The 576716-nt window shown below is 43.2% G+C and overlaps 1 protein-coding gene and 1 long non-coding RNA gene across 8 annotated transcripts; one reads left to right on the top strand and one right to left on the bottom strand.

Annotated features, from left to right (window-relative positions):
- Positions 1–134024: 134024 nt before the first annotated feature.
- LOC130367742 (uncharacterized) lies at positions 134025–563699 on the bottom strand. Of its 2 annotated transcripts, XR_008892153.1 has the most exons (6): positions 563451–563699; positions 520114–520182; positions 368206–368385; positions 266390–266454; positions 170926–170982; positions 134025–135492 (listed from the first exon to the last, which is right to left on the bottom strand). It is a non-coding gene; the product is annotated as an uncharacterized LOC130367742 (long non-coding RNA). The 2 variants fall into 2 exon arrangements; XR_008892152.1 differs by lacking the exons at positions 134025–135492; positions 170926–170982; positions 266390–266454 and having other exon boundaries at positions 367788–368385.
- On the top strand, positions 325387–524392 carry NFIX (nuclear factor I X). 6 transcript variants are annotated; one of them, XM_056570432.1, is made up of 13 exons: positions 325401–325525; positions 325813–325840; positions 349120–349505; positions 438282–438813; positions 481063–481125; positions 484706–484780; positions 485307–485427; positions 487223–487359; positions 487981–488088; positions 492424–492602; positions 496983–497139; positions 507434–507525; positions 521711–524392. In XM_056570432.1, exons 3-13 carry the CDS (start codon positions 349479–349481, stop codon positions 521723–521725), a joined length of 1506 nt encoding a protein of 501 aa, XP_056426407.1. In that variant the 5' UTR covers positions 325401–325525; positions 325813–325840; positions 349120–349478; the 3' UTR covers positions 521726–524392. The 6 variants fall into 6 exon arrangements, with proteins under 6 accessions (XP_056426408.1, XP_056426407.1, XP_056426411.1 ...); XM_056570433.1 differs by lacking the exon at positions 325813–325840 and having other exon boundaries at positions 325387–325525; XM_056570436.1 differs by lacking the exon at positions 496983–497139 and having other exon boundaries at positions 325402–325525.
- Positions 563700–576716: the final 13017 nt, after the last annotated feature.

Genomic DNA, 576716 nt, shown 5'->3' with positions numbered 1-576716 from the left:
AGAACAAAATGGTACACCACTTAGATGTACATATGTGGTATGCACTTATGAGGGGAGGACAATGCACTCCAGTACGCTTAAAACAGTATTTGTCTACAACACCAGCAGTGTTTACTTTTGGCTGGCCTTTCACAGTATCTAGGCCCTTAAGACTTTAACAGGAACAAAATGGTACACCACTTAGATGTACGCACAGTTACATTTAATAGGGGACAATACGCTTTTAATGCTCTGCTCACCCTAACTGGCTGGCTACTATTAGCTTTTCAGTTTTTGTACACACCAGTGCTGCAGCATACAGTTGCTGTGAACTACACCCAAAAAGGAGATTTTTTATGCTTACCGTAAAATCTCTTTCTCGAAGTATCCATTGGGGGACACAGACCATGGGTGTATGCTGCTGTCACTAGGAGGCTTGACTTTATGGCAACAAGAAAAGTTGGCTCCTCCCAGCAGGGTATACCCGCCCACAGGCACCTGAAGTAATCAGTTTTAGTCCCAGAGCAATAGGAGAAGACCAACAGATCAAGAGAAAACCACAAACTGTCTGAGCAATCAGAAGAAAAGTCAACTGAACACACCTTTGGACAGATAACTGAAATAGGAACACCAGAAAAAAAGGGTGGGAGCTGTGTCCCCCAATGGGTCCTTCGAGAAAGAGATTTTACGGTAAGCATAAAAACTCTTCTTTTCTCTATCGGCTCCATTGGGGGGGACAGACCATGGGATGTACCAAAGCCGCCCCTTGGGTGGGTAAGGAATCAGACAGGTGGACGGTGGGACCACCACCGTCTGCAACATCTTACAGCTCAGAGTAGCATCAACTGATGCGAAGGTATGAATCTGGTAGCACCTTGAGAAAGAGTGCAAAGACGACCACACGGACGCCTTACATAACTACAAGGCCGAAGCCACGTAGTGGAGGGCCCAGGTTGCCCGGAAAACGGGTGGAATGAGCCAAAACCCCGAAGGGTGGGATCTTCCCCTTGCAGCAGTAAGCTCCCAAAATGGTTGTCTTGTCCAACGACCACAACAGGTTGTGGAACAAACGATTCCAGGGATGAGAAGGGGCCAGACAAAAGGACGGTAGGACGATGTTCTCATTGAGATGAAAAAGCCAAAACAATATCAGGTACGAAAGACGGACCTGGATGGAAAACAAAACAACTTGTCCTGGTATACAACCAGGAAGGGAGAACGGCAGGAGAGAGCTGCCAGCTCTGACACCCTCCTAACAGAGGGAAGAGCAATAAGGAATGCCCCCTTTCGGGGAAGGAGGCGAAGAGAAATGTCCCTGAGAGGTTCAAAAGGGGGGCCTTGCAGGGCATCTAAGACCAAGTGCAAGTCCCAAGGGAAAAAAGGGGACTGATAAGGAGGGGCAGCTTGTGCCACTCCCTGAACTAGGTTCGGACATGATAATTGAACGCCAGAGAACATTGAAAAAGAATGGAAACGGCCGAACCTTTGAAACCTAAGGGAGCTGAAAGCCAACCACGACCGGAGAAAAAGGCTAAGCTTCACACCAACAGAAATAAGACTGCCAGGTACGGTGGTAAATCTTTGCAGAGGAAGGCTTGTGAGCCCTCAGCATGGTGCGAACCACTTGGGAAGAGAAACCGCGGGTCCTCAGAACCGCTGTCTCAACCGCCACACCGTCAAAAGCAGAGATGGCAAATAGGGGTGGCACAGGAGACCTGATATAGGAGATCTGGACGATAGGGAAGGTGCAGAGGTAAGTAGTTCAGGAGCCTGACCATGATGACGTACCACGCCCGCCGGGGCCAGTCTGGGCCACGAGAATGGCGGGAACTCCCTCTGCGGTGAGTTTCCTCAGGACCCCGAAAAGAGAGGAAGGGGAGGAAACAGATTAGGTAGGGCAAAGCCCGACCAATAAACAGATAAGGTAGGGCAAAGCCCAACCGAGAGAGGAATGCTTGGTTGTGGCGGGACGTGCAGAGGTCCACGCCTGGAACGCCCCAGAGGTTGCTGATCACTGAAAACACCTCCGGATGTAGGGACCACTCGCCTTAGACTGCTGAGGACCAGCTGAGAAAGACCAAATCCCAGAGACGCCCGGAATGAAGAGCGCTGAGATGGCCGGAAACCTGAGTTCTGCCCAGAAGTGAATTTCCCAAGAAGCAAGTAAAGAAAGGAATGCGCTAGGCCCCAACATGTTGAAGGTGAAAATGGCTTCTCGAGGGACCAAGGCCCCGGTCCTTGAAAACACCTCCCCAGCCCTACAGACTGGCAGGGAGGGGCAGGAGGGAGCATCCCTGAAAAAGCAGAGAGCAAACAAAGCCACCATAGAAGGGACCGACAAGACTGTCAAGAGAGTACGATCTTGCGGTCGAGAGACAATGGAGACCTGTCCCACCGGAAGAGAATCACCAGTTGAAGAGGTCGGTGATGAAACTGGGCAAATGGCACGGCCTCCACTAACCGACCCAGGACATCCATGCAAAAGCGAATGGAAACTGGAGCAGGGTGCCGAAGTCATCGGACTATTGATAAGAGAGTCAGACGATTGGTCGGCGGAGTCGAAGCGGGCAGAGGCCGCGTCGAACTGGAGCCCCAGGAGAGCGGTTGGACTTGTCCCGATTGACCATCAAACCAAAGTGAGACAAGGTCTGGAGGTTGAGACTAAGACTCCCCAGGATCTGGGCCCTGGCTGGAGCTCTGATCAGGAGGTTGTCCAAGTAAGGAATCACGGAAACAACTGTTGTCCGTAAAAGGGCTATCACAGGTGCCAGGACATTGGTAAAGGTCCATGGAGAAGTGGTCAGACCGAAATGGAGAGCCACAATAGAAAATGACCGTCCGGAACTGCAAAGTGGAGGTACCGCTGATGACCGGAACAATGAGATGTGGAGGCAGGCATCCTTGATGTCCACCGAGGAACGAAAATTCCCCATGAATCAGGGACGCCAATACCGAACGGAGAGACTCCAATCGGGATGGGAAAGCAGAAGATGCTGGCTGAGATACTTGAGAACCAAGATTGGGCGAACAGAAATGCCTTTCTTGGACCACAAGAGGTTGGAATAAACCTCGAAAACATTCCCCTGAAGGAACCAGGACAATTACTCCCTGGATAAAAAAGGAGCTGGATCCTGAATGTTCGTGGTTCAGGCATCCCAGAAGAGTAAGAGGCGACCAACCACCCGAGAAAGGTCGGCGGTTGGGGGCGACCCTTCAGACCGAGGAAGGTCTACGGGTGTCTGATGGATAGCCGACCTCCAGGAGGGACAGGTTCGGAAGGAGGGAGCCCTCTTCCCGTGAAGGCGCCCGGCTGGACCCTTTGTTGGTACCCTTTGGTGGCACCAAAGGTCCGCAGAGCCAGAAGGAGGACTTACAACGGAAAGCGGTTCTGTGAGCCTTATCCAGAGGTAATAAAGAACTATTTTCCTCCCGTCGCCTTGAGGCGGCGTCCACATTCCAGGCTTTAAGCCACATGGAGGGACGGTGGCTACCAGGTAGCTTGTGGCAAAGGCAGCACAATGGCTGCGCATGGTAGCAGAACACAGAAAATCTCCATCTGCGGAGCATCGGAGAGCTAGATGAAATAAATCCTCCTGAGGGATCTTGAAGACTACCCTGGCGGAGATGGGAGACCATACTGAAAGGGCCCTTGACACCTAGGCTGAAGCAAAAGCAGGAAGATCCTGCTGTCTCAAAGGCAAAGTTTGCCAAAGTCTCCACCTTCATGTCAGCTGGATCCTTGAAGGCAGCCGCATCAGCCAACGGCCAGGTAGGCTCCTTAGAGAGACGGGAGACCGGCAGATCCACAGTTGGAGAGGAGGTCCACCGAGCAATAAGGTCCTTGGCGAAGGGATACCGCACTTGAACCTTCTTCGTTTCCTGAAACTTCTTGTCAGGGTGCCTCCAGGCGGATACCATCAGGGTGTAAAATTCAGCGTGAAAGCTGAAGGTCTTGGGTGCTGTTCGGGCACGAAAAAAGGAGACTTCTGGAGCCACGTCTGAAGTTCCTTGGTCCTTTAGATGGAAGGTATCTCTTATGGACGAAACCAATGAATACACAACATCAGGCATCCGTGCGTTCCTTTGAGTCGGAGGCCGAATCAGAAACCTCATCCACAAGTTCTCCAGGTGAATGGGAACGAGGTGAGGCAGCCCTGGATGAGGTCGGTCACGGTGAGAGGAAACTTCTGGACCATGTCCGAAGTTCCTGGGTTTTTTAGCTGGAAGGTGTCTCTTATGGCCAAAACCAATGAGTACACCACATCAGGCATATCCGTGCGGTCCTCTGAGTCGGAGGCCGAATCAGAAACCTCATCCACAAGTTCTCCGGGTGAATGGGAACGAGGTGAGGCAGCCCTGGAGGTTGGGCACGATGAAAGGAAACTTCTGGAGCCACTTCCGAAGTTCCTGGTCCTCTAGATGGAAGGTGTCTCTTATGGCCGAGACCAATGAGTGCACCAGGTCCGACATATCCGTGCAGTCCTCTGAATCAGAGGCCGAATCGGAAACTTCATCCACAAGATCTCCAGGTGAATGGGAATGTGTGAGGTGGCCCTGGAGGGAGATGGACCTGGTACGCGGGTCTGGAGAGCCAGAGCGGCAACCATGGGAGCATCCTTTAGGGAAGCAACGCTTGCTACAGGGTGGAGTAACGGGGCGATGCCTTTGAGGGGAGCGCCCGTGCCTGCATGAAGACTCGGAGGATGAGTCACATGAAAAACACCTGCGAGAGCGTCAGTATAGGGGGAGAGCGTGACCCTCCGGAGGGCCAGGAGGGCCACTCCAATGCAGTCACCACATAAAGGGAGACCTGAGCCAAGTCGGATATAGACTGGGGGAGGGAGAAAACCCAGGCTGGAGGGGCGGCCGAACCCACCGGGTCTGGAAGACAACCGGGGTAGAATAGCAGGGGGGTCTTGGGGAGCAGTGGAGCAGGCAGAGCAAGTGGGTTCAGAAGAACCGGGCATTTTGGAGTTACAGCATTTACAGACAAAAAGGGAAACTAACGCTCCAGTTGTCTGTTTAGAGGGAGGAACAGTTCTGGGCACGGACATAGTGAAAAAAGAACTCTCTCACCCAAGTCTGTGTCCCGCGGGCAGCTGCTGTGAGGAGAACTCCGCTCTAGTGTAGATAGAGAAGGGAGAAATGCCGGCCAAAATCAAGAGAGGGGCGTTCCAGAAGCAGGGGCATTGCTGATTGGCCCCTGCCACCATAATCGCGCACACAGCACTGATTGGTGGTCAGTTCGCGCCCCTAGAAGCTCCAGCGGCCTGGGTGGGCGGAGCTAAAGCGCGAAATTTCAACAAGAAACACAGTAATGGCGCCCGCTCCTTGCCCAGAGCGCACATGTCCTTCGCATATGTGCTCGCGGGGAACTGAGCGGGCGAGACGCCGCCGGCAGCAGCCTGCTGCCTAAAGTGAAAGTAAGCCGGCGCTCCGTGCGCCCGCATAGAAGAACCCCGCGGCTGTCAGCCACTTAAAGTAAAACACCCACATCTGTTTGAATGAAATGTGAAGTAAGCTGTCCCCCATCAAAAATCAGTAAAAATCAGTAATAAAGAGACCCCCTGTCCAGGCCAGCCCCATTAGACCCTGAGAAAGGTGGGCAAAAACGGAGGGTCTACAGAGGTTGCAAATCTGCACCTAAGGGAGAAAGGCAAAAATACTCACCTCAGTCAGAAGAACTTACCTAATGAAGTCTTCTATGAAGCTTTCAGTCAGCCTTTTGTCTCCTGCATCACGCTGGGCTACCATGAGCGAGCGAGGCGAGCAGGGAGATGGGGGACCCGGACCCATGAGGTACAACCCCAGGTGCTGACCGTTGGCGAGAGGGGGTTAACAGCACATATACGCAATGTCTTTGCCCCTCAATCGCAATGGGGAAATAGTGAGCCGCAGTTCCTGAGTGCCCACCTGAAAACAGGAAAGAAAAAGGAATGAAAAACCAACACATCCCTAATCTAGGAAAATAATAAAACATAAGACCTGGTCTGGAGAACTCCAGACCATGTCCATCTCCTTAAGACACTAAGCTAAAACTGATTACCTCAGGTGCCTGTGGGCGGGTATACCCTGCTGGGAGGAGCCGACTTTTCTTGTTGCCATAGTGTCAAGCTTCCTAGTGACAGAAGCATACACCCATGGTCTGTGTCCCCCAATGGAGCCGAGAAATTGCACTCTTTCATTCTCACTCCCTTCCCTATCAGTGCTTCTAGGCTGGATTTGGGCTTGAGGTGAATTGCTGCTGTAAAAAAGCTTTTCTGTGCAACACACTGCTCTCTGTCCCTCTCTGCAATAGAACGCTGATTTGACTGGGAGGTGAATTGCTGTTGTAAAAATGCTTTTCTGTGTGTGGCGAGCCACTGTGAATGGCGGGACCACAGGGTGTAGCAGTGTAGGTGTATGGGGCAGATGGTATTAAACCCAGGGGCAAGGTATTATTAACTTCTACTGTTTGTGACGCCAGAGTGTTTTTTGGGGGTATTGGGAACCACCCAAACGATGTCTCCGCTATCCCAATGGCTAGGCAGTGAAATGAGGGTCCACGTCCAGGTTGTGGTTTAATGGGTTTGCCTGAGGTCAGACAGTTGTTATAGTCTTCACAGCTAGGCCAGGATCCCAGAGAAGTGGCCAGTAACACAGAAGGACCTCGCAGCTTACTGGGACTAGTAATAGACTTTAGATCAGCCACGCAGGCTAGGATAGACTTGACTTTGGAATGGACTTTAGGCTTGGCTGGACTGTAGGTAGTGACAGCAGACATAGACTTGACTTACTGGAAGTGGCTGTAGATTTGAAGCCTTCCAGGTACTGGACACTAGCACTGAGACATCTGGTCTCTCTGTTCCTCAGCAGCAAAAGAGACAAATTGCAGCACCTCCCTTCCTTATAAAGTGGGGCTGTACTAGAAGCCCATAGGTCAAGCTGTGGGTCATGTGTTAAGCTGGTGCTCTCTGAGTAACATGTGATAACATCATGTGAACATATCATATGACCTCCACAGGTCCTTAACAACTTATATACAAAATACATAACTTTATACTGACTATACCTATAGTACATAACCTTGTACTGGCTAGACATCGTAATACCAACTTCATTATGGGGGAGAAACTGCAGGAGAGCCCCCAGGACACTAAGGGACTCAACTTGACAGGGCCTAAGGTTATTGTACAGGACTGCATCCTGTACTGGGACATCACATGTGCAACAGACACTGCTCTCTGTCCCTCTCTGTCCCTAGAACGCTGATGTGACTGGGAGGTGAATTGCTGCTAAAAATGCTTTTCTGTGCAACACACACTGCTATCTATTCCTCTCTGTAATAGAATGCTGATTATATAGGGCTGTGACATCACAGGGGTGGCTGGCTGCTGATAGGCTGCACGCTGCATGTGATTCAGGGTCATCCTACCTACCCTTGTTCCCACTTTCCCAGGATTCCTTGCCCCATGTCCTCACACATGGATCCGCCATCTTAGATGCCCTGGAGCCTGGGCCGTACTAAATGGAGTTTAATGAAGCGATTTGCGCAATCAAATCGTGCCGATATTCACATTCGTTGGGAATCAAATTTTCCTGAAATTTGTAACGAATTCGGATTCGGCAGATTCGGTTCGCTCATCCCTATATATTACCTTAATCTTTATTTTTTTAACTTAGAAATGAGTTATTTATATATTAAACCTCACACAGTGTTAACCCTTTTCCCCAATGTACACAGCACAGCCTGCGGTGCTGTCTGTCGGACAGAGTCTTACAATGCAGGCAGCCGCAGCCTTCCACCTGCTCAAAGGTAGAAACAGTTAAGTAATTTTTCTCTTTTTAATTAAACTCATTAAAGGAAAACACAACAGTGAGGCCTTTGAAAGTTAGTGCGCCCCTGGCAGGTAGAATAATGGCTTCACCCTTCCACTGCTAATATTATTTTAGTTATAAAAATAAGAGAGGAATCTCTCGCTGTCCCGGATGTTGGGGCGGGATGGGGGTGGGGAGGGGGGTGCTGAAAGGTGTCTATTGTTAAAGCACAAGAAAAAGCCTCTTTTTCTGCACAAAGGCTTTTTATTATGATGTGCAGACAGGCCTGAGGTGGAATTGTGCAGTTCCCTCCTGTTCCTGTTGGAATCCATTGCCAAATGTTCTGACCGTGCACCAGTGTTCTCTTATCCCTAATAACAGCACAGCTTCATCTCCGGGGGCGTTTGGGCTGGAGATGTGCGCCATCCATATTATGTGATTTATTAAACAATCTATAGATTGTTGCCAGATCCTAGGAATCTGTAAAATGTCAATATGGAAAAAATATAAAAGAAAAAAAAACATTTTTTTTTCATTGTCTGTGTGAGGTTAATAAATATGCCATATTTTCATTATTATTAGTAGTAATTGTATAGCTGTAAGTTTATTTTCAGTAAAACTCAGAGTTTACCATTAGGGAGCAGTGTTCCATTGCTTTAGTTTGTGTGGTGGCCCAGTACGGGAGGTGTAGCCTTGTACCCTTGATGCCCTGTCAGGCAGCCTCCCTACAGTGTCCCCTGGGCCCCCTTGCATCTGTCCCTCCATGCAAATATGTTTCGAATGTATTATACCATGTAATGTGTTCAGAAAGCGTTGTCACTTTAAGACTGTTTACCATGTGACTTGTCATGTGATTGTTACCCAGGAGGTACCAGCGACCAGGTGATCCCAGGGATGACCTATGAGCTCCCTTCTAGTCCCCACTATATAAGTCCTGGGTGGAGCTAGCTCTCTTTCTTTCCTTACAAGTCTTTACTGAGGTCAAGTCGAGTCCTAGATGGTGTCCAGAGTCATTGGAGGCCTCAAGTCCAGTCTGCAGCCACAGTCATTTGCAAGTAAGCTACAGTCATAGCTTCGTCAGTCATCAGTCAAGTCAGTCCCTGTCAGCAACTGTCAAGTCAGCGTGGCCTGCATTATATTGTCCAGTCCTACTACAAGTCCCAGCAAGCCCTTAAGGTCTCTGAATCACTGGTCACCTCCGTGGGCTCTGGCTGAACTGTATAGACTTTACCATCTGTGTACCCTTAGTAAAGCTACCGTTATCCGTAACTTGGCATTGGAGTCATCATTACCCCTGTGCTTAGCCCAGGATCTAGCTGTATACCTTTGGGTGGTATCGAGGATAAACCACACCCTGGCATCACAAATACAAGGGGTTAAGTCCATCTGCCCCTAGGGTAACAATATCTGCCCTCATCACACCCCGTTACCACATATGGCTCTCAAATCCTTTGTCCCCCCCAAAAAAAATAAAAATAAAAAAAAAAAACACAGAAAAAAATAAATTCTGGGCCCCAATGATGCTTCTAGGCTGAGGTCTTGTTGGGGTTAAAAAGGATCCATGTGTAGAATCTAGGACAATTTGGTACCCCAAGTAGTAATAGTGAGCTGATGAGTGGTGATGATCCATACCAATGACATGAGGCTCATGTTTCCTGAAAATTTGTAGTACAAGTGCGTGATTTCTGTCATGTACCGGCAGGACTGGTAGTGGATCCTCTGAACCAGAGAGGCAATGACGCCGGTTGTACCAGAGGACTGGTTCTAAGTGGTTACTGGTTTTCACCAGAGCCCGCCGCAAGGCGGGATGGACTTGCTGCGGCGATAACCACCAGGTCATATCCTCCAGTAGCAACTTGACCTCTCTGGTGGCTGATATGTAGTGGTACACAGGGAGCAGGCAAGAGCGTAGTCGGACGTAGCAGAGGTCAGGGCAGGCAGCAAGGGTTCACAGGCGAGTATACGGTAGCAATGGGTACGGCAACTGGCAAGGCAATAATCACTGTAGGGAACGCTTTCTCAGAGGCACAAGGTACAAAGATCAGGCAGGGGCAGGAAGGGGCCGGTGCCTTTTATTGGGAAATCACAATGGGAGGTGTGGAACCAGCGCACCAATTACCGGTGCGCTGGCCCTTTAAATTTACTGAAGCCGGCGCGCGTGCCCTAGAGAGCGAGGCCATGCGCGCCGGGACCCAGGAGCAAGGAGCGCCGCACGGGGAGCAGGTGAGATGAACGGGGACGCGGCGCGTGAGCGGGGACCAGCCGCCACGCTAGCCGCGTCCCTGCCACAGTGAGACCCGCGCTCCCGGTCAGTGTGTTTGACCGGGAGACGCCGGGACCCCAGCACGGAGGACACAGGCAGTGGGCGCTCCAGTCCGGAGGTGGAGACCGGAGCGCTTGCTGTGACAATTTCTTAAAGGGAGTTTCCTGTCCTATTTAAGTACATTTTTTAAGTTTAAGATCTTGACAGGAATGATAGTATGGGAATTACTATAAATACTCTAAGGTACCTATCATATGTAGACATTAGGTATCAGTGTCAAAGCTGGGTGACATATTGGAAATCCAGGAGAAAGTTAAATCTCTGACAAGTTTCAGATCACTAATAACTTTGGGAAAGTCCCATATTCTGGACTGTATTTTTATGGAATGAAAGGCAGTATTGGCAGTGGGGTCTTTCATTCAGCTTCCTTGGCCAGTCCAGGTTTTCACAATAGCCCAGATTAGCACAGGTGCTGAGACAGCTTATTACTGTGTGTTAAAACTAGCTGGAAGTTAGTCTGCCAGTAAGGCTGCAAGGACTCAGACACTTAAATGGGTGTTGTATTCCGGAAGTCTGCAGCCACAAAAGTGGCCAGTAGTAAGCCATTTGTATAGCAGGGACCAGTAAATGTGTTTAGTTAGTGGTGGACAAGCAGATTTGTTTTGTTTTTGCCAAGGTGAATACAGCTGTATCTTGTTTTTGGACAATAACCTGCAGAAGCCCTGCATTTTAACAGTGTCACTGCCTTAGGCTTCATTCACACCTTGATTGCAGCATACGGAGGGGAAAACTGGGCGCTCCCGTACCCCAGTCGGACCCGTCCCCCTTCTCATTCATTTGAATGAGCAGACCGGAGTCAAACAGTGACTCCAGTCGGCTCATTTTAGCCCCGTTTCCGGTTTTGTGACCGGACCTAAAATCGTAGTATACTAAGACGGCTTATTAAAGTGAATAGATTTCAGCGCCGGTCCTGCTGGGGTACGGGAACGATTTGTGAGCATAGCCTAATGCTGCATCTTCCATCAGCAATAACAGTTGACCACTAGAGATTTAACAACTGCGACTCACTATTCAGGAGATCTAGCAAACACAAGGAAGGGGGCTTTCTGCAGACTACAGGTGGTTATCAGCACTTTCTGGAACTTCCTGAAATTAGCAATCATAAAGAAATTAGGGAGAGAAAACAGGCATCAGTGTTCCTCTTCATGCCTTCCATTTTGGTTAGGGATTTCCTGCAGAGCCCTGGCATAGACTGCAAGTTTTTTTTTACTGCAAATATATCCTTTATAGGTACCTCCCAGTGAATGATCTGATGGGAGGTCATTATAGAGGAGGCTGCAACACATACGCTTCCTAGGGAACATGTAGAAGACTTATTTTGATGATCTAGCACAGCAGAAGAGCGTAGAAAAAGTTTGTTTATCTTTTTTAACTGTTAGGTCTTTGGATAGGCCTTGAATATTTGTTCAGAGAGGGTTGGACACCCCGGTGTTGGTCCCATTGACCAGCTGCAGCCTCTTTAGTGTTAAAGGGGTACTCCACTGCTCCAGCGCTCGGAACATTTTGTTCCGAACGCTGGGTGTGGGCTGTGGGGGTCGAACATTTTGTTCCGAACGCTGGGTGTGAGCTGCAGGGGTCAAACATTTTGTTACGAATGCTGGGGCAGTGGAGTACCCCTTTAACTGCTGCTTTTTCTGCAATTGCTCTACTTAAAGTAGAATCCGTACAAGTAACTGCAGCAATGTTCCTTTCACTTGAATGGGACAACACTAAAGTTCATTGCACTGCTGCTTCTAAAAGTAGGGCAATTGTAGGAAAAGTAGCCATAAATCCATAAACACTAAAGAGGCTGGACACTTTAAATAGCTGATCGGCAGGGGTGCCTGATGTCGGATCCCTGTTTATCTTTCTGCAGGATAAACCTTTAAGCTTTTAGTCACTGATGCCCCTATATGTTGCTCTTACATTTAATAGCATTAGTCCTCCTTGTGTGACAGCTCTACATGTCATAAAATAAAGCTTAGTTTCTTTCCTTGAGCGTACTGGCAATGTTTACTCAACTACTGAACAAGCTACGCCCAAGTACATGTTCTTTTCAAAGGATATATCGGATGTTAAAATCTTCCTTCTCCCTTCGCTTTCTTCAGTATGTCTGGATAAAGCTCAAAAAGTTGACTAGCCAATTTCTGTACACTTCAATGAATCTCCATTTTTGATGCTCCTAGACAAACATGAGTGGATCCTTACAGAAAAATTCTACCCACCATTCAGAAGCATTATATCTTTCACCACATTGCCACAAAATGTTTCTTGGCTAAATGGGTATTCTACCCATGGGAAGAGAACTTTCTGTTCCTTTACAATGTTGGTATGTGGGGGGTCAACGGCATTGGCAAAAATGGTGCGCAGTGTATTTACTTTCCTTTTTTTATGGGTCCTGAAAATGAGAACATTTAGTTCAGGCAATTATGTTTTCAGCTAAAATATTTTTAACATAAGTGAAGATTGTTTTGGAGCAATGTCCTACAGTACGTGAATCAATGGACTTCCAGTTTTGGCAACAATCGTAGTTCCAGAGCCTTTGAAGAATTGGATAGACCTGTATAGTATATATTATTAACGGGGAAGACCAAACTGTGCTAAAATTATGATCATTGAGCTCCTTTACTATGTACACTATTGCTCAAAATATTACCATTTGACTTACATTGATAGAGCATAATCTTCTAAGTGAGCCTCTTATTTTACATAACATGTATCTGGTGTCTACATCCCATCTTTCTCCCAAACTGGCCCCTAACATTTAGCTCAATACAATGGGTCTTGTTGGCAAAACCTCCAGTATTTAGCTGGGGATGGCCACACATTCCCCTTGGATTTCTAACCTGGGCATAGAGAAATGGGTTATTCAAACTGAACAAAACTTTTAAAGCATCAGGATGGACGGCAACAGGATATGATTGAACCAAAAGTGCAATCTGTTGTCCGAAACTAGTGCTGCCACAAAAGAAGTCCAATTCCAGTCTATGGGACTTCCAGGATGGGATGCCCCGCAGTCTGTCTGATCACATGAGTTTTGTCAAAGGAATGGCACTTATAGTTTAAGGACCCCAGACATCCTGATAGTAATGCTTTAAAGGGGTACTCCGCCCCTAGTTATCTAATCCCCTATCCAAAGGATAGGGCATAAGATGTCTGATCATGGGGGTTTGGCTGCTGAGACCCCTGCGAACTCCAGGCTGGCACCCCAGCATTCTGAACATTTACGTTCAGAACATCGGCTTCAGGCGACCCTGTTGGTGACATCACGCCAGGCCCCCTTCATTCATGTCAATGGGTGGAGGGGGGAGGGGCGTGACTGCAGAATGGGACTGGGCAGCAGTACCAAGTACAACCGCTAGCGTCAATCTATTCGATCTGATATTGGTGGCATATTCTAAGGCCAGCAATAATAAAGTCCAGTAAGAGTTATGTAGTCTGCATACCTATTAGTCACAAATATTAGCATCTCAGCAGAAATAACATGGCGTCCATTATGGGATAATGAAACACATCAGGATTCATTGGGCTCCTTCAGGAAAAGAAGCCATCACAGTTGTGTGAATATAGCCTAAGGTGTGGTACATGGGCATAACTACCACAGCAACAACACACAAGAGTTGTTAGGTACTGTATCCATTGTGGCAGACTATTGTAAAAAAATAAAATACTGCACTTTTGTACATTACAATTTCAGCACTAAATTCCCGCAATGCATCAGGGACAATCTTGGTAACTTGGGTGCTCTAACAGAAATCATGTATGTGGACCAGGCTTTAGGTGAAATCTAGCAAACATAGTTGTCCACCACCAGGAGGCAGTGAAGGACCTTTTTGAATGAATGGTTAAAATCCAAATTACTAAACAGAGATTTGGCTCCAGCTGTACAGCAAAGTAATAGCCTGGCTGCCATTTTGCCATTTCACACATTTACAAAATGAAGACTGTGCCTTTACAGCACCTGGGATAGACATGTGAAAAAAGAGAATGAGATGTGGAGTAGAAATGGTTGCTACACAATACAACATCCTTCTAATGTATATATATATATATATATATATATATATATATATATATATATCATATCTATTTATGTATCTCCTATCAATCTAGTGTTCTGTCTGTCTATCTTTTTTCTCTCTCTCTCTCCCTCTCATATCTGACTGTCTTTCTGTCCATCAGTCAGCCAATGTATTTTTATCATATTTACTTATCTCTCTTTCTATCCCTGTCTAATATCTATTTGTCTGTCCATTGCTCTATATATCTACCTATCTCATATCTATCTATCTATCTATCTATCTATCTATCAATCGGTCTATTCATCTACTTGTATTTCTGTCCATTGGTCTATCTATATAATATTTATCTAGTATCTAGCTGTCTTGGTCCATTGCTGTATGTCTCTATCGATCTATCCATCAGTCTATATATCTCTCTTATATCTATCATTTTATCTATGTGTCTGTCTATCTATCTATCTATCCCATATCTATCTATCTATCTATCTATCTATCTATCTCATATCTATCTATCTCATATCTACCTATCTATCTATCTATCTATCTATCTCATATCTATCTATCTCATATCTATCTATCTCATATCTATCTATCTATCTATCTATCTCATATTTATCTATCTCATATCTATCTATCTCATATCTATCTATCTATCTCATATCTATCTATCTCATATTTATCTATCTCATATCTATCTATCTATCTCATATCTATCTATCTATCTCATATCTATCTATCTATCTCATATCTATCTCATATCTATCTATCTATCTATCTATCTCATATCTATCTCATATCTATCTATCTCATATATATCTATTTATCTATCTATCCCAAATCTATCTATCTATCTAAACTACGGTTTTAGGTCAGGAAACAGCAAACGGGTCAAAACTGAGCGGACCGGAGTCACTGTTTGACTCCGGTCGGGTCATTAAAGTAAATGGAGTCACAGACTGATCCGGCTGGGGTATGGGAGCGCCCGGTTTGCCCCTCCCCCCGCCGGATCCGGCACCCGTATGTACAAAACGTGGTGTGAATGCAGCCTTAGTTGCTGTACTCCAAAAAGTAGAAAAATATAAAGTGGCTTTATTCCATCATCACAAATACAGGTGCAACGTTCCGTCTGATCCTTTTTCAAGCATGTCAAGTGACCAAAGTTGGCGGTTTAAATACAACATCCAGATAAATTAAGTGTACATACAGTGTAATCATCAATTAATACAAAAAAGAGCAATATTAAACATTAAATCAAGTGTATACATAAAAAAGTGCAAGTCATATGGGACATGAACATTTGTCCTAGTGACAGTGTAAAGTGCTACAGTGCAATAGTGAAAACGCAAGAAATAAGCTGCATAGGAGCTCAAGTAAGGAAATGTAAAACATTAATAACTTATTAATAACTTAAGTGGGGACAGGGGAGACAGCAAGACCAGGTACATCAATAAGCATGGAGAATGTTTCTATCTATCTCATATCTATCTATTTATCTCATTATCTATCTAACCCTCTATCTATCTATCTATCTAATACTGTATCTATCTATCTCCTATGTATCTATCTTTCTATCTCATATCTATGTATCTATCTATCTCATATCTATCTATCTATCTCACATCTATCTATCTCCTATGTATCTATCTATCTATCTATCTCATATCTATCTATCTATCTCACATCTATCTATCTCCTATGTATCTATCTATCCCATATCTATCTATCTCATATCTATGTATCTATCTATCTATCTATCTATCTCATATCTATCTATCTCATATCTATCTATCTCATATCTATCTATCTATCTCATATCTATCTATCTCATATCTATCTATCTATCTCATATCTATCTATCTCATATCTATCTATCTCATATCTATCTATCTATCTATCTATCTATCTATCTCATATCTATCTATCTATCTCATATCTATCTATCTATCTCACATCTATCTATCTCCTATGTATCTATCTATCTATCCCATATCTATCTATCTCATATCTATCTATCTCATATCTATCTATCTATCTATCTATCTCATATCTATCCCCAAATCCAGACAACCTGGAGGCATGTAAAGCCATGTTCACAAGTCGGAAATTTCGTGCCGGATTTCGCTTGGAATGTCTGCATGGAAATTCTGCTACAGCAGAGTCCCCTTGAGTTCAATGGGATTCTGCTTCGCTGTGCACACGGCGGAATTTCCGTGACAGATGTTTCCATTTTCCGTGTCCACAGAAAGAATGAACCTGTCCATTCTTTCTACAGACACCGCACGGACTGCATAGCCGTCTATGAGAGGGTGCATTCCTGTGTGCTCCTAGCGTTGGCATATTTTGCCAGCGCCCACAGACTCTGGATTTTCTGTGCGGACATTTTGTTGTGTGAACGTAGCCTTAGGGTGCAGGCAGGTGTAAGAATCCTGGTCAGATCCATAGTTGAGCCTGATAAGGGATCACTGCAGTACACCAGTGTATCTATGCAAAAAAAAAGTGGATTTTATTCCAACGTGTAGAGTTACAGGCAACATTTCTGCTGCCTCACCCAGACATTATCTATATATCTCCCTATCTGTCTCTATATCTATCTTTCTACCTATCTATCTCATATCTATCTATCTATCTATCTATCTCATATCTATCTATCTATCTATCTATCTATCTCATATCTATCTATCTCAAATTTATCTATCTGTCTATATATCTATCTCATATCTATCTATTATTTACTTTCTGTCCATCTATATCATATTTATCTATTACATATTTATTTATCTATCTATCATATATCTCTTCTATTTATCTATGTATTCATTTATCTATGTATTCATCTATCAGTCCATATGTCTATCTATTGCTTTTCCCATTTGACTGTCTTTCTATCTGTCTGCTATATCTATTTTATATTTTTCTATCTATCTATCTCATATCTATCTATACATCTACGTGTACGTATGTGGACCAAGCGTTTCAGTTTTTGCACTTTAGTTTTTTTTTCCTCCTTACATTTTAAAAATCATAATCCTTTCAATTTTGCACCTAAAAATCCATATGAAGGCTTATTTTTTTTTTGCGTCACCAATTCTACTTTGTAGTGAATTTAAAATTGTCATCTTCTGACCCCTATAACTTTTTTATTTTTCCACGAATGGGGCGGTATGAGATCTGAAGTTTTTATCGGTACCATTTTTGTTTTGATCTAACTTTTTGATTGCTTTTTATTCATTTTTTATGGTATTAAAAGTGACCAGAAATACGTTATTTTAGACTTTGCAATTTTTTTGTACGTACGCCATTGACCGTGCGGTTTAATTAACAATATATTTTTATGGTTCGGACATGCACGTGGAGATACCACATATGTTTGTTTTTATTTTTATTTACACACTTTTTTTTAAATGGGAAAAGGGGGGTGATTCAGATTTTTATTAGGGAAGGGGTTAAATCCCATTTATTAACTTTTTCTTTTTAACTTTTTTATGCAGTGTTATAGCTCCCTCTAGGGGCTGTAACACTGCATATACTGATTTCAGGCACTGGTAAATGCATTGCCATAGGAATGCATTGATCAGTATTTTCTGCTCTTGATTGCTCAAGTCTGGATTTCAGGCTTGGGGCAATCAAATGCAGATCGGACAGCCGGGAACAAGGTAAGACACTTCCCGCTGTCCTCTCAGCTGTTCGGGACGCCGTGATTTCACCGCGGCTGTCCCGAACAGCTCTGCTGAGCTAACCGGAAGTGTATTCTCCCGTTTTAGACGCCACGATCAACTTTGATCACGGCGTCTAAAAGGTTAGTACCGGACATCAGCCCGATCAGCAATGTCCAGTATTAGCCGTGGGTCCTGGTTGCTTATAGCAACCGGGACCCCGCAGATACAAAGCGCGCTCAGCTTCTGAGCGCGCTTCACAAATCGGGAGCCGGCCACGGATGTAAATATATGTCCGTGGTCATTAAGGGACTATATATGTATCTGTTGATTAATCAATTTATCAAATATCTGTCCATTTCTATATATCTATCTCCAATCTATCTATCTAATATCTATCTCATACCTATCCATCTATCTATCTCATATCTATCTCATATCTATTGTTACGCCGAGCGCTCCGGGTTCCCGCTCCTCCCCGGAGCGCTCGCTTCTCCCCCTCCGCTGCAGCGCCCCGGTCACGTCCTCTGACCCGGGGCGCTGCGATCCTGCTGCCAGCCGGGATGCGATTCGCGATGCGGGTAGCGCCCGCTCGCGATGCGCATCCCGGCTCCCCTACCTGACTCGCTCCCCGTCTGTTCTGTCCCGGCGCGCGCGGCCCCGCTCCCTAGGGCGCGCGCGCGCCGGGTCTCTGCGATTTAAAGGGCCACTGCGCCGCTGATTGGCGCAGTGGTTCCAATTAGGGTTATCACCTGTGCACTTCCCTATATTACCTCACTTCCCTTGCACTCCCTTGCCGGATCTTGTTGCCTTAGTGCCAGTGAAAGCGTTCCTTGTGTGTCCCTTGCCAGTGTTTCCAGACCTTCTGCCGTTGCCCCTGACTACGATCCTTGCTGCCTGCCCCGACCTTCTGCTACGTCCGACCTTGCTTCTGCCTACTCCCTTGTACCGCGCCTATCTTCAGCAGCCAGAGAGGTGAGCCGTTGCTAGTGGATACGACCTGGTCACTACCGCCGCAGCAAGACCATCCCGCTTTGCGGCGGGCTCTGGTGAATACCAGTAGTGGCTTAGAACCGGTCCACTAGCACGGTCCACGCCAATCCCTCTCTGGCACAGAGGGTCCACTACCTGCCAGCCGGCATCGTGACAGTAGATCCGGCCATGGATCCCGCTGAAGTTCCTCTGCCAGTTGTCGCTGACCTCACCACGGTGGTCGCCCAGCAGTCACAACAGATTGCGCAACAAGGCCAACAACTGTCTCAACTGACCGTTATGCTACAACAGTTGCTACCACAGCTTCAGCAGTCATCTCCTCCGCCAGCTCCTGCACCTCCTCCGCAGCGAGTGGCCGCTCCTGGGATACGCTTATCCTTGCCGGATAAATTTGATGGGGACTCTAAGTTTTGCCGTGGCTTCCTTTCCCAATGTTCCCTGCATCTGGAGATGATGTCGGACCTGTTTCCCACTGAAAGGTCTAAGGTGGCTTTCGTAGTCAGTCTTCTGTCCGGAAAAGCCCTGTCATGGGCCACACCGCTCTGGGACCGCAATGACCCCGTCACTGCCTCTGTACACTCCTTCTTCTCGGAAATCCGAAGTGTCTTTGAGGAACCTGCCCGAGCCTCTTCTGCTGAGACTGCCCTGTTGAACCTGGTCCAGGGTAATTCTTCCGTTGGCGAGTATGCCGTACAATTCCGTACACTTGCTTCAGAATTGTCCTGGAATAATGAGGCCCTCTGCGCGACCTTCAAAAAAGGCCTATCCAGCAACATTAAAGATGTTCTGGCCGCACGAGAAATTCCTGCTAATCTACATGAACTTATTCACCTAGCCACTCGCATTGACATGCGTTTTTCTGAAAGGCGTCAGGAACTCCGTCAAGATATGGACTCTGTTCGCACGAGGCGTTTCGTCTCCTCGGCTCCTCTCTCCTCTGGTACCCTGCAATCTGTTCCTGTGCCTCCCGCCGTGGAGGCTATGCAGGTCGACCGGTCTCGCCTGACACCTCAAGAGAGGACACGACGCCGTATGGAGAACCTCTGCCTGTACTGTGCTAGTACCGAACACTTCCTGAGGGATTGTCCTATCCGTCCTCCCCGCCTGGAAAGACGTACGCTGACTCCGCACAAAGGTGAGACAGTCCTTGATGTCTACTCTGCTTCTCCACGTCTTACTGTGCCTGTGCGGATGTCTGCCTCTGCCTTCTCCTTCTCTACAGTGGCCTTCTTGGACTCTGGATCTGCAGGAAATTTTATTTTGGCCTCTCTCGTCAACAGGTTCAACATCCCAGTGACCAGTCTCGCCAGACCCCTCTACATCAATTGTGTAAATAATGAAAGATTGGACTGTGCCATACGTTTCCGCACGGAGCCCCTTCTTATGAGCATCGGATCTCATCATGAGAGGATTGAACTTTTGGTCCTCCCCAATTGCACCTCGGAGATTCTCCTTGGACTTCCCTGGCTTCAACTTCACTCCCCAACCCTGGATTGGTCCACTGGGGAGATCAAGAGTTGGGGGTCCTCTTGTTCCAAGAACTGTCTAAAACCGGTTCCCAATAACCCTTGCTGTAACTCTGTGGTTCCTCCAGTAACCGGTCTCCCTAAGGCCTATATGGACTTCGCGGATGTTTTCTGCAAAAAACAAGCTGAGACTCTACCTCCTCACAGGCCTTATGATTGCCCTATCGACCTCCTCCCGGGTACTACTCCACCCCGGGGCAGAATTTATCCTCTCTCTGCCCCAGAGACTCTTGCCATGTCCGAATACGTCCAGGAGAATCTAAAAAAGGGCTTTATCCGTAAATCCTCCTCTCCTGCCGGAGCCGGATTTTTCTTTGTGTCCAAAAAAGATGGCTCCCTACGTCCTTGCATTGACTACCGCGGTCTTAATAAAATCACGGTTAAGAACCGCTACCCCTTACCCCTCATCTCTGAACTCTTTGATCGCCTCCAAGGTGCCCACATCTTCACTAAATTGGACTTAAGAGGCGCCTATAACCTCATCCGCATCAGAGAGGGGGACGAGTGGAAAACGGCATTTAACACCAGAGATGGACACTTTGAGTATCTGGTCATGCCCTTTGGACTGTGCAATGCCCCTGCCGTCTTCCAAGACTTTGTCAATGAAATTTTTCGTGATCTGTTATACTCCTGTGTTGTGGTATATCTGGACGATATCCTAATTTTTTCTGCCAATCTAGAAGAACACCGCCAGCATGTCCGTATGGTTCTTCAGAGACTTCGTGACAACCAACTCTATGCCAAAATTGAGAAATGTCTGTTTGAATGCCAATCTCTTCCTTTTCTAGGATATTTGGTCTCTGGCCAGGGACTACAGATGGATCCAGACAAACTCTCTGCCGTCTTAAATTGGCCACGCCCCTCCGGACTCCGTGCTATCCAACGCTTTTTGGGGTTCGCCAATTATTACAGGCAATTTATTCCACATTTTTCTACCATTGTGGCTCCTATCGTGGCTTTAACCAAGAAAAATGCTGATCCCAAGTCTTGGCCTCCTCAAGCAGAGGACTCCTTTAAACGACTCAAGTCTGCCTTTTCTTCGGCTCCCGTGCTCTCCAGACCTGACCCTTCCAAACCCTTCCTATTGGAGGTTGATGCCTCCTCAGTAGGAGCTGGAGCTGTTCTTCTACAAAAAAATTCTTCCGGGCATGCTGTCACTTGTGGTTTTTTCTCTAGGACCTTCTCTCCAGCGGAGAGGAACTACTCCATCGGGGATCGAGAGCTTCTAGCCATTAAATTAGCACTTGAGGAATGGAGGCATCTGCTGGAGGGATCAAGATTTCCTGTCATTATCTACACCGACCACAAGAACCTCTCCTACCTCCAGTCGGCCCAACGGCTGAATCCTCGCCAGGCCCGGTGGTCTCTGTTCTTTGCCCGATTTAATTTTGAGATTCACTTTCGTCCTGCCGATAAGAACATTAGGGCCGATGCTCTCTCTCGTTCCTCGGATGCCTCAGAAGTTGATCTCCCTCCGCAACACATCATTCCACCTGACTGCCTGATCTCCACTTCTCCTGCCTCCATCAGGCAGACTCCTCCAGGAAAGACCTTTGTTTCTCCACGCCAACGCCTCGGAATCCTCAAATGGGGTCACTCCTCCCATCTCGCAGGTCATGCGGGCATCAAGAAATCTGTGCAACTCATCTCCCGCTTCTATTGGTGGCCGACTCTGGAGACGGATGTTGGGGACTTTGTGCGAGCCTGCACTATCTGTGCCCGGGATAAGACTCCTCGCCAGAAGCCCGCTGGTTTTCTTCATCCTCTGCCTGTCCCCGAACAGCCTTGGTCTCTGATTGGTATGGATTTTATTACTGATTTACCCCCTTCCCGTGGCAACACCGTTATTTGGGTGGTCGTTGATCGATTCTCCAAAATGGCACATTTCATCCCTCTTCCTGGTCTTCCTTCTGCGCCTCAGTTGGCTAAACAATTTTTTGTACACATTTTTCGTCTTCACGGGTTGCCTACGCAGATTGTCTCGGATAGAGGGGTCCAATTCGTGTCTAAATTCTGGAGAGCTCTCTGTAAACAACTCAAGATTAAATTAAATTTTTCCTCTGCATATCATCCCCAGTCCAATGGACAAGTAGAAAGAATTAACCAGATTCTGGGTGATTATTTGCGACATTTTGTTTCCTCCCGCCAGGATGACTGGGCAGATCTCCTTCCATGGGCCGAATTCTCGTATAACTTCAGGGTCTCTGAATCTTCCTCCAAATCCCCATTTTTCGTGGTGTACGGCCGTCACCCTCTTCCCCCCCTCCCTACCCCCTTGCCCTCTGGTCTGCCCGCTGTGGATGAAATTTCTCGTGACCTTTCCATTATATGGAGAGAGACCCAAAATTCTCTCTTACAGACTTCTTCACGCATGAAGAGATTCGCGGATAAGAAAAGAAGAGCTCCCCCCGTTTTTTCCCCTGGAGACAAGGTATGGCTCTCCGCTAAATATGTCCGCTTCCGTGTCCCTAGCTACAAGTTGGGACCACGCTATCTTGGTCCTTTCAAAGTTTTGTGTCAAATTAATCCTGTCTCTTATAAACTTCTTCTTCCTCCTTCTCTTCGTATCCCTAATGCCTTTCACGTCTCTCTTCTCAAACCACTCATCCTCAACCGTTTTTCTCCCAAATCTGTTCCTCCCACTCCTGTTTCCGGCTCCTCGGACGTCTTCTCGGTCAAGGAGATTTTGGCTGCCAAAAAGGTCAGAGGGAAAAATTTTTTTTTAGTAGACTGGGAGGGTTGTGGTCCTGAAGAGAGATCCTGGGAACCTGAGGACAACATCCTTGACAAAAGTCTGCTCCTCAGGTTCTCAGGCTCCAAGAAGAGGGGGAGACCCAAGGGGGGGGGTACTGTTACGCCGAGCGCTCCGGGTTCCCGCTCCTCCCCGGAGCGCTCGCTTCTCCCCCTCCGCTGCAGCGCCCCGGTCACGTCCTCTGACCCGGGGCGCTGCGATCCTGCTGCCAGCCGGGATGCGATTCGCGATGCGGGTAGCGCCCGCTCGCGATGCGCATCCCGGCTCCCCTACCTGACTCGCTCCCCGTCTGTTCTGTCCCGGCGCGCGCGGCCCCGCTCCCTAGGGCGCGCGCGCGCCGGGTCTCTGCGATTTAAAGGGCCACTGCGCCGCTGATTGGCGCAGTGGTTCCAATTAGGGTTATCACCTGTGCACTTCCCTATATTACCTCACTTCCCTTGCACTCCCTTGCCGGATCTTGTTGCCTTAGTGCCAGTGAAAGCGTTCCTTGTGTGTCCCTTGCCAGTGTTTCCAGACCTTCTGCCGTTGCCCCTGACTACGATCCTTGCTGCCTGCCCCGACCTTCTGCTACGTCCGACCTTGCTTCTGCCTACTCCCTTGTACCGCGCCTATCTTCAGCAGCCAGAGAGGTGAGCCGTTGCTAGTGGATACGACCTGGTCACTACCGCCGCAGCAAGACCATCCCGCTTTGCGGCGGGCTCTGGTGAATACCAGTAGTGGCTTAGAACCGGTCCACTAGCACGGTCCACGCCAATCCCTCTCTGGCACAGAGGGTCCACTACCTGCCAGCCGGCATCGTGACATCTATCTATCTCATATCTATCTATCTATCTAATATCTATCTCATATCTATCTATCTCATATCTATCTATCTCATATCTATCATCTATCTGTCCATTGGTCTACCTATCCTACTATTTCATCCATCGAATCTACTATCTCTTATCTATCTCCTATCTATCTATCTATCTATCTATCATCCATCAATCATCTTTCCATCTTCTTCTATCTGTCTCAAATCTATCTTTCCATATATCTATCTTTTTTCCATCTTTCTTCTATCTATATCATATCTATCTAATATCTATCTTACTGTTCCAACATATATGGTTCTATCTGAGTTATATCTGGGTCCAAATTTATAACATATTTCAGATTCTTATCTCTCTGGATCTGTAATTCTATTATATTATGGTTGCATTCATATTACAGTATATTCTGGTTCTGATATTTTTGCTTCAGTGCTTATATTATATTCTGGTTCTGAAATATCTGGGTTAGTATTATTTGTATTACAGTATAATACAGCTGGACTGTATTTATATTATATTCGGGTCTACACGGATCTGTATTATAGTTGTCATATGGTCCATATTTATATAAAATTCTGGTTCTGCCATATCTTTGTCTGTACTTTATGTTATGGTTCTGGTTCATCTAGGTCCGTATTTACATGCAATTCTGATTCAAATATTTTTGGGTCTTTCTTTGGTATTAATGCATCCTGGTCCCTAGAAATTGTCACGCCTCGATCTATGTAAAATACTACATTACTGATGTTTATGGGCCTGTGTAAATATTGTGGGGTTTATTATGACCTTTATGTATAATATATGTGTCTGGATGTATTTTCTCTTCTATAACATCATTCTAGACCATATTACTGTGTGGAAATTCATAATATATTCCAGTGCACGTGGGTGTGAATTATAATATATTTCTATTTCAATGTATTAGGGTGTGTATTTATGATATATTGTGACATATTTGGGTGTGTATTTGTATATATGCTGGTACTAAAGAATCTGGATCTATACAACATACAATGACAATATCTGTACCTTTTCTTTTTCTAACACCCAACAGCACTGATATATCTGTGTCTTCAATATTCATTCGGATTATGATCATGATGTATCTAGATCTATATCCATATTACATTCTGATACTGCTATATACATTAAGCATATTCCGGTTCTAATGTGTCTGGACCTATATTTATATTATATTCCAATTTTGATGTATCTGGGTCTGGATTATTAGTATATTATGGTTCTGATATATTTAAATCTGTATTCATATTATATTCCTGTTCTAATATATAGACATATTGATATTATATATTGATTCTTAAATATCAGTATCAGTGAGATAGTCATAGTCTAGGTCCAAATGTATATTACATTCTGGTAATATATGATTTTGTATTGATATTTTTATATATATATATATATATATATATATATATATACACTTGTGTTTACATTATATTCTGATTCTGATATATCTAGAACTGAATTTACCTTATATTCTGGTTCTGATATTTACCTTATAGTCTGTTTCTGATATATCTGTATCTATATATACATGAAATATTGCAGTTGTACGCCATCCATATTAATATGATATTTTGGTTTTGATTTAACTGGGTCTGTTTTTTTTATTCTTGTTCTGGTATATCTGGACTTGTAATTCTGGTATATTGTGGGTCTGCTATATCTGGGTCCATATTCATGATATATTCTGGTTTGAATATATCTTGATCTGTATTTATATCATATTCTGGTTTCAGAATTGGTCAATCTATATTTATGTTCTATTCTGGTTCTGCCGTATCTGCTTCAGTACTTATATCGTATTGTGGTCCGAAAACAAATCTGAATCTGTATGTACATGTTTTCACATAGCTATATCTACATCACATTACACTACAGTTCAGATTTATCTCAAGGTATATTAATATTATATACATACATGGATCTCTATGATATATTGTAGTTCTCATATATCTGGGTCCACATTTATTTTATATTCCTGCATCTGATATGCCTAGATCTGTATTTATATAGTTATATCACAGTTCTTATATCTATCTCATATCTATCTATTATCTATCTATCTCATATCTATATTATATCTCTCTCTATCTATCTCATATCTATCTCATATCTATATTATATCTATCTCATATCTATCTCATATCTATATTATATCTCTCTCTATCTATCTATCTATCTCATATCTATATTATATCTATCTCATATCTATCTATCAATCATATTTTGGACCTGGTATATCCGTCTCCATATCCAAAATACATTGTGTCAAAGTTCTCATATTCCTGAGTGTATCATTGTATTCTGTATTCCTAAAATATATGATTCAGTAATTACAATATTGTTTTGATATAGCTGAATCCATATTAATAATAAATTCTGCTTTTATATTATATTTTAGCTCCAATATATCTGGGTCTTTGGACCTATACTTAGAATACACATCGGTTGTGATATATCCAGTTCTTTATTCCTAATGCATTACGGTTCTAATGCATTGGGGGATTTGCATTTACTGGAGTGTTTAGGTCTCTTCATAAATTATTGGGTCAATATTTTCTTTTCATGGTTAAAGTTACCGGATATTTTAGTTCAAGCTCTATTCCGCATTCTAAAATCTGGTTTTGTACTTACAATAAATTCTCAGTTGCCGCGTCCGTCCCAAAAATTTTTTGGTGTGATCTCGTCTGTTTCTCTCTCGGATGCACTTTGCCTCCTCAGCTGGCCTCATACAAATCAAAGAGCCAGCCTGACACTGAATAAGTTGGCAGTTTGACATATCTGGGTGTCCAATGTGTCCCAGTTGTGCAGAGTTTGTTCTCGTAAAGCACTACTGGTGAACTCAGCCAATTTTTTAAAAATATAATTCAGACCAGTTCTCTAGTGGAAAGTTTTTCTTTCTCCCTATCCGCTTATTACAGGAGAACTAAATGTAATAAGTATATGCTGTAACCCAATCTGATGGAACTTTTACTGGTGCACAGTGTTATTTAGTGAAGAAGCAGACTCCGCTCTGAACTGCTCTTCACTCCGACACGGCCCTCTCTTTCTCTACTTCCAAGTTGTTCCTTTTTTTTTTTCTATTACAATTCAGTGTGAATGCATTGCCTTGCTGGCGGAACCAGAGCCCTGGAATGTGGTCTCTCTCTATTATTCCCTTATTGAACAATGACATAATATGTTTCGGGCTTATAACATGAACTTTATGCTAGAAATAAAAATTTATAAAAAAAAATAATTTTTTTTTTTTTTTTGTTAAAATCTCTTTAAAAAACGACCTTCTCCCTGGAAAGTGAGTAGTTGTGAGACTGAATGTAAGTTACTGACATTGTATATGAAAAGGGATTCTGTACGTTTGATAAAAATATACGGTAATTATAGGTTTTAAACTTTTTTTTCCTAAAGAATTGCTGGAATTTTTTGGCTTCCCGCCACCTTTGTACTCGTGTAGATTTATAACCAATCATATCGTTGCTTATTTCAGTTATTATGATATTGGAATTTACAGCACCTTATCCTTTTTCTTCACACTTTAATGTGGCCTTTTTATGTGGCTTGAGTGAAATTATCGAAAATATATTTTTCTTTCAAAAATATTTATTGACTATAAACTTTTTTCTAAAACATCTCTGATCTAACTTACCTTCAAAAAGTAGTATATAAGAAAGAAGCCACTTATCTTTATGTATGAGCGAGCTTTTGTGACAATAGTTTTCCTTACTCTCACCCTTATGTTCTAGATTGGTTTATGACCCCCAAATAAATATTACTTTATCTAGCAACTTATACTTTATTCAGTACATTTTTTTAAATTATATTTATTTTTATTAATTTATATTTTAATTTTAATTAATTATATTTATATAATATACTAAGGCTTTTTAAGTTGCCTAAAATAAAGTCCCAGGTATCAAAACATATAATTGTTGGAATTTTATTGGAATTTTCCTTCCAACAAATTCTAGAAATTCTTGCAAAAATGATTGTGTCATTTCTAAGAATAGAGATAAAAGTTTCCATGCTCTTAAACACTCCTCTTGTCTTTTAAGTTTATAACAGATTCAGGAAATAACTATTAGATATTTATGAAAACGTGTGTGAAACAGGACAATTTTATCTAAAATATTGGGTAGAAGGTATGTTTGCAAAGATAGTCTCTTGACAATGCAAAAGAATGACACAAGTGTTGATTTTTAAAGTCCACCAATGTAATGCACCAATTTTTGAAATGTTTACATTTTTATTTCAAGCTATTAGTTTTTTATGAAAAAATGTTTGTTTTTACATTCGTTTGATTTCTTTTGTCTTTGTAACACATTTTTTTTTTAAATGTGTTTCCTGTGCCGTTTAAAGGCCCTGTTCCTCCTGCTATATGATCAATGGTCATTGGTGCCAAATTGGCTGGTTTGAGTCTTTTTAGAGTGAATCTCCTGGACAAAGTTGCTGACCTCATTTCTTTCCTGGACATCATTTTTACAGACTGTTTAGAAATTCCAAATGATGGATCAAAAAGATTTTATGTGAAAAATGTGCATTAACCCCTTTACTCAACAGCCTGTTTTGACCTTAAAGGGGTATTCCAGGATTTTTTTTTATTTGACTATGTTACAGGGGCTGTAAATTTAGTGCAGTTCATAATATAGTACAACAAAAAAAGAGAAACATAGCCGCACATCCACCTATTGTATTTTGATCTACTTGCTTCTCAGCATAATTTCAAAAACTAACAGGTTGTTATTATACATTTTGATCAAAAAGTATAAGCCCACTCGCCACCTCAAGGCCACCTAGTCAGAGTGGGTACCTAACCTGACATTGGTGTAGCGCCAGCCGGCAACCACTGCCTACGCCGGGCGGCGACCACTGCATACATATGGTGTATGTGCGGCAATGTTTCTCTATTTGTGTTGTACATTTGTAGTCTCTCCCTTCTTCCATGGCCTGCACTCCACTCCACCCATTTGGCCCAGGCATTTTTAATTAGCAGGAGACTGCATAAGGGTTTCCTCCTTACATTCTCCCAGCCCTCTGGTAGGGAGCACATGGTAAGTGTTTACCCTGGTGTGGTTCTCTGTGGTGCTTTGTTGGGGTGGTGCGGCCCAAAGCCAGGGGCATGGTCGGGGAGCAGTGGGGCTGCCTTGCCACTGGGCCGTTCCCCCTGTGGGCATTGAGTCTTGGAGGCAGTGGTCGCCGCACGGCGCTACGCCAGTGTTAGGTTAGGGACCCACGCTGACTGGGTGGCATTGACGTGGCGAGTGGGCTTGTATTTTTTTAATCAAAATGTATAATAACAACCTGTTAGTTTTTTAAATTATGCTGAGAAGCAAGTAGATACAAATGGTGGATGTACAAAATACAAATGGTGGATGTGCAGCTATGTTTCTCTATTTGAGTTGTACGTTCATAATATAGTGTCTGTACCTGTGTGTGACGTTTTTTTCACAATTCTTATGGGAATTTCACCCCAATATTTATTTTTAACAGCATACAAAATGACTGGTTTCTCAGATTTTTTTTCCCAGGTTGCACTGTGGCCAAGACCTGACTCACTAGTCAGCTGATGACAGGGAGCCTGCCTGCTACAATGGGTGGAGCGATCGCTTGGTACGAGAGAGATCAATCTGCAACTAATGCAACAGCTCTAGGCACCCTGATTGAAAACCACAGGTCTTTTGAATGGATGCAGCTCATTTATATTTCAATGGATGTGGTGGCTGATGTGTGGGAGGGAGGAAAATGCAATCATGGGATTTGTAGTAAAAAAATAAAAATAAAACAGGAAATACCAGTTCCCAAAAAGCTAGCCACAGTGTTCTGGTAATCTCACAACATAGCCATTTAGCCCCAAGACAAGCGCAGATCCTTCCTAAGCATGTCCATTACTGTCTGCCAGGTACGTATTAAAATCACCTTATGGTGGAGAACCCCTTTAATAAATAAGGCAAATTTTCAAAATCTGACATGCATCCACTTATTTACTAATAACTTTGGAACGCTTAAGTTATGAAAGTGATTCTGAGATTATTTTTTCGTGACATATTGTATTTTACATTAGTGATAAATTTTGATTGATATATTTAGCGGTTTTTGTAAAAAAAAAAAAATCCCAAATTCTGTGAAAAAAATAAAGAACTGCATTTTTCTAGACTTGACATTTTCTGCTTGTACGATAAATAGTCATACGGCACCAAATGAATGATTAATTCACATCTACAATATGTCTACTTTATGTTCCCATCATTTGATAAACATTCTTTTACTTTTTTACAATGTTAGAAGCTTTATAAGTTTAGCAGCAATTTTCCAGATTTTCAAGATGATTTAAAAATCTGATTTTTCAGGGACCAGTTCAGTTCTGAAGTGGAATTGAGGGGCCTGTATGTTAGATACCTCAATAAATCACCCCATTTTATAAACTGAACCTAACCTTAAGTAGTCAGAATTACATTAAAGAAGTTTACTAACCCTTTAGGTATTTCACAGAAATTAAAGCAATGTGGAGGCTGAATATTAAAAGTTAATTTTTTTGGCAGATTTTTCATTTTTATCAATTTTTTTTCTGTAACAAAGTAGGTTTGACAGAGAAATATAACCCAAGATTTATTCCCTGAATTGTGACGTATTTAGAAATATCCCATATGTGGCCTTTGTGTGCTACGTGTCTCTCACACAGGCCTCAGACATGAAGGCGTGCTATGTCGATTTTGGGGACTCGTTTTAGTTAAGGGTATTTTGTTGAAATCATATAAAGTCGCAGAGGCCGTGGGGTGCAAAAATATTTTTGCGAGACAAGTTGACGCTTTCATTGGTACCATTCTGGGGTATATGTGACACTGATCATTTTTTTAATTAAATTTTTTATGAGGTGGTAAACATACATAATTCTATTCTGCGGTTGTTTTTTATAAAAAATGTTTAGGTCATTCGTCATATAAATGACATGTTAACTTTACTCTGCAGGTTAATTCGGTTATGGCGATACCAAATTTCTATACTTTTTTCATATTTTAGTTCATTTATAGCATAAAAACTATTTTTGTAAAAAAAAATCACCTTTGTAAGTTGTGTGAGGACTCTTTTTTTGCGGGACATGTTGACCTTTTTGGGGTGTTTTGGGGTGTATTATATATATATATATATATGCATATATATATATATATATATATATATATATATATATATATATATAATTTTATATTTTTTTGCAAATTTTTTAAATTTTATTTTTCTAATTTTTTCTAATTTTTTTCACTTTTATTTTGTTTAACTTTTTTCACATTTTACTTTTTTTTTTAAACTATTATACACATAATTCAGTGGAATACACATCTGTACTCCATTGAATTATGCATATGTCTGTAATAGACATAGGATAGATCAGTCTCTACCTTAGGTAAAGACTGATCTGTTGCCATGACAACGGCCTCCACTGTCAGTCCCCCGTTTGCCATGTGCTTTCACTTTGCAGAGTGCCGATCGGTGAAAAGAGGGAGTTCCCTCCCTCTGTTACCCTAATAGACGCTGCGGTCTTAGTGACCGCAGCATCTACAGGGTTAACTCAGGATCGGAGCGCAGCCTGATGGGGCCCCCCTCACCACGATCGCTTCACTGTGTGAAGCAATGGAGGAGAGGGGGAAGGAGGAAGTCTGGGGAAGGGGGAAGGAGGAAGTCTGCACTGGTGGACCAATACCAGCGATCACCGCCCGGGGACCGCTGCGATTGGTCCCTGGCCGGCTTCAGGGAGGCCCGGCTATGCAGCACAGCCGAGCTCAATAAACTGTAACAGCGCCCGGCGGCGCTGTGACAATTTATTTCCATCAGGTACATGTACATGTAAACGGGTTAAATGGAATAGCAATATATACTAATACATTACCAGAATCTCATGTGAATTGTAAATTTATTATATTATTAAAGGGGTACTCCGGTGGAAAAACAATTTTTTTTCTTCCTTTTTTAAATCAACTGGTGCCAGAAAGTTAAACATATTTGTAAATTACTTCTATTAAAAAATCTTAATCCTTCCTGTATTTATTAGCTGCTGAATACTACAGAGGAAATTCTTTTCTTTTTGAAATGCTCTCTGATGACATCACGAACACACTGCTCTCTGCTGATGTTATTATGAACCCAATGTCCCAGCACTGCAAGGCAGCAGTGCTAACCACTGAGCCACCATGCTGCCCTTAGCATACATCTGCCATGCACGGTTGCTAAAATGGACAGAGATGTCAGCAGAGAGCACTGTGGTCGTGATGTCATCAGTGTTCCAAAAAGAAAGGAATTTCCTCTGTAGCATTCAGCAGCTAATAAGTACTGGAAGGATTAAGATTTTTTAATAGAAGTAATTTACAAATATGTTTAACTTTCTGGCACCAGTTGATTTAAAAAAGAAAAAAATAATTGTTTTTCCACCGGAGTACCCCTTTAACCCCTACAGGACCCATGACGTAACGGTACGTCCCGACACCCTGGGTATTAAGGACCAGGGACGTACATTTACGTCATGGGCAGTTCTAGTCCCCGCCAGGCGCCGGGCGGGGATCGGAGCGGGATGCCTGCTGCAATCGTTCAGCAGGCATCCCGTGCAAATGCCCAGGGGGGGTCATTAGACCCCCCCATGTCGGCGATCGCGGCAAATCGCAAGTGAATTCACACTTGCGATTTGCGCGATTTCGGGTCATTACGGGTCTATAGTGACCCGGTGACCCGGAATAGAAGGGGGATCGCGGGTGTCTAAGACACCCAGGATCCCCCTGAAGCGATAGGAGCGAGGTGGCAGGGTTGCCACCCCTCCTATCCCTGCTATTGGTGGTCTACACGCGACTACCAATAGCAGATCGGGGGCGGGGGGGTTTACTTTCGTTTTCCCCGTCCTGCCCTCCCACAATAGGCGGGGCAGGAGGGGGAAACGACGGGGACCGGCACCGAAGATCCACTTACCGATCCGGGCGGGCGACGGAGGCTGCGGGTGACGGAGATCGGCGGGCGGCGATGACGTGCGACTGGATTTGACGGAAGCCGGTGAGTTGCCTAGCAACATCTGGAGGGTACAGTTTGAGACCATTATACAGTGGTCTCTAACTGTAGCCCTCCAGATGTTGCAAAACTACAACTCCCAGCATGCCCAGACAGCTGTTTGGGCATGTTGGAATATGTAGTTTTGCAACAGCTGGAGGGCTACAGTTTGTGACCACTATATAGTGGTCCCTAAACTGTAGCCCTCCAGATCTTGCAAAACTACAACTCCTAGCATGCTCAAACAACTGTTTGCTGTCAGGGCATGCTGGGAATTGTAGTTTTGCAACAGCTGGAGGACCACAGTTTGGAGATCACTTTGCAACTCCCAGCATGCATGGTCTGTCAGTACATGCTTGGAGTTGTAGTTTTGAAACAGCTGGAGGTTTGCCCCCCCATGTGAACGTACAGGGTACATTCACACGGGCAGGCTTACAGTAAGTTTCCTGCTTCAAGTTTGGGCTGCGGCAAATTTTTCGCCGCAGCTCAAACTTCTAGCGAGAAACTCACCGTAACATGCCAGTGCGAATGTACCCTAAAAACACTACACTACACTAACACATAATAAAGAGTAAAACACTACATATACACCCCCTTACACTGTCCCCCCAATAAAAATGAAAAACGTATCGTATGGCAGTGTTTCCAAAACGGAGCCTTCAGCTCCCAGCATTTCCGGACAGCCACTGACTGTCCAGGCATGCTGGGAATTTAGCAACAGCTGGAGGCACCCTGTTTGGGAATCATTGGGGTAGAATACCCCTATGCAATCCCTAATTAAGTCCTCAAATGCGCATGGCGCTCTCTCATTTCGGAGCCCTGTCGTATTTCAAGGAAACAGTTTAGGGCCACATATGGGGTATCTCTGTACTCGGGAGAAATTGCACTACAAATTTTGGGGGGCTTTTTCTCCTTTTTAGCCCTTATGAAAAGGAAAAGTTGGGGCTACACCAGCTTGTTAGTGTTAAAAAATAAAAAAATTTACACTAACATGCTGGTGTTGCCCTTTACTTTTTATTTTCACAAGCGTTAAAAGGAAAAAAAGACCCCCAAAATTTGTAAAATTTCTCCTGAGTACAGAAATACCCCATATGTGGGTGTAAAATGCTCTGCGGGCGCACAACAAGGCTCAGGAGTGAGAGCGCACCATGTACATTTGAGGTCTAAATTGGTGATTTGCACAGGGTTGGCTGATTTTACAGCGGATCTGACATAAACGCAAAAAAATAAATACCCACATGTGACCCCATTTTGGAAACTACACCCCTCACGTAATGTAATAAGGGGTACAGTGAGCATTTACGCCCCACAGGTGTCTGACAGATTTTTGGAACAGTGGTCCGTGAAAATGAAAATTTTTATTTTCATTTGCACAGCCCACTGTTCCAAAGATCTGTCAAACGCCAGTGGGGTGTAAATACTCACTGCACCCCTTATTAAATTCTGTTAGGGGTGTAGTTTCCAAAATAGGTTCACATGTGGGGGGTTCCACTGTTTTGGCACCACGGGGGGCTTTGTAAACGCACATGGCCCCTGACTTCCATTCCAAAAAATGTTTTCCCAAAAGCTCAATGGCGCTCCTTCTCATCTGAGCATTGTAGTGCGCCAGCAGAGCACTTGACGTCCACACATGGGGTATTTCCATACTCAGAAGAGATGAGGTTACAAATTTTGGGGGGTCTTTTCTGCTATTAACCCTTGCAAAAATGTGAAATTTGGGGGGAAACACACATTTTAGTGAATTTTTTTTTTTTTTTTTTACATATGCAAAAGTCGTGAAACCCCTGTGGGGTATTAAGGCTCGCTTTATTCCTTGTTACATTCCTCAAGGGGTCTAGTTTCCAAAATAGTATGCCATGTGGGGTTTTATTGCTGTTCTGGCACCATAGGGGCTTCCTAAATGCGACATGCCCCCCGAGCAAAATTTGCTCTCAAAAAGCCAAATATGACTCCTTCTCTTCTGAGCATTGTAGTTCGCCCGTAGTGCACTTCAGGTCAACTTATGGGGTACCTCCATACTCAGAAGAGATGGGGTTACAAATTTTGGGGGTCTTTTCTGCTATTAACCCTTGAAAAAATGTGAAATTTTGGGGGAAACACACATTTTAGTGAAAAAAAACATTTTTTTTTTTACAAATGCAAAAGTCGTGAAACACCTGTGGGGTATTAAGGCTCACTTAATTCCTTGTTACGTTCCTCAAGGGGTCTAGTTTCCAAAATGGTATGGCATGTGTTTTTTTTTTTTTTGCTGTTCTGGCACCATAAGGGCTTCCTAAATGCAACATGCCTCCCAAAAACCATTTCAGAAAAACGTACTCTCCAAAATCCCCTTGTCGCTCCTTCGCTTCTGAGCCCTCTACTGCGCCCGCCGAACACTTTACATAGACATATGAGGTATGTGCTTACTCGAGAGAAATTGGGCTACAAACAGAAGTATACATTTTCTCCTTTTACCCCTTGTAAAAATAAAAAAATTGGGTCTACAAGAACATGCGAGTGTAAAAAATGAAGATTGTGAATTTTCTCCTTCACTTTGCTGCTATTCCTGTGAAACACCTAAAGGGTTAAAACGCTGACTGAATGTAATTTTGAATACTTTGGGGGGTGCAGTTTTTATAATGGGGTCATTTGTGGGGTATTTCTAATATGAAGACCCTTCAAATCCACTTCAAACCTGAACTGGTCCCTGAAAAATAGTGAGTTTGAAAATTTTGTGAAAAATTGGAAAACTGCTGCTGAACTTTGAAGCCCTCTGGTGTCTTCGAAAAGTAAAAACTCGTCAATTTTATGATGAAAACATAAAGTAGACATATTGTATATGTGAATACATTTTTTTTTAATTTGGAATATCCATTTTCCTTACAAGCAGAGAGCTTCAAAGTTAGAAAAATGCTAAATTTTCAAATTTTTCATCAAATTTGGTGATTTTTCACCAAGAAAGGATGCAAGTTACCATAAAATTTTACCACTATGTTAAAGAAGAATATGTCACGAAAAAACAATCTCGGAATCAGAATGATAACTAAAAGCATTCCAGAGTTATTAATGTTTAAAGTGACAGTGGTCAGATGTGCAAAAAACTCTCTGGTCCTAAGGAGTAAATAGCCTGGTCCTTAAGGGGTTAAAGGAGATGTCAGGTACGGACTATTCCTATTCCATCCTGCCCGGGCTGCAAAAAAAGAGAAAACAAACTTTCACTTACCTTCCTATATTCCACCGTAGCTCCGCAACAGCTGATCGGTCGGCTGGGCTGTCTATTTCCTACTTCCCTTAGCCTGGGACGTCACACGGCGCTGATCTGTTCTCTGTTTGTATTGGGAAGACTAGATGGGTCAAATGGTCCTTATCTGATGACACATTCTATGTTTCTATTTATGAGCTTTCAAATAATTTGAATGTGTGGCATGATTGTGGTCGAATGCCTTGTTGATGACCGAAGTCAGAAGGCCCTACTTAGACTCATGCAAGCCATATGAAGTGTGTAGTAGAAATAGCAGAGAAGTAGATTATGTTATTAATATATCACATATCAGGAATATTATGCTAAACATTTATGATTGATACAACTTGTAGGCAGGTGTTGCCTATTGGAATATATAATCCAGAAGTCATCAAATAATTAAAAGAGTGCAGTGTGTTTGGAGTGTGAGGTTGGACCTTCTATGGGGCATATGCCCAACCATTCTGTAGGGCTGTATAGATGAAGTGAATATCAATAGAGTAGCCTTTCAGCAACTGCACAGCAAAGTGTAGTCCACTATGCCCTCCGATACAGTGGGTGGCCGCAAAAAACATTATTTATTTATTTTTTAACACGAGGGCCTCCCTATAACATATACTACTGTATTGTATGTGTTCGATGCATATGAACAGGTCAAGCAAACACTGTCTTTTGAATAGGAAATGACCAATTACTGTCCCATTCCAGACACATAATAAGAAGACCCAGGTAATCAGGAAAAAAAGGTAGATAGGGATCAGTGCAACCCTGCACTACCCCAACAACTGTCCTTACCTACTTGAATGATCTGCTCTATATGACGGCCCCTAACTGAGCGACAGTCCCTACACTCACCCTGTAAGGAGAGATCAGACAGACTGGGTTGAAACCAGACAGGCATGTCAGCAACCAGTGACAGTAATAAGGAGCCAGTCAAGAGAGTCAGAATCAGAAGAACAGAGTCAGAACCAAGGGCAGATACCAGGAGGGCACGTTAGAACCAAATCAGGAGACAAAAATCAGGGGTGAGAAGTCACAGCAAATGGTCAAATTTAGCAGCAAACAGAACAAACACAGTAATGCTAGTGAGGGTATAAACTGCGATTACAAGCCCACTGGCTCCAAAATCAGCAGCAGAGGAGCAGTGTTCACAAAGGCCCCACACAGAGGCCAGACCTGCCATGGGAGCGGGACCGGTAATGAGAGCAGGGCTGAAGGAAAATGTTGAGAGGACTAATAGCAACAAGGTCCCTGATTTACTAAGAGTGGAGTGTAGGTTTCTTTGTGGGTTTTAATTCCCCACAATTTTTTTCCCACGGTATTTACTAAGGTTTCCATACATTTTGCACTTTTCCCTACATTTTGCTTTTTTTTTTTACACATGCTCTGATGTTTTTCTCATCTCAAATCCACTACATTTTCTGTGGAAACCTTAGTAAATATGTTGGGTTTTTGTGAAAATGTCAGGAACACTCCCCGTTTCCAGATGGCTACGTGCCTTTTTGGGGGTTTTCTCAGTAAAATAGAGAGTTAGTCAGGTATTTCTAATTTCTGGAGAAAATTCTGGCGCAGAATCTGGCACACAACCCAACAAAGTTTGTTGGGTTTGCAATAGTAAATGAGGGCCAAGATGTATAGAGACAATGACAGATCATCATGAACAATTCATTGAGAATCCTGAAGACTCAGACAGAACAAATTTTGAAGAAACATTACACATATTCACAGGAATCCAAACTGTGTTGGTGGGGCTTAATCAGAAATAATAATAATACTAGGACAGTGGTGAAAAATCCTCAAAAGAATTGTCAAGGACCAACCAGGGGACAGGGAGAGTGAGCCCTAAACTGATCCTAAAACCAATCCATGCCTACTTGCCCATCCACGCTAAATGGTGGATCGACAACTAGGCGCCGATCCCTTCCTGCGCTAAAGTGCAGTGTTATAAAAACACATAATATACATAGTCGGTCACAGACCAAAATACAAGGAGCATGCTATATAACCATGGCTAAATACCCAGATAAAATGACAAGATAAATACAAGGTAAATGCTCAAGCAGACATAGTCAGAATATAGCACAAACAGACATAGTAGTATTGCACTCAATAACCAGCACCAGAATGCAGGAGAACTCTGGCTAAATAACTCCAGCCAAGTTCTCATTCGTTCAGAGCATTAACTATTCCTTATCCAGGTGGAATAGCAAACTGCTCTGAACAAACTAGTGTGTGAATACACACTTAATCAGAAAAATACAAAAACAAATAAATGTACATTACATGAATCTTCAATGAATGCAATGATTAAAAAAAAATTGCAAAATAAATGCTGCTTCAAAATAACATAGAAGCCAAAGACCTAGCATGTCAGTTGCCCACCTTCCATTGGGTGTTAGTAGGACGTACCTTGATCACTTCGTGACGCCAGGGCACTGTTTATCCGGACCACGGTCCAAAGGTGGAAAGCAGTCTTCCTGGGCCAGACACGATGAGCAAATTAACACACCAAGGTTACGGTTACCTGCCTTTACTGAGCTTGTGAAGTTGGTATAATACAAACAGCTGGCCTTAGTGTGAGAGTGCAGCATACCCCTTGTGAGCCTTGTTACTGTTCTGAGACTCGTGGTGCTTTTCACCAGATGGAATTGTAGAATTTGAGGTTCTGGTAGCTAGTGTCCTTCCAAGGCACTGTAGACAATTCTGCAGGGACTTGTAGTTCTCCCGTGAGTGACACTTGCAGGATGACCAATAATAAACTGAAGTAGGCCTCTGCTTAGGACACACGACTCAGCACACCTGAGCTTGGCTGTTTCTCAGGAGTACACACTGGGTGAACTAACTGCATACTGACTAACTCCTCCCCTGTACCTCACTATATAGAGGGGACTTTTGGGGTCTCATTGGCTCACATGGTCACATGGGGTCTGCTGCTCACAATTTTAAAGGCACAGTAATACATTAAACTTACATACATAGAATAATAACCACATTAATTTAAAGAAAATATTACTCCTATTTTCTAATGTCCACATAATTAATATACAAAAGAACAGCAGTGGGCCCAACACTCTGTGCTGCCAGGCTGCCCGAGTCAGTCCTCAACCACTTGTGCTGGGACACCATAGAGTTGCCCTTTAAGACGTTTTGATGAGCCTAGCTGTTTTTTGCATGCAAAAGGAATGCAGAAAACCTGGAGGAATCTCACACATACATGAGAAGAACATATAATGTCCATGTTGATGTTAGATTTGAAACCAGGTGCCTGTTGGAGAAACAAGGAGCCTAAAGTGGATTTTTATGATGAGAAAGGATGATAGATCCAATGATGATCTCAGGCCCAATGGCACCAAGTTAGACTTGTTAGAAACACACAAGAACACAGTCGCTTAAAGCGCAACTGTCATGAGGTTTGGGGCATATAACTTAACCACAGTCTGTGTATGGTGTGTAGAATATGTATTCAGCCTTACTTGCATCTCTCTTATTACAGCTTTTATTATCCCAAAAAATGCTTTTATTTGCAGCCACTGACAGTCAGTTAGAAACAAAAGATAGTGGACTCAACCTATCTAATAATACCCATAAGGGTGCTACCAGTGCTAATATCCCGAACACAAAAGTACCATAGAAAAGCAAAAGCACATATTTAGGTGCACACCAATTGCATCTCACTAATTCTTTATTGTAATACACAGCATGTAACAAATAGACAGCACAATTAAAACCACTAAAAACAAAGGGACCAGATGACTCACAGCCTCCCTAAGCCACAGAGGGGATCCCCAGAATCCTGGAAGACACCCACCTGCTCCCAATCACACAATATTCCCAGTCCTCTAGAACAATGAACCCCTATACTAAATAGTACATAAAAAACACAGTATTGCACAATATATAGCAGCTGCATGAATATTCAATTGTTCAAATAAAGTGCATGGTTAGAGAGATGGTTAGAGATACTTCACAATGTTATAGATGGAGCGGGTGTCCCCTCCCCCAGAACAGGTCCCCACGCGTTCCGTCACTCCCAATGACTTCCTCAGGGGCGCCACTGAGGAAGTCACTGGGAGTGACGGAACGCATGGGGACCTGTTCTGGGGGAACACCCGCTCCGTCTATAACAGTGTGCTTTTGCTTTTCTATGGTACATTACTGACAGTCAGTTAGGTGTTGCCAGGGGTTTGGTATGCCCAACCGACATTACTTTACAGAGCGAACACTCAGTCTGACACCTTTGTGCGCCCAGGCAATACTAGAGGCAGAGAGTGAGCGCTCTCTGCCTCTAGTGAATGCAGAGCACTAAGCGCGTCTCCCACATGAAGAAGAAGGAAGAGGAGAAAAACAGGCACTGTCTGGGCACATGGAGGCGTCAGACAGTGGGTCGCGCTCTGTAAAGTAATGTTGGTCGGTGCTCACATATGAAAGATAAGGGGCGCATGCGTTGGAACATGTGTGTCAATCACACAGCCGTCCCAGCGCTTGTGTACAGGGAATACAGGGTGGCCGCGGGGCATACCGAACACCTGGCCACATCTATCCGATTGTCAGTGGCTCCCATTTTTTTGGGATAATAAAAGATGTAATAAGAGAGATACAAGTAAGGCTGGATACATATTCTACACACCATACACAGACAGTGGTTAGATTATATGCCCCAAACCTCATGACAGTTGCGCTTTAGGGTGCGTTCCCACACGGCGTATACACAGCGTATTTCACACTGCACAAAATTTACGGCAGCAGCGGGAAATACGCTGCGTATTCCTTGCTCACTATACACACAGGGCTTTTCGGCGGCAGCCCTATGTGTGCAGTGAGTTTTGGAGGCGGAGCCGCGCGTCACAGTCACGCCGGCACACGGCCCCACCTCTAAAACTCACTACACGAATAGGGCTTCCGCCGGAAAGCCCTGTGTGTATAGTGAGCAAGGAATACGCAGCACATTTCCCGCTGCTGCCGTAAATTTTGCGCAGCGTGAAATACGCTGCGTATACACCGTGTGGGAACGCACCCTTAAACAATCTGCTAAACTGGCAAACTTGAGAAACATGTGAAGCGCAAGGAGCAGAAATCTCCTGGATCCCTCACATGGCAGAGCAATTTCTCTGAACAAGAAACCTCCTGCTTCCCATGTTGTCACACTAAGTGGCTGGTAAAACCTGAAGTGCGCAGCCCCCCCCCCCAGCTGTCTATTAAAGTTCTTGCAATCTTCTACTCTAGATCATAACACATAAGCAATATGGGTTAATAAGGTAATTTCAGTCCCCTTAAAAGCCTACTGGTTCAAGGCAATAGGGAAAACAACTAAGCCACCGCTTTACCCCAGTGCAAATAACATACATTTATCCAATAGGGAACATTTTTGGGTGATCACTTCTTGTCATGGTATGTAAATTAAGCAAATACACTAGTGAAATAGGGTTTCTCAAAATTCCTAAGCCAAGTAGCTCTCACTCAAATAAAGTCCCTCTAAGGCTATAATTGGGAATGAAATCTGAGGAATCCAAATTCTTTACGAATTTCAGGAAAAATGTTATTCGCAACGAATGCGAATATCGCCGCAATTCAATCGCGCAAATCGCTTAATTAAACTCCATTTAGTGTGGTCCAGGCTCCAGGTCATCTAAAATGGCAGATCCCCATGTGAGGACATGGGGTAAGGAATCCTAGGAAGGTGGAAACAAGGGTAGGTGGGATGACCCTGAATCACATGCAGCATGCAGCCTATCAGCAGCCAGCCACCCCTGTGATGTCACAGCCCTATATAATCGGCAGCCATCTTGCGGCCAGTCAATTCAGCCTTTTACTGGAGAGAGATAGGGACAGACAGCGCTGTGTGTTGCACAGAAAAGCATTTTCCCAGCGGCAATTCGCCTCCTAGTCACATCAACGATCTGTTGCACAGAGGGACAGAGAGCAGTGTGTGTTGCACAGAAAAGCATTCTTACAGTAGCGATTCACCTCCCAGTCACTACAGCATTCTATTACAGAAAGGGACAGAGAGTAGTGTGTTGCACAGAACAGCAGCGATTCACCTCAAGCCCAAATCCTGCCTAGAAGCAATGATAGGGAAGGGAGTGAGATTGAGAGAGAAAGTGCAATGTTGGGTGTAGTACACAGCAACTGTGTGCTGCAGCACTGGTGTGTACTGCTGGTGTTGTATACAAATACTGTTTTAAGCACACTGGAGCGCATTGTACTGCTCTTATAAGTGCATACCACATACGTACATCTAAGTGGTGTACTATTTTGTTCCTGTTAAAGTCTTAAGGGCCTAGATACTGTAAAAGGCCAGCCAAAAGTACACACCGGCTGATGTTGTACACAAATACTGTTTTAAGCTTATGCCAAGCCGAAGAGTGGAGAGTCCCAAGCCGTCATTTTTTTGCGAAGAAGGCAGTACCAGCCCTGCACAATTTTGTGGAACAGAAGGTCGGCCAGTCCTTGAGCCTGTCGGTGTGTACCAAAGTGCATGGCAGTGCCAACGTGTGGAGCTGTAACTACAGTCAGGGACAATACATGTCCTTTACGGCCCACTGGGTGAATGTGGTTCCTGCACAGCCACAACAGAAACTTGGACAGGTCAGAGTCACAGAAGGGAGGAACTTCTAAAAGTCATTCATGAAGAAATCGAATCATGGCTTACGCCAGGAAAACTGGAGATGGGAACCATGGTGACCTACAACGGGAAGAACATCTTATCTGCGCTGCGACAAGGAAGCCTGAGCCATGCGCCCTGCATGGCACACGTGTTCAATCTGGTAGTCAAGTGGTTCCTGAAGAGTTCCTCCCATCTGCAAGACATCCTAACAATGGGAAGGAAACTTTGCATGCACTTCAGCCACTCGTACACCGTAAAGCACACCCTCCTTGAGCTGCAGTGTCAGAACGGCATCCCCCAACATAGTCTGATTTGTGACGTTTACACACGTTGAAATTCCACTCTTCTTATGTTGGACCGACTAAACGAACCGAGAAAAGCCCTCATAGATTTCTTGATGATCCAAGCAGATAGGGGGACTCCCGAGTGTTACTTCAATGTCAACCAGTGGCAGATCATACGTGACACCTGCCGTTTGCTCAGGCCCTTTGAGGAAGCCACATTATTTGTAAATCACTGGATTATGGGATGAACGTCATTCCACTGCTTCAATGACTACAACACGTGTTGGAAACGATGGCTGGTCAGGGCACTGGAGATGTGGCGCCTACATCTCACGGCCACATGAGCCCTGTGGGGGCTGAACTGGAAGAGGAGGAGGAGCACAGTGGAGCACAGTTTAGGTTTCGCGAGATGGGCAGTTTTTCTAATTATCCGACAGGAGCAGCTGGAGGTTCCAGAGGGTTATAAGGAAGGTGAGACAAAGGACCCAGACACACCGTGGCAGTATGCAGTGGAGATGGAGGCAGGGAGTCCCTCCGAGTCACTTGCACAAATAGCACGATGCATGCTCAGTTGCTTGCGTAGTGACTGCCGAATTGTCACCATTCGGCAGTGGAATGACTTCTGGCTCTCCACCTTATCGGACCCTCGCTAACCGCCACAAAATAGGGGACTTTTTTACACCCACTGAGAGGGAGGAAAAACTGACCTACTACAGAGACATCCTACGTAGTCAGTTGGCCGATGCCTATCTGCGCCATTGTCCATCCTCTCGCAGGTCTGACTCAGGGGGCCCTCTGCGCTCACCTTCCACTGCCATGGCTGCTGGGGAGGGGTGGTAGGAGCAGTACCAGCATCATCAGCAGAAGCCTGAGTCTACAGTCCCTGATGAGTAGCTTTCTTCACCCGCATAGTGAAGCAACTCATCAGCAGCAGATAGACCTGGAGCAGGACCTGAATCAGCAGGTGGTGGCATACCTTGACATGCCCATGCAAACACACCTTGAAGATCCGCTGTACTTTTGGGCAGCCAAACTTGATTTGTGGCTGCAACTAGCAGAGTTTGCCCTGGAAAAGCTGTCCTGCCCGGCCTGTAGTGTGCCATCAGAGCAGGTATTTAGTGCAGCGAGGGCCATAGTAACTCGTCTGTCCATGAAAAATGTGGACTGACCTTTGTGAAGATAAATCAGGCATGTGGATCAGCCAGGATTTCCACCCACCAATGCCTGATGCATCAGAGTAGATTGACCATGGTGCCACACCAACACTTCACAAATTCACAAATATGGATAGTGCTAAACATATTTAAGGCGCTGCTCATCAGTTACAAAAATTCCTCCGCATCAGACCACAAGTAAGTGTTGAGGATATGCATTACATAAAACGTAACTTTTAATAATATGCTTAGGATAAAATATATGGACCCAAATTTTTTTTTTTTATCAAACAAAAGGAAAGGTGTGCAAAAAACACCACGTGCCACCTACACCACCAAGTATTGATGTGATGCAAAGACCTCTAAAAGATGGAAGGGAACAACCCTTGGTTCTTTGTACCCGGTGGGGGTAAAAACTGCCCCTGTAAGGCCTCTCGCATTATTAATTCCCCTCTCGGCAAGTGTTACTCGCCCTAAAAAGGGCGGCCCCACACAGGAACCTCTCCCTATTTACCCCCCTACAAACACTGACATTTCCCAGGGTTTTTAGGTGGAAATATAAAATTGCCTGTGTGGGGCCACCCTTTTAAGGCTGAGTAACAAATGCCAAGAAGGGAATTAATAGGGCGAGAGTAGGGCCTTACAGGGGACGTTTTCACCCCCATCTGCTACAATGGACAATACTTTGTTCCCTTCCACCTTTTCGGGGAAAGTGTTACTCGTCTTAAAAAGTGCGACTCCACACAGGAACCAATCCCTATTTCCACCTAAAAACCCTGGGAAATGGCAGTGTTTGTAGGCGGAAATAGGGAGAGGTTCCTGTGTGGGGCCGCCCTTTCTAGGGCGAGTAACACTTGCCAAGAAGGGAATTATTAATGTCAGAGTAGGGCCTTACAGGGGAAGTTTTTACCCCACCAGTTACAATGGACCATACGTTGTTCCCTTCCATCTTTTAGAGATCTTTGTATCACATCAATACTTGGTAGTGTAGGTGGCACATGGTGTTTTTTGTACACCTTTCCTTTTGTTTGATTTAAAAAAAAAATTTGGTCCATATATTTTATCCTAAGCAAATTATTAAAAGTTAAGTTTTACGTAATGCATATCCTCAATACTTACTTGTGCACACTAACACTTTTACAAAAGAGAGCGTTTTCTTCTGCCTACCTGCCTCAATTACTATTCTGATCCTGCCACCTGCCTGATGCCACATATCTGGTGCCAGTTCTCCATTTTCACCCACCTTCGTCACCGGGCACTGGTATTGCCACCCACCGCACCACTCTGTCACCGGGTCACTTTCAGGACTTCTGCTGCTGCCACCTCCAGGCTGTCTCATTCTGCCACCATATGTTCTCCTCATGCTGATGTCAGCTCTAAGCTGTTTCATACTGCCACCATATGTTCTCCTCATGCTGATGCCAGCTCCAGGCTGTGTCATTCAGACACTATATGGTCTCCTCATGCTCCCGCCAACTCCAGGCTATGTCATTCAGGCACTATATGTTCTCCTCATGCTGCCGCCACCTCCTCGATGTGTTTTTTTTTTTGCCTACCTGCCTCAGCTACTATTCTGATCCTGCCACCCGCTTAATGCCACATATCTGATGCCAAGTTATCCTTTTTTCACCCACCTTCATCACCAGGTACTGGTATTGCCACCCACCGCACCACTCTGTCACCAGGTCACTTTCAGGACTCCTGATGCTGTCATTCAGCCACTATATGGTTTCCTCATGCTCCCGCCAACTCCAGACTGTGTCATTCAGGCACTATATGTTCTCTTGATGCTGCCGCCACCTACTCAATGTGCCATTAAGCCACTATATGGTCTCCTCATGTTGCCGCCAACTCCACGTTGTGTCATTCAGCCGCTATATGGGGGTATATGTACTGTAGGTTGAGAACCTAGTGCATTGTATGTCATAAGAATGGGCTATAAAACCAAGATGATTCTCACTCACTTAAATTCATGCCTTGCCCTAAACAAAAACAACTCTTTGTTTAGGGCAAGGCATGAATTTAAGTATTTTTGAGATTTTTGGAGCAAATAGATAAATCTTCTTCCTGCCTTCTCATGCAATAAAACAATATAAGAGCCCATACTTACCTTCCTTGCCCCCCCCCCCCCTGCTCCTGTTACTACATTTTCCAATCCCCACTGTGCTTCTATTCAGCCAACTTCCACTGACATCCCACACTCCCACTTAGCTCTGTGATAGGCTGAGCGGAAAGTGGAGGAAAAAGCGGGAAACATGAAGAGGAGAGTGTGAGGTAAATATACACTCTTTTATTGTTTTAATGCACTTTGAGGCAGCTGCCCAGAAAACTTTTTTAACATTTAAACATACTCCAGTATTGTTTAAATTCTACATTTAATATCTCTTGTTAATCTCCAGGAAAGTACACATCTAGGTCTAGAAGACCACGGCATAGGTCACCTAAGCTCAATGCATTACAATGCTGCTCAGCCTATCGCTGGCCAAGGCGCGACATCGCTGCAGCCGGGGATTTGCTGACAGGCATTGTCATGCGCTGACTACGGCCTGACCAGGAAGAAGACAGCGGCAGATGAATGGTGTGAGATACCGGGACACTGGGACAAGGAGGCAGATGAGTCCTGTTTATTGTTTAATTTGCAGGCACCCCGGGCATTATAGTAAAAAAGTTTTGTACATGAGTTACCTCCTTTAAGCAGAACCCTGTTGCTCCAGCAACATTTAAGCACATTGTCACAGACTTTTATATTAAAGGGGTATTCTGCCCCTAGACATCTTATCCCCTATCCAAAGGATAGAGAGTGTCTGATCGCAGGGGGGACCCCCTCATGATCTCTGGCTCAGCACCCAGAAATCTGCTGTATGGAGCAAACTCCACTCCATGCCAGATGACAGGCAACCACAGCTGTCACGCCCCCTCAGCTGCCACGCCCCCTCCCATAGACATGAATGGAGGGGGCGTTGTGTCACAAACAAGGATGCCCCAAGCTTCCATGTTCAGAATGCTGTGGTGCCAGTCCGGAGATTGCGGGGGGTCCCACTAGCCGGACCCCCCGCGATCAGACATCTTATCCCCTATCCTTTGGATAGGGTATAAGATCTCTGAGGCAGAGTACTCCTTTAAACCATTATATGTCAGTCCATGTCTAAGGGACAATGCTTCCTGGTTTTATTAACATCTTAATCTTACTTTTTTTTTTTTTATCTTGTAGTAATCTTTTAATATGAGCATAATTGTATTCCACATCAAATTGTAAATCTTGGTTCTGATATTGTCCTGCAGCCTTCTGGTATAGACAACTGAGATGTCCATTATTGTTTTCAGAGGGCAACATCTATATGGAATTTATATGTTCTCAATTTATGTGGTTTTCCTCCTGGTACTTTTGGTACTTTTTTTCCTCACATTTCAAAAATGTCACATTTGTGATGGGTTAATTTTTTAACTAGCCAGGGCTATATAACTAAAGAAATTATTAAAAATGGTTAAAAATACATAGCTTCTTCTGCTATGAGAAAACATCTACACCAAAAAGAGATAATTTATGGGATGTTTATTAACACTTGGTTTTATTAAGCAGAAAAGTGCGTATATGTTGCTTTCACTTGGGCATTACTAATGCTGTCTTCCTGTTAAAGAGATAGAAAGGGATTAGATACAGCTCTAGTATACCTCAGAATGTCATAGAAGACTTTTCAGGGCAATCAGGGCAAATCTGAATTTGCCTTAGAATCAAACAAAGGTTAATTTTAACGAATCAGGAAATTTGCTCAATCTGGACCTCAATAAGAACCCTGGCTGTGATTCACTTGGTAGTAACAACTCAAGATCTTCTGATTTTGAGCACCTGAACTATCGTTGCTGCTGTATCAGTTTATGAGCCATAAGGTGCACTATGGTTACATGGCAGGTCTCTTTGAAGATATTTGTTTTTAATGCACACTTAAAACTGTAAGGCCGAATTCCACTTAGGAATTTCTGTCAGAAATTCTGGGGCAGCAGAATCCCATTGCTGGCAATGAATTACGCTGCACAGTGCACACTACAAAATTTTCAGTGGTGGATGTTCTGCCTGTAAAATTCCGCAGCCAAAAGAATGAACTTGCTCATTCTCCGGGCAAAATCCGCTCAGCAAACATTGCCATCTGTGAAACTCACTGGCAGGGATCTACGTCTAACATTTAGGCCAGGTTCATCCTTACGAAGCTCTGGACTAAAAAGCTTCATCCTCACTCGGGAGCTTTGTGTGAACTTAGCCTAAATGTTAGAAGCAGATCCCTGCCAGTGAGTTTTACAGAATAGCTGCAGCACGCGAGAAGTACTACAGACATCGCAGCCAGAGGTCACATTATTGCCTCTACAGGGCCATATACTCTTTAAGTTTAGTCTCATCTGTAGTTCTGTGCACTAGACTGAATTGTCATGTCCCGGGCTCTGGTTAGGCACTCCGGCCGGGAGCATTCTCTCTTGTCCCCCTCTGTCCCTGGCAGTGCCCGCATGCGAACCCCTGACTGCCTCTCCCCTTCCGCTGCCTCCTCTGGACGTTTCCTTCTTTCCATTGCGGGGCACGCTCTCTTGGAGCCCCGCTCTGTTCTCCTCCTGCATATTTCTGCCGGCATGCGCGTCCCGTTCTCCTGGGGCGGGAGCACGCCGACTCTTCTAAATTTAAAGGGCCAGTGCACCAATAATTGGTGCTTAGCAGAAACAGTCCCTATTTAGTTCCGGCACTTCCTGCGGCTCGCTGCCAGATGTTTGTGTCCTAGTTACCAAGAGAAAGCGTATATTTATGTCTTGTCTTGTATAATGGCGTGTATCAGATCCCTTGCTACGTATACTGACCTATACTGACAAGGCCTCTGAAAAATGAAAGAAATATGCAACATATTTTCCTACAGGCAGACACACAGGGCTTCTGCTCCATAGCCCTGTGTGAGCAGTGAGATTTGAAGGCAGGCCCAGTGCGGCGGTGTGACTGTGACTCGCGGGCCCACCTCTAAACCTCACAGTGCACACAGGACTGCGGCAGAGAAGCCCCATGTGTCTGCCCGTAGCAAAATATGCTGCATATTTTCTGCTGCCCAGTGAATTTCCTGCAGCATGAAACATGCAGCTTATATGCTACAAGAAAGCCCCGGAGCGTACAGCATGGGAGGGGAGGGGGCACATGACAGGGGGTGTAGGTAGCAGCAGGGAAAGGGTTAAAGTTGGTAGCTAGGGTTGGGCAGGGTTAAGCGAGGGTTAGGGGGAGGAGCCTGTTCCAAGCCCGGGCAAGACACCCAGGAAAAGGAAGAGGAGGGACCATTCGGGTGAAGAAATCGTGTCCCTCCCGCCCACCCTGGAACAAGTCGTAGTTCTGGACAGGGTTTAGGGGTGATTTTATTGTTGCAGCGGCGTGAGCTGGAAGGGGATTTGGAGGCATGCTGGAAGGATGGTGGAGGTCCTGGTCATTCTGGTCTCCTTCCAGAATGGGGAAGGTTGGATACATTTGGTTGGAAGGGTATGTTAACCCTGATTGTTGGGCTAAATACTATTTATGCTGTTATTTATTTTATTGTTATTTATATTGTAGGTTATTTATATTAATATGTTTATTATATTTTTGAACTGTTAAATAAAAGTTGGGTCCGCTGTGGCCTTTGCACCATACTTCGAGTCAGTGATTCTTAAGGTAAGGGTTAAGGACCGGGTAAAGGAGTGGGATGGTTAGGGTGCATCGGTAGCGGAACTCTACGCTCCCCTAGTCATGTGACCTTAACCCTAATCGTACAAACAATATATGACATTCTGCATTGGAAGCATAAAGGAAGTTGCAACAGCACAACACAGGAGGCAATATCCTATAGAGAAAAGATCATTAAAGGGGTACTCCGCCCCACGGCATCTTATCCCCTATCCAAAGCATAGGGGATAAGATGTCTGATCGCAGGGGTCCCACTGCTGGGAACCCCCGCAATCTCTCCTGCAGCTCCCCCTGTCATCTGGTGCACAGTGCGAGCTTCGCTCCGTGCCTGATGACTGGCGATGCAGGGGCCGGAGGATCATGACGTGACGGACCCGGCCCCTTAATGCAAGTCTATGGGAGGGGGAGTGATGGCATGATCCTCCGACCCCTTCATCTCCAGTCATCAGGCACGGAGCAAAGCTCGCGCTGTGCACCAAATGACAGGGGGTGCTGCAGGAGAGATTGCAGGGGTACCCAGCGACGGGACTCCCACGATCAGACATCTTGTGTCTAGAGGAGGAGTACCCTTTTAAGTATCATCACAAGGCTCCCATATATTCAAAGGTGCTTTATTTGGAATGAGAGACAAATTATATCAAGAAAAAGAGATTAAAAAGAACAGAGAGTGGAGAGAAGGGACTATCAGCCCCAATTGAACAGACCTGTGTTTCCCAACCAGGGTCTCTCCAGCTGTTGCAAAACTACAACTCCCAGCATGCCTGGAAATCCAGATTGAAGACAAGACAAACAAAGGGGAGAAGATTATAATTCCTAAAAGGTCTCTCCCAACTTCAACTAATTAGACAGATTTATGTAAATTAGAGTACCAAGGTTGCCATACTGGTTTAAACCCGAATTGGGAATCTTTGATCATGCTAGTCAACCAGTCCTTAACCATAATCCAAACATCTTGTTGATCACTAAAGGAATGGGGATAGACTGGGTTTAGACCAATGTAATTCAAAAGAAAGACATGTTCACATATAGAGACAAGATAATATTAATAGTTTTAATTGAGGCACCTAAGCTTAATTGTTAAAGTCATACTAGATGGCTCTGTTGCTTGAACATTTCAATAAATTCAATGTTAGGAGCAACGTTATTTAAATGTATCAACTGAGCCAGGAAAAGTGAATCCGGCACTGCAATCCACAATAGATCCCGTCCGGGACTTATCAGTCCAGAAAACAATACTAGTGGGGCAAATCTGAGGGTGCTCTCCGAATAAAGCAATTGGTAGCAAACAGTTCAAAGAATACTGCGGATGCACTCACCCAGAATTCTTGCCAAATGAAAACTTCCTTAACACAGTGTAGCGGGAAGATGCAGAGGAGCAGCCTCGCAGCGACAGACTGTTTCCTGCTCCCTGAGCGCACTTCCTCGGGCTGCCGATCGGCAGCCCGAGGAAGTGCGTTCAGGGCGCAGGAAACAGTCTGTCACTGCGTGGCTGCTCCTCTGCATCTACCCGCTACACCTGAATAAAGTTTTCATCTGGCAAGAATTCTGGGTGAGTGCATCCGCTGTATTCTTTGAACTGTTTATTTAAATGAATGGAGTCAGTTTCAGGTTCACTCCACAGGAGCCTCTCCATGGCCTGTGTTACTTCCCATAGGACCATACTTACTGTCATTTATCTGGCAACGTTCAAAATTTTCCAGCAATCGAAACAGAAATGTCACCAGAATCTCGTGTCAGACTTTAGTCTATCAGCATAAAAAAAAGGCATTAAAGACTAACATTTCTCCATTTTTATGGCCAATTTTATAATCATTCTTTGCTAGTCTTTCTTTATGTCCACCCAATAATTACCATAAAACTTAAGCTATATTCCTAAATGTCTCATTTGATTTATGGGTCAATTAAATAATGAAAGCTCTGTTATTATATGAATAACCTTTGTGGTTAGGAAAGTTCTTATTATTTTGCCTAATATGGGCCTATAAGTAAGAAAAAGACATCCCACAATAGACAAGTGACTTCTTGACCATAACTCTAGTAGACCCTAACTTGCTGGTGAATCAAACACACTTAAGGGAAAGAGGTACATATGCCAACCCCATCATGTAATGCATCTCCCTGTACACTATCGGGTTACCATATTGGGTAGCTCATCTTACCAACTGTTCTCTTTATGCACCCTAAGTGGACATTATGGTCTGTAGAAATGCATTGGGACTTTTGTTCCAACTTTTAATAGTCTACAAGTGTTTGTAGTGATCATAGGATAAAATGAGGAATTTGTAGGGTCCTGTTGGGAGTCATCTTTTTTAGGACAGATGGTCCACTAGGAGGGTCAGGAGGGAGGAACAATGGTAGTGAGAGAGTCGTTTTTTTTTTTATATTACTATTTCAATAACACAGAAATGCTCATCAACCAAGTACAATTACCGTATTTTTCGCCGTATAAGACGCACTTTTTCTTCCCCAGTTCCCCAACTGGGGGGGGGAAAGTTGGTGCATCTTATATGGCGAATACACACCTATCGAGGCGGTCCCTGCGGCCATCAATGGCCGGGACCCGCGGCTAATACAGCACATCACCGATCGCGGTGATGCCCTGTATTAACCCTTCAGACGTGGCGATCAAAGCTGACCGCCGCGTCTGAAGCGAAAGTGACACTAACCCGGCTGCTCAGTCGAGCTGTTCGGGACCGCCGCGGTGAAATCGCGGCGACCCGAACAGCTTACAGGACCCCGGGAGGGACCTTACCTGCCTCCTCGGTGTCTGCTCTGTGCTGGGATCCCCTGCATGGCCGGCGCTCTCCTTTGACGTCATCACGACGGCGACTGAGAGCGTGGATCCCGGGGAAGAAGACGTCCGGAGCGTCGGGGACACCACGGGGACGCGGCGACAGCAATGGAGCGACATCCAGGGCAGCAGTGGTGAGCGGTGACGGGTCCGGAGTGGCGGGGATGCGTGAGTATTACCTCCTATACCAGTGGTCTTCAACCTGCGGACCTCCAGATGTTGCAAAACTACAACTCCCAGCATGCTGGGAGTTGTAGTTTTGCAACATCTGGAGGTCCGCAGGTTGAAGATCACTGTTGGGTTCAGAATCTTTTTTTTCTAGATTTTGTACCTTTAAAATTGGGTGCGTCTTATTTGCCGGTGCGTCCTATAGGGCGAAAAATATGGTAGTCCTTGGTACAGGAGCCATTCACATCGGAATGCAGTGAGACATTAGGATGCATATTTTTATGATGATAACAACGTCCATTGAATGGAGAAGTAAATATAAGTCCTTTGTGACATGTCTGGTGATAAATCACACTTCTGTGACCCTATGGGACTACAAAGTACACCTGAGAGGATAGGATTATCTACTTTCTCCTTTTCTCATTCAAGTCCATTATATGCCAGTACATTTTTCGATTTATGGATATATCTCTATACATATAGGTCAGTTATACTGTTAAATGATGTAAAGGTGACCCGATTGTGGGTTGTGTTACTACCTGAGGGGCCTTCAGATGATTCTGAGAACATTCTTTCCTGAAAGATCGTTCGTGGATGATAGATTTTTTCTGTACAAAAGATCTCTTGTCTGACTATCTGCCAAACATTACGAGCAAAGGCAAAATAACCATTTTAATGAACATTAATCAAATGGGTATAGTCACCTTTAGGCATTCTTGGTTGGAAGAGTTACCACAACTAGATAGCCTTATGTTTCTAATCCCATTGTGTTTTTACAGCCAAAGAACTGGAATGCATTGACCTTGGCAGACTCTAGTTAAAGGTAGCCATACACACATGATAGCTGTGGGGTGAACATTTGTTTGGCCATCTATCACAATCCTTACATACACATGAACATCCAGCTTGACCGACCAATCATATGTTCTGAATAAAGAACGGAGGGTTAAACCACTGCCAGGTGGCAGCTCATCTCTCCGAGAACAAAGGAATTGGGAACTTAAAATCCAACATGCCCCGGTATTTGAAAGGCTTCCAGGCACATTAGATGGTCGGCTGATGTTGCCAAAATTGGAGAGTTCAACTAATTTCTCCTAATCCTAAAGAATTGTAAAGCAAACATGGATCAAAGCAAACATGGATTGAAGGTTGAAGTTGGACTTTTGTTTCTTGAATCCTAAGGTTTACAAAGAGATAAGAAGTGACAGAGGTTCAAGACAGCCAATCACATTTCCTTGCTCTTCAGGAATTCATTGTTTTATAGTCTAAAATGATTTCAGTTAATCATTTTTGGTCCCGAAGTCACTGTGAACCTCTTCAATATACAGTACTACCACTTTGAAAAGATACCCTCTCATCAGAGTCGTAGTTTGAACTTCCTTTATACATGCAAATATTAGGTTCACCACCCAAGCCTTCCATCTTAATTCCCTGGTATAACCATATTGGTTAGTTGGTGCTTCCATTAAAACCAAGAAATCAGGACATAAGCCCTGCCAGCCCCTCTTGCTACACTTCTGACCCTGATCTAAGGTCTGCACTGAATACTGGGCCTCCTTTTTGAGAGGATCTACGCTCATGGGAGGGGGAGAAGGGATTTATCAAAAACCTGCGTGGTTGCTGAGTTGCCCATAGCAACCAATCAGCTCGCTTCTTTCATTTTTGTAAAATGAAAGAAGCAATCTGATTGGTTGCTATGGGCATCTCTGCAACTTTTCCTCTTGACAGGTTTTGATAAATCTCCCCCATGAAGAATATTTTTCAATGGATTTTTGTGATAATCTTTAATAGATCACTTTGATCTTTTTATAGTGCATGACATACTAGGACTATTAATCCTGAAGAATTACCTTTGGTTTCTAGTCTTAGAAACAGTCACTATGATTTAGTTTATAGACCAATTTTTCTTTACCCCTTATAAATATTACGCAATCATTCCTTCTGTTCAAATGCAGCTCCTCCTTCCTTCTTATATCACAATGAACCAATTCAGGCTGGCATGGAATACCATGGCAACCTTCACCTCACAGTGCCAGTGTATGCCAACAGAGAGGGCATTGTTATTGAGTTCAGTGATGAGTGCAGCCGGAGGTTTGCAGTATACAAAACTGGAGGAGACTAGAGAAATTGACATGGAGGATCCCACTGTTTTCAGTCTGTCTTCCTAAGTATTGATCCTATATACACATTACAAATCTAACGAAAGTGACATTATTGCTGGAAATTTTATTCATGGTACAAAGCATAAGACTACACAGTAAACCTTTTGCATATAGCTGAATATTCCTACAGGGTATATTTAAAAGAATGGCCAAGACAAGACAATGGGGGAGATTTATCAAACGATTTAGACTGTTTTTTCCTGTCTAAATTTGTCGCACAGAAAGTCGCAGAGGATTTTTAGAACATGATGCATGCAAGTCTATTTTAGACGGAAATGCATTGGAAAATGCATTGGTGCTGAATTTATCAAGTGCGACTTTTGTGCGACAAGTCGCATCTGCCCAAAATACACTGAAATGTCAGACCATGTTGGAGCAGGTCTAAATGCAGTTTAAGCTGTAGACCCTGAAGTCTGAGCACAGAATTTATCAAGGGCTGTGAGACCTTTGATAAATTAGGAGCACAATAGACAGGAGACTACCACATACGCTGGTCTATAAGCATACCCAGAATACACTAGATTAGGAAATGTCCCCCATTGTCTCTTATTTACTAAGACTGTTGTGTAGGTTTCTTTGTGGGTTTTAATTCCCTACAATTTTTTCCACAGTATTTACTAAGGTTTCCCTACATTTTCCACTTTCCCTACATTTTGCTTTTTTTTACACATGTTCTGATCTGTCGGGTTTTCCTCAGCTCAAATCCACCACATTTTCTGTGGAAACCTTAGTAAATATGTTGTTTTTTTTGTGAAAATGTCAGGAACACGCCCCTTTTTGGTGACCACACCCCTTTTCCTGGTGGTCACACCCCTTTTTCAGGTTTTCTTAGTAAAATGGAGAGTTGGTCGGGTTTTTTTTTTCAGTTTTGGTGCACAACCCAACAAAACATGTTGGGTTTGCAATAGTAAATGTGAGACAATATTTTAGTTGTAAAACTACATATTTAACCCCTTTAACCTTTTAAGGACGCTAGGCGTATGCATACGCCCTACATCCAGAGTCCTTAAGGACGTGGGGCGTATGCATACGCCCGTGGGAATTCCGGTCCCCGCCGCTAGCCGGTTGGGGAACGGACCAGGATGCCTGCTGAAATCATTCAGCAGGCATCCCAGCACATCGCCGAGGGGGTTCCTGAGACTCCCCCATGTCCGCGATCACAGAAAATCGCATGTCAATTCAGACATGCGATTTTCTGCTATTCCGGGCTGATCAGGTCTCTGGTGACCCAATCACCCGGAAAATAGGGATGATTGGAGCTGTCAGCTGAGGGATAGGAGCGAGGTTGCAGTGCTGCGATCTCCTCCTATCCCCTGCCATTGGTCAGAACTGATTCTGACCAATGGCAGGGCAGGACAGTGGGTTGGCAACATGGCAACCCCCCGTTCTGCCCACCCCTGGATGTCGAGTGGAACATGGGGAGAAGATGGAGGCCGGTACCTGGAGGAGAAGATGCCTGGGAACCGCAGATCGTCGCTGGAGACTGCTGGATCCTGGCTCAGGTAGGGAAACCATGTTGGGGAGGGGGGGGGGGGGGAGTGAAAGTGAAAGTAAAGTGATCTTTACTGTGGCAACCACTAGGAAAGCCAAACTGCAACTCCCAGCATGCCGTTACAGTGGTGCCCAAACGGTAGCCCTCCAGATGTTGCAAAACTACAACTCTCAGCATGCCTAGACTGCCCAGGCATGCTGGGAGTTGTAGTTCTGTAACATCTGTCCCTTCAGATTTAGCAATTTTCATGAAATTTTTGAAAATTGCTGCTCTACTTTGAAGCCCTCTAATTTTTTCAAAAAGCAAAAATATGTCCATTTTATGATGCCAACATAAAGTGGACATATTGTATTTGTGAATAAAAATAAAATTTATTTGGAATATCCATTTTCCTTACAAGTAGAGAGCTTCAAAGTTAGAAATATGCAAAATTTTCTACATTTTCATGAAATTTTGGGAATGCCGAAAATTTACCACCAAAATGAAATAGAATATGTCATGAAAAAATCTCAGAATCAGAATATTCAGTAAAAGCGTTTTCGAGTTATTAATTCGTAAAGCGACGGTGGTCAGAATTGCGAAAAAGGGCTCAGTCCTTAAGGTGAAAAAGGGCTGCGTCCTTAAGGGGTTAAGGACACAGCCAATTTTGGCCTTGGGGACACAGTCAAATTAAATTTTTGCATTTTAGTTGTTTCCTTCTAACCTTTTAAAAGCCATCAATTTTTTATTTTTCCATCTACAGACCCATATGAGGGCTTATTTTTTGTGTAACCAATTGTACTTTGTAATAACACCTTTCATTTTACCATAAAATGTATGTTGAAAAAAAAAATTATTTGTGGGTGGAAAGTAAAAAGACAATCTCAATTTTGCCAATTTTTGGGGTTCAGTTTTTACGCAGTGAACTTTATGGTAAAAGTCCATAACACTAAAATAATACCCCATTTATATAGTTTTTCTATTATTGTACTACTTTAAAACATAACAAAATCAGTATGCTTAACCCCTTAAGGACCAAGGACGTACGGGTACGTCCTTGGTCCTGCTCTTCTGATATAACGCGGGGTTACACAGTAACCCCGCGTCATATCACGGCGGGCCCGGCGTCATAGTGAAGCCGGGACCCGCCTCTAATAGCGCGCATCGCCGATCGCGGCGCCGCGCGCTATTAACCCTTTAGCCACGCGCTCAGAGCTGAGCCACGCGGCTAAAAGTGAAAGTGAAAGTTCCCGGCTAGCTCAGTCGGGCTGTTCGGGATAGCCGCGGCTAATCGCGGCATCCCGAACAGCTGACAGGACAGCGGGAGGGCTCCTTCCTGCCTCCTCGCTGTCCGATCGCCGAATGACTGCTCAGTGCCTGAGATCCAGGCCTGAGCAGTCATGCGGCAGAATCGTTGATCACTGGTTTCTTATGAGAAACCAGTAATCAGCATAGGAGATCAGTGTGTGCAGTGTTATAGGTCCCTATGGGACCTATAACACTGCAAAAAAAAAAAAGTGAATAAAGATCATTTAACTCCTCCCCTATTAAAAGTTTGAATCACCCCCCTTTTCCAATAAAAAAAAACCACAGTGTAAATAAAAATAAACATATATGGTATCACCGCGTGCGGAAATGTCCGAATAATAAAAATATATCATTAGTTAAACCGCTCGGTCAATGGCGTGCGCGCAAAAAAATTCCAAAGTCCAAAATAGTGCTTTTTTGGTCACTTTTTATATCATTTAAAAATGAATAAAAAGCGATCAATAAGTCCTATCACGGAAAAATAAAAAAGTTATAGGGGTCAGAAGATGGCAATTTTAAACGTATTAATTTTCCTGCATGTAGTTCTGATTTTTCCCAGAAGTCCCACAAAATCAAACCTATATAAGTAGGGTATCATTTTAATCGTATGGACCTACAGAATAAATATCAGGTGTCATTTTTACCGAAAAATGTACTACTTAGAAACGGAAGCCCCCAAAAGTTACAAAACAGCGTTTTTTTTTTCAATTTTGTCGCACAATGATTTTTTTTCCCGCTTCACCGTAGATTTTTGGGCACAATGACTGACGTCATTACAAAGTAGAATTGGTGGCGCAAAAAATAAGCCATCATTTGGATTTTTAGGTGCAAAATTGAAAGAGTTATGATTTTTTAAAGGCAATGAGCAAAAAACGAAATGTTACGCTGAGCGCTCCGGGTCCCTGCTCCTCCCCGAAGCGCTCGCGGCGTTTCTCTCCCTGCAGCGCCCCGGTCAGACCCGCTGACCGGGAGCGCTGCACTGACATTGCTGGCGGGGATGCGATTCGCATAGCGGGACGCGCCCGCTCGCGAATCGCATCCCAAGTCACTTACCTGTCCCGGTCCCCGGCTGTCATGCTCTGGCGCGTGCGGCTCCGCTCTCTAGGGCGCGCGCGCGCCAGCTCTCTGAGATTTAAAGGGCCAGTGCACCAATGATGGTGCCTGGCCCAATCTTCCTGATTAGTTTCCACCTGTGCACTCCCTACTTATACCTCACTTCCCCTGCACTCCCTTGCCGGATCTTGTTGCCTTGTGCCTTGAGAAAGCTACTCTGTGTTACCTCTACTGTGTTCTTGACCATCTGCTATCACCATTGACTACGAACCTAGCCGCCTGCCCCGACCTTCTGCTACGTCTGACCTTGCTCTTGTCTACTCCCTTGTACCGCGCTTTTCTCAGCAGTCAGAGAGGTTGAACCGTTGCCAGTGGATACGACCTGGTTGCTACTGCCGCTGCAAGACCATCCCGCTTTGCGGCGGGCTCTGGTGAATACCAGTAGCAACTTAGAACCGGTCCACCGGCACGGTCCACGCCAATCCCTCTCTGGCACAGAGGATCCACCTCCAGCCTGCCGAATCGTGACAGTAGATCCGGCCATGGATCCCGCTGAGGTTCCCCTGCCAGTTGTCTCTGACCTCACTACGCTGGTCGCCCAGCAATCCCGACAGATCGCCCAACAAGATCACCAGCTGTCGTACTTGACCACCATGACACAGCAACTTCAGTCACAGCTACAGCAGCTTCAGTCACAGCTACAGCAATTTCAGTCACAGCTACAGCAGCAACAACCATCTCCTCCGCCGGCTCCTGCACCTCTTCCGCAGCGAGTGGCCGCTCCTAACCTCCGCTTGTCCCTGCCGGACAAATTTGATGGGGACTCTAGACTCTGCCGAGGTTTCCTGTCACAATGTTCCCTACATTTGGAGATGTTGTCGGACCAATTTCCTACTGAACGGTCGAAGGTGGCTTTCATGGTTAGTCTCCTGTCTGGGAAGGCTTTGGCTTGGGCCACACCGCTCTGGGACTGCGATGACCCTGTCACCACCACTATACACTCCTTCTTCTCTGAGGTTCGCAGTGTCTTCGAGGAACCAGCCCGAGGTTCTTCTGCCGAGACTGCCCTGCTGAACCTGGTCCAGGGTAATTCTTCAGTAGGCGAGTACGCCATCCGATTTCGTACTCTCGCTTCCGAATTATCTTGGAACAACGAGGCTCTCTGCGCGACCTTTAAAAAAGGTCTATCCAGTAACATCAAAGATGTGCTGGCCGCACGAGAGATTCCTGCCAATCTGCATGAACTTATCCATTTGGCCACCCGCATTGACATGCGTTTTTCGGAAAGACACCAGGAACTCCGCCAGGAAAAAGACCTTAATCCCTGGGCACCTCTCTCACGGTATCCCTTGCAATCTACCCCTGTGCCTCCCGCCGAGGAGCCTATGCAAGTAGATCGGTCTCGCCTGACTATTGAAGAGAGGTCTCGCCGTAGGGATAAAAATCTATGTCTGTACTGCGCTAGTACCGAACATTTCTTGGTGGATTGCCCGATTCGTCCTCCACGTCTGGAAAATGCACGCACGCAACCTGCTCATGTGGGTCTGGCGTCTCTGGGTACGGAGTCTGCTTCTCCATGTCTCACTGTGCCCGTACAGATTTCTCCTTCTGCCAACTCCTCCTTCTCTGCCGTGGCCGTCTTGGACTCTGGTTCTTCTGGAAATTTTATTCTGGCCTCTTTGCTTGATAGGTACTGCATCCCGGTAACCCGTCTCATTAAGCCGCTCTACATTGCTTCAGTCAACGGAGTCAAGTTGAACTGCACTGTGCGTTATCGCACAGTGCCTCTGCTTATGAACATTGGACCACATCTCGAAAAGATTGAATTTTTGGTTTTGCCCGGCTGCACATCTGAAGTCCTTCTCGGTCTGCCATGGCTCCAGCACCATTCTCCCACCCTTGACTGGACCACCGGGGAGATCGAGAATTGGGGTCCTGCTTGCCGCAAGAAATGCCTCACGTCTGCTCCCAGCCCCGTCTGTCGGGCCTCAGTGTCCCCTCCTGTGCCTGGTCTCCCCAAGGCCTATCAGGACTGTGCCAAGCCTCACCCTCTGCCCCCCCTCCCCATTCCCACTCCTTCTGACCGGTCTGCCCAGGACTTCACTGTCCCCCAGAAGGAGACTCTACAATCGCTCCCAATGTCCTCGTCCCAGGTGGAGCGACATCCCGACAAAAAGAGGGGGAGACCTAAGGGGGGGGGTACTGTTACGCTGAGCGCTCCGGGTCCCTGCTCCTCCCCGAAGCGCTCGCGGCGTTTCTCTCCCTGCAGCGCCCCGGTCAGACCCGCTGACCGGGAGCGCTGCACTGACATTGCTGGCGGGGATGCGATTCGCATAGCGGGACGCGCCCGCTCGCGAATCGCATCCCAAGTCACTTACCTGTCCCGGTCCCCGGCTGTCATGCTCTGGCGTGCGCGGCTCCGCTCTCTAGGGCACGCGCGCGCCAGCTCTCTGAGATTTAAAGGGCCAGTGCACCAATGATGGTGCCTGGCCCAATCTTCCTGATTAGTTTCCACCTGTGCACTCCCTACTTATACCTCACTTCCCCTGCACTCCCTTGCCGGATCTTGTTGCCTTGTGCCTTGAGAAAGCTACTCTGTGTTACCTCTACTGTGTTCTTGACCATCTGCTATCACCATTGACTACGAACCTAGCCGCCTGCCCCGACCTTCTGCTACGTCTGACCTTGCTCTTGTCTACTCCCTTGTACTGCGCTTTTCTCAGCAGTCAGAGAGGTTGAACCGTTGCCAGTGGATACGACCTGGTTGCTACCGCCGCTGCAAGACCATCCCGCTTTGCGGCGGGCTCTAGTTATTACCAGTAGCAACTTAGAACCGGTCCACCGGCACGGTCCACGCCAATCCCTCTCTGGCACAGAGGATCCACCTCCAGCCTGCCGAATCGTGACACGAAAATGCAAAAACGGAAAACCCCCGGTCCTTAAGGGGTTAAAATTGTCCTCTTCTCATCCCTATAACTTACTTATTTTTCCATATATAGGGCTGTAGGAGGGCTAATTCTTTGCGCCATGATCTGTAGTTTTTGTCGGTGCCCTTTTGGTTTTGATGGGTTCTTTTTATAACTTTTATAGTTGTTCTTATATATGATGTGCCCAAAAATATTCATTTTTGGCGTTTGGTATTTTTTTGTAGGTTTACGCCATTTTACATGCAAGATCATAAACATTATGGGGGAGATTTATCAAAACATGTGGAGAGGCAAAGCTGAGCAGTTGCCCATAGCAACCAATCAGATCGCTTCTTTCATTTTTCACAGACCTTGTTAAGAATGAAAGAAGCCATCTGATTGGTTTCTATGGGCAACTTTGCCTCTCCACAGGTTTTGATAAATCTCCCCCTATATTTTTATACTTCAGACTATTACACACATGGCGATACCAGATATGTTTATTTATTTACCTATAAATTTTTTAGTAAAATGGAAAAAGAATGGTAATTTTATTTTTTATTAGGGGAGAGATTTTTATATAATTTCAGAAAAAAAATGTTGTTTTATTCAATACTTTTTAAGTCCCCATAGGGGACATAGGGAACTGATCGGCGCTAAGCAAGGCTGCATCATTGGAATAGCGATCTGGTGGCCAGAGGCCGTAAATTAATTATAGCTCATTAGACCCCTGCGATCAAGTTGAAGGGGTCTGATGGCTCCTTGAACTATTGGCATTTGAGATTTAATGCTTTAGACACCATGATCGGCATTGTGCCTAAAGGGTTAATAGCAGCCCACTGCCCGTCAGTGGTAGCCCAGTACAGGAGTTGCACTCCTGTACCTTCCTGTCCTGTGTGGTGAACTCTATCTCAGTATCTCCTGAGTCCATCCTTATTGTATATATCTCAAATGGTTAATAAGTGCCTTATGTTATATATGAAAATGTCTTTATAATGTTCATATGCCTTGAAATGTAGTTACCAAGTCATGTAACCAGGGAAGGTGTCAGTGACCAGGTGACTTGTGTGGTGACCTATAGGACCCCTCCAAAGTGCTCCCTTATAAAGCAAGGAGGAGCTAGTTAGTTGAGTTTACACCTTGCTGAGGAACAGTCAAGACCTGAGAGTGTCTGGTGTCCTAAGGAGACCCAAGGCCTAGTCACGTATCCACGCTTCCATCACCAAGTGCCCCACAGGTGAACATCAAAGCCTAGGGGTGAAGTCTAGTCAGTCCTAGTCAAGTCAAGTCTATCTAAATTCAGCGTGGTTTCTGCAGCATTCTGTCCAAGTCCACTAAAAGTCCCAGCCAGCCCGCAAGTCTCCTAAGTTACTGGTCATCTCCTTGGGCCTAACTGAGCTTTTCCATCTGTCTGCCTCAGTAGAGCTGCCATTATTCCGTAACTTGGCATCGGAGTCATTATTTGCCCCGCTCCTAGCCCAGGATTCAGCGGCCATACCTCGGGTGGTACAGAGGTTAACCACGCCCTAGCGTCACAAATACAAGGAGTTAATACCATCTGCCCCTAGGGTAATACTTGTTCACAGAAAGAGTGAAGACCCACAACTCAGTTGATGCAAGAACTTGTTGTACTGAACCAGAAAGTCCTTTTATCCTCTTGCTGGCGTGCTTGACTATCTGTTGTGGTAAGCCTCGGGGGGTGTAGGGTAGCTGGGGTGTTTCTGAGCAGGTATCAGGGGTTTATTAACCCTTGTCACTCGTGAAGCTAGGGTGAGGGTTAAATGCTGAGGTGAGTGCAGAATAACGGATTGTCCACAACCAGTGGTTAGCTGAAAATTTGTTGAAAATTTACTGAAGATTTTCTGTAACATGCAGTAACCGGTAACAGTCCAGATAACAGAGTCTATATACAGCTGAGCAGCGATTGACAGTGGTTGGAACCGGGTAAGTTCTCTTTAGTTTAGGAGGATTTTGTAGCATAAATCTGCTGGATTTAGGGGTATGTTTAGGTCCAGTGATCTTGCGGAGTGAGAAGGGAATTGTAAGAACTCACAGCCTTTAGCGTAGGCCGAGGCCGCAAGGCTTAGGCCTAGTAATTGTCTTTGGAAGTTGCGGAGGTCCTACCTCATCTAGAGTCAGCAACCCAAGTGAGTGATTATTGGCTGCAGCTCCCTTATATGGGGAGGGGCTGAGCGGTTTTGGATTGGTCCATAACAGCTGTCACTCACCGTTACATGGCATTGTGGGTGAACACCTGACACAAGAACCCCCGAAGGTCCTTCAACAAACCATAGAGTTCTGAACACCGAGTCACATGACCTAAGGTCCTGCTATGCTAACAGGTAGGCATTTACATATACATATTTACACTGATATTTATATGAATATTAGTTAACTGAGGGTTGACGAGGGGCTAACTAGAAAAGAGGGACCCCGCCGTTCCTAGGAACTCTGACTTTGGGGACCTCTACCAAGGTACGGTATGCAATACGGTACCGAGACACCACACTGTCACTTCTGCACACATGTAGTCAGTACAATCTTTAAATTTCACCCCAGACTCGCATACCCTTTCTGTGGACTTTCCATTTATAAAATTTCTGTTTACACTTGCCTCCTCGTGTCAGACATGGAAGCACAGAAGTCCATATCTAATTTATCAGGGGCCACAGCATGATGTCAACAGGCAGGTAAATCCAGGCCATCAACTAAGAAAAAGCTCCAGTTAGATAACTGCATAATTAGCCCAGATTTATCAACCTGCCTAAAACCAAAACTGTCTGGTTTTGCCTATAACAAGGATAGGAAAGGTTAGCTGTCATTGGTTGCTATATAGAAAACCAGATAGTTTGGGTTTCAGGCAAATTAATAACTGTGGGCTAGGGTTCTTCACAGATGGTAAACAATAATTGCATAAAATAGACATGTCATTAAGTCAAATAGCGCCTGACCACTGGTAAAAATCATGACTTCACAAGGGCCCTGTATAAAATATCATATAATATAATATGAACCATGGGAAAAAATACAACATACCATGCATCACACTGGGAAAGACTCCTCCAACCCATGTATACAGTCATGAGAAAAATAAAGTACACCCTAACTGAATTGTATGCTTTTATTTCTAAGGACATAATAAAAGAAAAATCTTGTCCTTAGAAGGACTTAAAATGAGGTAAATACTATTTCAGATAACCAAAAACACATAAATTACACTATGTCATAAAAAAACAACAACAAAAAGGTAGAAACAGGAACTGGAAACTGACGGGAGGAATCCTGAAGAATCTAAAAAGAAGCCGATGCTGTACAGCACTAACTAGCAAAAGTAATTACCGTATTTTTCGCCGTATAAGACGCACTTTTTCTTCCCCAAAACTGGGGGGAAAAAGTCGGTGCGTCTTATACGGTGAATACACCCCTATCGCGGCGGTCCCTGCGGCCATCAATGGCCGGGACCCGCGGCTAATACAGGACATCACCGATCGTGGTGATGCCCTGTATTAACCCTTCAGATGCGGCGATCAAAGCTGACCGCCGCGTCTGAAGGGAAAGTGACACTAACCCGGCTGTTCAGTCAGGCTGTTCGGGACCGCCGGGGTGATCCCGAACAGCCCGACTGAATAGCCGGGTTAGTGCTTACAGACACCGGGAGGGACCTTACCTGCCTCCTCGATGTCTTCTCCGTTCAGGGATCCCCTGTATGGCCGGCGCTCTCCTTCCTCGTCATCACGTCGTCACGTACGTGCGTCGGCGTGCGTAACGACGTGATGGCGGCGACGGAGAGCGAGGATACCCGGCCGGCAGCAGAGACGTTCCGGAGCGACGGGGACACGGCGACAGCGATGGAGCAACATCCAGGGCAGCGGTGACGGGTCCGGAGCGGCGGGGACACGTGAGTATTACCTCCTATGCAGTGGTCTTCAATCTGCGGACCTCCAGATGTTGCAAAACTACAACTCCCAGCATGCCCGGACAGCCAACGGCTGTCCGGGCATGCTGGGAGTTGTAGTTTTGCAACATCTGGAAGTCCGCAGGTTGAAGACCACTATTGGGTTCAAAATCTTTATTTTTTTAGATTTTGCACCTATAAATTGGGTGCGTCCTTTACGCCGGTGCGTCCTATAGGGCGAAAAATACGGTAACCTTTTTCAGACAAAAGGTAAAAAAAAATATTAAAGAGTTTATTCAGGAATAAGAAAAAAAAAACCTCTCTTCATCTGGTCCTTTGGAGGAAATGTGTAGTCTGCTGTCCGAATAGATGCTGGAAACGGTTAATTACCTCCAATTATTAATGGTTAATACCTTCATTTTTGTTAAATAAATAATGTTATGTGTTTTTGTTCATCTGAGGTCGTATTTAGCTAATTTTAAGACCTTTTAACACTCTACTTTCTCTTTCTATCTTCTGTGTCTGCTTCATTGTCTAAAGAGCAAAAGAAGAGAGAGGGCGCTCCGTAGCGCATTACCACTTGATAATAACGGGTGAACTCAGATATGGATAATGCTCACCCAGGAGGTTACACTCGCCAAGTGTAACCATGGAAAGTAGCGTGTAATGGTGTATGCCGGCAGCCGATCCACCTGAGAAAATCTGCACAAATCCAAGGAGCCTCCAAGGGAGCGGCGGATATCAAAAGGCGCTGGACATACTCTTAGGGAAGAAACACTTTAATCACCCATCATGCAACGTGTTTCACAGATTATCTGCTTCATCAGACATGTAGTCAAAATGTTTAAAAATGTCACACGCTCAATGGTCAACAGTGTTTATCTCCACCTAGGCTCTCAAAGCTCCAAGAAATGCCTCAAATGAGGATCACTCAATACATGATGAGGGGCGGCCGGGGGGATTAATCCAAGGGCCCCAAATAGACTCAAACTTCCTATCAGCTTTCCTGTTCCTATACACACCCTTTTTCAAATGGATAACATGGGGAAGTTCTTAAAGGAGAACTACGGTGAAGAATTTTTTTTTCAAATCAACTGGTGGCAGAAAGTTAAACAGATTTACAAATTACTTCTATTTAAAAATATTAACCCTTCCTGTAGAGAAATTTGTGAAGTTTTTTCCAGTCTGACCACAGTGCTCTCTGCTGACACCTCTGTCCATGTCAGGAACTGTCCAGAGCAGGAGAGGTTTGCTATGGGGATTTGCTTCTACTCTGGACAGTTCCTGACATGGACAGAGGTGTCAGCAGAGAGCAGTGTGGTCAAACTGGAAAGAACTTCACCAATTTCTCTGTAGCATACAGCAGCTGATAAGTACTTGAAGGCTTCAGATTTTTTTTTTAAATAGAAGTAATTTACAAATCTGTTTAACTTGGTGGCACCAGTCAATTTGAAAACATTTGTTTTCCACTTATTTCCACCCGAGTTCCCCTTTAACTAGTGTTGTGCAAATAGTGTGCACCTCTGCTAAAGGATTCTAAAGAACACCAATTTGCATCCCGTCTCTTTATCACTTCCCTCCAGAAAGCTAAGGCTGGGTTCACACCAGGTTTTTCAAATACGGTTACCGTATACGGTTTTCCGCTAAAAAACGCATGGCAAAAACCGTATACAACCGTATGACTCCAAATTAAAATGTATACGGTTTTCCCCCGTATACGGTTCCAAAACGTATGTACGGTTCTATCCGTTTGCATCCGTTTTTGCCAACGGTTTTGCTATTTTGTTGGAATTAGTTAATAAAGTTACTATTGTTCTATTGAAATTCCAAAAGATGTGGGAGTGGGATGTCTGGGATGAATTCTAGAAAGATCTGCGCATGTGTCAACTTAAAAAACGGATTAGAAAAACCGCGTGCAACCGTATTCTGAAATTCTGTGTACGGTTCTCATAGACAACAATGTTAAAAGAACAGCATACGGTTTTCCAACCGGAGGCAAAAACTTGGTCAACATCGTTTTTGCCTATGGTTGAAAAATCGGCAAAACTTTATCCGAGGCAAAACGGATGCAACCGTACACAACATTTGGAATACGGTTTACAATGCATTCTCTATGCATACGGTTTCGGATACGGTCGCATACGTTTTTTTGCGGAAAACCGTATACGGTTACCGTATTTGAAAAACGTGGTGTGAACCCAGCCTAAGAATGCACACTCTCTAGGAGACCCAGAAACAGTAAGATCATATACCTGCCTACTTAACTGGATAATCTTCCTCCAGAACTGTTCAAAATGAGGGCACAACATCCCTCTCATATGTATCAAATGGGTGTCAGGTTGTGTACAGCTAGGATAGTGTTTTCCAACCAGGGTGCCTCCAGCTGTTGCAAAACTACAACGCCCAGCATGCCTGGACAGCCGAAGGCTGTCCAGGCATGCTGGGAGTTGTAGTTTTGCAACAGCTGGAGGCAGCCTGGTTGGGAAGCACTGATCTAGGACAACACAGTCTGGATGAACCACAATGTATTAAGAACAATTGGGACAAACAATTTAATTCTAACACCTCAAGAATCAGGGTCATAGCAATAACTCATTGATCATCTGATATCCAATCAGGGTCAAAGCAATAACTCATTGATCATCTGATATCCAATCAGGGTCAAAGCAATAACCGCATCGATCATCTGATATCCGACTTCCATTTCTCATTAATAAATAGACCTGATGATAAGAAGACAGTAAATAACCATATAAAACTGAAATAACCCCCTTAGTACTCATATGTGTCAACCGATCATCCACAGTAGCCGAAGCACATATACAGTAGCTAGGTCACATGATCTACACTAAACTTTAACTACATGCCATAGACCAAAAAGAAGAGTCAGGAAACCTACATGATTCAGGAATCTTATGATTGAGGGAGATTAAAGGGGTTCTCCACCATAAGGTGATTTTAGTACGTACCTGGCAGACAGTAATGGACATGCTTAGGAAGGATCTGCGCTTGTCTTGGGGGCTAAATGGCTATGTTGTGAGATTACCATAATACTGTGGCTAGCTTCGTGTGAACTGGTATTTCCTGTTTGAGTTTTCTTCTTTTTGCCAAAAAATCCCATAATTCCATTTTCCTCCCTCCCACACATCAGCCACCCCACCCGTTGAAACATAAATGAGCTGCGTCCATTCAAAAGACCTGTGGTTTTCAATCAGGGTGCCTACAGCTGTTGCAGATTGATCCCTCCACCCATTGAAGCAGACAGGCTCCTTGTCATCAGCTGACTAGTGAGTCAGGTCTCGGCCGCATTGCAACCTGGGAAACATCTGAGACAACAGTAATTTTGTATGCTGTTAAAAATAAATATTGGGGTGAAAATCACAGAAGAATTGTGAGAAAACCGTCACACACAGGTACAGACACTATATTATGAACTACACTAACTTTACAGCCCCTGTAGCATAGTCAAATAAAAAAAAAAATCCTGGAATACCCCTTTAAGTGAAATTATCATAAAGCAGGAGAATTTTAAATTTCAGCTAAGCCTTAGGAATCAGAACTAGGATGGGGAGTCAGATCAGGAGGCCTAGTCTGAGCTGTGATTTCTATCAAATAAATAGGGGTCATTCCTCCCATTCGTAGGGAAACCAATTTGCCAGTGGGACCTATGGTAGCAATTGAAGCCCTTTCCTTAAAGGGGTATTCCATGCAAAACCTTTTTTGATATATGTCAACTGGCTCCGGAAAGTTAAACAGATTTGTAAATTACTTCTATTAAAAAAATCTTAATCCTTCCAATAGTTATTAGCTTCTGAAGTTTTCTGTCTAACTGCTCAATGATGATGTCACGTCCCGGGAGCTGTGCATGATGGGAGAATATCCCCATAGGAACTGCACAGATCCCGGGACGTGAGTCATCAGAGAGCAGTTAGACAGAAAACAACAACTCAACTTCAGAAGCTAATAACTATTGGAAGGATTAAGATTTTTTAATAGAAGTAATTTACAAATCTGTTTAACTTTCCGGAGCCAGTTGATATATATATATATATATATATATATATAAAAAAAAGTTTTGGCCTGGAATACCCTTTTAAACTGTTGGACCTGTGCTGCTAGGAAGTGTAACCTTGGGTTGGGGATCAATAGACCCCTCAATTCTTTGTACCTCTGTAGGGTTTCTAAATGGTTCCTAGCAGGTTTACGATTCTAAATGAAAGCCCTAAATAGAGACTGTAGTCTATTAAAATATTACATGAGGATCCGAAAAATATATAGTGGAGATTTGGCCTCCCAATAACAGATAAAGGAAGCTTACTCCATGTGAACACCTTACAAGCACTGCAATCTAATAAGGGAAGAAGGTTTAGACCAAGATAGTCACACGAATTCTAGTCATACAGTCTGCTCTTCTGCTAGTCCCTGCTAACTACTACCTATAGCCACAATAACCAATCCAGACGGGTCACATGTCACAGCCTTACTAATCCTGGTCACACAGTGATACTGCTACGCTCACCTCTGTTTACTACTACCTCTCTACCTGCCATCCAGGGGAGAACTTTCCATTTGCACAAAACATAAGAGCAAATGTACACAGCGTAATATAGAATACACTCAGATTTGCAATGGCCAATAAATAGAAGGCACATATAACTAACAACACAGTCATTCACAACATCAGTATTAACCCTTTGTAAGGAGGGCACCTATCAGTCCCAAGGGGTTCTAGCATTGTCCATTATTTACCCAGGTTCAGCCTCCTTACACAAAGATAATGAACACACAGCAATGGAAATTGATTGAGTATCCATGCACTTTAATGTGTATCTTAATTGCCATGTGCCTCTAGATAGTACATACTGTGAACTTTGTTTTGTATGATATTTTACATTTTGTTACACTGTTAGAAATCCAATTAAAGTTTATAGGTTAGGTCTAAGCACAAATGTATTTGCAACATTCAGGCCTTTGGGCACACCAACGCGTGTGTTTAGAGTGCAGTCAGCATGGACAACAAGGAGTTAAGGAGGAGCAGACAGCACGCCAGAGTACTTGGCATATAGTACCTGATGCTGCCAACCTTGCAGTGCCCAGCGAATCAGAACAAAACATGGCAGAGGGGGGTGATGCCAGCTGTCTTTTCAGGGCTGTGGGAACCTCAAACTGGCAAGGAGAGATATTTCAGGGCAGGGGAGGGATGGGTGGGAAAAGGGTCAGGGGTCAGGCAAGGATTGCCCATGGGCACTGCCAAAGCCAACCTCACAGTGGCAGTGGTATACCAAAAATGTTGTGACTGCTTGTCTCTATCGTTTAGCATACCCAGTTCTCTGTGCCGTCATCTCCACTGCTCTCGCTTAGTGTCTTTTGTCAGCCTCTTACATGCAGTCTGTCTATGCTTTACTACATGACCCTCTCTACCTGCCACTCTAAAGACAGCATCCCTGTTTGCTATCTCTACTGTTGTCTTCATTTGTTCTTAGAAACCCTCGTCCATTAACCCATTCTTAAGCGGTCTCTACTTTCCAGCCTTTCCTTTGCCTACAGTCTTGTTTCTTTCTCACTCTGTCTGTTTTCTTCGGTATTTTGACTCTCAGACTGTCTCTCTCCTCCCCCTTTCATCTTTATCTCATGCAGTCTCTTTTTACTTGATTACTTTATCTAAATTATTTGCTTTTCCTTTTGACTTTTTTGTATACTTTTCTTTACATATTACTCACTTTATTTTCTTGTCCCTCTCAGTGTCTTCCTGCTGTTGCAACCTATCTCACCTCTATCATTCTCTTTCAGCCCTAGCTCTCTCTTCATCCCTCATTATCATGTCTTATTTCCCTTATTCTTTTCTATCATTTCTATAATATTTCCCGCCCCCCCCCCTTTATACCTTCTGCCCGTTCTCCTTTTACCCATTTTTATTGGTTTCTTTTAACCTTTACTATCTTTCTGTATTTTTGCTGTCTATCCACCTTTTATCAGTCTCTTATTTCTCTATTATTTAAGCCTGTTTCATCTTCATCTGTTTCCTTTGATCCTTACTTTCTCTCAGTATGTCTCCCCTTTACTCTCCTATCCCAGTCTTCCTCATTCTCGTTCTATTTACTTTTATTCCATTATTCTTATTGTAATTTCCTCTTTTATACCTGTCTCTATATTATATTATCATATCATATATTACCCTATCTTGCTTTCTAATTCCCAAAGTTTTAAATGTTGAACAAACATGTATGGTGACCCGTGGAGTGATTATGAGCCAATATTACAAACCCATAAGCAGCTTCCCCCCAATATGGAAGAATACCCCCATAATATAGAATGCATAAAAAAAATAGAATAGAAGGTAAAAAAAAAAAAATTTCCCGAATCGTTACATACAAAGGTGGAGATGTAGACTATCAGTCCATAGCAGACTATGTGAACAGTATTATTGTTTTGTATACCACAGATTAATAATACGTCAGTGTACATACAAACTATCACACATTTTTTTATTTCTTTGTAAATTCAGGAACATGAATGGAACTTTAACAGGGCTGCCAAAGATGTGCATGAGCTTTCTATTTACTGTATCAATACATTTATCTGATTTCACATGGCATTCTCTATCCGACAATGTACAGATATGGAAGCATCGCCTCCAAGACAGAATCTCCCCGCTGAATCCACATGCTGCACAGACTACATGCAATGATGTATAGGCCCTGTGCTAGTTTGTGCTCTCAATTCAGTATAACATTTTATGCAGGGGTGCACTGGATTTTGTTTTCAGCAACAAAAATAGTCTGCTCCAACCTAATGCCTAGGCCAAAAAGACTACGACTGAGAAACTTCTCTCCCGGCCAGTCTAGGATTGTCCACACTATGAATATTCCGCTTTGTAGCCTCCTGGATCTTAATAAGAGGCTGCTGCTCAATTCACACATGAGAAGTTCCATAGCTGAACTTCTAACAAGGAACTTGAGTCCACAGAAAGAATGAACATGTATATTCTTTTGTCGGAATCTGCTTGCAAAAGCCCATTAGTACAGGATTTTGATTTTCAGGGGTTAATTTTGGTTTAGAGACTCACACATCCTGCAATTCAAATCATGCGACCTGCTTCTTGCTTAAATCCTGAATAAATTGTCTAACCCTAAATATTTCTCCAAAATCTTTATCATTTTAAGTGTATGTATGGCACCAACCATACACATAAAATGATAAAGCAAATATATGAATAAAATTACCTGCACCTGCTCATTTCTCAGCAGCCTTGCCCTACCTTTATCAGTTTGCCATTATTACTTTACCTCCCTGAGTCTTTGTCCAGTTATTTCTCAGTTTACCTCTTTGATTTTGTTATACAGATCACCTGTTTGCCCAGTATTAACCTTTTTAATGATGCTTGGTCATGGTTGTTTTGGTGTTAACCCCTTAAGGACGGACCCATATTTTATTTTTTATTTGACTGGGTCTCTTTAAATGGTAATAATTTAGAACGCTTTTTCTGAGCGGAGCGATTCTGAGATAGTTTTTTTCATGACATATTGTACTTTATATAAGTGGTGCATTTTTGTTGACACATGCAGCATTTTTTGTAAAAAACTCCAAAAATTGGAAAATTTCGTGTGTTTAAAAAATTTTTTTTTATGGTTAAAACTGTGCGGGAAAAGTGATGTTATATTTATTCTGTGGGTCAGTACAATTATGGCGACAGCCATTTTATATAGCTTTCTATGTTCTTTTTCCTTTTCTGAGCATAATTATTTTCCTGCCGTTCATTTTCCTACAGCCGTAACTTTTTTATTTTTCATTCAACGCTATTGAGTGAGGGCTTTTTTTTTTTTGCGGGATGAGCTGTACTTTTTATTGGTATCATTTTTGCGATACGTGATACTTTTGATCTTTTTTATTCCGCAATTTGTCCCAAAATTGGCGAATTTAGCGTTTTTTTTTGGCGTTCACATTGCGGCATAATTTACATTATAGTTTTATAGTACATGTCATTATGGACGTGGCAATACCTATTATGTATATGATTTGTGTTTTTGATCTTTTTTTGTGATAATACAGGGCTTTTATTGGGAAAGGGGCATTTTTTTTTTACACTTCATACTTTTATTGTATTTTATTTTACTTTTTACAGGTTATACTATGCTGCAATACATTTGTATTGCAGCCCAGTATGACCCGATCAGCTGCACACACTACAGCCTGTGCGATCAAGCCTCTGGCAGGCCAGATAGTGCAGAACTACACGCCCAGCATCCCTGACTGTCTGTGGATGCTGAGAATTATAGTTTGGCAACAGCTGTAGGCACACTGGTTGGTAAACACTGAGCTAGAGTCTGTTTCCTAACTCAGTGATTCCAACCCATGTGCCTCCAGCTGTTGCAAAACTACAACTCCCAGCATGTACGGTCTATCAGTGCATTCTGGGAGTTGTAATTTTGCCACAGCTGAAGGTTTGGGGCACCCTCCCCCCCCCCCCCCCATGTGAGTGTACAGGGTACATTCACACGGGCGAGTTTACAGTGGGTTTCCTTCTACAAGTTTGAGCTGCGGCAAATTTACGCCGCAGCTCAAACTTCCAGCGAAAAACTCACTGTGAATCCCCGCCCGTGTGAATGTACCCTAAAAACACTACACTACACTACACTACCAAATAATAAAAAGTAAAACACTACATATACACCCCCTTACACGCCCCCCCCCCCCCCAATAAAAATGAAAAACGTCTCATATGGCAGTGTTTCCTTAACGGAGCCTCCAGCTGTTGCAAAACAACAACTCCCAGTATTGCCGGACAGCCATAGACTGTCCTGGCAGGCTGGGAGTCTTGCAACAGCTGGAGGCACCCTGTTTGGGAAACACTGCTGTAGGGTTTTGGTGGAGATAAGCCCCATCCTTGTATCCGGATCCGTCCCTATTGCAAACTCCTCATTTAGGCCTCAAATGCGCATGGAGCTCTCTCACTTTAGAGCCCTGTCGTATTTCAAGGCAACAGTTTAGGGCCACATATGGGGTATTTGGCATTACAAATTTTGGGGGCATTTTTCTCCTTTTACCCCTTATGAAAAGGTTGGGGGCTACACCAGCATGTTAGTGTTAAAAAATTAAAATGTTTACACTAACATGCTGGTGTTGCCCCATACTTTTCATTTTCACAAAAGAGAAAAAGACCCCTCAAATTTTTAACGCAATTTCTTCCGAGTACCGAAATACCCCATATGTGGATGTAAAATGCTCTGCGGACGAACTACATGGCTCAGGAGTGAGAGAGCGCCATGTACATTTGAGGCCTAAATTGGTGATTTACACAGGGGTGGCTGATCAATACAGCGGTTCTGACATGAACGTAAAAAAAAAACACCCACATGTGACCCCATTTTGGAAACTACACCCCTCACGGAACGTAACAAGGGGTATAGTGAGCCTTAACACCCCACAGGTCTTTGACAAATTTTCGTTAAAGTTGGACATGAACATTTAAAATTAGTTTTTTTTCCCTTGAAATGTTACCCTAAATTTTTCATTTTAACAAGGGGTAATTTTTGTAACACCATTTTTTTCTGAGTAAGAACATACCCCATATGTGGATGTAAAGTGCTCTGCGGGCGAACTAGAATGCTCCGAAGAGAAGGAAAAGCCATTGGGCTTTTTGAGAGAGAATTAGGCTGGAATTGTAATAAGGGGTACAGTGAGCATTTACGCCCCACAGATGTCTGACAGATTTTTTAAACAGTCGGCCGTAAAAATGAAAAATGTAATTTTTCTTTTGCACAGCCCACTGTTCCAAAGATCTGTCAAATGCCAGTGGGGTGTAAATGCTCACTGCATCCCTTATTAAATTCTGTGAGGGGTGTAGTTTCCAAAATGGGGTCACATGTGGGGAGGGTCCACTGTTCTGGCACCACGGGGGCTTTGTAAACGCACATGGCCCCCGACTTCCATTCCAACTAAATTCTCTCTCCAAAATCCCAATGGCGCTCCTTCTCTTCTGAGCCCTGTAGTGCACCCACAGAGCACTTTACATCCACATATGGGGTATTTCCATACTCAGAAGAAATGGGTTTAAAAAATTTTGGGGGCTTTTTCTCCTGTTACCCCTGGGGTAACACCAGCATTTTATTGAAATTTTATTTTATTTTATTTTTTCGTCCCAATTTTACGAAAGTTCGTCAATTACCTGTGGGGTGCTAAGGCTCACTGCACCCCTTGTTACGTTCCTTAAGGGGTGTAGTTTCCAAAATAGTATGCCATGTGTTTTTTTTTTTTACTGTTCTGGCATCATGGGGGCTTCCTAAATGCGACATGCCCCCCAAAAACCATTTCAGCAAAATTCGCTCTCCAAAAGCCCAATGTTGCTCCTTCCCTTCTGAGCCCTCTAGTGCACCCACAGACCACTTTACATCCACATATGAGGTATTTCCTTACTCGAGAGAAATGGGTTACAAATTTTGTGGGGCATTTTCTCCTATTACTCCTTGTGAAAATGAAAAGTTTGGGGTAACACCAGCATTTTAGTGTTAAAAATAAAATTTTTCATTTTCACGTCCCACTTTAACGAAAGTTCATCAATCACCTGTGGGGTGTTAAGGCTCACTGTACCCCTTGTTACGTTCCTTGAGGGGTGTAGTTTCCAGAATTGTATGCCAAGTGTTTTTTTGTTTTTTTTTACTGTTCTGGCATCATGGCATCATGGGGGCTTCCTAAATGGGATATGCCCCCCAAAAACCATTTCAGCAAAATTCACTCTCCAAAAGCCCAATGTCGCTCCTTCCCTTCTGAGCCCTCTAGTGCACCCACAGAACACTTTACATCCACATATGGGGTATTTCCTTACTCGAGAGAAAATTAATTACAAGTTTTCGGGGCCTTTTTACCTTTTACCCCTTGTAAAAATGAAAAAATGGTGCTACAATAACATTTTAGTGTAAAAAATTTAGATTTTAATTTTTCTCCTCCATTTTGCTGCTATTCCAGTGAAACAACTAAAGGGGTAACAAACTTTTGAATGTCATTTTGAATACTTTAAGGGGTGCAGTTTTCATAATGGGGTCCATTATAGGGGATTTCCAACATAAAGACCCTAAAATTCACTTCTAAACTTAACTGGTCCCTGAAAAATTCTGATTTAGAAATTTTAAGGAAAAATTGGAAAATTGCTGCTATACTGTGAACCCTCTGATGTCTTCAAAAAGTTAAAACATGTCAACTTTATGATGCAATTATAAAGTAGACATATTGCATATGTGAATCAATATGTAATTTATTTGACAAGTCCCTTTTCCTGAAATTTTGGAATTTTTCACAAAGAAGTATATGGTATATGGTGTATGGTAAATTTACCACTAACATAAAGTAGAATATGTAATGAAAAAACAATCTCGGAATCAAATTTATAAGTAAAAGCATCCCAGAGTTAATACAGAAAGTGATAGTGGTCAGATTTGCAAAAAAATGCTCCCGTCCTTAGAGTTATAATGGGCTCCATCCCCAAGGGGTTAAAATTTTCCTCTTCTGACCCATAACACTTTTATTTTTCCATATAGGTGGCTGTATGAGGGTTTATTTTTGCACTGTAACCTTTACTTTCTATCAGAACAATTTTTTGGGACGTTCTCATCGCTATGTTTATGCCATACACCGCGCGGTTTCACTTACCTCATATTTTAATAGCGAACAAATTTATGTTTATTCACATTATTTTATTTGAAAACTGTAAAAAAAAAAGGGGGGGGGGGGGTAAATTGGGGCGGAGTAACCCTTTAAGGATGTCTAGGGGTGGAGTACCCCTTTAAGGACGCAGGGTTTTTCAGTTTTTGCATTTTTGTTTTTTCCTCCTTACATTTTAAAAATCATAACCCTTTAAATTTTCCACCTAAAAATCCATAATATGTCTTATTTTTTGCATCACCAATTCTACTTTGCGGGGACATCAGTCATTTTACCCAAAAATCCACGGCGAAATGGAAAAAAAAATAATTGTGCGACAAAATCGAAGAAAAAACGCCATTTTGTAATTTTGGGGGCTTCCGTTTCTACGCAGTGCATATTTCGGTAAAAATGACACATTATCATTATTCTGTATGATACCCTACTTATATAGGTTTAATTTTGTCGTACTTCTGGAAAAAATCATAACTACATGCAGGAAATGTATACATTTAAAAATGTCCTTTTCTGACACCTATAACTTTTTTATTTTTCCACGTACAGGGCGGTATGAGGGCTCATCTTTTGTGCCGTGATCTGAAGTTTTTATCGGTATCATTTTTGTTTTGATCTGACTTTTTGATCACTTTTAATTAATTTTTTAATGGTATAAAAAGTGACCAAAAATACGCTTTTATGGACTTTGGAATTTTTTTTACGTGTACGCCATTGACCGTTCGGTTTAATTAACAATATATTTTTATAGTTCGGACATTTACGCATGCGGCGATACCACATATGTTTATTTTTATTTTCACTGTTTCATTTTTTTAATGGGAAAAGGGGGTGATTCAAACTTTTATTAGGGAAGGGGTTAAATGATCTTTATTAACACTTTTTTAAATCTTTTTTATGCAATGTTTTAGCTCCCATAGGGGCCTATAACACTGCACACACTGATCTTTTACACAGATCCCTGGCATGTATTAACACGCCTGTGATCAGTGTTATCGGCGCTTGACTGCTCCAGTCATTCGCCAATTGGACACCGAGGAGGCAGGTATGGTCCCTCCCGGTGTCCTGTAAGCTGTTCGGGGTGCCGCGATTTCACCCCGGCGGTCCCGAACAGCCCGACTGAGCAGCCGGGATAGTTTCACTTTCGCTTCAGACGCAGAGGTCAGCTTTGATCGCCGCGTCTGAAGGGTTAATACAGGGCATCACCGCGATCGGTGATGTTCTGTATTAGCCACGGGTCCCGGCCGTTGATGGCCGCCGGGACCGACCCTATATGACGCAGGGTCACCGCGTGACCCCACAGCATATCGTGGGAGCCGGCGGAGGACGTAAATATACGTCCTTCGTCGTTAAGGAGATAATGCAGGTATGAGAGTAATGACCAAACAGGTTACCGGGGAAATAGCAGCAGGTTTATCGAGATTGAAGGATATACTGAAACTGATACACACAAGAGTAAACACAGTAAAACAACACCAGGTATAGGGAAAAAACAAAAAGCAATGGATCAGAAATCATACTGTGACGGAGCACAAAATACAAACAAATCAGAATACACAGTCAAGTACAAGTCAGGATTCTATACAGATCAAGATACACAGGTTCTGAAACACAAGAATTACATAGTAAAACAACACCAGGTATAGGGGCAAAGAGGTCTGAATACAAATCAAGATACTATACAGTTCAGGATACAAACTAAATAGGGTTAAACTGACAGATTACAGGACAAACAGGACTAGGCTAAAAGCTAAACCATTAGGTCAGAACTACAAAGCCATGACTAAAACAAAGTAACAAGTCTAAACTGAAACCAAATAGGACTGAAATCTGAACTGAAATCAGAACAAAACTGAAATCAAGAGCCAGAAGTCTGAGGATGAATCAAATACCCCTCCTCAGCTGCTGATTGGTCGAGGCCTGTAACTCCTCAGTGACCAGAGCGCAGCATGCAAGCTTGGCCAGGTGCGATCATTACAGCTGGTCTGTGTACTGGTCACCCATTTACTTTTAAATACAAAATTAACTTACCACTCACCTAAAAAACTCTCCACAGTGCTGCACCTTCCCAGATCTCCTCCCTCATTTTTGCCTACGGCCCAACCTATAGCTCTTTGCTCTACCATTTATTTAGAGGGGTACTCTGGTTTAGAAAAATGTATCCTCTATCCAAAGAATAGGGGCTAAGTGTCTGATCGTAGGGGCTCCGACCGCTGGAACCCCCAGTGGTATCCTAAACAGTGCTTCGGCTCTCCTCATACATGGAGCTGGGGTCGGCAAGCGTCCTCCATGTATCTCTATTGGCGAGCCAAAGCGCTGTACTCGTGTATCTATAGGGGATACATTTTCCTAAACTGGACTACTCCTTTAAGAATAACTTCCTTCATAATCCGAGCCCCCCTTCCCACTCTCTCCCAGACCATTTTTTTACACAGCCATTATGTCACACAACATAAGGGAGGCCTATAATGATTATTCAGTCTGGTAAGTTATCCATATAGATAAGATTATTGATGACTGAGCCCACTGATTTTAGGAGGATTAGCCAGAAATGTAATATGTATAGGAGCAACGTGATTTTCCCCCAACATCTGCCATTGGGGGAAAGATTAGTTTTGTTGGATTTAAACATTTCTGATTCTTTCTCTACCAGTGAAAAAGGCAGAAATGTGGACCTCCTCAGTCAAACCATCCCCTTTATTATAACCTTTATTATAACCTTACTGTTATGATGCCAAAGTTGTGGTGTGACCACAGGGTGTGAAGGGTGTAGGTGGATGGGGCAGATGGGATAGCCCAGGGGCAAGGTGTTATTAACCCCTAATATTTATGACGCCAGAGTGTTTTTTCCGGTATCCACCCGAACGGTAGCACCACTATCCCAAGGTTAGGCAGGGCAATAATAGTCTAAGATCAGGTAAGGGTTAACGGTAGCTTTACTTAGGTTAGACAGTTGTTAAAGTCTGTACAGCTAGGCCAGAATCTCAGAGAGCCGACCAGTAACATGGAAAAGGCCTTGCAGCTTACTGGGACTTGCAGTAATTGACCGAACTAGTGACTTGACTTTGGTAGAGACAGCAGACATAGATGAGTTGACTAAGGCTGGGTTCACACTACGTTTTCTCCCATACGGGAGCGCATACGGCAGGGGGGAGCTAAAAGCTCGCGCTCCCGTATGTCACCGTATGCGCTCCCGTATGTCATTCATTTCAATGAGCCGACCGGATAGAAACGTTCGGTCCGGTCGGCTCATTTTTGCGCCGTATGTGCTTTTACAACCGGACCTAAAACTGTGGTCAACCACGGTTTTAGGTCCGGTTGTAAAAGCGCATACGGCGCAAAAATGAGCCGACCGGACCGAACGTTTCACTCCGGTCGGCTCATTGAAATGAATGACATACGGAAGCGCATACGGTGACATACGGGAGCGCAAGCTTTTAGCTCCCCCCTGCCGTATGCGCTCCCGTATGGGAGAAAACGTAGTGTGAACCCAGCCTTACTGAAAATGTGGCTGGTGTGCAGGCTTTATAGCCTCCAGGTGTACTGGACACAGGATCTGTGATATCTGTCTTTGCTGTTCCTCAGCAGGAATTATGGTATAAGAGAGAGATTGTAATGGCTCCCCCTCTTATAAAGGGGGACTGAGCAAGAAGCTCATAGGTCAAGATGCAGGTCATGTGTTTAACTGGTGCTCTCTGGGTAACATGTGATACCACAACATGTGATAACTCCAAAGGTCCTTTAGACATTTACTTTGGTCCTCCAAAGGACCTTTATACTTTATATACACATAATACATGACCTTGTACAGTGACCCCCGACATACGATGGCCCCGACATATGATGGTCCTCCGGTGTCTTCTTGGCCCTCTCCGGTGACGCCAATACGCTGTTGCGCACGCTGTCCCGTCATCCTATAGGAACGGCGTACGCAGCGGCGTAATGACGTCGCTACGCAGGCCCAGTAAGGCCTTGCGGAAGACAGCGGAGGACCGGAGAAGACCAGGAGAGCCCAGCGGAGGACCGGAGAAGACCAGGAGAGCCCAGTGGAGGCCCGGGGTCACCATTGGGAGCGGCGGGGACACCATCGCGAGCGGCAGGACGCGGTCCGGAGTAGCGGGCACGGGTGAGTACAGCTTCCTAACTTTACATTGCACGAATCCCTCAACATACGATGGATTCGACAAACGACGGCTTGTTTGGAACGAATTACCATTGTATGTTGAGGGACCACTGTACTGGCTAGACATAGTAACTTCATTATGGGGGAGACAGGGCCTAAGTGTAGTACAGGACTATATTCCGTACTGGTCATTATAAACCCTCCTTCTTAACTTAAGTCGCCCTCAACGAAGGGTTCTGTCAGGATTGAGGGACGGAGCGGCCTTGGGGATGGATGCAGTCCTGGGGCATTGCAATTAACGTCCATTTCCAGGCTGTTTGGTTTTTAAGAAACTGACAACACAAAAGTCTCTATATAATTGTCCATTATGTCCATACATGCTCTACTTTTTGTTGCTCAACTGAGAACAGGATTAATAAGGACTATGACTAGTACTGCTAACTTTACTTAAGGATTATGCATACTATAAGATTTTTACTATGCATTTTTACCCTTTATACGTGACATTGGCGGATTGGGTTGCCTGAGGCCCAATGCCTTGGTTACTGGGGTCCCTTGGCATTTATTATGTCTATGCTAAACAATTCTTATGCTAGACATTTTCTTCTGCTAGACATTTTGAGTAGATAACATTTGACATTCTGTTACCTTATACTTTATCACATGCTTTATTGAGTATTCCTGCTGGCCAGGAAAGTATCCTGCGCACGAACACAAGAACATATAACATTTGGTTGCACCGGCCCATGAGTTGGCATGATACCAAAGATTGCAGGTTGGCTGGGAGAGAACATGGGGACATCCATGGATGGGTGAATTCCTTCTCTGGCCACGTACTCCCTTGCAGGTCTGATTGTTGGTGGTGAAGGTACGGGGAGCACAGGCAGGTCTTCTTTGTGACATAGCTTGATTCTGTTGCAATGGACGACTTCTGGATTGCATACACATCTGAGTCAGGGTAGGGTACGGCCTTCACCATATAAGGCTTCGTTTCCCAGATGGAGTCCAGTTTGTGGGTCCACGGGAACTTCCTCAGCCAGACCTTGCTGTTGCCTCTGTTGAGCCTCATTCATCTTTTTGTGGACAATCTCTTTTGCTTCCTGGATCCTTCTTTGGTGGTCATAGACCCACTCCATAGAAGCTTGTGGAGAGGTGTTAAAAGGAGCTTGAAGTCCAAACTTCCGGTCCTTTGGCAGCTGGCCGTGTCGACCCATTATTAGGTAGAATGGAGTGTATCCAGTAGAACAGTGGTGTTATTATAGATTTCTAATAACTCGGGCAACAACTGGGGCCCCTCTTCGTGTTTGGACACAGACGCTGCTCACATCATGGGGATGAAGACTTGATTAATGCGTTCAAAGAGCCCGTTGCCTTGAGGGTGATGAGCGGTCATCTGGAGTTTCTTGCGACATGGAATTAACACAGCTCCTGGGAGAATTGGGCCTTATAGGCCATTCCTTGGTCCATTAGGACAGACTCCGGACACCCCAGGATTTGTACCCAATGGGAGTAGAACATCTGGGCCATGGTTTTGGCTGTGAGGTCTTTAACTGGGACTACGACAACCCACTTGGAGTAGTGATCCACCATGGTGAGAGCATAAGAGTACCCGGATCGGGCAGGAGACAACTTGACATGGTCTAGCGCGACCAACTGGTTAGGCCTTTCACTATGGATGGAATGGAGAGGTGCTCTGCTTCCTTGCACCCATTCTTGGTGACGTTGCAGACAGCCCACTCACTGCACCATTTCTCAATGTTGCTCCGCATCCCAATCCAGTAGAATCTTTGCCTGAGAGTAGCTTCGGTATTGTGGACTCCAAAGTGTCCCCACTGATCATGAACGAGGGCGAGGAATTCCAGCTTGAAGGAGCTGTAATTGGCATCGTTCTTCTCTGCTCCTCGCAGATTACGACTGGCAAAGGCTATCACCGGCTCTTGCCCCTCTTGAACTTGGGACAAGACAGCTCCCAGACCTTCAAAGCTGGCATTGCTATATAACCGGAACGGCTGACTGTAATCTGTATACGCCAGAATGGATGGTTCGGTCAACAAGTGTTTCAAAGCTTGGAACGCAGTCTCTTGCTCTTTGGTCCATTCCACGGGTAGCTTCCCACTGTAGTTCTCCTTCGCTATGCCCCTTAAGAGAGCTGTAAGGGGTTCTGCAACCTGGGCGAAGTGAGGGATGAAGCGGGGTAGGCCATTTCTTGACAGCCTCCACCTTCTCGGGATTGTGCTGGACTCCCTTGGCACTAACCATATGACCTAGGTAATGTACCTGAGGTTTAAGCAAATGGCACTTGGACGGCTTGATCTTCAATCCATGTTTGATGAGAACTTGAAAGTTGTCCGCCAGATGACCAAGGTGCTCCTGGTAGGACTTGGGGTACACGATGACATCATCAAGGTACAATAGGACACTCTGGAAATTTAAATTGCCAAAGCGTCGCTCCATCAGCCGCTGGGAAGTAGCAGGGTCATTGCACAGCCCGAACGGCATACTCTTGAACTCAAACAACCCCATGGATGTCATGAAGGCTGTCTTATCTCGGTCTTCCACAGCCATAGGCACTTGCCAATACTCACTGGTTAAGTCCAAGGTTGAGAAGTAAGCGGCTGATCCAAGGGTAGTGAGTGACTCTTCGATTCTTGGGTGACATCTTTCAGCTTCCTGTAGTCCACACAGAAACAGATGGTCCCATCCTTCTTTTTGACTAAGACAAGGGGTGCTGCCCAGGGACTCTGACTTTCTTGGATGACATCCGCGTCCTTCATGTCGACTAGCATCTTCTTGACAGCATCTTCTTGGTACATGTCTGGCGCGACCGTGCGGTCTTTCTTTGATAGGGGGGCTGTCGTCTGTCAGAATCCAGTGTTGGATTATAGACGTACGTCCAAATTCTGTAGAATGTTTACTGAAAGCTTCTTGGAACTTCTTGGTGACATTAATGACCCCATTGACTTGATCCCTCGGAGTGGTTTCATCTCCCACTTGAAGTTGTGCCCACCAGGGCTCAGGGGGACTCTCGTGAGGACCCGGGGTCACTTGAGCTGTCCGTTGTCGCGCTACCTCGTGCTCGATAAGATGTCACTTGACTCTAGAAGATACAACTGGGCTACTGGAGTGTATTTCGGTAAGACTGTAGCCACACTGGACAAATTGACTAGTCAGACTGGAACTCTCCTGTTGGTAAAGGTGACCAGACTTCTTGCCGCTCGAACTAGAGGATGATCTTCTAACTGTATAGGCTCTAGTAGGGCTTGGAAGTTCTGGTTTCTCACTCCAGGACGTGCACGGCACCAAAGGACTGTCTCTGTGTTGGGTTGCAAGGTTACCGACCTGATGTCTTAAATCCGCACTTTGCAAACTTCACCTTGCCGGTTGGCAAACTTCTGCTCCGCTTGAAGAACCTTTAAGTGGTGCTGCGCAGCCCGCTGGCCTGAGAGGGACAGGTAGGGGAGAGAGGCATGCAAGGAATCTACAATGTCAGTGAAACAGTGTTTCATGATATTCATCCCCAATATGAATTCTGCAGATGCCTTATCAGACACATCAGTTACAATCAGTCCCTGTCCCCTAAGTACATGTTTCCCAACTGGATGGTGGGCTCCCAATATCCATGTCTGGGTAATGGTTTCCCATTACCTGCCACTACCCTGAAATCCACATCGTCAGGTTCACACAACAAATTAGCGTTCCAGTACATCTTTGGTTACTTGTGACCCTGTATCTATCATCTATCGCCTCCATTTGTACACCTTCATCAATGACTTTTACATAGGGGCAGGAAGCGACATAAAGGGATAGTCCTGACTTAGGGCGTTTTGTAGTTGGGACTGCTGGCTGTTTTCCTGGGGACTGGTATTTGACCCCAGGGGAAATTCCGTTTAAACCCCGACAGTGCATTGTCCAGTGTTGTTACAGTGAGTACAGTAGGCTCTATTACTCCCAGAAGGATTGCTCAGGGCAGAGGGGAGCAGGCCGGGTGGCGAGCTCCCTGATAACCTTAGTTAATTGTGCAAGGTCTTGTTTAATACTTTGTAAGTCTGAATCCGTAGTGACTGACATGGTTGCTTGGACTGCGTTTGGCACATTTGAATGGGGCAGTATAGGCTTGACTGTCGCCTCTGAGGGCTCCTGAGCAGGTGCAAGGGGAGTACAAACATCTTTAGACTCAGTCCCGGACTCAATTACTTGAATAGCCAGTCTTTTAAAAGCGGGGAAGGACAGACTGGGGTTCTGAACTGCTAGCATTCTCAACTGGGTTTTGTCCCACTTATTATGAGCCCCATCAATAAACCTGTCCATTAACACCTTGTTGCTCTGCTCGGGTGTGATACCATCTGTTTTTTTGAACAGTCTCTAGGGCATTATGTAGGGCTATGGCATAAGCTCTTAGAGTCTCACATGGTTTCCACGTACCTCTGATGGAGAATGTGACTCAAATACCTGGTACAGCACTTCAAAGATCTGCTCTACAGTCGCCTTCTCAGAGGCGGGCCAAGTGCGGACTTCTTCAAGTGCTGGTCCCTGTAGTTGTCCTGTGAGCAGCTGCACCTGTTGATTTGGAGGGAGAGAGTAAAAGACAAACAAACTCTGGATCTTATCTTTGAAATCCCTCAGGGTGAAGGGGTCTCCGTTGTAGGTAGGGAGGACAGCTTTCCCCATGAATATCAGTGCAGACACTGGAACATCAGGAGGTTTGACTTTGACTGTAGGCAGGGCTGGCAAGATCCTCCTGGCTGCTGGGGGACGAGCAGTTGGTGCCTGGCGGGCCGGCCAAACCTCCGCAACAGCTGGAGCAGGCCGAGGCACTTCCGTTTGTGCCCTCTGATCAGGCCAAACCTCTGGGGCAACCAGACTAGGCATGAGCACTTTTGTAGCAGACCCATTAAGATTATTTGATTGTGCCACTCCTTTAAGAGGAATTGAGTGCGCCATCTCTCTAAGAGGAATTGAGTGCACTGTCTCTTTAAGAGGAATTGAGTGCGCTGTTTCTTTAAGATGATTCGGGTGCGCTGGCCCTTTAAAATGCTTGGCAATATGCTGCAGCGGCTTAGTCTGACTAGGCTTAGATACCCAGGGTGGCACTCCCCCACATGATGGCAAGTACCCGGAACACTGCTGGGCACTAAGGGGTTAATGTGACTCACCACCGAAACCGGAGACTTACTTGCAATTGTTGGCGTCTGCAGAATCTTTGCTGCAGTGGGTATCCGGTCGGAATTTGTGGAGCCAGATGCAGCCACCGGGATCTCCAACACGGCTTCGCACATGAGACTTCCTGTTTTGGTCCCTTCTGCAACAGGCTTCGGTAAAATGGCTGCCGGCCAGAAGGACGTCATTAGCGCAGATCTGACTTCCAGTCCCCCTGCAACAGGATGCGGATCTTTAGTTCCTCCTCGCACACTGAAGAGGCGTCACCGCTGGGGACTGACAGGGTGGAGCTACGACCGCTCCCGCACGCGGGAAACGCCAGACTCTGTTTAACCCTTTGAGGTACGGACTTTACACACTTTATAACAGCAACTAACAGTCTTTTTTTTCACCTCCCCCACTACTTTATCAGCACCCGATAATAATCTTGGCAATAAAGACAGTCCCGGGCACAAACTTTTTCGCAACTGCATGCAATTTACTTTGAACACAGTTCAGACTCAGACTAGGGGGGAGGACTTGCGGCTTTATGTTTAAGGCACACACCCGTTTCCTGTTAACTGGTGGCTTTGTGGTTAAGGCACACACCCATATCCTGTGCGTGACGCCAAAGTTGTGGTGTAACCACGGGGTGTGTAGGTGGATGGGGCAGATTGTATAGCCCAGGGGCAAGGTGTTATTAACCCCTAATGTTCGTGATGCCAGAGTGGTTTTTCCGGTAACCACCCGAACAGTAGCACCGCTATCCCAAGGTTAGGCAGGGCAATAATAGTCCAAGACCAGGTAAGGGTTAACGGAAGCTTTACTGAGGTTAGACAGTTGTTAAAGTCTGAACAGCTAGGCCAAAATCCCAGAGAGTCGACCAGTAACATGGATAGGGCCTTGCAACTTGCTGCGACTTGTAGTACTTTTGGGTCAGACTTCAGTACAGTCACTCTGACTATAATTGACTTGACTAGTGACTTGACTTTGGTAGAGACAGCAGACATAGATGAGTTGACTTACTGACAATGTGGCTGGTGTGCAGGCTTTATGGCCTCCAGGTGTACTGGACACAGGATCTGTGATGTCTGTCTTTGCTGTTCCTCAGGAGGAGTGATGGTGTAAGAGAGAGGGTGTAATGGCTCCCCCTCTTATAAAGGGGGGCTGAGCAAGATGCCCATAGGTCAAGCTGCAGGTCATGTGTTTAACTGGTGCTCTCTGGGAAACATGTGATGACTCCAAAGGTCCTTTAGACATTTACATTGGTCCTCCAAAGGTCCTTTATACTTTATATACACATAATACATAACCTTGTACTGGCTAGACATAGTAACACTAACTTCATTATGGGGGAGATACTGCTGGAGAGACCCCAGTACACTAAGGGATTCAACCTGACAGGGCCTAAGTGTAGTACAGGACTATAATCTGTACTGGGACATTACAAAGTTTATTCTGTTTTTGTTTATGGCTCAGACATGTGCCAGTGAAACATGGTCTGAGATTGTATCACGTTACAGTCATGCAGTGTCCTAGTTTGTTTGTAGGTTTTTTAGGTTATTGCTGTGGATATAGAATGATTTTTCACATTAACACGTGGAGATGTTATTCTTGCCTCCCAGTAAATGTGCAAGAAATTTAAATCAAATGAAAACCTCAGATCTGGCAGAATGCAAAGCGATAGACCTCGGGGGAAATCTTGTTGTGGTCACCAGAACCACCACCACTAAATTTTCTGACCAGTCTTAAAAACCATACCTCAAAGGGTACGTTCACACTGAGGAATTTGAGCGGAAATCTTTTTTTTTTTCACGTGGAATTTGCGCAGAATTCGTGCAGATTTTCCGCGAGGAATAGAGGAGGAAACAATTTTTTTGTTTTTTATGCTGGCCTACAACCACCAATTAGATTTTCCCTTTTTTTTTTTTTGCACGAATTCCGTGCAATTTCCACGCGAAAACGATGTTGGGCGGAATTTTTCTTTACCGTTGACTTCTATTGGATTCTGCTTGCGGATTACGCTTGAAGAATGAACATGTTCTTTCTTCAAGCGGAAAGGAATTCCACATCGGAAATTCCTCAAGCGGAATTTCCGCAGTGTGAACAGGAAAGCGTAAAACACATTGCAGTCAACGGGAAGAGGAGATGTTGCTTAATTTGGAGCGGAGATTCAAGAGGAATTACTCGAGTAAATTAATCTTGAATTACTCAGTGTGAATGCACCCTTAAGCCTCGTTCACACTACGGAATCTCCGCTCGCTGAATTCCGCGAGCGGAGATTCCCCCTGGCGGCTGCCGCCGAAGGTACTTCGGCGCTAGGGCCGCGGGGCACTGAGCAGTCACCATTGACAGCTATGCAGTGCTCGCGGAATCCGCGCAAAGAATGAACATGTTCTTTCTTTGCGCGGAACAATTTCAGGAAATTCCGCAGTGTGAACGGGTCTCGCGGAGACCCATTCACACTAATGTTATGTTCACACCGCGGAATTCTGCGAGAATTCCGTAGTGTGAACATACCCTTAGAGTTATAAAGTATGGTTCCCACTGTATGTGCTCAGTGCATCAATGCAACAGTTGAACTTCATGGTGGCACAGTCAGATCTGAAATAACAGGCCAATGTTGCATTGACAGTCAGTGTTGGTGACATCTGGCCATGAGTGGCTAGCTTAACCCCTTAAGGATGGCAGGCATATCCACATGCCCCCGTTTTAAAGTCCTTAAGGCCTGAGGGAGTATGGGACATCCCCGATCATCCTGAAGGATAAGAGCGAGGTGGCAGTGATGCCACCTCCTCCTATGCCCTGCCATTGGTCGGTTAGGACTAACCGCCCAATGGCAGTTGGGGGCGGGGGGTTACTGTTGAAATGCCCGCTCCTGGATGTCGGGCAGAGTGGGGGGGGGAGTCCACGGGGCGATCGCGGCGGGATCGGCGCAGGCAGCGACGGGATCAGCGGCAGTGAGGAGGCGGCGGTGGAGGCAGCAGTGAAGATCAGTCAAAGGCTGTCTGGGCATGCTGGGAGTTGTAGTTTTGCAACATCTGGAGGGCCAGAGTTTGGAGACCACTACACAGTGGTGCACAAGCTGTAGCTCTACAGATGTTGCAGAACTACAACTCCCAGCATGCATGGACAGTCTCAGCATGCTGGGAGTTGTAGTTTTTCAACATCTGGAAGAGCACCGTTTGGACACCACTATACAGTCGTGTCCAAACTGTAGCGCTTCAGATGTTGCAAAACTAAAACTCCAAGCATGCCCAGACTGCACAGGCATGCAGGGCATTGTAGTTTGGCAACATGTGGCCCTTCACTACAACCCCAGCATGCCTGGGCAGTCTGGGCATGCTTGGAGTTATAGTTTTGCAACATCTGTAGGGCTACAGTTTGGACTCCACTTAGGGTTGCCACCTTTCCCTCAGAAAAATACCGGTCATGGGTGTGGCTATGTGGGGATGGAGCTACAAAAGGGGAGGGGCCAGATTGCACAGGGGCTGAGGGATCAGGGGTTTAAGAAATGGCATGGGGGATGGGAGGGGTGTTTAAGAAATGGCATGGGGGATGGGAGGGGGGTTTAAGAAATGGCATGGGGGATGGGATGGATACAATATATATGCGGGGGGAGTTTTCCTATATCGCACAAAAAAATTTACATTTAGAGAATACCTACCAAAACCCTATTTATGCCGGCGGCGGCGGTAGTGGTGGTGCGCGACAGCAACGCTGGCTCTCTCTGATGACGAGTGACGTCCCCCTGCGCAACGTCAGATAAACAGGCTAATCAGACAGTATCACACATGACAGATTTAGATGCACAGGCTCAGCAGACAGTATCACACATAACAGGATTAGATACACAGGCTCAGCAGACAGTATCACACATGACAGATTTAGATGCACAGGCTCAGCAGACAGTATCGCACATGACAGATATAGATACACAGGCTCAGCAGACAGTATCACACATGACAGATTTGGATATACAGGCTCAGCTCACAGTATCACACATGACAGGATTAGATACAGAGCGCAGCAGACAGTATCGCACATGACAGGATTAGATACAGAGCGCAGCAGATAGTTTCACACATTAAATCAGTGTTTCCCAACCAGGGTGCCTCCAGCTATTGCAAAACTACAACTCCCAGCATGCCCGGACAGCCAAAGGCTGTCTGGGCATGCTGGGAGTAATAGTTTTGCAACAGCTGGAGGCACCCTGGTTGGGAAACACTGCATTAAATACACAATTTTGCAGAGAGGTCTCACCAGTCTCTTGTCTTCACTTTCTCCTTTCCCCGGGCGGCTCCAGGTTAAGGAATGTCCAGGGGTTGAGGAGGAATGGGGTGGGCAATTATTTATCCCATGGGGCCACATGAGAAACTAAAAATATTGTGGAGGGTCGGGTAGTTTTTCCCCAGATTAGGCAGCATAGTTGTCCCCCAGATTAGGCAGCATAGTTGTCCCCCAGATCAGGCAGCATAATTGTCCCCCAGATTAGGAGCATAGTTGTCCCCCAGATCAGGCAGCATAGTTGTCCCCCAGATTAGGAGCATAGTTGTCCCCCAGATTAGGAGCATAGTTGTACCCCAGTTGTCCCCCAGATTAGGAGCATAGTTGTACCCCAGTTGTCCCCCAGATTAGGAGCATAGTTGTACCCCAGTTGTACCCCAGATTAGGAGCATAGTTGTACCCCAGTTGTACCCCAGATTAGGAGCATAGTTGTACCCCAGTTGTCCCCCAGATTAGGAGCATAGTTGTACCCCAGTTGTCCCCCAGATTAGGAGCATAGTTGTACCCCAGTTGTCCCCCAGATTAGGAGCATAGTTGTACCCCAGTTGTCCCCCAGATTAGGAGCATAGTTGTACCCCAGTTGTCCCCCAGATTAGGAGCATAGTTGTACCCCAGTTGTCCCCCAGATTAGGAGCATAGTTGTACCCCAGTTGTCCCCCAGATTAGGAGCATAGTTGTACCCCAGTTGTCCCCCAGATTAGGAGCATAGTTGTACCCCAGTTGTCCCCCAGATTAGGAGCATAGTTGTACCCCAGTTGTCCCCCAGATTAGGAGCATAGTTGTACCCCAGATTAGGCAGCATAGTTGTACCCCAGATTAGGCAGCATAGTTGTCCCCCAGATTAGGCAGCATAGTTGTCCCCCAGATTAGGCAGCATAGTTGTCCCCCAGATTAGGCAGCATAGTTGTCCCCCAGATTAGGAGCATAGTTGTCCCCCAGATTAGGAGCATAGTTGTTCCCCAGATTAGGAGCATAGTTGTCCCCCAGATTAGGCAGCATAGTTGTCCCCCAGATCAGGCAGCATAGTTGTCCCCCAGATTAGGCAGCATAGTTGTCCCCCAGATTAGGCAGCATAGTTGTCCCCCAGATTAGGCAGTTTACCCCCCCCCCCCCTACACACACACACACACACACACACACATATATACACAGACACATAGAGACACAGACACATATAAACACAGACACATATATACACACAGACACATACACAGACACATATATACACACAGACACATATATACACACAGACACACACACAGACACATATATACACACAGACACATATATACACAGACACATATATACACACAGACACATATATACACACAGACACATATATACACACAGACACATATATACACACAGACACATACACAGACACATATATACAGACACATATATACACACACACACATATATACACACAGACACTCACCCGCCCTGCGCAGCAGATGGAGACAGAATACACGGCCTCTCCCCTCCCTGCTCTGCCTATGGAGGGTTGTAAGACTGCACGGGGCAGAGGGAAGGCGGGGGAGGGGGAGAGAGGAGACAGGAGGTCACGCCCCCTCCCCAGCACTGTACAATCTCTTCCTGTCATCGCACGGAGCTCTCCCTGTCACAGGCTGGTGGTGTCAGACCTGGGCATTGTACGGCCGGTCATGAAAGAAGTGCTCTTCTGGGGATGCTGCTCCGTCCGCCCCTGTCAGTGAATGAAAAATACCGGCCATTGCATAGCCGGTATTTTTCATCCAAACTTACCGGCACAGCCCGGAATGTAGATGAAAATACCGGCTGTGCCGGTAAAATACCGGCAGGGTGGCAACCCTAACTCCACTACACAGTGGTCTCCAAATTGTTCACCTCCAGTTGTTGCATAACTACAACTCCCAACATGCCCTTCGGCTGTCTGGGCATGCTGGCAGCTATAGTTTTGCAACAACTGGAGGCACACTGGTTGGGAAACATTGTCTGTTTCCTAACTCAGTGTTTCCCAACCCGTGTGCCTCCAGCTGTTGCACAACTATAACTCCCAGCATGCACTGACAGACCATGCATGCTGGGAGTTGTAGTTTTGCAACAGCTGGAGGCACACAGGTTGGGAAACACTGAGTTAAGTAACAAAGTCTCAGTGTTTTGCAACCAGTGTGCCTCCAGCTGTTGCAAAACAACAACTCCCAGTGTTGCCACACAGCCATTGACTGCCCAGGCATGCTGGGAGTTTTGCAACAGCTGGAGGCACCCTGTTTGGGAAACACTGCCCTATGGTAATTTAGGTATCGGAGGCAAGTCTAATTCTTGAATCCAGGTCCACCCCTATGCAAATTCCTAATTTAGGCCTCAAATGTGCATGCCGCTCTCTCACTTCAGAGCCCTGTTGTATTTCAAGGCAACAATTTAGGGCCACATATGGGGTATTTCCGTACTCTGGAGAAATTACCTAACAAATTTTGGGGGGCTTTTTCTCCTTTTACCACTTATGAAAAGGTAAAGTTGGGGTCTACACCAGCATGTTATTTTAACACTAACATGCTGGTGTTGCACCATACTTTTAATTATCGCAAGAAGTAAAAGGAAAAAATGACCCCCAAAATTTCTAACAATTTCTTTTGAGTACGGAAATACCCCATATGTGGATGTAAAATGCTCTGCGGACAAACTACAATTCTCAGAAGAGAAGGAGCGCCATTGGGCTTTTGGAGAGAGAATGTGTCTGGAATTGAAGAACATGTGTGTTTACAAAGCCCCTGTGGTGCCAAAACAGTGGACCCCCCACATGTGACCCCATTTTGGAAACTACACCCCTCAAAGAATGTAATAAGGGGTACAGTGAGCATTTACACCCCACAGGTGACTGACAGATTTTTGGAACAATGGTCCGTGAAAATGAAACATTTTATTTTTCATTTGCGCAGCCCACTGATCCAAAGATCTGTCAAATGCCAGTGGGGTGTAAATGCTCACTGCACCCCTTATTAAATTCTGTGAGGGGTGTAGTTTCCAAAATTGTGGGGGGTTTCTGCTGATTTGGCACTATGGGAGGTTTGTAAATGCACATGGCAACCGACCTCAATTTAAGCAAAATTCTCTCTCCAAAAGTCCAATGGTGCTCCTTCATTTCTGAGACCTGTGGTGCGCCAGCAGAGCACTTCCACATATGAGGCGTTTTCTTAACAGGGAGAAACTGGGCTTCAAATTTTGGGGTTTATTTTCTCCTATAACACCATGTGAAATGAAAAATTTGGAGTAACAACATAATTTTAGTATTAAAAATCAAATTTTTCCCTTTTTCGGACCACTGTTCAAAAAACCTGTGAGGTATAAGTACTCACTGTAACCCTTGTTATGTTCCTGGAGGGGTCTAGTTTCGAAAATGGTGTCACATGTGGGGGGTTTCTGCTGTTCTGTATCATGGAAGGTTTGTAAATGCACATGGCCCCTGACTTCAATTTCAGCAAAATTCTCTCTCCAAAAGTACAATGGCGCGGCTTCTGTTCTGAGACCTGTAGTGCGCCAGCAGAGGACTTAATGTCCACATATGGGGCGTTTTCTTAATCGGGAGAAATTGGGCTTCAAATTTTCTGCTATTACCCCTTGTGAAAAAGAAAAATTTTGGGAAACACCATCATTTTAGTGCTAAAAATCAAATTTTCCATTTTCACTTCCAACTTCAACGCAAAGTCGTCAAATATCTGTGAGGTGTTAAGGCTCACTGTACCCCTTGTTACGTTCCTTGAGGGGTGTAGTTTCCAAAATAGTATGCCATGTTGTTTTTTTTTTCTTTTTTTGCTGTTCTGGCACCCTGGGGTCTTTCTAAATGCAACATGGCCCCCAAAAAACATTTCAGCAAAATTCTCTTTCAAAAATCCAAATTTTGCTCCTTCTCTTCTGAGCATTGTAGTGCGCCAGCAGAGCACTTAACGTCCACATATGGGGCGTTTTCTTAATCGGGAGAAATTGGGCTTCAAATTTTGGAGTCCATTTTCTCCTATTACCCCTTGTGAAAAAGAAAAATTTGGGGTAACACCATCATTTTAATGTTAAAAATCTAATTTTCCATTTTCACGTCCAACTTCAATGCAAAGTCGTCAAACACCTGTGAGGTGTTAAGGCTCACTATACCCCTTGTTACTTTCCTTGAGGGGTGTAGTTTCCAAAATAGTATGCCATGTGGGGGTTATTTTGCTGTTCTGGCACCATGGGGGCTTCCTAAATGCAACATGGCCCCCAAAAACCATTTCAGCAAAATTAGTTTTAAAAAATCCCACAGTTGCTCTTTCACTCTTGAGCCATGTTGTGAGCCCACAGAGCACTTTATGTCAACATATGAGGTATTTCCATACTCAAGAGAAATTGGGCTAGAAAGTTTGAGGGCTTTTCCCCTTATACCACTTTTAAAAATGGAAAAAAAATATGGAGCCACAAGAACATATTAGTGTAATAATTTGCTGCTATTCTTGTGAAACACCTAAAGGGTTAACAAACTTTCTGAATGTCATTTTGAATACTTTGAGGGGTGTAGTTTCTATAATGGGGTCATTGGGGTATCTCTCACAGATAGGCACCTCAAATCCTCTTCAAACTTAACTGGGCCCTGAAAAATTCTGATTTTTAAATTTTGAAAATTGCTGCTATACTTTGAAGCCATCTAATGTCTTCAAAAAGTAAAAACATGTCAACTTTCTGATGCCAACATGATATAGACATATTGTATTTGTGAATCAATATATCATTTATTTGGAATGTCCATTTTCTTTACAAGCAGAGAGTTTCAAAGTTAGAAAAATGCTAAATTTTCATTACATTTTGAAATTTTTCACCAAGAAAGGAACAGTAAGTAACAACGAAAAAAAACTATCTCGGAATCAAAATAATCGGTAAAAGCATCCCAGAGTTATTAATGCATATAGTGACAAGTGGTCAGAATTGCAAAAAAGGGCTCAGTCCTTAAGAGCCAAATTTAACAAATTAATTCTTATAATTCTGTTCTTAACCCCTTCAGGACGGAGCCCATTTTGGCCTTAAGGATCGGAGCATTTTTTGCACATCTGACCACTGTCACTTTAAACATTAATAACTCTGGAATGCTTTTAGTTATCGTTCTGATTCCGAGATTGTTTTTTCGTGACATATTCTACTTTAACATAGTGGTAAATTTTTGTCGATACTTGCATCCTTTCTTGGTGAAAAATCCGTAAATTTGATGAAAATTTTGAAAATTTTGCATTTTTCTAACTTTGAAGCTTTCTGCTTGTAAGGAAAATGGATATTACGAATAAAATTTTTTTTGGTTCACATATACAATATGTCTACTTTATGTTTGCATCATAAAATTGATGAGTTTTTACTTTTGGAAGACACCAGAGGGCTTCAAAGTTCAGCAGCATTTCCGATTTTTCACAAAATTTTCAAACTCGATATTTTTCAGGGACCAGTTCAGGTTTAAAGTGGATTTGAAGGGTCTTCATATTAGAAATACCCCAAAATGACCCCATTATAAAAACTACACCCCCCCAAAGTATTCAAAATGACATTCAGTCAGCATTTTAACCCTTTAGGTGTTTCACATGAATAGCAGCAAAGTGAAGGAGAAAATTCACTATCTTCATTTTTTACACTCGCATTTTCTTCTAGACCCAATTTTTTAATTTTTTCAAGTGGTAAAAGGAGAAAATTTATATTTATATTTGTAGCCCAATTTCTCTTAAGTAAGCACATACCTCATATGTCTATGTAAAGTGTTTGGCGGGCGCAGTAGAGGGCTCAGAAGCGAAGGAGCGACAAGGGGATTTTGGAGAGTACGTTTTTCTGAAATGGTTTTTGGGGGGCATGTTGCATTTAGGAAGCCCTTATGGTGCCAGAACAGCTAAAACCCCCCACATGGCATACAATTTTGGAAACTAGACCCCTCAGGGAATGTAACATGGGATAAAGTGAGCCTTTATACCCCACAGGTGTTTCACGACTTTTGCAATTGTAAAAAAAAAAAAAAATTTTTTACCTAAAATGCTTGTTTTCCCAAAAATTTTACATTTTTAAAAAGGGTAATAGCAGAAAATACCCCTAAAAATTTGAAGCCCAATTTTTCCCGATTCAGAAAACACCCCATATCGAGGTTAAAAGTGCTCTGCTGGCGCACTACAGGTCTCAGAAGAGGAGTAGTCACATTTGGCTTTTTGAAAGCAAATTTTGCTCTGGGGGCATGCCGCATTTAGGAAGCCCCTATGGTGCCAGGACAGCAAAAAAAAAACCACATGGCATACCATTTTGGAAACTAGACCCCTCGGGGAATGTAACAAGGGGTTAAGCGAACCTTTATACCCCACAGGTGTTTCACGACTTTTGCATATGTAAAAAAAAAAAAAAAAAAATTTACCTAAAATGCTTGTTTTCCCAAAAATTTTTCATTTTTAAAAAGGGTAAAAGCAGAAAATACCCCCCAAAATTTGTAACACAATTTCTCCCGAGTACAGCGATACCCCATATGTGACCCTTAACTGTTGCCTTGAAATACGACAGGGCTCCAAAGTGAGAGCGCCATGCGCATTTGAGGCCTAAATTAGGGACTTACATAGGGGTGGACATAGGGGAATTCTACGCCAGTGATTCCCAAACAGGGTGCCTCCAGCTGTTGCAAAACTCCCAGCATGCCTGGACAGTCAACGGCTGTCCGACAATACTGGGAGTTGTTGTTTTTCAACAGCTGGAGGCTCCGTTTTGGAAACAGTGACGTACCAGACGCTTTCATTTTTATTGGGGAGGGGGGCTGTGTAGGGTTATGTGTATATGTAGTGTTTTTTACTTTTTATTTTATTTTTTGTTATTGTAGTGTAGTGTTTTTAGGGTACAGTCACACGGGCGGGGGTTCACAGTAGTTTCTCGCTGGCAGTTTGAGCTGCGGCAGAAAGTTTGCGGCAGCTCAAACTTGCAGCCAGATACTTGCTGTAAACCTCCGCCCATGTGAGTGTACCCTGTACGTTCACATTGGGGGGGGGGGGGACATCCAGTTGTTGCATAACTACAACTCCCAGCATGCGCTGACAGACTGTACATGCTGAGAGTTTTAGTTTTGCAACAGCTGTAGGCACACTGGTTATGTATCACTGAGTTTGTGACCTTACTCAGTGTTTCAAAACCAGTGTGCCTCCAGCTGTTGCAAAAGTACAACTCCCAGCATGTACGGTGCATGGTGTAAGGTGACTGCTGGGAGTTGGAGTTTGCAACAGCTGGAGGCACACCGGTCGTGAAACACTGAGTTAGGTAAAAAAAACTGAGTTTCACAACCAGTGAGCCTTCAGCTGTTGCAAAACTACAACTCTCAGCAGTCACCGACAGCCAATGGGCATGCTGGGAGTTGTAGTTATGCAACCAGCAGATGCACCACTACAACTCCCAGCATGCACTTTAGCTGTTTGTGCAAGCTGGGAGTTGTAGTTATACAACAGCTGAAGGTACACTTTTCCATAGAAAAAATGTGCCTCCAGCTGTTGCAAAACCATAAGTCCCAGCATGCCCATAAGGGAATGCTGGGAGTTGTGGTGGTCTGCCTCCTGCTGCCCTAAGCAACAGCAGGAGGCTGTCACTCACCTCCAACGATCCTCGCCGCGCAGGTCAGTCCCTCGTCGTCGCCGGTGCTCCTGGGGCCCCGATCCCAACATTAACGCCGGGGATCGGTGTCCCCAGCACCCGGGGTGCACGTCCCGCACCCGTTTACGTCCTCTGGAAGAGGGGCGGAGCGGGTTGCGGGAGGTACACCCGCAGCAGGCGACCTGATTGGTCGGCCGGTAATCCGGCCGACGAATCAGGGCGATCGTGAGGTGGCACCAGTGCCACCTCACCCCTGCAGGCTCTGGCTGTTCGGGGCTGTCAGAGACGGCCCCGATCAGCCAGTAATTCCGGGTCACTGGAGACCCGATTGACCCGGAATCGCCGCAGATCGCTGGACTGAATTGTCCAGCGATCTGCGGCCATCGCCGACATGGGGGGGCATAATGACCCCCCTGGGCGATATGCCGGGATGCCTGCTGAACGATTTCAGCAGGCATCCGGCTCCGGTCCCCAACCGGCTAGCGGTGGGGACCGGAATTCCCACGGGCGTATGGATACGCCCTCGGTCCTTAAGGACTCGGAATGCAGGGCGTATCCATACGCCCTATGTCCTGAAGAGGTTAAAGAAGCACACCATTTTTTTCTGCACACTCACCACCACTCACCAGCACCATTGGTTTTATTCTATTACAGCTGCATCTATGCCTTTTATTACTATAACACGGCCAATGGATCACCACCCTGACACCCTGGCTTAACCCCTTAACAACACAGGACGTAAATGTACGTCCTGGTGCCCAGGTACTTAACGCACCAAAACGTACATTTAAGTCCTGTACAAAGTGGTGCTCGTTTCATGTACGGCAGGTCCCGGCTGCTGTCAGAAGCCAGGGAACAGCCAGTAATGGCGGACATCATCGATAGCGCTGATGTGCGCCATTATCCCCTCAGATGCCATGATCAATACAGATCACAGCATCTGCGGCAGTGCGGTTGGTAAAATGAATAATCGAATCGCCCGCGGTGCTCCGATCATCCACAATGGTGGACAAATGTCCCCTTACCTGCCTCCATCCATCTCCAGGGGTCTTCTGCTCTGGTCTGAGATTGAGCAGACGAGGTCAGAAGATCGCTGATAACACTGATCAGTGCTATGCCCTATGCATTGCACTGAGCAGTATTGGCACTCAAATGATTGCTATAAATAGTCCCCTATGGGGACTATAAAAGTGTGAAAAAAGATGTAAATCATCCCTTTTTCCCCATTTTACCCCAGAAAGTGTAAAAAAAATTTTATAAACATATTTGGTATCGCCGCGTGCGTAAATGTCAACAATCAAAATATAATGTTATTGATCCCGTGCGGTGAACGGCATAAACGTAAAAATAAAAAAGTCCAAAATTGCTGCTTTTTTGTCACATAATATTCCAAAATACGGAAAAATGAAAAAGTAATAGGTCATCAAAATAGAAGGATTTTAAACGCTCTAATTTGGTTAAAAAGTTTGAGATTTTTTGAAAGCGGTGCAATAATACACACAAAAAAACTAAAGGGAACACTTAAACAACACAATGTAACTCCAATCAATAACACTTCTGTGAAATCACACTGTCCACTCAGGAAGAACACTGATTGACAATCAATTTCACATGCTGTTGTGCAAATGGAACAGACAATAGGTGGTAGTTGTAGACAATTAGCAAGACAGCCTCAATAAGGGAGTGGTGCTGCAGGTGGTGACCACAGACCACTTCTCAGTTCCTATGTTTTCTGGTTGATGTTTTGTTCACTTTTGAATGCTGGCAGTGTTTTCACTCTAGTGGTAGCATAAGATGGAGTCTACAACCCACACAAGTGGCTCAGGTAGTACAGCTCATCCAGGATGGCACATCAATGTAAGCTGTGGCAAGCAGGTTTGCTGTGTCTGTCAGCGTAGTGTCCAGAGCATGTAGGCACTACCAGGAGACAGGCCAGTACATCAGGAGATGTGGAGGAGGCATTAGGAGGGCAACTACGCAGCAGCAGGACCGCTACCTCCACCTTTGTGCAAGGAGGAGTAGAAGGAGCACTGCCAGAGCCCTGCAAAATGAGCTCCAGCAGGCCATAAATGTGCATGTGTCTACTCAAACGGTCAGAAACAGACTCCATGAGGGTGGTATGAGGGCCCAACATCCCCAGGTAAGGGGTTGTGCTTACACCCCAACACCGTGCAGGATGTTTAGAGTTTTCCAGAGAACGCTAAGATTGGCAAATTCGCCACTGGCGCCCTGTGCTCTTCACAGATGAAAGCAGGTTCACACTGAGCATATGTGAAAGACGTGACAGAGCCTATAGACACAGTGGAGAACGTTTGGCGCTGGGTCAGTAATGGTGTGGGGTGGCATTTCTTTGGGGGGCAGCACAGCCCTTCATGTGTTTGCCAGAGGTAGCCTGACTGCCATTAGGTACCGAGATGAGATCCTCAGACCCCTTGTGAGACCATATGCTGGTGCGGTTGGCCCTGGGTTCCTCCTAATCCAAGACAATGCTAGACCTCATGTGGCTGGAGTGTGTCAGCAGTTCTTGCAAGAGGAAGGCATTGATGCTATGGACCGGCCCGCCCGATCCCCAGACCTGAATCCGATTGAGCACATCTGGGACATCATGTCTCACTCCATCCACCAACACCACATTGCACCACAGACTGTCCAGGAGTTGGCGGATGCTTTAGTTCAGGTCTGGGAGGACATCCCTCAGGAGACCATCCCCCACCTCATCAGGAGCATGCCCAGGCGTTGTAGGGAGGTCATACGGGCACGTGGAGGCCACACACAAAAGCACTGTTACGCCGAGCGCTCCGGGTCCCCGTTCCTCCCCGGAGCGCTCGCCTCATCCTCGTTGCTGCAGCGCCCCGGTCAGATCCACTGACCGGGTGCGCTGCGGTACCGCCTCCAGCCGGGATGCGATTCGCGATGCGGGTGGCGCCCGCTCGCGATGCGCACCCCGGCTCCCGTACCTGACTCGCTCTCCGTCGGTCCTGTCCCGGCGCGCGCGGCCCCGCTCCCTAGGGCGCGCGCGCGCCGGGTCTCTGCGATTTAAAGGGCCACTGCGCCGCTGATTGGCGCAGTGGTTCTAATTAGTGTGTTCACCTGTGCACTCCTTATATATACCTCACTTCCCCTGCACTCCCTCGCCGGATCTTGTTGCCCTTGTGCCTAGTGAAAGCGTTCCCTTGTTTGTTCCTAGCCTGTGTTCCAGACCTCCTGCCGTTGCCCCTGACTACGATCCTTGCTGCCTGCCCCGACCTTCTGCTACGTCCGACCTTGCTTCTGTCTACTCCCTTGTACCGCGCCTATCTTCAGCAGTCAGAGAGGTTGAGCCGTTGCTAGTGGATACGACCTGGTCACTACCGCCGCAGCAAGACCATCCCGCTTTGCGGCGGGCTCTGGTGAATACCAGTAGTGACTTAGAACCGATCCACTAGCACGGTCCATGCCAATCCCTCTCTGGCACAGAGGATCCACCTCCTGCCAGCCGGCATCGTGACAAGCACTTCCGCTTTTGCATTTTAATTTTTTCCTCATCACCTTGTAAAAATCATAACGCTTTCAATTTTGCACCTAAAATTCCATATGATGGCTTATTTTTTGCACCACCAATTCTACTTTGCAGTGACATTAGTCATTTTACCAAAAAATCCACGACGAAACTGAAAAAAAATTCTTTAGGTGACAAAATCGAAGAAAAAATGCAATTTCGGAGGCTTCCGTTTTTCGGTAAAAATTACACCTTATCTTTATTCTGTAGGTCCATATGATTAAAATGATACCCTTCTTACATAGGTTTGATTTTGTCGTACTTCTGAAAAAAATAACTAGATGCAGAAAAATGTTTACGTTAAAAATTGTCATTTCCTGACCCCTATAACTTTTATATTTTTCCGCATACGGGCCAGTATGAGGGCTAATTTTTGGCGCAGTCATCTGAAGTTTTTATTGGTACCATTTTTGTATTGATCGGACTTTTTGATCGCTTTTTATTCATTTTTTCATTATATAAAAAGCTACCAAAAATACGCTATTTTGGACTTTGGATTTTTCTGTGCGTACGCCATTGACTGTGCGGTTTAATTAACAATATATTTTTATAATTTGGTCATTTCCACATGTGGCAATACCACATATGTTTATTTTTATTTACACCATTTTTTTTTTAAATGGGAAAAGGAGGGTGATTCAAACTTTTATTAGGGAAGGGGTTAAATGACCTTTATTAACTTTTTTTTTTTGTCTTTTATTTCTGCAGTGTTATAGCTCCCATAGAGGGCTATAACACTGCACACACTGATCTTTTACACTAATCCCTGCAAAGCCATAGCTTTGCATTGATCAGTGTTATAGGTGGTCCGGTCGATTGCTCAAGCCTGGATCTCAGGCTTGGAGCAATCATTTGCCGATCGGACGCGCTGGAGGCAGGTAAGGGGACCTCTGCTTGCGTCCTAGCTGATCGGGACATCGCGATTTTATCGTGATGGTCCCGATCAGCCCGAAAGAGTTGCCGGGAAGCTTTCACTTTCATTTTAGACGCGGTGATTAACTTTGATCGCCACGTCTAAAGGGTTAATAGTGCGCAGCACAATGATCGGTGCTGTATGCTATTAGCCCAGGGTGCCGGCTAACATTAGCCACCGGGTATGCCCTGCGTCCTTAAGAGGTTAAAGGGAACAAATCATCAGATTTTACCCTATATAATGCTTGGCAAAGCATTGTAGGGTAAAATCTTTATCCTCACCATCCCCAGGGGACGCTCCTGCCCCTAGGGATGGTGAGGATATGAACTTATAAACTAGTCACCGCCGTGCCCATAAGTAGTCCCCTGGGCGGGGAGCTCTTCTCACCTAGTCCGTTCTTCGGCCGGCAGCGACGTCCCCTCCGCTTGATTAACGGGCCGCGTCATCGCTCTGCTCCGTCTGTTCAGTGAGCAGAGCAAGGCCAAAATGTGTCCTTAAGGGTTTAATGTGTGTCAGAAGTAGTCCCGGGTCAGCTGACTTCACGTGAACTACAGGATGACATCATTACATGCCAAATCCTCTCCTGACAACTCCCAGACCACTCCCTTTCCAGATCTGTATGCTGCTGATATTTCTAAAGGATCAGGAAATATAATAGTTTTACACCTCCTCTGATGCTGTTTTCACACATTGCTTTTTTGTTGCGTTTCTTTGTTTTTGCTCCGAATTCCCAACATTTTGACAAATTGATATTTTACCTCAACTGTGCAAATTACGGTAAAAACTCAAAATTTTTCACGCTCCACGCAATGGAAGATGTGTGAAAAATGCAGTCAAAATCTAGCTTAAAAACTTCTAATCTTCAACACCCTACTTATGAGTATAGGTCTAATTACTTTCTCCTCATGGCAGTATTTCTCAATATAAAATGCATTTTCAATAAGAAAATGCATCAAAGCGGCACATACTGTGAACTAATCTAATAAGGTCACCTGGGTGATCTCCAACCGTTGCAGCTTAACTACATGACCAGGTGTAGTGGTAAAACTCCACACTATTTCTTTTCAAAGCAAGGAAATGTATGGGAAATGTAGGCTGAATTACAAAATCACTTTAACATGGAATTGTAGCCCAACATGGAGACAATCTCATGCCTGCTACTTCAGCTAAAACAGGTAACTGCAAGGAGTACACAAGAACCTCTACATTATTCTCTAATAATAGGCTGTGGTGCACTTTATAAGCAAAAAATTATAATTCTTGTGCTTCTGTAAACTGGTTCACTTCTTTTTGGTAAGTTAAATGGATATGGCATGATATGCTGCGAACCTGTACTTTTTGGAGAAATGTACAGCTTTTTCTGTGTCTGCAGAAAATAATTAAGTTTTGGTGTTTGTTGAAGGGACAATTTATATGGTCAGGAGTGAACAGTTGCATAAACCATTATGCCCGTTCACTTCCATTATTTGTACGCCCGTTCCCTTCCATTATTGTTAGCAGTACCGTATATACTCGAGTATAAGCCGAGTTTTCAGCACGATTTTTCGTGCTGAAAACACCCCCCTCAGCTTATACTCGAGTGAACTCTCCGCCCTCAGTGGTCTTCAACCTGTAGACCTCCAGAGGTTTCAAAACTACAACTCCCAGCAAGCCCTGGCAGCCATCGGCTGTCCGGGCTTGCTGGATGTTGTAGTTTTGAAACCTCTGGAGGTCCGCATGTTGAAGACCACTGCGGCCTTTGACATCATCCAGCCCCCCTCTCACCCCCTTTAGTTCTGTACTCACCTCCGCTCGGCAGGACGTTAGGGTGCGCTGGTTCGGTGCTGCAGGACTGTCCGGTGGAGAGGTCGTCTGGTGGGATAGTGGTTCCGGGCTGCCATCTTCACCGGGGGCGCCTCTTCTCCGCGCTTCGGGCCCGGCCCTGGAATAGTCACGTTGCCTTGACGACGACGCAGAGGTACATTCATTACCAACGTCCCTCTGCGTCATCGTCAAGGCAACGCCTCTATTCCAGGCCCGAAGCGCGGAGAAGAGGCCCCCCGGTGAAGATGGCAGCCCGGAACCACTATCCCACCAGACGACCTCCCCACCGGACAGTTCTGCAGCACCGGACCAGCGCCGAGCGGAGGTGAGTACAGAACTAAAGGGGGTAAGAGGGGGCTGGATGATGCCGATGGCTGCCCGGGCTTGCTGGGAGTTGCAGTTTTGAAACCTCTGGAGGTCCGCAGGTTGAAGACCACTGAGGGCGGATAGTTCACAAGAGAATGATAACAAGAAGATGATGACAAGGTGATGATGAAGGGGGGTGGGGATGGTGACAAGGGGATGATAAAGGGGGGGGGTGGGATGATGACAGGGGGATGATGAAGGGGGGGATGATGACAAGGGGATGATGAAGGGGGGGTGTGGGATGATGACAGGCGGTGATGATGAAGGGGGAATGATGACAGGCGGTGATGATGAAGGGGGGATGATGACAGGGTGATGATGATGAGGGTGTTAATGACGGGGGTCTGGATGATGACAGGGGGGATGATGTATTTCCCACCCTAGGCTTATACTCGAGTCAATAACTTTTCCTGGGATTTTGGGATGAAATTAGGGGCCTCGGCTTATATTCGGGTCGGCTTATACTCAAGTATTTACGGTACATCCCCTGGTTACGCAGGGAGATGTGCTGCTGACTAAAAATGATTTTCATGCTCCCATATAAGATGATATCAGCTGCTGAACACATTTGCTTGTTCATCAGGTGATTGTTGGGCCTTTCACGCAAGTAAGTAGCCACAAAAGAACAGTCCTATGAACATAACAAAAGCCTGACTGCAGGGTAACACTGCATCTACTGTATGCTCCCAACCATATAACCTTTATACAGATAGCAGGTATCTTCTCACTACTTCACTGTGACATGTATGCCGCTCTGGCACCAAACGCTTCGGTCAATATCTGGCCAAAAGCATAAATGTTCAGTGATTTCCATGCTTTCCCTGCACCAGATGTGCTGATATATATACCCTTTCACAGAAATCTTCATGAATATGTATAAGCAAAGGGAGGTCTGCACATGTTTATGGCAGCTGGATAAGGGAAATGCATGTTATATTCATCTGTCTTAAGGAACCTTGTTTCTGTAGTGTACTCTCAGGGGTCTGAAATACACAGTGGTAACAAGGAGCGTGGGAGGGGGGATGCTAAAAGGTAGACGTCATATCTGACATTCAACTGTGGGTTAAAATGCCATTCCAACAAAGGAAAATTAATATACTGGAGATTAAATAGGTTAAAAGTCTACCTTTTGCCTGGTTTGACTGGCTGTCTTTCCAATCTACTCCAGAATACTGCACTTTGCTGGCCTCTGGGAACCCCGTAGTCTCCTAACTGTTCTCCCTCTTTTCTCCCTGTTGTGTCTTTGCCCTTTGTGTTCTAGTGGTATAGTTTTCTGTGGTCCCTCTGTCCTCTGCCTAAAGTCCCTATCTTGGGTTTTCTCTATTCTTACCCACTGTCTGGTTTACTATGAGTAGTGGTTGGTTCCACCCTCTCACGTTTCTGTCTTTTATAACGAAAGGTGCTTTGTTCCTCTCTGATCATGCAGTACTAGCAATTCTGGTGATTGCACCCCTTTTCTACCCGATTTGATACTATATTCAGCTTACTGTTTCTATTTGCTTGAATGTCAAATATGGTTTTGTTATCATTACTTGCATTGAGCCATTACTCTCTTTGCTGTATATGATTCTTTTCTGTTGTTGTTTATTTCTTTATTCAAAAACAGCTATCTCTTCTGTTCCCCCCATACATGTGAACGCTCAGCTTGGCATGTACTCTGAATGGGGAGATGGAAGAAAGCTATTGCAAGACTCCTATGGTGGTGGCTTGGCACTAATTTAAAGGGGTACTCCGCTGCTCAGCGTTTGGAACAAACTTTTCCGAACGCTGGAGCCAATGCGGGGAGCTTGTGACATCATAGCCCCGCCCATCGTGGTGCCCCGCCCCCTCATTGCAAGTCTATGGGAGGGGGCGTGACAGCTGTCACGCCTCCTCCCATAGAATTGCATTGAGGGGGCGGGGTGGGACATCAACAGGGGCGGGGCCATGACGTCACGAGCTCCTGGCTCCAGCGTTTGGAAAAGTTTGTTCCAAACGCTGTGCAGCGGAGTACCCCTTTAAAGGGTACCTCTCATCAAATAAACTTTTGATATATTTTAGATTAATAAATGTTGAATAACTTTCCAATAGCATGTTAATGAAAAATATGCTTCTTTCTATTGTATTTTTCCCGATCAGTCCTGTCAGCAAGCATTTCTGACTCATGCTGGAGTCCTAAACACTCAGAGCTGCCAGCCTGCTTTGTTCACAGCCAAACAGGCTGTGAACAAAGCAGGCTGGCAGCTCTGAGTGTTCTCCTTTGTGAACAAAGCAGACTGGCAGCTCGTAGTGTTTAGGACTCCAGCATGAGTCTGAAATGCTTGCTGCCAGGACTGGTAGGGAGACCCCTAGTGGTCATTTCTTCAAAGTGGAAAATTAAATAGAAAGAAGCATATTTTTTAATAACATGCAATTGTAAAGTTATTCTGCATACATTAATCTATAATATATCAAAAGTTTTTTTTGATGAGAGGTACCCTTTAAGTTTACTGTCCACAAGTACCTATGTCTTATTATTTAACACATATTTGTAAATTTTTAAGTCTTTATCTTTAGGGCTGTTTTTCAAACATTTGCTTTCAAATTGCTTTTATTGAAATGTTTTAAAGTTATAACAAAGAAAAGTTTAACAAAGTATTATATATAAATATGAATCTGCCCTTATTTATGTAATGTCCACATATATTAACTTATTAAACAAAGAAGTCGTTCTCAAACTGTAGTCCAGTGGCTATGAGGATGATGTCTTGACAGATTGTCGATGGATTCCATTGAGGAATACAGTTCTTTGTGTTGTGGGTTTTTAAACAAGACAAGGTATCAAGGATCTACTCAGTGGACATATCTACTTTGCAGTGACGATAGTCATTTTACCAAAAAACGGAAAAAAAAATAATTGTGTGACAAAATTGAAGAAAAAATTTCATTTTGTAACTTTTGGGGGCTTCCGTTTCTATGCAGTGCATTTTTCGGTAAAAATGACACCTTATCTTTATTCTGTAGGTCCATACGGTTAAAATGATACCCTACTTATATAGGTTTGATTTTGTCGTACTTCGAAATGCTTCAGCAGGCATCCAGGGCAAACGCCGAGGGGGGCCATGTAGGCCCCCCATGTCGGCGATCGCCGCAAATCGCAAGGGAAATCGCCCTTGCGATCTGCGGCGATACCGGGCTGATCGGGTCTCTGGGACCCGACCACCCGGTAATTTTGCATGATCCCGGCTGTCACAGACAGCCAGGACCATGCTAAAGTATAGGAGCGAGGTGGCAAGCCTGCCACCTTCTCCGATCCCCTGCGATTCTTCGGTTAGACCGTGCATGCTGGGAGTTGTAGTTTTGCAACAGCTGGGGGTCCCCCCCCCTGTGAATGTACAGGGTACATTCACATGGGCAGGGGGCTTACAGTGAGTATCAGGCTGCAAGTTTGCGATGCAGCAAATTTTGCGCGGCAGCTCAAACTCGCAGCGGGAAACTCGCTGTAATCCCCCGCCCGTGTGACTGTACCCTAAAAACACTACACTACACTAACACAAAATAAAAAGTAAAAAACACTACATATACACATACCCCTAAACAGCCCCCCTCCCCAATAAAAATGAAAAACGTCTGGTACGCCACTCTTTCCAAAATGGAGCCTCCAGCTGTTGCAAAACAACTCCCAGTATTGCCGGACAGCCGTTGACTGTCCAAGCATGCTGGGAGTTTTGCAACAGCTGGAGGCACCCTCTTTTGGAATCTCTGGCGTAGAATACCCCTATGACCACCCCTATGCAAATCCCTAATTCAGGCCTCAAATGCACATGGCGCTCTCACTTCGGAGCCCTGTCGTATTTCAAGGCAACAGTTTAGGGTCACATATGGGGTATTGCCGTACTCGGGAGAAATTGCCTAACAAATTTTGGGGGGCTTTTTCTCCTTTCACCCCCTTATGAAAAGGGGAAGTTGGGGTCTACACCAGCATGTTAGTGTAAAAAAAAAAATTTTTTACACTAACATACTGATGTTGCCCTACACTTTTCATTTTGACAAGCCGTAAAAGGGAAAAAAGCCCCCCAAAATTTGTAATGCAGTTTCTCCCGACTACGGAGATACCCCATATGTGGGCGTAAAGTGCTCTGGGGGCGCACAACAAGGCCCAGAAGGGAGAGTGCACCATGTACATTTTAGGTGATTTGCACAGGGGTGGCTGATTGCTACAGCGGTTTTGACAAACGCAAAGAAAAAAAATAAACCCACATGTGACCCCATTTTGGAAACTGTGGAGGTTATTTTGCTGTCCTGGCACCATAGGGGCTTCCTAAATGCGACATGCCCCCCGAGCAAAATTTGCTCTCAAAAAGCCAAATATGACTCCTTCTCTTCTGAGCATTGTAGTTCGCCCGTAGTGCACTTCAGGTCAACTTATGGGGTACCTCCATACTCAGAAGAGATGAGGTTACAAATTTTGGGGGGTATTTTCTGCTATTCACCCTTGCAAAAATGTGAAATTTGGGGGGAAACACACATTTTTGTGAAAATTATTATTATTTTTTTTTTACATATGCAAAAGTCGTGAAACACATGTGGGGTATTAAGGCTCACTTAATTCCTTGTTACGTTCCTCAAGGGGTCTAGTTTTCAAAATGGTATGCCATGTGTTTTTTTTTTGCTGTTCTGGCACCATAGGGGCTTCCTAAATGCAACATGCCCCCCAAAACCCATTTCTGATAAACGTACTCTCCAAAATCCCCTTGTCGCTCCTTCGCTTCTGAGCCCTCTACTGCGCCCGCCGAACAATTTACATAGACATATGAGGTATGTGCTTACTCGAGAGTAATTGGGCTACAAACGTAAGTATAAATTTTCTCCTTTTACCCCTTGTAAAATTCAAAAATTGGGTCTACAAGAAAATGCGAGTGTAAAAAATGAAGATTGTGAATTTTCTCCTTCATTTTGCTGCAATTCCTGTGAAACACCTAAAGGATTAAAACGCTGACTGAATGTCATTTTGAATACTTTGGGGGGCTTAGTTTTTATAATGGGGTCTTTTGTGGGGTATTTCTAATATGAAGACCCTTCAAATCCACTTCAAACCTGAACTGGTCCCTGAAAAATTGTGAGTTTGAAAATTTTGTGAAAAATTGGAAAATTGCTGCTGAACTTTGAAGCCCTCTGGTGTCTTCCAAAAGTAAAAACACGTCAATTTTATGATGCATACATAAAGTAGACATATTGTATATGTGAATAAAAAAAAATGATTTGGAATATCCATTTTCCTTACAAGCAGAGAGCTTCAAAGTTAGAAAAATGCTAAATTTTCAAATTTTTCATCAAATTTTGGGATTTTTCACCAAGAAAGGATGCAAGTTACCACAAAATTTTACCACTATGTTAAAGTAGAATATGTCACGAAAAAACTGTCTCGGAATCAGAATGATAACTAAGAGCATTCCAGAGTTATTAATGTTTAAAATGACAGTGGTCAGATGTTCAAAAAATGGCCGGGTCCCAAGGTGTAAAATGGCTGGGTCCTTAAGGGGTTAAAATTCTCATCTTCTGACCCCTATAACTTTTTTATTTTTCCGCGTACGGGCTAATTTTTTGCGCCGTGTTCTGAAGTTTTTATCGGTGCCATTTTTGTATTGATCGGACTTTTTGATTGCTTTTTATTCATTTTTTCATGATATAAAAAGTGACATAAAAAAGGAGCTATTTTGGACTTTGGAATTTTTTTGCGGGTACGCCATTGACCGTGCGGTTTAATTAACGATATATTTTTATAGTTCGGACATTTACACACATGGCAATACCACATGTTTATTTTTATTTACACAGTTTTTTTTTTATGGGAAAAGGGGGTGATTCAAACTTTTATTAGGGAATGGGTTAAATGACCTTTATTAAAGGGATACTCCGCTGCCATGCTTCCGGAGCTCTGCTCCTCAGCGTCCGGAAGTTTATTGTTCCGAACGCTGTGTGCAGGCTTCCGTGTTCAGGGCGGCCCCCCGTGATGTCACACTCGCCCCCTCGTGACGTCACGGCATGACCCCTGCGTCCTTAAGAGGTTAAGGTTAGTCTTGTGCAGTGGTAATTAATTTATCAATTGCGATTTTAAATTTTTTTTTTTTTTTTTTAAGTCTCAAAAACCACAAAAAAGTCTCAAAACTACACCAGCTTAGACTTAGCGTAGCTTCATGGTGTATGTGAAGAGAGATATTTCAGAAAATGTGACCTCCACAAAATTTATCAAATGCCCTGCGTCCAATGAAAAAATTTGGTGCACCTACACATTACCAGCACACAAAAAAAGGTGTAGAAAAATGCTTCACTTACACCTACAATGATGAATGCTCCCCTTTATTTTTAGGGTCCAAGTGCATAACCTTACATTTATCCACATTAAACTTTGTTTGTTGGTAAATTCTACTGACATTGGTGGGTTTAGCAAATTGTAAATGGTCACTGCTGTTTCAACAAATTTTGCATAAGTAAATAGTACAGGCTTTTATAAGAAACTGTGTAATATATCCAGGGCTGCCATCAGAAATTTTGGGGCCCCTTACACAGCTCAAGGCCTGGGCCCTCCCGCTATCCGACCCCTTCCCACCTATGCACCCCCACCCAGGGCCTGCCCACTTTCTTCCCAATCATCAATAAAAAAAAAATTCAAACCACAGGACAAGAAAAACAAGAGCTCTTTAGTTCAATGGGGAAGGAAGGATATTACCGTGCATATTAGGGGTGTGAATCGGCAAGAATTTTTAACGTATCGCGATACACGTATGACAATACAATATATCGCAATATATCCTGATTCTGTTTACGGGACGATATATCGCGATATATCCCGATTTGTCTCAAAAACAATGTCTTTACACTTTTATTAAAACTTTACTTTTATTTTTTAAACACTTTATTAGACTTTTAGGAGGAATCATTAGATTCCTCAGACAGATGAATAGAGTTCTATTGAACTCCATTGATCTGTGATCCATTGATAGAGCCTAGTCAAGCCAGGCTCTATCAATGACAGAGCCACGGGACAGCAGGAAGCAGAGGTAATCCCTCCGGCTACCTCCACAGTGGATCGCCCGCCCGTGATCGCGCTGCGGGGGGGGCGATTCACCCCACTAGCCCACCAGGGAGCATTCACAGATCCCTTTAGACACCGCTGTCAGCTTTGACAGCGCCGATCTAAAGGATTAATAGCCAGCCACGGCCCCGGCTACTGAAAACAGCCGGGGGCTGCAGAGTATGGAGCGGGCACGAGTCCGGAGCCCGCTCCATATAGACTGCTGAGCGCCGCATGCTGGATATTAGCGGCGGTGATGCATCAGCTGGACCGCAGAAATCAGCCGGGGACCGCAGAGTATGGAGCGGGCAGGAGTCGGGAGCCCGCTCCATACACCCAGAGTGCTGACGCGCTTGTCAGGTCCGGCCCTGCTTGCACGAGCCGGAAAAATTCACCTGCCCGGCGCCCGGAACAGTATGTCCCGGGCGTCAGGAGATACAAATTCCACATCCCTAAAAGGAACGATTCAAAAATATTTTGAATCGATTCAGTATTGCCAAATGAAAAATTGCGATAATCGCGCAAATCGTTTTTTTCTTACATCCCTAGTGCATATTACCATCATACTGTTACTGACCACATCCTGTATACTGAGATCAATACTACCAAAAATACCAGTATACAAGGAGGAATATTATCACTATACATATTACCATCATACAGTTACTGATCAAATCCTGTATACTGAGACCAATATTAAAGGAAATCTGTCATCAGAATCACCTGCACTAAACCTGTTACACAGGCTTGTAGTGCGGGTGATCCTGATTAAAACTCTTCTTACCTCATTGAAAACTGTGCAGGCTTGGGACTCAGTGGGAGGTCCGCAGCATCAGCACGGACTCGCTTACGTCATTTTCGCCGGGCGGAGCGGCTGCCCGGCTCATGAATATTCATGGCTGCCTCATCGCAGTCTTCCTCCTGGTGTAGGTCACGTGGGTAGCGCCACGCATACGCCACGCGCCGTACACTCGGAAGCGGCGTTCTCCTGCATAGATAGATATTCTCCGCCCGGCGAAAATGACGTAAGCGAGTCAGTGCTGATGCTGCGGACCTCCCACTGAGTCCCAAGCCTGGGAATACCATATAACTAAAAATGAAGATATCTGGCGAACCGCTGCACAGTTTTCAATGAGGTAAGAAGCGTTTTAATCAGGATCACCCGCACTACAAGCGTGTGTAACAGGTTTAGTGTGGGTGATTCTGATGACAGATTTCCTTTAACAATAATACCAGTATACAAGGAGGAAATATTCCCCCCATACAGTGACCATATAGAGGTAGATATAAGCTCCACACAGGCTCTGCAGACCATATAAGTGATTACATACAGTTACATCAGCTCTGATCCGAGTCGTTCACTTTCCTTTTTCTTCTCCTTCCAGCCCAGACCATCATGACGACTTCTTCCTTTCACAACTTGTCTCCACAGAACCTGTCACACAAACATTTTAGTTTGTACCACAAAAACTACAAAAAGAGTTCTTACTAGCCATTGACTAAAATCTTTAGTAAATCTTTATTGAAATAAACAAAAAAAACGTGCTCAACATATGGGACAAGGTGTGTAACATAGATGAACTCCGGACTGCCACAGAGATATTATAATAAAGTTATTGAATATAATATTGCACTTCTCATATATTGCACTTATGCCCACCAAAAACACTCATGTTCAATCACATTTCTGAGCTACATATAACAGGTATAAATCACCTTAAATTGGAATGCATCCTAAAGCAGTATTCAGACTGGGTGTGCTAGGTGCACAAACTGCACTATCACATTACCAAAAAACTATCCATAAAAGTGCTAATGGCCCAATAAATGCAGGGATGGTACATCAATGAATGCAACTGTGCTTACCCATAATGATAGTTATCTCTGCGCCCCAACGATGTTTCATTGTCCCACTTTTTCCCGGGGCCGCCGTCTACTTCCTCTTTCAATTTGGCCTTTATAAATCTGGCATACCGGATTTATAAAATATCACGTGATGTGTCCTGTATTGGCACAGGCTCCATGCTCCCAACCACCGCTCACTGTCCCACCTCCATCGCCAACGGTGCAACGTGCACGCGCCGACCGAAGTACAGATCGTGCGCGTCACAGAACTCAGCGACGGGTAAGGCAGGGCTGTGTGGAGGAGACCACCACGCCTGCACACTTGAACACATCACGGATTTCAATGGTTTGTGGATGAAGGGTAGTAGGTATTACTTAAATGGAGGTAACTATATAAATTGACCATTTTGATCCCCTTTATCTCTACTGGCAAATCCACCTGAATTGATGCATTCCAATTTTTACATAACATGATACAATAATTTCTCTATAATAAATTAAAATAAAAAATCTATTTTAGCAATTTACATTAACATTACCCTCATAGAATTAAAGTGACAATAGTGCAAAAAATGTTAGGATCAGTCCTCAATGTACTAATGTGCATAATTATATTAAGTGCAGTTGTTTATAAATTATTACTAACTAAGTAGATATATTCCAATATGGAAGTGATAATGAACTGTGTTTATTATAAATTATATTAAATGTGATTAAATACAATATGAATTATATTAACCCATGACCCAAATATACTTAAAAAATACTGCAATAGTATTTAAAACATTGCAATGACAATCATGATTTAGTGCAAATTCTGCAAACACACAAATGAAGAAAAAAAAAAAAAAAGGATAAAGGGGGGGGGGGGGGGGGGGATTCATAACAGAGGGGATTATCACATACAACCATGGCCAATTTTCCTCGATGACAATCTCTGGTCTTCATCACCACCAATTCTTTTTTCCTTTCTTTCCCCTTCTCTTTTTGATATTATTACACCACTTCAATTCTGGTATTTGCCGGATATATGTTTGTGTTCATCAAAAAGATCACAATGTAAGTGCTTTACAAACTATAAATAAAGGAATACAGGAAAAAAGTTTAAATCACTGATGGACATGACATTTACAGAAACGCCGCAAACGATAACTGTTCGTTGAGGCTTCTAGGTGTCATTGTGCCTAATTGCACTATTCAACGGCACTCTTTTTGTGCCAGCACTTTATTTTTTATAATTTCCCCCTCTTGTACCCAGGTTTCTATTCCCCATACTTGTAAGCTTGAGGGATCACAATCATGTTCCATCTTAAAGTGCCTGGGTAAGGGTTTTAAAGGGGTACGCCGGTGAAAACCTTTTTTCTTTTAAATCAACTGGTGGCAGAAAGTTAAAACATATTTGTAAATTACTTCTATTTAAAAATCTTAACCCTTCCTGTACTTATTAGCTGCTGAATACTACAGAGGAAATTCTTTTCTTTTTGGAACACTCAGTGATGACATCACGAGCACAGTTCTCTCTGCTGACGTTATTATAATAATAATGACGCTTTATTTATTGTTGTCCTTAGTGGGATTTGAACACATGTCCCCAGCACTGCAAAGCAGCAGTGCTAACCACTGAGCCACCATGCTGCCCTTAGCTTACATCTGCTATGCATGGTTGCTAAAATGGACAGAGATGACAGCAGAGAGCACTGTGCTCGTGATGTCATCAGTGTTCCAAAAAGAAAGGAATTTCCTCTGTAGCATTCAGCAGCTACTAAGTACTGGAAGGATTAAGATTTTTTAATTTAAGTAATTTAAAAATATGTTTAACTTTCTGCCACCAGTTGATTTAAAAGAAAAAAGGTTTTCACCGGAGTACCCCTTTAATGTCACAAAGTTATGGGCATTTTTCGCCGCCAATATTTCTCGTACATGTTCCCAGGTACGTATTTTTTATTTGTGTAGATTTTAAAACTATATACATTTTTGAGCACCCACAGGTGGCATAATAAATAACATTTTGGGTGCTGCATGAGATATATTGGCGGGTCGAATATTCCATCGCTCCATCTGCTGATGTAAAAGACTTTGTTCTTACAATGTTGGCACATGCCACGCACTCCCCCATGGATAACATCTTACACAGGGATTACTCATACCAAAAGGTTGTGGAATTTTTGCCACATAGTGACTCCTCACAAGTTTGTCCTTAAGGTTGTTGCCCCTCCTTGCCGTGAAAGACACCCTCTCCGGAATTACATTTGAGTTTTTAAAACCCCCCAATGTTTTTCCACTGCTTTTCGCATTATATTCCATTGACAATTGAAAGTAGAGATAAATCTTATTGTATTGTTGGTTTTATTTCTTTGTTGTTTCTTTCTGTTTTGATACTTTAGCAGGTAATTTCTTTGTTCTTTTCTTGCTCTTTGATACCCCTGTTTGATCATTCTCTTACTATATCCTCTATCCTCAAATCTTTCTTTTAGATCTTTACTTTGCTTCTCAAAAAGGGCATCGGAGTAACATATCCTTCGCATTCTAATGAACTGTCCTACTGGTATAACTCTCACTGGGGATCTATTGTGTGCTGAATTTGCACACTGTATTGAGTTTGTGGATGTTTTCTTTCTGAAAACCTCTGTTGCAATTCCCCCATTTTGTTCTTTTACAATTCTAACGTCCAAAAAATCTATCTCATATTGACTGTACTTGTATGTCAGCTTAATGTTCACATTATTGAGATTGAGGGCTTGCATGAACATTTCTAATTCAGACACGGACCCCTGCCAAATGAAAAAAATATCATCTATCATCTAAGCTGCAGCTCGCCGCACTGAAAAACCTCCGGCTCCCAGGCTCCTAGGAACAAATTTGCGTACGACGGGGCACAGGCCGCGCCCATGGCAGTGCCACGCTTCTGTAAATAAAAACCACATGGATCACATTGGACACTACTACAAAAGTATGAGGCTGATGGGCACGAAGTGTCAGTTTGGATTATTTTTGTTTGTGTATAAAACATTTTAGTTTGCTGACTTTTCCTGCACCTATAATGCTCCATACAGTAATAATAGAGTGGCTAGATAAGTGAGTTGGGGAAGAGTAGGTAGGTCCGTCCCCCACCAATTAGGTAGTAAGGTTGCTCCATAGTTTCCCTCATTACACAGGTGCCCAGAGTAGGGAGGTACCACCTGCAGGTAGGTCCCCGTGTAGATAGCTGCCCCTTGTATATATCAATACAAAGAAAGAGATACTGGTCCGGCACTGGTATGTAGTATGGGCGGGTAGTCAGGTGCGGCAACACCTAATATAATAGACACGCTAGGAGGTATAAATCCTGATGAAGGAGGTGCTCACACAAAAGGTACAGTCCAGTATGCAGATACAATAAAAGAAGAAAAGAACGGGAGCAACTCACCCAGGACCCGCAAGGATTCAGCAAAGAAAATTATTTATTGCAAGAAGTGCAGGTGCATACCACGGGAGGCAACGATGGTATAGTTGGGGAGCAATAGACAGCGGAAGTTGCCCGCCGCTGTCTACTGCTCCCCCACTATACCATCGTTGCCTCCCGTGGTATGCACCTGCACTTCTTGCAATAAAGAATTTTCTTTGCTGAATCCTCGCGGGTCCTGGGTGAGTTGCTCCCGTTCTTTTCTTCTTATATTGTATCTGCCCCCTGTATATAGTTATTCTCTGTATGCAGTAGCAGCCCCCTATAAGTAGGGGTTACTCTCTGTAGGAAGTTCCTCCTGTATATAGTTGCAGCCTCCCATGTACAGTAGTAGCTCCTCCTTTAGGTAGTAGTAGCAGTGCCCCTTTAGGTAGGTGTTAGCATCAGTCCCCTTTAGGCAATAGTAGTGGCAGCCCCTTTTAGGTAGTAATAGAAGCAGCCCCCTTAGGTAGCAAGAGCAGTAGCCCCCTTTGGTAGTAATCATTAGCCCCCTTAGGTAGTAATAGCCAGCAGCCCCCCTAGGTAGTAATCAGTAGTCCCCTTAGGTAGTAATAGCCAGCAGCACCCCCTTCGGTAGTAAAATCAGTAGCCCTGTTAGGTAGTAATCATTAGCCCCCTTAGGCAGTAATAGCAGTAGCCCCCTTTGGTAGTAATAGCAAGCAGCCCCCTTAGGTATTAATAGCAGTGGCCCCCTTTGGTAGTAATAGCAAGCAGCCCCCTTAGGTATTAATAGTAGTAGCCCCCTTAGGTAGGAATTAGTAGTCCCAATAGGTAGTAATCAGCAGCCCCCCTAGGTAGTTATCAGCAGCCCCCTTAGGTAGTTATCAGTAGCCCCCTAAGGTAGTAATCAGCAGCCCCTTAAGTAGTAATCAGCAGCCCCCTTAGGTAGTTATCAGTAGCTCCTTAAGTAGTAATCAGCAGCCCCCTTAGGTAGTTATCAGTAGCCCCCTTAAGTAGTAATTAGTAGCCCCAATAGGTAGAAATCAGTAGCCCTAAAAGGTAACAATAAAAAAAAAACATATTTACCTGGCTCCCGTGCGGTCCATGGCATTTTGTCTTCTGTCTTCTTCTCTGGTCTGTGCTCCGGTGCATGATGATGAAATCATTCATTTGCCGAAACGCAGAGGACGACGGATGCCCGGACCTCTTGTCAGTGCCTGCATATTGTGGGCGGCCAACTAGAGTGATTGACAGGGTGAAGAGCCAATGGCTATTTGCTCTGTTAATCACCCGAGCGCTGCATTGAACTATAGGAGCGTTTTTAAAACATGCTTATAGTTTAATGTGTCCTGGACCGGCTATGGAAGCAGCAGTCCTATGCTTCTGTGCTGCGAAGGCTCCACAGAAACCCGGGACTCCCGCAGCACGGCAGTACTACTACTACTACTACCACTACACTGTCCCCCTGCTGTGGGAGTCTGCAGGTGGCTGTGGTGACTCTGCGGGATTGTTTGTATTAACACTCCCATCAAGGAACAGAGTCTGTTAACTGTTGGTAGTACAGAGGCTGAGGGACCGATCGCATCATGTCTCACTTCTGAGATCCGCTCCTTTATTTTTATATGAATTCACTGCAGTGGGTCTCAGGAGTGAAACCTGGTGCGATCGGTCCCTCAGCCCCTGTACTACTCCTCCCAACATGAAACAGGATTTATACTTGATGGGAGTACTAATATCCGTGTTCCCGCAGCCGGGGGATTTGCAGGAGCCATCCCTCAGCACGGTGGTACTACTACTCTCCTCATGGAACAGAGTCTGTCCCATGGTGGGAGTAGTAGTAGTAGTACCACAGCGCCAAGGGACGGCTCCTGAACATCCCCTGGCTGTAACAGCCCCAACCTTTATATAAACGTTTACGGTTTTTTTATAAATACAATTTTAACATATGGGTTTGTCTGTTTTTGTTTCCTGTTTTGGGAAAAAAACTGATACAAAACTGTATGATAAAATCGCAATGTGAATGTAGCCTAAACCAGAGACAGACAGAAAGACTAAGGGGACTTCACAAGCTTACTGTATTAGATTTTACCCCAGTACTGGACTCACTGCTTACACCACCCAGAAATGCCCAATCAGTGGTATAGAATGTATAAACTTTGGCCCATTAAGGTATCTGTCAGGATCCGGATAGGTATGCAGCGAGTACACTGGTGGTGGATCCTCTGTGTCAGTGGGGTGATGACGTGGGCCGTACCAGGGAAACGGAGTCTAAGGGGTTACTGGTTTTCACCAGAGCTAGCCGCAAAGCGGGATGGACTTGCAACGGCAGGTAACCCCCAGGTCGTTCCACCCGATAGCGACTCAACCCCAGCTGACAGCTGAGACAGGCGCGGTACAAGGGACAAGGCAAGAGCAAGGTCGGACGTAGCAGAGGGTCAGGGCAGGCAGCAAGGGTCGTAGTCAGGGGCAACAGCAAAGGGTCTGGAAACACTGGCTTGGGAACACACAAAACTCTTTCACTGGCACTAGGCAACAAGATCCGGCGATGACAGGAAGGGGAAGTGGGTTTATATGAGGAAGGCACAGGTGCAGGTACTGATTGGGCCAGGCGCCAATCAATGGCGCACTGGCCCTTTAAATCTCAGAGAGCCGGCTCGCGCGCCCTAGGGAGCGGGGCCGCGCGCGCCGGGACTGAGCAGACGGAGGACGGGGCAGGTGAGGAGATTGGGATGCGAGCCGCGGGCGGGCGCGTCCCGGTACGCAGATCGCATCCCCGCCGGTGACACTAGTGCAGCGCTCCCGGTCAGCGGGTCTGACCGGGGTGCTGCACGGAGGTGAAAGCCGCGAGTGCTCCGGGGAGGAGCAGGGACCCGGAGCACTCGGCGTAACAGTATCTATACTCTCCAAGAGGCAGGCAACTCACCTGTAACACAGGCTGGAAGCGGCCAATATACAGTATGTCTTCAGAGTGAATTGCTTAGGATCACTTTTTAGCTCAGTAATGTATGCGTTTAAGGAGACCCGCTGAAGAGAATAATGCTAATATTTCACTTTACTTAACCAATCTTATTTTATATAAAGTTTTTTATATAAGGGCTATACATATTATTTACTGTGGTGGCAATTATAAGCACTTTTTAAGTACATGAGACCGTGCTACTATCTAAGGAATTAAGAATAGCTTTAGAGTCCATTAATGTACTGCTTAGCAACAATGTATATAAGGTTATACCTCCAGAAGAAACAGCCAATATGTCGTTGACGTAATTGGTCACCTAAGTAACATAATCACCAACAAAAAAACTATTACGTAAAAATTACATTTTATTTAACATAAATCAAAAATTGACATACATTTACAATACAGCATGGAAAGTTAAAATAAAGGCACTACAGTGATGGGTACAGAAGAGAGGAGGTGGTATAGGTGGCACCAATACATGAAATGCAGGGCAATAGGATGCAAGTATACAGCATATATGTCCCAGAAAGAAAAAGAGATAAACAAATGTATAGGTCTGAGGTGGTAAGGCACTGGGCAGCATACAAAGTTTTATAAACTTTGATCTATGGTGCATTGTTTATTTAACCCCATAAGGACCCATTTTCACCTTAAGGACTCAAAACAATCTTTGTTTTCGCTCTTTCATTTTTTCTTCCTCATAACGCGTTCAATTTTGCACCTACAGACCCATATAAGGGCTTGTTTTTTGCGTCACCAATTGTACTTTGTAATGTCATGAGTTATTGTACAACATAAGCTGAAAAAAAATACATATATATATATATATTTGTGGGGTGAAATGAAAAAACAAACAAACGCCATTTTGCAACTTTTAGGGCTTCCGTTTCTACACAGTGCGCTTTTCGTTAAAAATGCCACATTATCTCTATTCTGTAGGACCATACGGTTACAGGGATACCCAATTTATATAGGTTTTATTTATTTTATTACTTTAAAAAAAATTATAACTACATGCACCAAAATTAGTATTTTTAAAATTGTCATCTTTTCACCCCTATAACTTTTTATTCTTCCGCTTATGGGGCTATATGAGGGCTTAATTTTTGCGCCATGGTCTTTAGTTTATATCGGTACCATTTTTGTTTTGATGGGACTTTTTGAACCCTTTTTTTTACTTTAATATTTTTATCGTATATGAAGTGACCAAAAATTCACAATTTTGAACTTTGGTATTTTTTTACATGTACGCCATCGACCGTGCGGTTTAGCTAACCTTATATTTTAATAGTTGGGCATTTATGCACACGGCGGAACCTCATATGTTTTTTTTATTATTTTATTTAAAAAATAGGAAAAGGGGGGTGCCACGCTTCTGTAAATAAAAAACACATGGATCACATTAGACACTATTACAAAAGTATGAGGCTGATAGGCACGACGTGTCAGTTTGGATTCTTTTTCTTTGTGTATAAAATATTTGCAGACTTTTCCTGCACCTATAACGCTCCATACAGTAATAATAGAGTGGCTAGGTAAGTGGGTTGGGGAAGAGTAGGTAGGTCCGTCCCCCACCCATTATTTAGTTAGGTTGCTCCATAGTTTCCCTCATTACACAGGTGCCCAGAGTAGGGAGGTACCACCTGTAGGTAGGTCCCCGTGTACATAGCTGCCCCCTGTAGATAGTTACTCCCTGTATGCAGTAGCAGCCCCCTATAAGTAGGGTTTACTCTCTGTAGGAAGTTCCTCCTGTATATAGTTGCAGCCTCCCATGTACAGTAGTAGCTCCTCCTTTAGGTAGTAGTAGCAGCCCCCCTTTATGTAGGTGATAGCAGCAGTCCCCTTTACGTAATAGCAGTGGCAGCCCCTTTTAGGTAGTAATAGAAGCAGCCCCCTTAGGTAGTAATAGCAGTAGCCCCCTCAGGTAGTAATCATTAGCCCCCTTAGCTAGTGACAGCCAGCAGCCCCCTTAGGTAGTAATCAGTAGCCCCCTTAGGTAGTAATAGTCAGAAGCACCCCCTTAGGTAGTAACATCAATAGCCCTGTTAGGTAGTAATCATTAGCCCCCTTAGACAGTGATAGCAGTAGCCCCCTTTGGTAGTAATAGCCAGCAGCCCCCTTAGGTATTAATAGCAGTGGTCCCTTTTGGTAGTAATAGCCAGCAGCCCCCTTAGGTATTAATAGTAGTAGCCCCCTTAGGTAGTAATCAGTAGCCCCCATAGGTAGTTATCAATAGGCCCCTTAGGTTGTTATCAGTAGCCCCTTAGGCAGTTATCAGTAGCCCCTTAGGTAGTTATCAGTAGCCCCTTAGGTAGTTATCAGCCCCCTTAGGTAGTTATCAGTAGCCCCCTTAGGTTGTTATCCGTAGCCCCCTTAGGTTGCTATCAGTAGCCCCTTAGGTAGTCATCAGTAGCCCCCTTAGGTTGTTATCAGTAGGAGTGGTGATTCAAACTTTTTGTTGGGGGGCGGGGGCTTATTCACATTTATTCTCTTATTTTTTACCACTTTTTTTTTAGTCCCATTAAGAGGCTATACCATGCAATCTTCTGATTGCATACACTGATCAATGCTATGCCATAGCATAGCATTGATCAGTGTTACATGCGCTCTGCTGCATGGAGCAGTAGATCGCCGTTCGGATGATGAGGAGGCAGGTGAGGACCGTCGACCAGTAGGCTGATTGGGACATTGCGATTCTGTCGCAATAGTCCCAATCAGCTCCGCTGAGCTGCGGGGATAGTTTTAGTTTCAGTTTAGACACCGCAATCAACTTTGATCGTGGCGTCTAAAGGGTTAATGCCGGGCATCGGCCCGATCGGCGGCCCGTAGCAACCGGGTCCCGCTCGTGAGAACTGTTTAAATCTTGTTAGCGGGACTCATGATGAACAGGTACGCCCTGAGCCATGGTAACTATTACAGCTTGCCTATTTTTAGGTTTATTCACACCAAAATTAAGCGGCATAACGTATCCCTGGTTGTTGGTAGATGGCTGCCAGTGTTAATATGCACACGGAGGCATGGGAAGATGCAGTGGCTTTATCCCAGCGTGCCAAAAATTATTCCTTTTCTGAGAGTAGCAACAGGTTCTTCCAAGCTTTCCAAAAAAAAATTTATTTTTGGGAGTAGCAACAGGTTCCTAGTCTAGCAAGTAAAGAAGACAGCGTGGATTTTTTCAAGCATTCCAAAAATTATCTTGTTTGGGGGTAGTAGCAACAGAATTGGTGTTCTAAAATAGTGAAGACTGAAGAAGAAATAGCTCTTGTATGAAAAGCCCCAAAAATTATCCCTTTTCTGGGGATGATGGGTTGCGTATGTGTAGGCCTGGCTGGATGTAGGGTGATGGTGGATTGGTGTGTGGCTGACTGATGTCAATAGCATGATATGGAAGACAGATGTTAATAGTGGATGACTTGAGATGGTGGACTGATGTCAGTAGCGCACAGCATGGGATGGCGGACAGATGTCACTAGCATACAGAATGAGATGGCAGACAGATGCCACTATTACCAGCAGTAGTTAGGGATAAGCGAATCGAATCTGAGGAATCCGAATTCGTTCTGAATTACAGAAAAAATTAACTTTGCAACGAATGCAAATATCACTGCGAATATTAATAATGCTTCATTAAACTCCAGGGCATCTAAGATGGTGACTCCACATGTCAGGACATGGGGCAATAAATGCTGAGAAGGCGGGAACAAGGGATGACCCTGAATCACATGCAGCAAGCAGCCTATCAGCAGACAGCCACCCCTGGGATTTTACAGCCCTATAAAATCGACAGCCATCTTGCGGCCATTCACATCAGCGTTCTATTGCTGAAAGAGAGGGACAGAGAGCAGTGTGTGTTGCACAGAAAAGGATTTTTACAGCAGCGATTCACCTCAAGCCCAAATCCAGTCTAGAAGCACTGATAGGGAAGGGAGAGAAAGTGATGAAGCAATGCAAGTGTTGAGCATTGCTTGATTTTATTTGGAAATAAAAATAAGCATTTGGTAAACCGTCTTCCATCAATGGCAGCATCACCCAAAAAAGAAAACAGTATAGGCAGATAGCCAGAAATCAGCAGTGTCAGACAAAGTGAGCAGGTCTACCCTAATGTGGAGGACTACTTCCCTGTGCTCAGTGTCCTTGATATCAATGAGAGGAATGGTTGCACCTAGTCTTCACATTGTCTCTTTAACACTGTAGTGCATTGTAGGCCTCCCTGCCTCTTCTAAATGTGATCAGCAGTAATGCTATGATTATAAAGTATATAATTGTTGTTATAAACATGTTCTTGAATTTGCATGCAGTTTCCTTATGACAACTTCTGGTTTCAGTGAGTATTTACATCAAGTTCTGCCAACACATTTTTGGCTTATGTCGGCGACCTATATTGCAGCGACCTACATCCCAGTGGACCAAAGTCTGCTAGTAACTAATTTCCGCCTGCTGTGCTTTTTTAAGGGAATCTGACAGCAGGGTAAACCAAACTAACTTTAATATACAGGTTGATAATGCGGCTAACCCGATTTCTAATGCTGCTTACTGAGTGAAAATCAGTGCAGCCGTTCAGAAGTTATTTGTCTGGGAGCTAATATCTTAAAGGGTACCTCTCATCAAATAAACTTTTGATATATTTTAGATTAATGAATGTTGAATAACTTTCCAATAGCATGTTAATGAAAAATATGCTTCTTTCTATTGTATTTTTCCCGATCAGTCCTGTCAGCAAGCATTTCTGACTCATGCTGGAGTCCTAAACACTCAGAGCTGCCAGCCTGCTTTGTTCACAGCCAAACAGGCTGTGAACAAAGCAGGCTGGCAGCTCTGAGTGTTTTCCTTTGTGAACAAAGCAGACTGGCAGCTCGTAGTGTTTAGGACTCCAGCATGAGTCTGAAATGCTTGCTGCCAGGACTGGTAGGGAGACCCCTAGTGGTCATTTCTTCAAAGTGGAAAATTAAATAGAAAGAAGCATATTTTTTAATAACATGCAATTGTGAAGTTATTCTGCATACATTAATCTATAATATATCAAAAGTTTTTTTGATGAGAGGTACCCTTTAATTCCTTGTTCATACATGCAGTATGAGCAACCCTTTCTTATATGGATACACTGTAGAGCCTTGGCTAAATCACTGGTGGGCCAGACAGTATGCCATCAGATCCTCCAATGACAAATGTAGGGGTATTTTAGAAGTTATGCATTGGTCACCCAAAGAGCATATCCTGTCTTTGCTCTGAAACCAAGGTAAAAACAGATGTTATCCATAGTCCCAAACAGTAAAAGCCAAATGTGTTTTCATGAGGTGCAATAATTGCTCCTTTAACATTGCTCCTACTTTCCTGTTGTGTGTGGCACACTAGAAAACGAGGAGTCACGTGGTTGTCTCGGGCTTTGATCCTACATACTGCACCTATGTTATTTGACCCATTTAAGTAAACTGGCTTTAGTCCAAAAAACGTACATTGTTAACAGGTGTGAATGTCTCAGATGCTACTGATTGCAACAGTAATTGCATAACGTACAGATTCAGCAGAGCTGACCTTGTCAATGCATTAAGGCTCAGCTCTTTCAGCACAATTTATGGTTATATTACATTGTGTTTCCTGTAGTTCCTGATGGGACACCAAATCAGACTACAGAGTTTTGTTATCTGCAGGAAAGAAAAAAATGTTTATAACAAATTCAGTGCTGCTAGAACTACTGTTATATTAAGATAACATTATATTCAATGCTAGGTTTCTTAACCAGGGCAGTTTCTGCTTGTGGGGCACTGGAAAATGGTTGCGTCTTTCTAGTTAGACTTGCCATGGGGAAGTCATGACTAAGAATTCTCAGACCGGACAGCTGGCTCTCAGCCAATGCAAAATGCCCCAGAAGCCAGAGCGCTGTGGGGAACAAGACCTTAATCCCTGTCTTACCGCTTTCATTGGGGAAGAATCCAATTTTCCACTACTATGGAGGGAAAACAATATATTTAAACACAAGAGTGTACCCTGGTTTGTAGAATGTGTAATCTCTTTCACCTGTTTCTTACTAAATGTGGAGTTTTCACATCCTTCTACCGATTTCCAGAAAGAGATCACCAGAACAGGGGAGTAGCAATGGTTGCTGCACAGGCAGTGAAGGTTAATAGTTACTAAACACTTCTAGCTTATGACAGGAAGGTTTGATGCAGAAGTCTGGTCTTATAGTTTTCTGGACTTCGGTTGCTGAATCCTATTGAAGTCAATGGGGATTCAATTTGTGCGCAAAATGTGGAATTGGTGTAGAAATTGGTGTGGAATGCATGCAGAATTCGTGTGGAATTTAAACTTATCTTTAAAAAAAAATCACCCTTTTTTTACTGTGCTGCAGAATCATGCAGAAAGCCTCCGGAAAATCTGAATTCATCAATTCCGCAAATGCGGAAAAGATGTGAAATTCCGCAAAAATGAATGCAAACGTGGAATCCATACTGACATGCAGAAATCCTGCCAAGTGAACTCGGCCTTAGGGTGCACTGGCTATACTTGGGTGCAGAATTTTAAGGATAGCCTGACTTTTACCATTAACTCCTATATAGAGGTATGAACTTTACTGTCATGGTCCCCAAAGTAGTCACCAATTAGCAGCTGGACACAAAGTTACATAGTTAGTATGGTTAAAAAAAAGACACATGTCCAAGTACAGCCAAGGAGGTAAAGGGAATAGGTATAGGTGAATGAAGGGGGAAGGGATTCTATATTTCTGCATAAGCATTAATGTTATACACAGCAGCATTGACAGGATATGGCTATAAATACCAGACATAACCGTAGTCAAAGAAAAGGAATAAAGACAACAGACAAGGACATGATCACAGAACAAAAAGATGAAGTCCAGGAAAAGGCTAAGAGCTTGAACCAGGAACATGGGCAACAGACTCAGAGCTGGGATGGGGAACAGAAAGAAACTTGAACTAGGAGATATCAGGAACAGGGTCCACAGACAGCCCTAGAATGCATCTACAGAGTATAAGAAATATCAACCAGGAATAGGCCTCAGAGGAAACTAGAAGGTACCAAATATGACCAGGCATAGGACTTGGATGGAACTGGGAGGTACAAAGAACAGCAATCAATATCAGGCCTTGGATAGAATTAAAAGGTAATAGGACAGCAACCAGAAACAGGCCTCACATAAAATTACCAGGAAAACCAGCCAGGAAAAGGCCTTGGAAGGAACCAGGAGACCAAGGCAAGGCAGAATCCAGAAGCAAGGCCTGGTCATGAAAGGGATGAAAGGTTATCCCCAGGAGAGGAATCAGAATGCAAAAGAACAAGGGATCAGAAGGTCAGGATCAGGAGTAAGACTACAGGTACTAGGCACAGTATCCAAGTGTCTTGACTGGAACAAAGTCAGGGGTCTGGATCCTGAAAGTACCACAAATACTTGGCACAGTATCTAATGGTTAATGCACAAGAAAGGCAAGACAGCTTAAGGTACAATCCACAGGAATAAAGACTGAACACATCTGGACTAGGAACGTCAGTCACTGTTAACTGTGCTCTGACCGGCCATGAGTGCGACACATACCTGGGTTTAAAAAGCAAGCTTTGATCAGCTTAATAAAAGAGCCTATAAGCATCACGTTGCATATGAATAGAGATTAGACCCAGGTAGAGTAGACACTGCTTTACTGTAGCAGCAGGGTGTGGCCATACAACAGTGACAGTATGACACAGGAATAGGGCTAACCTATCCTGGAACACAGGTTCTGAAGGACCTTGCCATCTTAAAAAGGCCACCAGGATCTAATAGCATCTGTAATAACCATGATTATCTGCTAGCAATGTCATTGTGACTGCCTTTTGCTTACAAACGCAGGGCAACTGCGCAGAGTAGCGGCACTCACTTGTCATCACAAGAAAAACCTTTAAATTTAATGCTGTACAAAAAAGTGAAGGACAGGTGCACACCTTGTGAATGCAGTCACGAATTTGGTCACAATTCCATATAAAACTTGCTTTATTAAATCAAATTAAATCAAAATTTAATTCAAAGCTGAAATGCTAAAGGGACTTTCCATGGAAATTAAGCCCAAGAAAACTAATAACTAAAGGAGAAAGGGGTAGCTAAATGTATGGACTTATGAGGTTTAAATGCTGAAGACTTTTGATATTATTGAATGTTAGAAATCTTTAGCTTTTTGCATATTCCTAAAACTAGGATGGGATATGTTTTCTGTTGTAAATATGTCTTGTTATTCCCTTTATTGTATGCATTGTATGTAAACATGACAGCTCCACAGTACATAACTGCTCTACCAATACTTTACAATGAGTGCTGGACTAGCTGTGTTAACCCCTTCATGACCCAGCTATTTTTTTTTCTGGCTCACGTCTTTTTCCTCCTTACCTTCTAAGACCCATAACTTTTTTATTTTTTGACTTACATAGTTGTATTGGCGCTTATTTTCTGCGTGACGAATTGGACTTTCCATGGATTCACTTTTTTTTTTTTTATCATACAATGTATTACAAAGCCAGAAAAAAATTATATGCAGGGTAAAATTGAAAAAAAAATGGAATTGCACAATTTTGTAGGGCAATCATTTTTTCAAAGTTCAAAATACCGTAAATGTGACATTCCATATTTATTCTATGGGTCAATACGATTCCAATGATACCAAACTTGAATAATCTTTGTTTCGTTTTATGGAAAAAAAAAAATTTAAACCTTGAAAAATAAAAAATAAACTTTGTTCATTACCATGTTCTCACCCCTATAATTTTTTTTCCACCTACAGATGTGTGTTAGGGTTTGTTTTTCACACCATGAGCTGTAGTTTTAACGGTACCACTTTTGTGTAATTCTGGCTTTTTGATCACTTTTTATAAAAAAAAAAATTGGGATGTAATGTAACCAAAAAATCTGCAATTTTTTTGCATTTACGCTGTTCACTGAGCAGGATCAGAAACATAATAATTTAATAGTTCGGACAATTACGCACACGGCGATACCAAATATGTATATATATATATTTTTGTACAGTGTTTTATTTAAAAAATAGGAAAAGGGGGGTGATTTGAATTTTAATTAGGGGAGTTTTAAAAAAAAAAAATATTTAAAAAAACATTTTTTTAAACTTTTTTAATACATACTTTTTGGATCCCCTAGGGGCCTATCATAAGCCATCATCAGATGGCTTACATAGATCAATGTAATGCTATTGCATTACATTGATCCATGTGTGGCGGACCATCAGTGTATGGTGGGACCACGGGTGTAGCGGTGTAGGTCGCGGGATCAGATGGTATTAATCCCTAGGGCAAGATGTTATTAACCCCTAGTGTTCGTGACGCCAGAGTGGTTTTTGGTACCAGAACCACATGAACGGTATCGCCGCCATTCCAATGGCTAGTTACGCAAAGGAGAGTCCACAACCAGTTATGGCTTAGTGGAGGCTTTACTGAGTTTAAGACAGATGGTATTATCTTCATAGTTAGGCCAGATTCCCAAAGAGGTGGCCAGGAACTCTGAGGACTTCGCAGCTTGCTGGGACCAATTATACTTGTAAAAGACTTGAGACAATTATCAGGCTTGACTATATGCAGGACTTGATTATTTGTAGTGACAGCAGACATAGACTTTTGACTTACTGGAATGACTGTAGCTTTGTGGCCTTCCAGGTAGCTGGTCACTTGCACTGAGATCTCTGGTGTTCACTGTTCCTCAGCAAAGATCATAAGAGAGTGAATTGTATTGGCCTTCCCTTTTTATAGTGGGGGGGGGGGAGCTGGACTAAAGCCCATTGATCAAGCTGCGGGTCATAGGTTAAGCTGGTGCTCTCTGGGAGAACATGTGACAACAAATCATGTGACTGCATAACATAACATGTGACAGACTTATAGGTCCTTGAGAAAACCTCTCACAGGTCCTCTGCTCTATCTATACATTAGGATCCTGTCTATACATTAAAGCAGTATACACAACATTCTGGAAACAACAGGGGGAGACCCTGCAGGGGAGACCCCAGGTCACTGAGGGTCTCAACCTAACAGGGCCTAAGGGTAGTACAGGACCATGTCCTGTACTGGGACATCACAAACCCCTCGACGTAGGTGCTGTCAGAGTTTAGGGACGAAGAGGCCGTGGGGCCAGTCGCAGTCCTGAGGCATTTTGAGATAAAAAAATGTCAATTTCAGGCTGGTAAAATAATGGATAGCATTAGAGTCTTTGTATAAATTGTCCATACACGCTCTGACTTGTGATTGAACAGGATAAGTGATGATATAACTTTTCTTTGAGGACTTTTGACTATGCATATAACAACTGGACTATGCATTTTACAGTTAACTATACACAACCTGACATTGTGACTATGTATATAACATACTATGCATGACTAGACTATATACTAGACATTGTATACATGACTAGACTTAGAACTTTAAACTTAGACATTTTTGGATTGGGTTGCTTGAGGCTCTATGCCCAATACCTTGGTCCCTTAGCATTTAAAACACATCTCCCCAGAACACTATTATTAGTTTATTCTAGACATATTTAGGCTAGACAACTGTTATAGATAACATTTTGACATTTCTGTTACCTTGTATTGACTATGTGCATTACTTTAGTCTCAGGCGTACTTTCTGGCCAGCAAAGTATCCTGCGCACGAACATAATGATATTTGACATTAGATACATTTGACATTAAGTAGACTGTGAAATGTTGAGTGCTACAGTACTACTGTATGTGACTGAGGTATACACTACTTTTGTGTACTTTTTATGTGTACATGATGTGTACACAACCATGTGTACTTTAGTGTACTACACATACTGTTTCTTATATATATATATATATATATATATATATATATATATTGTACAAGATGCTGGTGAAGGGGTGAAATGTGCTCCTCCCGACTACATCAGGAAAAACCCCTGTAAGGAGACAACCAGACATCAGAAATGACTGTATACAATTAATTTTTGGTGTACAAAAGTCATTTTCTGACATTCATAACACAATAAAGGACCTATCCAAGAAAGATACAGCTCACTCCCGCTGTGCGCACACCTGTGTCACGGACCCGCCGGCACCGCCCCGGCTTCCACAATAGATCCAACACAAACGAATGTCCAGCACCAGGTATGCGGATAAAATCTTTTCGTTTATTAGAATTACGCAGGACAAACAGGTACAAGTGGTCTTTCTGACGCGTTTCGCGCTTAGATGCGCTTAGTCATAGAAATGACTAAGCGCATCTAAGCGCGAAACGCGTCAGAAAGACCACTTGTACCTGTTTGTCCTGCGTAATTCTAATAAACGAAAAGATTTTATCCGCATACCTGGTGCTTAACATTCGTTTGTGTTACAATATAGGACCGCAACATTTCAGTGTCCCTCCGTAACAATTTTTACTGACTCTATATTACACAACAGTTCATGTACCGCTCAGTAGTCCATGTACATAAGGAGTTCATGGTTCTGTCAACTCAGGGTCCCGGTTCTGAGGAGACTGGTATGCAGCTATATAGAATCTCCTACCCCAAGGAGTCTCTCGGCCGAAGCCGGGCACATGACTTACTATGGCTGGTTGCAAACAAAAGAAAATTTCTTGACAAAGTCTTGTCAGGCACAATTCTTGAACTGTTGCAGGATCTGAAACAACAAGGATGTGCTACTGCACAAAAGTCAGTCAGTCTTGGGACCAAGTCTGGTTATTTTTACTGTACACAGTTACTATACAATTTTCTTTCTTTCTCAGTTTCGCCTACCAGATGGGGTCCTAGGCTGTGAGATGTACTTAGAGTTGTGAGACTGGGCCCCTTGCAAGGGGTCAACATGGGTGTCCCAGCACACATGGGACAATGTGGAATTGGTGATGGTGGGGTTGACAGTAACCACCACCTGCACTGCAGCGGCTTGCACCACAGAGGGATTACCAGTTGGTGCCTCTTCAGGCCAAACCTCCACCACTGCAGGAGTAGGGCCAGGCACTTTGTGGGTACCCGTTGGTTAGGCCACACCTTCTTTACAGCTGGAGTAGACCTGGGTACATTAGTTGGTGCCCGATGGTCAGGCCAAACCTCCTCACTCATATGAGTAGGCCTGGGCACATCTGTACTGGAAAGTTGACTTGAGTGACTTTGGTACTTAGGAGCCTGGGGTACTGGCTCAGGGCTGGAAGTGGAGGAGGGAGTAGAAAAGTTGACTTCAGCCGGGATACTCACATCATACTCCTCCGTCGGGATCTCCGCTTCACCTTTTATAGTGGTCTCTGACAAGATGACCGCCGGCCAGAAGGACGTCATCAGCGGGGCCTGGGACCGGAAGTGACTCAGCGGTGCATCCTCTTTCAAGTTCCATTTTGGGCTGGACACCACAACATTGTTTCCCGCCCGGGGGCGGGATGCTGGCTCTGGTGGGAACCTTTGGCACGCTTTTCCAGCACATCTTTAATCATTGCAGGTACAACAGACATTTTGGCATGCAGCATGGCCTCTGTTCTCATCTTGCACATTGTAAATCCAACTTTTGCAGATTTCTTCCCCACCGACAATACTGTAATTTTTCAGTGGGGTTTTTTTTTATAGTGGGGGGCTGGACTAAGGCCCATTGTTCAAGCTGCGGGTCATAGATTAAGTTGGTGCTCTCTGGGAGAACATGTGACAACAAATCATGTGACTGCATAACATAACATGTGACAGACTTCAGGTCCTTGAGACAACCTCTCACAGGTCCTCTGCTCTATCTATACATTAGGATCCTGTCTATACATTAAAGCAGTATACACAACATTCTGGAAACAACAGGGGGAGACCCTGCTGAGGAGCGCCCAGGTCACTGAGGGTCTCAACCTGACAGGGCCTAAGGGTAGTACAGGACCATGTCCTGTACTGGGACATCACACATGAAATCTGTGCTCGATTGCTAAGGGCTGCCAAAGGGAGCTTTAAGCAATCTCAGAGCCAGGGAAGACGCCGAGGACAAGGTAAGGCCTTGGGCTTCCCTAGCAACCCATAGATGTAATCGCAGGGGGGCTATGGGACCACTAGACACCGGGGAATAGTGGCCTTTAATGTTTATATGCCTTGATCTTCATAGATCACAGTATTTAATCAGTTAAATGACGGACATCGGCATGATCTCTGATGTCCGTCATTACCGGTAGATGTGGCGGGCTTCAGCCATGTCCGCCCACCTGATCCATAATGTACATGTATGCCATATGTCGGGAAAGGGCTAAAGCCCTACAGTTCATATGTGTTTATGCGGGTTACACATAAAACAAATATAATTCCATAGTTGGCTTTCCAATTAGCTTTCATGTGTTTTGTGTTAGGAAATTAGATTGTAAGCTCTACTGGGACAGGAAACTATATACCTTAGGCTAGGTCTACATTATCACCATTGACTTGCACCAGTAATATTGTTGTAGCGTAGCTGCTTTTGAAGCTGCACACACATATAATATAAGGTCATTTAGGTTTACTGAAGAAAAACTATGCAGCACAAAAAAAAATACTTAATTCACAAATTGGGTGCTGTAATAATAAGAACAAAACCATGCTTACCTGCCCCAATCCCCTACAGCTGCTGTTTTGATGGCTCCCACTGTCCACTGCCCTCTGCTGGTTCCTGCAACATGTTGTCTCCACCTGAAAACCAGGTGACCATTGCAGACAGTGGCCCACATTTATCATTGTCTTTAGACAATTTTTTGTGTCTAAAAAAGGGGCAAAAAAGGCGCAAGCAGGGTTTTTTGTCGCCTTTTTTTGCCCCTTTTTGTTTACACATTTCTGCTGATTTTGAGTTGCAATTCACTGATTTTGGCAATAGACATGATATGGAAGAGATTTATCATTGCCCCTTTTTGTAAAAAGGAGCAAAAATAGGCGCAAAGCCACTGAAAAGTCTCTAAAACTACACCAGCCCAGACATGGTGTAGCTGTTTGGTGTATGTGTAGACAGAAATTTCAGAAAATGTGGACCTGCACAAAATTTATCAAAGCTCTTTTACCTTTTAATAAATTTGGTGCTCTTACACATTATCAGCACACACAAAAAAAGGTGTAAAAAAATGCTTCACTAGCACTGCAATGATAAATGTGGGCCAGTGACTAGCTAAATAAGGAGTATCTGCAAGGATGACATGTCACAGGAACCAGGAAATAGTGGAGAACAGCAGGCGTCAGAATGGCATCTGCGGGGTATGTGGGCAGTTAAGGATGACTTTCTTTTATATTTACAGTACCCTTAAGTAGCAAAAACATTTTTTTTGTGCTACCGGAATAACTAATCATGATGCTTTATGGCAAGGTGCTGCATTTAAATTCTTATTCGGGGACCTCCATTCAGTCTCCATTAACGTCATTGCTGTTTTTGGGATGAGAAGCAACCATTGGTGTGAGTGTAATTTGATCTGCCTTATCTATGGTTCAGGCCATGCAGTATTCAAATTTTATTTTATATTAAAGGGCTGACTTAGTAAGACAACCCAAATCTTATGTCCCTGTAAGATGGATTGGGCCTGGTCACCTATGATGTGGTTGGTCACTCAACTTAAACAACTTCTAATCATAATAACAGCTGATTGCCAGCTAATTCCACTATAAATAGTAATGATCCAATAATAGAGTAGGGCAAGAAATCCAACTCCTGGAAGCTTCCCAGCAGTTTATCAGCAGAAACAGACAGCTTTATGATAAGCAGAATATAGGCTGCAATAAAAAAGGCCCTTTATTCTTATAGGCCCTGTAAGGATAGAGTCAGAATCTGGTATGCTACAGAGTAGTAATCCCCAACCAGTTGCTCGAGAGCCACAAGTGTCTTGGGGCCCCCTACTATGTGGCTTGAGTTATTCCAATATGCACAGATAATTTGGTGGCTATAATACAAGTGCAGTGCTCCACTGTGTAAATTCCTAGTACTACTCGGTTGTTGGACACATTACTCCACATTACTTTTTTTTTTTTTAAGGATTTTCTTTATAATACATATGTACATTCTGTGCTGTGATGACACCTAATGGATATTTTTGACAAGGCAAAAGCAAGTGATTTCAATCCACTACACATATGTATGGGACAGAAAGCACTAAAAGGTAAGATGTTTAGTCAGAGTGAGGGGTGCATAATGAGAGCCTAAAGACCCTGGGATGCACAGAACTTCAGCCTAGCAAATAATACTGTCCTAGGAATACCAGTCCTATCAAAAGGTGTTCTACAATAATCTTTGTGTATCCACTGCCAAGAGTCAGCAAGGGTAAGTCTGCAAAGTGCCTTACTGCATTCCATGACCAGAAAGGGCTGCAGGTCTTCAAAAGTGACTAAAGAAAAAAAAAAACATAAGAAACATGAAACAACAGACCATATATACGAATCACTATAGCAATATAATGAAAGCATGATGTAAAAGAAAATAACAAAAAAGCAAGCTTTTTTCACTTACATGATTTGTCAATTTTGTACACAGATAAAACAGATTTAAAAATCTCAATCCTTTCAGTGCTCTCTGCTGACACCTCTGTCCATGTCAGGAACTGTCCAGAGCAGGATAGGTTTGCTATGGGGATTTGCTCCTGCTCTGGACAGTTCCTGACATGGACATAGGTGTCAGCAGAGAGAACTCTGGTCAGAAAGAAAATAACTTCCTGTGGAGCATACAGCAGTTGATTAGTACTGGAAGGATTAAGATTTTTAAATAGAAGTAATTTAGAAATCTGTTTATCTTTCTGGCGCCAGTTGATTAAAACATTTTTTTTTTTTTACACTGGAGTATCCCTTTAAGAAATTATCAGACAAGATTTGAGGTTATCTTGGTGTGTGTCATACATAAAAGTACATACATCAGATTAAGGGTTGTTTACACCACAATTTCACAGTACCTTAGGGGTAAATTCCTTATCCATGCATGCAGTCAGTGAAAAACAAATAAACAATTATGTAATTTACTGACAGCAAACAGACATTACAGGGTTACTCCGCTACCCAGCGTCCGGAACATTGAATTCCGAAAGCTGTGTGCGGGCTTCTGTGTTCACGCCTGCCCCCTCGTGATGTCATGCCCCGCCCCCTCAATGCAATTCTATGGCACATCCCCTCCTGTACACTTTCCTTGAGGGGGCAGGCCGTGACGTCACGAGGGGGCGGGCGTGAACACGGAAGCCCAAACACAGCGTTCGGAACTCAATGTTCCTGGATGCTAGGGAGCGGAGTAACCCTTTAAAAAAGGTGATACTGTAAAGTAAAGATTCTAAGAATATATTAAAATATTGCTTATTCCTGAACTCTATTTACATGATACTAGAATGCCCGACTACATTTGCACCACACTGGGACACCAATTTTAATAGCGCCTACTAAAGGACATAAAGGAATAGGGTAACATAAACCATCCATATTCAAAAATAGGCTATTGAAGGAAGTATTTCCAAGCCTGTCTTAGCAATAAGTTTTGAAGCATAATCATAGAAACAACCCCCCCCCCTCCGCCACCGCATACAGATTCATGAAGTCCAGAAAGTTCCTTATTTCCAACAAGTTAAAAAAAATAATATTCTAACAGCTTCAGTATTATAACCCAAGGTGCAGCCAAATGTGTAGGTGGCACCTTTGGATGAGATCATTTTTTCAGAAAACCTCTGGTTTTCCAATTAGGTAAGGAATCCGTCTTGAATAAACGCCATCTTGCTTCAGGAGAACCATGTGGGATTTAGCATTAGCCATTTTATAGTGTACGTTTGGAGGAAACAATAGCTTATCCCAATAGTTTTTTTTTCCTGATCAACACAAAATTCAACCTTTTGAAACTACGTGTTCACATAGTAGCACATACAGAGTTATGTATATTCCATATCTTCAGCACCCTACATGCACAAATATGTACAATCCCCCTTTCCCCATATTGTGCAAGGAGGTTGAACCAATGAGCCCTAGCAATTTGGCGAGCATAAAAAAGTGTGTATGTTTTTCAATTTCTGCACATTACGTAAACAACACTGCCATAAAACCACCCAAGTACTGCTGTAAAGTAGCAATTCCCAAAAATTCTCCTATACAGTGCTCAAATTACAGTGCCATATAATCCCCAAATTATAAAATATTACATTCCCAATAAAATACTGTGCTCAAATACCAGTGTCATATAGTCCCCAATCAATACTGCTATATAGTGTAATAGTCGTAGTAACAACAGTAATAATGGCCAAATATCAGTTCATTACCATCTCCATAAATTACTGCAATACATTGCCAGCGCTCAACAGTGTCATCTCCAAATAATGTTCAAAATATTTTCATATAGTCTTCATATAATATATAGGTAAACAGAAGAGTCACTTGCAGCACTCCATTTGGTGAAAAAAGGTGAATAGCTTTTATTCCATCATGTGAACAGGATGCCACATTTCGGTTGCCCTTGAAACCATTATCAAGCAGGCCATTGTTATGTTGAAGGCCGCATCAACATACGATGCTTATGTGTGTCGGGGCCATTGCGAAAACATCTATCCGGCAGCGCTGACTGCTTTAGCTGCCACCGTATAGCCGTTTAATGTGCCCCATGTTCCCCGCTCAATGATACTTACATGTCCCCGCCACTCCAGCCCGTCATTTCGCCGCTCCTCTGCTGCCCTGTGCCGTCGCTCTCTGTCGCCGTCATAATGTTGCTGCTCACGTCGCCCCGTTATCTAATAGGGCGGCATGAGTGGGGACGGCGAGCGAAGGCGCAGGGCAGCGGCGATTTATTGATATGGCAGCAGAGGAGCAGTGAACAGACGGGCCGGAGCGGCGGGGACACATGAGTATAATCCATGGTACGAATTCCTCAACATACAATGGTTTCAACAAACGATGGTCCGATTGGAACCAATTACCTTCGTATGTTGAGGGACCAATGTGATTGACTTTTTATTTCCCATCAGATGTAGAACAAACTTGCTTTCTAAAGGGTTTAAGTGGTTTCACTGCTGTTAATGAGACCCCCAGAGTCCCCTCTATGATGCAGAGCTTTTCTATTTATTTTTCTATTTCAGGGTGCAGGACAGGGACTGAGTTGCCAGTGCTACTCACATAGTTACTTTTCTCTTAGTTGTCTAGCCAATCACGGCACAGCACATATGCAATAACATACTGTAGGTGCTGGTGAAAGTGCACTGAACAGGCTGACTCTGTGCTGGGGAATAATTTGCACAGTAAATCCTTCCAATATTTCTGAACTGCTGAGCAGCCCCTGATGAGACATGTTATCCTCTATCCTTTGGATAGGGGTTTAACATGTCTAGAGGCGGAGTATCCCTTTAAATATTTATCATAACCTTCTTCCCTGATTCAGCCTCTATTGTATAATCTAAACCTTTAAATATTGTTATAGGTGAAGGGTTAAGGAAAAATGTAGGTGCTGTGGGTTCTGAGGGGCTCATTGGACCCTGTAATTGTGGGGGGTCTAATGAGTTCAAATGACGGCCGGAGGTCTTTTACCATGCCCGATGGTCATTCCTTTGATACAGCCTGCCAGAGCCTCAATGTAATAGTCCTTTATAAGGACTTAAAAAGTGTAAAATAAATAATAAAAAATAGTTTTACCAAAATATATAAAAGCCCCCCTATATAAAAAAAATGTATCACTCCGCTATAAAAACTGATTAAAAATATACAACATAATAGGTTTTGATGCATGCAGAAATTTAAAGGGGTACTCCGGTGGAAAACTTTTTTTTTTTTTTAAATCAACTGATGCCAGAAATTTAAACAGATTTGTAAATTAAAGCAGTAGAAGAAAACCGCACTCACCCGTCAGCAGTGCACCGATACTTTATTACAAAAGAACCGTGGACATGAACACAAGACAGCAGGATACCGGCAGGAACGCCAGGGCACACACACGTGTAGTGATTTGTAAATTACTTCTATTAAAAAATCTTAATCTTTCCAGTACTTATTAGCTGCTGAATACTACAGAGGAAATTCTTTTCTTTTTGGAACACAGAGCTCTCTGCTGACATCACGAGCACAGTGCTCTCTGCTGACATCTCTGTCCATTTTAGGAACTGTCCAGAGTAGGAGAAAATCCCCATAGCAAACATATCCTGCTCTGAATATGCTTCAAACATATGAATTTACAAATCTGTTTAACTTTCTGGCACCAGTTGATTTAAAAAAAAAAAAAAGTTTTCCACAGGAGTACCCCTTTAATATATATTGTTTACGATTCCGCACAGTTAATGGCGTAAACATAAAAAATGCCAAACACCATAATTGCTGATTTTAAGCCCTTAACCCCTTAAGGACCAGGCCAATTTTCACTGTAGGACCCGGTCATTTTTTGCACATCTGACCACTGTCACTTTAAGCATTAATAACTCTGGGATGCTTTTACTTTTCCTTCTGATTCCGAGATTGTTTTTTCCTGACATATTCTACTTTATGTTAGTGGTACAATTTTGTCGATAATTGCATCATTTCTTGTTGAAAAATTCCAAAGTTTGATGAAAAAATGTATCATTTTGCATTTTTTTTTTAACTTTGAAGCTCTCTGCTTATAAGGAAAATGGATATTTCAAATAAATTATATATTGATTCACATATACAATATGTCTACTTTATGTTTGCATCATAAAGTTGACGAGTTTTTACTTTTGGAAGACATCAGAGGACTTCAAAGTTCAGCAGTAATTTTCCAATTTTTCACAAAATTTTCAAAATCGAAATTTTTCAGGGACCAGTTCAGTTTTGAAGGGGATTTGAAGGGCCTTCTTATTAGAAATACTTAAAAACTGCACCCCTCAAAGTATTCAAAATGACATTCAAAAGGTTTGTTAACCCTTTAGGTGTTTCACAGGAACAGCAGCAAATTGAAAGAGAAAATTCAAAATCTTCATTTTTTACACTCGCATGTTCTTGTAGACCCAGTTATTGAATTTTTACAAGGGGCAAAAGGAGAGAAATCTTCCTAAAAAGTGTAACCCAATTTCGCTCAAATAAGGAAATACCTCATATGTGTATGTCAAGTGCTCTGTGGGTGCAATAGAGGGCTCAGAAGGGAAGGAGCGACAATGGGATTTTGGAGAGTGAGTTTTTCTGAAATGGTTTTTGGGGGCATGTCACATTTAAAAAGCCCCTTTGGTGCCAGAACAGCAAAAAAAAAAAAAAAAACACATGGCATACTATTTTGGAAACTACACCCCTCAAGGGACGTAACAAGGGGTCCAGTGAGCCTTAACACCCCACAGGTGTTTGACGACTTTTCGTTAAAGTTAGGTGTGTAAATTATTTTTTTTTTCCACAAAAATGCTAGTTTTCTCCCAAATTGTAAATTTTTACAAGGGGTAATAGGAGAAAATGCTCCCCAAAATTTGTAACCCCATGTGTATAGATGAGTATGGAAATATCCCATGTGTGAACATCAAGTGCTCTGCTGGAACACTACAATGTTCAGAAGAGAAGGAGTCACATTTGACTTTTGGAAAGCAAATTTTGCTGAAATGGTTTTTGGGGGGCAAGTCACATTTACGAAGGCCCTATGGTGCCAGAACAGCAAAAAAAAAACTGCATGGTATACTATTTTGGAAACTACACCCCTCAAGGAACGTAACAAGGGGTACAGTGAGCCTTAAAACCTTACACGTGTGGTGTGTGCTGACTTTTTGTTAAAGTTGGATGTGTAAATGAAAAAAAAAAATTCACTAAAATGCAGTTTTTCCCCCAAATTTTACATTTTTAACCCCTTAAGGACAAAGCCCATTTGGGCCTTAAGGACGCAGACAATTTTATTTTTAATGTTTTCGTTTTTTCCTCCTCGCCTTCAAAAAATTATAACTATTTTATATTTTCATCCACAGACTAGTATGAAGGCTTGTTTTTTGCGCGACCAGTTGTCCATTGTAATGCCATCAGTCACTTTACCATAAAATGTATGGCGCAACCAAAAAAATACTATCTGTGTGGGGAAATTAAAAAGAAAACAGAAATTTAGCAAATTTTTGGAAGGTTTCGTTTTCACGCCATACAATTTATGGTAAAAATGACATGTGTTGTTTATTCTTTGGGTCAATACGATTAAAATTATACCCATGATCACATACTTTTCTATTACTGTTGTGCTTAAAAGAAATCGCAAACTGTTTAACCAAATTAGTACTTTTAAAATCCCCCTATTTTGAAGACCTATAGCTTTTTCATTTTTCCGGATAAGCGGCGGTATGAGGGCTAATTTTTTGCGCTGTGATCTGTACTTTTTATTGATACCATATTTGCTTATATAAAACTTTTAATACTTTTTTAATTAATTTTTTGGGAATAAAATGTTATTAAAAAAAAGCAGCTATTTTGGACTTTTTTTTTTTACGTTCACGCCGCTCACCGTACAGTATCATTACATTTTATTTTAATAGTTGGGATATTTACACATGCGGCAATACCAAATATGTATATAAAAATTTTTTTTACACTTTTTGGGGGTGAAATAGGGAAAATGGGACAATTTACGTTTTCATTGGGGGAGGGTGTTTTTCAAATTTTTTTACTTTCATTTTTTACTTTTATTTTTACACTTAGGGGACTATTTATAGCAATCATTCGATTGCTAATACTGTTCGGTGCTATGTATAGGACACAGCACTGATCAGTGTTATCGGTCATCTTCTGCTCTGGTCTGCTCCATCGCAGATCAGAGCAGAAGACCCCGGGAGACAGCCGGAGCAAGGTGAGGGGACCTCTGGCTGCAATGCTGGATGATCGGATCGCTGCGGCAGCGCTGCGGGCGATCTGATCATCCATTCAAAGTACCGCGATGCTGCAGATGCTGTGATCTGTATTGATCACGGCATCTCAGGGGTTAATGGAGGACATCCGCGCGATCGCGGATGTTCGCCATTATGGGCGGGTCCCTGTCTGCTATCAGCAGTCAGGACCTGCCGTGCATGACGCGAGCATCGCTCCGATGCTCGCGGTTATGCATAGGACGTAAATGTACGTCCTGGTGCGTTAAGTACCATCTCACCAGGACGTACATTTACGTCCTTCGTCGTTAAGGGGTTAAAAGGGGTAATAGGAGAAAATGACCCCCAAAATTTGTATCCCCATTTCTTCTGAGTATGGAAATACCCCATGTGTGGACATCAAGTGCTCTGCTGGCGCACTAAAATGCTCAGAAAGAAGGAGCGCCATTGAGCTTTTGGAAAGAGAATTTGTTTGGAATGGAAGTCAGGGGCCATGTGCATTTACAAAGCCCCCCCATGGTGCCAGAACAGTGGACCCCCCCACATGTGACCCACTTTTTGGAAACTTTACCCCTCACAGAATTTAAGAAGGGGTGCAGGGAGTATTTACATCCCACTGGCGTTTGACAGATCTTCTAAACAGTGGGTTGTGCAAATGAAAAATTATATTTTTCATTTTCACGGACCACTGTTCCAAAAATCTGTCAGACACCTGTGGGGCATAAATGCTCACTGTACCCCTTGTTACATTCCGTGAGGGGTGTAGTTTTCAAAATGGGGTCACATGTGGGGGGTCCATTGTTCTGGCACTATGGGGGCTTTGTAAACACACTTGGCCTTCAATTCTGGCCAAATTTTCTATTCAAAAGCCCAATGGTGCTCCTTCTCTTCTGAGCATTGTAGTTAACCCACAGAGCATTTTTGGGGGGCTTTTTTTCCCTATTTTTCCTTGTGGAAATGATAAATTTAGGGTAACACCAGCATTTTAGTGAAATTTTTAAATTTTTATTTTCCCATCCAACTTTAATGAAAATTCATCAAACACATGTGGGGTTTTAAGGCTCACTATACCCCTTGTTACATTCCGTGAGGGGTGTAGTTTTATTTTTTTGCGTTTATGTCATAATCACTGTAAAATCAGCCACCCCTGTGCAAATCACGAATTTAGACCTCAAATGTACATCAATTCTGAGCCTTGTTGTGCGTTCGCAGAGCATTTTACGCCCACATGTGGGGTATTTTTGTACTCAGGAGAAATTTTGGGGGTCTTTTTTACCTTTTACCGCTTGTGAGAATAAAAAGTATGGGGCAACACCAGCATGTTAGTGTAAAAATTTTAATTTTTTAGCATTAACAGGCTGGTGTAGACCCCAACTTTTCCTTTTCATAAGGGGTAAAATGAGAAAAAGCCCCCAAAATTTGTAGTGCAATTGCTCCCGAGTATGGAGATACCCCATATATGGCCCTAAACTGTTTCCTTGAAATACGACAGGGCTCCAAAGTGAGAGAGCGCCATGCGCATTTGAGGACTAAATTAGGGATTGCATAGGGGTGGACAAAGGGGTATTCTACGCCAGTGATTCCCAAACAGGGTGCCTCCAGCTGTTGCTAAACTCCCAGCATGCCTGGACAGTCAGTGTCTGTCCGGAAATGCTGGGAGTTGTTGTTTTGTAACAGCTGGAGGCTCCGTTTTGGAAGCACCGCCGTACAATATGTTTTTTTCATTTTTATTGTTTTTCATTTTTATTGGGGGGGGGGGGGGGGGGCAGTGTAAGGTGGTGTATATGTAGTGTTTTACCCTTTATTATGTGTTAGTGTTGTGTAGTGTAGTGTTTTAGGGTACATTCACACTGGCGGGGGGTTACAGTGAGTTTCCCGCTAGGAGTTTGCGCTGTGGCGAAAAATTTGCCGCAGTTCAAACTTCAAGCAGGAAACTCACTGTAATACCACCCATGTGAATGTACCCTGTACATTCACATGGGGGTGGGGGGCAAACCTCCAGCTGTTTCAAAACTACAACTCCCAGCATGTACTGACAGACCGTGCATGCTGGAAGTTGTACTTTTGCAACAGCTGGAGGCACACTGGTTGGAAAACTTCAGTTAGGTTCGGCTAACTGATCACCGAAGGAAATGCTGGGAGATGTAGTTATGCAACAGCTGGAGGTAAGCAACTACAACTCCCAGCATGCCGAGACAGCTGTTTGGGCATGCTGGGATTTGCAGTTTTGCAACATCTGGAGGGCTAGTTTAGAGACCACTGCAAAAATCCATATGATGGATTATTTTTTGTGCCACCAATTCTACTTTGTAATGACATCAGTCATTTTATCCAAAAATCGACAAAAAAAAAATCATTGTGCGACAAAATTGAAGAAATTTTTTTGTAAATTTGGGGGCTTCCGTTTCTACGCAGTACATTGTTAGGTATAAGAATTACACCATTTCTTTATTCTGTAGGTCCATATGATTAAAATGATACCCTACTTATATAGGTTTGATTTTGTCATACTTCTGGGAAAAATCATAACTACATACAAGAAAATTTATAAGTTTAAAATTGGCATCTTCTGACCCCTATAACTTTTTTATTTTTCTGCATATTGTGCGGTGATCTGAAGTTTTTAGCCGTACCATTTTTGTATTGATCGGACTTTTTTATAGCTTTTTATTCATTTTTTCATGATATAAAAAGTGACAAAAAATACACTATTTTGGACGCCATTGACCCTGCAGTTTAATTAACAATATATTTTTATAATTCCGACATTTCTGCACGCGCTGATACTACATATGTTAATTTTTATTTGTACTGTTTTTTTTATGGGAAAAGGGGATTCAAACTTTTATTAGGGAAGGGGTTAAATGATCTTTATTAACTTTTTTTTTCCCACTTCTTTTCCAGTGTTATAGCCCTCATAGGGTCATAGGCCCTCATTGATCAATGATTCTGCCGCTTGACTGCTCATGCCTGGATCACAGGCACGGAGCAGTAATTCGGCGATCGGACACCAGGAGGCAGGTAGGGGCTCCAGGATGCTGCGATTTCGCTGTGGCGGTCCCGAACAGCCCACTGAGCTAGCCAGGAGTAGTTTACTTTCATTTTGAAAAAGGCGATCAACTTTGAACGCCGCGTCTAAAGGGTAAATAGCTTGCGGCACCGCGATCAGTGTCACGCACTATTATCGTTGTTAGAGGCTGGGCCCAACACGCCGTGGCCCCGCGTTATAGAAAGGGAGCGGACTCAGGGTGTACAGGTACGCCTTGCATCCTTAAGAGGTTAAGTCATATCATATTCAAAAACTTTTTTTAATAAAACGGTAAAAAAGTCCCATTAGAACAAAAAATAGTACCGATATTAACTAAACATCATGGCACAAAAAATGAGCCCTCACACATCCCCATATACAGAATAGTTAAAAAAAAAGTTATAGGGGTCAAAATAGGACAATTTTAAGCATGCTTTTTATGTCATAAAATACTTTTTTAAGACGTACAATAATAGAAAACTATGCAAACATAGGAATCTTCTCAATCGTATTGTCCCACAGAATAAAGAGAATATGCCAGTTTTACAGAAAAGTGTACTGTGTAAATGAAAGGTGTCATTGGAAAAGGAAAAGGTAAGAAAAATTGCTGTATCCTCAAGGAAATAATGCACTGTGTCCATAAGGGGTTGAACTTAAATGTGCTCTCTGAACTATGTGTTCAATTCCAATGCCCTCCCTCCGGTCTTTAAAATTTGGTGTCTTGAAAATCCAAAATCTCCTTTTAATTCATAGTACAAAAAAGAAGGGATACTCCAAAACCTCCCTTATCATGACAAATCTTTTTCAAAACTTTGCATAATCTCAATAATATTTTCCACATACACGGCTCCAGTCTATCATAAATATCTTAGGTAAATCATATCTATATATAAATTGTAAAATAGTGTTCATGAGTGACCAAAATAACATGCATATTTTGCTGCTGATTTTCTGCAGCAAATTTTGTAACCCATTGACTTAGAGGGTGCATTCACATGGGCGTATTTGTCAGCAGATCCGCAGCTGCGGATCCGCTGACAAAGGCCCCTAAAGGGCTGCCCTCTTTGTGCCTGCTAATAGCGGCAATCCGCCGCTAGCTACCAGCAGACACACTGGGATGTGCGAGTTACCCTGCAGTGTACTCGCACACATCACGGCCACTCTCTGTGTAGCTCAGGGAGCCGGGGGAGCGGCCGCGATGTGCGGGATGTGCGGATACACTGCGACTCGCACTTCACAGTGTGTCTGCTGGTAGCGGCGGATTGCCGCTATTAGCAGGTACAAAGAGGACAGCACTTTAGGGGCCTTTGTCAGCAGATCCGCAGCTGCGGATCCGCTGACAAATACGCGTGTGTGAATGCACCCTAAGGCTAGGTTCACACTACGGAATTTCCGCCTGCAATTCCGCTTTGAAATTGCAGGCAGAAATTCCGCTTGCTAAAATGTATAGTGTAGTGAATGGGTTTCCGTTCACAAATTCACACTTCGGAATTTGTGAAGCGGAATTTGTGAACGGAAAATCCACTTGGAAATTTCCGCCTGAAGAATGGCGTTGTTCATTCTTCAGGCGGAAATACTCGCAGAACACATTGCAGCCTATTGGATACTGCATTGTCTGCCCGGTCCTAGCGCCGACTGATTCAGTGAAACTGCGAATGGCTCATTAAATCAGTTATGGTTCAGTCGGCGCTGGCCGCACTCGGAATCTCTGGGCGGAAATTTTCTGCCCGGAGATTCCGTAGTGTGAACCTACCCTTAAGGGTAGCAAAATCTGCTTCAGAATATCTGCAACAAATTTTGCAGCTAAATTTGCACATGTACACTAAATGTACACTAAATTAATTTTCCATTCCTCCATGTTTTCTTTATGACCAGATTTCCCAACATCATCTTCTAGGTCTCATCTGGAGCCAGGATTGTTTCATGCTGCCAAGAAATCTTTATAGGAAAAACTCCTTCTACGTGTTAACAAATTAATGTGGGTGATAGATTTAGATGTCTACAAGTGGGGATCTACAAGAATCAACCACTGGCTGTCTTAGAGTCAACAGACATAATCTATATGGGGGAGATTTATCAAAACCTGTCCACCGGAAAATTTGCCCAGTTGCCCATAGCAACCAATTACCATATATACTCAAGTATAAGCCGAGTTTTTCAGCATGATTTTTCGTGCTGAAAATGCCCCCCTTGGCTTATACTCGAGTGAACTAAAAAAAATAAAAAAAAAATATCAGTGGAGGGGTGGTCCGGGCCGTCCGTCTTCGGCCATCTATGCTGCAGGGACCGTCCGGTGGGGAGGGTTACTCGTTCCGGGCTCTCCATCTTCACCGCAACCAATTACCATATATACTCGAGTATAAGCCGAGTTTTTCAGCATGATTTTTAATGCTGAAAATGCCCCACTCGGCTTATACTCGAGTGAACTAAAAAAAATAAAAATAAAATATCAGTGGAGGGGTGGTCCGGGCCGTCCATCTTCGGCCATCTATGCTGCAGGGACCGTCCGGTGGGGAGGGTTAGTCGTTCCGGGCTCTCCATCTTCACCGGGAGGCTCTCTTCTCCGCTCCGGGCCGGCCCTGAACTAGTGACGCTGCATTGACGCCACCACGCAGGGACGTTCATGCGCAGGGCCGTCACGGACGTCTGCTGCTCACGGATGTCACGCCGCGTCGTCATCATCGTCACTAGTCTGTGGCCGGCCCAGAGCGGAGAAGAGGGCCCCCGGTGAAGATGGAAAGCCCGGAACGACTAACCCTCCCCACTGGACGGTCCCTGCAGCATAGATGGCCGAAGATAGACGGCCCAGTGAGTAGAAAACAAAACGGGGGTCTGCATGACGTGGTGATAATGACAGGGTGATGATGATGATGATGAGGGTGATAATGACTGGGGTGATAATGACAGGGGGATGATGATAAGAGTGATAATGACGGGGGTGTTAATGACGGGGGTCTGGATGATGACAGGGGGGAATGATGACATGGGAGAATGATGTATTTCCCACCCTAGGCTTATAGTCGAGTCAATAACTTTTCCTAGGTTTTTGGGGTGAAATTAGGGGCCTCGGCTTATATTCGGAACGGCTAATACTCGAGTATATACGTCACTGTAGATTGCCTCTTTCATTTTCAACAAGGCCTCTGAAAAAAGAAAGAAGCGATCTGATTAGTTGCTATGGGCGACTTTTCCTTTGCACAGGTTTTGATAAATCTTCCCCTGTGATCCCAAAACAAATTTTGCCTGCTGGTTAGAATATATCAGTTTTTTAATTATAAAAGCAAGTAGGACCCGAATGACTATTTCCGAATATAATTAATTTGAAGAGGTGATCGAGTTTCCTAGATATGGGGAAAAGGAGGAAGAGTTCACTGGTTCTTAAAGAATTATTTGGAGAGAAGTTCTTGGCACTTGGGTGATATTACCATTACTACTCCTCCACCTAAAAAGCAGCTCAGCCCAGCTTTGTACACAGGAATCTCAATGCAAACCTCACAGTTTAATCTTCTTATCTTCAAGTACAATTGTTCTCGGGACGCTTCAGAAGGTGATGGGTCTCTGTCTAATGTCAGGGATCTCCCCAGCAGTTATTATCCGGAGAGGCAAAGTCTGATGAATGTGAGAGTGAGTGTGCAGGATTTAGCCTGCGGTTTATTAATAGGAATATCAGCCTCTCTACTTCTGTGGAATAAGACTCCATTTTCCTGCGTATGTTGATTTTGGCTTTGGCTGTACGGCAGGACAGCACTGCCAGAATCCACAAATTTCATTCCTGCTCCCCCCAACCCCCCTCGCTGTGTCTTTTAACCCTAGATAACCCAGTGCTGCTCTAAGGGGTTAACCCTCATTTCTTAAGTGAATATTTTTTGTTTCTTTTCAACTTGTTTGTTAAAGGTAACACTATCATATTATTAAGATAACCGATAATAATGATAATAATTATTATAATAATTATACTAGAATTCTTAACCCTCGTGATATTATAACAGTAACCCGGCTCCTGATCCTCTTATTACCCTATAACATCTTATTACAGTAACCCGGCTCCTGATCCTCTTATTACCCTATAACATCTTATTACAGTAACCCGGCTCCTGATCCTCTTATTACCCTATAACATCTTATTACAGTAACACGGCTCCTGATCCTCTTATTACCCTATAACATCTTATTACAGTAACCCGGCTCCTGATCCTATTATTATCCTATAACATCTTATTACAGTAACCCGGCTCCTGATCCTCTTATTACCCTATAACATCTTATTACAGTAACCCGGCTCATGATCCTCTTATTACCCCTATAACATCTTATTACAGTAACCCGGCTCCTGATCCTCTTATTACCCTATAATATCTTATTACAGTAACCCGGCTCCTGATCCTCTTATTACCCCTATAACATCTTATTACAGTAACCCGGCTCCTGATCCTCTTATTACCCTATAACATCTTATTACAGTAACCCGGCTCCTGATCCTCTTATTACCCCTATAACATCTTATTACAGTAATCCGGATCCGGGTCTTCTTTTTACCCCTGCAACATCTTAATACAGTAACCCGGCTCCTGATCCTCTTATTACCCTATAACATCTTATTACAGTAATCCGGCTCCTTATCCTCTTATTACCCTATAACATCTTATTACAGTAACCCGGCTCCTGATCCTCTTATTACCCCAATAACATGTTATTCCAATGACCCGGCTCTGATCCTCTTATTACCCTATAACATCTTATTACAGTAACCCGGCTCCTGATCCTCTTATTACACTATAACATCTTATTACAGAAAACCGGCTCCTGATCCTCTTATTACCCTATAACATCTTATTACAGTAACCCGGCTCCTGATCCTCTTATTACCCTATAACATGTTATTACAGTAACCCGGCTCCTGATCCTCTCATTACCCTATAACATCTTATTACAGTAACCGGGCTCATGATCCTCTTATTACCCCTATAACATCTTATTATAGTAACCCGGCTCCTGATCCTCTTATTACCCTATAACATCTTATTACAGTAACCCGGCTCCTGTTCCTCTTATTACCCTATAACATCTTATTACAGCAACCCGGCTCCTGATCCTCCTATTACCCTATAACATCTTATTATAGTAACCCGGCTCCTGATCCTCTTATTACCCTATAACATCTTATTACAGTAACCCGGCTCTTGATCCTCTTATTACCCAATAACATCTTATTACAGTAACCCGGCTCCTGATACTCTCATTACCCTATAACATCTTATTACAATAACCCGTTTCCTGATCCTCTTATTACCCTATAACATCTTATTACAGTAACCCGGCTCTTGATCCTCTTATTACCCTATAACATCTTATTACAATAACCCGGCTCCTGATCTTCTTATAAACCCTATAACATCTTATTACAGTAACCCGGCTCCGGATCCTCTTATTACCCTATAACATTTTATTACAATAACCCAGCTCCTGATCCTCTTGTTACCCTATAACATCTTATTACAGTAACTGGCTCCTGATCCACTTATTACCCTATAACATCTTATTACAGTGACCTGGCTCCTGATCGTCTTATTACCCTATAACATCTTATTACAGTAACACGGCTCCTGATCCTCTTATTACCCCTATAACATCTTAATACAGTAACCCCACTCATGATCCTCTTATTACTTTATAACATCTTATTACAGTAACCCAGCTCCTGATCCTTTTATTACCCTATAACATCTTATTACAGTAACCCGGCTCCTGATCCTCTTATTACCCTATAACATCTTATTACAGTAACCCGGCTCCTGATCCTCTTATTACCCTATAACATCTTATTAAAGTAACCCGGCTCCTGATCCTCTCATTACCCTATAACATCTTATTACAGTAACCTGGCTCATGATCCTCTTATTACCCCTATAACATCTTTTTACAGTAACCCGGCTCCTGATCCTCTTATTACCCTATAACATCTTATTACAGTAACCCGGCTCCTGTTCCTCTTATTACCCTATAACATCTTATTACAGTAACCCAGCTCCTGATCCTCTTATTACCCTATAACATCTTATTACAGTAACCCGGCTCTTGATCCTCTTATTACCCTATAACATCTTATTACAGTAACCCGGCTCCTGATCCTCTTATTACCCTATACCATCTTATTACATTGACCCGGCTCCTGTTCCTCTTATTACCCTATAACATCTTATTACAGTAACCCGGCTCCTGATCCTCTTATTACCCTATAACATCTTATTACAGTAACCCGGCTCCTGATCCTATTATTATCCTATAACATCTTATTACAGTAACCCGGCTCCTGATCCTCTTATTACCCTATAACATCTTATTACAGTAACCCGGCTCATGATCCTCTTATTACCCCTATAACATCTTATTACAGTAACCCGGCTCCTGATCCTCTTATTACCCTATAATATCTTATTACAGTAACCCGGCTCCTGATCCTCTTATTACCCCTATAACATCTTATTACAGTAACCCGGCTCCTGATCCTCTTATTACCCTATAACATCTTATTACAGTAACCCGGCTCCTGATCCTCTTATTACCCCTATAACATCTTATTACAGTAATCCGGATCCGGGTCTTCTTTTTACCCCTGCAACATCTTAATACAGTAACCCGGCTCCTGATCCTCTTATTACCCTATAACATCTTATTACAGTAATCCGGCTCCTTATCCTCTTATTACCCTATAACATCTTATTACAGTAACCCGGCTCATGATCCTCTTATTACCCCTATAACATCTTATTACAGTAACCCGGCTCCTGATCCTCTTATTACCCTATAATATCTTATTACAGTAACCCGGCTCCTGATCCTCTTATTACCCCTATAACATCTTATTACAGTAACCCGGCTCCTGATCCTCTTATTACCCTATAACATCTTATTACAGTAACCCGGCTCCTGATCCTCTTATTACCCCTATAACATCTTATTACAGTAATCCGGATCCGGGTCTTCTTTTTACCCCTGCAACATCTTAATACAGTAACCCGGCTCCTGATCCTCTTATTACCCTATAACATCTTATTACAGTAATCCGGCTCCTTATCCTCTTATTACCCTATAACATCTTATTACAGTAACCCGGCTCCTGATCCTCTTATTACCCCAATAACATGTTATTCCAATGACCCGGCTCTGATCCTCTTATTACCCTATAACATCTTATTACAGTAACCCGGCTCCTGATCCTCTTATTACACTATAACATCTTATTACAGAAAACCGGCTCCTGATCCTCTTATTACCCTATAACATCTTATTACAGTAACCCGGCTCCTGATCCTCTTATTACCCTATAACATGTTATTACAGTAACCCGGCTCCTGATCCTCTCATTACCCTATAACATCTTATTACAGTAACCGGGCTCATGATCCTCTTATTACCCCTATAACATCTTATTATAGTAACCCGGCTCCTGATCCTCTTATTACCCTATAACATCTTATTACAGTAACCCGGCTCCTGTTCCTCTTATTACCCTATAACATCTTATTACAGCAACCCGGCTCCTGATCCTCCTATTACCCTATAACATCTTATTATAGTAACCCGGCTCCTGATCCTCTTATTACCCTATAACATCTTATTACAGTAACCCGGCTCTTGATCCTCTTATTACCCAATAACATCTTATTACAGTAACCCGGCTCCTGATACTCTCATTACCCTATAACATCTTATTACAATAACCCGTTTCCTGATCCTCTTATTACCCTATAACATCTTATTACAGTAACCCGGCTCTTGATCCTCTTATTACCCTATAACATCTTATTACAATAACCCGGCTCCTGATCTTCTTATAAACCCTATAACATCTTATTACAGTAACCCGGCTCCGGATCCTCTTATTACCCTATAACATTTTATTACAATAACCCAGCTCCTGATCCTCTTGTTACCCTATAACATCTTATTACAGTAACTGGCTCCTGATCCACTTATTACCCTATAACATCTTATTACAGTGACCTGGCTCCTGATCGTCTTATTACCCTATAACATCTTATTACAGTAACACGGCTCCTGATCCTCTTATTACCCCTATAACATCTTAATACAGTAACCCCACTCATGATCCTCTTATTACTTTATAACATCTTATTACAGTAACCCAGCTCCTGATCCTTTTATTACCCTATAACATCTTATTACAGTAACCCGGCTCCTGATCCTCTTATTACCCTATAACATCTTATTACAGTAACCCGGCTCCTGATCCTCTTATTACCCTATAACATCTTATTAAAGTAACCCGGCTCCTGATCCTCTCATTACCCTATAACATCTTATTACAGTAACCTGGCTCATGATCCTCTTATTACCCCTATAACATCTTTTTACAGTAACCCGGCTCCTGATCCTCTTATTACCCTATAACATCTTATTACAGTAACCCGGCTCCTGTTCCTCTTATTACCCTATAACATCTTATTACAGTAACCCAGCTCCTGATCCTCTTATTACCCTATAACATCTTATTACAGTAACCCGGCTCTTGATCCTCTTATTACCCTATAACATCTTATTACAGTAACCCGGCTCCTGATCCTCTTATTACCCTATACCATCTTATTACATTGACCCGGCTCCTGTTCCTCTTATTACCCTATAACATCTTATTACAGTAACCCGGCTCCTGATCCTCTTATTACCCTATAACATCTTATTACAGTGACCCAGCTCCTGATCCTCTTATTACCCATATTACATCTTCTTACAGTAACCGGGCTCCTGATCCTCTTATTACCCTGTAACATCTTATTACAGTAACCCGGCTCCTGATACTCTAATTACCTGTCACGAACCGGCAGGACGGGTAGTGGATCCTCTAGACCAAAGAGGCGATGGCGCGGGTTGTACGGGTTCTAAGCAGTTACTGGTCTTCACCAGAGCCCGCCGCAAAGCGGGATGGATTTGCTGCGGTGGTAACTACCAGGTCGTATCCCCCAGTGACAACTCGACCTCTCTGGCAGCTGATAAGGCGTGGTACACAGGGAGTAGGCAGGAGCGTAGTCGGACGTAGCAGAGGTCAGGGCAGGCAGCAAAGGTTCTAGGGCGAGTAGTGGGTAGCAACGGGTTCGGCAACAGGCTAGGCAAGACAACACAGTAGGGAACGCTTTCTCAAAGGCACAATGGCACAAAGATCCGGCAAGGGCAGGAAGGGGCAGGTAACCTTTATTGGGAAGTGGCCAGAGGTCAGGGACCAGCGCACCAATCAATCAACCAATTTACAGAAGGCGGCGCGCGCGCCCTAGAGAGTGGGGCCACGCGCGTCGGGAGGCAGAGACAGACGGCGCAGGGAGCGGGGAGCCAGGTAAGCCAGACAGGGACGCGGCGCGTGAGCGGGGACCAGCCGCCACGGAAGCCGCGTCCCCGACCAGCGCGTCTGACCGGGAGACGCCGGGATCCCGAACAGGAAGGCCGGGGGAGTGGGCGCTCCGGTCCGGGGCAGGGGACCGGAGCGCACACTGTGACAGTACCCCCCCCCCCTTAGGTCTCCCCCTCTTCTTGGTGCCCAGAAAACTGAGGATAAGACTGCGGTCCAAGATGTTCTCCTCAGGCTCCCAAGACCTTTCCTCAGGACCGCAGCCCTCCCAATCAACCAAAAAAAATCTTCTCCCTCGAGAGATCTTGGTCGCCAAGATCTCCTTGACAGAAAAAATATCTGAGGTACCGGCAACAAGGGTGGGAGAAACAAGCTTGGGGGAGAAAAGGTTAAAGACAGCAGGTTTAAGAAGGGAGACATGGAAAGAGTTATGGATTCGGAGGAAGGGAGGAAGATGAAGCTGGTAAGAGACCTGATTGATCCGACTCTTGATTTTATAGGGTCCCAAGTAACGAGGGCCCAACTTGTAACTTGGGACCCTAAATCGGATATATTTAGAGGAGAGCCAAACCTTGTCACCTGGGCGAAATTCCGGAGGAGCTCTGCGTCTCTTGTCGGCTTGGATCTTCATACGAGCGGAAGCCTTGAGGAGAGCAGCGTGAGTTTCACGCCAGACAGTGGAAAAGTCCAGTACAAGACTGTCAACAGCAGGTACAGAAGAAGGAGTGGGGTACTGCGGCAGAGGTGGAAGAGGATGACGGCCAAAAACTACAAAGAAAGGGGACTTGTTAGAAGGTGAGGATTGTTTGTAGTTGTAGGAGAATTCCGCCCAGGGAAGTAGATCCACCCAATTGTCATGGCGAGAGGAGACAAAGTGGCGCAGATTGTCGCCCAAAATTTGGTTCACCCGTTCTACTTGGCCGCTGGACTGAGGGTGGTAAGAAGAAGAAAAGTCCAATTTGATCCCAAGCTGACCACAAAGAGCCCTCCAGAATTTGGAGACAAATTGTACCCCACAATCCAAGTCAATATGTTTGGGTAGACAATGAAGACGGAAGATGTATTGGAAGAATTGTTTGGCTAACATGGGTGCTGAGGGTAGACCAGGCAGGGGTACAAAGTGAGCCATTTTGGAGAAGCAATCTACCACGACCCAAATAACGGACATGCCATGGGAGGAGGGAAGATCAGTAACAAAGTCCATAGCGATGTGAGACCAGGGAACTTCAGGAACAGGTAGAGGCAAGAGGAGGCCCGCTGGTTTCTGACGAGACGATTTATCCCGGGCGCAAATCATACAGGCCTGGACAAAGTACGAGACATCTTTCTCCAGAGAAGGCCACCAGTACCTTTGGGAGATTAGTTGGAGAGATTTTTGTACCCCGGGATGACCGGCAAAAAGGGAAGCGAGGCCCCACTTGAGAGGTACGTAGGATTTGCCCAGAGGAAGAAGGCGCAGGTCCACAGGAGCGACGGCAATAAGGCGTTCTGGCGGGATGATATGTTGGGGTGTTAGCTCGTTGCCCACCACATCAGAAGAGCGAGACAGAGCATCTGCCCTAATGTTCTTACAAGCAGGACGGAAATGAATTTCAAAATTAAAACGGGCGAAGAACAAAGACCAACGAGCCTGACGGGGATTTAGTCTCTGGGCAGACTGGAGATAAGCCAGGTTCTTGTGGTCTGTGAAGATGTTCACAGGATGTGTGGCGCCCTCGAGTAAATGTCTCCATTCCTCCTGTGCCAACTTAATGGCCAGCAGTTCCCTGTCTCCAATGGAGTAATTTTGCTCCGCGGTAGAGAATGTTTTAGAAAAGAAGCCGCAAGTAACTGTCTTGCACCCGGAAGACTTTTGGGTGAGGACAGCTCCGGCTCCCACCGAGGAGGCATCCACTACGAGAGAGAAGGACTTGGTGGAATCTGGCCTAGAGAGAACGGGGGCTGTGGCAAAGGCGGCTTTCAGTGACTGGAAGGCTTCTTCAGCTTGGGAAGGCCAGGATTTAGGGTTAGCTCCTTTTCTTGTTAGAGCCACGATAGGAGCCACCAGAGTGGAATAATGAGGGATAAATTGCTTGTAATAATTAGCAAAGCCCAGGAATCTTTGTATGGCTCGGAGAACAGAGGGGCGTGGCCAATCCAGAACCGCGGAAAGCATGGCTGGATCCATTTGAAGTCCTTGGGCTGAGATAATGTATCCCAGGAAAGGCAGGGAGGACCGTTCAAAAATACATTTTTGAAGTTTGGCGTATAAGCGATTTCTCCTAAGGCGAGAGAGAACTTGTCGCACATGGACCAGATGTTGGTCCAAATTGGGGGAAAAGATGAGGATGTCATCCAAGTATACGACCACGCAGGCATAAAGTAGGTCCCTGAAGATGTCGTTGACAAATTCCTGGAAAACGGCAGGCGCATTACAAAGGCCGAAGGGCATCACCAGATACTCAAAGTGCCCGTCCCTTGTGTTAAAGGCGGTCTTCCACTCATCTCCCTCATGGATGCGGATCAAATTATAGGCCCCTCGAAGGTCCAATTTGGTGAAGATCTTTGCCCCTCAGAGACGGTCAAATAGCTCAGAGATTAGGGGCAGAGGGTAGCGATTCTTGATGGTAATTTTATTAAGTCCTCTGTAGTCAATGCAGGGACGGAGAGAACCGTCCTTCTTGGTCACGAAGAAGAAACCGGCTCCAGCAGGGGAAGAAGACTTTCTTATGAATCCCCTCTGCAGGTTCTCACGAATATAGTCGGACATGGCAAGAGTCTCAGGAGGTGAGAGAGGATAAATTCTGCCCCGAGGTGGGATCAAACCGGGCATCAGGTCGATCGGACAGTCATAGGGTCTGGGAGGAGGAAGGACCTCAGCTTGTTTCTTGCAAAAGACATCCGCAAAAGAATGGTATGGCTTGGACAGATCAGGAGGCGGAGAAACTTGCGGAAGCAGTTTAACAGGACCAGGCTTGAGACAATGGTCAAAACAGGAGGAACCCCAACGCAGGATCTCACCGGTGGTCCAATTCAGGACAGGACAGTGATGTTGAAGCTACGGCAGACCCAGGAGGAGTTCGGAGGAGCAGAAAGGAAGAACAAAGAACTGTAAAGTCTCTGTATGAAATATTCCAATGTCCATCTGCAGAGGCTGGGTACGAACTGCACAGTGGTAGCCTCTCACCGTTAACTGGGAGCCTCTCACCGTTAACTGTAGAGATGAGGAACGGCTTGGGTAGACGGATTACTGGAATACGGTACTTGTCAACCAAGGAGGCGTGAATGAAGATGCCAGCTGAACCGGCATCCAAGAAGGCAATAGCGGAGAAAGAGGACTTGGAAGAGAAGAACAACTGCACGGGTATGGTGAGACGTGGAGAGGATGAATTCACACCTAGCAATGCCTCTCCCACATTTACTAGGTGCAAGCGTTTCCCGAACGCGGTGGACGGAGAGGACAGTCTCGTAGGAAGTGCTCAGTACTGGCGCAGTACAGACCCAAGTTCTCTTCTCTTAGACGGCTTCGTTCTTGCAGAGTCAGGCGTGACCGATCCACCTGCATGGCTTCCACGGCGGGAGGCCCAGAAAGAGGTTGAGGTGGATGCTGAAAAACAGGAGCCAGACGAGGGTAGCGTCTAGGGTGAGCCTTTCCCTTTTCAAGAAGGAGCTCCTCTTATCTCTCGGAGAAACGCTTGTCGATTCTAGTGGCCAGCAAGTTGAGGTCACTAAGGGTGGAAGTAGCTCACGTGCAGCCAGAACGTCCTTTATTTCACTGTTAAGTCCCTTGGTGAATGTGGCAGAAAGGGCTTCGTTGTTCCAGTTCAGTTCGAAGGCTAAGGTGCAAAACTGAATGGCATAGCCACCCACGGTAGAGCGTCCTTGGTCAAGTTTAGTAAGGCAGTCTCTGCGGAGGTAACCCGGGTGGGTTCCTCGAAAACATTCCGGAACTCTTGGCAGAAGCTCTGGACGGAAGAGGTGGCTGGATCAGCGCGGTCCCACAGCGGTGTAGCCCAGGCCAGGGCCTTCCCGGACAACAAACTGAGAATAAAGGCTACCTTGGCTCGCTCAGAAGGAAACTGGTCGGACAGCAGCTCGAGGTGAAGAGAGCACTGCGACAGGAACCCACGGCACTGCTTCGGATCTCCGTCATATTTATCAGGCAGGGACAAACGGATCCTGGAACCGGTGGCAACTGCAGGCGGAGGTGTAGCGGCAGGTGCAGATGGAGGAGCTGGCTGTTGCAGAGAAGGTAGGAGCTGCTGCATCATAGTAGTCAACTGGGCCAGCTGTTGACCCTGCTGGGCCACAATGGTGGTGAGGTCCGCTAGGCTTGGTAGGGGAACAACAACCTACAGGTGTGGAAGACCACACAATAAAATGGTGAATATACCCCAGTTAAAAATAATTTATGACAAGTATAATCATGTATAAAAGTAATTTTATTGAAATATATAGTTTAAAAAATACATATATGTATATCTGAGATCACAGAATCAATTCATAAACGGTAGTATAAAAATAGAGGATATATAAAATTATAAATATAAAAGTATAAGGTGGATGCTGGGGTGAGAGAACCTGTATGCCAATAAAATAGATAAAGAGATAAAATAGTTGCTCTTTCAGTGAATAATAAATCCCCTACCCTACCTATACAATATTATTCTATTTTTGAGCCCTTGAGGAAAGTTTCTTTCGGTTACACATTGGTAGGGGAACATCAGCGGGATCCATGACCGGATCTTACTGTCACGAACTGGCAGGACGGGTAGTGGATCCTCTAAACCAGAGACACGTTGGCGCGGGTTGTACGGGAGGACCGGTTCTAAGCAGTTACTGGTCTTCACCAGAGCCCGCCGCAAAGCGGGATGGATTTGCTGCAGCGGTAACTACCAGGTCATATCCCCCAGTAACAACTCGATCTCTCTGGCAGCTGATAAGGCGTGGTACACAGGGAGTAGGCAGGAGCGTAGTCGGACGTAGCAGAGGTCAGGGCAGGCAGCAAAGGTTCTAGGGAGAGTAGTGGGTAGCAACGGGTTTGGCAACAGGCTAGGCAATACAACACAGTAGGGAACGCTTTCTCAAAGGCACAAGGGCACAAAGATCCGGCAAGGGCAGGAAGGGGCAGGTAACCTTTATTGGGAAGTGGCCAGAGATCAGGGACCAGCGCACCAATCAAAGGCGCGCTGGCCCTTTAAATTTACAGAAGGTGGCACGCGCGCCCTAGAGAGCGGGGCCGTGCGCGCCGGGAGGCAGAGACAGATGGCGCAGGGAGCGGGGAGCCAGGTAAGCCAGACAGGGACGCGGCGCGTGAGCGGGACCAGCCGCCACGGCAGCCGCGTCCCCGACACAAGGGAACCCTCGCTCCCGGTCAGCGCATCTGACCGGGAGACGCCGGGATCCCGAACAGGGAGGCCGGGGGAGCGGGCGCTCCGGTCCGGGGAGGGGACCGGAGCGCACGCTGTGACATTACCCTACAACATCTTATTACAGTAAGCCGGCTCCTGATCCTCTTATTACCCTATAACATCTTATTACAGTAACCTGGCTCCTGATCCTCTTATTACCCTATAACATCTTATTACAGTAACCTGGCTCCTGATCCTCTTATTACCCTATAACATCTTATTACAGTAACCCGCCTCCTGATCCTCTTATTACAGTAACCCAGCCCCTGATCCTCTTATTACCTATATTACATCTTATTACAGTAACCCAGCTCCTGATCCTCTTATTACCCATATTACATCTTATTACAGTAACCCGACTCCTGATCCTCTTATTACCCTGTAACATCTTATTACAGTAACCCGGCTCCTGATCCTCTTATTACCCTGTAACATCTTATTACAGTAACCTGGCAGGGCCTTCTACAGAAAACAACCGCACCCTGGCGTCACGACAAATCAGGGGTAATAATAACCCCTTACCCCACAGGGTTAATACCACCAGGCCCTGCTACACCGTTGCAACACCCCAGCACCCCATATATAAACAATATAAAGGTGTGCGTGTGTGTGGATGCACCGACCGAAGTCACAACTGTGAGCTCCCTGTTGCGGCTGGGTAGCTCTGTGCGTCCCTTCGTAACAGCGGATTTTGCCACTGGCAGTCACTAGCAGACACACAAAGCTAATCAGAGAGCTTGCTCTTGTGACTGCCGCCAGCACATCTGCAGTGTGAAGGATGCTACAGATATGCTCTGTATGCCCCTACCCTAATAGTGAAAAATGGTGGCAATGCTTGAAAAATGTTCTATGGAGGAATTGAAGCATTGCATGGGGAAATCTAGTATACTGAGACCAATATTACCAATAATAATACTAGTGTACAAGGAGGAATATTATCACCATATTACCAGGGCTGTGGAGTCGGTAAATAAATTTTCCGACTCCACAGTTTTTTGTACTTCCGACTCGACTACCCAACTCCTCTGTATTAATATGCGAATGTATTTATAAACCCTTACAGTTGAATCCAAGAAGCTGTTCCAACAAGTTCTTCTCAGCTCTTCGAGCAGAGAGAGGTAGTTGGGCAGAAGCTGCTGCTTTTTCCTTTTTGTGTGCTGATCTGCTGCTGAATATAGGGCAGTGGGAGGATCCAGGAAGGGGCATTAATTAAAAAACATGATTTCCCTAGTAGAATCCCATAGTCATGTTTAAAGTTTAAGCTAACAATCAGAGTTTATAGGTTTTTATAGCCTTAGCTGAATGACAGCAGTTTTTCAAATGGTTTACAGCTTCAGTCTTGAACTATTGACCCTCCATTCCCTTTACGTATACAAGTGTCTCTAGTCCTGCAAAAAACATATTTACTTAATCCCTTATCAGTGAGAGGCTAGGTTACCCATGGGTTTCCTGTAACAGCAGAACACAACACTATGGAAAGTATAAGTATTGCCGCTCCTAATTATGCGTTTCGTGCCATATAGTGAAGCACATGAAAAGCATGCTTCTTCACGGTCACTTAAAGGGGTTATCCAGGAAAAAACTTTTTTTTACATATCAACTGGCTCCAGAAAGTTAAACAGATTTGTAAATTACTTCTATTAAAAAATCTTAATCCTTTCAGTACTTATGAGCTTCTGAAGTTTAGGTTGTTCTTTTCTGTCTAAGTAATCTCTGATGACACGTGTCTCGGGAACCGCCCAGTTTAGAAGAGGTTTGCTATGGGAATTTACTTCTAAACTGGGCGTTTCCCGAGACACGTGTCATCAGAGATTACTTAGACAGAAAAGAACAACCTTAACTTCAGAAGCTCATAAGTACTGAAAGGATTAAGATTTTTTAATAGAAGTAATTTACAAATCTGTTTAACTTTCTGGAACCAGTTGATATATAAAAAAAAGTTTTTTCCTGGAATGTGGTGAAAAACTTATCCCCTATCCTAAGGTTAGGGGATAAGTTTGAGATCGCGGGGGGTCCGACAGCTGGGGCCCCCTGCGATCTCTCTGTACGGGGCCCCGGCTCTCCGCCCAGATAGCGGGTGTCGACCCCCGCACGAAGCGGTGGCCGACATGCCCCCTCAATACATCTCAATGGCAGAGCCGGAAATTGCCGAAGGCAGCGATTCGGCTCTGCCATAGAGTTGTATTGAGGGGGCGTGTCGGCCGCCGCCTCGTGCGGAGGTCGACACGCCCCCTTCCCGCGGGCTGTCGGGGTTCCGTACAGGAGATAGCAGGGGGCCCCAGCGGTCGGACCCCCCGCGATCTGCAACTTATCCCCTATCCTTAGGATAGGGGATAAGTTGCTCACCACTGAGTCACCACTGGACTACTCCTTTAATGTGTTTGTTTTGCGGTTATGTGAGGCACTGCATGCATTGGTCTTTATTCTTACAGTAGAGAAGTCAATAATTCAAACTTTTTGTGAATTGGAACATTTAAACTTGCTTTTTTTTTATTCCAATCTAAATTTAGTAGGAGTCGGAGTCAGTGTATTGTTTGCCGACTCTGACTCCAGGTACCCAAAATTTCGTCCGACTCCACAGCCCTGCATATTACCCTCATACTGTTACTGACCAAATCCTGTAAACTGAGATCAATATTAACAATAATGCCAGTATACAAGGAGGAATATTATCACCATACATATTACCATCATATTGTTATTGACCATATCATGTATACTAAGACCAATATTACAAAATACCAGTATACAAGGGACACATAATACTACCACAGCAGGACTACTACCACCACAGAATGACTAATTCCCCCACAATGCTACTGAATAGAAACAACTATGAACAACCAAGATTTACACCATACAGTGACCATATACAAGTAGACAACAACACTACACAGGATCTGCAGACCAGATAAATGCTTAGAGTTACATCCAGTGAATCACAAGTGACCTCTATGCTCCTATATAGTAGTTAGGTCCTCTCTGTGCTGCTATATAGTAGTAAGGCCCCCTCTATACCCACATGTGTAAGTTAACCCAGCTCCTGATCCTCTTATTACCCCTGTAACATCTTATTACAGTAACCCGGCTCCTGATCCTCTTATTACCTCTATAACATCTTATTACAGTAACCCGGCTCCTGATCCTCTTATTACCCTATAACATCTTATTACAGTAACCTGGCTCTTGATCCTCTTATTACCTCTATAACATCTTATTACAGTAACCCGGCTCCTGATCCTCTTATTACCCTATAACATCTTATTACAGTAACCCGGCTCCTGATCCTCTTATTACCCTATAACATCTTATTACAGTAACCCGGCTCTTGATCCTCTTATTACCTCTATAACATCTTATTACAGTAACCCGGCTCCTGATCCTCTTATTACCCTATAACATCTTATTACAGTAACCCGGCTCCTGATCCTCTTATTACCCTATAACATCTTATTACAGTAACCCGGCTCCTGATCCTCTTATTACCCTATAACATCTTATTACAGTAACCCAGCTCCTGATCCTCTTATTAACCTATAACATCTTATTACAGTAACCGGGCTCCTGATCCTCTTATAACCTCAATAATATTGTCACGATGCCGGCTGGCAGGTAGTGGACCCTCTGTGCCAGAGAGGGATTGGCGTGGACCGTGCTAGTGGACCGGTTCTAAGCCACTACTGGTTTTCACCAGAGCCCGCCGCAAAGCGGGATGGTCTTGCTGCGGCGGTAGTGACCAGGTCGTATCCACTAGCAACGGCTCACCTCTCTGGCTGCTGAAGATAGGCGCGGTACAAGGGAGTAGGCAGAAGCAAGGTCGGACGTAGCAGAAGGTCGGGGCAGGCAGCAAGGATCGTAGTCAGGGGCAACGGCAGAAGGTCTGGAAACACAGGCAAGGAACACACAAGGAACGCTTTCACTGGCACTAAGGCAACAAGATCCGGCAAGGGAGTGCAAGGGAAGTGAGGTAATATAGGGAAGTGCACAGGTGAAAACCCTAATTGGAACCACTGCGCCAATCAGCGGCGCAGTGGCCCTTTAAATCGCAGAGACCCGGCGCGCGCGCGCCCTAGGGAGCGGGGCCGCGCGCGCCGGGACAGAACAGACGGGGAGCGAGTCAGGTAGGGGAGCCGGGGTGCGCATCGCGAGCGGGCGCTACCCGCATCGCGAATCGCATCCCGGCTGGCAGCAGGATCGCAGCGCCCCGGGTCAGAGGACGTGACCGGAGCGCTGCAGCGGAGGGAGTGAAGCGAGCGCTCCGGGGAGGAGCGGGGACCCGGAGCGCTCGGCGTAACAGTACCCCCCCCCTTGGGTCTCCCCCTCTTCTTGGAGCCTGAGAACCTGAGGAGCAGACTTTTGTCAAGGATGTTGTCCTCAGGTTCCCAGGATCTCTCTTCAGGACCACAACCCTCCCAGTCTACTAAAAAAAATTTTTTCCCTCTGACCTTTTTGGCAGCCAAAATTTCCTTGACCGAGAAGACGTCCGAGGAGCCGGAAACAGGAGTGGGAGGAACAGATTTGGGAGAAAAACGGTTGAGGATGAGTGGTTTGAGAAGAGAGACGTGAAAGGCATTAGGGATACGAAGAGAAGGAGGAAGAAGAAGTTTATAAGAGACAGGATTAATTTGACACAAAATTTTGAAAGGACCAAGATAGCGTGGTCCCAACTTGTAGCTAGGGACACGGAAGCGGACATATTTAGCGGAGAGCCATACCTTGTCTCCAGGGGAAAAAACGGGGGGAGCTCTTCTTTTCTTATCCGCGAACCTCTTCATGCGTGAAGAAGCCTGTAAGAGAGAATTTTGGGTCTCTCTCCATATAATGGAAAGGTCACGAGAAATTTCATCCACAGCGGGCAGACCAGAGGGCAAGGGGGTAGGGAGGGGGGGAAGAGGGTGACGGCCGTACACCACGAAAAATGGGGATTTGGAGGAAGATTCAGAGACCCTGAAGTTATACGAAAATTCGGCCCATGGAAGGAGATCTGCCCAGTCATCCTGGCGGGAGGAAACAAAATGTCGCAAATAATCACCCAGGATCTGGTTAATTCTTTCTACTTGTCCATTGGACTGGGGATGATATGCAGAGGAAAAATTTAATTTAATCTTGAGTTGTTTACAGAGAGCCCTCCAGAATTTAGACACGAATTGGACCCCTCTATCCGAGACAATCTGCGTAGGCAACCCGTGAAGACGAAAAATGTGTACAAAAAATTGTTTAGCCAACTGAGGCGCAGAAGGAAGACCAGGAAGAGGGATGAAATGTGCCATTTTGGAGAATCGATCAACGACCACCCAAATAACGGTGTTGCCACGGGAAGGGGGTAAATCAGTAATAAAATCCATACCAATCAGAGACCAAGGCTGTTCGGGGACAGGCAGAGGATGAAGAAAACCAGCGGGCTTCTGGCGAGGAGTCTTATCCCGGGCACAGATAGTGCAGGCTCGCACAAAGTCCCCAACATCCGTCTCCAGAGTCGGCCACCAATAGAAGCGGGAGATGAGTTGCACAGATTTCTTGATGCCCGCATGACCTGCGAGATGGGAGGAGTGACCCCATTTGAGGATTCCGAGGCGTTGGCGTGGAGAAACAAAGGTCTTTCCTGGAGGAGTCTGCCTGATGGAGGCAGGAGAAGTGGAGATCAGGCAGTCAGGTGGAATGATGTGTTGCGGAGGGAGATCAACTTCTGAGGCATCCGAGGAACGAGAGAGAGCATCGGCCCTAATGTTCTTATCGGCAGGACGAAAGTGAATCTCAAAATTAAATCGGGCAAAGAACAGAGACCACCGGGCCTGGCGAGGATTCAGCCGTTGGGCCGACTGGAGGTAGGAGAGGTTCTTGTGGTCGGTGTAGATAATAACAGGAAATCTTGATCCCTCCAGCAGATGCCTCCATTCCTCAAGTGCTAATTTAATGGCTAGAAGCTCTCGATCCCCGATGGAGTAGTTCCTCTCCGCTGGAGAGAAGGTCCTAGAGAAAAAACCACAAGTGACAGCATGCCCGGAAGGATTTTTTTGTAGAAGAACAGCTCCAGCTCCTACTGAGGAGGCATCAACCTCCAATAGGAAGGGTTTGGAAGGGTCAGGTCTGGAGAGCACGGGAGCCGAAGAAAAGGCAGACTTGAGTCGTTTAAAGGAGTCTTCTGCTTGAGGAGGCCAGGACTTGGGATCAGCATTTTTCTTGGTTAAAGCCACGATAGGAGCCACAATGGTAGAAAAATGTGGAATAAATTGCCTGTAATAATTGGCGAACCCCAAAAAGCGTTGGATAGCACGGAGTCCGGAGGGGCGTGGCCAATTTAAGACGGCAGAGAGTTTGTCTGGATCCATCTGTAGTCCCTGGCCAGAGACCAAATATCCTAGAAAAGGAAGAGATTGGCATTCAAACAGACATTTCTCAATTTTGGCATAGAGTTGGTTGTCACGAAGTCTCTGAAGAACCATACGGACATGCTGGCGGTGTTCTTCTAGATTGGCAGAAAAAATTAGGATATCGTCCAGATATACCACAACACAGGAGTATAACAGATCACGAAAAATTTCATTGACAAAGTCTTGGAAGACGGCAGGGGCATTGCACAGTCCAAAGGGCATGACCAGATACTCAAAGTGTCCATCTCTGGTGTTAAATGCCGTTTTCCACTCGTCCCCCTCTCTGATGCGGATGAGGTTATAGGCGCCTCTTAAGTCCAATTTAGTGAAGATGTGGGCACCTTGGAGGCGATCAAAGAGTTCAGAGATGAGGGGTAAGGGGTAGCGGTTCTTAACCGTGATTTTATTAAGACCGCGGTAGTCAATGCAAGGACGTAGGGAGCCATCTTTTTTGGACACAAAGAAAAATCCGGCTCCGGCAGGAGAGGAGGATTTACGGATAAAGCCCTTTTTTAGATTCTCCTGGACGTATTCGGACATGGCAAGAGTCTCTGGGGCAGAGAGAGGATAGATTCTGCCCCGGGGTGGAGTAGTACCCGGGAGGAGGTCGATAGGGCAATCATAAGGCCTGTGAGGAGGTAGAGTCTCAGCTTGTTTTTTGCAGAAAACATCCGCGAAGTCCATATAGGCCTTAGGGAGACCGGTTACTGGAGGAACCACAGAGTTACGGCAAGGGTTACTGGGAACCGGTTTTAGACAGTTCTTGGAACAAGAGGACCCCCAACTCTTGATCTCCCCAGTGGACCAATCCAGGGTTGGGGAATGAAGTTGAAGCCAGGGAAGTCCAAGGAGAATCTCCGAGGTGCAATTGGGGAGGACCAAAAGTTCAATCCTCTCATGATGAGATCCGATGCTCATAAGAAGGGGCTCCGTGCGGAAACGTATGGTACAGTCCAATCTTTCATTATTTACACAATTGATGTAGAGGGGTCTGGCGAGACTGGTCACTGGGATGTTGAACCTGTTGACGAGAGAGGCCAAAATAAAATTTCCTGCAGATCCAGAGTCCAAGAAGGCCACTGTAGAGAAGGAGAAGGCAGAGGCAGACATCCGCACAGGCACAGTAAGACGTGGAGAAGCAGAGTAGACATCAAGGACTGTCTCACCTTTGTGCGGAGTCAGCGTACGTCTTTCCAGGCGGGGAGGACGGATAGGACAATCCCTCAGGAAGTGTTCGGTACTAGCACAGTACAGGCAGAGGTTCTCCATACGGCGTCGTGTCCTCTCTTGAGGTGTCAGGCGAGACCGGTCGACCTGCATAGCCTCCACGGCGGGAGGCACAGGAACAGATTGCAGGGGACCAGAGGAGAGAGGAGCCGAGGAGACGAAACGCCTCGTGCGAACAGAGTCCATATCTTGGCGGAGTTCCTGACGCCTTTCAGAAAAACGCATGTCAATGCGAGTGGCTAGGTGAATAAGTTCATGTAGATTAGCAGGAATTTCTCGTGCGGCCAGAACATCTTTAATGTTGCTGGATAGGCCTTTTTTGAAGGTCGCGCAGAGGGCCTCATTATTCCAGGACAATTCTGAAGCAAGTGTACGGAATTGTACGGCATACTCGCCAACGGAAGAATTACCCTGGACCAGGTTCAACAGGGCAGTCTCAGCAGAAGAGGCTCGGGCAGGTTCCTCAAAGACACTTCGGATTTCCGAGAAGAAGGAGTGTACAGAGGCAGTGACGGGGTCATTGCGGTCCCAGAGCGGTGTGGCCCATGACAGGGCTTTTCCGGACAGAAGACTGACTACGAAAGCCACCTTAGACCTTTCAGTGGGAAACAGGTCCGACATCATCTCCAGATGCAGGGAACATTGGGAAAGAAAGCCACGGCAAAACTTAGAGTCCCCATCAAATTTATCCGGCAAGGATAAGCGTATCCCAGGAGCGGCCACTCGCTGCGGAGGAGGTGCAGGAGCTGGTGGAGGAGATGACTGCTGAAGCTGTGGTAGCAACTGTTGTAGCATAACGGTCAGTTGAGACAGCTGTTGGCCTTGTTGCGCTATCTGTTGTGACTGCTGGGCGACCACCGTGGTGAGGTCAGCGACAACTGGCAGAGGAACTTCAGCGGGATCCATGGCCGGATCTACTGTCACGATGCCGGCTGGCAGGTAGTGGACCCTCTGTGCCAGAGAGGGATTGGCGTGGACCGTGCTAGTGGACCGGTTCTAAGCCACTACTGGTTTTCACCAGAGCCCGCCGCAAAGCGGGATGGTCTTGCTGCGGCGGTAGTGACCAGGTCGTATCCACTAGCAACGGCTCACCTCTCTGGCTGCTGAAGATAGGCGCGGTACAAGGGAGTAGGCAGAAGCAAGGTCGGACGTAGCAGAAGGTCGGGGCAGGCAGCAAGGATCGTAGTCAGGGGCAACGGCAGAAGGTCTGGAAACACAGGCAAGGAACACACAAGGAACGCTTTCACTGGCACTAAGGCAACAAGATCCGGCAAGGGAGTGCAAGGGAAGTGAGGTAATATAGGGAAGTGCACAGGTGAAAACCCTAATTGGAACCACTGCGCCAATCAGCGGCGCAGTGGCCCTTTAAATCGCAGAGACCCGGCGCGCGCGCGCCCTAGGGAGCGGGGCCGCGCGCGCCGGGACAGAACAGACGGGGAGCGAGTCAGGTAGGGGAGCCGGGGTGCGCATCGCGAGCGGGCGCTACCCGCATCGCGAATCGCATCCCGGCTGGCAGCAGGATCGCAGCGCCCCGGGTCAGAGGACGTGACCGGAGCGCTGCAGCGGAGGGAGTGAAGCGAGCGCTCCGGGGAGGAGCGGGGACCCGGAGCGCTCGGCGTAACAAATATCTTATTAGAGTAACCCAGCTCCTGATCCTCTTATTAACCTATAACATCTTATTACAGTAACCCGGCTCCTGATTCTCTTATTACCCTATAACATCTTATTACAGTAACCCGGCTCCTGATCCTCTTATTACCCTATAACATCTTATTACAGTAACCCAGCTCCTGATCCTCTTATTAACCTATAACATCTTATTACAGTAACTGGGCTCCTGATCCTCTTATTACCTCAATAATATCTTATTACAGTAACCCAGCTCCTGATCCTCTTATTACCCTATAACATCTTATTACAGTAACCCGGCTCCTGATCCTCTTATTACCCTATAACATCTTATTACAGTAACCCGGCTCCTGATCCTCTTATTACCCTATAACATCTTATTACAGTAACCCGGCTCCTGATCCTCTGAATACCCTATAACATCTTATTAGAGTACAAGGCATAAGGTGGCACAGGGTAAAAAGGAGGGATAAAATGATACAGGGGAGGGATAAGGGGTGATTAAATGTTACTGGGGGATTCTACTGTAATATTGCTTTTTTATCATGTTTTATAGGCAATTACACTCTGGGGTGAGTACAGTACAGCATTCTGTCATTTAGAAAGATTTTTGAGCCTTTTTTCCCAATAAGGGACATCTCTCAATAGTGGACACTTTTTTATTCCCTGTGAGTGTTCCATATTGGGAGATTCTACTGTGGTATAGTAACACAGCTCTTCAGAATCATAATAACAATTGTTGAGCTTTTGATTAGACTGAAGTAATTAATGCATCTTTTCAATTAACAATTTCCTTTGTGCTCACTTATAGCAGTATATCAGGGAATATTACATAAAGTAAAGTTTTATTACTGATAAAATTTCCTATTCTCTTTTAAATATTACATTTATTTAAATGTAATTTTTCAGAACAATTGTAAAGATTGGAAAGCAAAAGATTTGGAATGATTTCTTAACAATGTTCATCACATTGCTTTTATCCTCTCAGCCCTTAATAAGAACCAACACTTTTGTGGGTGCCTAACCTGTTTAGGAAGGTATTGTGATGTTTCTAGAATGTTCATGGTTTAGCCTAAAGCAAATGGTTAATTGTAACAAAGGCAGATCTTTTGGGCCAAAGGTACATTTCCTTTTCAGGGCCTCAATATATTTTGAAAATTTAGTGATTCAGCGATTTTGGGTGGCTTCCAGTAGCTAAAAAACATAGATGTGGTTGAAAAATGATCAGCAGCAGATTTAATTATAGGCACTTTGGGCGGATACCTTTGCCTGGGGCCAAGAACTGTCCCATAAAATGTTTCCCCTCTTTTGCCAACATGATTGCCATGGTAACAGAGCCAGTGGTTACCATGGCACCGAATATGTGGTGTCTTAGCACCATGACTGGCATCGGTGATATCTATAAAGTCACATGCTGCCAAGGGCTGTTTTGTGGAGATGCCTCGATTTCCATTGCAAGCCTGTGTTCCTTGTAATATGCAGGTGGCTTGTGTTTTCCATGCCACCTGCCTGGTAGCCAACAGCATACACTCTCATTTCCAGTGAAGTGTGGTCCATAGAAGTAAAGGCAACATTTGGGCAGCCATAGATAGACAGATGTTTCACCAACGCTAATGATCAGTGAAACATGTGCCTATTCTTGTAACCTTTATGTTAAAACGAAGAGGAAAGAATATTTGAATATAAACATCTTATGATCTTGTGGCACATACTGATAACTTCTGGGTGTAATACTAATAATTTCCCACTGGAAGTCCTTGTGATACCCACGGGTCCACTTATAGCCCAATCATTGAATTGACATAAAAAATTGAGTTGCATGGTTAGTTCCAATTGCACTTACTGTTCCTCTGTTTATGAAGTTGCACTCACTTTTATGCATACTATAAATGAGATCGCTATTGTATTTTCTCCTGTATTGTAGTATGACATACTTCTCTGTAATATCAGTGTTATTTTGATACTGTTCGCAATAATGAAAAGATTATTGTAAAAAAAAAACACATGGTTCACTTTAAAAAAAATATAAAATCTCACCTCCCAACAAACATTTCCCATTGTCACTTCTTTCAGCTCTGTCCCGACTTAAAGCTCCTATTGAAATCAATGAGAGTTTCATTAAATGACCCCATGGTGCTGAATATAGTTTAGAGAGGTCATACACTGCTCAAAAAAAATAAAGGGAACACTTCCTAGATCTAAATGAATGAACTAATCATATGAAATACTTTTGTCTTTACATAGTAAGAGATTCCACACATTAACGAATTAATAAATACACTGCTATCTCATTATAACTATGAGCTAATACATTTTGGTCAAAGGGGAAAAAAGAGATGAGTGTAGAGCCTCATGGGAATCCTGGATTAAGCTTTATAAACCCCCATAGACCCTTACTATCTAAACTAAGTTATGATACAATTTAGCTTACTACATACAAAAGAGCGGTTCTTCTAGTGTATAAGACGGCTGACCCTTTGAGACCTTGATTCTGAATTCTACCAAATACCAGATAACTGCCTGATGCAGCAATTTTGATTGATTTTGTAGAAGTTATGGAGACTCACTATTTTATTGTTTTCCTTCCTATTGTTATTATCTTGCTCTCAAATTTCAATTAAGGTCCCTTTGGACCTAATAGATCCTTTGTGAATATGCGTAACACTGTTTGGATGAACGATTATGCTCCACCAGTCAAGGTTATTATGCATGTTCATATGTAAACTCTGACACATCTGATATCATAATATGTTATATGTTTCATTTCTTATGTTTATAAAATTCAATAAAAACATTATGAAACATAGTTGAATGTGCTGACAACAAAATCACACAAAAATGATCAATGGAAATCAAATTTATCAACCCATGGAGGTCTGGATATGGAGTCACACTCAAAATCAAAATGGAAAACCACACTACAGGCTGGTCCAACTTTATGTAATGTCCTTAAAACAAGTCAAAATGAGGCTCAGTAATGTGTGTGGCCTCCACGTGCCCGTATGACCTCCCTACAACACCTGGGCATGCTCCTGATGAGGTGGCGGATGGTGTCCTGAGGGATGTCCTCCCAGACCTGGACTAAAGCATCTGCCAACTCCTGGACAGTCTTTGGTGCAACATGGCATTGGTAGATGGAGCGAGACATGATGTCCCAGATGTGCTCAATCGGATTCAGGTCTGGGGAACGAGAAGGCCAGTCCATAGCATCAATGCCTTCCTCTTGAAGGAACTGCTGACACACTCCAGCCACATGAGGTCTAGCATTGTCTTGCATTAGGAGGAACCCAGGGCTAACCGCACAAGCATATGGTCTCACAAGGGGTCTGAGGATCTCATTTCGGTACCTAATGGCCGTCAGGCTACCTCTGGCAAGCACATGGAGGGCTATGCGGCCCCCAGAGAAATGCCACCCCGCACCATTACTGACCTACCGCCAAACCGGTCATGCTGGAGGATGTTGCAGGCAGCAGAACGTTCTCCATGGCATCTCCAGACTTTGTCACTTCTGTCACATGTGCTAAGTGTGAACCTGCTTTCATCTATGAAGAGCACTGGGTTTCAGAAGTGAATTTACCCATCTTGGTGTTCTCTGTCAAATGCTAAACGTCCTGCACGGTGTTGGGCTGTAAGCACAACCCCCACCTGTGGACGTCGGGCCCTCATACTACTCTCATGGAGTCGATTCCTGACCGTTTGAGTGGACACATGCACATTTGGAGGTCATTTTGGAGGGCTCTGGCAGTGCTCCTCCTTGCACAAAGGCGGGGGTAGCGGTCCTGCTGCTGGTTTGTTACCCTCCTACGGCGTCCTCCACATCTCCTGATGTACTGGCCTGTCTCCTGGTAGCGCCTCCATGCTCTGGACACTACGCTGACAGACACAGCAAACCTTCTTGCCCCAGCTCACATTGATGTGCCATCCTGGATGAACTTCCCTACCTGAGCCACTTGTGTGGATTGTAGACATCTCATCCTACCAATAGAGTGAAAGCACCGCCAGCATTCAAAAGTGACCAAAACATCAGCCAGGAAGCATAGGAACTGAGAAGTGGTCTGTGGTCACCACCTGCAGAACCACTCCTTTATTGGGGGTGTCTTGCTAATTGCCTATAATTTCCACCTATTGTCTGTTCCATTTGCACAACATGTGAAATTGATTGTCAATCAGTGTTGCTTCCTGAGTGGACAGTGTGATTTCACAGAAGTGTCATTGACTTGGAGTTACTGTGTTGTCCCAGTACCGTATCCTATACGTTACCTGTATGGAGGTCCCCATAGTCAGAGTCCCTAGGACATCGGGGTCCCTCTTGTTTAGTTTTCCCCTTGTCACCTCTCACTTAGTCAGTAAGTATAGTGCAGTTCTATTCAATATTTATATAGTTATAAGTATAAAAATGTATATATTTAGTTATTTACCTGTTCGGAGTGTAGCAGGACCTGCGGGTCACGTGATCAGGTAAACTCTATGGTTTTGCTTTAGGACCTTTGGAGGTCCCCGTGATGTGTTCACCCACCATGCATTGTAAAGGTGAGTGACAGCTGACACGGACCAATCCAAAACGGCCCTGCCCATATAATGGAGTGGCGGCCATTACTTGCTCTTTTTTCCTCGTGGGCTGCTGATGAGGACGGATCTGCGCAGCTGTCATCAGCAGTAACCAGGCCCAAGCCTTGCGGCAACGGCCATCCTTACGAAACTGTGAGTTATCTAAATCCCTATAAACTCAGCAAGATCACCGGACCTAAATAGACCCCTAAATCCGGATGGATCTCTGCACCAATCCTAATTCTAATAACTCTTTGGATAAGTCAATGGTCCTAAGCATCTGTCAATCACTGCCGTGCTGTATAGAGACTGTATTACTAAGACTGTTGCTGTTAATTGGCTGTACCGCAAGTACCTCAGTAAAGTTTATGCAAGTTCAAGTTCATCTCTATTGTGGACCTTCATTCATTTAAGCACGCATCTATCGTTCCTGGGAAGCGTGGCGATAGGCCGAAGATTTACCTCAGCGTATTAACCCACACCCTGTCGTCACGAGTGACAGGGGTTAAATTAACCCCTCATATACCGAAGCAACACCCCAACTACACTACACCCCCCAAGGCAGTTACCACAAAGCCTTTTTGGCGTAGCACGAACAGGATTCGGGTGTGTGCCTACTGCTGTTGCCACTAGTGAAAGTGTACTTCCCCCCCAGAAAGTAACGGACTTTATTTATATACTGGGATTTATACTCTGGAGTAAGGGGTTGCGCGCACAGTGCTGTGTGGAGAAAGTGCGCATGTAAAGTAATGGGGGAGGCGAAGAATACAGCTGAGTTACAAGTTGTAAGAGATAGAGCTGAAGTCAGCGTGGGACCCTCCTGCGCGCGTGATCCAGAGACGCCGCCCACTGAAGCCCTCGGTGCCATGGTGGCCATTTTGTTGGAGTCCAGTGCCGGAGACCAAAAAAGAGAGAGAGTTCAGCGCGGGACTCTGAGACACCAGATTGCCAAATTGAAGTCCTATATAGAGTCACTTCAGCTGCCGATCAACACATTCAAATTTCAACTAAAGGCTATTGAGTTTCAATTCACCGCTCTCAAATTTGAAATCTATGTTCTCAAGTTCCAGATTAGAGAACAACTGCGGATCTCCTCGGGACACAGGAATTCAAGATTTATTTAAAGGGCCAGCATACCAAATACAAAGATGTCAGAACCTGCAGCAGGGGGGGCGAGGCTCCAGTGTCCCCAACAATGGGGTCTCCACCCACAGTCAGAAGGGTGCTGCCCCCTCCACCAACACTTCCTACCTCACAGAGACGTGCCCTGTGATTCCCGCAAGACCTTCGTCACAGGCAGAGCCGGATCCAGCAAGTCCACCTCCAGCCTCTCCCTATGTATTGGGAGCCCCGGTTGCTGTACCTGTCTTCTTGGGGAATCCTGTGCTTCCCACCTACAATGGTGACCCTTTTACATTGAGAGACTTTAAAGAGAAGTTTTACAGCCTCTTTGGATTTTATGCATTACCGCCTCATCAACAGATACAGTTGCTTCTGGGACAGCTCCAGGGACCTGCCTTGGAGGAACTTCGCTCCTGGCCAGCGGCTGACAAAGCCACAGTGAGACAGATTTTTGAAGGACTTTCTCAGGTGTTTGAATCTCATTCCCCCTTCGAGGTACGCCTCAGACTATATGAATGACGTCAGAAACCAGGTGAGACTCTCAGGGCATATGCAGTAGCTTTACACAGTGCATTAGAGGCGGTGCAGAAGCTGGATGGCATCATGCCCGATCAGGGCAACCGAGTACTGATGGACCGTTTTATAGAAGGGGCACTGAACAAATGGGACAAAGCCCAACTTAGGATGCTGGCCGTGCAAAATCCCGACATGGCTTTCCCAGCTTTTAAGAGACTAGCGGTTAAAGTGATCGAATCAGGACCCCAGACAGAGGAGGCTAGTGTTCCCGCTTCAGAATCTCCAGGGCCATCGCCCCAGTCACCTGTCCCTTCTCAACCTGCCCTTCCAACACCTTCTTCTAGCCCTTGGACAGCTGATCTACAAGACATCAAACAGGACATTGAACAGTTAGCCAAGGTCTTAAAAGAAATGGCTGTGCAGCCCAGTCCTTCTAGATCTGCAACACCGCCACTTAAGAAACCTGACCTCCGCCCTGCTGATCCACCTAATACCCCTCCTGTGAGACCGCCCGGAAGTCAGAGACCTGTTTGTAGTTATTGTAACAAGAACGGACACTGGAAGAGCCAATGCTGGGCTTTAAACGGGCGTCCCCTGGGGTCGAGGACCGCACCCCAGGAATAGCTGCTAAAGGTCCAGAACTAACCAGGGACAAGAAAGGGCTGTCTATGTATGTTGCTCTTGCCCTTATGTACAGGTGATAGTTGAAGGTATCCGGTTACAAGCTCTGGTAGATGCGGGGTCTCAAGTGTCCACTATTCCGCAGGGGGTTTTCTATAAGTATTGGAGCCCAGAAAGGTTGTGTGAACCCCAGGAAGCAGAGTTTTAGAGTAATCGCAGAGAACGGGAAACCAGTACCCAGGCATGGCTACTTGGAGCCCACGGTGAAGGTGGGAGAGCATGTGTTAGAAAGACAGGGTGTGATTGTCACCGATGTTAGGGATGAAGGGGGTGCTGACTTCATTTTAGGAATGAATATCATGAGGCACTGTTTTGATGATATTGTTTGTGCACTGCTTGCATCTCTCCCTCACTTGTCACTTCCAGGCCGGTGAGCTGCACAACACCACCTCAAAATCCTCCAAGCAGAACAGAAGTTTGTGAATCATCAAGGAGAAATCTGTCGAGTAAGGATCCAAGATATACGTGCCGTTATTCTACAGCCACAGACGGAGACAGTTATTTGGTGTCGTGCCCGACCCGGGGTGAAAAATCAAGATTATCAAGCGCTCTTGGAACCCATCATACTGGAGGATTCCCCTTTGGTGCGAGCAGCTAGAAGCCTGGTAACAGTACATAATGGGGAAGTTCCGGTAAGACTCATTAATCTCTCATTAAGACTCATTAATCTCTTGCCGTCCGGCTACCCAAGTATACCCCTGTGGCTAAACTGCACCATCTAGATGTCAGAGATGGGGTCTCGAAGTCACAAGTGGCCCAACGAGGACCTGATCAGAATCCTGCGGAACCTTGGTGGGGCCAACTGCAAATAGGGGACGAAGATACCCCCAGGGAACACCAAGAGGCTTTCAGCAAGTTCCCCACAGACTTTGGCAGGACCACGATGATCACACATCGGATTCTCACTGGGGACAGTCCACCCATCAAGGAGAGGCATCGCCCCGTGGCTCCTGGAATGTATCAGACCATAAAGAAGATACTCGTGGAAATGAAAGAGGCTGATGTCATCCAAGAAAGCCAGAGTCCTTGGGTCGCACCTTTGGTCCTTGTGAAGAAAAAAGATGGGACTATCTGTTTTTGTGTAGATTACCGGAAATTGAACGGCATAACTCACAAGGATGCCTATCCTCTCCCCCGTATTGAAGAATCCTTGACTGCACTGTGGTCTGCCGCCTACTTTTCCACACTGGACTTGATAAGTGGTTACTTGCAGGTGCCAATGGCGGAGGAAGATAGAGAGAAGACAGCATTTATGATCCCCATGGGACTCTTCGAGTTCAAAAGCATGCCCTTTGGATTGTGCAATGCACCGGCTACTTTCCAGCGCTTAATGGAGCGATGTTTAGGACATCTTAACTTCCAGAGTGTTCTGTTGTATCTAGATGACGTCATCGTCTATTCCCGGACATATCAGGAACATCTGGATCATCTGAAAGAAGTGTTCCAAGTCCTTATCCAACATGGGCTCAAGGTTAAACCCTCCAAATGTGATTTGTTAAAGCCGCAAGTACACTACCTGGGACATGTCGCCAGCGCTCAAGGAGTTCAGTCTGATCCGGACAAAGTGAGTGCTGTGAGAGAGTGGCCTACACCCAAGACAGTGCGAGACGTCCGAAGTTTCCTGGGGTTTGCTGGTTATTACCGACGCTTCATCCCTCACTTTGCTCAAATTGCTGGACCCTTAACCGAGTTACTGAGAGGAACTGCTCGGGAGAATTATAATGGGAGGTTACCCATACAGTGGGCCGAAGAGCAAGAGGATGCCTTCCGAGCCCTGAAATACCTCCTCACGGAACCCCCTATTTTGGCGTATCCTGATTACAGCCTGCCGTTTCGTTTGTATACAGACGCTAGCTTTGAAGGTCTGGGAGAAGTCCTATCTCTAGTACAAGATGGCAAAGAGAGGGTAATTGTCTACGCCAGCCGACATCTCCGAGGCGCTGAGAAGAATGACGCTAACTACAGCTCCTTCAAACTTGAACTCCTGGCCCTCGTCTGGGCCATTACTGAGAAGTTTAAAGACTATCTGGCTGCTACTCCCTTCACGGTCTACACTGATAACAACCCCTTGGCCCATTTGAACACTGCTAAGTTGGGAGCTCTTGAACAGCGCTGGGCCTCCCGATTGGCCAGCTATGATTTCAACATCAAGTATCGCAGTGCAAAGACTAATGTTAATGCGGATGTACTTTCTTGCATGGCCCCGTGGGATTTATCCACATGGAAGACCCTTCAGGACGAAAGCAGGGTTATCGGGGACCTCTTAGACTATTGCCTCCACAAGAAAGTGCCTACTCGGCTGCACAAGACCCAAGGGGACTTTGAATTGAAACGGCTGTGGCGACAGAGGAATCGTCTGTTCCTACACAAGGGGTTGGTATACCGGAATTCCCTGTACCCAGTTTCCGGAGATCGCATACATCAGATTGTGGTCCCCAGAAGAGATGCAGCCATGGTCCTGAATGCCTATCATGACCAGTCCGGACATTTCAGGGTCCATAAGACGGAGGCCACCGTCAGAAGAAGATTTTACTGGATAGGGATGCGGGGAGACATCGAGAAATGGTGCGCTGAATGCTCCGTGTGCAATGTTATCAATAATCCCTGAAGGGACGCAAGAGCCCCTTTACATCCCATCTGTACAGAGAGGCCGAACCAGATTGTTGCCTTGGATCATGTGAAGTTGGCCCCCACTCGATCTGGCTACTGCCATGCTCTGACCATGGTGGATCATTACTCCAAGTGGGTGGTCGTGGTCCCTGTCAGGGACCTTACCGCTAAGACAGCTGCTCAGCTCTTCTATCGTCATTGGATCCAACCTCTGGGGTGTCCCAAATCGGTCCTCACGGATCGGGGAACCGCCTTTGAAGCCCAGCTGTTCCAAGAACTTTACCAGTTGCATGACTGCAAGAAGCTCCGGATGACGGCCTACAATCCCCAAGGGAATGGGCACTGCGAGAGGATCAATCAAGTGTTCATCCAAATGCTCAGAGCTGCCTCTGTCTCAAAGCACGAAGAGTGGCCCCGGTTGTTGCCTGAAATCCTGGAAATTTACAACAACACTGTCCACTGTTCTACAGGGTATACGCCCTTTTTCCTGATGATGGGCCGACACAGCCAATTGCCAAAGGATCGGACCTTCGGACTGCAGGCACCTTTCAACAATTCCCCTCAGGTTTCCCAAGGTTGGGTGTCGGAGCATCAACGAAGAATAGAGGAGGCCAAAAACGTTGTTGAAAAGAAAATTGGTGAAGTTCATGGGCGTCAGCAGAAAGATTATAATCGACATGCTTCGGCTCAGCCCTTACAGCTTGGAGATAAGGTGTGGCTCAGAAAGTTTCCTATGACCCATAAATTGGACTCATTGTGGGAAACAGAACCCCATACCATTACTGCAGTCCCATACCCTGAAACAGATGTATACGAGATCCAGAAAGAAGGGTTCGAGCCGCAGGTGGTCCACAGAAACAGAATAAAAGTGTGCCCGAAAGAAGTCATGCTTGGCCCACCTCCACCCACTCCACCTCCAGCAAGGCCAGTGAGAGAGTACGTGCCGGGAGAAGGAATTCATCCCAATTGTAGCCTATTGATACCCAATTCCTGCCACTGTTAGGTACACTCATATTTCTCTTCTCTGTATTGCGTGTGTGAGATGCTCTACCTGGCCAGTAGGTGCTCTTGCGAGTATAGAATAAAACACGTATTTCTAAAGGTAACCTATGTAGGTTATTTTGAAGTGCTCTAGGGGTAAGTAGCGTGTAGCCGATAGACCCTAGCAGCCAAACTTACTGTGACCTAGCTTCCGGCTAGCCAGTATACCTTTCGTGTACTAACAGGTAACTCATTGTTAGGTAACTCATTGTTGGCGGAAAAAAAAATGTGTGAGATAATAAAAAAGTTTAGTCAGCTTGAGACTCAAGGATATAGAGAGCTGTACTAATGTCTAATTAGCCTCATAAAATGTGTAAGAGAGCTAAAACAAAATGTCTTAGGAGCTAGCAACTAAATGTCAGATAGCTGCCTAATTGTCTAGTAAGCTTTAAAATGTATAGTAAGCTTAATTAAAATGTCTTAGAAGCTAGAAACTAAAGGTTAGATAGCTTCATCATTGTCTAGATAGCTTCATTAAAATGTCTAGATAGATTCCTATTGTCTAGTGGAAGATACTAGTAAGAGTATCCAAAGAATGTGAATATGTTTAATGTTTACTTAAGTTTTGTCAGGATGTACAGAAAATGTATTGGTATAATCCTGTTCTAGTCCTTGTTCCTCTGCCTTAGGGGAAAGGCGTCGAGGTCGACTTATTTTAAGTAAGGGGGTTTGTGGTGTCCCGGTACCGTATCCTATATGTTACCTGTATGGAGGTCCCCATAGTCAGAGTCCCTAGGACATCGGGGTCCCTCTTGTTTAGTTTTCCCCTTGTCACTTCTCACTTAGTCAGTAAGTATAGTGCAGTTCTATTCAATATTTATATAGTTCTAAGTATAAAATGTATATATTTAGTTATTTACCTGTTCGGAGTGTAGCAGGACCTGCGGGTCACGTGATCAGGTAAACTCTATGGTTTTGCTTTAGGACCTTTGGAGGTCCCTGTGACGTGTTCACCCACCATGCATTGTAACGGTGAGTGACAGCCGACACGGACCAATCCAAAACGGCCCTGCCCATATAAGGGAGCGGCGGCCATTACTTGCTCTTTTTTCCTCATGGGCTGCTGATGAGGACGGATCTGCGCAGCTGTCATCAGCAGAAACCAGGCCCAAGCCTTGCGGCAACGGCCATCCTTACGAAACTTAAAGTTATCTAAATCCCTATTAACTCAGCAAGATCACCGGACCTAAATAGACCCCTAAATCCGGACGGATCTCTGCACCAATCCTAATTCTAATAACTCTTTGGATAAGTCAATGGTCCTCAGCCTCTGTCAATCACTGCCGTGCTGTATAGAGACTGTATTACTAAGGCTGTTGCTGTTAATTGGATGTACCGCAAGTACCTCAATAAAGTTTATGAAAGTTCAAGTTCATCTCTATTGTGGACCTTCATTCATTTAAGCACGCACCTATCGTTCCTGGGAAAGGTGGCGATAGGCCGAAGATTTACCTCAGCGTATTAACCCACACCCTGGCGTCACGAGTGACAGGGGTTAAATTAACCCCTCATATACCTAAGCAACACCCCAACTACACTACACCCCCCAAGGCAGTTACCACATTACATTGTGTTGTTTAAGTGTTCCCTTTATTTTTTTGAGCAGTGTATAAATCTGTGGGGTAAGATCATCATGTCAAACTTTTTTTCAGCATTTCACAGACAAACACAAAAGGTGGTTGGACACACAATTCGGACATTGTCTCAATTATCTTTTTTTAATTACATTTTTTTCAGATAAATTTTACAATTCAGGCATGATAATGCTGCAGCTGAAATTGCAAAAGATCCCGCCACTGCTCAGTTTGGAGGTGATGTTCCTGAGGTTCTTCCCCTCTTACTCATGCTGTTTAGAGAGAACCTCTGTGCAGTGCTGTACAAAGGCAACGTTTCTGCTAGTTTCTAAAGACTGTGGAGTTCAGTGTGCCTAACTAATAAAACCATGAATCAGGGCAAGAACACTGCAGATGTTAGAAATGTCTCATGAATGTAACAAAGACAAGACAGGGACAAATTGATAGTCCTGAAAAGAAGAAATAGGACTGAGAAGGTAGAAGCATCCTGAGGTAGAAGTATGAAACTGTTGTGAGGAGGATGATCAAAAATGGAAAAAATGGTTAGAAGGATCTGAATATGGTAACTCATAAAAAAAGAATAAAAAACAGAGGAAGAAGCAAGTGTAATATAACAAGAGAACATCCAGTGGAGGGGGATTGTATCTTTTTTTAATAGAACAATAAACTCTATTGCATGAAGGTTATGAAGTGGACATATGTGAAATGGAGGTTTGTTACTAAACAGAGTATATGACCATGTTATAAAGTAGTTCTCTCTTGAAATACTCTGTAATATTGTCATTTTCAGAGAATTAGATTATAAACTCTGCATTTGTAGATAAAGCTGGTTGGGTGAAGCCATGAAGGAAGGATAAACCATCATGTCTTTTGCTACTAACCCTTCATTGTAAACCTTAATCCGAATAAGGAACACCTCTTGAAAACATTTTAGATAAAGACCAGATGCTTCATCATAATTCTGATAAACAATGTTGGCTTTAGAGGACAAAATAACCTGGGGCCAACTCTAGTTTTGCAGAACATGTGTATGTAAGCTTTTTACTACGTGGTTAACTCTTGTATGATTATTGCACACATTTACCAACAAAGACAAATGACATTCATGAAATAACCTGAACACATTATCTGCAAAACCTTATGGACTGTGTGGTATTACCTGTAACCTAAAGCAGGAGCATATACAATGGCAAGTATATGAACCATGGGCTAAATTTTTATGTTGTTTTGGTCATTGTGTGAGTACCATCATTTAGCAATTTTTTCCCCTACCCCCAGTTACTTGTGTCCTACAAACCTCAAGGAAGGGGAAATTGGATGTAGAGTAAAGCCGGCTGTACAAATGAGATAACTGTTCGCCAAAAAAATGAAAGTATTGTCAGTGTCTGGCAGCCCCCATACATACTACATTCCAAATGGAATCTAATATGTATGGAGGAGGGGGCTTTGGACCAGACAGCAAACATTAAAAAAAAAACTACAGGAAAAAAAGATAGTTCACACACTTTCATTTTGCTGCTGGAAAAAGGCAACAAAAATGTTTGGGACACATTAGACATTGCCCCTTTTAATTAAGTTAACAGCTTTCCTTTAGAGGCTTTTTTTTTTTTGTAACTCTTAGGCTATGTTCACAACACATACTATTTTGGTCCATATTTTTAACCAGGAACCATCAACCGGCACAGACAAAAACTATAACGGAAAGATTTGCACCTTTCTCTTGTTGGTTCCACTACTGATTTTGGTTAACAATACTGAGCAAAATACTATGTGTGAACATAGCTTTATAAAAGTAACAAGATGGTTGAAATAGGGACCTTGTGATTGCTGGCCCTTCCTCTTGTTCCATGGTGGGAGGCTACCTACTAACAGCCTGTTTCATCCCTACCCCAGTCGTAGGATTGCACCAGTCACATAGATTGGAAGATGCCCCGCACCTTTGAATTCTTGTGGCTGAAACGACACTAACTTTGCCAGATGTCCAACCATCCCCAACTGCAAACATGATTCTTCAGAAGAGTAACATCCCAAGCCATCAGTTTTTATTTCAAGGGGGTACTTTCTTTATTTCAAGGGGGTACTATCTTGTATAGAATCTGCTCTATTTTACAACATAACAGTAGCTTTAGAAGGAGGCTCACTTTTTCTTGTTATGTAGTAGGAGTGATAACTTTCTGATACCTGCACTCGTTGTCACCATTTCTCATAGTCCCCACAGTGCCTTCACTCGGACGTAAGTGGATAGGCCCCTCAGTAGGTGTTAGAGCAGCAAGTTGTTCACTATTCACTAGCCTATCTCCCTTTCTGGGACTAGGTGCCTACAGCTCACAATGGCTGTACAAGTCTCTCAATCTTTTCACAAGTTTATTTACCTCCAACTACAGAAAGGCCTGGATATGCAGTACCTTTGACTGCCCAAGTTACAAAGTCTATGGCTTCAGACCACTGGCTTGTCTCATGATTGCTATATTCAGACATTAATGAACAGCTTCACTCAGGCTCTCAACATCTCTTTTTCTCTGCCTCATGGTTTCTGCACTTTGGCTACGTGCTATGCTCACAGACAGCAAGCCCTTCTGGCACTGTAAATGGTTATGGCTACTATCACCAAATTCTGCCCTATAGCCCCTCCTGTGTACTGCCCTTAGATTTGTAGCACAATGCTCACAGGCTTTGGACACTTTTTTATTCTTGCTTTGGACATTTTTTCTATTCTTGTTTTGTGTTATTAAAAAAGGCTTTATCAAGAAAAATTTTTTCATTTTTGTTCTAAAGCTTCTGTTATCAGTTAAGTCCTCCAGAGAAGCAATTATCTGACAGGCTTCTTATCAGTCTCACTGATGCTCTCCTGAGCCAACTTCTTAACTGATTTATGACCAGATAAAAGTCAACTAAAAAAGTCAACAACATTTTTGACCAGATAAAAGTCAACTAAGGGTGGGTTCACACTATGTTTGTAGTGTACAGGTGCTGGATCTGGTTGGGAGGAGCGAAAACCGTCCGCTCCCGTATCCCAGACGGATGCAGCCCGAACCGTATTCATTTCAATGAGCCGACCGGAGTCAAACGCTGACTCTGGTTGGCTAATTTTTGCCCCATATACGGTTTTCTGACTGGACCTAAAACCGTGATATACCACGGTAGTGTGAATCCACCCTAACTCAGCCTAGAAGTTCCTTCATGACCTATGGAGATTTTTTTCTAACCATAATATGCACAATAAGCACAAAGCAAGAATACAAAAATGCTTTTCAAAAGTGTCCATCACCTTTAACATCACCAAGCTTTGCAATTGAGTGCTAAGGATAATGTCCTATACCTTGATAAAGCTGTGTCTCTCCAGCGAAACGTCGGGGGGATGCTAGGGAACACATTTTAAACAGCAATAATAGGAATTGGTAAATTAGATAGAGGAGGTGCATGTTATGTGGACTATAAAGATTGGAATCTTAGGATCCAGATGAATGGAATAAAAGAGTCCCTAACATAGAAGCCCTAGTGAAATAGAATCAGTGGAACCAGTAATGGACCAATCCAATTCCTATATATTGTGTTTTTATATACCTTTGCCTGTATTATTCTTTGCACCTCATTTTGATCTTAACAAATAATAAATAAAAGTGAAGTTTTAAAGGGGTGACCCTAGTCGGGGGTCTTAGTCCTGAAGGGAATTGGAATTTATGATCTAAGGGTAATGTGACCCCCCCCCCCCATTAAAGCATAAGAAAATTGATAATTGTCTTATGCTTAAGGTTTTTTTTTACATCCTCCGACATTGGTGAGATTCTTCTATAATGGATCGGTATATGATTATCATTAGTATGTTACATATTAATCATTACATGATTTTATCTTTATATATATATATATATAAATATATGTTGAATGATATATGATTTTTATTTTAAGTATGTTAAAGAGTACCTTTCACCAAATAAAGCAAGTTGGCTCTGTTCTGTTCCCTGCCACAATTAATACAGTAAGTTCGGTCTCCTCCCAGCCTGGCAGGAGTCCGAACTCAGGAAGTGTTTCTCTGCACAGAGCTTGATTGTAAGCTGCACAGAAAGTGAAAGCTCCACAGATTCTCACAGAAAGCCACACAGACTGACAGCTGAGGGAAAGCCTCACTGATAGCAACACAGACTGAAACATGCACAGAGCCTGAGTTCTTCTTTTCATCATAATGCTGCAACAATGTGAGGGCAGAAGTTGTCCCACAGGAGGCTTCAGTGATGTCATGCCTGCTGGGAAATGCCACTTTCTCCTGCTGGGAAATTGCACTATACAAGCAAGAATAAAGGTAAGATACACAGCTTTTTAAAGCTCTGAAATAGTTTTTAAGGGATGGAGGGGTGTTAGGAGTAGTTAGGGAACATAGCCTGAGGTAGTTGAGAAAAGTTTATTTGGTGACAAGTACTTTATAAATATAAATCAATAGATGATTTTATCTTTATATATATTTATCTTATATATTCTCGAATAACACCATATGTCCTTTTATCTGTGGTCAAAAGATTGATCACATATCTTTCTCTCTTTTTTTTTCTTCTGTGTGCAATGTTTTTACTGCGTAAGTATAATTCACCTCACGTTCTTTTTTGCACAGTTTTTTTTTGTATGCTTTTGCACTTGCACCTATCACCTTGCACTCTCTTTAGTGTTGTGTGCAGACGAAAAGCAGAGAAAAGGACCTCTGGCTCCTGATGTCTTGAGTTGGCAGTGCCAGGTATCCGAAGTACTTTTCTATGCTTTTCCTTTGCATACTACACCAGGACAGAACAACTCTGTTTCCTGAGACCTTCTGGCACAGCAGCTAACTCCACATCATCGAGACTTGATGTGGATTTTATTCTTCCTTGAGGTGAGCGGCCACTCGTAAGGGACCTCGATATCCCAGCTTGTATATTTAGCATTTACTAGAGGGTATTACACGAGGTGCCGCATGCGGTCCTTTTCTTTTCTTCTTTACTATATTTATATGTGTCTAGTTCTGAGAAAGCAAAAGCGAAAAAGGCATAGGGGATGGCACACAGCCTTGGTTATGTGAGTATAGCATGCTGTCTGATGTTTAGATGGAGCAGTGACTTTGTTTTTTTTCCTTATTCCTGGGACAACTTGCAAGTTTGTGGGTTGTTTTCATTTTGAATCAGATTTTACTCCCTCGTTTGTCCCTTATTGTCCTGTTGTTACATCTTTCTATGGACACCATTTTGCTATACTTCATAATTTCTATACCTTATGTATATTCCCGGTATTTCTTTTTGTATACATTTTTGGTAAGTATCTATAATACACACCTTATGTGAGTGATACACGCTTATGGGAATGTTATGACTTAACATCACCAGTGCTTTGTGCCATTTTTTCTGCTGCTGATTATGTTATCCCCTTAAGGACCAAGGGCGTATGGGTACACCCTGGCTCCTTGGTACTTAAGGAACCAGGGCATACATGTATGCCCGTGGGAATTCTGGCCCCTGTCGCTCACCGGGCGGGGACTGGACTGGGATGCCTGCTGAAATCATTCAGCAGGCCCCCCGTGCATACCGCTGGGGGGGGCGGGGGGTTAAAGTTCAGTTCCTTGCTCTGCCCACCGACTGTTGTCCGGGCAGAGCGGGGGAAACGGCGGTAACCGGTGCCGGAGGTCAATTACTGGCGGCGATCGGCGATGAGATGCGGCTCCCTGGTGCAGCTCACTGGTGTGGTGATCCTACGGAAGCCGGTGAGTTGTTGCCTAGCAACATCTGGAGGGCTACAGTTTGGAGACCACCATACAGTGGTCTCAAAACTGTAGCCCTCCAGATGTTGCAAAACTACAACTCCCAGCATGCCCAGACAGCTGTTTGGGCATGCTGGGATTTGTAGTTTTGCAAGATTTAGAGGGGTACAGTTTGGAGATCACTGTGCAGTGGTTTCTAAACTGTGGCCCTCTAGATCTTGCAAAGCTACAACTCCCAGCATGCACAAACAGCAAACGGTTTTCTCGCCATGCTGGGAGTTGTAGTTGCGTACCTCCAGCTGTTGCATAGCTACATCTCCCAGCATGCCCTTCAGTGATCAGTGCATGCTGGGAGTTGTAGTTTTGCAACAGCTGGAGGTTTGCCCCCCAAGTGAATGTACAGGGTACATTCACACGGGCTGGTTTACAGTGAGTTTCCTGCTTCAAGTTTGAGCTGCGGCTAATTTTCCACCGCAGCACAAACTCCTAGCGGGAAACTCACCGTAAACCCCCGCCCGTGTGAATGTACCCTAAAAACACTACACTACACTAACATACAATAAAGGGTAAAACACAACATATACACCCCCTTACACTGTCCCCCACCAATAAAAAAGTTATCGTATGGCAGTGTTTCCAAAACGGAGCCTCTAGCTGTTGCAAAACAACAGCTCCCAGCATTTCCGGACAGCCACTGACTGTCCAGGCATGCTGGGTGTTTAGTAACAGCTGGAGGCACCCTTTTTGGGAATCACTGGCGTAGAATACCCCTATGTCCACCACTATGCAATCCCTAATTTAGTCCTCAAATGCATATACCGCTCTCTCACTTCGGAGCCCTGACGTATTGCAAGGAAACAGTTAAGGGCCACATATGGGTTATTTCCATATTCGGGAGCAATTGCATTACAAATTTTATGGGGCTTTTTCTCCTTTTACCCCTTATGGAAAGGAAAAGTTGGGGGTCTACGCCAGCCTGTTAGTGTAAAAAAATTAAAATGTTTACACTAACATGCTGGTGTTGCCCCATACTTTTCATTTTCACAAGATGTAAAAGGAAAAAAGACCCCCAAAATTTGTAACGCAATTTCTCCTGAGTACGGAAATACCCCATATGTAGACGTAAAATGCTCTGCGGACTCACAACAGGGCTCAGGAGTTAGAGCACACCATGTACATTTGAGGATGGCTGATTTTACAGCGGTTCTGACTAGAGATGAGCGAACTTACAGTAAATTCGATTCGTCACGAACTTCTCGGCTCGGCAGTTGATGACTTATCCTGCATAAATTAGTTCAGCTTTCAAGTGCTCCGGTGGGCTGGAAAAGGTGAATACAGTCCTAGGAAAGAGTCTTCTAGGACTGTATCCACCTTTTCCAGCCCACGGGAGCACCTGAAAGCTGAACTAATTTATGCAGGATAAGTCATCAACTGCCGAGCCGAGAAGTTCGTGACGAATCGAATTTACTGTAAGTTCGCTCATCTCTAGTTCTGACATAAATGCAAAAAAATAAATACCCACGTGTGACCTAATTTTGGAAACTACACTACTCACGGAACGTAACAAGGGGTATAGTGAGCCTTAACACCCCACAGGTGTTTGACGAATTTTCGTTAAAATTTGGATGGGAAAATGAAAAATTATTTTTAACTAAAATGCTGGTGTTACCCTAAATTTTTAATTTTCACAATGGAAAATAGGAAAAAAGCCTTCCCAAATTTGTAACCCCATTTCTTCTGAGTAAGAACATACCCCATATGTGGACGTAAAGTGATCTACGGGTGAACTACAATGCTCAGAAAAGAATGAGCGCCATTGGGCTTTTGGAGAGAAAATTTGTCCGGAATTGAAGGCCACATGTGTTTACAAAGACCCCATTGTGCCAGAACAATGCACCCCCCCCCTATGTGACCCCATTTCGGAAACTACACCCCTCACGGAATGCAATAAGGGGTGCAGTGAGCATTTACCCACAGGTGTCTGATTTTTGGAACAGTGGTCCGGGAAAATGAAAAATTTAATTTTTCATTTGCACAGCCCACTGTTCCAAAGATCTGTCATATGCCAGTGGGGTGAAAATGCTCACTTCACCCCTTATTAAATTCTGTGTGGGGTGTAGTTTCCAAAATGGGCCACATGTGGGCCCAGGGGGGCTTTGTAAATGCACATGGCCCCCGACTTCTATTCCAAACAAATTCTCTTTCCAGAAGCCCAATGGCGCTCCTTCTCTCCTGAGCATTGTAGTGCACCAGCAGAGCAGTCCACACATGGGGTATTTCCATACTCAGAAGAAATGGGGTTACAAATTTTGTGTGGAATTGTCCCCTATTACCCCTTGTAAAAATTTAAAATTTGGGGAAAAAACTGCATTCTAGTGAATGTAAATGTAACATGCCCCCCAAAAACCATTTCAACAAAATTCTCTCTCCAAAAGACAAATGTGACTCCTTCTCATCTGAGCATTGTAGTTCGCCAGCAGAGCACATGACGTCCACATATGGGGTATTTCCATACTCAGAAGAAATGGGGTTACAAATTTTGGGGGGCTTTATCTCCTATTACCTCTTGTAAGAATGGTGAATTTGGGGGAAAAAACTGCATTTTAGTGGCAAAAATGTTTTATTTACACATCCGACTTTACTAAAAACTTGTCAAACATTGTCAAACGTTGTCAAGTATCGACGAAAATTTACCACTATGTTAAAGTAGAATATGTAATGGAAAACAATCTCGGAATCAAATTCCTAAGTAAAAGCATCCCATAGTTATTAATGCTTAAAGTGACAGTGGTCAGATGTGCAAAATATGCTTGAGTCTTTAAGGTGAAAATGGTCTGGGTCCTTAAGGGGTTAAATGTATTTTAACTTGAAGATATGTATTTAAAAAAAGCTTTTTTGCATGTATATTATATTTGTTGTCGGGTGACTCTTGACAGGTATTACTCTTGTGTGATAACCAAACGTCAGACCAAAGCTATCATATGCTATACTATTTCAGGGCTGTGTTCTCAATTAGGTACTTTCGTTGATTATAATTATATATAATAATTTCCATGGTGAGCAGATGAGTCGATGTTTTTTCTCTGTGATACTATCTGCTGATTTTAGCCTTTCGTGTAGTACTGTCTGCTGAGCTCAGCATAGTTAGGCTTATCAAGTGTGATACTGTCTTCTGAGCCATTGTATCTAAGCCTGTCAAGCCTATAATGTAATGCTGCATCAGTGTATCTAAGCCTGTCATGTGTTTTACTATCTGCTCAGTGGTGTATATGAGCCTATCCTGTGATACTGCCTGCTGAACTGTTGTATATAACTCTATCATGTGTAAATCCATTGGCTGAGCTATTTATCTAAGCTGGTCATTTGTGACATTATCTTCTGAGCTGTGTATCTAAGCTTAGCATGCGTTACACCCCCCATCATATAATGTCACTGAATGGCAATAAATATTTTGCATGTCATATATTCTATACTAAAACTTGTGTTCAGCATTTATATCTGGGGAACTTAAAATATTTGTACTTTATATATAGAATTTTATACATTTAGAATTTTGAAAACATGGGACATAATAATAGTCATAGTGGCTGATCAGTTATGAAAAAATAGTGACATTTCTGTAAATAAATCCTCATAACCTGGGACAGTCCCTGAAGACTCGGGACAGCTGGTGACAATGCATAAGGGAAGAGAGCAGAATAAATAATAATAATGATTGGAGAAGGGGACAACTACAGCATCAGGACAGGCGGCCGGGAGACAGAAAGGGTTGAGTGATTAGTTTGAGGCCAAACCCTGCGATAGACACGAACAGAGACAGGGAAACCATTTAGAGTCAACATTGGCAGAAAAGATTTTTCAGGTGCCCTCCTCTTGCCCAAATCCCCCTTGGCAAGATCAGTGTTTCAGGGGCTGTCTCAGCTGCAGACGGGCAGTTTTGGCTCAGACCATACCAGGCTTTACAGAAGTTTGTAAGCCCTGTGGAAGGATGGGGGAGGGGGTAGAGCACATGCTGAGCGGGCAGTGCCAGCAGTTTGGGTATGGCATGACTGCGATTCACCAGGTGGTAGGGGGAGGGGTGGGCAGCTACCAATTGCTTGCTCGTTTAGAGAATTAACTAAATGCCCCTTTCACAGCCTGCAAACTGTGCGGATGTCAGCATGGATTCAACAATCCCTCCCTCATCCTGCACTTCTCTCTCATAATGTTATTTCTAAGAATTCTGTTCTGAGAAAATTCTGGAAACTTTCATAATGTGAGATGATGGGCACCCCACTAGCCACAAGTCCAATGTCCTTAGTACCAATCATACTCTAAGCTCTCCTATATATTTGTGTCTACATCTCCTCCATGATTGCAGTCATAGTTTGTCCCCATTATTCATTGTTGCTCACCCTATTTCTGAATCTGTTCTCACTGCTTCTGTCTCTTTGCACAACCTCTACAGTCCTCCATGTGCCAAACCTTAATGTCCATCTTCTCTATTTCTCTCCCATGCCTAATTCATCCCCGTGTCTCATCCAATCCATCTATGTCTCTTCCCATTACTCTCTGTCTAGATTCTCTATTGTTTTTGTCTCTCTGCTCATCAGTCTCTTTCTTTGACTCTGACTCTCTCGTCTGTCCTCTGTGGCTCTCTGCCCTTTTGTTCCCCTTTCTCTGGCCCCATCCATGCTTCTTCTCCTAACTCTCTGTCTCCCTCACCATGCCTCCCTGTCCTATTTCGTCTCTTAATCTGCTTGTTTCCCAGACTCTTCTGAGTCTCTCTGCCTTCTACCTTTCTTACAATCCGTGTCTCTTCTCATACATCCTTATATCTATCAATTATTTTCTGTGACTATTCACACTGTCTATTATTCTCTGAGACTATATCCATCACTGTCTCTGTCCTCTTTTTATCTCTCCCCCATTCTGTACATCTTTTATTTAACTCTGACCTCTGTGAATTTCTGCCGTAATGTCTCAATTTGTAAATCTTGTTCTTTCAATTATTCTCTCATCATCGTTCTCTTAATCTATCCTCTTTCTGATTTTTATTCTCTTGTTTTCACTCTTCTAAGTACTCTGGGGGAGATTTAAGAAAACCTGTGTAGAGGAAGTGTGGCGCAGTTGCCCATAGCAACCAATCATCAGATTGCTTCTTTTAATGGCCTCTGAAAAATTAAAGAAGCGATCTGATTGGTTGCTATGGGCAACTGCACTACTCTTCCTCTGCACAGGTTTTGATAAATCTCCCCTTCTGTGTGTCTCTGCTATTCTTGTCTCTTCTCTCCCGCCATCTTTACTGTTAACACACGTTGTCTTTCTTAATCTGCGTCTCTTAATCTTAATCATCCTGTCTCTTCTTTTTGTACCCATTCCTCTTTCTTTCCTTGCCATTGCTCTCCCTTTTGTCAGACAGTCTCATGATTCCCTGCCATCTCTCTTGTTTAATCTCGCACATCCTACCTGCCTTCACTATTTTGTTCTTCCCTTCTTTTACCTATTTTGCTCTCTTGTTTTTAGTTTGCCAGCTGTTTCTTCTGGAGTCGATGCTGAAGCATTTGATTTTCCTTTATCTTGCCTTCCATTTTTACCTCTCACTAGTCACTCACTTGGCGTATATGTGCCCATCTATTTCTCACTTTTACATAAAAAAAAAAAAATATATATATATATATATATATATATATAAAAATATATATATATATATATTCCCTGATGAAAACTAGTTTTGACTGAATGCCTATGTGAAAACTAGAATTGACTGCTTTTCCCCAGTGAAAACTAGTTTTGACTGAACTTCTTTGTGAAAAATAGAATTGACTGTTTTTTCCTAGATAAAACCAGTTTTTACTGAACGCCTTTATTGAAACACCAGTTTTTACTTAACACCTTCTTACAAATTAGAATATTTACTAAACGCCTTCGTACAAACTAGAAAACTTACTGAACGCCTTCGTACAATTTAGAATTTACTGCTAATCAAAAACCGAATGTCAATTGGAAACTGGTTTAAAGAAGAGAAAACTAGTTTTAACAAAATTACTCAAAATGAGTTCAAACGGTTCATCTAGCTTACATGTGGCGCTTGAGATCAAAGTTCATCTAGCTCACATGTGGTGTTTGAGAATGATTCATATGGGTTGTGCGACGTCGCCTGACTCGACGCCGCCTCCTCCGCATACCCGTGCACCCCTCCCTCTGCTAAGCACGCTCATGCGGGTTGACCACACTGCCTCCACATAACCACATACCCCATCCGCTAAGGATGCTCGTGTGGGCCGACCATGTCAACTTTGCACACCCATGTACCCCTCCGCTATGCACCAAAACAAAAATTTTGATATGCTGTACATCTTGGCAAAACAATAGTTTTTCTAACATACTTCTTTAAAAAAAAATCTAACTTTATTAAAGAAAACTGTCTTTGAAAATTGAGTCACTAGGAGTCCCTATACCTCCTGGGACACTTACGAGTCCCGCAGGAGCATCAGCTTGTCCATGAGTCATGGACAAGAGATAGGATGGGATGTCACTTTGCCTGGCGAAGCACGCGGCTGCCAGGAGCGAGCGTGCATGAAGTTACAGTATCAGTGTTAGAAGCCTCTGAGGATCGCAGCAAAAGACCAGGAGTTCATAAACTTTTAGGGAGCTTCACTTCAAGGGACATCATATTTTTATGTAAATATTTCTACTTTGCAATTGTTTTTTTCTTTCTTTATCTTTCTTTTCTGTGGTGGCAAAGTTCGTCACAGGGGGAAAACAGCTGATCGGATGTGGGATGTTACAGAGCAATGGGCAGTGCAAGACTTGATATGTGACTTTGACTTCTGTAATATGCTGACAGCCAGGGGCGTCACTAGATTAAAACATTCGTGGTCTTTTCCCCAAATAAAAAGACAAGTGGCCTAAATGTCAGCTGCTGAGTGAGTCCATGTTTCAGCGTTTCCCAAGCAGGGTGCCTCCAGCTGTTGCAAACCTGCTATACACTCAGCAATCTTGGCCTGTCTGATCAGCTCCTCACCCTTCTCAGCCCCACCCCCATGTTGTGCATGTGATCTCAGACTCACACAGAGGCCTTCTGGAGTCAGAGGAAAGATTTGAAACTGTGAGAGAACAGAAGATTAGCAAGTTACAAAGGTAAGAGTATATATACTGTGCCCTGCCGCTGCCATTTTATACTACCCCACCCCAACAAAGTGACATCACTGCATATTTACTCTATACTGTAACATCACTGTGTGCATTATCTGAGTACTGTTACATCCTTAGGGTTATCCCTGTAATGTGACATCACTCATGACTGTGTATTATCCATGTACTGTGTGCATTAGACCTGTACTGTGACATCACTGTGTGTATTATCCCTGTACTGTGATATCATTGGGGTTATTATCCCCGTAATGTGACATTACTCACACAAAGGCCTGCTGGGGTCAGAGGAAAGATTTGAGACATTTCACTCAAACAGGTTTGCTTAGTTAAAACTAGTTTTAACCACTGTTACGCCGAGCGCTCCGGGTCCCCGCTCCTCCCCGGAGCGCTCGCTACACTCTCGTTACTGCAGCGCCCCGGTCAGATCCACTGACCGGGTGCGCTGCGATACCGCCTCCAGCCGGGATGCGATTCGCGATGCGGGTGGCGCCCGCTCGCGATGCGCACCCCGGCTCCCGTACCTGACTCGCTCTCCGTTGGTCCTGTCCCGGCGCGCGCGGCCCCGCTCCCTAGGGCGCGCGCGCGCCGGGTCTCTGCGATTTAAAGGGCCACTGCGCCGCTGATTGGCGCAGTGGTTCTAATTAGTGTGTTCACCTGTGCACTCCATATATATACCTCACTTCCCCTGCACTCCCTCGCTGGATCTTGTTGCCCTTGTGCCTAGTGAAAGCGTTCCCTTGTGTGTTCCTAGCCTGTGTTCCAGACCTCCTGCCATTGCCCCTGACTACGATCCTTGCTGCCTGCCCCGACCTTCTGCTACGTCCGACCTTGCTTCTGTCTACTCCCTTGTACCGCGCCTATCTTCAGCAGTCAGAGAGGTTGAGCCGTTGCTAGTGGATACGACCTGGTCACTACCGCCGCAGCAAGACCATCCCGCTTTGTGGCGGGCTCTGGTGAATACCAGTAGTGACTTAGAACCGGTCCACTAGCACGGTCCACGCCAATCCCTCTCTGGCACAGAGGATCCACCTCCTGCCAGCCGGCATCGTGACAGTAGATCCGGCCATGGATCCCGCTGAAGTACCTCTGCCAGTTGTCGCTGACCTCACCACGGTGGTCGCCCAGCAGTCACAACAGATAGCGCAACAAGGCCACCAGCTGTCTCAACTGACCGTGATGCTACAGCAGCTACTACCACAGCTTCAGCAATCATCTCCTCCGCCAGCTCCTGCACCTCCTCCGCAGCGAGTGGCCGCTTCAGGCCTACGACTATCCTTGCCGGATAAATTTGATGGGGACTCTAAGTTTTGCCGTGGCTTTCTTTCACAATGTTCTCTGCACTTGGAGATGATGTCGGACCAGTTTCCTACTGAAAGGTCTAAGGTGGCTTTCGTAGTCAGCCTTCTGTCTGGAAAAGCTCTGTCATGGGCCACACCGCTCTGGGACCGCAATGACCCCGTCACTGCCTCTGTACACTCCTTCTTCTCGGAAATTCGTAGTGTCTTTGAGGAACCTGCCCGAGCCTCCTCTGCTGAGACTGCCCTGCTGAACCTGGTCCAGGGTAATTCTTCCGTTGGCGAGTACGCCATACAATTCCGTACTCTTGCTTCTGAACTATCCTGGAATAATGAGGCCCTCTGCGCGACCTTTAAAAAAGGCCTATCCAGCAACATTAAAGATGTTCTGGCCGCACGAGAAATTCCTGCTAATCTACATGAACTCATTCATCTTGCCACTCGCATTGACATGCGTTTTTCCGAAAGGCGTCAGGAGCTCCGCCAGGATATGGACTTTGTTCGCACGAGGCGTTTTTTCTCCCCGGCTCCTCTCTCCTCTGGTCCTCTGCAATCCGTTCCTGTGCCTCCCGCCGTGGAGGCTATGCAAGTTGACCGGTCTCGCCTGACACCTCAAGAGAGGACACGACGCCGCATGGAGAATCTCTGCCTGTACTGTGCCGGTACCGAACACTTCCTGAAGGATTGTCCTATCCGTCCTCCCCGCCTGGAAAGACGCACGCAGATTCCGCACAAAAGTGAGACAGTCCTTGATGTCTACTCTGCTTCTCCACGTCTTACTGTGCCTGTGCGGATATCTGCATCTACCTTCTCCTTCTCTACTATGGCCTTCTTGGATTCCGGATCTGCAGGAAACTTTATTTTGGCCTCTCTCATCAACAGGTTCAACATCCCGGTAACCAGTCTCGCCAGGCCCCTCTACATCAATTGTGTTAACAATGAAAGATTGGACTGTACCATACGTTACCGCACGGAGCCCCTTCTAATGTGCATCGGACCTCATCAAGAAAAAATTGAGTTCTTGGTCCTCCCCAATTGCACTTCCGAAATTCTCCTTGGACTACCGTGGCTCCAACGCCATTCCCCAACCCTGGATTGGTCCACGGGGGAGATCAAGAGCTGGGGTACCTCTTGTTTCAAGAACTGCCTTAAACCGGTTCCCAGTACTCCCTGCCGTGACCCTGTGGTTCCCCCTGTAACCGGTCTCCCTAAGGCCTATATGGACTTTGCTGATGTGTTTTGCAAAAAACAAGCTGAGACTCTACCTCCTCACAGGCCTTATGACTGTCCTATTGACCTCCTCCCGGGCACTACTCCACCCCGGGGCAGAATTTATCCTCTGTCCGCCCCAGAGACTCTTGCTATGTCTGAGTACATCCAGGAAAATTTAAAAAAGGGGTTTATCCGCAAATCCTCCTCTCCTGCCGGAGCTGGATTTTTCTTTGTGTCCAAAAAAGATGGCTCCCTACGTCCTTGCATTGACTACCGCGGTCTTAATAAAATCACGGTAAAGAACCGCTACCCTCTACCTCTTATCTCTGAACTCTTTGATCGCCTCCAAGGTGCCCACATCTTTACCAAACTGGACTTAAGAGGTGCTTATAATCTCATCCGCATCAGGGAGGGGGATGAATGGAAAACGGCATTTAACACTAGAGATGGACACTTTGAGTATCTGGTCATGCCCTTTGGCCTGTGCAACGCCCCTGCCGTCTTCCAAGACTTTGTTAATGAAATTTTTCGTGATCTCTTATATTCCTGTGTTGTTGTGTATCTGGACGATATTCTGATTTTTTCTGCCAACCTAGAAGAACACCGCCAGCATGTCCGCATGGTTCTTCAGAGACTTCGTGACAATCAACTTTATGCCAAAATGGAGAAATGTCTGTTTGAATGTCAATCTCTTCCTTTCCTAGGATACTTGGTCTCTGGCCAGGGACTACAAATGGATCCAGACAAACTCTCTGCCGTCTTAGATTGGCCACGCCCCTCCGGACTCCGTGCTATCCAACGTTTTTTGGGGTTCGCCAATTATTACAGACAATTTATTCCACATTTTTCCACCATTGTGGCTCCTATCGTGGCTTTAACCAAGAAGAATGCCAATCCTAAGTCCTGGTCTCCTCAAGCGGAAGACGCCTTTAAACGGCTCAAGTCGGCCTTTTCTTCTGCTCCCGTGCTCTCCAGACCTGACCCATCTAAACCCTTCCTATTGGAGGTTGATGCCTCCTCAGTAGGAGCTGGAGCGGTTCTTCTACAAAAAAATTCTTCCGGGCATGCTGTTACCTGTGGTTTTTTTTCTAGGACCTTCTCTCCGGCGGAGAGGAATTACTCCATCGGGGATCGAGAGCTACTGGCCATTAAATTAGCACTTGAGGAATGGAGGCATCTGCTGGAGGGATCTAAATTTCCAGTTATTATTTACACCGATCACAAGAATCTCTCCTATCTCCAGTCTGCCCAACGGCTGAATCCTCGCCAGGCCAGGTGGTCTCTGTTCTTTGCCCGGTTTAATTTTGAAATTCACTTTCGCCCTGCCGATAAGAACATCAGGGCCGATGCTCTCTCTCGTTCCTCGGATGCCTCGGAAGTAGAGCTCTCTCCGCAACACATCATTCCTCCTGACTGCCTGATCTCCACTTCTCCAGCCTCCATCAGGCAAACTCCTCCAGGGAAGACCTTCGTCTCTCCACGCCAACGCCTCGGAATCCTCAAATGGGGTCACTCCTCCCATCTCGCAGGCCATGCGGGCATCAAAAAATCCGTGCAACTCATCTCTCGTTTCTATTGGTGGCCGACTCTGGAGACGGATGTTGTTGATTTTGTGCGGGCCTGCACTGTCTGTGCCCGGGACAAGACTCCTCGCCAGAAGCCTGCTGGTCTCCTTCACCCTCTGCCTGTCCCCAAACAGCCTTGGTCTCTGATTGGTATGGACTTTATTACAGACTTACCCCCATCCCGTGGCAACACTGTTGTTTGGGTGGTCGTTGATCGATTTTCCAATATGGCACATTTTATTCCTCTTCCTGGTCTTCCTTCAGCGCCACAGTTGGCAAAACAATTTTTTGTACACATTTTTCGTCTTCACGGGTTGCCCACGCAGATCGTCTCGGATAGAGGCGTCCAATTCGTGTCAAAATTCTGGAGGGCTCTCTGTAAACAACTCAAGATTAAATTAAACTTTTCTTCTGCTTATCATCCTCAATCCAATGGGCAAGTAGAAAGAATTAACCAGGTCCTGGGTGATTATTTACGGCATTTTGTTTCCTCCCGCCAGGATGACTGGGCAGATCTTCTACCATGGGCCGAATTCTCGTATAACTTCAGAGTCTCTGAATCTTCTTCCAAATCCCCATTTTTCGTGGTGTACGGCCGTCACCCTCTTCCCCCCCTCCCTACTCCCTTGCCCTCTGGTTTGCATGCTGTGGATGAAATAACTCGTGATCTTTCCACCATATGGAAAGAGACCCAAAATTCTCTCTTACAGGCTTCATCACGCATGAAGAAGTTTGCTGATAAGAAAAGAAGAGCTCCCCCCATTTTTTCTCCCGGAGACAAGGTATGGCTCTCCGCTAAATATGTCCGCTTCCGTGTTCCCAGCTACAAATTGGGACCACGCTATCTTGGTCCTTTCAAAGTTTTGTGCCAGATTAACCCTGTCTCTTACAAACTTCTTCTTCCTCCTTCTCTTCGTATTCCTAATGCCTTTCATGTCTCTCTTCTTAAACCACTCATCCTCAACCGTTTCTCTCCTAAACTTATTTCTCCCACTCCTGTCTCCGGTTCTTCGGACATCTTTCCTGTAAAGGAGATACTGGCCTCCAAAAAGGTCAGAGGGAAAACCTTTTTTCTGGTTGACTGGGAGGGCTGTGGTCCTGAAGAGAGATCCTGGGAACCTGAGGACAATATCCTAGATAAAAGTCTGGTCCTCAGGTTCTCAGGCTCAAAGAAGAGGGGGAGACCCAAGGGGGGGGTACTGTTACGCCGAGCGCTCCGGGTCCCCGCTCCTCCCCGGAGCGCTCGCTACACTCTCGTTACTGCAGCGCCCCGGTCAGATCCACTGACCGGGTGCGCTGCGATACCGCCTCCAGCCGGGATGCGATTCGCGATGCGGGTGGCGCCCGCTCGCGATGCGCACCCCGGCTCCCGTACCTGACTCGCTCTCCGTCGGTCCTGTCCCGGCGCGCGGCCCCGCTCCCTAGGGCGCGCGCGCGCCGGGTCTCTGCGATTTAAAGGGCCACTGCGCCGCTGATTGGCGCAGTGGTTCTAATTAGTGTGTTCACCTGTGCACTCCATATATATACCTCACTTCCCCTGCACTCCCTCGCCGGATCTTGTTGCCCTGGTGCCTAGTGAAAGCGTTCCCTTGTGTGTTCCTAGCCTGTGTTCCAGACCTCCTGCCGTTGCCCCTGACTACGATCCTTGCTGCCTGCCCCGACCTTCTGCTACGTCCGACCTTGCTTCTGTCTACTCCCTTGTACCGCGCCTATCTTCAGCAGTCAGAGAGGTTGAGCCGTTGCTAGTGGATACGACCTGGTCACTACCGCCGCAGCAAGACCATCCCGCTTTGCGGCGGGCTCTGGTGAATACCAGTAGTGACTTAGAACCGGTCCACTAGCACGGTCCACGCCAATCCCTCTCTGGCACAGAGGATCCACCTCCTGCCAGCCGGCATCGTGACAACCACTTCACGATGCATGACATACATGTACGTCATGGAAGGTTTTCCGACCTGTGACGTACATGTACATCATGCAGATACTGGCCGCCGCTGTACGTGTAGCGATGTGCCTGATAAGATGGTCTGGACCAGTGCCCCCCCCCCGATCGCTGCACCATGCTGGAGCCGACAGGCGAAAAAGAAAGAAGAGCCGCAGGAGGTATGTATGCCAAGGGGGGGGGGGGGGGGGGGAATTGCTGCCTGCTATGGAGGAACTGTTGCCTACAATAAATGGGGGAACTGTTGCCTCCTATGGGGGAACTGCCTGCTATGGGGGAACTGCTGTCAACTAAGGAGGAACTGCTGCTAACTATGAGGGAACAGCTGCCTACCTAATGTGGAGGATATCTGTTAGATACCTAATGTGGGGGACTTCTGCTGCCTACCTAATGTGGGGAGCTATCTACTACCTACAAGCTATTATGGAGACTAACTACCAAGCTAACAGGGGGTGCTACCTACTACCTACATAGCTTATATGAGGGTTTTCATGCATGGGACAGCTATCTTACTTTTACATTCATTATGTTTTATATATATATATATATATATATATATATATATATATATATATATATATATATATATATAACTGAAAACACCCCCTTTTTCCCATAAAAAAACAAAAATAAAAAGCCTGTCACGTGAAATAGTATCGTAATTGGTATCAGTACTCGGACTTTAAAAAAATGGTATCAGGACATCCCTAAGGACTAGATTTATTTGGCAGATAGTAGAGAGTTTGAAATCTAGAAAAATTTTAAAAACCACTGCATGTATCAACAAAATTTACTACTAATATAAAGTACAATATGTCACAAAAGACAACCTCAAGAAAAAAAAAACAGTCAATTCTAGTTTTAACAAAGGCATGAATTCTAGTTTGTACGAAGGCGTTCAGTAGGTATTCTAGTTTGTACGAAGGCGTTCAGTAAATATTCTAGTTTGTACGAAGGCGTTCAGTAAATATTCTAGTTTGTACGAAGGCGTTCAGTAAATATTCTAGTTTGTATGAAGGCGTTCAGTAAGTATTCTAGTTTGTACGAAGGCGTTCAGTAAATATTCTAGTTACTCTAGAACGCTCGTCCCATCCTGCTGCAGGACTCATCAGTGTCCCAGGTGGTATGGGGACCTCTAGTGACGTGATTTTCAAAGACAGTTTTTTTAATGAAATGTGATTAGGGCGACGTGGTCGTCCCACATGAGCGTCCTTAGCGGAGGGGGTACGTGGTTATGTGGAGGCAGTGTGGTCAACCCACCACGAGTCAGGCAACGTCGCACAACCAATAAGAATCATTCTCAAGCACCAGGTGTGAGCTATATGAACTTTGATCTCAAGCGCCACGTGTAAGCTAGATGAACTTTGACCTCTGTGGAAACACTTTGAACTGAGTCATTTTGTTAAAACTAGTTTTCTCTACTTTAAACCAGTTTCAATTGACATTCAGTTTTTGATTAGCAGTAAATTCTAGTTTGTACGAAGGCGTTCAGTAAGTAAAAGCAGTCAATACTAGTTTTCACAAAGGCTCACAAAGGTATTCAGTCAAAACTAGTTATTACTAGGGAAAAGCAGTCAATACTAGTTTTCACAAAGGCATCTTGTCAAAACTAGTTTTCACTAGGGAAAACCTGTTTTAACTAAAAACAGCTCCAGTTGCAGACTGTATGAATACATTCAAAAGGCAATCCAGCAGCACACCAAAAAGGCTTCAGGCAAGGTGATTTATTATCCCATGATCAGATACAACCTTTCAACGGCATCACGCCATCTTTCTCAAGCAATATATATATATATATATATATATATATATATAGAAAGGAGAAGACTGTAGCACTCCAATAAGATGAAAAGTGAATGTGGCTTTATTCCAATTCAAACATCAAGGCAACGTTTCAGCTGCACGCAGGCAGCCTTTGTCAAGCAGTTACATAGTGCACATGGTGCGGTATATATATGGTGGAAGGACATGACGTCACAATTACATCACATCATTAGCATATCAAAACAAACAACCAATATATATTATATTACATCATAATCGTTGTATATCAGGCAGTGGTAAACCACAAGTGCATATTTAAGTGTACAGTGGTAATATACATAAAAAATTGTGAAAAAAACTCACAAAGTGAACCTACAGAGACGGGGTCACTGGGCGGGTCCTGCGTGATGTAACAGGAGAACATCGGGCGCTCCGTCCTGTGGCGGAGTGGCGCGCGATGTTCAATGCAGCAGAGGAATGCTTGGACCGCAACCGGAAGGTGGGGTTGGAACGCAACCGGAAATGGTGCGATCGCACCCAATCGCATGGATGAAAAAGAACAGAGGAAACTGCAGTTCGGGCATGGGGGGATGTCGCGCACGCGCAGTGAATGGGTATCACATGCGCATGCGCAGAGAACCCGCTGTCTGGCAAAGAGCGAGGAGGCATGTCTGGCCATTATTGTTGAGGGCAGCTAGAAAGGCAAAATAAAAGAAAATAATAAAGAAGTGGCGGAGCAGCAGGGGTATGAATAGGGGTGCACCTAAAAATAGTTGTACTGTGTAAGGGCGAAAAATCTTATATATATTTCGCCTAGCACAGACAGCAATAGATAAACGGGGCCACACAAGCAGAACCATGCATACTGGACACTGCACTCTGGACCCTCTCTAGGGAGTTGGGAGACCTACCGAAAGGATCCCCAACATACAGATGGAGGGAAGGGACTACCTCTATGTAGATAGGGGAGTCCTGCCCACCAAACCCTAGTCACTGAGGGTGGCCTTTATTTGATGCCCACGCCAGAAGTGTCCATCAAGTACTCGCACACGTCGCTGGCCCACCTATAATGAAGGTAAGTAAGGGGTGCACCAATTGGAATATAGAAAATATGCCCCACCACTGCGGTTAAGAAATTGCAACAGGAAAAAACGGCAGACATGAAAAGCAGGCCATATAAGTATAGGAAAAATATAGGAGGATAAAAAGTAAATAAAAATAATATATATATAAAAGAATAATAAAGGCAAAAATAAAATAAAAATAATAATAAAGTTTTTCCGGTTGCTGTTCAAGGTGAGAGAAGCAGGTGAATATAGGTCACGCAGGATCCGTTCCGCCGTCTCTGCAAGAAGAAGATAAAAGGAGGAGATAAATCATCTCGAATGGCAATATGTAAACATACATACTCAGGGGGGCAATCTACAAGACAACAGAGTGTCTGGGGTAACTTAAAGATTAGAAATAGGGAAATCGATATTCAGGCCGTTAGGTTTAAGACATTTTAATTCAAAGATCCACCATAGTTCTCGTTTATGTAGTAAGGCCATACGGTTACCACCTCTTTTGAGTGGAGGAATATGGTCGAGAAGTACAAAACGTAAATCACGTTCAGAGTGGCCGGACTCAATAAAGTGTTTCGGGACTGGGAGATCCAATCTCCCCTTGCGGATTGTGTACCGGTGTTGATTAAATCTGGTACGGAACTCACCGGTTGTTTCCCCCACATACAGAAGATTGCAGGGACAAAGTAAAGCGTAAATGACAAAACTGGAGGTACATGTGAGGTAATGTCTCAATGTATAACTTTTGCCGGAGTTGGGGTGTAAAAAAGTGGGACCTTTTATCATTTTGGGACAGTTGATGCAGTGACAGCATGGATAGCAGCCTCTGCTTCTCACTGTCAGGTAGCGTTGTCCTGTGCGGGATTTATCTGCCACATCTGCCTTAACAAGCCTGTCACGTAAGTTGGGTGGTCTTCTATATGACATGAGAGGTGGTACTTGGAACTCTTGAATATGTGGGAAAGCCTGTTTGAGTAGGGGCCAGTGTTGTCGGATAATAGATGAAATTTGACTGGATTTGTCGCAGAACTGTGTGACAAATGCAATGCGGTTAGAGGGGGACTTGGTTTTTGGTTGATAATTCAGGGACTGGCGGTCCATCGCTAGGACTTCCTGTTTGCATTGTGCAGTAAGTTTTTTGGGGTAGCCCCGTTTAGAAAAATTGGAGGCCATCTTATCCAGTATGTCAGAGATCAGATGTTGATCACTGACAATCCTACGGGCCCTAACCATCTGGCTGCGGGGAAGAGACTTAATCATGGGACGTGGGTGATGACTGGAAAAGTGGAGAATCGAGTTACAATCAGTGGGTTTGGTAAAGAGACTGGTGGTTAATGTGTCTTCGCTAACAGAGACCAAGGTGTCTAGAAACTGAATAGAAGAGTGAGAAAAATTGAGGGTGAACTGAATGTGTGGACAAATAGAATTGAGGAAGGACTGAAAAGAAAGCAGAGACTCGTCGGAACCGCACCAAATGAGGAACACATCGTCGATGTATCGCCACCACCCCAGCACTTGGCTGAAGTGGTGGGATACATAGACGTGTGACTCTTCCAGCGACGCAACAAAGATGTTGGCGTACGTTGGGGCCACATTGGTCCCCATGGCGGTTCCGGCGATTTGTGCATAAAATGTGTCATTGAACAAAAAATAATTGTTAGAGAGAACAAAATCGAGGAGAGAGATAATGAACTGAGTTTCAGATAAAGAGAAATCAGGAGTGATAGCGTGAGTGACTGCTGCGATGCCTTCCGCATGGGGGATTGAGGTGTACAGGGACACTATATCGAGGGATGCTAGTGTGACATCCCTCGGTATTGGTACTGATTCGAGTTTTGATAGAAAATCAGAGGTGTCTCTAAGGAATGATTTAGCACGAGTGGCATATGGACGTAGAAGCTGATCAAGAAAAATGGAGGCATGACTGGTGATGGAATCCCTCCCGGAGACAATTGGTCGTCCGGGAGGGTCCACCAAGGACTTATGAATTTTGGGTAATAGGTAGAGAATTGGTGTCACCGGGTGCGAAACCATCAGAAAAGAGCAAAGGTTGTCATCAATCAATTGTTGGTCGAGAGCAGGAGTAAGTATAGCTGCTAATTTACGTTCAATATCATTGATGGGGTCTCTGGACAATTGTTTATATGTACTGTGGTCATTAAGCTGGCGTAAGGCCTCGCAAATGTATTTGCTGCGGTCAAGGACAACTATTGCGCCTCCTTTGTCGGCAGGTTTTAAAATCAAATTATGGTCCTGCATAAAGGATTGTAAGGCTAAGATTTGCTGGGAAGTAAGATTAGGATGCTTAAGTTGACCCGGACTAGATCTTAGTGTAGCAACATCTTGGTTGACAAAAGTACAGAAAGTATCAAGTATACTATTGTTAACAGTAGGAGTAAATTTACTTTTCTTAGGTAAAACAAAATCATCAAATTTAAAGGAAATCTTAGCTGATTCTGCGGATGTGGTTCCAGGCCCCACGAGAGCATGGTTGGGGTCAGAGAACCAGAGCCGTAGTTTCAGTTTACGAAAAAACTGTTGTAAATCAATTTCAAGAGAAAACCAATCTACTCTGTTAGCGGGGCAAAAATTTAAGCCTTTACTCAAAACATCAAGTTGATCATAAGACAAATTAGTTGAAGAAATATTTACCACGTTTTGTTTTGACGTTTCGTGGTCACTTTCACTGGTTGGACTTTGGGGGGACGTCCCCTTGTTCTTCCTACGCCTCCATTGTTTGCTTCCTCCCCGTCTGGTGGGTCGCTTAAAGGTGGACGAGGTCCTAAAAAAGACTGGCTATTATGTTTAAGTCCATGTGGGCCGGTGGCAGTGTCCGTTGAAAAAGAAGTTTGTGCAGTCCGAGTGTCCTGATTCTTAAAGTCTCTAATCCGCTTGGAGCGTTTATTGGTGAGGTCATTCCATGTGTACACACGGGCATTCTCATAATCAAGGCTGTCCCTGTGCCATTTATGGCGTTTAAAGTTCTCTTGCTCGCTCCTCGATTTTTGGAGGGAGCCAATTTGTTTTTGCATAAAGGTATCAACCTCAGTGGAAGAGGAGGATGATTTTAAAGTATCCTCCAGTGAAGTCATTTTAGTGCGTGTAGTAACAATGTCTCTCTGGAGAAAGTCAATATTAAGCAAGATGAGTTCAAGAGAGAATCGATTAGCAATAGATTCATATTTGGTCCGGTATTCTGGATCACTTGTATATGCATTGTCCTGTGGTTGTACCCTAAGACCACGGGGAATCCTTTGGGTTTTAAAATATTCGCCCAAAGTAGTAAGATGTAAGGTTAAAGACAACATTTTACGAGATTCCATTTCATATAGACGTTGAATATCGTTAACAGAGGGGGTATGAAGGAAAGTAGCGTCCCCATCAACACAGGACAGAAGTCTGTCAATGTCCCCATCTGAGTATGTAGATGTTGTAGTTGGTGCCACAGTACCTGTTGGTAAGGAGATGGAAGATGCATCCATATTGAAAGTAATGAAATCCAACTGTAGGTGCAAGCTCTGATGACCAGTAGCAAAACAAAGGATAAGGAGCAGCACTCTGTAGAATGTAAGTCGAAGGTGGGTGCACACGGTCGGAATCCCAGGTCACGGGAGACACTTCACAATGTAGAAAGGAGAAGACTGTAGCACTCCAATAAGATGAAAAGTGAATGTGGCTTTATTCCAATTCAAACATCAAGGCAACGTTTCAGCTGCACGCAGGCAGCCTTTGTCAAGCAGTTACATAGTGCACATGGTGCGGTATATATATGGTGGAAGGACATGACGTCACAATTACATCACATCATTAGCATATCAAAACAAACAACCAATATATATTATATTACATCATAATCGTTGTATATCAGGCAGTGGTAAACCACAAGTGCATATTTAAGTGTACAGTGGTAATATACGTAAAAAAATGTGAAAAAAACTCACAAAGTGAACCTACAGAGACGGGGTCACTGGGCGGGTCCTGCGTGATGTAACAGGAGAACATCGGGCGCTCCGTCCTGTGGCGGAGTGGCGCGCGATGTTCAATGCAGCAGAGGAATGCTTGGACCGCAACCGGAAGGTGGGGTTGGAACGCAATCCGGTTGCGTTCCAACCCCACCTTCCGGTTGCGGTCCAAGCATTCCTCTGCTGCATTGAACATCGCGCGCCACTCCGCCACAGGACGGAGCGCCCGATGTTCTCCTGTTACATCACGCAGGACCCGCCCAGTGACCCCGTCTCTGTAGGTTCACTTTGTGAGTTTTTTTCACATTTTTTTACGTATATTACCACTGTACACTTAAATATGCACTTGTGGTTTACCACTGCCTGATATACAACGATTATGATGTAATATAATATATATTGGTTGTTTGTTTTGATATGCTAATGATGTGATGTAATTGTGACGTCATGTCCTTCCACCATATATATACCGCACCATGTGCACTATGTAACTGCTTGACAAAGGCTGCCTGCGTGCAGCTGAAACGTTGCCTTGATGTTTGAATTGGAATAAAGCCACATTCACTTTTCATCTTATTGGAGTGCTACAGTCTTCTCCTTTCTACATTGTGAAGTGTCTCCCGTGACCTGGGATTCCGACCGTGTGCACCCACCTTCGACTTACATTCTACAGAGTGCTGCTCCTTATCCTTTGTTTTTATATATATATATATATATATATATATATATATATAAATATTTTTTTTTTTCAGGACAGGTGAGATAAGTCTACTTTAATTTATGATGGCCCAGATTTTTCACCCTTCTGTCATCTATTACAGCCTCCTTTTCTAAATATTAAAATAAAAGCATCAGGTTCACTATGGTGAAGTGTCAGCATTGGAGTAAACATTCCAGTGGAAAGACCAGAGATAACTTCCCCAGGGGCTTCTCTTTCCTGAACATTTATTGGGTGTCGTCTTGAATACACCAGATGCCTCTGCTAGTACAATGCCTTAATATCAGAGAGTTTTGGGGCTTAATCAAAAATTGAAATGTTTAGGCCAGGGTTTTATTATAAACAAATATTGTTACATATAATTTGTTGTTGTTGTGTTTTAATTATAATTTTAAAATATATGCTGACATTTTTACACTGACCACTGGAAGACACACAACAGGGCAATACAGAGTGCTGAAAAGTCTTTGCATCATTAGAGTTGGGGCATGTCAATCTCAGTTCTATCATATATTTTGTATAGATTCAGGATAGCGACACTATAAAAATGTTTCTTTCACTTTTAAAAGAATTGGTGGCAGAAAGTTGAACAGATTTGTAAATAACTTCTATTAAAAAATCTTAATCCTTTTAGTACTTTTTAGCAGCTGTATGCTACAGAGGAAATTCTTTACTTTTTTAATTTCTTTTTTTGTGTTGTCCACAGTGCTCTCTGCTGACACCTCTGTCCATGTCAGGAACTGTCCAGAGCAGCATAGGTTTGCTATGGGGATTTTCTCCTGCTCTGGACAGTCCCTGATACAGGCATCAGGTGTCAGCAAAGAGCACTGTGGACAACACAAAAGAGAAATTTAAATAATAAAGAATTTTTTGTAGCAAACAGCTGCTAAAAAGTACTGAAAAGGATTAAGATTTTTTAATAGAAGTAATTTACAAATCTGTTTAACTTTTGGCACCAGTTGATTTAAGTTTTCCACCGGAGCACCCCTTTAACTCCCATTCATTTCAGCCACCATAAAGCACACACACCATGCTGCACTGTCTATACAGGCAGTGAAGATGCTTGGGTTTGTCCTTAAATATGGCTGCCCCTGAGGAAAAAAAAAAAAAAAAAAATAGCTATGCATAAAAAAAAAACAACTAAATTAACCACTTAAATATACGTCCTGCGCCGGCTCCCGCGATATGAAGCGGGATCGCGCCGCGATCCCGCATCATATCGCGTCGGTCCCGGCACTCATCAACGGACGGGACCCGCGGCTAATACCGCACATCGCCGATCGCGGCGATGTGCGGTATTAACCCTTTAGAAGCGGCGGTCAAAGCTGACCGCCGCTTCTAAAGTGAAAGTGAAAGTAACCCGGCTGCTCATTCGGGCTGTTCGGGACCGCCGCGGTGAAATCGCGGCGTCCCGAACAGCTTACAGGACACCGGGAGGGCCCTTACCTGCCTCCTCGGTGTCCGATCGACGATAACGCCAATAACACTGATCACAGGCGTGTTAATACACGCCAGTGATCTGTGCAAGAGATCAGTGTGTGCAGTGTTATAGGTCCCTATGGGACCTATAACACTGCGAAAAAAAGTTAAAAAAAAGTGTTAATAAAGGTCATTTAACCCCTTCCCTAATAAAAGTTTGAATCCCCCCCCCTTTTCCCATAAAAAAAATAAAACAGTGTAAAAAAATAAAAATAAACATATGTGGTATCGCCGCGTGCGTAAATGTCCGAACTATAAAAATATATCATTAATTGAACCGCACGGTCAATGGCGTACGTGCAAAAAAATTCCAAAGTCAAAAAAAGCGTATTTTTGGTCACTTTTTATACCATTAAAAAATGAATAAAAAGTGATCAAAAAGTCTGATCAAAACAAGAATCATACCGATAAAAACTTCAGATCACGGCGCAAAAAATTAGCCCTCATACCGCCCTGTACGTGGAAAAATAAAAAAGTTATAGGGGTCAGAAGATGACATTTTTAAACGTATAAATTTTCCTGCATGTAGTTATGATTTTTTCCAGAAGTATGGCAAAATCAAACCTATATAAGTAGGGGATCATTTTAACCATATGGACCTACAGAATAATGATAAGGTGTCATTTTTACCGAAATATGCACTGCGTAGAAACGGAAGCCCCCAAAAGTTACAAAATGGCGTTTTTTCTTCAATTTTGTCGCACAATTATTTTTTTTCTCATTTCGTCGTGAATTGTTGGGTAAAATGACTAATGTCACTGTAAAGTAGAATTGGTAATGCAAAAAATAAGCCATAATATGGATTTTTAGGTGGAAAATTGAAAGGGTTATGATTTTTAAAAGGTAAGGAGGAAAAAACGAAAGTGCAAAAACTGAAAAACCCTGAGTCCTTAAGGGGTTAATTATTTTCTTCTGAAATATAATCAATAAAAATTAAACATATGAGATATTTTTCATTTTGGCTGTGTTCACATGCAATTCTTTTTTTAATAGTGAATTCACTGAGAGACATGAGAATTAACCAATCAAAATATGGAAAAAAATTTGAAAATGTAAAAAAAAGAATCTTTACAAGAAGAAACCTGAACAACCCTAGAAATTGCATTTTAACCTGACAAAGTGAGTTTGTCCATGGGTTATTGTCAAAACTCTACAGATTTATCTTAAATTATTAGTAAAAGTATATTAAAAAAATCCTGAAATATAAACCACAGAAAATATATATTTGTGCACAACATTGTTTAATTTTATGTATAATATATCCTATTAACTGTGCTGGTTTAAGCACTACAGATACATTTATTGCGGTATATACAGCATAAATACCTCCTAATATTCAGTAGGTCCTCCTTATGCAACCAAAACAGATTTGGACCATTGAGGCCTGGACTCCAAAGACCTGTGTAGGTGTCTGCACCAGGATATCAGCAGCAGATCCTGCACATCCTGTAAGTTGTGAGGTGTGGCCTCCAAGGATCAGACTTGTTTTTCTAGTACATCCTACATATGATTGATCGCATTGGATATTTAAGATCTGGATATTTGAAGACCAAGTTAATACTTTGAACTTTTTATCATGTTCCTCATTCCTGGACAATGTCTGCAGTGTAGCGTTTTGGGCATTATCCTAAAGAAGGTGGCCACTGTCATTAGGGGATTGTGCTGCCATGAAGGGGGGGACTTGACTTCTGTTAGGGGTTATGCTGTGGCCAGACATGCTGGCCGCAATCGCACCCTTGTTCTGTCCCCCGGTGCCGGTGGCGCCGCTGTCTGCACCTTGGTATGCGGTCGCAGGAGTCCGCTGGCCGTAACTCACCCTGCCTCGCTCCTGCTCCTTCTGTCTGCTGCCCGCTTCCTAGGTCGCGCGCACTGCCTCTCAGGAACTTAAAGGGCCAGTACGCCCTTAATTGGTTCTGGCTAATTAGCGGAGTTATAAGTGCTAGCACTTCCTCTATTGCCTTGCCGGATTTTTGTGCCCTCATTGCCTTAGAGAAAGAGTTCATTTGTTTCTTGCCTTGCCGTGTATCTGACCTTTGCTATGTTTCCCGACCTTGCTCCTGTGCCGCCTGCCTTCTGACCTCTTGCTACGTGACCTGACCTTGCTACAATGCTGTCAGCCCTGACCTCCTGCCTGTCCTGACTAAGAGTTATCTCATCTGTTCCAGTGCCAGAGACAAGTGTCAAAGATAGCAACCTGGGTGCCGCAGCAAGTCCATCCCGCTTTGCGGCACCTTAGACTCCACTCCCTGGTACGACCCACGTCATCATCCACACAGGTACAGCAGTGTCACGATGCCGGCTGGCAGGTAGTGGATCCTCTGTGCCAGAGAGGGATTGGCGTGGACCGTGCTAGAGGATCGGTTCTAAGTCACTACTGGTTTTCACCAGAGCCCGCCGCAAAGCGGGATGGTCTTGCTGCGGCGGTAGTGACCAGGTCGTATCCCCTAGCAACGGCTCAACCTCTCTGGCTGCTGAAGATAGGCGCGGTACAAGGGAGTAGACAGAAGCAAGGTCGGACGTAGCAGAAGGTCGGGGCAGGCAGCAAGGATCGTAGTCAGGGGCAACGGCAGAAGGTCTGGAATCACAGGCAAGGAACACACAAGGAACGCTTTCACTGGCACTAGGGCAACAAGATCCGGCGAGGGAGTGAAGGGGAAGTGAGGTGATATAGGGAAGTGCACAGGTGTAAACACTAATTGGAACCACTGCACCAATCAGCGGTGCAGTGGCCCTTTAAATCGCAAAGACCCGGCGCGCGCGCGCCCTAGGGAGCGGGGCCGCGCGCGCCGGGACAGAACTGACGGGGAGCGAGTAAGGTACGGGAGCCGGGGTGCGCATCGCGAGCGGGCGCTACCCGCATCGCGAATCGCATCCCGGCCGGAGGTGGTAACGCAGCGCCCCGGGTCCGTGGAACCGACCGGGGCGCTGCAGTGAGGGAAGTGTAGCGAGCGCTCCGGGGAGGAGCGGGGACCCGGAGCGCTCGGCGTAACAGTACCCCCCCCCTTGGGTCTCCCCCTCTTCTTGGGGCCTGAGAACCTGAGGATCAGACTTTTGTCCAGGATATTGTCCTCAGGTTCCCAGGACCTCTCTTCTGGACCACAACCCTCCCAATCCACTAAAAAAAAAGTTCTTCCCCTGACCTTTTTAGAGGCCAAAATCTCTTTGACAGAGAAGATGTCCGAGGAGCCGGAAACAGGAGTGGGAGGAACAGATTTAGGAGAAAAACGGTTGAGGATGAGAGGTTTAAGAAGAGAGACGTGAAAGGCATTAGGGATACGAAGAGAAGGAGGAAGAAGAAGTTTGTAAGAGACAGGATTAATTTGACACAAAACTTTAAAAGGACCAAGATAGCGTGGTCCCAACTTATAGCTCGGGACACGGAAACGGACATATTTAGCGGAGAGCCATACCTTGTCTCCAGGGGAAAAAATGGGAGGAGCTCTTCTTTTCTTATCTGCGAATCTCTTCATGCGAGAAGAAGCCTGTAAGAGAGAATTTTGGGTCTCTTTCCATATGGTGGAAAGATCACGAGAAATTTCATCCACAGCGGGCAGACCAGAGGGCAAGGGGGTAGGGAGGGGGGGAAGAGGGTGACGGCCGTACACCACGAAAAACGGAGATTTGGAGGAAGATTCAGAGATTCTGAAATTATACGAGAATTCGGCCCAAGGTAGAAGATCTGCCCAGTCATCCTGGCGGGAGGAAACAAAATGTCGTAAATAGTCACCCAAGATCTGGTTAATTCTCTCTACTTGTCCATTGGATTGAGGATGGTATGCAGAAGAAAAATTTAATTTAATCTTGAGTTGTTTACAGAGAGCCCTCCAGAATTTAGACACAAATTGGACGCCTCTATCCGAGACGATCTGTGTAGGCAACCCGTGAAGACGAAAAATGTGTACAAAAAATTGTTTAGCCAACTGAGGCGCTGAAGGAAGACCAGGAAGAGGGATGAAATGTGCCATTTTGGAGAATCGATCAACGACCACCCAAATAACAGTGTTGCCATGGGATGGGGGTAAGTCAGTAATAAAATCCATACCAATCAGAGACCAAGGTTGTTCGGGGACAGGTAGAGGATGAAGAAAACCAGCGGGCTTCTGGCGAGGAGTCTTATCCCGGGCACAGATAGTGCAGGCTCGCACAAAGTCCACAACATCCGTCTCCAGAGTCGGCCACCAATAGAAGCGAGAGATGAGTTGCACAGATTTCTTGATGCCCGCATGACCTGCGAGATGGGAGGAGTGACCCCATTTGAGGATCCCAAGGCGTTGGCGTGGAGAAACAAAGGTCTTTCCTGGAGGAGTTTGCCTGATGGAGGCTGGAGAAGTGGAAATCAGGCAGTCAGGAGGAATGATGTGTTGAGGAGAGAGTTCAATTTCAGAGGCATCTGAGGAACGAGAGAGAGCATCGGCCCTAATGTTTTTATCCGCAGGCCGAAAGTGAATTTCAAAATTAAATCGGGCAAAGAACAGAGACCACCTGGCCTGACGAGGATTCAGCCGTTGGGCAGACTGGAGGTAGGAGAGGTTCTTGTGATCGGTGTAAATAATAACTGGAAATCTTGATCCCTCCAGCAGATGCCTCCATTCCTCAAGTGCTAATTTAATGGCTAGAAGCTCTCGATCCCCGATGGAGTAGTTCCTCTCCGCCGGAGAGAAGGTCCTGGAAAAAAAACCACAAGTAACAGCATGCCCGGAAGAGTTTTTTTGTAGAAGGACAGCTCCAGCTCCCACTGAGGAGGCATCAACCTCCAATAGGAAGGGTTTAGATGGGTCAGGTCTGGAGAGCACGGGAGCCGAAGAAAAGGCAGACTTGAGTCGTTTAAAGGCGTCTTCCGCTTGAGGAGGCCAAGACTTGGGATCGGCATTTTTTTTTGTTAAAGCCACAATAGGAGCCACAATGGTAGAAAAATGTGGAATAAATTGCCTGTAATAATTGGCGAACCCCAAAAAACGTTGGATGGCACGGAGTCCGGAGGGGCGTGGCCAATCTAAGACGGCAGAGAGTTTATCTGGGTCCATTTGTAGTCCCTGGCCAGAGACCAAGTATCCTAGAAAAGGAAGAGATTGGCATTCAAACAGACATTTCTCTATTTTGGCATAGAGTTGATTATCACGAAGTCTCTGAAGAACCATACGGACATGCTGGCGGTGTTCTTCAAGATTGGCAGAAAAAATCAGGATATCGTCCAGATATACAACAACACAGGAGTATAGTAGATCACGAAAAATTTCATTAACAAAGTCTTGGAAGACGGCAGGGGCGTTGCATAGACCAAAGGGCATGACCAGATACTCAAAGTGTCCATCTCTGGTGTTAAATGCCGTTTTCCATTCATCCCCCTCTCTGATGCGGATGAGATTATAAGCACCTCTTAAGTCCAGTTTGGTAAAAATATGGGCACCTTGGAGACGATCAAAGAGTTCAGAGATGAGGGGTAGGGGGTAGCGGTTCTTAACCGTGATTTTATTAAGACCGCGGTAGTCAATGCAAGGACGTAGAGAGCCATCTTTTTTGGACACAAAGAAAAATCCGGCTCCGGCAGGAGAGGAGGATTTACGGATAAAGCCCTTTTTTAAATTTTCTTGGACGTATTCAGACATGGCAAGAGTCTCTGGGACGGACAGAGGATAGATTCTGCCCCGGGGTGGAGTAGTGCCCGGGAGGAGGTCAATGGGACAATCATAAGGCCTGTGAGGAGGTAGAGTCTCAGCTTGTTTTTTGCAAAAAACGTCCGCAAAGTCCATATAGGCCTTAGGGAGACCGGTTACATGAGGAAGCACAGGGACACGGCAAGGTTTACTGGGAACCGGTTTTAAGCAGTCCTTGGAACAAGAGGGCCCCCAACTCTTGATCTCCCCAGTGGACCAATCCAGGATTGGGGAATGGAGTTGAAGCCAGGGAAGTCCAAGAAGGATTTCAGAAGTGCAATTGGGGAGGACCAACAGTTCAATCCTCTCGTGATGAGATCCGATGCACATTAGAAGGGGCTCCGTGCGGAAACGTATAGTACAGTCCAATCTTTCATTGTTTACACAATTGATGTAGAGGGGTCTGGCGAGACTGGTCACCGGGATGTTGAACCTGTTGACGAGAGAGGCTAAGATGAAATTTCCTGCAGATCCAGAGTCCAAGAAGGCCACAGCAGAGAAGGAGAAGGCAGAGGCAGACATCCGCACAGGCACAGTAAGACGTGGAGAAGCAGAGTAGACATCAAGGACTGTCTCACCTTTGTGCGGAGTCAGCGGACGTCTTTCCAGGCGGGGAGGACGGATAGGACAATCCTTCAGGAAGTGTTCGGTACTAGCACAGTACAGGCAGAGATTCTCCATGCGGCGTCGTGTCCTCTCTTGGGGTGTCAGGCGAGACCGGTCGACCTGCATAGCCTCCACGGCGGGAGGCACAGGAACAGATTGCAGGGGACCAGAGGAGAGAGGAGCCGGGGAGAAGAAACGCCTCGTGCGAACAGAGTCCATATCCTGGCGGAGCTCCTGACGCCGTTCGGAAAAACGCATGTCAATGCGAGTGGCAAGATGGATGAGTTCATGTAGGTTAGCAGGGATTTCTCGTGCGGCCAGAACATCTTTAATGTTGCTGGATAGGCCTTTTTTAAAGGTCGCGCAGAGTGCCTCATTATTCCAGGATAATTCTGAAGCAAGGGTACGGAACTGTACGGCATACTCGCCAACGGAAGAATTACCCTGGACCAGGTTCAACAGGGCAGTCTCAGCAGAAGAGGCTCGGGCAGGTTCCTCAAAGACACTTCGAATTTCCGAGAAGAAGGAGTGTACAGAGGCAGTGACGGGGTCATTGCGGTCCCAGAGCGGTGTGGCCCAAGCCAGGGCTTTTCCAGACAGCAGGCTGACTACGAAAGCCACCTTAGACCTTTCAGTGGGGAACTGGTCCGACATCATCTCCAAGTGTAATGAACATTGGGAAAGAAAGCCACGGCAAAACTTAGAGTCCCCATCAAATTTATCCGGCAAGGATAGTCGTATTCCAGAAGCGGCCACTCGCTGCGGAGGAGGTACAGGAGCTGGCGGAGGAGATGATTGCTGGAGCTGTGGTAGTAACTGTTGTAGCATAACAGTCAGTTGAGACAGCTGTTGGCCTTGTTGCGCAATCTGTTGTGACTGCTGGGCGACCACCGTGGTGAGGTCAGCGACAACTGGCAGAGGAACTTCAGCGGGATCCATGGCCGGATCTACTGTCACGATGCCGGCTGGCAGGTAGTGGATCCTCTGTGCCAGAGAGGGATTGGCGTGGACCGTGCTAGAGGATCGGTTCTAAGTCACTACTGGTTTTCACCAGAGCCCGCCGCAAAGCGGGATGGTCTTGCTGCGGCGGTAGTGACCAGGTCGTATCCCCTAGCAACGGCTCAACCTCTCTGGCTGCTGAAGATAGGCGCGGTACAAGGGAGTAGACAGAAGCAAGGTCGGACGTAGCAGAAGGTCGGGGCAGGCAGCAAGGATCGTAGTCAGGGGCAACGGCAGAAGGTCTGGAATCACAGGCAAGGAACACACAAGGAACGCTTTCACTGGCACTAGGGCAACAAGATCCGGCGAGGGAGTGAAGGGGAAGTGAGGTGATATAGGGAAGTGCACAGGTGTAAACACTAATTGGAACCACTGCACCAATCAGCGGTGCAGTGGCCCTTTAAATCGCAAAGACCCGGCGCGCGCGCGCCCTAGGGAGCGGGGCCGCGCGCGCCGGGACAGAACTGACGGGGAGCGAGTAAGGTACGGGAGCCGGGGTGCGCATCGCGAGCGGGCGCTACCCGCATCGCGAATCGCATCCCGGCCGGAGGTGGTAACGCAGCGCCCCGGGTCCGTGGAACCGACCGGGGCGCTGCAGTGAGGGAAGTGTAGCGAGCGCTCCGGGGAGGAGCGGGGACCCGGAGCGCTCGGCGTAACAAGCAGATCTACTTCACCTCAGCCGTAACAGTAAGATCCGGCCATGGATCCCGCCAAGGTTCCACTTCCAAGTGTCGAGGATCTCTCCTCAATTGTGGTTCAACATTCGCAACAGCTGGCTCAACAGGCTCAGCAGCTAAATCACTGTACAGCAGGAGCAAGCTTTGTTTGTCTCTGCCCACCAAGTATGAAAAGAAGCCTAAATTGTGCAGAGGCTTCGTTAACCAGTGCTCTATGCACGTGGAACTCTTGTCTGATCAGTTCCCATCTGAGCGTTTTAAAGTGGCTTTTGTGGTGAGCCTTCTTTCCGGTAAGGCTCTGGCCTGGGTGACCCCTCTCTGGGAGAAAGGAGATCCTGTGACGTCCGATATGCAATCTTTCCTGACGGAATTCCGCAGTGTCTTCGAGGAGCCAGCGCTTTCTTCATCAGCAGAATGCGCTCCTGCATCTCCATCAAAGGGATTCCTCCGTTGGCAAATACGCGGTCCAATTCCGTACCTTAGCTTCTGAATTGGACTGAAATGATGTGGCCCTGTGTGCCACCTTCAAGAAGTGACTATCTAGTAGAGTTAAGGATGCCCTGGCCACGCGGGACCCACCATCTTCTCTGTCTGAATTGATTCTGCTGACTATCCACATTGATGTGCGTTTTGCTGAGAGGCAAGAGGAGCTCCGTCAAGAATGTGAACCTGCCCGACCATGTCATCTTCCCAGTTTGGCTCCGGTCTTCCAAGGGCCACCTCTGCCTACTTCTTTGCCTTCTTCAGAAGAGCCCATGCAAGTGGATCGAGTTCAACTGTCTCCACAAGATGGGTCATGCCATCATGAAGAGAATCTGTGCCTGTACTGTGCCAGCCCGGAACATTTTCACAATAACTGCCCTCTAAGGCCTCAGCGGCCAGCAAACGCATGCTCCAAGGACACGTGGGAGAGGCGTCCCTAGGTGTGAATACTCCCTCTCCTGGCTTATACATGCCAGTCCAGCTCTTCTCCTTGTCCGGTTCCTCGTTCCCTGTTTCTGCTTTTGTGGACTCTGGTTCAGCAGGGAACTTCATGGATGCCTCTCTAGTCCATAAATATCATTTTCCAGTCACACAGCTTGTAAGGCCTCTGTAAATCTCTACTATCAACGGAGAGTGCCTGAATTCCGCGGTGAAGTTTATCACTGAACCTATGAAGATGCAAGTGAGCGCTATGCACGAGGAGTGGATCAAGGTCTATGTGCTTCCTGTTCTTCCTCCGTTCTCCTTGGTCTGCTGTGGCTGAAACACCACGCCCCGGTTCTTGATTGGTGCTCTGGGGAAGTCTCCCATTGGGGTAAAGATTGCCGGAACCGCTGTCTGGTAACTATTCAACTTAAGCATCCTATTGCTTGTCCCTGCGAGAAGCAAGCAGAGAGTCTTCCTCCACATTGTTCCTACGATTGTTCAATTGACCTTCTGCCTGGTTCTTTGTCCCCTCGAGGAAGAATCTATCCTTTGTCGGCCCCTGAGACTCAGGCCATGTCAGAATACATCAGTGAGAATCTTCTGTAAGGGCTTCTTTTGGAATCTACCTCTCCTGCTGGAGCTGGTTCTTTCTATGTAGAGAAAAAGGACAGTTCTCTCCATTCCTGCATGGATTACGGGGACTTAATAATAAGATTGCGAGGGGCGTATAACCTTATTACAATCCGGGAAGGAGACGAGTGGAAAACGGCTTTTAACCACTTAAGAACCCATGACGTACCGATACGTCAAAAGTCCGCTCCCGTTCTATAACGCGGTTCCACGGTGGGTCGGCTCTGGCCTGTAACAATGGCTGGGACCCGTGGCTAATAGTGTGTGGCACTGATCGCAGTGCTGCGCGTTATTAACCCTTATTAACCCTTTCAAAGTGTATCCCGCATCTAAAGTGAAACTAAACTAATGCCGGTTAGCTCAGGGGGCTGTTCGGGATCGCCGCGGTGAAATCGCGGCATCCTGAACAGCTGTAGGACACTAGGATGGTCCCCTTACCTGCCTCCTGGTGTCCGATCGCCGAATGACTGCTCAGTGAATGATCCAGGCATGAGCAGTCAAGCGGCAGAATCATTGATCAATGGTTTCCTATGAGAAACCATTGATCAATGTAAAAGATCAGTGTGTGCAGTGTTATAGCCCCTTATGGGAGCTATAACATTGCAAAAAAAAAAAAGTGAAAAAAAATTATAAAGATCATTTAACCCCTTCCCTAATAAAAGTTTGAATCACCCCCCTTTTCCCATTAAAAAAAAAAACTGTGTAAATAAAAATAAAATTAAACATAAGTGGTATCGCCGCATGTGGAAATGTCCAAATTATAAAAAATATATCATTAATTTAACCGCACGGTCAATGGCGTACGCACAAAAAAATTCCAAAGTCCAAAATAGCTTATTTTTGGTCACTTTTTATATCATGAAAAAAATTATAAAAAGCGATCAATAAGTTGGATCAATACAAAAATTGAATCGCTAAAAACTTCAGATCATGGCGCAAAAAATTAGCCCTCATACCGCCCCATACGCGGAAAAATAAAAAGTTATAGGGGTCAGAAGATGACAATTTTAAACGTATACATTTTCCTGTATGTAGTTATGATTTTTTTCATTCAGAAGTACGACAAAATCAAACCTACATATGTAGGGTATCATTTTAATCGTATGGACCTATAGAATAAAGATAAGGTGTCATTTTTACCGAAAAATTTACTGTGTAGAAACGGAAGCCCCCAAAAGTTACAAAATGGCGTTTTTCCTGTCATTATAAAGTAGAATTGGTGGTGCAAGAAAAAAGCCATCATATGGATTTTTAGGTGCCATATTGAAAGAGTTATGATTGTTTAAAAGTAAGGAGGCAAAAACGAATGTGCAAGAACAGAAAAAACCCGGGTCCTCAAGGGGTTAATACACGAGTACCTTGTGATGCCTTTTGGCCTCTGTAACGCCTCGGCTGTTTTTCAGGAGTTTGTTAACGATATCTTTCGGGACCTCCTTTACACTTGCGTTGTGGTGTACTTGGACGCCATCTTGATCTTTTCGCCCAACTTAGAGGTTCATCTCACTCATGTGCGACAGGTCCTGCAATGCCTTCGGAGCAACTGCCTCTATGCCAAGCTTGAGAAATGCCTCTTCGAGAAGACCAGTCTGCCGTTCCTCGGCTAAATTGTCTCCAACCAAGGTCTCCGGGTACCCCGACAAACTTCGGTCCTAAACTGGCCTCGACCTTTGGGCCTGCGGTCTATTCAACGCTTCCTTGGCTTTGCCAACTACTATCGACAGTTCGTTGCTCACTTCTCTACCCTGGTAGCTCCGATAGTAGCACTTACCAAGAAGGGTGCTAATACCAAGTCCTGGCCATCTGCAGCAGAAGAAGCATTCTCTCGGTTGAAGTCGGCATTTGCCACTGCACCTGTCCTGACGAGACCTGACCCTGACAAGCCCTTCTTCCTCGAGGTGGATGCCTCTTCTGTAGGGGCCGGAGCAGTCTTAAACCAGAAATCCTTCAAGGGCAAAACAGTGACCTGCAGATTCTTCTCAAAAACTTTTTCTCCTGTTGAGAGGAATTATACCATCGGAGACCTTGAGCTTTTAGCCATTAAGCTCGCCCTGGAAGAATGGCATCACTTGTTAAAAGGGTCAGCTCATCCTGTCAATATCTATAGTCCGCACAACATCTGAACCCCCGGCAGGCCAGATGGTCACTTTTCTTTTCCCGGTTTAATTTCCTCATTCATTTTTGACCGGCACATAACAATGTCAGAGCCGATGTACTCTCTTGAGCCTCCGATGTCGTGGGCCAGGATTATACGCCTCGTAATATTGTGTCTCCTGATCGACTGATTTCGGTAACTCCAATCAATTTTCAGCAAGTTCCCCCAGGAAAGACTTTTGTACCAACCCACCTTAGAGCTAGAGCTCTATCTCTTCTGGCTAGGCACCCAGGAATTCGAAAGTTTATTTTTCTCATCTAACGTCATTACTGGTGGCCGAACCTGGAGCATGTGATCTGCCCCTTTCAATCACAGCCAACAGAGACTATTTCAGCAATTTGCTCTTCAGCAGCTATTTTGTGGGATCGGACAAAAAAGGCCAGCCTTCACTCCCACACACATCAATGAGCCTTGGGCGTCCATGACCTGCTTTCCGTTCCATTTTTGGTAGCACTAGCTACTATCCCCAACATACCTGTAACAGCCGAAAACGCTGCTATTTCGGAGATGCTCTGATCACAATTTTTTCTTTGTCAGAGTTGCTCCTGTAATTACGTTTACCCATTTTCCTGCTTCCAACCCATCAACTTTAAGACTTGCTGTCTAATATATCCCATCCTGACCATTGGCCAAATAATAATAATGATATTCACTTCACTCGGTAATGGTTTTCATGTTATGGCTGATAATATGGCCATATTTTTTTACATTCTAATTTTCCTCAAAGGAGAACCTGTATAGCCACAGCTACAGCCCTGATAATACGACATTTGGCAGTTTTGTCACATGACAGGTGTCACTGTAATCACATGATCACTGCAGCTAATAGCACAACCACTGATGAACACTGCATTAATTTTGGACGTTATTGGTATCGGCAATTACCTTGTCGATAATCCGATAATGCCCCGCCCCCCTCTGGCACCGCAAAAGCCGCAGCAGTTCATTGATTTAAAGTGCCCGCTTTAAATCAATGATCTGCAGCGGTGTCGCCGGGGGGGGGACGGAGGGATGGTCGAATAAATAGCCAATAACTTATACCAGAATATCGGTATAAGTTATCGGCTATGGGCCTTAACCTTCACAGATTATCGGTATCGGCCCTAAAAAATCGATATCGATCGATCCCTAATAGAAATGGCAAAAAGTTTTATTTTTTATGCTAGTCCTGATAGCTAGCTACTTAGCAAACAGTCAATAAGTGGTTAATGGAACTTTACTTGGAATATTGCCCCTGAGAATTGGGAATAAATGGCTGTTTCTTACATCTGGCGACTATCTGCATAAAGATAGCAGTAATATTTTCTCATCCTCTCAGCTTGCCAATAGATTTCATATTGATCCTGTATACTAGAGTCTGGAGCCCAGCAATACAGCAGAGAGAGCAATTTCCTACATGAAGCTAGCAGGCCTCACTACCGCTCACTGTACAAAAATATTTAGCAAACAGCCTGTGTTATCAAAGAAGAAAAAAGCTGCATACATTTCCGAGACTTTAAAAATATAGAGGAATAAAGATATTCCTTATTTTACTGTATTTTATGCCAAAAGGCACACTATGCTGTTACTGTAACGTTGCCATCTGCTCAGAAATTCTCACAAATCCAGATTTCTTTATCCATAGCCAGAAAGAACAAATAAAATAATCCAAAACGGAGAAAACAGATTCTTCTCTGACAATCCAGGTTCCCCGTCCCTTGCAGAAAATGGTCTCTATTGTTAAACATCAACAATCCTTGGAAGGAGTAACAGGAATGTTATGGAAAAACCATAATGCGGGGGGAAGATAGTGATAAGATTTACCCCAACTATGGTCTGCTGTTATATATCTGTGCTGAAGTGTACGGTATATAATGTACCCAGTTATATACCTATACTGATGTGTACTGTATATAATGTTCCCTGTTTATATATATATATATATATATATTGATGTGTACAGTATATAATGTCCCCTGATATATACCTATATTAATGTGTACTGTATATCATTTTCCCGTTTTATACCAATACTAGTGTGTACTGTATATAACGTCCCCTGTAATATATTAATAATATTTGTGAAAATATCTAATGAAGATTTTTTTTGCGGAGAATCATTACTTACCAAATATCTTTGAAGAAAAGTCTATACTATAATATATGTAAGATTTGTGTGTGGCTTATCTGAAAAGGGCATTTTTGTTGCTGGTCGGATTTAAAATATGCATGGGATGCCATAAGGGTCATCTAGGGCACCAAGGTGATCAGCTGAAATCTGTGTAATATCTGTGAATGTTGATATATACTTTTGACCACATTTGACAAATATTTTGTTGACAGGAAAAATATAGAGTCTGTGAGCTCTCTGAGGCTTCATGCACATAGTGGTATTATGAAAATATATACAGTATAAATCTGTAAAACATTGCCCATAATGGGCTCATACTGAATTTTTTTTGTACTTTTTATAATAAATAAATAGTTTTTATAAAATGCATTAAAAGAGATTCTGGCATTGTTTTTAGAAGATAATATAATACTTCACTATATGGCAAAACACTGGATTCCTAAAAATCCATACTAGGCCATACAGCATTTTGGCACATGAATCTGCCATATGCATAAACTGAAAATCATTTCAAATTCAGATCTACCAGAAGAATTTTTTTTCACTTCACAACAGTCAGCACTATAGCTTGTTATGAGGAAAGACCAGCAGAATTACCTGTCGCGTGAGTAAAAATAGAAAATGTCCCAGGCTTTTAAACTGGTGCTGATCATGTCCCTGTGCTTACATCCTGGATTTCATCCTTTTATGGCTCCTAATTCCCTTGTTTAAACTGCTCACACTGCATGCAGTTCTCTGAGGAGGAAGGGGCGTTCCCATCGGCAAGCATGACACTTGGCCTCACATCTCACATGGGATCTTCCTAACTCACTCCTCAGAGCTGACAACTATCTGTTCTGTGCATTGGGGCTCTGTAACACTCCCAGGTCTCACAAAGCAGACTGCCTGGAGCAGAGCCAGGGGCCTGCACAGAACATTGTTTGTATTGCTGTATTTTGTCCCAGCATAGAGACACACAGGAAAATGCTGAAGGGATAAGACAGTTTTTGTAAATGGCAGTGCCCAGATGGGATACATTCTGGATGTCCTCAGTAACACCTGGTGACTTGATCCATTTAGATATATAAAAGTATTTAATGGAATAAGGACTGGGATTTATAATCCTCTTTGGGCATAAATTTTATTTGAGAAACTAAAGAAACTTAAAACATTGTGTGCCTCTCCTATAACTCCATTTTCCTATACCACTCATATCCGGAACTACTGTATAGAGGAGGGAATAAATTAAATTTGGGTAAAGTCTATTTGCTGTTTCTTGCAGCTTAATTAAAGGGGTATTCCAGGCAAAACTTTTTTTTTTATATATATCAACTGGCTCTGGAAAGTTAAACAGATTTGTAAATGACTTCTATTAAAAAATCTTCATCCTTCCAATAGTTATTAGCTTCTGAATTTTTTCTGTCTAACTGCTCAATGATGATGTCACGTCCCGGGAGCTGTGCATGATGGGAGAATATCCCCATAGGAACTGCACAGCTCCCGGGACGTGAGTCATCAGAAAGCAGTTAGACAGAAAAAAAACAACTCAACTTCAGAAGCTAATAACTATTGCAGGGATTATGATTTTTTAATCGAAGTAATTTACAAATTTGTTTAACTTTCCGGAGCCAGTTGATATATAAAAAAGAATGTTTTGGCCTGGAATACCCCTTTAAGTGGCACACACTGTCCGTTATTTGGTAAATTGCTGGATTTTGTTTTTAAAATCCTCATACATTTAAATTTTGTTGGGTGTAAATGTTTTCCCAGAAAAAAGTTTATGTTTTTTACACAAACTGTGGCACAAAACCAAACACAAGTACAGTGTGCCACAAAACAGGAGAAAAACCTGGCAAAAATTACCGGCAAAAGTTTTGTTTATTCCATTCAATGGTCCTGTTCTATATTGTGTTCCAGACTGGTTTTTATTGGGTTGTGTGCAACAATTGTGTCTGGACCAGAATTTGTGCCAAAAATTGAAATAGTCTGAGTTCCAAACTACAAAAACCCATAAAAGAGGTGTAGCATCATGATTTGTGAACAACTCAACCTATTCATCCAAAATCATGTGAGTATATGGCTGGAAATTTTCACAAAAAAAAGCTGGGCTGAACTTTCCTGACCGGTCAATCTCTAAATCTCCATAGTAAATAGAGTGAAATCATGCAAGTCTGAAACAACAAATCCACACAAAAAAACAACAATCTTAGTAAATCAGGGTCAATGTATTTGTATGTGGGAACGCAGCATTTATACGTCTCGTCTGATGTAAAAATACTAACAATCCTTTACTAAACCTCTGTATTCCTGTTGCCAATTTTACAAATAAAGAACACAAAACCCAACTTGCACTTCTTTTGTGTCACTGTAATTTACCCAGAAAAGCCGAGGACTCATTTATTAACAGGTGCAAAAAAAAAAAAATCTGTGTTAAAATCCCAGGACTGAAAACACGGCCCAGAAAAGATGATGATGTTCATTTCTACTAGTTACCATGATTTATACAAATATTATAAATAAAATGTGCAATACTAAAGCTGATTGATTTGTAAAAATAAACATAGGATGTCAAAACACATACAGACAACATAGGGACAGGGTACAGACACAAGGTAAAGAGATGATGTTACAAGGAAAGTTAAATCTACAAATAAAACATATTTATTTAAAACATTTACATATTCATACTCTATAGATAAAAGGATATGAGATAGATTGTACAAAACAATAGTAGATCACATTGCAGTGATTATTAAAACATCTCCAAACATAGATAGATATGAGATAGATAGATTGATAGATATGTGATAGATAGATAGATATGAGATAGATATGAGATAGATAGATATGAGATAGATAAATATGAGATAGATAGATAGATAGATAGGTGGGACGGTCCAAGCTATTTGGCCGCCAAATTTGCAAGCTAAGTACCTCATAATTTCATATTTTCATTTATTGCACTACAGCTGTATAGCTTTTCATGTTCTATCTATATACTCATGTTTTATCTATATACTCATGTTTCATCTATATGTTTGTGCTAGCTGTGTGCTGCTGTATTCTCCTGTTGCTAGATAGATAGATAGATATGAGGTAGATAGATATGAGATAGATAGATAGATATGAGGTAGATAGATAGATAGATATGAGATAGATATAAGATAGGTAGGTAGATAGATATGAGAAAGATAGATATAAGATAGATAGATAGATATGGGATAGATAGATAGATAGATATGAGATAGATAGATATGGGATAGATAGATATGAGACAGATAGATAGATAAGATAGATAGATATGAGATAGATAGATAGATATGGGATAGATAGATAAATATGAGATAGATAGATATGGGATAGATAGATATGAGATAGATAGATATGAGATAGATAGATAGATATGAGATAGATAGATATGAGATAGATATGAGATAGATAGATATGAGATAGATAGATATGAGATAGATATGAGATAATAGATAGATAGGAGATAGATAGATTGGAGATAGATAGATTGGAGATAGATAGATAGATAGATATGAGATAGATAGATATGAGATAGATATGAGATAATAGATAGATAGGAGATAGATAGATTGGAGATAGATAGATTGGAGATAGATAGATTGGAGATAGATAGATATGAGATAGATAGATATGAGATAGATATGAGATAATAGATAGATAGGAGATAGATAGATTGGAGATAGATAGATTGGAGATAGATAGATAGATATGAGATAGATAGATATGAGATAGATATGAGATAATAGATAGATAGGAGATAGATAGATTGGAGATAGATAGATTGGAAATAGATAGATAGATAGATATGAGATAGATAGATATGAGATAGATAGATATGAGATAGATAGATATGAGATAGATAGATATGAGATAGATATGAGATAATAGATAGATAGGAGATAGATAGATTGGAGATAGATAGATTGGAGATAGATAGATATGAGATAGATAGATAGATAGATATGAGATAGATAGATAGAGGATAGATGAGATAGATATGAGATACATAGTTAGATATGAGATAGATAGATATGAGATAGATAGATAGATAGATAGATATGAGATAGATAGATATGAGATAGATAGATAGATAGATAGATATGAGATAGATAGATATGAGATAGATAGATAGATAGATATGAGATAGATAGATAGATGGATATATATGAGAAAAAAAGGTATCTAAGCAATAGATAGATAGATATGTGAAAGGAAGATAGATAGATATGAGATGGATAGATAGATATGAAATAGAGAGAAAATGTAATAAATAGATAACATTTAATATTAGTAGATCATATTATAAAAACATATTTAACTGCACATCCAATATAGAAAACAATATTTGTTTAATAGCTGAACATTCTGGCTTCAAGAAACAAACCTCACACAAATGAAAGTAAATTATTTAATTTAATAGCATATGTTTCTCCAGATCAGGTAGACAAAAAACTAATGGAATTGCCTTGTAATTTGCATTTCTAAAACAAGTCTCAGCACAAGTCTCAAAATGCAAATTAGTCTACAGTTAAAAGGGAAAGTGCTTACAGCCCTTACTGAACTTTGGACTTGGCTAATGGAAAGAAAACATGGCCCCTACAAGAGAGTTATAATTGTATCAATGGAAAGGATTAGAAAACTCCTGAAAGATGGAAATCCAACACTGAGTGTGGCAGAATAAGTAGGTTGTTCCCAGTCAGTTCTTAGTATAAACTAAATAGGAAGGTTATAAAATGAAAACATACAGGTAGAGCAAGGAAAACCTTGCAGTGTCCTCGGGACATGTCAAAAGGTTTTATTGGTAAAAAAAAAGTTAAAAGAAGTATGCAGCCACGTGTTACACTTAGACCCGACCAATCCAAACCTTACTGCACACACAGGACTGTGGCTGGGTAGCCCTGTGTGACTGATCAAAGCAGAATTTGCAGTGTATTTCACACAACACGAAAAATGTGTGACCTTACCCTAAAGGGATATTTTGAATACTTACATTTTTTTTTTTTTTTACACTAACAGGCTGGTGTAGAGCCCAACTTTACCATTTCATATGGGGTAAAAGGAGAAAAAGCCCCCCAAAATTTGTTAGGCAATTTCTCCTGAGTACTGAAATACCCCATATGTGGCCCCAAACTGTTGCCTTGAAATACGACAGGGCTCCGAAGTGAGAGAGCGCCATGCGCATTTGAGGCCTAAGTTAGCTATTTGCATAGGGACGGACATGGCAGTGTTCCCCAAACAGGGTGCCTCCAGCTGTTGCAAAACTCCCAGCAATACTGGGAGTTATTTTGCAACATCTGGAGGCTCTGTTTTTGAAACACTGCCGTATGAGATGTTTTAAATTTTTGTTGGGGGGTGAGTGGGGGGGGGGGGGGGGCAGTGTAGGGGGGTATATATGTAGTGTTTTCTCTCCGGACCAGTGTACCTCCAGCTGTTGCAAAACTACAACTCCCAGCATGCCAAGACAGCCTGGACGATATGCCGGGATGGCTGCTGATAGATATCAGCAGTCATCCTGTTCCGATCACCGTGTCCAGAGACGCAGTGATCAAGGAACACAGCGCCGTAAATGTACGACGCTGTGCGCAAAGTGACACTTAGCAGCGCCATACATTTACGGTGCCCGTTGTTAAGGGGTTAATAATTTTCACTCTGCTTGATCTTGAAAACCATATGTTCCTTATTAAAATAATTTACTTTCATTTGTGTGAGCTATGTTTCACAAAGCCAAAGCAGACATTGAAACAAACACTGTTTTGTTTTTTGGCTTTATATATTAGTATATTATTATTATTTATTAATTTATATAGCACCCTTGGTTCCAGGACACTTTACGCTTGATAAGAGCTAAAATAGATAACACAAATAATCCTCTGGGTGAGTCAGGAATCACAATTCAAATATATATTCAAAAACCCAAGGCCTAAGCCCAGGGCATAAGATTCCCCCCTCCCCCCCCCCCCCCCCTTTAAAGTTTAACTTTTATTCTTCTTGTATTAAGATAATAGTGATTTAAAACCAAGCAATGCAGTTCCAGATATTTAAGTATACTTGGGATAAACCCACTCATGCCGTCCCCCTTAGCTGGACTACTTCAATTGCTAATTAAAATCCATTATTCGCCCCCCATTATTTGGATTTTAATTAGCAATTGCAGGAGTCCAGCTAAGGGTCACGGCAGACCCCGGTATCTTCTCATCTTACCAAAGTAACAATGATAAATGTCCCCCAAGAAGTTTTTCCATGCAAGAGTATCCCTTTAACCCCTAAACGACCACGAGCGTAAACTTACGCTAGTGGCCGGATAACACTGATCAATGCAATGCTATGGCTTTGCATTAATCAGTGTCTGCAATCAAGGTATTGCATGTTATAGTCCCCTATGGGGGCTATAACATTGCAAAAAAAAGTGTAAAAAAATAGTTAATAAATGTGATTTACGTTCAATAGTCTTTATTAAGAAAGTTTTTAGCAGTTACAACAATTCGTCAGCATCCTGTACAGATAATGACAGAAAAGTAAAACAATAACAAAACATATCCTCTTAGACATCGAGAAAGATATATCTGAATATAAAGTAATAGAGGAATATCTAATAAATGTGATTTAAAGGGGTACTCCGGTGGAAAACTTTTATTATTATATTTTTTTTTTAAATCAACTGTTGCCAGAAAGTTAAACAGATTTGTAAATTACTTCTATTAAAAAAAAATCTTAATACTTCTAGTACTTATTAGCTGCTGAATACTACAATTCTTTTTGGAACACAGAGCTCTCTGCTGACATCATGACCACAGTCCTCTCTGCTGACATCTCTGTCCATTTTAGAGACTGTCCAGAACAGCATATGTTTGCTATGGGGATTTTCTTCTACTCTGGACAGTTCTTAAAATGGACAGAGATGTCGGCAGAGAGCACTGTGGTCATGATGTCAGCAGAGAGCTCTGTGTTCCAAAAAGAAAATAATTTCCTCTGTAGTATTCAGCAGCTAATAAGTACTAGAAGGATTAAGATTTTTTTAATAGAAGTAATTTACAAATCTGTTTAACTTTCTGGCACCAGTTGATTAAAAAAAAAAAAAGTTCTCCACCGGAGTACCCTTTTAACCCCTTCTCGAATAAAAGTTTGAATCACCCCCCTTTTCCCATAAAAAAAAAAATATATGTAAATAAAAATAAACATATGGGGTATCACCGAGTGCGTAAATGTCCGTACTATGAAAATACAATGTTAATTAAATCGCACGGTTAATGGCATACACATAAAAAAAATTCCAAAGTCCAAAATTGCGTATTTTTGGTCACTTTGTATACCCTAGAAAAAATGTATAAAAGGCGATCAAAAAGTCCCATTAAGACAAACATGGTACCGATAAAAAGTTCAGATCATGGCGCAAAAAATGAGCCTTCATATATCCCGGAAAAGGAAAAATAAAAAAAGTTATAGGGGTCAGAAGATGACAATTTTACACATTTTGGTGAATGTAGTTATACATTTTTTTAAGTAGTAAAATAAAAGAAAACCTATATAAATTAGGTATCCTTGTAACCGTATGGACCTACAGAATAAAGATATGGTGTCATTTTTACCGAAAAGTGTACTACATAGAATCAGAAGCCCCCAATTTCAATTTTGCACCACAAATATCTTTTTTTTTCTGGTTTTGCCATACATTTTGTGGTGAAATGATTGATGTAATTATAAAGTACAATTGGTGGCACCAAAAATAAGCCCTCATATGGGTCTGTAGGTGCAAAATTGAAAGTGTTATGATTTTTACAAGGTGATGAGGAAAAAATGAAAATGCAAAAACTGAAAAACCTTGCATCCTTAAGGGGTTAAAGTCTCTTGGGCTGCCAACCACCAGATAAAAATTCAGGTATGGGCAAAGGTCCTAAGGGGGCTTAGCACTGGCAAGGAGACATGTGTGGTTAACACACTTAGGCTAAGTTTCCACTGCACTTTTTGAGCCAAAGTCAGAAGTGGATCCATAAGGGGGGAGGAGAAGTGTAAGCCCTTCCTTTATATGTCCTATTCTTTTTTAATACATTTCTGGCTTTCGCTCAAAAACTACAGTGGCAGAACTCCAAAAACTGCCAGAGAAAAAACCAAGTGGAAACTTAGCCTAAGGGGGAGAGGCTAAGCTAGCTGATAAAAGATCAGGGGTTTTGGTTCCAAAGGGGAGTGTATGAGTTGACAACCCTGGGAGAGATTTGATGGTCATCGTACTGGCTTGCTACTCTGCAGGAGGGACAATGGGACTAAAGGTTGGAAAGGCACTGGTGTGCTGGTGGTTTTATGATGTTTAAGGAACCGTGTTGGTTTGTGCAAAAATAACCACTAATCTTCTGTGCTTCTGTTGAAAATAACAACTGCTATGACTGGAGTATCACTCAAAGTAAAGTTAAAGTTCAGTAAGCTTGTTGGTTTGAATTACAATGGTCTGTGCTTTTTTTTCTTCTTACACCAAAACCATCATGTGAGAAATGAGATCAAGAACCATGTGCTACAGATAGCTATCGATATTTTAAATAGGTTCTGCAGCTTATTATGAAAATGGTTACATAATAATTGTGGCAAGTGAAGTTCTAGTTTAATATTATATGTTAATGCAGTATCTAGGTAGTGATCCTGCTTCAACTGAAGTATATGGTTGCTGTGTGCTATGGCAAAGTGTTATGAATCCTGTACTGTAAGTCTCTATAAACAATGCTTTCTGCTCGTTTGTATGTGTGTACCCTGTGCAACGTGCTTTGCTAATTTGCTGACATCTAATGGTAGAATTTGTAAAGTGCTTGTGAGAAGGCCCCATAGACATTACTTAGCTAATTAGCTTTAATGTGAAACGTATTAGAACCTTTGGGTTGAGTATCCCTAGCCCAACGTCGCTCTAAGCTGAGAGCAGGCAAATAGTTTACTAGTGCAATTCAAGTTGTGTGTGGTCCTCAATACATTTAGTTTGTTACCTGCCAGCACTTGTCCTGTGCAGAAGTCAGAATAGAGGAATAAAGTGAAGGTCTGCTCTGCTTCTTCTCTTTACTTAGGCTTACACCCTTTTTTAGGCTACTCCATAAGTGGAAGACCACAATGACCTGCGGCCTCTATATCTTACAGAGGACTAGCGTCATTCACCCTACCAGGGAACGAAGACCACAATGACCTGCGGCCTCTATATCTTACAGAGGACTAGCGTCATTCACCCTATCAGGGAACGAAGACCACAATGACCTGCGGCCTCTAAATCTTACAGACTAGCACCATTCACCCTACCTGGGAACCCTAGGTGAAACTCATGGACTTCTGCAAAGTATATATCCCTCCCGAAAAATTCTACAGTCTATACTAAGTGAATATGTAGCTATACTCCCTGCCAACAAGAAGCAGTGAATCTCATGTCAGAATGGAGAAGCATCTCAAAATCCCTTTTTAATACCTCATATTGGTTTTCAACTGGACTAGAGCTAACTGGACTAGAGCTATCATGGCTTTACACAGACCTGCATCCTCCTAAAGGACACTGCAGCTCACATCTATGAGTACATTTATCTTCCTAAAATCTCCCTCCAGGAGCCATCTTGTTAAGATTCCCTTGGTGAAGTGTTTTAGGACTGTGTGAACCCTACCTACATTGCTCAGGGCTAACTAAGAAAACTTGGTTGCTTGCAACCCCTACATGTGTTTTCTTGCCAGTCAGCTTAGAGGGGAACTTCCTCATATGCACAATAAAATTACTGTGAGCCAGAGACTATGTCCTTGAGAATCTACTGTGAAGTTGTTTATCTACTGCCAAGTCTACCACAGTAAAGAACTGTTTATTTGTTATGTTACAAGTGGTGTCTGGCTGCATTATAGAATGGAACACCAAGCACACCCCATTGCCATTCACCAGACATGATCCTGTGGTGGCCCAGTAAGGGAGGTGTTACCCCGTGCTCCTGTCAGGCTGCCTCCTTCCGTGTCCGCAAGGCCCCCTGCACTTGTTTCCCCATTGTAAATATGTTTTTCCATGTAGTGTTATAAAATGTAATGTTGCTTTAAGAGTTATACCATGTGATGTGTCATGTGATTGTTACCCAGGAGGTACCAGTGACCAGGTGATCCCGAGTGACCTATGGGTTTCCCGCTAGTCTCCCCCCTATAAGCCCTGGGTGGAGCTTCTCTCTCTTTGAGCTCTGCTATTCTGCTAAGCTGAGGTCCAGTGCAGTTGTGCCTAGTGTGTGTGTCCACAGTGCTGGAGACTTCAAGGTCAAGTCCTGCAGCCACCATCAATTCAAGTCACAGCTTTATGAGTCAAGTCAAGTTGGTCCCTGTCATCTGTCAAGTCAGCATGGTCTGCATTCAATTGTCCAGTCCTACTACAAGTCCCAACAAGCCCTTAAGGTCTCTGCATCACTGGTCACCTCATTGGGCCCTGGCTGAACTGTATAAACTTTACCAACTGTCTACCCTCAGTAAAGCTACCATTGTCCGTAACTTGGCGTCGGAGTCTTTATTGCCTCCATGCCTAGCCCAGGATCCAGCGGTATACCTTCAGGTGGTTATAGGCTAAACCACACCCTGATGTCACGAATACAAGGGGTTAATGCCATCTGCCCCTAGGGTAACAACATCTGCCCTCAACACCCCCCCGCTACAACAACCTTTGTCGTCACGAACAGGATACGGATGTGCGTCTTATGCCACAAGTCCTCCCCCCCAGTCTGAACTGTGTCCAATATTGTCTGCAAAAACTGCATGCCAATGCGATTTAAGCCTGCGCAAAAAAGTGTATGGGACTTAGAAAGTGAAAAGTGCTTTACTCGTGGTGCTTGTGAAACAGAGGGGGAGGTGAAGAAAAGACTGTTATTTGCCATCATGGATTGTAAAGAGTCGGTACCTCAAAGGGTTAATTGGGTCCGGTGTTTCCCGCGCACACGCGTTCGCAGCTCCGCCCCAACAGTCCCCAGCGGTGATGCCTCTCCGGCAACAGTGAGGAGGAAACAAAGAGCCACCCTGTGTTGCAGACAGACAGACAGACAGACCAAAACAGGAAGTTCCCTGGGCGAAGCCATATTGGAGGTTCCGGTGGCTGCCCATTAACAGTATCAAGTCACCGGTGCCGTTAACTATGAACATTAACCCACTAGTGTCCACATCTGGTCGCAAGACAAATTTCTACTGGGAACCTGCAAAACAGAGGCGGAGTATTCATTATAGCACTCCCACTAGCCAATTATCTTAAAAGGGAAAGCACCTTCTTCTTAAAGCGACAGTGTACTCAAAATATGTCAGAACCCAGCTCTCCGGATCAACCAGGTGACAGTGCCCCTCCATCTCCAGCAGCAGGATCATCACCTTCCCCAGCAGCCTGCCTGCAGTTCACATCAACAACACTGGTGTTCCAGCGTCTGCACCGGTATTCATGGGGAACCCTGTCTTCCCTACCTACAATGGAGACCCCTTCACCCTGAGGGATTTCAAAAAAAGGATCCAGAGTTTTGTTTGTCAGGTGCAATTGCTCACAGGACAACTACAGGGACCAGCGTTAGAGGAAGTCCGCACCTGGCCAGCCTCCGAGAAGTCAAGTGTAGAGCAGATCTTTGAAGGACTGTACCAGGTGTTTGAGTCCCATTCTCCATTAGAGGTACGTCTCTGGCTGTATGAAAGGCGACAGAAGCTAGGCGAGACCTTGAGAGCATATGCCGTAGTCCTACAGAATGCCCTATAGACTTTTCAAAAACTGGATGGTATAGCTCCCGAGCAGGGCAACAAGGTGTTAATGGACAGATTTATTCATGGGGCTCATAGTAAGTGGAACAAAGCCCAGCTGCGAATGTTAGCGGTCCAAAACCTCAACTTGTCATTCCCTGCTTTCAAGAGACTGGCTGTCCTATTGATTCAGTCTGGGACTGAGTTAGAGGAAGCTTGTCCACCTGTCCAAGAGCCATTAGGGGCAGTAGCCAGACCTATACCACCACCATCACTAGCCCCCGCCTCAGTGTCATCTGCTTTGCCAGTCACAGCAGCCTCAGATTTACAGAGTGTTAGGCAGGCAGACATTGAACAACTGACTAAGGCTGTGAAGGAGCTTGCCATCCGGTCCACCACACATGACCGTGAACCGCCCCTACCCAGAAAACCTGCCCCTGCTCCTGCTCCCTGCAATTTCAACCCCCCAACCCTCTTCCTAATAGACTCTCAGGGACTCAAAGACACTTTTGTACCTATTGGAAAATGCAGTGTTGGAATTTAACCCCTTAAGGACACATGACGTACTGGAACGTCTTGTGTCCACTCCCGATCTATAATGTGGGGCCACGGCGTGGCCCCACGTCATAGCAGGTCGGGCCCGGCCGTTGTTAACAACGGCCGGGACCCGTGGCTAATAGCGCGCGGCATTGATCGCTGTGCCGCGTGCTATTAACCCTTTAGACGCGGCATTCAAAGTTGAACGCCGCGTCTAAAGTGAAACTGAAACCATGCCGGTTAGCTCAGTGGGCTTTTCGGGATAACCGCGGCGAAATCGCGGCATCCCGAACAGCTTACAGGACAGCGGGAGGGCCCCTACCTGCCTCCTCGCTGTCCGATTGCCGAATGACTGCTCAGTGCCTGAGATCCAGGCATGAGCAGTCAAGCGGCAGAATCATCGATCACTGGTTTCCTATGAGAAACCAGTGATCAATGATAAAGATCAGTGTGTGCAGTGTTATAGGTCCCTATGGGAGCTATAACACTGCAAAAAAAAAGTGAAAAAAAAGTGAATAAAGATAATTTAACCCCTCCCCTATTAAAAGTTTGAATCACCCCCCTTTTTCCAAGAAAAAAAAACCACAGTGTTAATAAAAATAAACATATATGGTATCTCCGCGTGTGGAAATGCCCGAATTATAAAAATATATTGTTAATTAAACCGCACGGTCAATGGCGTGCGCGCAAAAAAATTCCAAAGTCCAAAATAGTGCATTTTTTGTCACTTTTTATATCATGAAAAAATGAATAAAAAGCGATCAATAAGTCCTATCAATGCAAAAATGGTACCGTTAAACACTTCAGATCACGGCGCAAAAAATGAGCCCTCATACCGCCCCATACACGGAAAAATAAAAAAGTTATAGGGGTCAGAAATGACAATTTTAAAGGTATTCATTTTCCTGCATGAAGTTATGATTTTTTCCAGAAGTACGACAAAATCAAACCTATATAAGTAGGGTATCATTTTAACCGTATGGACCTACAAAATAAATATCAGGTGTCATTTTTACCGAAAAATGTACTACGTAGAAACGGAAGCCCCCAAAAGTTACAAAACAGCGTTTTTTTATTTTTTTATTTGTCTCACAATGATTTTTTTTCCCGTTTCACCGTAGATTTTTGGGCACAATGACTGACGTCATTACAAAGTAGGTGCAAAATTGAAAGGGTTATGATTTCTTAAAGGCAAGGAGCAAAAAACGAAAATGCAAAACGGAAAACCCCCGGTCCTTAAGGGGTTAAACGGATTTCCCCTGAGGTCGCAGACCGCCCCTCAGGAAAACATTCATCAGGTCCAATTTCCGAACGACCTCAGTCAGGACTCTCACTTTATGTATCCTCCTGTCCCTATGTAAGAATTATTGCAGAAGGTGTACCGTTGGAGGTGTTGATAGATACAGGGTCACAAGTGTCTACTATACCTAAAAATGTTTTCTATCAGCATTGGGATGCTAGTTTATTGTGTGAACCGGAGGATGTTAACTTCAGAGTAGTTGTGGGTAATGGGCAACCAGTCCCCAGACATGGATACTGGGAGCCAACCATTAAGTTGGGAGAGCATGAAGCCCTGCTGGAGACTCTGCAACTACAAGACCACCCTCTTGTCCGAGCTGTGAAAAGCCTTGTCACCGTTACCAAAAGGAGAGTTCCAGTCCGGTTGGTCAACCTGTCTGATGCTGCTACTGTGTTACCCAAATACACCCCAGTGGCCCAGTTGTATTTCATAGAGTCAAAGGACATCTTAACAGAACGTATGGTGGCCTGACAGCTTGCAGCCCAAGTGGCTGAAGGATCCAGTACGAGCTCTCTCGAGCCCTGGTGGGCACAACTCCAAGTTGGAGATGACACTACCCAAAGGGACCAAGTCAAGGGAGTCATCAATGTCGCCAAAAGGTACCATGAAGCTTTTAGCAAACACCCCACAGATTTCGGATATACGTTCATGATCCAACACTGAATCCTCACAGGCGACAGCCCACCTATGCCTGGCCCACCTATCAAGTTCACGCCAGGCATGTACCAGACTGTCAAGAAGATGCTGGCCGACATGAAAGAGGCAGACGTCATCCAAGAAAGTCAAAGCCCCTGGGTGGCGCCACTTGTCCTGGTCAAGGAAAAAGACAAAACCAACTGAACAATTTCACACATAAGGACGCTTATCCTCTGCCAAGGATCGAGGAGTCACTCACAGCCCTTGGGTCTGCTGCTTACTTCTCCACCCTGGACTTAACCAACAGATATTGGCAAGTGCCCATAGCCATGGAAGACCGGGAGAAGACTGCCTTCGTGACACCAATGGGACTGTTCGAGTTGAAAAGTATGCTGTTTGGGCTATGTAATGCCCCTGCTACGTTTCAGCGCTTAATGGAAAGGTGCCTGGGCCATCTAAATTTTCAAAAGCAAGTTGCCTATGCCAGTCGTAACCTGCAAGGAGCAGAGAAGAATGATGCAAACTACAGCTCATTCAAGTTAGAACTTCTTGCCCTGGTATGGGCTGTGACCGAATAGTTCAAAGACTACTTGGCTGCCACGCCATTTACTGTCTACACGGATAATAACCCGTTGGCCCAGCTGAACACTGCCAAGTTGGGTGCCATCGAACAACATTGGGCTACAAGATTAGCCAATTACAGTTTCACCTTCAAGTACAGAAGCGGCAAGTCGAATGTCAATGCCGCTGTACTGTCTCAGATGACCCCCGGTGAAGAACCACCTGTCAAAGAAGTGTGGGAGGACGTGGAGATGCCCCCATTTTATCAACGGCTTGTGAACCAGAATGTTGTGACCGCCATGATGGACGGTGAATCCAGGTCCGAAAAGGTTAAAGAAGACCTGTACACCTGGAAGACTCTTCAAGATAAAAGTCAAGTCATGGGGGATCTGTTGGACTACCTTCTGGTGAAAAAGGTACCAAGCAATCTAAGCCGGGCCCAGAGTGATTATGAGCTGAAACTTCTGTGGCGACAGAGGAAGCGACTGTTTGTGCACAAAGGGCTGTTGTGCCAAAATTCTTTGGATCCAGTTTCCGGTGATAGACAATCAGATTCTGGTTCCCCAAAGAGACGTGGCGATGGTCCTCAACGCATACCATGATCAGTCGGGACACTTTGGAGTCCATAAGACCAAAGCTACAGTCAGGCGAAGATTCTATTGGATCAGAATGTGGACGGACATTGAGAAATGGTGCAGTGAATGTGTTGTCTGTAAAGTCACCAAGAATGTGTGCAAAGATGCAAGAGCACCCCTCCATTCCATCCAGAGTGAAAGGCCTAACCAGTTGGCCGCGCTAGACCGTGTCAAATTGTCTCCTAACCAGTCCGGGTACACTCATGCTCTCACCATGGTGGATCACTACTCTAAATGGGTTGTTGTTGTCCCTGTCAAAGATCTCACAGCCAAGAAAGTGGCCCAGATGCTTTACTCCAATTGGTTGCAAACCCTTGGATGTCCGGAGTCTGTCCTAACGGATCGGGGAATGGCCTTTGAGGCCCAACTCTTCCAAGAGCTGTGTCAGTTCCATGCCTGCAAGAAACTCCGGACTACTGCTTGTCAGCCCAGGGGAAAGGGCTCTGTGAGCCCATCAACCAAGTCTTTATTCATATGTTGGGAGCCGCCTCTGTGTCAAGACAAGAAGAAAGGCCCGACTGCTGCCCGAACTATTGGAGATCTATACTAACACAGTCCACTGTTTTACGGGGTACTCCCCTTTCTACTTGATGATGGGGCGCCATGGACAGCTGCCTAAAGACCAAACATTTGGGCTCCAAGCCCTGTTCAGCAACTCTCCGCAAGCACCCCTGGGGTGGTCTCTGACCACCAGAGAAGAATCAAAGAGGCAAAAGAAATTGTCAGCAAGAAGATGGGCGAGGCCCAGCAGGGACAACAAGAGGATTATAATCGTCATGCTTCTGCCAAACCACTTTAGTTGGGCGATAAAGTCTGGCTGTGGGAGTTTCCAAGTACCCACAAGTTAGACTCTATCTGGGAGACATACACGGTGACGGCCATACCCTATCCGGACTCTGATGTATACGAAGTACAAAAGTCTGGTTATGAGCCACAAGTTGTTCACCGAAACCGAATCAAGTTGTGTCTGAAAGAAGATCTACCAGTGCTCCAAGCACCACCTCCTCCAGCTGTCATACCTGTGAGAGAATATGTCCAAGGTGAAGGAATCCACCCATCATTGGATTTCCCCATGTTTTCTCCAACTCAGCCTGCGATCTTCTGTGTCCCACTAACCCCGGAGCCGGTTCAAACCAACACTAGTCTCCACACCAGTCCCAGTATTGTCACCATTGGCTCCGGCCTCTAAGCCAGTCTCTAGAGTACCAACTCAGTCCCCAGCCTCTCCAGTGCAGATGCCAGCAACTCTGGGTCCCGCCAGCCCTGGACCAATACCCATTCTTGAATGCGTCGAGGAAGAGTTAGCTACAGCTTCAGAGGCTCCTAGGGCTCCCATAGACGCAAGAGTTCCAGATTCCCCCGAAGTGGTGCTGCGTAGGTCCCAACGGTCGACAGAAAGACAGGTTCCCGCCATGTACAAAGATTAATTCATAATGTAAAGTTATGTACCACACAGAGTTCACATATGGTAAAAGTAGTCCACACATATGCAAATAGTTAAGATAGGACTGTAACATTATTTGTCGTCCCACTACACAAGTTCTAAATATATACAATTATGTGTCTATGTTTTCTCTCCTGTCCAGGGTACTCTACTGGCCAGAGGGTTCACCTGATATCTAGATAATGCACGTAGAGCGACAGAATTGATAAATGTAAAGGTAACACTGTTGTATAGTGTAACAACGTATATTGAGTTCTGGGGAGAAGAGTTGAGAACCGAGGGGCCCCAGCAGCCAAGGCATTGGGTAGATAGCATCCGGCAGCCCAATCCATGAATCTATGTATATCGATATGTATATTATTGTCTTGAGTGTCTTCAGAAAGCAGTTACAAAGTCTAATTAACCCCATATGTTTAAAGAGCATTTATGGACATTCACTATGCCACATGGACTCATCCTTATCTTGTTTCGTAATCCAGACCTGAGAAGGACATTGTGCATAAATGCCCCAGGACCTGTCACTATGCCTCAGTGGCCACTTCAGTCCTCCACCCTCCAGAACTCGACATCGAGGACAACTTTAATTAAGAGGGGGAGTTTGTGGTAGCCCAGTACGGGAGTTGTTACCCCATGCTCTGCTGTCCTGTCAGGCAGCCTCCTTCAGTGTCCCCAAGGCCCCTGCACTTGTTTCCCCATTGTAAATATGTTTTACCATGTAAAGTGTTATAAAATGTAATGTGGCTTTAAGAGTTATACCATGTGATATGTCATGTGATTGTTACCCAGGAGGTACCAGTGACCAGGTGATCCCAAGAGCGACCTACAGGCTTCCTGTTAGTCTCTCCATATAAGCCCTGGCTGGAGCTAGCTTCTCTCTCTTTGAGCTCTGCTCTTCTGCTAAGCTGAGGTCCAGTGCAGTCGTGCCTAGTGTGTGTGTCCAGAGTGTTGGAGACCTCAAAGTCAAGTCCTGCAGCCACCATCAAGTCAAGTAAGCTAAAGTCACAGCTTTATGAGTCAAGTCAGTCCCTGTCATCTGTCAAGTCAGCATGGTCTGCATTCAATTGTCCAGTCCTACTACAAGTCCCAGCAAGCCCTTACGGTCTCTGCGTCACTGGTCACCTCCTTGGGCCCTGGCTGAACTGTATAGACTTTACCAACTGCCTACCCTCAGTAAAGCTACCGTTGTCCGTAACTTGGCGTCAGAGTCTTTATTGCTCCCGTGCCTAGCCCAGGATCCAGCGGTATACCTTTGGGTGGTTATCGGCTAAACCACGCCCTGGCATCACGAATACAAGGAGTTAATGCCATCTGCCCCTAGGGTAACAACAGATGCCCTCATCACACCCAACTACCACAATAAACTAGGTCAGTGACTCATACTGGCAATGCAATCCCCCTTGTTGTCATTGCTGTGTGTACCAGGAATGGGCCATAGGGCCAGAGGTTCCACTCCAAGTACTATGACACAAATATTGCTAACTTGGGGAAGTAAAGTCCCAGCTGGTTCTTAGTGTACCATCTGCACATCCCAGGCTTCACACTGCATTTTGGTGAAATGTAGTCACTATATTCTGATCTTGGGGCCATGGCAGCAGAAGAAGTTTGGTTTGTTTACTTGCTGGATTGTTGCACCAGGCTATTCTGTATGGGCAGTAAAACATGGAATATGTAGTAGTCTGATGAACCACATATACATCCTGTAGCCCATTTAATGCTAAATATATTCTCTAGGACACTGCATGAACTGTTATTTTTTTTAACACAATTTACATAATTCTGGAGAACCCCTTTAATTATAGTCATCATTCTGTTTTCTGATCTACTTAGTAATTGCGGGCGATAAAAGTAAATCCCGTAATTATTCATTAGGGGGTATTTTAGACTCCCTAATGAATATTTTTTGGTTACACAGTTTGCTAAGCACCGACCTGAATATGTGGGATGCTGCTTAGCAACAGAGCCCCAGCCAATGGGAGACACTGCTGGATCTTAAGTAGATCTAGTTGAGTCACCCACCACACCATAGAAAATCTTAATAGTCCTTATGATGTATGGATTTGAGATGATTTAGGATATAGGAGATATTATTCCCCCCCCCCCCCCCCCAACTAGTTTTGAAAGTTGGAAGTAAAACCACCATTCACTGACAAATACCCATGCCACATAGGGTCCTTAAAATGATACCACACAATAAACACACAACAGTGGCCAATCAACAATACTATATGGTCTTGAAATATAGAATCCTGTTGCTGTGTATAAAGCTCCCTTACAGACAGTGTCTATGGTAACAGATTACAATCACGTGTTAGTCTGATCTTTAATCTGTATACACAAAACAGTAGCATATTTATGAGCAAGACTATTTGTAAAGTTGATTCATATTCAGATTGTAGACATAATGGCCCTCATTTACTAACAGGATCCTGACACTTTTTGTCGGGTTTTGCGCCAGAATTTTGTCTGCGCCAGAATTTGCGCCAGAATCTGGCGCACAACCCAACAAAATCAAAATCACTCAGAGTGAAAAAAAAAAACAACAAAAGGGGCGTTTTTCCCGACAAAAGGGGCGTGTTCCTGACAAAAAGAGAAAAAACACTCCGAGTGTGAAGAAAACTCACAGGAAAACGTGTGAGTTTTGCTTCACAGAAAACTGACAGCTCAGAGCTGTCGGTAAATTCCTCAAAACGGAGTGAATTCTGCTACCCCCAGCATGGAACAGGGTCTGTTCCATGTTGGGGGTAGTAGTAGAGGGGCTGAGGGATTGATCGCACCGGGTCTCACTTCTGAGACCCGATCCGATCAGACGTTATTAAGCAGGGGAGCGGGCGGCATATTCCGATCCACTGCAATGTACAGTAAACTTTCATTTTTTAAATGTACAGTAAACTTTCATTTTTTAAATTCCTCGGGACCGAGGAGCCAATCAGGGCTGCTGTCAGGGTTTAAATATAGAAGCGCTGTGGTGGGCAAAGATGTATAGAATAGCTGGGAGTATATATCTGGCCCCTCCAGTGTTTCTATATATCTTTCCCCCTGCTGCGCTATATCAAACTTAGTGCCCGCTGTGCTTGTATAAATGTACTGCCCCCCCCAGCGCTATTATATATCTATGCTGACCCCCGCTGCGCATATTTATATATATACTGACCCCCCCCCCCCAGCTGCGCATATGAATATTCATGCTCTCCCTCCCCTGGCTGCCAATGAATGAAAACTCTATTAGCGGCAGAGCGGAAGGCTGCTGCCCGCTCACGCTGCTAAGAGTTTGTCATTCATAGCGGGCAGCAGCTGCATATGCTGTGGGGGTCAGACATATGGATATATGTCTGACCCTCACATAATACATATACAAATACCGGCTCACCGCTATGAATGACAAGTAAGCTATTAGGAGCAGCAGCGAGAGCCTCCCTGCACTGCTTTACTTTACCTGCGTGACGTCACACGGGGGCGGAGGTGTGACGTCACACGCCTCCCGCCCTGCAGTCGACCATAATCAGACCCGGAGCGAACACGCTCCGGGTCTGATTACAAACGGGGTGCCGCGTGCATGATCCCGGGGGTCCCCAGCTGTGGGACTCCCACGATCAGGCATCTTATCTCCTATCCTTTGGATAGGGGATAAGATGTTTAAGCACCGGAGTACCCCTTTAACCTGTTGGGGACGGAGGGCGTATAGATACGCCCTCACGTCCCGGTACTTAAGGACGGAGGGCGTACCTGTACGCCCTCTGCATTTCCGATCGCCTCAGCTGACCAAGCGGTGATCGGAACAACATGCCTGCTGAAATTATTCAGCAGGCATCCCATGACATTGCCCAGGGGGGGTCATGAGACCACCCCATATCCGCGATCGCTGCAAATTCTGATCCGATCCCCGCCGCTCACCGGGCAATGATCGGAACGGGATGCCTGCTGAAATAATTCAGCAGGCATCCCGGCACATCGCCGAGGGGACCCCCCCCCCCATATCGGCGATCGCTGCAAATCGACGGTCAACACAGACTGGCGATTTGTGCGTTTCCGGGGATTCAGGGTCTCCAGAGGCCCGGTGACCCGGATGTAAAAGGTCACGTGTGGCGTAGCACACGTGACCTAGCTCGCTTCAGAGTAAGCTGTGAGAGAAATAAGTGATGATCCTCCCACAGCCCTTTGATTGGATGGTCGGTACGACCGTCCAATCAAATATATTGGCGGGAGGGGAGCAGCCTCCCCTTGCTCTTCAGATGCCCCCAAATCACCTCAACGTCCTGCTCTGCCCACCAAAAGCTTGTAGTCGGTGAGCAGAGACTGTAAGGTAATTTTGTAAAATCCCCCCATACTGTGCCCTAGAAGCCCCCCTATAGCCCCATGTCCCTTTGTCCTGTGAGAAATAGTGGTGTTAGGCAGGGACAGCTTCTTATAAGTAAAAAAAAAATTTAAAAAAATTGTCAAATCCCCCCCCCCCCATACTGTACCCTAGGAGCCCCCCTGTAGCCCCCTGTCCTCTTGTCCTGTGAGGGATAGTGTTGTTAGGCAGGGACAGCTTCCTATGAGAAAAAAATAAAAAGTTAAATAAAATGTTTTTTTGCGTGCCCCAGCCCTTACAGGGGCACTGCAGCTTACCCCCATATAATTTTCCTCCCCCGCCCCCCTTATTCGCTAACTTTGGCAGGACCCTCTTCCCTATAAAGAGCATCCGGCCACTGTTAGCGAGTCTCCCACCCCACTGCATTTTTTTTGGGGGTGCAGCGTTTTTTCAGGTAAGTGTTTTTTTTTTCTATTAGCACCTTATTTGGGGATTTGCGGTCCGTGCCACCAGCACCAGGTCTGCGCTGTGTGGACGGACCGTACCCCTGTGTGCGCCTGCCCTGACTGCTGACAGTAATATATAACTGATCAGCGTTTTTTATAGGGTTCAGCAGGTGCTTTTTTATCCCCCCCCCCACCCTTTTGGTGTCTTCTGCACCCAACTGAGCCCTAATCAGTGGCGCACACAACTGATTAGCCATACGCTCTTTGGCGCAGGTTTTTTTTTTTTGCGTTAGTAGCACACCCCCCTTTTTTTTCTTCTTTGTAAGGTTTGGTATAAAGTAGAACCCTCCCCCACACATATACACAAAGTAAAATACTCACACAAACATACACACATACCCCCTTCCCATAAGTGTTAGGTAATGGCTAACAGGGTGTTTTCAGCAGAGGAGGCATATGCCTTACTTGCCTCCGACTCTGAAACCGCCAGTGAGGGGCGAGGAAGACCCCACTTTCCTGGTCTCTTCCTCGCGCTCCTCATCATCTAGTGATGATGAGTCCCCAAGGCGGCGGAGACGCCGTCGTGCGAGACCACAACCCCCCCCCCCCATGCAACTGACCCTATGCCCCATACTAGTACTAGCGATCCTGTCGCCAGTACTAGTATGGTGGCCCATTAGGCAAGTCCACCAGTACCCTCTACCGGTAAACCTGTCTGGACTATCGCAGAGAACTTTGAGCCCGTGATTCCTGGGTTTGCTGGCATCCAGGAATCCAAATTGACATCGCCAGGTTCACTGAAATAGACTTTTTAAGTCATTATTTCAGTGAAGACTTTGACAACATGATGGTGACACAGACAAAGCTGTACCCCCAACAGTTTGTCGCCGCTCACCAGTCGATGCAGCCGAAATGAGGACCTTTTGGGACCTCGTGCTGCCTATGGGCCTGGTCAAAAACCCAGTGTCAGGCAGTACTGGAGCGGGGACATCTTCTACCAGACCCCGCTCTACAGTATGGCCATGGCACAGGAACGTTTTGAGGCCATAAGGAAATGCCTGCATTTCAATGACAATGCAACATGTCCCCCCCCCCCCCCCCCAAGGTGATTGTGCCTGGAGGCCTACATTCCCCAAACGGAGGTCTCAATTGATGAGTCTCTTAACAGTTTTAAGGGGAGACTCATGTTCCGCCAATACATCCCATCCAACCGGGCGAGATATGGTGTGAAGCTGTATAAACTCTGTGAGAGTACCTCCGGGTACACTTACAGGTTTAGAGTGTATGAGGGTCAAGATTCCCGTATTGAACCCCCAGAATGTCCCCCCCATTCTGGGTGTCAGCAGGAAACTTGTGTGGGACCTTTTGCACCCACTACTAGATAAGGGTTACCACCTTTACATGGATAACTTTATACTAGTATCCCTCTGTTCAAATCCCTCACCGCCAGATCTACGTCCGCTTGTGGGACCGTGCAGAAAAATCAGAGAGGCCTCACGACCTATCCCCTCGAGGCAACAATCGCCAGGGGTGAGTCCAGTGCCTTTTCCCATGAAAACCTGTTGCTGGTCGGGTATAAGGACAAGAGGGATGTCCTAATGCTCACCACAATTCATGGGAATGGCAGCACCCCTGTCCCTGTGCGAAGTACCGCGGCACCGGTCCTCAAGCCCGATTGTATCGTGGACTACAATCAGTATATGGGAGGAGTTGATCTCTCTGATCAAGTCCTCAAGCCATATAATGCCATGCGCAAAAACGGGGCATGGTACAAAAAAGTTGCAATCTACATGGTCCAGGTTGCCATGTACAATGCATTTGTACTATACCGGAGCACTGGTCACACAGGGAGATTTCTCAAGTTCCAGGAGGTGCTCATAAAGGCCCAGATCTTTGGCGGTCAGGGGGGAGCGGCCCCGAGCACTTCGGGAACTGGAGGTGCCAGGATCGTCCCTGGCCGACACTTTCCAGGTGAGGTCCCCCACACTGGAAAGAAGGGACGATCCCAGAAAAAATGTGTGAGTGTGTCGCAGGAGGGGGATTCAGAAGGACGCCCGACACTTGCCCCGATCATCCGGGCCTCTGCATTAAAAATTGCTTCAGTGAGTATCACACCTCCATGGAGCACTAAATTTTAAAATCATCTTTCCCCATTTTAATTCCCCTTGATTTGACCCCAATGTACCAGTCTACAGTACATTGTCCTCCAAATTGTAACCCCCCCCCAAAAAAAAAAAAAAAAAAACAACAACAACAACATCATACCCCTGATAAGACCTCTGGTGGTATTGGGTCATGTATCAGTCATTTGCATCGGGGGTTTTCAGGTTGCCTCAAATGCATTTGGGGTAACAGAATAGGGATGGCCACACACATCACATTCCCAGAATGATGAATCAGAGTATAGGGTTTGGGGTGGGCATAATTTTTACTTTTGGCTATACTCTGGGGCATCTGTCACGATTCGGCTTCCAGGTAGTGGATCCTCTGTGCCAGAGAGGGATTGGCGTGGACCGTGCTAGTGGACCGGTTCTAAGCCACTACTGGTTTTCACCAGAGCCCGCCGCAAAGCGGGATGGTCTTGCTGCGGCGGTAGTGACCAGGTCGTATCCACTAGCAACGGCTCACCTCTCTGGCTGCTGAAGATAGGCGCGGTACAAGGGAGTAGGCAGAAGCAAGGTCAGACGTAGCAGAAGGTCGGGGGCAGGCGGCAAGGTTCGTAGTCAGGATGGGTAGCAGAAGTTCAGGTACACAGGCTTTGGACACACTAAACGCTTTCACTGGCACAAGGCAACAAGATCCGGCAAGGGAGTGCAAGGGAGGAGACTAGATAAAGGCAGGGAGCAGGTGGGAGCCAATTAAGCTAATTGGGCCAGGCACCAATCATTGGTGCACTGGCCCTTTAAGTCTCAGAGAGCTGGCGCGCGCGCGCCCTAGAGAGCGGAGCCGCGCGCGCCAGCACATGACAGCAGGGGACCGGGACGGGTAAGTGACCTGGGATGCGATTCGCGAGCGGGCGCGTCCCGCTGTGCGAATCGCATCCCCAACGGCCAAAACAGTGCAGCGCTCCCGGTCAGCGGGACCGACCGGGGCGCTGCAGGGAGAAAGACGCCGTGAGCGCTCCGGGGAGGAGCGGGGACCCGGAGCGCTAGGCGTAACAGTACCCCCCCCCTTAGGTCTCCCCTTCTCTTTGTCCGGTAACTGCCTCCCCTGGGATGAGGACACCGGGAAAGAATGGAGGGTTTCCTCAACGGCAGGCAGTACAGCAGGAGTGGGAATGGGGAGGGAGGGCAGAGGGCGAGGCCTGGCACGGGGCAGTGTGACACCAGGACGGGGGCCATGGGGAGGCACAGAGGCTTGCCTGATGGGACTGGGAGGGGGGGAGAGACACTTCCTGTGGCAGGCAGAGTCCCAGTTCCTGATCTCCCCGGTGGTCCAATCAATGGTGGGGGAATGAAGCCGGAGCCAAGGCAGACCGAGGAGGACCTCAGAGGTACAGTTGGGGAGAATGAAGAACTCAATCCTTTCGTGGTGGGGTCCGATAGACATCAGGAGGGGTTCTGTGCGGTAACGCACGGTGCAGTCCAATCTGGCTCCGTTGACCGCGGAAATGTAGAGCGGTTTGACGAGACGGGTCACCGGGATGCTGAATCTATTAACAAAGGACTCCAACATAAAATTCCCGGAGGCACCAGAGTCCAAGCAGGCCACGGCTGAAATGGAGGAGTTGGCTGTAGAGGAAATCCGCACGGGCACCGTGAGACGTGGAGAAGAAGACTTAGAAGCAAAAGATGCCACACCCACGTGAGCTGGGTGCGTGCGTGCGTTTCCCAGGCGTGGAGGACGGATAGGGCAATCCACCAAGAAATGCTCAGTACTGGCACAGTACAGACAGAGATTTTCTTCTCTACGGCGATTCCTCTCTTCCTGGGTCAGGCGAGACCGATCCACTTGCATGGCCTCCTCGGCGGGAGGCCCAGGCGAAGACTGCAAAGGATGCTGTGGGAGAGGTGCCCAGAGATCTAAGTCTTTTTCCTGGCGGAGCTCTTGGTGTCGCTCAGAAAAACGCATGTCAATGCGGGTAGCCAAATGGATGAGTTCTTGGAGGTTGGCAGGAATCTCTCGTGCGGCCAGCACATCCTTGATGCGACTGGATAGGCCTTTTTTAAAGGTCGCGCAGAGAGCCTCATTATTCCAGGATAGTTCAGAAGCAAAAGTACGGAATTGTATGGCGTACTCGCCAACGGAAGAATTACCCTGGACCAGGTTCAGCAAGGCAGTCTCAGCAGAAGAGGCTCGGGCAGGTTCCTCAAAGACACTTCGGACTTCAGCAAAGAAGGACTGGACTGTGGCTGTGGCAGGATCATTGCGGTCCCAGAGCGGTGTGGCCCAAGACAAGGCCTTTCCTGAAAGAAGACTTACTACGAATGCCACCTTAGACCGTTCAGTAGGAAACAAGTCTGACAACATCTCCATATGCAGGGAACACTGAGACAAAAATCCACGGCAGAGTCTGGAGTCCCCATCAAATTTGTCCGGCAGGGACAAGCGGAGGTTAGGAGCGGCCACTCGCTGCGGAGGAGGTGCAGGAGCTGGCGGAGGAGATGGTTGCTGCTGTAGCAGAGGCAGAATTTGCTGTAACATGGCGGTCAACTGCGACAGCTGCTGTCCTTGTTGGGCAATCTGCTGCGATTGCTGAGCGACCACCGTGGGAAGATCAGCGAGACTTGGCAGCGGCACCTCAGCGGGATCCATGGCCGGATCTACTGTCACGATTCGGCTTCCAGGTAGTGGATCCTCTGTGCCAGAGAGGGATTGGCGTGGACCGTGCTAGTGGACCGGTTCTAAGCCACTACTGGTTTTCACCAGAGCCCGCCGCAAAGCGGGATGGTCTTGCTGCGGCGGTAGTGACCAGGTCGTATCCACTAGCAACGGCTCACCTCTCTGGCTGCTGAAGATAGGCGCGGTACAAGGGAGTAGGCAGAAGCAAGGTCAGACGTAGCAGAAGGTCGGGGGCAGGCGGCAAGGTTCGTAGTCAGGATGGGTAGCAGAAGTTCAGGTACACAGGCTTTGGACACACTAAACGCTTTCACTGGCACAAGGCAACAAGATCCGGCAAGGGAGTGCAAGGGAGGAGACTAGATAAAGGCAGGGAGCAGGTGGGAGCCAATTAAGCTAATTGGGCCAGGCACCAATCATTGGTGCACTGGCCCTTTAAGTCTCAGAGAGCTGGCGCGCGCGCGCCCTAGAGAGCGGAGCCGCGCGCGCCAGCACATGACAGCAGGGGACCGGGACGGGTAAGTGACCTGGGATGCGATTCGCGAGCGGGCGCGTCCCGCTGTGCGAATCGCATCCCCAACGGCCAAAACAGTGCAGCGCTCCCGGTCAGCGGGACCGACCGGGGCGCTGCAGGGAGAAAGACGCCGTGAGCGCTCCGGGGAGGAGCGGGGACCCGGAGCGCTAGGCGTAACAGCATCATTCTAGGGACCCAATTTGCAAATTATTATGAAAATTGCAATTTTCATTTTTCAAAAAACTACCCTTCATTTATTCCTGGAAAATAAATCTAGGAAACGCCCGTCCATTCAAAATGGTGTCACATGTGGCTGTTTTTTTTTTTAATTCTCCTCTGAATGTATGTAACCATCAGGCCTCAAATGCGCAGTGCTCTCTCCTCCCTTGAGCGGTGTGCGCATTTTCAGGCAACCATTTAGGGATGGCCAGACAAAAAAAACATTCCCATAATGATGAAGCAGAGCATAGGGTTTGTGACGGGCACACGTTTTACTTTTGCCTATTCTCTGGGTCATCATACTCCATAAACAGATAGCATATCAGTTGGAAAATTGCAATTTTCATTTTTCATTTCATCCATACCTGGAAAATAAATTTAAGAAACACCCGACCGTTCCAAATGTCCACTTTACCCCTATAAAGATTCCTCAGGGGTTGTACTTTCTGTAATGGTGTCACATGTGGGTGTTCCTTTCTTTTATTTTCCTCGGAATGTATGTAACCGTCAGCTACTAATATGCCATAGGCTTCAAATGTAAACATTTCTCTATGAGTCTTGAGCCTTGTTATGTGCCCGCACAGCATGTTACGTCCACATATGGGGTATTTTTTTTACTCAGGAGAAATTGTGTTAAAATTTTTTGGGGATTTTTCTCGGATTAACCCTTGTAAATTAGCAACTATTTTGGTAACAACAGCATTTTAGTGAAAAATAACACACTTTTCAATTTTTACAACCCACTGATTCAAACACCTATGAGGTGTAAATACTCACTGTACCCCTTGTTACATTCCTTGAGGGGTGTCATTCCAAAATTCAGGTCACTTGCTAGGTTTTTTTATTTTAGTTCAGAACCTCCATTGCCATTGCAGGGCAAATCCCCACCTTAGGCCTCAAAGGTGCTCGGTGCTCTCTCACTCATTAGCCCAGTTGTGCACCCACACAGCACGTTACATTTACATATGTGGCAATTCCTTACTCGGGACAAATTGAAAATGCACATGGCCCCCAACAACAATTCCAGCCAAAACAACGCTCCTTCTCTTCTGAGACCTGTAGTTCGCTCGCTCGCTTATTCATGAGAAATTGGGCTACACATTTTGGGGGGATATTTGTTCAATTACACATTGTTAAAATGAAATATTTGGGGTAACACAAGAATTTTAGTGTTAAAAATCTAATTTTTCTCTTTTACAACGTACTGTTCAATAAACCAGTGAGGTATAAGTTCTTACTATAATGCTTATTATGTTCCTTGAGGGGTGTAGTTTCCAAAATGGTGTCACATGTGTTTTTTTTTTTTTGCTGTTCTGGCACCGTGGGGGCTTTGTATATACACATTGCCCCCAACTTCAATCACAGCAAAATTCTCTCTGCTACAGCCAAACAGCGCTCCTTCTCTTCTGAGACCAGTACTGCGCTTGCTGAGCAATTTACGTTCACATATGAGGTATTTACTTATTCATGAGAAATTGAGCTACAAATTTTGGGGGGATTTTTGTTCACTTACACCCTGTTAAAATGAAAAATTTGGGGTAACACAAGAATTTTAGTATTAAAAATCTAATTTTTCACTTTTACAGCCCCACTGTTCAATAAACCTGTGAGGTATAAGTTCTTACTGTAATGGTTATTATGTTCGTTGAGGGGTGTAGTTTCAAAAATACTATGCCATGTGGGGGATTTTTTGCTGTTCTGGCACCATGGGGGCTTCCTAAATGCAACATGCCCCCCATAAATCATTTCAGTAAAATTCTCTTTCAAAAAGCCAAATTTTGCTAAATTCTCTCTCCAAAATCGCAAAGCTGCTCCTTCCCTTCTGAGCCATGTTGTGCATCCGTAGAGCAATTAACATCCACATATGAGGTATTGCCAAACTCGAAAGAAATTGGGCTACACATTTTAGGAGTCTTTTTCTCCTTTTACCCTTTGTAAAAAGTCTAAAAATGGGGCTACAAGAACATGTTAGCGTAAAAAAATTTGATTTAGATTTTTTTCCTCCACTTTGCTGCTATTCCTGTGAAACACCTAAAGGGTTAACAAAGTTTCTGAATGTCATTTTTAATACTTTGAGGGGTGAACTTTTCATAATGGGGTCCATAATGGCGGGATTCTTACAGAAAGGCCCCTCAAATCTACTTAACCCCTTCAGGACCAAGCCCATTTTGGCCTTAAGGACCAGAGCGTTTTTTGCACATCTGACCACTGTCACTTTAAACATTAATAACTCTGGAATGCTTTTAGTTATCATTCTGATTCCGAGATTGTTTTTTCGTGACATATTCTACTTTAACATGGTGGTAATTTTTTGTGGTAACTTGCATCATTTCCTTGTGAAAAATCCTAAAATTTGATGAAAAATTTGAAAATTTTGCATTTTTCTAACTTTGAAGCTCTCTGCTTGTAAGGAAAATGTATATTACAAATAAAAAAAAATTTTATTCACATATACAATATGTCTATTTTGTGTCTGCATCATAAAAGTGACGAGTTTTTACTTTTGGAAGACACCAGAGGGCTTCAAAGTTCAGCAGCAATTTTCCAATTTTTCACAAAATTTTCAAACTCACTATTTTTCAGGGACCAGTTCAGGTTTTAAGTGGATTTGAAGGGTCTTCTTATTAGAAATACCCCACAAAAGACCCCATTATAAAAACTGCACCCCCCAAAGTATTCAAAATGACATTCAGTCATCATTTTAACCCTTTAGGTGTTTCACAGGAATAGAAGCAAAGTGAAGGAGAAAATTCACAATCTTCATTTTTTACACTCGCATGTTCTTGTAGACCCAATTTTTGAATTTTTACAAGGGGTAAAAGGAGAAAATGTATACTTATATTTGTAGCCTGATTTCTCTTGAGTAAGCACATACCTCATATGTCTATGTAAAGTGTTCGGCGGGCGCAGTAGAGGGCTCAGAAGGGAAAGAGCGATAAGGGGATTTTGGAGAGTACGTTTTTCTGAAATGTTTTTTGGGGGGCATGTTGCATTTAGGAAGCCCCTATGGTGCCAGAACAGCAAAAAACCCTCACATGGCATACCATTTTGGAAACTAGACCCCTTGAGGAACATAACAAGGAATAAAGTGAGCCTTAATACCCCACAGGTGTTTCACGACTTTTGCATATGTAAAAAAAAATTTTTTTTTTTCACTAAAATGTGTGTTTTCCCCTAAATTTCACATTTTTCCAAGGGTTAATAGCAGGAAATACCCCTCAATATTTGTAACCCCTTCTCTTCTGAGTATGGAGGTACCCCATAAGTTGACCTGAAGTGCACTATGGGCGAACTACAATGCTCAGAAGAGAAGGAGTCATATTTGGCTTTTTGAGAGCAAATTTTGCTCGGGGGGCATGTCACATTTAGGAAGCCCCTATGGTGCCAGAACAGCAAAAAAAAAACACATGGCATACCATTTTGGAAACTAGACCCCTTGAGGAATGTAATAAGGAATAAAGTGAGCCTTATTACCCCACAGGTGTTTCACGACTTTTGCATATGTAAAAAAAAAAAAAAAATTTCCACTAAAATGTGTGTTTCCCCCCTAATTTCACCTTTTTGCAAGGGTTAATAGCAGAAAATACCCCCCAAAATTTGTAACCCCATCTCTTCTGAGTATGGAGGTACCCCATAAGTTGACCTGAAGTGCACTATGGGCGAACTACAATGCTCAGAAGAGAAGGAGTCATATTTGGCTTTTTGAGAGCAAATTTTGCTCGGGGAGCATGTCGCATTTAGGAAGCCCCTAAGGTGCCAGAACAGCAAAAAAAAAACACATGGCATACCATTTTGGAAACTAGACCCCTTGAGGAACGTAACAAGGGGTACAGTGAGCATTTGCCCCCCACTGGTGTCTGACAGATCTTTGGAACAGTGGGCTGTACAAGTTTTCATTTTCATGGACCACTGTTCCAAAGATCCGTCAGACACCTGTGGGGGGTAAATTCTCACTGCACCCCTCATTACATTCCGTGAGGGGTGTCGTTTCCGAAATGGGGTCACATGTGGGGTTTTGTTTTTTTTGCGTTTGTCAAAACCGGTGTAACAATCAGCCACCCCTGTGCAAATCACCTCAAATGTACATGGTGCGCTCTCCCTTCTGGGCCTTGTTGTGCGCCCCCAGAGCACTTTGCGCTCACATATGGGGTATCTCTGTAGTCGGGAGAAATTGCGTTACAAATTTTGGGGGGCTTTTTTCCCTTTTACCTCTTGTGAAAATGTAAAGTATAGGGCAACATCAGCATGTTAGTGTAAAAAATAAAAAAAATTTACACTAACATTCTGGTGTAGACCCCAACATTTCCTTTTCATGAAGGGTTAAAGAAGAAAAAGCCCCCCAAACCTTGTAACGCAATTTCTCCCGAGTACAGCGATACCCCATATGTGACCCTAAACTGTTGCCCTGAAATACGACAGGACTCCAAAGTGAGAGCGCCATGTGCATTTGAGGCCTAAATTAGGGATTTGCATAGGGGTGGACCTAGGGGTATTCTACGCCAGTGATTCCCAAACAGGGTGCCTCCAGCTGTTGCAAAACTCCCAGCATGCCTGGACAGTCAACGGCTGTCCGACAATATTGGGAGTTGTTGTTTTTCAACAGCTGGAGGCTCTGCTTTGGAAACAGTGGTGTACCGGACGTTCTTATTGGGGGAGGGGGGCTGTGTAGGGGTATGTGTATATGTAGTGTTTTTAACTTTTTATTTTATTTTGTGTTCGTGTAGTGTAGTGTTTTTAGGGTACAGTCACATGGGCGGGGGATTACAGCGAGTTTCCCAGCGCAAAATTTGCTGCATCTCAAGATGCGAGAAACCCACTGTAAAAGCCTCGCCCATGTGAATGTACCCTGTACATTCACGGGGGTGGCGGGGCTTGGGGGGGTTGCATCAGCTGTTGCAAAACCACAACTCCCAGCATGCATGGTCTGTTAGTGCATGCTGGGAGTCATAGTTTTGCAACAGCTGGAGGCACACAGGTTAGGAAACACTGAGTTAGAAACAGACAATGTTTCCCAACCAGTGTGTCTCCAGTTGTTGCAAAACTACAACTCCCAGCATGCCCAGACAGCTGAAGGGCATGCTGGAAGTTGTAGTTCGGCAACATCTGAAGGGCCAGATGTTGCTGAACTAAAACTCCCAGCATGCCTGGACAGTCAGTGCATACTGGGAGTTGTAGTTTTGCAACAGCTGGAAGAGCACAAATTGGAGACCATTCTACAATGGTCTCTAAAACTGGGGCCCTCCAGATGTTGCAAAACTACAACTCCCAGCATGCATGGTCTTTTAGTGCATGCTGGGAGTTATAGTTTTGCAACAGCTGGAGGCACACAGGTTAGGAAACACTGAGTTAGAAACAATGTTTCCCAACCAGTGTGTCTCCAGCTGTTGCAAAAACTACAACTCCCAGCATGCCCAGACAGCTGAAGGGCATGCTGGGAGTTGTAGTTCGGCAACATCTGAAGGGCCAGATGTTGCTTAACTAAAACTCCCAGCATGCCTGGACAGTCAGTGCATGCTGGGAGTTGTAGTTTTGCAACAGCTGGAAGAGCACAGATTGGAGACCATTATACAATGGTCTCCAAACTGGGGCCCTCCAGATGTTGCAAAACTACAACTCCCAGCATGCCCAGACAGCCAAAGGCTGTCTAGGCATGCTGGGAGTTGTAGTTTTCAGACTCCTAGAAGCAGCAGTGAAGATCTTCACTGCTGCCTCTGAGGACTACATACTTACCTGCCGGTCCCGTCGCTGCTCGTCCACGTGGCCGGTCCTGCCGCTGATCGTCGGTCCTGCCGCTGCTCCAGGTAAGTCCGCCGGTCCCCACGTGTTCCCCCCGTGTGCCGCAGGTCCCCGCGAGCCCCTGCAGCCTTCGTCCCCCGTTCTGCCTGACTTCCAGGGGCGGGCAGTGCGGGGGATCTGAACTTTCACCCCAGATCACTGTGATTGGACCACAGGGACCAATCACAGTGATCGCTGACCAGGACCATCAATGGATGGTCCTGGGGGTGAAGCAGAAGTTGTCCCCTGCTGGAAACAGCGGGACTTCTGCCAGTTAACTGAATGTCATTTATAAACGCCGGGATGCGCGAACGCACTGCACAACCCCGCGTTTATATATGACATTCTGCGGGAAGGGGTTAATACTTAACTGGTTCCTGATAAAATCATACTTTGAATTTTTCATGAAAAGTTGGAAAATTGCTGCTTTACTTTGAAGCCCTCTCATGTCTGCAAAAAGTAAAAACATGTCAACTTTCTGATTCCAACATAAAGTGGACATATTGTATATCTGAATCAAGATATGATTTATTTGGAATGTCTATTTTCCTTACAAGCAAAGAGTTTCAAAGCTAGAAAAATGCAAAATTTTCATGAAATTTAAAACATTTTCACCAAGAAATTATGCAAGTAAGGCCGAAAATTTACCACTAACATAAAGTAGAATATGTCACGAAAAAACAATCTCAGAATCAAATTCAAAAGTAAAAGCATCCCAGAGTTATTAATACATAAAGTGACAGTGGTCAGAATTGCAAACAATGCTCCCGTCCTTAGAGTCAAGATAGGCACCATCCCCAAAGGGTTAAAACTACTTTATGACACCTTATCTTTATTCTGTAGGTCCATACGGTTACAGGGATACCCAATGTAGGTCTTATAATTTTTAAAAAGTAGTAAAATAAATAACTACATGCACCAAAATTAGTATGTTTTAAATTGTAATTTCTGATCCCTATAACCCTTTTACTTTTCCACATACGGGGATATATGAGGGCTAATTTTTTGCGCTATGGTCTGTACTTTTTATCAGTACCATTTTTGTTTTGATGGGACTTTTTGATCGCTTTTTATTAATATTTTTATGGTATATGAAGTGTCCAAAAATTCACAATTTTGGACTTTCGTATTTTTTTTTTTATGTATACGCCATTGATTGTGCGGTTTAGCTAACCTTATATTTTAATAGTTTGGACATATATGCACGCGGTGGTACCACATATGATTTTTTTTATTACATTATTTTATTAGGGGGGCTTATTCACATGTATTCTCTTTTTTTTAACACTTTTGACTTTTTTTTTTTTTATCCCCCACAGGGGGCTATACCATGCATTCTTTTGATTGCATACTGTTACGCCTAGCGCTCCGGGTCCCCGCTCCTCCCCGGAGCGCTCACGGCGCCTTTCTCCCTGCAGCTCCCCGGTCAGCGCTGACCGGGAGCACTGCCCTGTCATGGCCGTTGGGGATGCGATTCGCACAGCGGGACGCGCCCGCTCGCGAATCGCATCCCAGGTCACTTACCCGTTCCCGTCTCTTGCGGTCATGTGCTGGCGCGCGCGGCTCCGCTCTCTAGGGCGCGCGCGCGCCAGCTCCCTGAGACTTAAAGGGCCAGTGCACCAATGATTGGTGCCTGGCCCAATTAGCTTAATTGGTTCCCATCTGTTTCCTGGCTATATCTAGTCTCCTCCCTTGCACTTCCTTGCCGGATCTTGTTGCCCTTGAGCCTAGTGAAAGCGTTTTTGTGTGTTTATACCCTGTGTACCAGAACTTTGCTATCTCCCCTGACTACGAACCTTGCCGCCTGCCCCCGACCTTCTGCTACGTCCGACTTTGCTTCTGCCTACTCCTTTGTACCTCGCCTATCTTCAGCAGCCAGAGAGGTGAGCCGTTGCTAGTGGATACGACCTGGTCACTACCGCCGCAGCAAGACCATCCCGCTTTGCGGCGGGCTCTGGTGAAAACCTGTAGTGTCTTAGAACCGGTCCACTAGCACGGTCCTCGCTATCCCTCTCTGGCACAGAGGATCCACTACCTGCCAGCCGGCATCGTGACAGTAGATCCGGCCATGGATCCCGCTGAAGTTCCTCTGCCTGTTGTCGCCGACCTCCCCACACTGGTCGCCCAGCAAGCCCGACAGATTGCCCAACAAGATCACCAGCTGTCGTACTTGACCACCATGACTCAGCAACTCCAGTCGCAGCTACAGCAGATTCAGTCTCAGCTACAGCAGCAGCAACCATCTCCTCCGCCAGCTCCTGCACCTCTTCCGCAGCGAGTGGCCACTCCTAGCCTCCGCCTGTCTTTGCCGGACAAATTTAATGGGGACTCTAAGTTTTGCCGTGGCTTTCTTTCCCAATGTTCCCTGCATCTGGAGATGATGTCGGATCAGTTTCCTACTGAAAGGTCTAAGGTGGCTTTCGTAGTCAGCCTTCTGTCTGGAAAAGCCCTGTCATGGGCCACACCGCTCTGGGACCGCGATGACCCCGTCACTGCCTCTGTACACTCCTTCTTCTCGGAAATTCGAAGTGTCTTTGAGGAACCTGCCCGAGCCTCTTCTGCTGAGACTGCCCTGCTGAACCTGGTCCAGGGTAATTCCTCCGTTGGCGAGTACGCCATACAATTCCGTACTCTTGCTTCTGAACTATCCTGGAATAATGAGGCTCTCTGCGCGACCTTTAAAAAAGGCCTATCCAGCAACATTAAGGATGTTCTGGCCGCACGAGAGACTCCTGCTAACCTGCATGAACTCATTCATCTAGCCACTCGCATTGACATGCGTTTTTCTGAGAGGCATCAAGAGCTCCGCCAGGAAAAGGACTTAGATCTCTGGACACCTCTCCCACAGTCTCCACTGCAATCTGCGCCTAGGCCTCCCGCCGAGGAGGCCATGCAAGTGGATCGGTCTCGCCTGACCCTGGAAGAGAGGAATCGCCGTAAGGAAGAGAATCTTTGTCTGTACTGTGCCAGTACTGAACATTTTTTGGTGGATTGCCCAATCCGTCCTCCACGTCTGGGAAACGCACGCTCGCACTCAGCTCTCGTGGGTGTGGCGTCTCTTGATGCCAAGTCGGCTTCTCCACGTCTCACGGTACCTGTTCGGATTTCCACTTCAGCCAGCTCTCCCCTCTCAGCCGTGGCCTGTCTGGACTCTGGAGCTTCTGGGAATTTTATTCGGGAGTCCTTTGTGAATAAATTCCATATTCCGGTGACCCGTCTTGTCAAGCCACTCCACATTTCCGCGGTCAACGGAGCCAGGTTGGACTGTACCATACGTTTCCGCACGGAGCCCCTTCTTATGAGCATCGGATCTCATCACGAGAGGATTGAACTTTTGGTCCTCCCCAATTTCACCTCGGAAATTCTCCTTGGACTTCCCTGGCTTCAACTTCATTCCCCAACCCTGGATTGGTCCACTGGGGAGATCAAGAGTTGGGGGTCCTCTTGTGCCAAGAACTGTCTAAAACCGGTTCCCAGTAACCCTTGCCGTAACTCTGTGGTTCCGCCTGTATCCGGTCCCCCTAAGGTCATTAAGGACTCTGCCTGCCACAGGAAATGCCCCTCCCCCCCTCCCAGTTCCATCAGGCAAGCTTCTGTGTCCCCTCATGGCCCTCGTCCTGGTGTCACACTGCCCCGTGCCAGGTCTCGCCCTCTGCCCTCTCTCCCCATTCCTACTCCTGCGGTTCTGCCTGCCGTTGAGGAATCCCTCCATCCTTTCCCGGTGTCCTCATCCCAGGGGAGGCAGTTACCCGATAAAGAGAAGGGGAGACCTAAGGGGGGGGGTACTGTTACGCCTAGCGCTCCGGGTCCCCGCTCCTCCCCGGAGCGCTCACGGCGCCTTTCTCCCTGCAGCTCCCCGGTCAGCGCTGACCGGGAGCACTGCCCTGTCATGGCCGTTGGGGATGCGATTCGCACAGCGGGACGCGCCCGCTCGCGAATCGCATCCCAGGTCACTTACCCGTTCCCGTCTCCTGCGGTCATGTGCTGGCGCGCGCGGCTCCGCTCTCTAGGGCGCGCGCGCGCCAGCTCCCTGAGACTTAAAGGGCCAGTGCACCAATGATTGGTGCCTGGCCCAATTAGCTTAATTGGTTCCCATCTGTTTCCTGGCTATATCTAGTCTCCTCCCTTGCACTTCCTTGCCGGATCTTGTTGCCCTTGAGCCTAGTGAAAGCGTTTTTGTGTGTTTATACCCTGTGTACCAGAACTTTGCTATCTCCCCTGACTACGAACCTTGCCGCCTGCCCCCGACCTTCTGCTACGTCCGACTTTGCTTCTGCCTACTCCTTTGTACCTCGCCTATCTTCAGCAGCCAGAGAGGTGAGCCGTTGCTAGTGGATACGACCTGGTCACTACCGCCGCAGCAAGACCATCCCGCTTTGCGGCGGGCTCTGGTGAAAACCTGTAGTGTCTTAGAACCGGTCCACTAGCACGGTCCTCGCTATCCCTCTCTGGCACAGAGGATCCACTACCTGCCAGCCGGCATCGTGACACATACACTGCACAATGCGGGTTTAAAGGGTTCTCCGGTCGTAAGAACAGTTCAAACCCCGTTAACGGGACTCAGGATGTACAGGTACACCCTCAGTCCCTAAGGACTCGGGAACAGGGGCGTACCAGAACGCCCAGCGTCCTTAACTGATTAACCTCTTAAGGACCCAGGACGTACTAGTACGTCCTGGTGTTTCTCCGGTCTCTGCCGCGCCCCGGACAGAGATCGGAAGCGGATGCCTGCTGAAATGCTTCAGCAGGCATCCAGGGCAAACGCCGAGAGGGGCCATGTAGGTCCGATCGCCGCAAATCGCAAGGGAAATCGCCCCTGCGATCTGCGGCGATACCGGGCTGATCGGGTCTCTGGGACCCGACCGCCCGGTAATTTTGCATGATCCCGGCTGTCACAGACAGCCAGGACCATGCTGAAGTTTAGGAGCGAGGTGGCAAGACTGTCACCTCCTCCTATTCCATGCGATCCGTTGGTTAGTTAACCGACCAATCGCAGGGGGGGGGGGGGGGCGGTTACTTCCTCCTGCCCTGCCCGGCCCCTGGAAGTCCGGATAGGACGGAAGGAAGACCGGAGGACGCGGCGGGGACGGTGGAGTGCTGGGGACCAGCCCCGGTACTTACCTCGTCCCTGAAGACCCGGATCCCGGCGATGAAGACGGCGGCGGCGACAGGTGAGTTCCTCTTCAGCCGCGGTCGGGCCCTTTACAGCAATGCACGTCGCCGTAAAGCGACATGCATTGCTGTAATGGGACCCTGTAAACTACAACTCCCAGCATGCCCAGACAGCCCTTGGCGTCTGGGCATGCTGGGAGTTGCAGTTTTGCAACATCTGGAGGTCCACAGTTTGGAGACCACTGTGCCCTTCCAGATGTTGCAAAACTACACATCCTCAGCATGCCCTTACTGTCCAGGTATGCTGGGAGTTGTAGTTCTGTAACATCTGGCCCTTCAGATGTTGCAGAACTACAACTCCCAGCATGCCTGGACAGTTTTGGCATATTGGGAGTTGTAGTTTTGCAACATTTGGAGGGCTACAGCTTGGACACCACTACACAGTGGTCCCCAAACTGTTCTCCTCCAACTGTTGCGTAACCACTACTCCCAATATGCCCTTCGGCTGCCTGGGCATGCTGGGAGTTGTGGTTTTGCAACAACTGGAGGCACACTGGTTGGGAAACATTGTCTGTTTCCTAGCTCAGTGTTTCCCAACCCGTGTGCCTTCAGCTGTTGCAAAACTATAACTACCAGCATGCACTGATAGACCGTGCATGCTGGGAGTTGTAGTTTTGCAACAGCTGGAGGTTCCCCCCCCCCCCCCCCCTGTGAATGTACAGGGTACATTCATATGGGCAGGGGGCTTACAGTGAGTATCAGGCTGCAAGTTTGCGATGCAGCAAATTTTGCGCGGCAGCTCAAACTCGCAGCGGGAAACTCGCTGTAATCCCCCACCCGTGTGACTGTACCCTAAAAACAGTACACTACACTAACACAAAATAAAATAAGTAAAAAACACTACATATACACATACCCCTACACAGCCCCCCTCCCCTCCCCAATAAAAATGAAAAACATCTGGTACGCCACTGTTTCCAAAATGGAGCCTCCAGCTGTTGCAAAACAACAACTCCCAGTATTGCCGGACAGCCGTTGACTGTCCAAGCATGCTGGGAGTTTTGCAACAGCTGGAGACACTCTGTTTGGGAATCGCTGGCGTAGAATACCCCTATGTCCACCCCTATGCAAATCCCTAATTCAGGCCTCAAATGCACATGACGCTCTCACTTCGGAGCCCTGTCGTATTTCAAGGCAACAGTTTAGGGCCACATATGGGGTATCGTCGTACTCGGGAGAAATTGCCTAACAAATTTTGGGAGGCTTTTTCTCCTTTCACCCCTTATGAAAAGGGGAAGTTGGGGTCTACACCAGCATGTTAGTGTAAAAAAAAAAAATGTTTACACTAACATGCTGGTGTTGCCCTATACTTTTCATTTTGACAAGAGGTAAAAGGAAAAAAAGACCCCCAAAATTTGTATTGCAGTTTCTCCCGACTACGGAGATACCCCATATGTGGGCGTAAAGTGCTCTGGGGGAGCACAACAAGGCCCAGAAGGGAGAGTGCACCATGTACATTTGAGGGGATTTGCACAGGGGTGGCTGATTGTTACAGCGGTTTTGACAAACGCAAAAAAAAAAAAAAACCACATGTGACCCCATTTTGGAAACTACACCCCTCACGGAATGTAATGAGGGGTGCAGTGAGAATTTACACCCCACTGGTGTCTGACAGATCTTTGGAACAGTGGGCTGTGCAAATAAAAAATTTTGTACAGCCCACTGTTCCAAAGATCTGACAGACACCAGTGGGGGTAAATGCTCACTGTACCCCTTGTTACGTTCCTCAAGGGGTCTAGTTTCCAAAATGTTATGCCATGTGGAGGTTATTTTGCTGTCCTGGCACCATAGGGGCTTCCTAAATGCGACATGCCCCCCCGAGCAAAATTTGCTCTCAAAAAGCCAAATATGACTCCTTCCCTTCTGAGCACTGTAGTTTGCCCGTAATGCACTTCAGGTCAACTTATGGGGTACCTCCATACTCAGAAGAGATGGGGTTACAAATTTTGGGGGTATTTTCTGCTATTAACCCTTGCATAAATGTGAAATTTGGGGGGAAACACATTTTTGTGAAATATTTTTTTTTTTACGTATGCAAAAGTCGTGAAACCCCTGTGGGGTATTAAGGCTCACTTAATTCCTTGTTACGTTCCTCAAGGAGTCTAGTTTCCAAAATGGTATGACATGTGTTGTTTTTTTTTTGCTGTCCTGGCACCATAGGGGCTTCCTAAATGCGACATGCCCCCCGAGCAAAATTTGCTCTCAAAAAGCCAAATATGACTCCTTCTCTTCTGAGCATTGTAGTTTGCCCGTAATGCACTTCAGGTCAACTTATGGGGTACCTCCATACTCAGAAGAGATGGGGTTACAAATTTTGGGGGGTATTTTCTGCTATTAACCCTTGCAAAAATGTGAAATTTGGGGGGAAACACACATTTTAGTGAAATTTTTTTTTTTTTTTTTACATATGCAAAAGTCGTGAAACACCTGTGGGGTATTAAGGCTCACTTTATTCCTTGTTGCGTTCCTCAAGGGGTCTAGTTTTCAAAATGGTATGCCATGTGTTTTTTTTTTTGCTGTTCTGGCACCATAGGGGCTTCCTAAATGCAACATGCCCCCCAAAAACCATTTCTGAAAAACGTACTCTCCAAAATCCCCTTGTCGCTCCTTCGCTTCTGAGCCCTCTACTGCGCCCGCCGAACAATTTACATAGACATATGAGATATGTGCTTACTCGAGAGAAATTGGGCTACAAATACAAGTATAAATTTTCTCCTTTACCCCTTGTAAAAATTCAAAAATTGGGTCTACAAGAAAATGCGAGTCTAAAAAATGAAGATTGTGAATTTTCTCCTTCACTTTGCTGCTATTCCTGTGAAACACCTAAAGGGTTAAAATGCTGACTGAATGTAATTTTGAATACTTTTGGGGATGCAGTTTTTATAATGGGGTCTTTTGTGGGGTATTTCTAATATGAAGACCCTTCAAATCCACTTCAAACCTGAACTGGTCCCTGAAAAATAGTGAGTTTGAAAATTTTGTGAAAAATTGGAAAATTGCTGCTGAACTTTGAAGCCCTCTGATGTCTTCCAAAAGTAAGAACACGTCAATTTTATGATGCAAACATAAAGTAGACATATTGGAAATGTGAATAAAATAAAAAAATATTTGGAATATCCATTTTCCTTACAAGCAGAGAGCTTCAAAGTTAGAAAAATGCTACATTTTCAAATTTTTCATCAAATTTTGGGATTTTTCACCAAGAAAGGATGCAAGTTACCACAAAATTTTACCACTATGTTAAAGTAGAATATGTCACGAAAAAACAATCTCGGAATCAGAATGATAACTAAAAGCATTCCAGAGTTATTAATGTTTAAAGTAACAGTGGTCAGATGTTCAAAAAAATGGCCAGGTCCTAAGGTGTAAAATGGCTGGGTCCTTAAGGGGTTAAAGCGCATTGTGAAAATGCAGTATTATTAGAAATTCTGAAATTATGCAAAGGCTCTTGTGTGTGCCTTGTTCATACCAGTTTTAATCAATGTTCTATATACTGTATCTTCTGTCATCTTCGCTTCTTCTGTCCCCCTAATGTGGTCACCCTAATGTAGTCTCATATGCAGTTCTGCAGACTACATTTCCCATGAGTCTCATAAGTACTATTCGATTACAAGGGACAGATAAATGACATAATGACTTTTAGTTATAAACTTCCCTAGCTCACACTGCAGAGTCACCACTGTATTCTCTGAGATGTTTTTTGCACTGCTCTTCCCTGTTTTTGATTGATAGGCTTCTCTCTTTCAGCTCTTACATGCAGAGAGCTGGCAAATCAGTTAGCAGAGAAAGGCAGTGTGAGTCAGGAGAGTTGTATAATTCTGTAATTATGTTAGGCTAAGTTCACATTTCGCTTAGGCAATCCAACCGATTTTAGCGGAGAAAAAAAATAGTGCATGCACTGTTCTTTTTCTCAGCTAAACTCTGGTAAACTACTGGATTTCCGATGGACCCCTGTCAGGGTCCGGACTAGCGGCTGATGAGGACACTGGAGGTGGATCCTCAGTGCCAGAGAGGCGATGACGCGGGTCGTACTGGGGAATCGGTTCTAAGCATTTACTGGTGTTCACCAGAGCCTGCCGCAAAGCGGGATGGACTTGCTGCTGCGGTAACTACCAGGTCGTGTTCCCCAGTAGCGACTCGACCTCTCTGGCAGCTGAGACTGGCGCGGTACACAAGGACTAGACAGAGGCGAGGTCAGACGTAGCAGAAGGTCAGGGCAGGCAGCGAGGTTCGTAGTCAGGGGCAACAGCAGAAGGTCTGGGTACACAGGCTTGGGAACACACTATAACGCTTTTTCAGGGCACAAGGCAACAAGATCCAGCAGGGACAGGAAGGGGAAGTGGGTATATATAGTGTAGGGAGGTGATTAGATCTAATTGGGCCAGCATCAATTAACGGTGCGCTGGCCCTTTAAATCTCAGAACATCGGCACGCGCGCCCTAGGGAGCGGGGCCGCGCGTGCCGGGACGAGACAGTCACAGGAGGAGGGTGAGTAGAACGGGGCGCGATCCGTGAACGGGTCTGACCCGTCCCATGGATCACGTCCCCGCCGACACGAACACAGCAGCGCTCGCGGTCAGAGACAGAGACCGGAGCGCTGCTGTTACTACAACGCTGCGAGCGCTCCGAGGAAGCCGCGGGACCCGGAGCGCTCAGCGTTACAACCCCATTCAAGTCAATGGGATCAGTCAGGACCTGGTGAAATGGAATGAAGACAGCTACATACATGAAATCTCTGATGCTTTTCACGCTTTTGCGCTTAGTTATAGAGTGCCTAAGAGTGACTAAGCGCGAAAGCGTGAAATGCATCAGAGATTTCATGTATGTAGCTGTCTTCATTAAGTAAAGAAATCCGTTTTTATCCACATTCTGGTGCTGGACATAATTTTCGTTTTGTCAGTCAGGACCTGGTGGTAACCCTGTGGAGTCCTTTGAGCTCCAACCCGTTTTTGTGGCCGTTTGTAGCAAAAAAGAGCCGAAAGGACTCTTAACTGGACAGAGCACAACAGTGTGAACTCACCCTTAGTGACTCACCTACTTTCAACTATGCTCCCTAATCTTTAATCGGGTAAGGGTAAAGTGTCTCCTTAAGTTGGGCACCAAAAGGCATGTGAAGACTTATAGGCCATTTAGTGCTCTATACTGCTCCTTTTCTCTATCTCCCAACAGAGAAACTTTATCCTTTTAGCCCAAAGACAAAGCTAAGCTCTCTTCCTTCTGCAGGAGGGATAATTTGCATATAAGATAAGGCAGAAATTTTATTTTCAGCAGAACTCTATAGGTTTATAGATTTAGAGCATACAGAGGAACATGAAGGGGGTAGCTGGACGGGGATAGGGAATAACAATATGATCACGTGTGGGGGGGGGGTGTGGGGGGCGGTGTTGGTTGCCTGCTGGGATGCCCTCAAGTTCTTGAGAACGGGGGACCCTCTTGTTAGAATGGAGCAGCAGGCCATAAATGTGTACCACTGCTCCGTATATTCTTTATGGGTATATTCAGAGATGGCAGAGTACAATGTTCAGCTACCTTTATGGCTCCAATAGAGCATAAATGGAGTGATGAAGCCCATGGATTGGGATAGGGGACAACTTTGTGAGTTAAGACAACCCCTTTAAGGGTCCAAAATGTATGGATGCAACTAAGATGAGATGAAAAAGAGTATACAGCTAGAATATAGTTAGCATTATATGTCCAAAAATGCTGGAGTGTCACCTTATATAATGTACATTATAATGTTGTCTATTTACACCATAAATGACAAAACAATATTAAAAAATTACATTCAAAAGATACAAAAATAAATACCCACATGTAGCTATATTCCAAGTCCGAAGCAAAATCCAGGGTTAATGCCATCAGTCTCTCTTCATTTAACTGCAGAAACAGCTATCTAATTAGTAAGACAAACATTCTACCATAAAGTAAACAGCAATTTTAGAGTTTATTGTTGACAGCCTATAATTATATGCCAGAAGGCAATGTAGGGAGCCATTCACATATGGTCTAAATACAGACATATAATAGCATAGCATTCTTCACAATGCAGTATACAATATCCATGTATGTGAAGTCATTAGTGCAAATGTTACTGAAAGTATGTTAAGTACTATAAAGGCACATATATGACATAATGAATGACATTCCAAACCCAGGCCACATATGGAAAAATCATTCTACAAAGGACACCTGGTTTGACCCTATTAACCCCTTAAGGACCACAGGTTTTTCAGTTTTTGCACTTTTGGTTTTTTCCTTATCACCTTCTAAAAATCACCTACACCTACAGACTCATATGGGGCTTATTTTTTGTGCCACCAATTGTACTTTGTAATAACATCATTCATTTCACCACAAAATTTACGGCTAACCCAGAAAAAAAATATTTGTGGGGCAAAACTGGAAAAAAAATGCCATTTTGTAACTTTAGATTTATTCTGTAGCTCCATACGATTAAAATGATATCCTATTTATATAGGTTTGATTTTGTCTTACTATAGGTTATATATAGGTTTGAAATTGTCATCTTCTGACCCCTATAACTTTTCAATTTTTTCGCATACGGGGCAGTATGGGGGCTAATTTTTTGCGCCGTGATCTGACGTTTTTTTTTTATCAGTGCAATTTTTGTTTTAATCTAACTTTTTGATCACTTTTTATTAATTTTTTTATGGTATAAAAAGTAACCAAAAATACGCTATTTTGGACTTTTGAATTTTTCTGCGCTTACGCCATTGACCGTGCGGTTTAACCCCTTAAGGACCAAGGACGTACCAGTACGTCCTGAGTCCTTTCCCTTTCTATAATGCGGGGCCACGTCATAGCGGGTCGGGCCCGGCCTCTAACAACCGCCGGGACCCGTGGCTAATAGCGCGCGGCAGTGATCGCGGTGCCGCACGCTATTAACCCTTTAGACGCGGCGTTCAAAGTTGAACGCTGCGTCTAAAGTGAAAGTGAAACCATGTCGGTTAGCTCAGGGAGCTGTTCGGGATCGCAGAGGCGAAATCGCGGCGTCCCAAACAGCTGTTAGACACGAGGAGGGTCTCCTACCTTGCCTCCTGGTGTCCGATCGCCGAATGACTGCTCAGTGCCTGAGATCCAGGCATGAGCAGTCAAGCGGCAGAATCATCGATCACTGGTTTCCTATGAGAAACCAGTGATCAATGTAATAGATCAGTGTGTGCAGTGTTATAGGTCCCTATGGGAACTATAACACTGCAAAAAAAAAGTGAAAAAAAAGTGAATAAAGATCATAAATAAAAGTTTGAATCCACAGTGTCCCTTTTATGGACAGGCGACCAAAACTGAACAGCATATTCCAGGTGAGGCCGTACCAATGCTTTATAAAGGGGGAGTATTATGTCCCTGTCCCTCGAGTCCATGCCTCTTTTTATACTTGACAATATCCTGCCGGCTTTGGAAGCAGCAGCCTGACATTGCATGCTATTCTGTAGTCTGTGATCTACAAGTACACCCAGATCCTTCTCTACCAGTGACTCTGCCAGTTTAATCCCCCCTAAGACATACGACGCATGCAGGTTATTAGTACCCAGATGCATAACTTTACATTTATCCACATTGAACCTCATTTGCCAAGTGGATGCCCAGACACTTAGTCTATCCAAGTCATCTTGTAACCTATACACATCCTCTATAGACTGTACTGTGCTACAAAGCTTGGTGTCATCTGCAAAGATAGAAACAGAGCTGTTAATACCATCCTCTATATCATTGATAAATAAATTAAACAACAGCGGGCCCAGTACTGAACCTTGGGGTACACCACTAATAACCGGGGACCAATCAGAGTACGAATCATTGACCACCACTCTCTGGGTACGATCCATGAGCCAGTGTTCAATCCAGTTACAAACTAAAGTTTCCAAGCCCAAAGACCTTAACTTACCTGTCAGATGTCTGTGAGGGACAGTATCAAATGCTTTAGCAAAATCCAGAAACACTATATCCACAGCCATTCCTCTGTCAAGGCTTCTACTCACCTCTTCATAAAAGCAAATTAGATTGGTTTGACAACTTCTATCCTTAGTAAACCCATGCTGGCTATCACTTATAATACAATTATCCCCTATGTTTTCCTGTATGTAATGCCTTATAAGTCCTTCAAACAATTTACCCACAATGCACGTTAAACTTACCGGTCTATAGTTTCCTGGGGAAGACCTAGAGCCCTTTTTGAAGATTGGCACCACATTCGCCTTGCGCCAGTCCCTTGGCACAATACCAGACACCAGTGAATCTCTAAATATCACGAACAGGGGTACAGATATTACTGAACTTACCTCTCTAAGAACTCTTGGGTGTAGTCCATCCGGCCCTGGAGATTTGCTTACATTTATATCACTTAACTTACCTTGTACCATCTCTACATTAAGCCAGTTCAGTACATTACATGATGTGTTACCAGCACTGACCTGTACATGATGTGTTACCAGCACTGACCTGTACATGATGTGTTACCAGCACTGACCTGGCCAATGTCAGCTCCTTCTTCCATAGTATATACAGAACTAAAGAACCCATTCAGTAGCTCCGCCTTCTCTTGATCGCCCGTGACAACCTCCCCATTATCATTATTAAGGGGTCCTACATCCTCTGTCCTTGGTTTTTTTGTATTTATATATCTAAAAAAATATTTAGGATTAGTTTTGCTTTCTTTGGCCACCTGTCTCTCATTTTGAATTTTTGTTGTTTTTATTACATTTTTACAGATTTTCTTAAGCTCCTTGTACTGTTTAAATGTTATAGCTGACCCCTCAGATTTGTATTTTTTGAAGGCTATTTTTTTGTTGTTTATTGCTCTTTTAACATCATTTGTCAGCCATGTAGGCTTTAGTTTTAATCATTTATATTTGTTCCCCTTTGGTATATATTTAGCTGTATAGTTATTTAGAGTTGATTTAAAGATGTCCCATTTACCTTCTGTATCAGTATTTGACAACACCTCCCCCCAGTCTATGTCCTGTAGTGCAGCCCTCAGCACAGGGAAATTTGCCTTTTTAAAGTTATATGTTTTTGCCTTCCCCGCCTGTCTTTGTTTTCTACATTTTAAGTCAAAAGTAACTATATTGTGGTCGCTATTACCAAGGTTTTCCCGCACAGTTACATTACCAACCAGCTCTGCGTTGTTGGAAATGATCAGATCCCACAAGGCATCACTTCTTGTTGGGTCCTCCACAAACTGGCCCAGAAAATTATCCTGCAATAAATTTAGGACTTGCCGCCCCTTTGTAGTTTTAGCCAGCCCCCGGCCCCAATCTATATCTGGATAGTTAAAATCTCCCATTATTACCACTGTACCTGCCCGGGCGGCCCTCTCTATTTGTTTATGCAGCCGACCTTCTATCTCCTCAGTGATATTAGGGGGTCTGTAGATTACACCAAGTATTCTTTTTTCAGTATTTCCCTCCTTTTGTAATTCTACCGACAATGATTCCACAACCTCAGAATCATCACACATTGTGTTGTTTAATTGTTCCCTTTATTTTTTTGAGCAGTGTATATATGCCATACAACTTGTGAGTCTATAATGTGTGGCTTTGACACTATATTTACTCTGTAATGTCTTGTCTACTGTACATAAATGCAATTTTACATTTAATTATCTAGTTGCAGCCACTGGAGACATTAGGATGGACTTATAATCTATTTACACTCGTCATTACACATCATAATTATGGACATGGATAAGCTCAGGGGGAGGCTTATGGAAGTTGGGGAAAGAACAAACATTCTTAGGGTATGTTCACAAGTGCATATTTTATGCAGCAGAAAATATGCACGTGTGAACATACCCTTAAAGAGAAAACAATAAATTAAAGATACTATTAGGGTAGGGTCACACGTAATGGATCCGCAGCATATCCGCAGACTGCGAATCGGCCAATGACGGACCCTAGCGTGTGCCTCCAGCTGTGCCTGCCTGCTTGTAGTGGCAATCCGCTGCTACAAGCAGCCACACAGCGATCTGCAAGTCGCCGATGGCATGCACACTGTACTCACAGACATCACAGCAGCTCCACCTGCTCCCTGAGCTAGGCCGAGAGCAGCCGCGATATGTGCGAGTATACTGTGCATGCGCCGAACACTGTATGTCTGCTCTTAGCGGCGAATTGGAGGCACACTGTAGGGTCCATCATCGGTGGATCCACTGCATAAAATACGATGCGGATCCGTTCTGTGTGACCCTACCCTTAAGGTAATTTATATCTTGTTGTAGAAATGTGCTGATCTAGGGGATAAGGTGAGTAGGTCTAATATTAGATGTATTGGCTTTTCCGAGAGTTTAGAGGGCAAGGACTGTATAGCTTTTAACTTCAAATAGAGAATAGAGAAAAAAAACAGATATGGTCGCACATGTGCCACATGCACTATGAACTAAGGCTTCTAAGCAAAATGTATTAAACTAACAGGTTGTTAGTGTACTTTTTGATCATGAAGTGCAAGCCCGCAAGCCACATCAGGGCCACTTGAAAGTAGCGGGTCCCTTTCATCCCTAGCATAAAATGGTGCCGCACTGATCAGCGACCACCACCGCGGCAACACCAGGGTCCACGGGGGTAACGACCCCACTGGCAGAGCAGCCCCAATGCCACCCGACCAGAAAGAATAGGGCCCTATGTAAACTGTAACTTTTATTCAGAAGCACATTGGTCTTGGTATTCAGATATATTCTTTATGGAATGAGCCCACAGGACCACACTTAAAGCATGCCTGTTTTTCCAGGTACTTTTAAGATTAAAGGGAACCTGACATCGGATTTTACCATCTATAATATATGGTGACGCATTATATATGGTAACATCTATTTTAATACGATTTTTCCTCGCTGGCCCGCAAGTAGCCCCCTGGGCTGGGAGCCCTCCTTCCTAGTTCCGTCTCCTTGGGCTGTAATCACACCCACTCAGCGTGATTGACATTCCAGTCATGGCCCATGTCATTGCTTTGCTCTGCCTGTTTAGGGCACAGAGCAGTGACTCGGGCCGTGATTACAGCCAGGACTAGAAAAGGTAGAAGAGGATAGCCACTAAGGGAAACCTTTCCCAAGTGTAATTAATATATGGTAAAATCTGATGTCAGGTTCCCTTTAAGCTGCCATTATATGACTTGTATATGCCATTTTTCAGAAGATTTGTGCTCTGCAGTCTTAATCTATAATTTTCAGTTCTTCCAGAACTGGTGTGAGGAGCCTACGTCTATGAAGTAGTAAACAATCTATAATGTGTTTAAAGCCCTGGGCTGAACTCTTTCACAAACAGAGTTGTCATTTTACTGTCTCTCTGTGTCTTGTGTGTGTGTTTCCAGGCACTCCCTGTCTCCAATATAGACTTGTATTTGAAAAATGTATGGAAGCAACATTTCAGTACTATCCAACAATACCCTATTTACAGGCACCAGAATGTATATAGAATCCATAGCACAATAAAGGAACACCAATACATATATAAATTCTATACGTCCTTTGCACTCTCTTTAGAATTCTGTGAATACAGTGTTTCTCTCATCTTACAGATTCCTAATTGCCCTTTGAGATCTGTTGGCTGGGGAGGCCACTGCCTTAAGCCGAAATCCCTGTCATGTTTTTGGAACTATTCCAGGACTTTTCTAGCCTTGTGGCACAAAGCATTATATTTTCGAAAGAGTCCATTGGCAGATGGGAGCACAGCTGCTGTGAGGGAAGCACCTGATCTGCAACAATGTTAAAATATCCCGTTCTACTCAAATATTTTTGCGCTTCTATCAAGGGACTGTGAGCAAAAGCATCAACCACATTTCATCTTACTGCACTGCCACAAGTAACTTGCAGGATTGATCTATGACCTTATGAGGTATTCTCCCTATCTTTGTATAAAAAAAATAAAAACATATAAAATTCTAGTTTAAGGGTGTGTTCACACGCTAGAAACCCGCTGCGAGTTACACTACCATTAATTTGAATGGGTCCGAGGTCAGTCCGCAAATCTGACACTATTACGGACTGTCTGTGGACCCATTTAAATCAATGGTAGCGTAACTTGCAGCGGTATTCCCACAGCGGGCAACACGCTGCTAGTAATAGCGTGTGAACGCACCCTAAAGCATTTTTCTAGACTGCTGGGACTCCCAATCACCAGCATGTACTATGTACTTGGCTTGTCACGATGCCGGCTGGCAGGTAGTGGATTCTCTGTGCCAGAGAGGGATTGGCGTGGACCGTGCTAGTGGATCGGTTCTAAGTCACTACTGGTTTTCACCAGAGCCCGCCGCAAAGCGGGATGGTCTTGCTGCGGCGGTAGTGACCAGGTCGTATCCACTAGCAACGGCTCAACCTCTCTGACTGCTGAAGATAGGCGCGGTACAAGGGAGTAGACAGAAGCAAGGTCGGACGTAGCAGAAGGTCGGGGCAGGCAGCAAGGATCGTAGTCGGGGGCAACGGCAGGAGGTCTGGAACACAGGCTAGGAACACACAAGGAAACGCTTTCACTGGCACAATGGCAACAAGATCCGGCGAGGGAGTGAAGGGGAAGTGAGATATAAATAGGGAGTGCACAGGTGAACACACTAATTGGAACCACTGCGCCAATCAGCGGCGCAGTGGCCCTTTAAATCGCAGAGACCCGGCGCGCGCGCGCCCTAGGGAGCGGGGCCGCGCGCGCCGGGACAGGACAGACGGAGAGCGAGTCAGGTACGGGAGCCGGGATGCGCATCGCGAGCGGGCGCTACCCGCATCGCGAATCGCATCCCGGCTGGAGACGGTATCGCAGCGCACCGGGTCAGTGGAGCTGCCCGGAGCGCTGCGGTAGCGAGAGAGAAGCGAGCGCTCCGGGGAGGAGCGGGGACCCGGAGCGCTCGGCGTAACATGGCTATTTTCACTACTACCATATACTTTAAATGAAGTAGAGGGGTAAACTCTATCTAGTCGCAGTCTTGTAGTTGAAGGATTCGGGGGTCCCCTATTTTGATGCTCAGTATTGGTCCCAATGACCATATTCTCACCAATACAGGGGATAGGTAAAACAGGCCTTGGACCAGAATATCCCTTTAATAGCATAATTAAGTCAAGTTCCCTCTGAAATATTCATATGCAATTTCCTCTTTCACCACATCTAAAATTTTTCACATTTTTGGCATTAAATGTGGCTCCCGACTATCACTGAAAGTGCTGTGTTGCTCACAAGGTAACAAAAAAATGAATAAAATAGATGTGGACCCCAGCACTGACTAGTATGTACAAAAGTGCACTAAGCTGCAACTATTGGACGTTCATCTGTGCAGGGATAACTGCAAAAGGGCCACAGAGCTGGTGATAAATGTATATTCGGTGAATTAAAGTTGAGCATGTATAATGCTGCTAGATTAACGTTAACCCCTTAAGGACCAGGAGTTTTTCCATTTTTGCATTTCATTTTTTCCTCCTTACCTTTAAAAAATCATAACTCTTTCAATTTTGCACCTAAAAATCCATTTGATGGCTTTTTTGTAACTTTGTAATGACATCAGTCATTTTACCCAAAAATCTATGGTGAAATGTTAAAAAAAAAATTATTTTTTATTTCATTTTGTAACTTTTGGGGGCTTCTGTTTCTACACCGTACATTTTTCGGTAAAAATGACACCTTCTCTTTACTCTGTAGGTCGATACGATTAAAATGATGCCCTACTTATATAGGTTTGATTTTGTCGTACTTCTGAAAAAAATCATAACTACATGCAGGAAAATTTATACGTTTAAAATTGTGAAGTTTGAATCTGAAGTTTTTACCTGTACTTTTTGATCGCTTTTTATTCATTTTTTCATTATATAAAAAGTGACCAAATATGCTATTTTGGACTTTTTAATTTTTTTGCGCGTACGCCATTGACCGTACGGTTTAATTAACAATATATTTTTATAATTCAGACATTTCCGCACGCAGATACCACATATGTTTATTTTTATTTACACTGGTTTTTTTTTTAAATGGGAAAAGGGGGGTGATTCAAATTTCTATTAGGGAAGGGGTTAAATGGCCTTTATTCACTTTTTTATTCCACTTTTTTTTGCAATTTTATAGCCCCCTTTAACACTGCACAGGCTTATCTTTTACATTGATCAATGATTTCTCATAGGAAATCATTGATCAATGATTCTGCCGCTTGACTGCTCATGCCTGGATCTCAGGCACTGAGCAGTCATTCGGCGATCAGACAACAGGAGGCAAGGTAACAGACCCTCCTGCTGTGTCACAGCTGTTCAGGATGCCGCAATTTCACCGTGGACATCCCGAACAGCCACCTGAGCTAACCGGTAATGATTTACTTTCACTTTAGACGCGGCGTTCAACTTTGAATGCCGTGTCTAAAGGGTTAATAGCGCGCGGCACCGCGATCAGTGCCGCTTGCTATTAGCCACGGGCCCGACCCGCTATGACACGGGGCCACACCATGGCCCCGCGTTATAGAACGGGAGTGGACTCAGGGCGTACAGATAGGCCCTTGACAGGTTAAAAGGGTACTCCGCCCCTAGACATCTTATCCCCTATCCAAAGGACATCTTATCCCCTATCCAATCTCAGGGTCCCGCTGCTGGGGAGCCCTGAGATTGCAGCTGCGGCACCCCGCTATCATTACAGCACAGAGCGAGTTCGCTCTGTGCGTAATGATGGGCGATACGGGGGACGGAGCAGCGTGACGTCATTGCTCCGCCCCTCGTGACATCATGGCCCGTCCCCTTAATGCAAGTCTATGGGAGGGAGCGTGATGACCGCCACGCCCCCTCCCATAGACTTGTATTGAAAGGGGCAGGCCGTGACGTCATGAGGGGCGGAGCCGTGACGTAACAATGCTCCGGCCCCTGTATTGCCCGTTATTACGTGCAGAGCGAACTCGCTCTGTGCTGTAATGATAGCGCAGTGCCGCAGCGGGGATCCCAGGGCTCCCCAGCAGCGGGACCGCGGCAATCAGACATCTTATCCCCTATCCTTTGGATAGGGGATAAGATGTCTAGGGGCGGAGTACCCCTTTAAAGGGGTACTCCGGTGGAAACCTTTTTTTTTTTTTATCAAGTGGTGCTAGAAAGTTAAACAGATTTGTAAATTACTTCTATTAAAAAATCTTAATTCTTCTAGTACTTATTTACTGATGAATAATACAGAGGAAATTATTTTCTTTTTGGAACACAGAGCTTTCTGCTGACATCATGACCACAGTGATCTCTGCTGACATCTCTGTCCATTTTAGGAACTGTCCAGAGCAGCATATATTTGCTATGGGGATTTTCTCCTATTCTGGACGGTTCTTAAAATGGACAGAGATGTCACCAGAGAGCACTGTGGTCATGATGTAAGCAGAGAGCTCTGTGTTCCAAAAAGAAAAGAATTTCCTCTGTAGTATTAAGCAGCTAATAAGTACTGGAAGGATTAAGATTATTTAATAAAAGTAATTTACAAATCTGTTTAACTTTCTTGCACCAGTTGATTAAAAATTTTTTTTTTCTAGCGGAGTACCCCTTTAACCTGTAAATGACCAAGGGCATATACTTACGCCCCTAGTCCCGCTTCCGTGATATAATGCGGGGTTACACGGTAACCCCGCATCATATCACGGTGGGCCCGGCATCATAGTGAAGCCAGGACCCGCCGCTAACAGCGCACGGCACTGATCGCGGTGCCGCGCCCTATTAACCCTTTAGCCGCGCGCTCAAAGCTGAGCCGCGCGGCTAAAAGTGAAAGTAAAATGTGCCGGTTAGCTCAGGGAGCTGTTCGGGATCGCCGAGGTATAATCGCGGCATCCCGAACAGCTGTACTTCAGGAGGAAGGTCTCTTACCTTCCTTCCTGCAGTACGATCGGCGAATGAATGCTTCAAGCCTGAGATCCAGGCTTGAGCATTCAATCGCCGAAAACACTGATTGATGCATTCCTATGGAAATGCATCAATCAGTGGTAAAGATCAGTACACGCAATGTTATAGCCCCCCCTGGGGGCTATAATATGGCATAAGAAAAGTGTAAAAAAAATAATTAAGCCTTTCAATGATCCCTTCCCCTAATAAAAGTTTGAATCACCTGGCATTTCCAAGAATAAAAAAAAAAAAAAAACAGTGTAAATAAAAATAAACATATGTGGTATCGCCGTGTGCGGAAATGTCCGAATAATAAAAAATATAACGCTTTTTAAACCGAACGGTCAATGGCGTACACGCAAAAAAATTCAAAAGTCCAAAATAGAGTATTTTTGGTCACTTTTTATATCATGAAAAGATGAATAAAAAGCGATCAAAAAGTCCGATCAATGCAAAAATGGTACCGACAAAAACTTCAGATCACGGCGCAAAAAATGAGCCCTCATAGCCCCCTGAACATGGAAAAAAAAAAGTTATAGGGCTCAGAAAATGACAATTTTAAACATATAAATTTTCCTGCATGTATTTATGATTATTTTTTCAGTAGTAATACAAAATCAAGCCTATACAAGTATGGTATCATTTTAACCATATGGACCTAGAGAATAAAGAAAAGGTGTCATTTTTAACAAAAAATGTACTACGTAGAAACGGAAGCCCCCAAAAGTTACAAAATGGCACTTAAAAATTTTTTTTGTCGCACAATGATTTTTTTTCTGTTTCGCCGAAGATTTTTGGGTACAATGACTGATGTCATTACAAAGTAGAATTGGTGGCGTAAAAAATACGCCATAATACAGATTTTTAGGTGCAAAATTGAAAGAGTTATGATTTTTTTTTTTTTTTTTAAATCATGTTTTATATGTGTTTTTTACGTTTGTAAACCTGGCCACTAGGTGTCACCCTATATGGCTCAGGATTACTTTTCCTCCCGTGACGTTCAGCACGTTTGGACCAACGCTGGCCCGGCAACGTGGCCCAGCGTGGTCCGAAGCGGGGATATTTAAATTTCGCGCGCCACGCACACACAAGCACTGTGCTCGCTCTCTGCCTGTTTCCTATACAGGCAGAGAGTGAGTACAGCGATCATGTGCGCACGGCGCGCAAAATTTTAATATCCCCGCCCCCTGCATCTCCCTCTCCTCATTCATTGCAGCACGCGAGCTGCAGGAAAGAGAGAGGAGACGGGCGGAAGAGAGCCCCGGCCAGGCTTCAGATGACGTCGCACCTGCCGGGGCCGCCCACTTCCTGCCCTCACCAGATAGCTCAACTCTGAGCTCCTGCAGCCGTTTTTCCAAAGGTATTTTTATGGGGATTTGGGCAGAAATTCAGACAGGGATAGATGTAGTTAGGGTCAGGGACAGATGGGGAGGGGGAATAGGGAAATTTTATTTAGTGATAGCTATTCTTTAAGTGAATGGGACCAGTTCTAGCATCAATTTTCCCTCCGGAGCACGCCGAGGGGTAAACGGCCAGAAGCCTGATATACAGTCATGGCCGTAAATGTTGGCAGCCCTGAAATTTTTCAAGAAAATGAAGTATTTCTCACAGAAAAGGATTGCAGTAACACATGTTTTGCTATACACATGTTTATTCCCTTTGTGTGTATTGGAACTAAACCAAAAAAGGGAGGAAAAAACAGAAAATTGGACATAATGTCACCAAACTCCAAAAATGGGCTGGAGAAAATTATTGGCACCATTTCAAAATTGTTGAAAAATAAGATCGTTTCAAGCATGTGATGCTCCATTAAACTCACCTGGGGCAAGTAACAGGTGTGGGCAATATAAAAATCACACCTGAAAGCAGATAAATAGGAGAGAAGTTCACTTAGTCTTTGCATTGTGTGTCTGTGTTTGCCACACTAAGCATGGACAACAGAAAGAGAAGAGAACTGTCTGAGGACTTGAGAACCAAAATTGTAGAAAAATATCAACAATCTCAAGGTTACAAGTCCATCTCCAGAGATCTAGATTTGCCTTTGTCAACAGTGCACAACATTATCAAGAAGTTTGCAACCCATGGCACTGAAGCTAATCTCCCTGGGCATGGATGGAAGAGGAAAATAGATGAAAGGAGTCAATGCAGGATAGTCTGGATGGTGGGTAAGCAGCTCCAAACAAGTTCCAAAGATATTCAAGCTGTCCTCAGGGAGCATCAGTGTCAATGCAAACTATCCGTCAACATTTATATGACGGATAGTTCGGAGTACCCCACAGGAGCACCCCACTGCTGACACAGAGACATTAAAAAGCAAGACTACATTTTCCCAAAATGAACTTGAGTAAGCCAAAATCATTCTGGGAAAAACGTCTTGTGGACAGATGAGACCAAGATAAAGCTTTTTGGTAAAGCACATCATTCTACTGTTTACCGAAAATGGAATGTGGCATACAAAGAAAAGAACACAGCACCTACAGTGAAATATGGTGGAGGTTCAATGATGTTTTGGGGTTGTTTTGCTTCCTCTGGTACTGGGTGCCTTGAATGTTTACAAGGCATCATGAAATCTGAGGATTACCAATGGATTTTGGGTCGTGCAGTACAGCCCAGTGTCAGAAAGCTGGGTTTGTGTCCGAGATCTTGGGTCTTCCAATGACCCCAAACATACGTCAAAAAGCACCCAGAAATGGATGGCAACAAAGTGCTGGAGAGTTCTGAAGTGGCAGCAATGAGTCCAGATCTAAATCCCATTGAACACCTGTGGAGAGATCTTAAAATTGCTGTTGGGAAAAGGCGCCTTCCAATAAGAGAGACCTGGAGCAGTTTGCAAAGGAAGAGTGGTCCAACATTCCGTCTGAGAGGTGTAAGAAGCTTATTGATGGTTATAGGAAGCCAATGATTTCAGTAATTTTTTCCAAAGTGTGTGCAACCAAATATTAATTATTGGGTGCCAATAATTTTGTCCAGCCCATTTTTGGAGTTTGGTGTGACATTATGTCCAATTTGCTTCTTTTCCTCCCTTTTTTGGTTTAGTTCCAATACACACAAAGGGAATAAACATGTTTATAGCAAAATGTGTTACTGCAATCCTTTTCTGTGAGAAATACTTCATTTTCTTGAAAAATTTCAGGGGTGCAAACATTCATGACCATGACTGTATGTGAACCCAGCCTAAGACTGATGAAGAAAGCTGAGTTCTATTCTGTTCTCTTTGGCAATCCCAAAGATTTTAATATAATTAATATGTAATAACAGTTTTTAAAGGGGTTATGCAGTGATTTAAAAAAAAAAAAAAATATTTAGCATTCTTCCTGGGCTGCACAAATGTAACTTTTGCCACTCTCCCGATGCCGCTGGAATTGGTTTCCTGTATTCAGCTCTGGTCTTCTTTTGACTTCTGGTGCCGGACACATAGCACTGAACTGAGCTAATGACCAACCAAGGCCTCGACTGTTGTTAGGATGAGTGACAGTGTAATGCAACGGGCCTGGACACCAGGAAGAAGGCTGGGCGGTGCCCGTTACATGACATGCTGCTTAGTCTATCACTAGGTCAGAGGGGACATCGCTGCAGCCACCGATTAGCTCCGTTCAGTGTTATGTGTCAGGCACGAGATGCCAGAAGAAGCCTGAGGCTGGTGGACGAGAAAGTTATTCCAGTGGCACCGGAGGATTGTCAAAAGGTAAGTTAAAGTTTATTATTTTTATTGCGCCAGCCTAGATAGAATACAAAAATAAAAATCACTGGATAAGCCCTTTAATTGTCCAATCCCAGTAAAACATATGTAAGTGCTATTTTATCAGAAGTTTACATAGAAATATAATTAGGTGATGTGAATGATAGGGAGCACTCATACCAATAATCTGCCCTATTTATATAAAGGAAAACATTTTAAATGTCATGGAGATTTATACAACAATGAAAAAATATTCTCTAGTATTCCAGACATAAGATGCCTATGAGAACCAGACACCAGCCCATTAACCCCTTGGGGACGGAGCCCATTATGACCCTAAGGACGGGAGCATTTTTTGCAAATCCGACCACTGTCATTTTAAGCATTAATAACTCTGGGATGCTTTTACTTATAAATTTGATTCCGAGATTGTTTTTTCGTGACATATTCTACTTTATGGTAGTGCTAAATTTTCGTCGATACTTGCATCATTTCTTGGTGAAAAATTCAAAAATTTGATGAAAATTTGAAAAATGTTGCATTTTTCTAACTTTGAAGCTCTCTGCTTGTAAGGAAAATAGACATTCCAAATAAATTATATATTGATTCACATATGCAATATGTCTACTTTATATTTGCATCATAAAATTGACATGTTTTTACTTTTGGAAGACATCAGAGGGCTTTAAAGTTTAGCAGCAATTTTCCAATTTTTCACAAAATTTTTAAAATCTGAATTTTTCAGGGACCAGTTCAGTTTTGAAGTGGATTTGAAGGGCCTTCATATTAGAAATACCCCACAAATGACCCAATTATAAAAACTGCACCCCTCAAAGTATCTAAAATTACATTCAGTAAGTGTGTTAACCCTTTAGATGTTTCACAGGAATAGCAGCAAAGTGAAGGAGAAAATTCAAAATCTTCATTTTTTACACTCGCACGTTCTTGTAGACCCAGTTTTTTTTAATTTTTACAAGTGGTAATAGGAGAAATGCCCCCCCCCCCCCCCAAATTTTTAACCCAATTTCTCTCATGTAAGGAAATACCTCATATGTGTATGTCAAGTGTTCGGCAGGCACAGTAGAGGGCTCAGAAGGGAAGGAGCAACAATGGGATTTTGGAGAGTGAATTTTTCTGAAATGGTTTTTGGGGGGCATTAGGAAGCCCCAGAACAGCAAAAAAAAAAAAAAAAAACACATGGCATACTATTTTGGAAACTACACCCCTTAAGGAACATAACAAGGGGTACAGTGAGCCTTAACTACTCACAGGTGTTTGATGACTTTTTGTTAAAGTTGGATGTGTAAATGAAAAGCATTTATTTTTTTACTAAAATGCAGTTTTTTCCCCAAAATGTTACATTTTTACAAGGGGTAATAGGAGAAAATGACCCCCAAATTTTGTAACCCCATTTCTTCTGAGTATGGAAATACCCCATGTGTGGACGTCAAGTGCTCTGCTGGTGAACTACAAAGCTCAGAAGAGGAGGAGCGCCATTGAGCTTTTGGAAAGAGAATTCGTTTGGAATGGTAGTCAGGGGCCATGTGCAAAGCCCCCCTGTGGTGTCAGAACAGTGGACCCCCCCACATGTGACCCCATTTTGGAAACTACACCCCTCACAGATTTTAATAAGGGGTGCAGTGAGTATTTACACCCCACTGGCGTTTGACAGATCTTTGGAACAGTGGGCTGTGCAAATGAAAAATAACATTTTTCATTTTCACGGACCACTATTCCAAAAATCTGTCAGACACCTGTGGGGCGTAAATGCTCACTGTACCCCTTATTACATTACATGAGGGGTGTAGTTTCCAAAATGGGGTCACTTGTGGGGGGGTCCATTGTTCTGGCACTATGGGGGCTTTGTAAACACACATGGCCTTCAATTCCGGACAAATTTTCTATTCAAAATCCCAATGGCACTCCTTCTCTACTGAGCATTGTAGTTTGCCCGCAGAGAACTTTACATCCACATATGGGGTATTTTCTTACTCAGAAGAAATGGGGTTACAAATTTTGGGGGGCTTTTTTTCATATTTTCCCTTGTGAAAATGAAAAATTTAGGGTAACACCAGCATTTTAGTGAAAAACATTTTTTTTTTCATTTTCCCATCAAAATTTAATGAAAATTCGTCAAACACCTGTGGGGTGTTAAGGCTCACTATACCCCTTGTCACGTTGCGTGAGGGATGTAGTTTCCAAAATGGGGTCCCATGTGGGTATTTATGTTTTTGCGTTTATGTCAGAACCGCTGTAAAATCAGCCACTGCAGTTACGATCATGTGACCATAATGTGTTCTGCTTTAAAAGGGTCACAGTGTTGCTATGTTTTATGCCATGACTAAGGGCACACCGTCCCGAAACGCGTAGGCACTACGCTCCTTTTATGCTGTTTTGTTATTTTCTGTACCTCTAATGAAGCACGATTTTACCTGCCTTCTTGGTGCTGGACGCCTTCTATTGTCCAAAAGGAGAAAAAGCCCCCAAAATTTGTAGTGCAATTTCTCCCGAGTTTGGAAATACCCCATATGTGGCCCTAAACAGTTTCCTTGAAATACGACAGGGCTCTGAGGTGAGAGAGTGCCTAAATTAGGGATAAATGAGGGCTAAATTAGGGATTGCATAGGGGTGGACATTGGGAATCACTGGCGTAGAATACCCCTAACAGGGTGCCTCCAGCTGTTGCTAAACTCCCAGCATGCCTGGACAGTCAGTGGCTGTCCAGAAATGCTGGGAGTTGTTGTTTTGCAACAGCTGGAGGCTCCGTTTTGGAAACACTGCCGTACAATATGTTTTTCATTTTTATTGGGGGGACAATGTAAGGGGGTGTTTATGTAGTGTTTTACCCTTTATTATGTGTTACAGTAGTGTAGTGTAGTGTTGAGCGGCATAGGCCATATTCGAATTCGCGAATATTCGCGAATATATGGACGAATATTCGTCATATATTCGCGAATATTCGCATATTCGTAATATTCTCGTTTTATTTTCGCATATGCGAACATTCGCGTATGCGAAAATTAACATATACGAAAATTAGCATATACAAAATTAACATACACGAAAATTCGCATATGCGAAGATTAGCATATGCTAATTTTCGCATATGCGAATTTACGTCCGGCAGTCTCACACAGTAGTATTGGAGCCTTCTTTACACCACACAAGCTGGAAGCAGAGAGGGGTGATCACTGTGATGTGTGCTGTGAAAAAAAAAAAAAAAAAAAAAAAACGAATATTCGGAATTACGAATATATAGCGCTATATTCGCGAAATTCGCGAATTCGCGAATATGCGATATTCACGAATAATATTCGAATTGTGAATATTCGCGAGCAACACTAGTGTAGTGTAGTGTTTTTAGGGTACATTCGCATTGGCGTGTTACGGTGAGTTTTCCGCTAGGAGTTTGCGCTGCAGCGAAAATTTTGCCACAGCCCAAACTTGAAGCAGGAAACTTACTGTAAACCTGCCCGTGTGAATGTACCCTGTACGTTCACATGGGGGGGCAAACCTCCAGCTGTTTCAATACTAAAACTCCCAGCATGTACTGAGAGACCGTGCATGCTGGGAGCTGTACTTTTGCAACAGCCGGAGGCACACTGGTTGGAAAACCTTCAGTTAGGTTCTGTTACCTAACTCAGTATTTTCCAACCAGTGTGCCTCCAGCTGTTGCAAAACTACAACTCCCAGCGTCTACTGACAGTTCTTGTATGCTGGGAGTTGTTACTTTTGCAACAGCTGGAGGCACACTGATTGGAAAACATTCAGTTAGGTTCTGTTACATAACTCAGTATTTTCCAACCAGTGTGCCTCCAGCTGTTGCAAAACTACAACTCTCAGCATGTACTGATCGCCAAAGGGCATGCTGGGAGATGTAGTTATGCAACAGCTGGAGGTACGCAACTACAACTCCCAGCATGCCGAGACAGCTGTTTGCTGTTTGGGCATGCTGGGATTTGCAGTTTTGCAACATCAGGAGGGCTACAGTTTATAGACCACTGCACAGTGATCTCCAAACTGTGGACCTCCAGATGTTGCAAAACTACAAATCCCAGCATGCCCAGACAGCAAACAGCTGTTTGGGCATGCTAGGATTTGTTGTTTTGCAAGATCTGGAGGGATACAGTTTAGAGACCACTATATAGTGGTCTCAAACTGTAGCCCTCCAGCTGTTGCAAAACTACATATTCCAGCATGCCCAAACAGCTGTCTAGGCATGCTGGGAGTTGTAGTTTTGCAAGATCTGGAGGGATACAGTTTAGAGACCACTGTATAGTGGTCTCAAACTGTAGCCCTCCAGAAGTTGCTAGGCAACTTACCGGCTTCCGTAGGATCCAGGGAGCCGTCCTCTTCTGCCACACGACATCGCCACCCGCCGATTACCGTCGGATGGGTAAGTGGATCTTCGGTGCCTGGTCCCCTTCAGTTCCCCGTTCTGCCCCACCTATTGTGGGGGGGGGGGGGCAGGATGGGGAAAACTAAAGTCACCCCCGCCCCGATCTGCTATTGGTCGTCGCTTCTGACGACCAATAGCAGGGATAGGAGGGGTGGCACCTGCCACCTCACTCCTATCCCTTCAGAGTGATCATAGGTGTCTTAGACAACCGCGATCCCCCTTATATTCCGGGTCACCATAGATCCCGTATGACCCGGAATCGGCGCAAATCGCAAGTGTGAATTCACTTGCGATTTGCGCTGATCGCCGACATGGGACCGACTGATGACCCCCCTGGGCATTTGCGCGGGGTGCCTGCGGATCGATATCAGCAGTCACCCTGGTCCGGTCCCCGCCGTGCGGCGGGGACCGAAGTTCCTACTGGCGTATGGATATGCCCTTTGTCCTTAAGTACCAGGACGCAAGGGCATATGCATACGCCCTTTGTCCCCAACAGGTTAATTACCCCAAACAAACCCAACTCAAGAGCATATACAAACGGGAACTCAAGGTGGTCCTCCAGAAATTGTAATACTCCTCTCCAAAAGGGAACCACACAAGGACAGTCCCACATGGTGTGTAAAAGCAAGCCCCTCTGCGCATTACACCAGAAACAACTATCAGAAGGTGAAACGCCTATACGAAATAAACGAACAGGCGTATAGTATAGGCGAAGTATGAGACGAAACTGGATCAGAAGATCAAGGTAAGTAGGATAGTATGACATCACAACTTCCTTCCACTGCTCCTCTGAGAGGGCCAGAATATCCTCCACCCACTTAGGATAAGCCAAGGCAAAAGGATCAGGCTCCACAGATTGAAGTAAGGCATATGCATGTGTAAGCGGGTTTGGAGAGGTCGGTGGTACCCAACAACAGCTCTACATCAGAAAAAGCAGGAGTCACAACCACAGAGCCAAACTGTGCCTGGATCGCATGTCTCAGTTGGAGATACCTAAAGTAAGCACTCCAACGGTTCCACTGCCAGAGCAAACAAGAAATGCGACAAGGGACAGCCTTGCCGGGTACCCCTGCCCAGAAGAAAAGAGTCAGAGATATCGAAATTAGTACGTATGCGAGCCCTAGGCTGGTGATAAAGCAACCTGACCCAATTCCCAAAGTGAAGTCTGAATCGGAGGGCATGCAGTAGACTCCAAAGATATCGCCATTCAACAGAGTAGAATGCCTTAGACACATCCAAACTGGCCACAAAGCCTGCAGATGCGTCACCCCACGAGGCGGAAAGATTAAGCTGAAGGCGCTTAACATTAACATCCGTAGCTCTCCCTGGCATAAAACCCGTCTGATCAGGGTGAACGAGGAAAGTGATGACCCCCTTAAGCCTATTAGCAAGTATTTAAGCCAGAATTTTGATATAAATGTTTAAAAGGGAGATAGGATGGTAAGAGTCCGGCAGAATCGGATCCTTCCCGGGCTTAAGGATAACAACAATTAAGGCCTCCCTCATAGATTAAGGGAGCCTTCACAGCTCATAAGCAGCATTATATAATTTTAGCAGAATAGGAATCAATTTCTCCTCGTTCAACCCATATCAGGTCCCCACCATCCCATCCAAACTGTGAGTCTTCCCCGAGGGCAATTCCTTGATAGCCTGGGACACCTCCTCAACCGTAAAAGGAGCATCTAGGGCCGTAGCCTGGGAGGGAGTAAGAGGGAAAAGAGGAAGACCTGTTAAAAAGGAACCCAAACCAACTGGAGCCCTAGAGTAAGAGTATAAATCACTGTAAAAGGCCTTAAGGGGGTATTCCAGGAATTTTTTAATTTGACTATGCTACAGGAGTTGTAAAGTTAGTGTTGTTCATAATATAGTGTCTGTACCTGTGTGCAACAGTTTTCTCACAATTCTTCTGTGATTTTCACTCCAATTTTTATTTTTATCAGCATACAAATTGACTGTTGTCTCAGATTTTTCCCTGCTTGCAATGCGGCCGAGACTTGACGCACTAGTCAGCTGATGACAGGGAGCCTGTCTGCTTCAAAGGGTGGAGGGATCAATCTGCAACTAATGAACAGCTGTAGGCACCCTGATTGAAAACCACAGGTCTTTTGTTTCAATGGGTGCGGTGGCTGATGTGTCGGAGGGAGGAAAATGGCATTGTGGGATTTGTAGTCAAAAAAACATAAGTCAAACAGGAAAAACTAGTTCACAAAAAGCTAGCCACAGTGTTATGGTAATCTCACAACATAGCCCAAGACAAGCGCAGATCCTTCCTAAGCATGTCCATTACTGTCTGCCAGGTACGTACTAAAATCCCCTTATGGTGGATAACCCCTTTAAAAACCCCATTAATAACAACCGGGTCCTGACCCAATGTCCCATCCAGCCTTCGGATACAAGATATGGAGGACACCGGCCTGCTCTCTTTAGCCAAGTAGGCCAAACTCAAACAGAGCTGCCTCCCTAACTGCCAACTTCAACTGAATCCTGTCCTTCTGTAGAATTAATAAAGACCTCTGAGCCTTAGCCCATGCCTGCTCAGCCTGTGGAGAAGGATCCCGAACTACAGCAGCCTCCAACACCTTAATCTCTGTCTGCAGTGCTCGCTCCCTAGAAGTGTTAGAGGCCCTCTGACCCGCAACCCCAGCAATGATAGCCCCTCTCATGGTCACCTTATAAGCATACCACTGAGTGAGGACATCAGGATGATCCTCATTGTTAGCCCAATATTCAGCCTGCGCCTCCCCCATAGCCCAAGAAACCGGGACAACTGGAGCCACCCAGGGTGCATGCCCCAAAGTTTAGAGGAAGGAGAAGGGCGTAATCTAAGGGTAAGAAGAAGAGCAGAATGATCTGAGATCCCTCTACTGATGTATAGGACATCACTCGCCAGAGGCAGCAAATCAGCCGAGGCAAAGGAGAGGTCAATCCGAGAGAAGGACTTACGCACCGACGAATAAAAGGAGAAGCCAAAGTCAGTCGGATACTTCCATCTCCAAACATCAGTGAGAGTCAACGCCAGATGCCAAGATGCACGCTAAGATCTGGAATGGCATTGAAATCACCTACAAAAAGAATTGGGTCAGAAGGAAAATTAAGCAATTTGGTAGTAGGACAAACTCTAGATGTAGATATGTAAGGTCCCACGTTAGACTGCACTCTGGCACATAATCCACCCAGCATATAATAGAATCAATTAACAACAATTTATAAGTGTGTTCAGGGTAGTGCCTATAATATGACTTTTATTGGGATCATTAAAAGAATAATAAATCCCCCAGGTATGTGTTCAGTGACCAACACCAGTTAAAATAAGTATATACAGGCCACAGGGAGCTGAATCATGCCTTAGGCAATTAGTGCTCATCCTGTGCCACAGATAGATAGTGACAATGGGTTTGTCACCAATGTCATACATCCGCCAATATATTAAACAACCGATGCGTTTCTTCCATATATATTATAATGCCGTCCTCAGGGAGGCATATACAATATACTAGATCGGTATAGAATTTTTTTTTTATATGTCCTTGGCATAGAATGACAAAACAACCAAAATGATCACAGGCCACCTGAGACACCTCTATAGGTAAAACTTTAGACACCAGGACCGACACCCCCCTAGCAGACATAGAGTAGGAGGCATGATACCCTCTAGCCACCCACGTCCTTTTTAGCGCCAATACCTTCTGACCCATAAGGTGGGTCTCCTGCAAGCAGATAATGAGTGGCGTTTAACAAAATCTAAACAGAGCGCCTGCTTAAACTCAGAATGAAGCCCTTAGCACTTTTACGTTCCAACTAAAGACTCTAAAGACTCTAAGTGACCCCATGACACTTCCGTAAACCATCAATAGCAGGAGAAAACAGCACTAATTCACCACATCGGAGGAGGAGGACCCCAGGGCACACAACATACACACCGACAAACGGCACAGAAACACACAATAACAGATAAACAATAGCAAAAAATAACAACATCCCCTAAAACTCCCTATTTAACACTACATAAAACTTGTGCAGACCTATACCCTAAACAATCTTAAATATAGGCAAAAGCTAGAATCTAAGCAGTACCCACTACTTACCAATAGCTTACCCACACCTCTAACAAAATATAGCAATAGCAACCGGTAAAACAGGAGAAACTCCACCATGCCCACTAAAGACAGGGCCCAACTCGGAGGTCCCTAAATTGGAGGCAGGAACCTAGGGAAGCCCTAACAGGACAGTGGAGAAGCAGGGACCTACACTCAAGTGACCCAGAGTCTTAGTATTAGAAGGTAAAACGGCCTCCAGGCATTAAAGTTACGAGAGGACCGCAAGGTTCGCAGCAGGAACAAGTTAGTCAGGTGCGCGAACTGGAGGGGCAGCATCCATTCAGTGCAAGGCCTCATCCGGAGAAGTGAAGAATTTCAAGCTGGCATCATCCACAACCCTCAACCTCATTAAATATAGTGTGCTGCTTCCTTAGCTCCACCAAAAAGTCAGGATAAAAGGCCACTCTGCTCTTGTTGAAACGGACCTCTCCCAGAAGGCGGACAGCCCGCAGCATTGCATCTCTATCCTGAAGATTAGAGAGATGTGTGAAGTGACTGTGTGAAGACAACCAAGCGATGATTGTATTCACTGAGTGAGAAAAGCTAATGACGACTGTAGTGGTTATTTGAGCATGGAAGAATGAAACGATTGTCCAAAAAAAAAAGGAGAAAGAAAAGCAAGACGGTAGTGTGCACCTCCGTCACACTGAAGGCCTCCGTGCAGCAGCAGGAAGATGGAGGAGGGCAGAGACAGCGTGCCACACAGGAGCAGCAACAGGAGTCGTCAGGGCAACCAGGAAGCCACGCCCACAAAGCACACAATGGTGGACTGTGCCTGGCCAGCACAGCCTAGTAGAGTACCTCAGCAGCCAAGAAGAAGCCCCCAAGTACCACGCCACTCCTCAGACAGCACCTCATCAGACTCCAGAGCAGAGCACTTTTTGTGAAAAATGATTTTATCTTTATTCTGTAGGTCCATATGATGATACCCAACTTATTTAGGATTTATTTTGTCTTACTTCTTTAAATTTTTTTTACTTTTTGCACGAAATTTGGCATGTTTTAAAAGGGCTTGCACCATGATCTCTAGTTTTTATCAGTACCATTTTTGTTTTGATGGGACTTTTTGATTGTTTTATAAATTTTTTAATACAATGCGGTTTAATTGATGTTATAGTTTGGACATTTACGCACACGGCAATACCATATTGTTTATGTTTATTCTTGTTTACATATTTTATATTTACTCCAGTGGAAAACTAGTTTTTTTTAAATGAACTGGTGCCAGAATGTTAAACGGATTTGTAAATTGCTTTTACTAAAAAATATTAATCCTTTTGGTACTTTTTAGCAGCTGTATGCTACAGAGGAAATTCTTTACTTTTTGAATTTCTTTTTTGTGTTGTCCACAGAGCTCTCTGCTGACACCTCTGTCCATTTCAGGAACTGTCTGTTTCTGGACAGTTCCTGATATGGGCATCAGGTGTCAGCAGAGAGCACTGTGGACAACACAAAAAAGAAATAAAAAAATAAAGATTTTCCTCTATAGTAAACAGCTGCTATAAAGTACTAAAAGGATTAAGATTTTTTAATAGAAGTAATTTACAAATCTGTTTAACTTCCTGGCACCAGTTCATTTAAAAAAAAAAAAAAAAAAGTTTTCCACCGGAGTACCCCTTTAACCCCTTAAGGACCGAGCCCTTTTTCACCTTAAGGACCAGAGCATTTTTTGCAATTCTGACCACTGTCACTTTAAACATTAATAACTCTGGAATGCTTTTAGTTATCATTCTGATTCCGAGATTGTTTTTTCGTGACATATTCTACTTTAACTTAGTGGTAACATTTTGTGGTATCTTGCATCCTTTCTTGGTGAAAAATCCCCAAATTTGATGAAAAAAATGAAAATTTAGCATTTTTCTAACTTTGAAGCTCTCTGCTTGTAAGGAAAATGGATATTCAAAATAATTTTTTTTTTGGGTTCACATATACAATATGTCTACTTTATGTTTGCATCATAAAATTTATGAGTTTTTACTTTTGGAAGACACCAGAGGGCTTCAAAGTTCAGCAGCAATTTTACAATTTTTCACAAAATTTTCAAACTCGCTATTTTTCATGGACCAGTTCAGGTTTGAAGTGGATTTGAAGGGTCTTCATATTAGAAATACCCCATAAAAGACCCCATTATAAAAACTACACCCCCCAAAGTATTCAAAATGATATTCAGTAAGTGTATTAACCCTTTAGGTGTTTCACAGGAATAGCAGCAAAGTGAAGGAGAAAATTCAAAATCTTCATTTTTTACATTCGCATGTTCTTGTAGACCCAATTTTTGAATTTTTGCAAGGGATAAAAAGGACAACATTTTTACTTCTATTTGAAACCCAATTTCTCTCGAGTAAGCACATACCTCATATGTCTATGTTAATTGTTCAGTGGGCGCAGTAGAGGGCTCAGAAGGGAAGGAGCGACAAATGGTTTTTGGGGGGCATGTCACCTTTAGGAAGCCCCTATGGTGCCAGGACAGCAAAAAAAAAACATGGCATACCATTTTGGAAACTAGACCCCTCAGGGAACGTAACAAGGGGTAAAGTGAACCTTAATACCCTACAGGTGTTTCACGACTTTTGCATATGTAAAAAAAATAATTTTTTTTTTTACCTAAAATGCTTGGTTTCCCAAAAATTTTACATTTTTAAAAAGGGTAATAGCAGAAAATACCCCCCAAAATTTGAAACCCAATTTCTCCCGATTCAGAAAACATCCCATATGGGGGTGAAAATTGCTCTGCTGGCGCACTACAGGTCTCAGAAGAGAAGGAGTCACATTTGGCTTTTTGAAAGCAAATTTTGCTCTGGGGGCATGCCGCATTTAGGAAGCCCCTATGGTGCCAGAACAGCAAAAAAAAAACACATGGCATACCATTTTGGAAACTAGACCCCTCGCGGAACGTAACAAGGGGTAATGTGAACCTTAATACCCTACAGGTGTTTCACGACTTTTGCATATGTGAAAAAAAAATTTTTTTTTACCTAAAATGCTTGGTTTCCCAAAATGTTTACATTTTTAAAAAGGGTAATAGCAGAAAACACCCCCCACAATTTGAAGCCCAATTTCTCCCGATTCAGAAAACACCCCATATGGGGGTGAAAAGTGCTCTGCTGGCGCACTACAGGTCTCAGAAGAGAAGGAGTCACATTTGGCTTTTGGAAAGCAAATTTTGCTCTGGGGCATGCCGCATTTCGGAAGCCCCTATGGTGCCAGGACAGCAAAAAAAAAAAACACATGGCATACCATTTTGGAAACTAGACCCCTCGGGGAACGTAACAAGGGGTTAAGTGAACCTTTATACCCCACAGGTGTTTCATGACTTTTGTATATGTAAAAAAAAATTTTTTTTTTACCTAAAATGCTTGTTTTCCCAAAAATTTTACATTTTTAAAAAGGGTAATAGCAGAAAATACCCCCCAAAATTTGAAACCCAATTTCTCCCGATTCAGAAAATATCCCATATGGGGGTGAAAATTGCTCTGCTGGCGCACTACAGGTCTCAGAAGAGAAGGAGTCACATTTGGCTTTTTGAAAGCAAATTTTGCTCTGGGGGCATGCCGCATTTAGGAAGCCCCTATGGTGCCAGAACAGCAAAAAAAAACACATGGCATACCATTTTGGAAACTAGACCCCTCGCGGAACGTAACAAGGGGTAATGTGAACCTTAATACCCTACAGGTGTTTCACGACTTTTGCATATGTGAAAAAAAATTATTTTTTTTACCTAAAATGCTTGTTTTCCCAAAAATTTTACATTTTTAAAAAGGGTAATAGCAGAAAATCACCCCCAAAATTTGAAGCCCAATTTCTCCCGAGTACGGCGATACCCCATATGTGACCCTAAACTGTTGCCTTGAAATACGACAGGGCTCCAAAGTGAGAGCGCCATGTGCATTTGAGGCCTAAATTAGGGACTTGCATAGGGGTGGACATAGGGGTATTCTACGCCAGTGATTCCCAAACAGGGTGCCTCCAGCTGTTGTAAAACTCCCAGCATGCCTAGACAGTCAGTGGCTATCTAGCAATACTGGGAGTAGTTGTTTTGCAACAGCTGGAGGCTCCGTTCTGGAAACAGTGGCGTACCAGACGTTTTTCATTTTTATTGGGGACGGGGGCTGTGTAGGGGTAAGTGTATATGTAGTGTTTTTTACTTTTTATTTTGTGTTAGTGTAGTGTTTTTAGGGTACAGTCGCACGGGCGGGGGTTCACAGTAGTTTCTCGCTGGCAGCTTGAGCTGCAGCAGAAAATTTGCCGCAGCTCAAACTTGCAGCCGGATACTTACTGTAATCCTCCGCCCATGTGAGTGTACCCGTACGTTCAGATTGGGGGGGGGGGGGGGAAACATCCAGCTGTTGCAAAACTACAACTCCCAGCATGTATGGTCTATCAGTGGATGCTGGGAGTTGTAGTTTTGCAACCGCTGGAGGCTCCGTTTTGGAAACAGTGGAGTACCAGACGTTTTTCATTTTTATTGGGGAGGGGGGCTGTGTAGGGGTATGTGTATATGTAGTGTTTTTTACTTTTTATTTTATTTTGTGTTAGTGTAGTGTTTTTAGGGTACAGTCGCACGGGCGGAGGGTTCACAGTAGTTTCTCGCTGGCAGTTTAAGAAGCTGCTGAAAATTTGCCGCAACTCCAACTTGCAGCCGGATACTTACTGTAATCCTCCGCCCATGTGAGTGTACCCTGTACGTTCACATGGGGGGGGGGGTAAATACCTCCAGCTGTTGCAAAACTACAATTCCCAGCATGTATGGTCTATGAGTGCATGCTGGGAGTTGTAGTTTTGCAACAGCTGGAGACACACAGGTTGTGAAACACCGAGTTTGGTAACAAACTCAGTGTTTTGCAACCAGTGTGCCTTCTGCTGTTGCAAAAGCTACAACCCCCAGCATGTACAGACAGCGGAAGGGCATGCTGGGTCTTGTAGTTATGCAACAGCCGGAGGCATACTACATTGGCTGGGGATGCTGGGGATTGTAGTTATGCAACAGCTGGAGACACACTGGTTTGCTACTTAACTCAGTGTGCCTTCAGCTGTTCCAAAACTACAACTCTCAGCAGTCACCGACAGCCAACGGGCATGCTGGGAGTTGTAGTTATGCAACCACCAGATGCACCACTACAACTCCCAGCATGCACTTTAGCTGATTGTGGAAGCTGGGAGTTGTAGTTATACAACAGCTGAAGGTACACTTTTCCATAGAAAGAATGTGCCTCCAGCTGTTGCAAAACTACAAGTCCCAGCATGCCCATAAGGGCATGCTGGGAGTTGTGGTGGTCTGCCTCCTGCTGTTGCATAACTACAGCTCCCAGCATGCCCTTTTTGCATGCTGGGAGCTATTGCTAAGCAACAGCAGGAGGCTGTCACTCACCTCCTGCTGCTGCTCCACGATGCCGCCGCACAGGTCAGTCCCTCGCCGCCACCGTCACTCCTGGGGCCCCGATCCCAACAGGGATGCCGGGGATCGGGGGTCCCTAGCATCGGGGGTCGTCTTCCCGCACCCGCTCACGTCCTCCGGAAGAGGGGCGGAGCGGGTTGCGGGAGTGACACCCGCAGCAGGCGCCCTGATTGGTCGGGGGGGAGAGCGGCCGACGAATCAGGGCGATCGTGAGGTGGCACCAGTGCCACCTCACCCCTGCTGGCTCTGGCTGTTCGGGGCCGTCTCTGACGGCCCCGATCAGCCAGTAATTCCGGGTCATCGGGTCACTGGAGACCCGATTGACCCGGAATCCGCCGCAGATCGCTGGACTGAATTGTCCAGCTATCTGCGGCAATCGCCAACATGGGGGGGCATAATGACCCCCCTGGGCGATATGCCGGGATGCCTGCTGAACGATTTCAGCAGGCATCCGGCTCCCCTCCGGCTAGCGGCGGGGGCCGGAAATGCTCAGGGCGTATCCATACGCCCTCGGTCCTTAAGGACTTGGAAACGGGGGCGTATGGATACGCCCTATGTCCTTAAGGGGTTAAGGACCAGAGCGTTTTTTGCACATCTGACCACTGTCACTTAAAGCATTAATAAATCTGGAATGCTTTCACTTTTCATTCTGATTCCAAGATTGTTTTTTGTGACATATTCTACTTTATGTTAGTGGTAAATTTTTGTCGATACTTGCATCATTTCTTTGTGAAAAATTCAAAAATTTGATGAAAAGATTGAAAATTTTGCATTTTTCTAACTTTGAAGCTCTCTGCTTGTAAGGAAAACAGACGTTCCACATAAATTATATATTGATCCCCATATACAATATGTCTACTTTATTTTTAGTTTGCATCATTAAGATGGCATGTTTTACTTTTGGAAGACATCAGAGGGCTTCAAAGTTCAGCAGCAATTTTCCAATTTTTCACGAAATTTTCAAAATCTGAATTTTTCAGGGACCAGTTCAGTTTTGAAGTGGATTTAAAGTGCCTTCATATTTAAAATACCCTACAAATGACCCCAATTCAAAATGACATTCAGTAAGTGTGTTAACCCTTGAGGTGTTTCACAGGAATAACAGCAAAGGGAAGTAGAACATTTAAAATCTTAATTTTTTACACTCGCATGTTCTTGTAGACCCAGTTTTAGAATTTTTACAAGGGGTAATAGGAGAAAAAGCCCCCCAATATTTGTAACCCAATTTCTCTCGAGTAAGTAAATACCTCATATGTGTATGTCAGGTATTCAGCGGGTGCAGTAGAGGGCTCAGAAGGGAAGGAGCAACAATGGGATTTTGGAGAGTGAATTTTGCTGAAGTGGTTTTTGGGGGGCATGTTGCATTTAGGAGAAAAAGCCCCCCAATATTTGTAACCCAATTTCTCTCGAGTAAGGAAATACCTCATATGTGTATGTCAGTTATTCAGCGGGTGCAGTAGAGGGCTCAGAAGGGAAGGAGCAACAATGGGATTTTGGAGAGGGAATTTTGCTGAAGTGGTTTTTGGGGGGCATGTTGCATTTAGGAATCCCCTATGGTGCCAGAACAGCAGAAAAAACCCACATGGAAAACCATTTTGGAAACTATACCAAAGTGAGCCTTAACACCCCACAGGTGTTTGATGACTTTTCGTTAAAATCTGATGTGTAAATTAAAAAAAAAAAAAATTCCCCAAATTTACCATTTTTACAAAGGGTAATGGGAGAAAATACCCCCCAAAATTTGTAACCCCATCTCTTCTGAATATGGAAATACCCCATGTTAGCACGTAAAATGCTCTGCGGGCGAACTACAATGCTCAGAAGAGAAGGAGTCACATTTGGCTTTTGGAAAGCAAATTTTGCTGAAATGGTTTTTGGGGGCATGTCACATTTAGGAAGCCCCTATGGTGCCAGAACAGCAAAAACAAAAACACATGGCATACTATTTTGGAAACTACACCCCTCAAGGCACGTAACAAGGAGTCCAGTGAGCCTTAACACCCCACAAGTGTTTGACGACTTTTTGTTAAAGTTGGATGTGTAAATGAAAAAAAAAATTTCACAAAAGTGCAGTTTTTTCCCAAATTTACAATTTTTACAAAGGGTAATGGGAGAAAATCCCCCCCAAAATTTGTAACCCCATCTCTTCTGAATATGGAAATACCCCATGTTAGGACGTAAAATGCTCTGCGGGCGAACTACAATGCTCAGAAGAGAAGGAGTCACATTTGGCTTTTGGAAAGCAAATTTTGCTGAAATGGTTTTTGGGGGCATGTCACATTTAGGAAGCCCCTATGGTGCCAGAACAGCAAAAACAAAAACACATGGCATACTATTTTGGAAACTAAACCCATCAAGGAAGGTAACAAAGGGTACAGTGAGCCTTAACACGTCACAGGTGTTTGACGACTTTTTGTTAAAGTTGGATGTGTAAATGAAAAAATGTTTTTTCACAAAAATGCAGTTTTTTCCCAAAATTTTACATTTTTACAATGGGTAGTAGGAGAAAATGACCCCCAAAATTTGTAACACCATTTCTTCGGAGTATGAAAATATCCCATATGTGGATGTAAAGTGCTCTGCTGGCGCACTACAGTGCTCAGAAGAGGAGCGCCATTGAGCATTTGGAGAGGGAATTTGTTTGGAATGGAAGTCAGGGCCATGTGCATTTACTAAGCCCCCCGTGGTGCCAGAACATGTGACCCCATTTTGGAAACTTTTGGAATTTAATAAGGGTTGCGGTGAGTATTTACACCCCACTGGCATTTGAAAGATCTTTGGAACAGTGGACTGTGCAAATGAAAAATTTTATTTTTCATTTTCACGGACCACTGTTCCAAAAATCTGTCAGACACCTGTGTGGTGTAAATGCTCACTGTACCCCTTATTACATTACGTGAGGGGTTTAGTTTCCAAAATTGGGTCATATGTGGTGGGGGGATCCATTGTTCTGGCACTATGGGGGCTTTGTAAACACACGTGGCTTTCAATTCCGGACAAATTTTCTCTCCAAAAGCCCAATGGCACTCCTTCTCTTCTGAGCATTGTAGTTCGCCCGCAGAGCACTTTACATCCACATATGGGGTATGCTCTTACTCAGAAGAAATGGGGTTGCAAATTTTGGGAGGCTTTTTTCCTATTTTCCCTTGTGAATATGAAAAATGTAGGGTAACCAACATTTTAGTGGAAATTTTTTTTTCATTTTCCCATCCAACTTTAATGAAAATTCGTCAAACACCTGTGGGGTGTTAAGGCTCACTGTACCCCTTGTTACGTTCCGTGAGGGGTGTAGTTTCCAAAATGGGGTCACATGTGGGTATTTATTTTTTTGCGTTTATGTCAGAACCTCTGTAAAATAAGCCACCCCTGTGCAAATCACCAATTTAGGCCTCAAATGTACATAGTGCGCTCTCACTCCTGAGCCTTGTTGTGCATCCGCATAGCATTTTACGCCCACATATGGGGTATTCCGTGTAGGCCCCAACTTTTCCTTTTCATAAGGGGTAAAAGGAGAAAAAGCCCCCAATATTTGTAGTGCAATTTCTCCCAAGTACGGAAATACCCCATATGTGGCCCTAAACTGTTTCTTTGAAATACGACAGGGCTCTGAAGTGAGAGAGCGCATTTGAGGACTAAATTAGGGATTGCATAGGGGTGAACATAGGGATATTCTACGCCAGTGATTCCCAAACAGGGTGCCTCCAGCTGTTGCTAAATTCCTGGACAGTGAGTGGCTGTCTAGAAATGCTGGAATTTTTGTTGTTTTGCAACAGCTGGAGGCTCCTTTTTAGAAACATTGCCGTATGATACGTTTTTCATTTTTATTGGGGGGGGGGGGGCAGTGTAAGGGGTGTATATGTAGTGTTTTACCCTTTAATATGTGTTAGTGTAGTGTAGTGTTTTTAGGGTACATTCACACAGACGGGGGTTTACGGTGAGTTTCCCGCTAGGAGTTTGCGCTGCGGCGAAAAATTTTCCGCAGCTCAAACTTGAAGCAAGAAACTCACTATAAATCTGCCCGTGTGAATGTACCCTGTACGTTCACATGGGGGGCAAACCTCCAGCTGTTTCAAAACTACAACTCCCAGCATGTACTGACAGACCTTGCATGCTGGGAGTTGTAGTTTTGCAACAGCTGGAGGCACACTGGTTGGAAAACCTTCAGTTAGGTTTTGATACCTAACTCAGTATTTTCCAAACAGTGTGCCTCCAGCTGTTGCAAAACTACAACTCCCAGCATGCTGGGAGATGTAGTTATGCAACAGCTGGAGGTACGCAATTACAACTCTCAGCATGCCGAGACAGTTGTCTGCTGTTTGGGCATGCTGGGATTTGCAGTTTTGCAACATCTGGAGGGCTACAGTTTAGAGACCACTGCACAGTGATCTCCAAACTGTGGCCCTCCAGATGTTGCAAAACTACAAATCCCATTATGCCCAGACAGCAAACTGCTGTGTCGGCATGCTAGGAGTTGTAGTTTCGCAAGATCTAGAGGGCCACAGTTTAGAGACCAGTGTGCAGTGATCTCCAAACTGTAGCCCTCCAGCTGTTGTATAACTGAAAATCCCAGAATGCCCAAACAGCAAACAGCTGTCTGGGCATGCTGGGAGTTGTAGTTTTGCAACATTTGGAGGGCTACAGTTTAGAGACCACTGTATGGTGGTGTCAAACTGTAGCCTTCCAGATGTTGCTAGGCAAGTCACCGACTTCCATAGTCTGCAGCAGGGAGCCAGCCGCACATCATCGCCGCCCGCCGGTCGTCGCCGCCTGCCGCCACCAATGGGTAAGTCGACCTTCGGCGCCAGTCACCGTCGGTTCCCCGTTCTGTCCGGACCACAGTGGGTGGCACATCGGGGAACCGAACGTTAACCCCCCTGCCCCCGATCTGCTATTGGTCGTCGCTTCTGAACAACCAATAGCAGGGATAGGAGGGCTGGCACCCCTACTAACTAACTCCTATCTCTTCAGGGGGATCGTGGGTGTCTTGGACAACCCCGATCCCCCTTATTTTCCGGGTTACCAGAGACCCATATGACCCGAAATCACCGGTGTGAATTCACTGGCAATATGCGGCCATCGCCGACATGGGGGGTCTCAGGACCCCCCTGGGCATTTGCACGGGGTGCCTGCTGATAGATATCAGCATTTAACCCGGTCTGGTCCCCGCCCGGCACGCGGTGGGGACCGAAATTCCCAGGGGCGTACAGGCACGCCCTTGGTCCTTAAGTACCAGCGAGCAAGGGCGTACCCATACGCCCGTGGTTCTTAACCCCTTAAAGACGCAGGACGTATATTTACGTCCTGCGCTGGCTCCCGCGATATGAAGCGGGATCGCGCCGCAATCCCGCATCACATCGCGTCGGTCCCGGCACTCATCAACGGCCGGGACCCGCGGCTAATACCACACATCGCCGATCGCGGCGATGTGCAGTATTAACCCTTTAGAAGCGGCGGATAAAGCTGACCGCCGCTTCTAAAGTGAAAGTGAAAGTGAAAGTGACCCGGTCGGTGAAATCGCGGCGTCCCGAACAGCTTACAGGACACCGGGAGGGCCCTTACCTGCCTCCTCGGTGTCCGATTGACGAATGACTGCTCCGTGCCTGAGATCCAGGCAGGAGCAGTCAAGCGCCGAAGTTTTAAAACTTTTTTAGCATAGCATTGATCAGTGTTATCGGTGCTCAATTGCTCCAGGCTTCTGAGTCTTCCTGGAGCATTGAGCCACCGATCAGATGGCGAGGAGGCATTTTAACTGCAGTGGTTCCTAATCAGCTACCAGAAAGTTTTTTTTAAACATTTTATACGCCACTATCCACTTTGAACCTGGCATCTGAGGGGTTAATACCGCACATCACCGCGATCGGTGATGTCCGGCATTAGCCACTGGTCTCGGCTGCTGATGGCCACCGAGACCACCCCCCTATGATGTGGGCTCAGCTCCTGAGCCCCCATCATAAAATGGGAGCGGGACAAGGGTGTACAGGTATGCCCTTTTTCCTTAAGTGGTTAGGGCCTCCTTCACATATATCAGTTGTCCGGCAATGTTTCCCTCCTGCATGCACCAGAGGAAAACTGATGCTAGAACTGATACCATTCAGTTGAATAGGGCAGTTCACAATCATCCAGCATCTCAGTTTGAACGCCAGATGGCTTTGACACGCCGGACGGCACCAGACAAGCTACGTTCCCCTGGCCGTCAAGGAGAAACAATGGACACTGGATGCTACACATGCATTCAGATTTTCAGTTGTGTCCAGAGTTAACCCATGAAGGACGCCGGACATATGTGAAACCAGCCTAATGGCCACATGACAAAAAAAACACCATTAGTGGGCAGGCAGACCAATTCATCGATAATAAAAACCTTTGACAGTATGAAACGCCTGTCTTAGTAAATCTCCCCCAGTAGGCTGTATTATACCCCAATACATGCTGTAAAGAAAATCTCAATCCACAGCTCAGGAAAGATGGCTGCCCCTATAATCATGTATAGTAAATTTTACAAAATATATACATATAGAAATAAAACTAACCGGTAAATATTTTAATTATACAAATAAGGTGATGCATTCATTTTTGGAAAGTCTTTGATGCTCTTCATTCATCTCGGACTTTCCCCCATTGAATCACTTTACCAATTCTGCAGCTCTTCTCCATTAATAACTTCACTCATCCATCAGCCTCTCCTCCCACAAGTAATGCATGGCTCAGCTTCTCATGGCAGCATTTCACACTTCCTTTAACTCTATTCAGACATTCAGCTGTCTTTACACAATCACATAGCGGTCTCTCTAGTATCTCTTTATATAATCACTGTATTTGCGCCTACAGTTTCCCGCACACTACCGTCTTGCTTTTCTTTCTCCTTTTTTTTTGGACAATCGTTTCATTCTTCCATGCTCACATAACCACTACAGTCGTCATTAGCTTTTCTCACTCAGTGAACACAATCATCGCTTGGTTGTCTTCACACAGTCACTTCACACATCTCTCTAATCTTCATGCAAAATCCCCTCCCTCATCTCCCTCACATAATCACCTCAATAATCTCTGATTTCAATTGCTTATCAAACTTTGATCAAGACAACACTCAGCTAATCCAGGGACTTTGGCCATCAAAAAAACTCCCAAAATATGTTATGTCACAGTATTACCACAATAAAGCATAGTAGTGCAAGCATCATCCTGTGAATATGCCTCCCTGCTCCATACTGTGGAGGGCTTGTAAACTCAGACGGTACTGTTAAGGGGAATTCTTAGTTAAACTACTTATCAACAGAATAAGGGATAAGTGTCTGATTGCGGTAAGTCTAACTGTTCAGTGGGTCTCCTGAATATATTGTCCCTAAAATAGCTGTGATTTAAAAAGTTATACCCACTATTTTACATTCCCCCTTTTTATATGCCATGCCATTGACTTTGGTTATTTCTCATTAATTGCAAAGCCCTAATATCATCCCTTATGGCCCATACACAGTGAATCCCCCCCCCCCTTTAGTGTCCCTCCACAGTACTATGCCTCTTATGGCCCCCGCACAGTATAATGCCCCTACAGTGACTACACACACAATAATATGCTCCTATAGTGCCCCCACACAGTAGTATGCCCGTATAGTACCCACACACACTAATATGCCCCCACACAGTAGTATGCTCCTATAGTTCCCCCCACAAAGTATTATTTCCCTATAGTGCCCCCACATACAGTAATATTCCCCTATAGTGTCACTCCACACAGTAATATGCCACGATATTGCCCCACACACAGTAGTATGCACCTATGGTGCCCCCCAAAAAAGTAGTATGCCCCCCAGTGTGTTCCATGCAGTATACCCCCAAAGAAATTGTGCCATGGAAATAAAAAAAATAAAAAAAATAATAATACTACTCCTGTTCCTCGAAAGCTCTCAGATATTCTTCTGCTGGGTGTCATTATTGTGCCATTGTTATCGTGTCTGAATGGTGAGCACACAGCTACATGCTTACCATTGTATTCAATGCTATTAACGTCCTAAGGACACCAATAACATTAAAAACTGATAATTGCCGCCATATAAACTGAAGAGAAATAACTATCATAAACAATGTGGCCTATCTTTATTTCTTTTTCTGGTTAATCGCACCCAACCCTAGATTGTAGCATGTTGTCAGGCTCATACACCAACAAGTGAAAAGCTTAGACAAGATCCATTCATTCATGACCTTGTCTGGCATCATTATGGCCTCCTACTGCACTTACTTACTGGATAAGCTCATAGATTGGTTAGGATAATATTAGTATCAGGCTTGGGAATTATTTGGATAGTTCACATCTTCCTATATTGGGTTACTTAGCCAAAATGGTTAAAGATAAAGGGTCACATGTGGCCGGCAATAGCTTTCCTCACACAATTAATTCAATAATCTTACTGAAGCACTTTATTAGTCTCTTAGCTCTCCTCACACAGTCACTTCACCATCCTCACTTTCCTAAACTGTTCTTGATTTCCTCACAAATACTTCATTGTTCTCTAGTTTTTCCTCAGTCACTCATCCTTCAAGCATGTTATTGAGGCCCACATAAGGCAAGCCATAGCTGTGCATATCCAGCCAATGGGACCAATATAGAGTGTATGTGCTGTGAATCTTTACATCTGTGGTTTGCCTATGATCATTATTTAACTGCTACATTTTCTTCCATATGGACAATTTTAGGAATTCGCACCATTTAAGTGGTTATCAATGTGACCAATGCATATAACCACAGTAAGGAAAATGTTTTGTGTGAGCACAGCCCAAAAATATTTCTGGGCAACTGGGCACCCTTGGTCTCTAAGTGTTGGAGCAAAATAAACTTTTTAGTCTTTAAATGACTATACCTTTATTGTATAAATACCTACTGCATATAATATAACACGTGTGTGTATATGTGTATACACCACCAGCGTTATTATGTGTTTTATATACTTTTTATGCATCATTAGACAATAAGGAAATATGTCTAGAAAAGGGGGTGTTGCAAGGTGGAGTCATAAAATCTGCTAAATTAATTAATTGGTATCCATTGTACTGATTGCCCATCTACTTTAGAATACAGATAATTTTAATATTATCCAGGATTAGAAAAAAATAGCTGATTTCTTCAAAAACAATACCACCACACCTGTCCTCAGTCGCCAAGTTGCAATGCCTGAGGACAGGTGGGGTGCTGTTTTTGGTAGAAATTAGCTCTGTTTTTCCATTACTGGATAATCACTTTAATATATTGCTATATAGTGTTTGATTTTGTCTATATATGTTCCATCCATATTGTAAATTGCTACATAACATGTTAGCTTTATAAAAAGGTTTGTATTATTAATAAGCAAATATTAAACGTTAAAAAAAAGTTTCCAATTTCATATAAAAAAAAACCATGAAAAATAAATACAATTGATATCCCTGCCTTCCTTAAAATCTAGGGCTTAAGTCTGGGATACAAAACCCCCTTTTACTGAAAAGTACCCACTCATAAAAATTTACCTTTTTCTGCAGATGCAAATCAAACAATGTTGCAGTATCTTGTAATACCTTTTTTTTTTTTATCACTGGACTAATATGGCTACTCAAATTTACTACCTTTTTATGTAAATATTTATCAAATGAATGTGACTGCGGTTTAAAATCCAGTATTTCTACTCTTATGTTTATAGGCCAATAAGCCTTATTATCATTTAACTGACTTATATCTGTCAGTATAATGGCTCTTATGTAATCTGGACCCCTTGCTTACTCTTTGGGGGTTGTGTGGTATGATTTTCCCTAAAAATCTGTACAGTACTATTAAAATGTACTGCAATATCGTAATAAAACAAATTAAAACATCTTTTAATTCAGCTTGCCTCCCCAAAATATGGAGTAAAAAGTGATAAAAGTCATGTATCCCAAAATTATTTACAGCAAAACCTATTTGAGAAGACAATTCAAAATTGCATTGAAAAGTGATCATCTATGGGGGTGGCCGTTTCAAAGAAAACGGCAACCATGGACATTGTTATGGGTCCCAGAATATGATGCAGCGTAATTTTGCTTCAAAATTACATTTGGAAATTCCAGTGCTGCAGAATCCCATTGCTGTCATGGGATAAAGCAGCACAGTCCACACTATGGAATTTTAGCTGAGGAGTTTCCGCCCTTGGAATTCCACAGCCAAAATAATGATGTCTGTCATTTTTTTTGGGCAGTGTCCAAACGGAATACATCATGTGGAAGCCTATATTATGGTCTTTAAGAGAGTAGCCGAACAGAGTACCACAAAGCTCAGCAGTGAGCTCTCCTAGTAAAATTGCCAGAAGAAATACTAACAAGTTCTCAGAATTGCCTTGGTGTACCCCAGTAATACAATATGACACTGTCACTGATCCCCAGGCACAAGTTTATTCGAAACCATATAGGGTGCCAGAAGCTCACAGACAAGCCATATCTAAAAAGGTCAAAAAGATTTTGGATCTCGGGGTTATTGAGGAATAAAAAAAGTTAATGGTCAAGTCCCACTGTCCTGTTTCCAAAACCTGATGGCACACTACTGTTTTTTTTTATGACTTCTGTAAGATGAATGAAAAATTTGAAGCATCCCCAATGCTTAGGGTTTGATGAATTTATGGAGGGACTTGGACAAGGTAGACTTTTCCTCTACATATGACCCAACTATAGGATAGTAGCAGAAACCCCTTTCTGACACTGCTTAAGGAAAAACTATGTTTGTCACCTGAGATGGTCTCGTCAAATATGTCTGTTTACCCCTTGGGTTACATAAGGGCTGAGGCAACTTTACAAAGATTAATGGATATAGTCCCCAAACCCCATGATAGATTCGCTTTTGCATATTTAGACAATAGGATTACAGTGAAAAATGTCAGTGACAAATTCATTTGCGAAAAGAACAAGCAGTACTACAATATGTGAAGGCAGTGGGGTTAACAGCAAACCCTAATAAGTGTGCTTTGGATCTAGGAGGCACGTTATCCGTTTTTTTTTTTTTTTTTTTTTAACACCTGATTTTAGCACAACATTTGTGATCCAGACTGATGCATCTGATGCGGGTTTAGGTGCAGTCATTTCATATGAGGTTGCAGGTGAGAAAGACTCTGTAACCTACCTAAGCAAAAAGCTTTTGCCTTTTTAGAGAAACTACAGGAGTTTTAATGATCCTCTCCCTTCAGAGACTGAGCAGTATTCCAACATGATGATGACCCCAAACACCTTCAAGACCACCACTGCCTTGCTAAAGAAGCTGAGGGTAAAGGTGATGGACTGGCCGAGCATGTCTCCAGATCTAAACCCTATTGAGCATCTGTTGGGCATCCTCAAACGGTAGGTGTGTGTGCGTAAAATGCTAACAAAAATGTAGTTGTTTTCCCACAATAGAAAGTGACAGTTGCTGTGAAGGGAACAACAACACAGCCCCTTTCACTTCAATGGAGTAGTATTGTAGTTCCCGGCACAGTGGCACTCCAGGCCACCCCCAATTGCCAAGAAGACCTCAGTTCCTTCATTTCAGGATTGACAGGGGTCCCAAAGGTTATTTTCCCCACCCATCAGAATGTTATGGCATATCCTAGCAATATACTATAACATTATCTGCCACATAGAAGAGAAAATCTTTCCAATATATGTAAATATTGTTTGCTCCACACATATTTTCTTGCATGCTTTATACTTGGATGCCAATCTTAATTGAGACATTAGCAAAACATTTTATTTACAACAATTCGGTCCAATTTCTATTAATTGAACTATATCATTTTAGTCCCACAAGCTTAAATGGGCACTGTCATGAAAAATTATTTTTTATATGTTGTAGTACTTAAGTACTACAACATATCTCTAACATACTTTTATTTAAAAAAATGCTTTTAAAACATTTTAAAAGCAATTTCAAATTCGGCCACTAGGGGGCGCCCTCCTAGTGGCCGAATGCAGTGCGGAGCGACGTCACTGCAAAATTCTGACTGATTCCGGCAGGACATCAGTCGAAATTTTGCGCAGGCGCAGTAACAGCCAGGGCTGCGCATCGGCTTCCCGCACTCGCCGACGGCCCTGCTGCAAGGTACGGGTGGCGCGGGGGGTCGGCTGCTCCAGCAAGGTGCGGGGGGTGCTGCTGCAAGGTACGGGGGGCGCTGCTCCAAGGTGCGGGGGGGATGGGGGGCGCTGCTGCAAGGTACCGGGGGCGCTGCTGCAAGGTACAGGGGGCACTGCTGCAAGGTACGGGGGGCGCGGGGGGTGTTTGGGTGTTACTTACCGAGCGGCAGGAAGAAGCTCCCCCCGCACCCGTCCCTCCCGCATCGGCTCCTGGCTCACTCCTTCCCCCATGAAACTCCTGTCCTGGGTGCCTCCAGTTGTTTTACCACTACAACTCCCATTATGCCCTGACAGCCAATAGATGTCAGGGCATGCTGGGAGTTGTAGTGGTGAAACAGCTGGAGGCACCCTGTTAGGAGAACTAAGGGCGGAAGTGCCGACCCCAGCAGGCATCAGTGACGTGGTGCCTGCTGGGGAAGTCTGCCTGGAAGTCTGCACACTACTAGGCAAACTAAATGCCATTTTAAAAATAGTAAAAAAAATAAAATAAAGGCAGGGAGGGTGTTAGGGATAGAAGGGCAATAGGCAGGGACAGAAAAAAAAATCATGATGGTGGGAGCTACCCTTTAAAGAGGCACTGTCATTGTTAAAAACTTTTCATATATTGCTGGACTCATTATAATATGACATTTCACAATATACACCTGTTATAAAATTTTTAAAATTTCACCTGAAATTCAAGCTCAAAATAGCCGCCACTAGGGGTCGCCTGTCTTTTAGCCAGACAGACTAGTCTAGATTTTACAGCATACTGGATACCGTCCGTAAAGCATACCGGTATCCAGTATAGGAGATTTCTATTGTTTATGCAAAACTACAGATAAAGGATGTGTGGACATGCTGGCAGCTGTAGTTTTAAAACAGCTGGAGGCAACACTGCTCTAACACAGTTATTTACAAACACTGCAGCTTCAGTTGTTACTAAACTACAACTCCCAGCATGCTGAAATAGTCAAAGCTTTCTTGGACTCCTGAATGACAAAGAAGTTGATCAGACATTCAGGAGTCTGTGAAAGATGAATGACACACATAGTGACAGCTATGCTGATTAGCATCCAGCTTTACTAGGAGAAGATAAAACAGATAGAACATGTATTCATAAAAATGCTGTACTTTTATCTACAAAATCCTTGCACTAATTTTATAAAGATCTATTCTTATATTTATACATATTATCCTGTTATGAATTCACCATAATGTCTTCTGATTACTGCAGGCAACCTCCAAGTATGTTCCTCTGACACATGACACAGCATTAAACCAGAGAGGAAAGGGTTACAGAGTAGAGAGTACTGATTGGCTGACTGCCCAGGCTTGCTCCTGTGAGGGAGACAGACTTACACGCCCCCTCCAGCCTGCACAATGAAAAAGTAACTCACCAGCAGATAAATGCTTATATCTCTGGATATATAGGTCCGAGACGCATAAAAATTATATGCACATGATCAGGATTGGGTCCTGAGTAACATATCACTTAATTTCTTATTTTTTGCACTGACAGGTACGCTTTAATGATATGTATAAACCTCATTATATTTCATAGTAGAGTTGTTAATTTTTGCTACTTTTATCTATGACCAGTTTTAACCCCTTAAGGACCAGGCCCATTTTGGCCTTAAAGGGGTACTCCGCCCCTAGGCATCTTATCCCCTATCCAAAGGGCGATGACGGGCGATACAGGGGACGGAGCAGCGTGATGTCATGGCTCCGCCCCTCATGACATCACGACCCCTCCCCTTAATGCAAGTCTATGGCAGGGGGCGTGACGACCGCCACGCCCCCTCCCATAGACGTGTATTGAGGGGGCGGGCCGTAACATCACGAGGGGCGGAGCAGTGACGTAACGATGCTCTGGTCCCTGTATTGCCCGTCATTACGTGCAGAGCGAACTTGCTCTGTGCAGAAATGATAGCGGCGTGCCGCAGCGGCGATCCCGGGGCTCCCCAGCAGTGAGACCGTGGCGATCTGACATCTTATCCCCTATCCTTTGGATAGATAAGATGTCTAGGGGCGGAGTACCCCTTTAAGGACCAGACCAATTTTATTATTGATTTTCGTTTTTTCCTCATCGCCTTCTAAAAATCATAACTCTTTTATATTTCCATCCACAGACCCATATGAGGGCTTGTTTTTTGCATCACTAATTGTACTTTGTAATTACATCACTTATAAAATGTACGGCGCAACCAAACAAATATTATTTATGTGGGAAAATTGAAAAGAAAACTGCAATTTAGCAAATTTTGGAAGGTTTTGTTTTCACGCTGTACACTTTACGGTAAAAATGACATGTTTTCTTTATTCTGTGGGTCAATACAATTAAAATGATACCCATGTTATATGATTTTCTATAATTATACCGCTTAAAAAAAATCTCAAACCATTTTAACAAAATTTGCATGTTTGAAATTGCCCTATTTTGACCACCTATAACTTTCACATTTTTCTCTATATGGGGCGGTAGGGCTCCTTTTTTGTGTCATGATCTGTAGTTTTTATCAGTACCATTTTTGCCTAGGTTTTACTTTTCATAAATTTTTTATTCATTTTTTTATAATTTTTTTATATATATTTTAATAGTTCAGACTTTTACACACGCGGCGATACCAAATATGTGTATTAATTCTTTTTGTTACGCTTTTTGGGGGGTAAAATGGGAAAAACTGACGTTTTACCTTTTTATTGGGGGGAGGGGATTTTTAACATACAGGGATTAGGTACACTACTGTGGTAGATGTAACAATGACATTAGCTAACCATCAACACTGATTGAGACATTAGCCAGTATATCCTTATATGAAGGACATACCTGAGCCCGCACACCAACTCCAAGGTTTCTCAAGTGGCACGGGACCTAGCACTAACCTACCTGTGCCTGATGAGCAAAACCAGGGGCCAGTGGGCAATTACGGCAGCATTAGGTCCGACTCACAGCCTGCTCCCAGTTACCTCCAGTGTGAACTGGGCACACATACAACGGGAGGAGGGAAGCAGGCTATAAGCCCCACCCAAGTGGCTGAGTATGTATGCCGGCCTCACAGGTGAACCTGAATGCAACCTAGAGTGGTAATAAAGGTGCATAACATGTGGAGTTTTATATCTCCAAGTATAAGACTTAAATAACGAGAGATGGTCTCAACTGGCAGGCAGGAGGTGCTCAACCCCACATGCGGTTGTGCATATATATTGGGGAAGCAGATCCTACCCTTGTAGTCCGTTGCTAAGGGTGATCCCCAGGGTGATCACCAGCATAAAAATGCATACGGTGGGGGATGCCTGCAACAGACTACAAGTGTCACATTAAGATCCTACACCAGAGGGGATTTTTCAAACTTTTGTAACTTTTTTTTTACACTTTAATAGTCCCCATAGGGGACTATTTATAGCAATCATTTGATTGCTAATACTGTTCAGTGCTATGCATAGAGCATAGCACTGATCAGTGTTCTCGGTGATCTTCTGCTCTGGTCTGCTCGATCTCAGACCAGAGCAGAAGACCCCAGGAGACGGCTGGAGCCAGGTGAGGGGGCCTACGACTGCCGGCATCTGCTGGATGATCGGATCCCCGCAGATGCCGTGATCTGTATTGATCACGGCATCTGAGGGGTTAATGGCGGACATCAGAGCGATCGCAGATGTCCGCCATCACTGGCGGGTCCCTGGCTGCTGATAGCAGCCGGAACCTGCCGCGCATGACGCAAGCACTGGCCCGATGCTCGCGGTCATGTCATGGCGGAGCTTAAATGTACCTCATGGTGAGTTAAGTACCACGGCACCATGACGTACATTTACGTCCATTGTCATTAAGAGGTTAAAGAAGCAACAAATTCCCCAAAACACTAACTCCCCATTTTAGTGTTTAATGTTGTATCCCTTCAAAACAACTGGACACACAGCAAATAATGTCTAAACCTTGGCAAGAAAAATGAGTACACCCATAAGTGAAAATATCCAAATTGGGCCCAAAGTGTCAATATTTTGTATGGTCACCATTTTCTAGTACTGCCTTAAAGAGTACCTCTCATGATCTTGTTAAATTTTATAATCCTCCCAGGTCACTGCCCCAATCATCATAAAACACCCCCTGCCTTTATTTTTATTATTTTTTAGTTTCCCACCTTGATATTGCTCTGTATTTTCTGCTCAGTCTCAGTCAGATTCACAGACTGGGAAGGGGCATTCCCCAGCAGGCGTGACATCATCTGAAGCTATACAGGGGAGAACTTCCTCCCTCACTCTGCTACACACAGCCCAGAGCATTTCAGTGTGTGAGATTGGATAAGGATGCGCCCCCCTCCTCAGCATTTCCTGCTTTTTTACTTCTGCCAGGCCAGCAGGAGTCCAAAGTCTGTGCAAAAGATGGGGGAAAATGTGCTCTGGACAAGTAGGGAGACACCGAGTTTTAACGAGAGTTCCCATTAAAAGGAATAGTCTCATGCAAAAATAAAAGTATCCCCTACCCACAGGACAACCCCCCCCCCCCCCCCCCCCGCGATCTCCTGTGGTGCCCCTGGCTCTCCCTTGGAGTGGCTTGGAGTGGCGCATTACGACCCCTGCCCAAAGCAGGGCCGCTTCACCCCCTCCATATATCTCTATGGAAGAGCCGAAGATAGCAGAATTTAGCTGTGCAGCTCTCCATCCAGAGAGCGTCCCTGGTCTCCTCCATCAGAGATGAGGTGCCTAGCATCATATCCCGTGTGCTGCAGCTGCTCACAGTCCACATGCAAGCACCTCACTGGAGGAGGAGGTAGGAGGCATGCAATGCTATGGCGCTATGTTAGAGGGACCCACCAGTCTATTCTCCAACTAACCCAGCACCGCCAGAGGCATAAAGAAGTTGGAGATCGACACTGAGGTATTGGGATGCACAAGTATGCGTGTGTGTATATATAAATATATGTAAAATCAGGGCTGGACTGATTCCTGAAAATTCCTGAGCATATTAGACTATGCAGCCCATTTTTTTCTCTGGTGGTCACAGCAGTCAGACACTCATTAAAATAAAATGGGCTGCATACTCTGGGCTGCATTACATCAGCTAAGTGGCTCTCCGGCTGTTGCAAAGCTTCAGGGATGATGGAAGTTGTAGTTTAGTAATATCTGGAGAGCCACAGATTCGGGTACATTGTCACCCATCATCACTGCAGAACTACAGTGACTACAGCTCTGATGGGACAGTCAGGGAGAATACACAATAATATCTGTTGTCCTTTTCTTCTTCATCTGGTCAAGATGCTGTGTCTTCTTTCAGCTACATCTTACCTCTGCAGAATTTGATGCCTGGACATCATTGGTTCCTGACTTTGTCAGCAGATCGTCAATCTTTGTATGACAACAATAATCATTATAACCCTGCCAGACATCATGCCCCCTAAATAATACTGCCAGACACTGTTTCTTCGGTTTGTCAGAATCCTAACCTTGTACTGTTCTCCACATACTCCTTAAAGGGGTTATCATGGAAATTAAAACAGAGCTAATTTCTTTCAAAACCAGCTCGACGTCTGTCCCCAGGCTGTGTGTGGTATTACAACTTGGCTCCATTCACTTCAATGGAGCTGAGCTGCAGAACCACACCCAATCTGGAGACAGACAGGGAGTGGTTTGTGAAAGAAATTAGCCCTGTTTCTCTATTCCTGGATAACCACTTTAATCCCCAGACACAATTATTTCCCTCCTCCTGCATACCCCTAAAGGCTTCTCCACACTGCGGACATTCAGCTTGCAAAATGTTGCTTGCTGCAGGCGCCGCCAAAGTTATTTGCGGTAGGACTACGCGGATGTGCGCCGTCTCTATAGATGAAAATGCAGTCTGGCGGAATTCCACCTGCAGAATGAATGTCCACCCAAAGAGCGAACATGTTCATTCTTTGGGTGGATGTCCATTCTGCCGACTGAATTTCACTCCTGTGCCCTCCTGACCCCTAAGTCCTCCTCCAGACTCCTCTGCCTCCCCCAAGACCCCTGTCTCATTCTTCTTTACACCTTTATACCCCACCGACCCCTCTGCCCCTTCTGCCCTAACACCCCCACCCTTCCAAGACCCCCTGCATCATTCTTCTTTGCACTTTTCTAAATACTTTATTTCACACACTTGTACTTTGCTCACACTTTCTTTTTTATTACTGCTGCACTCATACACTATACTCTCACTGTTCTTGCAGCTAGCTTGTCAATATCATGCATCAAAAATTTTTTCCTTGGTTACATTAATAGATATATACCGTTGATTTCTTTCTAATACATATACAGAATCTCACACCCCTCACATGTCCGTAAATATTTTCTTATATCTTTTCATGTCACAACACTGAAGAAATGACACTCTGCTACTCTTTAATGTTGTGTCCTCTAAAAATAACTTAACACACAGCCATGAATGTCTAAACCTTGTCAACAAAAGTAAGTACACCACTTAGTGAAAATGTCCAAATTGGGCCCAATTATCAATTTCCCTTCCCTGCTTTTATGTTATTTGTTAGTGTTACAAGGTCTCAGGTGTGAATGGGGGAGCATATAACTTACGTTTGGTGTTATAGCTCTTACACTCTCTAATACTGGAAATTCAACATGGCACCTTATGGCAAAGAACTCTCTGAGGATCTTAAAAAAAGAAAAATAATTGTTTCTCCACTTGGCTTAGGCTATAAGAAGATTGTGCCAATATCCTGAAACTGATCAGCAGTATAGTGGGCAAAACCATACCATGGTTTCACAGCACAGGTTCCACTCAGAACAGGCGTCACAAAGGACGACCGAAGAAAATTAATGCATGCACTCAGCATCATATCCAGAGGATGTCTTTGTAAAATAAACATATGAGTGCTGTCAGCATTGCAAGGGGTTGGGGGTTAGCTTTTCTGTGCTCAGCCCATAAGCCTTACACTGCATCAAATTGATCTGCATGGCTGTTGTCCTAAAGGGAAGCCTCTTCTAATAATGATGCACAAGAAAGCCTGAAAACAGTTTGCTGAAGACAAGCACACTAAGGACATGTGTGGCGGCCACTAGGGCTAATGACTGAGGTGCAGGGTGTATAGATCCTGTTTGTGACTCGGGGTGATTAGATGTATCACTTTGTGACGCCAGGGCACCTTTAACCTACACAGTCCAAGGATACGACACCTTCTCCTGGGCCAGGTGCAGGATAATAAATATACTGATGCCAGGTTATGGATAACTGACTCTTTATTGTGCTGAAGGTAGCAGAACTTGAACAATACAGACTTTGGTTGCAGAGGGATGGGCAGAGTGGAACCCGGGAAGCCTAATGCCTTGCTGGAAGTTGTAGTGGCTGTTAAATGCTTTGAGATTATTTGCAGCACACACTGACTTGACAGACTTAACTTGACTGACTGAAGTAGAGATTTTCCCCAAGAGCTTTGCTTACCGCCAGGCTTTGACAATTCACCTGAGCGCAGGGGCCTTTTCCTGAGATTTTGCATGGCTGTGGAATGTAGCAAAATTCTTCTCCCTTAGGGTACGTTCCCACACGGCGTATTTTGCTGCGTATTTGGTGCTGCGTATTTTCCTACCCATTGACTTCAACAGAGAAAATAAAATACGCAGCAGCAAATACGCAGCAAATACGCCGTGTGGGAATGTACCCTTAGGCTTCTCCTCAGCTTACTAGCTGGAAGATACTCTCCTTCACTCTGAACACACTAAACTCTAGGCTACCATTGAACTGCAACTGAACGGCAGCTCCTCACCAACTGAGCTAAACACTGACTAGACACTAACTGAACTCTCCTCCCCCCCTACACTACATTTTTGGGGGTCTCCCATTGGGTGTCAGGGCCACCTGATTCCTCTGCCACAATCTCTTTACAGAGCATAAATTAACACATAACATGACAGCAATAAATCACATTATTACAGGTTAGGCAATGGAGCAGTGGGCCCAACATATAGACAGTAGGAATGCCCGAGGCAATCTTTAGCCCACAGGGCAGCCTTTGGTGCTGGGATACCAGACATGGATTACTAGAACCATGTCCTGTGGTCTAATGAGACCAAGATAAGCTTATTAGGTTCAGATGATGTCAAGCATGTGTAGTGGAAACCAGGTGAGGTATATCTTTTCAAGCATTGTGGTGGAAGTGTAATGGTCTGGGGCTGCTGGCACTGGGAAGCATGAGGGAACCATGAATGCCAATGTGTACTGTGACATACAAAAGCAGAGCATGATCCCCTCCCTTCGGAGACTGGGCCACAGGGCAGTATTCACACAATACCGACCCGAAATACCTCTCCAACCACGAGCTGACCACTGCCTTTCTAAAGAAGCTGATAGTGATGGACTGGCCAAGCATGTCTCCAGACTTAAACCTTAGTGAGCACCTGTGGTGCATACTCAAATGGAATGTGGGCGTTTGCAAGGACTCTAACTTCCACCAGCTTCGTCATCATGGAGGAGTGAAAGAGGACTCCTAAAGTAAGCCTGTAAAGCTCTAGTGAACTCCATGCCCAAGAGGCTTAAGCTTTGCTTGAGAATAATGGTGGACACACAAAATATTGACACTTTGGGCCCAATTGGAACATTTCCACTTAGGGGTGTACTAACTTTTGTTGCCAAGGTTTAGACATTAAAGAGGTGCTCTGGTGGACAAATTATTATCATTTTTTTTTTATCCAACTGGTTCCACAAAGTTGAACAGATTTGTAAATTACTTCTATTTAAAAAAAATCTTAAATATATGTTGTACATCTTAGCAAAACAATAGTTTTTCTAATATACTTCTTTAAAACATTTTCACGTTTTGTTAAAGAAAACTGCCTTTAAAAATCCCACCTCTAGGGATTACCATACCTCCTGGGACACTGATGAGTCCCACAGCAGCATGAGCGTGTCCAAGGGTCATGGACACGAGATAGCTGATTGACGAGGCTGCAGGAGGAACACAGCCTGCAACAACACTACTGTAACACAGAGCTTTACCAATCATGTGCCTCTAGTTGTTGCAAAACTGCAGCTACAAGCATACCTGGACAGACAAAGGATGTCTGGGCATGTTGGGAGTTGTAGTTTTGCAAAAGCTGTAGGCACTCAGCTGAAGGCAACACTGCTGCAAAAAAAGAGTTATCCAAAAACTGTACTTCCAACTATTCCAAAACTAAAAGTCTCAGCATTACAGGACTGCCTAAGGATGACACACATGAGTGACATAGGAAGATGTAAGTTATACACTCACAATATTGTCTTGGTGGTAGAGTACAGGCAATCTCCAATAATCATTAAGTGTGTGTGTGTGTGTCTATGTACAGCATAAAACCAGAGAGGAAAGGGTTATAGAACAGGGCTCCCAAGAGCAGTGAGTCAGCAGAATGAGGGAGGAGGAGGAGTCATCACAGTGTAGGCAAGAGAGGGACATGCCCCCTACCTTTGACAAGATGAAAAAGAGATTGAGTAGCTGTAACATGCTATTTTTTTTAGTGAAATATGGGTGACAGAGACATAAAAAGTACATGTACATGACCAAGATAAATTACTGAGCAACATATAAAAGTTTTTAGTTTTTTTTTGTGGGATCTGACAGGTACGCTTTAATCCTTCCAGTACTTATCAGCTGCTGTATGCTACAGAGGAATTTCTTTTCTTTTTGGATTTCTTTTCTGTCTGACCACAGTGCTCTCTGCCGACACCTCTGTCCGTGTCAGGAACTGTACAGAGTAAAAGCAAATCCCCATAGCAAACCTATCCTGCTCTGGACAGTTCCTGACATGGACAGAGGTGTCAGCGGAGAGCACTGTGGGCAGACAGAAAATAATTTCCTCTGTAGCATATAGCAGCTGATAAGTACTGGAAGGAATACGATTTTTATAAAGAAGTAATTTACAAATCTGTTTAACTTTCTGGCACCAGGTGATTTAAAAAAAATAGTTTTCCACCATAGTACCCCTTTAAAGGCTGTGTGTTGAGTTATTTAGAGGGGACACAACATTAATACAGTTATACAGGCTGTGCACTCACTACTTTACATTGTAGCAGAGGGTCATTTCTTCAGTGTTGTCTTAAGAAAAGATAGAAGAAAATGTGAGGGTGGACTCACTTATTTGAGATACTGTACATGCTTTTACATCTCTCACTTTCCACATTCTTGCATAATATATTCTGTATTACCAACCCTCCATCTAAAACCTTCTATAGCTCCTACCCTTAGTTAATCTGTATTTATAATATTTGTTCGGCATTTATTATACTTTTGGTAACTCCCTTATTCTTAAATACATATATAGTGACTCATGAATGCAATCAAACTCAGGCAGGTTCTATTCTTTGAGCACTCTGATAACTAGACCACAATGTTCCATTCATCATTTTTTTTCTATGTCATGGTCACATTCATACTCACACATTTCTCATATTTCTTTCTTAGGTTGGGTTCACATTTATCTGGCTATCTGGCCAGTAAGCTGGCCACAACTGATGGCCTAGTGCACCAGTTGTCTATGGGTCCAGCGCTCAATTTATCTGGGTCCAGGCTGGACAGGGAAACGCTGCAAGACACATTCCTCATCCGGCGATCCATTGTCCCAACTGATGTGTCGGATAAATCTGAAAAGTCTCATTCAAACAAATGGGATCAGTTCAATAATCAGTTTCCCTCCTGTGCTTTTCTACTGCCCCAGAGGGAAACTGAGCTGGATTGCTGGATATATGTGGGCCTTAGTTCATGGTCTACCGTACTACTATTCTCATACCCCCTATGACTTTAACCCCCTATTATTTCCAATGACAAACACTATCTTTCATTCATGTGTATATATATATATATATATATATATATATATATGTATATATATATATATATATATATGTCTGTGTTTCATTACATATAAATACAGTGGTCCCTCAACATACAATGGTAATCCGTCCCAAATGGACCATCGTTTGTTGAAACCATCGTATGTTGAGGGATCCGTGCAATGTAAAGTATAGGACAGTGGTCTACAACCTGCACACCTCCAGATGTTGCAAAACTACAACATCCAGCATGCCCGGACAGCCAACAGCTGTCCGGGCATGCTGGGAGTTGTAGTTTTGCAACATCTGGAGGTCGACAGGTTGAAGACCACTGGTATTGGAGGTTATACTCACCTGTCCCCGCCACTCCGGACCGTCACCGCTGCACTGGATGTCGCCCTCCATCGCTGTCGCCGCGTCCTCGGGGTGTCCCCGGCGCTCCGGCAAGGCCTCTGCTTCCCCGGCATCCTCGCTCTCCGTCGCCGCCATCACATCGCTCCGCACGCCGCTCCTATTGGATGACGGGACGGCGTGCACAGCGACGTGATGACAGCGATGGAGAGCGCCGACGATGCAGGGGATCCCGAAGAGGACGCGCCGGAGCCCCGAGGACAGGTAAGTGATCGTCAGCGGACCACACGGGGCACTGTAAACAGCTATCCGGTGGCAGCTGAAGCAGTCTGCCCTGTCGGATAGCCGTTTATGCGATGGCCCCGACATACAAAAGCATTGTGTGTTGATGCTGCCTTCAACATGCGATGGCCTCTGAGAGAAATTATCGTATGTTTAAATGATTGTATGTCGGGGCCATCGTAGGGCGGGGGGTTATTGTACTATAACCAGGAGACAAGTACAGAAGTAGATTGTGAGGAGATTGGCACTGGATGAAATACTATACAGGTATGCAATGATCATGTATAAAGCATTAGGTGGAGAGGTGTTAAAAGTGTCCTGGTATGGATCTGTTAAGGTGCATCACATATAAAACAGCATTCAAATAATAGTGACAAAGTGAAGAAAAGGAAAACGCAGCACTTACGATCTGTATCCTTCGGGCTAAGCTCTCAGGTAAGGTTCCCTATCGGGGGTCTTCTGCAGGGAAGCGGTAGGTGGAATTGGGGGAGTTCAGACGCCAGCCACGGTCTGTATCGCGCTAATGGGCGCTGCCTCAGGCCGTACTTCTATATTGACATATTCTTTTCTTCCATATTTAAACCATACTCTGACACCCTGTCTTCTCTACCATATTTGAAACACTATGTGGTAGAATAAATTCAATGAGGCATAGGAAATATAGGAAAGACATTTTTTTGTGTCAAATATATAATTTATTTTTGACACTTAGGATTTGTCTTCAACAGTGAAGACTCCACCATAGATCCTGTCATATTTGACTGGAACAGTAGTGCAGCATATAGCAATGACAGACAAGTGCAAGAGAACCCAACAGGCACTACTACAACAGGGTCCATCAGGTAGCATCGGCTGCAACAAAACTGTTTACCAAAGCCTAAATTGTTCAACAATAAAGTAAATGGCTCAGATTTATGCCTTTCTGAGGACAACAATTTCTTATTTATCCATAACAAACGATCAAAGCTCAGCTTTTATTTTACCAGAGCTATTTGAGAAATTAAAGTTGAGCTGTGATTGGTTTCTAGGGGCAAATCAGTCAAATTGAAAAATGTGGGCCACTTTCAACTCTGCAACCTTCTCGGAATGAAGGCCTTGTCTTGTTTCAGACACTAAAGGGGTACTCTGGTGCTAAGACATCTTATCCCCTATCCAAAGGTCCCGCTGCTGGGGTACCCCTGTGATCTTCCACGCCGCACCCCATTAGAATCAGCCCCCGGAGCATGCTCGTTCCGGGTCTGATTACTAGCGATCACAGGGACGGAGCATGGTGACATCACGGCTCCGCCACCGTGTGACGTCACGCTCTGCCCCCTCAATGCAAACCTACGGAGGGGGCGTGACAGCTGTCCTTTGGATAGGGGATAAGATGTCTTAGCGCCGGAGTACCCCTTTATGAAAATAGAAGCAGCTATGGTTTTATCAATATGTCTATTGTATGCATTATTTCTTAATCCATATTTACATCAAAAATGTCTGCAACAAAGTTTATTAATGTGCCAACAGGCTTTATTTACATTCATGCACAACCTACAAACCGAGGAAAACTCTGATACTATTTTCTAGCCATTAGTAATTCTATGACCAGCTAGTCACATACTTTTCTCTCTTTCCTACTTTCTATGTATGTGTAAGCTCACTCATCCCATAACCCTGCATTTCTCATCGCAACTTTCATGTACAAACTAAAGTTCAAAATTATCTTCCTGAACAAATTGAGTACTTTAAAGGGGTACTCTGCTGCTCAGCATTTGGAACAAAATGTTCCGAACGCTTAGAGCGGGTGCCGGGGGCTCATGACGTCATTGCCCCACCCTCTCATGATGCCCCGCCACCTCAGGGGACTTTCATGCCCCCTCCCATAGACTTGCATTGAAGGGGTGTGATGTCATGAGGATGGGGCTATGACGTCACGAGCTCCCCGCTCCGGCTCTAAGCGTTCGGAACATTTTGTTCCAAACGCTGAGCAGGGGAGTACCCCTGTAATGAATGTGTCACTGAGTACTAATAACTACAAACACAGAGTTTTTAACGTTGTATGATCTGAAAAGCAGCAGTTTTAAAAAGTAGCATTTATGAAATGCAACTTTTTTTTTTAATAAGATGCAGACTTTTGCGCACGTTGACTTCAGTGAGGAGCATACTTAAAAGCGAACATATCCATTAACCATTCAAAGCAACCACTGTACATATTAGACAACCATTTTAGGTTCAAATTTATTATATATCCTGTGACACTTTGATAAATTGGCATGTATGCAAGCCAAATCTAAATACAGAATATATGCATGGAATGATACATTCCATGACTGTGCACCATTTCTCTGAAATGCAATACCCAAAACCCTCAGACTTATAGTTAAATGGGCACTGTCAGATACAAAAACTTTTGATATGTTGTAAAGCATGTATAACCAATAGGTTTTGCTATTGCTTTCATTAGAAAATGTTCAGTATTTCATACTGAAAAAGCCAGTCAAACAACTGTCTCCCCTGCCTGCTTGGACACATACTAGTCCTGCTGTGTCCATGCGTCATCACCCATGTCATGGACACACTTCCTTGATTGACAGCTGTGAGTGCAGGTCTCAAAACTGGAGGAAAAATCCTCCCACTGTCAGCTTGTGTCCCGCTACTGTCAGTGAGGACAAGCTGGGAGTTGTAGTTTTGCTAATGCTAGGGGAGATGTGAGCAGACAGCATACTGAGGGAGGGGGCGGAGACCTGAATAGTGAGGCCACGCCCCCTCCCTTTGAGAGAAATTCAGACTAGTGAGCTAAATTTAAAGTGTAATAAAAAAAATAAATAAAGGTGTTAGACACATAAAAATTAGATGTACATGGTCAGGATTAGGTACTGAGTGATATATATATAAAATAATAATTTTGTTGGATCTGACGGGTACGCTTACATCCACAGTTTTATATGTGCCATAAAGACACATCTTTTTATGTAGGCCTATAATATTTCCTAAATGGTCCCCCCTACCATCACTTTACTCTCTTTTGAGACCTCTGGGTCTCAAAAGTGCCATGTTTACCAGTCTCCCTACTGTGCTCTATGCTATTAAGACATTCAAAGATTAGTTGGTGACTGTTTCACCCACCTTTATGTAAACTCCCCTACTTATAAAACATTGTTGGACCATTGTACATACAAAGCACTTTCTGCCTTTTGTCTCTGTGGTAATGGGGTGTGATGCAGGGCAAATGGAATAACCCTAGGGGCAGATGGCATTAACTCCTTGTATTTGTTATGCCAGGGCGTGGTTTATCCTCAATATCGTGCAAAGGTATGCTGCTGGATCCTGGGCTAGGCACGGGGCAAAAATGAGTCAGATGCCAAGTTATGGACAATTGTAGCTTTACTGAGTGACAGATGGTACAGTCTATACAGTGTAGCAGGGCCCACGGAGGTGACCAGTGACTTCAGAGACCTTAAGGGCTTGCTGGGACTTGCAGTGGTTTTGGATAATTTAGTGCAGGCCACGTTGACTTGACAATAGATGACAGTGACTGACTTGACTGGAGACAGACTAAGCGGTGACTTTAGCTTACTTGTAGACTTGTAACTTGTGGCTGCAGACTTGACTTGAGGCTCCTGTGACTCCAGACTCTTAGGCTCCACTGCACCTCAGCAAAGACTCAGGAACTAAGAGAGAGAAGAGACTTCTCCCAGGGTCTTTATGGGGGAGACTCTGGTGGGTTCCCATTGGTCACCCTTAAGTCACCTGGTCACTGATACCTCCTGGGTAACAATCACATGACAACTGGTGATCACATGTTAACCTTTCTTCAAGATACAAAATTCTTATTTACATAACATAGGGGATAATATACAATTACAGAGAACAGATGCCGGGAGGGGCCCAGGGGACACTGCAGGGAGGCTGCCTGACAGGGCAGCAAGGGTACGGGGTAACAACTCCTGTACTGGGCCACCACATCTCAACTCCATTCCTAATAGTCTGTAAGATTTTGTAAACAGGGCCCTCATTCCTCCTATTTGAGTATTTAGTGTGTAATAATGTAATGTCTGATATTTGTTTTTATTTGTACCCCCAAAACTGTAAAGTGCTGCCGAACCTACTGGTGCTATATAAATAAATATTATTATTATTATTATTAATAATAAACTCTTTGTCATGGTTGTTTTCATATTCTTGCTTTCTCATACCACTGTTCTTTTCCCGGATTAGGCTGGGTTCACACTACCTTTATCACATACGGGGACCGGATCCGGCTGGGAAATGGGAAAACCGGGCGCTCCCGTATCCCAGTTGGCCCTGGCCCGTATGACATTCATTTGAATGAGCTGACTGGAATCAGATAGTGACTCCAGTCGGCTAATTTTTGGCCCATATTGGGTTTTGTGACTGGACCTAAAACCGTGATATACCACCCTTATTTTGTCTATCCTCAGCACATTTATAGGCCCCACAATATGTGCCTATACCCTGGTTACTGCCATACAACTGATCGAATTGCAGCCATAATCCTTTGCAGTCCATGCACCATTAAAAGCCATCATTTAAAACTCTCAGTGAGGGAGATTTATCAAAACCTGTGCAAAGGAAAAGTGGCCCAGTTGCCCATAGCAACCAATCAGATTGCTCCTTTCAGTTTGCAGAGGCCTTGTTAAATTAAAATCATAAATCCTTTATACATCATACATTATCATTTGATAAATTCCAGACTAAGTACTCTTCATATACGTTATTACTGCTTTTTTCTGTATTTTGTGTTATTTTCATAAGTTCTCATTTGCAAAATCTACTCGTATCTATTGTCATGTACATATTGGGGGACATTTCTCACTGAGTTTACGCCTTTTTCGTGTGTATTTTCTTTTGCGCAAATATTTGTGCAGTGACTTTCATTGCGTCTCGTGTACCATAGAAAGAAAAATGCTTTACACACTAATTTACTATTGAGCATTTTTTTGTGTAGATATTAAAACTTTGCGCAAAGGCAACATATTTTGCGCAAATATAGAACACAGAGGAGTGCACATACCAATGTGTCAGAAACATGATGGAATGTCTATGTTTGAGCAAAATTTATCAACAAGCTTGCGCACGGTTGATACATTTTGCACAGACATGCAAAACATAGAAAGCACTGACAGGGTTGAAATGATTTCTACCTCACACCGACATTGATAAATCTCCCCTATTGACCATATGCATAAAAAGTGTGCTTATAAATAATGTGCTTATATACATGTGGCAAATTATTCCAGCTACAAATACAAATAATTTGATGCAATGGGCATCGCTAACACATTTTATTAAAACAGTCTGTATGCATAAAGATCTATGAGGGAGATTTATCAATATGTGTCTGTCTGCAGCAACCTCACAGTCTTTTTTTTTTTGCTGTGTTTTTTGGCTCATGTGCGCCAAATTTATCAAAACGGCACACAGACTTTGATCAATTTTACATAAATTAAAAATCACCTCAGCACTTGCTGTAGGATGTCATTTTTCTAAGGCAAAGCAGAAGTGGTATGAACTTGCGTTTATTTTTTTTCAGCATTATTTTTGCATCTTTTTAAAATAAAGATGCAGTTAATACATCTTGTATCCTGCACGGTCAAGAATAAAGCTCTGCATTTCACAGTCATTTTTGCCAAAGTTGTCTATTTTGAAATGATGCAATTTGTTTTGCGCAAGAACTAACTGCGCCAAAATTTTGCACCAAATTTCAGCCAATAAAATGTCAGAAAGCCAATGATAAATCTTCCCCTATATGTCTAAATCATACAAAACTGTATAAACACAAGCTGCACCCACCATTTTCTGTAGTAATCTTACAATCATGCACAAACACCCTAAGTACCATGTGAAATGCCCATGGTATGTGTAGTTCCTCTCATATTCTCTTACTGATGGAGTACTCTCACTCCTCCCACACCCCTATGCCCACATACTCCCTGAGCACCATGTGAAATGCTCCCAAGTACTATTTGTTCAGTGCTTCAAAGTGCAGTTACTCTCATATTCTCCTTTTCTCTTACTCGTGGAGAGTTCTCTAAATCCCTCCACAATCCTAGGCTCACATACTGGAATGAGTATCATGTGAAATGCTCCCAAGTACTTTTTTGCTCAGTACTTCTATGTGTAGCTACTTTCATATCCCCCCCCCCCCCTTTCTCTTACTCATGGAGTATTCTTACTCGTCCCACACTCCCATACTCCCTTTCTATACTTGATTTGTTTATAATTCCCTCATACACTCACATTTTACAGCCAGTACGTTGATTTCCTGAATACTCGCACATTCATTTCCTGTGTTCTTGGAGTAGTTTGGATAAACTAAATATTCATCCCCTCCTGCTTCTATCCCCAAAAAATAAAATCCCTCTGAGTACTATACCTAGTTAATCTCATACTCTCAATTATCTCATATATCGACCCTTTGTTCCAGATCACTCTCTCACTCAGCTCATTGTTCATCTTATATACTTGTATCTTTGCAATTTTAGCTTCTCCAACCCTTTGAGCTTATTCATTTCCTTCTCAGAAAAAATAGAAAATCATTGCCTTTGTTTACTCTACCGTGTTCCTGTCCTCTCTCACTTTTTATTAGCCAACCCCCTTCTTTCGCTTCCTTTCCTTCTATTCACCTAACCCCCCCTCTTCTTTTCCCCGCCCCTTCACAATACACTATGTAGTTTCCAGGTGGTGTGTCACCCCAGCTCACACACAGCCGTAGTCTACCTTTCATATCACCCAAGGGACCTTTGTCCCCTTAATCTGTTCTATCACATGTTATACGGCCACATTCCTCTGCATCATTCCACAAGGGTTAACTAAGGTTGCAGGAAAGTGACTTAACTTTGCCCCCAAAATCCTTCCCCCCTCCCCAAATCATCTAAACCGTCCCCTTACCCCACATACACACCTTCAAAGCCAGAGCCAGCTGCAAAATTCTCTCCTTCTACCTTCTCGCATTATTTACGCCTAATTTAGCGTACACAATTATTTGCAAGGGCAAAACTTCAAACTTTCCACTTCACCGTCCTCTTCTCTCCAGTTACAGATCTCTTCGTCTCCACTTCAGCTTTGCTTATCAACGTTACTTGTGGTTCAACCTCCTTACTATCCGAGCACTTTTTGTTTGTCTGAATTATTTTTTTTTTATTCACTATAGTTCTGGCTCCTGGCACTAACTCCCTGCCTGTGCAGCCTGTACCCACCCAGTTTTACCCATGGCACAGAGTCACACATGGAGATTACACAATGTCAAAACTACTTTAATTCTCCTATTAATAATTCAATCACGACTTCAGTTATAGCCTGGCACTCTCTCCATCTTGGAATTAAAGAGAGAGGCACATGTGTATGAGGGGGCAACATAGGACAAGAGACAGACTAAAGAGAGCGAGAGAGAAAGAAGGCGTGGAGACTAAACAAGGAAAGTCTGAGAGACAGTTGGCAAAGAACTAAACAAAAACTAAAGAGAAACACATAGATAGCCTGAGTGCAATAGTGGGCAGCTAGAGAGAGACACAGAAAAGGATAGAAAAAGAGAAAGAGAGAGAGGGGGAGAGAGAGAGAGAGAGAGAGAGAGAGAGACAGAGGGCAGGGCGTAGATACAGAGTTTGGAAGGGGTGGAGGAGCTGGGGGTAAGGGGAAAGGGGGGAGCGACAGCCCAGCCAAGAAAAAAAAATGTTCAACTCATGCCAACATCAGAGCTGGCACCAAAATGGCAAGCGAGTGAAAAAAAAAGAAAAAAAGAAAAGAAGAAAAGTGGTGTATAAAGCAAATAAAAAATTGAGATTCTTAATTAAAAAGGCAAAAAAAAAAAGAGAAGGGGAAAAATAATAAACTTACGGTACTTGGGGAAAAAAAAAAAAAAAGAGACATCCACGGTGTCTCTCCCTCTTGCACACACACGCACACACTCTCTCTGTCCCCCCCTTCCTGTAAAAGTGTATTGCAGGCTGACTGCAGCTGAGAAATCTACAGGCTGGCTCGCAAAGAAGATGGCAGGATTCCAGTGTTCCAACGCTGACTTCCCTGCATTTCGGACTGGGTGTTAGAGTAAAAGCAATTCAAGGAGAGGAGAAAGGATCAGGAGATGTAAGGTTTACCAGGCGCCTTTTTTTCCCACCATTTTTTTTTAACTCTCTATTTATTGTCCTCAATAAGCTATTTCTCTCTGCTGACTCTCTCTCTCTAAGCAACATCCCCTCTTTCTGTCTGTTTAGTCACTTTTTTTCTTTATTCCTTTGTTTAGTTTTTTTTCCTATGCTTTCTTTTTTACTTTTCTTTTTGTCCCCGAACAAGAAGTCTAAAAAACTTTTCTCTGATTGGAAACTTAAGGGTTCTGTTTTTTCTCTCTCTCTCTCTTTTGCACCCGTTGGCAGAAGTGTGTCATCCTCTGTTCTCTCACTGGTATGTGCCATCTTAATATTATTAAGTCATCATGGTTTTTTTTCCCTTTTTATGCAAAAATAATGTGGGTGGCTCTTCCTTAGGGGACAACAAAAAACTGTAAAAAAAAAATCGGTTGAAGATTTATTCCAATATCCCTTAAAACTGGCCCGGCTCTGCTTGATGTTGGCATAACACTGCCAGACCCCAGGTAGGAGTGACCTTTACCCTGGTCCTAGATTCCTACGACAGGCCGGGCATATGGAGAAATACAGACTTCCTTTTACTGATAAAAGTGAAATATGTACTTGTGATATTTTTTGTATACTTGCATACTCAGTGGTATTTAGACTATGCATATTTGAAATGTATGTGCGTATGTATTTATGTGCTTGATACATGTGTTTGCATGTGTTATATGTATGTCACTTATATGTACCTTCTATTTAAAGAACAATGATTTGGGCTACAACATTTTCTGCAGGTTAATATGATTACAACACTTTTAATAATTGCAGGTGAGGTCCTGGTAGGTCCAATCATCAGGTAAAGGTATTTGGCAATTCCACTTAGTTATAAGTAGGCATGCTGAGTGGGGTACACCATTAAGGGGCGCAGCGAATAGGCAGCATTTGTGCACAACCTGTTATAACTTCCCGTAACTAAAGGACTGACTTTTTTGATGGCACCGATCATTTCGTTCTATCTCATAACATCAGTGCATGTTTATTTGGCGCCTATAAAGTAGCTATGTAAAAGGATAATATACATGTTTGAATCACCTCTAGCAATGTAAATATCTATATATGTGCGGTTTTAGCAAAGTACTACTGTGTCATGGTGCTCAGACTGTAATCTAGAGGTGACAGTCCTTTGGAAGGTGCTGGTCACTACGTGTCACTATTCCTTACTTTGCATATGAATGTTTGGACATGGGGGCCAAAAAGTTCCATGTGGAAATGCCAGGACAACACGAGAATTAACATGCTATTAATTACTATTAATTATCATTACTGGTATCAGATTGCCTATTCCATATATAGCAGTGATGTACTATGGATAATACAGGAGGAAAGTAATAGTATATAGCAACATATGGTAGACAGGATTTAGGACAGACGTTCCTATTGTGACAAATACCATGTGCATACTCTGCTTTAAAATATTTATGTCTGGCTAAATGCATTTTACATAATAATTATATATTCGAGATATAATGCACATTATGAAAATATGCCATGATTATTTATCTGGAATTATGGTAGACATAAGGACACCTGCGTAAGAAATCAGTCATGTATCTTTACATGCAGTACAATATATATATATATATATATATATATATATATATATGTGTGTGTGTGTGAGTAATTTAAAATATTTAAAACATTTTTATTGGTATAATAATTATACAAGGGCCGTGCATTTTTATTCAGCTTTTTATACTTTCCTGTTTATAAATTTAAAAGATAAAATGCAAATAGACACGTAAAATTTGTAATATCAAGAACTATAAACGTACAACTACTGTCACCATAAGGCTGCACTTTAGAATACACAGCATTAGCTTATGGAATGTGTTTCCCGGTTCTCTCATTGGAAAGTCCATGTAGAATAGATGAAAGTAAGGTTTGCTTAAATCGTATCCATGGTTTATAGAATAAAGTTGAAAACCCTATATGGGCCATGTAAATATTTAAGAATAAGTCACAATACAGTAGTTTGACCTCAACTTAAAAATAAACATTGAGGAAGCAGAAAGGCGCATATCAGTTTGCATATACTTAAATGTCTAACATCAGCAAAGATACGAAAGGAAAACAAATGTGGATATATTTCCATAAGGCAGAAAAGACTGCTCTTTTCTACAAGTCTGGGAAGTTCTGTCACTTCTTTTCCATTCCTGAATTAAAGTGACAGCAACCTAAATAATGACTATTTTACAAATACATTATATCAATAATGGGACATTTTACAATGATTTATGGATACTTAGAGATTTGAGTAAATAGTAAATGTATAGTATACTAATATGAGGAGATATACAAAATAATGTGTAGCTACAGGGAGAAATTCTATGAAGTAATGGATAGAGATATATGGAGGTTATGTGGAGTAATACGAGGAGATATAGGAGAGGTTATATGGAGTAATAGGAGGAGATATAGGAGAGGTTATATGGAGTAATAGGAGGAGATATAGGAGAGGTTATATGGAGTAATAGGAGGAGATATAGGAGAGGTTATATGGAGTAATAGGAGGAGATATAGGAGGTTATATGGAGTAATAGGAGGAGATATAGGGAGGTTATATGGAGTAATAGGAGGAGATATAGGAGAGGTTATATGGAGTAATAGGAGGAGATATAGGAGAGGTTATATGGAGTAATAGGAGGAGATATAGGGAGATTATATGGAGTAATAGGAGGAGATATAGGGACGTTATATGGAGTAATAGGAGGAGATATAGGAGAGGTTATATGGAGTAATAGGAGGAGATATAGGGAGATTATATGGAGTAATAGGAGGAGATATAGGAGAGGTTATATGGAGTAATAGGAGGAGATATAGGAGAGGTTATATGGAGTAATAGGAGGAGATATAGGGAGATTATATGGAGTAATAGGAGGAGATATAGGGAGGTTATATGGAGTAATAGGAGGAGATATAGGGAGATTATATGGAGTAATAGGAGGAGATATAGGGACGTTATATGGAGTAATAGGAGGAGATATAGGGACGTTATATGGAGTAATAGGAGGAGATATAGGGAGATTATATGGAGTAATAGGAGGAGATATAGGGAGGTTATATGGAGTAATAGGAGGAGATATAGGAGAGGTTATATGGAGTAATAGGAAGAGATATAGGGAGGTTATATGGAGTAATAGGAGGAGATATAGGAGAGGTTATATGAAGTAATAGGAGGAGATATAGGAGAGGTTATATGGAGTAATAGGAGGAGATATAGGGAGGTTATATGGAGTAATAGGAGGAGATATAGGGAGGTTATATGGAGTAATAGGAGGAGATATAGGGGAGGTTATATAGAGTAATAGGAGGAGATATAGGAGAGGTTATATGGAGTAATAGGAGGAGATATAGGACAGGTTATATGGAGTAATAGGAGGAGATATAGGGAGGTTATATGGAGTAATAGGAGGAGATATAGAGGAGGTTATATGGAGTAATAGGAGGAGATATAGGAGAGGTTATATGGAGTAATAGGAGGAGATATAGGTAGGTTATATGGAGTAATAGGAGGAGATATAGGAGAGGTTATATGGAGTAATAGGAGGAGATATAGGGAGGTTATATGGAGTAATAGGAGTAGATATAGAAGAGGTTATATGGAGTAATAGGAGGAGATATAGGGAGGTTATATGGAGTAATAGGAGTAGATATAGAAGAGGTTATATGGAGTAATAGGAGGAGATATAGAAGAGGTTATATGGAGTAATAGGAGGAGATATAGGGAGGTTATATGGAGTAATAGGAGTAGATATAGAAGAGGTTATATGGAGTAATAGGAGGAGATATAGGGAGGTTATATGGAGTAATAGGAGTAGATATAGAAGAGGTTATATGGAGTAATAGCAGGAGATATAGGGAGGTTATATGGAGTAATAGGAGTAGATATAGAAGAGGTTATATGGAGTAATAGGAGGAGATATAGGGAGGTTATATGGAGTAATAGGAGTAGATATAGAAGAGGTTATATGGAGTAATAGGAGGAGATATAGGGAGGTTATATGGAGTAATAGGAGGAGATATAGGGAGGTTATATGGAGTAATAGAAGGAGATATAGGGAGGTTATATGGAGTAATAGGAGAAGATATAGAGGAGGTTATATGGAGTAACAGGAGGAGATATAGAGGAGGTTATATAGAGTAATAGGAGGAGATATAGGGAGGTTATATGGAGTAATAGGAGGAGACATAGGGAGGTTATATGGAGTAATAGGAGGAGATATAGGGAGGTTATATGGAGTAATAGGAGGAGATATAGAGGAGGTTATATAGAGTAATAGGAGGAGATATAGGGAGGTTATATGGAGTAATAGGAGGAGATATAGGGAGGTTATATGGAGTAATAGGAGGAGATATAGGGAGGTTATATGGAGTAATAGGAGGAGATATATGGAGGTTATATGGAGTAATAGGAGAAAATACAGGAGAGGTTATATGGAGTAATAGGAGGAGATATAGGGAGGTTATATGAAGTAATAGGAGGAGATATATGGAGGTTATATGGAGTAATAGGAGGAGATATAGGAGAGGTTATATAGAGTAATAGGAGGAGATAAAGGGGAGGTTATATGGAGTAATAGGAGGAGATATAGGAGAGGTTATATGGAGTAATAGGAGGAGATATAGGAGAGGTTATATGGAGTAATAGGAGGAGATATAGGAAGGTTATATGGAGTAATAGGAGGAGATATAGAGGAGGTTATATGGAGTAATAGGAGGAGATATAGGGAGGTTTTATGGAGTAATAGGAGGAGATATAGGAGAGGTTATATGAAGTAATAGGAGGAGATATAGGGAGGTTATATGGAGTAATAGGAGGAGATATAGGGAGGTTATATGGAGTAATAGGAGGAGATATAGGAGAGGTTAAATGGAGTAATAGGAGGAGATATAGGAGAGGTTATATGGAGTAATAGGAGGATATGTTAGGAGAGGTTATATGGAGTAATAGGAGGAGATATAGTGAGGATATATGGAGTAATAGGAGGAGATAAAGGAAGGTTATATGGAGTAATAGGAGGAGATATAGGAGAGGTCATATGGAGTAATAGGAGGAGATATAGGGGAGGTTATATGGAGTAATAGGAGGAGATATAGGAGAGATTATATGGAGTAATAGGAGGAGATATAGGGGAGGTTATATGGAGTAATAGCAGGAGATATAGGGAGGTTATATGGAGTAATAGGAGGAGATATAGGAGAGGTTATATGGAGTAATAGGAGAAGATATAGGAGAGGTTATATGGAGTAATAGGAGGAGATATAGGGGAGGTTATATGGAGTAACAAGAGGAGATATAGGGAGGTTAAATGAAGTAATAGGAGGAGATATAGGGAGGTTATATTGAGTAATAGGAGGATATATAGGGAGAGCATATATGGAGTAATAGGAGGAGATATAGGGAGGTTATATGGAGTAATAGGAGGAGATATAGGAAGGTTATACGGAGTAATAGGAGGAGATATAGGAGAGGTTATATGAAGTAATAGTTTGAGATATAGGAGAGGTTATATGGAGTAATAGTTTGAGATATAGGAGAGGTTATATGGAGTAATAGGAGGAGATATAGGAGAGGTTATATGGAGTAATAGGAGGAGATATAGGGAGATAATATGGAGTAATGGGAGGAGATATAGGAGAGGTCATATGGAGTAATAGGAGGAGATATAGGGAAGTTATATGGAGTAATAGGAGGAGATATAGGAAAGGTTATATGGAGTAATAGGAGGAGATATACAGTGGGGATCAAAAGTTTGGGCATCCCAGGTAAAAATATGTATTAATGTGCATAAAGAAGCCAAGGAAAGATTAAAAAATCTCCAAAAGGCATCAAATTACAGATTAGAAATTCTTATAATATGTCAACAAAAGTTAGATTTTATTTCCATCATTTATACTTTCAAAATAACAGAAAACAAAAAAATGGCGTCTGCAAAAGGTTGGGCATCCTGCGGAATTTATAGCATGCACTGCCCCCTTTGCAAAGCTGAGACCTGCCAGTGTCATGGATTGTTCTCAATCATCATCTGGGAAGACCAGGTGATGTGAATCTCAAAGGTTTTAAATGCCCAGACTCATCTGACCTTGCCCCAACAATCAGCACCATGGGTTCTTCTAAGCAGTTGTCTAGAAATCTGAAACTGAAAATAGTTGACGCTCACAAAGCTGGAGAAGGCTATAAGAAGATAGCAAAACTTTTTCAGACGTCAATATCCTCTGTTCGGAATGTAATTAAGAAATGGCAGTCATCAGGAACAGTGGAAGTTAAAGCAAGATCTGGAAGACCAAGAAAAATATCAGACAGAACAGCTCGCAGGATTGTGAGAAAAACAATTCAAAACCCACGTTTGACTGCGCAATCCCTCCAGAAAGATCTGGCAGACACTGGAGTTGTGGTAAACTATTCCACTATAAAGAGATACTTGTACAAATATGGTCTTCATGGAAGAGTCATCAGAAGAAAACCTCTTCTACGTCCTCACCACAAAAATCAGCATTAGAAATTTGCAAATGAACATATAGACAAGCCTGATGCATTTTGGAAACAAGTTCTGTGGACCGATGAGGTAAAAATTGAACTTTTTGGCCAGAATGAGCAAAGGTACGTTTGGAAAAGAAGGGGAACAGAATTGAATGAAAAGAACCTCTGTCCAACTGTTATGCATGGGGGTGGATCAATCATGCTTTGGGGTTGTATTGCAGCCATTGGCACAGGGAACATCTCACGAGTAGAAGGAAAAATGGATTCAATAAAATTTCAGCAAATTTTGGATGCTAACTTGATGCCATCTGTGAAAAAGCTGAAGTTAAAGAGAAGATGGCTTCTACAAATGGATAATGATCCTAAACACACCTCAAAATCCACGGGTAATTACATCAAGAGGCGTAAACTGAAGGTTTTGCCATTGCCTTTACAATCTCCTGACCTCAACATAATTGAAAATCTATGGATAGACCTTAAAAGGGTTCTCCGGTGCTTAGACATCTTATCCCCTATCCAAAGGACAGGGGATACGATGCCTGATCTCGGGAGTCCCGCCGCTGGGGACCCCCAGGATCTTGCACGCGGCACCCATTTGTAATCAGTCCCCGGAGCATGTTCGCTCCGGGTCTGATTACCGGCGGCGTGTAACGTCACGCCTCCGCCCCCCGTGTAACGTCACGCTCCGCCCCTCAATGCAAGGCTACGGGAGGGGGCGTGACAGACCCGGAGCGAACACGTTCCGGGCACTGATTACAAACAGGGTGCCGCGTGCAAGATCCCGGGGGTCCCCAGTGGCGGGACTCCCACGATCAGGCATCTTATCCCCTATCCTTTGGATAGGGGATAAGATGTCTAAGCACCGGAGTACCCCTTTAAAAGAGCAGTGCATGACAGACAGCCCAGAAATCTCAAAGAACTGAAAGACTTTTGGAAGGAAGAATGGGCAAAGATACCTCAAACAAGAATTGAAAGACTCTTGGCTGGCTAAAAAAAGCGGTGATACTTGCCAAAGGGGGCAGTATAAGATATTAACTCTGCAGGGTGCTCCAACTTTTGCAGACACCATTTTTTTCGTTTTCTGTTATTTTGAAAGTGTAAATGATGAAAATAAAATCTAACTTTTGTTGACATATTGTAAGAATGTCTAATCTGCAATTTGATGCCTTTTGGAGATTGTTACATCTTTCCACAGCTTCTTTATGCAGATTAATACAAATTTTTACCTGGGGTGCCCAAACTTTTGATCTCCACTGTAGAGGAGGTTACATGGAGTAATAGAATGAGATATAGGGGAGGTTATATGGAGTAATAGGAGGAGATATAGGGGAGGTTACAGGGAGTAATAGGAGGAGATATAGGGGAGGTTATATAGAGTAATATGAGGAGATATAGGGGGTTATATGGAGTCATAGGAGATATAGTAGAAGCTATATGGAGTAATAGGAGGGGATAAGGGAAGGTTATATGGAGTAATAGGAGGAGATATAGGAGACCTTATATGGAGTAATAGGAGGAGATATAGGAGACCTTATATGGAGTAATAGGAGGAGATATAGGGAAAAGTTATATGGAGTAATAGGAGAAGATATAGGGGAGGTTATATATAGTAATAGGAGGAGATATAGGGGAGATTATATGGAGTAATAGGAGGAGATATAGGGAGGTTATATGGAGTAACAGGAGGCGATATAGGGAGGTTATATGGAGTAATAGGAGGAGATAAAGGAGAGTTTATTTGGAGTAATAGGAGGAGATATAGGAGAGGTTATATCAAGTAACAGATGGATATATAGGAGAAGTTATATGGAGTAAAAGGAGGAGATATAGGAGAGGTTATATGGAGTAATAGGAGGAGATATAGGGAGGTTATATGGAGTAATAGGAGGAGATATAGGAGAGGTTATATGGAGTAATAGGATGAGATATAGGAGAGGTTATATGGAGTAATTGGAGGAAATTATAGGAGAGGTTATATGGAGTAATAGGAGGAGATATAGGGAGGTTATATGGAGTAATAGGAGGAGATATAGAGGAGGTTATATGGAGTAATAGGAGGAGATATAGGAGAGGTTATATGGAGTAATAGGAGGAGATATAGGAGAGGTTATATGGAGTAATAGGAGGAGATATAGGGAGAAGTTATATGGAGTAATAGGAGGAGATATAGGAGAGGTTATATGGAGTAATAGGAGGAGATATATGGAGAAGTTATATGGAGTAATAGGAGGAGATATAGGAGAGGATATATGGAGTAATAGGAGGAGATATAGGGAGGATATATGGAGTAATAGGAGGAGATATAGGGGAGGTTATATGGAGTAATAGGAGGAGATATAGGAGAGGTCATATGGAGTAATAGGAGGAGATATAGGGGAGATTATATGGAGTAATAGGAGGAGATATAGGAGAGGTTATAAGGAGTAATAGGAGGAGAAATAAGAGAGGTTATATGGAGTAATAGAAGGAGATATAGGGAGGTTATATGGAGTAATATGAGGAGATATAGGGAGGTTAAATGGAGTAATAGGAGGAGATATAGGGAGGATATATGGAGTAATAGGAGGAGATATAGGGAGGTTATAAGGAATAATAGGAGGAGATATAGGGAGGTTATAAGGAGTAATAGGAGGAGATATAGGGAGGTTATATGGAATAATAAGAGGAGATATATGAGAGGTTATATGGAATAATAGATGGTGATATAGAAGAGGTTTTATGGAGTAATAGGATGAGATATAGGAGATGTTATAAGGAGTAATAGGAGGAGATATAGTGGAGGTTATATGGAGTAATAAGTGGAGATATAGGGAGAGGTTATATGGAGTAATAGGAAGAGATATAGGGGAGGTTATTTGGAGTAATAGTACGAGATATAGGAAGGTTATGTGGAGTAATAGGAGATATAGGGAGGTTATATGGAGTAATAGGAGGAGATATAGGAGAGGTTATATGGAGTAATAGGAGGAGATATAGGAGAGATTATATGGATTCATAGGAGGAGATATAGGAAGGTTATATGGAGTAATAGGAGGAGATATAGGAGAGGTTATATGGAGTAATAGGAGGAGATATAGGGAGGTTATATGGAGTAATAGGAGGAGATATAGGAGAGGTTATATGAAATAATAGGAGGAGATATAGGGAGGTTATATGGAGTAATAGAAGGAGATATAGGAGAGGTTATATGGAGTAATAGGAGGAGATATAGGGAGGTTATATGGAGTAATAGGAGGAGATATAGGGGAGGTTATATGGAGTAATAGGAGGAGATATAGGAGAGGTTATATAGATTAACAGGAGGAGATATAGGAAGGTTATATGGAGTAATAGGAGGAGATATAAGAGAGGTTAAATGGAGTAATAGGAGGAGATATAGGAGAGGTTATATGGAGTAATAGGAGGAGATATAGGGGAGGCTATATTGAGTAATAGGAACAGGGCTGCCATCAGAAATTTTGGGGCCCCTTAAACACTGTGAAGTCAGGATAGTATATTATGCCTGTCACATTGCCCCATAGCATATTAAGCTCGTCATATTGCCCCATAGTATAATATGCCCTTGACTTTGCCCCCATAGTATGTTATGCCCCTCCCCATTGAACATTATTTCCCTCATATTGGCCCCCGTTGTACATTTCTCCCCTCTTATTGGCCCCCATTGTGCATTAATGCCCTTATATTGGCCTACGTTGTGCATTACTCCCCTCATATTGGCCCCCGTTGTGCATTACTCCCCTCATATTGACCCCCATTGTACATTACTCCCCTCATATTTGTCCCCATTGTCAATTATTCCCCTCATATTGGTCCCCATTGTCCATTATTCCCCTCATATTGGCCCCCATTGTCCATTATTCCCTTCATATTTGCCCCCATTGTCCATTATTCCCCTCATATTGGCCCCCATTGTCCATTATTACCCTCAGATTGGCCCCCATTGTCCATTATTACCCTTATATTGGCCCCCATTGTCATTATTCCCTTCATATTGGCCCGCATTGTCATTATTCCTCTCATATTGGCCCCCATTGTCATTATTCCCCTCATATTGGCCCCCATTGTCATTATTCCCCTCATACTGGCCCCCATTGTCATTATTCCTAATTCCTAAAAATCTAATTTTTCATTTTTACATCCAACACCTGTGGGATGTTAAGGCTCACTGTACCCCTTGTTACGTGCCTTGAAGGGTGTAGTTTCCAAAATAGTATGCCATGTGGGTTTTCCTTTTTTTTCTGTTCCGGCACCATAGGGGCTTCCTAAATGCGGCATGCCCCCCCAAAAACCATTTCAGCAACATTTGCTTTCCAAAAGCCAAATGTGACTCCTCCTCTTCTGAGCATTGTAGTGCGCCTGCAGTGCACTTGACATCCACACATGGTGTATATCCATACTCAGAAGAGATGGGGTTAAAAATTTTGAGAGGCATTATGACTATTACCCCTTTTAAAAATGTAAAATTTTGGGAAAAACCAGCATTTTAGTGAAAAAATAATTCATTTACACATCCAAATTTAACGAAAAGTCATCAAATACCTGTGGGTTGTAAAGGCTCACTGTACCCCTTGTTACATTCCTTGAGGGGTGTAGTTTCCAAAATAGTATGCCATGTGGTTTTTTTTTTTCATCCTGGCAACATAGGGGCTTCCCAAATGTGACATGCCCCCAAAAACCATTTCAGAAAAACTCACTCTCCAAAATCCCATTGTCGCTCCTTCCCTTCTGAGCCCTCTAGTGTACCCACAGAGCACTTAACATACACATATGAGGTATTTCCTTACTCGAGAGAAATCGGGTTACAAATTTTAGGGTGGTTTCTCTTCTTTTACCCCTAGTAAAAACTGGGTCTACAATAACCTTTTAGTGTAAAAAATGAAGATTTAGAATTTTCTCCTTCACTTTGCTGCTGTTCCTGTGAAACACCTAAAGGGTTAACACACTTTCTGAATGTCATTTTAAATACTTTGAGGGTGCAGTTTTTATAATGGGGTCATTTATGGAGTATTTCTAATCCAAATCCACTTCAAAACTGAACTGGTCCCTGAAAAATTCTGATTTGGAAAATTTTGTGAAAAATTGGAAAATTGCTGCTGAACTTTGAAGCCCTCTGATGTCTTCCAAAAGTAAAAACATGTCAACTTTATGATGCAAACATAAAGTAGACATATTGTATATGTGAATCAATATATAATGTATTTGGCATGTCCATTTTCCTTATAAGCAGAGAGTTTCAAATTTACAAAAATGCTAAATTTTCAAATTTTTATCAAATTTGGGAATTTTAAAATTTACCACTAACATAAAGTAGAATATATCCCGAAAAAACTATCTCAGAATTAGAATGAAAAGTAAAAGCATCCCAGAGTTATAATGCTTACAGCGACAGTGGTCAGATGTGCAAAAATGCTCGGGCCTTTAATGTGGAAATGGGCTAGGTCCTTAAGGGGTTAAACCTGATGCTAAAATACCATAGTTTAGCCTAAGTTCACACATCTTAGATATAGTTTACGCACACATTTTTGTCCATAATAAGCAAAAAAAGGGCCCCATTTTTATGGCCCATTTTTGCTGAATGAACAAATAAAAATACAAATAAAAATGCATGTGTAAAATAAGATATGTCCTAAAGTCTATGGATACATCTTTCCCATGTTATTTTTATATATTTAGAGTATTCAATACCTTTCATAGCACTGCTCACATTATACAAGGAAACCATTAATGATACCTACCAGTCTTGTCACTGATTTCGGGTATAGTCCCACACACAGGTTATCCAAATTTGCCCAAGGACTGATGTATGGTGGGAACAGTTTTCAGATTGTTAATGGCAAAATCATTTTGCAGGTACACGGTGGTTTTGAAGGTGAAACTGCAGTTTATGTGCAAAATTGTGCAGCCATTAAAACGTTTTTGAAAATTGCACCCACCAGGTATTGTCATAGCCACATGCTACCAACTCGGACATAGGAACCTATGGTACACTAAACACAAAGGAAACCAATTCAACTGTGCCCTTCAACCATTAACTTGGCCCCATCTGTCCAATCATACGACTGATCTATACAACCGTAATACAGAAACATGCAACCATAAAGGTGATCAGTAAATTGTGCTATAATCTCTACAATCATGACACTAATCTACAGGATTACCCACATCGCCATTCATTTATAACTGTGTTCTGTGAATTCCTGGTTCTGATCTATTCAATCATGGCACTGAACTGTACAAAATTGTTCATTCCATTCAGAGATGATAGATCTCTCTTCAAGCATCCTCTAAATTATTTTTTCAGGTGGCAGAGAAGGAGGAATGTATAGATTAATTGACGAAGAAATCCCCAGTCCATTCTGCCAAGTAATACATACATGTCAAATGTGTAATATTAGCAGAAGAGAAAAGAGCACTATACCGGAAGAGGTGTGTACTAAAAGTATATATATATTTGTGGTGACCACATCTATTTAGATGACTATCATGACTTAGGAAAGAAGATATTGGCATAAGAGTACTTAGATGTATACTACTACTATATACTACTGTAGATGTATTTAGAAAGGTGCCTTTCTAAAGACTGGTTTAAAAAGCAGTTGCTAGAACATTCCTTCACCAACAGTATCACGTTTGAACTATTCAGTCCACAATGAAAATCTTAAAGATGAAGCTTCACTTTAGTCTATAAAGAAGGGCCTATTCTCCTAATATGAGCAAATTACCATTGGCAAGCAGTAAATCTTGTAATATTAAACAGTCTACAGAATTTAGTAGTCCTGGTTGGAAGGGCCAGCAAAATTGTTGGAAGCACATGATGGCTTATTATTTTAGTCTTTTTTGGATCTTCATCAATAGAAACAAATTCATTCCATGTTAAGTAGCTTCTGGTTTACTGGTGTCGGGGAGTCATGTTGCCTCCACATCATCTAAAAGTACAAAGTGATTTAAGTAACTCTAGAAGCACCAAACTGTATCTCACATAGTGATTGGTTGCAACATACAAGTCTTCCTTTTTTTTTTTTTTTTGAATAGTTAGAATATCAATAACAGTCTTTACTAATGGCTAGTATATATATAAACCTACACTCTTCTGAATTATAACACCAATAGAAATGGCAACAAAAACTCCTATAATAATGCTCCTACAATTGTCACCACAAAAGTAACCACCAATAATGCAAAATTAATGCAAAAAATGTATACATTTTATTGATAATCTCACCACAATTAACAATACAAAAAAAGGAGACAGACAACCCCACCCCTAAAAAACATATACCCCAGAAATGGCACCGGTTCCCTGGTCCTGAATATAATCAGATGGTAAATATCAGGAACACTGCACAATAATATATCCCCCTTTACATCGGTACGGCAATGTTTACATCAGTACAAAATCATGTATAAAAATATCCATCATACATTACCTGTAGCAGGCATGTTCCCACAGGCCATCCAGGAACACCGTGCACCCTCAACGGATGTCGTTTCGTGGGTCTCCCCACTTCGTCAGGAGGTCTACTACTGGCTAGTGCATGTTTTACAAGCTTGGTTTTCAAAATATTAAGTTTAGTGAATGCTGTGCTTCTAAAAGTATAAAACAAATATCGATCTATATTTAGGTGTGAAGTCTTAAATATAACTGGTCTATTGATTGTTGCATACACCATATTAAATTAGATAGGATTATGACTGTTAAACTCAAGAGGCTTATCTAGCAGCTTCTGGGCCTCAATGTAAAGTCGGCCATGTACAATATTGGTATCTTCTTATGTGGCAGAACTGCCTTGGGTCCCCCTCAGGTCCCCAATACAACTGCTACCTCTGCACTCTCTAGTCTCTATAGTTAAACTGGTCAAACACATAAGACATAAATTGTCTGATCTCATTGATTGTGTCCAATTTAGCTAAGGGTCTTATGTGTATGGGGTGCCTTAAGTCTCTCCCCAATAGCAGATGTCAGTGGAAAAACAGATCTGGCATCTTGGATTTCACATAGCCGATCCTTTGTTCCAGCAGGGGATAAAACACTGCCAGCGGGATCTGGCCCCAATCTTCACTGAAGAATGTACATGCTCAGCGCAGTACATGTTTAAGGTAGAATCGGAAGAAATACTGACAACTATTCAGCAGACAGTTTCATTTGTTTGGCCATTTCAAGTTCTTTAGTGTCACGTGTTACATACTTTGTATTGTCAACTTGAATTTTAAGCGATGCTTAATTTAGATGTGGGGTAACTCCAACAGTATCTTAATTATCATTGCATGGTTAGGTTGGTTTTTCATTGGTCAACCAAAATCTATGAGAAGCTGTTAGATTTTCTTCAATCAACAATAGCTTTAACACCACAAAATAGCATCTAAGAGAAATTACAAAGTGGTAATATATCGACATATCATTGGAATCCATAGATCCCTAATTGTGGCCGGCAGCTTGAAACTTATTTACAAATTTCAGTGGAAATGTATTTATCAAGATCTAAGTTTAGATCTCTGTGTATGTATCTACATGTTATATGTAATGCTGGTTAGCTTAGATATTAGGAAACGTGTGTTGCCATATCTAATAATTTACTGCATTGCATAATGGTGCCAAGTAAGGACTGTGTCACAGCCGCTGCTCACTCCCCTCTCTCTCTCTCCCTTTTGCTCTCTCTCTTCAGACCGTCTGTATTTGTGTTTATTTTGACAAGACTTGCCCCCCTACTTATGCACGCCCCCTCCCACTGATCGCCATGTGTGAAAGGAAAGATTAATCCCAGCCAAAATCTGATCTGGACTCTTAATTAATTACTGTGAAAGAGTTGGATCTTTCAGGACTGCATTTTATAGTAATGCCGAGTATCTCATTATAATAGGACTGCATTTATAGGATTGAATTTAGTGCTATTAAGCTTTAACAGGAAAACTAGATGTATTTTGTAGAAGACAGCTAGAGATATAACAATCTACAAAATAATATCAAAGCAATCCAGTTGCATTTTCAGGTTGCTGTGGAAGTATTTTTGGATATTAGTGACTGCTGAATGGATTTTTTTTCACATATATAAATAATGCATGAGAAAAGAAATTGTGATAATTATTATTTAGTATGTAAACTATATTTACAAAGTAACAGAGAGCTCTGTATTTTACTAAGTGAACAGCTTAGTTATATGACAGGTACATAACAATTTTCCCCAAATCCAAAGAGATTTACAATCTCAGTTCACTGACCTTTCCCTGGGTTACACGATTGGCCTTCATTTGAAAACATATTTAGTATAACTACATTTTAGAATATTTATCAGAATATCTATATTCAGCACCAACTTTCTTTCTCTTATAGAGTTGCACTTCCAGCTAAAAGAAACCAGCACAATTATGGGCCCTATTAAACAGGGCGATTATTATCCACTAGTAATAGGACCAGCGATCAGCCATCAAAAGAGCAATCGCTCGTTCGCCAAATGATCGTTTGGTTTAAATTTGTCAGAAAAGTAATGTAATAAGTGATATGTGGCTGACGAATGATGGTGGCAAAGGGCTGCATGAACGATTCAGCAATTGTTTACGTGGCCTTCCCAGTACAATATTTGAGCCACCTAATGATCCAACATCTGGGACGCATCATCCCATCTACTGTAAGTCATTGTGAAGGATGTCATAATGGCAATATGGGGAGAACTAGTTGTCTTAATTTGTGCTGACCACCAGGCCTTTTTACTCTGGTTGATGTGCATTCTTCAGAAGACACATGCCTGATAATCGGCCCGAAAAAAGGGCCAACAATAAGCCGACAAATGATTGTTTGGATTTTTTGTCTGGCCATTTAACATTTTGCTATGGGCTGCACATTAACTTCTGTTAACAGGTAATATGCAGCCTACAGTGATGTATTTAAAGGAGTACTTCAGGATCTGAAAACTTATCCCCTATCCTAAGGATAGGGCATAAGTGTCAGATCACGGGGGGGTCAGACCGCTGGGACCCCATGCGATCTCCCGTACGGGGCCCTGGCCATCTGCAGAAAGGGGGGCGTGTCGGCCACCGCATGAAGCGGAGGCCGACACGCCCCCCTCAATGCAGTGCTATGGCAGAGCCGGAGATTGCAAAATGCAGCACTCCAGCTCTGAGATAGAGTTGTATTAAGAGGGTGTGCCAGCCGCCACTTTGTGCATTTCCTGCCCAATGATGTATTAGGAAATAGCTGAAGGGACGTAAACCAGAACATGAGTACCTATAGTGTGTTGTATATGATCCACTTATAATCACACTGTTAAAGATATCAAATTAGTATTTACATAAGTCTGAAAAGTCAGATGCAAAATTATCATGAAAAATCAAAAGAAAAAGAAAAAAAATGGAAAGGTCACGATAAATAAAATCTAACTATCTGTTTATTTTTCTGGTAAATTACCAGAAAAATCAAGAGATAGTTTGTGAAGACAAACAGAGATCTTTGCATGAACACCAATGAGTTGTTGGAAAATGGTAAAATGCTATGACAAAAGAGTAAATGAGAGAATACAAAAATAAGCATAAAAGCATTAAAATTGGAAAAAAAGATGGCCGGAGAAAATAACATGGAAGAGAAGAAGTCATGATAGAGGTGACCACACAATAATCATGAGATGGGAGTTTTAAGCTGCTAACTCAGTGCAAAATCTAATGAGTCTATCTATTTTAAGCCTTATCATCTATGCCAAGACATGCCAAGTCTGGGTCATAGGTCTCTGCCCTCCCTGTTCATGTCTGGTTCCATGGAGTGACAGGAAAATAAAAAAGACAAACAGAAATCCATAGCAAAAAAAAATAAAAAAAATTATGGAATAATGTCAGTAGGCAGGTATGGTAAAAGGTAATGTGTAGCAATAGGAGAAAATAAAAAGGTATAAAAAGATATATATATATGAGAGTATATGGAGTAACATCAGGAGATATATGGAGGTTATATGGAGTAATAGGAAGAGCTATAGGGAGGTTATGTGGAGTAATAGGAGGAGATATAGGGAGGTTATATGGAGTAATAGGAGGAGATATAGGAGATGTTATATGGAGTAATAGGAGGAGGTATAGGGAGGTTATATGGAGTAATAGGAAGAGCTATAGGGAGGTTATGTGGAGTAATAGGAGGAGATATAGGGAGGTTATATGGAGTAATAGGAGGAGATATAGGGAGGTTATATGGAGTAATAGGAGGAGATATAGGGGGAGATTATATGGAGTAATAGGAGGAGATATAGGGGAGATTATATGGAGTAATAGGAGGAGATATAGGGGGGGTTATATGGAGTAATAGGAGGAGAAATATGAGAGGTTATATGGAGTAATAGGAGGAGATATAGGAGAGGTTATATGGAGTAATAGGAGGAGATATAGGGAGGTTATATGGAGTAATAGGAGTAGATATAGAAGAGGTTATACGGAGTAATAGGAGGAGATATAGGAGAGGTTATATGGAGTAATAGGAGGATATATAGGGAGGTTATATGGAGTAATAGGAGGAGATATAGGAGAGGTTATATGGAGTAATAGGAAGAGATATAGGGAGGTTATATGGAGTAATAGGAGGAGATATAGGAGAGGTTATATGGAGTAATAGGAGGAGATATAGGAGATGTTATATGGAGTAATATGAGGAGATATAGGGAGGTTATATGGAGTAATAGGAGGAGATATAGGGGAGATTATATGGAGTAATAGGAGGAGATATAGGGAGGTTATATGGAGTAATAGGAGGAGAAATATGAGAGGTTATATGGAGTAATAGGAGGAGATATAGGAGAGGTTATATGGAGTAATAGGAGGAGATATAGGGAGGTTATATGGAGTAATAGGAGGAAATATAGGAGAGATTATATGGAGTAATTGGAGGAGATATAGGAGAGTTATATGGAGTAATAGGAGGAGATATATGGAGGTTATATGGAGTAATAGGAGGAGATATAGGGAGATTATATGGAGTAATAGGAGGAGATATAGGGGAGATTATATGGAGTAATAGGAGGAGATATAGGAGAGTTATATGGAGTAATAGGAGGAGATATATGGAGGTTATATGGAGTAATAGGAGGAGATATAGGGTAGATTATATGGAGTAATAGGAGGAGATATAGGGAGGTTATATGGAGTAATAGGAGGAGAAATATGAGAGGTTATATGGAGTAATAGGAGGAGATATAGGAGAGGTTATATGGAGTAATAGGAGATATAGGAGAGTTATATGGAGTAATAGAAGGAGATATATGGAGGTTATATGGAGTAATAGGAGATATAGGGAGGTTATATGGAGTAATAGGAGGAGATATAGGGAGGTTATATGGAGTAATAGGAGTAGATATAGAAGAGGTTATATGGAGTAATAGGAGGAGATATAGGAGAGGTTATATGGAGTAATAGGAGGAGATATAGGGAGGTTATATGGAGTAATAGGATGAGATATAGGGAGGTTATATGGAGTAATAGGAGGAGATATAGGGAGGTTATATGGAGTAATAGGAGGAGATATAGGAGAGGTTATATGGAGTAATAGGAGTAGATATAGAAGAGGTTATATGGAGTAATAGGAGGAGATATAGGGAGGTTATATGGAGTAATAGGAGGAAATATAGGAGAGGTTATATGGAGTAATAGGAGGAGATATAGGAGAGGTTATATGGAGTAATAGGAGGAGATATAGGGAGGTTATATGGAGTAATAGGAGGAGATATAGGGAGGTTATATGGAGTAATAGGAGGAGATATAGGGAGGTTATATGGAGTAATAGGAGGAGATATAGGAGAGGTTATATGGAGTAATAGGGGGATATATAGGAGAGGTTATATGGAGTAATAGGAGGAGATATAGATGTTATATGGAGTAATAGGAGGAGATATAGTTGAGGTTATATGGAGTAATAGGAGGAGATAAAGGGAGGTTATATGGAGTAATAGGAGGAGATATAGGGAGGTTATATGGAGTAATAGGAGGAGATATAGGGAGGTTATATGGGGTAATAGGAGGATATATAGGGAGGTTATATGGAGTAATAGGAGGAGATATAGGGAAGGTTATATGGAGTAATAGGAGGAGATTTAGGGAGGTTATATGGAGTAATAGGAGGAGATATAGGGAGGTTATATGGAGTAATAGGAGGAGATATAGGGGAGGTTATATGGAGTAATAGGAGGACATATAGGAGAGGTTTTATGGAGTAATAGGAGATATAGGGAGGTTATATGGAGTAATAGGAGGAGATATAGGAGAGGTTATATGGAGTAATAGGAGGAGATATAGGGAGGTTATATGGAGAAATAGGAGGAGATATAGGAGAGGTTATATGGAGTAATAAGGGGATATATAGGAGAGGTTATATGGAGTAATAGGAAGAGATATAGGAGATGTTATATGGAGTAATAGGAGGAGATATAGGAGATGTTATAGGAGATGTTATATGGAGTAATAGGAGGAGATATAGGGAGGTTATATGGAGTAATAGGAGGAGATATAGGGAGGTTATATGGAGTAATAGGAGGACATATAGGAGAGGTTATATGGAGTAATAGGAGATATAGGGAGGTTATATGGAGTAATAGGAGGAGATATAGGAGAGGTTATATGGAGTAATGGGAAGAGATATAGGGAGGTTATATAGAGTAATAGGAGGAGATATAGGAGAGGTTATGTGGAGTAATAGGAAGAGATATAGGGAGGTTATATGGAGTAATAGGAGGAGATATAGGGGAGGTTATATGGAGTAATAGGAGGAGATATAGGGAGGTTATATGGAGTAATAGGAGGAGATATAGGAGGTTATATGGAGTAATAGGAGGAGATATAGGAGAGGTTATATGGAGTAATAGGAGGAGATATAGGAGAGGTTATATGGAGTAATAGGAAGAGATATAGGTAGGTTATGTGGAGTAATAGGAGGAGATATAGGAGAGGTTATATGGAGTAATAGGAGGAGATATAGGAGAGGTTATATGGAGCAATAGGAAGAGATATAGGGAGGTTATATGGAGTAATAGGAGGAGATGTAGGAGAGGTTATATGGAGTAATAGGAGGAGATATAGGGAGGTTATATGGAGTAATAGGAGGAGATATAGGCGAGGTTATAAGGAGTAATAGAAGGAAATATAGGGAGGTTATATGGAGTAATAGGAGGAGATATAGGTGAGGTTATATGGAGTAATAGGAGGAGATATAGGAGAGGTTATATGGAGTAATAGGAGGAGATATAGAGGAGGTTATATAGAGTAATAGGAGGAGATATAGGAGAGGTTATATGGAGTAATAGGAGGAGATATAGGAGAGCCTATATGGTGTAATAGGAGGAGATATAGGGAGGTTATATGGAGTAATAATAGGAGGAGATATAGGGGGGTTATATGGAGTAATAGGAGTAGATATAGGAGAGGTTATAAGGAGTAATAGGAGGAGATATAGGGAGGTTATATGGAGTAATAGGAAGAGATATAGGAGAGGTTATATGGAGTAATAGAAGGAGATATAGGGGGGTTATATGGAGTAATAGGAGGAGATATAGGCGAGGTTATAAGGAGTAATAGGAGGAGATATAGGAGGTTATATGGAGTAATAGGAGGAGATATAGGCGAGGTTATATGGAGTAATAGGAGGAGATATAGGGGGGTTATATGGAGTAATAGGAGGAGATATAGGCGAGGTTATAAGGAGTAATAGGAGGAGATATAGGGAGGTTATATGGAGTAATAGGAGGAGATATAGGCGAGGTTATATGGAGTAATAGGAGGAGATATAGGAGAGGTTATATGGAGTAATAGGAGGAGATATAGGGAGGTTATATGGAGTAATAGGAGGAGATATAGGGAAGTTATATGGAGTAATAGGAGGAGATATAGGGAGGTTATAAGGAGTAATAGGAGGAGATTTAGGGGAAGGTATATGAAATAATAGGAGGAGATATAGAGAGGTTATAAGGAGTAATAGGAGGAGATATAGGGAGGTTATATGGAGTAATAGGAGGAGATATAGGAGAGGTCATATGGAGTAATAGGAGGAGATATAGGGGAGGTTATATGGAGTAATAATAGGAGGAGATATAGGGGGGTTATATGGAGTAATAGGAGGAGATATAGGGGAGGTTATATGGAGTAATAGGAGGAGATATAGGGGAGGTTATATGGAGTAATAATAGGAGGAGATATAGGAGGGTTATATGGAGTAATAGGAGGAGATATAGGAGAGGTTATATGGAGTAATAGGAGGAGATATAGGGAGGTTATATGGAGTAATAGGAGGAGATATAGGGAGGTTATAAGGAGTAATAGGAGGAGATATAGGGGGTTATATGGAGTAATAGGAGGAGATATAGGAGAGGTTATATGGAGTAATAGGATATATAGGGGAGGTTATATGGAGTAATAGGAGGAGATAATGGGAGGTTATATGGAGTAATAGGAGGATATATAGGGAGGTTATATGGAGTAATAGGAGGAGATATAGGGAGGTTATATGGAATAATAGGAGGAGATATAGGAGGTTATATGGAGTAATAGGAGGAGATATAGAAGAGGTTATATGGAGTAATAGGAGGAGATATAGGAGAGGTTATATGGAGTAATAGAAGGAGATATAGGAGAGGTTATATTGAGTTATAGGAGGAGACATAGGGAGGTTATATGGAGTAAAAGGAGGAGATATAGGAGAGGTTATATTGAGTAATAGGAAGAGATATAGGGAGGTTATATGGAGTAATAGGAGGAGATATAGGCAAGGTTATATGGAGTAATAGGAGGAGATATATGAGAGGTTATATGGAGTAATAGTAGGAGATATAGGGAGGTTATATGGAGTAATAGAAGGAGATATAGGGAGGTTATATTAAGTAATAGGAGGAGATATAGGGGAAGGTATATGAAATAATAGGAGGAGATATAGAGAGAGATTACAAGGAGTAATAGGAGGAGATATAGGGGAGGTTATATGGAGTAATAATAGGAGGAGATACAGAGGAGGTAATATGGAGTAATAATAGGAGGAGATATAGGGGAGCTTATATGGAGTAATAATAGGAGGAGATATAGGGGAGGTTATATGGAGTAATAGGAGGAGATATAGGGAGGTTATATGGAGTAATAGGAGGAGATATAGGGAGGTTATAGTTGGAGATATAGGGAAGTTATATGGAATAATAGGAGGAGATATAGGGAGGTTATATGGAGTAATAGGAAGAGATATAGGAGAGGTTATATGGAGCAATAGGAGGAGATATAGGGAGGTTATATGGAGTAATAGGAGGAGATATAGGGAGGTTATATGGAGTAATAGGAGGAGATATAGAGGAAGGTATATGAAATAATAGGAGGATATCTAGAGATTACAAAGAGTATATAGGGAATATATAAGGAGATATAGGAGAGGTTATATGGAGCAAAAGAGTGAGATAAAGAGAGGGGCTATAAGCAGTAAAAGGAGGAGATATAAAGGAAAGGTTATATAGAGTCATGTAAGGACTGAGGGATGAGATTATAAAAGAGATGAGATTATAAATGAGGTGTTATAGAGAGAGTTAATATTAACTGTGATGTAAGAATACATTTTAAATAAATATTGAATAAGCAATGCTTTAAACTTTGGTCAAATGTCCCATAAAACTTAATTTCAGCAATCAACTAGTATTTCCCACCCCAAGATATTTCAGTCACAACAAGAATGGTTTTATGGAGACATTTCTAGCAGTTACAGTGTGTGACAAACAGAAGTGACAGATAAAAAGAAACAGACAATTCAGTGGTGAAAAAGTTAATAAATCAAATAAGGACATGGGAAGAAATGATGTCTTGTCCCATTAGCCCTTGGCCTACACTCTCTTGGGACTTCTGTACTATCCATATTTGCCACAATGAATTCTTGCACATTTTATCCTCTCATTCCTTATGTTGTAGAGGACATTGATGTTTGAAATGCTTTGTGATACTTATTCTTCTCCTATATAAATTGCATATTTACGTTTATATTATATAAACGTCTCTTTCCAGTCTCTTTTCTGAGTTTGGCTGTCTCTCCATTCTTCGCACATTTTTTTTGCTCGTTTTCAAAGCTTACTCCAAACTTTTACTTTCAGAGTCATACAAAGACAAAGAGGCATTCGAAGAAAGAGACATCCAGAGGAGCATAAGGAATGAAAAAGATTTTCGAAAACTGAGGAAGAAAGTGAGAACCAGCATGAGACATTTTTCCTTACGTCAACTTGTAGAATAACACATTGTGTAAAACAGGCCTCAAAAATTAAGCGATCAGAAGAAATTAGCTCTTTCAGAGACAACTGGACAAGAAATACTCTGTGCAAAAGAAGAAAAAAACAACAACAAAAAAGGCATCATCTTGGGCTGGAGACACTTCCGCACAAAATGACACAGTCATAGACTGTAGCAAGAAAGAGAGAAAACAAGAAACATCCAAGATTTGTGAGGAGCAGAAGAGATGTACTCACCATACTGTCTGACTCAGGTAACCTTCAATACTCTTTTAACCCATATCACCCTCTCCCATGCACACTACTTTCTTGAATTTCATTGTAATATTTAGTTATTGATTGGTTGCTTTCCATCCAACACACCTCTGCGTAGAACACAAACACAGAATTTCGCACTTACAATATATTTTCTGATCTGCTCTCACCACTGGGAGATTTACCCCTATCTGTTCACTATAAATTGTTGATCTTTGTATTCTTAGGATATAAAAAAAAATCTAATATTTAGATTCAGGAAGGTCTTTTTTTCTTACTTACAACGCGGCAAATGGCAACTGCCTCCTAGGGTTCTCTTGCCTTCCTCTGAATCAACACTGCAGAATCACAGTATAAACTTGAGGAACGCTTCTATGTTACAATGTTACTGCTCACCAAATATGTTATGATATTACTTGTATTCACAGGAATTGGCAATTATATTCCGGCTTGCATCCTCTAGGTCATGGATATGATTTCTTAGTACTTTAAAATATATCTTTTCTTATATGCAACCAAATATAGCTCTTAGTTGTTTCATTAAAGTGTGTTGGCGGGATAACAAAAGTTATGTCTATAAATATTGCAAAATTTTGACAGAAGATAAAACAGATACATAGATATAGACAGATAGATAGATAGATGTGAGACACATAGACAGGGAAAGGTATATATGAAGAAATGCAAGCACTTTCTCATTAAAAATATGTCTTTACAACTGACCATTTATTCTTTTGACATAAAAAAGGCAAATATATACCATATTTATGTACACAGTTAAATAACAAATGTACAACTGAAATAACAAAAGAGAAATATTAACTGAAAAATGTTATATAGATAAAAAAAAAACATTTTTATCTGTAAATGAGGAAAGTTTATCTTATGTTGATTAGTAAAACATCTAACAGATTAATTTACTTTACTATTTTTAGTTACGTATGTTACGATTAGTTACTATTGTTTTCCTCATAAATAATCCTGCCAAATTAAAAAAGATATCTCATATAAGGAAAAAGTAGATGGTAATAGAAGATGGACATAGTGAATACTTTCCTTGTTAATACTAACAGAGCAAATCTATAAAATATTATCAGTGTTATTCATTAAAAGAAAATATATACTTATAGTCCTTACAATCTAGTACACGATGGTTACATTGAATTTCTTCAATGATGAGAAAAGTCAGTAGAGTTCCAGATGTGTACGGATAGTTTTATCCGAGCATCTGTCTTTACTCTGAAATGTATTTTGCCGAAAACATACTGTAACTCAGCCTGTATACTACAGAATCCATTGACCACAACATAAAAGAATGTAAGGAAATTCATAAGATAATTCCAGTTCTAAAAAAAAACCATAGGATATATATATAAATAGATCTCACAAAAAAATGCTCCCTTTAAACTTTACTTGGCTTTTAAAAATTTGAAAAATAATTAAAACATTTTTTATTTCCACTATTATAAAAAAAAGTCTCCTCTATGTGATGAATCTTAATATTTTTCTTTCTTAACCTTTTTGCTTACTACATATAGCCTGAAATAATACTACTCCATATAACCTCCCCTACTATTCCATATAACCAGCCCTATGTCTTTAATTACTTCATATTAACCCCCCCTATATTTCTTCCTATTACTCCATATAAACTCCCTGTATTTCCTATTACTCCATATAACCTCCCTATATCTCCTCCTATTACTCAATATAACCTCCCTATATCTCCTCCTATTACTCCATATAACCTCCCTATATCTCCTCCTATTACTCCATATAATCTCTCCTGTATTTCCTCCTATTACTCCATATAACCTCCCTATATCTCCTCCTATTACTCCATATACCTCCCTATATCCCCTCCAATTACTCCATATACCTATATCTCCTCCTATTACTTCATATAACCTCCCTATATCTCCTCCTATTACTCCCTATAACCTCCCTATATCTCCTCCTATTACTCCATATAACCTCCCTATATCTCCTCCTATTACTCCCTATAACCTCTCCTGTATTTCCTCCTATTACTCTATATAACCTCCCCTATATCTCCTCCTATTACTCCATATACCTCTCCTATATCCCCTCCTATTACTCCATATAACCTCCTATATCTCCTCCTATTACTCCATATTACCTCTCCTTTATCTCCTCCTATTACTCCATATAACCTCTCCTATATCTCCTCCTATTACTCCATATAACCTCCCTATATCTCCTCCTATTACTCCATATAACCTCCCCTATATCTCCTCCTATTACTCCATATAACCTCTCCTATATCCCCTCCTATTACTCAATATAACCTCTCCTATATCTCCCCCTATTACTCCATATAACCTCCCCCTATATCTCCTCCTATTACTCCATATAACCTCCCTATATCTCCTCCTATTACTCCATATAACCTCTCCTATATCTCCTCCTATTACTCCATATACCTCTCCTATATCCCCTCCTATTACTCCATATAACCTCTCCTTTATCTCCTCCTATTACTCCATATAACCTCTCCTATATCTCCTCCTATTACTCCATATAACCTCTCCTATATCTCCTCCTATTACTCCATATAACCTCTCCTATATCTCCTCCTATTACTCCATGTAACCTCTCCTATATCTTCTCCTATTACTCCATATGACCTCTCCTATATCTCCTCCTATTACTCCATATAACCTCCACTATATCTCCTCCTATTACTCCATATAACCTCTCCTATATCTCCTCCTATTACTCCATATAACCTCTCCTATATCTCCTCCTATTACTCCATATAACCTCCTATATTTCCTCCTATTACTCCATATAACCTCCTTATATCTCCTCCTATTACTCCATATAACCTCCCTATATATCCTCCTATTACTCCATATAAACTCCCTATATCTCCTCCTATTACTCCATATAACCTCCCCTATATCCCCTCCTATTACTCCATATAACCTCTCCTATATCTCCCCCTATTACTCCATATAAACTCCCTATATCTCCTCCTATTACTCCATATAATCTCCTATATCTCCTCCTATTACTCCATATAACCTCTCCTATATCTCCTCCTATTACTCCATATAACTTCCCCTATATCTCCTCCTATTACTCCATATAACGTCCCTATATCTCCTCCTATTACTCCATATAACCTCCCTATATCTCCTCCTATTATACCATAAAACCTCCCTATATCACCTCCTATTACTTCATATAACCTCCCTATAACTCTTCCTATTACTCCATATAACCTCCCTATATCTTCTCCTATTACTTCATATAACCTCCCTATATCTTCTCCTATTACTCCATATAACCTCTCCTATATCTCCTCCTATTACTCCATATAACCTCTCCTATATCTCCTCCTATTACTCCATATAACCTCCCTATATCTCCTCCTATTACTCCATATAACCTCTCTATATCTCCTCCTATTACTCCATATAACCTCCCTATATCTCCTCCTATTACTCCATATATCCTCCCCTATATCTTCTCCTATTACTCCATATAAACTCTCCTAAATCTCCTCCTATTCCTCCATATAACCTCCCTATATTTCCTCCTATTACTCCTTATAACCTCCCTATATCTCCTCCTATTACTCCATATAACCTCCCTATATCTCCTCCTATTACTCCATATAACCTCCCTATATCTCCTCCTATTACTCCATATAACCTCTCCTATATCTCCTCCTATGACTCCATATAACCTCTCCTATATCTCCTATTACTCCATATAACCTCCCTATATCTCCTCCTATACTCCATATAACCTCCCTATATCTCCTCCTATTACTCCATATAACCTCTCCTATATCTTCTCCTATTACTCCATATAACCTCCCTAAATCTCCTCCTATTAATCTATATAATTCCATATTACTCTATTGGCCAAACAGCAATAATTTTGACTGCATGTATACTCTGTATGCATATGATATATATATAATATCAGTCATACAAACGTCTAATAGATCCACGCAAAAAAAATATTTGTCACCATCATTTTAGGCCTAAATCAGTGTATAGATATCATTATACAGTGTGATTATGATCAGTATATAGATATCATTATACACTGTGATTATTATCAGTATATATAGATATCATTATACAGTGTGATTATTATCAGTATATAGATATCATTATACAGTGTGATTATTATCAGTATATAGATATCATTATACAGTGTGATTATTATCAGTATATATAGATATCATTATACAGTGTGATTATTATCAGTATATATAGATATCATTATACAGTGTGATTATTATCAGTATATATAGATATCATTATACAGTGTGATTATTATCAGTATATATAGATATCATTATACAGTGTGATTATTATCAGTATATATAGATATCATTATACAGTGTGATTATTATCAGTATATATAGATATCATTATACAGTGTGATTATTATCAGTATATATAGATATCATTATACAGTGTGATTATTATCAGTATATAGATATCATTATACAGTGTGATTATTATCAGTATATAGATATCATTATACAGTGTGATTATTATCAGTATATAGATATAATTATACAGTGTGATTATTATCAGTATATAGATATCATTATACAGTGTGATTATTATCAGTATATATAGATATCATTATACAGTGTGATTATTATCAGTATATATAGATATCATTATACAGTGTGATTATTATCAGTATATAGATATAATTATACAGTGTGATTATTATCAGTATATAGATATCATTATACAGTGTGATTATTATCAGTATATATAGATATCATTATACAGTGTGATTATTATCAGTATATAGATATCATTATACAGTGTGATTATTATCAGTATATATAGATATCATTATACAGTGTGATTATTATCAGTATATAGATATAATTATACAGTGTGATTATTATCAGTATATAGATATCATTATACAGTGTGATTATTATCAGTATATAGATATCATTATACAGTGTGATTATTATCAGTATATAGATATCATTATACAGTGTGATTATTATCAGTATATATAGATATCATTATACAGTGTGATTATTATCAGTATATAGATATCATTATACAGTGTGATTATTATCAGTATATAGATATCATTATACAGTGTGATTATTATCAGTATATATAGATATCATTATACAGTGTGATTATTATCAGTATATAGATATCATTATACAGTACAGTGTGTTTATTATCAGTATATATAGATATCATTATACAGTGTGATTATTATCAGTATATATAGATATCATTATACAGTGTGATTATTATCTGTATATATAGATATAATTATACAGTGTGATTATTATCAGTATATATAGATATCATTATACAGTGTGATTATTATCAGTATATATAGATATCATTATACAGTCTGATTATTATCAGTATATATAGATATCATTATACAGTGTGATTATTATCAGTATATATAGATATCATTATACAGTGTGATTATTATCAGTATATATAGATATCATTATACAGTGTGATTATCATCAGTATATATAGATATCATTATACAGTGTGATTATTATCAGTATATAGATATAATTATACAGTGTGATTATTATCAGTATATAGATATCATTATACAGTGTGATTATTATCAGTATATATAGATATCATTATACAGTGTGATTATTATCAGTATATAGATATCATTATACAGTGTGATTATTATCAGTATATATAGATATCATTATACAGTGTGATTATTATCAGTATATAGATATAATTATACAGTGTGATTATTATCAGTATATAGATATCATTATACAGTGTGATTATTATCAGTATATAGATATCATTATACAGTGTGATTATTATCAGTATATAGATATCATTATACAGTGTGATTATTATCAGTATATATAGATATCATTATACAGTGTGATTATTATCAGTATATAGATATCATTATACAGTGTGATTATTATCAGTATATAGATATCATTATACAGTGTGATTATTATCAGTATATATAGATATCATTATACAGTGTGATTATTATCAGTATATAGATATCATTATACAGTACAGTGTGTTTATTATCAGTATATATAGATATCATTATACAGTGTGATTATTATCAGTATATATAGATATCATTATACAGTGTGATTATTATCAGTATATATAGATATCATTATACAGTGTGATTATTATCAGTATATAGATATCATTATACAGTGTGATTATTATCAGTATATATAGATATCATTATACAGTCTGATTATTATCAGTATATATAGATATCATTATACAGTGTGATTATTATCAGTATATATAGATATCATTATACAGTGTGATTATTATCAGTATATATAGATATCATTATACAGTGTGATTATCATCAGTATATATAGATATCATTATACAGTGTGATTATTATCAGTATATATATATATATCACTATACAGTGTGATTATTATCAGTATATAGATATCATTATACAGTGTGATTATTATCAGTATATATAGATATCATTATACAGTGTGATTATTATCAGTATATATAGATATCATTATACAGTGTGATTATTATCAGTATATAGATATCATTATACAGTGTGATTATTATCAGTATATATAGATATCATTATACAGTGTGATTATTATCAGTATATATAGATATCATTATACAGTGTGATTATTATCAGTATATAGATATCATTATACAGTGTGATTATTATCAGTATATATAGATATCATTATACAGTGTGATTATTATCAGTATATAGATATCATTATACAGTGTGATTATTATCAGTATATATATAGATATCATTATACAGTGTGATTATTATCAGTATATATAGATATCATTATACAGTGTGATTATTATCAGTATATAGATATCATTATACAGTGTGATTATTATCAGTATATAGATATCATTATACAGTGTGATTATTATCAGTATATATAGATATCATTATACAGTGTGATTATTATCAGTATATAGATATCATTATACAGTGTGATTATCATCAGTATATATAGATATCATTATACAGTGTGATTATTATCAGTATATAGATATCATTATACAGTGTGATCATTATCAGTATATATAGATATCATTATACAGTGTGATTATTATCAGTGTATATAGATATCATTATACAGTGTGATTATTATCAGTATATATAGATATCATTATACAGTGTGATTATTATCAGTATATATAGATATCATTATACAGTGTGATTATTATCAGTATATAGATATCATTATACAGTGTGATTATTATCAGTATATATAGATATCATTATACAGTGTGATTATTATCAGTATATATAGATATCATTATACAGTGTGATTATTACCTGTATATAGATATCATTATACAGTGTAATTATTATCAGTATATATAGATATCATTATACAGTGTGATTATTATCAGTATATATAGATATCATTATACAGTGTGATTATTATCAGTATATAGATATCATTATACAGTGTGATTATTATCAGTATATATAGATATCATTATACAGTGTGATTATTATCAGTATATATAGATATCATTATACAGTGTGATTATTATCAGTATATATAGATATCATTATACAGTGTGATTATTATCAGTATATATAGATATCATTATACAGTGTGATTATTATCAGTATATAGATATCATTATACAGTGTGATTATTATCAGTATATATAGATATCATTATACAGTGTGATTATTATCAGTATATAGATATCATTATACAGTGTGATTATTATCAGTATATAGATATCATTATACAGTGTAATTATTATCAGTATATATAGATATCATTATACAGTGTGATTATTATCAGTATATATAGATATCATTATACAGTGTGATTATTATCAGTATATATAGATATCATTATACAGTGTGATTATTATCAGTATATATAGATATCATTATACAGTGTGATTATTATCAGTATATAGATATCATTATACAGTGTGATTATTATCAGTATATATAGATATCATTATACAGTGTGATTATTATCAGTATATATAGATATCATTATACAGTGTGATTATTATCAGTATATAGATATCATTATACAGTGTGATTATTATCAGTATATATAGATATCATTATACAGTGTGATTATTATCAGTATATATAGATATCATTATACAGTGTGATTATTATCAGTATATATAGATATCCTTATACAGTGTGATTATTATCAGTATATAGATATCATTATACAGTGTGATTATTATCAGTATATAGATATCATTATACAGTGTAATTATTATCAGTATATATAGATATCATTATACAGTGTGATTATTATCAGTATATATAGATATCATTATACAGTGTGATTATTATCAGTATATATAGATATCATTATACAGTGTGATTATTATCAGTATATATAGATATCATTATACAGTGTGATTATTATCAGTATATAGATATCATTATACAGTGTGATTATTATCAGTATATAGATATCATTATACAGTGTGATTATTATCAGTATATATAGATATCATTATACAGTGTGATTATTATCAGTATATATAGATATCATTATACAGTGTGATTATTATCAGTATATATAGATATCATTATACAGTGTAATTATTATCAGTATATATAGATATCATTATACAGTGTGATTATTATCAGTATATATAGATATCATTATACAGTGTGATTATTATCAGTATATATAGATATCATTATACAGTGTGATTATTATCAGTATATAGATATCATTATACAGTGTGATTATTATCAGTATATATAGATATCATTATACAGTGTGATTATTATCAGTATATATAGATATCATTATACAGTGTGATTATTATCAGTATATAGATATCATTATACAGTGTGATTATTATCAGTATATATAGATATCATTATACAGTGTGATTATTATCAGTATATATAGATATCATTATACAGTGTGATTATTATCAGTATATATAGATATCATTATACAGTGTGATTATTATCAGTATATATAGATATCATTATACAGTGTGATTATTATCAGTATATATAGATATCATTATACAGTGTGATTATTATCAGTGTATATAGATATCATTATACGGTGTGATTATTATCAGTATATATATAGATATCATTATACAGTGTGATTATTATCAGTATATATAGATATCATTATACAGTGTGATTATTATCAGTATATAGATATCATTATACAGTGTGATTATTAACAGTGTATAGATATCATTATACAGTACATTGCTATTATTATCAGTGTATAGATCAGTGTTTCCCAACCAGAGTGCCTCCAGATGTTGCAAAACTACAACTCCCAGCATGCCTGGACAGCCTTTGGCTGTCCAGGCATTCTTGGAGTTGTAGATTTGCTACACCTGGAGGCACCCTGGTTGGGAAATAATGGTATATATACTATTATTATACAGTGCAGTATATGCATACTCAGTATTACTCTATTAGTGTAGAAGATGTGGGAGTAGTTTTATGTGAGTTGGAATGTAACTTTTAATCCAACACTCTCCATATGGAAAAAGTAGTAAGAATTAATGTACATTCCTCCCCCCACCTCTGCTCTCTTCTCCTCTCTGTCCATCGTGTTCCCTCTCTTTTGCCGTCTTTCCTTGTCTCTTCCCCCCTTTCTCTCCACCCCCAACACTTTCCTTGTTTCTTTCTTTCTCCACGTTCCACTCCCGTCTCAGTCTGTGTATGTTTGGACGGGGTCCTGGCTCCAGTGCTGACCTTGCGTTACCTCATCATGTGATCTGGAGCTACGTTGGGTTTATATGGCAATAATGAGCAGTCGGGGCAAACAGAACGACAGCACCAGATTATTTAACTCCCCAGGCACCAGAGCAGCTCACTACACAATGTAGCAACATGTGTAATATAATAAAGCTGTACGAAAAGCATCTGAGACTCTGAATGAGAGGAGTAAATTGATATTAAAACACAGCAACACCAGTGTTTCCCAACCCGAGTGCCTCCAGCTGTTGTAAAACTATAACTCCCAGCATGCCGTTGGCTGTCTGGGCATGCTGGGAGTTGTAGTTGTGCAACATTTGGAGACACACTGAGAAACACTGCCCTATGCAGAGCAATGTTAGGCCGTCATTCTAGGTTCCATTTACCCAGTGTTAATATACAGAATAACCCCAATGTATTTAAAGGGGTTCTCCGGTGAAAACCTTTTTTCTTTTAAATCAACTGGTGGCAGAAAGTTAAACAAATTTGTAAATTACTTCTATTAAAAAATCTTAATCCTTGCAGTACATATTAGCTGCTGAATGCTACAGAGGAAATTCCTTTCTTTTTGGAACACTGATGACATCACGAGCACAGTACTCTCTGCTGACATCTCTGTCCATTTTAGCAACCATGCATAGCAGATGCATAGCAGATGTATGCTAAGGGCAGCATGGTGGCTCAGTGGTTAGCACTGCTGCCTTGCAGTGCTGGGGACTTGGGTTCAAATCCCACTAAGGACAACAATAAATAAAGTGTTATTATAATAACGTCAGCAGAGAGAACTGTGCTCGTGATGTCATCAGAGAGCATTCCAAAAAGAAAAGAATTTCCTCTGTAGTATTCAGCAGCTAATAAGTACAGGAAGGATTAAGATTTTTTTAATAGAAGTAATTTACAAATATGTTTAACTTTCTGCCACCAGTTGATTTAAAAGAAAAAAGGTTTTCACCGGAGTACCCCTTTAATTATTTTATTAGAATCAATAACCACATAAGAAGAAGAAATGAGGCAGTTTCTGAAACTTTAGTATATTGATCTATCAGAAATGTATTCATATTATGACACCATCATTGTGTGGCTAATATTTACATTTTTATAGTAGGGGACATAACAGAAGCAAATCTAAAAATCTAAATCTGCATTTTTTACACTAACATGTTCTTGTAGACCCATATTTTTTATTTTTACGAGGGGTGAAAGGAGAACAAGCCCCAAAAATTTGTAACCCAATTTCTCTTGAGTGAGGAAATACCTCATATGTGGATGTAAAGTGCTCTGTTGGTGCACTAGAGGGCTCAGAAGGGAAGGAGCGACAATGGGATGTTAAAGAGCGAATTTTGCTGAATTTTTTTTTTTTGGGGCATATCACATTTTAGAAAGTGCCTATGGTGCCAGAACAGCTAAAAACACCCCACATGGCATACTATTTTGGAAACTACACCCCTCAAGGAACATACAGTGAGCCTTAACACCCCACAGGTGTTTGACGAATTTTCAATAAAGTTGGACGTGAAAATAAAAAAATAAAAAATAAATTCCCTAAAATGCTGATGTTACCCAAAATGTTTAATTTTCACAAGGGGTAATAGGTGAAAATGTCCCCAAAAAGTTGAAACCCCATTTCTCTCGAGTAAGGAAATATATAATATGTTGATGTAAAGTGTTCTGCAGGTGCACTAGAGGGCTCAGAAGGGAAGGAGCAACATTGGGGGTTTGGAAAGCGAATTTTGCGGAAATGGTTTCTGCAGGGCATGTCTCATTTAGGAAGCCCCTATGGTGCCAGAACAGTGAAAAACACCCCACATGGCAACTATTTAGGAAACTACACCCCTCATGGCACGTAACAAGGGGTACAGTGAGCCTTAACACCCCACACCTGTGGGGTGTTAAGGCTCACTATACAGTGGGGATCAAAAGTTTGGTCACCCCAGGTAAAAATTTGTATTAATGTGCATAAAGAAGCCAAGGAAAGATGGAAAAATCTCCAAAAGGCATCAAATTACAGATTAGACATTCTTATAATATGTCAACAAAAGTTAGATTTTATTTCCATCATTTACACTTTCAAAATAACAGAAAACAAAAAAATGGCGTCTGCAAGAGTTTGGGTACCCTGCAGAATTTATAGCATGTACTGCCCCCTTTGCAAAGCTGAGACCTGCCAGTATTATGGATTGTTCTCAATCATCATCTGGGAAGACCAGGTGATGTCAATCTCAAAGGTTTTAAATGCCCAGACTCATCTGACCTTGCCCCAACAATCAGCACCATGGGTTCTTCTAAGCCGTTGTCTAGAAACTGAAAATAGTTGGCGCTCACAAAGCTGGAGAAGGCTATAAGAAGATAGCAAAATGTTTTCAGATGTCAATATCCTCTGTTTGCAATGTAATTAAGAAATGGCAGTCATCAGGAACAGTGGAAGTTAAAGCAAGATCTGGAAGACCAAGAAAAATATCAGACCGCTCGCAGGATTGTGAGAAAAACAATTCAAAACCCACGTTTAACTGCACAATCCCTCCAGAAAGATCTGGCAGACACTGGAGTTGTGGTACACTATTCCACTATAAAGAGATACTTGTACAAATATGGTCTTCATGGAAGAGTCATCAGAAGAAAACCTCTTCTACGTCCTCACCACAAAAATCAGCATTTGAACTTTGCAAATGAACATATAGATAAGCCTGATGCATTTTGGAAACAAGTTCCGTGGACCGATGAGGTTAAAATTGAACTTTTTGGCCGGAATGAGCAAAGGTACGTTTGGAGAAGAAGGGGAACAGAATTTAACCCCTTAAGGACCGGGGTTTTTTCCGTTTTTGCATTTTCGTTTTTTGCTCCTTGCCTTTAAAAAATCATAGCTCTTTCAATTTTGCACCTAAAAATCCATATGATGGCTTATTTTTTGCGCCACCAATTCTACTTTGTAAAGACGTCAATCATTTTGCCCAAAAATCTACGGTGAAACGAGAAAAAAAATCATTGTGCGACAAAATTGAAAAAAAAACGCAGTTTTGTAACTTTTGGGGGCTTCCGTTTCTATTTAGTACATTTTTCGGTAAAAATGACACCTTATCTTTATTCTGTAGGTCCATACGATTAAAATGATCCCCTACTTATATAGGTTTGATTTTGTCGAACTTCTGGAAAAAATCATAACTACATGCAGGAAAATTAATACGTTTAAAATTGTCATCTTCTGACCCCTATAACTTTTTAATTTTTCCGTGTATGGGGTGGTTTGAGGGCTCATTTTTTGCGCCGTGATCTGAAGTTTTTAACGGTTTTTGCATTGATAGGACTTATTGATCGCTTTTTATTCATTTTTAAATGATATAAAAAGTGACCAAAAATGCACTATTTTGGACTTTGGAATTTTTTTGCGCGCACGCCATTGACCGAGCGGTTTAATTAATGATATATTTTTATAATTCGGACATTTCCGCACGCGGTGATACCATATATGTTTATTTTTATTTTATTTACACTGTGTTTTTTTTTTTATTGGAAAAGGGGGGTGATTCAAATTTTTAATAGGGGAGGGGTTAAATGACATTCATTCACTTTTTTTTTCCACTTTTTTTTTTGCAGTGTTATAGGTCCCATAGGGACCTATAACACTGCACACACTGATCTTCATCATTGACCACTGGTTTCTCATAAGAAACCAGTGATCAACGATTCTGCCGCATGACTGCTCAGGCCTGGATCTCAGGCATTGAGCAGTCATTCGGCGATCGGACAGCGAGGAGGCAGGTAGGGGCCCTCCCGCTGTCCTGTCAGCTGTTCGGGATGCCGCGATTAGCCGCGGCTATCCCGAACAGCCCGACTGAGCTAGCCGGCAACTTTCACTTTCACTTTTAGCCGCGCGGCTCAGCTCTGAGCGCGCGGCTAAAGGGTTAATAGCGCGCCATCGGCGCTGCGCGCTATTAGAGGCGGGTCCCGGCTTCACTATGACGCCGGGCCCGCCGTGATATGACGCGGGGTTACTGTGTAACCCCGTGTTATATCAGGAGACCAGGACCAATGGCGTACCTGTAAGCCCTTGGTCCTTGGGGGGTTAATGAAATGAACCTCTGTCCAACTGTTAAGCATGGGGGTGGATCAATTATGCTTTGGGTTTGTATTGCAGCCAGTGGCACAGGGAACATCTCACGAGTAGAAGGAAAAATGGATTCAATAAAATTTCAGCAAATTTTGGGTGCTAACTTGATGCCATTTGTGAAAAAGCTGAACTTAAAGAGAGGAGGGCTTCTACAAATGGATAATGATCCTAAATACACCTCAAAATCCACAGGGGATTACATCAAGAGGCGTAAACTGAAGGTTTTGCCATGGCCTTCACAATCTCCGGACCTCAACATAATTGAAAATCTATGGATAGACCTTAAAAGAGCAGTGTGTGACAGACAGCCCAGAAATCTCAAAGAACTGGAAGACTTTTGTAAGGAAGAATGGGCAAAGATACCTCAAAGAAGAACTGAAAGACTCTTGGCTGGCTACAAAAAAGCTGTGATACTTGCCAAAGGGGGCAGTACAAGATGTTAACTCTGAAGGGTGCCCAAACTCTTGCAGGTGCCATTTTTTTGTTTTCTGTTATTTTGAAAGTTTAAATGATGGAAATAAAATCTAACTTTTGTTGACATATTATAAGAATGTCTAATCTGTAATTTGATGCCTTTTGAAGATTTTTCCATCTTTCCTTGGCTTCTTTATGCACATTAATCCAAATTTTTACCTGGGGTGCCCAAACTTTTGATCCCCACTGTACCCCTTGCTGCGTTCCGTGAGGGGGGTAGTTTCTGAAATGGGGTCACATGTGGGTGTTTATTTTTTTGCGTTTATGTCAGAATCGCTGTAACCAACAGCCACCCCTGTGCAAATCAGCAGTTAAGGCCTCAAATGTACATAGTGCACAATCACTTCTGAGCCCTGTTGTGCACCCACAGAGCATTTTCATTTTTACACTAACAGGCTGGTGTAGACCCCAATTTTACATTTTCATAAGGGGTAAAAGAAGAAAAAGCCACCAAAAATTTGTAGCGCAATTTCTCCCGAGTACGGAAATACCCCATATGTGGCCCTAAGCTGTTGCCTTGAAATACGACAGGGCTCCGAAGTGAGAGAGCGACATGCGCATTTGAGACCTAAATTAGGGATTTTGATAGGGGTGTACCCGGATGCAAGCATAACACTTGCCTCCACCACCAAAAATACTGTACGTCAGTTTTCCCCAAACAGGGTGCCTCCAATTTTTGCAAAACTCCCAACATTCCTGGACAGTCAATGGCTGTCCAGCAATTCTGGGAGTTGTTATTTTGCAACAGCTGGAGGCTCCGTTTTGGAAAAACTGACGTACAAGACGTTTTTTATTTTTATTGGGGGGGGGGGGGGGGGCACAGTGTAAGGGTGTAGTGTATATGCAGTGTTTTACTCTTTATTTAGGGTTAGTGTAGTGTAGTGTTTTTAGGGTTCATTCACACAGGCGGTGGATTACAGTGTGTTTCCTGCTGCGGCGGAAAATTTGCAGCATCTCAAACTTGAAGAGGGAAACTTGCTGTAAACCCCCACCCATGTGAATGTACCCTGTACATTCACTTGGGGGGGGGGGGCAAAACTACAACTCCCAGCATTCTGATACTGTCCAGGCATGCTGGGAGTTGTAGTTCTGCCACATCTGAAGGGCCAGATGTTACAGAACTACAACTCCCAGCATGCCTGGACTGTCTGGGCATGCTGGGAGTTGTAGCTTTGAAACTCCTAGAAGCTGCAGTTAAGATCACTGTGCGGCAAACTTCACTGCAGCATCTGACACCGCTGCCGCACCACTTGCCTGCTGCCGGTCCTGGTCGCCGTGTGACTGCCGCCGGTTACCGCATCCACGGCCCCCACACCTCGCCGCCATCTTCCCCCGCTCTGCCCCGACATCCAGGAGAGGGCAGAGCAGGGGAAATGAACGTTCCCCCCGCCCCTGCCCTGCGATTCGCCGATCGGCCAATCGCAGGGGATAGGAGGAGTTGGCACCCTGCCACCTCGCTCCTATCCTCTAGGATGATCGGGGCTGTCACTGACAGCTCAGATCATCCCTATTTTCCGGGCTATCGGGTCATCAGAGACCCGATCAGCCCGGAATAAACCGCATGTCGCCGACCCCCCCAGGCATTTGCACTGGATGCCTGCTGAATGATTTCAGCAGGCATCCCGGTCCGGTCCCCGCCCGCCGCGGGGACTGAAATTCCCACAGGCATACAGGTACGCCCTTGGTCCTTAAGTAACAGGGTGGAAGGGCGTCCCTGTATGCCCTTCGTCCCCGACAGGTTAACCCCTTAGTGATGGCCCATACTTGTGTTTTTATAGCTGTCACTACAGGGGTTTTGGATGAGATGCAGCCTACACGGCTGCCATCAGAAAGTTCTGGGCCCCTTACACAGCTTGAGGCCTTGAGGCAAACATTTTAGGCTCTTTCTCCAGCAAAATGCCGCCTCTTTATGAACTCCCCATGTGTATTGTCCCAGTAGATAGTGCCACTTTGTGCCCCCATAAATAATTTTAGGCCCCCATAGATAGGTGTAGACCGCCATATTGCCCCCTTAAGTAGGCATAGGCCTCCATAGGTAGGTGTAGGCCCCCATAGGTAGGTGTAGGCCCCCAATTGTAGGTGTAGGCCCGCAGTGCCCCCTTAGTTAGGTTTAGCCCCTCCATAGGTAGGTGTAGGTCCCCAGTGCCCCCATAGATAGGTATAGGCCCCCCAGTGCCCCCATAGGTAGGTGTAGGCCCCCAGTGCCCCCATAGGTAGGAGTAGGCCCAAGGTGCCCCCATAGGTAGGTGTAAGCCCACAGTGCCCCCATAGGTATTTGTAGGCCCCCAGTGCCCCGATAGGTAGGTGTAGGCCCCCTGTACCCCTTAGGTAGGTGTAGGCCCCGTGAACCCCATAGGAAGGTGTATGCCCCCTATGCCCCCACAGACATACTGCCTACAGCTATGTACAGTATATAGCTGCAGAAAGTATGTCTGTGTACTTTCCTGCTTCTGTGCTCAAAGCACTGCTTCTTCGATCCAGGACCTATGGGCTATAGCTGTTTGTCACTGGGCTGGAGGAGCAGTGGTTGGAGCACTGAGGGCAGCGTGCTATGCTGTTATAATTACCTGACCGGCAGCCTGTCTCCCTGCTCCGTGGCGCTCCTCTGCTCCTTCTGTACGGGCTAACGCAGGCACGTCAGTGACATCCCTGCATCCTGAATAGATCAATAGGGACACAGGGATGTCCCTGTTACACTGGGCGACGGCGATTGACGAGACTTACTGGACCCGGGCCCCTTATAGGTGTACTACCTGTAACCCCCTGATGGCGGCCCTGGCTGCTTATGTAGCCATCTGGTCTCCGCTAACTGCCAGGACTGGAGAAATCTAGTTTTGGGCAGTTTAACCCATTAAATGCTGCATTCGAATCATGAAATCCGGGGTGCCGATAGGCTTCCATGGCACAGACGTATACATTACAAAGTGCTGACTGGTATAATATACTGCACTACAAGTGCAGTGTGTTATATCAGCAATCAAAAGATCGTATTTGAAAGTTACAAAGTAAAAAACTTTTATTTTTATAAAATAAAAAAGTTTAATAAAACAATAAAAAAAATTCCCCCATTCCACCCTCATAAAAGAAAAATGCATATTAAAAATGTATTTCTGTATAAAATATAAAAGAATGTAAAACAAAACTCTGCGGATCTAAACAATAGATAAATAAATAATAATACATAAATAAACAAAAAAATGCGAGAATTAAGTGTTTTGTTAATCTACCTTCCAAAATAAAATTAAAAAATTGTGATGAGCTTAACTATAAATAAATTAATAAATGCATAAATAAATAAACAATAAGATGCAGGAATGACAGTATTCTGTTAATCCACCTTTAAAAATAAAGAATAAAATTAAAAACTTTTCCTGCAAAAGACAAGCCCCCATGCACCTCTGTCGAGAAAAAAAAAATGGGTCTTGAAATGTGATGACACTTTGTTGTGCCAAACTAGAAAAACTAGTAAAACTGACCCAGAGAATAAAAAGAATAATGCTATTTTTACCACATGGTGAATGGTGCATATTTTAAATGCATAAAATATACGTTATATGAATCCCAAAAAGGTGGCTGTAAAATGTACAACATGTCCCACAAAAAACAAGCTCTCATATGAAAAAAAAATTTGTTTTGTTAATAAGTGATAGTGACAGCGATGACAAAACGAAGATGGTAACAAGGTCCAAATTGGCTTGGTCACTTAGGGGTTAATAAAGGATATGCTACATATGTCGCAACAGAAACTCACAACCATAACGACAGTAAGAGATATCCAGCAGTCATGCAATTGTGTCATGGGACAGCAGGACATGACATTGTCATAGCTAATGCACCAGTTTGATACGCTGGGCACTAGACCAGTGTTTTATAACCAGGATGCCTCCAGCTGTTGCAAACCTACTAGTTGTAGTTTTGCAACAGCTGGAGGCACTCTGGTTGGAAAACACTGCACTAGACAATGTCTGTACTCCGCAATCCCTAAATTTGCTGCCTATGTCTATGCTGTTGATTACTCATATAATAGGCATTTTCCTACTTAGCAACAGTTGTAATATATGGGCTAATTCCGACACATTCATTTTTTTCCATTCATAACTACAATTCTGTGAAAATTGATGGCTCATACATGCAAATTACCAGTAATAATAGATTGCAACACGTAGACGGTCGACCCCAACTTGTCCTACCGAACTTGTATTATAATTTTGGCTTTGCAAACAAAATCAACAAAACCATGTATAGTAGATAGACTAGTTGTATTGGGTAAACATCTATACTATAGTTGGAACATTGTTAAAGGAGTCATCCCACCATGACCTAAGTTTCCCGTCTCTGGTCGGAACAGAGTGTCGATCGCGGGTACGCTCTACCTTGCATCTAATTTTCTTGGCTATCACAGGCAGCTCCCATAGAGGATGAATAGAGTGGCCATGAGCACGTGTGACCGCTGCTCCTTCTTACTGGACATTCAGGTCCCTGTTCTCGAGATTTTGGTTTGTCCCAGCAGTCAGAAACTTATCACCAATTCTGTAAGTAGGGGATAGGTTGTTCTGGTGGGAAAAGTGATGGTAGATGAAGTTATGGTAAAGAAGAGAAGATAATTTTTTATGCTGAGGTTGGATATATTGATCATATTATTTATTTTCTATAAAAAATTAAATAAAAAAAAACACAATACACACCAGTGCAAACAAAGCAACTGAGGAGTAAGTAAAATTATTTCAAATGGTATGTGGAAAATCCGTGTGCTAGCTCACTTAATAAGAAATACTGAAACAATTATGAGTTATGAACTGCACAGAGCAGTCATTTAGGAAAAAATAACAGAATACATTTTAGAAATTACCTAAATGGTAAAACAATGACATTTTCAATATTATTAGCGTATTCTTTATCAATCCTGAGTCACCTTTAAATGGTCAAACAACTCCCCTCCATGTGATAGCCTATGTGATTCCTAACATTTTTGTACATTCATTTACCAAAAATGACTTGGCCACTTGGTGTATCCCTTCCTTGCGATTAGCTGTCCACTGCCTGTTGTTAGGGCAAATCCATCTCTAGTAACAAAACAGATTACAGGAAGTGGGGACGAAACATAGTTATGTGCTCTGTGCTAGAGAGAGGGAGAGAATAATTGTGTGCCTGCATATTAAGAGGCTCTGCACTTTCTATGCCAGATAAATCAAGGCTTCCCTTTTATCTCGGCAGGAACAGTGCTTAGTGTAACCCTTTCTATACTTTGCTGCTGCTGTTTATTTCCCTTCTATAATTAGAAAAACCTGTAGATCACCCCCCATGTCATCTATAGCAGTGAGCTGTATAAATCATACCCCAGCACAGTGCCAGAATATTTAGTGCTTAGGGTACCCTTTCCTTGCTGTCCTGCTGTTTATTTCATTAGTGCTCACACTGCCCTTTGTTTATAACCCAGTGCAGCAGTAACCCTGAAATCCCTTTACATGCCACCTATAAGAGTGCACTGTGTAAATCATCAGCCCAGCCCAGTGCAACCCTGTTCAGTACACTTCCACCAGCACTTTGTTATGGCACAGCAAAGAGAAGTATGAGATGTGTTGTGCAATGATTGGCTAGACAAGTAAGGGAGGAACAGGTTAATTCATTTAGCAAAGTCTGGGCTCAAAAATTCATAGTGTGAGTGGTGAAGCAGAATCCCATTAAAAGCAGTGGAAGGCTGCTGCTTCTTATTTTCCCCCAGCAGAACCCCAGAGAGGAATTCCACTTGGAAAATATGTAGTGTGAAAAAAAGAAGCTGATACCTTCAAAGCAATACTCTCTTTTTCATGCTAAGGAAAATGCAGATTTAGGGTAGGGTCACATGTGCCATATTTTGCTGTGTATTTGCTGCTGCATATTCTCCTACCCATTGAAGACAATAAATAGCAAAATACACAGCTGTATTTTTTAACCTTTAAAGGGGTACTCCACTGGCCCGGCTTTCGGCTGCATTTGGAAATAATCTTCCAAATGCTGTGCGTGCGTGGCGGGAGTTGGTCATGGCTCCTCGTGCTGTCAGGCCACGCCCCCTCAATGCAAGTCTATGGAAGGGGGTCTGGTGGCCGTTACGCCCCCTCTCATAGAGTAGTATTGGGGGGGGGGGCGTAGCCTGACGGCCCGAGGGGGCATTGCCGACCCTCGCAGTACGCGCACAGCATTCAGAACTAAATGTGCCGAGCTCAGACGGAAGGCTGGCCAGTGGAGTACCCCCTTTAATGGGTAGGAAGATACATAGCAGCAAATATGCAGGCATGTGTGACCCTACCCTTAACATGGACCATAAAACATCTTAGATGATGTTTACACACAGTTTTTAAGCCGAATATCGAGCTGTTTTTCTGTTCACACACAGCTGGTTTTTGCTTATAGGCTTTTCTTTCAGCTGTTTATACCTCTAAATAAGGCTCAGAAATAGTGTGTGACCATAGCCTTTAAAGGAGAACTCAGGTGGTAGGAGAACATGGGCGTTCCCCAGCTGACGCAATGTCACTGAAGCCTGCGACAGCTGTGCCTTGCCATGCCCCACACACACTTGAGTTTGGTCTCCTGCCAGGCTGGGAGGAGACCAAACTAACTGTTTGACTTGTGGCAGTGAACAGAACATAGCCACCTAGTGGCCATTTTTTCAATCACATTACAAAAATATAAATTGAGAATTTTAACAGCAAGAGAATAGCAAAGTGTCTTATAATTACATAAGGAACAATGTATTAAAAGTTTAGTTTGGTGACAGGTACTCTTAAAGCTTTTTGGTTTAAGCATTAACTGTTAGATTGATGTCAAAAGTGACATATCAAAAGTTTTGCTTGGTCGGGATATTACTGCTGAACCCAACCAATGGGGCTTGCAGATTGCTACCAGCCAGGGAGTAAATTGCACTTCTCCCCAAGCGATCAACATTTTTGATGTCCCTTAAACAAAGGGACACTTTAATATCAACTGAGAAGGAAACTGCTTTAAAAAAAATTCTAGATCTAGAATTTAGATATACCAATAATTTAAGCAACCATACGCTCGTATTGTAGGTACATCTACATCTATCACTTCCTACCACAACCAGCTGGTCATGACTAGATTACATAAAGCCTATCTTGGTTTAGATACTGGAGTTGAAACATTCAAATCTGCACGCTACTGGCACTTGTGTTTTTTTTGTGACGACATCATCATACTAAAAGATGTGAATAAAAAACTCTAAAACTATAGTATAGTTATATGCTTACACTCATATAGCTTACATTTTCCCACAACAGTCACACCCTATAAAGTAAATATTTTAGATTTTTTTCCATCTTGACTTAGTAAAGTGTGCAGTAGAATGGTGCTTTTGAGGTGCAGGAGAGGAGGGGGTGTCTCCCCAGAGGAATATGGGGCTTGTTTCAAGCTAATTAAAAGACCATTAATTATTGATATGGGGAAGAGGGGACAAGAGAACCAGCAAGGAATTGGAAGGAATAGAGCCTGAATAATTCATAGTGAGGAGAGAGCTTTCTTGGAAAAGACCTTGGACAGTGGTAGTGCCAGCCTCCCCGTCACACACACGCGCATCTGCACCAAAACATGTGTACATAAGTTTGAAAAGCATTGCCAGCATTCCCTTGATACTCCAGGCTACATACAGACAACACAGCAATCTGGATGACCAGTCTCTTCATCAGAAGCATTGAGCCTCGGCACTCTGAAGATAAAGAATAGGGTGTACAGACATGACTGGCAATGCCAGGTTGTGTGATTTTTGCATAAGGGGGGAAAGAGGGCTTTATGCCATGCTGGTCATTACCATTTGAATGATGTGCCCGTCTCTCTCCACTGCCCAGTTGGATTGCGGCCATTTTTAAAGTCCAGCAGCTTTATTGGCATTGACATAAAGGTTGGCATAAGCCAATGCAGAAGCTAGATTATTAAAAAGAAATGTTAAAAGGGCAATAAATCACTGCATTTTATTCTCTAGATATTAGAGCAGAAATTATGAATTTTAAAACTATGATAAAGGAAAACGGTCATCATGTTCACCACACTAAACCCAATACACTCGGTTATAGTGTGGGTGAACAAGAGACCGATGAGGGGTCACTGACTGTTATACGTACCTGCAAGGAGGGCCTGCTAGCTTGATTTGAATATTAATTTTCACAGGTCATGTGAGCGCTGCGCCAACTGAGCGCTCACATGACCCGCGACAATGAATATTCAAATTGAGCCGACGGGCCCGCCTCCAGCACTCAATTCACAGAAGATGTAAGCAGATCTTTGGAGGGACAGATGTACAGAGTGCAGGTACGTATAACAGTCAGTGACCACTCATCGGTCTCCTGTTCACTCACACTCTAAAACAGAGTATTGGGTTTAGTGTGTGTGTGAACTGTAATATAATGTTACAGGGGGTAATAAGAGGATCAGGAGCCCAGTTACTGTAATAAGATGTTACAATAAGAGGATCAGGAGCCAGGTTACTGTAATAAGATGGTATAGGGTAATAAGAGGATCAGGAGCCGGGTTACTGTAATAAGATATTATAGGGTAATAAGAGGATCAGGAGCCCAGTTACTGTAATAAGATGTTATAGGGTAATAGAAGGCTCTGGAGCCGGGTTACTGTAATAAGATGTTATAGGGTAATAAGAGGATCTGGAGCCGGGTTACTGTAATAAGATGTTATAGGGTAATAAGAGGATCAGGAGCCGGGTTACTGTAATAAGATGTTATAGGGGTAATAAGAGGATCAGGAGTCGGGTTACTGTAATAAGATGTTATAGGGGTAATAAGAGGATCAGGAGCCGGGTTACTGTAATAAGATGTTATAGGGTAATAAGAGGATCAGGAGCCGGGTTACTGTAATAAGATGTTATAGGGGTAATAAGAGGATAAGGAGCCGGGTTACTGTAATAAGATGTTATAGGGGTAATAAGAGGATCAGGAACCAGGTTACTGTAATAAGATGTTATAGGGCAATAAGAGGATCAGGAGCCGGGTTACTGTAATAAGATGTTATAGGGTAATAAGAGGATCAGGAGCCGGGTTACTGTAATAAGATGTTATAGGGTAATAAGAGGATCAGGAGCCGGGTTACTGTAATAAGATATTATAGAAATAATAAGAGGATCAGGAGCCAGGTTACTGTAATAAGATGTTATAGGGGTAATAAGAGGATCTGGAGCCGGGTTACTGTAATAAGATATTATAGAGATAATAAGAGGATCTGGAGCCGGGTTACTGTAATAAGATATTCATGGGGCAATAAGAGGATCAGGAGCCGGGTTACTGTAATAAGATATTTATGGGGCAATAAGAGGATCAGGAGCCAGGCTGATCAAGGATCAATGTTTCTGTTACAAGGGTCACAGTAATTCCAGGTGTAGATTTTTTTTTAAATAAAGGGGTAGTCCAGACTTATGTAAATAAATAGTTATAATCTAAACTTTATAAACTTCATAATATAGTTTTTAACTTTTTTTGTGATACATTTTGAAAAATCAACACTTCCCGTGTGTCAGTAAATGGATACATTCCAATCCAGACACTATAATAATCTTATTTTAGCTAAAAACAAAATACCTAGGCCTGTACACTAACACAAGTTCTTCTACTGTGTTAGGATGGGTTCACATATGTCTGGCATCCGGCATAAGTGAACTCAGCCTAGATCTGGACACAACTGATGCCACAACTGATCACAAGTTGTCATCAGTTGTATGGCATCCATTGTTTCTGGATAGCAGACAGGGGAATGCAGCAAGCTGCTCTCGGCGTGCCCAACCATCCGACTTCAAAATTGAGACGCTGAATGATCGTGAACTGTCCGACTCAAATGAAAGGGGTCAGTTCTAGCATCAGTTTCCCTCTGGTGCATGCCAGAGGGAAACTGTGTGGCGAACGCCTGATAAATATGAACCCTGCCTTAGCAGGAATAGGTCATAATTGATGTCCGCCTCTGAATGTAAATAAGAAATTCCCCAATTTTTTTATTTTATGAAGCTAGTTTTTACTTTATTTTCTAGTAGTTAGGTCCCTTGTGATTTGTCATTTATTATTGCTAGCAAATTTTCTATCTATATTTCATTATATGCATGTTTTGGTTTCCGCTGTACTATGTCCTTTCTCCATTCAGTTTACTGCCATTTCCTTTGTCCTTATTTCCTTCTTCCAAATAAAAATTTCCTTTTATCCTTTTTGCTGTCCCACTTAATAACTTATTTTCCGTCATCTTTTTTTTTTAAATTTACTCTTCGTTTTCCTGTTGCGTCATTTCATTTAAGCAGCAGATACATTGTTCGTGTTTTTCTATAATTGGTCTATTGTCTTGTTTCCCATGATAAGATTACTTTATAAGATGGTGCATTAGTAGACTAGAGAAACAAACAATCTAGCTATATTAATATGTTAACAAGGGGCAAACAGCTACCCAAAATTATTTCCTTATTGCGGCTACAGATCTTATTAATGCAAAAATGTCTAGCCATTGTTAACATGACCATTACAAAATAATCTCAATCATGCAAGTTATTTTAACCATTAATATTTGCTTAGCTTCCTTATTTCTCTTTTTTTAAATTATTTTGCTGTTCCTTGTGTGGCAAGGGTACTTTATGGGCACCAGACACTAGATGCAACTCCTACATCTGCATCCCACCTCTGTGATTAACCATATATATGTGTTTTTAAATACTATTGAGTATGGTAAATTTTCTGATTACTGAATGTCTATAGATCAGAAACAGTATTTTCCTTCTGAACCGTTTCATACGGATCTTACTTATATTAAAAAAAAAATGATCCCAACTATTAAAATTTGGTCTGACTGGTAAAAGAATCTCATTCTTTGCAGACACCGTAAGAGGCTGCGCAGAATTCCGGCACTCTGTGCTAAACATATATAAGCATTATGTGTGCCTTTTTTATGATGCTTCATGTAGTGTTGCATTCTTGAATTCCCCCTTAAAAGCAATGATGTCCCTTATCTCTGTGATACCGGGTCCCATGCAGCATCCCACAATTTTCCTATAGTATTAATTCACAATTTGACAAGAAGAAAATTCTATATGTCTCTGTATATACTGAAAGCTGTGCAGTTGTCTATGGGAGCTGTGATATGGCTCCGCACAACTCAGAAGTCCTATGAGGATCTAATACAGTCATGTGTGTGAGGCCTTATATGTACAAACATATGGACAATCTGATGTTGCATTTAATCCTTTTATAAAGAAAATATTTTATTAGGGATTTTTAGTTAAACAGACATTAGCATATCTAAAAAAAAATTATGAACTAAAGCTTTACTATTTTTACTGATTAAACTTAATACCTATTTTCTACTCTATTTATAAATTCTGAGTTATCTTGGGTTATTGGAATACTGATGCCTGGTTAGCCAGAATCCCATAACCCTGAATATGATAAAAAGTTTTGCAAGTGTTCTTATCTAAGCAGTTATAGGGGTTTCCTAAAGGGAATTGAGCCTTAAAGGGGTACTCCGGAGGAAAAGTTTTTTTTTCTTTAAATGAACTGGTGCCAGAAAGTTAAACAGATTTGTAAATTACTTCTATTAAAAACTCTTAATCCTTTTAGTACTTATTATCGGCTGTATGCTACAGAGGAAATTCTTTACTTTCTGAATTTCTTATTTGTCTTGTCCACAGTGCTCTCTGCTGACACCTCTGTCCATGTCAGGAACTGTCCAGAGCAGCATAGGTTTGCTATGGGGATTTTCTCCTGCTCTGGACAGTTCTTGATCATGTGTCAGCAGAGAGCACCGGAGTACCCCTTGAAATACCACTCGTCTGACTCCAAGGTTCAGCAGTCTTATTGCATATGTTTTCTAGGAAATATATACTACCTTATATATTCATTGAGGTAGAAACCAGAAGCATTCATAATAGAAAGATGGGACCAATACAAATGTCTCCCCACTTTACCATTATGGTAATAGTTTTGCCTCTAAAGACAGAAGGGCCTGTTGGTTGAATACCCTTTCATGAAACCAATACTAGTTGGCTTGCTATGACACAATAAACTAAGGCCAATAGAGAACACCTGGAAGTGGTACCCAAATAGGATCCCAATCCGAACTCCAACATTAAAGGGGTTATCCAGGAATACAAAAACAGAGCTGATTTCTTTAAAAAAAACAACCTCTCCCTGTCTTTCTTCAGGTTGTGTACGGTTCTGCAGCTCAGTTACATTGAAGTGAATGGAGCCAAGTTGTAATATCACACATAACCTGGGGACAGATGCAAAGGTTTTTTTTTTTTTAAAGAAATTAGCTTTAATAACGATATGGGACTCATTTCAGCTGCTTGGTGTTTAGATGTCTTTAGAAATCAACACAATATCAACTGAGTATCAGTCTTAAAGGGGTACTCCGCTGTTCAGCGTTTGTAACAATCTGTCCCGAACGCTGGAGCCTGGTGCCGGGAGCTCGTGACATCATAGCCCTTCCCCTCATGATGTCATGTCCCGCCCCCTCAATGCAAGTCTATGCCGTCACGCCCCCTCGTATAGACTTGTATCGAGGGGGCGGGGATGTGACGCTGAGCAGCGGAGTACCCCTTTAAGCAATCAGACCTTAGTCAAAAAGTTAGATTGCTACTGTGTAAGAATATAGTTGAAAGGAAGTACTGGAGCATAACGACAACCATCACTAGAGAGTACAGGCGTTTGTTTGCTGTGTTATTGTTGCTACGGCAACTCCTAACATGCTATCAAGCCACATGTCTTCTACCAGTACTACGGTCTTCTACAGTACTCATGATCAGCACTTTTTTTTCTTAAGTACTCCTGTCTTTCATCTTCATGCCCTACTGTCTTTTCCCAGCTCTTTGTGGTCTAGCAGAGCAGGCAGAAACAGCACCAGTACTGCCCTAATATCCAGCCTAGAACATGCTACTTGCACACTGAAACAGACTCACAACTCCTCCAATGTGGTGCTCAGCAGTACATATATTACAGGCAAATAGTCCACTCAGATAATCCACAAGATAGGGAAAACTACAGCATTCACCAATGCAATGTAAAGTATAGGACAGTCGTCTACAACCTGCGGACCTCCAGATGTTGCAAAACTACAACACCCAGCATGCCCGGACAGCCGTTGGCTGTCCGGGCATGCTGGGTGTTGTAGTTTTGCAACATCTGGAGGTCCGCAGGTTGAAGACCACTGTTAGAGGAAGTTGTACTCACCTGTCCCCGCCGCTCCGGACCGTCACCGCTCGTCACCGCTGCCCGGGATGTCGCTGTCCATCGCTGTCGCCGCGTCCCCGAGGTGTCCCCGACGCTCCGGCAAGGCCTCTGCTTCCCCGGCATCCGCACTCTCCGTCGCCACCATCACGTTGTTACACACGCCGCTCCTATTGGATGACGGAACGGAGTGCGCAGCAACGTGATGACGACGATGGAGAGCGCAGACGATGCAGGGGATCATGAAGAGGATGCGCCGGAGCCCCGAGGACAGGTAAGAGACATCACCGGAGCTCACGGGGCACCGTAAACGGCTATCCGGTGTCAGCTGAAGCAGTCTGCGCTGCCGGATAGCCGTTTATGCGATGGCTCCGACATAAAAAAGCATCGTATGTTGATGCTGCCTTCAACGTGCGATGGCCTCTGAGAGTCCATCACATGTTGAAATGTTCGTATGTCGGGGCCAACGCAGGTCGAGGGGTCACTGTATTTAACATTACATTAAAATGTGTGTTCCCTTGACTTATGTGCCATGTTATCATGCGCCTCACATTTCTGAAACTGCGGAAACATGTGAAGTAGGCTGGTGGGCTACTATATGTGGTGTTGCTGCCAAACCTTGTCAGAGTCACAGGGTAGCAGAAAACACAGATTTTTCAGGTCCTAGCTTGCAGGAAGAGGAGGTGCCATGCATGAGTGCTTGGCCACACAAAGACTGCCACAGACATGGTTTTGAGAAGTGTTGAGTTATATTTGTTCTAATATTTGTTCCAAAATTCAGCTTAGGAGGGGCCAGGTAAAGGATAAAAAGGTGAAATTAGCCTCCAGTAGGAAAGTATGTGGCTAGACCAGGGGTCTGCAACTCTTAAGACAAAAAGAGCCACTTGGACCCGTTTCCGAAGTAAAAAAAAACTGGGAGCCGCAAAACCATTGCCACATTTAAAACAAATATAACACTGCATATATTGTTTCTTACCTTAATGCTATATATACAGGATTGTGCAGTCAGCTGTCAATCTGAAGAAAAAAAGGACTTTCACTTAACAATGTAAAATATTTTTTTGGGGTGGGCTTTTTTTGGGCCCAGACCTGGGGTGGGCTTTTTTTTGGGGCCAGGCCTGAGGTGGGCTTTTTTTTGGGCCCAGGCCTGGGGTAGGCTTTTTTTTGGGCCCAGGCCTGGGGTGGGCTTTTTTGGGGCCTGGGGTGGGCTTTTTTGGGGCCCAGGCCTGGGGTGGGCTTTTTTGGGGCCTGGGGTGGGCTTTTTTGGGGCCCAGGCCTGGGGTGGGCTTTTTTGGGGCCCAGGCCTGGGGTGGGCTAGGGAGAGGGGGGTTAATGCACTGGGGAGAGGGGGGGTTAATGCTGTCGCGGGATGAGGGGTTAACGTTACCGCTGCCATGGGGTGAGGGGTAACTTAACCCCTCACCCTATGGCAGTGGCAGCGTTAACCTCTCACCCCGCGGCAGCGATAACGCTGCCATGGGGTGCCGACCCCTGGGCTAGACCAAGTGAGATGCTCGAGGAGCATGCTCAGAATGTTAAACTGCAGAAGGCCTGAACACAGCTGAGGGGTGGACCTATAGGCTGTAAACTAAGTGGAACTGATGGGGAGCTAGAGTGGAGAGGTACAGTAAGTGGAGCCATTATAAGACAGTCAGTTCCTCGGGGAGAGAGAGTCCCTAAATTGGGTTGTGAAAGTTTGAGTGCTTTCGCTGGAAGAGAAGCTTGTCAGTGATAAGGGACTGTTACCATATTGGAGCAATTTCTGCTTCTGTGCAGGTCGTGGAATCATATACTCAGAATTAGACAGACAGATCAGTGAATAGAGTCTTGCTGCCCTGAGTCCTATCGAAAAGCCTGTACATTTAAAGGGGTATTCCAGGCAAAAACTTTTTTATATATATATCAACTGGCTCCAGAAAGTTAAACAGATTTGTAAATTACTTCTATTAAAAAATCTTAATCCTTTCAGTACTTATGAACTTCTGAAGTTAAGGTTGTTCTTTCTTGTCTAAATCCTCTCTGATGACACCTGTCTCAGGAACCGCCCAGTTTAGAAGAGATTTGCTACTAAACTGGGCGTTTCCCGAGACAGGTGTCATCAGAGAGGATTTACGCAGAAAAAAACAACCTTAACTTCAGAAGCTCATAAGTACTGAAAGGATTAAGATTTTTTAATAGAAGTAATTTACAAATCTGTTTAACTTTCTGGAGCCAGTTGATATATATATATATATATATATATATATATATATATATATATATATAAACATTTTTTTCCTGTTATACCCCTTTAAGTCAAGTAGGGAGAGAAGGCTCATGTGGTTAAGAGTGACATTGGGTTCTTGGAAGATAATTCAAGTGACAAGTGTAGACTCATGGAGATATAGGGCAAATCTATACTCAATGATGGATTAGCAGAGCAGAAGTGGGGAGCAGAAGCTCTAAGAGACCCACAATTTACTACATTTCACTTTTGTAAAGTATGTACTACAGTGTCCCTTCTTCCTGTATTCCTCACTGACTACCCCATATACTGTATATACCTAGTCTTTTACTTTTGTTCTTTTCGCCATTACATTCTATGCGATGTTGTACTGTTGTGCCTTATCGTCTACCGCCAGTATCGCCTCCTCTGTGTCACAGCTTTTCCTCCATTTTTACTGCACTACCTGTACTTTCCTATTTGCCATTGTTCTGTTCTACCTTACTACCTACACTTCATCTATCTCTCTGCTTTTCCTATTTTCTGTTTATTTTGAATATTTTACTGTATCTATAGCTTAATCCTAAGCTATTTTATTATTATATCTCTTGTTATTCTACCTTTCCGGTCAATTACCCGCACTGCCTACATCTACTTGTTTGCTATTCATATGTACTGTCTGTACCTCCATCCATTCTCTACACTACATCTCTATATCAACTCCTACACTGATTTTCTATGTTAGTGTTTTTCATCCAGTGTGCCTCCAGCTGTTGCAAAACAACAATGTTGATCATCACAGCCAAAGGCTGTACGGACATGCTGAGAGTTGTAGTTTTGCGACAGCTGGAGGCATGCTGGATGGGAAACACTCCTCTATGCCAACAATTTTTTCCTAATGTGCTTCATGGAATCATCTGTTTAGCTCCACACTTCCTCAATAATTCTGTCACAACTTTATTTGTCATTCTACATCTCCATTGTGCCACCTGTACTTCCTCTTTCACCCCATTACTTTGATAGAGCACAGACTGTAAAGATAGCAACATCCTTTTGTGCTTCCCATTGGTAAAACTTAGATTTCCTTCACTTCTTCCTTCTCCATGAATAGCTTGTACTCTCTTTATTTTTCCACCAGCATCCTTTCATCTTTCCTTTCTTTTTCCAAATTTTATTTGGAATTTTATTTACTTTATTTTTTATTTACTATGCAATTTTTTTTCCACTTATTGTCCCTATATAATTTTGCTTTGTAATTGTTGCGTTGAAGCTTTATACTCTTTTTGCTGCGGTATAAATCCAACCAACATTTTCCTTTCCAGCCGTTTTATCTCACCTTCTTTTTCAGAACCTCCAGTGGTTCCCTCTCCCCCTCTCCTTCTTTTTCTCTTTCATTACCTCACAGCTCTGTCTATTCCAGGGTATTGAAGTCTGTCTTTTGAAGGTTTATTTCCAAATCATTTATGTGTATGAAAACATGGACAAACAATAACTCAACCACCACATGCTACAAGGTTTAAGGTTTCAGCCTTGCTGCACATTTTTGGTACTGCAGTGGGTAGTAGGCAATTTTTTATTACATATAAAATAATAATAAAATTTTAGGTTGAAAACAGAAAATGTGAAGTGGGGATAGGAGGTTAAATCTGTGGGTACCTGATACCTTACAAATAAAAAAAAAAGGAAATATAAGTCCTTTTAAATGCATCCAGACCACGGCTGGATTGGCAGAGGGATGGACTAACACAGCTGAGATCTGTTGCGGTTTAGCCACTGCCAAAAGTGCACTGCGGTTTTTCATAGCCAATCAGGAGGCGAGAATTGAGTTTTGGATGCTCTTATTTTTTGGGGGCCCTAGTCCTGAGAGATTGGGGGTGGTTGTTTAGGAAAGGGGCGAAGCCTCTGTTCTTTTATGAAATAAACCATATTAATGTTTTCCTTTTTTTTTTTTTTTGGACGGTAGTTGAAAATGAAAAGAGGGGGAGTAGACTGCTTGGAAGTATGTGCAAGGGAGGGGTACAGGATTATTTTGGGGATGGATGCTTGGGGGGAGGGGGGTCTTTGAGCAGCGCCAAGTTGGCTCAATAAGACCCTGTCTGGTTTCTCTTCCTCCTCTGCTTCTTTCTCACCATCACACCATCAAATACTCCTTCTTTATCTCTCCCTTTGTGGGGATTTTCGTTCCTTCCGTTCATGTTTTCTCTGAGAGTCTCCCACACCTCATTCCCCTCTATATTCTTTATATTCCATCTGTTGTTTTATTTATTTTTTTATCTGCCTTAAAGTATTTCTCTCGGTACCATAGTGGTACCTTTTCCCCTATTTGTTGCGAACTATATTTTCTTTTATCTTCCAAAACCCATTGTTTCGTCAGTCGCTTGTCCAAATAAATTGCCAAATTGTATTTGCAATACACAAAAAATATTATGTAACATTCTATACAATTATATTCCCCTTACGGAATGAAACTTTATTATCTTAATTGGAATCAGGTATTTTGCTAAGATACTACAGTTTTAAGGCCTGTTTTAAGAGTTTTATAATGTTAACATTTAGAAGTAAAAAATGCAGTATTAGCAGCTGGGGTACATGTTTAATGGAATCAATAATCCTAGCAGAACACTGCCACGTACTGTACGGAAACAGTTAAGTACCGCACCTAGGCCCTGTTTTTGTTATATCTTTGGCTTGATTTTCCAATTAACTTTTCACTAACCAGTTAAGCTAAAGCTTCATACAAAAACTAAATTTTTTTTAAACTTAATAAAAATTGCCTCCCAAATAACAATAATACTGGAGAACTTGGTTCACATTTGGCTGCCTGCAAATAATAATGGAAAGTCACTAAATACTTAAATCTAAAGATTATAGTTAACTTTTCCGTGTAAACACGTAGTGCTCGAAAAAGAAAAAGTATACTCGGTATGACTATGGCCAAGTAGACAAAGGGACGTGAAACAGATCACTGTGTTTAACCATATGTTAGCATACTGTATATCATTCCAAAGGAGTTAGGTAGATTACTTAATACAACGGCCGAGTCCCTCTCATCATTGCCCCGGCCACCCTTCACGAATTGTGACTTTTACCTATAATCCAATACTTCTGTCTAAAATAAAAGACCATATGAAATAGAGGTACATACAGCCATTTGTTAAACCTAATGAGAGAATTTTGCATTTATAAAGAATGTGAAAATGAAAAAGTGAGCACATTATTTGTAAATCTGCCTGAATGGCTGCCTTGCCCAATCAAGCTTACAATCAAATTTTTGGTGCCCAAGGGAGATAAAGACACTTGCCAAGGTTGTGTGAATTTACATTCATTAATATGGGTGGAAGCTGGCATATCGATTGCTTTGATTGCTTACACTGATATATGGCCCATTCAGGTTTATTTATCAAAAATAATAATAAAAATGAATCTATAAGAGACTGTGCTCAAATATTCTAGTGCGCAAACAGTTTTCAGATATGTTTGAGTATTTCTTTAAAATAATCCCGCCAGACACATTATAACCCCATAAACAATCATAATTTCTTAATTTGTAAAATCATTTTGTCACACTTTTTTTTTTTTTCTTTTTTTTTTGCCTCTGTATTTATCAGCTCAGATTTTTTGGCGCCAAAGGAATTCTTTCATAAAATGGAAAAAAATATATTTTTCTATTTATTTTACTAAAAATGTAGAAAACAAAATCATGTGTTATAATGTAATTATTACAAGAATATAATATGTTCTAACTATTGTTTGTGCTGTGAACATTTTCTAAAGTCTAAAATGCATACTATAATGATACACCACACGATCTGGCCACATGGAAAATACTGAATAAATACAGGCAAACCTAGTGAATCATCATGTTGCACAAAATCAATAATATAGTTCATAGGTTTTAAAAGGATAATGGCATTATATATATTTTTGCCTGATAATGAATAAAATAGTTTGAAAAATTATTTAAAAAAAAAAAACTTTCAAAAAAAAAAAAAGTCACATAAGTTATGGTGCCCTTGCAGCACGCAGTTTCACTTATTATAATACATGCAGTAGTTTTGGAAAACGCACATGCTGAAGGGGACAGCGTGCGCCGGGCATTGCAGGATAAAAACTTTCAATAGCCGTCAGCTGCGCAGCACAGCTCAACTCTTTAGGATGCTCCCGGGTGCCAGATTTAGAAAATCAAAAAGAAATCGGCACTCCAGACGAAGTGTTAGCTTATTGTGCTCAAATTTAATTCTCTTTGTAACAAGACATTAGCTGTGCTCTTATGTTACATTCATTTAACCATGAAGCAACATTTCGGTTTGGGTCCTTCTTCAGGATAAATAACATGTTGGATACCCGTAGGTCTATCAATGGCGAAGGTATCCTGAGAGTCAAATAAGTCAAATATATTACAGAAATAGGGCATTAAGCATATATATATATATATATAATATATATATATATATATATATATATATATATATATATGAATTGCAGGATAAAGAGCCGTAGCCCCCCTGCTTATGATTTTCAGGCTTCTTCCTATACACAATAATAGGAAGAAACCTATCAATCATTAGCAGGTAAGTGGGCCAGACTCTCTATCCTGCAGTGCCAGGTACACGCTTCGCTCTTTCCAAGAATTACTGTGTATATCTTAACCCCTTAACGACCAAGGACATGTATACAGGTCCTTGTGCCGTTAACAGTGTATGGCGCAGGCTCCCGACTCGAGCCCGTGCCATATCGGCTGGCCCTCAGCTGATTCTTGTAGCTGAGGGCAGGCGTTAATAGCCGATATGCAGCGATCGCCACGGCCAGCTATTAACCCTTTTGATCACCGGTGTCAAAGCTGACAACGGCATCTAAAGGAAGCTGTAAACACTCCCAGGTGGTCCAGTGGGGTGGATCCCCCCCCCCCCCCGCAGCGAGATTCCGGGGGGGGGGGGGGGGGGGGGGATATCCACTGCTGAGGTAGCCAGAGAGCTTACCCCCTCCTCCGGCGCTGGTCCCAGCTCTGAGATTGATAAAGCCTGGCAGGACCAGGCTTTATTAATCGAGTGTAGAGCACACAGATCAATGTAATTCTATGGAATTACATTGGTCTGTATGAGGAATCTAATGATTCCTCCTAAAATTCCCCTAAGGGGACAACTAAAGTGTAAAAAACAAGTTTGAAAAAATTTGAAAAAACACACATTAACCCTTCCTTATAAAAAGTTTAAAACACCCCCCTTTTCCCAAATTCCATATAAAAACTATAAAAACATGATAAAAATAAACATATGTTGTATCGCCGCGTGCGTAAATGTCCGAACTATAAAAATATAATGTTAATTAAACCGCACGGTCAATGGTGTATATATAAAAAAAAAAATACCAAAGTCCAAAATTGCGTATTTTTGGTCACTTTGTATACTCTAAACATTTTTATAAAAACCGAATAAAAAGTTCCATCAAAACAAAAAAGGTCCCCCTATGAAAACTTCAGATCATGGCACAAAAAATGAGCCCTCATACCACCCCGTATATTGAAAAATAAAAAAGTTATAGGGGTCAGAAGAGAAAATTTTAAACCTCCTAATTTTTGGGCATAAAGTTATAATTTTTTTTACAGATGTAAAACAAAATCAAACCTATATATGTAGGGGATCATTTTAATCGTATGAACCTACAGAATAAAGGTGTAATTTTTACAAAAAATGCACTTTCAATTTAGTCCCACAAATATTTTTTTTTCTGGTTTCGCCGTAGATTTTACGGTAAAATTATTGATGTCATTACAAAGTAAAATTTGTGGTGCAAAAAACAAGCCCTGATATGAGTTTGGAAAATTGAAAGCGTTATGATTTTTAGAAGGTGAGGAGGAAAAAACAAAAGTGCAAAAATGAAAAAACCTGTGGTGCTTAAAAGGGTTATCCAGGAATAGTAAAACAGAGCTAAACTCTTTCAAAATCCACTCCCTGTCTATCTCCAGGTTGGGTGTGGTCCTGCAGCTCAGTTCCGTTGGAAGCGAATGGAGACAAGTTGTAATACCATACCCAACCTGGAGACAGACAAGGAGTAGTTTTTGAAAGAGATTAGCTCTTTTTTTTCTATTCCTTGATAACTCCTTTAATAAGATTTAGACTGCTGCAAACATTTTCTGTTGCTATGTTATGCTTACCTCAGCAAGGGCAGCATAACTAATGTAATAGGTTCCGTTGACATGTTCCTATAATATTTAAAATGTTTTAGCCTGTTCACATTCTGTAAATGTTATATAATACATATTTTCAATGGATGTACGGTTCAAAATCTATTTAGAAGACAATTGTTTTAACAGCAACAAAAAAATTCTCATAAAAAAATATATATATATATATATATATATATATATATATATACACTAAATTCTCAAAGTAGTAGTCTAACTTGAACTTAAAACACATTGGAACTCACTATTTAATGCCTGATCTTTATCTGACTTTTGATATATATATACTGACACACAAGCAGCTGTAAGCAGGCTGTAAAATTCACCCTCCCAAATAAATTGACTAAATTCAACACTATCTTAAAGTCTTGAAAACAAACAAAGAAAAAACAAAAAAAAAAACTGTGAGAATGAACAATAGACATGCCCTGAAAGGTTTTGTGCAATAAAATCTTATAAAGCGTGTATTTATGAGTAATGATGTAGACCAGGACAAAAGAACTGATTAAAGGGGTACTCAGAAATAAAATAAATTCAAATCAAATGGTGCCAGAAAGTTATACAGATTTGTAAATTATATCTGAAAATCTTAATACTTCTAGTACTTATCAGCTGCTGTATGCTTCAGAGGAAGTTGAGTAGTCTTTCCAGTCTGACCACAGTGCTCTCTGCTGACATCTCTGTCCGTGTCAGCAACTGTCCGGAGCAGGGAGGGTTTGCTATAGGGATTGGCTCATGTTCTGGACAGTTCCTGCCATGGACAGAGGTGGCAGCAGAGAGCAGACTGGAAAGACTACATTACTTTCTTCGGGGCATACAGCAGCTGATAAGTACTGGAAGGTTTAACATTTTTAATCAGCAGTCATTTACAAATCTAGATAACTTTCTGATACCAGTGGATTTGAAAACATTTTTTTTCCTATGGAGTACCGCTTCAAGTCTGGTTGACAAAACAGTTTAGTTGTTACTGATTAATTAGTTAAATATCACTGTTGTGGTGAATCAATTAAAGAACTGTTTTCAATAACTTTGATCAACTGATATTTTAATATTAAATTACACAGGAATAAGAAGCACATAAGACAAGTCACCCAGTCAGGGTCTGAGTGTTCTGAGACCGACTAAACCCAAGAATGAGCCGGAAGAACTGTGCGCTTAGCGAGTTCTCTCCTCCTGTTCTGTGTCACACCTGGATGCCGGCTCCATGGAGTCGGGAGAGAATGCGCGCACTTCTCCCAATACGTTCTCAGGATCACTCTGCCCTCGACCATTAAAAATGCATGATATTTCTCTACAAAACATGGAAGTTCCAAATTCAGTAGGCAGATAATGGCAAGCTGGTAAAGGAATATTAGTATAGTTTGGTTCTAATAAAAAAAAAAGTCCTTAAACATCCAAAAGCAGTCATACATCTTGAAAATCTTTAGTGGAAAAACGACCAATCTCGACCCATCTCAACAGTCTTCTCTTAATAATCATAATTTGATCAATTGTTGCCAAACAGGATCGTGATCCTAAAGCTCAACTGCTAAATAAAGGATGACTGGAGCATCTGTGACTCTGTTTGAGTTGGTCTTAGGGTAGGATACTGACATACAAATTCAACCCTATTCAACATGGATCATCTTTTTTCTGCTTCACCAACCCTTCAAAGTATTACTCACTAAACACATTTTTATTATACACATTAATATTTATGGTTTGTAGATGAAGATAATTTAATTAAAAACATATCAATTATTCATTTAAAACTAAGCAAGCGGTCACCAAGATGACTCAAAGACTGCATCCCACATGATAAAGGTCTTTAGGAGAATTATATAGTTAACATGTACAACAATAACATTCCACTACAGGTTTATTGAGGAGTAAATGAAGTATATATGATGAAGTACCGAGCTTGAAAATATTAAAATAAAAATTATATGATACCATGTCATAGATAATACATATTCCCAACATTGGAAGTAATAGGTGAAGATATAAATGGAAGTTATATGGAGTAATAGGAGGAGATATAGGGAGGTTATATGGAGTAATAGGAGGAGATATAGGGAGGTTATATGGAGTAATAGGAGGAGATATAGGAAGGTTATATGGAGTAATAGGAGGAGATATAGGGAGGTTATATGGAGTAATAGGAGGAGATATAGGGAGGTTATATGGAGTAATAGGAAGAGATATAGGAAGGTTATATGGAGTAATAGGAGAAGATATAGGAGAGGTTATATGGAGCAATAGGAGGAGATATAGGAGGTTATATGGAGTAATAGGAGGAGATATAGGGGTTATATGGAGTAATAGGAGGAGATATAGGGAGGTTATATGGAGTAATAGAAGGAGATATAGGAGAGGTTATATGGAGTAATAGGAGGAGATATAGAAAGGTTATATGGAGTAATAGGAGGAGATATAGGAGAGGTTATATGGAGTAATAGGAGGAGATATAGGAGGTTATATGGAGTAATAGGAGGAGATATAGGGAGGTTATATGGAGTAATAGGAGGAGATATAGGGAGGTTATATGGAGTAATAAGAGGAGATATAGGGAGGTTATATGGAGTAAAAAGAGGAGATATAGGGAGGTTATATGGAGTAATAGGAGGAGATATAGGAGACATTATATGGAGTAATAGGAGGAGATATAGGGAGGTTATATGGAGTAATAGGAGGAGATATAGGAGAGGTTATATAGAGTAATAGGAGGAGATATAGGAGAGGTTATATGGAGTAATAGGAGGAGATATAGGAGAGGTTATATGGAGTAATAGGAGGAGATATAGGGAGGTTATATGGAGTAATAGGAGGAGATATAGGGAGGTTATATGGAGTAATAGGAGGAGATATAGGGAGGTTATATGGAGTAATAGGAGGAGATATAGGAGAGGTCATATGGAGTAATAGGAGGAGATATAGGGAGGTTATATGGAGTAATAGGAGGAGATATAGGGAGGTTATATGAAGTAATAGGAGGAGATATAGGGAGGTTATATGGAGTAATAGGAGGAGATATAGGGGGTTATATGGAGTAATAGGAGGAGATATAGGAGACATTATATGGAGTAATAGGAGGAGATATAGGGAGGTTATATGGAGTAATAGGAGGAGATATAGGGAGGTTATATGGAGTAATAAGAGGAGATATAGGGAGGTTATATGGAGTAAAAAGAGGAGATATAGGGAGGTTATATGGAGTAATAGGAGGAGATATAGGAGATATTATATGGAGTAATAGGAGGAGATATAGGGAGGTTATATGGAGTAATAGGAGGAGATATAGGAGAGGTTATATGGAGTAATAGGAGGAGATATAGGAGAGGTTATATGGAGTAATAGGAGGAGATATAGGAGAGGTTATATGGAGTAATAGGAGGAGATATAGGGAGGTTATATGGAGTAATAGGAGGAGATATAGGGAGGTTATATGGAGTAATAGGAGGAGATATAGGGAGGTTATATGGAGTAATAGGAGGAGATATAGGAGAGGTCATATGGAGTAATAGGAGGAGATATAGGGAGGTTATATGGAGTAATAGGAGGAGATATAGGGAGGTTATATGGAGTAATAGGAGGAGATATAGGGAGGTTATATGGAGTAATAGGAGGAGATATAGGGGGTTATATGAAGTAATAGGAGGAGATATAGGAGACATTATATGGAGTAATAGGAGGCGATATAGGGAGGTTATATGGAGTAATAGGAGGAGATATAGGAGACATTATATGGAGTAATAGGAGGAGATATAGGGAGGTTATATGGAGTAATAGGAGGAGATATAGGAAGGTTACATGGAGTAATAGGAGGAGATATAGGAGACATTATATGGAGTAATAGGAGGAGATATAGGGAGGTTACATGGAGTAATAGGAGGAGATATAGGAGAGGTTATATGGAGTAATAGGAGGAGATATAGGGGAGGTTATATTAAGTAATAAGAGGAGATATAGGGGAGGTTATATGGAGTAATAGGAGGAGATATAGGGAGGTAATATGGAGTAATATGAGGATATATAGGGAGGTTATATGGAGTAATAGGAGGAGATATAGGAGAAGATATAGGAGAGGTTATATGGAGTAATAGGAGAAGATATAGGGAGGTTATATGGAGTAATAGGAGGAGATATAGGGTGGTTATATGGAGTAATAGGAGGAGATATAGGAGAAGATATAGGAGAGGTTATAAGGAGTAATAGGAGGAGATATAGGGAGGTTATATGGAGTAATAGGAGGATATATAGGGAGGTTATATGGAGTAATAGGAGGAGATAAAGGGAGGTTATATGGAGTAATAGGAGGAGATATAGGAGAGGTTATATGGAGTAATAGGAGGAGATATAGGAGAGGTTATATGGAGTAATAGGAGGAGATATAGGAGAGGTTATATGGAGTAATAGGAGGAGATATAGGAGAGGTTATATGGAGTAATAGGAGGAGATATAGGGAGGTTATATGGAGTAATAGGAGGAGATATAGGGAGGTTATATGGAGTAATAGGAGGAGATATAGGGAGGTTATATGGAGTAATAGGAGGAGATATAGGAGAGGTCATATGGAGTAATAGGAGGAGATATAGGGAGGTTATATGGAGTAATAGGAGTAGATATAGGTGATGTTATATGGAGTAATAGGAGGAGATATAGGAGAGGTTATATGGAGTTATAGGAGGAGATATAGGAGAGGTTATATGAAGTAATAGGAGGAGATATAGGAGAGGTTATATGGAGTAATAAGAGGAGATATAGGAGAGGTTATATGGAGTAATAGGAGGAGATATAGGGAGGTTATATAGAGTAATAGGAGGAGATACAGGGAGGTTATATGGAGTAATAGGAGGAGATATAAAGGATGTTATATGGAGAAATAGGAGGAGATATAGGAGAGGTCATATGGAGTAATAGGAGGAGATATAGGGAGGTTATATGGAGTAATAGGAGGAGATATAGGGAGGTTATATGGAGTAATAGGAGGAGAGGAGGAGATATAGGAGAGGTTATATGGAGTAATAGGAGGAGATATAGGGAGGTTATATGGAGTAATAGGAGGAGATATAGGGAGGTTATATGGAGTAATAGGAGGAGATATAGGAGAGGTTATATGGAGTAATAGGAGGAGATATAGGGAGGTTATATGGAGTAATAGGAGGAGATATAGGAGAGGTTATATGGAGTAATAGGAGGAGATATAGGTGAGGTTATATGGAGTAATAGGAGGAGATATAGGGAGGTTATATAGAGTAATAGGAGGAGATATAGGGAGGTTATATGGAGTAATAGGAGGAGATATATAGGATGTTATATGGAGAAATAGGAGGAGATATAGGAGAGGTCATATGGAGTAATAGGCGGAGATATAGGGAGGTTATATGGAGTAATAGGAGGAGATATAGGGAGGTTATATGGAGTAATAGGAGGAGATATAGGAGAGGTTATATGGAGTAATAGGAGGAGATACAGGAGAGGTTATATGGAGTAATAGGAGGAGATATAGGGGAGGTTATATGGAGTAATAGGAGGAGATATAGGGAGGTTATATGGAGTAATAGGAGGAGATATAGGGAGGTTATATGAAGTAATAGGAGGAGATATAGGAGAGGTTATATGGAGTAATAGGAGGATATATAGGAGAGGTCATATGGAGTAATAGGAGGAGATATAGGGAGGTTATATGGAGTAATTGGAGGAGATAAAGGGAGGTTATATGTAGTAATAGGAGGAGATATAGAGGAGGTTACATGGAGTAATAGGAGGAGATATAGGGAGGTTATATGGAGTAATAGGAGGAGATATAGGGGAGGTTATATTAAGTAATAAGAGGAGATATAGGGGAGGTTATATGGAATAATAGGAGGAGATATAGGGAGGTTATATGGAGTAATAGGAGGATATATAGGGAGGTTATATGGAGTAATAGGAGGAGATATAGGAGAAGATATAGGAGAGGTCATATGGAGTAATAGGAGGAGATATAGGGAGGTTATATGGAGTAATAGGAGGAGATATAGGGAGGTTATATGGAGTAATAGGAGGAGAGGAGGAGATATAGGAGAGGTTATATGGAGTAATAGGAGGAGATATAGGGAGGTTATATGGAGTAATAGGAGGAGATATAGGGAGGTTATATGGAGTAATAGGAGGAGATATAGGTGAGGTTATATGGAGTAATAGGAGGAGATATAGGGAGGTTATATAGAGTAATAGGAGGAGATATAGGGAGGTTATATGGAGTAATAGGAGGAGATATATAGGATGTTATATGGAGAAATAGGAGGAGATATAGGAGAGGTCATATGGAGTAATAGGAGGAGATATAGGGAGGTTATATGGAGTAATAGGAGGAGATATAGGGAGGTTATATGGAGTAATAGGAGGAGATATAGGAGAGGTTATATGGAGTAATAGGAGTAGATACAGGAGAGGTTATATGGAGTAATAGGAGGAGATATAGGGGAGGTTATATGGAGTAATAGGAGGAGATATAGGGAGGTTATAAGGAGTAATAGGAGGAGATATAGGGAGGTTATATGAAGTAATAGGAGGAGATATAGGAGAGGTTATATGGAGTAATAGGAGGAGATATAGGAGAGGTCATATGGAGTAATAGGAGGAGATATAGGGAGGTTATATGGAGTAATTGGAGGAGATAAAGGGAGGTTATATGTAGTAATAGGAGGAGATATAGAGGAGGTTACATGGAGTAATAGGAGGAGATATAGGAGAGGTTATATGGAGTAATAGGAGGAGATATAGGGGAGGTTATATTAAGTAATAAGAGGAGATATAGGGGAGGTTATATGGAGTAATAGGAGGAGATATAGGGAGGTTATATGGAGTAATAGGAGGATATATAGGGAGGTTATATGGAGTAATAGGAGGAGATATAGGAGAAGATATAGGAGAGGTTATATGGAGTAATAGGAGAAGATACAGGAGAGGTTATATGGAGTAATAGGAGGAGATATAGGGGAGGTTGTATGGAGTAATAGGAGGAGATATAGGGAGGTTATATGGAGTAATAGGAGGAGATATAGGGAGGTTATATGAAGTAATAGGAGGAGATATAGGAGAGGTTATATGGAGTAATAGGAGGAGATATAGGGGAGGTTATATTAAGTAATAAGAGGAGATATAGGGGAGGTTATATGGAGTAATAGGAGGAGATATAGGGAGGTTATATGGAGTAATAGGAGGATATAAAGGGAGGTTATATGGAGTAATAGGAGGAGATATAGGAGAAGATATAGGAGAGGTTATATGGAGTAATAGGAGAAGATATAGGGAGGTTATATGGAGTAATAGGAGGAGATATAGGGTGGTTATATGGAGTAATAGGAGGAGATATAGGAGAAGATATAGGAGAGGTTATAAGGAGTAATACTAGGAGATATAGGGAGGTTATATGGAGTAATAGGAGGATATATAGGGAGGTTATAAGGAGTAATAGGAGGAGATAAAGGGAGGTTATATGGAGTAATAGGAGGAGATATAGGAGAGGTTATATGGAGTAATAGGAGGAGATATAGGAGAGGTTATATGGAGTAATAGGAGGAGATATAGGAGAGGTTATATGGAGTAATAGGAGGAGATATAGGAGAGGTTATATGGAGTAATAGGAGGAGATATAGGGAGGTTATATGGAGGAATAGGAGGAGATATAGGGAGGTTATATGGAGTAATAGGAGGAGATATAGGGAGGTTATATGGAGTAATAGGAGGAGATATAGGAGAGGTCATATGGAGTAATAGGAGGAGATATAGGGAGGTTATATGGAGTAATAGGAGGAGATATAGGAGATGTTATATGGAGTAATAGGAGGAGATATAGGAGAGGTTATATGGAGTTATAGGAGGAGATATAGGAGAGGTTATATGAAGTAATAGGAGGAGATATAGGAGAGGTTATATGGAGTAATAAGAGGAGATATAGGAGAGGTTATATGGAGTAATAGGAGGAGATATAGGAGAGGTTATATGGAGTAATAGGAGGAGATATAGGAGAGGTTATATGGAGTAATAGGAGGAGATATAGGGAGGTTATATGGAGTAATAGGAGGAGATATAGGGAGGTTATATAGAGTAATAGGAGGAGATATAGGGAGGTTATATGGAGTAATAGGAGGAGATATAAAGGATGTTATATGGAGAAATAGGAGGAGATATAGGAGAGGTCATATGGAGTAATAGGAGGAGATATAGGGAGGTTATATGGAGTAATAGGAGGAGATATAGGGAGGTTATATGGAGTAATAGGAGGAGAGGAGGAGATATAGGAGAGGTTATATGGAGTAATAGGAGGAGATATAGGGAGGTTATATGGAGTAATAGGAGGAGATATAGGGAGGTTATATGGAGTAATAGGAGGAGATATAGGATAGGTTATATGGAGTAATAGGAGGAGATATAGGAGAGGTTATATGGAGTAATAGGAGGAGATATAGGGAGGTTATATGGAGTAATAGGAGGAGATATAGGAGAGGTTATATGGAGTAATAGGAGGAGATATAGGTGAGGTTATATGGAGTAATAGGAGGAGATATAGGGAGGTTATATAGAGTAATAGGAGGAGATATAGGGAGGTTATATGGAGTAATAGGAGGAGATATATAGGATGTTATATGGAGAAATAGGAGGAGATATAGGAGAGGTCATATGGAGTAATAGGAGGAGATATAGGGAGGTTATATGGAGTAATAGGAGGAGATATAGGGAGGTTATATGGAGTAATAGGAGGAGATATAGGAGAGGTTATATGGAGTAATAGGAGGAGATACAGGAGAGGTTATATGGAGTAATAGGAGGAGATATAGGGGAGGTTATATGGAGTAATAGGAGGAGATATAGGGAGGTTATATGGAGTAATAGGAGGAGATATAGGGAGGTTATATGAAGTAATAGGAGGAGATATAGGAGAGGTTATATGGAGTAATAGGAGGAGATATAGGAGAGGTTATATGAAGTAATAGGAGGAGATATAGGGAGGTTATATGGAGTAATAGGAGGAGATATAGGAGAGGTCATATGGAGTAATAGGAGGAGATATAGGGAGGTTATATGTAGTAATAGGAGGAGATATAGGAGAGGTTATATGGAGTAATAGGAGGAGATATAGGGAGGTTATATGGAGTAATAGGAGGAGATATAGGGAGGTTCTGTGGAGTAATAGGAGGAGATATAGAGGAGGTTATATGGAGTAAAAAGAGGAGCTATAGGAGAGGTTATATAGAGTAAGGAGGAGGAGCTACAAGGAGAGGTTATATGGAATATTGAGTGGAATTAAAGGGACTTTTAGGAACAGGTTACATATTGGTGTAAAAGGATATAAAATATATTAGTGAACAATAAAGAAAATTAATAAGAATTAGACGAAACTATAAGATAAGGTTATATGAGGTAACAGAGGTTAAGAAGAGAGGAAATAAGGGTCCGTATGAGTCACAGGAAAATGTTATATGGAATAGTAGGGATTACAGAGAGAGGATGAGTTGTGTTGTAGACATGCTTATGTGAAGTCGGGAATCAGGAATTTCAAACTTTTTAAAGTTCATAGATAATACTAAGCAATTGTTTGGCTGGTGCAGACTAGTAAATTTAAAGTTGAAAAAAAACAAAGCAAAATTCTTCTGGCCAGTATATAAAGGAGAGCAGACGTGTGAAATTTCCTAACACATTCTAGTGTAAATTTCTGTACACAGCGGTCAAATTAGGGCATATAAATTGTCCACCATAAGTCTTTATTCAGACAGTTCTAGAGCGCTTCTTATTCTGTGTGCTCTTAACAGTACTGTCCAGCAGCTGTGGGGTTAACAGGTCTCTGTTCTGTAATTTCTCCCCCTTGTTTCCTTGGCTTTGGGCCCACAGCCAGCGCAAGTCTTGATTTAAACCCCACTTTACAATCACCTCATCAGGCTGCCCCAGGAAATGACAGCCCCAGCAGGGAAAGGGGGGGCGTTCATGTGTGCTTAACTCTTAACCTCCCCAATACTGTATGCATTCTCTGTATATAGTAAAGGGGTTAATGGTTTGCAGCCAACTCTTCCCGCGCTATGAAAGTAACTGAGAAGTGGATCATGTCCTCCAGTAACTATTCACCGATGATTTTATTTCCCCAACCTCACAGTCACATCCATTCTCTTTCTAGAATGTCTCTTTTCTCTGTACTATCTGTATTTGCAGAGCCTAGTCTTTTTCCTGCTCTCCCTGTTCTCTCTTTTCCAGTCGCTCTCTTGCTCTCTCCCCCTATCCCAGGCCCAAAGTACTTTGATCAAAACAAACTTGTGTGAGTGATATTGGAGTTATTTCAGGTCGTGCTGGCTCAGGCTCAGGTCTGTTCTGCATTAACTTGACTTTTTTTCTATATATATTTATATGTATTGCGAGCGTAGCATTATTAAAGGGAAAGTATCCATCTACGACATGCATAGAAGTCACGCTTTCACTGTCTCTACACTTAAATAGACTGACTTAAATGAGCCGTTATTCCTGGTAAGTGACCATTTAGAGGGGCCAACACATTTCTAATCAATTTTTTTTCTCCATGCCACCCTTTAGTGGGAGGAGCAGACTTTACACTACATAACCTTTTTTTCTGTGTTACTCTGTGGTGGGTGAGGAATAGTCTATATCACAATGCACCCACTAGACTGTTCTGTAATGGACGGGACAGATTGTATGTACATAGCTCCTGATTGTACCCTGTAGTGGGAGGAGCAGACTTCAAGTAACTTAGCATCTCCTTTCTCTCTGTGTCATCCTGTGATAAGAGGAGTAGACTCCACGTCATTTAGCTCCTTCCTCACGTCTATGTCACCCTTTGGTGGGAGGAGCAGACTACATGTCAAATAGCTCCTCCCTCCATTTTATATCACCCTGTGGTGGGAGGAGGAAACTCCATTTCAAATAGCTTCTCCTTCTTCTCTATATCACCCTGTTGTAAGAGGAGCAGACTCCATGTCATTTAGGTTCTTTCTAACATCTGTGTCGCCCTTTGGTGGGAGCAAACTCCATGCCAAAAAACTCCTCCCTCCTGTCTATATCACCCTGTGGTGGGAGGAGCAGACTCCATGTCACATAGCTCCTCCCTCCTGTCTATATCCCCCTGTGGTGGGAGGAGCAGACTCCAGGTCACATAGCTCCTCCCTCCTGTCTATATCCCCCTGTGGTGGGAGGAGCAGACTTTATGTCACATAGCTTCTCCCTCCTGTCTATATCACCCTGTGGTGGGAGGAGTAGACTCTATGTCACATAGCTCCTCCCTCCTGTCTATATCACCCTGTGGTAGGAGGAGCAGACTCCAGGTCACATAGCTCCTCCCTCCTGTCTATATCACCCTGTGGTGGGAGGAGCAGACTCCATGTCACATAGCTCCTCCCTCCTGTCTATATCACCCTGTGGTGGGAGGAGCAGACTCCATATCACATAGCTCCTCCCTCCTTTCTATATCACCCTGTGGTGGGAGGAGCAGACTTTATGTCACATAGCTTCTCCCTCCTGTCTATATCACCCTGTGGTGGGAGAAGCAGACTTTATGTCACATAGCTCCTCCCTCCTGTCTACATCACCCTGTGGTGGGAGGAGTAGACTCTATGTCACATAGCTTCTCCCTTCTGTCTATATCCTCCTGTGGTGGGAAGAGCAGACTTCATGTCACATAGCTCCTCCCTCCAGTCTATGTCACCATGTCATGGGAGGAGTACAGCTTCTCTCTACTGTGTGTATCACCCTGGGGTGGGAAGAGTAGACTTCATTTCAAATTGCTCCACCCTCTTGTCTATATCGCCCTGTGGTAGAAGACTCCATGTAATTTAGCTCCTTTCTCATTTCTGTGTCATGCTTTGGTTGCAGGAGCAGCTTTCATGCCAAATAGCTCCTCCCTCCTGTCTATATCACCCTTTGGTGGGAGCAGACTCCATGTCATACAGCTTCTCCATCCAGTCTGTATCACTCTGTGGTGAGAGGAGCAGACTACATATCACATAGCTCCTCCTTCCTGTCTATATCACCCTGTGGTGGGAGGAGCAGACTCCATATCACATAGCTCCTCCCTCCTGTCTATATCACCCTGTGGTGGGAGGAGCAGACTCCATATCACATAGCTCCTCCCTCCTGTCTATATCACCCTGTGGTGGGAGGAGCAGACTCCATATCACATAGCTCCTCCCTCCTGTCTATATCACCCTGTGGTGAGAGGAGCAGACTCCATATCAAATAGCTCCTCCCTCCCATGTGTATTACCCTGTGGTGGGAGGAGCAGACTCCATGTCACATAGCTCCTCCCTCCTGTCTATATTACCCTGTGGTGGGAGGAGCAGACTCCATGTCACATAGCTCCTTTTTCCTGTCTATATCACCCTGTGGTGAGAGGAGCAGATTCCATATCACATAGCTCCTCCCTCCTATCTGTATTACCCTGTGGTGGGAGGAGCAGACTCCATGTCACATAGCTCCTCCCTCCTGTCTATATTACCCTGTGGTGGGAGGAGCAGACTCTATTTCACATAGCTCCTCTCTCCTGTCTCTATCAGCCTGTGGTAGGAGGAGCAGACTCTCACCCTGTGGTGGGAGGAGCAGACTTCACATCACATAGCTCCTCTCTCCCGTCTGTATCACTCTGTGGTGGGAGGGGCATATTCAATGTCTCATAGCTCCTCCCTCTTGCCTATGTAACTCGGTGGTTTAAGGAGCAGACTCCAGGTCCCACAGCATCTCCCTTCTGTCTGTCACCCTGTGGTGGAAGGTCCCACATTCTCCATTCTCTGTATCACCCTGTGGTGAGGGGAGCAGACACTGTCACATAGCCCCTCCTTTTCTGTCTGTGTCCCCATGTGGTGGAAGGAGCAGACTCAATGTAATGCTGCATTCACATTACGTTTGCTTGCTACGGCTGTCGGATCCGACTGGGAAATTTCAAAATCGGGAGCTCCCGTATCCCAGCCGGACTGGCGTCGAAACCCATTCACTTTAATGACTCCAGTCGACTCATTTTTGCCCTGTATCCGGTTTTGTGACCGGACCTAAAAACTGCGTTTCGGTGCCAGTCCAGCTGGGTTACGGGAGCTCCCGGTTTTTAAATTTCTCAGCTGGATTTGGCAGATGTAGCAAGCAAATGTAATGTGAATGCAACCTTACATTGAGTCTGCTCCTTACACAACATAGGGACACAGGCAGGAGGGAGGAACTATGTGACATGGAGCCTGCTCCTTCCCCCACAGTGTCCTCCCACCATAGGGTGACACTGACAAGAGGGAGGAGCTATGTGACAGTGTCAGTGATCCGGCAGCCGTAGCAAGCAAACATAATGTGAATGCAGCCTTGCAATGTATTTTCCTCCTAGAGTGCACTATTCTATTAACTAAAAAAAACTTACACCATATCTAGCACTAAAAATAGTACCAATAATGATGTGAACACACCCTACATATATATATATATATATATATATATATATATATATATATATATATACATATATACATACAATGTCATAATTACAATCCAATACAATCATGTGCGATCCAGTAAAAAAAAGCATACTTTTTTCACATGGGAGCCTGTGGGTAAAGGATGGCTGGCATCTGTTAAGGCATCAGTCGAATGGATATATTTTTGTGTATGTGTAACATGTTATAAATATCAGGATATGTCAGATTTAGAGATAATTTATGACAGGGCATATTATCATATTATGCCCAGATGGTGCCATATATTATCCAGATTAAAAAAATGTTATATATATATATATATATATATATATATATATATATATTTTTTTTTTTCTTTTTTTTTTTGCATTTTTATCTGGATCTATGGCACCAACATGCTTTTTCATAAATTATTCTACACTGCTCAAAAAAATAAAGGGAACACTTAAACAACACAACGTGACTCCAAGTCAATCAAACTTCTGTGAAATCACACTGTCCACTGTGCAAATGGAACAGACAACAGGTGGAAATTATAGGCATTTAGCAAGACACCCCAATAAAGGAGTGGTTCTGAAGGTGGTGACCACAGACCCCTTCTCAGTTCCTATGCTTCCTGGTGATTCTATTGTCACTTTTGAATGCTGGCAGTGCTTTCACTCTAGTGGTAGCATGAGACGGAGTCTACAACCCACACAAGTGGCTCAGGTAGTGCAGCTCATCCAGGATGGCACATCAATGCGAGCTGTGGCTGCTGTGTCTGTCAGTGTAGTGTCCAGAGCATGGAGGCGCTACCAGGAGACAGGCCAGTACATCAGGAGACGTGGAGGAGGACGTAGGAGGGAAACAACCCAGCAGCAGGACCGCTACCTCCGCCTTTGTGCAAGGAGGAGCAGGAGGAGCACTGCCAGAGCCCTGTAAAATGACCCCCAGCAGGCCACAAATATGCATGTGTCCACTCAAACGATCAGAAACAGACTCCATGAGGGCCCGACGTCCACAGGTGGGGGGTTTTGCTTATAGCCCAACACTGTGCAGGACGTTTGGCAATTGCCTGAGAACACCAAGATTGGCAAATTCACCACTGGCGCCCTGTGCTCTTCACAGATGAAAGCAGGTTCACACTGAGCACATGTGACAGATGTGACAGAGTCTGGAGACGCCGTGGAGAACGTTCTGATGCCTGCAACATCCTCCAGCATGACCGGTTTGGCGGTGGGTCAGTAATGGTGTGGGGTGGCATTTCTTTGGGGCCACACAGCCCTCCATGTGCTTGTCGAGGTAGCCTGACTGCCATTAGGTATCGAGATGAGATCCTCAGAGCCCTTGTGAGACCATATGCTGGTGCAGTTGGCCCTGGGTTCCTCCTAATGCAAGACAATGCTAGATCTCATGTGGCTGGAGTGTGTCAGCAGTTCCTTCCGAGGCATTGTAGGGAGGTCATACGGGCACGTGGAGGCCACATACACTACTGAGCCTCATTTTGACTTGTTTTAAGGACATTACATCAAAGTTGGCTCAGCCTGTAGTGTGATTTTCCACTTTGATTTTGAGTGTGACTCCATATCCAGACCTCCATGGGTTGATAAATTTGATTTCCATTGATAATTTTTTTGTGATTTTGTTGTCAGCACATTCAACTATGTAAAGACGAAAGTATTTCATACAATTAGTTCAATCATTCGGATCTAGAATGTGTTATCTTAGTGTTCCCTTTATTTTTTTGAGCAGTGTATATATGAAGGTTATCTTATTTGAGAGGTGTTACAAAATGTATGGATGTATGTCTTTTTTCAACCATACTAACTATGTAACTATGTATGCTATATAACACAGTAAATGCAGCACTACTTGGTCAATCCGATGATGTGATGGTACCAGAGCCCCTGTCTCGATCACGGTCCACAGCAAATATCAAAACAATGGTACAGCACTAGTGAAAATCCTAAACAAATGTGCAAAGTGCACAGAACCATTCTCAAAGCAAAATATATCCTATATATGCTAGATATCCCACCCTAATTCACTGATTCCAGCCACAACATTCTCTATAAACTTCAGTAAAGAAGACTTTCCTAAAAGGTCTATGGGATGATATGCCATAAATGCTTAAAATGGGAATACTCTTTTAAAATGATCAGTAACAAGGAGCCTGCTGTCCCTCTAAAAGTAAGTCCATTAGTCCATGAGATAGGTGGAAGTTATTTCTTCAGATATCAAAGATGCTTATGGTAATACCTAAGGCCCCTGTATTAAATATAAATAAATCCTTGTCTCCATGCCCCCAGATACCCAATTATTTCTTTAAAGGGGTACTCTGGTGAAAACCTTTTTTCTTTTAAATCAACTGGTGGCAGAAAGTTAAACATATTTGTAAATTACTTCTATTAAAAAATCTTAATCCTTCCAGTACTTATTAGCTGCTGAATGCTACAGAGGAAATTCCTTTCTTTTTGGAACACTGATGACATCACGAGCACAGTGCTCTCTTCTGACATCTCTGTCCATAGCAGATGTATGCTAAGGGCAGCATGATGGCTCAGTGGTTAGCACTGCTGCCTTGCAGTGCTGGGGCCTTGGGTTCAAATCCCAAGGACAACAATAAATAAAGCATTATTATTATAATAATGTCAGCAGAGATAAATGTGCTCGTGATGTCATCAGAGAGCATTCCAAAAAGAAAAGAATTTCCTCTGTGGTATTCAGCAGCTAACAAGTACAGGAAGGATTAAAATTTTTTAATAGAAGTAATTTACAAATATGTTTAACTTTCTGCCACCAGTTGATTTAAAAGAAAACAGGTTTTCACCGGAGTACCCCTTTAACCAGAAAATGTTTTGTGGACCACATACACTTAAATCTATAATAGAATAAATAAAAGTGGATAAAACAAAAGACCATACTAGAGAAGAGCGAATTTTTGAAAAATTCGATTAGTCCGATTGGCCGAATTTTCAGAAAAAATTTGGTTCGGTCTGAATTTATTCACGGTAAATCTGTATTAAAAACGGCTATTTCTGGCCTACAGAGAGCCTCAACAGGGGTGTAGAACAGTTTGCTTTGTTCTAACATGTATAGCGAGTGTGCTGTTTAAGTGAAATAATACTGTTATTCAGTATGACATGCAGATTACAGGCATCACTATTAGAATCACTTCAGCAGAGCGTCTGAATGTGGCAGCAGGGAGATCAAATGGCATGAAAATTGAAGAGACTAAATAGATTTTTTTATGTCATTTTTATTTTATTTAATTTGAATTTATTTACATTTTTTGAGTACCAGTTCTGGTGAGCATCGAGCTGGAGGTTCACCGCGAGGCAAGCTACCACCTGTTCCAGCCCATGCCTCTCACCGCCCATGAAGATTTTGAAATTTAAATTTAAGATTACACTCCCAAGTTTTAATGTCCAGGGCCCCGGCGTGTGGTTACAAAGGACCATATCTTACAAGGAGTCACATGTCACATGGTGACACAATGACAGAGCCTGGAGGTGGCATCAGTATGAGGAGACAATATAGTGGCTGAATGACTGCCTGGAGTTTGTGGCAGCATAAGGAGACCAAATAGTGGCTGAATGGCACAGCCTGGAGTTGATGGCAGCATGAGTAGAACAAATAGTGGCTGAATGGCAAAGCCTGGAGTTTGTGGCAGCATGAGGAGACATAAAGTGGCTGAATGGCACAGCCTGGAGTTGGCTGAAGCATGAGGAGACCATATAGAGGCTGAATGGCACAGCCTGGAGTTTGTGGCAGCATGAGGAGACCATATAGTGGCTGAATGGCACAGCCTGGAGGTGGCTGAAGAATGAGGAGACCATATAGTGTCTGAATGGCACAGCATGGAGGTGGCTGAAGCATGAGGAGACCATATAGTGACTGAATGACACAGCCTGGAATTAGAGGCAGCATGAGTAGAACATATAGTGGCTGAATGGCACAGCCTGTAGGTGGCTGAAGCATGAGAAGACCATATAGTGGCTGAATGGCACAGCCTGGAGGTGGTGGAGCATGAGGAGACCATATAGTGGTAGAATGGCACAGCCTGGAGGTGGCTGAAGCATGAGGAGACCATATAGTGGCTGAATGGCACCACCTGGAGTTGCCGGCAGCATGAGAAGAACGTATAGTGTCTGAATGGCACAGCTTGGAGGTGGCTAAAGCATGAGGAGAGATATAGTGTCTGAATGGCATAGCCTGGAGGTGGCTGAAGCATAAGGAGACCATATAGTGGCTGAATGGCACAGCCTGTAGGTGGCTGAAGCATGAGAAGACCATATAGTGGCTGAATGGCACAGCCTGGAGGTGGTGGAGCATGAGGAGACCATATAGTGGCTGAATGGCACAGCCTGGAGGTGGCTGAAGCAGGAGGAGACCATATAGTGGATGAATGGCACCACCTGGAGTTGCCGGCAGCATGAGAAGAACGTATAGTGTCTGAATGGCACAGCTTGGAGGTGGCTAAAGCATGAGGAGAGATATAGTGTCTGAATGGCATAGCCTGGAGGTGGCTGAAGCATAAGGAGACCATATAGTAGCTGAATGGCACAGCCTGGAATTGGCAGCAGCATGAGTAGAACATGAAAGGATGAAGGCAAAAGATCAGACCGACAGACTCACCACGATTCTCTTCTTCTTTATTTGCGTCAGCAATTCATAGACAGATACTCGCAAACTTGGGGGATCAGGACGTGCAGTGGGGGGATAAACTGGCAACAGACTCCGTTTCGCACGGACCACCGTGCTTCCTCCTTTGACCAGAGCACCACCACCCTCATTCACATCCATCCACTTATACCACATCGAGTCCATCAGTGAGAGCAGTGCCGTGCCACTCGCGTTATCTTGTGAACTAGCATGAATAGAACATATAGTGGCTGAATGCCACAGTCTGGAGTTTGTGGCAGCATGAGGATACCATATAGTGTCTGAATGGCACAGCCTGGGGGTGGCTGAAGCATGAGGAGACCATATAGTGGCTGAATGGCACAACCTGGAGTTGGTGGCAGCATGAGGAGACCATATAGTGGCTGAATGGCACAACCTGGAGTTGGCTGAAGCCTGAGGAGACCATATAGTGGCTGAATGGCACAGACTAGAGTTGGCTGAAGCATGAGGAGATGATATAGTGGCTGAATGAGACAGCCTGGAGGTGGCAGCAGCAGCATCAGGAGTCCTGAATGTGACCCGGTGATAGAGTGGTGCGGTGGGTGGCAATACCAGTACCCGGTGATGAAGGTGGGTAAAAAAAAAGGTCTTATGCGGAGGAATGTTTGTAACTGGGGGGCAGCACCTTAAATCTGTTTGGCACGATCCATATTTGTGAAGTGTTGGTGTGGCACCATGGTCGATCTACTCTGATGCATCAGGCATTGGTAGGGGTAGATCCTGGCTGATCCATGCCTGATTCATCTTCACATAGGTCAGTCTCTCCACATTTTTTGTGGACAGACGAGTTCTCCTTGGGGTGACTATGGCCCCCATTGCACTAAACACCCGTTCTGACGGCACACTACTGGCCGGGCAGGACAGCTTTTCCAGGGCAAACTCTGCTAGTTGCGGCCACAAATCAAGTTTGGCTGCCCAGAAGTCCAGCGGATCTTCAAGGTATGTTTGCATGGGCATGTCAAGGTATGCCACCACCTGCTGGTTCAGGTCCTGCTCCAGGTCTAACTGCTGCTGATGAGTTGCTTCCCTATGTGGGTGAAGAAAGGTACTCATCAGCGACTGTAGACTCTGATGATGGAGCTGATACTGCTCCTGCCACCCCACTCCTCTCCAGCAGTCATGGCAGTGGAAGGTGAGCGCAGAGGGCCCCCCGATTCCGACCAGCGAGAGGATGGATGATGGCGCCGATAGGCATCGGCCAACAAACTATATAAGATGCCTCTGTAGTAGGTCAGTTAGTCCTCCCTCTCAGTGGGTGTAAAAAAGGCTCCTATTTTGTGGCGGTAGCATGGGTCCAATAAGGTGGAAAGCCAGAAGTCATCCCACTGCCGAATGGTGATAATTTGGCTGTCACTACGCAAGCAAGTGACCATGCATCGTGCTATTTGTGCAAGTGACTCGGAGGGACTCCCTGCCTCCATCTCAACTGCATACTGCCACAATGTGTCTGGGTCCTCTGTCTCGCCTTCCTCATAACCCTCTAGCTCCTCCTGCTCCTCCTCCCCTGTCAGATTACTAGAAAAACCACTGATTTGGCAAAACCTAAACTGTGCTCCACTGTGCCCCTTATTCTCCAGTTCAGCCCTCACAGGGCTCATGTGGCCATGAGATGTCAGTGCCATGTCTCCATTGCCCTGACCAGCATCATTTCCAACACGTGTTGTAAGAAATGAAGCGGTTGAATGACGTCGTTCATCCCGTAATCCTGGTGACTTACTAATAATGTGGCTTCCTCAAAGGGCCTGAGCAAACGGCAGGTGTCACGTATGAGCTGCCACTGGTTCACATTGAAGTTACACAGGGGAGTACCCCTATGTGCTTGGATCATCAAGAAATTGGTGATGGCTTTTCTCTGTTCATATAGTCAGTCCAACATATGGAGGGTGCAATTTCAACGTGTGGCAACATCGCAAATCAGACTATGTTGGGGGATACCGTTCTGACGCTGCAGCTCAAGAAGGGTGTGCTTTGTGGTGTAAAAGTGGCTCAAATGGGGGGAACACTTCAGTAACCGCTTGACAACCAGATTGAACATGCGTGCCATGCAGGGTGCATGGCTCAGCCTTCCCAGTCGCAGCGCAAACAAGATGTTCTTCCCGTTGTCAGTCACCATGGTTCCCATTTCCAGTTTCGTGGAGTAAGCCATGCTTCGATTTCTTTACGAATGACTTTTAGCAGTTCCTCCCCTGTGTGACTCCGTTCACAAAGGCAAACCCTGTGAAGAACAGCGTGATATCGCCGTGCCCTGCACACATGGTATGCTGAAGGGGCACTGAGACTTTTCTGGGCAGTGGAGGCTGAGAACACGGTGGAGGATGAGGAGGTGCAGTTGCACACTGTCACAGGACCAACGGCCTGACAGCGTGGAGGAGGAAGCAGCATCACCTGTCCAAGTTGGTGTTGTGGCTGTGCAGGAACCACATTCACCCAGTGAGCCGCAAAAGACATGTATGGTCCCTGACCATAGTTACAGCTCCAGATGTCGGCGCTGCCGTGCACTTTGGTACACACCGACAGGCTCAAGGACTGGCCCACCTTCTCTTCTACAAAATTGTGCAGGGCTGGTACTACCTTCCCGCAAAGAAGTGACGGCTTGGCACTCTCCACCTCGGTTCGGCACAAGCCATCAGTTCTCCGAAAGATGCACCACTTGAAAAGGGAGGGACTGCAGCACCAGCTACGTAGACAGGAGCACATTCAGCTTTTGCGCCATTGGATGAGTGGGCGCATACTGTTGTCTCTAGAATGACTAAAAGTAGGAGAAGCAGGAGCATCTGGAGCGACAGAAGGAGGGTATGACACACAGCTGCCTTCGGCTGAGGTGGTGGAGCCTTGGCTGGCTGAAAGAGGGAACGGCGTGCCACTGGGTGATGCAGCAGGCTGGACCACTACATCGGAGCCATGGTTCTCCCAGGCCGCTTTAAGGTGCCAAGAGTTGGAGCCTAGCCACGCGTCACCTTCTGCTGATATATCTTGCATGTGGCTATGTTAGCCTCCTCCGGATGCTTGATGAAAAACTGCCACACCGCCGAGTAGCTGATTTTCCCACCAACAGTCTACACTAATTGACTGCTACTGCTGCTGTCTCCAGGAACCCCTGTTCCACTACCTCTGGGGAAGGTAGGCTGCCGCGAAGCAGGTGGTTTCCCCCGGCCACGTTTGGCTACAGAATTTCCACTTCTGCCGACATGCTGACTGCCAACCATGCTACCACCTTGCTGGCTCAGCTGCTGCCTCACCGGCAACCTGCAACTCTCTTCTCCTGGTGAAGCCCTTTCTGCACCCAACACCCAATTGCGATCGGCTTCATCATCATCAACAAGTGTCTGCACGTCACTGATGTCCTCCTCAGGGTTCCTCAATAGTGTCTGTTTCAGGACCCTGAACACTGGCAACACTGCCTCCCACGTCACTCTCTTCATCACTCCTTGCCCGCCTGGCGGAGGAAGCAGCGGATGTCTCCTCCATTTCTTGGCTGGGCAGTAGCTGTTGACTGTCCTCTATTAGATCGCCCTCGTAATTGCGAATATATAGTGCTATATTCGTGAATATAAGTATGAGCTGCCACTGGTTCACATTGAAGTTACACAGGGGAGTACCCCTATGCGCTTGGATCATCAAGAAATTGGTGATGGCTTTTCTCTGTTCATATAGTCAGTCCAACATATGGAGGGTGCAATTTCAACGTGTGGCAACATCGCAAATCAGACTATGTTGGGGGATACCGTTCTGACGCTGCAGCTCAAGAAGGGTGTGCTTTGTGGTGTAAAAGTGGCTCAAATGGGGGGAACACTTCAGTAACCGCTTGACAACCAGATTGAACATGCGTGCCATGCAGGGTGCATGGCTCAGCCTTCCCAGTCGCAGCGCAAACAAGATGTTCTTCCCGTTGTCAGTCACCATGGTTCCCATTTCCAGTTTCGTGGAGTAAGCCATGCTTCGATTTCTTTACGAATGACTTTTAGCAGTTCCTCCCCTGTGTGACTCCGTTCACAAAGGCAAACCCTGTGAAGAACAGCGTGATATCGCCGTGCCCTGCACACATGGTATGCTGAAGGGGCACTGAGACTTTTCTGGGCAGTGGAGGCTGAGAACACGGTGGAGGATGAGGAGGTGCAGTTGCACACTGTCACAGGACCAACGGCCTGACAGCGTGGAGGAGGAAGCAGCATCACCTGTCCAAGTTGGTGTTGTGGCTGTGCAGGAACCACATTCACCCAGTGAGCCGCAAAAGACATGTATGGTCCCTGACCATAGTTACAGCTCCAGATGTCGGCGCTGCCGTGCACTTTGGTACACACCGACAGGCTCAAGGACTGGCCCACCTTCTCTTCTACAAAATTGTGCAGGGCTGGTACTACCTTCCCGCAAAGAAGTGACGGCTTGGCACTCTCCACCTCGGTTCGGCACAAGCCATCAGTTCTCCGAAAGATGCACCACTTGAAAAGGGAGGGACTGCAGCACCAGCTACGTAGACAGGAGCACATTCAGCTTTTGCGCCATTGGATGAGTGGGCGCATACTGTTGTCTCTAGAAAGACTAAAAGTAGGAGAAGCAGGAGCATCTGGAGCGACAGAAGGAGGGTATGACACACAGCTGCCTTCGGCTGAGGTGGTGGAGCCTTGGCTGGCTGAAAGAGGGAACGGCGTGCCACTGGGTGATGCAGCAGGCTGGACCACTACATCGGAGCCATGGTTCTCCCAGGCCGCTTTAAGGTGCCAAGATTTGGAGCCTGGCCACGCGTCACCTTCTGCTGACATATCTTGCATGTGGCTATGTTAGCCTCCTCCGAATGCTTGATGAAAAACTGCCACACCGCCGAGTAGCTGATTTTCCCACCAACAGTCTACACTAATTGACTGCTACTGCTGCTGTCTCCAGGAACCCCTGTTCCACTACCTCTGGGGAAGGTAGGCTGCCGCGAAGCAGGTGGTTTCCCCCGGCCACGTTTGGCTACAGAATTTCCACTTCTGCGGACATGCTGACTGCCAACCATGCTACCACCTTGCTGGCTCAGCTGCTGCCTCACGGGCAACCTGCAACTCTCTTCTCCTGATGAAGCCCTTTCTGCACCCAACTCCCAATTGCGATCGGCTTCATCATCATCAACAAGTGTCTGCACGTCACTGATGTCCTCCTCAGGGTTCCTCAATAGTGTCTGTTTCAGGACCCTGAACACTGGCAACACTGCCTCCCACGTCACTCTCTTCATCACTACTTGTCCGCCGGGCGGAGGAAGCAGCGGATGTCTCCTCCACTTCTTGGCTGGGCAGTAGCTGTTGACTGTCCTCTATTAGATCGCCCTCACTGAATAGTGGAGCTGAACCCACAGCATAAGATACTTCTTTAGGGGATGGAACAGCATAGGACAGAGGCAATGGGAGGATAGAGAATGCCAACTGAGGGTTGTGTCTGAGGGACCCACCGACTGTTGACTGGGGATATCAGATGTCACTTGTGATGGAAATGGATGACCATGTTAACCAATCAATACGGCAGATGGGTTGCTGGTCGAGAAACGACCGCTAGCTGATACCGGGAGCTCAGGCCTCTCGCTGTGACTCCTGCTGCCAATCTCCCCTAGTCTGCTGTGACCTCTGCCTGCGCCTGATGAATTTAGGCCTCTGCCACTCCTATGTGCACGTCCTGGCACTTCTCTGCCTGACATACTTAGTGCGTATATGAGAAGTGTACAATAGTGTTGAGCGGCATAGGCCATATTCAAATTTGCAATATTTTGCGAATATGTGGACGAATATTCGTCATATATTAGCTAAATTTTCATATTCGTAATATTCGCGTTTATTTTCGCATATGCGAAAAATGCGCATATGCGAAAATTTGCATATGATGAAAATTAACATATCCTAATATTAGCATGAGCGAAATTTTGCATATGCGAAAATTAGCATATGCAAATTTTAGCATATGCGAAAATCCGTACGCCAGTCTCTAACAGTAGTATTAGAGCCTTCTTTACACCACACAAGCTGGAAGCAGAGAGGTATGATCACTGTAATGTGTACTGTGAAAAAAACAAAAACGAATATTCGTAATTGCGAATATATAGTGCTATATTCGTGAATATTCGCGAATAAAATTCGCATTGCGAATATTCGCAAGCAACAATAGTGTACAATACGCTTCACTGCGCTTAAAACAGTATTTGTCTAGAACAGCAGCAGGTGTGTACTTTTGACTGTCCTTTCACAGTATCTAGGCCCTTGACAGATTAACAGGTACAAAATAGTACACTACCTAGATGTAGGTATGTGGTATGCACTTATGAGGGCAGAAAAATGCCCTACAGTATGCTTAAAAAAGTATTTGAGTAAAACACCAGCCGGTGATTACTTTTCCCTGGCCTTTCACAGTCTCTAGGCCCTTGAGAGTTTAACAGGTACAAAATAGTACACTACTTACTCAAGAGGGCAGAAAAATGCTCTACAGTATGCTTAAAAATGCGTATTTTTGCACTACACCAGCAGTACACAACAGTGCTGCAGCACACAGTCGCTGTGTACTAAACCCAAAATTATACTTTCTGACAGACTATTAGGAATGGACTGCTGGGAATGTATTAAACCATCTACAGACTAATATAACCAGCAGACGATTTGTTGTGGAACAAAGGGGCAGAAAAATTAACTAAAGTATGCTTAAAAACACGTATTGGAGTAAAACACCAGCTGGTGATTACTTTTGCCTGGACTTCCACAGTATCTAGGCCCTTGACGGATTAACAACTACAAAATAGTACACTACTTAGATATAGGTATGTGGGTGGTATGCACTTATGAGGGCCAAAAAATGCGCTACAGTACACTTAAAAAAAAACATATTTTTGCACAACACCAGCAGTATACAACAGTGCTGCAGCACACAAAAGCTGTCTACTAAACCCAAAATTTCACTCTGTCATAGGCTATTAGAAATGGACTGCTGGGTATTATACCGTCTACAGACTAGTATAACCAGCAGATAATTTGTTGAGGAACAAAGACACAGAATTGCGCTGAAAAATAATTCCTGCCTCATAAGGTTTATGAAGTTGAGGCTGCTTGTTGAAATGTAGGAGGCAACACACAGCTCTCTGACCCGCTCTGTAATACAATGCTGTAGAAAGTGACTGTGAGGATAATGGCTGCAGTAAAAATCCTTTTCAGTGAATAAAAGCACTGCTCTTTGTCCACCAGAACACTGATGTGACTAGGAGGTAAAACGCTGCTGGAAAAAGCTTTTCTGTGTAACACACACACAGGCCGCCCATCCTATCTCTCTGCAGTGTAATGAATGAAGTGACTAGCCGGCATATGGTTGCTGATTATATAGGGCTGTGACATCACGGGGGTGACTGGCTGCTGATAGGCTGCATCCTGCATGTGATTCAGGGTCATCCCGCCTACCGTTGTTACCGCCTTCCCAGAGTTCCTTGCCCCATGTCCTAACATGTGGATCCGCCATTTTAGACGCCCTAGAGCCTGGAACGCACTAAATGCAGTTTAATGAAGCGATTCACAGCGATATTCGCATTCGTTGCAAATCGAATATTTCATGAAATTCGTAACGAATTTGAATTCGTCAACTTCGGTTCGCTCATCTCTAGACTGTACCTTAGAATATTTTTATCAAGTCTTTTAAAATATTATTAGCTCCTTCGGTTATTCTGGTTAGCAATTCAGGGCATATGTAGCCATCTTCCTGTTGAGGATTGTGGTCCTGGTTGCCCTATTCTTGGGATTATGGATATCGCACCAACAATCCAACGCACCTCAACAATTAGATGTTCATATCAAATCCTATTGATATGATGTTAATTCTCTTAGTTCTCGAATGGGACATTCCCTTTCATAGTTGACCTTTAAAAGGTCTAATGTCTTATTTTCCCTTAGTTTGTGAAATGGCCATTAAGCCCAGTATACAAACCTGAAAGAATAAATCTCGAACAGAAAGAATCACAGCCCTTTAGTTATTGCAAATGCATTTTCAATAAAGCTAATGCGCTCATTCTCATTACCCAACTTCTCCTCCCCCTTCATTATTTTGATGAAAGAAGCATTGGGTCATTAGTAAAACAAAACAAATAGAAATAACTGCAATTAAATTAAAAAAACTAAAATCAAATCTGATTTGTATGGTGCCCTTTAAACTCAGTCTGGCAGGTGACTACTTTGGCATAGAGTATATAGTAAACAATGACCTATATTCACACATCTGGCATGCCTAATGATGAATACAGCCCTGCTTTTCTGCGGCCCTTATTTTTGGGAAACAGCAGAGAAGCCTTTCCCTAAGTCAGCACTTCAAACAAATGGAGGGCAGTGTACTATGTCTAAAGCAAGTCAGTGTTTATTTATTTGTTGTCACAAAAGAGCAGGGGTGCAAATACTTTTTTCTATCACAAATGCTTATTTCAATCATATCACAAAGGTAAACTACCATGAATCTAAGGCTAGGTCTACATTACGATTTGAACTATATGTATGGGTCCTAATCAAAACAGGATGGGGACATAAACATGTGCATTCTGACAAAGCCCTATTCTCTTTAATGCCCTAGTGACTATGGACGAGCCCCTTCCTGCATGTATACATGTAGTTGCCATGACTCAGAAGGGCACAACGCGCTTCTAAGTCCTGGTAAACATGGCCATGTCAGTATACACGCGTATTCATTCGCACCCGTTTTGACAAATCATCAAGTGAACCCTAAGTATGTTTAAGTATGTTCCATGCATTTTCTGACAAAAACAGGTTTCATTTGGTGAAAAAGGATTTATCTCATTCACCAGCAAATTGTAGAGGAAATGAAAGTAAATGAATTCTAACTAGTCCAATTTTGAAGAGATAAGATTTTTTTGCTGCAGAACTTACATTCTATTTTAACTTACCAGATCCACGTGCAACTTTAACATTACAATGAAAGTTTAATACTGCAGAAAAGAAGGCCCGTTCTCCTTCTTTGTCTTGTCTCTATTTTGCAATTCTACCTCTCACTCTCTTTCTCCCGCTGCCCTCTGGAGGGGATTCTGCTCACGTCAGCAGCCGGCTCACACCATTTGCCATGTGTGCCAGGGTGACACCATGCCAGGGTAGCACCGTCTGTTACCGTGGTAACCCTCCCCTCTTCCCCAAAGCTTTCCAACCCTGCCAGAGAGATCTAGAGAGAAAAGGGAAGAAGAGAGAAGGCCTAGGGAGATCGAGTGTAAAGAAGAATATAGGAAACTGCAGTCAAAGTGCGATGTTGATAAGGTAATGGGGATTGTAGGGTGAGAATTCAGCTACAGCAAGTAAGGGAAACTCTATAACTTGAGTAAATGGTACATCATCCTGACATGCTGACAAGCAAGCAAACAAAGAGTTAATAAACCAGCATAGATACTGTCAAGGTAAATAAACACCACAAGCTGAGTTAGGTTGAATTTAAGCACACTTGGGGAGATTTATTATAACCTGTCAAGAGTTAAAAGTGTCCCAGTTGTCCATAGCAACCAATCAGATCACTTCTTTAATTTTTAACAAGGCCTCTACAAAATGAAAGAAGCGATCTGATTGGTTGCTATGGCCAACTGGGCAACTTTTGCTTTGCACAGGTTTTGACAAATCTTCCCCAATGTGTTGCAGCAATGTTCATGGACCTTTTAATGCCCTATTTTTACTTGAAAGTGTTATGGCCAGATGCTACTTTAAAGGGGTACTCCAGTGAAAACCTTTTTTCTTTTAAATCAACTGGTGGCAGAAAGTTAAACATATTTGTAAATTATCTAAAAATAAGGAAAGAGTAGCTGGATGGCACCACTGATTAGCAAGCCTAATGGGAATTACGAGACAACCAGCACCATATAGAATCCCTTGAGTCAAATACGCTGTCCGGTGGTGCTAGGAAGTAATGAAAAACACAGTATCAAAAGTGGGGAAGAGTACGGCAATGACTCCGAGCTTCCTGCACTCACCGCTACAGCTTCCAAAGGTAAACTCCTAAACGGACTCCTCCCGCGGGGACCTCAGATGACAGGGGCGCTCAGACTTGAGGTGACTGCAGGCGGTTTCGCACAGAGCGTGCTTCTTCTGGCCTCTAATATTTGTAAATTACTTCTATTAAAAAATCTTAATCCTTCCTGTACTAATTAGCTGCTGAATACTACAGAGGAAATTCTTTTCTTTTTGGAATTCTCTCTGATGACATCACGAGCACAGTTTTCTCTGCTGACATTATTATAATAATAATGATGCTTTATTTATTGTTGTCCTTAGTGGGAATTGAACCCAAGTCCCAGCACTGCAAGGCAGCAGTGCTAATCACTGAGCCACCATGCTGCCCTTAGCATTCATCTCCTATACATCTGCTATACATCTGCTATGCATGGTTGCTAAAATGGACAGAGATGTCAGCAGAGAGCACTGTGCTCGTGATGTCATCAGTGTTCCAAAAAGAAAGGAATTTCCTCTGTAGCATTCAGCAGCTAATAAGTACTGGAAGGATTAAGATTTTTTAATAGAAGTCATTTACAAATATGTTTTACTTTCTGCCACCAGTTGATTTAAAAGAAAAAAGGTTTTCACCGGAGTACCCCTTTAAACTCTATGTAAAATTATTGAAAGTCATTTGTTTGTTTTATTCCCTAAAATTAGCATGCTATAGAAATGGATTATTTTTTTTTGGGTGGGGGGGGGGGGGAGTTTTTTATTCTTTACAGACTTCTGTTCTGTACTGTCTTCTTTATAGGACTTGGAGAAAACATCACAAAAACATTTACCTTATGTAATAAAATAAAAAATGCTAACAAAACCACTTCTAAGAAATAGCATAGGAAAAAACACAGAGAACTATATTTGCACACCACTGGTAAGGTCCCACGTAGCAGCAGCCTCACGGCTAAAACTGCACGGATGTTCAAGTCTCTGCAGATTTCAAATTTTACGGCTTCGGAATTCATTGTGAATCGATTGTTTTGCACAGCCAATGAACAATGAATTACCAATGAATTGTTAAAGGACTACTGCAGTGTTAGACACTTATCCAAGGGCATAGCTATAGAGGTAGCAGTCGCAACGGGGCCCTGGTACCTAAGGGGGCCCCAAAGCACATCTGCCCCATAAGAGACCAGTATTATAACTGGCATATGGGGCCCTGTTTCAGATTTTGCATCGGGGTCCAGAAGCTACAAGCTATGCCTCTGCACTTATCCCCTACCTAGGGACCCCCCGCGATTTCCCGTACGGAGACCCGGCATTGCCCGCCTCTGCGTGACTAATGCGCGTGTCGTCGACCTCAAATTTCTGCACGGATTTGATGCGCAGGATTTTCTGCTGCAGATTTCAATGTAAACTAAATGACTGAACACAGCTTCAAATTCTACGCATCAAATCTGTGTGAATAGACCCTGAAACAGCCAGTTTTAAAACCGAAGAGACTAACATGTCTATATGGTTTTTGGTCTTACCGAGTTCATGTCCTGAATGTGCGGTATCAACTAGGGATCGACCGATTATCAGTATGGCCGATATTATCGGCCGATAATCACGATTTTGGGCATTATCGGTATCGGCAATTATCTTGCTGATAAGCCGATAATGCCCCGCACGGCCCCATCGCACCGCGACCGCCACCCCCTGACCCGCCGCACCCCCGACCCACCGCACCGCGTCGCAGTCCCCACCGTGATGCTGGGCGGTATACCGTTATGGATTTTTGCCCATACCGCTATACCGGTCGGGCCCCTCCCCCACCCTCCGAGTCAATAAAAAAATTAAACTTACCCGTAATGGGGGTGATCCGGGCCATCCATCGTTCATGTAGTGTCCGGGGGCGTTCCGGGTGGAGGGTGGTCCGGCTGTCCTTCTTCTCCGGTGGTCATCTTCTCCACTCCGGGCAGGCTCCAGCCTAGTACACTGCATAGACGCCGCTACACCGTGACATCAAGGGGGGTCGCTGCGCACGGGTGTCACTGCGCAGCGGCGTCTATGCAGCGTACTAGGCCGGAGCCTGCCCGGAGTGGAGAAGATGACCGCCGGAGAAGAAGGACAGCCCGGACCGGTGCACCCTCCACCCGGAACGCCCCCGGACACTACATGAACGATGGATGGATGGCCCGGACCACCCTGACAGGTAGGGGAGAGAAGCGGGTGGCGGCGGCGGCCTATGGCCCCGCAAAAGCCACTGCAGATCATTGATTTAAAGCGCCCGCTTTAAATCAATGATCTGCAGCGGTGTCGCAGGGGGTTAAATAGCCGATAACTTATACCGATATTCTGATATAAGTTATCGGCTATCGGCCCTAACCTGCACCGATTATCGGTATCGGCCCTAAAAAAACGATATCGGTCGATCCCTAGTATTCACTATGTTGGATAGTGCCATCAGGACTTACTGTTCTGATTGTATCATAGTTGATATGCTAAGTAACTGGAGTAGTGATAGAATACACAATCTGATGTGAAATGGGTGGATAACATAGGGGGACATTTATAAAGGCTTGCTTATGTATGTTTTTTTTAATTGTTTTATTTTGCTTAATGTTTTGCTTACCTGCAACAAGTTTATTAACAAGTGACTCGGCCTTTATAAATTTGTCGCAGATAAGCAAATCAGCTTTTTTCCTCCATCCAGTTTTCCTTTTCGAGATTTCGCTCATGTAAGCAAAATCTGTTAGCAAGGGTTGAGTTGGAGAAAATGTATGGCATTTTTTCATGGTGTGCGACAGTCGCACGTTATTAATCTCTGACCACTGCAATTCAATTTTCAAAACTTGCTTACATAAGCTTAAATGAGAAATCTTGCTCTTCTCGCTCGGCAGGCAAAAAGTCACACAGAAAAATGCATAGTCGTATATGCGACATTTGAGAGACAAATATAAGCAAGAAAAATGGAGTAAATGCTTTTATGAATGTCCCCCATTGTCTTTAATACATGTAAACTTAAATTCTTCCTAAAATAGAAGGGTAACATAACCAAAAATGATCAAATGTCAAGATACTGTGGAAATAATATTAATGTAAGGAGGTATAAATGAGGAAGAAATGTAACTAACAGTAAACACTATTAAAGCGTATCACTCTTGCTGTATTTCCTAAATCAATGTTGGTTTTATATACAGACTCATTAAAATCAATGCTCCTGTATAACTCTGTCTTTGGTTTGCTCCAGGGACGACTACCTGCTGCCAAAATCAATATTTAAATGGGTTGTATGAGTATAGTAAAAAAAGGTAGGTTTCTTTTTTTCTTCTATAAAAAGCGACGCTCTTCTCCATTGGCTCTGTCTGATTTTGCACCTTCTAAGGAAATGGAGCTGCAATACCAGACAAGAACACCAACAAGAGCGGTGCTGTTTATGGAAAAATCTAAGTGTCTTATATCATACATTAGAAAATTGAAGTGACTTCAACCTCAAAGGTTCAGAATGAAAGGGACACCATTTCCCATCTTATAGTTACAGCTGGCTACATTTCATTTTGGAAGGTTAATGTGCTTTAAAGTCAGTTTTGGACCCAACACACACTGCATTTGTGCACTGTATGCAATGTCCATGTTGGGAAATAGCTAAACATACCCACAGCCACCATTTACAAGATGGAGAGCAAGAAGGTATCAATCCGGACCCCATTAGCAAGGTAGATGCTGGTATGCCATTTTATTTAAACTGTTAAAGGGGTACTCCCCCCCTAGACATCTTATCCCCTATCCAAAGGATAGGAGATAAAATGTCTGATCGTGGGGGTCCCGCCGCTGGGGACCCCTGCAATATAGCACGCAGCACCCACCTGTTACTGCTCCGGAAGCGCTGGAGGGTCTGGCTCCCGACCACGGGGATGGAAGATCGTGACGTCATGACTCCGCCCCCATGTGATGTCACGCCCCGCCCCCTCAGTGAAAGTCTTTGGGAGGGGGCGTGACTAATCGTATATGAACCCCAGGCGCTGCTAGATTTCTCTAACAGAAAATATCTGACAGTTTTCCTTTAAGTTGCGAGCCGCGGCCGCATCTTATTCATTTAAAGTGCCGACATCCCGCAAGTCAATCATTTAAAGCACGGCCCGCAAGTCATTCATTTAAAGCACGGCCCCACAAGTCATTTGAAGCACGGCCCCACAAGTCATACATTTAAAGCGCCGGTGGCCGCAAACTCATTCATTTAAAGCGCCGCCGCAACTCATCTGCCGCTGATAATTCATTAATTCGAGGGGGAGGGGCCCAACCGGTATTGCGGTATGGGAAAAATTCATATTGTGCAGGGAAAAAATTTCGATATTCGGTATGATATACCGCCCAGCCCTACTATGTAGTAATTTTATTTTTTTAATGGGACCCCATGGGTGACATATTCCTCATACACATGTCCAGAGTGTATCCCTTCAACTGAAGGCGAGAACGGTGTATATAAAAACCTAAAAATGTTACCTTGTAGTAGAGCTGGGCGGTATGACCAAATATGTGTATCACGGTATTTTTGTAACTTATGGCGGTTCCGCGGTACATAACGGTATTTCTTTCACCACCACCCCCACCCCAAATCATGTGACCCGCAAGCGCTCTTCTGCTCCCCCACCCCACCAAATAATGTTACCCGCTAGCGTTGTCCTGCTCCCCCCCCCCCACCATCAAATCATGTTACCCGCCAGCGCTGTTCTGCTCCCCCCAAATTAATTAGCAGCCCAGCGGGGTACTACTCACATATGTCACCCGCAAACACTGCCCTCCTCCTCTTTGTTGGGAGTTGTAGTTTTGCAACAGCTGGAGGTCCGCAGGTTGGAAACCATTGGCGTACAGTGAGTTCCAGCGCCGGCGGCCCCCAAAAAAGAGGAGGAGGGCAGTGTTTGCGGGTGACATATCTGAGTAGTACCCCGCTGGGCTGATAATTAATTGGGGGGGAGCAGAACAGCGCTGGCGGGTAACATGATTTGGTGGGGGGGGATCAGAACAGCGCTGGCGGGTCACATGATTTGGTGGGGGGGGAACAAAACAGCGCTCGCAGGTATCATGATTTGGTGGGGGGGAGCAGAACAGCGCTGGCGGGTCCCATGATTTGGTGGGGGGAGTAACAGCGCTGGCGGGTCACGCATGATTAGTTCCCCGATGTGGGGACAGCACTGCGCTGGGCTGATAATTCATTCCCAAGGGGGAGGGGCCAAACCGATATTGCGGTATGGAAAAAATTCATATCATGCAGCCCATAAATTTCGGTATTCGTTATGAACCGGTATACCGGCTAGCCCTACCTTGTAGGTGACCTTGTAGGGAAAACTAGATATAACAAGCTCCATTTGGCTGTGTACAGATGGAAGTTAACAAAATATTTAGGTGCTTTACAGTTCAGTGGTGACTGATGATGGTCATAATCAGGTACCTACCTACACAATAAAAACATTGTACCTTGTGTTGGTTTCCACCAGTATAATAAGAAATGAGGGAATATTGGGGTAGTGAAAGCAATGGTAAAAATGCAGATATTCAAACAGATCACAAACTAATCAGCTATGACCAACAGGTAGCACTACAGAAAATGCAATTCAAATAATATTTTTATTGTACACAGTAATTATTTCATTATGCTGGACGGTATTCTATGTGCTGGAACAAAAGTCTTCACTAGTATATTTTATACTTGGGCACTGTCAGACACTAAAACTTTTTATATGTTGTACATCTTGGCAAAACCTTAACCTTTCTATACTTCATAAGAAAATAGTATTTTTCATTTTTTTTCTTTTTATAGAAATAATGGCTTATAAAATCATGGCTTTGTCCACGCTGAAGCACAGGCATGGACAAAGTCCAGTAAGTGAGTGTGGGCTAGCACTCCTCTGTGCTCTCTCCTGTCTGATAGCACTCCTCTGTGCTCTCTCCTGTCTGATAGCACTCCTCTGTGCTCTCTCCTGTCTGATAGCACTCCTCTGTGCTCTCTCCTGTCTGATAGCACTCCTCTGTGCTCTCTCCTGTCTGATAGCACTCCTCTGTGCTCTCTCCTGTCTGATAGCACTCCTCTGTGCTCTCTCCTGTCTGACAGTACTCCTCTGTGCTCTCTCCTGTCTGCTAGCACTCCTCTGTGCTCTCTTCTGTCTGATAGCACTTCTCTGTGCTCTCTCCCGTCTGATAGCACTCCTCTGTGCTCTCTCCTGTCTGATAGCACTCCTCTGTGCTCTCTCCTGTCTAATAGGACTCCTCTGTGCTCTCTCCTGTCTGATAGGACTCTTCTGTGCTCTCTCCTGTCTGGCAGTACTCCTCTGTGCTTTCTCCTGTCTGATAGCACTCCTCTGTGCTCTCTCCTGTCTGATAGCACTCCGCTGTGCTCTCTCCTGTCTGATAGTACTCCACTGTGCTCTCTCCTGTCTGATTGTACTCCTCTGTGCTGCCTTCTGTCTGAAAGCACTCCTCTGTGCTCTCTCCTGTCTGATAGCACTCCTCTGTGCTCTCTTCTGTCTGATAGCACTCCTCTGTGCTCTCTCCTGTCTGACAGTACTCCTCTGTGCTCTCTACTGTCTGATAGCACTCCTCTGTGCTCTTTCCTGTCTGATAGCGCTCCTCTGTGCTCTCTTCTGTCTGAGAGCACTCCTCTGTGCTCTCTCCTGTCTGATAGTACTCCTCTGTGCTCTCTCCTGTCTATTAGCACTCCTCTGTGCTCTCTCCTGTCTGATAGGAATCCTCTGTGCTCTCTCCTGTCTGATAGCACTCCTCTGTGCTCTCTCCTGTCTGATTGGACTCCTCTGTGCTCTCTTCTGTCTGATAGCACCCCTCTGTGCTCTCCCCTGTCTGATAGGACTCCTCTGTGCTCTCTTCTGTCTGATAGCACCCCTCTGTGCTCTCTCCTGTCTGATAGGACTCCTCTGTGCTCCCTTCTGTCTGATAGCACTCCTCTGTGCTCTCTCCCATCTGATAGCACTCCTCTGTGCTCTCTCCTGTCTGATAGCACTCCTCTGTGCTCTCTCCTGTCTGATAGGACTCCTCTGTGCTCTCTCCTGTCTGATAGGACTCTTCTGTGCTCTCTCCTGTCTGGCAGTACTCCTCTGTGCTTTCTCCTGTCTGATAGCACTCCTCTGTGCTCTCTCCTGTCTGATAGCACTCCTCTGTGCTCTCTCCTGTCTGATAGTACTCCTCTGTGCTCTCTCCTGTCTGATAGTACTCCTCCGTGCTGCCTTCTGTCTGAAAGCACTCCTCTGTGCTCTCTCCTGTCTGATAGCACTCCTCTGTGCTCTCTTCTGTCTGATAGCACTCCTCTGTGCTCTCTCCTGTCTGACAGTACTCCTCTGTGCTCTCTCCTGTCTGATAGCACTCCTCTGTGCTCTTTCCTGTCTGATAGCGCTCCTCTGTGCTCTCTTCTGTCTGATAGCACTCCTCTGTGCTCTCTCCTGTCTGATAGCACTCCTCTGTGCTCTCTCCTGTCTATTAGCACTCCTCTGTGCTCTCTCCTGTCTGATAGGAATCCTCTGTGCTCTCTCCTGTCTGATAGCACTCCTCTGTGCTCTCTCCTGTCTGATTGGACTCCTCTGTGCTCTCTTCTGTCTGATAGCACCCCTCTGTGCTCTCTCCTGTCTGATAGGACTCCTCTGTGCTCTCTTCTGTCTGATAGGACTCCTCTGTGCTCTCTTCTGTCTGATAGTACTCCTCTGTGCTCTCCCTTGTCTGATAGCACTCCTCTGTGCTCTCTCCTGTCTGATAGTACTCCTCTGTGCTCTCCTCTGTCTGATAGTACTCCTCTGTGCTCTCTCCTGTCTGATAGCTCTTCTCTGTGCTCTCTCCTGTCTGATAGTACTCCTCCGTGCTCTCCCCTGTCTGATAGTACTCCTCTGTGCTCTCTGCTGTCTGATAGCACTCCTCTGTGCTCTCTCCTGTCTGATAGTACTTCTCTGTGCTTTCTCCTTTCTGATAGCACTCCTCTGTGCTCTCTCCTGTCTATTATAACTCCTCTGTGCTCTCTCTTCGGTCTGATAGTACTCCTCTGTGCTCTCTCCTGTCTGATAGCACTCCTCTGTGCTCTCTCCTGTCTAATAGCACTCCTCTGTGCTCTCTCCTGTCTGATAGCACTCCTCTGTGCTGTCTCCTGTCTGATAGCACTTCTCTGTGCTCTCTCTTCTGTCTGATAGCACTCCTCTGTGCTCTCTCCTGTCTGATAGCACTCCTCTGTGCTCTCTCCTAATAGCACTCCTCCGTTCTCTTTCTTCTGTCTGATAGCACTCCTCTGTGCTCTCTCCTGTCTGATAACACTCCTTTGTGCTCTCTCCTGTCTGACAGGACTCCTCCGTGCTCTCTCCTGTCTGATAGTACTCCTCTGTGCTCTCTCCCATTTGATAGGACTCCTCTGTGCTCTCTCCTGTCTCATAGCACTCCTCTGTGCTCTCTCCTGTCTGATAGCACTCCTCTGTGCTGTCTCCTGTCTGATAGCACTTCTCTGTGCTCTCTCTTCTGTCTGATAGCACTCCTCTGTGCTCTCTCCTGTCTGATAGGACTCCTCTGTGCTCTCTTCTGTCTGATAGGACTCCTCTGTGCTCTCTCCTGTCTGAAAGTATTCCTCTGTGCTCTCTCCTGTCTGAAAGTATTCCTCTGTGCTCTCTCCTGTCTGATAGCACTCCTCTGTGCTCTCTCCAGTCTGATAGCACTTCTCTGTGTGCTCTACTATCTGATAGCACTCCTCTGCGCTCTCTCCTGTCTGATAGGACTCTTCTGTACTCTCTTCTGTCTGATAGGACTCCTCTGTGCTCACTTCTGTCTGATAGGACTCCTCTGTGCTCTCTCCTGTCTGAAAGTATTCCTCTGTGCTCTCTCCTGTCTGAAAGTATTCCTATGTGCTCTCTCCTGTCTGATAGCACTCCTCTGTGCTCTCTCCTGTCTGATAGCACTTCTCTGTGTGCTCTACTATCTGATAGCACTCCTCTGCGTTCTCTCCTGTCTGATAGCACTCCTCTGTGTGCTCTACTGTCCATGCTCTCTCCTGTCTGACAGGACTCCTCTGTGCTCTCTCCTGTCTGATAGTACTCCTCTGTGCTCTCTCCTATTTGATAGGACTCCTCTGAGCTCACTCCTGTCTGATAGCACTCCTCTGTGCTCCCTCCTGTCTGATAGCACTCCTCTGTGCTCTCTTCTGTCTGATAGTACTCCTCTTTGCTCTCTCCTGTCTGATAGGACTCCTCTGTACTCTTTTCTGTCTGATAGGACTCCTCTGTGCTTTCTCCTGTCTGAAAGTATTCCTCTGTGCTCTCTCCTGTCTGATAGCACTCCTCTGTGCTGTCTCCTGTCTGATAGCACTTCTCTGTGCTCTCTCTTCTGTCTGATAGCACTCCTCTGTGCTCTCTCCTGTCTGATAGGACTCCTCTGTGCTCTCTTCTGTCTGATAGGACTCCTCTGTGCTCTCTCCTGTCTGAAAGTATTCCTCTGTGCTCTCTCCTGTCTGATAGCACTCCTCTGTGCTCTCTCCAGTCTGATAGCACTTCTCTGTGTGCTCTACTATCTGATAGCACTCCTCTGCGCTCTCTCCTGTCTGATAGGACTCTTCTGTACTCTCTTCTGTCTGATAGGACTCCTCTGTGCTCACTTCTGTCTGATAGGACTCCTCTGTGCTCTCTCCTGTCTGAAAGTATTCCTCTGTGCTCTCTCCTGTCTGAAAGTATTCCTCTGTGCTCTCTCCTGTCTGATAGCACTCCTCTGTGCTCTCTCCTGTCTGATAGCACTTCTCTGTGTGCTCTACTATCTGATAGCACTCCTCTGCGTTCTCTCCTGTCTGATAGCACTCCTCTGTGTGCTCTACTGTCCATGCTCTCTCCTGTCTGACAGGACTCCTCTGTGCTCTCTCCTGTCTGATAGTACTCCTCTGTGCTCTCTCCTATTTGATAGGACTCCTCTGAGCTCACTCCTGTCTGATAGCACTCCTCTGTGCTCCCTCCTGTCTGATAGCACTCCTCTGTGCTCTCTTCTGTCTGATAGTACTCCTCTTTGCTCTCTCCTGTCTGATAGGACTCCTCTGTACTCTTTTCTGTCTGATAGGACTCCTCTGTGCTTTCTCCTGTCTGAAAGTATTCCTCTGTGCTCTCTCCTGTCTGATAGCATTCCTCTGTGCTCTCTCCTGTCTGATAGCACTCCTCTGTGCGCTCTACTGTTTGATAGCACTCCTCTGCGCCCTCTCCTGTCTGATAGCACTCCTCTGTGCTCTCTCTCCTGTCTGATAGCACTCCTCTGTGCTCTCCTGTCTGATAGGACTCCTTTGTGCTCACTCCTGTCCTATCAGACAGCAGAGAGCAAAGAGGAGTACTAGCCCACCCTCACTTACTGGACTTTGTCCATGCCTGTGCTTCAGCTTGGACAAAGCCATGATTTCTATAAGCCATGACTTGTATAAAAAGGAAATACAATTTTCTTATCTCTCCTATCTCCTAAACCAAATGGAAATACTATTGACATTTACAGTATTCCGCGCAGATTTGATGCGCAGGACTTTCGGCTGCAGATTTCAATGTAAACTAAATGACTGAACACAGTTTCAAATCCTGCACATCAAATCTGCGCAGAATACTGTACGTGTATATAGACCCTTAAACAATTATTTCTTATAACTCCTCTATAGACTCTGCATAATTTCTTCCTTTATCTTTTTCTATTGCTACTATTCCTATTACTCCATATAACCTCTCCTATATCTCCTCCTATTACTCCATATAACCTCTCCTATATCTCCTCCTATTACTCCATATAACCTCCCCAATATCTCCTCCTATTACCCCATATAACCTCTCCTATATCTCCTATTACTCCTTATAACCTCCCCTATATCTCCTCCTATTACTCCATATAACCCTCCTATATCTCCTCCTATTACTCCCTATAACCTCTCCTATACCTCCTCCTATTACTCCATATAACCTCCCCTATATCTCCTCCTATTACTCCATATAACCCTCCTATATCTCCTCCTATTACTCCATATAACCTCCCTATATTTCTTCCTATTACTCCATATAACCTCCCTATATCTCCTCCTATTACTCCTTATAACCTCCCTATATCTCCTCCTATTTCTCCTTATAACCTCCCTATATCTCCTCCTATTACTCCTTATACCCTTCCTATATCTCCTCCTATTACTCCTTATAACCTCCCTATATCTCCTCCTTTTACTCCATATAACCTCTCCCATATCTCCTCCTATTACTCCATATAACCTCTCCTATATCTCCTCCTATTACTCATTACAACCTCCCTATATCTCCTCCTATAACTCCATATAACCTCTCCTATATCTCCTTCTATTACTTCATATAACCTTCCTATATCTCCTCCTATTACTCCATATAACCTTCCTATATCTCCTTATATTACTCCATATAACCTCCCTATATCTCCTCCTATTACTCCATATAACCTCCCTGTACCTCCTCCCATTACTCCACGTAACCTCCCTATATCTCCTGTTATTACTCCATATAACCTCCCTATATCTCCTCCTATTACTCCATATAACCTCCCTATATCTCCTGTAATTACTCCTCATAACCTCCCTATATCTCCTCCTATTACTCCATATAACCTCCCTATATCTCCTCCTATTACTCCATATAACCTCCCTATATCTCCTGTTATTACTCCATATAACCTCCTTCCATAACTCCACATAACCTCCCTATATCTCCTGTTATTACTCCATATAACCTCCCTATATCTCCTCCTATTACTCCATATAACCTCCCTATATCTCCTGTAATTACTCCACATAACCTCCCTATATCTCCTGTTATTACTCATATAACCTCCCTGTATCTCCTCCTATTACTCCACATAACCTCTCACATATCTCCTCCTATTTCTCCATATAACCTTTTCTATATCGCCACCTACAGTATCTTACATAAGTACACCACTCACATTTTTGTGAATATTATGTTATATTTTTTCATGTGACAACACTGATGAAATAACATTGTGCCACAATGTAAAGTAGTGAGTTCACAGCCTGTATAATAGTGTTTAATGTTGCTTTTCTCTCAAAATAACTCAACACATAGCCAAAAGTGTGTGGAAATAGCCAAACTGGGCAAAATTTGCCATTTTCTATTCCCTGTGTCTTGTTAGTGTTACAAGGTTTCAGGTGTGAATTTTGAGTTATCGATCTCACATTCTCTAATACTGGTCAATGGACGTTCAAAATGGCACCTCATGGCAACTCTCTGGGGATCTCAGAAAAACAATTGTTGCTCTACACAAGTATATAAGAAGATTGTCAAGACCCAGAAACTGAGCTGCAGCATGGTGGGCAAGACCATACAGTGGTTTCACAGGACAGGTTCCACTCAGAACAGGCCTCGCCATGGTCGACCAAAAAAGTTGAGTGCACATGCTCAGCATCTCCAGACCTAAATCCTATCAACCCCTTAAGGACGCAGCCCTTTTTCACCTCAAGGACTGAGCCCTTTTTTGCAATTCTGACCACCGTCACTTTACGCATTAATAACTCTAAAACGCTTTTACCGAATATTATGATTCTGAGATTGTTTTTTCGTGACATATTCTACTTTATTTTGGTGGTAAATTTTCGTTGTTACTTGCATCCTTTTTTGGTGAAAAATCCCAAAATGTCATGAAAATTTCGAAAATTTTGCATTTTTCTAACTTTGAAGCTCTCTACTTGTAAGGAAAATGGATATTCCAAATAAATTTTAATTTTTATTCACAAATGCAATATGTCCACTTTATGTTGGCATCATAAAATGGACATATTTTTACTTTTTGAAAAAATTAGAGGGCTTCAAAGTAGAGCAGCAATTTTCAAAAATGTCATGAAAATTGCGAAATCTGAAGGACAGATGTCTCAGAACTACAACTCCCAGCATGCCTGGGCAGTCTAGGCATGCTGAGAGTTATAGTTTGGCAACATCTGGAGGGCTACCGTTTGGGCACCACTGTAACAGTGGTCTCCAAACTGTGACCCTCCAGATGTTGCAAAACTACAACTCCCAGCATGCCCAGGCAGACTTTGGCTGTCTGGGCATGCTGGGAGTTGTAGTTTGGCACCCACTAGGAAGGGCAGCAGTAAATATCGCTTACTGCCCCCTTCCTTTCACCCCCCCACCCCCACCATCGTTTCACTACCTGCGCCGTGATCTCCGCTGTCTCCAGCAACGATCAACGGTCCCCACGCATCTTCTTTGCAAGTACCGGCCTCCATCTTCTCCCCTCGTTCTGCCCGACATCCAGGGGTGGGCAGAATGGGGGGTTGCCATGGCAACCCACTGTCCTGCGCTGCCATTGGTCAGAATAAGTTCTGACCAATGGCAGGGGATAGGAGGAGATTGCAGCACTGCGACCTCCCTCCTATCCCTCAGGGTGATCAGGGCTGTCACTGACAGCTCCGATCATCCCTATTTTCTGGGTGATCGGGTCACCAGAGACCCGATCAGCCCGTATAGCAGAAAATCGCATGTCTGAATTGACAAGTGATTTTCTGCGATCGCCGACATGGGGGGTCTCAGGACCCAATTCGGCGATGTGTCGGGATGCCTGCCGAATGATTCCAAACGGCTAGCTGCGGGGACCGGAATTCCCATGGGCGTATGCATACGCCCTACATCCTTAAGGACTCGGGATGCAGGGCGTATGCATACGCCCCACGTCCTTAAGAGGTTAAGCATTTGTGAGGCATTCTTAAACGGAAGGTGGGGAGCGCAAGGTCTCTAACATTTACCAGCTGTGTGATGTTGTCATGGAGGATTGGAAAAGGACTCCTGTGGTAACATGTAAAGCTTTGGTGAGCTCCATTCCCAAGAGGCCTAAAGCAGTGCTGAAAAATAATGATGGCCACACAAAATATCGACACTTTCTCACTTAGGGTTGAACTCACTTATGTTACCAAGGATTGGACATTAACGGCTGTGTGTTGAGTTTTTTTTTTTTGAGGGGACACAACATTAAACACTGTTATACAGTCTGTGCACTCACTACTTTACATTATAGCGGCGGATCATTTCTTCAGTGTTGTCATAATAAAATATTTACAAAAATGTCAGGAGTGTACAAACTTATGGAATGTATATATATAATGTGCTATGTGTGATCCTACCCTTATACAGCATCACGCATAGCATATTTTGCTGCTACGTATTTTCCTACTTATTAAAGGGGTTCTCCAGTGGAAAACTTTTTTTTTTTTTTTAAATCAACTGGTGCCAGAAAGTTAAACAGATATGTAAATTACTTCTATTAAAAAATCTTAATCCTTCTAATACTTATTAGCTGCTGAATACTACAGGAAATTCTTTTCTTTTTGCAACACAGAGCTCTCTGCTGACATCACGAGCACAGTGCTCTCTGCTGACATCTCTGTCCATTTTAAGAACTGTCCAGAGTAGAAGAAAATCCCCATAGCAAACATATGCTGCTCTGGACAGTTCCTAAAATGGACAGAGATGTCAGCAGAGAGCACTGTGGTCATGATGTCAGCAGAGAGCACTGTGATCCAAAAAGAAAATAATTTTCCTCTGTAGTATTCAGCAGCTAATAAGTACTAGAAGGATTAAGATTTTTTTTTAATAGCAGTAATTTACAAATCTGTTTAACTTTCTGGCACCAGTTGATAAAAAAAAAAAAAAAAAGTTTTCCACCAGAGTACCCCTTTAAAGTCAACGGGTAGCAAAATCAGCTGTAGAAAATACGCAGCAAAATACAGCACGGGTGACCCTACCCTTACTCTGTATAATCTCCCCTATTATAAGTCATGGGACTAGAAATACAAGAGTACTGAATATATGAGTATTCTATATTTGAACAGGGAGCAGAAATAGAAAGTGCATTTGTGCTTTTGCTGGAATTTCTAGAAACAAGAGTCTGTAGAGGAAAACTCGTGATGTTCTAATTTTTACAGAAACACTGTTAATATAAAACAGACATGAAATCAAACTATTATGTTGAGCACAGAGGTCATAGAAAGTGTCACCTCACCAAGTGATCATCTCCTCTAAGCTGCAGTGAGTAGTTAATATACAGTGGTCCCTCAAGTTACAATATTAATTGGTTGTGGGACGACCATTGTATGTTGAAACCATTGTATGTTGAGACCAGAACTCTATGGAAACCTGGTAATTGGTTCTAAAAGCACCAAAATGTCATCTAAAAATAGGAAAAAGTGAGGATTAAAGAAAAACAAGTAGATAACTAATATAGATAAAGCAAATCCTTCCATATAAAAGTAATAAAGATCTGCTGGGAGCTGTAATCACTGTCTATGTCAGTGTTTCCCAAGCAGGGAGCCTCCAGCTGTTGCAAAACTACAACTCCCAAAAACCCGGACAGCCAAAGGCTGTCCGGGCATGCTGGGAGTTGTAGTTTTGTAATCACTGGGGGTACCCTGCTGTGGAAACACTGGTCTATGTAGAGGACAGGAGCTTCTTCGGGGTCCTTTACAGTACACAATGTCCTAAAAAAGTAACATGGATTCGCCCTCACCTGGTGTCCAAAAGAGCAGGTAACCCTGGAACAGGTAAAGAGTACAGAACATGTAATACCTTCCTGTACTGTAGGGGGCGCTACCAGACACCAGTCAGTGCATACACTTCAGTAATACAGGTAAAGAGTACAGAACATGTAATACCTCCCTGTACTGTAGGGGGCGCTACCAGACAACAGTCAGTGCATGCACTTCAGTAATACAGGTAAAGAGTACAGAACATGTAATACCTCCCTGTACTGTAGGGGGCGCTACCAGACAACAGTCAGTGCATACGCTTCAGTAATACAGGTGTTTTATCAGTAAATTGCCCATTCTGATTGGTCGGTTCTTCCAGCCATTGACATGTTTCACAGATCTGTAACATTGTATGTTGAGTCTGGTTTCAAGTCACAATGGTCCAGAAAAGACCATTGTTTGTTGAAACTATTGTATGTTGAGGCCATTGTAAGTTGAGGGATCAATGTATTAGAGTATAAGCTTTGCAGACAAGTAATAGTACATACAATACGTACAGTTCATAGACTTAGCAAGTGGTGTCCTCACCTTTATTTATTGAAATCATAAACATTTTTGGCACAAATCTTTTGCTTCCTAAATATTCTGCACTAAAACAGCATAGACTGGCCCCTTATCTTCCAGTTTAAACAATTGTCTACATAGTGCAAGAACTATTTTAATTCCCATTATTCACAGGATTCATAAATATTTGCAAATTAAAAGATCAGTTAAGACCTGTTTAATGAGGAACTAATTAGACTTTAGGTTACATCTAATGTGTTTGTACTTGTTCCATTTAAACTAGGGCACCATCAATCAGTGTCTGTAGCTGATACTGCAGGGTAAGGAGCATTTGTGTGCTGCATATACAAATATGTGCTTTTGCGTCTCTATTTTAACATGTTCATTTTTGAAGAGCTTGAACTGCCTGAAGTGTCATTATATAGAGTGGTATGTTGGTACCGGTACATTGCTTGTTGATCAAGGATTTCTATTGTGTGACATATTGAGAGGTAGAATGCAGCTTTGATTGTCAAGCCACTTGCAGATTTCTGGCTGAGGACATTTTTCAAGGTGACACAGAAAGGCATGAATTTCTCATTGTGTTATGTATTCACAGTCGGGTTGTTATAGGATGTACACTACTTATAATCTTGCCTGGATCTTCGTATGTGAGGGGTCCCAAAGATGCATATTCACATAACATGGGCATTTGGACATAGGCATTTAAACTAATTTCAAGCCAGATTTTTTGAAAGATGTTTTTGAAACAATATTTTTATCCATTATACTTTTTTGTGCCTTAAGCGGAAGGTTAGGATTTAGATCTGTTGAAGGATCTTGTGTGTTGTTCTTGCTATTAAGGAATACTATCGCCACCAAAAAGAAGAACTTTAGGTAGATGGTATATTTCACAGTAACATCAAAATGATGCCAGGACGCAATGTTCTCCATCAGAATACTGCCAATAGAATCACGCTGCCTCGGCTGGTTTGTCTTCCTACCATAGTGAATCCTGGTGTTCACCAGGTAAGAGGATCTGGCTTGTTCCCATAATATAAAAGAAAACATGATTTACTAATCTATACCTTCTTCCATTGCTCTGCAGTCGAGACCTAATGCTCACATCATTATTCTAACAACTTTTTGTGTTAGAAAGTGGTCAGAATCAACATACTGACCAAGAAATTTTTGCTATAGTATCTTTTGCACCTGACATGACCCGTCCTTCTGGAGCTGCTCTGAACCTAGTTTTTCAGCCATCAAATCAAAGTCATTAGGATCCCTACACCCATTTTTCCTGTCTCCAACACATAAACTTGCTCACTTGCTACTTAATATACCCCACCTGTTGCCAGATGCTACTGTCACCAGATAATCAATGGAATGTCCTTGATCTGTCTGGTTTTTATAATATGACTTTTTGGTGTGTGTCTCCAAGTCTTCAGACCCTTTCACTTTTTTCACATTATGTTATGTTGTGGCCTTGTTCTAAAAAATATTCCCCCATCATTCTGCACTCAATACCCCATAATAACAAAGATGAAACGATGTTAGAAATATTTGCTATGTTATTGAAAAGAAAAATATTGCATTGACATACGTATACTCAGGACTTTGGTGAAGCCCCTTTGGCAGTGATTTCAGCCTCCAGTCTTCTTGGGGATGAGGCCACAAGGTTTACACACTATGAGTAGGGGATTATCTTCCATTCTTCTCCAAAGATGTTCAATTGGGATCAAGTCAGGGCTCTGGCTGAACCACTTGAGGACGTTTACAGAGTTGTCCCTAGGCTCCTTCTGTGTTGTCTTGGCTGTGTACTTAGGGTCATTGCCTTGTTGGAAGGTGAACCTTCAGCCCAGTCTAGGGTCCAGAGCGCTATAGATCAGGTTATCATTATTAGGTAGTGTTCACATCATTATTTAGGCCTCAGATACATGGACATATTGGGTAATTTTCAAAACTATCATGCTAAGTTAAAAACCCAATAAATCTGATTTAAAGCAGGAAAAACAGGAGAAATCATGCTAACATATCCATGCTTGGACAAGTCTCCTGTACTTTGCCCCATTTAGCTCCCTCAACCCTGACCAGTCTTTCAGACCCAGCTGCTGAAATCATGGCCACATCCTTATGCTACCACCAACAAACTATGCTATAGGGATTGTTTTGGGTAGGTGATTAACAGTGCATGGTTTAGATGCTTAGAATTGAGGCCAAAAAGTTCAATCCTGGCTTTATCGGGGAAAAAATGTTTCTCCAAGACTGAGATTTTTTTATGTGGTTTTTTGCAAACTCCAGATGAGCTTTCTTCTGTCTTTTACTAAGGCTTCATTTTGGCTACTCTGCCATAAAGCCCAGATTGGTGGGGGTTGCAGTGATGGTTATGCTTCTGGAAGTTTCTCCCATCTGCAACTCAAACAGGATCTTTTGAGCTGCTGCATCTTTCATATTGCAGGACAGACTTGTATCGTCTCCCTGACGAACCTTTCCAGACAGGAAACGCAGCGTTGGAGATGAGGTTGCATGGTATTTGTATAATCTGTTTGGTAACACACTGTAATTGGGACTGATTATTTATTGTGTTTGGCTATTCCATAGGTTTGCTCTTTGTGACTCATTTCCCCATATACTGCTGTTAGGGCATTAACAGTCAAGGGCAAAGGTTCCCGAGGCACGGGGGCTGCCCTGATTAGGGCGGGTGCCCCAGCTATATGCCACACAGCTAGGGGTCAGTATAGGTGTAGGGTGTATTTCTCACACATAGTAGGAACTGACAGGTAGTTCAGGGAAAAGGATTACTATCCTACCTGCTCATATATTATATACATTATATACAAAAACAGGAGTACACACCTGTTTTTTCCTACATTATATTCCTCTAATTAATTTATATGTGCCAGCCACAGAGACATAACCAGGAATGTGCAATCATACCCATATATGATTATGGAACATACCAATTATGTGGGTGTAGTATTTCTCTGTTGCAAACCATATCAGTGTTTGAGGGTCTTGGTAACTAATTTTTCTGCATGAGAGCAGTTGTGTATTCTGCACTATTGATGTTTGTTGGGGATTTGTGTATTTTACAGATTTCCCAGTAAAAAAAGATTTTTTATTTATTTTTCTAAGGTGGGGATTACGTTAGGTATTGAGCATTGTATTCATCTTAGGCTGGTGCTTTTGTTGATTTTAGGAACTTTTGAGCTCAGCTAGAGTGACCATTGGGCTTTTATCCACCTATCCTACCAAGGCCTTTCTCTCCTTAGTTTTGGTTTAGGTGTGTGTGTGTGGGGGGGGGGGGGAGGAGGTAAGCTCTAAGAAGGAATCCTGGCTACTTCTCAGCACAGGAGAAATGTTTTTGTCCCCTTCTCCAGATCTGTGCCTCCACACAATTCTGTCTCTGAGCTCTATAGTCAGTTATTTCCCCCTCATAGCTTGGTTTGTGATCTGATATGAATTGTACCTTGTATAGACAGGGGGGTCTTCCCAAATCCTGTCCAATCAACTGAATTTACCACAGGCACTACAAAGAGAAATGGGAGGTGCCAGAACAAAATTTCAGGTGTCATTGTAAAGGTTCCGTGCATGCAAAAGTTTTCCTTTTTGTTTTCCTTTCCTTCTCTATTGAGTGCAAAATAATGGGGAAAACTTTAAATATTTTTTTATTTTGGCACATGGGCGCAACAAAATGTAAAAAGCGAAAGGGCCAAAAGACTTGTTTTGTATATATTTTTGCGCTATGTATATTTACTGAAAGGGGTTGTCCAGTATTAGAAAAACCCTGCTTTTTTTCTTGCAAAAGTAGCACCACTCTTGTCCACAGGTTCCGTCTGGTGTTGCAACTTGGATCCATTGAAGTGAATGGGACTGATGTGCTGTACTACACACGAGCTGTGGACAAAAGCGGTGCTGTTTTTGGAAAAATAGGCAGTGTTTTTGTAAACATTGACAATCCCATTAATGTGAGTGTAGATGCATATATATACATTTTTATTCAATTTTAAAGTAATTTTTCTGTATTTCACATTCATCAATTAAGACTGATCTACAGCTCTACTGTGTTTACAGGGTGTTATTTCCCCATTAGCTCCATGCTGGCGCATTTATCTTATCAGTCATGACAAATTCATTAGATTTCCCTGTGTTCAACATCACCTTTGTGCAGGTTTGGGGCAGACTAGCTTACCAAACTATACAAGGCATCTATGAGGATGCCCAAAAAGTACATAATAATACATTTTTCATGAATTAAGAAGTATGAAGCACCACATAACACAGAGTAATATATTATACAAATACCATAAAAGTAGACCAAGTTTCAAGATGTACTTATATAAGTCCACAAATGACATATATTTCTCTCATTCTTCCCCAAAAATTATAAAAAGTAATATCTAGCAGTTTTTCTAGTTTTTCTCATTGCTGTTAACACTCTATATTTTTCTTTTACCTTACACCAGCCATTTAATTTAACTTAATATTATTTAAAATAAAATGATATACATATATATATATATATATATATATATATATATATATATATATTGTTTTTTCATATAGCACATATTAAGGTTGGGTTCACATTCACAAAAAGTATTCTTGTCAGATGTTACCGGTACAAAAAAAGCTATAATGATAAGATTTGCACCTTTTTCTGCGTTTTGGACCCATTCTTGGTTTTGGCTAAAAAGACTAAGCAAAACTGTGTAAAATATTGTGTTTACCTAAAAATATGGTATAGCATATACATATGGTGCCTGAGCAGTGTTTAAGAAAGATTTACATGTTTAGAACTAAGTTGTTTTAACCATTTGCATACAAACTACCTGTTATTCAAAATTTCTCACATTTATTTCATCACAACTCTCCATCGCGTCAAAGGGTTCCTGGTTTAATCTGATTGTGGGCTCTCATTTTGTCTATTCAGTGTTTATTATGAGATTGCTGGTGTTGTAGTTATTATCTTGGATTTGTAACGTGAGGTAAAATACATGTATTCATGTGGAATTGAGAATAATTGGTGATGGTCATTCCCTGTTATACAGCCAAATGGCTAATTTTGTGCACATATACTTCCTAAGACAACACAATCCGTGTGTTTACTGTGTAACTGGTAAAGTTTTATCATGTTTTGTTTACTATCATTAAAGAGCTTATGCAGGCTTTAGGCATCAATTGTATTGTTTTATATGAACTCCTTTAAGGTAATGACAGTACTGCTAAAAAGCTGTTATACGAGGATTACACAATAAAACATCTATGTATTTTTAAGTATCTTTTTTTCATGTAAAATCATGGCAGGATGCATTTGTATCGGAAATTTGCATTTTATTCGTGCATTCTTATGTTAACTGAGCTAATATGAAAAATATTTAATTGTATATACGGTAAATATAAAAAAAATAAAAAATGCTTTATGGAGTTGTAAATGAAATTTAGACCTTATGTTTATGAAATAAAAATATATGTATATATAGTAGATATATAAATATATATATATATATATATATATATATATATATATATCATGCTTAATACAAAGTATGCAGCTTCGAAAACTATTCAAGTTTTCTTTTATATATGGAGTCTGGATGTGAATCTGTAAAAGGGCTATACATTAGTTCTGCGTACAAAATAAAAAAGCTCAGCATTGAAAAGAATCTACCCTTAATATGCCAGTTAAGTAATATACATTATGGTCATATGTTATATGCAATAACTTTCATCATGGTTCTAAATAATTATATTAAGGATTATATGTATAGCATATCTTCTCACATTTCTTGTTTTGTAAGCAAGAGGTGAATGTCAGATAGTGGCTAAATTTATGGTGGTTTATTTGTGTAAGACATGGGTGATGAATAAAGCAAATATTGTCAATCTAGATCTTTTAGATAAAATCTCACTTTAAGTTAGGCACATTAGAGCTATCTTGTTATAAGACCTAAATACGTGCTTCTCTGCTGCGAAGTAGAGCACGAGTGTTCTAAATAGTCAATTGAAGGGTGAAAGTGAAAAGGAAGGAAAACATGTTAATAACAAGGGTGTAGTGGTGAATACGGAGATGTCAGTGATGTGGTATGATAAAGTACCTGGAATTAGGAGCTTGCAGTCATCAACTCATTAAAGAAAAGGGCTAATTAGCAGAAATACTGTAGCTAGCAAAAAGGGAATAAGAAACTTACTAACTGTAAAAAGTAAAAGAATAGACTTAAAAAAAAATATTTAAAAAGAGGAAAATAAACACTCTGGTTATAAATTAGTTATTTTTCCATAGTAGAGTGACAGCGATTTATAAAGCATACAGTGCCGGGCAATAAATTACAAGTAGGAAAAAAGGTTAAAGGAATTTAGAAAACAAGGGCAAAAATCTACAAGGAATATGACCATAAATGAAGGGAAATCCACCTAGTAAAAACAATATATAAGCATTTTGAGGGGAAAAATAAGGGGAAATAATATCAGTAAAATGTTAAGAGGTGGATGATTGTAGATGTTAATATGGAGAAAATGTGAACATAGGAGAAAACTTGAAAAATAGTTGAAGTAAAAAAAAAAAATCAAAATAGGTGAAGTGAACAAAAATATAAACAATAAATGAATTGACGTGTAAAAAATTAAAAGACAAATAGGTAAAGAAAGTTGAAGGGAAAGCAAATCATATATATATTTGTATGTGTGTAAGTATCAATTAATATATGTGCGTGTTTATAGAAATAAGGAGTTGCAGGTACAGTATAGAGTGGAACACCCATAGCTTTAAAAAATATATATTGTTTTATATGTATTTACAGATAAGATAAAGGAAAAAGGAAAAGTTCCCACTATCATTAAAAAGTGAACTTAAAGTATCATAAAGTGGATGCGTAAAAATGTTAAATAAGATAATGGCAACCTGCATTATATGGAAGAATACAAAAATCTAATAAAAAAAAAAATCTATAAAAGTCAGTTAAATATATAAACCTGGTCTAATAGGTTTGAAAACATGCAAAGATAAACAAATGTGCGAAAAATGAAAGAAGATGAGAGGAATGAAGGTGACTGCGGGAGAATGTAGAGCTACAGTTTTCAGTATAAAAGGGGTTAAAATGTTGAGTGTGGGATAGTAGGAAGAGAGAGTGTACGAGGGAAAATGAAAAAAATCTGGGAATACAGGAGAGGGAGATTTACTCTGAAAAGCAGCGCCTTTAAAATGTGTGACTTGGCTGAAATATATTGGGCAGTGCCAGCAAAACCGCAGAGAACGATTGAGCAAAACAGGAGTGGCAGAGAGAAGGAGAAGAGGGAGGAAAAAGGAAAGAGATATTTCATATATCATTTCACTATTAACAGAGAGGTTTTTTTAGTTTTTTTTGTTAACCTTAAGAAAGGAAGGAGTAATGTATTTGATAATTACCATGCTTAGGAAAAAAGATAGAAATTTGTGTGTGTATATATAAATATATAGATATATATAATACAGACAGCAGACTGGCATCTGCTTCATCTCCAAACCACGACCAACCACCCCCCCTTTAACACACACCATCCTCAGCCATGAGCGACTGTTTTACTTCTTGTGCCAAAACCTGCATGGCAAAATAAATAAAAAATAAAAATGAAACCAAAATAAATAATAAAAAAGACAACAAGCTGGAATGGAGCAGGCAGTAACTCTCTGTCTTGTCAATTTAAAGAAAGAGAAGTGTCAAACTTTTGTGTATGCTTTATTTTTTTTTTAAGTTGTCTGTTTTGGCAAAACCTTTTTCTGCCTTCAATATTTTTTTTCACGCTCTCTCCCTCTCTCTGTAGCTCTATACCTCCCTCCTCCCTTCCTTCTCTTTCTCTCGCTCTCTCTCTCCTCCCTTTTTCTCTGCTATTGGCTAGCTTCTTCAGTTCACTTTGCCAAAAAGGTGGGTCTGTTCGAATCATTCTCTCTCTGACTCTTTTTTTTTTTCCTCTCTCTTTTCCCTGGCATCGATGCTGGCCACCAATTCAGCACGGAGAGTGAAAGCAAGAGAGAGGGGGAACGAAAGAGAGAGAGAGAAAGAGAGTTTAAACAGAAAGGAAAAAAAACTGCTTTCTCTTTTACTCGCAACGACCTTTCAAAAAAAAAAGAAAAAAACATATTTTTTCTGTTAGACTCCCCCCCTCCTCCTTTCATTTTGCTATCTTCTATTTTTATATCGATTATCAATATTTCTAATGCATACCAAGATGTTTTCCTTTAATTTTTATTCCATGCACCATCATTTTTCCAGATGACTTTTTAGTAGTCTCTCTTGCTTTCTGTTTACCTGGAATTTTTATGTTTACCTTTTTTAAAAATTTTTTTAATTAATTTTTTCTTTTTTTTTTTTTAGGCCTTTGATGTTAAAAACTTAGTGTCTGGGAAATATTATTGCATTTTTTCATAATTTAGATTTGTACTGTACTGCTTCCAAATTTTGACAATAAGGAATAATTTTTTTTCTTTTAATATTTTTCATAGGTTGCATTTTTTTGCATATTGTCCCCTATTTTATGATCCACTTTACTTTTTCTCTGTTTCATTGTTTATATTCCTACACTCACCTATCCACTCCATGCTCTCTGCTTCTCTCTCATTCTTATACTGATAAGCTCCGACATTGGATGGTTTAACATTTCTGCAGAAGTTCGATATGACACCAAGAGATGGTAACCATTTCACAGAAATATTCATGTTTTTATCTTAGAATGAAAGAATAATGGAACTAGTTTCCCTATTCATAAAAATGTCTAAATATAATTAGTCGTTCATATTGTTTCATGTATATTATTTATTTACAATCATGTTTGATTTCTTAAAATATGTCTTGAGTTGCTCCCTTTTTTTAAATGTATATATTTCCTTTTTCAGGATGAATTTCACCCCTTCATCGAAGCTCTTCTTCCCCATGTGCGCGCATTCTCATACACATGGTTCAATCTCCAAGCAAGGAAACGCAAATACTTTAAGAAGCATGAGAAACGGATGTCAAAGGATGAAGAGAGGGCGGTGAAGGACGAATTACTAGGGGAGAAGCCTGAGATCAAGCAGAAGTGGGCGTCACGGCTCTTGGCCAAGCTGAGGAAAGACATCCGGCCAGAGTTCCGAGAGGACTTTGTCCTGACCATCACCGGGAAGAAGGCTCCATGTTGTGTCCTCTCTAACCCAGATCAGAAGGGCAAAATTCGGAGGATTGACTGCCTTCGCCAGGCAGATAAGGTGTGGAGGTTGGACCTGGTGATGGTCATCCTGTTTAAGGGGATTCCGCTGGAGAGCACAGATGGGGAACGTCTCTATAAGTCACCCCAGTGCTCCAACCCAGGGTTGTGCGTTCAGCCACATCACATTGGAGTGTCCATCAAAGAACTGGACCTCTACCTGGCCTTCTTCGTCCACACGCCTGGTAAGTCTTGTAGTTATAGCGCCTATGTTACACATGCATCTTGTGCAACCTAACATTCTTAAAGCACTATTGTCAATTACCAGGTTGATAGTGTTCCAAATCAGAGATAATTGCATTAACACAAGACATACCTGACAATCAAAGATATAAAATGGACCACTGCAATTGTGGCTTATTGTATTTTAACACTAAAATCTAATCTTCTTATGGCCTCAGTTATATCTAGGCCTCAAAAAACTCAGGAGCCCAGACCTGGATTTGAGGATTTCTATATATCCAATTACATATTTTTTAGGTCTCAACTTCACATTTTACTGTTAAGTCTCCACTTTACACTGGATTGCGCAGCGATATTCCAAAAATGAGTGTTTCAGATATTTGTAAAAATACGTAACCAGATAAGTATATTTAGCTATTTTCTTTGACCAGTAGATAGTTATCTATGCAAAACTGTAACGCTTTCATATATATTACAGAGCTGTCCTGTACTAGAAATGAATTTATTTTGCATGAAAAAATGTTTTTACTAATGAACATAACAGAATAACAAAAGATACTCAAAGCCGTATTTCTACAAATATAGCATGAAATCGCAAGTTACAAATGTACATGAGGATAAACAGGTGTGGTTTACAAAAGAGTATACATATATATAAATATATATATATATATATTCAATTTGCAGGCACACCTATTTTTTATCATTGCAAATACTCTTAAATGAGGTACTCTTCTGGTGTTTTTTATATATAATTACACAAAATAAAAATTTTTATTTTAAATCTGCACAAACAAAATGGTACATGTACACAGACAACAACGGTATGTGCTACCAATAACAATATTACAGTAGTACACACATAATATATTTATTATCAATTACTTATTGGGGTCTCTATTATATACTACGGAGCACTGGTATATGTGAATTTTCTTTTTACTTAATGGTTTCTCATTTATAACTTTTAAAGTCACTAAAAGGCTTATTTTTAACTTGATATAAATTTAGATAAATGCAAAAATGTTGTAAACGTGTACTTTCTACATGAGAATCATATCATTTTACCTGACTTCACCCCATAATTTTTTATTATAAGCACTTTACAAAATTTGCTTCCTTACCTTTAACTTTTCCATAAACTTAAACTTTTTCCTACTCATTGAGAGTGAGTGTATTATAATTCTTATCTTTATTGTACTGAGAAAACATATTTTATTCAAACTTCTTTGCTTAAGTTACATCAGGTTAACGGTAGTTTGGGTGTTTCCTTCTATCTGATAATTTTACACATCATGACTTGCCACTGGTTGCTGTTAAATCAAGCTGGCTTATGAACATACTAAAGTACTCTAAACATTCCTTTGTATACAAAATGGGTACAGTATGAAATGGGATGAACGTATTGGGCATGTATTGAATTAAATAGCAACTGTTAAGTACAGAGGAGATAAAATAAAAATATAACTATATAATGAAACATTGAAAGTTATAGAAAATTGCTTGTTTTTGTATTAGTGATCATAAGTTAAGCATTCCTTTCAAAGGCCATCAGTCTGGTCATTAGAAAGGACTTGACAAGAGTGAGCTAAAAAAATCTCACAATTTGCATGCCCAAGCACACTACATGCTTTATTTTTCAAAGCATTTTATATAAAATATATGGTCTAAAATATACCGAGGATGTGTGTTAATATAAGAAGAAAACATTTTCTGCAATTCAATATTTTAGTTCAATAGTTTCCCCACAAATTTTGTTTACAAAAATAAAAAGTTCCACAGGTGCTGCCATCTTGTGTGACAAATGAACACAAAACAAACTAGCCTAATTTCAGGCTGTGTTTTTGAAAATTTTTAGATTATCGCTAAATTTAGATATATGGAGACCAGAAGAGTGATGGGGAGATTTACATAATTATCTACACCTTTTGGAGTCTAAGGTGTCTTTCACTTTTAGAAAGTAGATGCACAATTTCTGAGGTGAAATCAAAACGACATTTGCTGGTTAGAAATGTCAGGAAGGTCTGAGCCCATGCAGAGGAGGGCCTAACCTATGACCTACCACATGTTTCACACCATTCACATCTCTCTGCGGGTGTGCTGATTTACAGCATCTGCCACCATGTACAGGACAGAGTAGAACATTTATGTCCTCATCAACATCAATTATATCATCAGTATTCTTTACACAGGATCCTCCTGCAACACTGCTATTTCTATATAAAAAAAACATATACATACACATATATATATATATATATATATATATACACACACAAATATTAGAAACAGATCAACATTTCGTTATCCTTTTGTATTTAGTTATTTGTATCAACATTCTATTTTGTTTAAAGATATCCTCTAGGCATTCCCTGAAATATACTGGTAGGTTAGTGGTTTCTTAAGAAAATAACTTTGGTTACAGTATAGTTATGTATGCACTTGTGACATGAAATTAAATGGTAAGGATATTTATATCATAGCACATTTTTGGGCACAGAGCTAACAACACATAATAATGGTGGGTGCACTCATTTATCTAAGGCATATTAACCTCACAAAGGCCTAAATTACAAACAGCTCTTTCAAGTTATTTACTGCCTGAACAGTTTTGCTTGTATACATTTTCTTCTTTTACTGTTAATTGATACTATGTTTTCCTGTGTTTTGTAAAGCAGATGTGATATTATATATTGCCCTCTGGTCACCCAAGAACAAGATGGTTTAACACCATGGTAAAGAGAGCACGCTCATGATTGTAACCATGTGGCACATATGGCAGACACCATGTCACTTAATCTGTGTCACCCTGTGGGGGGAGGAGCAGACTCTAGAGCACATAGCTCCTCCTTTCTGTGCCAGCCTATAGTGTAAAGAAAAAGCATTATTTCACATAGCTCCTCCCTCCTGTATGTGTCACTATGTGGTGTGAGTGGCAAACTCTATGATACATAGTTCCTCTTTCCTGTCTGTGTCACCGGTAATAGGACTAGACTCAATTGTCACATAGCTCCTCCCTCTTGTCTGTGTCACCCCGTGGTGGGCCTAGACTCTTTGTCACTTAGCTTCATTCTGTTGTGGGAGAGGCAGACATCATGTCATCTGCCCCTGTTTCCTTTGCCCTGTGGTGGGAAGGACATACTGTATGTCACATATCTCGTTCTGATTTGTGTTGCAATGTGGTGGTTGGGGCAGATGCTATCTTAGAAAGCTCACACCTGGGTCTATCTTTATGGGATAAGAGAGAGTGTAAACCACATAAAAGTCTAGGTAGTCCAGCTGTTTGTATATGGGAAGTTGTCACATTAATACCATCTGTATTCTGTCAACTACATTTGTTATCTCTAAATAGGAAATTATTTTCTGACATAAACATGAGCAGCTGAACATGATAGGTCAGCAATCTTATTCAGAAAGATTTCACTGCTTATTACATGCACTGCTAACCCATTAATGTAGGGAATCCAACATAGCATAGAAATATTCTAAAATAGTAATCTGGTAAATACAAGTTAAAATAATATTATTTACAGAAATAAAACATAAACTAAAAATCTACACTTCTCTTTGTTTATTTACCTGTATGAAGAAGGATAATTGCATGTAACGTTCTCTCAGATAAAATCAAGGACTAACCTTTGAAACTCATGCATTAATTGGTTAATAAGTTCAAAGTTGTTACCAGTTCAGGTATAAGTACATAAAAGTACTAATAAAATATATTACTAACTTTGCAGAAATGTTCCTTATTTCTGATTTAATTTCCATTTTCCATTTGCTAAGCAATATAAAAACACATCACAGAGTAGAGAGAATCTATGAACATATTCTATACCATATTGTTTACAAACTGATTTCCATAGTTAAACCTTCATAACTTAACTTGCCACTTAGCGATCTCATTTTCCTATCATTACAGCTGAAAATGGGAATAGTTGGACTATATGTTTGGATCTCGTCTGATCTATCTGCTGGAGTGTATAACTTATACTTACTCTGCACCTCACATATTGATTAGCAAGGCTCTTTTGTAAAAAAAAAAAAAAAATCCCAATTTGCAAATATATATAAAATGTTGGTGAAAATTATTTTGACTCAAAGCAAGACATTCTGCTTGTTGTCTTGAGTCACCATTTCTGTAACAGCTGTGAAAGGTGGATCCACTGACCTGTTGAGGAAGATGGCTTCGGCTGTACCAAGGAGCGGAGTCTAAGGTGCCGCTGGTTTTTACCAGAGCCCGCCGCAAAGCGGGATGGACTTGCTGTGGCAGGTGGCACCCAGCTCGCTACCCCTGATACGACTCGTCCCCACAGGAAGCCGATATATGACGTGGCACAGGTAGGATGACACTCAGATGTAGTAAGGACTGGCAGGAGGTCAGGACAGGCGGTAATGCAGAAAGGTCAGGTCACGAATGAAGGTGGTCAGAAGGCAGGCGGCACAAGAGCAAGGTCAGTATACGATGCAGGAGGGCACAAAGATCCGGCAGCGAGCCGCAGGAAGTGCCGGAGCTAAATAGGGACAGATTCTGCAAAGCACCAATTATTGGTGCACTGGCCCTTTAAATTTAATAGAGTCGGCATGCGCCCTAGGAGGCGAGGACACATGCGCCGACAGGAACGAGCTGGAGGAGGACAGAGCGGGGCTCTGAGCAGCAGTCCGGAGTTCGCATGCGGGCGCGTCCCGCCATGCGAACAGCGGCAATACTAAGGACAGGGGAAGACAGAAGAGAGCGCTCCCGGCCGGAAAGCCCGACCGGAGCGCGAGACATAACAACTTCTTTGTCCAAAATTCCAGCCAAACACACAGATCTTAGGCGTTAAAAGGTCAATAGTGTAACCTTAAATATCCCTTTTGCTCATGGGTTTGACTTTGGTTAGGTTACATTTTTAAGATTTGGAATACTTATAAACGCTGTTAAATCCAGTATTAGCTGGCACTGAGATCTGATTCTAGGACACTGCTTACGACATCTACAAGGACATGTGAGGTTGTCTCCTGAGACTACACATTTTGTTCATGTAAACATGGAGTCCCGTAGCTTTTTTTTCCCAACAATGAAAGTCCTATCCTTACAAATGGCTCTCTTGCCATGTGGTAGGAGGGACAGACTCTCGATGTTATAGTTAAATTTCATTTACACTTAGTCTCTTTCTGTCATGTCGTTGTGTCCCTTTGGTTTTGCTGGGAACCCCTGGCAATAAAGGAGTGACTCTTCTCCTCCCTCTTATTTTTATGTTGTCTGTTCCAACTTTTCTCTTGCCAAATAAACAGGGGAGCAGCTGAATTTCCTCTCACGGAGACATCTGTGATCAAACAGACGTTGGGGACAGAGTATGGGGACTCTGGCAATCCTTCCTTCCTGAGGTGGGGGCGAGTTGGGGGTGGGGGGTGGAGAGGACAGTGCAAAGGAGCGGCCCTGAAAGTGTCAGTCAAAAGACACAGAGCTCTATATAGAATGTCTTGTCTCCAATGTGTCCCATTCAATATACTGTAAATTCCATTACATAGTTTATTTCATCTACTCAATTCCCAAGGTCTATTAACAGCTGTTATCTCCACCCACCACAAAAGCCAGACTATTTTAAATACGACTTTCTAGCTAAGTTATGGTAATATTTAATATTACTATACCAATTAGACAAAAAAAAATCAGTTGATATTTAAATGAGATGCACAGAGGTTTCTAAAAGTTGTAGTTACATACTGTAAACTTTAAGTTTGTTTATCAAATATTTCCTTTTAGAAATGTAATCATGTAATTTCAGACATACTGTTAGATTTTTTTAAATAAACTTACACCCATGTCTGTGCCATCAGGGCCTTTTACACAAAGCTATGATTACATGAACTATCGATATTATTCCCAATCATTGCCCACTGCCCAACGTGGCTAGTGATCAGTTAACAAAATGCTCGCACTGATCACATGTTTAATGCAGGCATAAAAATAATCATATCTCACAGCACATCATCACAATTAAATAGGGGATGTGCGGCTGAAACAAAATGTAAAGTGGTTCAAACAATCACACAGAAGATCATTCATACCAACCACTTATGATAATTGGAGTGTGAAAATCAAAGTAAATGAGCACTAATTGATTTACTGTACTGGTGTTTGTTACAGGGCTTTAATTATGAATGACGGGCAAAAAAAAATATTTAACTGCTATTAATAGTAAGTAGCTGCCAAATAGTAAGCATTATCCTACGTTTAGAAATGCACATAATCTCCTGCCCTATCACTTCCCTATATGGCTCGTACTAATACTACAAAAGTGTAATAAGTAATGTTAAAGAAGTTTTCAGGCTTTACACAAAATTTCCCAAGAGCAGGGAATTGGAGGGCAAAAAATTTAGAGTGCTTCAATGACATCCTCGTTCACTTGCTAGGACCCTGCTGCCAATCACTAGTATTAGAAGTCACATGCTAAAATGCCACCAGTGTCCCGTGCCGAGTGTACAGGTAATCACTGCTCTTCTGCCAGAGACTCCAGAGTGGTGGTGGCACTAGACAGGGAACGGGAGAGTATACATTTCTTTTTCTCTGCCCCTATGAAATTTTATTTAGAGGATAGAAAACCCACATAGACCATGTTTCACAAAACTCAAAAACTGGAGAAAGTTGTCTGTCTGTGTACAGTTGTAAATAAAAATTTTAGCTCACATAGCATATTGCAGAGGAAACAAAAGCAAGCAACATTTTTAATAAAGACCTATGAAGGAAATGTTTTTTTTTTTTTTATATTTAATCATAAGTAAAAAAGCAAGAGTGATAGAAATTATTTTCAAAGGTATCCTTTTACTCTATTAAGGTGTTACAGGCTTATAAGAGGATCAGGAGCCGGGTTACTGTAATAAGATGTTATAGGGGTAATAAGAGGATCAGGAGCCGGGTTACTGTAATAAGATGTTATAGGGTAATAAGAGGATCAGGAGCCGGGTTACTGTAATAAGATGTTATAGGGTAATAAGAGGATCAGGAGCCAGGTTACTGTAATAAGATGTTATAGGGTAATAAGAGGATCAGGAGCCGGGTTACTGTAATAATATGTTATAGGGTAATAAGAGGATCAGGAGCCGGGTTACTGTAATAAGATGTTATAGGGTAATAAGAGGATCAGGAGCCGGGTTACTGTAATAAGATGTTATAGGGTAATAAGAGGATCAGGAGCCGGGTTACTGTAATAAGATGTTATAGGGTAATAAGAGGATCAGGAGCCGGGTTACTGTAATAATATGTTATAGGGTAATAAGAGGATCAGGAGCCGGGTTACTGTAATAAGATGTTATAGGGTAATAAGAGGATCAGGAGCCGGGTTACTGTAATAATATGTTATAGGGTAATAAGAGGATCAGGAGCCGGGTTACTGTAATAAGATGTTATAGGGTAATAAGAGGATCAGGAGCCGGGTTACTGTAATAAGATGTTATAGGGTAATAAGAGGATCAGGAGCCAGGTTACTGTAATAAGATGTTATAGGGTAATAAGAGGATCAGGAGCCGGGTTACTGTAATAAGATGTTATAGGGTAATAAGAGGATCAGGAGCCGAGTTACTGTAATAAGATGTTACAATAGGGTAATAAGAGGATCAGGAGCCGGGTTACTGTAATAAGATGTTATAGGGTAATAAGAGGCTCAGGAGCCGGGTTACTGTAATAAGATGTTATAGGGTGATAAGAGGATCAGGAGCCGGGTTACTGTAATAAGATGTTATAGGGTAATAAGAGGATCAGGAGCCGGGTTACTGTAATAAGATGTTATAGGGTAATAAGAGGATCAGGAGCCGGGTTACTGTAATAAGATGTTATAGGGTAATAAGAGGATCAGGAGCCGGGTTCCTGTAATAAGATGTTATAGGGTAATAAGAGGATCAGGAGCCGGGTTCCTGTAATAAGATGTTATAGGGTAATAAGAGGATCAGGAGCCGGGTTACTGTAATAAGATGTTATAGAGGTAATAAGAGGATCAGGAGCCGGGTTACTGTAATAAGATGTTATAGGGTAATAAGAGGATCAGGAGACAGGTTATTCTAATATGATGTTAATTATGTAATGTTACAGAGGTTTTAAGAGGCCTAGGAATACAGTAACTAAACTAAACTGCTAGAGTGGTAATATCGGGATCAGAATATGGGTTATTGATAGTATAGGGTTAATAAGTTGTTCGAGATTTATAAGATGCCACACTGGTTATACTAAGCTGGATACCAAGTTCCAGCAAGTCAGAGGTTCAGTTGAGGACAGTAGCCTGCACCTGTAAGTGACATTTGTCTCTGCTTTGTCCTCTGGTTAGTTTACCCTGTGTGTGTTTGCTCTGGCAGAGGGGAGGTATTCGGAGGTGTACAGAGGTATACAGAAGAGGGCAGAGCTGCTCTTACACAGTGGAGCATTGTGCGCCTGTACTTGTGTTTATTCACAAATTAACCCTTCCTGTACCATTCTTTTCACACTTTCTTTTACTTAAGTTTCTTGCCTCTAAGCTTTCAGTCCCTTTTACTGCCGTGTATCCAACAGCTGTTGTGTTAGGTAGCTGTATTTCCCAACTTGCCTTTTTAGCCTGATCTTTTGATAGATTTTATAGTCATTATCTATTCCTTGCTCTTCACATACTCCCTTTATTCTGCACGTATGCATTATTATCCTTACTTGTATAGTCCATTCATCATGTGCTTCACCTAAATATTAACCCATATTACATTAGGAATAAACAGTTCCACAACTAGCTATGTGTATAAATAAAATTACCGAATATATAGAAGTTAATTTTATGAAGCTTTCTTAAGGCTGTGTTCACACCTTGTGGTTATATCTCTCAGCATGATGACCCTAATGTGTAAACACAGCCTGAATAAAAAAATGTAGGTGTGACTATAGTCAACTCCAATATCCCCCTCCCACATAATATCCATAGGCGTTTTTAAAGCTGACAGTTGTCTAGCTAGGGTCACTTTGTGAAACAAACAGAAAATAGGCCAAAAAAAATAAAAAATGGGATTCCCCTGTTACAAAAATACACCTCCCAGTTTGCCAGGACATCCAAAGGCTATCTTGCCATGCATGGAATTGTAGTTTTTGAAACAGCTGGAGGCACACTTGCTGGGAAACAGTGACCTATAGTATACAAACCGTGGTTCTGCAACATCAAATACTTAAAAAGTACCTGTCACCAAATAAACTTTTCTTAATTAATTCCGGCTATGTTCCCTTACTACTCCTAACACCCCTCCAGCCCTTAATTTTTTTTGAGCTTTAAGAAGCTGCGTATTTTACCTTTCTTCTTGCTCTCATAGTGCAATTTCCCAGCAGGAGAAAGTGGGCATTTCCCAGCAGGCATGACATCACTGAATCCTGCTGTGGGACCACTTCTGCCCTCACATGGTTGCAGAGCTGTGATGAATAGAAGACCTCGTGCTCATGTTTCAGTCTGTATTGCTATCAGTGAGGCTTTCCTGCAGGTTTCAGTATGTGCAGCTTTCTGTAAGAATCTGTGGAGCTTTCACTTTCTGTGCAGCTATGAATCATGCTAAGTGCAGCCAGAAGCACTTTCTTAGTTTGGACTCCTGCCAGGCCCAGAGGAGACCAAACTCACTGTATTAATTGTGGCAGGGAACAGAACAGAGCCACCTAGTGGCCGTTTTTATATTACATTTTTAAAATATTTATGTTGATAATTTTAAAAGCAAGTGAATAGGAAAGTGTCTGTTTATTACAAAAGGAACACTATATTAAAAGTTTGACAGGTACTCTTTAAGATTCCAGGAAAACCATCATTTTTGTCAAAAAAAAGAAAATGATTGGTGACTGCCACATTTCCTTCATGTCGCAGGCAGACAAAGGGCAGTAAAATCAAGTTTGAAGTTCACAAACTGCTTCCCATAAGGCTATGTTCACGTGCTGGAATCTCCTAGCGGAATTCCGTGGAAATATTCCTGCACAGTGCACATGGCGGAAATCTGTTCAATGTTTCTGCTGGAAATGCATTGCCATCTATGGAGACAGCACATTTCCAAACGGTCCTATCACGGCTGAAACAAGTCAATGTGCGGAATGTCCGCCTGTGTTTTCTGGGTGGACATTCCACATATTTTCTGCCATGTGAACATGGCCTAACTTAGCTTCCTGGATTTGTGTGAATCTGACATGGGGATGACATTGGGGCTATATATAGTCACTCCTAAATTTCCATATCTTAAATCAATTTATGCTAATTTAGTATTGGCACCCGAATGTAGAATCTCTTCCAAATGTAGCGTGTCCAGGCAATTCAATATACATGTTTTATATGGGCCTGACACCATTACTGATCAGGTTTGTCAAAATATAATTGTTCAGTGATTGTTTGATAGACTTATGCTCATCCGTGAGGTTACATCTTGCATTATACAGACAACTTATTGATTTGAATGGACATTATGTAATGCTTCATTCCTCCTGTGGTGGAGCTGCAGGGAAACCGAACACTTGTTTCTAGGTTTCCCCACAGAATGCAGCTCATCATGAAGGGCCCAAACAGCAGACATTTTTGGGATCAGCTTATTTTAGATGGACCCTTCTAACAAGTCGTGACTGTCGAAATCGGAGTTCTCTTTTACATTTATATCTTATCCTTGTATTTTTATTCAGTTAAATGAATAATTCCTAAAGGCTCCAAAGGCAGCTGCAGAGGGCTGTAAGGAGAGATGACAACCTTTGGCTCAAAGTTATGAAATATGTTGTCTGAAGCAGCGGGGACAGAATTACAATAATTTTTTTTCCTTTGCCACGAAAAAGCTACTTGACTGTGCACCTAACTGCAGACGTACTGCAGAAGTAAGTCATTAAGGCTTAAATAGGTTATCCAGCTAATAAAGCGTATAACCTATCCACAGTGACAGGTCATTCAGCCAATCACCGACCACAGAGGTGCACTGCCTCCGCTGGTAATTGGCTGAGCAGGCCATCTCTGCTGATACCAGTTTGTCTCAAAAGGTGCAGGTGGAGTGCTCAGAGGTAGGAGACTTTGAACACTATTTTGTGTATATGCTGTATTACTTAGCTATTATTTAATGTGGACTTATTTCAATTTTTAGAGTCCCTATATCTCTGTAACCTAAGAGAATTATGTAGTGAATTTAAATCATGAAATGTTGTTGTAAACGTTGGCCAAAAGAACTGGAAGTAAAACAGGTTAAGGTTAGCATGTTTTTGGATTAATTTGTCCAATAATTCAATTAATATATTTGCATTTTATTTGGATGGAAATTACTGTATTACCTATAACACTGATATATGTCTGACATTCCTATGTTAATGGCTGAAGTTCATAACAGTAGATTTTATCTGATGTCATGGATTTTAAACACATCAGATTTAGTTAATTAATCATGATCAATGCCAAAATTATTTTTACATTGATTAAGATGAGTCACCCAAATATGATAGATTTGCTGTTAGTACTTAAAAAAGACTCTAGTCCAAAGTCAAAATGCGTTCACTAAATAAGAGATATTTTTGGAATTGTAAATATGAGAATTGTCAGCATATCCTCTTTTTAAAGGGGTACTCCGCCCCTAGACATCTTATCCCCTATCCGCTGCAGCACCGCGCTATCATTACTGCACAGAGCGAGTTCGCTCTGCACGTAATGACGGGCAATACAGGGGCCGGAGCATTGTTACGTCACGGCTCCGCCCCTCGTGACATCACGGCCCGCCCCCCTCAATGCAAGTCTATGGGAGGGAGCGTGGTACATCACTCCCCCTGCCATAGACTTGCATTAAGGGGATGGGCCGTGATGTCACGAGGGGCGAAGCCATGACGTCCCGCTGCTTCGTCCCCTGTATCGCCCGTCATTACGCACAGAGCGAACTCGCTCTGCGCAGTAATGATAGCGCGGTGCCGCAGCAGCCATCCCGGGGCTCCCCAGCAGCGGGACCACGGCGATCTGACAACTTATCCCCTATCCTTTGGATAGGGGATACGATGTCTAGGGGCGGAGTACCCCTTTAAGGTATTGATGACCATCTGATATCACTACTTTCTTCTGAAGTCTCTGCCCCACACTGAAGCAAAGAATAGTGGAACATCTGTAGTGGAATGTCCGCCCGGAAATTTTTTCGTGTGGACATTCCCCCAACAGCAGAAATACCAGTGTTAGACCCGCTCGGAAATGCGCTGTTTCATAGACTCCGCAGAAAGAATACACATGTCTATTCTTTCTGCGGACTCCGGAATCAGGATTTCTGCCGTGTGCACAGTGCACAAATTCCATCATGTGAACATGGTCTTACGGTGGCTTTCAGCATTGTCACATTAACATCATTTTCTTGCCATATTATTTCATTTGATATTTATAAAATATAAATTGCTAATTATTTACTGTTTTGCTTCCACTACAAGTGATATTAAGAGTCATCTGGTAAAATGTTTTGAGCTTTTTACACTTATTTTCGTGACTTATGTCAACCAAGCATTGTAGGGGCTTAGATGACAATTACATAGGCCCAGATTTTTCACATTACTAAAGCTCATTAGCTGCGCTGTGATTGGTTGCTGTGGGAAAATCTCTCAATTTTTTCCCTCTCACAGTTTGATAAATCTCCCTCATAGTTACTACAGTTAAGTCACATGACAGTGATTAAAGGAGTTGTCCTACGATGATACTTATTTTCAACTGTCTAATAAATTAACATAGTAAATAAAGTTATTTTATTACTTTTCTGTGGTTTCCATGCTTTCCTATTGCTTTTGATCCAAAATATGTGCTCTGTTTTTGTCTGGTGCATATACTGTAATAAAATTCCTAATCCTGTGTACACTCTAGAAAGGACTTCAGTCAATTCTCTCTCCCTCCTACTATGTGGGAGGGGTTATAGTCAAGGGGTTTTGGGAGGGAGACAGAGATGGCTGAAATCCCAGCTAGAGTGTCCTGAGAGGACAGGGAGTTAGAAAGCGAAGAAAATAGAGAAGACAGTTTGCATCAGAAGCAGAAGAGAAGCATGAAATCCCACATATAGTAAATAAACTTTATTTACAAATATATGGTCATTTCTAAGACAGTTGGTTCCATCATCAGACTGCCTCTTGTAGATAAACTGTTGTCTGTTACCAAGGTCAACAAAGGCAATACAATTAGCAGTTTTGTATTTTAAGAGTGAAAGAAACAACCTAAAGTAACTGAAATAAGGTCTACATTAAAAAACATCAAAGTAAGACAGGATATACACAAAATAGTGTTCCAGTAACTGCCAGAAGATCAGCAGGCATAAATACAGAGCAGAAGTCAAATACAGCAGCCCTGCACCAACTTTACATGGAGCTCTACAGCAATGGTAAAGGGTGCCATGGAAAGCATCTATTCCTGTACAGTGACCCCTCGACTTATGATGGCCTCGACATATGATCATTTCAACATATGATGGCCTCTCAGAGCCCATCGTATGTTGAAGGCAGCCTCGACATATGATGCTGCTGTGTGTCGGGCCATCATACAAACAGCTATCTGACAGCGCTGACAACTTCAGCAACTGACAGATAGTTGTTTAATGTGCCCCGTGTGCCCCGTTCTGCCTCCTGTTACTCACATGCTGTCCTGCTTACTCACGCAGGCTTCCACTGTGAGCTCCATGTAAGCCCCGCCCCCCAGAGCAGCCATAGCCAATAGCCTGTAGCATCTTGCTGCAGGCATCCAATGAGCTGCTGGCTGCCCTCCCCTTCCTTTCCTATAGAGCTGTAGTCAGCAGGATCGTAATGGAGGACATTCTGTCCCCCCTGAAGGTATTTAAAGAACTGTACAGTACTGTATGCGATGTCACACATCACATACAATACATATACACACTATACACCCCATACATCAATGTTTCCCTATCAGTGTGCCTCCAGCTGTTGCAAAACTATAACTCCCAGCATGCCCAGACAGTCAATGGCTGTACATCCATGCTGGGAGTTGTAGTTGTGCAACAGCTGGAGGCACCCTGGTTTGTTAAACACTCCCCATACACTCCACATACAATGGTCATCCCATAACCAATTAGCAGTTTCCCATAGAGATATGTATTCAACATACAATGGTTCCGAGGCTCCAGAACCAATTACCATTTTTACATAGACATATGTACTCGACATATGATGGTTTCAACATATGATGGTTCTCCTGGAACCAATTAATATCATATGTTGAGGGACCACTGTATATGAGTCCCTGTTCCTGTACTGTATTGTCACCAGCACAAAAATGATATGCATACCTACAAGAAGCAGAAATGCTTACAGCATAGCCACGTACAAACTGGCCTCTGGACACAGAGGAGGAGTTTTAGAAAGTAGTGAGCGGACATGCATATGAATGCCTATTGGCTCACATACTATATATAGGCATCATCTTCTCTAGCATTGTGACACAGCCAGAGCAATAGTGACAAGATGAACGGTCAAAGTGGCAGGTCAAAGGGGTGAGCTGGTAATAAGCTATCCAACCCTTTTGTTTTTTTGACTTCTCAACACAAACAGTAGGAGATAGCAGTGAGCTGGTTTCGAAAGTTACTAGACTACTAAGCTTCCAGCAGGTTACTAAAGCAAATGCTCATTTTGCAGGACGTTGCACATGAACTTGGACTTTTGGTGGACTTGGGACTGTTTTGTTGGGAGAGGGGGTGGATGGAATTGCTGGGGAGGTGGGGTGAGTCAGGGTTGGGAAAGGTTTTGTGTCTTTTCTATATAAAAATGTTAAACTCTAATTTATTTTATTTATTGATATAGCGCCTACAGATTCCGCAGCGCTTACAATTATGGGGTACAAACAAAGACGAGTATCAGACATAAAATTACACAATAACTATTCAAAATAATAAAAAGGTCTGATTAAAAAAAAAAAGCTGCCAGCAAGTAATCCACAGCCACAGAAGTTCATGAAACCGTGGACTTCAATAATAACGTATCTGACAACCCTCTAGAGCTTTTGAGCAGCTACAGTTTAAACAAAATTCTATTTTTCCAGAATCCCCTTTAATACAATACTTAAATCTTCTACTACACTGCTGTCTCCTGTTTATGCACAAGTATTCTGTGACTGTATGGTGACCAGTCCTGTGAAAGTATTTCTCCCATTTGCATTTACTTTACATAAAAGGAAGCTGGAACAAAACATACAGACATATCCACTATTTGTATAGGTAGTTGGTTTTGTGGTGTGTGTGGAAAAAGCGTGTTTAAGTGCTTTGTACTTGGAAACAGTGCAGGAACCCCACCCAACCGCTGGAGAAATAATAGGAAAAATGAAAAATCCCTTCTAGGGAATTCTATTTAATAAAATAAAACAAGTTGACCAATAGAAAGCATTAATTGCTTAAGATGGATGTAATGGTCAGATGGTAACTAAAGGTCTACATATTAAAAACAGTTTTTTATCTGCATACAGTGATTTTGGTGACAAAATAGCCTAACCTCAGAAAAGTGAGAGTTTGGTGATGTTTCCCCTTTAAAAGTGAAGTTTTGTGGTGACCTAATGTCTGTGGCATGTTTAATTAGAATTCTGTACAACACATGTACACACTTTTGGCTCAGTACTCTCAAACTGCAGTTAGAAAACTTAGACGGTGTTCTTAAACTTGTGTCTATGCATATATTTAACCTACCAAATTGTTATGTATATAAAGAAAAACCCTCGTTTTAACAAAGTGTCCCCGAGGAGTCACAATCTCCCTAACAATGTCCCAGTTTTTATAAGACTTAAGTTGGTCACAAGTGAGACAATCATGGATACGGCAGAAGTGCCAAGATCACAGTGTTCAGTTGGCCTCCGGGGAAGGGCTGGAAAGGGGGCTGTCTACCCCCCGCCCTGGGAGCATTCCTGCTTTTTACAGACATAGGACAGTAATGAAATGTTGTCGGACGTTCCCGCACTGCTGTGAATGATTGGCATTGTTACATATGATCAGGAATCTGCCATAGTCTTGACTGTCACACAGCAAGGTACAAGACCTTTACCTACTTATGGAATGTTTCCCACATGAATATATATTTTTTAAATATATGATATCTGTCAAAAAGATCCGGCTAATCCTAACCACAAAGGGCCAACCACATTTATCAACATATTTGATGCGAACACATATATTTTTATTGGACATCAAGCTTTCTAGTCAGTTTCCAACATCCGCTATGATACCACAACATTCAATAGAATCAACTATGGCAAACAACTCAAGAGGCATTAAAAATGTGTGGAGTTTTTTAAAGAGGATTTAACACAAACGTTTTTACAACTGGTTGGGCATTTCAATGACCCCAAAAATTGAAGTGAATTGGAGTTGAAGAAAGTGCTGAACTGAATGTTAGGGTGTCATCTATGTGCGGGGTCACCAGCTACAATTCATGGCTTCAGTTGTCTAAGGTCCGGCGCCCAACTATTTCTGCAGGCTAGATGCGAGAACACTGCAAGATGCCTTTACCCATCTGGCCTATCTGGCGTCCCAAGGGAAAGTAAGCCAGAATGTCAGACATATGTAACAGCACCCTTACCAAAGCAAAGCAAATAGTCTTATAAGACCACAGTGTTACAGTAACATTATAACTGAGTGGCCTGAAATTAAAATTTTGTGTGCCATATGGATAGCATCGCAACTGTTGGCAGAAATGAGCAGGATGTTCATTTTATATATTTTTTACTTTATAAATCTATAACTTTTTGGTTTTACTCTTTTGTCATACATGAGGGGGTGTGCTGGTCTCACAGTCTGTCTAGGCCTTGCCTGTGTATATAATATATGTGAGCCTGGGTGACACGTGTCTGTGTTATTGCTGTCATGACCTTGTAATCATTGTCTCATTGACCCCTGACACTCCTGCACTAATCTGTGTCAACTTGGCCTCAGGCTTTTTGTAGCCCCCTCCTTCCTCCTCTGCAGGTGGTTTAAGCTAACCCTCTCCCTTTCCCTTTGCATCTTCCTCTGCCTGATACTTTAACTCTTTAATGGACAGCAGCTTTTGGTGTGCTAAAATTTCAGCTCCCCTTTTCATCAGTGGTTACAATACTCTGCATTGACATGGCAATACTTGGCACTTTTCTTCTCCAACTTTAGAAATAACTCATTTTATATCGGTACACAGAACCGACCGTATTTTTCGCCGTATAAGACGCACTTTTTGTTCCCCAAAACTGGGGGGGGGGGGGGGGGGAAGTTGGTGCGTCTTATACGGCGAATACCTGCGGCCATCAACGGCCGGGACCAGCGGCTAATACAGGACATCACCTATCACGGTGATGCCCTGTATTAACCCTTCAGACGCGGCGATCAAAGCTGACCGCCGCGTCTGAAGCAAAAATAACACTAATCCGGCTGTTCAGTCGGGCTGTTCGGGACCGCCGCGGTGAAATCGCACCGTCCCAAACAGCTTACAGGACACCAGGAGGGACCTTACCTGCCTCCTCGGTGTCTGCTCCGTGCCGGGATCTCCTGCATGGCCGGCGCTCTCCTTCGATGTCATCATGTCATCGCGCACGCCGTTCCGTCATCCAATAGGAGCGGCATGCGTAACGACGTGATGACAGCGACGAAGAGCGTAGATCCCGTGGGAAGAAGACGTCCGGAGCGTCGGGGACGCGGCGACATCAATGGAACGACATCCAGGGCAGCAGTGACGGGTCCGGAGCGGCGGGGACAGGTGAGTATTACCTCCTATCCAGTGGTCTTCAACCTGCGGACCTCCAGATGTTGCAAAACTACAACTCCCAGCATGTTGGCTGTCCGGGCCTGCTGGGAGTTGTAGTTTTGCAACATCTGGAGGTCCGCAGGTTGAAGATCACTGTTGGGTGCAGAATCTTTTTTTTCTAGATTTTGCACCTTTAAAATAGGGTGCGTCTTATGTGCCGGTGCATCCTATAGGGCAAAAAATACAGTACTTTTTTTTATTCTGAACAAGGGAAGAATAATCGAATAGTTATATAAGCAAGTGGGTCAAATGAACAGGGAATTAAGCTTTGTACAACCATCCTGAGTTTGTCTAATATTTTTTATTTCATATCATTTAATGCACCATTTTCTTTATATAAATACATTATAATAAGTAAAAAGACCTGTTACTTCTACCTGTTTGCTACAATAACATCTGGACCAGACAATCCTCTGTGAGCTAAATCAATTAGCAACAAATGTCTCATCTCTCCTGACAGTTTGTTACAATGTTTCAGTACAGGTATGCCATTGAACAGGAAATCTTAAAAAGGACTATTTTGCTCAGAACTTTAAAGGGGTATTCCAGGCCAAAACTTTATATATATATATATATATATATATATATCAACTGGCTCCGGAAAGTTAAACAGATTTGTAAATTACTTCTATTAAAAAATCTTAATCCTTCCAATAGTTATTAGCTTCTGAAGTTGTTGAGTTGCTGTTTTCTGTCTAACTGCTTTCTGATGACTCACGTCCCAAGAGCTGTCCAGCTCCTATGGGGATATTTTCCCATCATGCACAGCTCCCGGGATGTGACATCATCATTGAGCAGTTAGACAGAAAACTTCAGAAGCTAATAACTATTGGAAGGATTAAGATTTTTTTAATAGAAGTAATTTACAAATCTGTTTAACTTTCCGGAGCCAGTTGATATATATAAAAAACGGTTTTGCCTGGAATACCCCTTTAATCTGTGATGATGCACAAATACTTTTGTCAATATCTCTGATGGGGGGGGGGCAGTCATGCCAATTTAAATATCTGTGACAGCAAAATTATCATTTATCATCAAAGGAGATCTGTGCCACGTACAGTATATTTATTATTATCCCTTTGAAAACAATGGCCAATGGTTTAAATGTTTAGCTATAATCAGCATGATTATTCTTTTATTTTCAACTGCCACCCAAAAAATCCTGTGTATGTATGCTGTTTATACACAAAGGTTCCAACAATGGGATGTAAAGTGGATCAGGGCTACATACCCTTGCCCTCAATGGTATACAGAGGTAGAAAGGACAGTGTTTAAATATCATTCTCTGTGCAGACTCTGCATTGTGTTTGGGGGGGGTGACTTGTTAATGACAGAGGGTGAGTTTGGTGACATAGTAAATGCTGAGATTGTTGCGGTGGCTGTAAGTGCCGAGAGAGTAATTATCCTCCGGGCGGCAGTAATTAGCGTGGGGCTGACATCTCACCAACACCACAATTACGCAGGCAGCGTTCATATCAGGCTTAACCCTTTGCACTGGCCCCAAGATCAAAACACGGAGCAGTAATTATTTCATTCATCATTTCTCCGAATGTATGTGTGTTTATATGACACACTGCTTCTTTATTTCTAAAATTTATAGACGCCTTTGAGACAGTAAAACAAGTAGTTGCTGCTTATGATTTATGGATGTGCCTGAGTGATTGAGTGTAATTTCTATTTTTGTATAATTTACCGTCTATATGTAGGACACAGCTTATATCATTTACTATGTTGGTGAATGCTGTCTCTTAAAAGTGTGTATATAACTTTCACTCATTCCTTACACGCAGCTAGTGAAGTATAAACATTTCTTAGTGAAACGCTATAAAATATATACAGTTTGGCTGATAGTGTACACTATTTCTGTCCTGAAGTGACAGACATACACTGGAGGAATTGTATGAAGGTTTTATACATTAGCCAATGATATTTTGCGCAACTTACGTCCAATAGTATAAATGTCTAATTATCTTACATACATATTATTCCATGATACACATAATTTATATGCTAAAAAATCTAGTATGGGGTTGTCAAACTGATTTTTTTTTTGTTTACTCAGGTAGAATGTAATGGTAGAATAAAATGTATACAACTAGGTACATAAATTACTAAATATAAAATGGCTACAAGTAGAGAGAAAAAGTAAAAACAACAGTTTTAGTTATGGTAAATCAATGTTGCGATTCCACTTAATTAAGTTAATTAAAAACAGTTTTTTTTCTTTTGTTTGTGAAAACATTTTGGAAATTAACACCAAAATTGAGAGTTAAAATTATAAAATGATGATAGTTCAAACATTAGGTTTTTACGTTTTTCTTTTTACATAATTACACACCCCTGTGTTACATTACAGGATGTTTGTTGGTTTATACCATATATGTTTTTTAAGCCATGTTAAGCACCCATGTATGAAACCCAACGAACCATCAAGGTAGAGATTAGAACAATACTTTAGGCCCAGTCATCTGATCCTGGGTATGGCATTTTTCCCAAGACTTGAAAAACACTACAGAAAATGCATGATACTTGCATGGATGTAAAAGAGTAACACAATTCATGGTGTTTTTCACAAGCACATCAAATGCTTAAAATTTGTGTTTGTGACAGAGGTGTAATTGCTGAAACTCCGGAGGATGAATTGACTTTTATCCTTATTGGGGACTCAAGAATCTGTCTAAATACCTAAGCCTGTAACCCATGACTACATATAGGCCCTTCCAGTGACAGACAAGATGTATGATACTGTCAGTTTAGGACATTAGACATGTAGTTAAACCAGCACTTGCTATTGTAATGAGCCCGTATTATGCTTGTGTTAAGGAGGGAGTGATATGGGAAGATGCTTGTGTCTGGCCTTACTGCGGTTTTGATGACCAGAAATGATAACTGTCGAAGTCATGAGACCCATGGTTGGACCAAGACTTGCCGTCGTAACATAGATGCAAAAAATGGATATTATGCTTGTGCGAAACCGCTTAAGAAAACAATTTAAAAGGTTACTCCACCCAAAATGAACAACAAGGGTAGCTTCATATGTGGCAAAATAGTTGCAGAAGTTCAAGAGACTACAAAATCCTTCCATTTTATTTGAATGGAATCTATTTTGGTGGCAGGCATATGGATTTTTTCACACCCCATTTAGATGAATGGGACAGTCGCAAAGATTTATGCAACAAATCTGTTGTTTGTGAAATTTCAGCGACATTATCATTCCTAGAGATGAGAAAAGTTACAGTAATTCAATTCAAAAGGAAAAATAGCCAGCACAACAACCTAATACACAGGTGCCCGCTGCTGTGGCAAATACAAAATGTACAAACAAGAAAGTTGAAACAGCACTCTAGGTCAAAAAATTGAGGCTCTCAGCGCACTTGTTGATCAAAATTCGTCATGAACTTCTCGGCTCGGCGGTTGATGACTTTATCCTGCATAAATTAGTTCAGCTTTCAGGTGCCCCGGTGGTTGGAAAAGGTGGATACAGACCTAGGAGAGTCTCCAGCCACCGGAGCATCTGAAAGCTGAACTAATATATGCAGGATAAAGTCATCAACTGCGGAGCCGAGAAGTTTATGACGAATCAAATCACTGTAACTTCGCTCATCTCTAATCATTCCTTTCAATGGAGATCCACGTGTTTGCTGCAGAAAAACAATGCAATGATTTCCTACAAACTTTAAAATGCAAGAGTCTTTAAAAAAAAAACAATGCTAACCAAAACCTGTAGTCGAGTCACGACTTGAGTCTATGATATGGACACAAACACATGTCCATACTACGAATGCTTGAATGTGCCCTAATGGTAAGGTCAAAAATAGAAGATTTGATGCTATAAATTCGGCAGCCGAATTTTAGCACTGTGTAAATATATACCCCGGGCTACCAGATATGACATAATATCAACACTTATTCTTAGTAACAGTATTACCATTATTTTCATCTATTACATTTTTTTAATGGTGACAGCCACTCTCCTCATCATAAATAACGCTTTCTCTCAGGCACTAGGGCAACAAAGATCCGGCAGGGGTGTGTGGGAGGTGCAGAAAATACCGGCCCTGTTACTAATAATACAGATTAATCACAATCTATTTTTTTCACAGTTCCTTTGTAAGTACTGTAGAAATATAAGTTGGTGTAAAGGAAAATATCACTCAAAATATTTTTCAGGTCAGAACAGAAAGGAAATGAGTAATATTTAGTTTTTTTAGTATACTCACCCAGTTTCAACCAATAATTTTTTTTATTTTTATTTTTTAAAGCAACCTCTTAAGGAAATCTCTGTATTTAAATATGTTATCTTTATGGCAGCAAATAACAAAAACTGTGTTAATTTATTACAGAAATTTCTGCATTCCTGTTTTTTTTTTTTTTTTTCATGCAGTGGTCTTTAATTTACAATTTGCTATTTTTAAAAAAGTTTTATGAAGTAATTTTGTCAGTTTTGGTAGACTTGCGCATTATTATTATAATAAATTATGCGCATTTCCGTGTAAGACTCACGGTTAGTAGACTGGAACGCTGGAGGTAGTAGATACGCTGGACCTGTGTGGCTGACGTGGGCCGTGCCAGGGAGTGGAATCTAAGGTGCCACTGGTTTTCACCAGAGCCCGCAGCAAGGTGGATGTCTTGCTGCGGCAGGTGGCACCCAGGTCGGTACCCCTGGCACGACTCGACCACACAGGCGGCCGAGAAGTTTCGAGGCACGGGAAGCATACGGCAACTTGTGGTCAGGATAGCAGACAGTCAGGGCAGGCAGCACAGGTGCGTAGTCAGGGTCGAAGCAGAAGGTCAGTAGGCAGGTGGCACATGGTCAGGTCACGGAACAAAGGTCAGAAACACTGCAAGGCAAGACTAAATAACGCTTTCTCTCAGGCACTAGGGCAACAAAGATCCGGCAGGGGTGTGTGGGAGGTGCAGAAAATTATAACTGTGGAACAGGTGTAAACCATAATTATGGGCGCACTGGCCCTTTAAATCTTAGAGCTGAGAGATAGAGGAAGCAGCAGAGGACAGAGGTGAGTGACAGGCTGAGATTCGCATGCGGGCGCATCCCGCAATGCGAATCCCAGCCCCGCCGGCTGGGGATGGGAGAGGGGGGAATGTGCTCACGGCCAGCGTGTCTGGCCGGAGCACAAAGTGTGACAGTCTGCCCAAAAAACTGCAACAAAAGTGCCTTAAAAAATAACATACAAAGCAACTCAGTGTTAAATCTTCCCCAATGTCTTGTCGATAGCTTTTGTTGGTAAGATATGTATTTATCAAGGCTTTCAGACACACCATCACTGACAGCAACATGAGGGTCACAAACTTCTGGTACAGAAGGGCAGAACAGATAGTAATGGAACCCCTGTCACAGTTTCTTAAAGAACAAGAAACATAGGACTATTTTAGACTATTCTGCTGATAAATTACTGTTCAGTATAAATACAGACATCACCACGAACATTGAATCTGTAATTGTAGTGACATAAAGTAATAGTAGGCCTTTGGTCAGAGACATCTCTTTTCAAAGCGTCACAAATGATCTCATGCCCAACCACTTGACTGCAATGTGGACACATACATATATATATATATATATATATTTTTTTTTAAATGCTGTAGCTTTTGTCGCTGTGTTTTGTTAATTCTATTTTTACTCAAGCTGGGATTGGATTCAAATGAATTGTGAACTATAAAGAAAGGACTAAGGCTAGGTTTCCATTTGGTTTTTAACAACCCCCCCCCCCCCCCTCTCCCACTCTCCCACACACACGCACCAAAAAACAACAACGTGATCGGTTTTGTGCCTTTTTTTCTTTTTTTAATAATGGGTTTTAGTCACATGGTGTATTTGTGTATTTATGGTATTTTTTTTGCTCCCATAAACTTCTATGGGAAAGAAATGGCAGAATTTTTTGTCCAAAAAAAAAAAAAAAAAGGCCACAGTGTCAATATACTGTGATTTTGGAAAAATGCCACTCAGCCTAAAACTCCTGAAAAATGCCAAATATGAGGGAAAAAGGAAAAAAAAACAAGTGGGTATAGCATGTCATAAATTCCTACTGACTTGCGTCTAACGTCTGGCAGCAGCGTTTGTTCACCAAAAATGCAGTGCGGCATTGGGTGTTATTGAAAAAAAAACAAGTTAAAATTTAGAAATGGATCCATTTCTGACTTTGACTCAAAAAAAAACAACATAGAAAAACAGTTTAAAAAAAAAAAATAAAAAAAAAATAAAAATGCTGTGCGTGACACCGGCCTAAAGAAGAACACTGGCGCTCAGCTATTTGGGTCACGTGTCAGGATTGGAGCCAGTACCAAGAGCATAACATTTTGTTTCAAATTATGTTAAATTTCATGATGAATTCCTGCCAAAATATCTGCAGCAAATCTGCAATATGTGACTTTATTGACTATATTACTAGTAGAGATGAGCGAACTTACAGTAAATTCGATTCGTCACGAACTTCTCGGCTCGGCAGTTGATGACTTTTCCTGCATAAGTTAGTTCAGCTTTCTGGTGCTCCGGTGGGCTGGAAAAGGTGGATACAGTCCTAGGAAAGAGTCTCCTAGGACTGTATCCACCTTTTCCAGCCCACGGGAGCACCGGAAAGCTGAACTAATTTCTGCAGGAAAAGCCATCAGCTGCCGAGCTGAGAAGTTCGTGACGAATCGAATTTACTGTAAGTTCGCTCATCTCTAATTACTACCTTAGAACAACATACTAGTAGTCACTATCTCCACTACACTATAACTCCCAACATGTCTTCAACTGCCTAAGCCAGTGTTTCCCAACCAGGGTGCCTCCAGCTGTTGCAAAAACTACAACTCCCAGCATGCCCGGACAGCCGAAGGCTGTCCGGGCATGCTGGGAGTTGTAGTTTTGCAACAGCTGGAGGCACCCTGGTTGGGAAACACTGGCCTAAGCCTATAGCTGGAAGTCTGCCCCTGCTCACGTTGGCAGCAAGAGGGAGGGAGCCTGCACCAGCTGCAATATGTCTAGGGTGTGCTTGGAGGACAGACGTATGAATCGGGTTTATTTAATTATCTGAAAATAGCAATTTGATAGTTGTCACCCACTTATTAGCAGAAAGACAATCCAAAAGGGTACACGATCTGTGTGTGTATCAGCATGTACGTACACACTGCTGTGACTGATATAACACATAGTAGCAAGAATATTCTTTTTTTTTAATTAATTTTTTAGCTATGGGTCCATAAATGTAGTGGATTCTAATTAGTGATGAGCGAACTTACAGTAAATTCGATTCGTCACGAACTTCTCGGCTCGGCGGTTGCTGACTTTTTCTGCATAAATTAGTTCAGCTTTCCGGTGCTCCGGTGGATACAGTCTCCTAGGACTGTATCCACCTTTTCCAGCCCACCGGAGCACCTGAAAGCTGAACTAATTTAAGCAGGAAAAGTCAGCAACCGCCGAGCCGAGAAGTTCGTGACGAATCGAATTTACTGTAAGTTCGCTCATCTCTAATTCTAATGTATGAAAGAGCATATGGTGGAATGTCTTCTAATGTATAATCTAATTGAGAAAGCAAAGGTTATGGTCTCCAATTTGCACATTGGGGGAGTCAAGGGGCATCTAAAAAGTTTATTGCAAACCTGAGGGCAGTTGTAAAGCTGTTGTCATCATATGTTGTAGCATCGCATATATTTCTATGGGAAACAGCTACCTGGGCAGGTTCTATCACGGCGATGACTAGTGCCAAAAATCATAGTTTGCTAAAGCTTCGGACAACAATCACCCATCACAGGGTTACACTGTAACAAATCATCCCCGTAGGCGGTAGCAGAGTCGGATGCAACTGTGACAGTTTTCCTTTTTTAGTTGTCTTTATTTTCTATTAGAGAAAAATAATGAATAAGCAAAAATAAACAAATAACAAATTAATTACAAAATAACATGGAATTACACCATGGGGCACATTTATAAAAACTGGCAGTGGTCTGGATTAGATAGTGAAAGTGGCACAAGCATGTTCAGCATATTTTTTTTTTTTTAAAGCATCTAGTTGTTTTTTTTCATGATTATTTTTTTTTTAGAGTTTTAGTTTTTCCCGTGTTTAACAGATTTTAGTTTGGGGGTGTGGTCAAATTCACATTCCATATTTATAAAGCGCATGAGATTTTTTTCTGAAAAAAAAAACTGTCGGGTGGCAAACAGGTCAGAACAGGCACATATTATAGAAAGGGCTTTGTAAAGGAGGATGAAGTTAAAGAACGCAGCAATATATTTACTTTGCTACATTTTTAAGGTTTTAGTAAGCATGCTCTAACCTGCCAACAATTCTCATAATCCGTGCACCAACTGCATGTCCAGTACATTTTGCCCAGATAACTTGTAGTTTACAGAAGTGTCTATTCATATGCAATTTCCTAAAATATTTTTATTTATTGATTAGCGTTCTTTAAAGGGGTATTCCAGGAAAAAACTTTATATATATATCTCAACTGGCTCCAGAAAGTTAAAGGGTACCTCTCATCAAAAAAACTTTTGATATATTATAGATTAATGTATGCAGAATAACTTTACAATTGCATGTTATTAAAAAATATGCTTCTTTCTATTTAATTTTCCACTTTGAAGAAATGACCACTAGGGGTCTCCCTACCAGTCCTGGCAGCAAGCATTTCAGACTCATGCTGGAGTCCTAAACACTACGAGCTGCCAGTCTGCTTTGTTCACAAAGGAGAACACTCAGAGCTGCCAGCCTGCTTTGTTCACAGCCTGTTTGGCTGTGAACAAAGCAGGCTGGCAGCTCTGAATGTTTAGGACTCCAGCATGAGTCAGAATTGCTTGCTGACAGGCCTGATCGGGAAAAATACAATAGAAAGAAGCATATTTTTCATTAACATGCTATTGTAAAGTTATTCAACATTCGTTAATCTAAAATATATCAAAAGTTTATTTGATGACAGGTACCCTTTAAACAGATTTGTAAATGACTTCTATTAAAAAATCTTAATCCTTTCAATAATTATCAGCTGCTGAAGTTGAGTTGTTGTTTTCTGTCTGGCAACAGTGCACTCTGCTGACCTCTCTGCTTATCTCGGGAACTGCACAGTTTAGAAGAGGTTTGCTATGGGGATTTGCTTCTAAACTGGGTGGTTCCCGAGACACGTGTCATCAGAGAGCACTTAGACAGAAAAGAACAACTCAACTTCAGCAGCTCATAAGTACTGAAAGGATTAAGATTTTTTAATAGAAGTAATTTACAAATCTGTTTAACTTTCTGGAGCCAGTTGATATAAAAAAAAAAATAACCCCATGAATACCCCTTTAAGGCCTCATTGTCACTATTGTATTACGACTACTGCACAAACTCCATGTTTGCCCAGCCATAATACAGTGGCTATAGAAGTCTATGGTGCCATGTTGTACTACTATAATCTTTTGATCCTGTACAGAAGTGTTTTCCAACCAGGGAAACTCCAGCTGTTGCAAAATTACAACTCCCAGTATGCCTTTGGCTGTCCGAGCATGCTGGGAGTTGTAGATTTGCTACTGTTTTTGGCATTGTAAGTGCGAAACACTGTCATATAGACACATACATAGTTTCTTTTCTATAGAATTTGGTTCTTTGGATACCTTATTACAGATATCTCCAGTATACAGTGTAGTATGGGGCAACATGAACTGGCACATGACATGCCTGCATCGCCCAGAAGATGGAAATTCTTTAGAGGAAAAAAAAACCACAGCATTTTCACACCAAAATCTGCAGCAGCAAATCTGAAGCAAAATGTGTGGATTTGTTGCTGAAGCGAATCCAAATTTTTTTTAACAAATGCAGATAATGCTGCTAAGCCGCAAAATTTCTAAAGCAAAATAAGCAGATTTAGGTTCGGTTATCTGCCGCGGAAAGCCGGACTCCAGCCTCCGCAGAGAAAAATTGACATGCGGAATTCATTAGGATCATTATGGGGGAGATTTATCAAAACCCAGGGCCTGTAGTCCTGTAGGAACTCATGGGAATGGAGTCCCTGCACTTCCCATTAGCAGGAGTCCTGCAGGACCAGCCCTTAAAGGGGTACTCCGCCCCTATCCAAACTATAGGGAATAAGATGTCTGATCGCGGGGGTTCTGCTGCTGGGGACCCCCCGCGATCTAGGCTGCGGCACCCCAGACATCCGGTGCACAGAGCGAACTTCGCTCTGTGCCGGATGACTGGTGATGCAGGGCAGAGGCTCGTGACTTCACAGTAATGCCCCCTTAATGCAAGTCTATGGGGGGGGGGCGTGACGGCCGTCACGCCCCCTCCCATAGACTTGCATTGAGGGGCCATGACAACACGGGCCTCTGGCGCTGCACCCAACGCTCTAACCGAGAAGCAGGGAGAATGTGGGGGTCCCCAGCGGTGGGGGTCCCTTATACTTTGGATAGTGTAAAAGATGTCTAGTACCCCTTTAAGTGGAAATCTTGGGTGAGTTCCCACACTTTTTTCCCCAGGACTTGACCCCTGTCAAAACCTGTCCAGAGGAAAAGCAACCAATCAAACAGCTGATTCAAGCAGATCGCTTCCTTCATTGATATCAAATGATAGGTTGCTATGGGCAACTGCACCACCCTTTCTCTACATACGTTTTAATAAACTACCCCTTTGTGTGAATTCAATAGTAAATCGGTTTTGGTTGTGAGAACACAGCCTTTTTGGTTGATCATGCCCCTTTTATGGCCAACCACTCCATTTTTTCGGGTTTGTAGGTTTATTTTGGCGCATTGCACAACAAGTTCTGGCACACTTGGAATTTGGGGCACAATGCGCCAAATTTTGGCACACAACCTAACAAAAGCAGATGGGGATAACAATAGTAAATCAGGGCCAGGGTATGCCTAGCAATCGGTTTTAATTTGCTAGTAAACTGGGCTGCAAGTGATACGTTTTCCTGCAGCATCACCACAGGGGAAAGAAATGACACAGAACCCACTGAAATCACTGGCTGTGTAAATGCATGGATGTATCAGATCTTACACAGTAAGGCTGGGTTCACATATATCAGGCGTCCAGCATACTTTCCCTTCGGCGTGAACTGGAGGAAAACTGGTGGTAGAACTGTTCCCATTTATTTGAATGGGATAGTTCACAATCACCCAGTGTCTCAATTTTAACGCCGGATGGTTGTCCGCTGTCCATAAACCATGGACGTCGGATGTTACACAACTGATGACAACTTGTCATCAGTTGTGGCATCAGTTACATGTAGATCTAGGCTGAGTTCACCTATGCCGGATGCCAGACATATGTGAACCCAGCCTGACAAGGAAACCAAATACACCTCCATGTAGCCGATAGATGCTGTTTTGTGAACTTGTAGTTTTGCAACACACTTGTTTGGAAACACTGCTTTAGTGTGACATCTTAGGCTGCATTCACATCTTGGTTTTATACTACGGGTGCCGGATCCAGCTGGGGAGGGGCAAACCGGGCTCTCCCATACCCCAGCCAAATTAGCGCTGAAATCCATTCACTTTAATGAGCCGACCGGAGTCAAACGGTGACTCTGGTCGGCTCATTTTTGACCCGTATCCAGTTTTGTGACCGGACCTAGAACCGTAGTATACTACGGTTTTAAGTCCGGTCACAAAACTGGATACAGGTCAAAAATTTGCCGTTTGACTCCGGTCGCCTCATTAAAGTGAATGGATTTCTTCGCTGGACTGGCTGGGGTACGGTAGAGCCCGGTTTGCCCCTCCCCCAGACGGATCCGGCACCCGTACTGTAAAACAGAGGATAAATGAATAATGAAATACATATGATAAAGCCGTAATAGTCACAAAAGCGTATTTGCACGTACACCCACTGGCCTTTAGTACTAGTACAAAACCAGGCATATATGTTCCTTCTGGCACCTTTATACACATATAAAAAGCAGCACAGCTAGGAAAAGTATTTGAGAATATCATGTTTTGCCTCCCTCTGGTGTGGGCCAGTGAAACTACACAACGCAGGTTCAAAATCTACATTTTGTGTCATTTATAGGGATTGAAATAACTACTTCTAGTGATAAAGGAAAGAAGGGAGAAAGACACAGCTAATATATTAAGAAGGAAAGGACAATAGACAGATATAGATGAGAGGAAACAAAACTGAAGTTTAAGATGCTGAAAGGCTATAGCTGTTTTTTTCTTCATCAGTGTGCCTCCAGCTGTTGCAAAACTACAACTCCCAGCATTCCGGGCATGCTGGGAGTCGTAGTTTTGCAACAGCTGGAGGCAAACTTGTTTGGAAACACTGCTATACAGGATCAGAGGATAATAGTAGGACAACATAGCACTATAGACTTCTATAGCCACTGTATTATAGCTGGAATAGAGGCTGTAGGGGAGGGAAACAGTCAGTAAGGCATGGAAGACATGAAGGAAAGACAAAGCATAAGAATGAGAAAAGAGACACAAATAAGAAGAAAGACAGAAGAGTGAGTCATGACAACCAGAGGGGTAAAATAAAGTTGCAGCGACCGTAGATAATCGGAAAGCCGGAAAAAGGCGGCCAACTTACACAATTTGTGCAGCTCCCTTTGACATTAATGGGACTCGCATGAACAGAGTAGAACTGTGAGATATGATGTTTGAGTAACTCCAGGAGATATATAAACAGCATAGATAGATACTGTAGATAGATATGAGATAGATAGATATGAGATAGATAGAAAGATATGAGATAGATAGATATGGGATAGATATGAGATAGATAGATACTGTAGATAGATATGAGATAGATAGATATGAGATAGATAGAAAGATATGAGATAGATATGAGATAGATAGAAAGATATGAGATAGATATGAGATAGATAGAAATATATGAGATAGATATGACATAGATAGATAGATATGAGATAGATATGACATAGATAGATAGATAGATAGATATGAGATAGATAGATAGATAGATAGATAGGAGATAGATAGATAGATATGAGATAGATAGGAGATAGATAGATAGGAGATAGATAGATAGATATGAGATAGATAGATAGAAGATAGATAGAGATGAGATAGATAGATATGAGATAGATAGATAGAAGATAGATAGATATGAGATAGATAGATAGATATGAGATAGATAGATATGATATAGATAGATAGATATGAGATAGATAGATATGAGATAGATAGATAAATATGAGATAGATAGATATGTGATAGATAGATATGGGATAGATAGATATGAGATAGATAGATATGATATAGATAGATAGATATGAGATAGATATGAGATAGATAGATAAATATGAGATAGATAGATATGTGATAGATAGATAGATAAATATGAGATAGATAGATATGTGATAGATAGATATGGGATAGATAGATAGATATGAGGGATATATAGATATATAGATAGATAGATAGAGATGAGATAGATAGATATGAGATAGATAGATAGATATGAGATATGGGATAGATAGATAGATAGATAGATAGATAGATAGATATGAGGGATATATAGATAGATAGATAGAGATGAGATAGATAGATATGAGATAGATAGATAGATATGAGATAGATAGATAGATAGATATGAGATAGATAGATAGATAGATATGAGATAGATAGATATGAAATAGATATGAGATAGATAGATATGATATAGATAGATAGATATGAGATAGATAGATATGATATGAGATAGATAGATAAATATGAGATAGATAGATATGTGATAGATAGATAGATAAATATGAGATAGATAGATATGGGATAGATAGATAGATAGATAGATAGATAGATATGAGGGATATATAGATATATAGATAGATAGATAGATATGATATAGAGACAGAGATAGATATGATGTAAAAGTAGAGATCAGTATAGGAGAAGTTGGAAATATCAGAGAATGCAGCACAAACCAGAAAATCTGAGTATAAAATAGAAACAGTCTCTTAGAAGTAGAACGTCCCTTTCCTTGTATCTCCTCACTCTCACCGCTCCCCTCCCTCGCTCAGTCTTAGTCACACAGGGTTAAACAAAATGAATCTTGGCCTCTTGCCAAACAGATGCAGAACTGGATCTACACCAACACTTCACATTCAGTGCATTTTATTTATACCCGTCACTGAATCACCACTAGGGAGTATTCAGTAATACTATTTACTACAGCAACTGACACTTATATACAGGGATAAGGTCATCTTGGTCTGCAGAGCTTATGCTCAAATGTGGTCAAAGAACTGGGGGAGTTCATATTAAGGAATGATGATGATGATGATGATGATGATGATGAAAACTTTCACTGTAGAACTTCTAAGCTCTAAAGGGGATGTTCTGCTTTAGACCCCCTCATTTAATATTCTATTATTGGTGTAGGATCTATGCATTGCTTTATTTTTCTATTGAATACTATAGCCTCTTAGGCAAACATGGCTACCTAAACACAGTCAGTCCCTTTCCAAACTATAGGCGTCCTCATCACTAAGAGACCAGCAATATTACAATGGACTTCCCAAACCACAGAAACACTCCACGAACCCTTGGGCAGCCATTTGTATACAAGAGGAAGATTGAATAAGATAAAACTAGGCTAAGCAACTTACAGAATACAAGAAAAGATAAACATGACAGATATACAGCTATTAAACAAAACAAAAGGTAATAGCCTCAAGCTTTAATGTCACTGTCATTGTAAAACAAGAAATACCCCCAAACAATAAAGACGGGGGGGAATGCATTTGGCATCCTTTATTGTCTTCTTTCATTTCCCAAATATCAGGGCATAGGCCAGGAATGGCGGTGGTGGGGGGAGCAGGCTGAGGGGCCACAGCTGCAGCCCAGATTTGTTCAGTAATAAGAGCATCAGGTGCAGAACTTACCTCCCCTTTCACCAACCCTTGCCAACATAGCCATCTGTGGGCAGCTCATGAGCCCAACAATTTCTGATCTCCCATGCATTCTGAGCCCTGTAGTCCCCATCGTTATACGTCTGCTGTCACATGCTGTGTTTTTCTCTGCACGCAGAGTTCGGTGGGGGGAATGTAAAGCAATTCATGTTTTGTATATTGATCCTTTTTTCCATGTTTGACTCCTCATGTATTGGTGGAACCATATTTTTGTCATCTGATTTTGACAGATGGCTCCAGAGCTGCCTCTGTGTTCTTCAATCCCAACGATTATGGCGCCTTACAGACCCTGTTTTTAAAGGGGTACTCCCGTGGAAACCTTTTTTTTTTTTTTTTTAATGAACTGGTGCCAGAAAGTTAAACAAATTTGTAAATCACTTCTATTAAAAAATCTTAATCCTTCCAGTACTTTTTAGGAGCAGTACACTAAAGAGAAATACAAAAAAGAAATTAATTTCCTGTGATGTCCTGACCACAGTGCTCTCTGCTGACCTCTGCTGTCCATTTTAGGAACTAACCAGAACAGGAGAAAATCCCCATAGCAAACATATGCTGCTCTGGGCAGTTCCTAAAATGGACAGCAGAGGTCAGCAGAGAGCACTGTGGTCAGGACATCACAGGAAATGCATTTCTTTTTTGTATTTCTCTTTAGTATACAGCCCCTAAAAAGTACTGGAAGGATTAAGATGTTTTTAATAGAAGTGATTTACAAATCTGTTTAACTTTCTGGCACCAGTTTATTTAAAAAAAAAAAGTTTTCCACGGGAGTACCCCTTTAAGGGTAAACAAGAAACCAACTTATTAGATTAATCCTGCTCGATTTTTCGTTTTCCCTGAAGAAAAGCAGAGGCTTCTGGCAATCATCAGGAAGTGACAGGTAAATGGAGGGATCAGGGCCGATATGTACTCAAATGTCTATGGCGAACGTTAGACCTGAAAACATATATGGTATATGCCAAATGCATTCCCCCCTGTCTTTATTGTTTGGGGGTATTTCTTGTTTTACAATGACAGTGACATTAAAGCTTGAGGCTATTACCTTTTATTATCTCTCAGCAGCTCTAGTTACTGTATTGGGAGACAACTCTGAATCCAAGCTGTAGAATTCTCTTTTTTTAGCCAACCATCGAAGATGGCAAAATATGTAGATAAGTTGTGGAATAACACAAGTCTACACATATTTATATATATAGGATCATTTGATGTATGTATAAGTATTATATACCCCGTATTTTTCGCCATATAAGACGCTCCGGCATATAAGACGCACCCAATTTTAAAGCATGAAAATCTAGAAAAAAAAAGATTCTGAACCTTCAACCTGCGGACCTCCAGATGTTGCAAAACTACAACTCCCGGCATGCCCGGACAGCCGTTGGCTGTCCGGGCATGCCGGGAGTTGTAGTTTTGCAACATCTGGAGGTCCGCAGGTTGAAGACCACTGGTATAGGAGGTAATACTCACGTGTCCCCGCCGCTCCGGACCTGTCACCGCTGCCCTGGATGTCGCCCTCCATCGCTGTCGCCGCGTCCCTGGGGTGTCCCCGTAGCTCCGGAACGTCTCTGCTGCCGGGTATCCTCGCTCTCCGTCGCTGCCATCACGTCGCTATGCACGTCGCTACGCACGCCGCTACTATTGGATGACGGGACGGCGTACGCGACTGAGAGCAACGGCCATGCAGGGGATCCCGGCACGGAGCAGACACCGAGGAGGCGGGTAAGGTCCCTCCCGGTGTCCTGTAAGCTGTTCGGGACAGCGCAATTTCACCGCGGCGGTCCCGAACAGCACGACTGGCAGCCGGGTTAGTGTCACTTTCGCTTCAGACGCGGCAGTCAGCTTTGGTCGCCGCGTCTGAAGGGTTAATACAGGGCATCACCGCGATCGGTGATGTCCTGTATTAGCCGCGGGTCCCGGCTGTTGATGGCCGCAGGGACCGCCACGATAGGACAGGTTTTAAGGTGTATTTGCCGTATAAGGGTGCGTTTTTGTTGTACAGTTCCCTTATACGGTTTCAAGTTAAAAACCATATGGAACTGTATAGAAAACCGTATGCATTGACTTAACATTGTAAACCTTATGTCAAACGCATCATCCAGCTTAGTCCGTTTTGCATCTCATACAATTTTGTCCAGTTTTTTACCCGTATCCAAAACTGTAGTCGACCACGTTTCTTGGTCCAGGTGAAAAACCGTATTAAACTGTATACAGTTTTTTTTAACATGGGAGTCAATGGGAACCGTACAGAACTGTATGTGCGTACGGTTCCATCAGGTTTTCACCATACGGTTTTTGACTTTGCTCAGTTTTTTTCTTGGAATTTCAATCAAACAAGTGAAACTTTATTCAAAATGGAGTGAAAAGTTAAAAACGTATAAGTTTTTTTCCTAAAAAACGGATGCAACCGGATATCATTTTTCAAACAGTATACGGTTTTCAACCGTATATGGGTTAAAATTTGTACACACTTTTTGATACAGTTTAGTCAGGTTTTGAGGAATCCGTTTTTCATCAAAAACCTGATACAGGAACTGTATTGCAAAAACTTGGTGTGCATGCAGCCTAAGACGCGTCTCATACGGCGAAAAATACGGTACATAGATGGCTCTTTGGAATACTTAAAAGCAAAAACTTTCTAAAACTCATTGGTCTCAGCAGTGGAAATATGGCAAAAAGTTATCACGGGGCAGGGCATGTGGAGGTATAAGGGCTATGTTCACCCGGTGGGATTTCTGTAATTCTGCTCAAAATCTGTTCTGCAAAGCTGGCTGTGGATTTTTTGCAGTATTGTGGAGTTTGTGCAGAATTTATTCAGAATTTCTGTGCCCTCAACGCGCAGATTCTAGCTGGAATTCCCATTTACTTTAATGGGGTTCTGCGCAGAATTCAAAACTATTGAGAATAGGTTCACACAGCAGAATTTCCATGCAGAAATTCAGCTCAGAATTTCCGCTAAATTGCCTGCACATTGAATTAAAGGGGTACTCCGGTGGAAAACTTTTTTTTTTTTAAATCAACTTGTGCAGAAAGTTATACAGATTTGTAAATTACTTCTATTACAAAATCTTAATCCTTCCAGTACTTATTAGCGGCTGTATACTACAAAGGAAATTCTTTTCTTTTGCGATTTCTTTTCTGTCACAACCACAGTGCTCTCTGCTGACACCTCTGTCCATTTTAGGAACTGTCCAGAGCAGCGTATGTTTGCTATGAGGATTTTCTCCTACTGTGGACAGTTCCTGACATGGACAGAGGTGTCAGCAGAGAGCACTGTGGTTGTGACAGAAAAGATATCGAAAAAGAAAATTACTACATCTGTTGCATGCAGCCGCTAATAAGTACTGGAAGGATTAAGATTTTTTAATAGAAGTAATTTACAAATCTGTTTAACTTACTGGCATCAGTTGATTTTAAAAAAAGTTTTCCACTGGAGTACCCCTTTAAATGGGGATTCCACTGTTCCATTTCTCTGTCCGATTCCGGATTTTGCAAAAACATTGAATATGTCTTAAAATTATGTGGAATTCTGGGTGTCATTACATCTGTGTGCTGAGCACACTGACATTCTGCTCAAATTTCGCAAAACTGCAAAAAATTCCGCAGCCAACTTTGCAGAATGGAATTTGAGCAAAATCAAAGAATTTCTACAGGTTCAATGTTTTTTGCAGAATAGGGAATGCAGAATTTCTGCTGCAGAATCCCCATTCAACAATGGCCCTGATTTATCAACATGTGTGAGAGAAAGACTGGAGAGATTTTGCCCACAGCAGCCAATCACAACTCAGCTTTCACTTTACCAAAGATCTTAAAGGGGCACTCCGGCGCTAAGACATCTTATCTTATCCCCTATCCAAAGGATAGGGGATAAGATGCCTGATCGCGGGGATCCCACCGCTGGGGACCCCCGTGATCTTGCACGCAGCACCCCATTAGAATCAGTCCCCGGAGCACGTTCGCTCCGTGTCTGATTACTGGCGATCACGGGGCCGGAGCATTGTGACATCACGGCCCTGCACCCGTGTGACGACACGCTCCGCCCCCTCAATGCAAGCCTATGGGAGGGGGCGTGACATAAGCTGCATGTAAGATCACGGGGGTCCCCCGCGATCAGGCATCTTATCCCCTATCCTTTGGATAGGGCATAAGATGTCTTAGCGCCGGAGTACCCCTTTAAGGGAGGAATTCTGAGCTGTGATTGGTTGTTGTGGACAAATCTCTCCAGTTTTTTTCTTCTTTTTCCAGCAAATTCTGCTCAGAAATTCTGCCGTGTGAAAATAGCCTAGTTTTAACCTATATAGGATTTTAAGGTCCCATCACATAGGATCTAACAGAAAAAAAAATTAAAATGAGTAGAAGTAGGACATCTCAATGTTCGGCTTCCATCGCAGATTTTGTCGTATTTGACAGAAAGAACAGCTCTGCGTGAAAGGCTATTTCTCTGGTAAAACAACAGACGCCATGATGGAACCTTAACAGACTTCATTATAAATCAATAGGGTCTGCCGAGCGAGGCTGGTGTGATGGCTTTGGCGCTCCGTAATTTTCAGTTTCTGTTCTTATGAAGGCTGAATGTCAATGGAACCATAATAATATGATTTTAAAAAAAAATAGTATTTTCGATTGGTTTAACTTGAATTTAACACTAAATAAACAGCAGTGGTCTCCAACTTTCCAGTTGCAAAACTACAACTCCCAGCATGCCCGGACAGCCAGCGGCTGTCCGGGCATGCTGGGAGTTGTAGTTTTGCAACTGGAAAGCTCTGCTATACATATACTATGTCATAAAACTGATTGTAGAAGCTATAATCCCCTCTGATACTCTAGTAGAATACCCGCTCATTGACTGTAATTTCCTTTTTTTTTTTTTTTTCTATTTTTATGAATTTATTTTATTTTTTTTTTTTACATTAGTGTGTAAGAGGATTTACAATATACAAGACGGGTATTGGAAATAAGGATGAATTATCCTTTAATAAATAAAATATCCATTAATGTAAGATGGCCAAATAGACTTTAGCATCTCCAGGTACGATGCTAAAGTTTCCGACTGTATGTGCAGGATGAAGCGTTATCACTTCCCGGAGGTGAAATCGCACCTAGATTACCAGCTACATTCCTTCTGCTGATTTGTAATATGCAAATCCTCGCTTACATACAGTAGCGTCTTTTTGTCTCTGTATTCAGCCGAATCCTATCAGTGCAGAACCCTATAATATGTAGAAGCCTTTCACATATACTGTGTTGGGATGTGTTGATTTGATTGCACACGCACAATAATGGCCATCTTGTTCCTTGTCTCTGGTCCCCATTCGCTGTGTGTGTGCCAGCTCAGGGGAGTTCAGCATGAGGGGAGGTGGGTAGATAATCCGCATCGTGTGTGAGGGGCAGCTCCCGGCTCTGATTTATCAGCTGGAGCCACAGATAAGATGATGGAGGAGACCTAGAGGCTCGGCAGCCCTTGGGGGCTTCGGGGAAGGGAGGAGGTGAGGATGAGGCTGGCACAGGGACAGGGGGTGAGGAAGATGGGAATATAGGACCCATTGTTGCCAGCAACATCTGAATGTGATGAACACTAAAAAGCTACACTGATAAGATAGATAGGACACAAAGACCAGACCGGCTCTCAGCTACTACTTTCCCAGGCCCTGAAACAAGACCCCCATATACCGTTCTAAAACTGTGTCTGTTTTGTTGTCCTATATATCAGCAAGCAGCACTGTTCTACAACCCCACATCATTTTGTCCTATCTTCACTGTACACTTCAATGAGAAAAGAGGATAGCGCAGCACTGTGCACGACTGTGACTTTGAATTTGGCGCTGGAATACCTTTACAGAGCGCCTCTTCTCCCCGCAGCCTATAACTGTGAGTTAGGAGATGAAACTCCCTGTTCCATCGCCATAGAACCCGTCTCCAGCATAATGGGAATGTACGGTGCCGGGTCTTGCTGGAGACGGGTGCTATGGGGACGAAGCAGAAAAATCTGTCTCGAAAGCGGGGAGCAGGGAGAACGGGTGCTCAATAAAGGTATTCCAGCACCAAATTCAGAAAAATTTAGAATGGTTTAAATGAAGAATGAATTAAACAGTGGAGGTACGCTAAAGGGAATGCACATAAGGGAATATAAGAATCAGGCATTCAGAATTTGAATGCGTGCTCCTTTCGTTCTCAAAGTAGATAAGCGGCTGTCAGAGGAGTTTGGCTGCGGCTTTTCTCCGTCTCATGCACCAGCCGTGAGCGCAGTAGCCCTGTGTCCCCAGCGGGGCCGGGATTCGCATTGCGGGACGCACCCGCATGCGAATCCCGGCCCGTCACTTACCCACATCCACTCCTGCTGCTTTGTCTCAGCCACGGCGCGCGCGTCCCTGTCCCTTAGGGTGCTCATTGCCTAAGAGAAAGCGTTCCCATTGCCTGTTTTGCCTACCCGTGTTAACAGACTTCCTTGCTACATTTTTTGACTACGAACTTTTGCCGCCTACCTTGACCTTCTGCTACATAGACTACGCCTCTGTCATACCCTCCTGTACCTCGCCTTGCCCAGTATCTGTGTGGTCGAGCCGTATCGGGGGTAGTGAGCTGGGTGCCGCCTGCCGCAGAAAATCCATCCTGCTTTGCGTTGGGCTCTGGTAAAGACCAGCGGCACTTTAGACTCCGCTCCTTGATACGGTCAGAGTCATCAGCCACACAGGTAGAGGATCCACTACCTGCTCCGTGACATCCGCATCCAGGTACGTGACACATGTGTATGGGAAGGATAGGAGGAATAACTGTGTCCTGAACAAATGATCAGTTGACAGCTATACAAGGTGTATGGGCACAGAGGCGTAACTTGTAGTGTCGGGACCCTGTGTCTACTGTGCTACATTTATTATAGTGTTTTTTTCCTATGGGGTAGAGGGGCCTATGGGCTCCCTCAGGTACCAGAGCCCCAGAGCGACTGCCATCTCTGCCCCCCATATAGTTACGCCCCTGTGTGGGCATCTTTAGCACCCCACAGGTATCACTTTGTCATTTTGGGACTCCCAACTTTTTTTTTTAATAGCTGTGATAATTGTAAATAATAATAAAAAGTAGCTTTTATTTCTTTGGCGCCATCAATGAATGCCGATCTATATGCTGCATGATACATGGACATGGGGATGCATTTTAAGGGAGATAAAACAGTCATTAATTCACTGAACTTTGGTGCTGTCCTTTTAGTAAAGTCTAAAAAGTGATCTTGTATGCATTCTATTTCAGTACTATAAGTTAGCAGTAGAGAGATTGTGCCATTTTCTTTCCTTGGAAGATGGGACTTTCAATTGGTATATAAAATCCACTGGATCTCCACTAGATCCTAATATGGTGTAGGTAACAAATTCATTAAGTTGAAGACAAGACGACTAGAAGAACGTGATATTTCTTTCCGTGCTGTCACATTTAAAAAATTACGCACAAGTGGTGTTAGGTGAGCGAGAGTACTTGTTCTCCTCTATAAATGTGTTTATCAGACAAGAAAGCCACCAGCTCTGCTTTCATTCTAGATGTATAAGAGTTTGTTTATTTTACTTGTTAACCTGGCTTTTTGTAGATATGTTTGATTTCTTTTTGACTCTGTATCCCTAATCTCGCCTCTCCGTCTTATTCCCGAGGACCGTCAGCCAGCCCTAAAATGGCTGCCAAGTTTTAAAATGGCTGCCAGCAATTCACAACAGTTCTGTGATATTTCTCCTCTATATCCTGCCCTCTCTCTCTCTCCAACCAACCATTAATAATAAAAAAGAATGTGTTATCGACAGTTTAAAGCACCCTTATGTGAACTGAAAGAGAAAAATATAAACAAATTACTGCAAAAGATGAAATTGTGCAAAGGGAAAAAAGATGCCCTTTCCTCGAAAAAAATAAATATATATATATACTAGAGGAAAGATGAAGCTTTCCAAGCCAGATGGGAATCTTGGCCCTTGTATAAACAGAGAATATGGAAAGGTTTTGCAGGTCAAAAGAGGCAATGAATGACGCATAATGTAATATAGATTTACATATTTATGAGATAGATAATAGACCGATATAAGATATTAGATAGATAGATGATAAGCATAAGATAGATAAACATAGATATCAGATAGATAGCACTTGTATCACACCCCTCCCCTACTCTTCTCTACAAACTATGACTCCTGCCCACTGCTGGTGTGTGCTACTGGTCTGGGTTCTCCGACTTTGGGATGATCTTAAAGGAATCCTCTATTGGATAATAATTCAGACTCCACCTTCCCAAGTCTTACATAGCAATCTATTACTCCCCCGTAATTACTACATTTCCCCATTTGGGATAATAAATGTGTTACTAGGTTGTCATTTTTTGGTCTCCATTAGAAGTCTTATTTCCTTGTTTTGGAAATGATCAGACTTACATTTTTGATGGAATACCTCATGGCGTAAATAATCAATTCTCTAGATGATATTTGGAGCCCCTAAAACATCTTCTGATTCTTCTTTGACTACAAACCAGCGATAATTATGTGGTGTCCCGGTACCGTATGGTATACCGTACCTTGTATGGTGGTCCCCAAAGTCACAGTTACTCCGATTCAGTAGCATCCTCCTGGTGGGATAACCCCTAGTTGCCTCTTCCTTATTTAATTTTATGGTGTTTATATGTATAAGTATTTATATATTTAATTGTCTGTATAGTGTCGCAGGACCTTAGGTCACATGATTAAGGTTAATTCTAGTAAGGTATGTTGAAGGGCCTTCCTAGGTCACGTGTGTGGTCACATGGTTAGACCATAATCCTTTGTAAAGTGAATGACAGATGGTATGGACCAATGAGCTCAAGGCCAGCCCCTGCCCATATAAGGGAGCTGCCAGCCAATCCTCGCTCTCTTGTGATCCTCTCTTGTTCCTGTACTGCAAAGCAAGCAGCATTCTCTCTTGGGTTCCGAACTAGCAGAGAGAGAGAAGTGATCCATGCAACTTACAAAGACAAGCTTAGGCCTCAAGCCTGCCAGCCTCAGCCTGAATCTAATCGTGAGTTTAAATATCAATCCCAGCTAAAGCTAGCGTGACTACTGGACAAGCATATACAGGAGGAGCCCTCACCCTGGCATCACGAGTGATAAGGGTTAAACAAGCACCCTTTAGTTACCGCACAGCTACACCCCATATACCCTACACCCCCTGCTACCACACTTATTTCTGACAAAGAATATTGTGGCCGAAACGTTGCAGATAGGGGAACCAATATAACACAACTTTCATGCTCTCTGCTTGACCTTGGCATTCCATAATGTATATATGATGTTTTAATCTGTTTTGTTACACATTGGGTAGTTCACCTAAAATGGAAGGTCTAGTATCCTGTATTTTTAGGTCAGCGTTTCCCAACCAGGGTGCCTCCAGCTGTTGCAAAACTATACCTTGTAGTTTTGCAACAGCTGACAGCACTATGGTTGACAAACTTCTGCTCTCGGTACTGAGCTGCTGTATTCTACATCTATATATGATCAATGTTAAGGCATGTTCTATTTAATGTGTCCACATTTTTACACTAAAAATATAATTGATCCCATATAAGTGATATATATATATATATATATATATATATATGAAGTAAATACATATATAACACATGCATATCAGTATTTGAATGTATATATGCAATATTTTGAATAAAATATTACATTATATAACAGTAATATATTAACGTTCTTCTTGTTTTTGCCTACAGATTCTGGGCAGTCAGATAACACAAACCAGCAGACAGAGGTGGACATAAAGCCTCCTCCAAATGGTAAGTGCCTCTATACCATTCACAAGACCATTCATTCTGTTATACCAAATAACAAAAAACAGTACTACATATAGTAAACCAGACTGTGAGAAATGCAGGCTTTCCCTCTAGCCAACACCATTTATATCTATAGGACCACATTTGTACACAAGGCATAAATGGTAAAAAAAAAAAAAGTCCTTTGCCAAGCCCACTCTGTTAAAGTGTACCCGTCAGATCCAACAAAAATTTTTTTTTTTTCAATATATCACTCAGTACCTAATCCTGACCATGTACATCAAATTTTTATGTGTCTCACACCTTTATTTATTTTTTTATTACACTTTTAATTTAGCTCACTAGTCTGAATTCCTCTCAAAGGGAGGAGGCGTGGCCTCACTGTGCAGGTCTCCGCCCCCTCCCTCAGTATGCTGTCTGCTCACATCTCCCCTAGCATTAGCAAAACTACAACTCCCAGCTTGTCCTCACTTACAGTAGCGGGACACAAGCTGACAGTGGGAGGATTTTTCCTCCAGCTCTGAGCCCTGCGCTCACACCTGTCAATCAAGGAAGTGTGTCCATGACATAGGTGATGACGCATGGACACAGCAGGACTAGTATATGTCCAGGTAGGGGGGGCAGTTGTTTGACTGGCTTTTTCTATATGAAATACTGAAAATGTTCTAATGAAAGCAATTGCAAAACCTATTGGTTTTAAATGCTTTACAAAATATCAAAAGTTTTTGTATCTGACAGTGCCCATTTAACTCTACAATATCAACAAATAAATCAATCTGCATTTCACCAGTACAGACCATCAGCCTTTATTATAATACAGTATAACATTTGACACCACTGGTTTCCATAGAAGTGTCAGGATCCAGCATACCAAAACAGGTGATAGGGAGGCCAAATAGGGAGGCTCTAGGCTCTGTTCACATCTGCATTTTCAATTGCAGATTCATCATAGGAAAAGAAACCTGAAAATGAAGTGCCATATTCGTCCCAACACTGACTTATAGTGGGATCAGTTTAGTTACACATGCAGTGTCCATCAGTGGCGTAGCGTGGGTTGTCAGCACCCGGGGCAAGGCAAGTAATTTGCGCCCCCTAACCCGTGGATTTTAGCACTCGAGTCTCTTCCACTAGATTAGTTAAAGAAGCCCTTACCCCCTTACATGTATTGTTTGTTATGAAAATACTGATGTAATTAAAGTAAAATGCATCTAAATACAAGTTTATTTTCAAACACTTTATTGAGTGCAAATATGCATTACACATTCTCCACATTTTCAGCAGGTCTATGAATACAAATCTACAAATGTAGTAACCTAGCATGGGCCGCGCTATTATATGTCGTCTCACAACCATCGAAAACGACAAAAAATATCAAGAACAAAAACTAAACATCAAAATGGAACCAAACCCTGGAGATGATCCAAGGCACATGACAGGGGGTATTATAAGTAAGCGGCAAATGTCAGGGGGGCATTATATGTGCATTATATGGGCACATGACAGGGGGCCCCCACATATATTGCCCCCTGACATGTGCCCCTCACATATAATGCCCCCCTGTCATGTGCCCCCACATATAATGCCCCCCTGACATGTGACCCTGACTTATAATGTCCCCTGTCCAGTGCCCCTCACATATAATGCCCCATTTCCTGTGCCCCCCTGACATGTGCCCTTCACATATAATGCCCCCCTGACATGTGCCCCTCACATATAATGCCCCCTGAGGGGACAGGACAGGGGGCATTATATGTGAAGGGCACATGTCAGGGGGGGCATTATATGTGAGGGGCACAGGACATAGGGTATTATATATGAGGGGCACATGACAGGGGGGGTCCTGTGATGTGCCCCCACATATAATGCCCCCCTGACATGTGCCCCTTACTCATCATTTGCCCCTCTCACTTATAATTTGCTCCCCCCTCCCCTTTCTCAAGCCCGTCACCTTTCTCCCACGCTGCGGCTGCTCCATTCCTGCAGTCAGTGAGAGCCGTGGGGACGTGATCTCCGGGCGCCGGCGCGATGATGTGATTGGCTCTCACTGACTGCAGTGGCGTGATAGCAAGGTGACGGGCGTGAGAAAGGGGTGGTGGAGCGGGACAGCCGACAGCTCCCGCTCCACCATGCGATAGTTCAGGAAGAGGGGCAACAATCTCGGGGGGGGGGGGGGGGGGGGGGGGGGGCAATTGCCCCGTTCCCCCCCCCCCCTGGATCCGCCACTGCCTCCACAGTGGGCGGCGACCCGGAGACTCGGATCGGATTTGCACAGCCAGCACTGCAGAGAGAGTGAGTGGGCCAGGCAGGGGCAGAGAGCTGCGAGCGCGCCCCCCCCCCCCAGATGTTGCGCCCGGTGCGGCCGGCACCCCCCACGCTATGCCTCTGGTGTCCATCGTTTTGATAGGATCGATAGTGGCAAAAGGAGCCTCCGAGTCAGATATGAGTCTTTAAAGAAATATGAATTAAAACATGAAGCATTAAATAAGGATTTTTTAAATTTTATTTAGAAAATATAGTTTAGTACAGAATCAAAAAATTATTTCGGTACTCATTTTTTACTTACTTAGTTAATATGTGGGATATTAAAAAAAATTAATTAATGGGTGGAAACAACCAACTAAATAGCCACTAAAGAAGGAAAGCTGGCACTGCTCACTGGTAGTAACATGCGCGGGAGATTAACTCTTTACCGAGCAATGGACTCCGCATCACTAACTGACAACTGTCCCGTATAGCTGGTGCTCAATCTGAGGCAGTCAAAGAGATCCAAATGAAGTAAGAAACAAGAAGATGGCACTCACCATGATACAGGGTCACTTTATTCTTCAGTTGTGCATAGACACAGACATGTTAGAGGATCGTGCAGACAGTGGGGAGTGTGCGGAACGTTTCGTGCGTGATGACACACTTCCTCTAGCTGACGCGAGCCTTCGAAATGCGTTGTCTCATAGACGACAATGCATTTCCAAGCGGAATCCGCAGAAAGAAAAGACAGGCCAGGGAAATTCCGCAGTGTGTACAGTGAAGCAAAATCCCATTGAAAACCCGTTGCAGTGTAATGTTGTCCATTCGGAATTTTTTGTGATATTCCGTCGTGTGAATATACCTCAGAGTTCCTGTGTCATAGTGTCAAGAGCATAACATATTAGCATTTGGGAGTATTCTATTACATAGAAATCGGTGTCAAGTATAATTGTGAAACTGTAATCCCTTAATGGGATAAAGACAAAAATTTTTGGGTACATTACATAAAAAAAGACCTAAACACATTAGGTATTCAGAAGAATTAATTTACCAGGATATTCAGTGTGAAATGTGAACAGTATAAAACAACAAAAAAAATGAAATGACAGAAAAAAATATATAAATTACACAGTATTTTTATGTATCTTAAAACAAGGCCTCATACAGCCACATCAATGAAAGAGGCAAAACTAATTTCTGGCCTGGTCATTAACAGGTTAATACATAACACTGTGTGTTTGCCTCACATAACCTCCGGTCTCACATTGCTTCATCACACCATGCACACAGAAACAGTCTCCTTCACTTGCATTGTGTAACTGTGTCCATTTGTTCGCAGGACATCTCACTTTCCAGGACTGTTTTGTCACTTCGGGGGTGTGGAATGTCACAGAGCTTGTCCGTGTGTCCCAGAGTGAGTACTGAGTGTTCAAGAGGAGAACTAAAGAGTTTAAAGGATGATAGGGATTTATAGAAAGAATCCTTATGTTATTTTAGGCCGCGCACTGTCGACTATGCAGTGTATTGGTTTTACTTGGAGTGTTCTTTTTAAATTGTATCTATTAAAGGGGTATTCCGGGCAAAAACATTTTATCCCCTATCTAAAGGATAGGGGATAAGATGTCTGATCGCGGAAGGGGGGGGGGGGGTCCGTTGCTGAGACCCCCCACAATCTCCCTGCAGCACCCGCATATGCGGGTGCTGAATCTCCAGTTTCGGAAACCTCCGGGTTTCCGGGACTGGGGACGTGATGTCACACCAAGCCCCCTCCATTCATGTCTATGGGAGGGGGCGTGAGCGGGCGTGGCGTGACGGTGCTGCAGGGAGATTGCGGGGGGTTTCGGAATACCCCTTTAAGGATTCTTTACGTAATCTAATAAGACGTGAAATAGTATTAAACTCTTAATACTTAACTATATACTTTTTTGTGTGTTTTTCAGCACCTGTTGCAACGGCATCCGGTCCTAACTTCTCACTGGCTGATCTGGAGAGCCCAAGCTATTACAACATAAACCAGGTGACACTTGGGCGACGATCCTTAGCATCGCCTCCATCCAGCAGGTAATTTATTCATTACTTTTTTTTGGCAATAAAAAAAAGACTCTTCGATAGGCACAGTTTTATGGTATTTAATCTTAGTCCACCACAAAGGGGAAAATCAGCCTACAGTGCACTTTATAAAATGAACCGTTCAATCCAGATACTTTGTAACCTCTATGAAAAGACCAATGCATTGAAAAGTGGTATTTTATGGGAGTGGTCTTTTAAAAGAAAACCGGCACTATGAATAATGCATGGTTGACTGGAAATCTGTCATAAGGTATCTGGTCTGGATATGGGTCACACATAAACTGTTTCAAGGGGTACTCTGCCCCAAGACATGTTATCCTCTATGCCCCTATGTCTATGGGGGGGGGGGGGGGGGGGGGTTCTGGCCGCTGGGAACCCCATGATCTCAGGGCCGGCGTTGCAGCGTGCTGAACACGAAAGCTTGCATCTTCTGTGTTCGTGATGTCACGCCCTCTAAACTAAAGCAATAAAGGTTACGTTTTAACAATATTGTGGGGGGTCTTAAGGCAGGGTTATCCCTGAGGGGGTAATTCCCCAAGGAGTTGTATTTTCGTCACACCCTCTTCACTCTCTTGTACATAGCCATCACACCTCCTCATATACAACATAAATGGAAAGCTTGTGACGGCTGTGGTCGCTAGTCATCCAGCACAGAGTGGAGTTCGCTCCCTGCATTGGATGACTGGGGTGCCGCCGGGGGTCCCAGCTGCAAACATTGTGCCCCCCCCCCTTCGAACAGACATCTTATCCCATATTCTTTGGACGGGGGCATGAATGAGTTTGTATGCAGGGTATTTTCTGCATGAGGGTGCGTTCCCATAGGGCGTATACGCAGCGTATTTCACACCGCAAAATTTACGGCAGCAGCGGGAAATACGCTGCATATTCCTTGCTCACAATAAACACAGGGCTTTCCGGCGGCAGCCCTATGCGTGTAGTGAGTTTTAGAGGCGGAGCCGTGTGCCGGCGTGACTGTGACGCACGGCTCCGCCTCCAAAACTCACTGCACACATAGGGCTGCCGCCAGAAAGCCCTGTGTGTGTAGTGAGCAAGGAATACGCAGCATATTTCCCACTGCTGCCGTAAATTTTGCGCGGCGTGAAATACGCTGTATATACGCCGTGTGGGAACGCACCCTTAAACTGTGCTAGAAGCAGGACTAAGAGGAAGAGCTACAGAAAGGGAAGGAAGCCGGAGAGAGCAGGGACTGGGAATTTCTATGAAGTTTTTGTGACTATGTGACACAATGATAGCTCCATAGCTGCAACTTTTTGCAGCTTTTTTCGTATGAGCTTATATAAAGGGAATTCTGCCACTCTAATGTGGATTAGGAGGCAGGACTCCCAGAAGGAACCACAGAAAGGGGTGAAAAGAGGTGAGAGCAGGGACTACGACTCTCTACAAAGCCTTGGTGAGTATGTGACACGATGATAGCTCCACAGCTGCTTATTGTGACTGGTATAACTAAGCTATATCCTGGATCAAGCCACAAAAGGAATAAACATTCAAGACTGATTGATGAAAAAAATAAAATAAGGGACAGATGAATTACTGTTTTAGAAATTGCTCATCCATCTTGTTAGTGAGACTGAACTTGTGTAAGTGGGCATCAATGATTTTTATTTTGTTTTAACATTAATTTTTACTTTAAGGTTTGTGTGTGTGTGTATATATATATATATATATATATATATATATATGTGTGTGTGTGTTTGATAGTTTGCCATGCAGTTAGTAAATCACACTATTAATAAGTACAATGATTTTCTCTGTTACTGTCTCTCAGTACTACAAAGCGCCCAAAATCCTTGGACGACAGTGAGTTAGAGAGCCCGGTGGATGATGTGTTTTACCCGGGCACAGGCAGATCCCCTGCAGCTGGGGGCAGCCAAGCCAGTGTATGGCAGAATGATGTGGACACAGGTAATACATGCTATATTTTTAAAGTATTTTTGGTTATTTTAATTTGGTTTTATCTACTGAAGACAACGCTTACTATAATATCATTTATAAGTAAGAAGACACTAAAAGAGATATAATCAATACCATCATAAAAAGGCCGCCTTTGGAGAGTTTCTTGCAAACTGCAAGGAAATTTGGAGCTGACAACTATAGCAATGACAATATTATAAATATTCAACCCTCTTATTACTGTCATCTAAAAGAACTGATGGTCAACTTGATTATCCCAAGCTTGAATGAATGTAATTCACGATTTTAGAAATAAACAAGGATATAACTATAGATTAGCATTTTTTCCTATTTATGTTCATTGAACCATTACAGTACAGCGGTAAGTGTATATATATATAGATCTTCTTACAAGAAAAAATGTGCACTTATTTTTAAAAGAATGATCAAAACATTAATAAAAATGTTAACTTCCTTTTATTTAGCACAGGCTGTAGTAACCATTATCTGTCAGAAGGTGGCAATGCAGCACCACTAAAAGCAATCTGTTGTGCAGCCTGTATCCCCAGGAATTTTGCAGTGATGGAATTAAGAGCATAACATTTACAGGACTTTCCTTGTCCCTCTCTATAGGCCCTGGATCTCTTAAGAAGTCAGGCAAGCTAGAATATTGCCAGACCAGCTCTTCTCGCATGGCATTCACCCATCATCCCCTCCCTGTGCTGGCTGGAGTGAGACCAGGTAATTGTGAAAGACATTTTAGCAGAGCAAATTGCCATGAACTGACCACCGATGAGGAATATTTTCATAAACACCTTAAGGCCTAATTAACCCCTTAAGGACCGGGCGTTTTTCCGTTTTTGCTCTTTCGTTTTTGCACCTAAATTTTGCACCTAAAAATCTGTATTATGGCTTATTTTTTGCGCCACTAATTCTACTTTGTAATGATATCAGTCATTTTACCCAAAAATCTACGGCGAAACAGGAAAAAAAACCATTGTGCGACAAAATTGAAAAAATACAGCCATTTTGGGGGCTTCCGTTTCTACGTAGTACATTTTTCGGTAAAAATTACACCTTATCATTATTCTGTAGGTCCATACGGTTAAAATGATCCCCTACTTATATAGGTTTGATTTTGTATTACTTCAGAAAAAAATCATAACTACATGCAGGAAAATGTATACGTTTAAAATTGTCCCCTATAACTTTTTTATTTTTCCGTGTCCAGGGCGCTATGAGAGCTCATTTTTTGCACCGTGATCTGAAGTTTTTGTCGGTACCATTTTTGCATTGATCGGACTTTTTGATTGCTTTTTATTAATCTTTTCATGATATAAAAAGTGACCAAAAATACGCTATTTTGGACTTTGGAATTTTTTTGCGCGTACGCCATTGACCGTGCGGTTTAATTAGCGGTATATTTTTTTAATTTGGAAATTTCCGCACGCGGCGATACCACATATGTTTATTTTTGTTTTTATTTACACTGTTTTTTTTTTATTATTATTGGAAATGACGGGTGATTCAAACTTTTATTAGGGGAAGGGATAATTGAAAGGGTTAATGATTTTTTTACACTTTTTTTTGCAATATTATAGGGGGCTATAACATTGCATTTACTGATCTTTAACACTGTTCAATGCATCTCCATAGAGATGCAATGATCAGTGTTTTCGGCGATTGATTGCTCAAGCCTGGATCTCAGGCTTGAAGCAGTCAATCGGCGATCCGACTGCAGGAAGGAAGGTAAGAGACCTTCCTCCTGTAGTACAGCTGATCGGGATGCCGCAATTATACCGCGGCGATCCCGAACAGCTCCCTGAGCTAGCCGGGCACTTTAACTTTCACTTTTAGCCACGTGGCTCAGCTTTGAGCGCGCGGCTAAAGGGTCTATAGCGCACTGCACCGCGTTCAGTGCGAGGCAGGTCCCGGCTTCACTATGACGCCGGGCCCTCCGTGATATGATGCGGGGTCACCATGGGACCCCACATTATATCACGGGAGCGGGACCAAGAACGTACTCATACGTCCTTGGTCCTTAAGGGGTTAATCAGTTCTGGTCACATTACTAAAAGCAAAGCAATATACAAACACATAATATATACAGGGTGGGCCATTTATTATACACCTTAATAAAATGGGAATGGTTGGTGATATTAACTTCCTGTTTGTGGCACATTAGTATATGTGAGGGGGGGGGGACTTTTCAAGACGGGTGGTGACCATGGCGGCCATTTTGAAGTCGGACATTTTTAATCCAACTTTTGTTTTTTTCAATAGGAAGAGGGTCATGTGACACATCAAACTTATTGGGAATTTCACAAGAAAAACAATGATGTGCTTGGTTTTAACGTAACTTTATTCTTTCTTGAGTTATTTACAAGTTTCTGACCACTTATAAAATGTGTTCAATGTGCTGCCCATTGTGTTGGATTGTCAATGCAACCCTCTTCTCTATATACTGCTATATACTACTATATACACCGCAGGAGAAATGCTAGCACAGGCTTCCAGTATCCGTATACACTGCTATATACTACTATATACACCACAGGAGAAATGCTAGCACAGGCTTCCAGTATCCGTATACACTGCTATATACTACTATATACACCGCAGGAGAAATGCTAGCACAGGCTTCCAGTATCCGTATACACTGCTATATACTACTATATACACCGCAGGAGAAATGCTAGCACAGGCTTCCAGTATCCGTATACACTGCTATATACTACTATATACACCGCAGGAGAAATGCTAGCACAGGCTTCCAGTATCCGTATACACTGCTATATACTACTATATACACCGCAGGAGAAATGCTAGCACAGGCTTCCAGTATCCGTATACACTACTATATACTACTATATACACCGCAGGAGAAATGCTAGCACAGGCTTCCAGTATCCGTATACACTGCTATATACTACTATATACACCGCAGGAGAAATGCTAGCACAGGCTTCCAGTATTTATATACACTGCTATATACTACTATATACACCGCAGGAGAAATGCTAGCACAGGCTTCCAGTATCCGTATACACTGCTATATACTACTATATACACTGCAGGAGAAATGCTAGCACAGGCTTCCAGTATCCGTATACACTGCTATATACTACTACACATACACAGCATAGACAATTGCCTTCAGATGACCCCAAAGATAAAAGTCTAAGGGGGTCAGATCAGGAGACCTTGGGGGCCATTCAACTGGCCCACGACGACCAATCCACTTTCCAGGACACTGTTCATCTAGGAATGCTCGGACCTGACACCCATGATGTGGTGGTCACCATCTTGCTGGAAACACTCAGGGAACGTGCAGCTTCAGAGCATAAAGAGGGAAACATCATCATCATGTAGCAATTTCACATATCCAGTGGCCTTGAGGTTTCCATTGATGAAGAATGACCCCACTATCTTTGTACCCCATATACCACACCATACCATCAATGTTTGTGTTCCAACAGTCTTGGAGGGATCTATCCAATGTGGGTTAGTGTCAGACCAATAGCGGTGGTTTTGTTTGTTAACTTCACCATTCACATAAAAGTTTCCTCATCACTGAATAAAATCTTCTGCGGAAACTGAGGGTCCTGTTCCAATTTTTGTTTTGCCCATTCTGCAGCACCTGAAACTACGGATACTGGAAGCCTGTGCTAGCATTTCTCCTGCGGTGTATATAGTAGTATATAGCAGTGTATACGGATACTGGAAGCCTGTGCTAGCATTTCTCCTGCGGTGTATATAGTAGTATATAGCAGTGTATAGGGATACTGGAAGCCTGTGCTAGCATTTCTCCTGCGGTGTATATAGTAGTATATAGCAGTGTATACGGATACTGGAAGCCTGTGCTAGCATTTCTCCTGCGGTGTATATAGTAGTATATAGCAGTGTACACGGATACTGGAAGCCTGTGCTAGCGTTTCTCCTGCGGTGTATATAGTAGTATATAGCAGTGTATACGGATACTGGAAGCCTGTGCTAGCATTTCTCCTGCGGTGTATATAGTAGTATATAGCAGTGTATACGGATACTGGAAGCCTGTGCTAGCATTTCTCCTGCGGTGTATATAGTAGTATATAGCAGTGTATACGGATACTGGAAGCCTGTGCTAGCATTTCTCCTGTGGTGTATATAGTAGTATATAGCAGTGTATACGGATAATGGAAGCCTGTGCTAGCATTTCTCCTGCGGTGTATAAAGTAGTATATAGCAGTGTATACGGATACTGGAAGCCTGTGCTAGCATTTCTCCTGCGGGGTATATAGTAGTATATAGCAGTGTATGCGGATACTGGAAGCCTGTGCTAGCATTTCTCCTGCGGTGTATATAGTAGTATATAGCAGTGTATACGGATACTGGAAGCCTGTGCTAGCATTTCTCCTGCGGTGTATATAGTAGTATATAGCAGTGTATACAGATACTGGAAGCCTGTGCTAGCATTTCTCCTGCGGTGTATATAGTAGTATATAGCAGTGTATAAGGATACTGGAAGCCTGTGCTAGCATTTCTCCTGCGGTGTATATAGTAGTATATAGCAGTATATAGAGAAGAGGGTTGCATTGACAATCTAACACAATGGGCAGCACATTGAACACATTTTATAAGTGGTCAGAAACTTGTAAATAACTCTTAAAAGAATAAAGTTACGGTAAAACCAAGCACATCATTGTTTTTCTTGTGAAATTCCCAATAAGTTTGATGTGTCACATGACCCTCTTCCTGTTGAAAAAACTAAAGTTGGATTCAAAATGGCCGACTTCAAAATGGCCGCCATGGTCACCACCCATCCTGAAAAGTTCCCCCCCTCACATATACTAATGTGCCACAAACAGGAAGTTAATATCACCAACCATTCCCATTTTATTAAGGTGTATCCATATAAATGGCCCACCCTGTATATATTAATTTTGTAGGCTATTACAGTTACAGTACATTAAATGTATCTATCCATTTCGTTAATGTACTGTAATTGTTGTAATCACCTACAAAACTATTGTAAACTTGTGTCTTTAATATTATGTCTTCAAGCAATAGAAAAACAGTTTTTTTCCTCCCCTACAGGGAGCCCTCGGGCATCAGCATCTACTATACATTTCCCTTCAACGTCCATTATCCAGCAGTCCAGCCCTTACTTTACCCACCCAACAATACGCTACCATCATCATCACCATAGCCAGGACTCCCTCAAAGAGTTTGTCCAGTTTGTCTGTTCAGACACCTCTGGGCAGGGAGCAGGGCAGGTGAGTAACACCTTCTGTCTATTAAGTTATTGAGAAAGAGATTTACACATGCAGAACATGGGCCTCAAACTTTCTATACATGACAACCACAGACAGACAGAAATATACAGACACATGCACAGTTATTTGAATCATTAGTTAAAGGGGTGCTCCGGAGGGAAAAAAAAATGTTTCAAATCAACTGGTGCCGGAAAATTATACAAATTAGTCAATAAAAAAAAATGTATCCTTCCAGTACTTATCAGCTGCTGTATGCTTCAGCGGAAGTTGAGTTGTTCTTTTCTGTCTGACCACAGTGCTCTCTGCTGCCACCTCTGTCCAGAGAAGGAGCAAATCCCCATAGCAAACCTCTCCTGCTATGGACAGTTCCTGACATGGACATAGGTGTCAGCAGAGAGCACTGTTATCTGACTGAAAACTACACAACTTCCTCTAGAGCAGTGGTCTTCAACCTGCGGACCTCCAGATGTTGCAAAACTACAACTCCCAGCATGCCCGGGTCCGGGCATGCTGGAAGTTGTAGTTTTACAACATCTGGAGGTCCGCAGGTTGGAGACCTCTACTCTAGAGTATACAGCAGCTTATAAGTACTGGAAGGATTAAGGTTTCTAAATAGAAGTAATTTACTAATCTAAGCTTTAGTTGATTATTATACAGATACAGAATTGTTGTCCTCCAGATTACCCCTTTAAGCATATTTAATTATATGTAAAAAAAAAAAAATTCAATTTGAATATTTTTTTAACTATTGAAATCAGCGTTAAATATACATTTTTCAAAATAATTAAGCTTTCATATTATTTTTTTTACCCAGCACTAATAATAACAATAATTATTATAGTAATACTTACACGTTGTAACATTTTATCTCAATTTTTTTATTTCAATTCCATAAAGACAATGGGGAAGATGTATCAAACCTTTTGCAAAGGAACTGTGGAGTAGTTGCTCATAGCATCCAATCAGATTTCAACTTTAATTTATTTAAAATAAATAAATAAATATATATATATATATATATTTTTTTTTTTATTAAAGCGTTTTTGGTTTTTTTTAAATGGGCGACTGCTCCACTGTTCTTTATATAACCCCCTCCCAACGTGTTAACTGTTTTATAGGAATTTAATTAGAAGTCATAGATACCAAATTGAAGCCCTTCTCCGAAAGCTATTGTTTCACTGCCATGTAAAGCATATGGATATCACAACAAACCATCACTTTAGCAACACACTGATAACATTACAATTATGAAAATGGCTGTCCCATGATTAAAGGGGTACTCCGGTGAAAACCTTTTTCCTTTTAAATCAACTGGTGCCAGAAAGTTAAACATATTTGTAAATTACTTCTATTAAAAAATCTTAATCCTTCCAGTACTTATTAGCTGCTGATTGGTACAGAGGAAATTCCTTTCTTTTTGGAACACTGATGACATCACAACCACAGTGCTCTCTGCTGACATCTCTGTCCATTTTAGCAACCATGCATAGCAGATGTATGCTAAGGGCAGCATGGTGGCTCAGTGGTCAGCACTGCTGCCTTGCAGCGCTGGGGCCTTGGGTTCAAATCCCACTAAGGACAACAATAAATAAAGCGTTATTATTATTATAATGACGTCAGCAGAGAGCACTGTGCTCGTGATGTAATCAGAGAGAATTCCAAAAAGAAAAGAATTTCCTCTGTAGTATTCAGCAGCTAATAAGTACAGGAAGGATTAAGATTTTTTAATAGAAGAAATTTACAAATATGTTTAACTTTCTGGCACCAGTTGATTTAAAAGACAAAAGGTTTTCACCGGAGTACCCCTTTAAGACCTATCCATTGGACACTCTCTACAGGAGCTACTAGAGATAGCTGAGCAGCTGTATGTACTCTCAAGCAGCTTCTATAGAAAATGAATGGAGTGACCATGCACACACGTGTCCATTCCGACAAGAGGCTCAGGGGTCCCAGTTTTCTTCGCAGGGGGTTCCCAACAGTCGGACCCCCTGCAATCAAACACTAATCCCTTATCTTGTGGGTCGACCTGAATTATCAGTAGGCAATTTTTACCCTATCATCAGAGCTGTGTAAGAATCCCATCATAAACCTCTCTACGTAGCTATTTTGCCCTAAAAAAAAAAAAGTTTTAAGAAAAAGTCATTTCCATCTATTGGTGCACTGGCCCTTCCAGAATGGAAAATAAGCAAAATAACACACGAATAATATTAAATTTCTAAGTCTAGGGTCACACTGTGTTCAGGACATATGCCCATAGTTTTATTTACAGTTGCATATACCAACCATACATTGTTATACCCTTGTCTCAACTGCATTGAAATGCATATACAGGGGTCCCTCAAGTTACAATATTAATTGGTTCTTGAACGTCCATTGTATGTTGAAACCATTGTATGTTGAGATCAGAACTATATGGAAACCTGGTAATTGGTTCTAAAGGCACCAAAATGTCATCCAAAATTAGGAAAAAGTGAGAATTAAATAAAAATAAGTAGATAACTAATATAGATAAAGCAAATACTTACATATAAAAGTAAGAAAGATCTGCTGGGAGCTGTAAATCACTGTCTATGTCAGTGTTTCCCAAGCAGGGAGCCTCCAGCTGTTGCAAAACTACAACTCCCAGCATGCTGGGAGTTGTAGTTTTGCAACAGCAGGGGGCACCCTGCTTGGGAAGCACTGGTCTATGTAGAGGACAGGAGCTTCTTCAGGGTCCTGTACAGTACACAGTGTCCTAAAAAAGTAACATGGAGTCGCCCTCACCTGGTGTCCAAAAGAGCAGCTAACCCTGGCACAGGTAAAGTGTACAGAACATGTAATACCTCCCTGTACTGTAGGGGGCGCTACCAGACACCAGTCAGTGCATACACTTCAGTAATACAGGTAAAGAGTACAGAACATGTAATACCTCCCTGTACTGTAGGGGGCGCTACCAGACACCAGTCAGTGCATACACTTCAGTAATACAGGTAAAGAGTAGTACAGAACATGTTATACCTCCCTGTACTGTAGGGGGCGCTACCAGACACCAGTCAGTGTATACGCTTCAGTAATACAGGGGTTTTACCAGTTAATGCCCATTTTGATTGGTCAGTTCTTCCAGCCATTGACAGGTATCACAGATCTGGACTGTTTTACATTGTATGTTGAGTCTGGTTTCAACTTACAATGGTCCAGAAAAGACCATTGTATGTAGAAACTATTGTATGTTGAGGCCATTGTAAGTTGAGGGATCACTGTACATTGTTTTTTTAATGAGAACCAATGTATGATGTATGGCTCTATAGCTATACAGTTGAATACATTTTGACATATGACTGGTAGCAAGCGCCCCCCCCCCCCCCCCAACATACCACTCAATGCAAATGTAATTACCCACAGAGGTTTCCCTTTATATCCTAAACCGAAGATATAGTAGTAATATGCAGCACACCGGAGTAAACTTAAAGTGCTTTATTCCATGCTGTACATAAGCGACGTTTCGCCAGCCTCACGCCAGCTTTCTCAAGTCCACTTGAGAAAGCTGGCGTGAGGCTGGCGAAACGTCGCTTATGTACAGCATGGAATAAAGTACTATAAGTTTACTCCAGTGTGCTGCATATTACTACTATATGAATTAAGGAACCAGAGGGCCGTGGCTCCAGCATGCGTGCACCCTATCTTCGGTTTTTCATTCTTCTTGATGTGCTGCTTATATTGGAACTAAACCGAAGATATGTATTCAGGAAGAACCTACACAAAACACATATAAAGCAACGATACCTATTTATCATAATGCTTTTATTATGGTTCTTTCTGCTTTTTTTTGTCTATATGACTTTTATAGGAACGTTGTTATTTTTCTGTTGTATACAGTTCATAGGGCTTGGGGTGCTATGCTAGGCATTGACCACTTACACATTTCTGTATAAAGTCTCTCCATATTACAAACGTGTTGAAAAACATTTAGATTGTCAGCTCTTCTGCATATACATTACCTATATGAAAAACCTGTGGCGCTGTTCCTTCATAGTTCCATTTTTTTCACTTGCTTCATGTTGTCAACCATGTATTCTCCATTTATTTTTCTATATATATATGCATTTGTAAAGAATTTTCATCTCATCAGTTTTCTAGTTTTTGTTTACTGATATGATAAATGGTTTGAATACTATCCAGGAACTTAAATGTGGTTTACAGCTTGTTTATCTAGGAGTCAATATTGCTAGATTTCTTCTGATAAAAATAGTTTCTATATAATTTTTTTTTTATTTCACGTTTTTCATTTTTGTTCCCACGGCTTCCCGCAGTTTTTGGGCATAGGATGGATTAGGGACTGTGCGGGCGAGGGGCCCCCATGAGCTCCGTTTACTCTCGTTTTGTTATTTATGTTGTCCGCAGCCCAGCAGCGGGGCCCAGGGGAAAATGTCGGGTTCCTTTTTGCTGCCACCCCCCGCACCTGTGGCCAGGCCTGTCCCCCTTTCCCTGCCAGACACAAAACCTGTCACCAGCAACAACATTGTCCCAGAAGGAGGACTGTCAGCACCAGCATCACCCTGTAAGTGAAATTAATCACCCCAAAATGCCCACATACAAAAACAAATAACCCCGTCTCCAGCTGCACCAATGCTTTTGATATTGGGAGGGAGACAGGGATATAACGAAAAGCCATTTCTTAGAACAGGAACTGTATGGGTGGAAAGACATAGAGCATATTTAGAAAACAGCTACTTTAGTTATTATATGCCAAATCCAACAAAAAACAAGCTTTGTACTACAAGTTAAGACAGGACAACTATTGAGGTTATGGTGTAGTGAGATAAAAGAACAAAATAAAATGCACTACAAAGTACAACAATGCCCACTAAAAATAGAAGACATTTACCATAACTCACTTCCAAGCACATAACGTAAAATAGGGGGTTAATACTTTTGGGAACAGTAGACGGGGTCATGGAAATTACAGTCAAATATGCAACTAAAATTGTTGCTGTATGGCACAAATTTATAGGCCCCATATAGTCCAAAAAAAAGGCCTCACCAGTGCAAGATATAGAAAACATGGGTGAAGTAAAGTGTAAATGAGAAGCCAGAAAGGACACTCTGTAAGATTATAGTCTAAGGCTTCTTTCACACTACAAAATGACTCAGTTTTAACCCGTTATTGCCCTTTATTAATAACGGACGTTATTTTGTAACGGGCGAATGAACGGGAGAAATAGTGCATGCATTCATTCTCCCGTTACTATCGTCACAAAATAACGTCCGTTATTAATAACGGGCAATAATGGGTTAAAACGGATATTAGAAAAATCCCATAGACTATGATGGGATTTTCTAACGGCCGTATGGGATTTTGTAACTGCCATTTTACTGCCGATTTTCAAATGGAAATTCTAACGGATCTTTAAAACAGAGTCATTTGGTAGTGTGAAAGCAGCCTTACAGAATAATAGACACCAAACTCTTCCATTGACAAGTACAGACAAGTTCACACATTGTATTCACAATAAAAGCTAAATAACTGAAGCAAAATTTGTTTAAAAAAACAGACACATTTTAACTCTTAATGTGTTCTATTAAAGTCTATAGAAAAATGACCGTCCATTCAAAAAAAATAATAATAATAATAATATATGGCAGTAATTCTAATGTTGGAATTGCTGCAATTTTTGAATACCATGGGGGAGATTTATCAAAACCTGTGTAAAGGAAAAGTTGTCCAGTTGCCCATAGCAACCAATCAGATCGCTTCTTTCATTTTGCAGAGACCAGTGAAAAATGAAAGAAGTGATCTGATTGGTTGCTATGGGCAACTTCACCACTCCTGCTCTACACAGGTTTTGATGAATCTCCCCCCATGTGTACACTGATGGGCACTTTTCCATATACTTTTTTGGAACGCATTAGGAGTTAAAAAAAATACTGCATTTTTAGACCTGTGTTTTTTGTGTTAAACATGCTGTGTTTTTAAAACTTGTGCATATATTATATGGCCATTTAAATAGCCCAATGGGTTAACATTAGATCCCCAGTATGGATGTAAAATAGACATTTTTAATATATGCCATTTGCATTTTATCTGGGAGGTCTCCTTTTATGTGATAATCCAAAAGTTTATTATAATGTACTGAATATTCCAAGTAGCAGTCAAAGCCAGTTAATATTCCAGATAAAATTAAAGGGGTACTCCGGTGGAAAACTTTTTATTAAATCAACTGGTGCCAGAAAGTTAAACAGATTTGTAAATTACTTCTATTAAAAAAATCTTAATCCTTCCAGTACTTATTAGCTGCTGAATACTACAGAAGAAATTATTTTCTTTTTGGAACACAGAGCTCTCTGCTGACATCACGAGCACAGTGCTCTCTGCTGACATCTCTGTCCATTTTAGGAACTGTCCAGAGCAGCATATGTTTACTATGGGGATTTTCTCCTACTCTGGACAGTTCTTAAAAATGGACAGAGATGTCAGCAGAGAGCACTGTGGTCATGATGTCAGCAAAGAGCTCTGTGTTCCAAAAAGAATAGCTAGAATAGCTAAAGAAGCAGCTAATAAGTACTGCAAGGATTAAGATTTTTTTTAATAGAAGTAATTTACAAATCTGTTTAACTTTCTGGCACCAGTTGATTAAAAAAAAATAAAAAAAGTTTCCCACTGGAGTACCCCCTTAAAGTGTTTAGTCACAAATATTTGCCTTTTAAAAGTAATACATTCAAAGTGTTTTTCTACTCTGCATACTCTCTGGTAATGGCACAGTCCGCGTGGCTGAGGAAAGCAGTGTCACATGCCTGCATGGCAGCTACCGAAGGTGAATGTGGTTGTATTGAGGCAAGAAATTCCATCCAGGATTGTTTCCTGGTCATAGTAACTTGGAGGTCACATCATAATCACATTCATTTTATTGGTCGAAATATAGACACGTGCAACTTCCATGTTTGGTTGCATGACTAGGCCAAAGCCCCTACGTAGCCATGAAGTGAATTAATCAAATGCATATGTCATTTCCCCAGCCCTCAATGGTAGGGTCACACATAGAGCATCCACAGTGGGATTCCGCATCCGAAAATCTACTTCAGAATTTTCTGCTGCAGAATTTCAGCTGGGGGAAGCCTGCTGCGGATGTGCTACGTGTGACCCTACCCTTTTGGTCTCGTAAAGTAATGTGATATAACTCTATACTACTACTAGAAGAGGTATGTCCTCTGGGATCTCCACTGTTCCTGAAAGAAGAGGAGAAAAGGCTGCAGCACTGATTCAGTGTTAAAGGGGTACTCCGGTGGAAAACTTTTTTTTTTTTTTTTTATTAACTGGTGCCAGAAAGTTAAACAGATTTGTAAATTACTTCTATTAAAAAATCTTAATCCTTTCAGTACTTTTTAGCAGCTGTATGCTACAGAGGAAAATCTTAATTTTTTTAATTTCTTTTTTGTATTGTCCACAGCGCTCTCTGCTGACACCTGATGCCCGTATCAGGAACTGTCCAGAGCAGGAGAAAATCCCCATAGCAAACCTATGCTGCTCTGGACAGTTCCTGACACGGACAGAGGTGTCAGCAGAGAGCACTGTGGACAAGCACAAAAAAGAAATTCAAAAAATAAAGATTTTCCTCTGTAGCAAACAGCTGCTAAAAAGTACTGAAAGGATTAAGATTTTTTTTAATACAAGTAATTTACAAATCTGTTTAACTTTCTGGCACCAGTTCATTTAAAAAAAAAAAAGTTTTCCACCGGAGTACCCCTTTAAAGCCCTTTTATGTTTTTTCCTTGCAGTGTTGCCCTTGCCACCTACTGCAAAGAGGGACTACAGAACTGTTACATTCAAGAAATAGCGTTGTCTGCAGTCCCCTTAACAGTCAGGTGGCAGGGCAAAACAGATCCTTTACTCATAGGATCAGCAGGGTTCCAAGGTCCGATCCCCACAGAAATCTTGCAGTTTTCGTTCTGGCTTCTAAAACACAAAATAGACAAGCTTCCTGTTCTGCAGAGATCACTTCTCAGCAGTCATTTCAATATTATCACAGGCAGGATTATAATGACAGGTAAAACCTTTAAAGGAAAACCCTCACCCGTTCACCCACACTAAACCCACTACAACAGGTTATAGTGCGGGTGAACAGGAGACCGATGCGGGGTCCCTGACTCACATATGTACCTTCTGACCGGCGCCCGGTCCCTCTGCGAACTGAAAACTTCTTTTTTCTGTGAATTGCGCACTCGGGGCGGGCCAGACGGCTGGATCTGAATATTTATGGGCGCTGGCCCGTTCTTGCCTGACCAGCGACCATGAAAATTCTAATCCAGCCGGCGGGCCCGTCCCCAGCGCGCAATTTACAGAAGAAGCTGATCTTCAGAGGGACTGGGAGCCGGACAGAAAGTACGAATATGTGTCAGGGACCCCGCATCGGTCTCCTGTTCCCCCGGTGTATTGGGTTTAGTGTGGGTGAACGGGTGACGGTTTTCCTTTAATATAAACCTGGAGACTGATAACACAAGATCTGGTGATGGACACATATCATGATGATGATGATGGACACTGTTTGACTCGGCTCATTAAAGCCTATGGAGTTGGGCACCAGTCCGGCTGGGGTATAGGAGTGCACGGTTTTCCCCTCCCCCAGCCAGATCCAGCAGCCATACGCTCCAACCGCAGTGTGAATGCAGCCTTAAAGATATGTTTTACAGCAAACCCCATCGACATAGGCAATAATAGATTAAAGCTGTTCTGTTGATATGTATAGGAAAGGTGTCTGGATGTGCTCTCTGCCCTTTGCAGAGGTCATTCTAAAAGGGAGTGGGAAACTGATCTGTAAGCAATAGCTATTACGTGTACCTGTGTTTAATACACTGGTGTCCCCTTTTACTGTACTCCTGTCTGTGATGACAAGGAGGAGACTGCTGGGAAGGGATCGGTACAGAACAGGAAGGCTAAGCTTAAAGGGGTTATCCAGGAAAAAACTTTTTTATATATATATTTCAACTGGGTCCAGAAAGTTAAACAGATTTGTAAATTACTTCTATTAAAAAATCTTAATCCTTTCAGTACTTATGAGCTTCTGAATTTGAGTTGTTCTTTTCTGTCTAAGTGCTCTCTGATGACACGTGTCTCAGGAACCGCCCAGTTTAGAAGAGGTTTGCTATGGGGATTTGCTTCTAAACTGGGCGGTTCCCGAGACACGTATCATCAGAGAGCACTTAGACAGAAAAGAACAACTCAACTTCAGAAGCTCATAAGTACTGAAAGGATTAAGATTTTTTAATAGAAGTAATTTACAAATCTGTTTAACTTTCTGGAGCCTATTGATATTTTAAAAAAAGTTTTTTCCTGGAATACCCCTTTAAAGTTGTTCTTTTCTGTCTAAGTGCTCTCTGATGACACGTGTCTCAGGAAACGCCCAGTTTAGAAGCAAATCCCCATAGCAAACCTCTTCTAAACTGGGTGTTTCCCGAGACACGTGTCATCAGAGAGCACTTAGACAGAAAAGAACAACCTTAACTTTAGAAGCTCATAAGTACTGAAAGGATTAAGATTTTTTAATAGAAGTAATTTACAAATCTGTTTAACTTTCTGGAGCCAGTTGATATATATATATATATATATATATATATATATATATATATATAAATAAAAAGTTTTTTCCTGGAATACCCCTTTAAGGCACCAAACTGAAATAAATATCACAAAATAGTATCAGATTTTATTAGTTTCATACAAATAAAAACCTAAAAAAGCATGAATGAGGACATAGGCACCAGACTAGACTCATAGAAGACATGTGGTACTACAGGCATTCAAGTTACTGGCAAATAAGTATGCAGCATATATAGGAGGATTAGTGCAATAATTTAGTGTCCAATATCTCACATTGCATACAAAAAATAAATATACTTAAAGGGGTACTCCAGTCCTCAGACATCTTATCCCCTATCCAAAGGATAGGGGATAAGATGTCTCACCACGGGGGTCCCCTGCAATCTTGTATTCGCCACCTACCTGTTTGAGCTGCACGCCGCGGCGTGCAGCTCAAACAGGTGGGTGGCAAATACAAGATTGTGGGGGTCCCCAGCGGTGAGACATCTTATCCCCTATCCTTTGGATAGGGGATAAGATGTCCCAGGACTGGAGTACCCCTTTAAGTATATTTATTTTTTGTATGCAATGTGAGATATTGGACACAGAATTCTTGTACTTATTCTCCTATATATGCTGCATACTTATTTGCCAGTAACTTGTATGCCTGTAGTACTACATGTCTTCTATGAGTCTAGTCTGGTGCCTATGTCCTCATTCATGCTTTTTATGTTTACATATGTATATAACATATAATTATGATAAATGATCATCATTTTATAAGCGGCCATACATTTGAGTAACTGGGATGGCTCAGCCTGATTGATAGACCTCTCTTTATACACAAATAAAAACATACTAAAGTAAGGCCACACATTTGCCACGGCTCTCTTGTAACTACACATTGCCGTGGGACCCTACATTTAAACTTCTTAGCTAATGTTCCTGTTAATAAACACATGCTTTAGGCCTGGGCTTTAGACTTCTTGTGGTTTAAAATAATACATTAAAAAATGACTAAAAGTACACACAATTTGTTGCCATTCCAGATGAGCTGACAATCTATGCCCATAAAAACTGCATTGTTTTCGTTATTATTATTATTATTATGGCCATTTAATGTTTGCATCTAAACTAATAAAATAAAAAATGGTAGGGTTATCAAACTTACAGATTAGACAGTAGTTCATAAGTATGCCCAAATTTATAGACCAAGTCTTATAAATGTGATTGAACATGTAAACTACTTATTATAATGTCTTCAAACCAGACCTGACTGGTCGCTTTAGGCAATGCCCACATTTTAATTTTCATAAATCTCTTCCTTGAAGTCTGGCTGGGTATTACATTGTCAGGGCTATAACAACATTCACAACGGAACACAGTCAACAAGTCTGCAGGCAATGAACAAGCCAAAAATACAGGTAGATTTCACCACTGAAGGCTTCACAATTGTAAATGCAGCTCTATAAAACACTATGTAACTTAGGATCAGTACAGGATAAGTAATGTAATGTATGTACACAGTGACCCCACCAGCAGAATAGTGAGTACAGCTCTGGAGTATAATACAGGATATAACTCAGGATCAGTACAGGATAAGTAATGTAATGTATGTACACAATGACCTCACCAGAAGAATAGTGAGTACAGATCTGGAGTATAATACAGGATATAACTCAGGATCAGTACAGGATAAGTAATGTAATGTATGTACACAGTGACCTCACCAGCAGAATAGTGAGTACAGCTCTGGGATATAACTCAGGATCAGTACAGGATAAGTAATGTAATGTATGTACACAGTGACCTCACCAGCAGAATAGTGAGTACAGCTCTGGAGTATAATACAGGATATAACTCAGGATCAGTACAGGATAAGTAATGTAATGTATGTACACAGTGACCTCACCAGCAGAATAGTGAGTACAGCTCTGGTGTATAATACAGGATATAACTCGGGATCAGTACAGGATAAGTAATGTAATGTATGTACACAGTGACCTCACCAGCAGAATAGTGAGTACAGCTCTGGAGTATAATACAGGATATATCTCAGGATCAGTACAGGATAAGTAATGTAATGTATGTACACAGTGACCTCACCAGCAGAATAGTGAGTACAGCTCTGGAGTATAATACAGGATATAACTCAGGGTCAGTACAGGATAAGTAATGTAACGTATATACACAATGACCTCACCAGCAGAATAGTGAGTACAGCTCTGGAGTATAATACAGGATATAACTCAGGATCAGTACAGGATAAGTAATGTAATGTATGTACACAGTGACCCCACCAGCAGAATAGTGAGTACAGCTCTGGAGTATAATACAGGATATAACTCAGGATCAGTACAGGATAAGTAATGTAATGTATGTACACAGTGACCCCACCAGCAGAATAGGGAGTACAGCTCTGGAGTATAATACAGGATATAACTCAGTATCAGTACAGGATAAGTAATGTAATGTATGTACACAGTGACCTCACCAGCAGAATAGTGAGTACAGCTCTGGAGTATAATACAGGATATAACTCAGGATCAGTACAGGATAAGTAATGTAATGTATGTACACAGTGACCTCACCAGCAGAATAGTGAGTACAGCTCTGGTGTATAATACAGGATATAACTCGGGATCAGTACAGGATAAGTAATGTAATGTATATACACAGTGACCCCACCAGCAGAATAGTGAGTGCAGCTCTGGAGTATAATACAGGATATAGGTCAGGATCAGTACAGGATATGTAATGTAATTTTATGTACATAGTGACCCCACCAGCAGAATAGTGAGTGCAGCTATAGAATATAATACAGGATATAACTCAGGATCAGTACAGGATAAGTAATGTAATGTATGTACACAGTGACCTCACCAGCAGGATAGTGAGTACAGCTCTGGAGTATAATACAGGATATAACTCAGGATCAGTACAGGATAAGTAATGTAATGTATGTACACAGTGACCTCACCAGCAGAATAGTGAGTACAGCTCGAGTATAATACAGGATATAACTCAGGATCAGTACAGGATAAGTAATGTAATGTATGTACACAGTGACCTCACCAGCAGAATAGTGAGTACAGCTCTGGAGTATAATATAGGATATAACTCAGGATCAGTACAGGATAAGTAATGTAATGTATGTACATAATGACCCCACCAGCAGAATAGTGAGTACAGCTCTGGAGTATAATACAGGATATAACTCAGGATCAGTACAGGATAAGTAATGTAATGTATGTACACAGTGACCTCACCAGCAGAATAGTGAGTGCTGCTCTGCAGTATAATACAGGCTCTAACCTAAGATAAGCAAAGTAATGAATTTACATATAAAAATCCTAAAACAATCCAGGTTCCATGTTACAATTAGCCAGACTTTAAAACTGTGTGTAGTCTGGTTTTATGACAGATTTCATTCACTAATTGGGGATCCTGGCCATAAAGTGACCGTCCAGAATTTTGTTGCTGGTATAGGTGTTTCTAAACATATAGTTACGTATCTATCCTCCATTATTAGTGCTCCAAGCCTTAAAGTTAACACATCAGGTGGCTGAAGGTGGGTGGGCCTTATGCTTTGTAGGATACTCTAGACCAGTGGTCTTCAACCTGCGGACCTCCAGATGTTGTAAAACCACAACTCCCAGGGAGTTGTAGTTTTGCAACATCTGGAGGTCTGCAGGTTGAAGACAACTGCTCTAGACATTTTTTAGTCTTCCTGTTTAAGAGCTTCATAGGTTGTTGGAGATAATATGTTTGTCAATGATAGATATAGGGGATGCATTAAATTTAACTGGTCTAAGTTAGGCTGTAAAATACGACAGAGAAATAGAGGAGGATTTTCTTCCAACCATGTAGTGCAGAGGGAGATGGAGGAGATTTATTAAAACCTGTCCAGAGGAAAAGTTGCCCAGTTGCCCATAGCAACCAATCAAATCGCTTCTTTCATTTTTAACAAGGCCTCTGTAAAATGAAAGAAGTGATCTGATTGGTTGCTATGGGCAACTCAGCAACTTTTCCTCTGGACAGGATTTGATAAATCTCCCCCATGATGTTTATTTTTATAACTTAACCTAGTATTATATTTTGTGATACAATTAGATGTTGGTCCTGATTGGCTTAACAGCACTAGAAAAAGTTGGGTTTTGATAAGAGATGGCAGTCAACCATGTTAAAATTAGGAACGACTATAGGGCATACTACTAATGTATAATAGGAGTAAGTCATTAAGATAAAGTTTATGCTATCAGGGCATTGAGGATGAATGTTTTAGCTGAGTCGTCCTAGGTTAGGCTGTGTTTAGATTTAAAATGCCATAAAGGGGTACTCCACCCCTAGACATCTTATCCCCTATCCAAAGGATAGGTTATAAGATGTCAGATCGCCGGGGTTCCGCTGCTGGGGACCCCGGGGATCGCTGCTGCAGCACCCCACTATCATTACTGCGCAGAGTGAGATCGCTCTGCACGTAATGACGGGCAATACAGGGGCCGGAGCATCGTTACGTCACGGCTCCGCCCCTCGTGACATCACGGCCCGCCCCCACGGCAATACAAGTCTATGGGAAGGGGCGTGGCGGTCGTCACGCCCCCTGCCATAGACTTCCATTAAGGGGACGGGCCATGATGTCATGAGGGGCGGAGCCATGACGTCACGCAGCTCTGTCCCCTGTATCGCCGTCATTACGTACAGAGCAAACTCGCTCTGTGCAGTAATGATAGCGGGGTGCCGCAGCGGCGATCCCCGGGCTCCCCAGCAGCGGGACCCTGGCGATCTAACATCTTATCCCCTATCCTTTGGATAGGGGATAAGATGCCAGGGGCGGAGTACCCCTTTAAGGATACACCTTATGTATCCTGCCTAGAAGAACACACACCAGCAGCACATTAGTAATTGTATACACGCGTGTTAGGTGTGCATTTTAGATATGTGTGTGTTTGTGTAGGGGGAGTTGTGATGTATTAGTTTTGTGTCTGATTGCTTATCTCTTTCTCTCTCTCTTTTTCCCCATGTGTTCTGATTGTGTGTGCATGTGTAACAATGTATCCGTCACTGTGTGTTACATTGCGTGTAATGTTTACCTTGCATTGACCATCCGTCTTCACACATTGTTTTGTGGCTGTATTGCGTTACTACATTGCATGATTTCATTTTTGCTACTGTCTGGCTTATTTTGTTACTGTGTTGTTTTATTATGCTGCTCCATTGTTTTTGTATCATTCCATTGTGTCGCTGTGTCATTGTGTTGCTGTATTGTGTTGTTGTGTAGCATTCTCAGCGCCTTCCCCCGCCGGGTCCAACAGGTTTGTCACAATTGGATCACGAGACAGCAACTTTCTGAACCTCCCCCAGCAGTCTCAAGTAAGTCAGAGATATTCCCTAATATGTAATTCACCATTTACTAAAACAAAACTCTCCCTGATGTTTAATACACCTCCCCCTAACCTGTAATAGCCCCTTTTACTAATCACAGCTCTCCCCACTGTGGAATGCACCAGCCCCTAATCTGTAATACACACTCATAACTAATCACTACTCTTCCTAATCTGTTATACACGGAGACATAATCCCCAGTCTAAAACACATGGATGACTAATCTCTCTAATCTATAATGCACGACCATCAATTCATTGTCTGCTATCAAATAATTTGTAATATCAACGTATCAAAGCTTGTTTTACGATACAAGATAACTAATCCCAGCTATCTTTAGTCTATAATATATTTTACATCAATATTTTATATTTGGCCCCAATGCGACCAGCATGTAAAGACTCATTCCACATGTTCCTAATATTGTCAATGCACATTGCTACACATGTATTTTCTTGTCTAGGAGCTAATTAATGTACCGTATTTTTTGCCATATAAGACGCTCCTAATTTTATAGGATTAAAATCTAGAAAATAAAGATTCTGAACCAAATACAATGTAAAGTATAGGACAGTGATCTTCAACCTGCGGACCTTCAGATGCTGCAAAACTACAACTCACAGCATGCCCGGACAGCCGTTGGCTGTCCGGGCATGCTGGGAGTTGTAGTTTTGCAACATCTGGAGGTCCGCAGGTTGAAGGCCACTGGTATAGGAGGTTATACTCACCTATCCCCGCCGCTCCGGACCCGTCACCGCTGCCCTGGATGTCGCCCTCCATCGCTGTCGCTGCGTCCCCGGGGTGTCCCCGTCGCTCCGGAACATCTCTGCTGCCCGGTATCCTCGCTCTCCGTCGCCGCCATGACATCGCTACGCACGCCGCTCCTATTGGATGACGGGACGGCGTGCGCGACGACGTGATGACGACGAAGGAGAGCGCCGGCCATGCAGGGGATCCCGGCACAGAGCAGACACCGAGGAGGCAGGTAAGGTCCCTCCCGGTGTCCTGTAAGCTGTTCGGGACACCGCTATTTCACCGTGATGGTCCCGAACAGCCAGACTGAGCAGCCGGGTTAGTGCTATTTGCGCTTCAGACGCGGCGGTCAGCTTTGATCGCAGCGTCTGAAGGGTTAATACAGGGCATCACCGCGATCTTTGATGTCCTGTATTAGCCGCGGGTCCCGGCCGTTGATGGCCGCAGGGACCGCCACGATAGGTGTGTATTCGCCTTATAAGACGCACTAACTTTTCCCCCCCAATTTTGGGGAAGAAAAAGTGCGTCTTATACGGCGAAAAATACGGTAACTGGTGTCAGTAAAAGCAAAGAAAATGTTACTTTCTATCCTTGTTTTGACTTATCAAATAAACTGAAAACAGGTGGAATAGATTGCTATATATGACAATTATTATCAATCACCGATTGTCTTTACCTCTATAGCCACTTAAATACAATTGTAATTTAGGCAAGGTTTACATCATGATTTGTGCCTCCAATGGACGGATACATGGAAACTGTCAAAATAAAATGCCGATGTATCTATGCTTGGGCAGGCATGGGGCCCATTCATTTCTATGGCTGAAGCATAGTCAGATAGCGACTACATTCAGGCCAAAACCAGCAAAATGATCCAAATTTGGTTACTAGCTGACTATGCTTGGGCCCGTCAAATGAATTGGACTCGTGCCTGATCGAGCATCGATACATCGAGATGTCATTTTGGCAGTCTACCCCACATAGCCGTGCCTTGGAGACACAAATCATGATGGCCTAAGCACTATACCCCATGGCCTAGAACCTACTAAACCTACATAGAAATAAAAAAAAATACTACTCAACATATTACAGTAATATTTATAACTATCCCCAAATTATACCCATCCCTTCATTTTTAAGTTACCTAAACACCCAGAAAACAAAACTGTTGAAATCCAACATGCCCAAACCATCTCTCCCCAACACCATCTTTCAGGGGAGAGTAGGGAGCCTCCCTTACAGAGCCACTCTGCCAAAATTGTAGGTTAGGGCAAGCAAGGAAGAATGCAAGGCTTTGGCACTTACGCCGCTCAGCTCTGCCCCCTTGACACTTGTCTGAGAAATAAAAAGCTCTTAGCAGCAAATACAACTGAATTCCCTTTAAATTTTAAAACTCTTGCTACCTGCAGCCCTCAATAGGGGGAGCTCAGAAGCTTACTGCATACAGTGTATAGAATACAATGTATAAATGATTGCAGTAAGCTTCCAGCAGAGGTGGTAGATGACAGACATAATGTTATCATTAAAGGGGTACTCCGGTGGGAAAAAAAACATTTGTTAAATCAACTGGTGCCAGAAAGTTAAACAGATTTATAAATTATTTCTATTAAAAAATCTTTACAAAAAAGACACAGAGAGCGTTCCGTAGTGCAATTAAAAAATGGGTAAGAACCGCATACAATAATTACGGTAGTTGCGCTTACCCAAAGAGTTGTGCTAACAGACAGGCACAACTCTGGTGAACGTGTGTAAATATGTTTCCAAAGTGCAGCCGGTCCCTCTCCACCACCTCGTGGTGTTTAGTATTCCAATAAATCCTCCAAACCACTAAGGGTTAATCCAGGCGCAGGCAATGAACCTGAGGAAGACGCCTGCTCCGGCGTTGAAACGCGTTGTTCTGATTAAATGACCCTTGGTTATCTACATTTATCCTATCATTCATTAAGCTACCTATCAGCATTGCTGTTTTCACTACTATCCATTGCCTGCGCCTGGATTAACCCTTAGTGGTTTGGAGGATTTATTGGATTAAAAAATCTTTATCCTTCCAGTACTTTTTAGCAGCTGTATGCTACAGAGGAAATTCTTTTCTCTTTGAATTTCTTTTTTGTCTTGTCCACAGAGCTCTCTGCTGACACCTGATGCCCGTATCAGGAACTGTCCAGAGCAGGAGAAAATCCTCATAGCAAACCTATGCTGTTCTGGACAGTTCCTGACACGGACAGAGGTGTCAGCATAGAGTACTGTGGACAAGACAAAAAAGAAATTCAAAAAGCAAAGAATTTCCTCTGTAGCATACAGCTGCTAAGAAGTAGAGATGAGCGAACTTACAGTAAATTGGATTCGTCACAAACTTCTCGGCTCGGCATTTGCTGACTTTAGCCTGCAATAATGAGATCAGCTTTCAGGTGCTCCGGTGGGCTGGAGACTCTTTCCTAGGACTGTATCCACCTTTTCCAGCCCACCGGAGCACCTGAAAGCTGAACTAATTTATGCAGGTTAAAGTCAGCAAACGCCGAGCCGAGAAGTTTGTGACGAATCCAATTTACTGTAAGTTCGCTCATCTCTACTAATAAGTACTGGAAGGATAAATATTTTCTAAGAAAAGTAATTTACAAATCTGTTTACATTTCTGGCATCAGTTCATAAAAAAAAAAGTTTTCCACTGGAGTACCTCTTTAAGCTCAAAGAATCTAGAGCTTTGTTTAAACAAAAATGATATAATAGTGGTTAGGGATGAAGGTAAAGGGATACTCCACCCCTAGAAATCCAAAGGATAGGGAATAAGATGTCTGATCGAGGGGGGGTCTGGCTGCTGGGACCCTCACAATCTCTGGGCCAGCACCCTGGTGTTCTAAACATTTATGTTCAGAACATAAGGTTCGGGCAGCCGTGATCGGAACGTCATGCCATGCCCCATCCATTCTTGTCTATGGAAGGGGGCATGATGAATGACCGCAGCCATCACGCCCCCTCCTGTAGACAAGAATAGAGGGGGCGTGGCATCACAAAAACAGCTGCGGGACCCGGCGTTCTGAACATATCGCCGAGGGTCCTAGCGACCGGAACCCCCACCATCAGAAATCTTATTCCCTATCTCTTGGATAGGGGATAAGATGTCTATGGGCGGAGTACCCCTATAAGTGCAACTTGTTGCTCCTGTGCAAACAGCAGCCAGTTTCCCTGCAGTCCTTCCTAATCATCTTCACAGATCGCTCACATCATTTCCTTACTCAATCACACTTTTTTTAAAGGGGCAAATTTATATTAAAGGGGTATTCCGGGCAAAAATATTTTATCCCCTATCCAAAGGATAGGGGATAAGGTGTCTAATCGTGGGGGGCCTGCTGCTGAGACCCCCCGCGATCTCCCTGCAGCACCCGCATTCTATGCGGGTGCTGAATCTACTCCATTCAGTCATGTCTGTAATAGTGCACCTCCTACCTGTAATACACTATTTAGAAAGCCCAGTTCTACCCAAACCGCACTGCATAGATGTCAGTTCCTAGCCTCATTGTATTATCTATTGCTCAAATAGCCCATAACTGAGAACATACATATGATGAACAAGAGTTGATTTCCATCCCCCATAACAGGTGTCACGATGCCGGCTGGCAGGAGGTGGATCCTCTGTGCCAGAGAGGGATTGGCGTGGACCGTGCTAGTGGACCGGTTCTAAGTCACTACAGGTTTTCACCAGAGCCCGCCGCAAAGCGGGATGGTCTTGCTGCGGCGGTAGTGACCAGGTCGTATCCACTAGCAACGGCTCAACCTCTCTGGCTGCTGAAGATAGGCGCGGTACAAGGGAGTAGACAGAAGCAAGGTCGGACGTAGCAGAAGGTCGGGGCAGGCAGCAAGGTTCGTAGTCAGGGTGGATAGCAGAAGTTCTGGTACACAGGCTTTGGACACACAAAACGCTTTCACTAGGCACAAGGGCAACAAGATCCGGCAAGGGAGTGCATGGGAGGAGGTCAGATATAGTCAGGGACCAGGTGGAAGCCAATTAAGCTAATTGGGCCAGGCACCAATCATTGGTGCACTGGCCCTTTAAGTCTCAGGAAGCTGGCGCACGCGCGCCCTAGAGAGCGGAGCCGCGCGCGCCAGCACATGACAGAAGGGGACGGGAACGGGTAAGTGACCTGGGATGCGATTCGCGAGCGGGCGCGTCCCGCTGTGCGAATCGCATCCCCAACGGCCATGACAGTGCAGCGCTCCCGGTCAGCGGGACCGACCGGGGCGCTGCGGAGAGAGAGACGCCGTACGCGCTCCGGGGAGGAGCGGGGACCCGGAGCGCTAGGCGTAACAGTACCCCCCCCCTTAGGTCTCCCCTTCTCTTTGTCCGGTAACTGCCCCCCCTGGGATGAGGACACCGGGAAAGGATGGAGGGATTCCTCAACGGCAGGCAGTACAGCAGGAGTGGGAATGGGGAGGGAGGGCAGAGGGCGAGACCTGGCACGGGGCAGTGTGACACCAGGACGAGGGCCACGAGGAGGCACCGAGGCTTGCCTGACTGGACTGGGAGGGGGGGAGAGGCACTTCTTAAGGCGGGCAGAGTCCATAACGACCTTAGGGAGACCGGATACAGGAGGAACCACAGGGTCACGGCAGGGAGTACTGGGAACCGGTTTAAGGCAGTCCTTGAAGCAAGAGGTACCCCAGCTCTTGATCTCCCCAGTGGACCAATCCAGGGTTGGGGAATGGTGTTGAAGCCAGGGTAGTCCAAGGAGAATTTCAGAAGTGCAATTGGAGAGGACCAAAAACTCAATTTTCTCATGATGAGGTCCGATGCACATTAGGAGGGGCTCCGTGCGGAAACGCACGGTGCAATCCAACCTGGCTCCGTTGACCGCGGAAATGTGGAGTGGCTTGACAAGACGGGTCACCGGAATGCGGAATTTATTCACCAAGGACTCCCGAATAAAATTCCCAGAGGCACCAGAGTCCAGGCAGGCCACGGCTGAGAGGGAAGAGCTGGCTGAAGGCGAAATCCGTACAGGCACCGTGAGACGTGGAGAAGCCGACTTAGCATCAAGAGACGCCACACCCACGAGAGCTGGGTGCGAGCGTGCGTTTCCCAGACGTGGAGGACGGATGGGGCAATCCACCAAAAAATGTTCGGTACTGGCACAGTACAGACAAAGATTCTCTTCCTTACGGCGATTCCTCTCTTCCAGGGTCAGGCGAGACCGATCCACTTGCATGGCCTCCTCGGCGGGAGGCCTAGGCGCAGATTGCAATGGAGACTGTGGGAGAGGTGTCCAGAGATCTAAGTCTTTTTCCTGGCGGAGCTCTTGATGCCTCTCAGAAAAACGCATGTCAATGCGAGTGGCTAGATGAATGAGTTCATGCAGGTTAGCAGGAGTTTCTCGTGCGGCCAGAACATCTTTAATGTTGCTGGATAGGCCTTTTTTAAAGGTCGCGCAGAGGGCCTCATTATTCCAGGAAAGTTCAGAAGCAAGAGTACGGAATTGTATGGCGTACTCGCCAACGGAAGAATTACCCTGGACCAGGTTCAGCAGGGCAGTCTCAGCAGAAGAGGCTCGGGCAGGTTCCTCAAAGACACTTCGAATTTCCGAGAAGAAGGAGTGTACAGAGGCAGTGACGGGGTCATTGCGGTCCCAGAGCGGTGTGGCCCATGACAGGGCTTTTCCAGACAGAAGGCTGACCACGAAAGCCACCTTAGACCTTTCAGTAGGAAACTGGTCCGACATCATCTCCAAGTGCAGGGAACATTGCGAAAGAAAGCCACGGCAAAACTTAGAGTCCCCATTAAATTTGTCCGGCAAGGACAGGCGGAGGCTAGGAGTGGCCACTCGCTGCGGAAGGGGTGCAGGAGCTGGCAGAGGAGATGATTGCTGCTGAAGTTGCGACTGAAGTTGCTGCACAATGGTGGACACTTCCGACAGCTGGTGGGTTAGATGGGCGATCTGTCGGGATTGCTGGGCGACCACCGTGGTGATATCAGAGATATAAGGCAGAGGGACCTCAGCGGGATCCATGGCCGGATCTACTGTCACGATGCCGGCTGGCAGGAGGTGGATCCTCTGTGCCAGAGAGGGATTGGCGTGGACCGTGCTAGTGGACCGGTTCTAAGTCACTACAGGTTTTCACCAGAGCCCGCCGCAAAGCGGGATGGTCTTGCTGCGGCGGTAGTGACCAGGTCGTATCCACTAGCAACGGCTCAACCTCTCTGGCTGCTGAAGATAGGCGCGGTACAAGGGAGTAGACAGAAGCAAGGTCGGACGTAGCAGAAGGTCGGGGCAGGCAGCAAGGTTCGTAGTCAGGGTGGATAGCAGAAGTTCTGGTACACAGGCTTTGGACACACAAAACGCTTTCACTAGGCACAAGGGCAACAAGATCCGGCAAGGGAGTGCAAGGGAGGAGACTAGATATAGCCAGGGAACAGGTGGAAGCCAATTAAGCTAATTGGGCCAGGCACCAATCATTGGTGCACTGGCCCTTTAAGTCTCAGGAAGCTGGCGCGCGCGCGCACTAGAGAGAGGAGCCGCGCGCGCCAGCACATGACAGAAGGGGACGGGAACGGGTAAGTGACCTGGGATGCGATTCGCGAGCGGGCGCGTCCCGCTGTGCGAATCGCATCCCCAACGGCCATGACAGTGCAGCGCTCCCGGTCAGCGGGACCGACCGGGGCGCTGCGGAGAGAGAGACGCCGTACGCGCTCCGGGGAGGAGCGGGGACCCGGAGCGCTAGGCGTAACAACAGGTTACGTGACACATAAAATCAATTAACAGGAATAAATAAATACATGACAGTAAATCATAATACCAAGACTGCAATTGTACAAAATTGGTACTTACCTGAATTTATAAGAATCTGAATAATAATGCAGACTGTGAGGTCAGAGGAGAAGTATCACTTTTTTTTATGAGCCTAGTAGCTGGGGATTCACTGCCTAATAGCTAGTGCTACAGGCGTTGTCTAGCAGAAGGTCCATACCGATCAATGTGTATACATTATTCCGGTCTTTAGTTACATGTACTATGATAGTAATCAGATTTTAGATGTTTATATAAATGAAAGAATTATACTTATCCTCAATTTTACACCTAGTCTTTGCATCCACTGTACACAGTGACTCCACCAGCAGAATAGTGAGTGCAGCTCTAGAGTATAATACAGGATATAACTCAGGATCAGTACAGGATAAGTAATGTAATATATGTACACAGTGACTCCACCAGCAGAATAGTGAGTGCAGCTCTGGAGTATAATACAGGATATAACTCAGGATCAGTACAGGATAAGTAATGTAATGTGTATATATACACAGTGACCTCACCAGCAGAATAGTGAGTGCAGCTCTGGAGTATAATACAGGATATAACTCAGGATCAGTACAGGATAAGTAATGTAATGTATGTACACAGTGACCTCACCAGCAGAATAGTGAGTACAGCTCTGGAGTATAATACAGGATATAACTCAGGATCAGTACAGGATAAGTAATGTAATGTATGTACACAGTGACCTCACCAGCAGAATGGTGAGTACAGCTCTGGGGTATAATACAGGATATAACTCAGGATCAGTACAGGATAAGTAATGTAATGTATGTACACAGTGACCCCACCAGCAGAATAGTGAGTACAGCTCTGGAGTATAATACAGGATAAGTAATGTAATGTATGTACACAGTGACCTCACCAGCAGAATAGTGAGTACAGCTCTGGAGTATAATACAGGATATAACTCAGGATCAGTACAGGATAAGTAATGTAATGTGTATATATACACAGTGACCTCACCAGCAGAATAGTGAGTGCAGCTCTGGAGTATAATACAGGATATAACTCAGGATCAGTACAGGATAAGTAATGTAATGTATGTACACAGTGACCTCACCAGCAGAATAGTGAGTACAGCTCTGGAGTATAATACAGGATATACCTCAGGATCAGTACAGGATAAGTAATGTAATGTATGTACACAGTGACCTCACCAGCAGAATAGTGAGTACAGCTCTGGAGTATAATACAGGATATACCTCAGGATCAGTACAGGATAAGTAATGTAATGTATTTAGACAGTGACTCCACCAGCAGAATAGTGAGTGCAGCTCTGGAGTATGATACAGGATTGGTACAAAATAAGTAAGGAAACTTCTCGTTAATGCTCTTTGGCCGGCATTTACGGTATACTATTTTTTTTATTTGGTGCTATTTTGGCACAAGTGTCCTTTTTTAGCGCCTTTTAGTTTACACATTTCTGCTGACTTTGAATTGTGATCCACTGATGTTGGCAATACACATGATATGGAAGGGTTTTATGAACTGCACCTTTTTTGTGAAAAGGCACAAAAAGGGCACAAAACCACAGAAAAGTCTCTAAAAACTACACCAGCCCAGACTTAGCTTTTTGGTGTATGTGAAGCGAGAAATTTCAGAAAATGTGACCTGCACAAAATATATAAAATGCTCTGTGACCATTTAATAAATGTGGTGCTCCTACACATCACCAGCACACAAAAAAGATGTAGATAAATGCTTCACTTACACCTACACTGGTAAATGCTTCACTTACACCTACAATGATAAATGCTTTACTTACACCTACAATGATAAATGCTTCACTTACACCTACAATGATAAATGCTTTACTTACACCTACAATGATAAATGCTTCACTTACACCTACAATGATAAATGCTTCACTTACACCTACAATGATAAATGCTTCACTTACACCTACAATGATAAATGCCGGCCTATGTGTCGGTTCTGTTAGATCTGGTGTAATTGTGCTTATTATCAAAAGAATATGTGGATATTCTCTTAGTTGCACACATGATAAAATGTTCATTTTATGTCCTTTTTAGTTAGACACAGTCATTTGTGCATGCAATATTTAAAGGGGTATTCCAGGAAAATCTTTTTTTTATATATCAACTGGCTCCAGAAAGTCAAACAGATTGGTAAATTACTTCTATTAAAAAATCTTAATCCTTTCAGTACTTAGGAGCTTCTGAAGTTAAGGTTGTTTTTTTCTGTCTAAATCCTCTCTGATGACACCTGTTTCGGGAAAAGCCCAGTTTAGAAGCAAATCCTCATAGCAAACCTCTTCTAAACTGGGCGTTTCCCGAGACAGGTGTCATCAGAGAGGATTTAGACAGAAAAGAACAACCTTAACTTCAGAAGCTCATAAGTACTGAAAGGATTAAGATTTTTCAATAGAAGTAATTTACAAATCTGTTTAACTTTCTGGAGCCAGTTGATATATATAAAAAAGTTTTTTCCTGGAATACCCCTTTAAGGGCATGTGATTTTAACCTCAAAGGTGTAAAAATTGCAAGCGATGGTGTTGGAGACACTGCAAGAACATTTATTCCATTTTCTGTCTAGCATAGAACTATTTTTTAGATTGCACATTCCATCTCACATGCTGTTTATCTATGTAAATAAAAATTATAAATTCACACTAATAGAACTAATAACATCAATATTTTAACAAACTTATCAACGTACCTCAGATTATGGCTGTTATAAACATAGAAACTAGAAATCTAGTCTGCCCAATGTTTCATTATATGGATTTTCTGTCTTTTGGATACACTTTCAGATACTTTAGGCTTACAAGTTTTCAGTTTCCTGTTTCTGGTCTTTTTTTCAGTAAATTTTTTTACAGGGAAAAACTGGCCCAAAAATAATGGGCTGTAGAGAACTCTAATATCTATAAGTCAGAATGACATGGCACACCTTTTCTTCCCCTTATGTTAAGGACAATCTTATTAATATCATAATATTAATAATATTATAATCTTTATATAGCACCAACATATTTTGCAGCACTATGCAATACAGATGGTACATGTACAGACAAAATCAGACATAACATCAGCCATAACAAACTACCCATTTTTGTTTAGTCATATTGTGCTCCTTAACACAACCACCCCATCATTTGCCACAGCAGTCAGTATTTCTCCTGAGGTTACCTGTGGGCTTCTGTTTGTATCTTGAACAATTCTTTCAGCAATTGTGGCTGAAATATTTATTTATCTTCATGACCTCGGCTTGGTATCAAGAGATCTCAGAATTTTTCACTTCTTAAAGGAGATATCCAGTGCTGAAAAACTTATCCCCTATCCCCTATCCGCGATCTCCTGTACGGGGCCCCGGCAGCCCGCAGGAGGGGTGTGTGTTGACCATCGCATGAAGCGGCAGCTGACACGCCCCCTCAATGCAACTTGCCTTCAGCAATCTCCGACTTTGCCATAGCGCTGTATTGAGGGGGCATGTCGGCCGCTTCGTGCAGTAGCCGACACCAGCTATCTGGCCAGCGAGCCGGGCCCCATACAGGAGCTCGCGGGGGGGCCCCAGCGGTCGGACCCCCGTGATCTGAAACTTTCCCCTATCCTTAGGATAGGGGATACGTTTTTCAGCACTGGACTACTCCTTTAACAGGTGATTGAACAAGAAAGACTGTCACTTTCAAGGCTTTGGCTATCTTTTTATATCCTTTTACATCTTTACAAAGTCTTCATTACCTTGTTACGCAGGCCTTTAGACAGTTCTTTTCTGCTCCCAATAGCTCAGTATCCTGCTTGCTCAGTGCACTCAAGTGAGAGCTAACATGCTCATTAACTATTCATACACAGATACTAATTGCAATTTGAAAAAGCCACAGGTGTGGGAAATTAACCTTTAATTGCCATTTTAACCCATGTGTTTCACCTTGTGTGTCTGTAACAAGACCAAACATTCTAGGGTATATAAACTTTTCATTGAGCCCATTTCTGTTTTCATTATGATTTAAAAAGGAGCCAAAAAATTATGTGAGAATAAATTGCTACATATGATCACTATTCCTAAATAAAAAACATTTTTTCTCACGATCAGTCATATTTTCAATGCTAACATTTCACAATTTCTGCCAGGGTATGCAAACTTTTGAGAACAACTGTATTTAATTGTAGGTTACTTAAGTCCTTTTTTTTTGTTTTTTACATTTGTGTGCACAGAAAACCAAATTCCCTTAGACTTAGTTAGAGCACATTAATGTTAAAAATATTAATGCAAAATTTCTGTGATTTTGCGGACACATTTCTTACAATGAAATATGCCTGAAAATACACTGTGTGACCACAGTCCAATAGTGCATAATGTATGTATTTTCTAAATCAATCTGGTTGGTCAGATTGTACACAGATTTTACAGGTTATAATATATGCACATTATACTAGGAAATTATTAATGTCAAAATATACTACATACTACATACATCCACATTTCATAGTTACTCACTACTTTGACAAGACTATACATTTCAAGAAGCCATGATCTCTTTTACATTATCTACAACATACTGTATAATGTGATCCCTTATTAAAACTTTTATTAATTATTATTCCAAGTATAGAAACTAAACTTACCAGTCTGTAGGTATTATGAACAACTCTTGATTCTTTCATCTATTTTTAACAAAGAGATAACACTTGCCTTGCATTGTATTGTAACTATACCATGGCCCAGATTTATCAATCTGCCTGAAACCAAAACTGTTGGCACTTCCCATTACAACCAATCACAGCTCAGCTTTCATCTATAACAATCTCTGGTAAATTAAAGGCTGGGCTGTGATTGGTTGCTGTGGGCAAAACCAGACAATTTGGGTTTCAAGCTGATTGATAAATCTGGGCCCATGTTTCTAAAATAAGTATTTTAAGTAATGTGTTTGCAATTATTGAGATACATATATAACATCAGGTCCTGTTGTTTCTAGCCCCAAATGGACTAGTGTTTGTATCCTGAATATAATAGTAGTAGCATGCTACTGCAGTATAAAATCATTTTTAATAGGACTGACCTTGTGGGTTGTGATGTCGGCATTAGGGCGTAAATAACAACAGATGGCTTCAACTATTACCACTGCCTGCTGCAAATACACAAATAGAAAAAGGAATTTATACCTGCAATATAATTATTGTTAAGTTTCTAGAGATTAGGTACAGGAGTTGCCCACAGCCAAATGGAGCCAATGTTTTTAGTTGTCCCAGCAACAATCTATTGGGCAGTTTATACTAGTTTAGAGATAGGTACAATTGGAGGCGCACATTAAGGCAGTAATGGGAATACAATATTGTTATGTGCTAACAAGATATTATATTGAATTGTACACTTGCCATGCAAACCCAATTGATTGAAGCTTTGCTTTCATTTACAATGGAGCAGTAGGGGTTAAGGAAATACCCAGTGTACAAAACAGTGTTAGGACCCCTTCGTCAACTTCTTTGCCCCTCAATAGTTGGTATTAGACCGATTTGCCTATGTAGGAATATGTTGGATTAATAAACAGTCGTCAGAACATCTGGTTGTCTAAGTATCAGTCCACTGCCTACAGACACAGAATTATGGGGCCAGAAGTTATGCTGTCATTTTTATTTCCATCCCCCATATTTTTGTCACTTAAAGAGGTATTATAGCAGTAAAAGGTTATTTCCTATCCACTGGATAGGGTATAAGTCTTTGACACTCTGGGACCACATTAAAGTCTTTTTTTCAGGGGAATAAAACCAATTTATATAAAGGTATGACATGACTTCAGACAGTAATAGATATTACATTATGTTGATGTTTTTTTGCACTCAAACTAGGTGATAGATACACTTTAATGGAGATATATCAGGACCAGTTTCTCGCATGCTAGTCTTAAAATAACCTTCCCCGGCACATGGACATGCTAATTTATGCAGAGGTGCGGACCTCTATATTAATCCTCACACATCTCAGGCTGCCCGGGCACCCTCACTGGAATCTACACCAGTTAGGAGCTGACATCATTTTTGCCTGTTTGCAAGTAATAAATGTGGCACAATCATAACGCCATACATCCTTCTTTCCCACTTTTTACCATGCTCCACCCATTTGGCCAGTGCAACAACTAACATCCAAAAGTTGTAATACGGTTGTTTGCGGGAAAAAACATAGCGACTGCTGAACTTTTTATTATGTTAAGACCAACAATTGTCCATTTGGGATGATCCAAAAGGTGTATTGTTTATATTTGGCTCAGATCAGACTGTTTGTTCTATCTGTGCATATATGAAAAGTATATTTCTGTGTCTATGGCCATTTAAAATACTTCAAAATGGGAAACTTCAGGTAAAACTGAACGTTGCATTATGATGAATGCAGGGCCTGAACAGCACGGTGCATGACACAGGAACACAAAGAATATAAAAAATGTGTTTCCTGCGTCATGCTGCGGCCCCTCAAACCCTGTACTAGGTATAATAAAGTATATTATTGTTGCTTAGAAAAAGAATGTATCTCATCCTATATCTACAATGCTGTCACCTGCTGCTACATCCACAGACCAAAAAAAAAGTACAAGCTTGTTTGCTGAAATAAGCTTTAATTGTTTAAAGTATAGATTTTCAACCTATTATCTCTATTTCTTCCAGTCGTGGTTCCTTTAATATTACCGCTAAGCTGCAAATCTACGAGCGGATGGAACAAAGATTTGTGACACGGACCCCTACCCTCTATATACACTTGACTACAGGAGGTCTTCCCAAGAGCAAGCACGGAACACTAGGACCTTCTTCACAATGCGTACGACAGAAAACCTAAAAAAAAATATTAAAAAAATTACACAAAAATTACAAAAAAAAAAAAAGGCTTTTTTTTGGGAGGGGGGCAGAATTTTTAAATGTCTGCGCTGCTTAACACCCTCTGGTAGTGAAGGGAAAATGCCACTCCCTTATCACCCCTTTTTCTCATCCTTGCTAATTTTGTCTTGTCAATGCTTTTCCACTTGTCGTATCCTGTTCTCACCTCTTCAGGTTTCACTTTTTTCAAAAAGGTGTCTGGGTGTCCGTATCGCCTCTGTGGGTAAAATATTCAGGAGGGGTTTAGGACCTCAAGTCTCTTCCTCTAGTGGCATGATCTATTTGTACATATGGAGGAGACTTTTTATCAATAGAGTCTGTGCCTCATGATATTGGGGCCATGTGACCATTAAGAGGTATTTCATATCACCGATTTGTCGCCCTTGTTTCCTGATCAATCGGGTGGGAATAGTAATGGTTTCATAACGCAGAAAAGAAAAATCCAATACATCTTTACAGTTCTTATTTTTGATTGCTTTTATTTCATTAAAAAAAATCTAAAATTTTTAGTAGCATCTGTGTTCTAAAAAAAAAAAAAAAAAAAAAAGCTCAAAGGAGCAACGTGGGCATAATGGCAAGGGACAATGACACAACTTCAAACACTTAAGTGCAATGATTTTAAATTAGTTTTTAGTATTTTTTTGCTTTTAAAGTTACTATTTAATAGCATGAATACATTTCTTTTTTTGTAAGATTTTTTTTTTTTTTCTCTTTTGTTTTTCAGAAAGTCCCTTATTTTCCCGACGGACTCTAAAAATAAATAAATTGGGAAATCTGTCTGCCTTCAGACATTAACATTTTTTGGAATTTTTTTCTTGCACTAAATATAATGAAATCTTGTTATTATCGTTTCTGTGTTTGCATCTGTTTGACCCGTTGCACTATTTTTTAACAAGTTCTTTGTAAAAAGAATTTTTAAAAAGTCAAAACGTGAAATGTTTAATAAAAAAGAAAGAAAATGCAGCAGAGTATTGATTATATCAAAACTGTAATTATGTGATATCTTTTTGATGGAAATATCCAATGTATTATTGCAAATCTGCAAAACCAGATTTAATAGGATTCTGGTAAAACAGTTTGTTCAAAATGTAACTATGAAGGTGAAATTTGGCATTTCAGCAATTCAAAATTAGTCCTAAAATTTGAACTGACTTAGGTCAGTGGATTGAAAGAATTTTCAAAAAACTTTATAAATAGAGATGAATTGAAATAAATATTGCTAATTATTTAAAATTTCTAATGCCATAGTGTTAATTTCTAGATTCTACAACCCCAGTAATGTAGAGTGTTTGCCAAATTTTAACTTCTCATAGATAAGGTGATATTTCTGTTTCCACTTGTTTGTCAGTAATCCTTTTACATGATTTATTTTGAGAACTGCTGGACGAATACAATTTTTCTGCTGCTGGTTAACAACTATATTTAATGAGTGGATGTAAGATTTTGGAATTTTTTAACCCCCTTTAGGTGCTTTTGCTTTTATTTAAAAACCACATCTGAAAAACCAACATTAAAGCATGATGCACTTTTTTGATTTTGTTTTAGTGTTCCCACTTTTTATAGGAATTGTTTTAGGGTGTGATTGTAGGGTGGGGTGTTAAGGGATGTAGAAAGCTGTTCAGTGGCCGCTTGTGGAAAAAGTGATCATTTTACTCTGCTTCTGTATATTTTCAGACGATTGGAACTTCAAGCAGGATTTAGTGTACAGTAGGGAGTGCCTTAAATGTTTAATTTGCTTCAAACTGGACGCAACAAAAGGGATTCATCCTAACTGGAAATCATCCCTAAAATCTCCCAGCAAGAGGGTATCATGAATGACTAATACCAGCCTGCATAGTGCCTTTCTATAATTCTGTAGTGGTGAAGTAACGAGGAGCTGGGATTTCGAAAAAAAGGAATTCGAATGTGGATGTTGCCCCCCCTTTCCCAAAAGAGATAGATAAATAAATAAATAAATATAAAAAAATAAAGGTCTATGAAGAAAAATTTAGTTGTAAGCCAACTGATATTACACAATAAAATGATTGTGGATTAGAACCTCCTTATTCAGTTTTCCAGAAATTAAATTCCTTTTATGATCCTATAAAGCAATACTGTTCACTTAACATGCACTTGTCCTACAACAATAAGATTATATATGACTGAGGAGCAATGTGTAATGTACAGGGATCATTACTCCAAATAATATGTATGTCTAAGGCATTTCAGCTTCATGCTTGCTTGTATACCTAGTAGAGGAAGAGTTTTTCCATCACAAGTCAACAATTCTATTGCATCTAGACAAAACGAAATATAGTCTTAGAGGTTGATGTAGATAACTTCTTGAAATGCCTTATGCCTTGAAATGCTGTATACGAGCACAGTCTGCTCTTCAGGTGATACAAGTAGTTCTAAAAATATTTTTTAAATCAAGAAATGCCAGAAAATGAAAGCGATTTACAAATTTCTTTAATTTTAAGAGAAAATGATTTCCAATCCAACACAGTGCTCTCTGCGGTCACCTATTGTGTCAGGGACTGTCCAGAGCAGGTGCAACGCCCCCAAAACGATCTGGACAGTTCCTGACATGGACTGAGGTGGCAGCAGAGAGTACAGCGTCGGATAGGAAAGAACTACTCGACTTCCTCTGGACATACAGCAGCCGATAAGTACTTGGAGGCTTTAATTATGATTCAGAGTGACAATTATAGGATTAATAGATTCAAATTTAAATTTCTAGCAGCCTACACTATAGCGAGCTTAGGGGCTAGGTGCATACTGTTATATTAGTTAATTACATTTATAAACAGTATGCATTAATTTGCTAAGGGAAAGTAAAAAGAATTCAGTGCAACATTTTAAACCTATTCAGATTTTAAAAATAATTATGTTCAATGCTAAATCTTATATTTAGAGCCACTTCCATATATTACTGCATGTTAACATGTAGATTATGCCTGCAAAACCTGGACCCTCCATGGTTCTACTGAAATTAACTTAAAGAGGTACTCCACCCCTAGACATCTTATCCCCTATCCAAAGGATAGGGGATAAGATGTCTGATCGCGGGGTCCCGCCGCTGGGGATCCCCGCAATATAGCATGCGGCACCCACCTGTTTCTGCTCTGGAAGCGCTGGAGGGTCTGGGTCCCGACCACCGGAACGGAAGTCTGTGACGTCACGACTCCGCCCCCGTGTGACGTCACGCCCCGTCCCCTCAATGCAAGTCTATGGGAGGGGGCGTGACGGCCGCCACGCCCCCTCCCATAGACTTGCATTGAGGGGACGGGGCGTGACGTCACACGGGGGCGGAGTGGTGACATCACAAACTTCCGTTCCCGTGGAGGGGACCCAGACTCTCCAGCGCTTCCGGACAAGAAACAGGTGGGTGCCGGATGCTATATTGCGGGGGTCCCCAGCGGCGGGACCCCCGCGATCAGACATCTTATCCCCTATCCTTTAGATAGGGGATAAGATGTCTAGGGGTGGAGTTCCCCTTTAATTCACCAAACAGCCCAGATTTAGTAAAGTAGAAATATTGGGTGTAGATGTGTTGCATCCCTATTTAGCATGATATAATTCAGCTATATAATTTATCTTAGGATAGATAGGTTGACTTTAGAATAGATAAGTTGTCTTTACCCATCATTTCGATTATGTTTATGGCTCCTAAAGATGTAATCTTTATGGCTGGTCCAGATTACAGATGCCAGCGGTTTACATCAATCGCAACGAAGCATCCACATCTTACTGCTTGACAAGTGCATGTTGAGTTTATCAGAAAACACCTTTCATTTCTCACTTACTTAAAAACAGGGACTTAATACAAAAAATGTAGAGGTGAAAGTTATTGATTAAACTGTAACTAACAAAATACTGTGCAGAAAGGCAGAGGTATTATCATTCATTTGCACACAAGAATTTACTTCTTTGGGTGAAAATAACACATTTCCTGCAAAAAGGCCACTGACAGCTTTCTGCTCTCAACGGAAGGTATAAGGTTCTTGTTGCTCTTGCGAAAGGCAGCATATCTATATATGTGTATATATATATAGACAGATATATCATTACATTGCATATCCAGAATGAACATCCCTCCTCTCTTCCTCATTTGGTATTTGACCCACTTTTAACCGTTCTCCCTTTCTCTTATTATTCCCTTTATTCTAAACATATTACCACTGTGTATGCTCCACTGCTCTCTACAGAATGTGTAAATGGAATGCTTCTTGTCAGTATAGCGCCCCTTCTGTAAATTTTCCCTACTACAGTACCTTTTTCTTCCCTCTCATCTACTTTTTCAATCAGTGCTCTACTGATGGACTCATTCAATAGCCCATTAAAGGTTTCCTATTATGTCTTTTCTAAAACTAAATGTCATCTCCACTCTCATCCCTCTGAATTTTCTATAACTTTACCTTTATTCCCCTCTCAGCACTTACTACCCAAACCCACCTCTTACTACTACCCACCCCTGATTGTCTAAGCCCTACCCCATCCTTTACTATTCACTCTCATTTCAGCTTCCCTGGTTCCCCCCTTTTATCGGCTTTTTATTCACCGAATCTCTTGTCTCCCTACTCAATGTGTATTTTATCCCTGCTTGAAATATTATCAGTTTTATTTTTTTTTATACGTTTTTTAATCCCCTTGTACCCAGATCGCGTCAGCCCTGCCCAGTATCCAACCCTACCCCTGTGCTTCCCCATTGGATGGCTATTATTATGTGTATGTGAAATTAAATCATTTCCTGGAAGTAAATTTGAATACGCCTGTTTATTGATGAATGCCTAAAAATGAGAAATGTGTCAAAAATGACACACATTTTCTTTGAAAATAATGGTATGTTAATGGATCTGACCAGGGACAAACTTTTTTTTAAATGACCCTATGTGCTGCCAATATAAAAAAAAAATAACACATACTCACCTGTTCCTTACTGCTTCCTTTCCAATAGTGCATGGTCCTCTTTGCTTCTTTTTTTGCTCCCAAAAACATGCAGACCCAGCAGAAACTGCCCACTAAGTCAACCAATGGTCGCAGTGGTGAACAACCTCAGACAGTAGCTGGATGAGCGGGCAGTTCTTGCAGGGTTGGCATGTCATTGAATGCAGAAAGCAGAGAGGTTTGAGGTCGATTGGTACAGGCGAGTATGAGTTATTTTGAATTTCAGCAGCACCCAAAAAAGTTAAAAAAGAAAGAATACATAGCAATACACAACAGCTACTTAGGAACAATAAAAGTACATACAATTGTCTGCACCTGGGAGTCTGGGATATTTTTTACAGTATAGGAAATTTTAAGCCCTGGAATAATAATTTGGGTGAAACTAAGAATCTTAAAGCATACATGTAGAGTAAAACAATGTTTTGCAATCCACATAGAATCTAGACGTTAAGTCACTTTGTAAGTACATGACATAAGTCATGTTGTCCTGTTCCTGAGTCACAGACTGTATTATCCTTTAGAGCTGTATTCACAAATATTTAGGCTACAAAGCTAGGGTCTCCCAGCATTCCTTGTTGTCTTGATACATGAACAGCATATGCTATGGTATTATTAAGGGTCTATTCACACGTACAGTATCCTGAGCATATTTGATGCACAGGATTTGCCCTTTAGTTTACATTGGAATCTGCAGCAGAAAATCCTGTGCATCAAATTTGCGTAGGCTACTGTACGCCGCTACAAGCAGACACACAAGGACCTGTGAGCCACCGTGCGCACGCGCAATGCACTCACAGTCATCGCGGCCTCTCCCCCTGCTCCCTGAGCTAAGCCGAAAGTGGCCTGTGAGATGACTGTGAGTACTGGTCCCACTGGTCCATGTGTGTCTGCTCATACCTTTAAGGGGTACTTCCAGCTGAAAAGTTAATCCCTATCCATAGGGAAAAACAAGCTGATTGGTGGCGGTCTGACCAATGAAACCACCACCAATCCCAAGTACAAAATTGTCACCGAAATGAATTGTGTGCTCGGGATAAGTGGGGGTCTCAGTAGTCAGATGTCCACTGATTAGCTTGTTATGACATCATCCGATAGGAATATTCCTTAAATTTTAGCACTGTACAGTCATTGGTAGTAGGAAAATGCTTGCTAGAGTTGTAAATTACAACTTCAGGGGTCCTTTTCGCTGGACAAGGAGTGAATAGTTTTCCTGATTTGTCCTTTTCCAGTCAAAAAAACCTTATAATGGGAGTTTTCAATTTGTTTTACGCATTTTGGGGGGATATTTATTAAAACCTGTGTAGAGGAAGAGTGGTGAAGTTGCCTAAAGCAACCAATCAGATCGTTTCTTAAATTTTTCATATGCCTTTTTAAAAATGAAAGAATTAATCTGATGTGGGCAACTGCGCCACTCTTCCTTTGCACAACTTTGGTAAATCTCCCCCTTTATCTTCTGATAAATGGGCACTCTAATTAAAACTATTTTTTGCTATTGCACTCCTTAGGGTAAATAAAAAATCTTTCTAATGTACTTTGATTAAAATAAATGAAGGTTTCTATGTTTTATTTGTGTTTAAAAAAGCTGCTACTAGGTGTCTCCCTACTTGTACAGAGCATATTTCCCCCCATCTTTTGCACAGACTTTGGACTCTTGTTGGCCTGGCAGAAGTCCAAAATCAGGAAATGCTGAGGGATATGTGTGTGCAGAATTATCCAATCAGAGCTCATCTCACACACTGATCTGCTCTGGGTTGCGTGTAGCAGAGTGAGGGAGGAAGTTCTCCCCTGTATGGCTTCAGATGATGTCACGCCTGCTGGGGAACGCCCCTTCCCAGTCTGTGAATGTGACTGAGCAGAACTACAGAGCAATATCAAGGTAGAAAACAAAAAAATTATAAAAATAAAGGCATGTGGTGGTTTATCATGATGGGGGCAGTGAACTGGGAGGATTATAAAATTTAACAAGATCATGATAGGTACTCTTTGAAAAAGAAGTATCATGTAAGAATACTTATGTTTAATATCGGGGAGGGGGGGGGGTCCGAACGCTGGAGTCCCCCGCGATCTCCTGTTTGGAGTCCCTGCTCTCCTTCACAGCGGCACTGTCATGACCCCCGCCCGAAGTGGTGCCGCCACGCCCTCTCTATATAGCTCTATGGCAAAGCCAAAGATTGCAGAACGGCTCTCCCATACAGCTATATGGGGGGGTGTAGCAGTGTAGTCGTGGCGCACCACTGTGAAGGAGAGCCAGGATTCCAAACAGGAGATTACGGGGGTCCGAGTGTTGGGGCCCCCTGCGATCTCCTATTTGGAAACTGTTGTGCCATTTTTCCTTCGGATAGGGGATACGTTTTCTTACATGACACCTCTCCTTTAAAATGTTAACGACGCAGGGCGTATGGCTACGCCCTTGCGTCCTGGTACTTAACCCCTTCATGACCCAGCCCATTTTCACCTTCATGACCTGGGCATTTTTTGAAAATCTGACCACTGTCACTTTAAACATTAATAACTTTGGAATGCATTTACTTATCATTCTGATTCCGAGATTGTTTTTTCGTGACATATTCTACTTTATGTTATCGGTAAAATTTCACTGATATTTGTATCCTTTCTTGGTAAAAAATCTAAAAATTTCATGAAAATTTTGAAAATTTAGCATTTTTCTAACTTTGAAAGTCTCTGCTTGAAAGGAAAATGGATATTCCAAATAAATTACATATTGATTCACATATACAATATGTCTACTTTGTGTTTGCATTAAAAAATTGACAAGTTTTTACTTTTGGAAGACACCAGAGGGCTTCAAAGTTCCGCAGCAATTTTCCAATTTTTCTCAAGATTTTCAAAATCGTAATTTTTCAGGGCCCAGTTCAGGTTGGAAGTGGATTTTAAGGATCTTCATATTAGAAATACCCCATAAATGACCCCATTATAAAAACTGCACCCCCCAAAGTATTCAAAATGACATTCAGTAAGTGTTTTAACCCTTTAGGTATTTCACAGGAATAGCAGCAAAGTGAAGGAGAAAATTCTAAATCTTCATTTTTTACACTCGCATTTTCTTGTAGACCCAATTTTTGAATTTTTACAAGGGGTAAAAGGAGAGAAATCACCCTAAAATTGGTAACCCAATTTCTCTTGAGTAAGGAAATACCTCATATGTGTATGTCAAGTGTTCGGCGGGCGCAATAGAGGGCTCAGAAGGGAAGGAGCGACAATGGGATTTTGAAGAGTGAGTTTTTCTGAAAGGGTTTTTGGGGGGCATGTCCCATTTAAGAAGCCCCTATGGTGCCAGAACAGTGGACCCCCCCCACATGTGACCCCATTTTGGAAACTATACCCCTCATGGAATTTAATAAGGGGTGCAGTGAGCATTTACACCCCACTGGCGTTTGACAGATATTTGAAACAGTGGACTGTGCAAATCAAAAATTTTATTTTTCATTTTCACAGACCACTGTTCCAAAAATCTGTCATACACCAGTGGGGTGTAAATGCTCACTGCACCCCTCATTACATTTCGTGAGGGGTGTAGTTTCCAAAATGGGGTCACATGTGGATATTTATTGTTTTGCGTTTGTCAGAACTGCTGTAACAATCAGCCACCCCTGTGCAAATCGCCTCAAATGTACATGGTGCACTCTCCCTTCTGGGCCTTGTTGTGCGCCCCCAGAGCACTTTGCGCCCACATATGGGGTATCTCCGTACTCAGGAGAAATTGCGTTACAAATTTAGAGTCTTTTTTCCCTTTTACCTCTTGTGAAAATGAAAAGTATAGGGCAACACCAGCATGTCAGTGTAAAAAATTTATTTTTTTACACTAACATGCTGGTGTAGACCCCAACTTCACCTTTTCATAAGGGGTTAAAGAAGAAAAAGCCCCCCAAAATTTGTAAGGCAATTTCTCCCGAGTACGGCGATACCCCATATGTGCACCAAAACTGTTGCCCTGAAATACGACAGGGCTCCAAAGTGAGAGAGCGCCATGCGCATTTGAGGCCTGAATTAGGGATTTGCATAGGGGTGGACATAGGGGTATTCTATGCCAATGATTCCCAAACAGGGTGCCTCCAGCTGTTGCAAAACTCCCAGCATGCCTGGACAGTCAATGGCTGTCCGGCAATACTGGGAGTTATTATTTTGCAACAGCTGGAGGCTCCGTTTTGGAAACAGTAGCGTACCAGACGTTTTTCATTTTTTGGGGGGAGGGGGGCTGTGTAGGGGTATATGTATATGTAGTGTTTTTTACTTTTTATTTTAGGTTAGTGTCAGTGTAGTGTAGTGTTTTTAGGGTACAGTCACATGGGCAGAGGTTCACAGCAAGTTTGCCGCTGGAAGTTTGAGCTGCAGCGCAAAATTTGCGCCATCTCAAACTTGCAGCACTAACTGTAAACCTCCGCCCATGTGAGTGTACCCTGTACATTCACATTGGGGGGAGGGGGCAAACATCCAGCTGTTGCAAACTCCGAGCATGCCCTTTGGCTGTCCGTGCATGCTGGGAGTTGTAGTTTTGCAACAGCTGGAGGAACACTGGTTTGGAAACACTAAGTTAAGTAATAAACTTTCAAGTGTTTTGCAACCAAACTTAGTGTTTCCAAACCAGTGTGCCTCCAGCTGTTGCAAAACTACAACTCCCAGCATGCATGGTCTGTCAGTGCATGCTGGGAGTTATAGTTTTGCAACAATTGCAACAGCTGGAGGCACTGAGGTAGGAAACGGACAATGTTTCCCAACTAGTGTGCCTCCAGTTGTTGCAAAACTACAACTCCCAGCATGCCCAGACTGCCAAGGCATGCTGGAAGTTGTAGTTCGGCAATATCTGAAGGATCAGATGTTGCCGAACTACAACTTCCAGCATGCTTGGGCAGTCTGGGCATGCTGGGAGTTGTAGTTTTGCATCATCTGGAGGTCCACAGTTTGGAGACCACTGTATAATGGTCTCCAATCTGTGCTCTTCCAGATGTTAGAGAACTACAACTCCCAGCATGCCTGGACAGACTGAGCATGCTGAGATTTGTAGTTTTGCAACATCTGGAAGAGCACAGATTGGAGACCATTATACAGTGGTCTCCAAACTGTGGACCTCCAGATGTTGCAAAACTACAACTCCCAGCATGCCCAGAAAGCCAAAGGCTGTCTGGGCATGCTGGGAGTTGCAGTTTTGAAACACTCAGAGGCAGCAGTGAGATCGCTTTACGGCGATCTCACTGCTGCCAATGAAGATGCCGCACTGCTGCCGGAAACTCACCTCCGGGACGCAGCGCAGCCGGGACCGCACGGAGGACGCCGGGACCGCACGGAGGACGCCGGGACCGCTCGGGACACCGCTCCGACGGGTAAGTGACGCCGGGGGACGGGTCAGGGACACTTAGCAGAGCGGTGTGTGTACAGATCCCCGTGATCGGAACTCACACACAGCGCTGCTAAGTATTTTCATAGCGAAACGCTGCTATCAGCTAGTCAGATTTGACCAGCTGATAGCAGCGATCGCTGGGGGGGGGGTGGGGGATGAAACCCCCCGTGGTCGCATGGTAAGATGGCTGGCTATCAGTGATATCCACCATCTTTCCGGGCGCTGCGGGATGCCGCGAGTAGCGGCAGTAATGTCCATGACGTACCTGTATGTCATGGGTCGGGAACACCTTGCCACTCATGACGTACAGGTATGTCATAGGTCGGGAAGGGGTTAAAGGGGTTATCCAGGAGAAAAAAAATTTTTTATATATCAACTGGCTCCAGAAAGTTAAACAGATTTGTAAATTACTTCTATTAAAAAATCTTAATTCTTTCAGTACTTATGAGCTGAGGAAGTTGAGTTGTTCTTTTCTGTCTAAGTGCTCTCTGATGACACCTGTCTTGGGAACCACCCAGTTTAGAAGCAAATCCCCATAGCAAACCTCTTCTACTCTGTGCAGTTCCCGAGACAAACAGAGATGTCAGCAGAGCACTGTTGCCAGACAGAAAACAACAACTCAACTTCAGCAGCTGATAATTATTGGAAGGATTAAGATTTTTTAATAGAAGTAATTTACAAATCTGTTTAACTTTCTGGAGCCAGTTGATATAAAAAAAAAAGTTTTTTCCTGGAATACCCCTTTAAGGATGCAGGGCGTACCTGTACACCCTGCTCCTGTTACTGGGGTTTCAAGCAAGGTCACATGCTTAGCACACTTCATACCCGGTGTGTCCTGAATGCTAAAAGCAGCCAGGAACCAGTGTTAATGCCGGACATCGCCCATCGTGCCAATGCCCGGCATTAACTATTTAGACGCTGCGATCAATGTTGATTGTGGCTTCTGTAATGTAAAAAAAAAAAGATTCTGGAAGCTCAGTGGAATCGCAATGTCCCGATCAGCTGAGAGGACAGCGGGAAAGCCCTTACCTGCCTCCTCACCATCTGATCAGTGCTCTGATGCTCACAGCCAGCCATGGCAGGCTAGAGCAGCAGGGCACCGATAACACTGATCAATGCTGAACCAAAGCTTAGCATTGAACAGTGTATGCAATTAAATGGTTGAATCACCCCCCCATTTCCCATTTTTTAACCTCTTAAGGATGCAGGACGTACCTGTATGCCCTGCGCCCTCTCCCGTGCTATAACGCGGGGTCACACGGTGATACCCGGTATTAAACTTTTAGATGCGGCGACCAAAATTGATCACCGAGTCTAAAGTAAAAAAAAAAATCATTCCCGGCAGCTCAGTTGGGCTGATCAGGACCACCGTGGCGTCTCAATCAGCTGTTAGGACACGACGAGGGTCCCTACCTGCCTCCTCGTTGTCCAATCGCCGATTCACTGCTCCGTGCCTGAGATCCAGGCAGGAGCAATGGAGCGTCAATAACACTGATCAATGCTATGCTATGGCATAGCATTGATCAGTGTCTGCAATCAAGGTATTGCATGTTATAAGGGCTATAACATTGCAAAATAAAAGTGTAAAAAATAGTTAATAAATGTGATTTAACCTCTTCCCTAATAAAAGTTTGAATCACCCCCTTTTCCCATAAAAAAAACTATGTAAATAAAAATAAATATAAACATATGTGGTATCATGTCCAAACTATAAAAATATATTCTTAATTAAACCGCACAGTCAATGGCGTACACGTAAAAAAAAATCCCAAACTACAGAATAGCATATTTTTGGTCACTGGCGATCAAAAAGTCCAATCAAGACAAAAATGGTAGCAATCAAAACTTCAGATCACGGCAAAAGTTATAGGGGTCAGAAGATGACATTTTTAAACGTATTGGCCCTCATTTACTAAGTTTTCCGGGTTGTATTTTTTCTTTTTTCCCACTGATAGCTAGGGCTTTTCACACATATTTACTAATGTGTCGCATGTGAGTGCCGCACAATGTCGCATATGAGTTATAGTGTCGCAGCAGAATCCCTCTCGGATTCTGACAAGATTCCTGTCAGAATTCATTCCACTCAGAAGCGCTGGAGTGTGAGAAAAGAACTGCCTTCTGTTTGCTGGAGATTATGGCTGCAGCAAACAGAAAGCACATTCCCAAACCCCCTCCGTCCTGTCACATTCCCGCCTTGTCACATTCCCCTCTCCCGCCTCCGTCTTGTCACATTCCCCCCTTGTCACATTCCCCTCCTGTCACATTCTTGTACTGTAGTAATACACTGGGTTTAATTCCCGGGCGGATTTCAAATCTTCCATGGGACCTGGGAAACCTAGTGTATTACTGCAGAACAAGACCTCTCCCCATCAGCCAATCACTGGCTTGACACGTGACACCACTGCGGCCAGTGATTGGCTGAAAAGGGAAAGGTCCTACTGTACCAAGAAGAGAGGAAACTCCAGAACACACAGAGACGAATCTGCAGGGACCGGGACTAGGTGAGCAAAATTTTAATGTTTTATTTTTCTCCCTGCACACTTTGCTCATTGTTTTTCAAGCAGGGTGCCTCCAGCTGTTTTGAAACTACTACTCCCAGCATGCCCGGACAGCCTTTGCCGGTTCGGGCATTCTGAGAGGTGTAGTTTTGCAACAACTGGAGGCACCCTGGTTGGGAAATAGTTTGCACAAACTTGAACACGTTTTTTGCAACAGCGGGGGCGGAATCGTGACGTCACCATACTCCGGCCCCGTGGTCGCCACCCGGCTGTTTGTGAGCTGGCACCACGGCGTTCAGCTCAAACAGGTGGGCGTTGAGCACAAGATTGCGGGGGTCCCTATCGGCGGGACCCCTGCGGTGAGACATCTTATCCCCTTTGGATAGGGGATAAGATGTCTCAGGGCCGGAGTACCCCTTTAAGGGGTTAAATGAAATAATGTATTAAAAAATAAACATAATCATATTTGATATCGCCGCATGCGCAAATGTCCGAACTATCAAAATATAAGGTTAGTTTAACCACAAGGTACAAAAAATAAGGCCTTATATGGGTCTGTAGGTGCAAAATTGAAAGTGTTATGATTTTAGAAGGGGAGGAGGAAAAAAAGAATGTGCAAAAACGAAAATTGGCCAGGTCCATAAGGCCAAAATAGTCCTTAAGGGGTTAATGAAGATGTCCAGTGGTAAGAAATGTATCCCCTTTCTGCAGGATAGGGGATAAGTGTCTGATAATGGGGAGTTCGATTGCTGGGACCCCAAGCGATTTCCCATACGGGGCCCCGGCTATGCTCGAGGAAGTGACGTTTCACACCCAACATGTGGAAACACGCTCCCTCCATTAATCTCTATGGGAGAGGCATTCGTGTGTCTCCACCTCTCCTATAGAGATGAATGGAGCGGGTTTGTTTCGACCAGCTGACGTGTTGGGTACAAAACTCGCTCTAGCAGAGCAAAGCATTGACCGAGTTCAGGCCCCATACAGGGATACATTTCTTACCGCTGGACATCTTTGAGCGGTAATCTGTCATTATTATTATTTCTTTCATAAAAAATATTGGAGATTTTAAGACTTTTTAACATGTACTTAATCTAGCTAGTCACAACTAGTGATGTTGCGAACATAAAATTTTCGGTTCGCGAACGGCAAAAGCGAACTTCCGCAAATGTTCGCGAACTGGGCGAACCGCCATTGACTTCAATGGGCAGGTGAATTTTAAAACCCACAGGGACTCTTTCTGGCCACAATAGTGATTTAAAAGTTGTTTCAAGGGGACTAATACCTGGACTGTGGCGTGCCAGAGAGGGGTCCATGGCAAAACTCCCATGGAAAATTACATAGTTGATGCAGAGTCTGGTTTTAATCGATAAAGGGAATAAATCACCTATTATTCCTAAATTCTTTGGAATAACGTGCTTTAGCCCCCTTTAGGCAGTACATACAGCCCCCCTTTAGGCATCACATAGTTAGATACCCCCTTTAGGCAGCACATAGGTTCCCCCATATTAGGCAGCACATAGTTAGAGCCCCCCTTTAGGCAGCACATAGATAGAGCCCCCTTTAGGCAGCACATAGTTAGATCCCCCCTTTAGGCATCACATAGTTAGATCCCCCCTTTAGGCAGCACATAGATTCCCCCATGTTAGGCAGCACATAGTTAGATCCCCCCTTTAGGCATCACATAGTTAGATCCCCCCTTTAGGCAGCACATAGATTCCCCCATGTTAGGCAGCACATAGTTAGAGCCCCCTTTAGGCAGCACATATTTAGATCCCCCCTTTAGGCAGCACATAGATTCCCCCATATTAGGCAGCACATAGTTAGAGCACCCCTTTAGGCAGCACTGGTTTTATTTCACAGCCAAGAAAGATATTTTTTTTTATTTGAACAATTGTCACACCAAATGTGATTTGCACTAGTGTGACAATGAGCAAAAAAGGTTGACAGCGGAGTTCCCTTTTTAAGCAGAGGTCCCCAACCAGGGTGCCTCCAGCAGTTGCAAGACACACGGACTAAACTTATAGCCCTTTTAATACTGTAGTTAGTTGCTTGAAGGAACTTAAGTTTTACACTGGAATACCCCTTTTAACCAGCGGTTCCCTCCCAACCAGGGTGCCTCCAGCTGTTGCAAGACACACGGACTGATATTTGAGCCCTAAAAAGGGCTTTTTTGGGTGCTGTCCTTAAAGCAGATGTTAGATTAGTGCTTTAGGAGTAAAGTAGACCCTGAATACACCACCTAGCAGCAACCTAGCTGTCGCTTTCCCTATTACAGCAGGAGCAGCTTCTCTGTCCCTCCACTTTCTAAGCCTGCAGCATGCCGAATGAAGGTAGAATGATGTCCGTGCAGGAGGTAGGAGGGTCTGGAAGGGAGGGACTGCTGCTGATTGGCTGTAATGTGTCTGCTGACTCTGACTCACAGGGTCAAAGTTTACGGCAATGTTAAAGTATAGGGGGCGAATCGAACTTCACATATGTTCGCCCGGCGATGTGAACGCGAACATGCTAAGTTCGCCGGGAAATGTCATAGCAGATGCCAGAAACAGAAAGGGTCCAGTGTCCAGTAAAGCTATTTAGACATACACAGCACTGGGAACAGCAGAGCATGAAATGCAGCTATAGACAACTACTGTGCACAGATTACAGCATGGACACTGCTCCTAAGCAATTTAGGGGGTCACCTATTTAGCTGCAGTTTTCTTGTAGAAGGGTTGTGAATTGTTGAATCAAGTAGTTTAAAAACTTTTAAAAAGGGGGTCTCCGCCCATAGACATAGGGGATAGGGAATAAGATGTCTGATCGCGGGGGTCCTGCTGCTGGGACCCCCGCAATCTCTGTGCAGCAAACGGTGTACGTTTAGAACGCTGGGTGCAGGCGATGGGGTTGTGACGTCACTGCCATGCCCCCTCGTGACATCACACCACGCCTCCTCAATGGGAATCTATGGGAGGGGGTGTGGCGGCCATCACGCCCCCTCCCATAGACTTGCATTGAGGGTGTATGGTCGTGACATCACAACCCTGACGCCTGCTCCAAGCGTTCGGAACAAAATGTTACAAATGCTGGGGCAGCAGAGTACCCCTTTAAAATCTCCTAAATTAAAAATAATGACGGTTACACTTTAACCCCTTGGCAACCCATAACGGTTCTAATCTGTCACAGTGCCACTAAGGGTCCTGACTCGGGCCCGTTCCAAACCTGGCACATCGCAGCTGATTTCAATAGCTGGGGCCACCGCTAATAGTCAACATGGCTGATTATTAACACTGATTAACACTGGTTATTAACACAAAATTGACAGAAGCATTTAAATGCAGGTTACAAATATTGTTGGTGGTACAGCGGGTCTGTTCTCCTGGTCATATCGCTACTGCGGCCAGGAGATCCATTATAGGGGCCAGTAATGGGAATTAAAAAATAAAATTAAAAGGTAAAAAGTGATGGAATCTATATAAATTGGATATTGTATAAATAGCATTGACCTAAAAAATTAAGATAACATGTTAGTTTGACTGCACTGTGAACAGTGTAAAAATGAAGTGCATATATATATATAGATATATATATATATATATATATCTGTATATATATATATATATATATATATATATATGTATATATATATATTTATATATATATATATATATATATTTCAATTTCACCTCAAATTTTTTTTTAATGGTTTTGGAGTAAATGTTATGATAAAGTGAAGTCATTACAAAAAACAAGCCCCCATATCGGTCAGTGGATGGAGAAATTTAAAATTTTTTGGCTATTATAAGGCAAGTTGGAAAAAAGCAAATGCAAAATGAAAATATGCCAGATCCTTAAAGGGTTGAATGGGGTGTTCAAATATAGAGAAACATGCCTGCTTTATTACAAAAATTAAAAAAAAAAAAAAAAAAGCAGCACCTCAACAGCCTACAGGTTGGGAGCTGTACTGCAGCTCATCCCCAATTAATTCAATGGAGTTGAGCGTCAATACGACACACACCCTATGGACAGGTGGGGCACTGTTTTTAACCCCTCAACCTGTACACCTTGAGTCCGCTCCCTTTCTATAACGTGGGGCCCGTAGCTAATAGCGCGCAGCAGTGATCGCGGTGCCACGCGCTATTAACCTTTTAGTTGATCACCTCGTCTAAAGTGTAACTAAATTACCCCCGGCGAGCTCAGTGGGCTGTTCGAGACTGCCGCGGTCCCGAACAGCTGTAGGACACGAAGAGGGTCCCCTTACCTGCCTCCTGGTGTCCGATCGCCGAATGACTGCTCAGTGCCTGAAATCCAGGCATGAGCAGACAAGGGGCGGAATCATCGATCAATGTTATCCTAAGAGAAACCATTGATCAATGTAAAAGATCAGTGTGTGCAGTGTTATAGACCCCTATGGGAGCTATAACACTGCAAAAAAAAGTGAAAAAAAAAGTGAATAAAGATAATTTAAAGGGGTATTCCAGGCAAAACCTTTATATATATATATATATATCAACTGGCTCCGGAAAGTTAAACAGATTTGTAAATTATTCACATAGGAGATAGTGCGGCACTGCGTGAGTGTGCTGGATTAGGAATGGCAGGTGGGAGTTGGTGTAGCTGTAATGCCTCAGGTGGTGCTCAGATAATACAAGCAAAGTTCATGGTATCCGTGAAGAGAAATGAAAATATCGGCACTCACCAGTGTGGCTGCAGGGTCTTCTTTATTGAGACATACTCACATGCGGGATACAGAAGAGAGGGGAGTGGGGGGACAAGTGGTGGCGACCGAGCTCTAGTTTCGCACACTTGGTGTGCTTCGTCGGGATGGCCGGACGAAGCACACCAAGTGTGCAAAACTAGAGCTCGGTCGCCACCACTTGTCCCCCCCCTCCCCTCTCTTCTGTACCCCGCATGTGAGTATGTCTCAATAAAGAAGACCCTGCAGCCACACTGGTGAGTGCCGATATTTTCATTTCTCTTCACGGATACCAGATTTGTAAATTACTTCTATTAAAAAATCTTAATCCTTCCAATAGTTATTAGCTTCTGAAGTTTTCTGTCTAACTGCTCAATGATGATGTCACGTCCTGGGAGCTGTGCATGATGGGAGAATATCACATAGGAACTGCAAAGCTCCCGGGACGTGAGTCATCAGAGAGCAGTTAGACAGAAAAACAACTCAACTTCAGAAGCTAATAACTATTGGAAGGATTAAGATTTTTTAATAGAAGTCATTTACAAATCTGTTTACAACTTTCCGGAGCCAGTTGATATATAAAAAAAAGTTTTGGCCTGGAATACCCCTTTAACCCCTTTCCCTAATAAAAGTTTGAATCAACCCCCTTTCCCCATAAAAAAAAAAAACTGTAAATAAAAATAAACATATGTGGTATCGCCGCGTGTGGAAATGTCTGGATAATAAAAATATATCATTAATTAAACCGCACGGTCAATGGCGTACGTGCAAAGAATTCCAAAGTCCAAAATAGCGTATTTTTGGTCACTTTTTATATAATGAAAAAAATGAATAAAAAGCGATCAAAAAGTAAAAAATTGTACCGCTATAAACTTCAGATCATGGCGCAAAAAATGAGCCCTCATACCGTCCCGAACGCGGGAAATAAAAAAGTTATAGGGGTTAGGAGATGACAATTTTAAACTTATAAATTTTCCTGTATGTAGTTATGATTTTTTCCAGGAGTACGACAATATCCAACCTATATAAGTAGGGGATCATTTTAATTGTATGGGCCTACAGATTAAAGATAAGGTGTCATTTTACCGAAATATGCACTGCGTAGAAACGGAAGCCCCCAAAAGTTACAAAATTGTGTTTTTTCTTCAATTTTATCGCACAATGATTTTTTTCTCCGTTTTTGGGTAAAATTACTGATGTCACTACAAAGTAGAATTGGTGGTGCAAAAAAATAAGCCATCATATGGATTTTTAGGTGCAAAATTGAAAGAGTTATGATTTTTTAAAGGTAAGGAGGAAAAAATGAAAGTGCAAAAACAGAAAAACCCCCGGTCCTGAAGGGGTTAAGGACCAAGCCCATTTTGTCCTTATAGGGGTACTCCGGCCCTAAGACTATCTTGAACCATCACGCCCGGCCCCACAATGCAAGTCTATGGGAGAGGGCGTGACGTCACGCGGGGGCGGAGTCATGACGTCACAATACGTTGGCCCCGTAGTCGTGACCCGGCAGACCCCGAGGCAGCAGCGCTGTCAATTTAAGCATTGATAACTCTGGGATGTTTTTACTTATGAATTTGATTCCGAGCTTGTTTTTTCGTGACATATTCTACTTTATGTTAGTGCAAATTTTTCGTCAAACTTGCATAATTTCTTGGTAAAAAATTCAAAAATGTCATGAAAAATTCAAAAATGTTGCATTTTTCTAGCTTTGAAACTCTCTGCTTGTAAGGAAAATAATAGACATTCCAAATAAATTATATATTGATTCACATATACAATATGTCTACTTTATGTTGGAATCATAAAATTGACATGTTTTTATTTTTTGAAGACATCAGAGGGATTCAAAGTATAGCAGCAATTTTCCAATTTTTCCAAAAAATTCTTAAATCTGAATTTTTCAGGGACTAGTTCAGTTTTGAAGTAAATTTGAGGGTCTTTATGTTAGAAATACCCTATAGTGGACCCCATAATGAAAATGGCACCCCTCAAAGTATTCAGAAAGTTTGTTAACCCTTTAGGTGTTTCACAGGAATAGCAGCAAAGTGGAGGAGAAAATTCAAAATCTTTATTTTTTACCCTAACATGTTCTTGTAGACCCTTTTTTTTTCTTTTTTTACAAGGGGTAAAAGGAGAAAATGCCCCACAAAATTTGGAACCTAATTTCTCTTGAGTAAGAAATACCTCATATGTGGATGTAAAGAGCTCTGCAAGTGCACTACAATGCTCAGAAGGGAAGGAGCGACAATGGGATCTTCGAGAGCGAATTTTGCTGAAATAATTTTGGAGGGGCATGTCACATTTAGGAAGCCCCCATGGTGCCAGAACAAAAAAAAAAAAAAATTATTTGGGAAACTACACCCCTCAACGAATGTAACAAGGGGTATAGTGAGCTTTAACACCCCACAGGGGATTGACAAACTTTTGTTAAAAGTGGGACGTGAAAATGAAAAAAAAAAATTTTTCACTAAAATATTGCTGTTACCCCAAATGTTTCATTTTCACAAGGAATAAAGGTGAAAAAGCCCCTCAAAATTTGTAACCCCATTTCTTCTGAGTATGGAAATACCCCATAGGTTGATGTAAAGTGCTCTACGGGCGCACTACAGGGCTCAGAAGAGAAGGAGCGCCATTGGGCTTTTGAAGAGAGAATTTGGTTGGAATGGAAGTCGGGGCCATGTGCATTTACAAACCTGTGCTGGCAAAACAGTGGACCCCCCCCCCACATGTGACCCCATTTTGGAAACAAAACCCCTCATGGAATGTTATAACTGGAGAAGTGAGCATTTACACCCCACTGGCGTTTCACAGATCTTTTGAACACTGGGCTGTCAAACACCTTTGGGGTGTAAATGCCAAATTCTCTCTCCAAAAGTCCAATGGCCCTCCTTCTCTTCTGAGCTCTGTTGTGCAGAGCACTTTACATCCACATATGGGGTATTCCCTTACTCAGAGAAAATGGTGTTACAAATTTTAGGGGGGCTTTTTTCCTATTACCCCTTGTGAAAATGAAAAATTTAGGGTAACACCAACATTTTAGCGAAAAAAAAATCTCATTCTTCATTTTCACATCCAACTTAAATGAAAATTTGTCAAACACCTGTGGGGTGTTAAGGCTCACTATACCCCTAGTTACGTTTCGTGAGGGGTGTAGTTTTCAAAATGGGGTCACATGTGGGTGTTTTTTTTGTGTTTATGTCAGAACCGCTGTAACTCGGCCACCCCTGTGCAAATCACCAATTTAGGCCTCAGATGTACATAGTGAGGGACATGTATCAAAGATTTTACCCCTGTTTTGTGTGTATTTTTTTGCGCAAAATTTTGCGCAAGCGCTTTTTTTCCCCATTTTTTTGCGCACGTTTTGGTAGAGCATGTCGTCCAGATGTGGCTGAATCAGGGTACCTTGGAGCTGCATATATAGTACACATGGATTTATTACCTGCGTTCTTTTCCTTTGCACCAAAAATTTTGACGCAAGTGCGTCTTTTTCCCCATAAATATAAGCCAACTTTAACTGCACGTAGCGAAATCCTTTCTATTTCTGAAGGAAAGTTCTACTAAGGAACCACCAGAATGTTTTTACTTTCCTATCTCAATTCCTCCTTTGGTTTGCTTTATATTTTTACTCCTTGGTTATTCCAAAGCACTTTTAAAATAATTTGCATATAGAATATTTGTTTACAGTTCAGTTATTCATTAGATCACTTGTATATTGTTATTTTATGATCCAACAATTTAATACATTTACATAGGAACTTATATTATAACTTATCATTGAACAAGCTCCGTCACATTAAAATAGCTTTGTAATAAACTTAACACTGTAAATCATTCTCCTTTTATTTTTACAATTTACTGCTTTCCGTTATACTTTTCCCCAGCGCCTGGTAAGATGGTGGCTATCACTGATAGCCAGCCATCTTACCATGTGACCACGATGAAAATACTTAGCAGCGCGGTGTGTGAGTCTCGATCACGGGGATCAGGACACACACCGCTCTGCTAAGTGTCCCTTACCCGTCCCCCAGCGTCACTTACCCGGCCATGCGGTGTCCTGAGCAGTCCCGGTGCGAGCGGCGTCCTCCAGGCGGTCCCGGGGGTGGTGCGTCCCCACGGTGAGTTTGCCGCAGCAGGGCGGCATCTTCATTGGCAGCAGTGAGATCGCCGTAAAGCGATCTCACTGCTGCCTCTGGGAGTTTCAAAACTGCAACTCCCAGCATGCCCAGACAGCCTTTGGCTTTCTGGGCATGCTGGGAGTTGTAGTTTTGCAACATCTGGAGGGCCACAGTTTGGAGACCACTGTATAATGGTCTCCAATCTGTGCTCTTCCAGATGTTCCAAAATTACAAATCTCAGCATGCCCACTCTGTCGAGGCATGCTGGGAGTTGTAGTTCTGTAACATCTGGAAGACAACAGATTGGAGACCATTATACAGTGGTCTACAAACTGTGGACCTCCAGCTGTTGCAAAACTACAACTCCCAGCATGCCCAGACTGCCCAAGCATGCTGGGAGTTGTAGTTCGTCAACATCTGACCCTTCAGATATTGCCGAAATACAACTTCCAACATGTCTGGCCATGCTGGGAATTATAGTTTTACAACAGCTGGAGGCACACTAGTTGGGAAACATTGTTCGCTTCCTAACTCTTTTTCCCAACCCGTGTGCCTACTGTTTCCAAAACGGAGCCTCCAGCTGTTGCAAAACAACAACTCCCAGTATTGCTGGACAGCCATTGACTGTCCAGGCATGTTGGGAGTTTTGCAACAGCTGGAGGCATCCTGTTTGGGAAACACTGGCATAGAATACCCCTATGTCCACCCCTATGCAAAACCCTAATTTAGGCCTCAAATGCGCATGGCGCTCTCACTTTGGAGCCCTGTCGTATTTCAAGGCAACATTTTAGGGTCACATATGGGGTATCGCCGTACTCGGGAGAAATTGAAACAGTTGGAGTCTACACCAGTATGTTAGTGTATAAAAATAAAATTATTTACACTGACATGCAGGTGTTGCCGCATACTTTACATTTTCACAAGAGGTAAATGGGAAAAAAGATCCCCATTTTTTGGGACACAATTTAGCCAGAGTACGGAGATACCCCATATGTGGGCGCACAACAAGGCCCATAAGGTAGAGTGCACCATGTACATTTGAGGTGATTTGCACAGGGGTGTCACAGATGTTAAATGAAGAATAAGGACATTGGTATAATTGATGTGTTATAATTGGGTGCAAAAAGTGGTATTATTGTGAGATTAAAACTCTACATAATGAAGAAAAAAAATTCTAAAACTAATAACGAGGACACACTTACTGTTTAGGTGCAGATACACTGCAGACAAAGCTCCTACTAAATAGAGCTGCGGTGTAAGTTTATGCTCTGAGGAGAATTCTAAATTTAACCCCTTAACAACGCAGGACGTATATTTACGTCCTGCGCCGGCTCCCGCGATATGAAGCGGGATCGCGCCGCGATCAACGGCCGGGACCCGCGGCTAATACCACACATCGCCGATCGCGGCGATGTGCGGTATTAACCCTTTAGAAGCGGCGGTCAAAGCTGACCGCCGCTTCTAAAGTGAAACTGAAAGTATCCCGGCTGCTCAGTCGGGCTGTTCGGGAGCGCCGCGGTGAAATCGCGGCGTCCCGAACAGCTGATCGGACACCGGGAGGGCTCTTACCTGCCTCCTCGGTGTCCGATCGACGAATGACTGCTCCATGCCTGAGATCCAGGCAGGAGCAGTCAAGCGCCGATAATGCTGATCACAGGCGTGTTAATACACGCCTGTGATCAGGATGAGAGATCAGTGTATGCATTGTTATAGGTCCCTATGGGATAACAATGATCAGTATAAGAGATCAGTGTGTGCAGTGTTATAGGTCCCTATGGGAGCTATAACACTGCAAAAAAAAAGTAAAAAAAAAGTGTTAATAAAGGTCATTTAACCCCTTCCCTAATAAAAGTTTGAATCACCCCCCTTTTCCCATAAAAAAAATAAAACAGTGTAAAAAAAAATAAAAATAAACATATGTGGTATCGCCGCGTGCGTAAATGTCCGAACTATAAAAATATATCATTAATTAAGCCGTACGGTCAATGGCGTACGCGCAAAAAAATTCCAAAGTCCAAAAAAAGCGTATTTTGGTAACTTTTTATAACATTAAAAAATGAATAAAAAGTGATCAAAAAGTCAGATCAAAACAAAAATCATACCAATACAAACTTCAGATCACGGCGCAAAAAATGAGTCCTCATACCGCCCCGTACGTGGAAAAATAAAAAAGTTATAGGGGTCAGAAGATGACATTTTTAAACGTATAAATTTTCCTGCATGTAGTTATGATTTTTTCCAGAAGTGCGACAAAATCAAACCTATATAAGTAGGGAAACATTTTAACCGTATGGACCTACAGAATAATGATAAGGTGTAATTATTACCGAAATATGTACTGCGTAGAAACGGAAGCCCCCAAAAGTTACAAAATAGCGTTTTTTTTTTCGATTTTGTCGCACAATGATTTTTTTTTCCGTTTCGCCGTGCATTTTTGGGTAAAATGACTAATGTCACTGCAAAGTAGAATTGGCGACGCAAAAAATAAGCTATAATATGGATTTTTAGGTGGAAAATTGAAAGGGTTATGATTTTTAAAAGGTAAGGAGGAAAAAACGAAAGTGCAAAAACGGAAAAACCCTGAGTCCTTAAGGGGTTAAACGCAATTCAAGAAAGTAGCTGCACAAGAATGATACATTTAACGCAGCTGCGCCAAATTTAGACAACAGGCAGAGGGGTAAAAAACTTCTATTATACACTGGAAATGATACATGTCCCCCAGTGTGCTTTCACTCCTGAGCCTTGTTGTGTGCCCGCAGAGCACTTTACGTCCACATATCGAGTACTTCCGTACTCAGGAGAAATTGCATTACAGATTTTGAGGGTCTTTTTTTCCCTTTTACCTCTTGTGAAAATGAAAAGTACGCGGCAACACCAGCATGCAAAATGTAATTTTTTTACACTAATATGCTGGTGTAGACCCCAACTTTATCTTTTCATAAGGGGTAAAAGGAGAAAAAGCCCCCCAAAAGTTGTAACACAATTTCTTCAGAATACGGAAAAACCCCATATGTGGCCCTAAACTGAAATACGACAGAGCTCCGAAGTGAGAGCGCCATGCGCATTTGAGGCCTTAATTAGGGATTTGCATAGGGGCGGACCTGGATGCAAGCATGGTGTTTACCTCCGCCTCCAAAAATACTGTATGGCAGTGTTTCCCAAACAGGGTGCCTCCAGCTGTTGCAAAACCCCCAGCATGCCTGGACAGTCAATGGCTGTTCAGTAAAATTGGAGGCTCCGTTTTGGAAACACTGCCTTACGAGATGTTTTACATTTTTATTGGGGGGGGGGGGAGGGGGGACAGTATAAGGGGGTGTATGTGAAGTGTTTTATTCTTTATTTTGTGGTAGTGCAGTGTAGTGTAGTGTTTTTAGGGTACAGTCACACGGTCGGGTTCACAGCGGGTTTCCCGCTGGGAGTTTGAACCGCAGCTCAAACTTCAAGCGGGAAACTCGCTGTAAACCCCCGCCCGTGTGAATGTACCCTATACATTCAGATGGGAGGGGGGGGAGGGTGCACAGACCTCCGGTTGTTGCAAAACTACAACTCCCAGCATGCACTGACAGACCATGGATGCTGGGAGATGTAGTTTTGCAACAGCTGAAGGCACACTGGTTGTGAAACACCGAAAGTTTGTTATTTAACTCAGTGTTTTGCAACCAGTGTGCCTCCAGCTGTTGCAAAACTACAATTCCCAGCATATACGGTCTGTCAGTGCATACTGGGAGTTGTAGTTTTGCAACAGCTGGAGGCACACTGGTTGCAAAACACTGAGTTAGGTAACAAACTCTCAGTCTTTCACAGCCAGTGTGCCTTCAGCTGTTGCAAAACTACAAATCTCAGCATGCATTGACAGCCGAAGGGCATGCTGAGAGCTGTAGTTATGCAACAGCTGGAGGCACACTTGTTCATAGAAAAAGTGTGTCTCCAGCTGTTGCATAACTAAAACTCCCAGCACGCAGACAGCCAAAGGGCATGCTGGGAGTTGTGCCTCCAGCTGTTGCATAACTACAACTCCCAGCATGCCCTTTGGCTGTGCATGCTGGGAGTTGTGGCTAAGCAACAGCAGGAGGCAAATAGCGCTTACCTTCTGCTGTTGGATCCCTCTGCCACTAACCGCCGGGACCGCCGCAGCTCAGGAGACCACGGCCGCTCGGGACCGCAGCCACACCGGACCCCGTTAGCCAGGTGAGCCTCCCCACACACACCCCTCCCACCCACCGTCGATCACCCGCTGATGCCACCACGCAGAACGCGTGATTGGTCGGTCGGTCCGGCCGACTAATCATGCCGATCGTTAGGTGGCACCGATGCCACCTCACTCCTGCTGGGCAAGGGTGATTGGTGCCGTCCCGGACAGCACCAATCAACCTTTTTTTCCTGGTCACCAGGTCATTGGTGACCCAATTGACCCGGAATCGTCGCAAATCGCCGGTCTGAATTGACGACTGAATCACCAACATGGGCGTTGGCACGGGATGCCTGCTAAATAATTTCAGCAGGCATCCCGTTCCGTTCACCGCCCGGTTAACGGCGGTGAACGGAAACCTCCAGGGCGTACAGGTACCTGTATGCGCTGTGTCTTGGACAGGTTAAAAGAATGCAGCCATGTTTTTCTGATCCAGGAGAACCCATTTAACAAACTTAAAAGTTATGCTTACATTAAAATTATCCATATGCTCTGTATTTTGTCTATTGGTCCAATAATCTAACCAGATTGATATCTGTAGTCTCTGCTACATTTCTAGACCTAAAAAAAAAAGTAATTGGCCTCCCTGACGGCCTGGATTGATAGACCTCTACCTGTTTGGGTACAGGGGGAGGTCAATCAGAGCAATGGGGTAGGGAGTAGCCACATGGGACAGGCCCATTTCCCACTAGCTTTAGCATCATGATTCCCCTAAAATGCTGCAGCATTGTACAGAGGGCATCTCTCAGTATTTCATGCTGCCTGTGGTATTTGAACACCTGAAGGAGAAGAAACTTCTATTTGACAGAGGTATTGCCAAGTCTGTACCACCTAACCCTTCCCACCAATAATTAACACTGACACAGAATGGAATGAATTGGCCACAGCAGCCGTTTTATTATAACAAACATATAACACTAATATAACATTAACATAATACAATACAATCCCAAGGTGGTCCTCAAAGCCAAAAACTCCCCATGGCGGTTCCCCCACTTAGATCCCACACGGGCTCCTTTTTTGCCTCCAGTCGATCCCCACTGGCTCAGAGACAGGACACTCCCCCGCGAGGACTCCCCCCCCCCCCCCCCAGAGGCCTAAGCCTCCCATCACTGAATTCATCCGCTGGAACCGCCATCCACCCAGATCAAAAACCTCCACAAAGAAGTCCAAAACCAAGTCAGTTCCCTCCCTTTAGGATTTGTCCACACCTTTATCCTCACCGACTTCGAGGACCCCCCTGCCCCTACTGCTGTGACAAAAAAAATTTACCCTAACACCAACCATCCCATTCCCCCATAACCCCCCCCCCACCCAAACCCCCCCTACATAAGGACAAAACCAAAAACAACCCACACAAAAAAGGGGGAGGGAGGGTCGGAGCTTTCTACTTCTGTCCCTCAGTCACACTGAATCTACCCGCCCCCCACTTCATCTATATATCCCTTTTACCCCTCCCCCCCTTATTCTCCCCCACACCATACCCCCTCCTCCACCAATCGCCTTTAACCCGTCAACCCCCCCATTCCCCCTCCTCTTATTCCCTCCTTGTCCCCATATCAACCCACGTATCTTTTCCTTCCCTTAACCCCTTACTCCCTGGCAAACCCTGTCATGATGGCCTCCCCCTAGCTGCGCCAAAGTCCGGCCTAACTTGACAGAGGTATTGCCAAGTCCGTACCACCTAACCCTTCCCACCAATAATTAACACTGACACGGAATGGAATGAATTGGCCACAGCAGCCGTTTTATTATAACAAACATATAACATTAATATAACATTAACATAATACAATACAATCCCTAGGTGGTCCTCGAAGCCAAAAACTCCCCATGGCGGTTCCCCCACTTAGATCCTACACGGGCTCCTTTTTTGCCTTCAGCCGATCCCCACTGGCTCAGAGACAGAACACTCCCCCACGGGGGGACCCCCCCCCCCCCCCCCAAAGGCCTATGCCGCCCATCACTGAATTCCTCCACTGGAACCGCCATCCACCCAGATCAAAAACCTACACAAAGGAGTCCAGAACAAAGTCGGTTCCCTCCCTTTAGGATTTGTCCACACCTTTATCCTCACCGACTTCAAGGACCCCCCTTCCACAATGCAAATTCCTGACTCCATAGGAGTTTGCATCCCTCCACACCTTCATAGCCACTTCAATCCCCTCTTGTAAAGCCAAACACCACACATCGATACCAACAGCATTTAGGTGAATATCATCCCTCCGCAAAAAAGCCCCTTCACCATCTTCCAACACAGTGTGTCTCACGGACACCGACCCATTACGAGCTACAAACTTTCCCAATGCCCGATTCACCTTATACTGGCTTTATTAAGCCTCTCCACTGAACGGGCTAGGTCCCACCTCTTCCGCGGAACAATATCGGACCACACCACTACTATGTTAGGAAACATGGCCCACACTCTCAAAACGGAATGGGCGAGCTCCCAAATGATTCCCTCCCACATGTAAAACTAAAATATCCGGCGACCTGTCAAGCCGTACAAACTTAGTAAACTCTCGCACCACTCTACTCCACACCATACCTCTCTGCCCCAACCACCTAATCACCACCACCTCCCTAGAAAACCCCAATTGCCTTCAATTCGGGCGAACTGAAGCCCGCACCGCCCCCAAATGCACATATGAGTGGCCCATAATCCAGACCAAGCAGGGATGATCTGAAAAACAAAAGGAAAGAAAGAACAACATGGCAGATTAAGAAACCAACACACCATACTCTAATTACTATTTTTATCCAACCTAATATATGACCTAAAACGAACCGACTCCCACCGCCCAATATGTCGAATCATATCGTCCCCCAAACCCCAACGAACTACCTCCGTTGCCGCACCAATTCTAAAAGAATGTCCACTAAAACACCCACTATCCACACCCCCGCCTCAAAACATCTCCTAAACACCGCTACAAATTGAAATCTTTACAAAACAGACCCATCCAAATGCCTCAAAAATGGGCCATTCCATGGCACATAACGCACCCGATAACAACAGAGGCAGAAAACCGGGCACACCTCACTCCCTGGTACCTCAAGCAAAACCACACGTCTTCCTCTTCCAAACTGATCTGTTTTGGACCTCCGCAAACAGAATTCTACTCGATCAGAAAACAACTGAACATCATCATCTTGTAAACCCCCCGCACTGCGGGTGGAGGGACAAATCAACTTCCCCAAACGCAAAGCACAAAAAAGGCTAAGGAAAAAGCCAGTCGAAAAAGTAGCACCTCCCCCTCTGATGAACATACGCCACCGAAATGAGAACTTAACAAATGTAACGTGGCAAAAGATACTGGCCTACGCCTATCCTGTGGCTTCCAACCTTTTCTATAACCCCGCAATGCCTGCAAAACAAAAAATGACTTGGTAACATCAGCTAATCCCCGAAGCTTACACCCAAAACTAATGCCAGCTACCAACTTATTAACCCTGGACACCGACCATCCCTCCTCCCTGCAATGACCCAACAACAACATCAACTGAATATCCTCCCCAACCTCACCCATATCCTCACCAACTCCACCCCTCAACAAGAGCTGCCAATTCTCCCACTGCTGCCACGCGGCCGAGTAAGAAGCCCACGTGGAACTTGCCAAAGAAGCCTCAATCAACGTGTTCGCCGCCGAAGCAGCAGGACCCACAACTCCTCCGGGCATGGAACTCCCACCGCCTCCGCCTGAGGCACTAGTAACAGGAACCGTGACCACTGCAAACGAGAGAGGGCATCAGCAATCTCATTCTTCACACCTGGCACATGCACCGCAACCACCCACACATTCAAGGACAAACATACCAACACCAAATGCTGCAACAAACGTACCACAGGAGGCGAAGACGCAGATAAATTCTGAATTGCCATCACCACACCCATGTTATCACAATGAAAACACATTTTGTTATTTTTGAATCTGTCCCCCCAGACTGACATAGCCACCACAATGGGGAACAATTCGAGAAGAACAAGATTGCCTAGTACCCCTTCAACACCCCATAACTCCGCCCACGGGTCCACACACCAGCTCCCTTGACAATAGGCCCCAAAACCAACCCCACCTGCCGCATCAGTATACAACTCAAAATCTACCGCTGCACCCATGACTACCGCTCGACCATTATACTTCTGCAGAAAAGAAGCCCAAACCTACAAGTCATCACGCAACTCAGCAGACAGCCGAATAAAATGATGAGGCAAAGTCAACCCTACAGAAAATACGCCCCCTCGGCATAACCTGCAGGCGAAATTAAGTTTTCCCATAAGCGACTGTAACTCCCGCAACCGAATCTTTTTTCGGCAGCGTGCAGCGTCCACCGCCTCCCGTAACCCTAACAGCTTATCCCGTAGCAAACGGCATTCAAAAAGTAACGTGTCAATTTCAATTCCCAAAAAACTAACGACCTCACAAGGGCCCTCCGTTTTATCCTTAGCCAGGGAACGCCAAAACACTGTGCCACGGACTCCATTGTGTGTAACAAAAGGGAAACACACTGGAACCTGGGGGGCCAATGCACAAAATATCGTCCAAGTAATGAATAAAAGACTGACACCCAGACAAATCCCGCACAACCCACTCCAGAAAAGTGCTAAAACATTCAAAATAAAAACAAGATATTGAACACCCCATGGGTAAACAACAATCCACAAAATAACCCCCATCCCAAAAACACCACAGTAGATGTAAGCAATCAGGATGGACCGAAAGCAAGCAAAATGCTGCTTCAACATCCGTTTTTGCTAAAAGCGCCCCTGCACCATACTGCCGCAACCAACCAAGTGCCACATCAAACGAAGTATAATTAACAGAACACAACTCCGGATCAATCCCATCATTAACAGATGCACCCTTGGGGAAGGACAGATCATGAATCAACCTGAACTTAAATGGCACCTTCTTAGGAACCACCCCCAATGGCGACGCCAGCAAATAATCCACTGGTGGGACACTCAAAGGCCCATACATGTGGCCAAGCCCCACTTCCTTACTCAACTTCTCTCTCACAACCTCAGGGTGACCCAGCGCAGAGTGCAAATTTTTTACAACCAACCCCCCCTCACCCGGAAAAAACGGAATACGAAAACCTGTTGAAAAAACGTTTTCTAACAACAGCGCTGCTGCCCTATCAGGATACCTATCTAGGAACGACCGCATCTCTTCCACCAGTACTGACGTCACCCCCTTTTCCAAAACTATCCCCACTCCCCCTCTGACGCCCCTTAAAACAGCGGGACACACCATGCGAACCTCCGCAACCGGAGCATTCATGCTTAAACTTACACTTCGATCCAAATTTGCACACCCCTTTTCCTTTTGCATGGCCGCCAAGCGCCCAGCTGACCCTGAGCCCCCGCCCCCCCCCCCCCCCCCAAGAAAGGGCTGTCCGCTTGAACCAGCCCGCACAGGCGCCATCACCCTCAACCACAAACTAATGTCCTTGTTAGCCCATCCAATATGCAGATGCTCCCTCCTTGTCCCCATATCAACCCACGTATCTTTTCCTTCACTTAACCCCTTACTCCCTGGCAAACCCTGTCATGATGGCCTCCCCCTAGCTGCGCCCAAGTCCGGCCTAAGTATATATTAAATCCATGTGGACAAAAAAAGAAAGAAAATATGTCTGGTTAGAAAGGGTTGGGGGCCAACGGGCCCAGACTGGAAGTGCCACTAACAAATAACAGTAGTTGTCTTCATACAAAGCGGCATGAACATTATGGGGGATATTTATCAAAGGATTTAGACTGGTTTTTCCACTTTTCTGCCAGCATGAGGGCTTTGTAAATGCACACGGCCTTCAATTCCAGCCAAATTATCTCTCCAAAAACAAATTTTGCTCCTTCTCTTCTGAGCACTGTAGTACACCAGCAGAGCACTTTACATCCACCTGTGGGGTATTTTCTTACTCAGAAGAAATGGTTTTACAAACTTTGGGGAACTTTTTCATCAATTGCCCCTTGCGAAAATGAAAAATTTGGGGTAACCCCAGCATTTCAGTGAAAAAAATAAATTTTTTCATTTTCAAGTCCAACTTTAATGAAAATTCGTCAAACACCTGTGAGATGTTAAGGCTCACTATACCCCTTGTTACCTTCCTTGAGAGGCGTTGTTTCCAAAATGGGGTCACATATGCGTGTTTTCTTTTTTGCCTGTATCAGCCGCCCCTGTGCAAATCACCAATTTAGGCCTCAAATGTACATGGCGCTCTCACTCCTAAGCTTTGTTGTACGTCCGCAGAGCACTTTAAGAAAAAGCTCCCGAAAATTTGTAACGCAATTTCTCCTGAGTACGGAAATACCCCATTTGTGGCCCTAAACTGTTGCCTTGAAATACGACAGGGCTCCGAAGTGAGAGAGCGCGATGCGCATTTGAGGCCTAAATTAGGGATTTGCATGGGGGCAGACCCGGATGCAAGAATTACATTGCCTCCAATACCAAAATTACCCTACGGCAGTGTTTCCCAAACAGGGTGCCTCCAGCTTTTGCAAAACTCTCAGCATGCCTAGACAGTCAATGGCTGTCCGGCTGTACTGAGAGTTGTTGTTTTGCAACAGCTGGAGGCTCCATTTAGGAAACAGTGCCGTAAAAGGAGTTTTTAATTTTTACTGGGGGGGAGCAGTGTTAGGGTGTGAATATGTAGTGTTTTACTCTTTATTTCATGTAAGTGTAGTGTAGTGTAGTGTTTTTAGGGTACATTCACATGGGCGGAGGTTTACAGCGAGTTTCCGGCTGGGAGTTTGAGCAGAAGCAGTAAATTAGCCGCAGCTCAAACTTGCACCCAGAAACTCACTGTAAACCCCCACCCGTGTGAGTGTACCCTGTACATTCACATGGGAGGGAGGGGTGCGCAAACCTCCAGCTGTTGCAAAACTACAACTCCCAACTAATAGACAGGACATGCTGGGAGTTGTAGTTTTGCCACAGCTGGAGGCACACTGGAGGAGAAACACAGAAATAGGTAACAGACTAACTCACTACCTTCCCACCAGTGTGCCTCAAGATGTGGCAAAATTACAACTCACAGCATGCACGGTCTGTCAATGCATGCTGAGAGTTGTAGTTTTGCAACAGCTGGAGGCACACGGGTTGGGAAACTTTGAGTTCCGAAACAGACTCTAACTTTGTTTTTCCCAACCAGTGTGCCTACAGGTGTTGCAAAACTATAACTCCCAGCAGTAGTTATGCAACAACTGGAGTAAAATAGTTTGGAGACCACTGTGTAGTGGTCTCCAAACTATGGACCTCCAGATGTTGCAAAACTACAACTCAAAGCATTGCCAGACTGTCCAGGCATGTTTGGAGTTGTAGTTCGGCAACATCTGAAGGGCCAGATGTTGCAGAACTACAACGCTCAGCATGCCTGACTTTCTGGGCATGCTGGGAATTGTAGTTTTGCATCAGCTGGGGGTCCACAGTTTGGAAACCACTGTATAGTGGTCTCCAAACTGTGCCCTTCCAGATGTTGCAAAACTACAACTCTCAGCATGCCCAGACAGCCAAAGGCCGACCGGAACCACCGCTTGACTCCGGTCGGCTCATTGAAATGAATTAAATATGGGCCGGGTCCGGCTGGGATACAGGAGCGCTCGGTTTTCGCTCTCCCAACTAGATCCGGCAGCCATACAGTGAAATTGTGGGTGAACCCACCCTGTCAGAAACAGAGCTCCGCTCGACTCCTGACAGCTATGGCCGTGCTGGGCTGTGTATGACAGCTGGCTCCCACTGCAATCGCTTCAGAGCCCACGAATGTTCTGTGATGTAAAATTTGGTGTCAATGTAATCATCAAGCACAGATAATAAAGGTATTAGGCTAAAAAAAAGGACAAAAACTGTCTAAAACCATAACACTAATCACAGCTCAGTCAGGAGATGACTAGGCAAGTGTTCAGCAGACCGTTGGAGGGCCGGACTATAGATAACAAAACGTGAATAAATTCCTATGCACACATATATCTTATTAGTGGACTACCACTTTAAGTACACAGCACAGTTCCCCCCACATTAGGTTGGCAGTATAGATCCCCCACATTAGGTTGTAGTTCCCCCACATTAGGGTTGGCAATACAGTTCCCCCACATTAGGGTTCTAGAGAGAGGGAGGAAGGCGCCTCATGTGCGGGATCAGTAGATCTTGTAGGTGGGGGTAGGGGACGGTAATTCCCAAGCCGCTTACCAAAGTTGGTTGTGCGCCCACACACAACAAGGTAAAGTGCAGAAGAGATATAGAAGAAGGTCCACTGCAGCCCTCCTGGGTAAGAGTAAAATCAAAACCGAATGACCAGGGAGTCAGGAGTTTGTCTGGCGCAGAGAGGAACCATCAGGCAGCCAAGTAAAATCAATGGATTTATTAGATGCAACGCGTTTCGCTGCGCATGCGCAGCTTCATCAGGCGTTAGCATTAGGGTTGGCAGTACAGTTCCCCCACATTAGGGTTGGCAGTACAGTTCCCCCACATTAGGGTTGGCAGTACAATTCCCCCACATTAGGTTGGCAGTATAGGTCCCCCACATTAGGTGCAGTACAATTCCCCCACATTAGGTTGGCAGTATAGTCCCCCACATTAGGTAGTAGTTCCCCTACATTAGGTTGTAGTTCCCCCCCACATTAGGTGCAGTATAGTTCACCCACATTAGGTTGTAGTTCCCCACATTAGGTGCAATATAGTCCCCCACATTAGGCTTGCAGTATGTTCCCCCACATTAGGTGCAATATAGTCCCCCACATTACGTTGGCAGTATAGTTCCCCCACATTAGGTGCAATATAGTCCCTCACATTAGGCTGGCAGTATAGTTCCCCCACATTAGGTGCAATATAGTCCCCCACATTAGGCTGGCAGTATAGTCCCCCCACATTAGGTGCAATATAGTCCCCAACATTAGGCTGGCAGTATAGTTCCCCCACATTAGGTGCAATATAGTCCCCCACATTAGGCTGGCAGTATAGTTCCCCCACATTAGGTGCAATATAGTCCCCCACATTAGGCTGGCAGTATAGTTCCCCCACATTAGGTGCAATATAGTCCCCCACATTAGGCTGGCAGTATAGTTCCCCCACATTAGGTGCAATATAGTCCCCCACATTACGTTGGCAGTATGTTCCCCCACATTAGGTGCAATATAGTCCCCCACATTACGTTGGCAGTATGTTCCCCCACATCAGGTGCAGTATAGTCCCCCAAATTACATTGGCAGTATAGTTCCCACACATTAGGTGCAGTATAGCCCCCCACATTAGGTGCAGTATGTTCCCCCACACTAGGCTGGCAGTATGTTTCCCCACATTAGGTGCAGTATGTTCCCCCACATTAGGTGCAGTATAGTCCCCCACATTAGGCTGGCAGTATAGTTCCCCCACATTAGGTGCAATATAGTCCCCCACATTACGTTGGCAGTATGTTCCCCCACATTAGGTGCAATATAGTCCCCCACATTACATTGGCAGTATGTTCCCCCACATCAGGTGCAGTATAGTCCCCCAAATTACATTGGCAGTATAGTTCCCACACATTAGGTGCAGTATAGCCCCCCACATTAGGTGCAGTATGTTCCCCCACACTAGTCTGGCAGTATGTTCCCCCACATTAGGTGCAGTATGTTCCCCCACATTAGGTGCAGTATGTTCCCCCACACTAGTCTGGCAGTATGTTCCCCCACATTAGGTGCAGTATGTTCCCCCACATTAGGTGCAGTATAGTCCCCCACACTAGGCTGGTAGTATGTTCCCCCACATTAGGTGCAGTATAGTCCCCCACACTAGGCTGGCAGTATGTTTCCCCACATTAGGTGCAGTATGTTCCCCCACATTAGGTGCAGTATAGTCCCCCACACTAGGCTGGCAGTATGTTTCCCCACATTAGGTGCAGTATGTTCCCCCACATTAGGTGCAGTATAGTTCCCCCACATTAGGTGCAGTATAGTCCCCCACACTAGGCTGGCAGTTTGTTCCCCCACATTAGGTGCAGTATAGTCCCCCACACTAGGCTGGCAGTATGTTTCCCCACATTAGGTGCAGTATGTTCCCCCACATTAGGTGCAGTATAGTCCCCCACACTAGGCTGGCAGTATGTTTCTCCACATTAGGTGCAGTATGTTCCCCCACATTAGGTGCAGTATAGTTCCCCCACATTAGGTGCAGTATAGTCCCCCACACTAGGCTGGCAGTATGTTCCCCCACATTAGGTGCAGTATGTTCCCCCACATTAGGTGCAGTATAGTCCCCCACACTAGGCTGGCAGTATGTTTCCCCACATTAGGTGCAGTATGTTCCCCCACATTAGGTGCAGTATAGTCCCCCACACTAGGCTGGCAGTATGTTCCCCCCCATTAGGTGCAGTATGTTCCCCCACATTAGGTGCAGTATGTTCCCCCACATTAGGTGCAGTATAGTCCCCCACACTAGGCTGGCAGTATGTTTCCCCACATTAGGTGCAGTATGTTCCCCCACATTAGCTGCAGTATAGTTCCCCCACATTAGGTGCAGTATAGTCCCCCACACTAGGCTGGCAGTATGTTCCCCCCCATTAGGTGCAGTATGTTCCCCCACATTAGGTGCAGTATGTTCCCCCACATTAGGTGCAGTATAGTCCCCCACACTAGGCTGGCAGTATGTTTCCCCACATTAGGTGCAGTATGTTCCCCCACATTAGCTGCAGTATAGTTCCCCCACATTAGGTGCAGTATAGTCCCCCACACTAGGTGCAGTATAGTCCCGCACACTAGGTGCAGTATGTTCCCCCACATTAGGTGCAGTATAGTCCCCCACATTAGGTTGGCAGTATAGTTCCCCCACATTAGGTTGGCAGTATAGTTCCCCCACATTAGGTGCAGTATGTTCCCCCACATTAGGCTGGCAGAATGGTCCCCCAAATTACGTTGGCAGTATAGTTCCCCCACATTAGGTGCAGTATAGTCCCCCAAAGTACATTGGCAGTATAGTTCCCCCACATTAGGTGCAGTATAGTCCCCCACATTAGGCTGGCAGTATAGTCCCCCAAATTACATTGGCAGTATAGTTCCCACACATTAGGTGCAGTATGTTCCCCCACATTAGGTGCAGTATGTTCCCCCACACTAGGCTGGCAGTATAGTCCCCCAAATTACATTAGGTGCAGTATAGTTCCCCCCCATTAGGTGCAGTATAGTCCCCCACACTAGGCTGGCAGTATGTTCCCCCACATTAGGTGCAGTATAGTCCCCCACACTATGCTGGCAGTATGTTTCCCCACATTAGGTGCAGTATGTTCCCCCACATTAGGTGCAGTATGTTCCCCCACATTAGGTGCAGTATAGTTCCCCCACATTAGGTGCAGTATAGTTGCCCCACATTAGGTGCAGTACAGTTCCCCCACATTAGGTGCAGTATGTTCCCCCACATTAGGTGCAGTATAGTTCCCCCACATTAGGTGCAGTATGTTCCCCCACATTAGGCTGGCAGTATAGCCCCCCCAAATTACGTTGGCAGTATGTTCCCCCACAGGCATACAGCCTCCAGCCATAAAGTATGGCTGGAGGCTGTATGCCTGTGTACTGCCCCATTTCAGTGTTCCGATCACCGCTCCTCGGGTTCGGCCATAGCAGGACCGGAGGATCGGTGGTCAGAACACCGAAGGGACGCGCCGCTGGTAACACTTACCTACTACCAGCGTGCGCGTCCTTGCTTCTTCTCCGCTGCTCCGCGCTCGGTTGCCATGGGCGCACGCATGGGACGTCAGTGACGTCGCTGCGTGCGCCTGCTCCCGGCGGTCCCCGCGTTTTTAAAGTAAACGCGGGCCGCAGGGACTTCACAGAGGCATCCTTGTGTTTCGAAAGCATGTTTCGGAACACAGGGATGTCCTAAGGCAAAAACACCCGGCGGGCCGGGTAAATGCGCTCCGCGGTCCGCATGTGGCCCGCGGGCCGTAATTTGAGGAACCCTGCCTTAGGGTATGTTCACATGGTGGATAGTCCGCTGCGGAAATTCTGCTTTACGTATTACGTGAAAATATTAGACTAGTTTAAATAATACAGAATTCTAAATAATCCAGAATTGCTGAAATTTCACCATGTGAACATACCCATAAAAAGAATCCTAAGCAAGGAGAACACCACAGAACTCCAAGATATGTAAAAAAAAAATCTAAGAACTTTTATTCCTTTAGGGTCTATTCACATGTACAGTATTCTGCGCAGATTTGATGCGAAGGATTTTCTGCTGCCAGTTTCAATGTAAACTGATTGACTGAACACAGGTTGAAATCCAGGCCAGGACTGTACGTGTAAATAGACCCTTAGGGTATGTTCACACGTACGCAGATTTGATGCACCTGGTTTATACCTGCAGATTTCAATGTAAACTAAATAACTGAGCACAACTTCTAATCGGCAGCTACTAATCCTGTGCATCAAATCTGCACAGGATCCTGTATGTGTGAACGTACACTCCATGCACATTGTTCTGGCCGCTAAGACCCTTATTGTGAGTCTAGGTTCACACTGCGGAATCTTCGGGCAGAAAGTTTCTGCCCGGAGATTCCGAGTGTGGCCTGATTCAGTCGGTGCTTGGACCGCACGGACACTGCAGTCTCCAATAGACAGCAATGTGTTCCGCGAGGATTTCCGCTTGAAGAATGAGCAACGCCATTCTTCAAGCGGAAATTTACAAGCGGATTTTCCGTTCACAAATTCCGCTTCACAAATTCCGAAGAGTGAATTTGTGAACGGAAATCCATTCACTATACTATACATTTTAGCAAGCGGAATTTCTGCCTGCAATTTCAAAGCGGAATTGCAGGCGGAAATTCCGTAGTGTGAACCTAGCCTTAAAGAGAAGCTCCCACCATCCTAACCCCCTCCCTGGCTTTCATTTTTTTTTAAATTATCTGTGAAATGGCTTTTTGTCTACCTGGTAGTGTGCTCACTTTCCAGGCAGACTTCCCCAGCAGGCGCAACGTCACTGATGCCTGCTGGGGGGATTGACTTCTGCCCTTAGCTCATCTATACAAGGTGCCTCCAGCTGTTTCACAGCTACAACTCCCAGCTCTCTCCCTTTTCTTCCAAACTGTGATTCTTGTATGTCTGTCTTCATGGTCCCTTTTGTTTCTACACCCCCCCTCCCTTTTTTCGTACTTGTGGCCCTACAGGCTTAACGAACTATTTATGCTGGTGAGCAGGCTTACGCTTTTATAAGCTTCCTTCATGGTTCAGCATTATGGTCTTTTTGTGCTTGTATTTAAATGGGCACTGTCATCATCTTTATTTTTTGATATGTTGTAGTACTTATGTACTACAACATATCTCTAATATACTTCTATTATTTATTTATTTTTTTGGGGGGTGGGGGTAAATTATTGTGATTTGTTCTTGAAATCCAGGCTGCAGCCTGCTGTGACGTCACAGCCGAATTTGGACGGATCCCGGCCGGGCAAGCGATATGAATTCAGTCAGCCTGTGCTCGCTCCCTGCCTGTTAATCAGACAGGCAAGAGCGAGCAATGTAAACGCCGGGGCTGCGCGCATTGGCTCACTGGCCTCGCGAACCCGCCGGCCATCCTCACCCCCGGCATGTACAGTCTGTTATTGTATATCAACCATGATAGTAACTTTATCGGTCTCGGCAGGGAAATCTTACAGGGCAGGTCCGGCGATGCTCTTATACTCCTCCTCCCTGGGTAACACATGAACTGCATAACAGGGAGGAGGAGACCCTGGAGCAGCCTGCTGTGCTATCGGCCGCTCATCTATGCGTGCAGACGGCAGGAGTGCAGCATAGATGAGGTAAGGGCTAAAGTAGGTGTCCATCAGGCATCAGTGATGTCGCGCCTGCTGGGAAGGTTGGCTTACTGCTTGGCCTCAGTGAGCAGCATTAGAGACAGCAATATAACACTAGAAGGTGAGAAAAAAAAATGAAATGGTAGGGAGGGGGTTAGGGGAAGAGAGGGAGTTAGGGATAGATTAGCAATAGGTAGGGACAGAAAAAAATATATAGATGGTGGGAGCTACTCTTTAAATGGGCACTGTCATTAACTTTTTTTTTTTAGATGTTGAAGTACTTAACGACGAAGGACGTATATTTACGTCCTCCGCCGGCTCCCGCGATATGCCGCGGGGTCACGCGGTGTCCCCGCGTCATATCGGGTCGGTCCCGGCAGCAATCAACGGCCGGGACCCGCGGCTAATACAGGACATCACCGATCGCGGTGATGCCCTGTATTAACCCTTCAGATGCGGCGATCAAAGCTGACTGCCGCGTCTGAAGCGAAAGTGACACTAACCCGGCTGCTCAGTCGGGCTGCTCGGGACCGCCGCTGTGAAATCGCGGTGTCCCAAACAGCTTACAGGACACCGGGAGGGCTCTTGCCTGCCTCCTCGGTGTCCGATCGCCGAATGTCTGCTCCGTGCCTGAGATCCAGGCAGGAGCAGTCAAGCGCCGATAACACTGGTCACAGGCGTGTTAATACACGCCTGTGATCAGGATGAGAGATCAGTGTGTGCAGTGTTATAGGTCCCTATGGGAGCTATAACACTGCAAAAAAAAGTAAAAAAAAAGTGTTAATAAAGGTCATTTAACCCCTTCCCTAATAAAAGTTTGAATCACCCCCCTTTTCCCATAAAAAAAAATAAAACAGTGTAAATAAAAATAAACATATATGGTATCGACGCGTGCGTAAATGTCCAAACTATAAAAATATATTGTTAATTAAACCGCACGGTCAATGGCGTACACGTAAAAAAATTCAAAAGTCCAAAAAAGAGTATTTTTGGTCACTTCTTATACCATTAAAAAATTAATAAAAAGTGATCAAAAAGTCCGATCAAAACAAAAATGATACCGATAAAAACTTCAGATCACGGCGCAAAAAATGAGTCCTCATACCGCCCTGTATGAAGAGGACATTTTTAAACATATACATTTTCCTGCATGTAGTTATGATTTTTTCCAGAAGTACAAAATCAAACCTATATAAGTAGGGTAACATTTTAATCGTATGGACCTACAGAATAATGATAAGGTGTCATTTTTACCGAAATATGCACTGCGTAGAAACGGAAGCCCCCAAAAGTTACAAAATGGCATTTTTTCTTCGATTTTGTCGCACAATGATTTTTTTTTTTTTTGCCGTGAATTTTTGGGTAAAATAACTAATGTCACTGCAAAGTAGAATTGGTGACGCAAAAATATGGATTTTTAGGTGGAAAATTGAAAGGGTTATGATTTTTAAAAGGTAAGGAGGAAAAAAACGAAAATGCAAAAACGGAAAAACCCTGCGTCCTTAAGGGGTTAATGGCCCCCTCTTATGTTCGTTTCTGTTTGAGATTTACTGACTGCTACGGGGTCTTGGCCCTTTGTGACGTTAATTGCATGTTTTTTTTCCTTTATTGATTTGGATTTGTATACATAAAAAATCTCTTAATAAAAATCATAGTCAAAAAAAAAGATTTATAGATAGATAAGAGAAAGATAGTTAGAATATATATATATATTTTATATATATATATATATATATATATGAGAGACAGATAAGAGAACGATAGTTAAATATGAGATAAATATATATGAGATAGATAGATAGAAGGTAGATTGATACTAGATAAATAGATGAAATTTGAGATGGATGACTAGATAGATAGATATTAGATAAATGGATATATAGGAAAGACAAATAATACATATAATGACCACAATACATATAACCAACTACTTTTTTTATATAAAAAAACACATACAAATTAAAATTGACAAAATATACAGTGTTTGAACTTCAATCTATAATATAACTTGCTATCTACCTGACAAATATCAGTTTCCCTGGGGAGGAAATCAAATACTGAGCTCTAGGACTTCATAACAGTCACTGACTAAACCCTCAAAATGGCGGCGTGTCTGAGGTACATATGAGGCTTAGCTCTGCCTTTCCTGCTGTGGCTTACACCCTCCTCTTCTAACTGATCTTTCTCCTGCCTTGTTTTTCCTCCTTACATCCCCAGACACACACTGCGTCTTCTCTCCTCAGCTCTGTCAGTGTAGCCTGAAGCATTCCCTCACCTTTGATTTCCGCGGCTCTCTTCCCGGCCCGCGCTTTACTCTAGCAGTACCCTGATTGGTTGCTGGAGCTGTCAATCATTTTGGCGAACTTTCTATTGGTTGTTTTTTTGGCGGGCTCACAGCCTTACACAGTTGCAGGAGATGCTGAAACTTGATGCTGAGCTGAGGTAATGAAGAAACCAGTAGTAATAGAGTTAAATGTTATCATGATCTTATTATTATGTAAAACAGAATTAATAGTACACTAATGTTACTAGACTAGCTTGCTTGACATTAAATAATCAATACAAACATGTTTTACCTGGATTCATGAATAGAGTGGATGAGTTTTAACCTCTTCAGGACCCATGACGTATGCATACGTCATGGCGTTTTCCGGTCTCTGCCGCTCGCCGGGCAGAGATCGGAACCGGATGCCTGCTGAAATCCTTCAGCAGGCATCCAGGGCAAACGCCGAGGGGGGCCATGTAGGCCCCCCATGTCGGCGATCGCCGCAAATCGCAAGGGAAATCGCCCTTGCGATCTGCGGCGACACCGGGCTGATCGGGTCTCTGGGACCCGACCGCCCGGTAATTTCGCATGATCCCGGCTGCCACAGACAGCCAGGACCATGCTAACGTATAGGAGCGAGGTGGCAAGCCGGCCACCTCCTCCTATACCCTGCGATCTGTCGGTTAGTTAACCGACCAATCGCAGGAGGGGGGGGCGGTTACTTCCTCCCGTCCTGCCCGGCCCCTGGAAGTCCGGAGAGGACGGGAGGAAGACCGGAGGACGCGGCGGGGGACGGGGGGAGTGCTGGGGACCGGCCCCGGTACTTACCTCGTCCCTGAAGATCCGGATCCCGGCGAGGAAGATGGCGGCGGCGGCGACAGGTGAGTAGATCTTCAGCCGCGGTCGGGCCCTTTACAGCAATGCACGTCGCCGTAAAGCGACATGCATTGCTGTAATAGGACCCTGTAAACTACAACTCCCAGCATGCCCAGACAGCCCTTGGCGTCTGGGCATGCTGGGAGTTGCAGTTTTGCAACATCTGGAGGTCCACAGTTTGGAGACCACTGTGCCCTTCCAGATGTTGCAAAACTACACATTCTCAGCATGCCCTTACTGTCCAGGCATGCTGGGAGTTGTAGTTCTGTAACATCTGGCCCTTCAGATGTTGCAGAACTACAACTCCCAGCATGCCTGGACAGTTTTGGCATACTGGGAGTTGTAGTTTTGCAACATCTGGAAGGGCACAGATTGGGAACCACTGTATTAGTGGTCTACAAACTGTAGTCCTCCAGATGTTACAAAACTACAACTCCCAGCATGCTGGGAGTTTTAGTTCGGCAACATCTGGCTCTAAAGATGTTGCCGAACTACTACTCCCAGCATGCCTGAGAATGTTTGGGAGTTCTGGTTTTGCAACAGCTGGAGGCACACTGGTTGGGAAACATTGTTTCCTAACTCAGTGTTTCCCAACCCGTGTGCCTCCAGCTGTTGCAAAACCACAACTCCCAAACATTATCAGGCATGCTGGGAGTAGTAGTTTTGCAACAGCTGGAGGTCCCCCCCCTGTGAATGTACAGGGTACTTTCACATGGGCAGGGGGCTTACAGTGAGTATCGGGCTGCAAGTTTGCGATGCAGCAAATTTTGCGCGGCAGCTCAAACTCGCTGTAACCCCCCCGCCCGTGTGACTGTACCCTAAAAACACTACACTACCACAAAATAAAATAAAAAGTAAAAAACACTACATATACACATACCCCTACACAGCCCCCCTCCCAATAAAAATGAAAAACGCCTGGTGCGCCACGGTTTCCAAAATGGAGCCTCCATCTGTTGCAAAACAACAACTCCCAGTATTGCCAGACAGCCGTTGACTGTCTAGGCATGCTGGGAGTTTTGCAACAGCTGGAGGCACCCTGTTTGGGAATCACTGGCGTAGAATATCCCTATGTCCACCCCTATGCAATCCCTAATTTAGTCCTCAAATGCGCATGGCGCTCTCACTTTGGAGCCCTGTCGTATTTCAAGGAAACAGTTTAGGGTTACATATGGGGTATCGCCGTACTCGGGAGAAATTGCCTAACAAATCTTGGGGGTCTTTTTCTCCTTTCACCCCTTATGAAAAGGTGAAGTTGGGGTCTACACCAGCATGTTAGTGTAAAAAAATAAACTTTTTACACTAACATGCTGGTGTTGCCCTATACTTTTCATTTTGACAAGAGGTAAAGGGGAAAAAAGCCCCCCAAAATTTGTAACCCAATTTCTCCCGACTACGGAGATACCCCATATGTAGGCGTAAAGTGTTCTGGGGGCGCACAACAAGGCCCAGAAGGGAGAGTGCGTCATGTACATTTGAGGTGATTTGCACAGGGGTGGCTGATTGTTACAGCGGTTTTGACAAACGCAAAAAAAACAAAACCCCACATGTGACCCCATTTCGGAAACTACACCCCTCACGGAATGTAATGAGGGGTGCAGTGAGAATTTACACCCCACAGGTGTCTGACAGATCTTTGGAAGAGTGGGCTGTGCAAATTAAAAATGTTGTACAGCCCACTGTTCCAAAGATATGACAGACACCAGTGGGGGGTAAATGCTCATTTTATGCCTTGTTACGTTCCTCAAGGGGTCTAGAGCCAAATATGACTCCTTCTCTTCTGAGCATTGTAGTTCGCCCGTAGTGCACTTCAGGTCAACTTATGGGGTACCTCCATACTCAGAAGAGATGTGGTTACAAATTTTGGGGGGTATTTTCTGCTATTAACCCTTGCAAAAACGTGAAATTTGGGGGGAAACACACATTTTAGTGAAATTTTATTTTTATTTTTTTACATATGCAAAAGTCGTGAAACCCCTGTGGAGTATTAAGGCTCACTTTATTCCTTGTTACGTACCTCAAGGGGTCTAGTTTCCAAAATGGTATGCCATGTGGGGGATTTTTGCTGTTCTGGCACCATAGGGGCTTCCTAAATGCAACATGCCCCCCAAAAACCATTTAAAAAAAACGTACTCTCCAAAATCCCCTTGTCGCTCCTTCGCTTCTGAGCCCTCTACTGCGCCCGCCGAACACTTTACATAGACATATGAGGTATGTGCTTACTCAAGAGAAATTGGGCTACAAATATAAGTATACATTTTCTCCTTTTTCCCCTTGTAAAAATTCAACAATTGGGTCTACAAGAACATGCGAGTGTAAAAAATGGAGATTGCGAATTTTCTCCTTCACTTTGCTGTTATTCCTGTGAAACACCTAAAGGGTTAAAACGCGGACTGAATGTCATTTTGAATACTTTGGGGGGTGCAGTTTTTATAATGGGGTCATTTGTGGGGTATTTCTAATATGAAGGCCCTTCAAATCCACTTCAAACCTGAACTGGTCCCTGAAAAATTGTGAGTTTGGAAATTTTGTGAAAAATTGGAAAATTGCTACTGAACTATGAAGCCCTCTGGTGTCTTCCAAAAGTAAAAACACATAAATTTTATGATGCAAACATAAAATAGACATATTGTATATGTGAATAAAAAAAAAATTATTTGGAATATCCATTTTCCTTACAAGCAGAGAGCTTCAAAGTTAAAAAAAAATGCAAAATTTTCTAATTTTTCATAAAATTTTGGGATTTTTCACCAAGGAAGGATGCAAGTTATCACAAAATTTTACCACTATGTTAAAGTAGAATATGTCACGAAAAAACAATCTCGGAATCAGATTGATAACTAAAAGCATTCCAGAGTTATTAATGTTTAAAGTGACAGTGGTCAGAATTGCAAAAAATGCCCGGGTCCTGAGGTGTAAAATGGCTGGGTCCTTAAGGGGTTAAAGGAAGCCATAAAACACTTTTATTGAGTTGTAACTGGGTGCAAACGTGTCTATAAACACCACACCATGAATGTGCTGTCAACCAGAGACAAAAATGGATAAAAAGCGCCACAAACAAACTTTATTGGGACACAATAATTAGGTCAAATTCATCAAAAAAATCGCATTAGAAAAATATCAACAAATTTTTTTTTATTCTATGGCATACCAAAAAAAATTTAAGGGGTACTTGAGGATTTATTTTAATTTTATTATTTTACTTTTTCATTTGCACAATTTTCCAATATACTGTTATAATTCTTTGCACTTTTTAAAAATTTCCAGTCATGACGATGTGACGGCAGGATATATGTAAACTGGTCAGGCATTCTCATAGCCCGAGACTTGGCTTAGGGCTGGTTCACATCACGTTTTCTCCCAAACGGGAGCGCATATGGCAGGGGAGAGCTAAAACCTCACGCTCGCCTATGCCTTCGTATGCGCTCCCGTATGTAATTCATTTCAATGAGCCGGCCGGAGTGAAACGTTCGGTCCGGTCGGCTCATTTTTGCGCCGTATGCGCTTTTACAACCAGACCTAAGACCGTGGTTGACCACGGTTTTAGGTGCGGGGGAAAAGCTCATACGGCGCAAAAATGAGCCGACCGGACCAAACTTTTCATTCCGGCCGGCTCAGTGAAATGAATTACATACGGGAGCGCATGGTTTTAGCTTCCCCCTGCCGTATGCGCTCCCATATGGGAGAAAACATGATGTGAACCAGGGGCGGACATATCACTTGTTCAGCCGGTTCAGCTGCACAGGGGCCCAGCGTGTTAGGGGGCCCACCTAGTAGCCCAGGTCACAGCCTGGGCCTCACAGTCTGGGCCCCTGCAGGGCCCCCTGCCAGTACTTCATACTATATGCTGCAGCAACAGGTCCCGGACCTGCCGCGGACAGCAGTAATTTACCTTTCGACCGGCCGGGCGAGACAGACAGGCCAGGGGCTGATGGGAACAGACGTGCCCCGCGCAGGCACGCACGTCTGTTCCAAGCCCCTGATGTCACGTGTCATGGCCTCTGACCCCGGCAGAAGCGACAGGAGCAGCAAACCCTCCCGCCTCACACGGCCGCATCGCTGAGCAGATAAGGTGAGGAGAGTGACGATCGGGTGCAGGGCTGTGGGGGATTGTAATGATGATGAAGAGGACAGGAGGGGTGTTGAAGAGGAAGGTGGTGTAATGATAAGGAGGATTGGGGGTCTGGGAGAGCGTAGTGTTGATAAGGAGGACCAGAAGGGGGGTCAGGGGTGTAGTGATTATGGGGTTTAATGTTCATGAGAAGGACTGGGGGGGTGTCAGCTGTGTAATAATGATGAGGTGCTTAAGGTATATGAGGTGATGAGGAGACTGAGGATGGAGTGCATGGGGTGTATGGGGTGATGAGGAGACTGAGGATGGAGTGTGTGGGGGTGATGAGGAGACTGAGGATGGAGTGTGTGGGGTGTTTGGGGTGATGAGGAGACTGAGGATGGAGTGCGTGGGGTGAGGAGGAGACTGAGGATGGAGTGCGTGGGGTGTATGGGGGTGATGAGGAGACTGAGGATGGAGTGCATGGGGTGTATGGGGGTGATGAGGAGACTGAGGATGGAGTGCATGGGGTGATGAGACTGAGGATGGAGGGCATGGGGTGTATGAGGTGATGAGGAGACTGAGGATGGAGTGCGTGGGGTGAGGAGGAGACTGAGGATGGAGTGCGTGGGGTGAGGAGGAGACTGAGGATGGAGTGCATGGGGTGAGGAGGAGACTGAGGATGGAGTGCATGGGGTGAGGAGGAGACTGAGGATGGAGTGCATGGGGTGATGAGGAGACTGAGGATGGGGTGTTTGGGGTGTTTGGGGGTGATGAGGAGACTGAGGATGGAGTGCATGGGGTGATGAGGAGACTGAGGATGGAGTGCATGGGGTGATGAGGAGACTGAGGATGGAGTGCGTGGGGTGTATGGGGTGATGAGGAGACTGAGGATGGAGTGCATGGAGTGAGGAGGAGACTGAAGATGGAGTGCATGGGGTGAGGAGGAGACTGAGGATGGAGTGCATGGGGTGTATGGGGTGATGAGGAGACTGAGGATGGAGTGCGTGGGGTGTATGGGGTGGTGAGGAGACTGAGGATGGAGTGCGTGGGGTGTATGGGGTGATGAGGAGATTGAAGATGGGGTGCGTGGGGTGATGAGGAGACTGAGGATGGAGTGCATGGGGTGCATGGGGTGATGAGGAGACTGAGGATGGAGTGCATGGGGTGTATGGGGGTGATGAGGAGACTGAGGATGGAGTGCATGGGGTGATGAGGAGACTGAGGATGGAGTGCATGGGGTGATGAGGAGACTGAGGATGGAGTGCATGGGGTGAGGAGGAGACTAAGGATGGGGTGTATGGGGTGATGAGGAGACTGAGGATGGAGTGCATGGGGTGATGAGGAGACTGAGGATGGAGTGCATGGGGTGATGAGGAGACCGAGGATGGAGTGCATGGGGTGAGGAGGAGACTGAGGATGGAGTGCATGGGGTGATGAGGAGACTGAGGATGGAGTGCATGGGGTGATGAGGAGACTGAGGATGGAGTGCATGGGGTGTATGGGGTGATGAGGAGACTGAGGATGGAGTGCATGGGGTGTATGGGGTGATGAGGAGACTGAGGATGGGGTGCGTGGGGTGTATGGGGTGATGAGGAGACTGAAGATGGGTTGGTTGGGGTGTATGGGGTGATGAGACTGAAGATGGAGTGCGTGGGGTGTATGGGGCGATGAGGAGACTGAGGATGGGGTGTATGGGGTGATGAGGAGACTGAGGATGGGGTGTATGGGGTGATGAGGAGACCGAGGATGGGTTGTGTGGGGTGTATGGGGTGATGAGACTGAAGATGGGGTGCGTGGGGTGTATGGGGGTGATGAGACTGAGGATGGGGTGCGTGGGGTGTATGGGGGTGATGAGGCTGAGGATGGAGTGCGTGGGGTGTATGGGGTGATGAGGAGACTGAGGATGGGGTATATGGGGGTGATGAGGAAACTGAGGATGGAGTGCATGGGGTGATGAGGAGACCGAGGATGGAGTGTGTGGGGTGTATGGGGTGATGAGAAGACCGAGGATGGGTTGTGTGGGGTGTATGGGGGGATAAGACTGAGGAAGGGGTGCGTGGGGTGTATGGGGTGATTCAGTGGTGTATAGTGATTGGCAGTATTATATTCAGGGGTACAGTGGTTGGCAGTATTATATTCAGGGGAACAGTATTTGGCAGTATTATATTCGGGGGTACAGTGGTTGGCAGTATTATATTCAGGGGTACAGTGGTTGGCAGTATTATATTCAGGGGTACAGTGGTTGGCAGTATTATATTCGGGGGTACAGTGGTTGGCAGTATTATATTCAGGGGGTACAGTGGTTGGCAGTATTCAGGGGGTACAGTGGTTGGCAGTATTATATTCAGGGGTACAGTATTTGGCAAGGTTATAATGATTATTGTCATCATACAGAGGATGAGGATCTACTGACAAATTAAGGAACCAATGATGTCCAGGTGTCAGACTCTGCAGAGAAGATGGAAGAAATCCTGGTGTCTGGACCAGATGAAGAAGAAAAGTAAAGACAACAGAGAAGACGTCACTCAGGTCAGTGATATCATTGTGTATTTTCCTAACTGTCCCATCAGAGCTGTAGTCACTGATATCATTGTGTAGTCTCCTGACTGCCCCATCAGCTGTAGTCACTTCAGACATGATGGGAGTTGCAGCTTTCCAACATCTGGGGAGCCACTTGAACCAAGGTGATTGGTGGGGGTCCCATGAGTCAGACCCCCACCATAAAAATGGGCTGTTTATTTTAAAATGCCTGGGCCTATTTTTGGTCCCAGTCTGGCCCTGCCTGTAAGTCACTTCTATCACTAAGGATAAGAAGCCAAGGAACCAGGGGGTGCCAAGGGGTGTCGTGCTAAGTCCAGGGGTGTGAATGTAAAGGGGAGCACTGCCCTCTGCCTCCCAGCTAGATACGGGTCAGGCTGACCCGGGGGAGTACTCACTGGGCCGCACACTGAGAGGGACAGGGGCCACCCGGAGCCCACCTCAGGAGCCGTTCCATCCACCTGTGGTGGACAAGGCAAGTGGCGACACTAAACGCGCGGGGTAAGTGGAGGCCCTCCGGTGGGGTCTAGGTACATCAGGGGGCACAGTGCTGTGGGGGGGGGGGGGGGGGGCCCAGGCACATTCTTTGCACAGGGGCCCTCTGCTGTCTGTGTCCGCCCCTGATGTGAACCCAGCCTTACATGGCTCAATCAGGAGTCGAAATGCATGAAGTCCCATGCAAAGTCCATTTCGACTCCTGAACCCGTCATGTCGCCCAAGTCTCGGGCTACGAAAATGCCTGGCCAGTTTACGCATATCCTGCCACCGGGTCGTCATGACAGATACTCTATACAAATTTTGCTGTATAGAAAATGTAGTCAACTACATGAAGTCAACCCGTACACATTACAATCCGTTTTTTGTTTTTGTTTTTTTTTATAATGAAGTCAATAGAAAACAGAAGCTGCTGTATGACACATGTTTATTTTCATTTTTAGGCTCACACTGCGTTAGGGCTTCCATCATTCATATCCGTTGGCATCCACTGAAAACCTTTGGGTTGTATATGCAATTGATAGCGGACTGGATGGCACAGCAGACCTCCCTTACGAGTCCAGCGGCAATATCATGTACAGCCCGAACGGAAAACATCATAAGCTGCTTACACTTCACACTGCGTTTTTTCCATTTATCATATACAGTATTTACTAACCTGTTCCCGATGGTTTTTCCATGTGTTATGTGACCAAATTCTATAGCACGTCATGTGTGACTAAATTTGTACCCAAAAAAGCCCATGCGCTATACCCACCTTACATATTAAAAATGATACGTGTATAATCCACTAGCACTCCCAGGGGAGGTGTATGGGGAAAAAGGTGAATGAATATATAATAGATGTATAATGTACACTGTATTCAGGTAGCAGCCTTGTATATTAAAGGGTACCTCTCATCAAATAAACTTTTTATATATTTTAGATTAATGAATGTTGAATAACTTTCCAATAGTATGTTAATGAAAAATATGCTTCTTTCTATTGTATTTTTCCCAATCAGTCCTGTCAGCAAGCATTTCTGACTCATCCTGGAGTCCTAAACACTCAGAGCTGCCAGCCTGCTTTGTTCACAGCCAAACAGGCTGTGAACAAAGCAGGCTGGCAGCTCTGAGTGTTCTCCTTTGTGAACAAACCAGACTGGCAGCTCGTAGTGTTTAGGACTCCAGCATGAGTCTGAAATGCTTGCTGCCAGGACTGGTAGGGAGACCCCTAGTGGTCATTTCTTCAAAGTGGAAAATTAAATAGAAAGAAGCATATTTTTTAATAACATTCAATTGTGAAGTTATTCTGCATACATTAATCTATAATATATCAAAAGTTTTTTTTGATGAGAGGTACCCTTTAAGGGACCCTGTTTCCCATAAAGAGGTAATAATACCCAAGGACTAATAAATAAATATATACTGGCGCACCAAAAAGTGTAAAATATTGTCAAATTTATTGCGTGTTGGTAAAAATGAATATAAAAACATATATAAAGTATTGCACATAGCTCCAAAAAGACGTGGTCCTCTGCGGGAGGGTCGGTACTGGTGAGATAGTACCTGTGCAATAAAAGATATATGAACTGGATCAGTACCAGAGTATCTCAATAAGTGGTACCATTAAAAGGTGAAAAAACACAAAAAGCTGTACGTACCAAAAAGGATTCTATGATGTGTATAAGGTAGAGCTTAATGATCTAGGTCTTAGATATCAGTGGCCGCTTCTAGGAATAAAAAACAAGTATAGTGAGTTGCCCTTAGCAACAATGAAGTAAACAAGTGTTTACCTTCAGGTTACTGTCTTACCCTAGTGGCCGATGCTTCTATGTGGTAAAAGAGGTAGGTAATAGCTTCAATTATTGGATCTAGGTGACTATCTGTCTGTTCTAAAAGGAAGAAAAGGAGATTCTAGTTGTCACATACACAGATAATCTTCTGTAGTATATTCCGATGTACCAGTTAACCCCTTAAGGACTCAGCCCATTTTGGCCTTAAGGACGCAGAAAATGTTATTTTTACGTTTTCATTTTTTCCTCCTCGCCTTCAAAAAATCATAACTCTTTTTTATTTTCATCCTCAGACTAGTATGAGGGCTTGTTTTTTGCGGGACCAGTTGTCCGTTGTAATGCCATCACTCACTTTACCATAAAATATATGGCGCAACCAAAAAAATACTATTTGTGTGGGGAAATTAAAAGAAAACCGCAATTTTGCTAATTTTGGAAGGTTTCGTTATCACGCCGTACAATTTACGGTAAAAGTGACATGTGTTCTTTATTCTTTGGGTCAATACGATTAAAATGATACCCGTGATAACATACTTTTCTATTACTGTTGCGCTTAAAAAAAATCACAAACTTTTAAACCAAATTAGTACGTTTAAGATCCCCCAATTTTGAAGTCCTATAACGTTTTCATTTTTCCGTATATGCGGTGGTATGAGGGCTCATTTTTTGCACCGTGATCTGTACTTTTTATTGATACCATATTTGCTTATATGAAACTTTTAATACATTTTTTATAAATTTTTTGGGGAATAATATGTTATAAAAAAACAGCTATTTTGGACTTTTTTTTTTTTACGTTCACGCCGTTCACCGTACGGTATCATTAACATTTTATTTTAATAGTTCAGATATTTATGCATGCGGCGATACCAAATATGTATATAAAATATTTTTTTTAACCCTTTTTGGGGGGGAAATAGGGAAAATGGGGCAATTTACGTTTTTATTGGGGGAGGGGGTTCTCAAATTTTTTTACTTTTACTTTTTTTACTTTTATTTTTACACTTTAATAGTCCCCAAAGGGGACAATCCTGTTCAGTGCTATGTATAGGACACAGCACTGATCAGGGTTATCGTCATCTTCTGCTCTGGTCTGCAGGAAGGCAGATCAGAGCAGAAGACTCCCGGAAAGCAAAGGAGGCAGGTGAGGGGACCTCCGTCTGCCGTTCTGGATGATCGGATTGCCGTGGCAGCGCTGCGGGCGATCTGATCATCCAATTAAGTGACCGCGATCCTGCAGATGCCGTGATCGGTATTGATCACGGCATCTGAGGGGTTAATGGCGGACATCCGCGGGATCGTGGGTGTCCGCCATTACCGGCGGGTCCCTGGCTGCGATCAACAGCCGGGACCTGCCGCGCATGATCTGGGCATCGCTCCGATGCCCGCGGTTATGCTTAGGACGTAAATGTACGTCCTGGTGCGTTAAGTACCACCTCACCAGGACGTACATTTACGTCCTGCGTCGTTAAGGGGTTAATCATGTATATAGGTGGAAGCGGTTTGATAAACCTGTACACCGGGTGATGCTATCTTAGTCCGAGGAGCCAGGCGGTGGGCTCCTTACGGTTTAGTCCGGGTATGTCCTCGTGGATATTCTTTATTGTGGGATCGGGAGGGAAACAGCCCCGCCGGTGGCGTCTCTACCGTTCCCGTGTTCCCCGTGCAGCACGTTGATAGATTGTAAGCCGTGAGTGACGTCACTACGGAATAGCGGTTTGTCCAAGAACCTTTCCGACGTGTTTCGGTAGGCGGTATCGGCCTCCTTCGTCATTGTTGCTAAGGGCAACTCAATATACATGTGTTTTTTATTCCTAGAAGCGGCCACTGATATCTAAGACCTAGATCATTAAGCTCTACCTTATACACATCATAGAATCATTTTTGGTACGTACAGCTTTTTGTGTTTTTTCACCTTTTAATGGTACCACTTATTGAGATACTCTGGTACTGATCCAGTTCATATATCTTTTATTGCACAGGTACTATCTCACCAGTACCGACCCTCCTGCAGAGGACCACGTCTTTTTGGAGCTATGTGCAATACTTTATATATGTTTTTATATACATTTTTACCACCCTACATATTCTCTGACAATGTGAGAAAAGGGGTGTGTTTCCTACAAAATGGGCGCGTTACCTACACTTTAAAAAAAACACAAGGCATTTACTAAGGAAACCCATCAAGAAAGTGTTGGGTTTTGCCTCCAGAAGATTTGTAGAGAAAGTCGCTTTAGATGCCCAGGAATGTTTTTGTTTTGTTTTTACAGCTTGACATGGCAAGTGAAATCTGATATTGTTCCAGCAGCCATTGCAGATACATTTCTTTTTTTTTTTTTTTGCTTACATTTCCCTATAAAAGATTTGCATGTCATTTTACACTGACATGTGTTATTAGGGCCTCCTCTATGCAATTTTTAATAATTTTATAGTTGTATATGAAGTGTTTTTTTTTACCAGAGTTTGGTGTTTGGGCGCAATGCGACCAAATTTAACCATGCGACGAAAAAAAAAATCCAAAACATTTGACACATTAGTAAATAAAGAGAAAAAAAGGACTCGGGAAGAGAAACGCAACCACATTACAACACTCCACTCTTAGTAAATAACCTCCAATATGTGGAAAGGACAAGTCACAAACCTTGGAGAATGTCCTCTAGACAGATGAGACAAAACTGATCTTTCTTTGTTATGTATTCGGTGCTGCCATGCTCAGCCGCAGCTAAGACAGCTCCCGCGCCTCCCAGCCTCTGACCCGTCAGTACCGGCAAATACGTCCCCAGCGCTCACAGTGGGCTCCCTGCACCTCCCCCACCTCACCCGCACGGCTCACGCAAGGGCTCCTCTTCTGTAATGGCGGAGGGGAGATCTCTGCAGACACAGTGCTCCTCCCTGCACATCTGCTCTGGGCACGCAGTCAGCGCTGTCCTCTCCAGGATGTGGGGGCCCCTGAGTATATCCCTCTGCCTCCCTCTCAACAGGGCAACATGGCTCCTGCTTCAGTGGGTGCTTCCACCCCTCCATCTTCTTCCCTTCAGCTTGTCTGCTGACTGGGAGCACTCCTCCCTCACCTTCATGTTCTCACTGCCTGCAGCTCATCCCTCTACAGCAGTGGTTCTCAACCTTTTTTGCCTGAGTACCCCTTGACAGCCCATTCCCAAAAAATTACATTTTGTATTGATTATAGTATATTTCATATGCTTTACGTTCCTCTTTAACAGGCCCCCTGTTCCTTTCCTTATCTCCCCAGTCCCCCAATTTACAGGTGGTGTCTTCTGTAA

This window comes from Hyla sarda, chromosome 4 (genome assembly GCF_029499605.1).
Source record: "Hyla sarda isolate aHylSar1 chromosome 4, aHylSar1.hap1, whole genome shotgun sequence".
Lineage (NCBI taxonomy): Eukaryota > Metazoa > Chordata > Amphibia > Anura > Hylidae > Hyla > Hyla sarda.
Note: the sequence above shows the minus strand (reverse complement) of the source record. Positions and strands in the feature narration are given on the sequence as shown.

What these genes read in the sequence shown, in the direction of transcription:
- NFIX (XM_056570433.1), top strand. Translation starts at nt 349,479, where the DNA reads ATGTACTCACCATACTGTCTGACTCAG. An exon ending in CTTCTTCGTCCACACGCCTG is followed by an intron (nt 438,814 to 481,062) that starts GTAAGTCTTGTA and finishes TTTTGCCTACAG; the next exon opens with ATTCTGGGCAGTCAGATAAC. An exon ending in GCTTGTCCGTGTGTCCCAGA is followed by an intron (nt 484,781 to 485,306) that starts GTGAGTACTGAG and finishes TGTGTTTTTCAG; the next exon opens with CACCTGTTGCAACGGCATCC.